The 576,716-nt window shown below is 39.9% G+C and overlaps 24 protein-coding genes, 1 long non-coding RNA gene and 3 pseudogenes across 41 annotated transcripts; 13 read left to right on the top strand and 15 right to left on the bottom strand.

Annotated features, from left to right (window-relative positions):
- Positions 1 to 14,453: 14,453 nt before the first annotated feature.
- LOC139109423 (proline-rich protein 36-like) lies at positions 14,454 to 15,590 on the bottom strand. The gene has a single exon (XM_070668471.1). The coding sequence runs from the start codon at positions 15,588 to 15,590 to the stop codon at positions 14,454 to 14,456; it is 1,137 nt and encodes a 378-aa protein (XP_070524572.1).
- Positions 15,591 to 24,653: 9,063 nt separating this feature from the next.
- LOC139109422 (uncharacterized) lies at positions 24,654 to 27,164 on the bottom strand. The gene is made up of 2 exons (XM_070668469.1): positions 27,038 to 27,164; positions 24,654 to 26,899 (listed from the first exon to the last, which is right to left on the bottom strand). Exons 1-2 carry the CDS (start codon positions 27,162 to 27,164, stop codon positions 24,654 to 24,656), a joined length of 2,373 nt encoding a protein of 790 aa, XP_070524570.1.
- Positions 27,165 to 55,232: 28,068 nt separating this feature from the next.
- On the bottom strand, positions 55,233 to 55,757 carry LOC139109420 (uncharacterized). The gene has a single exon (XM_070668468.1). It carries the CDS (start codon positions 55,755 to 55,757, stop codon positions 55,233 to 55,235), a length of 525 nt encoding a protein of 174 aa, XP_070524569.1.
- A 9,067-nt stretch (positions 55,758 to 64,824) lies between these two features.
- LOC139109419 (uncharacterized) lies at positions 64,825 to 66,403 on the top strand (annotated as a pseudogene).
- Positions 66,404 to 67,683: 1,280 nt separating this feature from the next.
- Positions 67,684 to 69,994, bottom strand: LOC139109418 (uncharacterized). The gene is made up of 5 exons (XM_070668467.1): positions 69,890 to 69,994; positions 69,737 to 69,747; positions 68,298 to 68,474; positions 68,066 to 68,192; positions 67,684 to 67,962 (listed from the first exon to the last, which is right to left on the bottom strand). The coding sequence occupies exons 1-5, from the start codon at positions 69,992 to 69,994 to the stop codon at positions 67,684 to 67,686; spliced, it is 699 nt and encodes a 232-aa protein (XP_070524568.1).
- Positions 69,995 to 70,250: 256 nt separating this feature from the next.
- Positions 70,251 to 72,103, top strand: LOC139109417 (uncharacterized; annotated as a pseudogene).
- Positions 72,104 to 88,365: 16,262 nt separating this feature from the next.
- LOC139109416 (NADPH:adrenodoxin oxidoreductase, mitochondrial-like) lies at positions 88,366 to 89,879 on the top strand. The gene is made up of 5 exons (XM_070668466.1): positions 88,366 to 88,592; positions 88,756 to 88,937; positions 89,043 to 89,348; positions 89,434 to 89,709; positions 89,770 to 89,879. The coding sequence occupies exons 1-5, from the start codon at positions 88,366 to 88,368 to the stop codon at positions 89,877 to 89,879; spliced, it is 1,101 nt and encodes a 366-aa protein (XP_070524567.1).
- A 40,462-nt stretch (positions 89,880 to 130,341) lies between these two features.
- LOC139109415 (uncharacterized) lies at positions 130,342 to 135,133 on the top strand. Its single transcript, XM_070668464.1, has 4 exons — positions 130,342 to 130,378; positions 130,517 to 130,698; positions 130,840 to 131,129; positions 135,112 to 135,133. Exons 1-4 carry the CDS (start codon positions 130,342 to 130,344, stop codon positions 135,131 to 135,133), a joined length of 531 nt encoding a protein of 176 aa, XP_070524565.1.
- A 28,144-nt stretch (positions 135,134 to 163,277) lies between these two features.
- On the top strand, positions 163,278 to 165,458 carry LOC139109326 (uncharacterized). The gene is made up of 4 exons (XM_070668299.1): positions 163,278 to 163,602; positions 163,680 to 163,828; positions 163,902 to 164,221; positions 164,319 to 165,458. Exons 2-4 carry the CDS (start codon positions 163,742 to 163,744, stop codon positions 165,301 to 165,303), a joined length of 1,392 nt encoding a protein of 463 aa, XP_070524400.1. The 5' UTR covers positions 163,278 to 163,602; positions 163,680 to 163,741; the 3' UTR covers positions 165,304 to 165,458.
- Positions 165,446 to 167,144, bottom strand: LOC139109327 (uncharacterized). Its single transcript, XM_070668300.1, has 4 exons — positions 166,769 to 167,144; positions 166,475 to 166,637; positions 166,333 to 166,406; positions 165,446 to 166,240 (listed from the first exon to the last, which is right to left on the bottom strand). Exons 1-4 carry the CDS (start codon positions 167,127 to 167,129, stop codon positions 165,456 to 165,458), a joined length of 1,383 nt encoding a protein of 460 aa, XP_070524401.1. The 5' UTR covers positions 167,130 to 167,144; the 3' UTR covers positions 165,446 to 165,455.
- Positions 167,145 to 171,667: 4,523 nt separating this feature from the next.
- LOC139109413 (uncharacterized) lies at positions 171,668 to 172,336 on the bottom strand. Its single transcript, XM_070668463.1, has one exon. The coding sequence runs from the start codon at positions 172,334 to 172,336 to the stop codon at positions 171,668 to 171,670; it is 669 nt and encodes a 222-aa protein (XP_070524564.1).
- Positions 172,337 to 173,939: 1,603 nt separating this feature from the next.
- On the bottom strand, positions 173,940 to 175,454 carry LOC139109412 (uncharacterized). Its single transcript, XM_070668462.1, has 2 exons — positions 174,918 to 175,454; positions 173,940 to 174,839 (listed from the first exon to the last, which is right to left on the bottom strand). The coding sequence occupies exons 1-2, from the start codon at positions 175,452 to 175,454 to the stop codon at positions 173,940 to 173,942; spliced, it is 1,437 nt and encodes a 478-aa protein (XP_070524563.1).
- Positions 175,455 to 186,947: 11,493 nt separating this feature from the next.
- Positions 186,948 to 194,545, top strand: LOC139109411 (uncharacterized; annotated as a pseudogene).
- A 3,248-nt stretch (positions 194,546 to 197,793) lies between these two features.
- Positions 197,794 to 205,941, top strand: Gapcena (GTPase activating protein and centrosome-associated). 2 transcript variants are annotated; one of them, XM_070668455.1, is made up of 17 exons: positions 197,795 to 198,427; positions 198,677 to 198,855; positions 198,957 to 199,131; positions 199,215 to 199,413; positions 199,504 to 199,687; positions 199,816 to 200,178; positions 200,260 to 200,535; positions 200,634 to 200,802; positions 200,869 to 201,110; positions 201,198 to 201,386; positions 201,518 to 201,643; positions 201,737 to 201,922; positions 202,035 to 202,209; positions 205,022 to 205,212; positions 205,307 to 205,366; positions 205,439 to 205,630; positions 205,704 to 205,941. In XM_070668455.1, exons 2-17 carry the CDS (start codon positions 198,685 to 198,687, stop codon positions 205,935 to 205,937), a joined length of 3,132 nt encoding a protein of 1,043 aa, XP_070524556.1. In that variant the 5' UTR covers positions 197,795 to 198,427; positions 198,677 to 198,684; the 3' UTR covers positions 205,938 to 205,941. The 2 variants fall into 2 exon arrangements, with proteins under 2 accessions (XP_070524555.1, XP_070524556.1); XM_070668454.1 differs by having other exon boundaries at positions 197,794 to 198,427; positions 199,816 to 200,535.
- A 1,436-nt stretch (positions 205,942 to 207,377) lies between these two features.
- Hen1 (Hen1 methyltransferase) lies at positions 207,378 to 213,461 on the bottom strand. The gene is made up of 5 exons (XM_070668453.1): positions 213,037 to 213,461; positions 212,472 to 212,719; positions 212,211 to 212,393; positions 209,278 to 212,147; positions 207,378 to 209,196 (listed from the first exon to the last, which is right to left on the bottom strand). The coding sequence occupies exons 1-5, from the start codon at positions 213,298 to 213,300 to the stop codon at positions 209,084 to 209,086; spliced, it is 3,678 nt and encodes a 1,225-aa protein (XP_070524554.1). The 5' UTR covers positions 213,301 to 213,461; the 3' UTR covers positions 207,378 to 209,083.
- A 1,178-nt stretch (positions 213,462 to 214,639) lies between these two features.
- Positions 214,640 to 271,985, bottom strand: LOC139109374 (uncharacterized). Its single transcript, XM_070668383.1, has 5 exons — positions 269,270 to 271,985; positions 219,021 to 219,231; positions 216,930 to 217,237; positions 216,447 to 216,783; positions 214,640 to 216,347 (listed from the first exon to the last, which is right to left on the bottom strand). Exons 1-5 carry the CDS (start codon positions 269,341 to 269,343, stop codon positions 216,171 to 216,173), a joined length of 1,107 nt encoding a protein of 368 aa, XP_070524484.1. The 5' UTR covers positions 269,344 to 271,985; the 3' UTR covers positions 214,640 to 216,170.
- Positions 215,405 to 224,421, top strand: LOC139109376 (uncharacterized). 2 transcript variants are annotated; one of them, XR_011546824.1, is made up of 6 exons: positions 215,405 to 215,471; positions 215,710 to 215,751; positions 219,985 to 220,217; positions 222,754 to 222,876; positions 223,946 to 224,096; positions 224,214 to 224,421. It is a non-coding gene; the product is annotated as an uncharacterized lncRNA (long non-coding RNA). The 2 variants fall into 2 exon arrangements; XR_011546825.1 differs by lacking the exons at positions 215,405 to 215,471; positions 215,710 to 215,751; positions 219,985 to 220,217 and adding an exon at positions 221,551 to 221,709.
- Positions 271,986 to 272,607: 622 nt separating the features above from the next.
- Positions 272,608 to 274,091, bottom strand: LOC139109375 (uncharacterized). Its single transcript, XM_070668384.1, has one exon. It carries the CDS (start codon positions 273,956 to 273,958, stop codon positions 272,756 to 272,758), a length of 1,203 nt encoding a protein of 400 aa, XP_070524485.1. The 5' UTR covers positions 273,959 to 274,091; the 3' UTR covers positions 272,608 to 272,755.
- Positions 274,092 to 278,315: 4,224 nt separating this feature from the next.
- LOC139109293 (uncharacterized) lies at positions 278,316 to 280,702 on the bottom strand. Its single transcript, XM_070668232.1, has one exon. The coding sequence runs from the start codon at positions 280,597 to 280,599 to the stop codon at positions 279,787 to 279,789; it is 813 nt and encodes a 270-aa protein (XP_070524333.1). The 5' UTR covers positions 280,600 to 280,702; the 3' UTR covers positions 278,316 to 279,786.
- Positions 280,703 to 282,544: 1,842 nt separating this feature from the next.
- Bif (protein phosphatase 1-binding protein bifocal) lies at positions 282,545 to 303,205 on the top strand. Its single transcript, XM_070668216.1, has 4 exons — positions 282,545 to 286,555; positions 292,727 to 292,900; positions 300,333 to 300,516; positions 300,682 to 303,205. The coding sequence occupies exons 1-4, from the start codon at positions 283,703 to 283,705 to the stop codon at positions 300,906 to 300,908; spliced, it is 3,438 nt and encodes a 1,145-aa protein (XP_070524317.1). The 5' UTR covers positions 282,545 to 283,702; the 3' UTR covers positions 300,909 to 303,205.
- LOC139109295 (mediator of RNA polymerase II transcription subunit 22) lies at positions 303,201 to 304,741 on the bottom strand. Its single transcript, XM_070668234.1, has 2 exons — positions 304,082 to 304,741; positions 303,201 to 303,749 (listed from the first exon to the last, which is right to left on the bottom strand). The coding sequence occupies exons 1-2, from the start codon at positions 304,185 to 304,187 to the stop codon at positions 303,430 to 303,432; spliced, it is 426 nt and encodes a 141-aa protein (XP_070524335.1). The 5' UTR covers positions 304,188 to 304,741; the 3' UTR covers positions 303,201 to 303,429.
- A 100-nt stretch (positions 304,742 to 304,841) lies between these two features.
- Gaba-b-r1 (gamma-aminobutyric acid type B receptor subunit 1) lies at positions 304,842 to 313,977 on the top strand. Of its 4 annotated transcripts, none has more exons than XM_070668220.1 (13): positions 304,842 to 305,499; positions 305,665 to 305,771; positions 307,255 to 307,353; positions 307,431 to 307,565; positions 307,698 to 307,868; positions 308,102 to 308,600; positions 308,692 to 308,819; positions 308,899 to 309,191; positions 309,323 to 309,566; positions 309,861 to 310,104; positions 310,221 to 310,615; positions 310,729 to 310,882; positions 313,114 to 313,977. In XM_070668220.1, the coding sequence occupies exons 1-13, from the start codon at positions 305,430 to 305,432 to the stop codon at positions 313,155 to 313,157; spliced, it is 2,583 nt and encodes an 860-aa protein (XP_070524321.1). In that variant the 5' UTR covers positions 304,842 to 305,429; the 3' UTR covers positions 313,158 to 313,977. The 4 variants fall into 4 exon arrangements, with proteins under 4 accessions (XP_070524321.1, XP_070524324.1, XP_070524320.1 ...); XM_070668223.1 differs by having other exon boundaries at positions 310,946 to 313,977; XM_070668219.1 differs by having other exon boundaries at positions 304,843 to 305,499; positions 310,729 to 313,977.
- A 448-nt stretch (positions 313,978 to 314,425) lies between these two features.
- Positions 314,426 to 317,882, top strand: Nup54 (nuclear pore complex protein Nup54). 2 transcript variants are annotated; one of them, XM_070668230.1, is made up of 5 exons: positions 314,426 to 314,607; positions 315,738 to 316,244; positions 316,348 to 317,258; positions 317,332 to 317,559; positions 317,641 to 317,882. In XM_070668230.1, the coding sequence occupies exons 1-5, from the start codon at positions 314,508 to 314,510 to the stop codon at positions 317,761 to 317,763; spliced, it is 1,869 nt and encodes a 622-aa protein (XP_070524331.1). In that variant the 5' UTR covers positions 314,426 to 314,507; the 3' UTR covers positions 317,764 to 317,882. The 2 variants fall into 2 exon arrangements, with proteins under 2 accessions (XP_070524331.1, XP_070524330.1); XM_070668229.1 differs by having other exon boundaries at positions 315,732 to 316,244.
- A 491-nt stretch (positions 317,883 to 318,373) lies between these two features.
- Positions 318,374 to 322,430, bottom strand: Etl1 (SWI/SNF-related, matrix-associated actin-dependent regulator of chromatin, subfamily a, containing DEAD/H box 1). Of its 2 annotated transcripts, none has more exons than XM_070668224.1 (12): positions 322,182 to 322,430; positions 321,779 to 321,954; positions 321,435 to 321,628; positions 321,135 to 321,363; positions 320,722 to 321,055; positions 320,373 to 320,647; positions 320,119 to 320,256; positions 319,696 to 320,016; positions 319,333 to 319,634; positions 319,037 to 319,249; positions 318,828 to 318,934; positions 318,374 to 318,731 (listed from the first exon to the last, which is right to left on the bottom strand). In XM_070668224.1, exons 1-12 carry the CDS (start codon positions 322,285 to 322,287, stop codon positions 318,583 to 318,585), a joined length of 2,544 nt encoding a protein of 847 aa, XP_070524325.1. In that variant the 5' UTR covers positions 322,288 to 322,430; the 3' UTR covers positions 318,374 to 318,582. The 2 variants fall into 2 exon arrangements, with proteins under 2 accessions (XP_070524325.1, XP_070524326.1); XM_070668225.1 differs by having other exon boundaries at positions 321,782 to 321,954.
- Positions 322,431 to 323,354: 924 nt separating this feature from the next.
- Positions 323,355 to 324,271, bottom strand: LOC139109294 (protein mago nashi homolog). The gene is made up of 2 exons (XM_070668233.1): positions 324,009 to 324,271; positions 323,355 to 323,886 (listed from the first exon to the last, which is right to left on the bottom strand). Exon 2 carries the CDS (start codon positions 323,872 to 323,874, stop codon positions 323,434 to 323,436), a length of 441 nt encoding a protein of 146 aa, XP_070524334.1. The 5' UTR covers positions 323,875 to 323,886; positions 324,009 to 324,271; the 3' UTR covers positions 323,355 to 323,433.
- Positions 324,272 to 324,568: 297 nt separating this feature from the next.
- Smurf (SMAD specific E3 ubiquitin protein ligase) lies at positions 324,569 to 333,742 on the top strand. Of its 2 annotated transcripts, none has more exons than XM_070668218.1 (12): positions 324,569 to 324,815; positions 325,665 to 325,703; positions 325,801 to 325,909; positions 325,988 to 326,121; positions 326,212 to 326,476; positions 326,560 to 327,044; positions 327,118 to 327,367; positions 327,437 to 327,600; positions 328,052 to 328,242; positions 328,367 to 328,764; positions 328,865 to 329,325; positions 329,408 to 333,742. In XM_070668218.1, exons 1-12 carry the CDS (start codon positions 324,761 to 324,763, stop codon positions 329,593 to 329,595), a joined length of 2,739 nt encoding a protein of 912 aa, XP_070524319.1. In that variant the 5' UTR covers positions 324,569 to 324,760; the 3' UTR covers positions 329,596 to 333,742. The 2 variants fall into 2 exon arrangements, with proteins under 2 accessions (XP_070524319.1, XP_070524318.1); XM_070668217.1 differs by having other exon boundaries at positions 327,434 to 327,600.
- A 491-nt stretch (positions 333,743 to 334,233) lies between these two features.
- Positions 334,234 to 337,386, top strand: Hpr1 (THO complex 1-like protein Hpr1). Of its 3 annotated transcripts, none has more exons than XM_070668227.1 (9): positions 334,234 to 334,516; positions 334,600 to 335,286; positions 335,355 to 335,602; positions 335,744 to 335,770; positions 335,844 to 336,137; positions 336,213 to 336,362; positions 336,559 to 336,706; positions 336,787 to 337,020; positions 337,122 to 337,386. In XM_070668227.1, the coding sequence occupies exons 1-9, from the start codon at positions 334,481 to 334,483 to the stop codon at positions 337,275 to 337,277; spliced, it is 1,980 nt and encodes a 659-aa protein (XP_070524328.1). In that variant the 5' UTR covers positions 334,234 to 334,480; the 3' UTR covers positions 337,278 to 337,386. The 3 variants fall into 3 exon arrangements, with proteins under 3 accessions (XP_070524328.1, XP_070524327.1, XP_070524329.1); XM_070668226.1 differs by having other exon boundaries at positions 334,241 to 334,516; positions 336,784 to 337,020; XM_070668228.1 differs by lacking the exon at positions 335,744 to 335,770 and having other exon boundaries at positions 334,243 to 334,516; positions 336,784 to 337,020.
- A 1,049-nt stretch (positions 337,387 to 338,435) lies between these two features.
- On the bottom strand, positions 338,436 to 532,076 carry Mp (collagen XV/XVIII-type protein multiplexin). Of its 7 annotated transcripts, XM_070668208.1 has the most exons (23): positions 530,842 to 532,075; positions 514,019 to 514,086; positions 471,033 to 471,301; positions 470,201 to 470,476; positions 372,384 to 372,455; positions 357,816 to 357,896; positions 354,497 to 354,578; positions 353,607 to 353,701; positions 352,644 to 352,820; positions 352,102 to 352,299; positions 346,223 to 346,252; positions 345,702 to 346,062; positions 345,036 to 345,427; positions 344,319 to 344,423; positions 342,761 to 343,013; positions 342,344 to 342,427; positions 342,101 to 342,195; positions 341,926 to 342,018; positions 341,709 to 341,831; positions 341,597 to 341,611; positions 341,185 to 341,379; positions 340,964 to 341,079; positions 338,436 to 340,840 (listed from the first exon to the last, which is right to left on the bottom strand). In XM_070668208.1, the coding sequence occupies exons 1-23, from the start codon at positions 530,850 to 530,852 to the stop codon at positions 340,543 to 340,545; spliced, it is 3,489 nt and encodes a 1,162-aa protein (XP_070524309.1). In that variant the 5' UTR covers positions 530,853 to 532,075; the 3' UTR covers positions 338,436 to 340,542. The 7 variants fall into 7 exon arrangements, with proteins under 7 accessions (XP_070524309.1, XP_070524311.1, XP_070524310.1 ...); XM_070668210.1 differs by lacking the exon at positions 346,223 to 346,252 and having other exon boundaries at positions 530,842 to 532,076; XM_070668209.1 differs by lacking the exon at positions 341,597 to 341,611.
- Positions 532,077 to 576,716: the final 44,640 nt, after the last annotated feature.

The following is a 576,716-nucleotide window of genomic DNA, read 5'->3' as shown; positions in this document are numbered from 1 at the left end:
ATTCGCTTGTCGCACGAGCCGTTACGCGCAACGTTTCCCGTTACCGCGAGCCGATCACCCGCCGCGCGTGCACACCACAACGAAACATTGCTCCTATTGCAACATACCCGGGCACACGCGCGAGGAATGCCGACGCCTGAAACGCGAGACGGGATCTCGTGAAAACATTAGACGCGACTCCCGACCGCACCCCCCGCCGAGGAGGGCCCCTGCAGTTAACACCGCGCATTGCCAAGAAAGAGAACCGAATACAAATATGATAGGAAGCGGCCCGGGAACCGCTGTTCCGCCGCGCCAGCAGGAGACCCGACTCGCAAGAGATTACCAAATAGCGCACCTGATAGAAGACACGAGGAGTCGACAGCTCGATCTCGTCACTCTACCGATCCTCCAAGCGAAAAACGGAAAGGCTACTTTCCTCGTCGACTCAGGTGCCGCGGTTACGCTTATAAAGGTGGAAAAACTAAAAGGTACCACCCCCATTTTCTCCGGCTCGACCGCTTTAACAGGAGTAACGGGGCATAAGGCGAAAACCCTCGGAAAATGTAACGCCACGATCCGCCTCAAAACTACCTTCGTGCACCACGATATGCACGTCGTGCCGGACGATTTCCTTATCGATTACGAGGGAATTCTCGGTATGGACTTTTTAAAGACTCAGCGGACCATGTATGACGTAGAGAACGGCCGCTTAAGTATAAACCGCGTTACATTCCCGCTCCATCCGTACGCTCGCATCATGTTACCGCCGCGCAGTGAGACCATCGTGCGTGCGATTACAAACGAAAACCGGGTAGGTATAATTTACGCACACGAGCCCGCACCCGGGATCTTGATCGGGAATTGCCTAGTCGAACCGATAGACAACGCGTGCCCTATCAGCGTAATTAATACGACCAAAAAACCTATAGTTTTTCCGACGCCACGACTGGTCGTTCACCGCACGGAATTTGCTGACTCGGCACCGGTACTCGCGTTACGCGACGCGCCAAGCGACGGCAAGGTACAGACACGGATAAAAGCATTAAACGAACAGCTGCGGACATCACATTTAAACAAGGAAGAGGACGACAAGCTGCGGCAAATCTGTGCAAACTTTTGCGACACATTCTACCTCGCTGGCGATACTCTCTCTCACACTTCCGCGGTAGCGCACGAAATAAATAACGACGCGGGAATAAAGCCCATAAACTGCCGACCCTACCGGTTGCCGGAGCGCCATAAAGAAGAAGTAAATCGACAGATAGATAAAATGATGAACGAAGGAATTATTCGCGAAAGCACGAGCCAGTGGAATGCGCCCATACTCGTGGTACCGAAGCGAGCCGACGCGTCAGGTAACCCGAAACTCCGGATAGTTGTCGATTTCCGGAAGCTAAACGACGCCACAGTGGGAGATTCGTTCCCTATACCGAACATTACGGATATCCTAGACCAACTGGGAAATGCGAAATATTTTACAACATTAGACCTCGCGTCAGGATACCATCAAATTCCTATGCACGAGGAGCACAAAAAGAAAACCGCGTTCTCAACGGCGCTGGGGCATTACGAATTCAATCGAATGCCGTTCGGGTTGAAAAATGCGCCAGCTACTTTCCAACGACTCATGAACTCGGTACTATCGGGCCTCCAGGGAATAAAATGTCTAGTGTACCTCGATGATATCGTAATTTACGGAGCCTCGTTAGACGAACACAACAAGCAACTCGTGGAGGTATTAAAAAGATTGCGCCAACATAATCTGAAACTTCAACCTGAGAAGTGCAAGTTCCTCAGGAAGGAAGTTTTATACTTAGGACATATAATAACGGAGGGAGGAATACGACCCGACCCATCTAAACTAACTGCAATACAACAATTCCCGACGCCAAAACGAGTACGCGACGTACAATCATTTATAGGGCTAGCGGGATATTATCGCAAATTCATCGAAAATTTTTCAAAAACCGCAAAACCTTTAACCGCGCTTACGTGAAAAGACAGCGTTTTCAAATGGGAAATGAAGCAACAACAAGCTTTCGAGATACTGAAAGAAAAACTGACTACCGCCCCTGTGCTAAGCTATCCGAATTTCGAAAAAATTTTTCTGATTACCACCGACGCCTCGGACTACGCGATCGGGGCTATTCTGTCGCAAGGGGAAATAGGAGAAGACCGCCCTATCGCATACGCTAGCAGAATACTAAATAAAGCGGAGAAAAACTACAGTACAACGGAAAAAGAGCTACTAGCAATAGTCTGGGCGGTAAAACATTTTCGCCCGTACATTTATGGCACGCGTTTTACATTAATCACGGATCATAAACCACTCGTGTGGCTATTTAACGTTAACGATCCGGGATCACGATTAATCAGGTGGAGACTAAAATTAGAAGAGTACACATATGACATCGTGCATAAGTCAGGCAAGCAGAATACAAACGCGGACGCGCTCAGCAGAAACCCGCCAGAAAAGTTTATCGGAGTCAGCACAAACGAGACCGGCGAAGAACAGAAATACAGCGAAGAAGAGAAAATAAAAATACTCAAAGAATATCACGACTCCCCCTTAGGAGGACACCAGGGAGTAAATCGCACAATAAATAGGATCAAATTACGTCATAATTGGCCCGGAATGAATAAAGATATCGAAAAGTACATCCAGAAATGCGTAAATTGTCAAAAGAACAAATTAAGCCGAAAAACGAAAATGCCGCTGATATTAACGGACACGCCAGGGAAACCCTTTGAGAAATGCGCCCTGGACATCGTGGGACCGCTACCGATAACGACCGCCGGAAATAAATACGTGCTGACATTTCAAGATCTCCTAATTAAGTTCAGCAAGGCTATCGCGTTACCGAACCAAGAAGCGGCTACCGTGGCCAAGGCGTTCGCGACAAAGATAATCCTCGAGCACGGCATACCTGAGAATATTCTCACGGACCAAGGGACCAACTTCCTAAGCGAAATCTTTAAACAAACCTGTAAACTATTGAAAATAAACAAGATTCAAACCACCGCATACCACCCTGAAACGAACGGAGCGCTAGAGAGATCGCATAGAACCCTAGCGGAATACCTGCGACATTATCTGAATGAAGAACAAACCGACTGGGATGAGTGGCTACCCTATGCGATGTTCACTTATAACACCACGCCCCACACATCCACGGGATTCACCCCATTCGAACTTGTGTACGGGCACCAGGCAATGCTACCTACAGCACTGACCACGGTGCCCAAACCAACGTACTCTTACGAAAATTACGCGCAAGAATTACGCGAGCGATTGCGCGCGGCTAACCGGATAGCCAGAGAAAATGCCAAACTAAAAAGGAAAAACAAAAATTACGTTCGATCAGAAAATAAATCCGCGCGCATTCAAGGTAGGTGACCACGTGTTACTGCACGACGAAACGGTACGAAGGGGGCGATCGAAAAAATTAGATGCTAAATGGATAGGACCGTATATAATAATAGAACGGAACGGCGACGTTAATTATACAATAAGAAAGGGCCGAAAAACAACGCGAGTACACGCGAACCGACTAAAAGCCTTTATAGATCACTAATAAAAACGAAGAGAGATCACGCGCAGCGAGGCGGACAGGAGTAAATAAGCAATAGGGATAAGGAATAAACAGCAGGGGGACCAGTGGCAGAGGCAATCGACACCAGCCTCAGAACTCAAAGAGGCTGGGTTCAAGCCAAAGGACGGACAAAGCATAGAAAAATACGTGAACACTACTCACGGTTGCTGAGAGGCCAGACGACCCGGCCAGCCGACGACACCCGGACCCGGAGGTCCACGTCGTAGCGACGCTCCCAAACAGAAATGAGGCGGAAATCATCCCGCGGCGGGGGAGGCGGCGACGGCGTCCGTGGGGTGCAGCAGGCCTCGCATATCCTCGGCTCGAAGAATTGGCTGCACCTCACGCAGACAAGGTACCGCGCCCGGTCCAGGAGGTGGTCCTGGCACAACACTATATAACCGGGCGCGTGGCACCGGTAGCACCGCTCCCCCGATGCCAAGGTCGGCTCTCTTGGAAAATCCACTGGAAACGAAGAAATCACAAATGAACACCCCGTAGATATAAATACACTTAAGTAATCATAAGGAAAATAAATGTAAGGCGAAAAAGAAATACAAAAAAAAAATTTTTTTCCGGAAACAAAAACACGGTATTCTTACTTTCGTTTAACTCGGAAAAAATAAAAGGGCACTTAAGAAGATTGACTTGTACCCGTCGACAACAGGGAGCAGACTGACGGGACAAGCATAAAAAAATTCATGGGATAGATTAAGGCGACACCGTAATATTACACGAATGAAATAGAATATATGCACTCACCTCAGCGATAGAGTCCTTTTCGCCGGCACAAACGAAACTTCAGACACGTGGGGACACTTCGCGCACTCAAAAAAAAAAAAAAAAAAAAAAAAGCCAACGCGGCGTCGCGTTATAATAAGACTGAAAGATAATTTACCTTTCAGAATTATTCTCGCTGCAACACACGGTTCAAACGGCGGTACGAGGGGTGAACAGTCACCGCCGTACAAAATCACCAAATTCGAGAACGAACCCGGGCTATACTTCGAGGGCCAGGGACAACTTCAGATAACCGAATCCGTGTGGAAATTCGTAATAATCACCGACACAGAAGCCACCGAAGCACGATACAAAAATTTACAAAGCTACGTCACTAAAGCAGAAGAATTATGCGAAAATTTCTACAAAGCAAAGGAAGACCAGATAGGCGCAAAGTGTAAGGAGATACTATATACAGCAGCAGCAGAAAACGATAAGCTAACGGTCGCGTTGAACCGACTACGAATTATATACGGAGTGCCAGTACAAAAAAGAGGATTAATAGATATTGTAGGGAAAGTAGGAAAATCGTTGTTCGGATTAATGGACGCGGATGACGAAGAGCAAATAACCAAACAACTTGAAATTATACGCTCGCGGCAGGAAGCGCTACAACATGTCGCCAAGACGCAGATAAAAATTTTAAACACGACCATAGGGCACATAAAATTGATGGAAGATAAAGTGGAACACCACATACAGATTTTAGCAAACGCAACGAGCAATATCAGCTGGAGGCTGGACCAGCTGACGCGCAGATTATACGCGATAGACTATTTGTCAGTATTAGAGGCATTAATTAAAAATATGATAAGCGACGTATACGACGTCACCGATTTGATAACGCACGCAAAAGCGGACATTATAAACCTACGCATACTACCCTTAGAAAAACTAATAATAGAATTAAGAGAAGCTTCGGGGCATTTAAAAGGGGGAAATCACTTCCCTTTTAGGGTAAACGAACAAAGCTGGAATGACATACAGAAATACGCGGACATTAGCGCATATTATAAAAAGAACGCGATAGTGACTATTATAAAGTTCCCCATCGTCAAATATGAGTCATATGAGGTAATGAGAGTCTCGCCAGTACCCGTCCTAGAGAAGGAAAATAGATTTAAGGCGGTAAACGTAAACAACGAAATAATCGCGTTTGACCGAGATAACGCAAATTATATCTTATTAACCGCGGACGAGCTAAAGAAATGCAAGCGTGGGAACAAAAACTACATATGCATGCAGAATCACCCGGTTTATCGCGTTAAGGCGAATGCCCCGTGTGAGATACAGGCGCTCACGCAACCCGAGCAGCAACCGACGCAATGCGATATACGACACCTCACGTCGCGTGCCACGTTTTGGATGACACTAAGCGAGCCGCAGGCTTGGTTATTTTCGACCATAAACACACAGGAGATACACATGCAATGCAAAAACTACCCGAGCAAAATACTACTGATTGAGCAGACGGGAAAATTGAACGTGTACGGAGAATGCAAAATCACCACGACCGACATGACGATACGCACAAGGGCAGCTTCTAACGAGACAGACATAATTACTCACTTACCTCTATACAATTTAAGCCTTACACCCGCAAATGCTTTACCGGAAGGTACGAACGTAAAAGAGATACAACGCGAGACACTTATAAGAAACCCGGTAGAGTTAGATAAGTTAAGCGGCGAGCTCAGTGAGCTGGACAACACCGTGAGTCAGCCCGGAGGTATCACCTCACACGAAATAATCGTGTACACCGCGAGCGCCAGTACCACTGTAAGCGTGATAGCTGTAATTGCGGTAATTGTAATCTTAGGTATAAGGAAATATCACAAGAATAAAAAACCCCCTCCGCCTCCTCGCATGTTGAAACCAACCACAGCGACCGCGTCCGTGTAAGCATAAGTTTAAAGCAATAAGCAAAGCAAAATTAGATTAAGCTACTGATTAATGTAATGGCTTCTGTAGACAGCGATAAGAAGAAAACGGCCCTAATAAAACTCTGGCCCTTTTCTTCTCCCCAGGGGGGGAGGGATGTTGTAACCCGACCCTGGCAACAGCAAGGCCACGCACGCGAAGGCCGGGTTAACAACCAGCGTCGATCGGATCTTCCGATCGCGGAATCCGCTGACCGATCGACGCCTTGCACTTTTCGCATAGGCAATGACCGAACGCGTTCACTGTCCTATGCGCCCGGAATCCGCGGACTGTTGCTTTTCCGCCTTAGCAACAGTCGCGTATAAAACCCGCGGCCACCGGATGTCCGCGGGTCATTCTGTTAATCACTACGACGGGGTAACGCTGCCCGAAGCCGAAGAACTTAACCAAAGGGAAATAAAAACACATCTAAATAAAATCAAGTGCTATCTTTTATTCGCGGCCCTCGCTGAGATATATATAGTTCCGGGAGGACGGACCCCTTGCACCGTCCGGGTGCAACAGTGGAAATGGTAAAAGAATTTGTTAAAGCTGAGAAGATATGTAAAAGTTTATGTACGTTCCTGGTTATGTTATGATATGTTAAAAGATTTATGTTTGTAAAGGAGGAAAAAAGAGTCAAGTGTACCCCAAAAGGGAAAATAAACATATGTAATACTTACTGCAACACGTGTGATTGTTACATTATCATTGTCTGGTGGTGTTACGTTTAACGCAATCACACAATTATTTCCAATATTATTATTAGTGTTAATATTTTCAGTTTTATTTTCGTCGTTATTATCAGACGTTTCCTTTTCTTCTTCATTGTAATTAGATAACTCATTTTTATTTTCCAATAAATTATTAAATATTTTATCTGTGTTAAAATTATCTGTATATAACACGTTTTCCACGTCGCTATAATTCAAACTTTTATTTTATTTTGTACATCACGATCGTTTTCTTGTTGTACGATTTCTTCAATATGTTCAGCTAGAAAATAAATAAAAATGATTTAAATACTTAACAATTTTATATTAAAATTATTTTCTGTAAAAAATGTTTATCACATTGCAATTAACACGTTAGCTGCCAACGTGTCACCAGTGAACATGACATTATTCTCTCTTATCCATGCCAGTGTATCATTGCTGACTACAATTAATATTTTATTTCAATATTCTAGTAAGTCAGCGGTGATATACTGGCGTGGTAGGATGAAATAAGTGTTCTCCGGTAAGACATTGACACCCAACGCGTTAATTCTTACATACAGTACAGAAATGCGTACATTACAACCTGGAAAAGTGTAGACATAACATAAATACTTACTACTCTCGTCATTGTCTTCCACTTCATCATGAAAAAGTGGTTTTTTTATCGTTCTTTTATGTAGTTGTGACGTTGATGAACAAAGTTTGTGTAGGCGAATGTCATCATCCGAAGATGAAATGTATGCCGCTTTTTTCTCGATTTCTCGAGCAATTTTATAAATTTCTCTTACAAAATAATCATATTTATACATGTACATAAATATATATTAATTTATGTATTTTTGCATTTAGAGCATTAATTTGCATTATATTATCAAGTTTTTTTTAATAATTACCGTACGGTCCAATCACATGACGATAACTTAATGTTTTCCAATCGTTTTGAGGAGGAATTCCTTTCAATATTGCGACAGTCGTATTTAGTTCTTTTGCAGACCATAAAAAAATTTTATTAATTCGATCAAGCCACAGACTGGGAATCACTGAACACCAGTCGTTATAAAATATGATATAATACATATGTAATAATTTTTTTTATTATTATACAATTGCATAAGAAATGTATACAAGTGTGTTTTCACATTTATTATATGTTTCTTTTTGGACATACTGTGTTATAAATGAAAAAATCTATTATAGTTCGGTTACATGTGTAGTAAGGGCAAAATAAAATATGTTCCATCATACAAAATATTAAATCCTTTTTATTTTAATATCACTGAGAGGTGTTAACTGTAAATCAGATGTCCGACCGTTATTGCTATATATATCCATATCTTGTGAGTCGCATGGATATCCTGATATGGGTTGCAGGTCAATGAATTTATTGCCCAAAACAACAGGACTGTAATTGTGGAATCCAATATATTTAACGCAAATAACAGATCCATCTTTTAAGTAGCAACAGTTATTTGGAGACTTAGTTGTTAATAAATAATTTGGAAATTGTATTTTTTTATGTAAACGTTTGTGTTGTAAATGTTGTAAAGGAACCAGGTGTTATTTAGACTTGATACGACAATGAGTCGGCGCGCATGCGTCAACGGAGTGTAGGGCGTATGTATGTGTGAGTTAGTTAGTCGCTATCGCAAAAAAGAAAAGCGCGGTTACAATTTGCGAATATATTAAATAAATCCCAGAGTGGTGCCAGTAAGAAATTTTCAAGCTCCCCACGTTCCCAACAGTTTGCAATTTAGCGATATGTTTTTCCCATCTGGTTTTAACAGATATAGTTTTTGTAAGCGTTTCTTTCTACTGAAACGTATTGTGCATTTGTGAATTCTATTATTTAATTGAGACAAAGGTTTTTTCGACTTTCTTTAATGTATATAAATGTTAACGATAGCACGTAAGGAGCAAAATAATTTCAGCAATGCAGGTAACTAGTGGACTGTATTTTAATTATGCAAATGTACAGCAATAATAAACTACTGCGAATTTATTATTCTCGATAAAATAAATGTTTGGAATCACTGCGGATTTAACAAACTTCGGATTTCTGCGAATCGGCGCGAGACTTCGATGCAACAGCGAAGAGTGCAAGTCGGAGACTGACTCGATCGGCCGCGCGATCAGTCCGGTACGGTTAATTCTTTTGTCATTAGACAAAGGCATAGATCCTTCGAAAAGTTGGTTCTTCCCGAAGGGATAGTCCCGTTGCCAAGCGCGATTAGGCACGTACGGGAGATTATATGTTCTACATATGCGTTGCAACATATGCATTATAACAAAAGACCCGAAGCTGGTCAATGCAATAGATATAAAAGTAAGAAACCCTTTACAATTTTTTAAAATAATGCTACAATTCTTAACAATAAATAATTTTCAAATGGGAATGCACTAAATGTGTCTAGACTTCCGTATCTTTTGACATCTGGGGAAATATGTATCAAATTGTGCACATTATAAATCGTGCTATTGTCACCATATAATTTTTTAAAGTTATTGACAAAATAAATCAATAACTTGTTTGCATAAGCATTATTATGCAAACAATTTTCTTTTACGTTACTTAAAATTCTTATTGTCGTATGTAAAGCACAAAAATGAGTAAAACAATGTTCGTTTAAATATTTATTTAAAATGACAAGTCCATGGTACAGGAGAAACATTCTAAATTCGGTTGCCTTCCAACGGTCTGCTTCATTAATGCCACGGGCTTTTTGGACAAATTTAACAGGAATGCATTTGTTTAAAGTTTAAAGTAATGTTTCAATATTCATCGTAGATAAAAGGTATACTATTTTTCCTTTCGTCCATAAATGTATCAATTTTTTCATTACCCTTAGACATATAAGATGCATATAGTCTAAGGGGAAGTTATTAATCATATCCACAGTTAAGTTTTAAAAAGGTGATACGGAATTATTATGTTCTTCGTTCTCTCGTTTGCAGAAGTTACTATTTGTTCTTAAAGTAGCATTGTTTTATTCAAAAACCATTCTGTGATCTATATATAACTTCCCTCGCAATAACATTTTCCACAACCAAAGTATGCGTTGTAACCTTTTGTGCCAGTAATGAAAGATTTTGCAGAAGCATCGCAAATTACTGCTCTAATTTTGACTAGGTATGTTTTGTTGTTAAAAACTATACCATTGTTATGTAAATGATTATATTCTTGACAGAATTCTCGTAAAAATGTCTGTGCCTTTTCAGGTTTCTTATAACCATGATATGCTCCAATTAGGAAAGGTTTTGTGCCATCAATATTAAAAATAAGACCGAGTATAGGCCACAGCTAACTTTGCGAACTCTTTGCCAAAGGAAGCTCATCAATATTGATATTTATTTCAATTTCATCCATGTCGGGAAAGTTTGAACAACTACGTAATTTTTCTTGCAATGCGTTTTTTAAGCCGTAATGCAAATAATGCCCATTATCACATTTTCGAATGATTGTTTTCTTAGGTGTATTCAATAACGTTTTGACATCATTGGGCAAGTCATTGTGACCTTCCTGTTTTAATATTTGCAGCAAAGCAGAAAGTGATCTCTGAGTAACATTGTACTCAATTGCCCACGATTGTAACTTTTTTTTTAAAGCAGACTTTACTGTCCTGGGACCATTATTTTCAGCAAATTCTTGTGTATAATCTCTTGTGCTATTATATGCCTCTGTAATATATGTTTATGTTCTATTTGCAACTATTTCAAGAAATTCTTTTTTCACAATTTCAGCATCGTTATCTAACGATTGCGTACATGAACGATTTTCTACATTCTTCACAGTGCTCTCTTCAGAAGCTACATTTTCTTCAATGTTTTTCATTTGGAGTAGGCGATGATTTCGTTGCCTGCGTGATAATTCTGTAAATCTCTTTATTTTCGGCATTGCACTTTTATTTACGCAAACAACTTTTCCTATAGTTGTAACCGCAATTGCGCTAGGTTCGGTTCCAGCTATTGTACAATAATTTAACGTTTTACATGTTTGAGAATATGAAAACATAACAATAAACAAAAATGTTTACTTACAAAATAATACTACTTTTAATTATGTACCTAGCAAACACAATGTTAAATGTAACTGTTTAAGTTTCCAAAAACACTTCACAAATTTTCAGTAAAAAAAATATAGTTTATTAATTGAACAAAAGAATGTACAATAAAGTGTATAACGGAGATGAAAGTAAAGTTGATTCAAGAATAAGAGCCTGCTGGTTCTGCGACGCGCAACAAGCTTGGCAATCGTAACGCACATACGAAAGCGAAAAGTTATATTGTAGCTAATTATTTGTTAAGTAGCACGATCTATCCGCATTGAAATACAGAAAGCAACTAACTCGTCGGCGTGAAGGCTCGCAATATCTGCTTGCCCTACCTTTGTTCGTAAGGACAAGCGCATAATATTACGGGATGGCCCAGGTTCTCTGAAGATGAAACTTATCAGTCGGTCTACGTGACCGGGTATTTAGTTATAAATTTTTCGGTGCTGGCAAGTAACAAAAGAACGGAGCAAAGTTTCCAATCGCACAAAACTTTCCAACGCACAAACATCATATTACATTTTTCGACATTTTCTCATTCTCTAACAGTAACGTACATGTTATTATTAATTTTATACTTATTTCTACTTATTAAATAATGTAATTGTAATTAAAACATGTCTTTATAACAATTAAATAATTGAGTACGAAATTACTACTAACATGTACGTTACATTTAACATGTATTACATTAGCTGAGTACAGAATGAAAGTGTGTTGAAAATATAAATTAGCGTTATTGAAAACTTTTGTAAGTAATGTATAACTTATTTTGTTTTAAACTTTTTGATTAGAATTAATACTCATTTTTAATTCATAAAGAAAGTAAAACATACAAAAAATAATATTAATGTGGGACCAGCGGTTGTAACGGCCCTGCCGATTTCGGGCGCGATCACGTCAGACTCGGAAAGGCTCGGAAAAGCGAGGCGAGTACGCGCGAATAAATTGTACGAGCAGTCTGTCTCGAGAGTCATGTAGAAACCTCGCCGTATACTCGCTGATATTGACGACTTGTAATTGCAAAGAATCGATTAAAGTACCGAACATTTTCGTATGTACGTTTACATAATCTTTATTTCTAAATTATTCGAATATCGATCTCGCACTGCCTCAATTCCTATCGAAATCCCACATTAATGTGGACGCTTGGTTGCTTGAGAGCGCAGGAGGATCGGTCTCTGACGAGGTGCTAGAATTAACTCCATGGATCTTCGTATTATAAGTCCGTAATTTATTTACAATATGTACAATTATTTTTAGATTTCTCTTATGCGCCTTGCGGCGCCGGGTTTCTCCCGTTACAAAAGTATATTACAGTTTTTCTTGATAAGTAATGTGGGTGGGGAGCCGTCAAGGTGACGCAAATCGGCCCCCACTTTTCGTCGCCGGGATACTTTATCGTCTTTTCATTCTCGGAGGACTCCGAAGTAGTGGCCCAAAGATCCGTTTGTACTTTTTTGTCGTTTATCTCTGGAGCGTGGTCGAAAAGATGCTTCTCAGTTTGCGTTGTCACGCTTTCGCCTAGGCCAGTTGTTAGTGCCGGCGGCGGTTTTGGCTAACTAGGTGACGTGTCACGCCAAATCCGCTGATCTTGAGATTCCTTCAGAAATATCTTCGGTGGTCTTGTCAGCCGTGGCGGATCTATATCTATTTTATGGAGAATCCACAGTCTAAGTATGAAGCCTGCAATGTGCTTCGGTTTCGGCTGTGTGACTACTCCTCTCAGGATCCCTGGAGTTTCCGGTGGAAAGACAATCTCCTTTCGGACCGTCGCACAGTGGGGACAAATCGATATTTTTCGTTTAAAAATCGCTACAGACCGTAATTTTTAACCAATCGCGATGTTTTTTTTTTTAAATTAATCGTTGAACTATCGCTCATAAAACTGTCGTTTTCGATTTAAAAAAAAATCCCAAGAATTCACAAAAAAAATAATAGTATTAATAGTAATGTGGAAATAATGAAAATTGAATTAAAAGTATTACTTTTAAAGTTTTTTTCGCAATAAGTTATATGAATAAAACTTTTTAATATCGCTGAAAACAAATTTAATATAAAAAAATATGAAAATTTAACAATAAAAATAGAAAAAGGTAATAAAGAAATATTGCTATATTCCTTAGCGGGACAAATGTAAGATAAAAATAAGATTTTGTATTTAAGTTTCTTCCGCTAGAGGGATATAACAATATTGACTCGAAATAAAGATTTTAAACGTTTTCGTCAGTATAATACTAGGAAATGTTCGCGTTTATTAACAAACAAAGATTGTAACGCGGTAATTTCGGATCCGGAAAGCTCGTCGGAAGCCAGGGTACAAGTGACAGGAACCGAGACGTGGTTAACGTAAAAATAAATGATTTATTATGTTTGATTAAGAACAAAAGAAATAACGTAAAGAAACAGATAACATAATAGCATAAATGGAACTAAAAGTAAATGAAACAACATTCGCCGGGGGCTGGATTGACGCGAGAAGTAGCCTGGGCCGCTTAGGCCGTATTACGGGTATCAATTCCGTGGGCACGGAATGGCCGTCCGGGCCGTATCGGTTGTACAGTTTCCGCGGTCGCGAGTCGGCGGCGCAGGTTACAAGGTGGGCCGTTCAGGCCGTATCGGTCGGACAGTTTCCGCGGTCGCGAGTCGGCGGCGCCGGTTACAAGGTAGGCTGTTCAGGCCGTATCGGTCGGACAGGCTCCGCGGTCGCGAATCGCCGACGCAGCAGCGTAATTTGCCTACGAGGCTGAAGGATAGAGCAGGGTCGGCGTGAGAGAGAGAGAGATCCGGGAGCGCCCGGACGAGGGAAGGCTTGGGAGCGCCCGAGTCTCGGAGGTATCGATGTCGAGGATGGCCGGGAGCGCCCGGTCGAAGGAAGGCTCGTGAGCGCCCGAGTCTCGGAGATATCGTTGTCGAGGACGGCCGGGAGCGCCCGGTCGAAGGAAGGCTCGAGGGCATCCGAGTCTTGGAGGCAACGGTGTCGGAGGCCGGGAGAGCCCTGTCAAGGAAGGCTCGGGAGCGCCCGAGTCTTGCGGAGCGAAGTCGGTTTCGAAAGCCGGGTGAGCCCGGTCGAGGAAAACTTGGGAGCGCCCAAGTCCTGGAGGATCGGTTGCTGGGGTGCTCCCCAGCGCGAAAAAGGTGCCTTGTCTGCGCTCGAGGCAGCTTATATACCCGTGGGCCCGGGAGTGGGGGACACCCCACTCCCGAGCGGTCTGTGGCGGTGCGCGGTGTGGGCGGTTGGGCGGCCCATGTTACCCGCTATGGCGGTCCGCGCTACGCGCCGCGGGCGGTTGTTCGGCCTGCGTAAATTGAATGTAGACGGTGTTCGCGCGAAGGTTAGAGCGATCGGTGGTAGTCGCGGCGCGGTGTCTGAAGTTCTGTTCGTGGCCTTTGGTCACATCACCCCCCTGTTTTTACTGAGTGGCTTCCTGCACTTTTCTCCACACTGTAAGGCGGCCATCCGGGGCAAAGCGCAGGATCCACTTTCCCGTACTGGTTCTGGCTCGCCACTTGCGGTTGTGCCGGATGGCGGACATCGGCACTGAAACATATTCGCCATCCGGCAGTTGTATGGGCACTGCCATCGGGATCCTTGGCCTAGTGGTCCATCCTTGGGCCCTCACATATGCTGGCGGGGCTGGTGGCATGACCGCTGGTGATGTTAGTAGCGGCACCGCAAATGGTGGCAGAGGTAGGACGAGTGGGGTTGCCGTCCCTCTGGTTGTTGCTGTTGGCCCGGCTTCTTTCCCTGCCGCTGCGGCTGCCCGTGATTCCCGCGGCCTTGCCTGTGACGGCGTGGTCGTCATGTCCGGGGCCCTGGCTGTGGTCAGGGTTTGTTTCGCTGGTCCATCCGATGGACCAGGGGCCCCGGCTACCTCTTGATGGCAACTGGTACTTCCTTCTATTGCAGCGACGGTCGGGATCGTCGATCGTGGTGGCCGGATAGTCGTCATCTCCTTAAAGATCGGCTGGCGACGTGATGGAAGATCCTGGCCTTTCCGTTTGACGCTGCGTATCTCGAGGATGGGCACGGGTGCTGCTGCTGGCGGTTTTGCGCCTCGTGCTCGTCCCGATTCTCCAGGTTGGTTTCCCGTTGTCTGCAGAGCGCGCCTGGGGTCCCTGGTAGTGCCGGCTTTGCTGGTGGTGGCTGCTTTGGCGGCTTGACTCCCTGACACTTTCCGTGCCTGACTGCTTGGCCTGGCTGCAGTCGAGGTCGACGCTCTGGCCGCCAGGTTGCTGGTGGTAGCTGTTCCGGTGGCGGCGGGTGACGCGGCTTTCTGTTGCGGAACTCCTGGAGTTATGGTAGCGGCAGGCTGGTTCCGTCCTCTGCTGCCGGTCCTTGGCGGAGCTGGTGGCGTTTCCTCCATCCAACGGGTGTGTTGCCGCTGGCTGCGATCACCCCGTTGGATCTTGGTCCCGACTCCTGGCACCGAATATCGCCGGCTCGGGTCCACGGGTGGTGGCCAAGCCCCCGGTGGTGGGCTAGCTGGCGAGTCACTGCTATCGCTCATACTACCGAATAGGTCCTTGAGTCTCTCTTGCTTGGACATAGTCGTTCGCTCGAGTGAAATCTGGGTCGACTGCGCGCTCCTTATATACCCTAGTTCCGGGGGTCCGTTAGCTTCGGATTGGTCGACTTCCACTGGTGGGGGGTCCGGCTTGAGGTCTTGAATGTGGATGCGCCGATGCCAACGCCCTCGGCCGTCGCGGAGATCTACGATCACTGGCGAGTGAAATTTGGCCACTGTAAACGGGCCTGAATATTTTGGCGCTAGTTTCGCGTTAAAGCCGTCAGCCTTTCGTGACAGTGGATGCTTTTTTTTCCAAACGGAGGTGCCGATCTGGGGCCGCCAATCCCGCCGCCGTAAATTGTACGCCGTTTCTTGCCGTTGGAACGCTCGAGCCAGATAAACCCGGATTACTTGAAAAGCCTCGTGCAGCGCGCGCTGAGTTCGGTGCGGTGTTGTTGGTGCGGCGTGCCGGCAATCGTCGGGATGCGTAAATGCTAATTCGCGTCCATGATTTAGAAAGGCGGGTGTGTATCCGGTCGCTTCGTGTTGAGCAGTGTTAAACGCGAATTGTATGGGCCCAATTGTTCGTCCCAGCGCCGGTGATGTCGTTGCGTATATTGTGCGATCATAGTCTTGATTGTGCGGTTGGTCTGCTCGACCGGATTGCATTGAGGGGTATAGATAGGCGTTGTGCGGTGCTGGATGTGCCAAGATGCCAGTAGCCGTTTTAACAGGCGGGACTTAAACTGTGTGCCGTTGTCCGAGATAACTTGGTCGGGGCATCCATGCCGGTACAAAATTCTTTCTGCTATGGCGGTGGCCACCGCCCCTGCGGTTGCTTTACGTAACGACTGGAGTTCCATCCATTTTGAAAAACAGTCTTGCATGACCAACAACCACGTGTGGCCTTTCCGAGAACGCGGCAGGGGTCCTACCAGATCCATGATGACTTGTTGCCATGGTGCCATTACTGGCGCTGTATGTAGCTTCCCGGCTGGCTTAGTAGGTGAGGCTTTGTAGGCGAGGCAACTTTTACACCGTCTCACGAAGCGGGTAATATCGCGGAACATGCCCGGCCAGTAGAACAGTCTGGCCATGCGGGCAATGGTCTTGGCCGTGCCAAAGTGTCCGGCATTAACATTCTCATGATGCCGAGCTATTGTCTGTTGCCGCTTTGGTTTTGGTACGCATCGTTTCCACTGCGTTGATGAATCGACTTCCTTAAAGTCTAATTCGTGCAAAATATGTCGAAATAGGCATCCCTGATGTTCCTTGTAGTCGGAGAAGTCAGCTGGGTTTTCCCGAACTCCGTTGAGAATGCGTCGGTACCAGTTGTTTGGAAATGGTGCTTCGGTGCTGGCCACGACCGGCTGTCGGGAGAGCGCGTCGGCCACTTGGTTTGCCGCCCCTCTTCGGTAACGAACGTCGAAGTCAAATAGTTGGAGCTCGAACAGCCATCGCCCCAGTCATCCGGTGGGCTCCTCCAGGCGCTACAGCCATTTTAATGCTTGATGGTCGGTGATCACGGTGAAAGAATAGTCCTCTAGGTACCCTCTCATTTTCCTTATGCCCCAGATAACAGCCAAACACTCTAATTCTGTGGCGCTGTAGTTCTTTTCAGCCTTATTGAGTGTGCGGCTGGCATATGCGACAACACGTTCTCCTTCCGCCAAGTGTTGCGTCAGCACTGCCCCCAGGCCGCTGGCGCTGGCGTCTGTTTGAAGCACGAAGCGGCGGGTGAAGTCCGGGCAGGCCAGTACTGGCGCAATTGTTAGTGCGGTCTTGAGATTGGCGAATGCTTCCTCCTCGTCGGGCCCCCAACTCCACCGTGCGTGTTTCCGGGTAAGTCGTGACAAAGGTGCGGCAATGCTGGAGAAGTTTTCGATAAACCTGCGGTACCACGAGGCCATGCCCAAAAATTGTCGTACCTGGCGGAGGGTTGTTGGCGGTGGCCAGTCGGTTACGGCTGATGTTTTCTCCGGGTCGGTGCGTATGCCTCTGCGGTCGATTATATGCCCTAGGTATTTTAACTGTGGTCGGCAGAAATAGCATTTCTCTGGGTTTAGATGCAGCTTCGCGTCACGCAGGCGCTTGAAAACCATCCTTAGGTGAGCTAGATGCTCGTCGAACGTACGACTCAGAATAATAATATCATCGAGATAGACCAATGCCCATGGTTCGAGTTCGGGCCCGAGCACCGCGTCTAGGAGCCGTTGAAATGTGGCCGGTGCTGAGTGCAGTCCAAACGGCATGACTTTGAACTGCATCAGTCCTCGGCCTGGGACCGTGAACGCAGTGATTGGCCGGCTTTCTGGCTCCAACGGTACCTGCCAATAGCCGTCCTTCAGGTCCAGTGTGGTTAGGTATCGTGCTCCTCACAACTTGTCGAGCGTGGCGTTAACCTGTGGTAATGGGTACGCATCCTTTTCGGTAACCTCATTGACTTTCCGATAGTCGATGCAGAACCAATACCGGCCATTTTTCTTTTTAACAAGTACGATCGGAGAGCTCCATGCTCCGCGGGAAGGCTCGATGATTCCGCCTTGCTCCATACGGTTGACCTCTTGGTTTATGACCTCCTGCATGGCCGGGTTGCGTGGGCGGTATCTCTGTTTAATCGGCTGATCGGTTTTCAAGCGCAAACGGTGAACAATTTTATCGGTGGGCCTGTGTATGTCTTGGAATTTGATTAGTTCTATCTCGAGAAAATGCTTAAGGCGGTCTTCTTCTTCCGGTGATTGTGTAGCCAATCCGACATCGTCTAGACTGCACAATTGTTTTTGATGAGTGCTGCCGGGTGGAATCCGCAGGGTTAAACCGATCCATTTCCAAAGATTCACCCCTATGATCATGGGGGTGCGAGCGTGCGGCATGATCGTGAATTGGTGCCGAAAAGTATTCCCATCATACCGGACCGGAAGTAGCAAACTACCGGCGGTTTCCGTAGTTTCCCCATCTGCTAGTCTGACCTGCTGCCGATCCGCCTGGCGGTGATATCCCAGATCTTCGGCCAATTTTGCTACTTCGGCGTTGACGCACGATAGTTCGGATCCCGAGTCAAGCAAGGTCTCAATCTCGTTATTCCCGAGCAGGATAGGTAGGTGCGGCCGGGGCCGAAATTTTAATTCTGGCTGGTATTGGGCCGGTCGGCGCTGTCGGCGTCCCCGGCCCGCTGTGCGTTTCCCGCAAACGGGTGGCAATCCTTTGTTAGGACGCTGTCTTTTCCACAACGGGAACAAAACTTGACGGCGGGGCGTCGGCATTCGGTCCGGGTGTGGCCCCTCTGCTTGCAGCGCCAACAGCATTCCTCCCGATTATAGGTGGCGGAGGCCACTGCTGAAGGCCGGTTGGCTGGTTGCTTTTCAATGTGTTCCTTCTCCTGGCGTTTAATGTCTTCGAATTCGGCCGCGCGGCAAGTGAGGTCCTCCAGGTTGCTCACCTCCCGGATCCGGATATACAATTTGTATTCGGGTCTCATGTTCTCATAAATCCGATCTAGGATCTCGTCGGTGGTGATAATCTTCGCGTGATCGATCTGACTGATTCGTCCTCACGAGGGGGATTTGTTTCGACCCAACTGATGGCGGCACCCTCCATTCGAGCCTCCGGTGCCGGGGCGTGAAATGGTAACAGCTCCTCCTCGTAGCTGAATGCCGGGAGCGGATGACGCCGCGGTGTGCCAGCCGCGAACGCGTCTAGTTGTTTCGAAGCGTGTAGCTCATCGTCTGGTACTTCCATGAGGATGGCTGACTACGATTTGCACTGCGGTTTCGGTGGATCGGTTCTGTTTAGTGCCATCGGGAGCTTATATTCGGGGTTGGCTTCCACAAATCTTTGGAGTCGGTGTCGTAATTGACTGCAAGGACCGTTATTGTCGATGTGAATTCGCGCCAATTCCCCGGCTAAATCGTTTTTGGACAATTTGTAAATCCAGCTCTTCATTCGCGTTAACTCAATGAAGATTTCGGTTTTCCATATGAACTGTGTGCTCCAATAAAAAATGGCACTCCAAAATGTGGACTATAAATTTTACCTAATATTGTCCACAATTGTAGCCTGGAACTCTTTGATATTGATATTCCGTCCACGTGAATATCTATTAAAATTTTCTGTGGTCTTTTATCTTTTTCGACATTCTTAACCTGGTCAATTACAGCTTGCTCCAAGCCATAGTGCATGTACTGATTCCATAACTTTTGTTTAACATTTGTTTTTCTTGGAGTATATAAAAGAGTTCTGGCATCTCTTGGTAAGTCTGTATGGCCGGCAGATCTCATTATTGCCAATAAACTGTTCATGGCATTGTGAGGAATTGAATATTCCATTGACCAGTTTTTTAATTTCTGCTTTAATTCAGAACTTTTTGGAATTTCCATTTCGTCTACGTTGCAATTTTTAATTAGCTGGTTATCACAGTCTAAATTATAATTTAAAGCTACTTTTTTTTTATATCCATGATCTTGTGAAACGAAAGAATAGGGCGTGCTTGTCGAATCATTACATTCATTTTTTTCATTATCTTCATAATTTTTTCTTTCTTCTTTATTATCTGACAGAGCATTTTCTATACATAATAAATCTTTATTTGTCAGTTCCTTAATACGGCGCCTTTTCTGTCGTGAAGTTAAAAACAGATAACTTTTTTTACACCTATTTATTTCACACTTTATAATTTAACTGTATGTTAACGTTAACAATTAACTGTAACACTGTATTAAAAATATTCACAGTTACTTAATAACATTAAACAGCCTTGAATTACAGGTTATTTACTATACAGGGTGTCCCAGATCAGTGGACGATGCCGTAAATGATAGGTAGATTTAATCGAATTAAAACGAAAAGTCCTTTACCATTTTAAAAAATTCTCAATAGTTTTCGAGAAAAAAATTAAAATATATTAAATGTATAAGCGTAAGAACGACAAGAAAGCTGCGCGTGAGTGAGCGCGACAGGCGAATGACTAGAAATGGCACCGTCGTCTGTCGCGCTCACTCAGCCCACGCTTCCTCGTCGCTCTTACGCGTACATAAATTAATTTTTTTCTTGAAAACTATTGAGAATTTTTTAAAATGGTACAGGACTTTTCGTTTTAATTTGATTAAATCTATCTATCATTTTCGGCATCGTCCACTGATCTGGGACACCCTGTATATGTGAAAGGTATATTATGAGGACAATTTTATTAAACCACTGTATATTATGTAGACCATACGATATTATGAGGACAGTCCTCATAATATTTTAATAAATACCGTACATTATGTAGACCGGACCTCGTAATATCTTCAAGAATTTTCGTACATTATGAGAACCACCTTCAAAATATATATGCAACGCACGTTATGAGGACTTTTCAATTTTTGTGTTTTATATACAGGGTGTCTCAGACATAACGAAGGATACTGGGAGGATATATAGAATTGATTAAGACAAGTAGAAAAGTTCCGTACCATTTTGCAAAATCCTCAACCGTTATTGAGAAAAAAATTAAAATGTATAAATTGTATAGGCGTAAGAGCGACAAGGATGCTGCGCGTTAGTGAGCGCGACAGGCAAATGGCTAGAAATGGCGCCGTCGCCTGCCGCGCTCACTCACGCGCAGCATCCTTGTCGCTCTTAGGCCTATACAATTTATACATTTTAATTTTTTCTCAATTTTGAGGATTTTATGGACTACTTGTCTCAATCAATTCTATCTATCCTCCCAGTATCCTTCGTTATGTCTGGGACACCCTGTATAACAATAAATATCTTATTTAATTTGTTGCAACTGTAAGGTGGGGAAATAAAACAGGATGCCGTCTACTAGTAGGCGTATCTTTAATGGAACACGCAATATAATTAATAACTAAGATACAAAGTAAATCTTCTCGAAGTTTTCTCTAGCTGCTTCTTGTCCTCTATCTCAGGCACTACTAACTGGTCTACAATACCCGACAACGCCGAAGTCACGGGATTCCTCCGCGAACCAACCAATCACCGTCTCGTAGGCGCAATGCACCTTTTCTCTTATTCTACTCCGCGCGCTCTATTTCTATGATTACATTGCACGTTTTACAATTCCGTACACAACTTATATACAAAAATCTGTAGTAAAATAAAAAATGTCAAAAAAATAAATTATATAATTGAATTTAAAAAATCATAATTATTTGTGCACAATTAATGAATATGTAACGAAATATCAAGAATGTAAATCAGGAAAACACATATGCGCGCTTTCTTTCTAATGTGCGCGAGACGTTCTCTTTCCAAAAATACGCCCACATGACCTTTATAAATTGTAGATATAATGTGATATTATTTATATGCCTATACTTTATACAATTAGTAAATTGTACAAAAGTAAAAATAATTTTATTTATCGCTATTCTATAATTTATTTGTTAAACTGTCATTTTATTTTATTTCTTATTCGTGTATATAAATTACGTCAAATTAGATAAGATACTCATTGCAATATGTATAATACAAAAATATAATAGGTCCTCATAATGTGCGTTATGCATAATTTTAAATACGGTCCTCATAATATACGAAAGTCGGTAAAGGTTGGGAAAAAAGTAATCCAATATTTTTTTACTATATGGCTTTAGTGACATATATCACGTAATGTATTAATCGTCTAGCTTCATGTTCATACTTTTTAGAAGTGGCATTCCGTACTAAAGAAAAGTTCTTCAAAAGTTTTGTGATTAGTCGACTTTGTTGTGATTTACAGCGTGAGAAAGATGGACGGCAATAAGGAGAAAATTCGCTATATTTTACAATTTTTCTTTGATAAAAGTGAAAACGTGAGCCAGGCGGTTAAAATTGTAAATGAAGTTTATGGTTTTGTTACTGTGACAGCTAATTACGCGCAATTTTGGTTTCGTCGATTCCGTTGCGATAATTTCGACGTTAAAGACGCACCTCGCATAGGAAGGCCCGTCATCTAAAACAGCGATAAAATTACAGAAATGTTCGAAGTAGACCGCCATATTAGTAGTCGCAGCATCGCTCAAGAACTGAAGATTGATTATAAAATAGTATTAAATCATTTACATAAAGCTGGATTTCGGAAAAAACTTCATGTTTGGGTGCCACATTTATTTACAATACGTGTGGCACCCAAACATCATGCTTTTTCCGGAATTCAGCTTTATGTAAATGATTTATTTATTTATTTATTTATTTTTTTACATTATGAGGACCTATTACATTTTTATATTCTATATATTGCAATAAGTATTTTATCTAATTTACCGTAATTTATATACACAAATATGCAATAAAATAAAATAAAAATTTATTAAATAAAATATACAAAAGCGATAGATAAAATTATTTTTAATTTGTAAAATTATTATACGCACAAAACAGAATATCATATTTACATTCCATAAATGTGATATAAACAAATAATTGACAGTAAACATCGCGCATGTTACAAACAAAACGCGCATATACGTTTCACTGATTTAAATTCGTTATTACGACAAATTAAATGAGACAGTCATTGCGATATACAGTATTTTAGAATGTAATAGGTCCTCATAATGTGCGTTATGCATAATTTTAAATACGGTCCTCATAATGTACGAAAGTCGGTATATACATTAAGAAGGACGGTGTTATAGAAACTGATAGACCTTTGGACTGTAATTGAATTCCTTATAAACGGGGGGAGAAACGCTCGTTACCGTAGGAAAAGGGAGGTGAAAGAATAAACTTGAATTTGTAATCCAGACATTTATAAGGGCATAAAAACCCACCCCCTGCGTGGGAGGTGGGAAAAGCCAAAGAATTAATACAATGCAAAAGAAAATATATAATTATATCAGCTTGATTTACCTTGTGTCTAATGTAACAAACTATAGGCTATGGCCACCGATGGGCCCTCTCAGAAATCAACAGTTTAGGCTGTGATTCTCTCCGTTCAAGGAGTTTTTGTCACTTCCGTGGTACGCTCGGACCTTATCACCTTCGTGATGGTTTGCACGCGGACGACAGATCGCGATCACGTGTATTGAATGTGCACCGAAATCGGCCAGCGCTGACCGTCACCGCATTCACCGAATCGAAATACCGAAAGGAAGCACAGGAGTTGGTTAAACGCAAAGCAATCATACCTTGTAAAAAGATAAAGAAAATTATAATTCTGAAAATTACCAGGAGTACGCATACAGGAACAGCACTCACGGAGCACGTGATCCTGACTCGTGATCGCTTAACCGTCGATACGGAAAATCTTGACCTTCCGGACGGCGGCCGCTCGACGCGACGAAAATCTTGACGGACGGGATGCTCTACCATCCAGCTGGGTAGAAATCTTGAGCGCGAAAAAAAGCGAGGAGCGAATCGGGCGCAGGAAGCAATCGCGATCGCGATGCGAGCACGAGCCTCGAAAATGGCACCACGTCTCGAACACGTGCTGAATTGTCTTGCGTTCGGTACTGACTGGATAATTTAGCGGACTGCTGGTTGCAGTAAGGCATGAATCGGTCCAGCCCACCGTGTTGTAATACACTAATAATAGTAACAATTAACGGATCGCAATTAACATAGAAACTGAACGGCGCGAGAGAACATTCCGAACGTTGCTAAGCAGTCGGTAGCGAAGAGCGTACTAACTAACTATGGAAAGCGAAGCTCGCAAGTCGGGCAGAGAAAAAAAAGCTTTCCTCTACCGAAAGCGACCGAAACTCGCGAATCGGTATGAGCCACGCGCTATCATCCGCACACCGCGTGCTAGCCAGCTGTTGAATTACCGGGCAGTCAGAAACAAAGAATGAATCGCGAACAGTGGTAATTGCTTAATTAATCGACATTCTCGCTAAGTTATATTCAGCAGTCGCTTACAGGCACAGGCCGTTCAGCAGCGAAAAAAACAGAATGATAACGACCGACACGCTCGTGCCTGCAAGTCTCTCCGCTATACACACACACTATCGTTGGTGCGTACGTTTGCGGCGTCAGTATGCCGGAAAATTTAAACTAGCGGTACAGACCGTAATCCCGAACATACTGCCCGCCTCGTCAGCGACGAAATTAGCTTTCACACAGTTATGTCATGACAATAGTTTACTCTTTAGTTGAGAGTCAAGGTGCAGCAGTTTATTATATAGGCGCGTCTGCAGTCGTGTCAGAAAGAAGCGGCACCACCTTAACTATGGGATGCTCCATAGTGGTAGTGGGAGTATGTATCGTAACTACTCTTACTTCTTTATCCGCACCTGGATGCAACTTCATCACTCTTCCTATAATCCACTTTGCTGGAGGCAAACCATCTTTTTTCACAACTACCAACTGACCGATTTCCAAATTTTTCTGCCTCCTTTCCCATTTAACGCGTTGTTGCAGTGTCGTTAAATAGTCTGTAGACCATCTCTTCCAGTAATGTAGCTTCATACGTTGTAGTAGCTGGTACCGCGTCAGACGATTCTCAGGTAAATTAGGTGGCTCAGGCTCAAAAATCAAAGCAGAAGTACCGCCGGTTAGAAAGTGCGCTGGTGTTAATACGGCTAAATCATCTGGCTCGTCCGTGAGAGGGCACAGAGGTCTTGAGTTTATACAGGCCTCTATTTGAGTTAAAACTGTGCTGAGTTCCTCATAGGTCAATTTGTAGTCGCCGATAACCTTGATGAGATGTCTCTTCATGAATTTTACACCAGCCTCCCATAGGCCGCCAAAGTGTGGAGCTCGAGGTGGAATAAAGCTCCACTCTGTGCTTCTCGTTGCAAAATGTTGTGTTGCAGTTTGATAAAAGTCTGAATATTCTTGAAAAAGATTACGTAACTCAGTATCTGCTCCTCTGAAATTAGTGCCGTTATCTGAATAGAGTTTCCTGCACACTCTGCGGCGACCTGCGAATCTTCGATAAGCGTTTAGAAACGCCTCAGTGGTCAGATGTCCAACTGCCTCCAAATGTACAGCCTTGGTTGCCATACATACAAATAACGCTATATAACCTTTACAGGATGCCTGGCCTCTTCCTGCGTTGCGGCGAACCAAAATGGGACTGGCATAGTCCACATCGGTCTCTGAAAACGGTCTCTCTAGGTTGACTTGCGAAGATGGGAGGTCACCCATGCGTTGTGTTACAGGTTGTGATCTATACCTCGCGCATTTAACGCAATTTCGAACGGTGTATTTAACCAGCTTCAGGCCTCCCACCACCCAGACTTGTGTTCTCAAAGTAGACAACGTCAATGCCGTACCACCATGCCAACAATCTTGATGCGCATGTCTTACGTATAATTGGGCCAAATGAGAATTCTTAGGCAAAATTGGCGGATATTTAGTATCATAAAGTACACTACTGTGACGTAGTCTTCCCATGACTCTTAAAACTCCCTCGTCGTCAAGATATGGATTCAATCTTTTAAGCGGTGAATTTCTTGGTAGCTGCTGATTGTTGCGAACTGCGACGATATCGTTAGAAAATTCGATCCTCTGTGTCAGTTTAATTAAAGCGATGCGTGCCTTTGAGAGCTCTGAGACAGTGATGAAACTCATTTCCTTTTGCTCTCTTTGTTTCCGTCTTCGGTAATTTGTTACATATCTCAGGCACCAGGCGACTACTTGTACTGTCCTGTTAAGATTAAAAAAACGATTAATAAAATTGTCTTTGTCGTTACCAGTGTCCAGAGGAGTCCTGTGAACTAAATTGACTTGTGCGTGTTCCTCAAGGGAATTAGTATTTTTCTCCTGTCGAGGCCATTGGTTAGGAGATTGAGACAGCCAAAATGGCCCATGCCACCATAAATTTGACTCGGAAAGTTCCTTCGGACTCATGCCGCGAGTGGCAAGGTCAGCCGGGTTGGATTTTGTGGGTACATATTGCCATCGTGCGTTCGGCAATTCAGTTTGAATAGTTGACACCCTATTGGCCACAAATTGCTTCCAACGGCTAGGGTGCTGTTTTATCCAAACCAGAACAACCTGGCTATCACTCCAAGCAATTACTGGAACTGGCTTCAGGAAATCAAGTCTCTGAACGTTTTTAATGAGTCTCACCAATAACGTTGCACCACAAAGCTTTATATTTGGTATGCTTACTGTCTTCACCGGGCTTACTTTTGTTTTGACTGCTAACAGGTTAACATGTACAGTTCCCTTCTCAGATGTTATACGAACATATACGGTAGCTGCGTATGCTCGTGACGAGGAGTCCGAAAACCCATGTATTTCAGCCATACTTCTCGCTCTCATTGTCAACCATCGATCTATTCGTATAGCATTTAAATCCGTCAATGAGTTCTGGTACTTGAGCCAACTCGATCGGTGTTTATCCACCAATTCATCATCCCAATTAATTTTTGCCAGCCATAAATCCTGAAGGAAGATTTTGCCAATGACTAAGACTGGAGATATTTATCCCAAAGGGTCAAATAATTTGGAAATACATGATAAAACAGAACGTTTAGAGTGTGTTCTAGCATCTTCTGTCGACAATCCACGTGTGAATCCAAAACTATCGGACCGTGGATTTCATTGCAGACCAAGTGTTTTGACCACATTCTGTAAATTTATGTATACACTGTCATTTATTTGATGACCTTTTTTCAGAGAACTCGGTATTAATGTCTGATGATTAGCCGACCATATGTCCAGCTTGAAACCGGCCATATTCAGTAACGCTATTAGCTCGTCTTGTTCTTTTATTCCTTCCTTCAAATGTTCGGCTCCACCAAAAATGTCATCCACAAACGATTAATTGTATAGACATTGCAAGCCCAGGGGAAATTAATCTCCCTTGTCTGTTATCAGCTGGCGAAGAGTACGTAAAGCCAAGTATAATGCGCACGCTGTTCCATAAGTGACAGTCGTCAATCGGTATTCTGTAGGCTCGCCTGCCTCATAAGGAGCCCAGAGAATCCTTTGAAAATCCCGATCCTCCTCGTGCATAACAATCTGTTTAAACATTTTTATGATATCACAGCTGTATACGTATCGATAACGACGCCAATTGGTAATCACTAAAGTTAAATCGTTCTGCAAAGGTAGTCCTGGCAATAAGAACTGATTAAGACTCATATGATTAGACATCTGACGCAAGGCATCAAAAACGACCCGTATTTTTCGACGTGGTTTGTCCTGGATTACGGCATAATGAGAGAGGTAACATGCTGGACGATGCTTCTTCTCCTCAGGTACTTGTTCCAGATGGCCCAGTTGTTGGTATACAGACATGAATTCGTTATATTCGTCATTTAATTGTTGATCACGAGATAGTCGTTTTCTTAAGGCAGTTAGAGACCGCAGTGCAATCAATCTTGTTTCTTGTTTTATATCAGACGGCCGCTCTCTGAATAGCAAACATACTACGTACCTGCTCTCTTCATTACGGGCATATGTGCCTTTAAAATAAGATTCACACTTCTCTTCATCTGGACTTAAGTAAGTCTTAGACTCAAGTAGTTCTTCTAGCTGCCACAATCTCTGCTAAAAATTCCTCAAATCTTCTTCAGCCGCACAAAACATGAATATCGCTGAATTATCATTGGGCATTTCCGCCCGCCGTGATTGCCCGACATTCAAAGGTCCAGACAGTACCCAACCTAATGTAGTCTGCTGTGCAATAAACCCCGTACCTCTTATACGGTATAATCCTTCACGAATCAATGAGTTATACACATCCGATTCTAGCAAAGCATCTATCTTAGCAGGTTTGTAGAACAGAGGATCAGCCAAGAAAAGATGAGCATAATCAGCCGTCATCTCATTTGACAATTCTGTTACAGGTAACAAGCTAGTCAGCTTAGGAATTATTAAGACATTACAACTCAATGCAAACGCTTTGTCCTGAAAGGAGTGAATATTTATGGCTGCCACTGAGCGAATTACTGCAGATGTTGTAGAACCAATGCCCTTAAGGGTAATAAGAACTGATCTATGAGTAATATTAAGAATTTGAGCAACGCCAGCTGTAACAAATGACGCTTGTGAGCCTTGGTCGAGTAAGGCTCTTACTTGAACTCGGTTTCCTTTATTGTCACTAATGTATATTTATGCTGTGAGAAGAAGCACACCCCTAATATTCATAGGCATACTCAGTATCCAAGCTCCTTCTTCTAGTCACGTTTGAGTCATCGTAGGTTGTTCGACTGCAGGGCGGTTTTCATGCAGGGAGGTATGATGCTCTCGTTGACAGATTCCACATCGCCTTGTCGATTTACACTTTTTAAACGAATGAAGCCCCAAACAGTTGAAGCAAAGCTTCAATCGACGTGCTGCATCTCGGCGTTCTTTTACTCTTTTCTTTTGAAAGTCTTGACATGATCTTATAAAGTGCTCTCTAGCACAATGTTGTAACCCGAACCCCGTTACAACACGGAACATGACGCAAAGCATTTCGGCATAAGATCTCGTAATAAAATAACATCGGAGGATGCGATATCAGCAAACCTCCTTAAGCAATTAAATCATAAGAAATAAAAGAGAGAAACAATTGCGAGAACGTATTGCCGAAATCGCTAAGGTTGCATTCGCCGAACAACCGAAGTTCGGCATTGCAACCCGATGACGCCAAGGCCCGGCGTCACTATTAAATAACCGCGGACCGTCACGGGCAGGCAGTCACGTCAGAGTTTGTGTAGCAAAACGATACCGCGTAGTAATTGAAGTTCGGTCGCGTGCCGTGAAAGAGGAGACCTCGCGGAGCCGAGAACGCGTGATAACGCCGGGACGCGCACCGAACTAAACAAGGGAAAATTAGGAGAAGCGAAAGAACTGTAACACCGAACCAATTAAAAGACAAAGTATTTATTCATATATCTTAAATTAATCGCCCTTTCCCACGGATCCCGAAGGACGGACCCCGTGCACCGGCTGCGGTGCAACAACAAAGTCCACATTTTTGCTTGAAACGGTAACACAAAGCTTTCATTGTAGTGTGTAAAGACCTAGCCACCTTCCCTCTCGGCATCAACTTGCTAGATCTTTTTTCTGAGCTCCCGATGCCACTGGCTGATTGAAATCCGTCGCGACGGCAATTCAGCCAATTCACCAATTTCACCATCTTAGGGAAAACTGATTTCGAGGAAGCATGAGTTCTTTCAACTAGCCAATCTACCTTTGACTTATTTTCTTTGAACGCCAAATATTCTTCCCACATTCGTCTTGTCTCGGAATCTAGGACTCGTAACAATCGGTGCGATACTAAAGCTTCAACCAGCTCAGTATTGGATGGTACTAACTTCCTCATAGCGAGGAAGGTCAGACTAGCTGCTTTCACTCGTGAATTCAAAGTCTCTGCCGTCAAAAACTTAATCGGCTGCAAATCGGCTAATTTGTTAAGTAATACAGTTAATTGGTGCCTAGGTTTATCGTAGGTATCGAATAACTCCTTCCACGCAATCGCATAGTTTTCCCCCTTTAGAAGAAGATGCGCAATGGAAGTTTTTACGTCGTCAGGTAGGCTAACCAACAAGTATCGAAACTTATCGAGGTCTGATAATCTCACACGATCGTGGATAGTGGACTGAAAGTAGGCACTAAACGTGTCCCAGTTTTCTATTTTTCCTGAAAACACAACCTCGGATAATTTTGGTAATTTACTAGTTTCACCTTTGGGATTATCAATTTCAGATGATTTATCTGAAAATGACGACAAAGTAGTCAACGCTGATTGTTCGATGTTATTTAACAGAGTAGTTAGTTTGTTACGACCTTCACGATAATCAGTTTCTACCCCTTGCAAAATATCCTCAGTTATATAAGGATCCGTTTCAGCATTATCAATAACGCTAATCTCTAAATCAGTAGCATAATATTCTTTCCAGTAATTATTCAAATCCTCCAGGGCATGTTTAATTTGCACGGCCGTCAAAGATTGCTGTGAGGTCCGTCTTATGGTGTGAAGAACTCGTTTCAGGGCATCCGCGTTTCTCTTCTATTGCCCGACTAAGCGTTTTAATAACAACGGCGCCATCACAGTATTCACGTCGTCGTTTATCAACACTCAAGCGATACTCCTCAGCAAATTATACCTTAAAATAAAATTTAGTATAAGGGTAAATTTATAATTTGCTCAAGCGACAAGTCAGGCCGTCCAATCAATTCAGCTGTTAATCCTAGTCAATTTCTTTTGATTATAGATTAATAGTAATATTTAGCCAAGAATTGAATTCAATTAAATCAAAATCTAATTGGCGCCTTAATAAACCAGCTTGAATATGATTGTTCGTCTAACCAGTGCCCACAACAACATGTATAGTGACATAAGAATCAACATAAAATATAAATTAAATATGTTTCCCTTTTTTCATTATATTATAATACATCAGTATTCTACAAATAACACAATGAGCAAAGAAACCGCCTCTATGGGCTAATAGGCGTACTTGTAGAGCGGGGACTCCCCGTCTCTCCTCTGAATACACAATCCACGCCAAGCTCACTGAATATAACCTAAATTTACTTAAATGAACCGGCATTGAACATTACTTGTCCAGAAATCCTGCCTGAATTTCTAAGTGTCACCCACGATCCGGCTCGAAGGACCTTATGTTATAGAAACCGATAGGCCTTTGGACTGTAATTGAATTCCTTATAAACGGGGGGAGGGGGGGAAATGCGCGTTACCGTAGGAAGGGGAAGGTGAAAGAATAAACTTGAATTTGTAATCCAGACATTTATAAGGGCATAAAAAGGACTTTCGCTTCCAAAACGCGGCGTACTGTTGGTATAGTTGGTTAGTGAAAAGTGTGAGTAGAGGCAGAGAAGAGTGGAGAGAAGGAGGGTAAAAAAAAGGTGGATAGGATTGTGCGGAGGGGGTTTAGTAGAAGGGTTGATTGGAGGGAAGTGCGTGAGTGAAAAGGGTGAGGAGAAAAAAGGGATAGAATAAGAGACCGGGATTTTGAGGTTAGGAAGTAAATAGGAAAGAAAAAGGTGTGAGTGAAAAGGTAAAAGTGGGTAAGAAGAGCAAGGGAAGAGCAAAAAGGGAAGAGGGGGGATAAAATAGAAAGAGGGTATAGAAGAGGAAGGGAGAAGGGGAGGCAGAAGTGGAGTAAAAGTAAGAAAACTGGCGGAGTAAGAAGGGAGTGACTAGGAAAAAAGAAGGAAAGGGAGCAAGACAAGAGATAATAAGAAAGGGAGGAGTGAGAAGAAGAAGGAAGGAAGCAACGACAGAGAAAAAGGTATAGAACGGATGAACAAAAGACAAGGTGAGAGATAAGGAAAAGGAAAACATATTGAGATAAAAAGTAAATATGGATAAGAGACAGGAAGAAATATTAAAGGGGGGTAGAGGAAGGAGTGGGAGTATGATAGGGATAGAGGAATTCATGAAAAGGAAAAGAGAGGAAAAAGAAGGGGAGGATAAAAACGAAATAGTGCAAATTAGAAAAGAGATAAAGAAGAGAGCCACAAAAGAGGAAGCAGAAGGGAAAGGAGAGACGGAGGGGGAGATACTAAAGATAGTGAGAGAGATGAGAGAGGAGATGAGAATAGAGATAAAGGAGTTAAAGAAAGATAACAGAGAAATGAAAAAAGATTTGGAGATAATGAGGAGAAAGGAAGAGGAATGGAGGGTAGAGAGAGAAGCATTGATAGGGACAATGAAGGAATTGGAGAGGAAGATGGAGAAGGGAAAGACAGAATACGAGGAAGTGAGATATAAGATAGAAAGATTGGAAAGAAAAAATGAAGAGATGAAAGGGGGGAAAGGAGAAAAAATATAATAGTAAAAAGAGTGAAAAGCACAGAAGATAAGAAGAAAATGGAGGGAGAGATAAAGGAGATAATAAGAAAGTTAGGAGTAGAAATAAAGGTGGAAGAGATAAGAAAGTTAAGGAAAGGAAATGATGGAAAAGGAGGGATAATCTTAGTTAAAATGGAAAATGGGATGGAAAAAGAGAAGATGATGAAAAATAAGGAGAAGTTAAAGGGAACAAAGATATGGATTCAAAAAGACAGAACATGGGAGGAAAGAAAAATGGTAAGGGATATAAGGGAGGTACAAGAAAGGAGAGAGAGAAGGGAAGGAAGGTGTGGATAAGTGGAAAAAAAATTATTATAGACGGGATCTGGTGGTAGTGGAACCAACATAAAGAGGACTTGGTTAACGGAAGAGGAGACAGAAGAAAGAAGGAAGAACATGGGGAAGGAGAGGAGGGGAGGGAGAAAAAGGTGACAGAGAAAAAGAAGGAGGAGATATGTGAAAGGAGGAAGAGGAGAGGAAATGAGAGAGAGACGAGAGGAGAAGAAGAGGGAGAGGGAGAGAGGGAGGAAGAAGGGGGGAAGAAGGGAGGGAGGTGTATAAGAGGAGAGATAGGCAAAATGAATGGAGTATAGCATATTGGAATGTGGCGGGATTAGAGAACAAGGATAGAGATTTTTGGGATAGGTTAAAAGAGTGGGACGTTATGTTCCTATTGGAAACGTGGATGGAGGAAAAGAGATGGAAGAGAATACAAAGGATGTTACCGAGAGAGTACATATGGAGAAAGCAATGGGCCAGCAAAAAGAACAGAAAAGGAAGAGCGAAGGAAGCAATAATATTAGGAATAAAGAAAGAGATAGAAGTAATAAAGGAAAGGAGAGGAGAAGAGGAGAGAGAGGGGATTATGGTGGAAAGGATAAAGATTGAGAATAAAATATGGAATCTAGTTGGAGTATACATGAACGAAGAGGAGGATGAAAAATGGGAATGGATAAAGAATTGGATGGAGGGAGAAGAGAAGACAAAGAAAACAATAATCAGAGGAGACTTCAATGCGAGAACGGGGAGTGAGGGAGGGAGGACACAAAAAGAGGGGGAGGAGGAGGAGGAGGAAGGAAAGAGAAAATCGTTGGATAAGAAAATCAATAAAGAGAAGAAAAATGATAGAAATATTGGAAGAAACGGGCTGGTTTATTATGAACGGAAGACTTGAAGGAGACGAAAAAAGGAAATAAACATACGAGGGACCAAGAGGAACATTGGTAATAGATTACGTGTTAGGAAACGAGGAAACATGGGAGGAGATGCAAGGAATGGAAACAACAGAGAAGATTGACTCGGATTACTTCCCAGTAGTGGTAAAAATAGAAGGAAAAAAAAGGCGAAGGGAAAAAGAGGAAAAAAAGGAGAGACAATGAAATTGAGATGGAGTGAAGAAGGCAAGAAAGAATTTAAGGAAAAAGCAAACGGAATATGTAGTGAGGAAGGAGAAATGGTGGAGTGGAAGAGTATGAAGAAAAAAATTAACAAAATACTAGAAAAGGGACAAGACGGAAGAGAGAACAAGCAAAAGAGAAGATGGTGGGACGAGGAATGTAGAGAGGAAAAAAGAAAGGTAAGAAAGGCATTAAGAGAGTGGAGAAAAGGAAGGGGTGAAAGGGAGGTATACAGAGGAGAGAAGAAGAACTATAAGGAATTATGTGAAGAGAAGAAAAGAAAAGAAGTAGAGAGATGGATAGAGGAAGTGAAAGGAATAAAGACGGAGAAGCAAATATGGGATCTATTAGGAAGAAAGAGAAGAAAGGGGAGCTTAGGAGGAGAGAATGTGGTAATGAAGAATTGGGAAGAATACTTCAGAAACATAATGGGGGGCGTGGAATGCAGAGTGGTAAAGGGAAAGAGGGGGGAGAGAGAGGAAATGGACGGGAAAGAACTAAGTAAAAAAGAAGTGATGAACGCAGTAAGGAATGTAAAGAAAAGAAAAGCGATAGAAAGGGATGGAATTCCAGGAGAGGTGTGGAAATATGGGGGGGAAGAAATGATAGAATGGATCTGGAAAATGAGTATGAAAATATAAAAAGGAAAAGAATGGATAAAGGAGTGGGAAGAGTGAATAGAGATTCCAGTGAAGAAGAAAGGAAAGGGAGACAGAGTGGAAGATTACAGAAGAGTGATGATCATGCCAACATTTTACAAAATATACGCAACGATATGAAAAAAGAGAATAAAAAGGGAGGTAGAAGAGAAAGAAATTTTGGCAAAAGGACAAACGGGTTTTAGGGAAGGAATGGGAACATTGGATAATATATATATCATGAACTATTTGATAAATAGACAAGTGAATAAGAAAGGGGGCAAATTAACGTTATTTTTCGTGGACTTAAAGGCAGCGTTTGATGGAGTAAATAGGGAGGTGTTATGGGAATGTATGGAAAGGGAAGGAATAAGCGAAGGTATGATAAGAAGATGCAAAGAGTTGTATAAGGAAACGAGATGCAGAGTGAGGGTGAGGGGGGGAGAAGGGGGAGGAGTTTTGGCATGGCAGGGGGGTGAGGCAGGGATGTCCTTTGAGTCCACTATTATTCAATATACTGATAACAGATTTGAAAAGGGAATCAAAAAAAGGAGGATGAGGGGAAGTGAAGATATAGAGGAAAAGGATATATACAACGAGTTGCGCGGATGATGTGGTACTAATGGCAGAAGAAGAGGATGACATAAGGAGCATGATGAGGAGGTTGGAAGAATATCTGAGGAGGAAAGGATTAGAATTAAACGTGAAAAAATCAAAAATAATGAGATGCAGAAAGGGGGGAGGAAGAGAGAGAAAAGTACATTGGAGATGGGAAGGGAAACCGGTAGAGGAAGTGAGTGAGTATAATTATTTGGGATATATATTAATGAGGAATGGAAGACAAGAAAAACAAGTGAGAGAGAGAACGAGGAAAGCAGCGGCGGTGATGGGAGGAATATGGAGTATGGGAGGAAAAAAATTTGAAGGAGATTGGGGGAAAAGGATGTGGTTATTCGACATTTTGATTTGGACGGTAATGGCATACGGGGTAGAAATATTCGGATGGAAGGAAAGAGAAAATGGAGAGAATACAGGAGAGATATGTAAAGTGGATATTAGGGGTGGGAAGAGTAACACCAGAATATTTGTGGCGGATCCCTCCGACGTCACACGCCGGATGACGCCACCTCATACATTGCCGGCCGGAAGAGGAAACAAATTTTAATCCCGCGGCCTTTCTTTCAATATTCGTCACTCCGTGGTCATCGCCCGACAACAGCTCTTGTCTCGGGACTTCCCCGGTTGATTACAGCTAATCTCCCGGGACTTTCCCGATTTACTTTCTAAGACAACGGCTCGGAAGGCTCGTTGCGTCAGCCGAACCCTCAGAGTCCTTCCGAGTTTCATAGCGAGCACATCGCTGAGCTGTCGTCTTCCACGACACATTACTTTCTTTTGTTAATCGCGTACCAGTTTGTGCGTCAAGTGCATCCGTGTTTACACTGCGTAGCCAAGCCTGGCCAGGCCACTTGCGAACTGCAAACTGCGAATTGCGAGTTCCTTTGCGTTTGCTGCCGACAGCATCTTTCCGCCACTGCGAAATTCAGATAAGTCCGACGCGGTCTATAACGACCCACTCTTGTTTCCTCAAATGAGAGAATTACTTTTCATTATTATTTGTACTCTGCTTTTTACCTCATTTGTAATTGCCTGTTATTTTCTTTATATTTTTATTAAATGTATCTAATTGTTATTTTATACTGTCAAGTGTTTGCCTTTCTGTATTCAATTGTGACCCCTATTCTGCGCGACTTGTAGCGCCGGCTGGACACCGTCAACGTCCACATATACGGTGATGGAGGAGATGCAAAGGAACAAATTAAGACCAAGAATGAGAAGGAGGGCATGGGGATTTGAAAAAAGATTAGAAGAATGAAGAGGAAACGTTTTGGCGAGAAAATGCTGGGAAGAAATTAAGGAAAGAGGGGAAAGAGGGAAAGCAGAGGCCGGATGGGAAAGAAAAAGAAAAGATTTTTATAAAGAGAGGAAAGAAATTATAATGAGAATGGGAAGGGGAGGGGGAACGGAGGATGGAACGGAATGGTTGGAGGAAATAGAAAAGAAGGGTAAAAAAGTACAGAGGAGAGAGAGATGGGAGAAAATAGAAAATTCAAAGTATAACAAGTGGTTTGTAAAAATTAAGGAACAAGGAATTCCAAAATACTTGAAGATGGATTGGAAGGAGAGAAGATGGAGAAGAATGGTTAGATTTAGGTTGGGAGAAGAAATGAGGGAACAAATATTGGGAGAAAGAGGAGAGAAGATTATGCAGGGTATGTAGAAGAGAAATAGAGATGTGGGAGCATGTGTGGGAGGATTGTGGAAAATGGGAAGCGAAGGAAAATTGGGGGGACTGGGTGGAAAAAGTGTTAAGCGGAGATGGGGAAGAGGAGAGATGGCTAAGAAGTATACAGAGTTTTAGAGGAGAATTAGAGAGTGAGAGGGGGGAAGGGTGCGGGTCGGAGACGGAGAGGGAAGGGGGAGAATGAGAGAGGGAAAAGGAAAGCGGGAGGGATTGTTAAGAGGAGCCAATAGTAAAGAAAATTGGAAAGGGAAGAGAAGAAAGATAAAAAAACGAGAGGGTTTCGGAAGCGAGGGTCCGGAGAGAGAGAAAGAGGTAGAGAGAGAGGATAATAATATAAGGATTAGTATTAAGAAAGCGTTGGAAGGCGATAAAAGGCGAAGAGAGGAATGAGGAGAAGAGAGAGCGAGAGGCGGGCGTGAAAGGAAGTATGGATTGAGTGCGTGAGGAGGTAGGAGTGGAGGGATGAGAGGAGCGGGATGGATGAGTGATGGAGAGAGAAGGAAGGAGAATGAATTATTGTAAAGCTTGTAACGCTACGGGGAGTCAATAAATTATCTATTACTATTACTATTACTATAAGGGAATAAAAACCCACCCCCTGCGTGGGAGGTGAGAAAAGCCAAAACATTAATACAATGCAAAAGAAAATATATAATTATATCAGCTTGATTTACCTTGTGTCTAACGTAGCAAACTATAGGCTATGACCACCGATGGACCCTCTCAGAAATCAACAGTTCAGGCTGTGATTCTCTCCGTTCAGGGAGTTTTTGTCACTTCCGTGGTACGCTCGGACCTTATCACCTTCGTGGTAATTGCTTAATTAATCGACACTCTCGCTAAGCTATATTCAGCAGTCGCTCACAGGCACAGGCCGTTCAGCAGCGAAAAAACAGAATGATAACGACCGACACGCTCGTACCTGCGAGCCTTTCCGTTATACACACACACTATCGTTGGTGCGTACGTTTGCGGCTCCGGTATGCCGGGAAATTTAAACTGGCGGTACAGACCGTAATCCCGAACAGACGGAATATTACAATGCATATAAAATGTTACGAAGAACAACTTCAATTAACTTATAACAGATGCTTTTCGATTAAGCGGACTAATACATCAACAAACTGCGCCTTTAACTGTACAAAATATGCATATAAGTTTATGTATGAAATCAACATTATCAATTTGACAGTTTCTAATACACAGGCACTATTTTCAGATGTATTAATTAGTTCATTTTAAACGTCATTCATCTGTCGAAGTTGAACTGAACTGTTGGTTTTTATAACATTTTACACCCATGGTAATGTTCCAGTCTTCGTAACGGATTCACTGACTTTCATGCATTAAGAGGACCACATAGAAACATATGTCAAACACACATTAAAACTTTCCTATTATTTGTGTTGTGTATATAATAGTTGTAAAACAGATAAACGGCGTGAGAGAAAACGAAAGATAGACAATAAAAAAAAAAAGCGTGGGAGAAAGAAAAAGAGAGCGGACAGCGCAGAGCGGAGAGCGGAGAGCGGAGAGCGGAGAGCGGACAGCGCAGAGCGGAGAGCGGAGAGCGGAGAGCGGAGAGCGGACAGAGAGAGAGAGAGAGAGAGAGAGAGAGAGAGAGAGAGAGAGAGAGAGAGAGAGAGAGAGAGAGAGAGAGAGAGAGAGGGAGAGAGGGAGAGAGGGAGAGAGGGAGAGAGGGAGAGAGGGAGAGAGGGAGAGAGGGAGAGAGGGAGAGAGGGAGAGAGGGAGAGAGGGAGAGAGGGAGAGAGGGAGAGAGGGAGAGAGGGAGAGAGGGAGAGAGGGAGAGAGGAGAGAGGGAGAGAGGGAGAGAGGGAGAGAGGGAGAGAGGAGAGAGGAGAGAGGAGAGAGGGAGAGAGGGAGAGAGGGAGAGAGGGAGAGAGGGAGAGAGGGAGAGAGGGAGAGAGGGAGAGAGGGAGAGAGGGAGAGAGGGAGAGAGGGAGAGAGGGAGAGAGGGAGAGAGGGAGAGAGGGAGAGAGGGAGAGAGGGAGAGAGGGAGAGAGGGAGAGAGGGAGAGAGGGAGAGAGGGAGAGAGGGAGAGAGGGAGAGAGGGAGAGAGGGAGAGAGGGAGAGAGGGAGAGAGGGAGAGAGGGAGAGAGGGAGAGAGGGAGAGAGGGAGAGAGGGAGAGAGGGAGAGAGGGAGAGAGGGAGAGAGGGAGAGAGGGAGAGAGGGAGAGAGGGAGAGAGGGAGAGAGGGAGAGAGGGAGAGAGGGAGAGAGGGAGAGAGGGAGAGAGGGAGAGAGGGAGAGAGGGAGAGAGGGAGAGAGGGAGAGAGGGAGAGAGGGAGAGAGAGAGAGAGAGAGAGAGAGAGAGAGAGAGAGAGAGAGAGAGAGAGAGAGAGAGAGAGAGAGAGAGAGAGAGAGGTATAAGAATAATTAAACGTATAACTATGATATGCTAGTAGAATATATATTTTATTACGTAATTAAAACAAAAATTAACAAAGTGGTAATTATGCACTTTAGAGGAGCAAGCCCCGATTACCTTGTCCTTGACAAATGTTGTCAAGGACACCCTCCTGAGTGATCTTGAAGAAGTTTTAGCCGTCGCTCGTTTTTTATTAAAAAGTTATAAACAATCAAAGTTTGGAAAATATTAGTGTTATTGGTAATTATGCATAAAAGGGTACTCTTCTTCGATTTCAATGACCTTGAGATATGTTGTCAAGGTTATCTTCCTGAGTGACCTTGACCACTTTTTAGAAGTCGGCCCTTTCCCGTTAAAAATATATTCATTACGAAAGTTTTCAATTTATAAAATTGGAAAACGAAAGTTTAATAAAGGTATTTATTATATTCACAGACACTTGACCGGAATTTTATTAAATTTATAAATTTTTCCATAATAAAAAATGGTAGACAGGAGGTTCGGCCCCTCTGCGGGGGGCCTCACGATTGTTAAAACTAACCTAACCCACTTCATTGTAATTGATGTGTAAATCTTACATACGGATGAGACGGACATACAGAAATAGGATAATGCATAAGGATAGGGGAGATAAGTTAAATTGCAAATTCAAGCGTTTTAAGGTGTCATCCGTACGAACAAAGCGCGTTCAGTAGCTAATGAGCGTTTGCCATATAAGTGCAAAATCTTAACACAAACTATACGGCGATTCCAAAATTTGTTCGCGATGTTGTTTCACGAATTTATTCATTTAACGCATAACTATAAAGATCTAATTACATTTTTGGCGGAAAAAAAAGTTATTCGTGGTTAAATAATATGTCCTCGATGTAACAAAACTATTTATTTAAACACGGAACAACGTTCATTAATAATTCATTGTACAAATATTTATTATAAACAAATACGTGGCAGAAAACGAATGAGACAAGTGTGCAATTTTAAAACCAGTGCATTAAAAAATACATGGTTTGAAAAAGCAGCACTGGACATTGAAACAATTTGTCGTTTAATTTCTTATTTTCTCTTTCTTCAATTGCCACAATTATTTTTGCAAGAAGAATTATTAATTTTATCCCACACAGCAGTTAATTGGATAAATTTTTGTCGAGAAGTACGTTTTTTTATTATTTTTACATTGATTCTATCTTCATAATGGACATTTAAAATACTAAATAAATTTATACTTTTATATAGCTTTTGGCACAATGGCTATCACGTACAGAAGAACAAATTGGTGGTCCAAATGTTATTGTAGAAATTGACGAGGCTAAATTTGGAAGACGCAAGTATCACCGTGGACGTCTTATTTCTGGTCAATGGCTGTTTGGAGGAATTAAACGAAGTAGTGGAAAGTTTTTTGTTGTTTCCGTAAAAAAGCATTCATCTGAAGTGTTGATTCCGGTCATACGTCGTTTTATTGCACCGGGTAGTATTATTTATAGTGACTGCTGGAGAGCATACAACAACTTAAAGGATTATAAATATGAAAATTTTGTTGTAAATTATAGTGAAAATTTTGTGGATTCTGATACAGGCGCTCACACTCAAAACATTGAACGTTTATGGCGTGATATTGGGCATGAAGTACCAAAATATGGAATTCGCAAATATCATTATGTACATTATTTAGCAGAATTTATATTCAAACGTAAATATGTGTATCGCCAACGAATATGCAAATTCTTTGAAATAATGGCAACATTATATCCCCTGTCTGAAAATACTTTATCTATTGAGCCTGCAATAAACTAAAAATAACTGGTATATATTTCTACTGCTTTAACTAATAACAATTTGCTTTTTTAAATAACAAAATAATAAAAACTAATTCTAATATCTTAACAAATTGCTTCTTTAAATAACATTTATTAATTTACACCCGTCACTTATACCCGTCACTGTACTGCAAATAACACTGTAACAATGCCCCCGGGAAGATGCATCGTTCCCGAATAAGAACCGCCGGAGGCCGAGACGACCACCTTCTCGGCCAGGATGGGGAGCGCGGGGTGCTCTCGAAGAAACCGATCATCGGCGCGATAATTATTATAACGTGTATTATAACATCTAACGTGTACACGCAAAGTCCCGCGGAGCGACCTTACACGAGCGGCCCCGAGCTCGGCCGAGCGAACACGCCGCGTTCGGTACCGCGGAATACCGCGTCAAGCGCCACGTGCCGGGATACCCCCGGCCGTCGTCTTTTCCATATAAAAAGGTGAATTCGGTAAAACCGCGCACCGTTCTCGTTCCGTTCGCCTCACAGCGAACATTCGGACCGACCGACTCCTAGTGCAAGCAGAACAATGGGGAAGAGCGCACTCCGCCTCGGTCAGGCACTCCTGACGCTTGCTAAAATAGAAGTCTCCTAGCCGAAAGTAATATTCGATCCGTACGACCGGCTCGTGGGGTGAAACGCACTTTGCCTCCTTCGAGTGATTTCGATCCCGGGTCTACGATCGTATTACCAAAGCGACTTTCCTTTCGCACCATTGCACAAAACCGGGGTGGAGAGATCTCCGTCTCGGCCGAGCACTCTCGGCTACTGCAACAACGGACAGGTGCTCCATCCTCAGCTGTTCCGAAACCGCGTTAGCGTCGCGATCTACGATCCGTCGCGCTCACCGCGTCCCGCACCGCGTACATCGTTAAAGCCCCCTTCCAGGCTCGCGACCACGGGAAATCTTCGCACCGCTAACCACGCGATCCGTTAGGGCGTTATCTAGGCGGTTGCCGAAAAAATTGTAACGGCCCGCCCGCCGAAGAACCGCGTATCGATAACCGCCGTATCGATCCGGCGCAGAAACGCTACGATTACCGCGATACCGTCGCATTATCAATTTGTGTATTTCATTGTTCTTTCCGGCGACGTCTCAACCACGCGTTCGTCTTATTGTTATTTATTTAATTGAATAAACAACCAATTAATTGTTCACTCAAGTTTCGATGCATATACGGACCTAATAATTCTATCGCAAATCCTGTCATCCCGGCGAGCATATTCGGACACCCCCCGCTGGCCCGATATTCTCGGCCCCGAGAATTACGGTCGTTTCAACACTAATATTTTCCAAACTTTGATTTTTTATAACTTTTTAATAAAAAACGAGCAACGGCTAAAACTTCTTCAAGGTCACTCAGGAGGGTGTCCTTGACAACATATGTCAAGGTCAAGGTAATCGGAGGTTGCTCCCCTAAAGTGCATAATTACCGATTGGGCAAATAAATGTTCCTTGAGTTCACTTTAATACTTCTTTTATTCGTCCTTACTGGTACAGGCGTCGGGCAGCGTAACCGCGTCGTTGTTTGTTCACAAATAACCCGCGGATGTTTGGCGGCCACGGGTTTTATACGCGACTGTTGCTAAGACGGAAAAGCAACAGTCAGCGGGTTTTGGGCACGTAGGTAAATGACCGGTTTCGGTCATTGCCTACGTAAAAACTGCAAGGCGTAAATCGATCAGCGGATTCCGTCGATCGGACGATCCGATCGACGCCGGTTGGTTAACCCGGCCTGCGCCTTCGCGGGCGCGGCCCTCTCGTTGCCAGGGTCGGGTTACAACATCTCTTCCCCCTAGGGAGAAGAAAAGTATATCTCTGGTAAGGTATAGCCGTTTTCTTTCTTACAAAGTATGTCTCTATTCCCTATCTTTTACATTGTGCTGTGCGATACATATTGTTGTGCGCTTAATTCTATTTTCTAAATCCCTCTTATCTCTATCGGCTTATTTACTATACGGGCGCGGGCGCTGGCGCCGTGGTCGGTTTTAACATGGGCGGAGGCAGAGAAAGTATTTTATTTTTATTATATCTTCTTATACCTAGTATTACAATTACCGCGATTATTGCTATCACACTTACAGAGGTGCTAGCGTTCGCCGTATATACAATTATCTCGTGCGAGGTGACACCTTCTGTTTCGCTTATGGTGCTATCTAGCTCGCTGAGTTCTCCGCTTAGCTTATCTAATTTCTTCGAATTCTTAATAAATGTTTCGCGCTGTATTTCTTTTATGTTTACTTTTTCAGGTAATGCGTCCGTGTGCGTAAGGCTTAGGTTATAGACAGGCAAATGGGTAATTATTTTTGTCTCGTTAGAAACGGTCTTTGTCCGTATCGTCATGTCTGTCGTCGTGATCTTACATTCTCCAAAAATAGTCAGTTTTCCGGTTCGTTCGATATGCAGTATTTTGCTAGGATAGTTCTTGCATTAAACGTGTATTTCCTGTGTGTTTATCGTTGAAAATAGTCATGCCTGTGGCTCGTTTAGCGTAATCCAAATCGTGGCACGCGACGTAAGGTGTCAAGTTTCACATTGCGTCGGCTGTTGTTCGGGTCTCGTGAGCGCTTGTATCTCACACGGGGCAATCGCCTTTACGCGGTATACCGGGTGATTTTGCGTGCATATGTAATTTTTATTCCCACGCTTGCATTTCTTTAACTCGTCCGCGGTCAGTAGGATATAATTAGCACTATCTCGGTCGAACGCGATTATGTCGTTGTTTATGTTTACAACCATAAATATATTTTCTCGCTCTAGGATGGGTATCGGCGCAACTCTCATTACCTCATATACTTCGTATTTGACGATGGGGAATTTAATGATTGTAACAATCGCGTTTTTCTTATAATACGCGCTAATTTCTGCGTACTTCTGTATATCGTTCCAACTCTGCTCGTTTACTTCGAACGGAAAATGATTTCCTCCTTTTAAATGTCCCAATGCCTCTCTTAATTCTGTTACTAATCTTTCTAAGAGTAATATACACAAGTTTATAATTTCTGCTTTCGCGTGGGTTAGAAAGTCGGTAATGTCGTACACGTCGCTTATCATAGTTTTAATTAACGCTTCTAACACGAATAAGTAATCTATCGCATATAATCTTCGCGTCAGCTGGTCCAATCTCCAGCTGATGTTATTTGTAGCGTTCGCCAAAATTTGGATGTGGTGCTCCACGTTATCCTCCATCATTTTTATATACTTTATTGTAGTTGTGGCGGTGATATACACCACCACAAGCGCCCACCGAACAGCAACCCGTTCAACACATGTAGTTAAAAGCTCGCCGCTTGGAGCGCGACTCTCTCGCAAGTCAAATTATCTTAAGGATAGTATACAGGGTGTCCCAGACCAGTGTATTTTATTTTTAATGGTAGGTAGAACGCGTTGAGAAAAATCGAAAAGTTTAATAGCATTTTGTAAAATTCTCATTCGTTTCCAAAAAAATTAATAAAATATTAATAGGTAAAAGGGACAAGGAAACTGCGAACCGTGCGAGCGAGAAACAAGCACCGGCGTATCGTCGCCTCGCCTCACTCACGTATCGTTACTTCGCTTCGCTCGTGTATCGTCGCTTTGTCTCACTCGCGTATCATTGTCTCGCTTCACTCTCTGCGCGCTAACTCCGCCCATTCTCTTCGGAATACTCGCCGGTGCTTGTCTCTCGCTCGCACAGCTCGCAGTTTCCTTGTCCCTCTTACCTATTAATAGTTTATTAATTTTTTCGGAAACGAATGAGAATTTTACAAAGTGTTATTAAACTTTTCGATTTTTCTCAACGCGTTCTACCTACCATTAAAAATAAAATACACTGGTCTGGGACACCCTGTATAAGGCGAAGGATCGGAACCGGTCCTCGCTCCGAGCCAATTAGCAAAATCTAGAGCACATCACTAGATAGTGCCAGATAAGCTTATACTAGCGAGAAGTGTTTTTGAATATAACTGCGGAAAACTCCATCCTGGAAGTTACTCCTGCAAGGGGAGGGGGGTCGATGCCGAGGGAGCCGACGGCAGAGACGCAAGCGGATTTTCCGGCTGGACCACCGAAGCGGAGAAAGACCCGGCGGGGCAGGACCCGGAGGAAGCCGATCGCCGAAGGATCTCCGGACAGCACGACCATTCCGGAGCGGCCCAGGATTCTAAAGGTGGAAATCTTCCCGCCGGGGCAACCGCTAGTCCTAGAGACGCCACGGATCGTCGGATCACCACCGGGACCGAGGCCGCCACCGCTAGAGTTCCGGCCCTGGGCACCGTGCGCACTGCGGCTGCCACCACCTCGGTTCACCAAGCCGCCGAAAGTCGCATTGCTGCCGGGCGACATACGGACCTATCGGCTAACCAGTCCTAGGTACCGCGTACCTGGCACGCCGCGACCATTGCCGGTGTCCCAGGGCACCCAGACCGAGGAGCTCCCAGCGCCGGCCGCAGCACATGCTCCGAGGCGGACCAACGCGGACACCCAGACGGATCCTTGGGCCACATCCTCAGCCTCCGACTCCGAACCTATCCTATACCCGGGGGATAAACGGTGGGGGCCGATCAGGGTCACTCTGACGGCTCCCCACATCTCCTACCGGGAGAGGCGAGTATAACCTCGTTCTCACTTTAACCTTTTTTGGAAAGCGCCCTGATGGAGCGCGATTTAAACAAACCGCCAAAAATAGAGTGTACATAAGTTGTAAATAGTAGCAATAAAAGACTCTAGTTTTAAAACTCCTAGTTCTAAGGTTCTTTCGTTTTCCTGCCGAGATGGCGCAAGCGCTACAGTAGTATTTAAGATTTTAATCTGCGTTCTCGCGACATGTTGTAGCGCTTCCTGCCGTGAGTGTATTATCTTCAGCTGCTGTTATCTGTTTCTCGTCATCCGCATCAATCAGTCCAAACAACGATTTTCCTACTTTTTTTACTATGTCTATCAACCCTCTTTTTTGGACCGGTACCCTATATATAATTTATAGCCGGTTCAACGCGACTGTCAGCTTGTCATTTTCTGCTGCTGCTGTATATAGTATTTCCTTACACTTCGCGCCGATCTGATCCTCTTTCGACTTATAAAAATTTTCGCATAATTCTTCCGCTTTAACAACGTAACACTGCAAGTTTTTGTACCGCGTTTCGATGGCTTCTGTGTCGGTAATTATTACGAATTTCCATACGGACTCGGTTATTTGCAGTTGTCCCTGACCCTCAAAGTATAGTCCAGGTTCGTTCTCGAATCTGCTGATTCTGTACGGTAGTGCCTGCTCACCCCCCGTATTTCCACCTGAGCCGTGCGTCGTAGCGAGAATAATTCTGGAAGATAAATTATCTTTCAATTTTGTATTAGCGCGATACCGCGTTGGTTTTTTTTTTTTGTTTTTTTGTGAGTGTCCGGAGTGTCTCCACGTACCTGAAGTTTCGCTACTGTGTAGACGAAAAAAGATTCTATCGCTGAGGTGAGTGCATATACTCTTGTAACGACCCTGCTTTTACGTATGCCGAATCGTCGACTCGATGCGGGACGCGCCCGTGCGCTCGTCGGTATTCCGGGATTCGGATAGATAGGGTCCGTAAATGCAGCGAGCCTGGTATTTAAATGTATGAACAAAGGTTTATTAAATGAGTAAGCACATAACGCGTATTTACAATATGTACACTAGGCGCGAAACGGCCGCGCGAGCGGCGATCGAGGTTCGACAATAGCGAGCGAAGCACGCGGTGTCGGCGTGTCCGCGACGCGCGAAGTTTCCTACGGTCACGCGCCGTACGGCGGCACGTGCGAATGCGGTATGCCGGCGCGGGAATATATCGCAGGTGTTCGCGTGTTTCGCCGAAATCTCTTGCTATTTCGCGGTATCGCTGACGCGGGAATAGATCGCGGATGTATGCGTATTTTCGCCGAAACCCTTAGGTCTTTCGCGGTATCGCTTGGCGGTTTCGCGGAGACAGGAGGTGAAGCACCGGCTTGGTGTCGCGTACTCGAGAGCGCTCGAGCGAGACAGAGATCTCTACCCCGTGGTCGGCGACGGTGCGATGGGAATTGTTAATTCGTGCTCGGCGATTCCACGCGCCCGGTGGTCGAGGTCCGAGATGACTCGGAGGAGGCAGAGTTCGCTCTACCCTCGAGCTGACCGTGCCGGTGCGTTGGAAGTCGTGAGCACAAGGTTAGGAACGAGCCCCAGGATCACCTGGTGGAGACAGAGAGCGCTCTACCCCCGGATCGGCTCTAGGATGTCGGAGATGCTGCTCGCAAGCGAGCGGATCGAAGACGGTCCCGCTGAGCTCCGGCATCGCGGTTTTATACAAAAAACGAGGGCGCCGGGCTTGCGGGGCTCAGCGGGGTTACGGATGATCCTGCCGTGGCGCCGAGGATCTTGTTACGGCGTGATCGCGAAACGGTGGTCCTCGCCGTCGTTGGCGCGTTCGGTGGCGTTCGGCGGAATTCGGCTAAGCCCGTGCGGGGACTTAGCCGCGAGACGATAGCTTAGCGCGTGCTATCGCCTATTCAACATATAGATAATATAAGTTTGGGGCGCACCGCGCCCCGGGTCCCCGCCAGCGGAGTTCTGCCGACGGCCGGCCGTTGTTCTGGCCGGGACGGTGCATTTCCTGGGTGCACCGTTACATCACCCCCTCCCCTCGAAGTGCCTGAATTTCGAGGCACTAATTCTGCTGCGACTTTTCTTTACACGACCGTAATCGGCCCGCGTTGTCGAACCATAGGTGCCATCGCCGATTCCCCAGTCGCGGTTTGTACTGCCGTGAAACATGGACGGCAAAATGCGGCACGTCCACCACGATGCCTGGCTCCACCTCGACCGGGATGGGGGGCGGCGGTATTGGACCCATTACCCGAAGTGGCTCGAGTGTTGGTCGCGCGATGCTTGGCGTGACGATGGCCCGTTTCGGCGGCGGCGGCGGCGGCGGCGGCGGCTCCAGCATCCAGGCCCTTTTCCGTGCGTTGGTTGCGTCGGATCTTTGTATTAACGTTCCCACGCGTGGTACTTGCGGTTTTACCGCGGTGCTGGTGGTAGCCTGGACTACCGCTGGGGTGGCCGGTGCGTCCGTGGTCCCGTCTGCTGTTCCTCGATAAACGGTCCGCCACTCGGTCCCGATAGCCGGCTCCGCGGGATCGTAACTTTCGCTTAATAGCAAGTTTATTTCGGCTAATATGTCTCGCTCCATGGCTGGTTTACGATTGACTGATACGAACGTCGTCGTCGTGAAGCTGCGAGGTTCGGTTATTATTGCTCTGTTTCGTTTGTTATTCCTCCCGGAGGTCGAGGCTGGGGAACGGTTCGGTTGGGCTGAGTTTTAAATCTTTCACGTGTATATGCCGATGCCATTTCCCGCGTTCGCTTCGTAAGTCCACGATTACTGGCGAGATGATCCGACGAACTTCAAGCGGTCCGATGAATTTCGGCGCGAGTTTTGCATTGAACGCGGCCGCCTTACTCAATAACGGGTGGTCGCGCTTCCAGACGATGTCGCCTAACTTCGGTTTCCATACCCTGCGTCGGAGATTATAGTGGCGTTCTTGTCTCTGGAACGCTCGCGCTAATTGCACGCGTACGAAATCGAAAGCCTCCTCTAATTGTTTTTTTCGCTCGCTCGGAGGTATGGCTTTTCCCAGTGGTTCTTCTGGACGTCGGAGTTCGCGACCGTGTTCTAAAAATGCCGGCGTGTACCCGGTTGCTTCGCTGCTTGCTGTGTTAAACGCGAACTGGAGTTCGGGTAGGAACGCGTCCCAGGTACGATGTTTTTTATCGACGTATTGGGAGATCATCGTTTTCACGGTACGATTTGCCCGTTCTACCGGGTTACACTGTGGTGTATACGCGGGCGTAAGTCGGTGTCTGATGCCTAATTCTTTGAGCATTGCGGTTACTTTCTCGGCTTTAAATTGAGTGCCATTGTCTGACAGGATTTCTTCCGGGCATCCGTGCCTCAAAATAATCGTTTCCCGCAATCCTCGCTTAATTTCTTCCGCGGTGGCTCGACGTAATGCCCGCAGTTCGATCCATTTGGTAAATCGATCTTGCATGGTTAGTAACCAGACGTGCCCTTGCCGCGAGCGTGGCAGTGGCCCGATTAAATCTATCGCGATTTGTTGCCCGGGGCGGTCTATCGCGGTGCTATGAAGTATACCCGGTGGCTTGGTTTGTTCCACTTTATGCGCCAGACAATTTTCGCACTTCCGAACGTAATTCGCGACGTCTCTGAACATTCCTGGCCAATAAAAATGCTGCGCGATTCGAGTTATCGTTTTAGCAATCCCGAGGTGCCCGGCGGTTGGCTCGTCATGGTATTGTTTTAATAACGCGAGTCGTTCGTCGGTGGGTACGCATTCTTTCCACTGACTATCGGCCGGTGTATCTTTAAAATCGAGTTTATGGAGCACATGTCGGTATAGCTTCCCGTTTTCGATACGGAAGTCCGGTACTTCTTTCGGTTCCTCCCGTGTTTTTTGCCACATCTTTCGGTGCCATGCGCATTTCGGGCGGGTCATACTATTAACGTGTGCTTGTCTCGAAAGGGCGTCCGCGACTCGATTTAATGAGCCCTTGCGATATCGTATTTCGAACGAATATTGCTGGAGTTCGAACGCCCAGCGTCCAAGTCGGCCGGCGGGTGATTCAAGTTTTTGAAGCCAGCGAAGGGATTGGTGGTCCGTGATAACGAGAAAATTATACCCCTCAAGGTACCCGCGCATTTTCCGGATTCCCCATACCACCGCTAAACATTCGAGTTCGGTCGCGCTGTAATTTCTCTCGGCATGGTTAAGTGTTCGGCTTGCATACGCTACCACCCGTTCCCCTTCTTCGAAATGCTGTGTTAGCACGGCCCCGAGACCGGTGTTACTAGCGTCGGTTTGTAAAATAAATTTCCGCGAAAAGTCGGGGCAGGCCAGAACCGGCGCGGTGGTGAGAGTTTCTTTAAGTTTGTCAAACGCGACTTGCTCCTCGTTTCCCCATTGCCACTTTGCGTTTTTCCGTGTTAGAGCGGTAAGCGGTGCGGCTACGGTCGCGAAATTTTGTATGAAACGCCTGTACCACGAGGCCATTCCCAGAAATTGCCGAATCTGTCGGACCGTTCGTGGTACGGGCCATTTTGTGACTGCGGCCGTTTTTTCCGGGTCCGTTCGAATTCCCTCTCGATCTATAATATGGCCCAGGTATTTGATCGTATTGACGCAAAACTTGCATTTCTCGATATTTAGTTGTAACTTAGCCTCGCGTAATCGCCGAAAAACTTCGCTGAGCGTATTCAAATGTTCGTCCAAAGTCGCGTTGCATACGATAATGTCGTCTAAGTACACGAATACGTTCGGTTCGAGCGCGGGTCCTAATACGGTGTCTAGCAATCTTTGAAACGTTGCCGGCGCGGAATGCAAGCCGAACGGCATAACCTTGAATTGCATTAACCCCCTTCCGGGCACGGTGAACGCGGTAATTGGTCGGCTCTCGATGGCCAGGGGCACCTGCCAATATCCGTTTTTAAGGTCCAGCGTTGAGAGAAATTTAGCGCCCCGCAGTTTGTCGAGCGTCGCGTTAATCTGCGGCAGGGGATACGCGTCGCGCACGGTGACTTCGTTAACTCTGCGGAAGTCTATGCAGAACCTCTGTTTGCCGTCCTTCTTCTTTACCAAAACGATCGGCGAACTCCACCCGCTGTCGGAGGGCTCGATAATTCCGTCCGCGAGCATTTTTTCTACCTCTTTATCAATGATTCCCTGCATCGCGGGGTTACGCGGCCGGTATCTTTGTTTAATCGGTTCGTTGGACGTGAGTTTAAGCCGATGCTCGAGTTTTCCGGTCGGGCCCTGGATATTTTGAAATTTTTCTAATTCCTGTTTTAGAAACGCGGTTAGCCGTTCGTCTTCGGTAGCGGTGGTATGGTCCAGTTGATCGGTGTTTACGGTTGCCCCGGTATATGTCGCGCGCGTTCCGGTTTCTGTTGGGGTGACGGCGGGGGGCGGGATGGAGAATCGTGCACGCGTCCATAAATCGACCCCGATAAGTACGGCGCTTTCCATGGTCGGTAATACTTGGACCGTATGAGACAATGAACGTCCCGCAATTTCGAGTGAAATTTCTATTTCCTCCGTGACTCCGGTGGTGGACCCGTCCGCAAGTCGCACCTGTCCCGCTGTTACTCGGCTCGTGAGTCCGGCGGTTTTCAGGCGTGTTGCGGTGTCCGCGTTAATGTACGAGGCCTCCGACCCGGTGTCTAGGAGAGCCTCAAATTCTAATCCGTGAATTCTAGCGGTCAGGTGCGGTCGCGGAAGGTATTTTATTCTGGGGACCGGGGCGCGGCCGCTGTTTCCCCGGCCCTGGCGGCGTTTCCCGTGGGATGGCATTCGCGTGTAAGAACGCCATCCTGGCCGCATTGCGAACAGAATTTTCTCGGGATACGTTTGCAATCAAAACGCGTGTGTCCGCGCTGTTTACATCGCCAGCAGCACTCGTTCCGATCATAGGCTGCGGCGATGGTAGAGGCGGGGCGGGCGGGAACAATTCGCGGTTGGCGGTCCAAACTTTTTTCTATTTCCGCGGCCCTTCGCGCTAGTTCTGCTGGAGTACGTATTTTCTCGCCGTTTATGAAAGGACGGAGGCGCGGATCCATATTTTCTAATAGAATCTCGGTTTTTTCTTCTTCCGTGTAGCCCCCTGCCCGGCGCATAAGCGTAGTAATTTCGGTGGCAAATTTCCGGTATGGTTCGCCCGGCTTTTGAACTCGCGCGTCGATTTCTCGCTTCAATTTCGCACGATATCGGTATGGCAGAAATTGCTCGCGAAATTCTCGCTGGAAATCGGACCACGAGTCCCAGCCGGCGAGTTGATTTCTAAACCATTCTAAGGCCTCGCCCCGTAACAATTCCGGTAGCCCACGCAACATGTGCTCGGCCCTAAATCCGTAAACCTCGGTAAGTTCGTTGATCCGTTCTAGGAAACCGGCCGGATCTCGCCCGTCAAAATGACACCCCCACTTGCGAATTTGATTCATCGTTTTCGCAATATCCTCGGTCGGCGCGGATTCGAGCGGATACACGGTGGTCGTGCGCGACGTACCCAGGAGGCTTAATGTCACGGGCGAGGTGGCTTGTGCGGCCGTTATCTCGATCAGTGGGTTAGGCATTGGCTCGGTCGGTGTATTCGGCCGCGGGGAGAAATATGTGTCCGGATGATCTCTTACATAGATACTAAGACGTTGTCGTAAATCGTCTATATTCCCGTCCGCGTCGATTTGCAATTCCTCCAGTTCGCTAATTAACTCTGCTTTAGATAACTTATATATCCAGGCTCGCGGCATGATCGGTTTCGGTCTAGTGACCCTTAGGTCCCTGTTCGGGCGCCATGTAACGACCCTGCTTTTACGTATGCCGAATCGTCGACTCGATGCGGGACGCGCCCGTGCGCTCGTCGGTATTCCGGGATTCGGATAGATAGGGTCCGTAAATGCAGCGAGCCTGGTATTTAAATGTATGAACAAAGGTTTATTAAATGAGTAAGCACATAACGCGTATTTACAATATGTACACTAGGCGCGAAACGGCCGCGCGAGCGGCGATCGAGGTTCGACAATAGCGAGCGAAGCACGCGGTGTCGGCGTGTCCGCGACGCGCGAAGTTTCCTACGGTCACGCGCCGTACGGCGGCACGTGCGAATGCGGTATGCCGGCGCGGGAATATATCGCAGGTGTTCGCGTGTTTCGCCGAAATCTCTTGCTATTTCGCGGTATCGCTGACGCGGGAATAGATCGCGGATGTATGCGTATTTTCGCCGAAACCCTTAGGTCTTTCGCGGTATCGCTTGGCGGTTTCGCGGAGACAGGAGGTGAAGCACCGGCTTGGTGTCGCGTACTCGAGAGCGCTCGAGCGAGACAGAGATCTCTCTACCCCGTGGTCGGCGACGGTGCGATGGGAATTGTTAATTCGTGTTCGGCGATTCCACGCGCCCGGTGGTCGAGGTCCGAGATGACTCGGAGGAGGCAGAGTTCGCTCTACCCCTCGAGCTGACCGTGCCGGTGCGTTGGAAGTCGTGAGCACAAGGTTAGGAACGAGCCCCAGGATCACCTGGTGGAGACAGAGAGCGCTCTACCCCCGGATCGGCTCTAGGATGTCGGAGATGCTGCTCGCAAGCGAGCGGATCGAAGACGGTCCCGCTGAGCTCCGGCATCGCGGTTTTATACAAAAAACGAGGGCGCCGGGCTTGCGGGGCTCAGCGGGGTTACGGATGATCCTGCCGTGGCGCCGAGGATCTTGTTACGGCGTGATCGCGAAACGGTGGTCCTCGCCGTCGTTGGCGCGTTCGGTGGCGTTCGGCGGAATTCGGCTAAGCCCGTGCGGGGACTTAGCCGCGAGACGATAGCTTAGCGCGTGCTATCGCCTATTCAACATATAGATAATATAAGTTTGGGGCGCACCGCGCCCCGGGTCCCCGCCAGCGGAGTTCTGCCGACGGCCGGCCGTTGTTCTGGCCGGGACGGTGCATTCCCTGGGTGCACCGTTACACTCTATTTCATTCGTGTAATATTACGGTGTCGGGCTTAACTTATTCCTTGATTTTTTTCGCTTGTCCCGTCAGTACGCTCTTAGTCTCCGACAAGTGCATATTGTCAGAGTGGTTCTTTGTTTTAACTCATCGAATTTAAAAGTAAATTTTTTTTTTAATTAAAAAAAAATGTTTTTATTTATTTATTTACTATTTTTTTTTTTTTTTGTAATTTCTTAAAATCTACGGGGTGTATTTATCGTGGTTTTTTCGTTTCCAGTAAATTTTCCAAGGGAGCTGCAACTGGCATCAGGGGAACGGTGCTTCCGATGCCCCGCGTCCGGCTATATCGTGTTGTGCCAGGACCATCTTCTGGCACGGGCGCGGGAACACGTGTGTGTGGGGTGCAGCGGTTTATTCGAACCTCGGATGTGTGAGCCGTGCTGCACCCCGAGGACGCCGTCACCGCCTCCCCCACCCCGGGATGACTTCCGGCTGCTCTACGTCGAGGAACTCCGGCACGACGTAGACGAATTCTGGGTACCCTCCACCTGATGCCAGTGATCGGCAGGCAAAACAGATTGAATCTCTATTCGACACGAATGTTTTTTGGCGCGATGCATCCCCAGCCAACCACACCAAATCAATTGTGGAATCGCTCCACTCGTGTACTTCATGCAGTTGTAATTTGATTGTTTTCCGGATGTTCTGCATTAATCGCGCGAGCACGACCGCACCGCACAACTCGAGTCGCGGCAGCGTAATAGTCCTGCTCCTCACCGGTGCCACTCGCGACTTTGCGCACAAAAGACTCGCTTTTGCTCTGCTCTCCACGTCGACCGTCTGAACGTACACGCACGCTCTGTATGCCTTTAAGAAGGCGTCACAAAACGCATGCAAATTGATGTGTAAGACTTTAGAGCCGCAAATCACCCGGCGCGGTATTTTGATTGCACCAACACTTCGCAAATTCTCCGCGTACGCTTCCCACGCCTCGCGAAGAGCCCCGTCGAGCGGCTCGTCCCATTTTTTCTTAAACAACCATGTCTGTTGCATAATTAGCTTTGCACGCGTTAAGATTGGTCCGATCAATCCCAATGGATCCAATATTTTTTTAATTGCCGACAATAGTTCACGCTTTGTTTTAACCGGATTTTTTGTTTGCTCGATTGTGAATGGAATATATCTGAATCTGGTCGCCAACTAAATCTTAGCACCTTCATAGTGCTCGCGTCAATTTTTACCACGGACGACTCCCCACTCCGCTTGTCACAATGCGACCCGCTCACGCATCTATCATAGTTTGACCGCCACCTGTGCGTCTCAAATCCGCCGCGGTCCAATAACTCTCTCACGCGTAAAATCAATTCTGATGCTTCGCTTTTGGTATCGGCTCTGGTAATGATGTCGTCGACGTACATGTCTGCAAGTAAAACGCTCGCGGCTCGCGGAAATCGCGACGCCTCGTCCTCCGCCAGCCGTCGCACACTGCGAATGGTTAAATAAGGAGCGCTCGACTGTCCAAACGTTACAGTGTTTAACTCATATTCGTCGATCGGATTTCGCTGATCGAAACGCCATAATATTTGTTAAAATTTTTGATTGTTTCGATGTACCAAGACTTGTCGATACATCTTCTTTTATGTCGGAGGTGATCGCAATCGCATGCAGACGGAAAGGCATGAGAATGTCCACAATACTGTCTTGTAACGTGGCGCCTATCATTAACGTATCATTTAAGGAGACGCCCGAAGTGGTTCTCGCAGAGGCGTCAAACACCACGCGCAATTTAGTCGTTGTACTATCCTCGCGGATTACTCCGTGATGCGGCAGAAATACCGCGTTCTTGGAACTCTTGTCGTTGGTGACTCTTGTCATGTGATTCAAATCAATATATTCGCGGATAAAATTACAATACAATTCGCGCAGTGGCGGATCTCTTTGAAATTTTTGCTCCAGATAATGAAACCTTCACATCTCAATTCCTCTGGATTGTCCTAATAGTCCGCTATTCTCGCGAAACGGCAGTCGAACCACGAACCGTCCGGACGCGTTCCGCATGGTCGTTTTTTCATATTGTTTCTCGCATAAACCATTCTCGTAAAACAACTTCGGCTTATCGTCGGCGTATTCTTCTAATTCCCAGAACCTTCGCAACGTTCTCTCGAACGATTCTAGAGTTGTTGTCAAACAAATATGATAACTCATTTGCGTGTTAATAGCGTGACATGTTAATTGCGAAGGCACCGGGCCGGACACGATCCAACCTAATTTCGTATTCTGCAACACCGGCAATCCATCGCCAAGATCAATCTTCCCGGTTTCCAATAATTTTAAAAAGAATTTTCCCACAATCAAAGCATCGATATTACCCGGATCGCAAAAACATGGATCCGTCAACTGTAAATTATTTGGTATTAATAGGCCTGACGATTTGACGGACGTCGACGGTAACCGTTTAGTGATGCTCGGTGCAACGAAACAATATACACTCATCTCAAATTCGCTAACCCGCGATCGCATAGTTACCCTACATCCATAATTTATTGCGCAATTCATTCCGTTCAGTCCGCACACCGACTCGCACAGGTTTTCAAGTCGCAATCCTAGCTGCTTGCATGCCGCTTTTGTAATGAAATTTATCTCACTCGCGCTATCCAGCAATACGCGAATCACGGTTTTTGACCCCTTCGCTCGCACATTTACCACGGCCGTAGACATTAATACTTGCACTTTTCTTGCATCACATCGGACCATGTCGCCTCTCCCTGGTGCCCTCGACTCGTCACCGGTCATGAAACAAAGGGCCGTACTCGTACTTGAGCTTTCGGGATGAGTCTCCTTTTTATTCCTCTGTTCCGGCACCGCTACCGTCTTGGCGCTCCTTATCGGCCTGTGACACAAGGTATTGTGCTACTCACTGCAGGTTCGGCACGAGCTGAATCTACAATTTTTTACAAAATGATTATTTCCAAAACAATTAAGACAAAGCTTCAATTTCCGGACTTCATCAATTCGGCTCTCAATCGGCAGAGCGAGAAAATTCTTGCAAGTGTACAGCAGATGGTCTCCATGGCAAATATAGCATTTGCCTCCTCCCGCCGTCGTTGACATTACCGTCTTGCCCAATCTCAATGTTCGTTTGGTTGTCTTGGTCTTCTTTCTTGCATCGTCTTTGATCCCTTCAACCCTCTTCACGCCCATGGTCACTCGCTGCAGCAACTGGCAATATCCTTGTAAAAAGTCCAACATTGTTTCGGTGGTCACATCCTCAATATCCTTGATGTGATTTTTCCACTGTCGTCTCGTTGTTCCGTCTAAATTCTTCTCTATTAAATATATAATGAGTGCTCCCCAGGAGTCAGTGGAAAGTTTCATGCCGTGCAATACTCTGAGATGCTTTTGCACATGATCCACCAATTCTTGAATTGCCTCGGCAGACTCTTGGTTTACATGCGGCATTTCAAACAAGCACTGAATGTGCCGCTTCTGGATTCCTCGATTATCGTCGTATTTTTTACTGAGCAATTGCCATGCGATGTCATAATTTTCTTCTGAAATCTCTATGGATTCAATTGTCTTTACCGCCTGATCCGTCAGCGAACCTACCAGATATTGATATTTCTGGACGCTGGTCAACTCGCTCTTATGAATCAACGTTTTAAATGTTTCATGGAATCGCTTCCAATTTTTGCTCTTCCTATCGAAAGTAGGCAGCTTGATCGTGAGCAGCTTTACGTGAGCATTTCGTGCGAACACATTTGACTGCGTGCTCATTTCTTCAAAAAGCTGGGTCTGCTGCTTCAGAACCCGCTCTAACACACTGCTGTCGGATCCTCCGACAGGGCGTTCCATCAGCTGCCTCATCATGAGAGCTTGCTGGTCAAGCACCTGCTTCATTGTTACATCGCCACTCGTGCTCGTCGACGGTTGCACAGTACTTGCGGGTGGTGATACCTTATCTGCTAGTTTTGATAAGTCTGCCTTTATAGCGTAATACCGATCATCGAATTCTGTTTCGTCCGTTTGATCCACCTCATTGTATTCTTCTTCTGTGGTCACGGCCAACAATTCTTGAACCGTTGTTTGAAATTTTTGGTGGATCTCTTCCAAGCCACTCACTTTTGCCGTAATGTCCGTGTACGAAAGGTTCTGAATGTCCTTTTCTACTTGTGTAATAAATTTACGGATGTTGGTCAGTTGTCCCTTAAGATAACGTTTCTGTTTCCTGTAGTGATCCGCACTCATTTTGATAGTTCGAATTTAACGTTCCTGGATTTCACTGCACGATACGCGGAATTATCGTTACTGTTTGCTCTTTGTCTCACAACGTGCTTGTTCGCGAACTCGCTATCGTCAACACCAAACGATTCTGTTTTTGATACGATCGTGTAATTTTTTTCTCGCAAATATAGTCACTTGACGGCCAACGCACATCTACTGGACACGCGCTTCGAATGCGGCTCAAAGGACCATGTTAAGGGTGCACTAGAAACTCGTTGCATTAAAAAAAAACTTTCTTTTTAATAACGAAGCGCGTTGCCAAAAAACGGCGCCAGTCAATTTAATACTGTTTATGAAAGCGCGTGGAAGAAATAATGTTACGCAGATTTCTGAATATGCAATAGTTTTAATATAAAAGTACCAAATGATAATACACACAATCGTTAGCACGCGCAAGCAACGCGACGAAAGCAATTTAACGCACGAGAATGTATCTCGGAAAAAAACCGCACGAAAATAGAATGCTATGAAGCCTTGAGTGCTCGACAACTAAGTGCCCGGCTTCCGAGAGCCGGGCCTTTTATATTGGGAAACTTCTCAATGTTTCCACGAATTCGACCGCTAATTTCGGTGACGCTGAAAAACCGCGAAAACAAGGCTAGCTCGATAACGGAATGTACATGTACATCGCGCCTAGCAACAGAACAGCGAGGACTCGAGGACGTCAACAATGCCGGGCAAAGAAATTGAAAACAGATGTGAAAGCACGAATTCTCGCAGCATGCTGTCGACCAAAATTAATTCACACGCCGAAATTAATATTATCGTGCTCACAAGAAGTGTTTAGGCACATCTCGAACAAATACTTAAATTAAAGCGTACAATAATATACGCAATTTCAGTTTTTCTTATTATTTCGGAAAACAGATAATGCGCGTAACGCGGGATTTTAAGATCTTTCTAACGGTTCTGCGAATATAAGTAATGCGATCTTTCTTTATGCCTGGTTTTCGACGACTGCTTCGAAAAGAAGATCTCGCTTGATCTCCGTGTTTATCTTCCTAACTGAGGACAGGCATGTGTACAATTTTAAATTAACTCGTTGCTCGCACATTTATCGTTCCTCCAATACACCTGTAGACCGAGTTATCAGCAATCAAAGTTTTTTATCAAAATGTCAAATATTTTACGGTCTAGTTAAGCTACAAAAATCGAAGAATGCACCTTCGACGCGGATTTTCAGGCCCTTCAAAACGCTTTTTTTAAATATTTTTTTAACGTTTGTGGACCGAGTTATTAGCGATCAAATTTTTTTATCAAAATGTAAAATATTTTGTGGTCTAGTTGAGCTACCAAAATGGATAGTTGCGCGTTCGACGCGAGTTTTCAAGCTTTTCAAAACGATTTTTTAGAAATATTTTTTTGACACTTATGGACCAAGTTATCAACAATCAACATTTTTTATCAAAACGTCAAATATCTCGCGGACTAGTTGAGTTTAAAAATATTTGATTGCGGTATTTGACGCGGGCTTCCAAGAACTTTAAAACGCTTTTTTTATAATATTTTTCTGACGTTTGTGAATTGAGTTATGAGCGTTAAAATTTTACGCTTTTTTTATTATTTGTCAATTTTTATATATTATTTTATTCTGCACGTTAATTTACAACAGTTTTATGAAATTTAATAAGTATTTTTACAAAATTTTATTATTTGAGTCGTTTCATGAATGTCAGTATTAATGCTGTGTTTCGATTGGTGAATATTAATTGCGTGATATTTTTTGTTTGTTTTTTGCGTTATTTTTAAGTTTTCATACATTATTTTATTCTGCACATTAATTTACAACAGTTTAATGCAATTTAATAAGTATTTTTACAAAATTTTATAATTCAAGTCGTTTCATGAATGTCAGTATTAATGCCGTTTCTATTGGTGAATAACCATCGCGAGATATTTTAAGCTTGTTATTTGCGTCATTTATTAGTTTTTATAGATTATTCTATTTTGTACGTTAATTTACAATCGTTTAATGCAATATAATAATTAATTTTACAAAATTTTATAAAAACATCGAAAAAAGTTAAAAAGATCGATGTATTTGCAGCGACGGTAAACCGAATTACCGACAAAATTTCTAACACTTTATTCCGAGATTACTCCACAAAGATGACCGAATAAAATACTGTGACGGCTACAGAGCACTAAGATGAAATACAACTAATTAATACTTGAGACAGTAAGAAAAAGTAAAAAAGAAGCACACACAATGATTTTAAATATATCTCTACATTGAATTATCTGTTTAAATTAAGTTTTTGTGAAATATGACATTTTTAATTTCAAATATGTCAATTTCACATTTATAAGTAACTGTAACTAATTTTCTTCTTAATTTTTAGAGCTGTCGACGTGCACATCACTCTCTCAGCATGGAATCTGGAAAATAAAATTATTGGTCAAGTAGGGTGACGGCCAAACTCCGAATTGATATTGGGGGCCTCACGCGGCGACAATGTGAAATTCCGATGTCAGGTCGTGTGGGTATACGTACGGTCGGGTCGGGTTTGTATATGTACTCACACGATTGCACCGCTCGCGTGAACGCACCGCAAGAGAGGAAAGATAAAGAAAAATGGATGCAACTCTCTTCTCCTTGTTCCTACAATATTTTGCTTTAGCCGAGAGCTAGCGCCAGAAAACTCTTTCTGCCCTCTCGCGGCCAGAAAGCAGTAACGTCGCAACAGAAATGGGTATCCATTTCTTGACAATTTATCAAAAAAAATTTAATACTGCTTTGTGGCAAAGGCATATGTTTCGCCACTAAAAGGCAAAACATCCGCCCTAGACGATCGACACCGTCTCCGAGGATATCCGGACGAATACCGGCCCGGACAACGCCGTCTCCGAAGATATCCGGACGAATACCGGCCCGGACAACGCCGGATGCGCTACACAGAGTTCGTCGGACGACCACCGGTCCGACGATAGCACGCGCCGCCGAGTTGAGAGTGGGAGTTCCCCCACTCTTATCTCGGCGGCTATATAAGTTCGAGTTCGCGGCAGAGCAGGCACCTTTCCGGTTCCGATCCTCGACCAGAGCACATCTTCCAGATCCTAAGGCTTCGGACGCTCCCGAAGCCTCTCGCATACTCTCCGACTCGGGAGCTTTCGAGTCGACTCCGGACGCACCCGGTGAGAGTTGGGCGCTCCCAAGGCAGAGTATAAATTCAGGTTTCTGGAAACCTTAGGCGCTCCCGAGGCTCCACCACCGAGGCGACCGGATACCGCCGGCGCCCCAGGACACTCCGGACTACCGAGATCCCCTAGACGAGCGCTTCCGTCTAAGCTTTGGATCTATTGTACGGCCGTTAACCGACGACACCGCCGCGGTCGGGCGCTTCCAACTGCCGTCGTCCTCCAGGGCACTTCGTGCCGATACGATCCCCCGGACGGGCGCTCCCGTCCGGCACCGAATCCGCTGCGCGACAGCTAGTCGCCGGCATCGCCGCGGTTGAGCGCTCCCGACCGCTGCTCCTCGGGTTATCCCGAGCAACCTCGGCTTTCCCGACGGGCGTTCCCGTCGGCCCAGGCCGCATCTAAACCCGACCTATCGCGGTCCATCGAATCCGCGCGAACCCTGGCTCCGGTTAGCCTAAATCCGGCAAAGACTACGCGACGCGGGAAAGTCGCTACCGTTACATGGCGCCCGAACAGTAGATTCAACCAACGCAACGACAACGGATTAACTTCATGAAGAGCTGGATTTACGAACGAAATAAAGCCAGGCTAACGGCCGAGTTAAAACGACTCAGGTTAGAGTGCGACGAACCAATTGAAGCACTAAGGAACAAGCTAAAGAAACACGTGGAAAGCAATCCCGAATTTCGACCAATGGCGAAGGCAACGGACGTACAGTTGCCACCACACATCGCGATCGATATGGCGGACGACGACGACGACGCATTAGTGATCTCGGTAAATCAGGGAAAAGTGATGGATTAGATCAGAAAGTGGGGCTGCCACTTTGACAGACGAAACCCATGTGGATTCCTAGAGAGGATAGAGAAGTTACAAAGAGCATATGGGTACCCAAATGCTATCAGGACTTCCAGAGTTACCCCGCGGGGACGCGCTCTTGTGGTACAGAAACAACCAGAGCACATGGTGATCATGGAGAGATTTTGAAACAAATTTCCGCGCGCAATTTCTACCCAAACGACTCCGAACACAGATGCTACGCGAGATACAATCCCGAGCACAAAAACCACTAGAACCGTTCTGTCAATACGTAACAGCCATACAGACACTGATGCGACGGGCGGGATGTCTCTCAGAGAGAGAGAGAGCAACTAGATTGTATTCATGAAAACTTGCAACCTGAATACAAACTCTATATTAAAATAAAGGACGTGCGAAGTTTAACAGACCTAATCGACCAGACCACGGAATACGAAGAAATCCGTAAGCAGGTGGAATTAATCCGGATACTCGACACTCCTGCACCAGTCGTCGCCGCAGCAACCTATAACCGGGAGGATTGCTGTTGGCGATGTAAACAGAGAGGGCACACTCGGCAAAATTGCCGAGAAGCACCGAAGAAATTTTGCTCTTGATGCGAGAAAGACGGGATCCTGACGAAAGAATGTCATCCATTCCAGGGAAACGACCGACGGACCGGAAGCGACGCCACCGCCAATCAGTCCGCATACAACCAAAACTAAGATTCCTTCCGCGGCCGCACCTACAAGTAACTATCGTGAATTAGAACATAGAAGCACTGATGGACTCCGGATCCGAAATCTCGTGTATTAACGCGGAAACACTAAAGATGGCGGAATTATTTCACTTTGCATCAGGAAGTAACTCAAGGAGCGTCAGGATGGCGGATGGGGGCACTATCAACCCGAATAGCAGTATCACGTTGCCCATTCAAGTACAAGGGCGAGTATATTGGTACGAGTTTCTGGTCATGCCAAAATCCAGAAACGCTATGCTGATCGGAGTAGATCTATGGACAAAGCTAGGCCTAACGTTGCGGCCACCACCGCAAGAAAAGAACAAGCCGGAGAATCAGCTGTATGACGGCCGGGTTGGTGACCCAATCAACGGAGGAAAAGCAAATGCTACAAGAATTCCTAAAAAGAGAATTGCAAAAATTCGAAGTAGTGTCGGGGCCTACCGAACTGGCAACACACTACTTACGAGTAAAAAAGGGTCAAATACCGATTAAGCAACGGTATCGTCCACGCAACCCTGCGATGCAGGAAGTGATCAGCAAGGAAGTACATCGAATGGAGCAGGAGGGGATTATTGAACCATCACAAGGAGTATGGAGCTCTCCGATTGTGCTAGTGAAGAAGAAAGATGGAAAATACCGGTTCTGTGTGGACTTTAGGAAGGTGGATGCAGTCACCGAAAAAGACGCGTACCCGCTACCCCAGGTTTAACGCGACACTGGACAAATTGCGGGGAGCCCGGTATCTGACGACACTAGATTTAAAGGAGGGGTATTGGCAGATACTTTTAGCGAAGGAAAGCCGTTCAATTACAACATTTACGGTTCCGGGGAAAGGCCTCTTTCAGTTCCGAGTAATGCCGTTCGGACTGCATTCGGCACCAACGACTTTTCAGAGGTTGCTCGACAATTATATCGGACAACGGGACATAACTAAAATCGAAACAGTTGAAAGAATTACTTCAGGCCTGGAAGATCGAACATCGCACGACCCCAGTATACACGCCACAATGCAATCCGGTGGAGAGAACAAACCGCACGATTAAGACTATGATTGCGCAGTTCACGGGCCGCAACCACCGACGATGGGACGAGCACTTAGGTCCTCTGCAATTTGCGTATAACACGGCACGACACGAGGCGATCGGATATACCCCGGCATACATAAACCACGGTCGAGAGCTAGCACTGCCACATCCAGAAGACAGACGACATTCGACACCAACAAGCTCGCATTAAACACGGCGGTGGTTGGAAGACGCGTACAAAGTAGTACGAATAAACATGGCGCGGGCCTTCCAGCACCAGGAATCACACTACAATCTAAGACGCCGAGAATAGCGATCGAAAGTAGGAGATATAGTGTGGAAACGCGAACACACGCTGTCTAAAAAAAGCGCGGGAATTAATGCAAAACTAGCTGCGAAAGACACCGGACCAATGACGGTTAGTAAAATCCACTCACCCGTAATCGTGGATTTACGGGACGCACATAAAAAGATTCATAAACACATTCATGTGCACGACCTTAATGCTTTCTGCACACCAGCGCGACAACGCGACGCGCGATAAGCGATATGCGATAAATCGCAAGAACAGAATTTTTATTTGTTCACACAAGCGAGATAGCGGACGTTAAACTCACTATGCCTTGTTAACCTATGTGAGAACCTACAGGTGCTACATAAGTGTTGTTTAATGTAAGTACAATAATAAGTGCGCTAATTTAGCAAAATAACTTCTCCCGATATTGGAAGAAAACTCTCCTAATATCATCGTACGACTAAATTTTTTAGATAACTTATACACGGAACAAAAAAAGCACATTTGTGCGCATTTATATTACTGAGCAAATTGCAAGATTATTTTTAAGAATTTTTGTTTTAAAGGTATTTTTGTTTTATCATTAAATAATATTTTAAAATTTATCTTTTTTTTGAAGGTTTATATAATATAATATAATATGACTTGTGCATCTTTTTTAGGTTTAAGACTAAATATAATAGACAATAAACAGCGTAAACTGTTTCTACTTGTATTATATTTTATACAAAAGAAAAGTATAATAATCGATACAAATACACAGCTACTTTTAGCTATTTGCTTTGCTCAGTTAAGAAGAAGAAAAGTCAATATATATTGTAAACAAAAACGTCGATGGTGAGTCAGGCCCATTAATCAAAAACGTAATGAACAAGGTGATGGAAATCATTTAATCAAAGAAATGAGACTTTATGATACAGAAGTTCATTTTCAGTATACTCGTCTTACAATTAGTGAATTTGATAATTTTATAACACCTCCCCCTTTCTAATCTTCCGTGTGGCCGGACACGTTCAAGCGACCCGCCGCGGCGATCGGCGAGTCGTCGCGTGTATCTAGGCCCAGTCGGGGTGTCCGCGGAAAAGAGCGAAAGCAATTGTAGTCTCGTGTTCGGCTATTTACATTTATTGGTGGTTTTATATATACACGGCTATTTACACGTTCTATATACAGGTGTATCGTGACGCGGCGCTTGTCGCACGGGCGATGTCAACAGACTTTCGTCGGTACGGTAAAGTCGCGTGAGTTTAATCGCGATATCTTAATACGGGACCCCTAATGAGGAACGCGGTTTTTCGGGAGTGGGAGCGCGGGGGCAATCGCCGAGAACGCTCGGCAGAGACGAAGCACGCTTCACCTCTGGACTGCACCGCGCTCGTAAGGAACCGCCTAAGCGGTTTGAGATGAGACCGGGGCGTCTGCCACGGGATAAACCGAGAACGCTCGGCGGAGGCGAAGCACGCTTCACCCCGCTTTATCCGTTGTGACAGGCGGTCCTGGAACTCGCGTGGAAGGACACGGGGTTGCGGCTAAGAATCCTTGGCAGAGGCCGAGAACGCTCGACTCCTGTGCTTAGCGACTCCTAAGGTTTATCGTCTGGAAGGCTACTGAGCGGAGACCCGGTGCGGAGCTCGGTAGATCGGAAGACTGGTCCGGATCGCTCTGAGTCCGGCCTTTTTATACGGTATTTTGCGTAGCCCGGGATACTCGGGTTCCCGGGGGTTGGCGTCGCAGCGCTCGTCGCGGGCGTTATTATTATTAATTTTCACGCGACGCGGAACGGCGGTACGCTTGTTTATAACGGCGCGCTGCGCGTTAACATTTGCGGCGTTTAAAAGGGTCGAGGCGCACCGCGCCCCTATTCCCGCCGGACGATGTTCGGTCCGGCGGGCCGGTCGACGTTCGCCGGAACGAGGTAGGCGCCTACCTCGTTACAATTTATTACACATAGGAGGATCCAAAATACAAAAAATAGCAACACATTATCGAGATCTTATATCAGCACGTGACAGATTATACTTGACATTAAGGTAAGTTCTAATATTAATATAATATACATATTTAGTTTTAAGATATATTTACTATTGCAGATTTTTGGCTACAAGAGATTCTACGTCTTCAATTGCATTTGCTTATCGATGTGAACGCAGTACTGTATCTATGATAATATTAGAAACGTGTGAAAGCTTATGGGATGTTCTCCAAAATGAATTATTTGAACCATCGCGATATAAGTGGAAAGAAATTGCGAAAGATTTTGAAGATTGTTGGAACTTTCCACACTGTATTAGAGCTTTAGATGGCAAGCACGTAAATATACAGGTATGATAATATATTTAATGATTTTAACATGTAACTTAATATTTTATAAATAACTTTTTTGTAGGCTCCACCACATTCTGGTTCAACATTTTACAACTATAAAGAAAACCATAGTATTAATTTAATGGCAGTAACATCAGTAAAATATAAATTTGTATTAGTAGACATAGGTGGAGAGGATCGACATAATGACGGAGGAATTTTCAAAAATTCTACCATAGGCTATAGATTTCAGCAAAATAAAATGTATTTACCCGATCCAACACCAGTTACTGAAGGAGGAAAAGCATTACCTTACATGTTGGTTGCAGATGAAGCATTTCAATTAAATACTTATACATTACGACCGTATCCAGGAAATACATTAACAAATGAACAAAGAGTGTTTAATTATCGATTAAGTCGAGCACGTAGAGTTGTAGAAAATACATTTGGTATAATGGTAGCACGATGACGCATTTTTGCAAAGCCAATTAATACATCTCTAAAAACAGCTGAAAGTATTGTAAAAGCATGTGTAGTTTTACATAATTAATGTATGGATAAAAGTAAATATTGCAACAACGGTTTTGCTGATGAAATACGTGATGACGTGGATATGCCTGAAGAATGGAGAACAATATTTGCAAATAATATTGGTATAGCGCCATTACGAAACGATGGCAGTAATACACATTCTCTCGTTTAGCTGCTAGTATAAGAGAAAATTAAAAAAATTTTTTTCTGAATGAAGGAGCAATCTGTAGGCAATAGATTTTATGCGGTGGATGGTAATATATATTAACAATGTAAATAAAACAAAAATATATTATTTTAAACATTACATAAATAAATGTATATCTTTATTTTATTATAATATTGCAGTATACATTTATTATAACAAATTAAACACAAAATTATTTATTAAAAATGTAATTTATTCAACAGTATTAAATAAAATAATAATTCTATAAACTTAAGTCAAGTTTTATTTAATAAATTCTTATATTAATATATTTTTCTTTAACAAAAAATGTAAGTTTTTTAAGTCTTTTAAATTGTATTAAATCTTGAACTTTTTTGGTACTTAATCGTAAGTCTTTGTACATTTTTGGTAATTAAACGTAACGTAAAACTTTGGTACTTAAACGTAAAATAAAACTTTGTACATTTTTTGTACTTAAACCTAATTTTACTTTTTCTTTATTCTTTTTGTAATAATAATAAACTTTATTAAATAAAAATAAACTTTAATGTAATAATAGTAAAACTAAAAATTAACTTTAGTTAATAAATTTTTGTAACAATCTATTAATCTGTAACAAAAAATAATTTTTTTTAAATTGCATTCAGTCTTTCTTTATATTATTTTACTGTTACTACGAACACGAGAGCGCAAGTGCTGGGAAGTTTTTTTGGCAATTATAAAAAAAGAGAACTGATTAATTTGTTCTTATCTTTGAGATGCGATTTATTCTTGCTTTATTACACAATAAGAATCTAAGCTGATTCGCGATGTTAGTCGTCGAACTAGCGTAGCGAGACTGACGCCGGGTCGAAAAAGTCGCTTGGATCTGCAGCGAGATCCTTTGTTCTAAATGTTATCTTCGGGGGTTCCCGACGCTCGGGGAACCAGACAGCTCAATTTTCATATGCGTTTGCTGTTTCCAGGCCCAATGATAGGGCACGTAATAAAGTTTTAAACGATTTTTTTTGTTAGCGAGATCCTACGCTGAAAATCTCATATTAACGGCGCGTCGCTAAGGTGCCAGAAATATTATACACAGTTTTATGTTCTTTTTCAACATTTACTAACTAACGTACTTTTTTTGTAATTTAAAAACTATAAAAACATATTTCTTTCTTGTCGTATGCTTCTTTCTTAATTAGCATTTCTAGTTTCATAAGATCGTTCATAATCGTATGTTTTGCTTCTAAATAATATCGATGATTTAATTTTTTTAACATTGTTTTAAGAAAATTACAAAATGTAGCTGCTTCGCTCAAAGATTGAGCAACTTGTTCCATAATAAACAATTCAAGTTTATCGGGATGTCCTTTACGAGATTTTTTGGATTTTGGACTATCTAAATCTTCAGATATAGATAAAGAAAACTTTTCACGTTTTGTACTTTTATATGCACTATGCATAGCTATAAAAACCAAAAAAGTAATATTAGTAACAATGTGAATATATCATTTATTTCATTTTAATAACAGAAATTCTAGTTTCTTTAAATGTTGGTTTTGTATTTGTGTCTTCATTCGTATTCATTGTATTAGTGTTTTCACAAGAATCAAATTCTTCATTTAAATTTGTAATTCCTTGTAGATTACTAAATATTCTAAAAAAAGGAATAAAAATATTCATGCATTCATACAATATTGTATTGATATTATATCTTTTAGATGACAAAAATAACAAAATTATTTGAGTATATTTAACTTACCTTCTATGTTGTACAGTAGATTTTAAAAACTTTATTTGTTCGTAAAATTTCCAATTGTTTTTTATTTTATTTGCAGCTGCACTGCCACTTGCTGTACAACTTTTTTCTTGCTTGTACTTTCTCAAAAAAGTGTCTCGTAAATTTTTCCATTTTTTTGACAAACTTTTGGATCTAAATCTATAATATTTAACAAAAAAATAATCTACTTTACATATAAATATACAGGGTGTCCCACCGTTAGTGTGACAACGCTCGTAGGGGGGTAGATCTCGTTAAGCTGAGCATAAAAGTCCTTATCCACTTTGCGTTTTTTCAAATCATATTCGAGATATAAATTTTTAAAAATTTATATAATACAGCGTATGAGTTTTACGTTCTATAAGAAAATAGCACGGCCTACTCAATCACGCATGGACCGACGCTCGGTTGTAAAAGTGCCGGCCCGGCTGTCTCGCCGCTAATAATATTACAATTGGGTGGTTGCTTAGCAAGCGTCGGTACATGCGTGATTGAGTAGGCCGTGCTATTTTCTTATAAAACGTAAAACTCATACGCTGTATTATACAAATTTTTTAAAATTCTCGCTCGCTTATCCTACGCCGCTTTCTCGGGATCACTCGCCACCCGTTTCCGTCGCACGCTATCGCCGGAGAGAGCGAGAACCGCGCCGAACTTCGGCAGGCGGACTGACTCGTCCCCCCTCTCTTGGGTCCCGCCGCTTTTCCGCGCGCGATGTCGCCGTTAGTTTTTCGCGGGCGCAGCTGCCCTCGCGGGGCCCTATCACTAACTAGTTTATCGGCGCGCGTTTCGGATGGGATACGTGACTCGGCTTCCGCAACGTCTCCCTCGTCGTCGGATCCTCGTAGTACGACGTATCCGTGCAGCATGATTTTGGCCGCGAATTATGTCCAGTGCTCAGGGGTCGGGTGGCCTCCTTTCCCGGGCACTTCTGTGGGTCCGGAGGTATCCCAGGATCTCTCTGACGCTCCTCCGTCCCCCGGTATCGTCTTTCCAGCTCGTACCCTCTCGCTGTCGTGTTCCCGCGCTCCGTCCTCCGTCCCTTGGGGTCCACGATCGCTCTCCGCCCGGTTCAGCGCCGTTTAATTAAACAAAAATATTCGCGGATAATTGCGCGCTCGCACACAGTATATGGGCCTTCGGAGGTGTCGCCGTTTCTCCCTTTACCCCTCCCTTTTTGTCTTTCTATTCAGACTATGCTATCGAGCCTTGCATTGACCCGTGACGGCCGCGGGGAGCTGCGGCAAGGCAGCGAAGCCGCCACGTCACAGTACATACTAAGAACTTGTCTTATTTCTTCCCAGGCTTTTCGCACTGTGTCCATTCCTCTTATTTTTATATCCATTGTATGGTCCCATAAACATGATCTTTCTTGCACTTCGGATATTAGAATTTCTTCTATTACAAAAGTGTCAAACTACAAATCTCCTGGCTGCAAATATAAATATGTTTATACAAAGTAATAATTAAACAAGTAATATATTATTATTCAATAATATATACTTAATTTAACCTAAAACAATTATTATAATATTTAATTGTGCTATATAACATTGACTAATATTTATATTTACAGGTACATTTTCTGTATTACTGTCTAAATGATATTCAGATTGCATTTCTGTTGCACTTTTTATAGCTGATCCAATTTTTCCAAGTTTGTCAAATTTCTTGCACATGGCGTTGTCGCGTGGTCGCGTGCGATAAATCTTCAATTTTCACCAACTTTCGTTGCGATGTCGCGACCTATAGCGCGACGGATATAACGTCTGATAATGCAGTGCGCTGATTGGACATCGCGCGTCGCGCGTCGCGTTGTCGCGCTGGTGTGTAGAAGGCATAAGACAGGTCCCCCACCAGACGATAAATCACGTGACCCGGCAGCAGGGTATATAAAGCAGGCAGCCGGGACCAGTGCTTCAATAGCCAGCAGTGATGAGAATTTTAGCTCCGAGCAACATCGATGTTGCTGGAGTGGGGAACCACGGACACACGTCGACGTCCTGTCGGTGAGCGCGCCTCGCTCGGCCACGCTCGGCCTCGCTCGGCTTGCAGAAGAGGACAGATATATATATATGTTCCGTCTTCTTTGCACCGAGGCAGCTACGAGTCGTAGTCTACGTCGGCCTACGAGCCTACGACTACAATGAGTGCACACATCGCGCGATGCGACCCGCGTGAATCGCGGGCACTAAGATACATGTTTCTTTGCAGGTTGTATATTAGAATACGATGTGATCTTCCGCACTACCCAGGAAATGCAACTTACAGTGCGTTAGGTTTTTTAACGTACGTATGATATAGCTACCGGCGAAGGTCCACGTGGACCTTCGCCGATAGCTATATCATACCATATTTTTAATATTTTTACCATTTCTAAATTGTCCAACACGCAATGTGTCCGACAAATTTAATATTAAATTGTTAATAAATTAACTGTCTAACACGCAAAGTGTCCAACAGCAAAATTGGCAAAATACGCGCCGATCAAGTTAACCCGGCGTTTCCGGCCGGAACACGACGGTTCTCGAACAATTGCGGTTGCCACCTGCAAATTGTTGAGTGCTATGATTTTGACATAGCAAAAGTCGGGTATATTAGAGGGCGACCACGGGCCGCCCGCGGGCATTTGCAAGTATAACGTGGTACGCACCAACGCCGTCTGTTATTTCTCTAATCGCAAGGAAATCGCATAAGGAAGGACGCTGTAACAGGAAGAATAAAACAGTGCAATAATTAGAGTTCAACTACGCTTCTTTATTCTTCCACTCTTTTATTTATTCCGCACCTAAGTCCGAAGAACGGAGCCCACAACACCCCCGTGGTGCAATAACTGAAAAAATTAATCAATGCCTGGATTTTTGTAATTTACAAAAATTAACAGAAATGGAAATTGAATTCATAGATGAATATTGTCAAGTATGCTTTTAAGCATTTTAAGTTATAATATGTATATCATATATGTATAAGTTGTAATATATAATATGTGTTTAATAATAAATATTACTTTATTATTTTGTCTAGTTTACGATAATGAAACCTTTAGCGCAAGCATAAGATGTATTATATGGTCAGAATAGCATGTATGTGGGGTATTTATTACCTATATTGGAAACTATAGTAGATAAATTAGAAAAACTCAGTTCCAGTGAATTAAATTATTGTCAAGCATTAATTACAGCTATACAACAAGGTTTAAGTAAAAGGTATTATATAATATATAATTTGTTTTATTAATTTAATTAAAGTAATAAAATTAAATAAAAAGTTTAAATAAAATTCAATAAATTTCAATAACGAATACATTTATTGATTAATTCCAAATATTTAATTTCAGATTTTTAACCATACTTGAAAAAAAGGATTTTATCATAGCCAGTTGCTTACATCCAAAGTTTAAATCAAATTGGGCAAGCGGAGAAAAGAAAAAAATTGCTAAAAGTTATTTAAAGGATTTATTGGAAATATCTATTTAGAATTCTCCAAATATTTAAAAAAAAAGAAAACAATGAAGATTTTTTTACTTTTAAATCAACTAAAGAAGTTGAATCTCCACAGAAAGTGTTATATCAATTTTTAAAGTCGAGTAACAGCAGCACAAATATGTTAAATAATTATAAAACAATTAAAAAATTTTTCACTAGATACAAAAGATATTGCCGAGTAACGCTCCGGTAGAACAGATGTTTAGTATCGGTTGTTCGGTAATAACACTCCAAAAGGGACGTCTGCAAGATAATGTAATTGAATACTAAATTCTTTTTAAATTTAATAAAAATTTTTATTAGTGATTGCATTAATAAAAAAATTTGTTTTTCAAAATTATTAATTTTTAAAAGATTATTATACTGTCACGATATTTTCTCTCCTCCGCGAGGAGGGGAATCGCGAGCAAAAAGAGACGACCGTGCACGGATGGAAAATCCATGCACTGTCGTGACACGAGGAGAAGGGAGGGAGGAGGGGTCGCGGTACCTCGGCCGTATTCCGGCGCGGGACGGCGTAAGCCGATAACGCGATAGTTTTGAGCGCCAGGCACGGGCCCAGCCGTGCCGATTCTATTCACAAATGTTTTGTTCTCTTAATAATTCACGGCAAACTCAAACGGCCGTTACGCGCGGGGGCTAGCTCATTCGAACGGAGAGGGGCGGGGTATCACAGACGGAATTTTCGGCAAACGGAGACGACGACACAAAATAAAGGTTACGCGACACCCCAAAGATCCAGTGAACAAACACGCCGTTTATTACATAAAAAATGACAAAGAAAAAGAATGAAATTGAATAATAAAGGAAAGAAGATAGACGCGATCGAGCGCCGCGATATTACCCTGATCAAATCGTCGAAGGAATCACACCAAAATCGCTAACAGTTAATTCATTTAGAGCTCGCGTTTTCGTAACAATCCCGCGTCGGCCCTGATTGTTTTGGTGCCGGCCACGCGTTTCCCGTGCACGCGGCGTGTCTCCGCGGGACACCACAACACAAAAGAATGTACGCGAAAGATCGCCTGTCGCAAACGAAATCTTGTGATTTCTTTTCCGACCTCGGCCGCTGCCGAGGACTCTCCGTGCGGACGCGACGTACGACAGCTTCACAAATAATCGAATTAACCAGCGCAAACAAACCGTCCCGGTATGTCTCGCGGGGCCCAACCACCGGCCTTTAGACGCCCGTCGGCTGCCACTGCCTAACGTTACGTCCTTGCCTTGCGACAAGGGTCCACCAAAATAATCTAACGGGCCCGTTTTACGTGGCCGGGTATCGTCCAAATCCGCGTCGGTCTCCCCGGGAGGCGAAGGGCTGTACAATATAATAATTCCGCAATGCGGGTGGAAGATCTCACCGAATAAGCACGTCCTGACCCTTAAGTCGTCCTCGCTCTCTCTCGCACTCTCTCTCTCGCTCTTGCTCGCCCCAGTCGTCTCGGCTCACTCTCGCTATCGCTCGCTAATTCTCGCCGATCGTCCGTCTATTACGCCGGTCTACACGTAAGAGAGCGAAGACCGCGCGAATTTTCGGCACAAGGCCCGGCGTATCCCCACTCTCGCGCTTCGCGGATTTTTCCGCGCTACGTTGCCGATTTCCCGCGGAAGCCGCTGCCCTCACAGAGCCCTATCGGTACTAGCCGGTTGGCGCGGGTTTCGGATAGTCCGTTGTCGCAACAATTCTCCCGCAGGTGGTTTTCGGTGTTGAAACGTGTAGGCGACAAGCCTCCTCCACGGTTCTCGAGATGGGTGGCCTCTCATCCCGGGCCCGTATCCGGTCACCCCTTCTTCCGGAAGTTCGCGCCTCCGCCTATGGTCCGCTCTTCTCGCTCCTCCCGCGGCAAGGACAGTCGGCAATCTCGGCAACATACGGTAACAACAAAATCCACCAACGCGATCGTTAATTACCGCCTCGAGAAAATAACGCTACATCCTCCGGAGATTTCCGCGACCCTTTTTTGCTCTCCTCGCTATCGCGATTCGTCCAGCGCCGCTGCGCCTTTGTGACGGCCGCGGGGAGCTGCGACAAAGCAACGAAAGCCGCCACGTCACAATACATATCACTATTATTACTCACTTTGTTCGCATGGTAATGTTGAATTTCAAGATATTTTTAACACTTACTAAATTGTACAGAAATAAATAAGAAGATAAAGATTGTAGTCATTGTGCATGCAAAAGCTGTGCAGATATAAAACACAAGGAATTAACATGTGATGTATGCTTTTTGTGAACGAGCGAAAATTAAATAAAGTTAACAACCTTAGTTCTCAATAAATGTTATATACACGTAACTTTTATTATTAAACATTTTAATACATAAATATAATTTGTTTTGTAAAATATAAATATAATTGGCATTGTATAAAATGTAAATAAAAAAGTTATAAGAAAGGTTAATAAATTTATATCATTAGTGTTGCACCGGAGCGGTGCACGAGGTCCGTCCTCCGAATATACACGTTACGGTGTACTGGATGGCGGTGTTTAATAAATGTATATATATGTTTCAATCGTTTAATGCGTTTATTCTTCCTTTGTATATCGGCGATAGAGTTACGAGTCGCTACTTCGTACTCTCAGACTGACTTGCACGAGCTTCGGAGCTCGTGCATTATATATTATTATTTTCGGTCTTGTCAGCGAAATAGCAGAAGGAAGTGGCCGCGTGCCCTACTGCCTTCTGCTGATAGCGCGCGATGTCGAAAGTCTGACAAGACAGATTCTTAGACTCAGCAGATTCCAACAGTTTGGTAATCTGCTGAGTTGTATATAAAAATGTAGCGCATGAGGTGGTCAATGACCAGCGTGCGCTGTCGGGTTACAACATCCCTCCCCCCTAGGGGAAAAGAAAAAGAGTTAGTATTTTTAACTCAATCTTTTTCTTTTTACAAGTTATAATTTTTATACTTTACGATTTTTTATGCTTCTTCGTTCTCCGTCGTAGCGGAGTATTTTACCTTTGGTTTTAGCGTTCGAAGCGGAAGGGCAGGAGTTTTATTTCTATTACATTTCCTAATTATTGTGATGGTTATGATTATATTGATGGTTACTGTTATGAGGAATGTACCGCCGCTGGTAGAGTACACAAGTATTTTATGTATAGGTATTTCGTTTGCCTTATCTACTTCGTTGTCTAACTCGTCGAGGCTATTAGTTAATTGTTGTAGCTCTCGCGGGTTAAATATAATTGTTTTGCCTTGTAACTCATTTTGCTTTAATTGAAGATTTCTTAATATAATGTTTTTTCGGTCGAGTGTCAGATTATATGCGGGTAAACGTGCCATGATATGTGATTCATGCACGCTTTTGGTTCGTATTGATATGTCAGCTGTTATTACCTGACATTCGCCGAAAATAGTAAGTTTACCGGTGTTCTTGATTTTAATAATATTCCTCGGGTGGTTTAAACAAAATATCTGGATCTCCTGTTCTTCAGTAGTTAAGAATATCCATGATTGAGCTTCGTGTAGGGAGATCCATATGGTCGCTCTTGATAGGAGGTGTCGGGTTTTGCATTGCGTCGGTTGTTGATCCGGTCTCGTGAGTGCTTGTATTTCGTACGGGGCATTTGCCTTTGCGTGGTATATCGGATGGCTTTGAGTGCACACGTACTGTTTGTCGCTGCGTTTGCATTTTTCTAATTCGGTCGCGGTTAACTTTAGGTAGTTATTATTATCTTTGTCGAAAGCGATTATTTCGTTGTCGTTATTTATGACGTTGAATATGTTTTCACTACTATACACGGGAATTGCCGCGACTCGCATTACTTCAAAATTTTCATATCCCACTATCGGGAATTTTATAATTGTTATTATTGCATTTTCTTTGTAATACGCGCTGATCTCTGCGTATTCGTGGATATTGTACCAACTTTGTTCGTTGATACGAAATGGGAAGTGATTTCCCCTTCTTAATTTTCCTGCGGCTTCCTTTAGTTCCGCTAGTATTTTTTCTAACGGGAATAATCGCAGATTCAGCATATCGGATTTTGAATGTGTCAAGAAATCCGTGATGTCGTGCACATCATTTAATGTGTCTGTGATTAATGTTCTTACTATAGACACGAAATCTAACGCGTACAGTCGGCGTGTTATCTGGTCGAGTTTCCAGCTCACTGCCGCTGTCGCGTTTGCTAGATTTTTAATATGTTGGTCCATCTTACTTTCTGTTTCTCGGATGTGACCTATCGTTGTGTTCAGAATTTTTATCTGATTTTTTGCGATGTGTTGCAGAGTCTGTTGTTGCGAGTGTAGTATTTCCAGTTGTTCCGCGATTTGTTTCTCATCGTCTACGTCCATCAGGCCGAATAATGCTTTTCCCGCTTTCCCGACGAAATCTATTAAGCCTCTCTTCTGTGTTGCGGACCCATATATAACTTGCAACCGGTTTATTGCGGTTGTTAATTTGTCGTATTCGGCGAGCGCTGTATATAATAGCTCGTTGCACTTGCCACCTATGTTTTCTTCGTGTGCCTCATGGAAGTAATTGCAGAGTTTTTCTGCTTTTTCCGTGTAATTTCGTATCTTCCTGTATCGTTCTTCGATGGTTGAGACATCTGTCATAATTACGAACTTCCATGTAGACGTTGCCATTTGCAGAAATCTCTGGCTCTCATAATATAATCCGGGGGTGTGTGTAAACCGGGCGATAGAATACGGTGGTGTGCGTGTATCCGTGTTTTCTCCTATGTTCCTGGCTTGCATTACCGTGAACGCAAGTCTGAAAAATGAGTAGCCTTTCTTACTGTGTGTTAGTTTTGATTTTATATTCCTATGTGGAAGTGTCTGTCAGTGTGTCCAACGTCTACAGTGGGAACGTCTTTTTGATGAGATGAGTGCATATTACGATTAAAATTTCACTTATCTAAACTTTTTATTTTTTGCACGGCTCAAGTTCTTCTTTCCTTCACTGTTGCCTTCTAATTTCCGAGACTCTTTAGTCTGTCTCGAGCAGTCTATCGTGAACGAGTCCGTGTTTGCCTTCTTTTTTTCAAAAAAGTAAAAATTTTTTATTTATTGTGTTTGTTACGTCCACGCCCTTTTAATTTCTTTCTTTCCAGAACATTCTAAATTCACAAGGATGACTAACGATAAATGAAAGGTCAAGTAGATTGTTTTTAAGAAAAGAGTCATAACAACGGAAAATTCGGAAAAATGAATCAGACTGCCCTACGATAAGCGGTGCGCACGGCACCCGTAAACAACGCCCTTTTGAATTATATAAAAAGCGCGAGCGGGCGGAACATTCATTCATTCTAAAAAGTCTTTTAATACCTGCCGTTATTTTAACCGCGATTCGTGAGTGCTCAAAACCGAAGGAAGAATCAACCGATCCGTTAGCCGCTCTAACCAGCCGATCCACGAGCTGCTCAAATCCGCCGGACTTCCACCGGAATCACGAATCTACCGCTCCGCCAGAGGAACGTTTGACACTAAAACTTCACTTGTTTATTAATCCGCCTAAGTAGTAAGTCTGATTCTCATTTTTCTTTCGAGTTTCCGTAAAATAATTATTAAATCAATTCGCTCACTTATAGTGAGCCGAACTTGTCCACGCACTTCCGCTGACTCTGATAAGAATACTTCGGAATACGACTACTTGCTTACTGAATTAAAGAGAAAACTTCCCATGCCATGCGGCGGAAGTTACAATTGTAAAGTGTGCTACCCCGAGCTCCGATTGTACGGACTTTATTGCGAGCGCCCGAGGCCCATTCTTTTTCCTCTCCATTCGCAGCTCTTCCTAATTCCAGTTACCGACATTTCCTCGACAAGATAGCCGGTAAATACCCTCACCCACCTCAAGAAACTCCGGAACCTCAATCCTTCCCTTTTCCAGCTTTTAAAACAGAATACAACCTTTCCGACAACGATCCTGTCATTTTTGTTTATCATCCCGAACATCAAACTCCTTTCATTCTCCCTGAATCACACCTGCCTACATTTTTCTCTCCTCCTCTTCCTTAAAGTCATCTTTGTGGATATTAATTTTAATTAATTAAAAACTTGTATACGGATTATATTGTAACTTTAAGAAATATATTTTGTTTTTGTTTTTTTTTTATAATTCTGCCTTCTCAGATTATTTTAGTTATAAGTCGCACCGGCCCCATCCCTGATAATAGGTGATACTTTTATCACTTTATCAAAATTAGCGGCCACCGATCACGCAGCTTAGATAAGACGTCACATTGTCTCTCGAGGCATTGACTCTTGTCGTAGCTTTGGGTGTGAACGGTATCTCGAGTACACTATTTACTGTGTATCTCGAGATTATAAGGTCAAGTTACCCAGACCTGCCTCATCCTTTCCTCCTATCTTTAATAATTAACGGCCTGGACGTAACATGTTTTTTTTTTTTTTTTTTTTTGATATAATTAAATTCCTTATTCTATGTAATGTGTGATGGTGGTCGGTTTTTTATAAATTTCCTCTTGTTTCCAGTGAGTGAGAACGTGTCATCGGGATGTTATTGGTGCGACGAGCCCCGTTTTGCCCCCCTGTGCTTGGCTCACAGTATGTCGCGGGCCTGCCTGCATTTTTGCCCGCGGTGCCGAAGCACCTATAGTCCTCGGTACTGCGAGGAGTGCTCCGTGTCTACCTTGTCGCCTAGCTCTACGGCGACAACGGTGCCGGAGCACTTGGCAGGCCCGTCGACGTCGACCGGGAAAGCACCCGTGGGGCTGCCGCCCCCTTTGTATATGCCGCCCATTGGTGGATTCCCTCCGATGGTCTGCAGGGAGCTTATTACCGGGGGGATAGTGGTGGAAGAGATTCCGGAGTTTTCCCATCTTCCACCCTTCCCCCCGGAGAGTCAACCATCTAGCCCCCTGCCATTGGAGGTATCTTCGCGGATGTCGTCACCGGTGGAGCCGAGGACGCCGGATACTGATCCTCCGGCCTTGGATTCTCCTTTTCGGTCGCCGCCCCTCGAATCACCATCGCCACCGTATTCTTTGGTGGCCTACCGTTCGAGGGTGTCTGCGGCCCCGGACCCAGGGCCATCGCCGGCGTCCACCTTCGAGCTGCGTGAGGTGATCACCCGGGTGGAGGACCGGGACCTGTGCGTGCGGCTCTCCGAAGATGGGTCTCGCACTGTCGACATCTTGCAGGCTGGTGAGTGATTTTTATTTGCCGCTTTTGGGCTTTGAACTCCGTCCCTTCAGGCTGCTGATCCGTCGTCCAGTCCTCTCATCCAATGCTCCTGGGTATCAATTTTCTATTTGCTCTGTGGCATGACTCTTCTTTTGCTTGCTCTCTCTCTCCCTGTTTTACCGACTCATCATCTCCTTTTCCTCTTAATGTTCGATAAATAGTTTTAACCGATTAGCGTGAACGCGAATGGTTTTCCTTCCCTTTTTTATTGTATAATTTATTTCGCCGTGTTTTTCTATTATTACATATGGTCCTACCCATTGCGCGTCAAGTTTCTTTGATCGCCCTCGCCGTACTGAATCGTCGTGTAATAGTACGGAATCTCCGACTTTAAATGATTTAGGGTTTGTTCGTATGTCGAAGTTTATTTTCGCTTTTAATTTTTCCTCCTTAGCGTGTTCTCGCGCTAAGAAATTTGATGCCCGTAGTCGTTCTCGGAGCTCTTGTACGTAATCTCCGTACGAATACGTTTGCTTCGGTGTGCCTGACACTGCTGTAGGCAGCAAAGCTTGATGTCCATATATGAGCTCGAATGGTTTGAAACCTGTAGCTGTGTGTGGCGTGGTATTATACGTGAACATAGCATACGGTAACCATTCGTCCCAATCTGTTTGTTCCTCGTTTAGATAATGTCTTAGATATTCGGCGAGTGTTCTGTGCGATCTTTCCAATGCGCCATTTGTTTCAGGGTGGTAGGCGGTTGTTTGTATTTTTTTAATTTTTAGTAACTTGCAGGTTTGTTTAAACATTTCGCTTGTAAAATTCGTCCCCTGATCCGTGAGTAGTTTCTCCGGTATCCCATGCTCGAATACGATCTTCGTTATAAATGCTTTTGCCACTGTCAGCGCTTCTTGGTTGGTAATCGGAATCGCCTTACTAAATTTCATTAAGGCGTCTTGGAACGTTAATATATATTGGTTCCCTTCGTTTGACACGGGGAGTGGCCCTACAATATCCAGGGCGCATTTCTCAAAAGGTCGTTTCGGTGTATCCGTGATTGTCAGTGGCATTTTTGTTTGCCTACTTAATTTATTTTTCTGGCATGTTTCACATTTCTTTATGTATTTTTCGACATCCTTTGTTAGTCCGTGCCAGTTATGTTTTAATCTCAATCGATTTATTGTTCGTGATACTCCCTGGTGTCCTCCCAGTGGAGAGTCGTGATATTCTTTTAAAATTTTTTCTTTTTCTTCCGTCGTATATTCTCGTGTTTCAACGGTTGTATTTACGCTGACTGTTTTTTCGAGCGGCGGGTTTCTACTGAGCGCGTCTGCGTTCGTATTTTTCTTTCCTGCCTTGTGTAGAATTTCGTACGTATATTCTTCTAATTTTAGTCACCATCAGAATTATCGCGACCCTGGATCATTTACATTAAAAAGCCAGGTTAGTGGTTTATGATCCGTAATGATGGTGAATTTTGTTCCGTAGATGTATGGCCTAAAATGTTTGACGGCCCAGACTATGGCTAGTAATTCTTTTTCAGTCGTTGTGTAATTCTTTTCCGCTTTATTTAATATGCGGCTTGCATAAGAGATCGGCCTGTCTTCTCCGATTTCACCTTGAGAAAGTATCGCTCCGATTGCTTGGTCGGAGACGTCTGTGGTAATTAAAAATTTTTTCGTAAAGTCTGGGTAATTTAATACCGGAGCGGTAGTTAATTTTTCTTTGAGCATTTCAAATGCTTGCTGCTGCTCTATCTCCCACTTAAATTCTTGGCCTTTTCTTGTTAGATTCGTTAGTGGCTTTGCTATTTTCGAGAAGTTAGCAATGAATTTCCTGTAGTATCCGGACAATCCGATAAAAGATTGAATATCTTTGATTCTTTTCGAAGTCGGATAATTTCTTACGGCGGATATTTTAGACGGGTCGGACCGTATTCCGTCCTCTGCTATTATATGTCCCAAGTACAGGACTTCTTTTCGTAGAAATTCACATTTCCCTGGTTGTAATTTTAAATTGTGTGCTCTTAGCCTTTTGAAAACTTCTTTTAGCCGTTCATTATGCTCGTGAAGAGTAGGGCCGTAAATTACTATGTCATCAAGGTATACCAGACACTTGATGCCTTGTAGACCAGATAAGACTGCATTCATCAGCCGTTGAAACGTGGCTGGTGCATTCTTTAGCCCGAATGGCATATGATTAAATTCGTAATGCCCCAGAGTTGTTGAGAAGGCGGTTTTGTTCCGATCCATCTCATGCATCGGGATCTGATGATATCCCGATGCTAAGTCTAACGTTGAAAAGTATTTTGCTTGTCCTAGTTGATCCAGGATGTCTGTGATGTTAGGAATCGGAAATGAGTCTCCAATTGTGATCTCATTTAATTTCCGAAAATCCACCACAATCCGAACTCTGGGATTTCCATTTTCGTCAGCTTTTTTTGGTACTACCAAAATGAGTGCATTCCATTGGCTGGTACTTTCCCGTATTATTTTCTCTTGCAACATTTTTTGTATTTGATTATTTACTTCTGTTTTATGTCGTTCAGGCAGTCTGTATGGTCGACTATTTATCGGTTTTGCCTTTTCATCCATGGAGATTTCATGTGTTACCGCGTTAGTACATGTTAAGGTATCTCCGTCTAAGTAGAATGTGTCACAAAAATTATCACACATTTCTAATAGTGACTTCTTTTCTTCCTCATTTAAATGCTCGGTGCGTAAGGTGTCTCTCAATCTTTTTTGTCGTGACTGTACGGGCTCCGAGTCACGCGTTCCGCGCAATACGAGTATCTCTTCTGCGTCAGCGTTTTCAATTCTTTTTATATCGACGTTCGGCGTGCTAAAGACAATTTCGCTGTCCGAAGTATTTAATATACTTACCGGACAGATATTATTTATGGGTTCAACTAGGCAGCTTCCCATAAATACTCCGGGTTTGCATACTTTCGCCTGAATGATTCCGATGTGGTCGGTATCGGTGATGGCTCGGCAAATTGTTTCGCTGCGAGGTGGCAGAAGGATCTGCTCGTACGGCATTAACTTAAATACGGCGTTACCCATCGTAAGAGTGCCCCTTTTTAAATCGCAAACTGCTCCTTGTTTTTCCAGGAAGTCCATCCCTAGTATTCCCACATAATCCACGGGGAAATTATCTTTTACTATATGTGCTTTATGTATTATTTCTGTGCGGCCTAAGTTAATTGTGGCTTTGATTCGTCCTAGCGTGATTGCCTTATGTCCGATTACGCCTGTTAATGTTAGTTTGTGTTCATTTAAGGGGGTATTTTCTTTCAATTTTCCCACTTTTATTATTGTTATGGTTGCACCTGAGTCCAATAGGAAAGTTATTTTCCCTTGCTTCGCTTCTTTTACTGGCAAAGTGATTCATTTTAGCCCGCGCGCTTTTTCCTGTGTCATCATTTGCGACACTTGATGCTTCCTTACCGTTTGCGTGGCCCACGTTGTCGAGTATCTCTCTTCGTCGCTGCTATCTGCGTTTTGTGTATATGCTCGTGTCGTGGTATTCACTTCGCGTTTTCTACGGTTATTTGATGCTTCGCGCGTGGCGCGGGTCGGGTTACGCGAGGTTGTTGGTCGTCCGTGGATCTTCCAGCAGTCTTCGCGTATATGTCCGTTGATATTGCAATGCGTGCAATATTTCGAGGTCGCATTTACCTTTTCGTTTGCGTCGGCTCGCGGTAACGAGAATCGGTTTGCGTGGCGGCTATTTTTACATTCGCGTCCCGTATGTCCTCGTTTTTCGCATTTCTGGCAATTTATGTTGCTCCGTGAATTTACTGGTGGATATGATTTTTCGTGTTCCGAGTAGACCCGCGCGGGGGTTCTCCGTTGTCGTTCTTCAATTGTGGCTCCCGCGACTGCCTCAGAGAGGGTCGTGTAATTACGGGAACGTATAATTGTTTGGAGATGCGGGTGCAACCCGTTTTGATATGTGACCAGCACTTGCTTTTGTAGAGAGTTCCATATGCCTAATTTTTGTTCGTGCGAGTATGCGGTATCATCACTCAATGCGTCGTATAAGTCCGTAGTTAGTCAGTCTGCTCTTGCTCCGAATGCTTGGGCGTTTTCGCCTGCTCGTTGTTTTAATTTAAGGAAATCGACTTGTAAGTGTACAACTCCTTCCTTTTGTAAGTATGCTTCTTTTATTGCTTTTATGAATTGCCGGAAATTTGTTATTTTCTTTGTTTCAAATCGCATTAGGGCGCGTCCCCTTAATTTTGTATATAATACTTCGGCTAGTAATAACTTTACTTGCGTTGGTTTGATTCTACGCGCGGCGAATTCGCAGGATCGCGTAAAGTCGCGGACCTCTCTTGCGTCTCCGTAAAAGGTTGGGACTATCTTAACTGCCTCTTTTAATGATATAAATTCATCCGACTGATCGAGCGTAAGTCTAGCGTCCTCGTCATCGTCCTCTTGCAGTATTTGATCTATCATTCGCGTAAACTGTAATTCGGTTCTTGGCGTGTCACGACCGGCTTCCAGTCGATCCATCCTTTTGTTTATCTCTTGCATGGCTTCTAGTAGCATGAGAGTGGTTTCGTTTTGCGAGATCTCGGGTTTCGAGTTCGTGATAGGCAAGGAATAAGCGTGTTCGGATTGCTCTTCTTCTTCTGTATTTTCTTGAGGCGGATTTGCACTTCCCGAAGGTCCGGGATTTTCAGTCTCGTGTCCTTTGTCAGTAATTGTCAGCATAAAATTTTTTCCGTTAGCTGTGCGGATAGTCATTTGTGCGGAGGGACGCGTTTGTCTGTCGGGTCTCTCAATATTTTTGTACGTTGCTCCTGTCGGATCGTCGTCAAATTCGTCACTCGAATCATTAAAAACGTCCGCATGCCATGTGGCAGTAGGTTTCGCAGCGTGCTTTCGCGACATTTTAATTTTCAAATTTTCGTACTCTGCGTATTGCGCGGTCGCGTTTGTTTATAGCGTCTGCCAAAACAGGAAGTCAGTCGTTCGGTGTTGTAAGAAAAGTTTTTTCGTTAACTTACATTAGTAGTATAGAATGCATGTTGTCTTCTGCTGGGTCTTTCCTTTCGCTTATGCTTGTGTATTTGGCGGGTACTGTAACGTGAGCTGTTCGGCTGTCTTTATCGTTGACGTTGACCTCACCTTGTTTTATCTTTCTGTTTCAGCCGTATACTACCAACAGCACCGGGCGGTGTAAGGGCGAAAATGCAGGGCGCCTTTTCTTCGGGGGGCGGATCCCACCGTTGCCACCAAATTTGTTGCACCGGAGCGGTGCACGGAGTCCGTCCTCCGAATATACACGTTACGGTGTAGTGGATGGCGGTGTTTAATAAATGTATATATATGTTTCAATCGTTTAATGCGTTTATTCTTCCTTTGTATATCGGCGATAGAGTTACGAGTCGCTACCTCGTACTCTCAAATTGACTTGCACGAGCTTCGGAGCTCGTGCATTATATATTATTATTTTCGGTCTTGTCAGCAAAATAGCAGAAGGAAGTGGCCGCGTGCCCTACTGCCTTCTGCTGATAGCGCGCGATGTCGAATGGCTGACAAGACGGATTCTTAGGCTCAGCAGATTCCAACAGTTTGGTAATCTGCTGAGTTGTATATAAAAATGTAGCGCATGAGCTGGTCAATGACCAGCGTGCGCTGTCGGGTTACAACATTAGAAATAAGTTTTATTTTTTTCTTTTTATTACAAGAAAGTAACTGGAAAGTAACGATTAGTTAGTTTTTGAGTAACTATAACTGTAACATGTTATTTTTCAGAATCAGTAACTTCTAACTGTAAGTAGTTACATTTTAAGTGAAAAAACTGTAACTGTAACTAAATACTTTTATAAAATAACTTTCTCAAAATTTGGTTTTAAAGATAACAGTTTAAAAATATATTCAGTATTTAATTACATCGTATTGCATAGTGCTCAAATCTTTTGTAAATTAATTATGAATAATTTAAAAAAATTAAAGTTTCTCAGCGTGTGACAGTGTTATATGTGTGGCGGATCCCTTCGACGCTACACGTGACGCCACCTCACACGTTACCGACCATACGAAGAAGAAAGCAAATTCTAATACCGCGGCCCTTCTTCTAATAATTGTTTACTCCATGAACGAACTTTGAAACGGACTTTGTCTCGGGACTTTACCCGGCGGACTTCCGGGACTCTCCCGATTTACTTTCCTTATACAATAGCTCTGAAGGCTCGTTGCATCAGCCGAGCCCTCAGAGTCCCTCCGAATTTCATAGCGAGCACATCGCTGAGCTGTCGTCTTCTACGACACTTTATATGTTATATCTTATATTTCATTCGTTCTACCGCGTTCCAGTTTGTGCCTCGAGTGCATGTGTGCGAAACACTCTGCGTTACCAAGCCTGGCCAGGCTCTGTTGCGAACACAAATTGCGAACGGCGAAACACGAATTGCGAACCGCAAGCTGCGAACTGCGAGTTCCTTGCGCTTGCTGCCGACAGCATTCTTCCGCCGCTGCGGAATACAGATAAGTCAAACGCGGTCTATACCGATCCGCTTTTATCTCCTCAAATGAGAGGATTGCTTCTTTTTATGATTTGTGCTTTACTTTTTATCGTGTTTATTATCGCTTGTTATTTTCTTTATTTGTTTATTAAATACATTTGATTTTGTTTGTGAATTTGTCTAGTGTCTGCCTTTATGTTTTAAATTGTGACCCCCTTATTCTGCGCGACTTGTAGCGCCGGCTGGACACCGTCAACTTCCACATATGTACAAGCAGAGATATCACAATACAAATTTCAAATCGTGAAATCAGCATTTCGGGACAGCTGCTGAGAAGTACAAGACATGGCCGCTAGACAATGTCGATCTTTCGCATTCAAAATGTAGGTCAGTCGAAATATAAACGGGTTTCTCAGCCATGACAGTTGATATAAATCAAATAAAATTGGTACTGTAAATATATAATTATATATAACAGTTTTCCAAAAAGCATATGGCTCATATGTTCTGACAGGCTCTTCTTATTTGTGCAGAGATGGGCAAAAACAGTAAATATAATATACTGAAAATTTTCTAAAGTCTCAAGAATCTTTAGTTTAATAAAAAAATTTTCTAAAGTGTAAAAAGATGGAATTTCTTGTAAAAAATATACTAGTGTATCGATAATTGAGGCATTGTATACAACGTTAAACCAAAATCTAGAAAAAAGAAAATGTTTTATAAGTAATTGAATATATTGTTAATAGTGTTAAAAAATATTTACTCGCGCATCCTTTACACTTCACAACATATTACTAATACATGCTGTTGTTAATGAACTTCAATTAGTGGCCGCAAAAAAATAAATAAAATATAACCCAGATAACCAAATCTGACACAACATGGTTTGCAATTAATATGCTTCACGTTATGTCGATAAAATGCTGACAGTATCGTAGCAGAAAATGCCTGTGGCGGCCGGTCAATAATTCCAACCAATCCCCACAGAATGGCAACTCTCCAGACAATAATGTATTTTGCACTAGTGGTTGCCGCCACTAGGCGCAATTAGTTTCGCGCTATCAAAATGCAACTCCGGGCCTTTATAAAACTGGACGGTTCAGAAGAGTAGTTTTACTACAAGAAATCGATTTATATAATAAAGGTGTTTTTATTTTTTCGCTATGTTATTTACAAACGAAGATATCGTGATGTAAAGTTTGCTTGCAAGAGTAAAATCACATTTTATCGTCGTCGTCGACGACGAAAATGTCCTTTTCGTTTTCGCGCCGCTAGATGGCGTGGATTGATTTATCAACTCTGTTTCATTTATCGACTGTGTTTATTGATGAGTGATGATCGCGTAATAAATATTTATTAAGGGGAAGCTAAACATTCCTGTTTTACCACGCAAAAGTTTTTCCAACTTTATTCCGAAACGGCTAAATGACATTAAAAATTATTTTACAGGATTACTGTACATACTCTGACGAAGTGGGCTCTGGTCTTTATATTGTCAAAAATGCAAAAAAAAAATTTTTTATGTATTCACGTACGAAACGTTTACTTAGTATATAGCTTACATCGCTTTTACGCACAAACGGAGAGTACAGCCCGCTTCGTTGAACATCAAGGAAGAGAATGCCGCGTTTGAAATTATAGTTGATAGCCTCATAAAAAAATAAAGTTGGAATAAACCATTTAGCAAAATGTGCACGAGTCAGCAGATGCCATTTTGGTAAAAATGTCACGAAAAACGAGCAAGATTAGTTGTGGCGTCACAGGATAGATGGCACTGTTCGTTAGCAGCGTGTACATAAGAATAACACACCTTTGCCTGCTTGCTAGCTTGCCCATGTTGCTTATCTCGGCCCGAATAACAGTAATTCCTGTGTGATTTCTGTCAAAAATATGTATAATATATACATTTTTGTAAACGTATTGTACATATATTTTAATACGTTTATAAGAATGTACATATTATACATATTTTGCTTCTGATATCACCTCCAAGCCGCACTTGTAACGATAGTCAACGATAGCGAGCAAATTTGAATGAAAACTGATTACATTGTTATTCTTTTATTTGCGACTAAAAGAAAGAAAAAAGAGGAAAAAATAAAGCAAATTAAGCGGCAACGTAAAATTGAGCAGGTAAGATGTTACTTTTCCTTTTTTTTCAGTTCTCGTTGAGAAATCGAGATAATGCCGGTGTATACTTTGCGAAATTTAACCTCAAAGTTAGGACACTGTCAATTCTATAAATTGTTCTCTTTGTTCAACTCGCTTAGAGCTGGTTGTTCCGATTGCAGTATTAATTACTTATTATTTATGTATCATAAGACTTGGGGTATCTTTTTGTGTCTTACCAGAGAAATGCACATATTTTGAATATAGATCAGTCAGGAGATCAAAAACATTTTTTGTTTAAAATCTAAACAAAAATAATATCTTATTTTAAGAGTTTCATACTGATAATCTTGCTTTTATTTTATTCTTACTTAATAATTTTACGCAATTGTAATTTAATTATAAATAACGTGCTGAATATTTTCAGATCCAAAGCATTTGTGGGACCTGCTTATTTTATACGTGAGACAACTAATACTTTGAAATTGAATTTAATACATAAAACAATAATTAAGGCTACCTTTAAAAAACACCTTACACGGACATGTGATAAATAAAACAACGTGATATAGTGGTGCAACGATAAAAAAAATTAAAATAAAAGAGAAATCAGCATTATAAAGATAAGATTCAACATTTTAAATAGCTGTATCCGTTCACTATGTACCGTACAATGCACACCTAAGATATGCATTGTCGGTACAGGTCCAGCGGGCTTTTATGCGGCTCAAAAATTACTGAAGGTACTAAAAATATATTAATTATGTTACAATTAACAATGGTATTATTTTTATTAATTTTCTTGAGGAACGTTGTATGTTCTGTAATGTTGAAAGTTTTTTGTACATAACAATTGTATATTAAATAATTGTAAATATACTATGAAAAAGAAGATAAAATTGCACAAAATTGGTTATCAGGATTTGAATACTGTAAAAATTGATATACTGGAAAAATTACCAATTCCCTTTGGCCTTATACGCTATGGAGTTGCTCCGGATTATTCGGAATTGAAAAACGTTATAAATACGTTTTACAAAGTCGCGATCAATCCACATGTTAAATTTGTAGGCAACGTTACAGTTGGCTTAGATGTTATTAAAGATCTGTGAGAAAACTATAATGTTGTGTTACTAGTATGTATTTGATATTCGAACTCGATCGTATTACCAATTTTATTGATTTTTGTTTAATTATCTGTTTTTTTTTTTTTTTTTAATTTTATTTCAGACTTATGGCGCTCAATTTGATCGATTACTTAATATACCCAGTGAAAATGTAAATAATGTGATATCGCCTCAGAATTTTGTTGGTTGGTATAATGGAGTTCCGGAAAATAAAAATTTCAAGATTAATTTACATGTGGAGAAAGTAGTTGTTATAGGTCAAAATAATGTGGCCATAGATATTGCGAGGAATCTTTTGACACCGGTCGATAAGCTCAAAGTAATACGTAATCTCTAACTGGGGTTTTATTTTAAATTAGAATTTTTTTTTTCTATAATTTAAACGATTACAAATTTTTTGAGCACTGACATTACGTCATACGTCTTGGAAGCTTTATGTCACAGTAAATTGAGAAAAGTTTTTATGGTCGGACGAAGAGGACCTATGCAGGCCGCATTCATGATCGCAAAATTGCGAGAGATTCTTAATCTAGAGAGTTGCAGAACTTTCTGGCGAGAGCAAGATTTTGAAAACATAGAAGCAATGGTTCCAACTTTAGATAGAACCCGTAAACGACAAATAGAGCTTATGCTGCAATCTTTAAAAGAATCTAAGTGTGATTCAATGTACACTAAAGAATTATATCCGATTTTTTTGCGCAGCCCTGTCGAGTTTCTTGGTGATAAAAAATTGGAGGGTATCAAATTTGCGATCAATCAGTTGCGAGGAGAAACAATACAAAATCAGGTGGCAAACCCAGACTACATGAGATTTTCTCAAAGTCGCCGAGATGACCGGCGACTTTGAGGAAATTTTATGTGGTCTGGGTTTGCGCAGCATCGGTTACAAGGCCGTTCAAATCGATAACTTAATACCATTTAACACAAAGAAGAGACATGTAGAAAATACTAATGGTAAAGTCGAAGGAAATCTCTACATTGCAGGATGGGCAACCACCGGTTCAACCGATGTACTTATAAAAACCATGACAAATGCGTTTCAAGTTGCTAAGCTGATACATAATGAATTGTCGTCAAATACAACAAAACAGGCTCATGGTTGGGCTGCTCTGAGCGAAATCTTAAAAACTAAGGGAGTTTAAACTGTATTTTATGAAGATTGGCAGAGGATTGATCGCGTTGAACAAGAACGCGGCAAGAGACAAGAAAAAGTACGGGAAAAAATAGTCAACGTAACGGAAATGCTGGAAATTGCTGAAAATGTATGAGAATATTTCAAAATCCGTAAAAAATTCAAACATAATTTATATATGTTGTGACGTGGTGGCTTCGCTGCCTTGCCACAGCTCCCCGCGGCCGTCACGGGTCAATGCACGGCTCAATCCGACAAGACATACGCGACACCAAGAGTCGCTACCGTTACAAATTGTATTATGTCTGATACATGGAACAGTGGCACCAAACAATTTACATGAAACGTGTAAAATACACAGCAGAAAGATTAAATAATTAATTTATGTTTTTCACACATTTCATGTATATTGTCTGGTAACAGTACTGTTTCGTATATGTATCAAGCGTGATATAATTGTATTATAAAGTAAGAGCGTAGGCATGTACTCTGTTTTTTATAATAACAGTTGTAACAATTTATACAGGGTGTCCCAAATCAGTGTATTTTATTTTTAATGGTAGGTAGAACGCGTTGAGAAAAATCGAAAAGTTTAATAGCATTTTGTAAAATTCTCATTCGTTTCCGAAAAAATTAATAAAATATTAATAGGTAAGAGGGACAAAGAAACTGCGAGCCGTGCGAGCGAGAAACAAGCACCGGCGTATCGTCGCCTCATCTCACTCACGTATCGTTGCTTCGCTTCGCTCGTGTATCGTCGCTTTGTCTCACTCGCGTATCGTTGCCTCGCATCACTCTCTACGCGCTAACTCCGCCCATTCTCTTCGGAATACTCGCCGGTGCTTGTCTCTCGCTCGCACACAGCTTGCAGTTTCCTTGTCCCTCTTACCTATTAATATTTTATTAATTTTTTCGGAAACGAATGAGAATTTTACGAAGTGCTATTAAACTTTTCGATTTTTCTTAACGCGTTCTACCTACCATTAAAAATAAAATACACTGGTCTGGGACACCCTGTATATGTACCTGATACCACAAGAAAAATGTGTATATTATACATATTTTACTTCTGGTGTTAGCTACAAACATGAATGAATAAGTTATGACTTTTATAAGTAGAGAGTACTATAGTTGATACTTGACACAGTAGCATTTTAACATTTACAATAAATATGTGAATTTAACAGCAAGAATACTCAATCTTTTAGTAATCTAGCTGATTATTACATACATTTCTTGTAAATGTTCAATTGATACTATTATTATACAAGTACCAGTAACTTAGTCTAAACTAATAAAATATCTCTGTAGCGCAACGGCTAACAGCGGGCCTGCTAATTTGACGATCGTGCGAGCGCCGGTTTCTAGTCCCGTTATGTACTTATAATTTGTTTTTTTATTAAAAAAAAATTTTTTTTATAATACCATGTACAGAGAGAAATCATATTTTTTATAAATAAATTGTTTATTACGCTGTAACAATTTATTTATAAAAAATATGATTCCTCTTTGCACATGGTCATCAAGATAGACAGGACAGGATAGGTAAAGCGGGCAAATCTGGCAAAGGTCTATTGCACGCATATTACGAAGCTCCAGATGTCGCCACGTTCCGGTACGGAATTTGCGCTTGACCTATCATATCGACGCCGTGCAAGTTCGGCAACGGCTTTAGCTTCCCCTTAAATATTACAAATTTATGTAAAACCGTACAAGCATGAACCTAGGTTTTTCTTGATACTTTTAACTTCGAATAATTTTTTGAATAAAATCTTCTCTACAAAAATATTTGTTTTAGAAACCGCTGGCCTTTGGACTGTAATTGAATTTCTTTAACATGGGGGGGGGGAGATGAGTTACCGTAGAAAGGGGAAGGTATAAGAACAAACCTGATTTTGTGATCTAAACATTTATAAAGGCATAAAAACCCACCCCCTGCGTGGGAGGTGGGAAAAGCCAAACAAAATAATACATGCAAAGAAACATATAATTATATCAGATTAGATTACCTTGTCTAAGTAACAAATTATAGGCTATGACCACCGATGGGCCCTCTCAGAAATCGACAGCTCAGGCTGTGAGTCTCTCCGTTCAGGGAGTTGTTTTCACGTTCGTGGTACGCTCGGACCTTGTCACTTTCGTGGTAACAGCTTAAATAGCCGACACTCTCGCTAAATTATGCTCAACAGTCACTTGCAGGCACAGGCCGTTTTTTCAGTGAAAATAAAACAGAACCGAATCGAATAATAACGACCGACACGTTCGTGCTTGCGAGCCTCTCCGCAATACTCACACACTATCGTTAGTGCGTACGTTTGCAGCGCCGGTATACCGGGAAATATAAACTGGCGGTACAGAACGTAATCCCGAACAATATTAATACGATCTAAATTTGAAATAAATTTTACTAATTTTATTAAAAATGCGCTAATCAATTTTAATATTTTTATAATAGTTGCAAAGCAGTTTTTTCTGCTAAACGAAGCCAAAGATTTTTCTCGAGAAACTCGAGTAGTGATAAACAAAACTAAATATTGCAAACCTATATAAAAACGTATGAGAGAAGGGAGAGAGGAGGTGAAAGAAGAGGTATGGGAAATATGCAAAAGGGTGTGGAAAGGGGAAGGGTTTCCAGAAGAGTGGAGGGAAGGGATAGTTGTGCCAGTCTTAAAGAAAGGAAAAGGAGAAAAAGTGGAAGAATACAGAGAGGTAACACTGACACAAACAGGGTATAAAGTGTATGCGTCGGTTTTGGAGAGAAGAATAAGAGAAGAAGTGGAAGAAAAAAAAATAGTTCCACAGAGTCAGGCAGGATTCAGGAGATACATGGGGACGTTGGATCAAATTTATGTTTTAAACCAGCTGATAAATAGAAGAATAGATGGAAAGGAGGAGAAGCTAGTAATAGCTTTCATTGATATGAAGGCAGCCTTTAATTCTGTGGACAGAAGAAAATTGGAAGCAATGATAAAGAGGGGGGTAAGAGAAGGGTTAGTAAAAAGGTGCGAAGAGATACTGGAGGAGACGAGTAGCAAAGTTAGAGTAAAGAAAGAGGAAGGGAAAAAATTTTGGACGGTGAGAGGGGTAAGGCAGGGATGTCCGCTGAGCCCGAGCTTGTTCACGATCCTGCTGGCAGACTTGGACGAAGAATTGGAAAAGGGTGGATGGGGTGGAACAAAGATGAAGGGCAGGAGGGTGTACTCGCTGGCGTACGCGGATGACATTGCACTGATTGCAGAAACGGAAGCAGGAATGAAGGGAATGCTGAAGACATTAGAGGAATATGTGGAAGAAAAGGGATTGGAGGTAAATGTGGACAAGACAAAGGTGATGAGGTGCCGAAAAGGGGGAGGGAGATGGAAAAGGGTAAAGTGGGTATGGAAGGGTAAAGAAATAGAGGAGGTTAAAAGATTTAATTATTTGGGATATGTGATAAGGAATGAAGATCAGAAAGAGCACGTGAAGGAAAGAGTAAAGAAAGCAGCAAGGGTGATGGGACAAATATGGAATATTGGCAAAAAGAAATTTGGAAAAGATTGGGGCAGAAGATTATGGCTGTTTGACAGGCTTGTATGGACAGTAATGAGCTATGGGGTGGAGATATGGGGGTGGAAGGAAAGGGAAGAGATTGAAACGGTGCATGAGAGGTATCTAAGATAGATAATGGGAGTAAGTAGAAGTGTGCCGGGGTATATAATGAGAGAGGAATTTCAGAGAGAAAAGTTGTCTGGAAAAGCGAGAATGAGGGCTTGGAAGTATGAGAAAAGATTGGAAGAAGGAAGAGGGGGAGTTTTAGCAAGAGGATATTAGGAAGAAATGAAGGAAAGAGCGAGGGAAGGAAAAACAAGTGGAAAATGGGAAAAAGAAAGAGAGGAATTTTTTGAAAGATTAGGATGGACGCTGGAGAGGATAGAAGAAAGAAGAGAACAAGAGGGACTGAAAGGTAAACAGATAGTGGTAAAAGATAAAGAATTGCAAAGAAAGGAAAGATGGGAAAAAATAAGAATGGGAAAATTTAATAAGGATTATGGAAAAATAAAGGAGGAAGGAGTATCGGAATATTTAAAGAAGGGATGGAAGGAGGAGAAATGGCAAAGGGTGGGGAGGTTTAGAGTGGAAGATGATATGAGAGGAAATAGATACTGGGAGGAAATAAATAAAAAAAAGTGTAGGATGTGTTTGGATAAGGAGGAAACGTGGAAATATGTTTTAGAGGAGTGTGTAAACTGGGGGGACGGGAGGAGTTGGGAGGAGGCAGTTGGAGATGTATTGGGAGGGGAGGGAAATGAGGAGGAATGGTTAAGAATACTGGAAAAGGTAAGGGAAGGAATAGGAGAGAATGAAAGAATGAATGAGGTAGACTATGAAGATGTAAAAGCGTCGGAAGCGGGGGTTCATGAGAATGAATAGGTAGAGTAAGAGAATGATTTTGGCGGTGTGAGTGTAACGTATGGGTATCTCTCTTTCTCTCTTTCTCTCTCTCGTGTGCTAAGCGGCGTTTAGAGAAAGTAAGAAAAGCGAAAAGTAGGAAGTAAGTTATTTGCAGGGAAGGACAAGAAAGAAGAGGAATGAAAAGAAGATGGAAGACTGATAAGAAAGAATAAGGATAAATGAAGTAAGAGAAAAATGTAAAAGAAGACAGAAGAGTGTAAAATTGGTAGAAGAAAAAGAAGAGAAAAAAAAAAAAAAATAGGGATAAGAAAATGTTATAAGGCAAGGAAGAGATGTTATATGTAAGGAGATGTTTATAAAGAAATGTTATTAGTATGGTTAAGTTTGTAGAGTTTTAAAGATTGTAAGGAGACGAAAGTCCGAATGTACCTCGTAAAGAGAATAAAACATTATTACATACATATAAAAAAGAATGAGGCGTCAAATGTAATACTACAACGGAGAGACGAAAAGAATTAATTTTATGCGTCTTACGAGTTTGGGCATCGGATGGGGCCCATTTTATTTTCTATAATATTACAAACACATGTCGAACCGTACAAGTGTGACATAAGTTCACCCCGAACTTGTTATAGCATCAATTTTATCAAACATTTTTCGAAAAAGTCTCAATCGTACAGTAAAAATTAATAAAACAAAAAACGTGTATTTTATGTACAAACTTATATATAAAGGAACACGTTTAGAAAGCGATTGGTTAGACCGTTGTTGAGATCCAAACATCTCAATAGCTCAGAATAAAAGATCTCGCGTAATGACACGCTCGATCACGCTTCTTGTGCACGTAACGCTTAACATTAACGTGTCTCTAGATTATACTATAACTACAAAATAAATGATATTTCCCCCAAAAACTTACCTTTTAAAAAAAAAAGGTTTAAAAAAGCGCCAAGTATAAGTGCGCGAGAAAAGCTTTCTTAAAACAGTTTTTAAGCAAAACCAAGACTCCCCCACAAAAAATTATAACTACAAAATGAATGATATCCCCCAAAAAACTGACCTTTTTAAAAAAAAGGTTCAAAAAAAGCGCCAAGTATAGGCGAGCGAGAAAAGCGTCCTCGAAAAAGTTTATAAGCAAAACCAAGACTCCCCCCAAAAAAAACTCCCAAAAAAAAATTCCCTTAAAATTATACTCTCCAAAAATAGAACATAAAATGTGTACTTTAATAACAAATACTCTTCATAAAACTAATGAAATCAAATAAATGCGCCAAGAACCTAAAAAAAATAGAAATTATATTTAAACAAAATCAAGATTCCCCCCAAAAAAGACTTCGCCAAAATAGAACATAAAATGTGTACTTTAATAATAAATACTCTTTATAAAACTAATGAGATAATCTAAAGAAAAAAAAAACTTGGCGCTGTGAAACCAAATCTTTAAAATCGAAAAAAAACGAAAAAAATTAAAATTACAATAAAAGATAAAAAAAAAATAAAATTAAAATATTGAATAAAAAGAAAATAAAAGAAAAAATAAGAAAAGAAACAATTCTAAGAAGACAAAACAAAAATTCTGATGACTTAAAAAATATGTATAATATAACAAAAATATTGAAAATGGGCAATGCAACATCTTTTTTGCCGACCAACTTTTACAGATTGTGGACTGTTGGATGTATTTTAAAAATACTCTTTAATATACATCCAATGTGGTTACAAAAATCTGATGCATAGCACATCGTAAAAAACAAAATTATAATTTGAAATTTTAAAGATTTGGTTTTGCAGCGCCAAGTTTTTTTTTTCTTTACATTATTTTATTAGTTTTATAAAGAGTATTTATTATTAAAATACACATTTTATGTTCTATTTTGGGGGAGTCTTTTTTGGGGGTAAGTAAAAACAGTAGGCTCACTCGGTGTAAGCAACTTTGATCTCGAGGTTAACAGATTGCCATGCTGTTGGTTGTGCTCGGGCTTAAATTTGAATTGCATTATAAGGTGTATTATTTTAAGAGTGAACAGGAGTGACGGCCAAACTCCGAATTGATATTGGGGGTCTCACGCGGCAACAATGTGAAACTCCGATATCAGGTCGTGTGGGTATACGTTTGTATACGTACTCACACGATTGCATCGCTCGCGTGGACGCACCGCAAGAAAGGAAGGACAGAATAGGATGGATGCAACACTTTTATCCTTGTTCCTCCAACATAGCGCTTTTGCCGAGTTATCGCCTGAAAAGTTTTTCTGGCCTCTCGCGGCCAGAAAGCAGTAGCGTCGCAAAATAAATGAGGTACCCATTTGGTGTAAATTTTATAATTTTATTACATATTTATAATACAAATAAACAATTTTTGCAATTTTGTAATTAAAAATTGTTATTAAACTTTAATAGTAAATTTAAAACTGAAAATTAAATTATTAAAAATAAAAAATTCTCTTTTGTTTTTAACTTTATTTTATATAGCTTGATACCTTCTGGATTTAGTTTTTCAACCTTTTTCTTATATCCAAGAAGGTTCTCGGTCGCTACTATGCCTGTAGGTTTTAAGATTTCAGGTAGAGGCTCCCACTCTACGAAATCTTTACGATCATTCTGATCGTACGTCGTAGCTACTAACCTAGAGGTCATGAGAGGAGACACGTAACACTCGTAGGCGTTATGCTTGTCGGAATCCGCTATTCCAAACGAGCCAGAAGGAACACTGGTTTTGACATCATTTTCAGTAATGGTAATCTTTCCTCGTGGAACAGCCATCCCAGGGAGGTTGAACCGTACCTGATCCCCCTGAGGTGTGGTAGTTGTAGTGATGGCCTTATAATAGTCTGCAATGGGAGCAGGCGTGACAAAATCTTCACCGAAGAATGTCATAGGATCTTCCTCATCACTAAGCTGGTCTTCTGCGTTAACTGTCCGCACAGTGTCGATTGCCACGGTGTTCAGTGCGCAGGTATACACGTGTTGAAACGCGCAAAACGGCACCTCCCTTCGGAGCTTAAAATGTATGGCTTCCAAGTCATTGTAGACTTTCTCGCACAGAAGTGGAAATGTTGAAAAGTCTGTTACACCGTGGTACGGTGCGGTTGTGGGTCCGTTCGCCGGAACGTGTACCACATCGTTGAGAGGAGCCGGGTGTGGTGTAGTAATAATAAAGATGTTCTTTTAGAAATGCGTGGTACTTGTTTATTTCGTCGTCGTTACACTTGACACGCGTCACGTTTCTCCTGATAGGAATGCCCGCGACGGCTTCCAAGCCGTCGCTCATATACTCAGCCGAGTTGCAACCTCAGCGAGTTTCGGCCGCGGTGGTTGACCGGAGAGGTTCGTCAAGCGCGCGGCCTTATTTTAATTGTTAAATATAAGTTTATTTCCTTATTTCGACATCGGGCAATAATCCCGAGGTGCCCGATGTCGAAAACGCAAGCTATTTCCGGGGTGGTTTGCAACCAGAGCGCATTCTTCAAAGTGCAGCTCAGGTTACAACATTCCTCCCCCCTTGGGGAGAAAAGGGTCGGGGTTCGTATCTTTCCCGACTCCTTTCTTTATGGTTGCAGCTCGGCCGGAAGTTCGCGTTTTTTACATTTTCTTAAAATTAATACAACGGCGAATACAGTTATCGTAATTACACTTAATATTGCGCTTGCTCCTGTCGTATAATATATTAATATTTTCGTATTTGTAACGTGGTAATTATTTTCTAGGTCCTTATTCATTTCGTCTAAGTCTACGCTTAATTGTGATAATTCGCGCTGATTTCTTATGACAGGTTCACGCTGAATCTGCCTAAGTATGTTAGCAATCACTGCGGTGTTATTCGTACGTATTGATGCGTGTGTGAAATTGTAGGTGGGAATATGCGTGCGTATTTCCTTTCCCCCCATCGAGGAATGCGTCTGTATGGTGACGTCTGGCGTGATTAATTTGCATACGCCGTTTATTTTAATTATGCCCGTGTGGCTTATTTTTTCCCTCTTTACCGGCCTATCTTTACAGTGTATTTCTATTGATTATGTGTCTACTGTGGAATAAATCCATGCTTGAGGTTTATTTAATGTTATCCACAGGCTTACGTTTGATAATATATATCGTGTTTCGCATGACGTTGGTCGCATTTCTGGTTTAATTAGCGCGGTGATTTCGCATGGTGCGTTATCTGATACTTGATATGTTGGGTAGCTATTTTCGCATACGAAGTTGTCGCGATTATTTTTGCAGGTTTTAATTTCTTCCGCGCTTAATATTATGTACTTATTATTATCATTATCTATTGCTATATATTCGTCGGTGGTTTTAATTATCTTAAATAAGTTCGAGTGGTCGTGTACAGGAAATGCGGTAACCTTTTTTAGACTGTATTTAACGTAGTTTACTATTGGGAATTTTAACACTGCTACGAGTGTATAATAGCTTTGATAATACATTTTGAATGAACAATATTTTTCAATGGTGTTCCAATTTATTTGATTTATTTTGAAAGGGAAATGGGCTCTCCCTGACAAGTGCGAAGTGGCTTCTAATAATTCTGAGATTATGTCGTTGATCGGTAATAATCGGGCGTTCAATATACCTGTTTTTGTGTGAGTAATAAAGTCAATCGTGTCTTGTAAGTCGGTCAGTAAGTCATTTGTCAGTATTCTCAGGTTGTTCATATATTCAGTTACCTCTAGCTGTTGTGTTACTTTGTCTAATTGCTGACTCAGGAATGTCGTTGCATTCATTACAATGCGATCGTGGTGCTCGAGTATAGTTTCTAATTTCTGTATATGACCAATCGTACTGTTGATTATTTTAATTTGGTTTTTTGCCACGTGTTGTATCGTCTGTTGATTTGCATTTAATAATTGTAATTGTTACGTAATTCGCTTATCGTCTTCTGCATCCATTACACCGAACAGTGTTTTCGCGGCTGAGCCTATTATATTTAGTAGGCCTCTTTTTGACCCTTGGTTTTCGTAAAGAGACGTTAATCTATTTAATGCGGTTGTAACCTTATTATTCTGCTTACAAACTATAGAATATAAATTGTGACATTTTTGTTGTAACATTGCTCCGTTTACTTTTTCGCGGATTTTAATACACATTTTTTCTGCTTCTGTCATCTGTGTTTGTATTTTGTGATATCTAGTAGTAAAATCTTCTGTGTTCGTTATTATCGCGATTGTCCAGGATGAATCCGAAAGTTGAAGTTGTCCGCAATCTTCATAGTATAATCCGGGTTCGTGTGTGAACGGTTTTATTTCGAATGGCGCGATCTCACTCTTCCCTTTTGCCATGGTGAGCAAGAATCTGTAATTTTATATGTGAGTTGGTTTATGTGCTAGTGTATCGTGGACTGAATTTGATCGCAGGTAAGTTATTAAAATGTGTCAATTTAGCTAATTTTTTGTTCTTTTGAATAGTCGCCTGTGCTATCGTTTGACGTTCCCTCAGTCTGCCACCGGAGTTCGTTCGGATTGGAATTATTTTTCTTTTCTTTAGCGTGCCTAACAAGTATGTATATTTTGGTTAACGGAATTTTTTTTTTTTTTTTTTGCTTAAAGTTTACTTGTGTGTTCTAATGTTCTAGTGGATATGTTTTGTGCCGAATGTACCGCTCGCTTTGGGCCGGAAAATTGTGGCTTGTGCGCATCCAGGCGCGTTTTGAGGTCCCGGAAAATGTGGCTGCGGACCGAGCCGAAACTGAGGATGCAAACTAGTCGGGATTTGGTGTTCCGACGTGTCGAGATTGTTGCCGACGAATTCATCGGTGAGTTTTTTTTTGTGTGTTTGGCTTTGTTTGCTTTGTGTTTTTTTTTTTTTTTAATGTTCTATAAACGCTTTTAGGCGGTTTGCATGGACTTTAAGTGTTCTTCGTCCTTTCTTAATACTATAGTTAACGTCGCTGTGTTTTTCCGTAATTTTGTATGGATCTATCCATAGCGCGTCTAGTTTTTTTGATCGTCCGCGGCGAACGGCTTCGTCATATAAAAGAACGGAGTCCCCTACTTGAAACTCGCGTCCGCGGGATTTACGGTCGTACGTGATTTTGGCTTTAATTTTTTCACCCTTAACATGTTCGCGCGCTAGGTGGTTAGTTGCCCGCAGTCTTTCTCGAAGTTCTTGTGCGTAATCTTCGTATGAGTAGGTAGTTTTTGGTGCGGTTGTTATAGCTGTCGGTATTGTTGCTAGATGTCCGAATACTAACTCGAAGGAGGTGAATCCTGTGGCTGTATGTGGCGTAGTGTTGTACGTGAACATTGCGTACGGCAGCCACTCATCCCAGTCCGTTTGATCTTGTTCAATGTAGTGACGCAAATATTCGGCTAGTGTTCGGTGCGAACGCTCTAACGCTCCGTTAGTTTCTGGATGATAGGCCGTTGTTTGAATCTTATGGATTTTTAGTAATTTGCACATATTCTTAAAAACTTCACTCATGAAATTTGTGCCTTGATCGGAGAGAAGTCGCTCCGGTATTCCGTATTCTAGCACGATTTTAGTTACGAATGCTTTCGCAACTGTTACTGCTTCCTGATTTGGTACGGGTATTGCCTTACTGAATTTTGTTAGTCTGTCTTGAGAAGTTAATATATATTTATTTCCGTTGTGCGACAGAGGTAGGGGACCTACTATGTCTAGGGCACATTTTTCGAACGGTTTTTTCGGTGTGTCGGTGATTATCAATAGCATTTTTGTCTTTCTACTTAATTTATTTCGTTGGCAATATTCGCACTTCTTAATATAATTCTCCACGTCCTTGCTCAATCCTGGCCAGTCGTCGTGTAATTTGATGCGTTGCAACGTGCGACTGACACCTTGGTGACCGCCCGTTGGTATGTCGTGATATTCGCGTAATAGGTTTGTCTTTTCTTCTTCTGTGTATTCTCTTCGTTCTTGACACGTGTTCACCTGACGTTCGCATTCTTGAATCGGTGGATTTCTGCTCAGAGCATTGGCGTTGGTATTACTTTTCCCATCTTTATGTATAATTTTATAATCATGTTCTTCGAGTTGTAGTCTCCATCTAATCAATCTTGATCCGGGGTCGTTGACGTTGAATAACCACGTTAGAGGCTTATGATCTGGTACGATCGTGAATGATGTGCCGAAAACGTACGGTCTGAAATGTTTTACGGCCCAGACGATTGCTAATAATTCTTTTTCCGTGGTGCTATAGTTTTTCTCTGCCTTATTTAATATACGGCTTGCAAACGCGATCGGGTGATCTTTTCCTATTTCGCCCTGTGAAATTATCGCTCCTATGGCGTAATCTGACGCGTCCGTCGTGATAATGAACGATTGTGTGAAGTTCGGGTAACTTAATACTGGTGCTGTTGTAAGCTTTTCTTTTAATAATTCGAACGCGTTCTGTTGCTCGATATTCCATTTGAATTTTTCGTCTTTTTTCGTGAGCGCGGATAACGGTCTTGCAATTTTTGAAAAATTCTCAATAAATTTGCGGTAGTAACCTGCCAATCCTATAAATGACTGTACGTCCTTCACTTTTTTAGGGATTGGAAAATTTTTTACGGCGGAAATTTTGACGGGTCAGGTCGGACGCCATCCTTAGTTATTAAATGTCCCAGGTATAGCACTTCTTTGCGTAGGAACTCGCATTTGTCTGGTTGTAATTTAAGATTATTTTCACGTAATTTCTTAAATACTTCCTCCAATCTTTTATTATGTTCGTCCAACGTAGGCCCGAACACGACGATGTCGTCTAAATATACGAGGCATTTGATACCTTGTAAACCCGATAGCACCGAGTTCATCATCCTCTGGAATGTGGCCGGTGCATTTTTCAGTCCGAATGGCATACGGTTGAATTCGTAGTGGCCTTTAGGCGTCGAAAATGCAGTTTTCGCTCGGTGATCTTTATGCATTGGGATCTGATAGTAACCGGACGCTAGATCCAGTGTAGTGAAATACTTTGCGTTGCCCAATTGGTCCAGAATCTCATTCATATTGGGAATCGGGAAGGAATCGCCTATAGTAATATCGTTCAGTTTCCTGAAATCAACAACGATCCGTAGTTTTTGTTTTCCGGAATCATCAATTTTCTTGGGTACTACCAGTATCGGTGCGTTCCATTGGCTGGAGCTTGGTCGTATAACGTTGTTTTGTAGCATCTTCTTCACTTGTTCCCTTACTTCAGACTTATGTTTTTCCGGTAGTCTATACGGGCGACAATTGATTGGTCGGGCGTTTACTTCTGTTACGATCTCGTGTGATACGGATGTCGTACAGGATAAATGGTCTCCCTCGAGGTAGAAAATGTCGCAAAAATTTTGGCATATTTCGGTTACCTTATCTTTCTCTTCTTTATTTAGGTGTGCTACTCGCAGCTGTTTGCGTACGCTTTCCTGTCGCCCAAGCACGTTTTTCATTCGCGACGCGTCGGGTATCGCGAGCGTGCTGACTAAGCATTCGGACGGCACGGCTTCTATCTGCACGAGCGGAGTGTCTAACTCTATCGGCTTCTCCGTAATATTTAAGACGCTAATTTTACAGATATTGTCTTCCGGTTTTACCAGGCAGCTGCCGATAAAAACTCCGGGTTTTGGTTCTTCCGCGTAGACTATGCCTATCTGATTGTGGCTCGTAACGGCTTGTACAAAAGTTTCGCTTCGCGGTGGTAACGTGATTCGCGAGAACGGCTGTAACTTGATCGGCACCTTGTGGATTATTAATTGCTTTTTCTCTACGTCGTATACTGTGGGATGTGCCTTCAAGAAGTCCATGCCTAAGATGCCTTCGTAATTTATGGGGAATGCATCGGGCACGACGTGCATGTTATGGTTGATGTAACGGTCCCGTAACCGGATCGTCAATTTCGCGATTCCTATGGTACGGAGTTGGTGGCCGGTCACACCAGTTAATGCCGTAGACTCCATATATATTGGGGTATCTCCTCTGAGTTTTCCGACTTTAATGAGGGTGACGGCGGCCCCGGTGTCAAGTAGGAAGGTATATTTTCCGTCCTGTGATTCTTGCACGTTAAGAGTGACCAAATCGAGGTGTCGATTCGCGTCTCCCCCGGTCAGATGGGATATTTGATACGCGCTAGCCTGTCGAGTTTTCGGGACGCGTGTTTCGTTTTCATGTAATGTGTGGCTTGTCGTGTCTTGACGCATGTAATTCTCCGCGGTAGTGTATGATACCGGAGCCGATCGTGACTGTCGGAAATCTGACCGGCTATTGTGTCTGTTTGCGGGACGCGATTCGGTGTCTCGTTTTAATTTTCGACATTCTTCGCGAATATGGCCCGGCTTGTCGCAGTACGAACAACGTTTAGTCGTCGTATGACACCGCGGGGAATGCTCCGCGCGGGGCAGGCTGAAACGTTGAGCGAAACGGCTCGATCGACATTCGAAACCTTGGTGCCCTTGTTTCCCGCATTTTTTGCAAGACGGCACAGGTGAACGCCCCGATGTATACGCGAGCTTTCTTTCGATAAATCCGCGGGGAACCATGCCGCTTTGTCTCTCTTCGGCCGAGGCCCCATCTATAGCTTTCTGTAGGGTAGTATAGTTGCGGGAACGCACAATAATCGAGATATGCGGAAATAGGACGTTTTGGAAATTCTGCAGGACTTGCTTCTGCAGTGATTCCCATATGCCCTGCTTTTGATCGGCTGAATAATGGCCGTCTTCGCCTAGCACGTCGTAAAGTTCGGACGCTAGGTGATCCGCGCGCGTATCGAAGGCTTGGGCGCTCTCGCCCGGTCGCTGCTGCAACTGGTTGAAATCCAGCTGGAGGTACGAGGTAGAGCGTCGATGCACGTAATTCGCTTCTATTTCCCTAATAAATTGCTTGAAATCGGTGTTTTTTTTTAGACTCAAATCTTGATAGTGCGCGTCCCGTTAATTTAGTATATAAGATAGCGGCTAACAGTTCGTCCTCTTCTTCGGGGTCGATCTTTTTTGCTACGAATTCGCAGGCTTTCACAAATTTCTTGACGTTATTTTCGTTTCCGTCGAACGAAGGGATGTAGTTTATGGCGTGTTGTAAAGTGAGGAAATGTCGCGGATGATTCAGTGAAAAACGGACATCTTCTCGTCGGTTCCTCGTTCTTTGGACAGATATGTCGCGGGGCCTATTCGAACGGATGCCGTATCTTTCCGCGAGTCCCTCGTTTTCAATTCGATCTAGACGCGTTACCATTAGTTGCATAGCGTCGAGTAGAGTCTCGATAGCCTTGTCCCTTGTTGCCGAGCCTCGAGTTCGTGTAATCGGCGAGGACTGTGCCCGGTTCGACGGTCCGGGTTCGCCCATGGTGCTGTCACGGAAGGTCGGTGGTTCGGTTGCCGTTGCGTTAGGTATGGGATTTGACGCGTCGGGCGTCCTATTAATAGTTACATTCGCATCGGTATTATCTCAACTGTTCGTCAGAGTATAAATCAAATGGTCTCTCTGATTCGCGAAAAGGTCGCTCTCGAATGAATTAAGAGGGGACAGGTGACTACGCAGGAGGAAATTATCGTCTCGAAAAGAACTCGCCGCCTCGTCCCTTGGCCTAACGGGTAGCGAGATCCCGTTAGAAAATTCGGATTGTTCCTCGTCGCTTGCACCGCCGTTACCGTAAGCGCGCCTCATTCTATCACGACAGATTTCTCGGGTTGTTTCCGCGGATTGCGGGGGGCGTGTAAATACCGGACGCATTGGTTCAGACATTTCTGGATTGTGAAGCCACGCGAGCCGGGACAAGATTTGACGCGTATAAATGTCTTCGTCGGACATAGACGGATATTTTTACATACAATTTATGCTGCGGATAAATTACATATATTTTGTCATGTAACTTACACTATCGCAGGGATTCGCATGTTTTTCGCAGGGTAGGCTGTTACTTGCTTTCCTGGTGTCCTTGCTTGGGTACTGCTTCGCCGCGTTGATCGGGAGATTGCCTCGGATGTTAGCGGCGGATGAATTTACCAGTTGCCTTTTGTTGCAGACGTTTCACACTTCCGGGTCGTCCCAGAGAGTGGCTGAGGGCGAGCCTGAGTTCCGGAGGGCGGATCCCACCGCTGCCACCAATTTTGTTACACCGTGGTACGGTGCGGTTGTGGGTCCGTTCGCCGGAACGTATACCACACCGTTGAGAGGAGCCGGATGTGGTGTAGTAATAATAAAGATGTTCTTTTAGAAATGCGTGGTACTTGTTTATTTCGTCGTCGTTACACTTGACACGCGTCACGTTTCTCCTGATAGGAATGCCCGCGACGGCTTCCAAGCCGTTGCTCATATACTCAGCCGAGTTGCAACCTCAGCGAGTTTCGGCCGCGGTGGTTGACCGGAGAGGTTCGTCAACCGCGCGGCCTTATTTTTATTGTTAAATATAAGTTCATTTCCTTATTTCGACATCGGGCGATAATCCCGAGGTCCTTGCCCGATGTCGAAAACGCAAGCTATTTCCGGGGTGGTTTGCAACCAGAGCGCATTCTTCAAAGTGCAGCTCAGGTTACAACAAGTCCATATTCTGGGCGTAGATACTCCGCGTTGGATGAGTAGCGGTGTAGGGACCAACAGTCCATAAGGGTTCATCGACAAGTTTCTCGCTTGCCGCTTTCCGAAACACTGGTGTATTTCGTTTCGGAGCATCTCTTGTTACAGAGGCATAGGTAGGCTTACCAGTCTTAGATGCCTCAGTGGTTTTAGTTTTGTTTAGAGCACTCTTAGGCTGGAGTCCGGTAGTTTTGGACTGGAATTTCTTTCCTGCTGGGAATTTTCGTCCAGCACTTACCCCTTCAGGAACTTTCCTCCAGTTCCTCTCACCATTCTGGCTTTGGGAAGAACTTTGGAGTACGTCTTCCTGGAATTTATTCGTCACTGGTATTCCAGTGGAAATCTCCTCTTGGGTTGCCATTCCGGCTTTAAATCCCAAGTTGAAGTAGCGGAGGAAAAACTTAAAGTTAGCAGTTGTGCTAACTTTCTTCGCGAAGCAAAAGCTTGCGGAAACTGAAAGTATTTCTACTTTAAAGTGTTAACGCTGATTTGTTGGTATAGTTCCTTTAAAACGACTACTTTATTTTATATAATATTTTACATATTAAAATTTAATTTATATAAATTTATATAAAATTGACAATGTATATAAAATTAATATTTTATATATTAAAATGTATATTTTTGTTTACAAATTGATATTTTTTATGTAAATGCTTTTCATTAGGTAACGGTTGTTGCTATCGATTCGGGATAACAATTATTTTGTTTAAAAGTTGATGTTCCGGCAAGTTCTAGGATCTTAGGATAGAAATAAAAGTGTTAGGAAAAGTAGGTTATTTATTTCAAGCGTTCTTTGAATTATGCACTTTATTAATTTTCACTAAATGTAAGACGCTGTACGAAATTCACAATCGCGAGCCGCGCAAGTTTATGAGCGAGCGCAAACCGCGTGAGTTTAGAAGCGAGCGCACGAAGTCGCGACTTGAACGATATACTTAAAAATGTTACAAGAAAATAAGCACGAAGTGTCTTCAGGCAAGACTCATTAGTTACTGACTGTAGTTAGCAAGCCGATGGCAAGTGCTAAGCACAAACCCTTTGTTTAAGCGGGGACGCAATCTCGGGGTTCCCGGCGATCTGAGAATCCGCAGGATCATCTTGCGTGGCTTGTCTGAGATTATTGTCTTTGGTTTCACGATCGTTCGTGACATTAGTTAGAGAATGGCACTGCGTATTTGCAAATCGTCATAAGACGTAAAGCGTGCTTTATCTTTGCCTAATGATAAACAAAGAAATGGCTAGCAAGATAATCTCTTTAAGGGCGTAATTGGCGACGCGACGGCACCGTGAAACCTAGGATTACGTCTTCGTTTTTTTTTAATTATTATTTTGAACTTATACAGTTGAAAAAAGTCTTTTTAATTGTTTAAACAATTTTTTTGCAAAAAAGTCACTCATCGGATTCGGTTGCCGGATGATGCCGTGAGTAGCATAGTATAATTTTTTCCCCAATATTAACATTTTTCTTAATTAACAAATGGATATCTCTGAGATGGAGTGTCCGATTTTTATAATTTTTTTTTTACAACATCACGGCATCGTCCGGGGTCCGAATGCAATCCGATAACATTTTTGCAAAAAAAATTGTTTAAACAATTTAAATGACTTTCCATTTTTAAACAATTTTTAACAAATTATATATTTTATATTATATATTTATAGGGAAGATACAAAACAATACCATGAATATTACGGGTCTTTACCACGCCTCTGGGTGTGGCTTCTGAATTAGTGCCAATTCTCCCTTGTCCTTTACACACATCAGTTGGCTTTCTCCATTTTTTATCCTCTCCAGAATAATGAATTTATCTGAAATAATGAAAAAAAATATATAATTATGCGGACAATAATATATTTTATGAACTGGAGAAATAAAGCTGTTTTTTTCAAAATCTGAATCAGAAAAAACACTTATTAATAATTTAAAATATTAAATATTTATATAAAAATAAAATAAAATATATAAAATATTAAACAAATTGTTCATTATTTACAGCACGAATTATAAATTCGACTGGATCGCAATTAAAACTAAGTTAAGTGATCGCATTGCAAAGGACTTCAACCATATATAATGGAAAATACTAATTAGATTTCTTGTTTTTTTTGTTCTATTTATAAATTGTAATAAATATTTTTGTGTCATATTATTTGCTTATTACTACATTGCATATTAAAAAAGAATAATGCATTTTAAAGTATAATTTTATTGTAGTACTTTGCGACACAACCACTAGCTCAGTTTAAATTGCGATCAACTTTATTAACTGAAAAATACATTATTTCTTTAAGTATTCCAATAAAAAGGAAACTTAATGTTAATAAATTTTTTAATTGCACATGAATCTTTGAACAGCAATGTAGTAATTAGCAATGTTTTCCCACCTCCTCTTTCCAAGCGATTCAGAATGTCATTAAAATATATAAAAATTTATCACAATTATTACTTTGTTATACAAAATTATTTCTTTTTCTGAGTTGCTTTCTGTTGTGCTTCGATAATGTACTGCGGTTTCCGAATTGGCATATTTCTTGCCGTTCTACTGTCTACTATTTCAGGAACCAAACAGTCTTCGTAAAATCTTGTAAGCTGTGGCAACATTTTGGTTTCCCAAAAAATGTCATCACGCTCGACAAACGTGTACTTCAATCCATGGAGTGTCCACACAGCAAAGATGCAACAGTCTCTTTGCGTTATGTAGAGTTGACGCTGTATCTGGAAGTAGTAAGCATGTCTTTCATTCATTTTATTTTCATCAATTTTATCAAAGATTTTATCTATATTTGAAACTTTGTTTAAAATTGCATCGGAGGAAAACATTTTCCGTGCCGTATATGGACATTTAATTTCTACAACGGTATCGTCTCTAATAATGCCGTCAGGCGATGCCGCAAGATACGGAATATCTTTATCTATAAACATTCCGCATTCAGTAATGTCTACTCCTAGCTCCGTTTGCAATTGCTTTCGTGCAATCATCTCTTTTTCTTTACTCCACTCAATAGCCGCATTGGTTAATTGAGGAGGATAAAGAATTGCTTTAACGAGATTTTTGCACGAAGTGGTCTCTCTTCTGCTACAAACTTTTCCAAAGTTTGATGCAGTAAGAAAATTTCGCCGTACTATGTGCCACTCCGAATTTTCATGCTGACCCCGTGTGGCACATTCTAATACCTCACGTTCGCGTTGCTGTTCTATTAACATTTCGTTATGACTACGTTTTAATTGTTCGTACATCTCATTATCTATGTCTAGTCGTTCCACATCAGGACCATAATTTTTATCTGTTGAACATGTATTAGTATAATGTTTAGATGTACGAACAGAAACACCTAACTCTTTAACTGCTTGCACACGTTGCTGATTATTTTTTTTTTTAACAATAAGTTTTTGTTCAACTACTTTAGCTTGAGTGGGTGGTTCTGTACCCATTACATTACAAACCGCGCTCACAGCTTGCGAAGTATTAAACTGTATTGCTGATATTTTAACGCGACTTTCGTAAGAACCTTTTCGTGCAAAATGAATACGTTTTCCACCAATAAGTTTACTAATAATTTCATTGCAATTTTCCACGGAATTACTAGTAAACTGATATAATAAACTATCAGCGTTTTTGATTATACGTTTCATTGCAATTTCAATTTTCGAAAGTAACCCAGTCTTTTGTAATTGAGGTATAAGATTTTCCTCACCTTCTGTTCTTTCTCCCGTACAGAAATATTGTAACGAAAGACAATCTTTATGCTTACCAAATACATGGCTGGGTATATTTTGTAAATCTTTTATTAATCCTGAGAGTTTATGCTGTCGTGATCCCTCATTATTACGACGAAACATAACAGCTTTTACAACAGCGTTACGAATTTTCATAACGCTATTCGTAACTACTTTTTTCAGTTTTGCGATATTTTTACTACCGGTGCTTCCTGCTTCACGTATCTTATTACACAGATTGCGCAGAATATGATTCGTGCATTCAATCTTCTGCACAACAGTGTCTGGATACGGTGGAAAATTTCTTAATTTTTTTAATACATTACTGTTGCCATCACCAATATATTTACTATAAATAAGTCCATGCATTTCCATGCTATTTCGAAAGCCTTCGAGGATTATGTCGTTTTTCATACTAGTGGAGCTCTGATTTTGCCCCCAGTTTTTAAAACATCTGTGTTGCTTTGCTGCTGTATTAATTTTGGCAGCTCTAGCACAAATAACGCAATATTTGTTTCGAATGCCTACAAATAATATTTTTCCCGTATAATATCCCATAATAACCGCAGCTCCGGATGGAGAATCATAAATACCACTGCGGTAGGATCTCTTCATCCAGGAGCCGTTTGTTACTACGGGTATGTGCGGAATGTCATTTAGTACATCTCTTCTTTCAATTGCCAATCGTTTTTCCTTTAAACCTGCTACACGCATTTCTTCGTCGACGGCAATTGCGAAGGCTTCTAAAATTTCCTCATGATATTTAATATAGGTTTTGTTATTCATACATGGAACATCCACAGCAGCAAGAAGCTCTTCAAGCTGCGTGTGATCAGTCCCTGTCAAAATGGTACCGTATACGGCACCTTTATTGACGTCCAATATTTTGTCGTCTGTCGGTTCACTCCAGAAACTATCCATGAAGTGACACTTTCGACATTTAACAAAAAATTGGAATTTGAGACCGTAACGCTTCATTTTTATTATACAAAGATCAGTGAAACGACATTCGTTGAGCCAGTGGCGAGATAGTTTCTGCAATTCAGCAAAAACATGCCCAAAATCAACGATGCATCGTCCATCAATCTCTATAGAACACAAACGATCAACGTTGATGTTCGCATCTATACACAAAGCAATATTTTCGACATTTTCAATATTGCCAACGTTTTCTACATTTTCTACGTTTTCTACATTTAAAACGTTTCCTAAATTTTCAACGTTTTCTACATTTTCTATATTATTCTCCTGGCTCGCGTTATTAAAACTTTCGGAGGAAACGTTAGAAACTGATTCTAATGACATTGCATTATCATCAATTTGCATTTTGTTACCATCTAAATTTGACTTGATTTCTACATCAAATATGTTATTTATACAATACTCGCGAACATCTGTCACAGACCCAACGGAATCATCACTAAATATATCAGTGACATTTCCTATTTGGTTGTCATGTGTCAGTTCGCACGTATTAACAGATAATGATTGCAATGTCAATATATCATTATCAACGTTTCGATCATTTTCACATACGTGCAATATATGCGACGTACTTGGAATATCTAACACCGAGCATTCAGATCCATCTCCAGAATTCTCGATCTTTTCTTCCTCTTTGTTCTTACATATTTTTTCCTGACGAACCGGGCGGATTCTCCGTGAAAAAGACGCTTGTTTCGCCATTACACACTTCTTCTTCATTATCTTCGGCATTTTGAGATAATATCCCGTTTGTAACACCCTCCCTTGCTCTCCTCCGTGTGGCTGGACACGGTCAAGCGACCCGCCGCGGCGATCGGTGAGTCGTCGCGTGTACCAGGCCCGGCCGGGGTGTCCACGGGAAAGAGTGAAAAGCAATTGTAGTCTCGTGTTTGGCTATTTACATTTATTGACGATTCTATATTTACACGGCTATTTACACGGTCTAGATACAGGTGTATTACGACGCGGCACTTGTCGCACGAGTGATGACAACAGACTTTCGTCGGTACGGTAAAAGTCGCGTGAGTCTAATCGCGGTATTTTAATACGGGGCCCCTAATAAGGAACGCGGTTTTTCGGGAGCGGGAGTGCGGGGGCAATCACTGGGAACGCTCAGCAGAGACGAAGCACGCTTCACCCCGCTTTATCCATTGTGACAGTCGGTCCCGGAACTCGTGGGGAAGGAGGCGATGTCGCGGCCAAGAATCCTTGGCAGAGGTCGAGAACGCTCGACCCCTGTGCTTAGCGACGCCTAAGGTTTTTCGTCTGGATGGCTACTGAGCGGAGACTCGGTACGGAGCTCGGTAGATCGGTAGACTGGTCCGGATCGCTCTGGATCCGGCCTTTTTATACGATATTTTGCGTGGTCCGGGATGTTCGGGTTCCCGGGGGTTGGCGTCGCGGACGTTATTATTATTAATTTTCGAGCGACGCGGGACGGCGGTACGCTCGTTTATAACGGCGCGCTGCGCGTTAACATTTGAGGCGTTTAAATAGGGTCGGGGCGCACCGCGATGTTCGGTCCGGCAGGCCGGTCGACGTTCGCCGGAACGAGGTAGGCGCCTTCCTCGTTACACGTTTATGCCAATACAAACATGAAATAAACGCAAATTTACACTTTTTCTGACACACAATGTAACACTGCCAATGCAGGATTGAGATGATACACATGCAATGATATTCTGCTAAATCCCGCCTATATCAGTTGTCATTGGTTACGCGCCTTTATTATTTTCGCGATATCAGTGACACTTCCGCTTGGGCTCCACCCCCTTCATTAAAAGTAAAATGGCGGAAGAGTGGAGAGGTAAGTATAACCTCTATATTTTTGTTACATATAAATACATATTTTATTTTTTTTTTCAGCGATTCCGTTACCACTGCCGTCTTTCCCGCCACCATCACCGTCACCGGCACCGGCACCGGCACCGGTACCGATACAAACACCATCACGAAGAGGACGAGAAGGATATAGAGGACGTAGAGGACGGCAGAACGTATACAAAATATTAATATTTATATGTATTAATCGAAATAAATAAAAACTAAAAAATATATGTATAATCGTTAAATTATATATTTATTTTTAATTATCACAATAAACTATCATAAATTAAATTATCATAAGTTATCATACATTATCTGTCCTTGTCTAACTATTCGGAAATACGTCTCCGTAAATGCGCCACACGAGGTGCACTTTAGCACCATTCGTATTTTCCATTTTCTGCCTCTAGTAAATAATGTTTTATTGTAATTTCGGTTTCAATATATACGCAATGTTATTCTACAGAGCCGGATTTTGCATTTAAGCCGTCAAAAATTTATAATAAATTAATTACTGCTTGCGGCTGATTGCACCTGTGCTCTCCACTAGATGCACCTATCTCCACCTTCATAAAAAATTTATTTTGACTTAAATCTAAAAGAATTGCTCTGTAGCACCCTGTAATTAATTTTCCTAATTACGAATGTCATTTATTTTTTAATATTTAGTCAGTATTTTGGTCGCAAAATGGAAAATACAATTTCGTGCTTCACGATCGGCCGCCAGAGGCTGTTACTGTTGCTCCTGTTGTAGGAGCTGGTGTAGTTATAGGTCCCACAAATGATTACGGCCGTTTACAATTTTAATGGATATATAATATATTTAATATATTTAATACAATGAATATATACAGGGTGTCCCAGACATAACGAAGGATACAGGAAGGATAGATAGAATTGATTGAGACAAGTAGAAAAGTCCCGTACCATTTTGCAAAATTCTCAACCGTTATTGAGAAAAAAATTAAAATGTATAAATTGTATAGGCGTAAGAGCGACAAGGAAGCTGCGCGTGAGTGAGCGCGACAGGCGAATGGCTAGAAATGGCGCCGTCGCCTGTCGCGCTCATTCACGCGCAGCTTCCTTGTCGCTCTTACGCCTATACAATTTATACATTTTAATTTTTCTCAATAACGGTTTACTTTTCTACTTGTCTCAATCAATATCTATCCTTCGTTATGTCTGGGACACCCTGTATATACGTGTGTGCCCGGACAATGCTAAGTGACGACTGGTTAATTGTGCGTTGTATGATTCGTAATTAAATGTGTAACCGATATCTTATTATTTAAATGTACTATTCGTGTGAAGATGTTGGCTGTCGTCGGTGATTGGTAGTTGCCGTTCTCCAATAGGAAGAGGTGAGTCGCTACAATATTCCCCTCCGAGCGCCTGAGTCAGGGCGCGAAATGAATTTTGCGGGTCCTCGTTGACGGCAGCTGGATTGGATTAACGGAGGTTCCCGCGCCTGTACTAGTTGCATATGTGTATGTGGCTGGAGGTCTCTGATTAGCTGTTGTTTCCAGGAATGCTGGTTTAAGTCGGTCGATGGAAATACCCGTTGGGCGTCCTCGGATGTCTATTCTGAAACAAAAATCACTCGGTCTTTCGAGTACAGTAAAGGGTCCTTTATAAGGCTGATCAAAGGGTTTGCGAACGCTGTCCACACGAACGAAAACATGGGTGCAGGAGTGCAGCTTCTTGTGAATGAATGTTTGTGGCTTGTTGTGGTAAGCTGTCTGACTTGATCGAATTTCCCTCACGGCTTCTCTTAATTTTTCCAAAAATGGAAATGGTTCTTGAGATAGTTCCTCTTAATTGAAGTATTCGCCGGGGATTCGTAGTTGTGTTCCGTAAAGAAGTTCGGCGGCGGATGTTCCGATGTCTTCTTTGAGTGCGTTTTTGAGACCTAGCATAACTATTGGTAAGACTTTGACCCAGTCGTTGGTTTCCTGGCATTTGATGGCTGTTTTGAGTGATCTGTGCCAACGTTTGATTGCTCCATTGGATTGGGGATGGTAAGCTGTTGTATGTTGTGTTTTGCAGCTTATTAATTTAGTGAGAGATTTAAATAGTTGAGTGTTGCACCGGGAAGGTGCCGTGAAGTTCGTTCTTCGGAGAAATGTATCTAAGCTGGGCCAGAGAGGGTACCAGGAAATAAAGTCGCTCCTTTATTAAGTTGATCTATTTCTTTTATTTTTCCTTTTCCTTGCGGATTACAGGTGGCCACACGCACTTATCACTTGATTATAATTTATACGCGCGAATCTTAATTACGACTGCCCGTCCGGGCCGCGGCTGCCCCTATATATCTCCTACTGTTGCCATGCCAAAATTCATAGCAATCAGCAGAATCGCGGGTGGCAACCGCGATTGTCCTCGAACGTCGCGTCCCGGCCGGAAATGCCGGGTTACTTTGATCGGCGGTATTCTGCCGATCCAGCTAAACGGTCGCGCGCGTGCGACATTCCATTGTTATTCCCGAGCCTCTGTTGCCAAGGGCTCGGGATATAACATGAGCTTCAAATTGAGATCCTTTGTCGGTGGTAATTATAGTTGGTGATCCGAAGCGTGCAATTTAAGTTGCGAAGAAGGCGTTGACTATTGTGCCCGCTGATGTATCCGGAATGGGTGTTGCTTCTGGCCATCGGGTAAACCTGTCTATCATCGTGAGACAGTAACGGTAACCTTGTGATGGTGGAAGAGGGCCGACTATGTTGAGATGGATGTGTGCGAATCGTTCTTCAGGAACTTGAATGTGTTCTGGTCGTCTTTTGACATGTCGACTGATTTTTGACCGTTGGCACTGCAAACATGTACGAGACCGTTCAGAAATATCTTTGTTCATGTTCGGCCAGATGAATTTAGAAGCTATTGCTTTTCGTGTTGTTTTTCCACTGGAGTGAGCTGTGTTGTGAACGACGTCAAAAATTCATTTTCTTAATACTTTAGGAATGTAAAGCCTGATGTTGTCTGTTGAAATATCACAATATATTTTTGTTTCAGTGCCGTCTAGTCGTAGCTGTTTGAGTTGAAGTTTTCCTGGTGTTTGTAAAAGATTTTGAAGTTCTTGATCATTTTGTTGAGCTTCTGCTATTTTCTCAGCTGAGACGATGATTGGCAAAGTGATGTTATGGACTCGCGATAGTGCGTCAGCTACATTATTTTCAAGGCCTGATATGTGACGTATGTCAGTTGTAAATTGGCCTATAAAATCAAGATGTCTTCGTTGTTGTTTAGGCTGGTAGAGTTAATAATAACAGAATGAACTATATTACATTTAAGATTCTCGTTTTATTGTCAATAAAATATAGCATGATATATTATCATTAAAATTATAATCAAACATAAAGAATCTGAGTTCCTCAGCATGTTAAACTAAAAAATAAACTAAAACAGCACAGTTAACCTGAAAATAAAGAGTGTGAAAGAAAAGAATGTCAGGTATCTGTTTATACCTGATTTTATGAATTATATGCTCGATGTCGAGAGCTTTGATGCTTTGATTAATTGATAGCCCGATGTTAAGAGCTTAGTTATTGTTTGATTTGATAGTTCGATGTTAAGAACTTAGTTATTTTATTAGATAGCCCGTTGTTAAGAGCTTGATTATTGTTTTGCTCGAAGTTTAGAGCTAAGAAGCTTTTTGATTAAAAATTCTTCGCATTAGATGCGTTGTTAACCGATATGATATGGCTCGAGATTACCTGTATTATGGATGTAAATCGTGTTTTCGATGGCCTTATGGCCTTTCTTATCGAATAGGCTGTTCCCTTTTTAAGCAGTCGTACTCTCGTAGACGATTCTTATAACAATTAGCTGTAATTACTAATCTCCGCTATCTGATTGCCAGTTTTCTCTAGATATGCACGTGGATGCTCTATGATACTCAACAGCAGTAATAAAGCCCGTTAGCAACGAACTTGCAGGAACAAGAAGAAGATAGGGTGGGGATGCGCGACCAATCGCGCGTTATCAGTCTCTTCTCTGCTGCCAGGAATTTTGAATATTGCCAGGGCTGTGATAATGCCGCAACAGTTGTCGAGGAGTAGCTTTAGTTGGCTTCTGGTTGAAGGCGTAAGCGAGTGGCCTGTGGTCCGTGTATATTGTTATTTCTCTACCCTCGAGCATATGTTTGAAATAATGTACAGCATTGTAAACTGCTAGTAGCTTTCGATCATATGCGCTGTATCTCGTTTGAGTGTCAGTCAGTTTTTTTGAAAAGAATCCTAATGGTTGACGTTGTTCTTGATTTGTTTGTTCCAGTGCTGCTCCCATGGCGATGTCTGATGCATCGGTGATAAGGAGGATTTTTGAATTTTTAGCTGGGTGAGCTAGTGTTGTAGCTGTTGCTAACAGGTCCCTGAATCGAGTGAATGCTTCTTCCGTTGCTGTAGTCTATTTGATTGGTCTCTTATTTTTTTTCTTAGCCTCAATGAGGAGTTGGTGAAGAGGTGCTTGAACACTGGCAGCGTGTGGTAAGGAAGGTCTGTAAAAATTTATGATTCCAAGAAATCTTCGAAGCTGTGAAATGTCTTTTGGCTTAGGATAGTTTAAAATTGCTTGCACACGGTGTTTAAGTGGCTCGGTACCTTGGGTCGTAACGCGATGTCCTAAGTATTTCACTTTCTTTTTGCCAAAGTTGCATTTGGTTAGTTTTATTTTAATTCCGTGGTCTTCTAAGCGGGTAAGTATAATATCTAAATGTTTCTTATGTTCTTCTTTTGTTTCAGAGGCGATGAGTATGTCATCTAAATAACAAAAACAAAAAACCAGTCCCCGTAATACATTGTCCATGAATCTTTGGAACGTTTGAGCTGCATTGGTAAGACCAAAAGACATTACGTTAAATTCAAATAAACCGAATGGTGTTATTAATGCTGTCTTCTTTCTGTCTTCAGGTTCCATTGGAATGTTGAAGTACGCCCGTTCCAGATCAAATGTCGTGAAGACCGTTTTCCCGTGTAATTGATGCGCAAAGTCTCAGAGATTCGGAATAGGATATTTGTCGGGAAGTGTTATTTTATTTAATTGTCTATAATTTCCGCATATTCTCCATGAACAGTCTTTCTTTTTTCGTAGGAGCATGGCGCTTGTATATGGACTATCGGATGGACTTAGGATTCCGTCGCGGATCCAGTTATCGATTTCTTGTTTGGCATAACGCAATTTCTCAGGAGGGAGTCGTCGTGCCTTATCTGTGCAAGGAGGTCCCTTTGTGGTAATGTGGTGTCGTACAGGATGACGTGGTTCTGAGAATCTGCTTGGAAGTGTTACCTTGATATGCCTTCGTAAGACATCTCGGTATTCATTATCTGTGCTTATAGTACTAATATGTGCTAAGCTTATAGTAACTACGTGGCCTAGGGTGGCTAAACGGGTATTAGCATCTAATAATCTTTTTCCTCGCAGATCGGGTAATAAGTTGTATTCATGTAGGAAATCGTTTCCTAGAATAGGTTGATTAACGTCTGCAATGACGAATGGCCAAATAAAATCGCGTCTTAAACCGAAATTAAGTTTAATTTTTTTTTCCCCATATGTCTTTATAATTGTGCCGTTTGCTGCGTGCAGTGAGCGTTCGGATGCGATAAGATTCGCATCATGGGGTCTTGGAATAACTGATACGTCAGCTCCGGTATCTACTAAAAAACGCACGCCTGTTTTTTTATCAGCGACAATGAGTCGTTCTGCGCGCTTTGTTTCACTGGCTGTTGATGCGACGCATGCCGGCGTTATTAGTTTTCCTGATTTTTATTACTCGGAACTGGTTTCCATGAACATGGCTGTTTGCACCGATAGGCGTTTGCTCCGAATTTAGAATGATAATAACAATACGCGGGTATATTTTTCCTATCTTTTGAACTCGGTGAGCGTTTTCTAAAATTTTCGCGATTTCTGCTTTGGCTACGGCTTCGGTTCCATTTTTTGGAGGTGAACGAGCGCCCGAAGTTACGTGTCAATGATTCGATTGTCGCGCGTAATTCGCCGATTTTGGTTAATAAACGTCCACCGTTGTCTGTTCGAACGTTAGTTGGTACGTTACCGGTTAATGAATTCGTACCTGATGTGGTATCTCCTATGCCAGCGAGTTGTGGGCGCATTACCTCGAGAATGCGGTCTGCTTGAGTAGCGAGAGTTGATAAGTCGTCCACTGGGTTGACAGCGAGGATACCTCTGATGTTTTCCGACATTTGTTCCATGAATAGTGAGCGGAGTACATGTTCGTTGCATTTTCCCGCTGCTAGGTTCTTCAGCCGCTGTAGGTACACCGATGGTTTATCGATTCCCAATGCCAGTCCTCGTAGGAGTCGTCGCATCTTAGTTTCTTGGGAGTCCAACAGGCTGTCGATGATACGACGTTTGAGAGCGTCATATTTTCCGTTGGGTGGTGGTGTGTCGATAATGTCACCGACGATGCCTAAGAGGTCGGCGTCCAGGTGGATAACTATGTATCTATATTTGGTTTCGTCTGCGGTGATCCGATGTAGCGCGAAAGTCTTTTCCGCCATAGTAAAGTAGCGTTCTGAATTGTCTCGCCAAAAGGGCTGTGGCAATTTGATTGCCTTGAATGCGTTGATTTCCTGCGCCACAGGAACATTTGTTTCGGATGGTCTATTGTTTCCAGCCGTTGTTCCGGTTTCTCTGAAATTTTGGTTGTTTCCACCGCTTGATCCAGCTGTGGTTGCAGCATCTTGATCGTCCGCTCGTCCGGGCGTTGCTGGGGAATGCTGGAAAGGCATCCTTTGTTCTTCCGTTTTTGTTCGTGAGAAATAAAAGAAGGACACTTTCATGCGTTTTCTTTTTCTGGTATAACTAGCCGTTGACGGTTTGAAATCACGTCGGGGTCACCAATTTTGTAGAAGCTGGTGTAGTTAGAGGTCCCACAAATGATTACGGCCGTTTACAATTTTAATGGATATATAATATATTTAATATATTTAATACAATGAATATATATATACGTGTGTGCCCGGACAATGCTAAGTGACGACTGGTTAATTGTGCGTTGTATGATTCGCAATAAAATGTGTAACCAATATCTTATTATTTAAATGTACTATTCGTGTGAAGATGTTGGCTGTCGTCGGTGATTGGTAGTTGCCGTTCTCCAATAGTAAGAGGTGAGTCGCTACACTGTTCACCCTTAAGATAAATTTGTAAAAGGATAATCATATATAATTATTGTTAATTTATAAATAATAAATAAAAATAAATAAATGTGTTATTTTTATTATAAAATTCGATGTTTATTTACAAATTTTTTACGATAAAATATTTTTATTAAATGCCAGTTTAACAAATTGAAATTGATATTTGAATTTAAATTGTTTTAAACGTTTTGTTAATATTTTACACATTATTCTACATGATTAATATTAAGAATTGAATAATAATGTAACATCTTATTCCTTAAGAATAAAAAATTTTACTTCACTCATTGGGATTAATGTTTTTTAATAAATGGACATGACATGATTGTAATTTTTTCTATAATTGTCTTCATGGTCGGTCTACAACCTTGATTTAAGAGAATTTAAGCTTTAAGCCGTAAGAAATAAACCAAACATTACATTATTTTCTTAAAATTTTGATACAATTGGTCACTTTCTTAAGGCTTAAATCTTACTTCGCTCATTGTAGACCGAGACTCACAGCAATTCTTAAAATAAATAAAAAAAAATTAATAAAATGATAGATAAACATGGATGTGTATATATGTGTATATTTTGTGTAAAAAAAATTAATTTTAATATTAAGTACTGGTTAAATAAAAAGTTATTAAAAGTTTAGAACACCACATTTATTATACATGACTCAATATAGTGATTTTTCTGATCCCACCTTTTTTGTTTTTAAAATCTTTGTTAACAAATTTTAACATATAATAGATTCTTATCCTAATAAATAATTTTAATAAATATATTTTTGGAAATCTGTACATAAATTTAAAAAATCAACAGAATTTAAAATTTGTAAAAACTTTTGTACAACATTTTTTTCTGTTAAAATATTAATATTTTCAAAGAATTTTAAATGCAACTCTTTCACATAGTTAACATAAATTTCACTTGGCACATATAAATTTCCATACATATTTTCTTCATTTTTATACGCTTTAAAATATGTATATACATAATTATTTAAATTGTCTTTTTTTTTTAATGTTGTACATGTATGACAAGAATGTTTTTTTAAAATGCATTGTAATAAATAACCACAAATATAAACAAATACATTTTCTTCGGTCATAGGCATATTTCGATAATCATAATTATTTATATCAATATTTACTTGGCCTTCTATATTGTTACGTCCAGGCCGCTGAAGGTTTAAGATAGGAAGAAAAGGATGAGGCAGGTTTGGGTAACTTGATCTTAAAATCTCAAGATACACAACAAATAGTGTACTCGAGATACCGTTCACACCTAAAGCTACGATAAGAGTCAATGTCTCGAGAGACAATATGACGTCTTATTTAAGCTGCGTGATCGGTGGCCGCTTATTTTGATAAGGTGATAGAAAAATCACCTGTTATCAGGGATGGGGCCGGTGTGACTTAAGGGGATCCTAAAGTGGATGGCGAACTCAAACGGGGATGGTAATAAAGAAATTACAAATGTCGATATTATCGACAAAGTCGGTAATATCGATATTTGTAATTATATTATTACCGCATATTATGCATACGTACATACATAGATGTACAAGCGTATAAAGCATTAAATGCTTCTGATTCTTGTTAGAATCAGTACCATCATACTAAATGCCTCTGATTCTTATTATAATCAGTACCATCATGCTAAATGCCACTGATTTTTCTTACAATCAGTACCATCTAAATAGATGCTTCTGATTCTTATTATAATCAGTATCATCATACTAAATGCCTCTGATTTTTCTTACAATCAGTACCATCATACTAGATGCCTCTGATTTTTCTTACAATCAGTACCATCTAAATAGATGCTTCTGATTCTTATTATAATCAGTACCATCATACTAGATGCCTCTGATTCTTATTATAATCAGTACCATCTAAATAGATGCTTCTGATTCTTATTATAATCAGTATCATCATACTAAATGCCTCTGATTTTTCTTACAATCAGTACCATCTAAATAGATGCTTCTGATTCTTATTATAATCAGTACCATCATACTAGATGCCTCTGATTTTTCTTACAATCAGTACCATCTAAATAGATGCTTCTGATTCTTATTATAATCAGTACCATCATACTAGATGCCTCTGATTCTTATTATAATCAGTACCATCTAAATAGATGCTTCTGATTCTTATTATAATCAGTACCATCATACTAGATGCCTCTGATTTTTCTTACAATCAGTACCATCATACTAGATGCCTCTGATTTTTCTTACAATCAGTACCATCGTACTAGATGCTTCTGATTCTTGTTACATTCACTGACTCGAAAATAATGATTGCGGCGAACATCACTTCGGAAGCTTCGTGCGTTTTGACAGCAACATAACCCTCGCACTTCCGATATTCGTTGCACTATTTTTCTTCCGACGGGTCTTCACTCGAATCGTATTTGACCTCGGGAAAAGAACCGGCGACAATGCAAACGCGAGAGAAATCAGAGCGTCACGTTGTGGCTTCCGACTCCCGTCGACGGATTCGGCGGACACCGGGAGCTTGCGAACGGACAACGAGTAAATCGAGTCGCAATATGTCAAACACGCACTTAACACTTTTACGCGTATACTCAACGTTCACTGACTCGAAAATAATGTTCGCGTCGACATCACATCGAAAAATGATAATTCTCGAACTGACGACGTCGACACAAGTATGCGATAGTTCCTGTCCGCGATAAAACATATGCGTAGTTGCAACGCGAATAGAAATACTGTAGAAGAATTGATCAAATTACATACAGCTATAATATGCGAAGCCAATGCATTTGATTCATGTAACAGATCGATTAGATGACCGCTGCATTATGCGTTTTTGCCAAGAACTAAAAGTAGCAGGAAAAGAAATAAAAAACTCTGCTATCATAATGCAGACTCTTATCATTCTCATCCCTTCATCTTTCTTCAAGCGTTACACTAATTTTTTTAACATACTAATATTTTACAGACAAGTAAAGAATAATTGTAACACACGCTTCTGATTTTTAGTGCAATTATTGTGTCTGTTTTATTTATTGAGACATTTTATTTAATTCGTTTTGGGAAAATGCAATAATTTATTTTCTTCTATTATTTTCATAAAATGTTGTCTCATTATCCATACGTTATTGGAATATTTTATATTGCAAGGATTATTTCCAAGGGCAACAGTTGCAGCGAAGGCTGCTGCATATATACCACAACTTTCACCATCAGGTTGTGTAGTTACTTTTTCAAAAATAATATCACATTGTCTGATTGTAGGATACCGTAATTGTATATAATTTTTTTCTTTTCCAGACAAAGTGTCATATGTACCGTTAGGCATACTATCATAAACATGAATTTTTGTGCCATTAAAAAATATGCATCGCCAGTGCATTATTTCTTCGAATTCATTGTACAATTCAGGACAACCACTTTTTCCACCAATAATTTGTGTGCTTTTGTTGCTCTGACTAGCTTCAATAATATCGGAATACGACTGATATTGCACACTTTGAGTCTCAAAGTCAGAGCTTTCTCTCACAACACGTAGAAATGAATCTAACGATTCATCGTTTAACATGTTGTTGGACAAGACGTTCTTTCTTACTACAGAAGCAGGAATTACAATTTTGTCTAAATTTATTTTACGTCTTGTTTTATCCTTGTCAGATATAATTTGTTTAGACATTGTACCAATATATGTACATTCATCATCTTGCTCTATACTTAAATTAATCGTATTAGAAGCAATGTCTGCTTTTAAACACGATAAAGTTTCTTTATCGTCATTTTCCGTATTTGTAAGTGCTTCTGCATGTTTTCTAATGCTTTTGCGATTACTGTCTTTAGTCACTTTTTTTTTCGCTTCTATTATATATTCCGGATCTCTAATAGGCATATGTCTGTTATAACGACTGTCTAAGATTTCCGGTAGCATACAGTCATAATAAAATTTTTTTAAGTTGTGGCTGAAAGCCACGACGAACACTTCAGACCCCGCGCCGCGACCACCACCGTTCGCCCCAGTAATCGCGCGGTCCCGTCCATAATTAAATTAAATTAAACACGGGCCGACCAGCCGCCCGCGGCGAGTAGCGCGGACCCTTCGCAACAATCAACATGGGCCGCCCAACCGCCCACACCGCGCACCGCCACCCGACCGTTCGGGAGTAGGGGCCCCCACTCCCGGGCACACGGGTATATAAGCCGCCTCGAGCGCAGACGAGGCACCTTATTCCGCGCTGGGAAGCACCCCAGCATCCGATCCTCCAGGTCTTGGGCGCTCCCAAGACTTCCTCGACCGGGCTCACCCGGCCTCTGAAACCGACTTCGCTCTTGACGACTCGGGCGCTCCCGAGCCTTCCTTCGACCGGGCGCTCCCGGCCGTCCCCGACACCGGTATCTCCGAGACTCGGGCGCTCCCGAGCCTTCCTTTGACCGGGCGCTCCCGGCCATCCTCGACACCGACATCTCCGAGACTCGGGCGCTCCCGAGCCTTCCTTCGACCGGGCGCTCCCGGCCGTCCTCGACACTGACATCTCCGAGACTCGGGCGCTCCCGAGCCTTCCTTTGACCGGGCGCTCCCGGCCATCCTCGACACCGACATCTCCGAGACTCGGGCGCTCCCGACTCTCCCTCGCATCCCCGCGTCAACACGGCCCGGGTATTCCGACGCACGATCGAATTAAGTCGCGGCGCCGCCGACTCGCGAACGCGAAACCTGTGCGTCCGACACGGCCCTCACGGCCTGGTTTGTAATCCGCGCCGCCGACTCGCGAACGCGAAACCTGTGCGTCCGACACGGCCCTCACGGCCTGGTTTGTAATCCGCGCCGCCGACTCGCGAACGCGAAGCCCGTGCGCCCGACACGGCCCGAGCGGCCCGCCCTGTAATCCACGGAGTCCTGTATAACCGACGCGGTCTGTTACCTAGGATAAGACCGAAAGCGACCCGCACTAACAATCTCTGGGAATCCAGCTCACGGCAGAGAGCCGTTTTCGTGACAGTTTATTCTTAAGTTCATTTCTGTAAATATCTTTCTTTTAGTAGATTAAGTGTATGATTTCAACTAAATATTCTTTCGTTCTTACATTAATAAATTCTTTATTTTCGATTAACCTAAGTCTCGGTTTTCTTTATACTCGTACCCTGGCCTCCGACGAGCTCTCCGGACCGGAAATTACCGTGTTACAAAGTAAGGAAGCATTTTGTTTTTCCAAAAATCAAGATCTCTGTTAACATATGTTATTTTCATGCTTTTTGGCGTCCATACAGTAAAAACGCAATATTTTCGTTGCGTTATATTTAATTGTCCTTGAATTTGATAAAAGAATCGATGGTTTTGGTTTAATTCATTTCGATTTTTTCTATCAAATACACCCTTTAGGGCAGGTAATGTTTCTATGGCTGATTCTGCTGTTAAACTTTCAGCCGATAACGGACATTTGATTTCAACGATACCATTATCATCAATCAGGCCATCCGGAGAGGCACCTAAGCATGGATTTTCCGTATCAATAAATAATCCGCAAGGTTTCACCTCTTTATTCAGATTTATTGACAATTCTTTTCTCGCTTCTTCCTCCATGGCAAGACCATATTTCACGGCTTCGCTGTCAAGAAATGAAGGGTATAATATGGTTTTGACTGTTCCTGCGCAAGACGTTATCGGTCTCATGCGACAGACAGTTCCAAAATTAGACGCCGTTAACATTTTCCGTCTGAGTGATAACCATAATTCAGATTTACTTTGACTCCTGGTTTCACTTTCTATTTTTTTCCACTTTTTAGCGTTTTCGAACAACTCTTCAATATGATGCAGACGAAGTTGTTCGAAAACATCATAAGGGAGGTCTGGTTTCTGCGATTGGGGACCATAAGCACCATCAGTACCTTGCTCTTTTTCGGTTTTTTTTACTCTTCCCTCAGTTTGACGATATTCTCTATTTTTTGCAATTTTTATTTTACGTTGTTTTTCCATATTTTCAATAATAGGCGGAACATTGTCACATTTATTTCGATATAGTTCGGTCAACACTTGTTGTGTGTTAAACTGCACAACTGCTCCCGCAATTCTTGCATTATATGAGCCTCTTTTTCCGAAATTAATGCGTTTACCACCAATCTCTTTGCAGATAATGGAATTAAATGATTCCGCAGGATTGTTGGTGCAGTTCAACAATAAACTGTCGGAATACCCGCTTATATATATAATAGCACTTTCTATTTTATGATACAAACCATATACTTTTAAATATGGTACGTAATTTTTTTCCATTTTATTCCTTTTGCACACTCGGCTAAGTGCCTCACATCGCTTGTGTTCGCCAAAAATATGGCTTGGAATGTTCAGTATATCCTTCTGTAATTCCATAGCCTTGCAATGCTGAGGTTTACATTCTTTTCGCCGTAATGTTGCTAGGCTTTCTATTTCTCTTCGAATGTTTAAAATATTGGTTTTTACAATATTTCGAACTTGTACAAAACCACGCTGTCTTCGCTCTTTTGGCTGAGTTATTTCTGCTACAGTCTTTAATTTCTTGCATAAATTACGTAGCAAGTGATTAACACATTCTATTTTTTTAACTGTCACCATTTCTTTACGGTAAGGTGCGTTATCAAGAATAGTTTGATATACACTGCTGTCACCATCCGCAATAACAGTTTTATATATCAAACCATGCATTTGTAAACTACAATTAAATCCTTCCGCAATTGCATCGCTCTCCATGCTAGTAGAGCTTCTGTTTCGATCAAAATTTTTATAACATTTGTGGGCTTTTGCGTGTGTATCTTTACGCTTAGCCATATCGCATATTGCGCAATATTTATTTCGCACACCGACAAACAGAACTTTTCTCGTGTGATAACCAATTATAGCTCCAACGCCGGAAAGAGAATTATATTTATTGCCATACGATCTCTTCATCCAGCTACCGTCTGCTACAACGGTTATGTATGGGATACCGTTTACTAAGTCGTTTCTTTCAATAGCTAATTGCTTTTCAACTTCGCCAGCTTGTCTCATATTTTTCATAGCTGTTTCTGTAAAATCATCGACCAAGTTCTCCCTATACTTTATGTAGGTTGGTTCCGACATGCTGGAAATATTTTGAGCTGCTTGCAGTTCTTGCAACTGAGCATAGCCTATTCCAGCAGTAATACTCCCAGCTACTGTAGCTGTATTAATATTTAATTTGTCTGAATTTTTTGGTTCAGACCAGATGCTTGCTTTGTAGTTACACATCTGACATTGAAATATAAATTCAGTCAATAAGCCAAAGCGATGAGAATTTATGAGCAACCAGTCTTTAAACAGGCACTCTATTCCATGCGCATGCTTATCAAATGTCCTGTGCATTTCTTTAAGAAAATGGGACATATTTATAATATAATTACCATCAGGCTCATGTTCTTGGATTTTATTTACATCCAGGCCTTTTTCAATGGTTAAATGACTGTCGTCATCTTTACTATATTCAAAATGTTGTACTTTACCCTCACTTTGCGACGAATTTATTGTAGTACTTGCAGCTTCGGCGTTGAATTCAGAATCTATGATGTCGTCATTCATCAGTGATATCACTGATGATTGACTAGTCATAGATTCATTTCTTCCCTTTGTGGCATCATTTTCTTCTTTAAGCGCCATTAATATTTGCCGCCTGAAAAATATTAACAATTTACATTAAGAATGACAACTTTAAAACATATAATTATTGATATTTAGTGTGTGTGTGTGTGTATGTATGTGTGTATGTGATATAAAAGATTAATTAATAAAGACTATATTCCAAATAATAACAGATCATTACTTTCTTTTTATTTTTAATAACGACATAATTCTTCTTCTTTTTGTCTGACTCAGCAGACTTATGTCTTCAGTATTCTCAAGTTTGGCGCATCTGACATTTACTGTCATCACTCTTGACGCATCAGACTTGTACAGTCAGTTCCGTAACAAGAGGATACATTTTATATTTTAATTGTCAGTACTCTCAAGTTTAGTCCATGTGACATTTACTGTCATGACTTTTGACGCATCAGACTTGTACAGTCAGTTCCGTAACAAGAGGATACATTTTATATTTTAATTGTCAGTACTCTCAGGTTTGGTGCATCTGACATTTACTGTCATCACTCTTGACGCATCAGACTTGTACAGTCAGTTCCGTCATAGGAAATACATTTTTTTCTGTTATTATTTGGAAAGGGTCTATCTTATTTTTACTGTTTGTAATATATGTTATGTGTAGTACATGTTTCTGCTGTTATGTGTATTACATATTTTATCATAGCAATATAACAGTTTTTGCAATAATTGTTATAACAATATTTTTAAAACTTACAAATTTATTTGAATATAATTATTGAAATAAAAGTAAAACGTGACATAAAAGATTAAAGAATAGTATCACATTTTTTGTTACTTAATATTTAATTTAAAAAAATGAACATTATTATGTTACTTTTCAAAATTTATTTATACGTAAGTAAATTCTGGCTTTATTATATTTTTAACTAATTTTTTTTTTTTTTGCAAAAACTGTTATTTTGCATAGAAAAATTTAAATATTTTTCTTACCTTTTTCTATATCCCTTCTTGCAAGACAGTCGCCAACCAAATAATTTTGGTCTTCGATTTTCCTTCATCTTGTATATATTTGTTTTACGCGTGTAGTTCACACAAACACACTCGAAAAATTGTGACACGCGTTGAACTAACGTAAAAAAATATATACGGAGTCCGTACACTAAACGTTGCACGATAGCGTTACGTTTGTGAAGGACCATAGCAACGGTTGTCACTATCTATCTTTTTCTGCGCTTTTACTTTGTCGCGAACCGCGCTTTCGTTTCGTGTGCGATATTTATCATTAATTTATATATATAACGGCCAACATAAAACTTGACATAACAGATATAGAAATATAATTTCCTCAATTGTGTATAAAATTGCTTCGCCGTGTGCAAAGAGCAATTATATTTTACACAAATACACCGTTATTACTTAGCGAAGGAAAACGATGTATTAGTGTAAAATATAATTGCTCTCTGCACACAAAAAAAATTAAAAAAAAATAAAATTAAAAATGTACCCGACAGGATTCGATCCAGCAATCTTAGCGGGGCGAGATTACCGATCCCGCGTCTAGTCGCTGCGCCACACCGATCTTTTTGTTAACCTACTTACGTTACGGGTACTTATGTCGCAATACAGTATCAACCGACAAGAGGAACAGAAGGAAGAAGAGACGAATTGACGGATGGCTGGATGTAACATCGTTGGAAAAAATGTATTTTTAAGTTCATTTTCAATTATAGTTGCGGGCGGGTATGGGATCGTCACCGGCGGGTACGGGATCGTCGCCGACGAGTACGTCGTCTTCGTGGGCGATGATCCCGTACCCACCGACAACTATGAAAGAAATTAATTAAAAATACATTTTTTCAACGATGTTACAACCATCCATCCGTCAAATCGTCTCTTCTTCCTTCTGTTCCTCTTGTCGGTTCATACTATATTGAGACATAAGTACCCGTAACGTAAGTAGGTTAACAAAGATCGGTGGCGCAGCGACAAGACGCGAGATCGGTAATCTGCTTCCTCTAAGATCGCTGGATCAAATCCCTTCGGATACATTTTAAACTTTTTTTTTTTTTTGCGTGTGCAAAGAGCAGTTATATTTTACACAAATACATCGTTTTCTTTTGTTAATTAATAACGGTGTATTTGTGTAAAATATAATTGCTCTTTGCACACGCAAAACAGGTTCGCGAAAGGAAAGGAAAAAGACGGAAGATCTATATAGAATACAAACATTTTCTAGTTATTTTTAATTACACGTTTATTATATTGTTACTGTTATTTACATTATTTACATTCGCATATTATAATAATATTGAGGGGGGTTATAAGAATACATCAATGTTTGCTGCTGGGGGGTATATGGGGCGGGCGGGATCATGGCTGGCATCATCGCCGGTATCGGCTGGATCGGCGGCATGGGCAGCATCGACGGCGTCGATGGCATCGACGGCGTCGATGGCATCGACGGCATCGGCGCCATCATCGTCGGCATCATCATCGTCGGCATCATCGTCGGAGACATCATCGTCGGAGGCATCATCGTCGGAGGCATCATCGTCGGAGGCATCACCGCACGTGATGAGGCAAAACGTTGCCGTCGCCGCTCTTTAGCCACGGCCCTCCGCATCGCGTGGTTCACCAACTAAAAAAGAAACAAGATATTATTTACAATTTACTAAGAAAAAAAAAATGTGTTTTTATATATTTACCATGTCTTACCTTTTGTACATTCTCCTTTCCGCCTCGTGATGCGGGTGACCGTGGCTTATATTTTGGTTCCGACGGTGGAACTGAGGCCGACGGTGACGACGCCGTTGCTGCTGCTGCTGCTGCCGTTGATTGCAATACTCCTGGCGGGATCACCGATGCTGCTCGTGGTGGTGATGATGGCGGTGGTGGTGGTGGTGGTCCAACAACATATAAATCTGCTGGTTTTATTTTCATAGCCGTTTCGCCGCCTTCGCTTCTCGCTGAAAAAGAAAAGATTATTTTGCTTTACTCACTCAATCTCTCTCTCTCTCTCTCTCTCTCTCTCTCTCTCTCTCTCTCTCTCTTTCTTCATCAACTTATAATGCAAAATTTATTACACTACACTAATATTACACATTGATATAAATTACTCACATGAACGTATCGTTGGGCGACCCGTTCGCTTCGACATGTTGCAATCGAATGATCCAGCCGGCTGCCGTCGCTTCCGTAACCGTGAAGGTTTAGTTGTGTGAGAGACGATGCTCACACACATCAATCTTGTGCGTGAGCATTCCTGGTTTCAAAAACATTTGAACGCTAAGCTTATCGCTGTGAGAGGAGATGTAGACGGACTTTAGCTTAGCGTTCAAATGTTTTTGAAACCAAGAATGCTCACGCACAAGATTGATGTGTGTGAGCATCGTCTCTCACACAACTAAACCTTCACGGTTACGGAAGCGACGGCAGCCGGCTGGATCATTCGATTGCAAGATGTCGAAGCGAACGGGTCGCCCAACGATACGTTCATGTGAGTAATTTATATCAATGTGTAATATTAGTGTAGTGTAATAAATTTTTGCATTAAGTAAGGTTGATGAAGAGAGAGAGAGAGAGAGAGAGAGAGAGAGATTGAGTGAGTAAAGCAAAATAATCTTTTCTTTTTCAGCGAGAAGCGAAGGCGGCGAAACGGCTATGAAAATAAAACCAGCAGATTTATATGTTGTTGGACCACCACCACCACCACCGCCATCATCACCACCACGAGCAGCATCGGTGATCCCGCCAGAAGTTGTAATCAACGGCAGCAGCAGCAGCAACGGCGTCGTCACCGTCGGCCTCAGTTCCACCGTCGGAACCAAAATATAAGCCACGGTCACCCGCATCACGAGGCGGAAAGGAGAATGTACAAAAGGTAAGACATGGTAAATATATAAAAACACATTTTTTTTTTCTTAGTAAATTGTAAATAATATCTTGTTTCTTTTTTAGTTGGTGAACCACGCGATGCGGAGGGCCGTGGCTAAAGAGCGGCGACGGCAACGTTTTGCCTCATCACGTGCGGTGATGCCTCCGACGATGATGCCTCCGACGATGATGCCTCCGACGATGATGTCTCCGACGATGATGCCGACGATGATGATGCCGACGATGATGGCGCCGATGCCGTCGATGCCATCGACGCCGTCGATGCTGCCCATGCCGCCGATCCAGCCGATACCGGCGATGATGCCAGCCATGATCCCGCCCGCCCCATATACCCCCCAGCAGCAAACATTGATGTATTCTTATAACCCCCCTCAATATTATTATAATATGCGAATGTAAATAATGTAAATAACAGTAACAATATAATAAACGTGTAATTAAAAATAACTAGAAAATGTTTGTATTCTATATAGATCTTCCGTCTTTTTCCTTTCCTTTCGCGAACCTGTTTTGCGTGTGCAAAGAGCAATTATATTTTACACAAATACACCGTTATTAATTAACAAAAGAAAACGATGTATTTGTGTAAAATATAACTGCTCTTTGCACACGCAAAAAAAAAAAAAAAAAAGTTTAAAATGTATCCGAAGGGATTTGATCCAGCGATCTTAGAGGAAGCAGATTACCGATCTCGCGTCTTGTCGCTGCGCCACACCGATCTTTTTGTTAACCTACTTACGTTACGGGTACTTATGTCTCAATATAGTATGAACCGACAAGAGGAACAGAAGGAAGAAGAGACGATTTGACGGATGGATGGTTGTAACATCGTTGAAAAAAATGTATTTTTAATTAATTCTCTTTCATAGTTGTCGGTGGGTACGGGATCATCGCCCACGAAGACGACGTACTCGTCGGCGACGATCCCGTACCCGCCGGTGACGATCCCATACCCGCCCGCAACTATAATTGAAAATGAACTTAAAAATACATTTTTTCCAACGATGTTACATCCAGCCATCCGTCAATTCGTCTCTTCTTTCTTCTGTTCCTCTTGTCGGTTGATACTGTATTGCGACATAAGTACCCGTAACGTAAGTAGGTTAAGATCGGTGTGGCGCAGCGACTGCGGATCGGTAATCTCGCCCGCTAAGATTGCTGGATCGAATCCTGTCGGGTACATTTTTAATTTTATTTTTTTTTAATTTTTTGCGTGTGTAGAGAGCAATTATATTTTACACTAATACATCGTTTTCCTTCGCTAAGTAATAACGGTGTATTTGTGTAAAATATAATTCTTTGCACACGCAAAAATAATTTGACAGTTTTTTAATGTTGCTCGTCCGTGCCATCTATCAGAACATGTGTCAATTAATCTTAGACATAATTCTTTACATCTTTACCATAAAATATCATTATGGCACATGCTGACACATGCACGGAAATCTAAATCGTAGAAAAGACTAATTTTTTTTTGTAAGCTTTTAATCGTAATATAAACAGTGTTATCGTCTTTTTCGATGTTGACTGCATTGGAGACTGGTGTCTGATTTTGCATTTTAACAACATAACCTGTATACTAAACGAATGTTGTGCAGGTGAATATAATACGAAAATTTTTTTTTTATTTTTGGTCTTAATCTGACCAGTCTCCAACACATTGAAGTATGTACATTATTCGTGTAAAGCGATTTTTAATTCCGTAAAACTGATTCAAAGATTAGTCAATTCTCGTAGTAGGTGGTAAAACAGGGAGCTTTAGGATCCCCTTAAAGCTAAAATAATCAGAGAACTCGGATTAAAAAAAAAACAATAACAAATATATTTCCGTAAAATTACAAAGTGAGGTAAATTACAAATTTAACTAATAATATTATATTAAAATTGGAATCCACAAAGATGCTAATTAATTGGAGGGGAATAGAAATTTGATAGGTGCGATTCTGGGAGTACGAAGGGAATAGAATGATCGGGATGATAGACGTAAATAACAGGATCGTTATCGGATAATTCTGTTTTGACTGCTGGAGGAGGGAAAGATTGAAGTTCCGGAGGTTCTTGAGGCGGGTGAGGATATGTGGATGCTACTTGATCGAGGAAATGTTGGTATCGGGGATTAGGCAAAGGAGAGAAAGCAAAAGAGAAAGAATGTGAAAAGCTTGGAAGAGGAACCGGAGAAGGAGAACGAGAGAGAAATGAAGGAAGGCGGTGGTGAGGTGACGCGATCGGAGTTGGAGAATATGAAGGGTCTTGGGCCTCGCAATAATCCGCGTACAGTCGGAGCTCGGGGTAGCACACTTTACAGTTGTAACTTCCGCCGCATGGCACAGGAAGTCTCTTTTTTAATTCAACGAGTAAGTAGTCGTAGTCCGACGAATGATTATTAGATTCCGCGGAAGAACGTGGTTCCGTTCGGCTCACTATAATTGAACGATTTCCAATTTTTAAAAGTAATATAGAAGGTGGTAATTCGGAGAAGTGAGAAGTCGACTTACTACTTAAGCAGTTTAAAATCAGGCGGATCAAGCGTCGAAATATGGTTGGCGTCTAAACGTCCTGCTGGTGGATCGGCGAATTCGTGCGACCGGTGTCCGGAGTATCGGCGGAATTTGACCGACTAGCGGATCGGTTGATTTGAGCGACTAGCGGATCGGCTGGTTCGTCCTTCGATTCGGAGCACTCGGAATAGTCACACAAAGCGCGGTTAGAATAATGGCAGGTGCCGAGAACTTTTTGATAATGAATTGAATGTTCCGCCCGCTCGCGCTTTTTATACGATTCAAAAGGGCGTTGTTTACGGGTGCCGTGCGCACCGCTTATCGTAGGGCCGTCTGATTCACTTTTCCGAATTTTCCGTTGTTATAGATTATAACTCTTTTCTTAAAAATAATCCACTTGACCTTTCATTTATTGTTAGTAATCTTTGTGGATTCAGAATGTTCTGGAAAGAAAGAAATTAAAAAGGGCGTGGACGTAACAATATAAATTTGTGATTCTTGTATTGAAAAAACTACATTTTCATTGTTAGAAAAATTTTGGCAGTTTGTTAAAACTTGATTTTCGTCAGCTTCGCAGTTACCAGTATTAATTTTACAATATTTAACTAAAAAATATTTTTTTAATCCATTATAAAATTGTATTGGTATGGGATTAAAGACATTTCCATTTTGTGAACGGATTGCACCAAAAAAATTTTTTAAGCAATCTTGGTTTAATTTTCTAGTTAATAAGTATTGAATTGGAGTTGATAACTGCTGTAAATATTCAAATAACTGTATTACTGAATTAATGGTAATCATCTAACATTTTATAAATTTTACAGAATTTGTTATATCTTTCCCATTTTTAGTTTTTACTTGCATTTGTTGTAGAAAATCCTTAGTTTGATTCAAAAAAATAATTTGTTCCGTTGATTTTGTAAATTCTTGTTTCATTATATTGCTACTATAAAGTTTTGATGAGTTTAAAATATCAAATAATTTATTTAGTCTTTCTATAAAATTGATAGTAAACATAGAAGCTGCCGATAAAGAACCTAAACTTAGAAATAAACTCATACTCGCTGAAACAGATCTGCTTAAAATTTGAGTTGCGTATTTAATTTTTATACGTTGAAAATTATTGGGGTTAATATGCATGTCAGTTAATTTAGGAGCTGCCCTAAATTGGGCTTTCTTATCAATATTATAAAATTGTTGAATATACGACCACGAAGCAATTTTATCTTTGTGCACTAAATTATAACGCAATAAATTATTTCTTGTTGCTCTTTATTAGATGAGGCGTGTCAAAAAAAATAAAATATTTTATCTTTATTTCAAAATACGGTTTTATAGCACTTATATTTAATAGTTCGGATAATTTAATGAAATTTGAACCCATATTAGTGGTTAATCCAATGATTTTTAAACCTATTGTTTTTAATTTTTGTATAGTTTTTTTTACTGTCGATAACAAAACTCATGTCTTTATTATAAAGTGCAAAAAAAAAAAAGCTTAATGATTGTTTCCATGACTGACAAATACCTCTAATCATTAGAGCAGCAACATTTTGTGCAGGTAATAAAGATTTACCTAATTTTGTGTCTTCAAAACCTATTACTCTATCACGTGTAATATTATAAAATAAATGTTTTTTCGAAAACATTTCGTTAATACAAATTATGTACAATTTGTTAAGTTCATCTAATGTATTAGTTTTAATTTTCAACATATGAAATACGTTATCTTGTATTCCTGAATCAATATAATTATTTTTTGTAAACTTCTTTAGAGTACTAACACTAGATAAAAACAAAGTTTTAAACTTATTTGTAAAATTTTTTTATGTTTTAGGACTAGTAAAATAGATTCCTAAACAATGCTGTTTAAATAAAGAGTTATGCTTTTTCCTTTTGGCTATTTTCCAAATAGAGATCTGCTTGCATTTTTAAAAATTAAGCTGTTTGTTTAGTATAAAATTTATGTAATAATATATGCAACGTATTGATATCTTCCAGTTTAGCGTTTTCCAGTGTCTGTACTTTATACTCTGAATCTGTTATTCTTTTTTTGTATGTTTTTATTTTTTGATATAGTTTTTTTTTGTACAGATGACGAAGAAAGTAGCAAACTTGTTTGTACTGCCACATTTGATTTTGTAGATGTGAAAATTGTTTTTTTTTCTTCTGCATGCAATGTGTTCATTTCTAAAGAAAAATGATTTAATTTTGTAATAATAAAGATTTTTTATTATATTAAAATTGCAAAATAGAAACTCATAAAATATAAAAACATGATACTTGTACAGTTATTGACAGAAAGGTTGCAACACTGGAAGTTAGAGACACAATTTTAAAAATAGAAATGCGATGCGAACCGCTGCATTCGCTCATGCGGCACTTCATACATGTCAAGTTTTTTTTTTGTATGTATGAAGCGCCGCATAAGCAAATGCAGTGGTTTGCATAAAATTTTTATTTTTAAAATCTTGTCTCTAATTTCAAGTGTTGCAACCTTTCTGTCAATAACTGTACATGTATATGTGTGCATATACATGTACACATGAGGGATCAGATTCCCGCCACGTCCATGTCGTTGATCCTGGATAATGCTAAGAGCTGGGAACTTCATTGTACTTTAACAATTAACTCAAAAAGTACATGTATATGTGTGCATATACATGTCACATGAGGGATCAGATTCCCGCCACGTCCATGTCGTTGATCCTGGATAATGCCAAAAGCTGGAAACTTCATTGTACTTTAACAATTAACTTAAAAAGTACTGTAATTCGAAAAGAATAGTAAAAATAGTCTTATATACGTATACGATTAAACTATTATTACCGATACTCAAACACTTATAGAGCAAAAACGACTCGTCAGATCTTGTTGCGGCCATGGAAACTTTTGTTCAGAATAACATTCTAGAAGATAACAAAATGTGAGCGAATTTTACCGAGAGCCATTTTCCATAAGATATGTGCGGTTTCCTTTAGTGCCAAGTTTATATTAAATTGAAACGTGCAATAAGTGTGGCACTCATGAAAGAGAACAATTAACGTTACTTACGAATTATAACACCACTAAGAAGAAAGGATTTCGTGCTCTAAATAAAGCATTATAGTTTCATGATATAACAAGCAATAAACGATGTCAATGTAGTGGCTGCTCTACTTTAACAACTGAAACTAATTGCCATGTCTTCATACAATTGGTTATCAGAACTGATATTTGTTCTGTTCAAAGATTTGAATTAGTTAATTATTCATGTTACAGCCGCGGGAGCAGCACCTCGTGGCCGATCGCCGGCGACGGATCGATATCGATCCATCGTTAGATTATTGCCTCCGATTCTCGAAGGCGTTGCCGGCTCGAAGCTTCATTGTTCGTTTAGCTGTGCCAAGCATCATCTCGTGTGCAACAACGTGCAGTGTGCCTCTCTGAGAATTCTTACTCATCGTGCTACTCATCGTTCAACTCATCGTTTTGTCTCCAGTACAACTCATCCAGATCATCCTCGCTGTGTGCAACACGCCAAGAATCATCTGGAAGACATCATTATGCAGCACGAGGCGTGTTGAATCTCGTGCTCAGTAGCTCATTAGATCTCGTAGCATGTGGTCTCGCAATTAATACAATTGTGATTTCTGTTCAACTCAGTGCGGGCTCTCAAATACATTCAAACAGACAGTTCTCAATTTACAGGAAAACTCACGCGTGAAACTCATTGTTAAAGTCAGTACGGATCTCATCTACCGGCCACGTGCTCATCGCGTGTCTCCGCGTGACTTGTATAATCGAAGGACTTTCCATCCGCCTTTTCGCGTTAATTAAACCGGCCACGACCGCGTTACCATCCCCGCAACGTTAATCATCAATCTCTAATTTTGTAGTAATCATTCTTTATACATGTTCAGAACCAAAAAATTGTAAATTAGAAAAAATACCGCCAATGCTAACACTGGAAAAACAATATAAGTATGTTTTACATTAAATAAATTTTACAGTTTGCAAAACAAGATATAATAATCGTTTGTTTTATTATTTCACGTTGACAGGAATTATTGCAGGATATTTGGGTAATTTTGTTGCTATTGTAAACGGCTCACAGGATTATGGGAATAATACAATGATTTAAACACTAAAGTAAATCTTGCAACACTAAAACAAACACTAAAATAAAATCTTGCACACCAAAAGAAACAATTATTCCCATAGCTGAAATTTATATAATTAATCAAAATGATTGCTATCTTTTCAAAATCGGAAGACGCTACAGGGATCTGATTAAAAGCACGATGTAAGTCAAGAGGAGAGAAAATTTTCTTGCCATGGAAATTGAAAGAAAAATCATGCAAATGTGTAGTTGAATATTTATTAGGAATTGTGACGGCGTTGAGTCGTCGGTAGTCACCGCATAAACGCCAAGTGCCATCTTTTTTCTTGGCCATATGATGAGGATTCGCCCAAGGATTGCTGGAAAGACGACAAATGCCTGCTTCAAGGTAAGCATCAATTTTCGCTTTTGCAATTTTAAGTTTTTCAGCAGTGAGTCTTCTAGGACGTTCTGCAATGGGAGGGCTATTAGTAACAATGTAGTGAAATACATTGCAGTTAACTAAGGGATCTGGTTTATCAATCCCACAAATTTCAGGAAATTTCTTTAGAATTTTGCTGCAGATTGAGCCGGGCATTATAATACTGAAAGAAGATGAGAAAATGCAACCCGAGAAACATTTTAAAGAAAGACCAATTAATGTGTCTATAATTTTTTTAGAATCAATATTAACTGGGATCTTATAATAATGAAGAAAATCTAATAATAGGAAATGGCACCTCTACGACGAAATAATTCCATCTAAATCTATGGCAAAAACCCAAATGTAAAGTACAAGAATTCTCGAAAAATACATCTATGGATGTACTGTTTGCAGCAAAAAGTTTTCTTGTGGGAGAAATTTTTTTATTCTCTGATGTTACTGAAAGCAACAAAATGTCAACCCCCGTGTCTATTAAAAAAACTTTTTTAGAAAGAGGATTAAATATATGGAGACGTTTCAAGGTCTCACCTCCATTGACCATCTCCGTGCACAAAGACGTATTTAGTTTTTTTTTCTTTTGCGTCTAACTATTATTTATATTTAGGGCATGACTTTCTGCAGTTTAACGGGTTATCCGGATATTTAGAGTGAGCAATACAAAGATTATTATTATCGCAGTTTTTTGATGCGCTACGCGGGCGAAATTTACTGTTTGATGCGTTAAACTTTTTCTTTGGAGATTTTGAACGTGGTCTATGCAAAAATTTGGAACTGTTTAAATCTAATTTCTCTAAAATTTCTTTAAATAATCTTTCAATATTATTAGTTGAAGATTCCGTATGAGGAGAGATATTGTTAATCTCATGTGAAACTGAACTGATATCAGAAGTATTTTCGGAATATTCACCGATTTTATCTGCGGCTTCTGCGAGACCATCAAGGGATTCGGTGGTTAGGATAGAGAGAATTTCGCGGCGACGCGGTATAAGATGTTCAAAAAATATGCTTCTCAAAATTGTTTCCGAACAAACATTGTCGACGCGCGAATTGTTTACGCGAAAATGTGAAAAAATTGGAGTAGGTTTTAAATGCGGAAGTAGTTCAATTTTAAGTAAATTACGAAGTTGTTGTTCCGGTGTGGCAAAAAATACATCATTTAGTCGTTTTTTCGCTTTAATATAAGCATCCATCAGAAAAGGTTCAGTAACAAGAATGTTGCGAATCGCAATAGTTACTTCGTTATCAAGATAAAGCACTATCGCATCGAGCTTGTCATAATCCTCAGATATATTCGCTCTACGTAATGTCATCTCTGCTATCCTGAACCATAATTGAACGTCTGACGTAGAGTGAGAAAGAATGGACAGTTTCGCGAATTTTCCCGACAAAAAATATGCCACGAAAGAAGCGGAAGGAACAGCGTGAGGAAGAGTTGCAGAAAAAGAAGGATGAACAACAACTTGTATGGCGGCGCTAATATCCTGCTGTTTTTTTCTTAATACTTACTGTAAATTTTAATTTTCTTGTTCTAACATAACCAAACGCTCCTGCGCTGCATTAAGTGTAGCGTTATTTTTTTGTCATTTTGCCGTAATAGTTTGTTGCATGGCAGCGAATTGTATACGCATTTGTTCGTTTTCGCGGATTTGCGCCTTTAGCAAAGTTTTGGCATCAGCAGGACTTACATCCATGTTTGCCATGTAAAAAAAAAAAAAATAAGAATGAATAAAATATAGAGAACATATGACACACATGTGATATAGCGAATGCGCGTCAAACACCAATTACACACGAGAGAAAACGCGCGATGTTTCTTGCACGCAACGGACTATACGCAATTGAGATAACGCTGTTATCACAATTAAATGATATTACACGTTGTTAAACAAACATTAACGTTGGTAAGACACAAATTAGAGACTTATTGACACGTATAAGAACAAAGTCGTGTGCTGTACATAAAGTGAATTTACACAGCCGCGCTATTTACGGAAAAATACCGCGTGACAAAAGAAAACGGGCAAGAAAGCGTGCAAAAAACATAAAAAAATATTTATGTATTGCAAATCGAATGAAATTTAATTAATACGAGCACAAAAATCATTGAAAAAGTAAGTGAGCACTCTTCTCTTTATTTTCAAACCGAATTTGTGTAATATTATTTGGTGTACAATTAAGTTACCACCGTTTGATTAAAGTTGGCGCCACCAGTAAGTTACTGTTAAAATTGTTATGTAAAACGTCGTTGTCGTCAGATTAAACACCTGTTAACAAGTTAACCTTGACATATTAGTTAATTTTTATCAATATACTATATTTCTTTGTGTGCAAAAATGTCAAGTTTTGAACCAAATAAGCATCGAATGCGGGAACTATTAATTTATTTCTTCAATTTAAAAAAATTTGCAGCAGAGGCGCATCGATTGCTTATAGAAACATACGGTAAAGCTGCCTTAAGTGAAAGAAGTTGTCGGGAGTGGTTTCATAAGTTCAAGAACTGTGATTTTAACATCGACGACAAAGAACGTAGCGGAAGGCCGAAAGTGTACGACGACGCGGAATTGAAAAAATTACTAATTGAAGATTCGTGCCAAAAGCAAGAAAAACTTGCACTTACATTAAAAGTGACTCAACAAGCAGTTTTACATTGGTTGGAATCATTGGGAATGATTCAGAAACAAGAACATTGGGTTCCACATGAACTGACGCCTGAACATACTTATCTGCAAACACTTAATTGGAAAGTTTTACTCCACCCGCCATATTCGCCAGACATTGCTCCATCTAATTTCCATTTGTTTCGATCCATGGCGCATAGTTTGATTAAACAGCACTTCACATCGTATGAAGATATGAAAAATTGGATCGATTCGTGAATAAACTTAGAAAGTGAAAAATTCTTCCGACGCGGTATCCATATGCTGTTTGAAAGATGGCAAGAAGCAGTGTCAAACGACGGACAATACTTTAATTAAAATACAAATAACGTTTTTTTGTAACAAATGCTCAATTTTTTATTAAAAAAACAGCGGAAATTTATTTGTACACGTAATATTTACTTTAAAACGTTTAAAACAAGATTTTAATGCAAATGTCACTTTTTTCTAATCTTGATTCTAATTCTTTATTTTAATTTACAGGTGGAAAACTTTGTAGAAGAAAAATATAAAGATAAATCTATAATGGATGTGGCGACCATGCAAATGTGCCACAGCGACCATGCAAGCACGCCACAAGCACCTGCCGGATAGTGACCCGGCAGGCATGGAAGAGCCAAATAGTGTAAAGCTCGCCGCTAGGCGGCGCGGCTCTCTCGGAAGTAAGATCACTTTACAGGTCCTACTTAAGGAGCGAGATAACGATCGGATTTCGCTTCAGCCTGCATTAAGCCGGTCTAGAGCACATCCTAACCGATAGTGCCAGATAAGCATCGCAAGCTAGCCGCTTTTGAATCGTAATCGCAGAGGCTCGATCTCGATCGAACTCTGCATGAACGCAGAAGTAGATAGCCAGGATCCTGGCCTACCCAGGAGGCGGAAGGTGAGGCGAAGGAGACGGAAACCGCAGTCCAAGAACGCCAGCTCTCCCGACAGCACCACAGGGCCGCTAACACCCAGGGTCATCGCAGTGGAGACCTTTCCGCCGGGGCAGCCGCTACTAATCGTGAGGCCGAAGCCGGAGAAACCAGCAGCAACCGGACCTCCACTGTCGCAACCGGTGCTGCCGCTGCTGCCACGAGGGCTACCACCAGTGGCACTAAGGCCTTGGATACCGTGCCCACTGCGGCTACCACCGCCGCAGCTGACACGTCCGCCGCTGTCGGCCCTGGTACACGGTGACATCCGGGCCTACCGCTTGACGAGCCCGCGGTACCGGCTCCCGTCGACGCCGAGGCCTCTGCCGACCATTCAGGGGACGCAGACCAACGGGACCCCTACGGCGATCCAACACGCGCCGCGGACCACGGAAGTCGGTACGCAAACCGATCCGTGGGCGACTACGTCTACATCGAACTCCGAGCCGATCGCCTATCCGGGGGACGAGGAATGGGGGCCGATTAAAGTAACTTTAACGGCACCCCATATATCCTACCGAGAACGTCAGGTCTAACCCGACTTCTCCGGTTTTTGTGGAAAGCACCCTAGCGGTGCGATTTGAGCGAACTCTAAAAATAAAAGACTGTACATAAGTGTAAATATAATAAAGACTTAGTTTAAGACTCGTACCCAACGCTTCGTTATTTTCCAAGATGGCGCAAGCGCTACAATGGAAAACCGTAGGAACCCCCGAAAAGGCAGCAAAGGTTCCTTTCACTAAAATTCTTTTATAAGAAAAAAATCCACGACCTACCCAGTATTTCAAAATAAAATTAAAATTTAGGATTACAACAAAAATTAAAGAAAGCATTTTGCATACATATAATGTAATATATTATCATAAAATATGTATTTAATTTAAATTACTAAATTATTGCCAAAAGAGAGAAAGGCAAGAAACAGACATGAGAAAACAAAAAGAAAAATACAGAGTGTTTCTGATCAGTGGACTTTACCGTAAATGGTAGATAGAACTAATTGAAACAAGACAAAAAGCATTTACCATTTTGAAAAATTCTCAATAGTTTTCGAGAAAAAAATTAAAATGTATAAAATGTATAGGCGTAAGAGCGACAAGGAAGCTGCGCGTGAGTGAGCGCGACAGACGAATGGTTAGGAATAGCGCTGTCGCCTGTGGTGCTCACTCACGCACAGCTTTCTTGTCGCTCTTACGCCTATACATTTTATTTTTTTTTTTATTAATAACGGTTGAGAATTTTCTAAAATGGTATAGGACCTTTTTACTTACATATTAACAATATCTTTCTAAATCTGCGATGATGTACACTTGAGGCGGGACACCCTGTATATGTTACTCATAATCGTTTTAATCAAAACCGTCACAACAGACGCATCTGACGTTATAATACAACTATTTGATAAAATGCATCTAGCACTCATATCGCCAGTGTCGTCGCAAAACAGATGCATCTGAATCTCATTATAATCAGTACCATCTAAAACGGCATTTGTGGCTTTTATTTTGCTAGAATCGTAAACAAAAAGTTTTATTGAGACATATTTTTTTCCAATAATAAATCTAAAGTAATAAATAGTAAATTATACATATTTATATATGTATATTATTACTCTCTTATTGGGAAAGGTAGAAGTTTATTGCCTTCTATAACTTTCATAAAGTGTTGTCTCATACACTTTACGTTTTTGGAATATTTGATATTGCACGGATTATCTCCTAAGGCAACTGTTGTGGCAAAAGCAGCTGCATAAATACCACTTTTATAAATTCAGGTTGCACATCAACTTTTTTGAAAATAATGTCGCATTGCCTGACTGTGAAATATCGGAGACGTATGTAGTTTTTCTTCGAGCACCCAAACTGTCATATGTATAATTAGATATACTGTCTTATATACGAAGTTTGATGCCATGAAAAAATATACACCGCCAATGCAAAATTTCTTCTAATGCATCAAACAATTTAGAATAGCTGCTTTTTCCACTGATAATTTGTAAGCTCAGATCATCCTTACTAGCTTCAATAATATCAGAATATGACTGATATTGTACGCTTTGAGTTTCAAAGAGAGAGCTTTCTCTTACAACACGTAAAAATGAATCTAGAGATTCATCATTTAACATGTCGTTAGACAGGACATTCGTTCTCACTACCGAAAGAGGAATAACGATTTCATCTAAATTGATTTTTCGTCTTGTCTTGTTATCTTCAGTTAAAATTTCTTTATACGTTGTACCAATATATGTACAATCGTTATCTTGCTCTATATTTTCAGCAATCGTATCAATTTTTACTTCTGTACACGATATTTCAAATGTATCTTGTTCGTGAACATTTTCAATTTGTCGTGCACATTGTTGATTGCTTTGTTGGCTACTTTTGTTTATAGCCACTTTCTTTTTTGCTTCTATAACATATTCCGGATTTTTAATCGGGATATGTCTATTATGACGACTGTCCAAGATTTCTGGAAGCATGCAGTCGTAACAGAAGCGTGTCAAGAAAGGAAGCTCTCTATTTTTCCAAAAACAATATCTTTATTTATAAATGTAATTTTCATACTTTTTGGAGTCCAGATAACAAAAACGCAATAATCTCGTTGCGTTATGTTGAACTGTCCTTGTACTTGATAAAAGTATCTATGATTTTTGTTCATTTTATTAGGACTTCTTTTATCGAATATACTTTTCAATGAAGGTAATGTTTGTACGGCTGATTCTGCAGTTAAATTTTTAGCTGACAAAAGGCATTTTATTTCAACCAGACCATTTTCTTCAAATACTCCGTCAGAAGAAGCACCCAAATATGGATTTTTACTATCTATGGACAATCCGCAAGGTTTTATTTTTTTTTCTAATTTCAATACTAATTTTTTTTTGCTACTTTCTTCATTTCAAGACCATATCTTACGACCGCTGTATCAATAAATAGAGGATATAAAATGCTTTTTACTGTCGCTGCGCAAGACGTTGTCGGTCTCAGGCGACATACGGTTCCAAAAAGGGATGCCGTTAACATTTTTTGTCTGAGTGATAACCACAATTCAAACTCGTTTTGTTTTATTGTCATCATTTCAATTATGTAACTATTATTGGCATTTTCGAACAACTCGTTTATATAATGTTGACGAAGTTGTTCGATATACTTCATACGGTAGGTCTGGTTTTTGCGATTGCGGTCCGTAATGGCAATCTGTTTTTAGCTCTGGTTTAAATTTTTTTAGTCGTCCCTGTTTTTCTCGAGATTGTCTAGTTCTGGCAACTTTTTGTTGTCGTCGTATTTCTACATTCTCGATAACAGATAAAACATTGTTACACATATTTTCGTGTAATTGCGTAAGGACTTGTTGCGTATTGTATTGCACAACTAATCCTGCATTTCTGGCATTGTAAGAGCCCCGTTTTCCAAAATTAATTTGTTTTCCACCAATTTCTTTGCAGAATATCGAATTAAACAATTCTGCCGGATTATTGGTAACGTTTAATAACAGGCTGTCAGAATAACCCCTAAGATATTGAACAGCACTTTCCACTTTTTGATATAAACCATACATTTTTAAGTATGATACAAAATTTTTTTCTTTTTGGTTTGTATTGTTGCACATACGGCCACGTGCCTCGCATTGTTTATGTTCTCCAAAAACATGACTAGGAATATTTAACAAATCTTTTTGCAATTCCATAGCCTTACAATGCTGAAGTTTTTGTTCTTTCCTTTGCAATTCAGAAGTATTTAGAACTTCTCTGCGAATGTTTAAAGTATTGTTTTTATCAAAATTTCGACAATGCACAAAACCACGCTGTCGCTACAGTTTGGGCTGAGTCATCTCTGCAACAACTTTTAATTTTCTGCACATATTTCGAAGCAAATAATTTGTGCATTCTATTTCTTTCACTGAAACCATCTACTTCGAATATGGCTCGTTATCTATAATGGTTTGAAAAACGCTGCTATCGCCATCGGCAATAACCGTTTCATACATCAAACCATGTATTTCAAGGCTACAATTAAAGCCTTCCGCAATAGCATCGCTTTCCATTCGTATTGAGCTTGCATTGCGATCAAAGTTTTTGAAGCATTTATGAGCTTTTGGGTTAATTTCTTTTTGTTCAGCTATATCACATACTGCACAATATTTATTTCGTACTCCAACAAATAATTTTTTTTTTTTTTGTATAGTAGCCTATTATGGCTTCAATACCGGAAAGAGAATAATTATAAGCGGTTCTGTACGATCTTTTCATCCAACTACCATCTACTATAACGGTGATGTACAAAACACTGTCTATAACATAATTTCTTTCCATGGCGAGTTGTTTTTCAACCTCGCCAGCCATTTTCATACTTCGTTTGGCTGTTTCTTAGAAATCATTCACCAGTTCGTCCCTGTATTTCAGATACGTTCGCTCAGTCATGCAAGGCACGTTCATGGCCGCACATTGCTTTTCGAACTGAGCATAGCCAGTTCCAGCAGTAATAGTTTCAGCTACACTAGCTCTATTAACATCTAACATATCAGGTCTTTTTGGTTCAGACCAGATATTTGTTTTAAAATTGCACATATGACATTTAAAATAAAATTTGGTCAACAACTCAGGCGATGGGAATTTACAAATATCCGCTCAACCGCTGCCACCGCCGACGTCGTACCCGACATACGTTGAGGCAGCGAACTGGTGAATGATTTCTAAGAAACAGCCAAACGAAGTATGAAAATGGCTGGCGAGATTGAAAAACAACTCGCCATGGAAAGAAATTATGTTATAGACAGTGTTTTGTACATCACCGTTATAGTAGATGGTAGTTGGATGAAAAGATCGTACAGAACCGCTTATAATTATTCTCTTTCCGGTATTGAAGCCATAATAGGCTACTATACAAAAAAAAAAAAAATTATTCGTTGGAGTACGAAATAAATATTGTGCAGTATGTGATATAGCTGAACAAAAAGAAATTAACCCAAAAGCTCATAAATGCTTCAAAAACTTTGATCGCAATGCAAGCTCAATACGAATGGAAAGCGATGCTATTGCGGAAGGCTTTAATTGTAGCCTTGAAATACATGGTTTGATGTATGAAACGGTTATTGCCGATGGCGATAGCAGCGTTTTTCAAACCATTATAGATAACGAGCCATATTCGAAGTAGATGGTTTCAGTGAAAGAAATAGAATGCACAAATTATTTGCTTCGAAATATGTGCAGAAAATTAAAAGTTGTTGCAGAGATGACTCAGCCCAAACTGTAGCGACAGCGTGGTTTTGTGCATTGTCGAAATTTTGATAAAAACAATACTTTAAACATTCGCAGAGAAGTTCTAAATACTTCTGAATTGCAAAGGAAAGAACAAAAACTTCAGCATTGTAAGGCTATGGAATTGCAAAAAGATTTGTTAAATATTCCTAGTCATGTTTTTGGAGAACATAAACAATGCGAGGCACGTGGCCGTATGTGCAACAATACAAACCAAAAAGAAAAAAATTTTGTATCATACTTAAAAATGTATGGTTTATATCAAAAAGTGGAAAGTGCTGTTCAATATCTTAGGGGTTATTCTGACAGCCTGTTATTAAACGTTACCAATAATCCGGCAGAATTGTTTAATTCGATATTCTGCAAAGAAATTGGTGGAAAACAAATTAATTTTGGAAAACGGGGCTCTTACAATGCCAGAAATGCAGGATTAGTTGTGCAATACAATACGCAACAAGTCCTTACGCAATTACACGAAAATATGTGTAACAATGTTTTATCTGTTATCGAGAATGTAGAAATACGACGACAACAAAAAGTTGCCAGAACTAGACAATCTCGAGAAAAACAGGGACGACTAAAAAAATTTAAACCAGAGCTAAAAACAGATTGCCATTACGGACCGCAATCGCAAAAACCAGACCTACCGTATGAAGTATATCGAACAACTTCGTCAACATTATATAAACGAGTTGTTCGAAAATGCCAATAATAGTTACATAATTGAAATGATGACAATAAAACAAAACGAGTTTGAATTGTGGTTATCACTCAGACAAAAATGTTAACGGCATCCCTTTGGAACCGTATGTCGCCTGAGACCGACAACGTCTTGCGCAGCGACAGTAAAAAGCATTTTATATCCTCTATTTATTGATACAGCGGTCGTAAGATATGGTCTTGAAATGAAGAAAGTAGCAAAAAAAAATTAGTATTGAAATTAGAAAAAAAAATAAAACCTTGCGGATTGTCCATAGATAGTAAAAATCCATATTTGGGTGCTTCTTCTGACGGAGTATTTGAAGAAAATGGTCTGGTTGAAATAAAATGCCTTTTGTCAGCTAAAAATTTAACTGCAGAATCAGCCGTACAAACATTACCTTCATTGAAAAGTATATTCGATAAAAGAAGTCCTAATAAAATGAACAAAAATCATAGATACTTTTATCAAGTACAAGGACAGTTCAACATAACGCAACGAGATTATTGCGTTTTTGTTATCTGGACTCCAAAAAGTATGAAAATTACATTTATAAATAAAGATATTGTTTTTGGAAAAATAGAGAGCTTCCTTTCTTGACACGCTTCTGTTACGACTGCATGCTTCCAGAAATCTTGGACAGTCGTCATAATAGACATATCCCGATTAAAAATCCGGAATATGTTATAGAAGCAAAAAAGAAAGTGGCTATAAACAAAAGTAGCCAACAAAGCAATCAACAATGTGCACGACAAATTGAAAATGTTCACGAACAAGATACATTTGAAATATCGTGTACAGAAGTAAAAATTGATACGATTGCTGAAAATATAGAGCAAGATAACGATTGTACATATATTGGTACAACGTATAAAGAAATTTTAACTGAAGATAACAAGACAAGACGAAAAATCAATTTAGATGAAATCGTTATTCCTCTTTCGGTAGTGAGAACGAATGTCCTGTCTAACGACATGTTAAATGATGAATCTCTAGATTCATTTTTACGTGTTGTAAGAGAAAGCTCTCTCTTTGAAACTCAAAGCGTACAATATCAGTCATATTCTGATATTATTGAAGCTAGTAAGGATGATCTGAGCTTACAAATTATCAGTGGAAAAAGCAGCTATTCTAAATTGTTTGATGCATTAGAAGAAATTTTGCATTGGCGGTGTATATTTTTTCATGGCATCAAACTTCGTATATAAGACAGTATATCTAATTATACATATGACAGTTTGGGTGCTCGAAGAAAAACTACATACGTCTCCGATATTTCACAGTCAGGCAATGCGACATTATTTTCAAAAAAGTTGATGTGCAACCTGAATTTATAAAAGTGGTATTTATGCAGCTGCTTTTGCCACAACAGTTGCCTTAGGAGATAATCCGTGCAATATCAAATATTCCAAAAACGTAAAGTGTATGAGACAACACTTTATGAAAGTTATAGAAGGCAATAAACTTCTACCTTTCCCAATAAGAGAGTAATAATATACATATATAAATATGTATAATTTACTATTTATTACTTTAGATTTATTATTGGAAAAAAAATATGTCTCAATAAAACTTTTTTGTTTACGATTCTAGCAAAATAAAAGCCACAAATGCCGTTTTAGATGGTACTGATTATAATGAGATTCAGATGCATCTGTTTTGCGACGACACTGGCGATATGAGTGCTAGATGCATTTTATCAAATAGTTGTATTATAACGTCAGATGCGTCTGTTGTGACGGTTTTGATTAAAACGATTATGAGTAACATATACAGGGTGTCCCGCCTCAAGTGTACATCATCGCAGATTTAGAAAGATATTGTTAATATGTAAGTAAAAGGTCCTATACCATTTTAGAAAATTCTCAACCGTTATTAATAAAAAAAAATGTATAGGCGTAAGAGCGACAAGAAAGCTGTGCGTGAGTGAGCACCACAGGCGACAGCGCTATTCCTAACCATTCGTCTGTCGCGCTCACTCACGCGCAGCTTCCTTGTCGCTCTTACGCCTATACATTTTATACATTTTAATTTTTTTCTCGAAAACTATTGAGAATTTTTCAAAATGGTAAATGCTTTTTGTCTTGTTTCAATTAGTTCTATCTACCATTTACGGTAAAGTCCACTGATCAGAAACACTCTGTATTTTTTCTTTTTTGTTTTCTCATGTCTGTTTCTTGCCTTTCTCTCTTTTGGCAATAATTTAGTAATTTAAATTAAATACATATTTTATGATAATATATTACATTATATGTATGCAAAATGCTTTCTTTAATTTTTGTTGTAATCCTAAATTTTAATTTTATTTTGAAATACTGGGTAGGTCGTGGATTTTTTTCTTATAAAAGAATTTTAGTGAAAGGAACCTTTGCTGCCTTTTCGGGGGTTCCTACGGTTTTCCATTGTAGCGCTTGCGCCATCTTGGAAAATAACGAAGCGTTGGGTACGAGTCTTAAACTAAGTCTTTATTATATTTACACTTATGTACAGTCTTTTATTTTTAGAGTTCGCTCAAATCGCACCGCTAGGGTGCTTTCCACAAAAACCGGAGAAGTCGGGTTAGACCTGACGTTCTCGGTAGGATATATGGGGTGCCGTTAAAGTTACTTTAATCGGCCCCCATTCCTCGTCCCCCGGATAGGCGATCGGCTCGGAGTTCGATGTAGACGTAGTCGCCCACGGATCGGTTTGCGTACCGACTTCCGTGGTCCGCGGCGCGTGTTGGATCGCCGTAGGGGTCCCGTTGGTCTGCGTCCCCTGAATGGTCGGCAGAGGCCTCGGCGTCGACGGGAGCCGGTACCGCGGGCTCGTCAAGCGGTAGGCCCGGATGTCACCGTGTACCAGGGCCGACAGCGGCGAACGTGTCAGCTGCGGCGGTGGTAGCCGCAGTGGGCACGGTATCCAAGGCCTTAGTGCCACTGGTGGTAGCCCTCGTGGCAGCAGCGGCAGCACCGGTTGCGACTGATATCCATATCTTATGGAAAATGGCTCTCGGTAAAATTCGCTCACATTTTGTTATCTTCTAGAATGTTATTCTGAACAAAAGTTTCCATGGCCGCAACAAGATCTGACGAGTCGTTTTTGCTCTATAAGTGTTTGAGTATCGGTAATAATAGTTTAATCGTATACGTATATAAGACTATTTTTACTATTCTTTTCGAATTACAGTACTTTTTAAGTTAATTGTTAAAGTACAATGAAGTTTCCAGCTTTTGGCATTATCCAGGATCAACGACATGGACGTGGCGGGAATCTGATCCCTCATGTGACATGTATATGCACATATACATGCTTTTGAGTTAATTGTTAAAGTACAATGAGTTCCCAGCTCATTATTCAGGATCAACGACGTGGCGGGAATCTGATCCTCATGTGTACATGTATATGCACACATATACATGTACAGTTATTGACAGAAAGGTTGCAACACTTGAAATTAGAGACAAGATTTTAAAAATAAAAATTTTATGCAAACCACTGCATTTGCTTATGCGGCGCTTCATACATACAAAAAAAAAACTTGACATGTATGAAGTGCCGCATGAGCGAATGCAGCGGTTCGCATCGCATTTCTATTTTTAAAATTGTGTCTCTAACTTCCAGTGTTGCAACCTTTCTGTCAATAACTGTACACATAAGAGATCAGATTCCCGCCACGTCCATGTCGTTGATCCTGGATAATGTTAAAAGCTGGGAACTTCATTGTACTTTAACAATTAACTCAAAAAGTACTGTAATTTGAAAAGAATAGTAAAAATAGTCTCATACGTATACGATTGAACTATTATTACCGATACTCAAACCCTTATAGAGCAAAAACGGCTCGTCAGATTTTGTTGCGGCCATGGAAACTTTTGTTTAGAATAACAAATTCTAGAAGATAGCAAAATTTGAGCGAGTTTAACCAAGAGCCATTTTCCATAAGATATGTGCGGGGTCCTTTATCAATTTTATCCAAATTGCTGCTAAATTATTGATTGCATCATAAGAAGTTATAATTTTGTGGTGATGTGTTTTTATGATACATTTGGTACTTTTGTACAAGGGTTTTAATAATTTAAATCTCTTTGTTTTGTAACGACCCTGCTTTCGCGTAGACCGAATCGTCGGCTCGGTGCGGGACGCGCCCGTGCGCTCGTCGGTGTTCCGGGATTCGAATAGATAGGGTCCGTAAATGCAGCGAGACTGGTATATTAAATGTAAAAACAAAGGTTTATTAACTGAATAAGAACATAACGCGTATTTACAATATGTACACGAAGCGTGAAACGGCCGCGCGAGCGGCAGTCGAGGTTCGACAGTAGTGAGCGAAGCACGCGGTGTCGGCGTGTCCGCGACGCGCGAAAGTTCCTACGGCCACGTGCCGTTCGGCGACACGTGCGAATGCGGTATGCTGACGCGGGAATAGATCGCAGGTGTTTGCGCGTTTTCGCCGAAACCCTTAGCTATTTCGCGGTATCGCTGACGCGGGAGTAGATCGCAGATGTATGCGCGTTTTCGCCGAAACCCGTAGATATTTCGCGGTATCGCTGACGGTCCGTGGAGACAGGAGGTGAAGCATCGGCTTGGTGTCGCGTACCCGAGATCACTCGAGCGAGACAGAGATCTCTCTACCCCGTGGTCGGCGACGGTGCGATAGGAAATGTTAATTCGTGTGTTCGATGATTCCCCGCGCCCGGTGGTCGAGGTCCGAGATGACTCGGAGGAGGCAGAGTTCGCTCTACCCCTCGAGCTGACCGTGCCGGTGCGTTGGAAGTCGTGAGCACAAGGTTAGGAACGAGCCCCAGGATCACCTGGTGGAGATAGAGAGCGCTCTACCCCCGGATCGGCTCTAGGTGGTCGGAGATGCTGCTCGCAAGCGAGCGGATCGAGGACGGTCCCGCTGAGCTCCGGCAACGCGGTTTTATACAGAAAAAACGAGGGCGCCGGGCTTGCGGGGCTCAGCGGGGTTACGGATGATCCTGCCGTGGCGCCGAGGATCTTGTTACGGCGCGATCGCGAAACGGCGGTCCTCGCCGTCGTTGGCGCGTTCGGTGGCGTTCGGCGGAATTCGGCTAAACCCGTGCGGGGACTTAGCCGCGAGACGATAGCGTAGCGCGTGCTATCGCCTATTCGACGTATATATAATATAAGTTTGGGGCGCACCGCGCCCCGGGTCCCCGCCAGCGGAGTTTTGCCGGCGGCCGGCCGTTGTTCTGGCCGGAACGGTGCATTTCCTGGGTGCACCGTTACAGTTTTATTTCCTGAGTTGAATCATTGCTCATAAATTTAAAAATAATTTCAAAAATTGCATTATTGGAGTTTTCAGCGAAAGTGCAATAATTTGAATTATATAAGACAGCAGTAAAGATAATTTGTGCAAGAGAGTCAAAAGCACAAGTATTTCTTAAGAAATATGTACCACTAGTTTCCGTTGCCGTAACTACGACCAAGTTTAAGTTTATTGATTTAGATGCCATTAGCAAGCAGATATTTTATAAAAATTAATAGCTACTTAAAAAAAAAGTACTTACTTAGCAACATGATGAAACATGCTTCGCTGTGTCGTATCTTGGATCATAAAGCATGCAGAGTTTAAAAAGGGAAACTGACTTTGTTTTTACCGACCAAACCAATTTTCGGCTAACTTTCATCAATTAATTAAAATACGTTTTAATTACTCACAAACGTTAAAAAAGGCATTTCATACCTTTTTAGACAACCTTCAAACGATTCTATATGAGGACTTTGTTAATTTAATATGTTTTGGCTAACTTCCAACCAAAAACTTAATTAATTATAATTAAACGAATGACTCACAAATGATTTTAATTGCACTTCAAACATCTTCAAACGAAATACAAACGATTATGTATAGAGAATATTACAAAATCAATTGAGTTCCGGTCAAGTGTTGGTAAATTTTTCTGACAGCGTGCAGGTTATCGTGCGCTCATACAACATAATTTTTAGAATTAAATACTCCGTTGGGAATAAACAGTGCCTTGTCTGTCCACAGTATTCGGTCGGAAAATCTTGGATTTCACCAACATTGCGCCAGGAAGCCTACATGTGTTTTATAAATAAAAGGAAGAAAAGCATTTTAATTAACAGAAATACAGAAAAAAGGAATACCTTCACAAAAAATAGTGCGTTGCATTGCATCACGTGGGAGAAGATGTTGCATCCGTTGGTAATGTTACATCCAGGCCGTTGATTATTAAAGATAGGAGGAAAGGATGAGGCAGGTCTGGGTAACTTGACCTTATAATCTCGAGATACACAGTAAATAGTGTACTCGAGATACCGTTCACACCAAAAGCTACGACAAGAGTCAATGCCTCGAGGGACAATGTGACGTCTTATCTAAGCTGCGTGATCGGTGGCCGCTAATTTTGATAAAGTGATAAAAGTATCACCTATTATCAGGGATGGGGCCGGTGCGACTTATAACTAAAATAATCTGAGAAGGCAGAATTATAAAAAAAACAAAACAAAATATATTTCTTAAAATTACAATATGATCAGTATACAAGTTTTAATTAATTAATATTCACAAGGATGACTTTAAGGAGCAGGAGGAGAGAAAAATGTAGGCAGGTGTGATTCAGGGAGAATGAAAGGAGTTTGATGTTCGGGATGATAAACAAAAATGACAGGATCGTTGTCGGAAAGGTTGTATTCTGTTTTAAAAGCTGGAAAAGGGAAGGATTGAGGTTCCGGAGTTTCTTGAGGTGGGTGAGGGTATTTACCGGCTATCTTGTCGAGGAAATGTCGGTAACTGGAATTAGGAAGAGCTGCGAATGGAGAGGAAAAAGAATGGGTAAAACTCGGGAGAGGAATCGGAGGAGGACTATTAGAAGCAAACGAGGGAAGTCGGTGAGGTGACGCGATCGGCGATGGAGAAAACGATGGGCCTTGGGCCTCGCAATAATCCGCGTACAATCGGAGCTCGGGGTAGCACACTTTACAATTGTAACTTCCGCCGCATGGCATGGGAAGTTTTCTCTTTAATTCAGTAAGCAAGTAGTCGTATTCCGAAGTATTCTTATCAGAGTCAGCGGAAGTGCGTGGACAAGTTCGGCTCACTATAAGTGAGCGAATTGATTTAATAATTATTTTACGGAAACTCGAAAGAAAAATGAGAATCAGACTTACTACTTAGGCGGATTAATAAACAAGTGAAGTTTTAGTGTCAAACGTTCCTCTGGCGGAGCGGTAGATTCGTGATTCCGGTGGAAGTCCGGCGGATTTGAGCAGCTCGTGGATCGGCTGGTTAGAGCGGCTAACGGATCGGTTGATTCTTCCTTCGGTTTTGAGCACTCACGAATCGCGGTTAAAATAACGGCAGGTATTAAAAGACTTTTTAGAATGAATGAATGTTCCGCCCGCTCGCGCTTTTTATATGATTCAAAAGGGCGTTGTTTACGGGTGCCGTGCGCACCGCTTATCGTAGGGCAGTCTGATTCATTTTTCCGAATTTTCCGTTGTTATGACTCTTTTCTTAAAAACAATCTACTTGACCTTTCATTTATCGTTAGTCATCCTTGTGAATTAGAATGTTCTGGAAAGAAAGAAATTAAAAGGGCGTGGACGTAACAGTAATAAAACGCATGCAACTCGTCTTTTTTGATAACGCGGTGCATGAAGGATCGTGGCACATCGAGTCTATAAGCATATACGACGTATGCTGCTCGAGAGATTTTCTTCCTCAACACGTACGTTTCAATGTACATCATACTCGTAATGTAACCGATTTCTTCGGTTAACGTTGAAGTATCTCGTTTTTTTCGCACGTCGAAGGCACCTAAAATTTTTTTCGTAAAAAATACGCAGTAGTCTCGTAAAGTTTATACACTTGACGCAAAACATTACTGTTTCTTTTAATACGAAAGAAATTCACATAAACATTATTTTAAATTAATTTTTTTGTAACATTGGTACTTTTTACAAAATTTTATTTAAATTGATTAAGTATTATATTTAAAAAATAGAAAAATGAGTAACAAATAAACACGGGTTCTACTCCGGGAGCATCAAGGGGGGCGCGGGGCCGGAGGGAAACCTGTGTTATCAGTACACCTGTTATCAGTGCACCTGTTATCAGGGCACTTGTTATTATGAAAGGAGAGAGAGGGAGCACCCCTGTTCATGAGGGAAGGGGTAACATATGTGTCACCAGGAGAGGAGGGAAAGTGGTAACATTGCATCAGACGCAATGTGTCATGCGTTCTCCACGTACGTGTCGAGTTACGCGAACGTTATCATTTTGAAGGCAAGAGATATGGCGATGAACCGTATGGAATGCTAGGAGAAGAAGATAACACATCACACGTCACTGCGAGTGTTACTCAACCTCACGATTTTTTTTTGTTTTTGTTTTCCGTGGGTGGAGAAAATGCAACTTACGCACACCCAGAGCCCGATTTCTCTGGGTGGTGTGGGACTCGCCGTGAAGCGGCTATACTGCACTAAAAACTCCACCGCAAATGAATTTTAACGACACTAGAAAAGAAATCGCGAATGCTACTCTCACGCGGTCTCAACGCGTACTGACAAAACACGGTCTCAAAATGTACTGACAAAACGCGGTCTCGAAACGTACTGACAAAACGCGGTCTCAAAACGTACTGACAAAACGCGGTCTCGACACGTACTGACGAACACGTGTGAGGAGATAAGAAGTGTCAGATCGCGGACCAGGCGTTGACACCTCATATCTCCTGACACACGTTCTCATGCACACACACGCACACATTCATACAATTTTAGTATTACCTTTTATACAGGGTGTTTTGTTACAACTTATTAACTCGGTATGAGTAGATAGATCTCTTCAATACAAGTATGAAAGTCCCATACCATTTTTTAATTTGGGCGTTTATTTACGAGATATCAACAATTATATTCAACCGAGAGCGAGACAATGCGACGACGCGCGAGCGACACGATGCAACGACGTGCAACCGAAACGATGCGACTGTTACGTCCTCGGACTCCACATCTCCTTTTTTCCGACACGCGGTCAATAAATTAGAGAAAGGGAGTAAACCGTGACTATTTGGTGACGAGAGAGAACTTCCAAGCTTTCAGAAGAAAATAATTTACACTCTGAAACTCTTATCGCCGGATGCTTAAATGAAACTTAGAACAATCACAGCATAGATACCAACGGGAAATATAAACAGAAGACTCTTTAAAGAATATTAGAAGGAACCTAAAACAATTTGGAATCGATATCAAATATCTGGCGATAAGTGAAGCACTTGAGACCGCGACTACGAAACGTAAATAAAGAGGGTGAAAGCTCCACAGTCATAAGAATATGACACGCGACCGGATCCCATAAACAAACGCGACTCGGTGATAACGAAAAGGGGGTCCTTAAGAATTTTTCCCCGACTATTAATGACAATATTCTGGAAGGTTGGAAGGGGAAGCCATGCGGGCGGAGTTTCGTACAACCAAGTTTTTCTCTCAAGCCAATAGATATCGGGAACTCCACACCACTAATTAAAAAAGCTAAGGACGAAAACTAGAGCTTAAGCAAATCAGAGAAGGGATAAGATCGAAGGACCAATAATTAAGAAAAAGGAAAAGTGGAGGGACATGGCCGCCAAATCAGAGCACTGACTTTTCCAAAAATGGAAATCCGGCGCTAGCCCACCCCTTTTCCGAGGTTATTAAACCGCGTGTTCCAGCAGGACTCGCTCTCATTCAGTCTCTGAATTTCATCTCGTTTATACCATTAATACTGTGTGTGACTTGTGCCGAACCAAGCTTAATAAAGAAGTTGCAAGGGACTCGTCCAAGAAGCAACCGAAGACAGCAAGAAGTAAGTTTCATCATTTATTCTACCTTCTCACTTCCGGCCGTTTGAAATGGTTCCACTAAGATTTTAAAATTCATATATTTTAAAATGAACGACGCGGGTTTTGCCAGGGTGCCGTTTGCATTCTCCGAAATAGGCATCTCTCAAAAGTCCCTCGGATTCTCCGGTAACTCGACTTGGTTAATGGGCCTCCTCGTGTCAGGGGTTGCGATATGCCGCCAGTAAATGGTGACTATCGAAACCTTAGCTCGAGTAAGGGTCCATCCTGTCAGAGGAACCGAAAGAATCTTTGAGGTGACGTAAAGGGGGATCCGGAAGGAGTGATGCGGCGTGTTGCCCTGACATTTCTCCCGCAGAAATCATTTTGTTAAATTAAAAATCAAATCAACACCTTTTAGTGGAATCAAGGAACCTTCGGTCAATAAAGAAAAGCCGCGCCCGGAGAAATCGCAAGGTCCGCGAGTTAAGAGAATTGGTCAGAAGCTTCTTCATCCAATTCTTATTCGCGGCAGCACCAAGGGAGCTCACACCTGAACCTCCGAGAGTGAAAACAGAACGTTCATGGTCTCCTCTGCCTTCTGTACCTCCCAATTCGCCGATTAACCATGAAGACTTAGAAACGGAGGAGAATACTCCGGGGCGAACACCATCGCCGTCGCGTCCGAGATCGACCTCGCCCCCTCAACCTGAGCCGGAGCTGTTCCGCCCCACAACTCCTTCCTATACTCCGGACGTTTCTTTGAACTCGTCCACACCTTCTCCTGGAGTTGCTCCTCAGGCATGCTCTTCTCCCGTCCGCTCACCGACTCCTTACCCTGGGGAACCCGAGGAGGTCGACTCTTTTGCTGAAGACGAGACCGTCTCTTGGCATGAGCCTGACAGCCCGGAACGTTCCCCTTCCCCCGTCCCGAGCGTAGAGTTCGTGGAGGAGCAAGAGGAACAGAGTGAGGTCGTAGATCCTCTCCTCGAACTCCTCCGGAGCACCTGCACTCCGTGGACGGATCCCGTCCCCGAGAGGGCCTATACAATAGGCCCTGATTCCTTCGATCCCGAGGAGATCAGGAGGGAAGCCAGGAGGGCGACTCCTGACCATAATATCCTCATCTACTATCCTGGAGTAGAATTTCCCTTCCTGGCTCCGATCAGGTTGATCGACAGGGTGTTCCCGAGGTCGACGGCCCGGATAACCGAAATTATAGAAATTAATTTAGAATAATGATTATCTATTGTTATTATTATTGTTAGTTTTTTTTTTATTATTTAATTCATAACTCATTTTCTTCCATTCTTTATTTTTATATATATATATATATTTAAAATGTTCAAATTACATCTTTTATTAAGCCCTCTTCCTCTTTCTTTTTACCTTATAATCTCTTTAAATTCATTAAATCTATTTTTTTATTTAAAATTTGTATTCTGATTAAGATTAAAATTTTATACATTTCATCATTTGAATTTCTGAATCAGTTATTTATTTTCTACCCTGGTACCCGTATTGCGAAAACCACCTCTGGTTCTATCCCAGGGAATAAGAATTAAGTTTCTTTCCCTAAAAAGAACAAATATTACGCACTCAACCGACTTGAACCCATTCCTAGTGCGTTTACGCGTGGCCCTTTAAATACGCGCCACGCAAGGATCGGCCTGTTACGTCGCTCTCCAAGCCATTTCCTCCTCTTTACCTACTCTTGAGCCTTTTTCCTAAGCATCTGAGTAACGGTGAATGAACCCATTTAAAAATTCCTACCTCTGACGTAACACGACAATGCGCGAGCGATTTTTTGTGACGGCACGTATTTCCGTTTTCTTAATTTTCTAGTAGAAAGGTTTTATTATAAATTATTATAATTATTAATAATACACATGTAAGATTCCTCGCACAACACCGGCGAGATCCAGTATTTCCGGATCGAATATTGTTCAAGATTTGAAGTTAGTAATTAATTATTTCACTGCCGCGGGGGCAGCACCCACAGACTTCTATATTATAGGCTAGACCGCTAACTAGTTTGTTTAACTGTTGCCAGAAAATATGTACATTTCTCGCGCATGTGCAGTATAAGGTTCAGGCATGCGCAATCACTGATGTTTTTATATACTAAGGAACCGTATTCAAAACGTGTATTATATATATATATATAAATATATATATATATATATATATATATATATATATATATATATATATATATATATATATAGTCTGTGTGTAAATCTGTACAGATAGTCTTAGGGAGATAAATAAAAGTTCTTTAACGTTTTGAAAAATTTTCAATACTTATTGAAAAAAAAATTAATTTGTCTAGCGCAAGAGGACAAGGAAGCTATAGGTGAGTGAGCGCGATAGGCGACGGCGCCAATCGCCTGTCACGCTCACTTGCCCGCAGCTTCCTTGTCACTCTTGCGCTAGACAAATTAATTTTTTTCTCAATAACAATTGAGAATTTTACAAAATGTTAAATAACTTTCTTATTTATCTCCCTAAGACCTACCTATCTGTATAGGATTTTACACTTGGGCTGAGACACCCTGTATATATATATATATATATATATAAAAGTATAACATAACAATAACATACAATACAACAAATACAATACAATACAACAAATACAATACAATACAACAAATTTATAACAATACAATACAACAATACAATACAACAAATTTATAACATAAAATACATCAAATTTATTCGTTACAAAACAGTATTTGTTTCGTTAAGCGATGACGTTTTCGTTTAGGTTGCAGAACTTCTTGTACATAAAATTTTGTTTTAGAATAAAGTCTAAACTTAATATATCTGTAGGATACAGCATTAATTAATTTTATTTTATGCGGTGTCTGTAGAAGTTCTACATTATCACATGATAAATTTGGAAAAATTGTATTATCTAAAACTAATTTACGTCTAACAGCATTTAATATTTTTAAATCTAAATTATGCTGTGACCATTTTGTGAATTCACAAGTTTTAATTAGGATTTCTTTTTCTGTAACAGTAACGATTTTTTGAACACTTTGTGATGCATAAACTAAACCTCCTCTTTGGACATGATCAACAAATTTAATAATTTCACCATAATGATTATAAGAATGATCATTATATTCTCGCAATAAACTATTGTAACAAGACAAACAATCAATGCCATTCAGCTTTCTTACAATATACCCTGCAATATAATATAATATATTTTCACTTATTAATTGTAAGTTTGATGGCAGTAATGATTCTGTAAATGTAGATAAATCTTCCTCAGTATTGGATTCATCAATATCATCGAATAATAAAAAATTTTCTTTCTTTTTATTTTTCCACATAATATCGAAAACAGCACCAACAGGATCATTATCCATTTCAATACAATTCATTGATTTGCTACATTTTATACTATTACGCATTAGAATTTGTCGCATAGCATATTGAAATTGTAGAACATTTGGATTATTATTGTATCCATGCCGGCTTCTAATTTTGGCAAATAGAATTTCTAAGTGATCTTGAGAAAATTTATATGTTAATAAATATTTAAAAAATTCTTTTTTTTTAAATATTTGTTCTGCAATTTCTGTAATGCTTTTTATCGCTAATGCTAGACCACTAATAAATGTTTTTTTACCTGTACGTTTTACAAATTTGCCATCTATAGTTTTTAACTCATATAAATAATTAATTTTTTCAACAAGTAAAGGTTTTACATATTTTAACCTATTACTTGTAAGTGGTTGTTTAAAACCCTTTCCAAAAGGGTTTCTACTATTTAAAAAGTCGAATACCCAGTCAATTGTTTCAATGAATTTAATAGTACCTTCGCAATCTTTAAATTTTTCCACATTTTCGTTTTTTAAAAATTTTAATGCGTTTGCTACTGAAGCACTTAAAGTGTGCGCAGCATTTTTAACTTTCATTTTATTTTGCTGCCAGTAAATACATTGCAAATTTAATTTATTTTTAAATTTTAAAGATAATGTATTCTGAAATTTATGCAATTGTGCAATGTGTTCCCATTTAATATATCCCTCATTGCTGCATAAAACTTTATATTCTGCAATTGTATTTCGCGCCAATTTTAGCATATGACAAGCATCTACAAGTATTTTTACGTTGTAATTTAATGTAGGATGTGGAAAACAATTTTGAATATCTTCGAACTTATCTACAAAAATATTACATCCTAATTCTTTTAAAGTTGAACAATTGACGCTTTCTCCATCGCAAATTAATGCATGTACATTTAATTGCACTTCCGCAGTTAAAACTAAGGCTGTTGCTATTAATTCTTTTAAAATAATAGCGGTTAACGAATGTTTAAAAAAATAAGCAATAGGCCATTTCCATTTACCATTGAAGCTTACTAATAAAAAAACTAAAGCTTCTTTAGCTATCGTTTCTGTACATTCTAAATTAATATTGCTCCCATAATTGCAAAAACCAACAAATTTATGATTTTCTTTATCCCATAAAACTTGTGAACGTATAGACATACCGTCGAAAATTAAGTTACAGTCCTTATCTACTGCAGGAAGATTTTTTAAGGCATCGAGAACTTGTTGCTGAAAACCAGGTAAGGCATTTACAGTCGAATTCCAATTTCTAATTGCTGATGGATGCGGTAATGTAAATACCGTCCTATAAAAAAAGCAAAAACTGTACATATCTATATACGTGTGTATAGAGGTATAGGTATATGCAAATAGAAGTATAGGTATATACAAATATATGCAAACATGCTAACCTACAGAATTCATAAGCCTTGGGGGAATGGTAGTGCAGAGTAACTGCAAACTTTTTTACCTCTGTGCTATATCGTCTTCCATGAGGTGATATATTTTTATTTTTACTTTTATTTATAAATAAATCTTTAATATTTTCAAAATTGTTTAATAGAGTATCATGTGCCGTATTACTTAATAAATTCATATTTAATAATTTTGTTAGCAATTCTTTAACTTTGCAATCTTTCCTTTTAACTTGGACTCGTAATATTTTTAATTGTTTATTTTTTATATGTAATTTATTTTCAGATTTTTGTTGCTGCTGTTGGAAGTGACTTTTTATTTTATTTATTCGAGTTTCATATTTTTTTACAAATTTTTTTTCCAAAAATTGTATCTTATCTCGTAAATTTTTATTTTCGTCTTCTAATTTGTTAATTTTTAATTTTGCATCTTGTAATGAATCTGAAGCTTTTCTCTTTCTTAGATCATTGTTATTTGTGACTTCAGTTAAAGGATCTTTGAAAATGTATTAAAGAATATAATTACGACTGTATAATGATCAAATAAATGTAAAAATAAGAAAGTTAAAAAAACAGAATATTTTTAGATACACAATTATACAAGTATACCATTGTGTACGCTGCATTCTGTTATATTATTAACTTCTGTTTGAACTACAGTTTGAACGTTATGTATGTATAATGAAGGTATCACATCTGATTTCAGTCGTCTTCTTATTTCAGATGTTGTAAAATCATCTTTTTTAAAGTGTAAATCACAAATGACACTGGCTTCAGTGGGAATCCAATTATTTCTTTCTGTTGCTTCAATCCATTTTACTAGAATAGCTTCTACTTGTGGAAATCCAAATTTTTTATATTTATGTAAATTATCTTATATATTTTTATTATTTTTTATTATCTTACATATTTTTATTATTTTTTATTATTTTATATATTTTTATTATTTTTATTATCTTATATATTTTTAACTCCAATATTAAATATATATTTGATATATATTTAATATATTACATATGTATATATAGTATATTTGATATTTTGGATATTTTTTTTTATATTTGATATATATTTTTATATAATATATATTTATATTTTTACTTACCTGAAAAAATGTGACATGCACTTTTCTCTGCTTGTTGCACTTGGACAATTTAACACAACGCACCGCTTCGGCATTTTTTAGATAATATAAAAAAATATACTTAACGTTAATATAATAATATACTTAATATACTTAATGTCATGTTTTTTTAAAGGTTTGAATTGTAGTTTGAATACAGCTGTTGTCGTAATACGCATGCGTAAAACTAAACCTTATATTGCGCATCCTTTTCTGCGCAGACAGCAGCTTTACATAAAAGAAATGAGAGGAGTTAAGGCCATCGCACATGAAATGCATAAGCTGCATAAACATAGCATAAAGGTGTATAGACCAATGAGCATCGAGCATTAAGTCGCCATTTTGAATTACGTAACATAAGCATAAACGGATACATAAGACATGAAAAAATCCATAAGAACGAAATTCTTACGTTTATGGTTTATGTTCAACCAATCAAAACGCAGGCGCAAAAATCCCACCAAGAGGACGATTAACCTCTGATCGAAAAGAACTGTTGTGCACGTGTCAGCAAGCAAGGACGAGATACGAGACGGAAAAAGAAAATTTGTTTTATATTGCAATCGCAAGTATATTAAAGTGCAATTATCTCAACGAAGTAAGTATTACCACCTTATTTTTACGGTTAAGTTCATTGGTATACAGCTAATTTTCTCAATTTACTCAACTTGGCAGACTCAATACAGCTCAAGCTGCTTTAGATGACAAATCAGCAGGTCTATTGCGTCAGGAAGTAAATGCAACATTTTGTATGCTACTGCAGAAAGCTATATAGCAATAGTATTGCAATTGCGAGTTCATTAAAGTGCAATTATTTCAATGAAGTAAGTATCACCACCTTATTTTTACAAACATTTTGTACAAGCTTTAAACTATTATTTTTTAATTAATTTGCAGAGAGAAGAGTTTATATCAGAAGGGTGGAACATGGATGCATCGATTTACTGTGCAGTAATATCTGGAATGTATGTAATTTTGCGGAAATACCAAAAAAAGAAAAATCGATTATGGGTACGACCTATATATTTGCGACGACCTTTATTTGGTGATTTTCAACACCTTTTTCAAGAATTAAAAGAAGATGCAATAATGTTTTTTAAATACACTCGAATGAATCTTACCATATTTAACAAATTATTAAATTTATTGCAAGTCCACTTAGAAAAAAGACATTGGAGAGCATTATCTGCAGAACAACGCCTTATTATTACACTTAGGTATTTATACACATGAAGGCCTTTTATACAAAACTATGAATTGTTACGTTTACAAGCTGTTTTACCTTGAATTTTAATAATTTTCTTTTTTTTTTAGATTTATTGCTACAGGAGATCAGGCATCCTCTATTGCATTCGCATATCGAATAGGTGAATCAACTGTATATAAAATTATTAAGGAAACATGCTCAGTGATAATAAAAGTATTAAGTCCATTGTATTTACAACCACCAAAAGAAGAAGACTGGAAAAGAATAGCAGTTCAATTTTGGGAGCGTTGGAATTTTCCTAATTGTATCGGCGCAATCGACGGCAAACATTTCCATATTAAATGTCCTCCAAACTCAGGAAGTTTATATTTTAATTATAAAAAAAGCTTTAGTATTGTTTTGTTAGCGGCATGCGATCACGAATATAAATTTACTATTGTAGACTGTGGTTCATACGGCAGCGCAAGCGATGGCGGAATTTTTGCACAATCTGAATTTGGAAAATGTTTAAACAATAACAAACTTAATGTACCAATGCAAAATTGTTATTTACCTCAATCAAATATTGAAATGCCCTATTATTTTGTTGCTGATGAAGCATTTCCCATATCGAAGCGAATAATGCGACCCTATCCTGGTTATTTTTTAGATAAAAAAAAGAGTATTTTTAATTATCGATTGTCAAGAGCTAGACGTATTATTGAAAATACATTTGGAATTCTTGTTTCAAGATGGCGGATTTTTCAACGTAATATTTCAATGAATCCCGAACATGTAGATGCAATAATAATGTCTGCAATAAACTTACATAATTTTCTTATGATTGAAAATAACAATTTTGAAATAAGGGGAAACACTTACTGTCCATCTAATTATATAGATACAGAGGATAACGAAGGTAACATCATACTGGGTATGTGGAGGATTGGATTAAATAATATTAATAATCTACAACCTACAAATATTCATAGAGCAATAAGAGAGGCTTATATTCAACGGGACACTTTAACTCAATATTTATCATCACCTCAAGGTGAAGTATCGTGGCAAAGAGAATATATTCAGAGAGGATGTAATAGGGACATGCAATAAAATGTATGCGGTATATATATATATAATATAAACTTTATTTTATATATATTATGTTTTATAATAAAAATTATAAGTAAAATAATATATGTATGGCATAGAATACAGAATATAAAGAATACAGAAGTATAATAAAATACAGAAAGTTTTGAATCTTATGTGGTAAATAATATTTTCATTAATTGACCCTTTATTTCAGATTTACGCGGTTCTGATATTTTTCTTAGTTGACAAGCAACAGTTTTTCCAAAAATGTCATCTTCGTCTGTCATATCAAAAGATATGGAATTTTGAGTTTTATTTTCAAAATGAGATGAAACTACTGATGTTAATTTTAGAAAAGATTCTTCCACTTTATCTGCAGAGGAAGTGTGTTTTGTTTCTCTTTTAAATCTTTTTGGTACATTAGAAGTCACAATTGCAGAAGAGTCAATAGATAGAGCTGGAGATATTGATTTTTTATCCGTTTCTGAAGTAATATCACTGACAGATGACATTTCTGAACGTGCAAGACCTGTTGCTTCGTTTGGTTTATAAAATGTTGGAGGTGTTTGTAAGTCTTGTGATGAAGAGGAAAAATCATAATCATTTGTTATGGTAGTATCCATTGAAGAAAGAAAATCATCATCGCTTTCATAAGATTCTGAAGAAAATGAAAAGAAAAGAAAAAGAGCGTTAATGTTAACAATTATAATTATAAATTTATAAAGGATATCTAAGGATATGTGTAATAATAATTCTACAGATTTAACTGTACTTGAAAAATTTGCAGGTTTAGAAAATGCAGGAGAATCTTTAAATGCCATATCATAAGAAGGGACATTAGGAATGTAAGGCTTTGATGAACTTGTAGATGCTATTGTAACCGATGCTTTCGTCAAGTCATTATAATCATTTTGATTACCAGACTGATTTTGATTTCTTGGTATATTTGAAGATCCTGTAATTACAATTACATTAAAAATAATAATAAACATTTTTCAAAATAAGTTTAACAGTATTATTATAATTGTCAATAAAATAAGATCTTACCAAACTTTTCTTTTGGCTCATTAGGTGATATCTTATTGTTAGACAGTTTTAAATTCGAAATGTTGGTGATAGACCTAAATAAATAATTTATATTAATATTTTAATAAACATAACAGGTTTAAAATTTAGAAACAAAACTTACCTTCTACTTTTAACAAAGTTGTATAAAAAATGCATTTGTTCATATAGAGGAAATGTAGGTCTTGTCGTACTCCCACTTCCACTTCTTGATTCTTTTTCTCGCATTTTCTTTTCACGAGAATATCGCTCACGTAATCTTCCCCATCTCACTTGACAATCTGAAGCTAAAATATATAACAATCAATATATTAAAATAGTATATATATGTGTGTACATGTATAAATATTTGCTGTAGCAAAATGTCATAAAAAGGTAATCTGTTGACTAAAATTTATTCTAATAATGTGTTCCATACCTGATGCGCCTAATATGTTTCCTATTTCTTGCCACGAATTATTTTTTTTGCGAATATCTTTAAAATCCTTATTTTGTTTATCATAAATATGTGGATAACTTTTTACAAGATCCACTAATAGAGAATCTCCTTCTTTGGCATTCGTTATTGTCAGCATTCTGTTTTCCTTTTCGTCTTCTCTCTCTTTTATAAAGTTATAATTACAATACTTCCTATGATCTTGATCCATATCTCTTTGCTCACGTTGACCAAGGTGTCTAATGTATCGTTTTGCGCAAAGGAGATCCTCTTTGGTTTTTATTCTAAACCTCTCTGCCCGGTTTTCTTCTTCTAGTATAGTATCGGCCATTTGCTCTGGCATCTTCTGATTGGCTGAACCTTATGCTGTGCACATTCGTGTAGATAGCGTAATTTTCTTGTGCTTATGCTATGTTATGTCTATGTTTTATGCATTTCATGTGCGATAGCCTTTAGCGGTCTAGCCTATAATATAGAAGTCTGTGGCAGCACCTCGTAGCTGATCACCGGCGACGGATCGATATCGATCTGTCGTTCGATAATCGCCTCCGATTCTCGAAGGCGTTGCCGGCTCGAGGCTTATCAATGTTCGTCTAGCTGTGCCAAGCATCACCTCGTGTGCAACAACGTGCAGTGTACTTCTCTCACAATTCTTACTCATCGTGCTACTCATCGTTCAACTCATCGCCTTGTCTCCAGTACAACTCATCCAGATCATCTTCGCCGTGTGCAACACGCCAAGAATCTTCTGGAAGACATCACCCTGCAGCACGAGGCGTGTTGAACCTCGTGCTCAGTAGCTCATCAGATCTCGCAGCGTGTGATCTCACGATTAATATAATTGTGACTCATTGTTTAAACTCAGTGCGAGCTCTCAAGAACATTTAAACAGACAGATATCAATTTAAGGACTAACTCAAGCATGAAACTCATTGTTAAATTCTGTGCGGATCTCATCTACAGGCCACGTGCTCAACGCGTGTCTCCGCGTAACTCGCATATTCGAAGAACTAACACCCGCCTTTTCGCGTTGATTAAAGCAGCCACGACCCGTACCATCCCCGCGGCGTTATTTGTAAATTCTCATCATTGTAATTACTCCTTTTTATACAGTTGCTGTTTTTTAACTTTATTTAGATCAATAACGTTTACTTCAAAGCAATAGTTTTAATAAACGTTGATTGGTTGTATCTTTATTTTTTCAATGTTATTTAATCCTTTTTTTGTTTTTCACGGAATTTTATTTAAAATTTGTGATGTATCGTATTAAGTTGTAATGTATCGTATTAAGTATCGGTACGTGCGACTATGTTAAACTAAGTGTGCTGAATGGCACAACAATAATAAGGGCTCTTTGAGAGCCCATGGGGCTTGATTCTTCTCAGGGAGTCAGTCGCTCTTAGGTAGCGTCTCCGACCCGGTCATCTCTGTATCTCGAAGTTAACAAATATATTTCTTATTGTTTTTATTACATATGATTTCCTTGAGTTACCGTATTATTATTATTATTACTACATTCATCAGAGAACATTACTAAATTATATATGTTTATTTTTTTCAGATTATTTCGCACTCTATTCTTTTTTCAAACTTTATTAAAAAAGAATAGAATTACTGTGCGCCAAAAATATTTTGCGCTGTGCGCTAAAGAATTACTTAAGCGCTGTGTGTTGATAAACGTGAGCAGCTCACGAGTCATAAGTAATAGGCTGCTTCTGCGCCAAACAACATAGGCTGCTCCTGCGCCCAAGATAGTAAACCGTTGTGCGAGTGCACAAAACGTCTGGTTTGTTTATATAAGAACAAATTAATAACTTAGATAATATGATTTCAAAATTACGAAAAGTTATTTTACAACTTAAAGAAAAAGATGAGATTGTTCGAGGAGATTGGTTAAGTGATGTCCATATGGATCATTTTAACAATCTATTAGAAAATTATTCAGATTATAAACCTATTTCAACATGGCGGATACAATTACCAGACACAATATTTCCCAATCCGCCGAACAAGAAACATATACAAATATTATATAGTCTAAATCATTGGGTATGTAGTTATTATGATACTAAGCGTATATTTATTTATGATTCATTAAATTCAAACTACGTACATGAATATTATTTGATAATGTTGACAAGGTTGTTTTCAACATATGATTTTTAAAACAAAAATTCTATTATATTTTCTGCTGTTCAGAAACAACCAAACAGTAACGATTGCGGTGTTTTTTCCATAGCTTTTGCCGTATCGTTATTATTTAATATAAAATCCGAAAAAGTAAAGTATGATTGGAGTAAAATGCGTTCGCATCTAATAAAAATTTTAGAATCTAATGTGATAGAGCATTTCCCACAAGATTTACAATGTGGTGTACCACAAAAAGTCTTACCATTAGCGGTAGTAAGAGCAAATGAGACTAAAGCTCATCGCAAACGTATGGAACGTCATATTGAAAAAACAAAATCACAGAAATCGAATAAAGATTTAAAGACTGCTAAAAGTGTTAAAAAGCGTCGCTATTATCAAGAACATAAAGAAGATATTCGTATTAAAAGCCAATGTAGTTATGAACAATGTTCGGAAGATAATTGTGCTAAACAGAGAGACGACTATGGAAGAAACAAGGCATATAAGCGTGCTAAACAGAGGGAACGATATGAACTTAAGAAGATAAATAAGCGTATACAAAAACAAAATAACTACAAAAAAAGAACACAGAAAGAACGTTTACGAAAACAAATAAGCTATTTTCTCAATTATGAGCGTGAACGAAAAAGACAAAAAGCGATATCCTCTGATCGTAAGTAGCTTTATAATAAGTAATATTACCAGAAAAAAATATCTGAATCGACAGTTGTAATGAAAAAAATGAATCCTGTCAAAAGTATTAATAAAAAATATGCAAAATTTAGATCTACAAATTATTTAAGAATTCGTAATTTTTTCGAGACATATGTGAAATATATTTTACGCAAAACAGGTATTACAGATAGTAGTAAATCTTATATTGAAGAACGATTGAAAGCAGAACAAATTGTTCGGTTGTGTTTCAATATTAGAGATACTTATATTCGTAATATGTATAAAATGTTAGCAAAGCTGAAAAATAGATCTAAAACATGTTTGTCTGTTGCTGCAGAATATATTACAATTGATGACAAAATAAGTGCATTTTGTGGTATATCTAAACATACAGTTTTATCCGAAAATTATTTTGTTGATTCGACCTATCATGATATTAATTCATCCAAAGTTAATGTAACGGAATCTTTAATGTTAAATACAAGAGGACAAATTGTTAATACGTTGTGGCGAGGGTTTAGGCCCCGCCACTAAAGGGCCGACAACCGCCCTAGACGGCCAACGCCGTCACCGAGAAAGCCCTGGGCGACCACCGGCCCAGGCAGCACCGGACGCGCCGTGGAGGTTCGTCGGGCGACCACCGACCCGACGATGGCGCGCGCCGCCGAGATAAGAGTGGGAGCTCCCCACTCTCATCTCGGCGGCTATATAAGCCGAGCTCGCGGCAAAGCTGGCACCTTGTCTGATCCGAATCCTGATCACGACCACATCCTCCAGCTCCTATAGGCTTCGGGCGCTCCCGAAGCCCTCTCTAGTACTCTCCGACTTGGGCGCTCCCGAGTCGTCCCCGGGCGCTCCCGGTGAGTCTTCCGCTGTCTTGGGCGCTCCCAAGACAGAGTATATCTCAGGTTCCTGGAGACCTCGGGCGCTCCCGAGGCTCCACCATCCGAGGCGATTGGATACCGCCGGCGCCCCCGGCTAGTCCGGGCCACCGAGATCTCCTGAACGGGCGCTCCCGTCTAGGCTATAGGATCTGCCGTACGGCACGCCGCCGACAACACCGCTGCGGTCGGGCGCTCCCGACTGCCGCCGAATCCAGGGCACTTCGTGCCACACGATCCTTCGGACGGGCGCTTCCGTCCGGCACCGGATCCGCTGCGCGACAATCAGTCGCCGGCACTGTCGCGGTCGGGCGCTCCCGACCGCTGCCCCTCGGGCCAGCCCGAGTAACCTCGGTCTCTCCGACGGGCGCTCCCGTCAGCCTAGACCGCAGCTAGAAGCCCGAACTATCGCGCTTTTACGAACCCTGGTTCCGGCGAGCCTCAAATCCGGCAACTACGCGACACCTTAGAGTCGCTATCGTTACAACGTTACCTTTAATAGAAACTCAAGCAAAAAAATCGTGGTCATGTAGTACTTTATGTAAAGTTAACGATCCGCTTTTAATCGAACGATATCAAAAATTGTTGGAAACTATAAATAAAAGTACTTTAAAAAAGATTTCAGAATGAATACAAAAAATTCACGAATGCACGATAACAATTTTTAATAAGAATTTAGAAAATGCTAAAAAGGGTCACGCACATAGCTGTTATATTAATTTAAATCTTTGTAAAGCTATGTTTATCCCAGTTTTATTAATTATCACCACATTTTCCAAAAGTGAGATATATTAAGGGTATATTGTGGGCGTATCTCTTCTTACGCCGGTTGTAATTACAGGAAGGCTTAAATAATCTCGAAAACTCTGACTCTTTTGGTATCTCAAAAGTATAATTTTTTTATTCGGCTTGCCTCTGGCTTGTGCGAACATTGACGTGCGACTTGCTAAGTGCTACTACTCGTTCTCTTCTCCCTACCAAGCAGCGATCGCGCCACTCGATCGTCTTTTTTCCAAATTGCGCGGACATATCTTTCACACATACTACAGGCACACGCACACCACATCCTCCCCGCAAAAAAGTGGAGTGATATATTTATTCTTTGTGACACGAAATGACAAAACAACATAAAAGTTTCAAAAAGATTCGCAAAACAAATGGTGTCTCATGGAATAAACCTAAACTTAACTTACAATTAATACCCTAAGCGGTCCGGCTTCTGAACGGTCCGTCCGCTTATCGTCGTAGTGACTATCTCTTTAGATTTCGTCTTGTCTGACAATTCAACATCTTCAGATTTAAGATTGCACTGACTATTATCTCGTAAATGCACAACTTGTTCGGGTTTCTCGAAAGAGATTTCTAATGGGTAAATTTGCTGTATTGGTCTTTTAAGAAGACCATTTTTCATTTTTAAAATAAACACTCTTTCTTGTCCGTCCCTACCCGGGATCGCGTCCGTCACTCGTGCGAGAGGCCAGAACATTCGTTTGTGCGTATCGTCTCCTATTAATACAATGTTCCCTATCTGTACCTTCCGTATTTCTCTTTTTCTTTTTTTGAACAATAGCTGTCTTAAGTATTCATCGCGGAACCTTTTTCTAAGATTTTCAAAGATTTTTTGTTTACACTTTGGTTTCTTGTCTAGCTTCGTTTGATAGAACATATCGCAGTCACGCATTCGCACTTCAGATATTTCCTGTAGGAACACTGACGGAGAAAGTGGTTTGAGATCGTCGGGATCTTCTGAAATATATGTCAATGGACGGCTATTTATAATAGCTTCTGTGTCGCATAGAACGGTATTCAAAGTTTTATAGAAGAGGCTTGCTCGTCCTAGTATTTTTCTTAATAACCTCTTCATGATTCCAATTAGTCTTTCCTACCAACCTCCCCACCATGGTGCCGCTGGTGGGTTAAAGTACCACTCAATTTGCTTTGTTGTACTAAATTTGACAATCTTTTACCAATCTAATTTGCTTAGCATGTTAGCCGCTCCCGTAAAATTCGTGCCGTCATCGCAGTATATTTTGCTAGGTCGCCCTCGTCTCGCTACAAATCTACGTAAGTTTTCTAAAAATCCTTGAGGATAACGACGAAACAAGTTCTAAATGTACGGTTCCATAGACGGCACACGTGAACGTACAAATCCATGCCTTTTCACCTCCCCGCAAAAAGAGTGGACCCGCAAAATCTATACCTACTATTTCAAATACGTTCGCGTTTCAAATACGATCTAGTGGAAGAGGTGGAGCCTCTGATTCCATTCGCTTTGCCCCTTGTTTTTTACAGTTTACACAGTTTGTTATAATCGCTTTTGTTGCTCTACGCAGAGCTATAATCCAAAATCTATCTGTCAGATAACTCATAACAGACTGTATCCCTACATGTCCCATATGTTACACCGTAGTACGGTGCGGGTGTGGGTCCGTTCGCCGGAACGTGTGCCACCAGTTGAGAGGAGCCGGGTGTAGGCGAAATAAAGACTTGTCTTTTAAAAACGTGCTGTACTTGTTTTATTTCTGCGTTGATACACTTGTCACGCGTCACGTTTCTCCTGATAGGAGTGCCCGCGACGGCTTCCGAGCCGTCGCTCATATACTCGGCCAAGTTGCAACCTCAACGAGTTTCGGCCGCGGTGGTTGACCGGAGAGGTTCGTCAGCCGCGCGGCCTTAAAATAATTGTTAAATGTTCATTTCCTTGTTTCGACATCGGGCGATAATCCCGAGGTCCTTGCCCGATGTCGAAATAATCAAGGTATTTCCGGGGTGGTTTGCAACCAGAGCGCATTCTTTGAAGTGCAGCTCAGGTTACAACACATACTTTCATGACTTTCTTTAAATAATATACGAACTATATCATTGTTGCCGTTTAATACAATGGGACATAAAAAATGAAAATTGTCTTTCCTATTAAAGATCTTTGTCTTGAAAGTGTACAAACCCTTTTCGTTTTTCATTATTTTCAGTGAGGATAATCCATTTTTCACGTTATTCATCATGTCTTTTTGTAAATGTTTAATTAATTTAATTTCTGTTGTTTGAATTTCAGCATATGTTTAATGTAATTTCTTTATATCACAGGTATTACTATTTATCTTCAATTTACCTCTAGTTTTAAGTTTTGCTCTATAGTTTGTGAAAAATCGATTCATCCGTGATAAGAATCTAAGCAGTTTGTTATACGATGAAAAGTAATCGCTTGCCTTAAACTTTACCTTATCTACTTTAGTTACGCATGTGAGGTTTGATTTCTTGATTTCGCTTTCAATTTCTTCCTCTTTAAATTCCGGCTTGGCCACAGGCCATTCGTTTTCTAATTTGTAAAGCTATTTTGATCCGAACCACCAATTGGATTGTACTAATTGCAAAGGTGTGCAACCTTGTAAAGAGAGATCCGTGGGATTTAATATACCCGGTATGTGCTTCCATTCTCTCTCTGTACTAAGTTGTCGAATTTCTTTCACTCAATTCCAAACGAACACCCCCCATTGTAAATCTCGTTTAATCCACGCTAACACAGTTGTTGAGTCCGTCCAAAATGTAATATTATTAATTTCTCTCGATAGAGATTTCACTACGTTCCTCGTAAGCCTAACTCCAATGGTAGCAGCCATCAATTCAAGTCGTGGGATAGTTGCTTTTACCGGTGCTATACGCGACACCGCATTTATTAACGTAACTTTTATCGTGTTTCTGTCTTCAACTCTAGCAAACTCTGCTGCCGCGTATGCTAAACTACTTGCATCGCAAAACGTGTGTAACGTTAGAGTGCCTTTACCTAACTTTTGTGGGATCTTAATTAATTTTAGCACGTCTAAATCCTTTACCCACTTTGTGAATTCTTCTTTGTGATTATCTTTAATTTCGGAGTCCCAATCTGTGTTATCCGTCCATAATTTTCTAAGTAAAATTTTCGGAAATAGAGACACCGGGCAGGTAAAACCTATCGGATCAAAAATCCTGTGCGTGGCCGAGAGAATTTGTCTTTTTGTGAGAATCTCAGACTGATTTGTTTTTAAAAGCGCTGGATTGATCAAGATCACATCCCTTTCTTTATGCCATAAAACGCTCAGTACAAATGAAGTCGCTCTTTTTCCTGAGTTTTCCCAGCCGCGTAACTCAAAACCCCCCTTTGCCATAATAGACGTAGCATTTTTTACAAAAGTCTCTATTTCATCTACCGAATCTACACTTGTAACACAGTTATCTACGTAAAATGACTTTTTCAATTTTGTCGCCGTGTCCTTGTCCTTACTTAAATTTGACAGATGTAACTCTATGATAGCAGTTAATAAAAATGGGCTACAGGTCAGCCCGAATACTACACGGCAATGGCGATAAACAACAAGACGATCATTAACTGTCTACAAAAAACGCAACACATCGCGGTCTAATTTATTAATGGATATCTGTAGGAACGCCTTCTTTATATCCGCGGTTACTCTGATTTCTTTTTCCCGGAATCTATTTAGCGCTGACGGTATTAATTCTATCAAATTCGGACCGGTTTCTAGACATTGATTTAGAGACGGATTCCCTTTACTACTTGCCGAGGCACCGAACACGGGTCTAATTTTTGTGGTACCGTACGCTTTTATTATCGATCGATGCGGTAAGTAATGACCAGCTGTCTTGTTTTCGTCGTCGAAGACTTCTTCAATAATTCCCTCCGCGAGCCATTGTTTAAAAACTTCGTCGTATTGCTCTAAAAGATTTCGCGACGACAGTTTCTCTACGCATTTCTTTAACCTACTTTTCGCGGCTTCGTAATTACGTGAAATCGGCGCGTGATCTTTTTTCCATGGCAATCTAACCTCATAACGGCCCTCGCTGTTTAAATTAGCTGTTTCTATCAGAAATTCTTGCGTTCGTTCGGTCTCAGCTAGTTTATCTGATTTTTCTATGGGGTCCAAAATTCCGATAACGTCTAACCTCCACAAATTTGTCGGATCGGCCTCTTGCACGAATGATGTCGTCATCATGACCGCGATATCAATTTTATTCGTAGACTTAGGCAACTTTCCGATTACGGTCTATCCCAAACGTGTTTCGAGTGCAGTTAATCCGTTCGTTAGATTCGTTATCTGGCCGGTTATCAATTTCCCTGCTACGTCCGCGCCTATAAGAATATCTATTTGTTCGTGACTATTCGTGCTCCCTATATCTGACAGGCGAATATTCTTTCTGCTTAATTCTTCTATCCACTTGTCGTTTTTAATGCTAGGCACGGTGGTACAAATAATATCCTGTCCCATTACTGAGAAATTACACGCGTACGATCCGTTTAACTCTTTTAGCCTTATTCGAAATATATCCTGCGCTTTACACTCTGATTTAATTCCGCCGAACAACGTGTGTGCTATTTCCTGTTTACCTATAGGCGTGTACGCTAATTCTTTCGCAATATCCTGCCGAATGTACGACCGCTGCGACGCCGTATCTATAATCGCTCTTACAATCTTTTCTTTCGACTCAGAATATACTTTCACTCGCAAAGTTTGATAACAAACGTCGGGCATCTCACAAAAAGTGGCTAGGTTATGTTCTTCGACTACTTTTTCACGCTGTTCTTTTTTAAACGCATCTACGGGGATCGCCTCCTTTTGTGAAATGCCCGGGCACATGACCAACACATGCCTTCTCGCACACCACTCGCACCTTAACCTAGCTTTACATTTTTGCGTGAGATGACCCAGTCTTAAACATTTGAAACAACATTTCTTTCTTTTAATCATTTCCTTTCGCTCGTCCGAAGATAATCTCCTCGCATTCTTACACTTTTCGCTCTCGTGGCTCGCTTTACAAAAGATGCATTCTGCACTCTTCGACTCTTTCGACACTAAAAGCACGCTCGCACTCGCTGTGTCCTTTGTCGTCTCGCACTTGCTCTTCTGCTTCTTCTCTTTCTCTTGCTCCGTCGGTAAGCTGAAGCCGGTAAGTGCCATGTCGATGCGTTCTTCGTTTTCCACCTCGAGCTGTAAGAATTTGAGAAGTTTGTCGAGCCGGTCGCCTGTCACGCGCGTCTCCGTAGATTCACCTGTTTCCCGCTGGCCACTGCGTTGCCACGCCCGTAGCACTTCCTCTGGTAACGACGATTCGACAAGCGGGTATAACATGGCCGCGCATTTGTCTGCAGTCACGCCGAGCGTCTCCAGCGCTTGAATGCAACCCTCGATTTTATCGTAGATGGATGCCAATGACAATTTCTTGCTGCCTTTCAACGCATTTTGTAACACCAGTCCGAGCAATTCACGCACATAAAACTCTACTATCGTGTCTTCTCGCCCGAAACGATTCCTTAAGGGGATCCTAAAGGCAACCAAATCGTAAATTCGAAAAATCTTTTTTTTGGCTTAACGGAATTGAAAATCCTTTTACACGATTAATGTACAGACACTAATGCATTGGAGAATGGTCAGTTTTAAATAAAATATTGAAAAATTTTTTCAAGTTTTTTAGTTTATATAAATAATTGTTTTATACACAAAATATGTACTATATGTATACAAATAGAGACTGTTCTCCAATGCATTCAATATTACATAAGACAATAGCATCTATGAAATCTCGATTAAAAGCCTAAAAAAAAAGATTTTTCGAATTTACGATTTAGGCAATTATACATATGTCAACATGTGCATTATTGATGTCTCTGGGTAAAAATGTCACAAAGATTAATTGCCACGTCTTTGAGTAGATGGCACTGTTAAAAAACATTCAGCGCGTTATCAACTACAACTCTAACCGAGTGTCTATACAATTTTCATATTGTTTTTTGTGAAAGTGTACAAATTCATACAAAAGAAGAATGGAAGAAAAACGAAGACTAAAAGGAAAAACGACTCTCTTGGATGGAATATGAGCATGTAAGTATAATTAATAATAAATTTATTATTTTTATTTATATATAAAATGAATACATGTACGGTCGTGGTCAGAAAAATTGCAACACCTTCCGATTTTTATGATTTTAAGAACGCACATAAGGAAGCAGAATGCGAACCGCTACTTTTGCTTATGCGCAAAGAATACGATATGAAGCTGTTTAATGAGCATATATACGGTGTAGTATGAATTAAAATATTAAATGTAAAGACGCATCGCGTTGCCTAATATATTAATAAAATTATATAAATCCAAATAATTATAAGCAAATAAATAATTATATTTTTATTTAAATAAATTTTTGCGTTTTTTTTAAATATGTAAAATACATTTAATTATAAAATAAACATTTAACTTTATTAACTTTTAACATTAACATTTAACATTTAACATTTAACTTTATTAACATTTAACATTTAACTTTATTAACTTTTTTTTTAAACATTTTTTTACATAACATTCTTATAAAAATAATATATTTATAATTAAAAAAGCACAACATAAAGAAAAATTTAAACTAACATGAAAAATAAACGAAAATTAAACGTAAAAAACTAAAAATTAACAATAAAATTTTATTTAAAAATATAACTATAATAAGTGCAGCGGATGGCTTTTATTGTGTAAACCCTTTCATACAACATTTATACAACATTCAATTTCCTATTATTCAAATAATTAACCAGTCATTCCAAGAGTTGTCTTTCATCACATTCAAACATCATGCAAAGTAATTGATATCTTGTAACACTTCCATTCGCTTCTATCACTGCATTCAACCTTCGAGGCATAGATGCAACCAAATTTTGGAACAACTCAGGTCTTGCGCGCAGATTCTCCCATTGAGTTATTATATGCTGAGCTAATAATTCGCGATTTCGCGGGACCTGAGGGTTTCATTCTTGCACCATAATGCCCCAAAGGTTTTCGATTACATTCATATCCGGAGATTTGACTGACCAGTTCAACGTCTTAATGTTAGGTTGTGTAGCCAGCCACTCCTGGACAACTCTCGCTCGATGCACTCCTGAGTTGTCTTGAACGAAATTCACAAAAGGTACGTCGGAAAATGTTTCTGCAACGAATGGCATCATTACATTCGATAATATGCGGATGTATTTTTCGCTGTTCATGTGTGGTGTCGTCTGCACCAACGGACCAGGACCCAGCGAAGTTATACATCCCCAAAATCCTAATGTAATGCGCCCACATCGTTGCCGAAAACGAATATTTTTTTCGACGTACCTTTCTCCTCTCGTTCTCCACAACGTCACTTTTCCACTCTCATTCGTACTAAATACTTTTTTGTCCGAAAAAATTGTGACGTTCCACTCATCATTCCATACTAAATGTTCGAGTGCGAAAGCCATCTACTGCTCCTTATGATGTGCCAATAACATTTCTTTCTGTGCCGGTATATGATGGAATATGCCATTTTCCTGCCATCGCCGACGAATAGTGCGCGCAGAACAATTTAATTCAAATGTAGCTTTTACCTGTAATATATAAAAATTAATAACATTTAGCTAAGCAAAAAGAATATTTGAAGTATTAAACTAGCTTAAGAATTAAGTTTAAAAAATTCTTTTTTATATCCATGAAAAGATAAAAAATCGAAATTGTAATATATTTAAATAATTCCTTATTAATGTTATTATTAATACATACTTGTCTTGATGATTAAAAATTATTTTGACGAATTTCTTCTACTATTAAATTCTCCTTTGCATCTGTTGTGCATTTAGGCCGATCGGGTATTGGCCTCGGATTTACGTGCCCATGGATTTCTTTTTGCTTTAAAATTCTATATACAGTCGTTCTCTGAAAAAATTGCAGATTATTTAATCAACAGAAACTCTTTTTATTAAAAAATCTTTTTAACTAAATAGAAAATAAAAAAATAATAACAAATAAAAATTAAATTAATATTTTTTATTATAATATTGTTACGCCGGGAACGGGGTTAGCGAACGTCTCCGCGTTCGCGCTACTCACTCACTCTTACACTCTCTCACTCGCGGCACTCGGGCTCCGCGAAAAAAAAGAGACGTTTTAGAAAAGTAAAACGATAACGATTTAATACGAGCATTAACCAAGAATACAGAGTGACATCCACACCGAACAAAGACACGGGCAGAACTGTCAATTATCATAAATCAATAATCTTCGTTTCCCTGGCAACGGGGAACCGAAACCTCGGAGCGAGCCGGCAGCTTCATGCCGCTCCGTATACCGGATGTAACACTGCCCCCTCGCTTTTCCAGATTGTCGCCCCGACAATCAGGGGGGGCTTCCGTGGCTTCCTGTTCCATCTTGGACTCCTGCCCAAGTTTACGAACACCACGAAATGACGCGAAGACTCTCCCTCAGCGCGAAGATACTCTCTCAGCGCGAAGATGCTCCCGTCCTCGCCTTTCAGCTCGTTCCCGCTGCTCCTCTTCACGAAATTAAAATCTTCAAACAAGGGGGGGGGGGCATAACTTTCTGTGGACCCTCCGACTCAAGGTCTCCCCAAGTTTCTGTTCTGGCATTAGCCCTTCGTCCCATAAAAAACCACAGATCAAAAACCATGGGAAGAACAGTTTTCTTAAACGGAAAGTCTTCCTTCATCTCGAAATGGGGCGGAACGCATCTCTCCTGAAGAAAATTCTCCTTCCTCCCCGTCTAGTTAAACTCCTCAAAAGAGAAAAAGAAGAAAAGCAGTATCTAAAAATCAATTTACCCTAAAAAAAAAAACAAACACGGCCCCCAAAACCTATTTAATTTTTTCTTTCAAAATACGGAGCCAACCTATCCGCATGAACGACTTTCTTCCTATGCTTAGGCGACTTCTGAATACAGAATACCACCTCCCCTAACTTCTTCAAAATCAAGTAAGGTCCTTCCCAATTACTTTGTAATTTAGGAGCCTTACCTCTAACTCTACAAGAATTAAAAAACCAAACTTTCTGTCCCTCACGGAATAAAATATCCCTAACATTCCTGTCATAAAATGCCTTTACACGAGAGGACTTAACCGCCATTTTCTTTCTGACTTGAAAATGGATTTCATCAAGCCTTTGTCTTAAACCTCTAACAAACTCTCCTCGAGAAGCTGAAAACTGAGAAGATTAAGGAGGTATTCCCCGCGTTAAATCTAACGGTAACCTTAAATCGCTGCCAAAACAAAGCTCCGCCGGAGAAACCTCAGTAACCTCATGCTTCGAAGACCTATAAGCTAACAGAAACATTGAAATCCAACGATCTCAATCTTTTTGATTTTCTGAAACAAATTTTGAAAGATATTCCAAAACTGTACGATGCTGACGCTCCACCTGCCCATCCGATTGTGGATGTAAAGCAGTAGTCCTAATTTTCCTAACTCCCAAAAGATTTAACAACTCTTTTAAAAGACCGGACTCAAAATTTCGTCCCTGATCCGTATGTATTTCCTCAGGAACTCCAAATCTCGAAATAATTTCTCTAACAAAAACCTCAACTACCGTTTTTGCCCTAATATTCTTCACCGGAAATGCTTCCACCCATTTAGAAAAACAATCAACAATTACCAAAAGAAACCTATTTCCAGAAGAAGATATAGGAAAAGGACCAAGAACGTCCATCTGTAATCTCTGAAACGGAGATCCAACATTGTAAATTTGCAAAGGAGATTTTCCTTTGTCAGAAGGTCCCTTCTTTGAACAACAAACCGAACACGAACGACACCAATCTTCTACATCTTGTTTACAAGAAACCCAATAAAAACGCTTTCGAATTCTATCTAGAGTCTTGTTGATCCCGAAGTGCCCAACCGAAGGAGAATCATGAGCATTAGTCAGAACCTCTTTAACCCGTTTACGAGGAACCACTAACTGAAACAGCACCTTCCTCAAATTCGGAGCTATCCACTTCTTATAAAGAACTCCGTTCTCTAAAATAAGGGAATCCCAATATGAATTAAGAACTCTTCCCGTTGTATCTAAAGAAGAAAATCCCGAACGGAAAAGACGTTCCCCAGACTCCTTCGCCTGAATTAAAACATTCAGACTCGGATCTTCTCGCTGATCCTTTTTCCAAAGATCTAATTCTTCTACTTGGAAGACTATTCGAGCCACAGTCTCACCTCCCTCGGACAGACTTTTTTGCTCAACCTTAAAACAATACCTACAGTTTTCCGCTTCACAAAGTCGTCTCGATAAACCATCGGCATTCCCGTGAGAAGTCCCCTTCCTGTAAGCAATTTCGAACTGAAATTGTTGTAACCTTTCTACCCAACGAGCTAACTGGCCCTCGAGTTCCTTAAAAGACAAGAGCCACCTTAAAGAAATATGATCCGTACGAATTAAAAATTTCCCTCCTAAAAAAAAATGACGAAAAGATTTGACTGCATCAACGATGGCTAAAACCTCGCGTCGAGTAACACAATAATTTCTTTCAGACTTTGACAAAACCCGACTGAAATACGCTTTAACTTTCTCCTCATCTCCTTGCTTCTGTGAAAGAACTGCCCCGATTTCTATTTCAGAAGCGTCAGTATCTAAAATAAACTGACCTTCCTCCTTCGGAAACGCTAACACTGGAGGAGAAGTTAAGGCCCGCTTCAAGGATTTAAAAGCCTTTTGACAGTCATCCCTCCAAGAAAATTTCACCAAATTTCCTGTCAAAGAATGAAGTGGCTTTGCTATTGAAGAAAAACCTTTCACGAATCTCCGATAATATGAGCAAAAACCTAAGAAGCTTCTCAATTGCTTTTTCGTATGAGGAACTGGCCAATCTATCACTGCTGCTACTTTCTCCTGATCAGTAGCTTCCCCTTCTGAAGAAACCACATGACCCAAGTACTTAACTTTCCTACTGAAAAGAACACACTTCTCTAGATTAATTTTTAAATTAAATTATCTTAAACGAAGAAACACTTCATTAAGATTCTCCATAAGTCCTTCGAAACTCCTTCCAAAAACTATTACATTATCTAAATATACAAAACAACTCTTAGAAAAAAGCCCTTCCAAGACCCTTTCCATAAACCGTTCAAAAGTTGCCGGAGCATTTGTGAGACCAAAGGGCATGACAGTGAATTGCTAAAATCCCTTTCCTACGGAAAAAGCCGTTTTCTCCTTGTCTCTTGGATCCATCCTGATTTGCCAATACCCACTCTTAAGATCAAGAGTAGCAAACCAGGAATTCCCAGCCAACCGATCTAGAATATCATCTATCCTCGGAAGAGGAAAAGAATCTTTTACTGTAACCGCATTAACTTTCCTAAAATCAACGCAGAATCTAATTGTCCCATCCTTTTTTTTGACTAAAACTGCTGGAGAAACCCAAAGACTTTGCGACTCCTCAATTACCCCACGGTTTTTCATATCTTCAATAATTCCGTCAACCTCATTCCTCATTCGAAAAGGAACCCGACGAGGAACCTGTTTAATCGGAAGAGCGTCCGCTACATAAATCTTATGTTTTACTAGTTCGCAATTCCCTGCAACTATTTCTTCCGAAAATGTCCCCTGGAATTCTCTAAAGAATGAAGAAGCTACTTTCTTCTGCTCATCATTCAGTTCTTTTAAGCTTTCTTCAAAAAGCTTCTGAGGAAAAGAAGAATTCACTCCGGAAGTCTGTTTGATTCTGGCAACCCTCAAAGAATTCTGACAAGAACTAAAAGCTTCATCAAAGATTTTGGAAAAACCAACCTTCCTCAGAAAATCTGCCCCGAGAAGGCAATTATCCGAAATTTCCGCTACAAACATACTCATTTCAAGAGCAAACTTCCCTACCTCCATAGAAACTTTAGCTTCTCCTCTAATAGAAACTCTTCCCCTGTAGGATATCGAAATCTTAGACCCTCTCTAAGCGATCGTAAACCTGAATTCTCCTTTCCGAAAAACCTAGAACTCAAAATGGTAATATCAGAGCCCGTGTCAACTCTGAAATTACACTTCCTACTATTAATCTTTCCTGCGAAACAAAAATCGCGTGAAGAATAACCGATTCTCCTGGAAAATAACTCCTTCGGAGCCCCCTTTCCTTTAGCCGACCCCCCTGAAAAGGTCGACTACTCCGAGTTTTCCTTACGGGTAGGGCACTGATTCTGGAAGTGTCCTGGCTTCCCACAAAGCCAACACTCTCCTCCAGCCCCCCCTTCGTTTCCCGAGAAAATTTATTACCTTTATTCTTTTTAGAATTCGCCGAACTTTCCCCCTTTCCTCCGCTTTCCTTAACGTCCCCCCTGGACTTTTCCGAACGAAAGAAATTAAAATTCCTAAAAGAACTTGCGCGCCCCTGAAAACTTGGCGCTCTCCTATCGAAAGATTCCCCGAAAATCGTTTTTATCACTTTCGGTCTCTCGATCGCCTTTTTAAGTGAAGAAATCCCTTCCAGTTGCAGCGTTCTCTTAACCCTGCCATCTAACAACGCAGAAATAAATTGTCCACAAGCAATCTTATCCCGTACTTTATAGAGACATTCAGGATAAGCTAACTGAGATAACCACTCTAATTCCGTCCCAAAAGAAGCGAAATCCTCTTGTAACGGTGCACCCGGCGATGCACCGTTCCGGCCACAACAACGGCCGGCCGCCGGACACAACACCGTCCGGCGGGGACCCGGGGCGCGGTGCGCCCCAAACTTTATATTTTTATCTACGCCGACACAGCACGGCAACGCGTAGCCGTTCCGCGGCTAAGTCCATCCGCGGACTTAGCCGAGCGTCTCCGAGCGCCGCCGAACCGCGCCGTCGACGTCGAGGCCCGTCGTTTCCGAGCGCGCCGCATCCCGGGGCCTCGGCGCCACGCGTCGGGACACGTCACGTACCCCGCTGAGCCCCGGCAACCCTGCGCCGTCACTTTTTACGTATAAAAAGTCGACGTCAGGACTCAGCGGGACCGTCCTGATCCGTTCGCTCTCGAGCGAACATCCGTTCCTAGAGCACGAAACCACGGGGTGAAGCGAACTTCGTCTCGGCCAGGAGATCCTGGCGCTCACGATCCTCTTGTTACGAATTCTGACCGAACGCACGACTAGCTCGTGGGGTGGAGCGCACTCCGCCTCCTTCGAGGACTCTCGATCCTACGTCTGCGGCACGGAAAGACTCGAAATTAAGATCCCGTCGCACCGTCGTGATCCACGGGGTGGAGAGATCTCCGCCTCGGCCAAGAACTCTTGGCTAACGACACAGGTCAAGGTGCATCCTGCCCAAGCGCATCGCGTCCACCGCGATCCACCGATGCATAGAGATTTCAGACCGCGAGCTAGATCATTTTGTACCGCGATCCATAGCACGGCGGGCCCCGCCCGTCACTCTGCGCCCGCGTCCCGCATACCGCCGGTCCGCCCGGCAGGACCGATCACGAGATCTACGATCCGCGGCGAAAACCGCGCCCACTGTTCCGCGCCCGCGGCCCGCGTGCCGCCGGTCCTTCCGCCAGAACCGATCGCGAAATCGACGATCCGCGCCGAACACCGCGCCCACGATATCGCGCCACCCACCGCGCCTCACGTAGGGCATTCGCGACCATCCGCGAATTTACGTATAGCGCACGCGTTACATCGATCCGCGATCGAAAGGGCCGACGCGCCCACCGGCACATTATATCCGCGCCGCACGCTTATTCATTTTATCGTGTTAACATTCTGTCTGTATATATATATATATATCTCGGCGCCGCTTGACAAAGCGAACGTCGTCGTTAAGTAATAAATAGTTTCTTTTTGTTAAATACATCCGTCTCGGTGCATTCTCGACCTCACCTACTCGAATCCTGCGTCCCGACGAGCGTCCCGAGTTCGCTGGCCCGTCATTCGAGGACCATCACGAAAACAGGTCGTTTCACTCTCCTTCCTTCTGTCTCCGATTAGTAAAAAGAGAATAGTAATTTTGAGAAGACCGCGGTTCTCCGAAACACAACTCGAGCTTTGCTCTGAGCTCCGCATAGCTCATGCCTTCGGAATCCTGTAAAGTACAGAGAACTGAACGCGCTCTGCCCCGAAGGCAAGAAACAAGGGCAACAGTTCTCGCTTCTTGTCCCCACTGCTTTGCTCGAGCGATCAAATCGAATTGAGAAAAGAACTCCCACAACGGAACGGAACCATCATAAGTGTCTAGTTTTAAATTTAACCCGGACACAGAACGCGCGTCACCCTCAACCAGAGGGACATCCGGAACGAAACTCGCGCCCCCCTCCGCCGGAAGAACACCGGAGACGCGCGAAAAATTATTGGAGGGACTTAGCTGCAGGATTCGGCTCTGCATCCTCGTGATTGCATCATCGCGCAGACGTATCTCGGCCCGCAGACTCTCCTCCCTCTGCTCCTGCTCGACCCGCAGCTGACGCATCTCCTGACGGAGCAACTCGAACGCCGCCGCCTCCGACGAAGCAGGGTCCTCCTGACGGGATCGCCTCCTCTTCGCCGTATGCGTAGCCATCCCGACTGAGCCCACAAAATGTTACGCCGGGAACGGGGTTAGCGAACGTCTCCGCGTTCGCGCTACTCACTCACTCTTACACTCTCTCACTCGCGGCACTCGTGCTCCGCGAAAAAAAAAAAACGTTTTAGAAAAGTAAAACGATAACGATTTAATACGAGCATTAACCAAGAATACAGAGTGACATCTACACCGAACAAAGTCACGGGCAGAACTGTCAATTATCATAAATCAATAATCTTCGTTCCCCTGACAACGGGGAACCGAAACCTCGGAGCGAGCCGGCAGCTTCATGCCGCTCCGTATACCGGGCGTAACAATATAAACAATTTTTTTTTCTTACTTAACCATAAAAAAATTTAATTTCTATTTATTAATGAAAAACTTACATTTACATTACACATCTCAGATATTTCGCTCATATTGTAGCCCGCATCGTTATATGCAATAATTTCCCCTCGTACTTCTTGAGAAGTGGGTGCTGGCATTTTTTTTATTATTTATTGTTCGGATAATTAAAAATGACTCGATGAATATCGTTATAATGTAAAATAAAATGTAACGTTAAAAACGTATCGCTAGCCGACCGTCGAACAAGATAAATATTACAGTAAAAATAAAGACGAGCGCGCGTCATCGGAGCAAACAAGCGCGGTAAACACCGTACTCTAAACGGGCCAAATTATGTACAAGGATAAAACCGCTGACAACGAACATTTTAAATTTGATATTAAAGCGGAGTAAGGCAAATCGAAGGTCTAACGCGTCGATGTATAAAAGCCGAAAAAACGAGACCGCGCCAGTTCGCCAAGTTACTTTAATCATAGCGTTACGTATCTACCGACTATTGTACGAGGGCCGATTGTTGGTCAGCTAAGGGCCACGAGTTTGCTAGAGCGTTGAGCCTTCTGCTCAACTTTAATAAACCAGCCGACTTGAGAAAAAAGGGAAGCAATTCTTTCCACCGGACCACTTCCTAAAAATTTCCCGAGAGCGACTGAGTTGTCGGTGACAACGAAACATTTATTATAATATTAATAAATTAATTTGTTATTTTTATTACAATATAATAAATCAATATGTTATTTTATATAATGTCTTTTTTTTCTTTTTTGTTTTTTCTCAACTGTATTCTTTAAAAAACGATGAGAATGTTATTGCTTATAGTAATTCGGACTTCGATATGACCGAAATATCTGATGATGAGCTGTGTAATGTAAATGTAAGTTCTTCATTAATAATAGTAATTAAATTTTTTTATGGTTAAGTAAAAAAAAAAATTGTTTATGTTATTGTTACGTCAAGAAGATTATTTTTTATTAAATGGTTAATTGAAGGAAATTCTCGGGAAAGGTATTTGTGGGTAAGGTAGAAAAATGACGTACCACCGAATTTTACGTGGGATTCGAGATTCGAATCCACGCTATTTTACGCGCAGATTAAATACTTTAGAATTTCGAATTTAGATTGAGCGCGTAAGTGGTTCCTTTTTAGAGAAAGGAAATGAATCCTTATTCTCTGGGATAGAACCAGGCGTGATTGTTCGCTTATGGAGGATAATTAGGGTAATTATAAAATAATCAACTCATAATTTCAATAACGCAAAAATTAACAAATTTAATACTAAACATAATGTTTAAAATTACAAAGAAAATTAATCGAATAAACAGGCAGAATTAACAATTTTAGATATTTAGCTGTTTCGTTTAAAATATAAAAATAAAATTAATGTCTTAGCAGAAAAAATCAAATAATAAGAGAAAGGTTGTAATCGGATAAATAAGTATAGATTTAACATGGCAGAGAAACAAGAGTATTTACAAAATATGTGTGTGTGTGTGCGTATATTTGTATGACTTCTTCAGTCCAGAGTGACCTCTTCGATTTTTACCACCCTCACTGTGGATCTCGGGAGAACCAAATCAATAAGCCGCATCGGGGCCAGGAAAGGAAATTCCACCCCGGGATAGTAAATAAAGAAATGAGAATCAGGAGCAGAACGAGCTGCCTGTCTTTTGATCTCTTCTGGCTCGAAATGGTCAGGGCCGATGGAGAAGGCCCTTTCCGGAACAGAATCTGTCCACGGAGTACAGGCCCTGCGTAGGAGCTCCATGAGAGGGTCTCTAACCTCTCTTGGTTCCGGATGCTCCTCGAGAACCTCGATACTCGGGACGGGAGATGGAGGTTGATCGGGGAAGTCTACTTCTGGGAGAGAGATGGATTTATCTTCGCCCAGAGAGTCGGCTTTCTCGGGTTTGAACGGAAAAGGAGGCGGTGAGAGAGGAGAGGAACAGGCTCGTGGCTCACCTCCGGGAAAACGTGGTTCGGAGATGAGGGATGAATTCGGAGTATACGATGGAGTCGTGGGGCGGAATTGTTCCGATCCCGGCTCCGTGGACTGGCTTGAGAGGTTAAGATCGCCGGCCGATGTTTCGAGCTGGATGTTTGGAATTTCCTCATGCGGGATATATCCGAATAAAGGCTCCGGGTCTCCGTGGATAGGCGACGGTGGCGGAGGGCCCGGACGTGGAGACCACGGTCTCTCTTCGTCGCGCGCAGGAGAAACGAACACCTCCTCGCTTGGCGCCGCCGCGAGCAGATATTGTATAAAAAAGCGGCGGACCAACTCTCTCAGATTCCGTATCTGTTTGTTTCTTCGCGTCCGGCTCTTCTTAATCGTTTTCTTATTAATAGATTCCACTACAATTCATAATTTACTTTTAGTTTTATTCAAACAGAATTTACAAGATTAACAAAGAAAGGGGCGAAGAAGACTCATCACCGACGATTTCCGAAGCCTTTGACTCGTCCATGAATGAATCCTCGTAATTCACCTTTGGCGAGAATCGCTTGCCGATTCTTTAGCCGTGGATAGTCGCCAAACTTCCAGCAGTATTTCGCGGCGCGAACCACCGAAAATTGCTGGTTATTCGACAGCGTATCCTAGCCGATATTCGGAAGCAGGCATTTTCACACATTCGATAGACCACAGGACCAAACGAACAGAATCAAAACCTCGGAACTCCGACTCGGACATTCCCTTCTCTCTTTAATTGAAATTAAAGAACAATTGATTTGAATAGTACATTTAGTGGATTCAATTTTCGCGACAATACATTATGAAACGTTGAGACTTACTTTTTAGGCGATCTTCTCGATGCTTCTTCTGCAATCTTGCACTGAGTAACACTCACGTTGATTTTAACAAAACTTAAGCGGCTGTAGCTGAGATGCAAGAAAGCGTGCTCCGCCAAAACACAATATTTTATAAGCTTGGAAAAGGGGAGGACTATTCCCAAATTTTCACTTTTCTGAAATTCTAATCTTTCATTTGCGGAGCTTGTTCCTCCACTTTTCCTATCTTAAAATTATTGGACATTCGCACTCCATCTCTTGTCTATTTCTTAAAGTTCTAAGTTTTCGCCCTTAGTTTCTAGATTTTGGTGAGGAGTTCCCGAAATCCATTGGTTTTAAGAAAATAATATGTCTACGAAGTACCCCCGCTTTAAGGAGTTATCCCTTCCGAGCCTTCCAGAGTTTTATTATCATTTCCAAAGAGGAATGGTGGGGAAACTTTTACCATCCGTATGACGTATGGTTACCTGACTTTATTGCTTTTGTCTGCACCACATTCTCCGGTAATTACGGGCTTCTCGCGCCCTTGGTTTTTCTAAAGCTCAGGATCTATGCGCAATTACAATTTTAAGAAAAAGTTATTTTTTTCTTTTCCTGTGACAGACAGGTTATTAGAGTTGAAATATTTATGAGCCCCTTAAGTTTTGATTTTTTGTATTATGTCTAGACAAATTCTTTGTCTGATTTTCGTTGGCGCCCGTTTACAATGTTGCATGTTTTTTATGCTTTCACGCAACAACTTGTCCCGGAATATGTTAGTGGTTTATGAATTGTCTTTTGAGAGGCTCTGAAGTTCTTCTTTTGTGTTACAATGGACTACGGTCTACCTTCCCCTTAACTAAATTTTTAATATATGTCGAAAAAAAAAAGACGCGGAGTCGGAGACGTAACAATACCCATTTTTTGTTTTTGCATACTGCCATGAGAATATTAATTTCTTCATCACCATCCGAAGCACATTTAAACTTTGCTGAACTTGCTTTACAAAAGTTTGTAATTTGGTGTGAAAATATTTATGGTTTATCATTTCTTTCATACAATGTGCATGGTCTTCTTCATCTTACAAGTGATGTGCGACAGCTAGGTCCTCTTGATACATATTCTGCTTTCCGTTATGAAAACAATATGTCATTTTTTAGAAAATACTGTAGAAAACCTCATTTTCCTCTTGAACAGTTTGCTAATAGAATGGCAGAGTTAAAAGGTTGTGACAGGAATTCTAATCGTTGCCAAACTGATTTTTCGTTTACACTAGTACATACAGCATATAATGGAGGTCCTCTTCCTTCTAACGTTAATCCTAACAGCTGTCAATATCGCAAAGTGACATATAATGGAATTGTTCTAAGTTTAGATATCAGAAATAATTGTTGTATTTTACACGACGGAACAATTTGCCTTATTGTCAATATCTTAGTAGAAAATGCCATACATTATCTGGTTGTCAAGAAATTTACCAAAGTAGGTTTATTCTACGATGCTGGTATTTCATCTACAGAAGTTAAAATATTTAAATGTTCCGCATTAAGTAACAAAATTTTTTGTGTTCCACTAAATCAATTTCACTACGAGTGCTATAAAATGCCTTATTGGAAAAGTTTATCAGTAAGTGATAATAGTGACGAAGATGAGCCTGAAGTTAACGAATATGTAGTTGCCGCGATTATACATACTGATTGATAAATATTAATGTTTTATTTAGCTATTGTTTAGATATATTATAGATTTATGGAAAAGAAATAGAATGCAAAATAATATATGAAATGCTAGTGAGTATATATTAATTCATTATTTTTTTCGTGTAATTTAATAAAATATTAATAATTAAATTTTAAAATATTTCAGGTGTTATCATATATTTCTACACAATAAAGTAAATGTTAGTTTTAATGTATGTAACAATATATAAGTAGGTAAGTGCACAAAATGTTATACTTTAATTTGTCTTATATTTATTTGACTATTTTATATATTTTTTTAATTAAGTAGTTTATACAAGTCAAATTTATTTTTTTAAACATTTTTTGAAGAATTGTAATTTTGTATAATTGACATTTTCTTTTCTGGAATTGTTGTAATTATTTAATATTATTAATATTCAAACACCTTAAGAAAAGAAAAGTATCAATTATACAAAATTACTATACAGGGTGTCCCAGATCAGTGGACGATGCCGAAAATGATAGGTAGATTTAATCGAATTAAAACGAAAAGTCCTGTACCATTTTGAAAAATTCTCAATAGTTTTCAAGAAAAAAATTAATTTATGTACGCGTAAGAGCGACGAGGAAGCGTGGGCTGAGTGAGCGCGACAGACGACGGTGCCATTTCTAGTCATTCGCCTGTCGCGCTCACTCACGCGCAGCTTTCTTGTCGCTCTTACGCTTATATATTTTATATATTTTAATTTTTTTCTCGAAAACTATTGAGAATTTTTCAAAATGGTAAAAGACTTTTCGTATTAATTCGATTAAATCTACCTATTATTTACGGCATCGTCCACTGATCTGGGACACCCTGTATAATATATATATATACAGGGTGTCTCAGCCCATATGTAAAATCCTATACAGATAGGTAGGTCTTAGGGAGATAAATAAAAAAGTTCTTTAACATTTTGAAAAATTTTCAACCGTTATTGAGAAAAAAATTAATTTGTCTAGCGCAAGAGTGACAAGGAAGCTGCGGGCGAGTGAGCGCGACAGGCGAATGGCTAGGAATGGCGCCGTCGCCTATCGCGCTCACTCACGTGTAGCTTCCTTGTCGCTTTTGCGCTAGACAAATTAATTTTTTTCTCAATAAGTATTGAGAATTTTTTAAAACGTTAAAGAACTTTTTTACTTATTTCCCCAAGACCTACCTATCTGTATAGGATTTTACACATGGGCTAAGACACCCTGTATATATATATATACAGGGTGTATCATTCCATATTGACAAACTGTCAGAGTTAGATAGGTCTCGTGGATACAAATTAATAAGTCCTGTGCCATTTTGCAAAATTTTCAATAGTTATTGAGAAAAAAATTAATTTGTCTAGCGCAAGAGCGACAAGAAAGCTACGCGTGAGTGAGCGCGACAGGCGACGGCACCATTTTTAGCTACTCGCCTGTCGCGCTCACTCACGCGTAGCTTCCTTGTCGCTCTTGCGCTAGACAAATTAATTATTTTCTCAATAACTATTGAGAATTTTGCAAAATGGCACAGGACTTATTAACTTGTATCCACGAGACCTATCTAACTCTGACAATTTGTCAATATGAAATGATACACCCTGTATATACAGGGTGTCCCAAACAATGTGTCACTCCCAAAAACTATGGGTAGAAAATTGAAATTTAAGACGAAAAGTCAAATGCAATTTTTAAAAATTCTCAATAGTTTTCGAGAAAAAAATTAAAATATATAAAATGTATAGACGTAAGAGTGACAAGGAAGCTGCGTGTGAGTGAGCGCGACAAACGACGGTGCCATTTCTAGTCATTCGCCTGTCGCACTCACTCATGCGCAGCTTCCTTGTTACTCTTACGTCTATACATTTTATATATTTTAATTTTTTTCTCAAAAACTATTGAGAATTTTTAAAAATTGCATTTGACTTTTTGTCTTAGATTTCAATTTTCTACCCATAGTTTTTGGAAGTGACACATTGTTTGGGACACCCTGTATATATATATAAATGGTGTGTGTATATTTATTGTATATGTATATATGTTTATATGTTTATAGGAAAAATGACGGATCGACCTAAACGCAATAACATTGCTAAACCGCGACGATATCAAACAACATCGTCAGAAGAAACAGAAGAAATTGCAGATTCAGCAAGGAAAACATCGATGGGACAACAAAAATGTCAATTAGATGAGGATGTTGCAGATTTACAAGCAGTATTAGAAAATGAACCTCCAAATATGAATGCTTATTTACATCAAACACAAACATATACACAATTACCTATTATTAATACATCACATGGCACAACACATTCATTTTGTAAACAACCTTTTACTCAAACATCACAAACATTAAGTCCCACTTTTACATCACATGCACCAACTTACACACAGCTGTTAAATATTAATCACACAACACAAACACATTCTAATAATACCTCACAACAATTACACTATAAACCACAAAATCATAATACAGAACAAACATTCACACATGATCCACATGCATCTACTCATACACAACATATTCATAGTGGATTGAATACACAGCAAGACCCTAATTTTTAACCTTCCAACATCTGGCAAAATGACAGTCCTCTTCAAAGAAATATAATATCACAAACAGGAGATTTTTATAATGTTAAACCGGAAATTGAGTAAGATAATAGATTTAAGCACAAAACAATTTACAATTTAAATATACATTTATTGCACTAAATATACTAAATTAATATGTATACAAATAAATATTTACAGAGCAATAAACGTAAAAATCGATCAATTGGCTGCAGAAATAAAGTTTTGAAGCACATTATACATATTATATGTACAAGTAATTATATGTATATGTTAATACTAAATATTATGTATTCTAAACATCAAAAGTATATAATACAGATTTTTTTATTAAATAATGACACGCTAATATCTTTGTAAGTGCGTTACAAATATTGACATATGTGTATATTTAATATATTTATGATGTTATCTAATTATTTGTATATATTATTTTTAGAGAAAAATATATCAAAAATTAAATCAAATTTTTCAACACATATATAATATAACTAATAAAAGCCAAAAACATACACCCGAGAAGCCAGCATTTTTGCCAATAACATCAACAGCTAATGTAGACAAATTTGAAAATGCAAGTAATGAAGAATATACGACATTAGTATGTAAAACAAATAAGTTTATTATATAAACTTATGTATAATTAATTTAATATATACAAGTAGTGCGTGCGTGCGTGCGTGCGTGCGTGCGTGCGTGCGTGCGTGCGTGCGTGCGTGCGTGCGTGCGTATTTTTATGTATACATATTTTATAAATATTTATATAAGAAATATTTATATATTAAATTATAGGTGAACTACTTGATTTTTATTAGTGGTTTTAATGCCAAAGAGAGCATAAATTTATGCGTAAAGGAAATTTTTTAAGATCGCTTGGTGAGTTAATGCACGTGGTTTGATCGTGAAAATTAACGGCCATTATTTAATATCTGCTTGGTTAAAGCTTTTTACGGTATGATATTATTTTATACTTATACTCTGAATGATTCATTTCAATTATCAATTATATTTTAATTTTATTTTTTACAGATGCGGTATGTAAAAATAAAAATTTTGAAAAACCTATGCGAGCTACATTCCAAACGTTCATAAGGGATGCTGTGCGAGCAGCCAAACAAAGATATCTGAACAAAATTCATAACAACTCGCATCGCACACAAAGAAGCAATAAAGAAAAAAAAGCACACAATATGTGGAACGACGAACACTACGAACACAGCGAACACAGTGAACATGAGAAGAACGAGGATGACAGTACATTCAGAAGGAACAGAAGCAAATTAGGTCAGTTTTGTAAGAATGTACATATATCTTTATATACATTTTATTTAACATTTAGTTCCGCATTTAAATAACAAATTTATTTTTCAACTTTGTTACAGGCATTGCATGAAAAACGAATATTATAATAAATTGATCACTGAGCCCAACACATTCCGGTGCGTTCGGAGAGTTTATTTATTGAATTAACAATTGTTAATGTAAAATTTATTCGATTTTATTAAAACTTGTTTAATATAATTGAAATTATTTATTTATACAATCAGCATTATTACGATAAACTTTGTCTATTTTCGTCACAAATTTGCTGTCTTGTAGTGTGTGGCAAGGTTTGCTCGGTTTTGCCACAAATTTACTGTCTTGCAGTGTGTGGCAAGGTTTGCTCGGTTTTTGATATAAATTTGTTATCTTACTGCGTGTGGCAAGGATTGCCCTGTTCTTGGTATAAATTTGCTGTTGTACTGTACACAGCAAAATGTGCTATATTATTTACATAAAATATGTATTATGCTTTTTCGAAAAGTATTGCCAGCAAAGTATAAGTTTTTCCGGACACACCTTGTTATAATTTTGCCTCAAAGGCATGCTCGAATTTGCTGCAAACTTTGCGTAAAATTTGCAGCATTTTGCTATATGGGAACATGTTGAATCTTTAAATACTTTAGACGCCACTGGTTCCGTGCGATGTGGCAAACACGACAAACATTGTGCATTACAAAATGTCTTTAAAGTCTATAATTGGTGGATAAAACGCCAAAAGAAATTGTAAATTTTAAATTTTAAAATTATGTCTTAATGCAATTAAAATTGCAATTAAAATCACAAATAATAATGAAATAAAAATCTATTTATAATTATAATGTAAAAAAATTATTTTAACCTAGTCCCAACTTTCAGACTCGAAGAATGGATCATGCTCCATATTAAATGAAATTCTTTAACCGAAGTCATCTTATGTATATTCATTCATCCATATAATTATAATCCCGGTCATTTTACCGTGCTCTCCGCTGTTCTCATATTTGTGGAATATTAATTAATACAATTAAAAATTACAATTACATTTAATACTTATAATAAATCATTAATAAAGTAGAACCAGGTTTTCTAAAAAAATTAAAATAAAACAATGCGAATTATGTGATAAGGAATAAATAAAAAAAATGTGAGATTGCGTCGAATGCCGAAAACCCTATAGCCTAGCTTTTCAAGGTCGCGAGATATTTCACATTTTCCGCAAAAACTTTTATTGTTAATAACTCGGTTCACAGGCGTCGTAGGAATCTGATCAACCACGCGTTTTGAAGGGCTCGGAAGCCCGCGTCGAAAGCCAAAAACTTAATAGCCTAGCTCTTCAGGCTCGCGAGATATTTAACATTTTCCCTTAAAACTTTGATCGTTAATAACTCGGTCTACAGGCGTGTCGTAGGGATCTGATCAACCACGCGTTTTGAAGGGCTTGGAAGCTTGCGTCGAACTCCAAAGACACAATAACCTAGCGCTTCTGAGTCGCGAGATATTTTACAAAGGTTTTGACCGTGCCACTTCTTCGCTTCTTCTATGTTCCTGATACTCCTAGCGTTTTCGGAGCTTTTGCGGCGCAAAATTTTAGCGGAAAAGACTTCGACCGTGCCACTTTTTCGCTCTTTTTATGTTTTTAGCGTTATTTATAAGTTCTTATATTGAATTGTTTTTTGCACGTTAATTTACAACAATTTAATGCTATTTATTAAGTATTTTTACAATATTTTATTAATCGAGTCGTTTTATGAATGTCAGTACTAATGCTGTGTTCCTATTGATTGAAATTAATTGAATGACATTTTACATTTGTTTTCTGCGTTATTTATAAGTTTTTATACTGAATTGTATTTTGCACGTTAATTTACAACAATTTAATGTTATTTATTAAGTATTTTTACAATATTTTATTATTCGAGTCGTTTCATAAATGTCAGTTCTAATGCTGTGTTCCTATTGGTTGAAATTAATCGAGTGACATTTTACGTTTGCTTTTTGCGTTATTTAAATGTTTTAATTTATAATTTTATTTTGCACGTTAATTTACAACAGTTTAATGCAATTTAATAAGTATTTTTACATTATATTATTATTTAAGTTTTTTTATTAATGTTAGTATTAATGCTGTGTTTCCATTGGTGAATATTTTTCGTGAGATATTTTATGCTTATTTTATTCGTTTGTGGGAGATCTACTGCTTTTTCGAGTGTCTCGTTGGATTTTCTAACAAATTTGAACCTTCTTTTTGGTCCCCACAAAGTGCCAAGACTGTGCATTAACGAGAATTAATTTTTATAAAAGTTTTAATAGTGACAGGTATGTGTTATAGGTTAAAGTTTGAAACCTGAAAAACAAATATTTCTATTTGTTTTTCAGGCTTTAAACTTTATAGGCAAAAGGTACGTAACGGCAGCTAACCAACGAGATCATCTGGAGACCCGGGAAAGCTGCAGAAGTCTCTCTGACAATTCCTGGTGCAAGAGAAGAATCCTCGACTTACCCAGTACTCCAGATAGCACTAACACTTTGCAGAGTGAATTCAGGTATGTCATGCGTTAGAATTTAATTAGAATACCCTCCTCTATCGTGAGGGACCGATTTTAGATTGCCCGAGAGCCTCAGTTAATTAAAAAGTGAGAAAATAGTCAAAATATAACTTTAACCTCAAAGTGTCACTTATGAGATTTTCAGTTTTAATTAAAAAATACTTCTGCTTTATTTACAAGTTTGGCGCTTTGGGGACGAAAAGTTTGCGACGGAAACTAACCAAGGAAACCGTCCGGAGCCCTGGGGAAGCCTCGGAAGTCTCCTCGACCATTTCTGGTACTCAGGAGAAAATCCTCGACCCACTCAGTATTAATGCTGTGTTTCTATTGGCGGATATTAATCGCTTGACATATTACGCACGTTAATTTACAACAATTTAATGCTATTTATTAAGTATTTTTACAATATTTTATTAATACAGTCGTTTCATGAATGTCAGTATTAGTGCTGTGTTTCTATTGGTTGAAATTAATTGATTGACATTTTACATTTGTTTTTCGCGTTATTTATAAGTTTTTATACATAATTCTGTTTTGCACGTTAATTTACAACAGTTTATTATTATTTATTAAGTACTTTTACAATATTTTATTATTCTACTCGTTTCATGAATGTCAGTACTAATGCTGTGTTTCTATTGGTCGATATTAATTGAATGACATTTTACGCTTATTTTAATGATTTTATGACTTTTAAGTTAAATTTTTTATTTACCACTGGTGGCGATCTCTATTAGAAGTTTCTGGGCCGTGGGTGCTCGCGAATGGCCGACCCCGTCGTTTCCGCCAGGCGCGCCGCTCCCTGCTAAAGGGAAGTCATGTAAACGCTGGTCGCGACTGAAACGCGGAGCGAATCGGCAAGGCCGTGCCAGAGGTACGCGAAAGAAGGTGACGTGCTGCGGGCGAATTGACAGCGCCGGTGGGAGCCACGAAGGTTCACTCCGAGATCGCGGGCAAGGCTAGCAAGGTGGTAAAGAGCGGGTCGTCTTCCGCGAGATAATTCTTTGACAGCTCGGCGGATCCCAGAAGTCGTCGGCTCGGGATAAGCTCGACGACTAGGGCGGATACGAGGTCCGTCATCGCTTGAAATAATACACGGAAAAATCACGGGAGAGAAAGAGAGAAGGAGATAGACCACAAACGGTTACGTTGCGCGACGGTGATGCCGTCGACGCGAACATCGCAGATGTTCCTTTGGCTGCCTTCGAATTCGATGGGCGAACGGGCCGTTTCGTTCTAATGGACCGCGCTGATCCAGCACGAGGGTGACGCGGCTGAATCTGGCCGCAGGACACCAATGATTCCTTCCTTGGTATTCAGCCGGGTCGTTTGAGGGACGTTCCCAGGAATACTGAGTCGAAGATAACATTTCATTACACTGGGGAACGCACAAATCATTTGTGTTCTTAAAAAGAAATTGTAGTCTTGTACGTATTTACTATTTTGTAGAATTACATTAGAAATACTGTATAATTTTTTTTTTTTTTTTTTTTTTTTTTTTTAATTACAGCAAGAGTTTTTTGTATAAATTATTTTTATTTTTATATTTGAGAAACTACTTTTTTTTTTATTAGTAACATAAAGTATGAGTAAACAATTTTTTAAAAACTTACTGCATGTTTTTTGAAATTAACACCAATTACAAATTTTAATATTAATTAATGTTGTTATTGTAGACCTAGTTATGGAGGATAGTATGAGTGTAAAGTCCATGGAATCAGTGGCGACAAGTGATGAATATGAATTTGTGAATGAAAAAGGTAGTAGCAAGCAGCAACAAGCTCTCTTAGAACCACCTATGCTTAAAATTGCCAATAACGGTAATCTGGAAGATTTACAAAATAATCTCCATGAGGTCTGTACTTATTGCCCCACTCTCTAATCTTAATAGATAAGCTTCTATATCTATGGAAGATAAATACCAATATATTAATGTGTTTGTTCTGATAACTGCAGATTTTAACAGAGGACTCAAAAATGGAAGGCAGTGAATCGAAAATGACGAGTACTACCTTGCAAAATCAAGAAAAGACAAAAAAAGTTGGTCACAGTAAATTTTACGACGTTAGTTCTTGCGTTGTTGCGTCGGAAAAGCAAGATGTTATGAAGCCTGAAGATTATCTTGAGGAAGGTAAATTCAACTCGTTTATAAATAAAAATAAATGATATAAATGCAACGAACTTAAGGCTTAAACATGTATTTGTGTGCTCTAGAATTAAATACGTTATCACATGTTCAACAAGAGTGCACTATTTTTAATGGTGTTACTTACTTGGGTTCAGCTGCCATAAATGCGCCAAAATCAGAATGCGAAATTCAACGTAATATGAATATATTAAATGCAGAGCAATCGTCGAATTCAGGAATAAAAGTTTCCGTTTCGGTGCCGAGTAGTTCGCAAGGTTCAGTTATGTGAGTAATTTCAGTAAATTTGAATTGACAAAAAATCCATATATGTATATATTGTTTGCTAAAATATATGGTAATATGGTAATTCTTTAGTTTATACGATGCTGCAACACAACAAGCCATTGCGCGTTATGAAGTACAACGTATTCTATTTTACGCGCGTGGCGAGAATACTGGTCCATGTGCGGCATGTTTTGCTTTTACATGGTCACATGGGGATACTTTAGAATCTGCCATTTATCAATGTCACGTTTTCCGCTGTGATATACCAGAAGCGGTACATTTTAATATTATATTATTTGTTCGATAATATGTATATTAAATTATGCGTAAAATAAATGCAATATGTATAATGTTAATAATTTAATGAAATAATTTTTATCAATTTAATTATTTTTTGCACAGGTTGGACAAGTGTCAGCTTGTTTCTCAAAAGCATTCCACAGAATACCACGTTCAATGACGAGCTCTTTAACAGGCAGTGATTTTAATGGTTTCAATGCTGGTGAAAAAGTTAATTCCAGAGTATTTATTTTTGAAGTCACTATGGAAATAAAAGAAGAAGATGGAAAAGGTAGTTTTAGTACAGTTCCCAAGGATAGAAACTGTTTCAAATTACGAAGTAATGTGGCAAAGCAAGTCTGTATGAGTATCCAGCAAGTGTCTAGTAAAGAAGGCGGCGTTACGCTCGAAGTCGAAAGATGTTTCGGAGTTCTCGTTAGTCCCGGCCGAAATGTTAAACACAGTGACATGCGACTACTTGAGATGGTAAAAAGAGATACACACCAGCAAGTTAATTTTATGTCTATAATCAGCTCAGATGTTCGCAATATTACGACAATTTTGCAGCAAGTTAATACTGGACCAATAATGCAAGATAAACAGTGCTATAATATTTGTGGACGTTGGGATCCTGCAGATCCCGCTTTGGAAACTCTTAACATAGAAACTCCTAGAGAGGGTAAAATTTTTATGACTGTCGCCGTTGATCTCGTTATCAGAGACATTCGAGAACCAGTAAGATTTGTAATAGAAACAGCAGTCAAAGTGTTTCCACAAAACGAAAGATTTTGGTATTTTAATAAAAGGAATCTCGTGCAACAGTTTTATCTTAATTCTAAAGAAGTAAGCTGTTCTGATATAAATTTTTTTTTTTTTAATCATATCTTGTTAATATTTATAGGTTTACGTTATACAATATTTTTTATTATTATTTGTGATAGGTAATTTCTGGCGATGGTGCAGAGGTACATTATGAAGTACAAAGTATAGAAACATCAGGTGAATTAGATAGAAATAGATTAAATCTGGCTTTGAATCTGGCATCTTTAATTAGATCGCCCTCTTTGACGAGTATCGATACACTTACGCCTAAAGAAGAAATAGATTCAGGTAATTAGATTTAATAACAACTATTTTAACAACAACAGTTTTGCTGATGCTTTAATTACTGTATAGACGGTGATGAACCAATGTTAAGTGGTACCGGTGAAGTCTCGAAAGATTGCTCGGCAGATGAATTGGCCAGTTGGGCTGAAGTTTTAGATAGCTGGCAAGTTAATGAACAACGTCCAAAACTTCTTATAAAATTAACGAAACAAGGAATTCCTGAAGCTTTACGCGGTGAAGTTTGGCAGCGATTGAGCAATTGTGACAATTCACAAGAAATGATGGACAAATATAGAATGTTAATTACAAAAGTGAGTATTTGGTATAATTTTAATAAATAAAAATAATTTTTTTTTTTTTTCTAAAATGTAATATGAATTTTAATTATAAATACGCAGGAGAGCAGCTGTGAAAGTGTAATTTTAAGGGATATTAATAGAACATTCCCAGCCCATGATTTCTTTAAAGAAACGGGTGGTTTAGGGCAAGATTCTTTATACAGAATAAGTAAAGCATATGCTGTTCACGATGAAGAAGTTGGATATTGTCAGGGCCTCAGTTTTTTAGTTGCTAGTCTATTATTACACGTAAGTAATTATATACTAATTTTATGATTAATTTTTTAGAATTGACATTAGAGTTCTGTACATTGAGTTTTATGATAGTTTTATGATGCGAAGTATTTATCGACCAAAACAAACTTTGGCTTTTTTTTTAGATGCCCGAAGAACAAGCGTTCTGTGTTCTGGTTAAATTAATGTACGACTATGGTCTTCGAGATTTATACAAGGATAGATTTGACAACCTTTACATGCGATTTTATCAATTAAATCGTTTAATAGAAGTAAACTATATTCAATCTGTTTGATAATGACGTTTATATAATAACGAATTATGTTATACATAATTCATTATATTTTTTACAATTCTTTTCTAGGATCAATTGCCGGAACTTTATAAGCATTTCTGTGATCGCGGTGTAGAAACGCACATGTTCGCCGCACAATGGTTTCTAACTCTATTTACTGCTAGATTTCCATTATATCTTGTCTTTCATATCTTGGACGTATTTCTTTTACAAGGACTGGACACGTTATTTCAAGTTGCCCTCGCTTTATTGATGGTAAGTTATGTACACTGATTTTATTGATATAATCACTCTAATTAATTTTATAATAATTTTTATTATTTTATAAATAATGTATGCTAAAAAGAAGTAATTTTCTTTTCTTTAGCTTTGTAAAAAAGAGTTATTACAACTAGACTTTGAGAGTATATTGAAATACTTCAGAGTACATTTACCAAAACGTTGCCGAAATGAAGAAGTTGCACGCTATGTTATGAAGTTAGCTTGTTCAGTGACGTTGAAAAAATTGAAGAAATATGAAGCAGAATTTATGACGTTGAAAGGTAATTTTATATTCTACGTTTAAACTGCATATTTTACCTTTACCGTTTACCTTTAAACACAATGTTTCATCAATTCATTAGGAAACACTACACTTATGCTGTAGTACATTGAGAGATAGATATAGCGTTTTCTGCGGTGACGGTGGCTAGCATACGTGATTAACGTGGTGTGCGTCAAGTCTCACTGTTTCACACGAAGCACATAGCACATGTTCTCTTGGTGGCCGAGGGAGGAGATCGAGAGGGCGAGGGAAAAAGCAGTAGGGTTGTAGTGCTTAATTCTCGGCGTTCCACGGTGTTCCGTGGAACATGTGTTATGTGCTTCATGTAAAACTGTGAGACTCGACGTACACCACGCTAGGATCACGTACGCTTACCGTCGTCCCCGCAACAAATGCCATGTCTGTCTGTCTGTCAGTGAACGTGCATGTATATCTTGTGTATGGTCTAGCAATCATTGCTTGTTGGTTGTGAATTTATGTGTGCAGAAATTTTCGGCATATACAAATTTTAGATTTGTATGTACATATGCCATATTTAAAACTAAAGTCAAACATCTTTATATAACGAGAAGCAATTGTTTATAAGATGTATACAAAGTATAACAAGTTTCTAGATCATGCTTATAGAACGTATATAGCCATAAAGTAATATATATATATATATATATATATATATATATATATATATATATATATATATATATTTTTTTTTTTTTTTTTTGTAGTACTTAGAGAAAAATGATTTTTCTAGTTTAAAATTAAATTTACTTACACTTGACGCGAGACACTAGCGCGTTTATTGATTTGAAATTAAATTGATTAAAAAATCATTTAATTATATTTATTAAATATATCTAATCTGTGTGTAAACCAAATTGTGTGTACGTACATATGTGTAGTTACGGTAATTACATGCAAGTTTAACAAAACGTACACGAAGTAGGACTTTAACTTTTCTAAGCCAAAGCATAATATTTTTCTAGTCTCACAGATATTACGTAATCAAATATGCAATCAATAGATCCAGTTTTTTTCCCTAATATATTCGATTTTTTATAATGAACTTTACATACAGCTCTCTTTATTTAAATGATTAATAAAATATGAAATAGACATTGCTATGATTACTGTATAGTCAGGTGGTGGTTTTGCTTGTTTTAATATTTTTATTTTTAATTTAAAGTATAGCCATTTAGCGATAATAGAAAATGCAACTTTAATAAAAAAGAAAAAAATAAACATTAAATACTGTTTTTTGAAAAATGCAAAGATATATTTTTAAATTGATAGGATTGAATGGACAATAGAATTGATGAGCGAGTTGATTAAACTTATAATTAAGACAAAATAACTAATTTCTATAACACAATAATACTCACATGCATAAAAAAAAAACCATGGAATTATTATGTTGTATTCTTTTTTTACTATTGGTTATTTATATATCAATGCGTGCTGTGAACCATATATTAATATACAGTTTTAGACGAGGATATTTTCATGTTATTAAACTTTTATTTTAAGTTAAACTTTGTAAAGTATGATCCATCTTTTAACGGTGTAACGTTACTGGAAAAATAAATGTTACGTTTGTTAGAATTCACGCTTATCAGCAGTACCGCTTGTGTACACACGACCTCGTGTATGGCTTTTTATTTATACATTATTTATTATTGCTTACTGAAAAATAAATCATCTCAGAGAGTACCTTTAGTTTTGTGAATTACTTATTTTATCCGGTGAATATCCTTGCTCCTAATGAATATAAAACATGCACTTCCTATCTTCACATTTTGTTGTTTTCTTGCTACATTTGGGCATGCATGACGCAACAAATAAAATTGTCAACACTTGTTTATACTATACTAACTTCCGTCGTACATATAGAAGTAGTGTAATACCTCAGTATGAACGTCAAAATGCTAATTAAATTTTCTAAATAATATAAAGAAATATATATTTTGGATATTTAAAAGATTATCTGAAATAGAAAATATTTGAAGAATATATAAAAATATTTTTTTACAAAGTTATTATCTCAGTCATATACCATAGGTCGTTGAAGTGTACGTAAGCTGATAAGCAGTAATATGATTATAAGCTGATTTATCGTATTAGATAGGAACATTCACATTTATATATAATAATAAAAGTGCCTTATGTTATTTGTATAAATTTAGACTTAATTAAAAACTTTAACTAATTTAATATAGTTAACGAGACAATAGTATACATGCACTAATTATTATAAAATAGAGTTTTAATTTTCTAAAGTGTCTAGAGAACGATGATGGGAAAATTTATACATATATTTTATATGTTGAATTTACATTTTTGTACATAATTCCAAAAATGTGTCGCATAATGAAACCTCGGCTATCAATTGCTGTTCTAAAAAGATATATCAAACAAGATAAAGATATCCGATATCAGCTATGTCAGCGTTTTAAATTTGCCCGTAGCATTCTTCCTACAGTCTATATAGTCTATATAGCAAAACCAGTCACTCGCGTGTTAGCAAAATATCTGTGTCTGTCAGTTATGTACGGACCATCTGCTTTTAGAGTATCAGTGATGCAAGTATGAGCCACGCAGTGAAAGAACTAATGAAGAGTAAGATAAATATTCTTTAATTTATAAAAATTATTGTAATGTCCAGAATATCGTGATGCATTTTAGGAATTTGTAGTTATAAATATATAATCGTATGAAAAAAGAAAAGGCGTTAAAAATTCTCATGTAATAAACATGATCTGTACGTTACACTCGTAAGCTTGTTAAAAATAATAATTGTGCTCTTTGTGTCACAGAAGCACAGGAAAATGCTGACGAATATAGTAACGAGGTGGAGCAACTACGTGGTACAGTAGCCAGAAATGAGGAAGAGAAACAAAGATTGGAGGCAGAGCTGCTGCAGATTAAAGAGATGCTGCAGCGTGAAGTAGTTCGAGCTGATTCTGAAAGCCGCAGGAGCAATGTTATTATAGCTGAGTACAAACAGGTATCTACATAATATAATATCGCAAATAGCTTTAATTATTATAGAGAGAGAGAGAGAGAGAGAGAGGATATGCGAGAATATTTATATGTTGCAGATCTGTCAACGTTTAGAAGACGATTACAATGCTGCTAAGACAACGTTGAGCGAGTTACGGGTATGTTATCTTGGTTGTAATCGGCAGCATTAATGCTTTATCGAGAGAATTCTGATAACGATAATTTTTCAGGCGAAAGTTTCAAAATGCGAGAAATGCAGAACGTGTATAATGGATTCGTCAAACATATTAGCAGACATCGCGCATCCTTTGGAGAACCGAATCGACCCTATGCTCCATAGAGTGCAAGAAAGAGTACGCGAGCTGGAATTAGAGTTGGCGCAAACGAAGCTGGCGCATGTCGAGGCAGAGTGCCGAAATCAAGTAGGTGACAAGGACATTTGGCTAATGTTCTAAAGATTGAAAAGTACAGATTACGACATTAATTACTCGACAGGATTTAACGCATCAGTTACATGCCACCGCCTCCGAGCTGCAAGCAGCGCGGAATAGTTGGCCGTGGCTGAGCAAAACCTTATCCAGTATAAAAGAAGCAGCGAATAAGAGGGAAGTGATGACTCCAACTACGCTAAGAGATCTGAGACGCGACAGCGCGCCCGGAGGTGACCTACACCATCTGATGCATTCACGAAACCGTGAAACGCGTGACAGTCTTAAAGAAGTTGTGTGATGCAGTAAGTACAAGATGCATAATAATCAAACACTCAATATTTTATCATTATTTTTATGTTTTTGTCTGCAGACAAAACACCATTAGAGGAAGGAGAATACGTACATCTCCCGGAGCCGTGTATCGGATACAAAAGTGTGAACATGATATATATTCGTAGTTGCACATAACGTACGATTTGCTCTATTATTACCTTGATATATTTTTTTGTCACGCTCTCCATTATTGCACGTCAAGTGCTTTTAATCAGGCAGCCTTATTTACATAAGAGTAATATTATATTGAAAAATTTTTGTTATAAGCCTGTTATGTTTTGGACGTAGATTCGTCTCTGTGATTTTGTTTTTCGAAACACAAGTTTAAACACTTACGTTAACTATTTTTATGTTTATTTCCTCTTTTTTTTTTTTTTTTTTTTTTTTTTCTTTCTTTCTTTCTTTCTTTCTTTCTTTCTTTCTTTCTTTCTTATTTGGCATATATTAATGTATGCCGCAGCGCAAATGCAATGCTGTGCTCGATAAAACTTACGTAATGCTACGCAAGAGTTGTTAACAATAAACCATCTATCGAAATGAAATCACATTATAACATAAAATATGCAAATTATACAAATACATTAAATTATTTACAATAGGAAATAAAAATAAGTCTATATGCCGCGTTTTGTATGAAACTAGTCTAAGTATGAAAGGGAGAAAATGCTGTAGAGACTTTCATCTGTACATACAGTAATTGTCGAATAACAAAAGTCATGACACTTTTACTGAACAAATGCGCGATTACGGAAATCAGAATTTACATTGTACCAGAAATGAGATTGTAATTATTTTGTCATTTACTTTTTTTTTTTTTTTTTTTTTTTTTTAATTTAATTTTACCTGGACGAACGTAACATTCCGAAATAGTTTAAATGCGTTTTCTTCCATGTGTTTTTATTAATGTTAAGTCCGCTATTCTGCAACGAATTCACTTGACGTAATTATACACGTAATTATATAGTTTTGACAGTTCTACTAACACAATATTCCAATGATTCTACTAACACATAGATCGTTAAAGTTGATATTAAAACTTTCACCATTTTAATTTTATATGCATTTTTTCCACTGGTAAATACGTAAATCGTATAACGTTCTATTTCACACGTCGAGCGTTAATAATAAAAATATAGCAGAATAGTTCGTGTAAATTACACGATAGATGCAAAATACTTATAATTCCGTTTTGTTACACAATTCGCATTTCGTTTTGATAAAATTGTAGTACGACGAACGTTACTAAACGCCATAAGTCGTGGCATTAAGGTACTACTTAAAAATGCAATTCCATTGATGTGTAATTTTGTCTAGCATTACGAGTATCATAAATGTTTTAACAATAAATTTGTAATATGCCTACATACTTGTAACACATTTCTGACTATCAAACTTTAGCTTCGTAAATCGTGCCATTTTTTTTTTTTAATTTTTATTTTTATATATAAATATATTTGTTTATGCAGATTTACAAGTTAGAATCAAGAAAATATAACTTATGCAATATGAATTAAAATTAAATATGTATGTATATTACTAGCATACTTGGCATTAAATTGTATAATAAATAAAAGTTATTGAAATTTTTGAACTAATTAATATATATTTTCTATTTAATTTCTTTATTAATTTCTATTCATTAAAATTATTAATGAGCAATATGCACACGATTTCAAGCAAAGCTTTCATGGTCACATCTGACTTATACTCTAGCGAATAATCACTTTTATTGGAAAATAAAAGATTCTATTTCTGTAAATAACTAAAACCAACAATTGAAATTGTCTAACTGACAGAACGATGTAAAGTCTTAGACTACATATATCCTGTAATTTTATTCCATTAAAATAAAGAAAAATATTATGTTTCCATGTAAAATATTTAATATTAAGAAGCTCATATAACTCTTATGCCATATAATATGTATGTACATGTTTTTCTGTATTAGGATAAAATATATTAGGAATATTACATATGTTTAAATTTGGTATTGACTTTATTTGTCCAAAATTTTTGCATATTTGCAAACTTAACTATATGTAGTTTCAGTCTTAGATTAACGAAATTATCAAAAAATTATAAAAATTAATTCAACATTAGTTGTCATGTTTGTTACTGATTTACCAGATATCACATAGATAATACATTATTCATATCCTATCAAAACTTAACGTATTAATAAATAAGTTTCCTAAATTACATGTAGAGCAAAATAAATGTATTAGAAACAACTGACAAATAATTAATAACAAAGTTATAAAATTAAGATGTATATGCAAGGCGATATGTGTATGCGTTAATGTATCATATAAATAACATAGTATATAATATATACATACATACATATATATGTTATATACATATGTATATATAACGGTATGTGTGTATGTGTGCGTATGCGGATATTAGAAATGCACGCACATATACATATACATATAAAATATATGTACATATATATTATGCATGCATACTTACACATATACATATATAAAATGTTATAAACGATATTATTTTAATAAGTTTAATAACTGAAATATTTGATATTTAGAATAAATTTAAGGAAAATGTTTATTAGTTTTAATAATATACTTGTGTACAAAACTGGAATTGGAAAGATTCTTATACTTATTTAAAAACAAGAAAATGAAAAATACCATGAAATGCTTACAATATGCAACATAATGAAAAAATGTATCATACTTCTAACTTATAAAGACTAACGTCTAGATTAGTTTTATTATTACATAAAACATTGTATAGGCTTGAAATAATCTTAATATGTAGGTATTATTTAATTAATTAATTAAAAATATAAAAATAAAAAAAGTTTTTTATTTTAACATATTACGTAAAAAATATATAGCAAGAGGTAGTTATTTGTGAATAGAATTAAATTAATAAAAAAATTACTCTTCTTAATCAAACATTTCAAAATACAATAATTTACTTATATTTAAAAAAAACATGAATGATTTCTTTTCAAGCCTATATTAAAAACTTTGTTAAGAAGAACAATGATATGTAAGATAATATTGTAATGTAATAATATCACGTTCATGTTTTATCTCCTACCTTTTTCTCTTTATCTTTTTTTCATTAAAAAAAACTTTTTTATATACCAAATTCATCATTTCCCATTTCATTAATTTCATTATAAGCTACTTCACTCTCACTTTCTGAAGAACTATCAAAACCTTCATCATTACCTACATAATTAACATCATCTAAAAATAAAAATATTGTATAATTATATTATCTATAAAATATTACTGCGGACAGTATAAAAATAATTTGCATATAATTACCTGCGATTTCATTAGGAAGTCGTAAATTTTGTCGAGCTTGTACGTCAAAATCAACCGGGTTTCCCATGTCCAATATTCTCAATAACCACATAGGAAAACCGTTCTGCATTACGTAAATATCGTTTTCGTTCTCCAGATCATTTTCCAATACGTTAATCAGCGGTTGTAAGTTTTCTATATCATTAACATCCACAGCTACCATATTGTTACCTTCATCATCTCTATTGTTATTTGCCAAATCACCATTTTCGACTTCAACCGGTTCTAAGACGCCAAGTCTTGGCGCTTCCGCGATACTAGGCGATTCGGAATCCGGTATATGATCCTGAGCTATGCTAGACAAGTCATATTCCGGTGTTATATCTTGCACTGAACCTGAATTTGGATAACCAGAATCCATAATTTCAGGAGACCAACTGTTTGGAGGTGTTTCGAGCGGCGAAGAAAGCTTAGCTTCAACGTTGTTCGCTAATCCAGTAGCATTTGATGCATCTTTACTCGTACCGACATTATCATCACTTTTTAATGAAGTGAAACGAACATTACTTGTATCCTCACTACTTTTACAAGGTAAAAACTTATCATTTTTTAAAACATTAGTTTCTTTGGCACAATCAAATGAAAAGTTTTCGTTAACACTCTGTGATTTAGAACTTAATTCTTTAGGCAGATTTAAATCTTTCTTTCTTATACTTGAATGTGGAAGATCACTAATCACATTTTCTAAGTGTGCTTTTTCGTAATCTCTTTTTTTTAATTTACAATACACATTTTCATCTTTATCTATATTTTGTACATTATTCGTAACATTAGACCCATGATTGATTATGTCATTTTCTGTTAATTTGCGAGTATCTTGTATTAATTCTGTACAAATGGAATTACCAACACTATTAAGTTTTTGACTTTCTAAAGACGAATTTTGTTGTTGCGTGCTATCGCTAACGATAAAGTCTATGTCATATTTTGAAGTATTTGCAGTATCATCACTAGATGTTAAGTATTTAATTGTTTCTGTAATACTATTATTAGATTTCTGATCAGATTCTAATAAAAATTCTAATTCTAAACTAGTACTAGTAGCATCTGATTCGATTTCATCAATTTTTTCTGTTGTGCCCGATAAGATATTACTACTCATTGCAGGCAGTTTTCTAGGTTTAACACTTTCACTAATTACATTAGCAGTGGATACTTTTGTACGAGGTGAACTTGTATATTTTGGTTGATTATTAAAATTACCACTAAAAACTTCTGAAGACATCACATCGGCTGTATTATTATCCTCACAAATTTGATTTATGTCTGAAACGTTTCTCTCTTCTTTAACATTATAATTATAATTTAAAGGTAATGACAAGTTTAGTTCGCTTTCTTGCAAACTTCTTCCTGCTTCCTCATCTTTCGTTGGAAGATCTTTTTTTGAACAATGTTTATCTTCTACAGTAGAGTCTTTTACACTCATAGTCGCTTCAGTTGCTATTTCAGATTGATAAAATGTGCTGTTTAATAAACATTGATAATAAGAACTAAAGTCTTGCAAAGAATTGTTTATTTCTGAAGAACTGAAATAAGTCGACGGTGGTGATGTCGATGAGCAATTAGCGGATTGTAAATTTAACATTGAAGTAACTTCTTGTGCAGCTGTTAGATTTGTCTGGTCAATATTATGTAATACAGTTGGTTCTGCTGCAGGATTAATTTCACCTGAATTTTTTAATCGGGGACTATTAAGTTCTGCTGACGTATTAGAAGTAGTTATTTGAGCTTTTTCTAAATCCCCTATCTTATTTAGAGAGATACAATCAGCTACGAAATTTTCTTCAGTATATACAGATTCTGTAGTATTTTTAACTTTCGAATATTTTATACCATTATAATTTACTGATGAATCATTTAATAATTGAGATTCTTCTAACAAAGAATTTTCACCATTAAATAAATAAGTGTTTTCATCATGAATGGATAAATTTTCGGGTATAATAATACTGAGTTCCTCGTGCCAATTTTCAATATGAGGAAATTGCATAGGTGAATGTTCTTCTTCATCTATTAACGAGCCAGTTTCGAAATCCCATCTCTCCTCGTTTATAGGATTACAAGTATGCCTATTTTCACTATGCAAATTTTGTTCGGACAAATATGACTCATTTTCATCATATATACCATTAGATTCTTCGTGCAAATTTTCAACGTACGAACTTTGTTGAAATAAATGTTCTCCATTTTCATTTGTAGGCATCTCACTTGCGGGTAATTCTGTCACATAATCCCACTTGTACTCTTCATTTGTAGCATTATCAGAATTATCGTTTGCCGAATTTTCATATTCATTATCTTGATCATCATAATTACTCTCCGCATAGTCATCAAATGATTCATCATCGGAAGGTTCTGAAGGATTAAGTACTACTGGTCCATTTTCTCGATCTACAACGTTCCATCCTGCATCTGTTAGAATCGTTCTCAGTGCATCTACTGTGATGGTACAGTTAGGCATAAATTGCAATATACGATCTAAATATATTTCATAATACTTGGGTATATCTTCAGCATCGTTTGTATTATAGGATAAAAAATGAATGTAATATATCGCATCATCTAATATTTTTTGTTCGTCTGAACGACTATCGCCTCCCATAAAGTAATTATATGTAGCTACTGTATTAAATAATCCACTTTGTCCTTTTAATCGAATATATTCTTCTGGTACTAGTACTTGTACTGCTATTTCGTTTTTTGTTAAAATTCTATGAAACACTGCCATTTGTGTCAATGGACCTAACTTTTTTTCAGTGCCTTCAGGTCCATTACAAATATCATGAAATGTTACTCTATAATATGGATATCTTACCACAATATTGTGTGCCCTATAAACAAATATAACGATAAAAATTAATTGAGATAATTTTCCAAGCTTTTATACAACTCACCAGTCTTGAAATTGTTTTCTTGTCCATTCAAATTTATGATCAGGATGTCTATAGCCTGAGAAATTTGGAAATAATACATTAAACTCTGCATTTGGTGTTGTTATTATTACTAATTCTGGTTTGATGTAGCCGAAAATGTTAAAAGGAAGATCTATCAGTGTATCTGGATATAAATGCTCAATCCTAGAAATAAAAAGACATTTTTCTATAATAAAAGAACATATGTATAATATTACACATTTGTGCAATGTGAGAACATACAATTCAATACAAATCACAGCATTTGTACTCTCCAGCACTACATCGTTGTCTGTTACACTGCCTTCGTAAACGTCTACTACAAGCAATCTTTGTCGAGTGGACAACATTTCTGTGATCAATGGTGCTGCTTTCTGCTCATTCATTTCCAATACTTGCCTATTTACATCTACACAGAGTATCTGCTGTACTTCTTTTATGCTTTTCAAGTAAGGCAGAAAATTTAATTCTGCACAACCAAAATCGACAATCTGTAGAAATTACAAAACAGTTATTGGAAGAGTATAAGAGGTTATAGAGAATAACAGTTTCACACATTGTTTGCCAAATAACAAGTCAATATAAAATGATAACAAAAAAGCAAGAGATTAAGAAACGTGTAATAACTTTGCCTCGTGCTCTTTGAGCAATAGATCGAACTGGCATCTGAGAAATTCTTAGCGATCACTCTGGATAAAATTAAGTTGTAAAAAAAAACAATGTAAACACATAAAAAGTATGTATATTATATATCTTACACATGTACGTTTAAATGCATAAAAAAATGTATTAGGTGCAATGGCAGTACCTTGTGCAGATTCCCTTTGTATTCTGCGAGGACGTTCGACACCGCGGAGTATCTCTGCACGTACGCAGGCGGGCAGAAGCAGCTCACCGTTTTGTCAGTCCACCAGGACGTGTCCTCCAATTCCGTGTCATCCCCGAGCGTGTTTTCGTACTCTAGCATCTCCTCGTACGCGGCATCGGGCAGTAGCCTCGACTTCTTGGTGCGATATTTATCGTAAATGCATCTACCTAGCAAGTAAAGCACGTGGAACAGTAGGCCGACCATGTTCGTAAAATCCTTTTGCGACTTTGCCAGCACCGCTCCGCAGACTCATACCGCTCTATGTACGTACACCGAATGGCAAGTCGGGGCGAGTATAGCGTCCTTTGCGGGGACGGCGGCTAGCGTACGTGACTCTCTCTCTCTCTCTATCCCCTCCCTCGGCCGCCGAGAACGGAAGGAAAGTGGTGGAGCGCGTTCCTTCTCGCACATATCTCTAATAACGCGCGCGCTTTGTGTAAGACTCGACGCACACCACGTTAAGGTCACATAGGACAAGGCTAGCCGCCGTCGCCGCAGCAAACGTTATATCTGCTTTTCGTCGTATACGTATCAACCGACACCACACGGCGCAGCGGCACCCTCGATATCGAAAGATTTTGTTGCATGCGCAGTAAAACGAACCCCAGCTGACGGCTCAGAATCCATGATCTTTCCGTTTGGCCCTCTCGCTCTCTCGCTCTCTCGCGCGGGACATGAAAGCAGGAAAAATAAGTTGCGGACGAGTGGTATATACAGGGTGTCCCAGATCAGTGGACGATGCCGAAAATGATAGGTAGATTTAATCGAATTAAAACGAAAAGTCCTTTACCATTTTGAAAAATTCTCAATAGTTTTCGAGAAAAAAATTAAAATATATAAAATGTATAAGCGTAAGAGCGACAAGAAAGCTGCGCGTGAGTGAGCGCGACAGACGACGGTGCCATTTCTAGTCATTCGTCTGTCGCGCTCACTCACGCAGCTATTTTAATTTTTCTCGAAAACTATTTCAAAATTTTCAAAAGACTTTTCGTTTTAATTCGATTAAATCTATATTCGGCATCGTCCACTGATCTGGGACACCCTGTATATATACAGGGTGTCTCACCCCATGTGTCGAATCCGTTAGGAATAGACAGAACTCGGGTAGACAAATAAGAAAGTCCCACACCATTTTGCAAAATTCTCAATGGTTATTGAGAAAAAAATTAATTTGTCTAGCGCAAGAGCAACAAGGAAGCTGCGGGCGAGTGAGCGTGACAGGCGAATGGCTAGGAATGGCGCCGTCGCCTGTCGCGCTCACTCACGCGTGGCTTCCTTATCGCTCTTGCGCTAGACAAATTAATTTTTTTCTCAATAACCATTGAGAATTTTGCAAAATGGTGTGGGACTTTCTTATTTGTCTACCCGAGTTCTGTCTATTCCTAACGGATTCGACACATGGGGTGAGACACCCTGTATATATATTAATTTAATTATTTTTGGCTGATATAAGTATCAAAAGTTTATTGCGAAAAGTCCAAGCTGGCGTTCTGAAAGAACGATTGTGTAAAGTGCGGGCTGGTTTGAAAAGAAGCACTTTAAATTAACGTCAGGAACAAATAAACTTTTAATGAAATAGATCGTTTAATACACTTATGCTTTCTCTCTACGTCTTCGTCTACATAATCGACTCTCGACTTGTGCTCTCCGTCTCTCCGCTCATGCATACACATACACTTACACAACTCAGTAACTCAAGCGTCCAATCATGGCACGGCAAACTCTCTCGCAAATATGAATGAACCAATCACATCAAACGCTTGACTAATGTACATCTGCACCACTACACTCACTCGATGTATTAAAGTTAACATACAGGAACAGTCTCGCACCTTACCTTACAATTAAAACGTCTGTACTTCCATTTGACGAAGTTAAACCGGACGTTGTACAGAGAGCACCGACGACAACGCAATTAATTCGTGATTTTGGGACTGGCGTGCCCAGCCGTGACGAAAAGAATCCCCGAGCTCACGTAAATCATTTATCTGAATAACCGATCGTTGGATATTTCGTAACATCAGAATGAAATACAGACGTGAATTTATTTCTGTTCTTGACGGGCGTCGATCGCGCGCGCGCGGATCTCTATGGCTAATCACATGTTCTAGCATTTTTTGCACGCAGGCGAATAAAGCTCTTTTGTATTTTTTCATATTTCACGAAGCAGTCGAGGATTAAGGACCATAGGACAGTTCGTCTCGGGAGTGGCGGGCGTGTAATGTGTTGGGCGAGCGTAATCAGCCGTGCATCTCGTAATGACCAGTGCGCGGGGGTGAGGAACAACAAGCCGACCCGGACGTTCTGAGAGGAGGAGGAGGAGGAGGAGGTGGTGGTCGTGGAACGACATCGGGCCTCAGCGGAACGACCCAGAGGTAAATGTCATTAGAATTATCAATTTTACGTTTCTCGAGATCGTTTTCATATCCAAATAAGAATTAAATAATTATTAGATACAAATTTTTTATTCTAAAACATTGACTTGAATGTCTTTGATAGTAATCGTTGGTAATTAAAAAAGGAATTTATTAGAAACGCGTGATTTGTTTTATATTGTAGATTATGTATTATTTTCATCACTCTACAATTTAATATTTTATTTCTATGTTTCAGATTGCAGCTGTTGTATATAATTCCGCTGCTGCGCATCATTCGGTAAGTCTTACATAAATGCGCAATTCATAAACAATCTTATCACGTTTCAAAGTCTGTTAACCTTTAAGTATCACAATAAAATTAAATTCCAGACCTAGCTGTTCTGAATTTTAATAAATTATTTACTTATTATATTTCTAATACTATCTTAGATTTTTTATTTTTTCTTTTCTTTTTTGGTTAAAAAAGTTATGTTGTCGATAAATGTTGTTTAATCGTTACAGTTTTTACAGAATTTATTCAGTAATAAAAAAAAAAAAAATCCAAAATTTATATATGTATAACGTACATTAATTATTATCGTGATACTTAAAAGTCAATTATTACAATCGTTCTTAAAATAATAACTTAGATACTTTCATATGGGAGGGACGAAGGGGGGAGGGAGGGGGAAAAGGAGGAGGAAATAAAATATAAGCTCAAGCATATGACTGATCCAATGGTATAGCTATTTTATTTCCTTTCTCGACCCAATTTCTAAGACGTCCTCTGAGTTCTTCGAGACTTTTCGACTTTGCTTTATTTATCCTCTTGTACTTGACGTCTTTTGGCTTTGTCACAGATCTGTGATTACTCATTACCCTATTGTACGTCACCTGAAAAGGGCAAATAGAATTTTCTCGATCAGAAAGTCAATTTACACGGGCGAACCGAGTTCTCGCGCGCGTAAACGAGGTTTTTTCGCGTCTTTTTACCTGCGCCTGTTGGCTTTCGTCTTTGGGTCTTTCGTTCGGTGAAGAATCCGTATCTTGCGCGAGCCTCTCAAAACTACCGTAGAGATCCTGAAGCCTGCCTTTGCCGTTGTCCAAGTTTTTCATTCTCTTGTCCTCGAACTCTGAGTTCTCCGTCGACTCCGACGGATCTTGATTATTGTCGCTGTCGCAGTCCTCCTCTACGGAGTACACGGTTTCCAAAATCTCTGGTCTTCTAAGGAAGCCGTTGCATCGGCGCATTGACGAGTACTTGTACGACGGGTCCACCGCGTCGGATACGGAACGGATCACAGTTACGTCGGTAATATGAGAACGAAACCTGGGGAATTGAATAAAAAAACACGTGTATTTACTTACGGAATTTACCGTGGACGATCGATAATGTTTACATTTTTATTACCATCCAGACGCTCTGTAGAACGTTTCGTCGGTTCGTGTCTAATATAAAATACTGTAAATGCTCACCTCGGCGGGGCAGGATCGTCCACGGTTTCCTCGAGCACGACGGCGCTATCGCTGTCCCCGAGGCTGTCTAATCTGTCCAGGGCGTCGCAAGGTGGCGAGTCCCTGGTGCTCGTGCTGCCGTCCGCCCATTTACTCTGTAACTGCCTGATCACTCTTTGTTGCCGTATTATAATTGAATCTCGCTGACCCATAATAGCCTTAATCTCCTTTTCCTTCCTACGAAGTCTAGACTCGAACAAGAGAAGTTGCGACGACAACGTCCGCAGCTGCTCGGCCTTCTCCCGCGTCAGTCGTGCCACCAGGTCCTCCTGCAAAATATCACGATAACGTTGAAATAGTCGCTCTTACCAATTTTCCCCTCCCTCTATATTAATTCGCGTAATGAATTGCGGCTTTTCACCGGGGCAAATTAACATCGGCGCGAATTCGTAGCCGTGAAAAACCCACCGGCGTTTCGCCTCGGACATTAAGTAATTAATTAGCGCGGCGATCTCTCGCTGCCGTTATTATTCATATTTGCTTAGCGCCGCTAATTAATTTCCATGACGCTATTCGAGCGGGACATCAAACACCAGGATCAATGCGGTATTAGATTACATTTTTTTTTCTCCCTCTCTCTCTCTCTCTCTCTTTTTTTCTTTTTTATTAATCGGACATCGCGCGCATTTGCGTAAATCTCGTTATTATGTACGTCCGTTCGAGTCCGGTTGCTTTGCGCGGAACGCGATACCGGTATAATCGAGCTGCGAGGAAGGCGCGTTCCACTCCTGCACGCGTCGATATACGCCGTGCAGAGCCGCGTGTTTGCACAACGGTGCACGTACATGTCGTACGTATCCGGCCGGGCGCACTGCATAAGCATTGCCCACGTCTCTTCCTTCCGTCCTCCCTCGCGAAAGATGGGTCTATTACTCTCGCCATTGTGTAGAACACGAGCGGTGCCTCAAAACGGCCGAGTGTGTTATCGCCGTTGCGTGTCACGCACCTCGAAGACGAGCGGGAAAATGATTAAGACGTTCTATCGATAAAAATAAAAAAGCGACGTAAACGACTGATTTTAAAATTTAGATTTTTAGTCACGACAACGCGTATCGGCGGATTATTAAATATTAAAATAATTCACGCGGCATTATCGTTCATATTTTTGCGAGAAAAAAAAAAAAAAAAAAAATTATTGCGGTTGTGTATTTTATTTAGAATCGCGCCTTTTTAAATCTGAATTCCAACGAGCAGCGTTACGAAAACTCGCGTTCTTTTCCCAGCAAATGAATACGTCACGACAATATTAATAGTCCTCGTTTAAGTTCGATAACAATGTAGTCCAAGTCGTTGATCCCATCAATAATTTGCCCGACTAGCCGACGTCGGGTAACCGAAGAAAAAGGATCATTTCGTAGCAATTATTCCTGGCAGATTGCTGGTGAATTTAGTGGGGAGAGTTTCTTTCTTTTTCTTTTTCTTTTTTTTTTTTTTTTATTTTTCTCCTAGCAAATCTACCTCGCAAACCGAGAATCGTCGGTAGTCACGCGAAGCCAGAAGCGAAATCGTAGGACGTCACGAGACGTTCCTTAGCTTATCCCGGAAATGTGCGGAAATCTCTTTACGGCGACGAACTCGTGGCGGCAATGCTATTTCGCGCGCCCGCTGGAATAAAAAAATAAAAAAAAAAAATATATATATATATCTCCGGCGAAAACCGAGCTTTGATTAAGCTCCCGATTAACGAGCTGTCCGATAAAACTTTCCTCTCGTTTCGATCGATTCGCGATTTTAATTTAATGGATATCCCAATTACGGCGCGTACGTGTCCGCGATGTTAAAAACGTGTAAGCGTTTGTTTAAAACATTCGCTCAACCGCGAAGCGGCAAAAATATGTACTCGTTCGCATCTAAATGGATCACTGTGTATCTAATATTTCACTGTCCGCAACATTGGTTCGTGGGTCGAGCGTGTTTTATGGTTTTCGCTGGTAATAGCTTTGATCGATCGCCTCGCGTTTCCCCGAACGATTCTTCATCGAGAAGAGACGAGAAGCGGTCGAGCGGGATTGCCTTTGCATGTAGAAATCCTTCCCGGTGATTGAAATTTACCTGCAACTTAAGGGTCCTTCGCCAGGCAAAGATCTGGTGGGCCTGTGCCCTCTGTCTTGTCCTAAGTGCCGCTATGACCGACTTGGCTTCCTCCAACGACGTCACTTCCACCTCGTTATCGTCCTTCATCGATTCGGCCGACAAGTCACTGACTCGACGGCTCTCGTCGACAGTAGCCAATATGCTACTGTCCATCGACGTCTGGTCGAGACTGTAAACAGAAAGTGAATTTAATGAACGACTTGTTCGTTTCGTGGCTGCCTAGCAAACCTTTTTTTTTTTTTTTTTTGGAGAGAAGAAAATTATTTTGAGTGAATATAATACTTTCGTTAAACTATCGGTCGAACAATCCCTTTCGATGTATAAAATAATAATAGTTTTATTTAAAAAAAACCGAGATAGGAGTTTATTAAAATTGCTGTATTTATAAACCATCTAAATCTTTTTAATTACTTTAGCTTACTTTAAATAGTCTTGTCGATGTTTAGTCAAGATAGAAGGTGCAGCTTGCAATCGGGTGGGCATGTAATAAATACAAAAAAATAAAAGAACTCGCGAAACCGATTGAAAGGCCGGAAAACGATGCATTTTTTTTTTTCCGGGTAATTACACTTCGACAACAGATATCGCGGGGGAAAAAAGGTAATCCGGGAAGCTCGTTTTCTCCGGAGAAGAAAAGCGATATTCGTGTTTGAAAACGAACTTGCATGATTTAAGAGCCGCTTGAATATCTCTCCGCATTTTCGCGTAGTTCTTAATTTAATTTAATTTTTTTTTTTTATCGGCGTGGTAATAAATCATCCTGTACAACTATGTATATCAATTGAACATATCTTAGAGATTTCCACGATAAAAAAAAAAAAAAAAATTTAATATTTCTAATATAAAATATTAAGAATAGTAAGTCGTCATTGTTCTAGAATAATTTGCGTAACGAAAACTCATTATATATTTATCATTTCAGCATCGTCTCCGGTACATCGCATACGGTTAACGTGTTCAGGAGTGCTGTGCGAGTATTCTGATGAATGTGTGAGGAGAAGAGACGGCCTAGACAACGGAGTTGGTCGACAGGAGGCGGCCAGGATTCAACAACGGAGCCTGCAGCTGGGAGAAGGAATAAATGCGACCTGGAAAACGAAGGCTGAGAGAAGGTGGCGGCCTGGGAGGCATCAGGCAATGGCAGAATAACCAGGTGTAAGTATAGCTTACTTTATGTAAAAAAATTATTTTTAGAATATTATTAAAATTATTATTCTATTAAAGATGTATTTCTGATCACGGAGCTCGCGAAAGCGACCGTGCTCGATGCCGAGTTTCGTTTACGTTTTTTTTTATTAGCTCGCCTTTTTAAACTTTATTTTAAAGCGTCGTTCTCGAGCTCCCAGATCGTCACCGTTACAAAACTCTCGTTTAAGCCAGCCCCAAAAATAATCTAACAACCCGAAAAACTTTGGTTATTTACTTGCTCTCGGGTTATTACGGGAGAGAAAGAAGGTAAAAATCAACGTTATGAAGCTGAAAAACAAATGTTGGGAAAGAATTGTGCGTGATAGAAAATCTGATAATACTTCGGGGCTCTTGAAACCGGAATTTTAAAACGCGATATCGAAAATTAAAATTTTCCTCTTTCTTTCTCTTTCGCAAGATCGATAAGTATATAAGAATTAATATATATCATCGGCATTAAATTACAGGGTGTAATAGAATCCCGCGACATATTATCCCGCGGCAATAATATTCGTCGCAGTATCTTTCCTCAACTAAATTAAATAACTAAATTAAAGCTTTTTTTTTTTTTTTTTTTTTTTTTTCGGGTTGTTAGATTATTTTTGGGGCTGGCTTAAACAAGAGTTTTGTAACGGTGACGATTTGGGAGCTCGAGAACGACGCTTCAAAATAAAGCTTAAAAAGGCGAGCTAATAAAAAAAAACGTAAACGAAACTCGGCATCGAGCACGGTCGCTTTCGCGAGCTCCGTGCGAGAGAAAAAACAGCGTTCGGTACACGATCGGGTCTATTGCCGTCTCACTTTTTTACGCGGTTGTTCTCTTTCTATCTAGGGGCCGAAACTTTTATCCGTCAGTCTCGTTGCGGAGCTTCGAGCGCGAGGACGTATTGTTTTAATCGCTCCGCAATTACGCGTATTTTCTATCGCGGATAGGCGTTTACATATACGAATGAGTGTCGACGTCGTCGACTCGGAGACGAGAACGATTATTTTTTTTACTCATGTGCCTTTTCACTCGTCGTCCTGTAATTCGTTTCGTGTCACGAAAAAGTGCTTCGGGACGCCAAAGTTATGTAGTGGGCGCTAGCGTACGGAGCGTCCGACGAGTATTACTCCGCGTCGAGCATTTCCGACAGTCTCCTATTACAATTTTCTTTGGCAGGTTCCGGCAACTGTCATTGTTAGACCGTGTAGATCTGTACCTCGCCCGTCGCGGCCGACATTCTCGTCTCGTTTCGACTAAGTGATTTTTAGAAACTCGAGGAACATAAAGCGCGCGCGGGGGAACATTTTAGATCGCTGCCCGTTTCGTTCGCCGCATGATGCAAGTTCTCAGGGTTCGCGTTCATTCCGCCGACGAAAATTGACTCAAAAAGTGATTCTTGGACCTCGCGCTTATACATCGCAGCCAATCTTTCGTGCCGAGATAGAGGACGACGCGAGCGAAGGCCCAGTGAAAGTAAGCGACACCACGAATATCGCGGGTGCAAATTTATACACCCGTTTTAATATTTAACATTCTCGGACAGTCGGTCTTGGCGATTTTCCCTCCCCTCCTCTCACCGCACCTCACCCCCGTGAATCATCCGCGATCGTGTTCATGCTACGGCACAAAATGTCGAGCCGGATAGAGATGGTGGGGACCCTAGCGCGCCGACCAATCAGAGCGCTCCGTGGATCGCCTGCTTCTTCCGGCCACCGGTCTGCGCGACCCGTTGCGCAGTTGAGAGAAGACGCCGACCACGTGCAGAGCTGCGGATTTCGCGACGGATATTAAGGCTTCTGCATGTGTTTGTTCTCTCGCGGTATATCGTCTCGTACCTACATGTATGTCTCGCCTCGCCCTGCGATCCCTATCAACCGTGGTGTCTTGCAGAGAACACCGCCTTTGGCCATATACCGACATTCGGCCAGGCAAGTGTAACTAGTCTCGTTCTTTATTCCGTCGTAATAGATTCGCGTACTTGTAGTCGGGCGACGATACGCGAGTGTAGTTCCGTCGTAATAGATTCGCGTACTTGTGGTCGGGCGATGATACGTGAGTGTAGATTCGCGATCGGAATCTTATAGAAACTGAAATTTGAGAGCACGAGATCTGCACCTCGCCCGTCTTTGTCGTCGCGGTCGTGGCTTCGTCCCGTTTTATTTAAAGTGATTTCTTGAGTACTCGAAAAAGATACAGTGCGCGGGGAACATTACATATTGCGGTCCGTCTCGTTCGCTGCTTGGCACATTCTTGGCATCCCAGTTACTTGTGTCGGGATCCAGGACGATTTGAGTAAAGTCCCGGTGAGAATAAGCAATGTCACGAATATCGCGGGTGCAAATTTGTACAACGAATATTTCGTTTGTTGTGTATCTTAATTTTAATTGTAAAAAATTGCCGCGATAATCCACCGTCATTTTTTTCGTCGTTTGTCTCTCAAGTAATAGTAATTATAAAAAAAAAAAAAAAAAAAAAAAAATAGCAAAACAGTGTAATATAATGGTAAATGATTTAAAGTGTTTCAAGAAAATCCAGAATACTGTCACAAAAGGAAGGAAGGAAGGAAGGAAGGAAGGATGGATGGATGGATGGATGGACAGACCTATCGACCTACTGTAACCTAACCAACAGCTACAAATGGTAAGTGAACCATTTCGCGTCCAGTGCGCGACGGGGCATGAAACGGGAGTAAATAAACGGAAAAATCGAGAGATTCCCGTGCCAAGTGTTCGTTTTTACGGTCGTCAATCGATAATTCGCAACGTGCGTACACGATGATCCGTATTCACAGCCTAGTGCCAATTAATCTCTTTTGTACGGCTGTTCTTTCATTCGCGGGACCCGGTTTTTCGCGCTCGACTTTTTCAAGTTCCGTTCCAAGTAGAATTGTAATACGGTTTGAATAAGAGAGTCCAAATCGCACTGCCTCGAATCTTGAGATTGCGAATCCGACCGCGCTAACTCTTTGACGACCGACGGGAGCAACCTTTTTCTTTTTTTTTTCCTCATTCTCTTAACTCAGACGACGGGGTTTCTGCACCGGGCGCAGGCCAATGGCCGCGTGACTTCTTACACCGGAGGTTCTGGTGAAGGAGATGAATAAGTCAATTCGGCAATAAATCAGCCCACCGTTGCTCGTAAGTTCCCATTTACACTCTTTTATTGTAGCGCCCGCGCGCCACAAAATGCATTTTTGTACGGAAGTTGTTAGAAATTCGAAACGCGGGAGGTATTGCTTTGAATTACGAATTCTGAGTCATATCAATCAAAACAGGCGTGACGTGAGATGCATATTCGCGTTCGTACCGTAGCGAGACTGTGAAATGTATTGTGCCGCTATTTTGCATGCCGGGCCAACGCTTAATTAGCGATTAACAAAGCGAATTAAAAAAAAGAAAAATAGGAAGTGATAATAATCCGGGCGCAAAAATTAGCCACTGAGATTTCGACGAGAGATGCGGAATTGAAGCGAGAAATATCGGGATGAATGGTCCTTTTAGTTAATTTTCTCAGCAACGGTATTCATATGATATTCGCTTTATCCGATAAAAATTTTTATCACGTAAACGATCGTACGCGCAGCTAGCACGATCCTATCCTGTTCTATATCTGTAAAAAATTTATGTGACGCCTGAATTAACAGATAATCGATTCTATTGTTGCCGTTTATTAAAGTATATACATATATATATTTTTTTTTTTTTTTCAGACGACACAACTGCATTCACCGCTGATCATCGAAAGTGCCGTCACCGCCAGTGTTCGCGAGTGACTTGTGTCCGGAAAGCTGACGACACGTCCCATCTGAGAGGAGGAGCAGGCCCGGGATGGGCATCCTGCATCAGCGGAGCAACTTTTAGGTGAGCATCAATTTTTTAAATAAAATCTTTAATAAAGAAAAAATTCTCTTTTTTTGTTAACTTTATTAATTGATATATCAGCATCTGTATATTAATATTTTGCATTTTATGTTACAGCCAACGGCAGTATTCATCAACTCCGCTGAGGCAGATCGGTGAGTCGCATGACTTTTTTTTCGTAGTTTGGTAATCGCAATTTTTTATAAACCGATGGGCTCACGGCTTGATAAATGTACTTCGGCGGATTACATGAATCTCGATTTTACTTTTTTGTCGGTTCGAACTAATTAACACTCGGTAACACGTACCCGCTTCTATACTTTTTTTTTTTTTATTCTCTGTTGACTCTGATGACTAACTGCGTCTGACTGGTCGCACTTGTTCGTGCTCCGACTCGTTATTATTTTCCTCTTCTCCGCAACGGCGCGCTATTTCGACGAATCGGTCGCGGTTTTCCCCGATTTATAGCCTTTTTCTTCTCGAGACATCACGGATGTTTTCTCCTCTCGTCTCTCGCCGTTGCTGTTAATTTGCCAATTGCTGAAAGCGAGCGTCATGATTTCCGTTGCCGTACAATTTGCCCGAAGCGATATTTCTTCCGCGTTTCCTTTGTCCGCCGTGGCGCGTGCGACAAAGGACGCGATAATTGCAAAATCCCGTTGCGGTCCGGTCAATCGTTTTAACGTATGTTTTGCGACAATGCGCCAAGTTGGACATTGTCCCGAGCGGTGTTTAATTTCTATGGCGACGTCAACGACCAGCGTGCCCTTATTTCCCGGTTATAACTCGGGTATTCGTGCGTTCCACAGCACGCGGCAACAAGTCTGAGCGACAAATTTCGAAAGGGCCGCGAAATTAGCCCGTGTTTGTCCGAGACGTCGGAAATCCGGGAACGATAATTCTTATCGGCGCGCCGAAAATTATCCGGTTAACTTCCGTTTTTCACTTCGTAAAATAAGATTCGGGGTTTGTAAGAGGGTTGTCGACCTTTGCTTTGACGCGCGGGAATGAAAACGCCCCGTCGCTCGGCAAAAAGGACTTTGACGTTTATTTCCACCGATCGAAAGTTTAAACTCGCTCCGCGTTGAAAAGTCGCTATTTTGAATATTAATTTCCAAAGTATACTCATCTGCTCTGCATTCCTGCGGCGCTTTTCATCTTCCTCGGCATTTCCGAAATTTTCCGCCGTGGTAGCGTCGCCTCCCGAAGATGGAAATAATTCACGAACGTACCGATCAAAAGCACTTTTGTCCCCGCGTTTACAACATTTATGGCGTCATCGATCGTCCCCTTTTCCTTTTTTATAATGTATGTTTTGCAAAGCACGCCCCATCCTCCAAGTATATCTTCTTCTAATGGTGCAACAGGTATATATATATATAGCTGATTTTGGCTCGCTCGAGTGGCCAGGTAATTGGGTATTCGCAACACGATTACTTTTTATTGTGGAAGGCAGAGTCGGTCCTTCGTACAAGCCCAAAGAGGATTCGCGAGATTACATCTTTCTCATGTAACCCGTGATACTTCGGGCGGATTGCCACTTCCATCCGAGGTGGCAATCGGATAAAAATTTCTTATCCTCCGGACCCAAATTTCGAATCCCTCGTCGAACCACCGTTTTACGTAACAGGTGACGAACGACGTGGCGTGGTGGTAATTGCAATTTTTTTTTTGGTTTTTTATTTTTCGGTCGAAAAAAAAATACGACGGTGTCTCATGCCCCCCTCGAAGGGCCCATCACCGGGTGTAACTCCGATCGCAATTGCACGCGCATATACGCATACCTACGTTCACCAATGGCATGTGCTCGGCTTCAGAGGCATGTGCATGCCGGTCCGCGCGAATTCTGCTCGTAGTTGCATTAAAGCGAGCCCAACGAAAACACCCTCTGATTCCTTCATTAGGCAACCACGACGTCCCTCGGTAAAAGCTTTCCGGATCTGGTAATTAATCTTTGTTGTACCGCAAGCGGTCAGGTTCGTTTTTATCTTCCACCCCTCCCCCCTCTCTCTTTCAGCACTCTCTCCCCCATGGAAACAGTATTTTATTCACCTTCTCCTTTTCCCACGTCGCCGCGCGTAATCATTGCTGTTGTTTTCCCATTTTCCTTCGCGAGTGTCGTAAAAAGCGCAGCGAGCCGCCGTACGGAGGGCGATTAATTTCACGGAGCGAACGACGCGGAACAAGGAGCGAGTGCATAAAGTACGATTCAATTGTGTCGCCGAGGGTATCGTGACCCACGGCTCCCCGGGATATATGGGATTTCTACTTCCGCGACATCCGGCGGCATGGAGCTAGGAATGCATAGCGAAACACGGCTTACGGAACGTGTGTCCACGCTCGAACTGCACGAGATCGCATTCCCGCGAGAAATAAATCTTGGATGTGGATCTCGAGCGAGATCGAGATCCACCCGCGAAATCGCCAGCTTTCGCGAAATCTTTTATATTACAGACGCGACATCCGCTCGTTGAAAATGCGACAGACATCGTGAAAAATGACGGCGTGTCGGACGATCCGTAAAACCTTTGTAGCTGCGACGTTCGCGAACGACGCGGTACTTCCGATCGTCCGAATTGAAAGAACTCTCCGTCGGGTTCGTCTCGTAAAAAGCTATATCAGATTTCGAATTTGCATATACCTAATCTGCGCATGTGATATCTACACCGCGTCGCGGACGCGCCTGATATGTTTAGCTCCGTTAAGCAATAGATCCTTATTAAAGATGCCGCTTTCCGCGTCACGGGATATTTTTAGTGTATACACCCGCGCGCTATCCGAATATCGATATACGCCGTTGTTAACGACCGCCCCGATATTATCGGAGCATCAAAAAGTACCGCCCGAGGCCGAGGCATACAAATCGTAGCAACGGGATTGACTTCGCGATTCAATATCGACATGTCGCATGTCCCTCGGTATCGATTGCGTCTCAATACGTATATGTCGCGTACCAAATAAAATTCTCGAGTATATTTCGGGCCGAGGAGAGCTGGTCGGGCGTAAAACCGGTGGGATTTAGTATCCGCACGCGTTCTTATCCGTGTTTCAGGTCTCATTAAAATTCACTATTGTTTAGATTCGTCGCGGCCGTTTCTCCCAAGTGGGCGAAAAGAAGTCGGGGTTGATCCTGCCAGGCGATACTTTTGCCCGATGACGCAAATAGCGCGCGAACGTTTTTCGCGGATGCGCTTCTCCCTGTCACGTACGCGCCGCCCGGGCGCGTCTCGCGATTCATTTCGCCGGATATTTCTTCAGTTCGTCAGACGTAATCCCGCCGCGGCCCTCCCTCTGCTTTCTCTCCGCCCGGTAAGAATTTTCAAGTTTTGCCCTCTTTCCCTCCTCTCGCGGTACGTGCTCCTCGTAACAATCACGGCGCAACGGCGGCGGGCGGCCGCCCGCCCTCGCGCTCGCTTCGTACGCGTGATTCATTGTTCCCCGAGTGCGGTCGTGAGATTTGTAAAGGGGTGCGTTATATTCCGCATAAAAGTGCACGAAATTATTCAATGTCGGGATCTCGCCGCACGTTCCCCGACCTCTTTCCTCCCTTTCTCTCTCCCGAGGAGTCCAAGTCGCCGCGAAAAATGCCTCATTTGCATATCCCTTGTTAGCTCTCTTGATAACGCACGACGGAGAAAAATCTTTTCTTCCTATACGCGATCTTTGCGCGCCAAAAACAGCATCGCCTCTGCGATCGACGCCGTTCCCTCCTCGTGTTCATTTACGAAGACACCTTGGTTGCAAAGAAAGCTCTGCAGAAATACACGCGCAAAGTCGAATTGGTATTCCTCTCCCACTGTTTTGCTACTCTCGACCCCGCTGCAACTCGATCCGGTTAATCCGGAATGTACCATGGGGATTATAAAATATTAAATCCGCCCAGGGTATCTGAATTAATTGAAATCGATCAATAGACGGGGACCCGATACGTTTTTCAGATCGGGACGAGAAAATAACGATCTTATTCTCTCAGGCTAATTTTTTTTTTTTTTTTTTTTTTAACCCCACGATTCGTATCGTGGGTTTAAAAAAATTTTGGGTTTACGAAGATCGATCTTAAGATCACCGAGGGACGTAACCTTATTACAATTTTATCCGTGTTGTGGAACACCTGGCATATCAATATTCTGAAACGACCAATACCGCGGTGAGGCCTGGCAAGCGCGAGGAAGCAAATGTGCGCGCGAGGTATAGGTATCGGTTCGGAACAAGCCGTAACTAAACGATGGCCATTTGTTTCCGCTCGAGGATATTATTTATTGATAAGGGCTTATCCGCGATTTCGAATATTTCTTGACCTGCACCACCGGAGAGCCTTTTGACCGCGCGCGATAAAGCGGTTACATTTCCCCCCTGCCGTTAAAACGATACAATTAGACATTCGGCTCTAAAAATATGTATCGTGCGAGATAGACGCTTTTAAAGCGGCGGCCGCGAAATTTGCCAACCCGATCCAGCAGCTTTCACTCTCTTCTTTTATTTTCATAAAATATTTACGTTTCATAAAACATTTACATGGAAATCCCGCGTGTCTCGGGTCCTTCGCGGTCTCGAGCTAATCTTTATTCCACTTTGCTCTTCGTCTACGCTCATTTCTCAAGTACCTGCGAGGTATTTCAAGATTGATTTTACTTATTGCATTATGAAATCCGGCCGATCGATCGCGTGCGCATCTGTTCGGCAATTTGAGTACCTAAGCGGCAGTATGCGGTTCCGTGACACTCTCCGCGTTTGACGCCACCTGACCGTAATTCCTATCGGGCATTATCCGCGCTCCCGAAGCATCCGGTATTTCTGCGGTGCGTCTGCGTGTACACACGTGTCGCTCCAGAACGCATCCGTGCGTGTGGAGTCGTGCGCACGATATTCACCTGATTGCAACGCATCGACACGCGCGCGTGTGTGCGAAATATCGCACCCCGAATATTTACCGGCACCCTCCTCAGACGTTTGGACCCCTCGGCGCGTATCGCGAGATTGGAACGATGACCAACTCGAATTAATCCTTCGGGGAGATCGCTCTCAGATTTGTCAGTGACAGAGGCACAGAGGTTTCGCGGTTGATACCGCACGTAACGAGCTTACTTCGTTTTGCCGCTGACGGCTTGAAGGAAAACATTTAATTCCGTTCCGTTTTGCTGCACCCCCTTATAAGTAAGGATCTAAGCTAGTCCGAAGAACAAAGTGTGCACGTGAGACGGAGGCTTAAAAATTTTTGTTCCTCGATCCATTCCCGAGTAAGCGCAGGAACAAGCCCAGACGTACCTAATAAATAACAGTCGTCAGTAAATAATTCCGACGTCGATAAATTCTCGAGCGAGCTAGAGTAACGCCAAGCTGCTTCGTAATTAGAAATAATAATCGAATTATTTTATGGGAAATTTATGAGTTTTAATAAAACGAGAGCGTCCGGACCGCGGTAATAAATAATAATTGATAATAATTGATAATTAGATTCCGCGTATCTCGTAATACGTCCCGTGTAATAACCGCGATAATGTCCGTAGCTCGTGTCGATCGCAATATCTCGCGACCCCCGGGCCCATCCTTTACGCGGCTCCGCGCCGCGGATATTGCGCTTTGCTATTTTATTATTTTAGTATTTCGCCCGCGACGGAAACGCATTTATATCGCAGCCGGTGGTTTCGCCCTCGGGGTTACCTGGCGGAAACGCGTACCTTTCCTATCGCACGCGCCGCGGGAGGGCTCTTGGTCCCCCCGGCAGCTCTTTCACGCAGGTTGCCTCGCGATCGATGTCCTCCGGGGGAGGGAAACGTCAAATTCGCGGCGTGGCATGACTCAGCCGTACGGCTCATGCATAATTTATCCGGGCTTAATTAGTCGGTGCTGGAGAAAGCGGTGGAGGGGAGGGGGGGGGAAAGAGTAGGGGACACGAGGAAGGAGGTGAAAGAATCGGAAAAATGCATCTCGTAAGTGCGCGTCGCCCGTCGTCGAGTGGTTCGCATTTAAATTTGTAAATGATTTAGCCTCTCTCCGCTCATTATACAGATTAACGCGCGTTAACAGCTCGCAGTTCTCCGCCGATTTACTCTTCGTTCAATCGGAATGAATGCGTAACGACCGGGAATGACTTTAACGAGGAAACCTCTCGCAGCTGTCACACTTTGAGCCGTCGCGGAGGTTCCAGGTGTGCCGCGGAAGCATCTCGCGACGAGAGGAGGCGCCGGGACTTTCTTCTCCGCGCGCCGTAATACGGTCCCTTTCAGAAGTTGAAACTAAGGACGAAACTACATGTTTATAAAGTATACGTACGTCGCATATGTAATATTTGACATCGCTTTTATCGCGCCGTCCATTTTGTCCCTTTGAAAACGCCCAATTTTTGCCCGTAAATTCGCAGATTGGATTTTCGACAAAAAAAAACCGCCCGGCCCTAATTGTCAATTATATTGCATGGCTCGCTCGGCGAATTATTGTTTTTCGCGCAGCTGCCATCCTATTATCCCTTCTCCTAAACGCCATTTAAAAGTAAAAGTATTATTAAATATAATTTTGTTTTGTCGATGCCCATTAACATAATCGTCGGGATTTCGCTGCAAATACTATTTCGAAGTTTGCGAGCACCCCGAGAGATTACGTTCTGCATTCCCTCGCGATTATTCTCGTTGCTGAATGTTTCGATCGGCCCGTCAGAAAGAAAGAACGCACTTCCGTTCGCTCGTTTAAATTCCGGTTTTATATTCCCACGAGATTAATAACAACAGATGACTCTTTGGTATAATTTTCTTTTTTTTTTTCTGATTTGTATCTTAAGTTTAAAAAAAAAAAAAATTTGGTTTTGCGAAAGTCTATTTTATCGGTTCGGAACAAGCCGTAACTAAACGATGGCCATTTGTTTCCGCTCGAGGATATTATTTATTGATAAGGGCTTATCCGCGATTTCGAATATTTCTCGACCTGCACCACCGGAGAGCCTTTTGACCGCGCGCAATAAAGCGGTTACATTTCCCCCCTGCCGTTAAAACGATGCAATTAGACATTCGGCTCTAAAAATATGTATCGTGCGAGATAGACGCTTTTAAAGCGGCGGCCGCGAAATTTGCCAACCCGATCCAGCAGCTTTCACTCTCTTCTTTTATTCCCATGAAATATTTATACGTGGGAATCCAGCGTGTCCAGTGCTTTAAATAAAATGTACGACCTTAACTGCCAGTAAATTCAGAAGACGTATGCAAACATTTCTCTCGTTTCCCTGCCACAAGCACGCGGCAACACAAACGCCGCATTTGTTCCGAGGGGATAAACCGTCGAGGAATTGTAGTTTACAGGATCAAGGAATTATCACGAATTAACTTGGCGTTAAGAATTGTTAGAATGTGATATCACTTGTTTAATAACTTGACTAATTCCTTAAATCGTTTCCCGCTAATTATCAGTTGTTTGTCCGCGATACTTTCACGAGTTTCTCGATTTCCCGGGGGAGAGGGGAGGAGGAGGAAAGCAAAATCGCTTCTATCCGCGGCGCGTAGGCTTTTTGTCACAATTTTTTAATTGAGCCGCACGTAATCCAATTCCGAGATCGCGTTTGATGTCTAAATATAGGCTCGTGCACACCCGCGGACTGAAAAATCGTGCGCCAGATGGTCGTCGTTTTCGTGTGCGCTTTCGCGAACGTTCGCAATGCAACTGCGGCTACGGAATACTCGGCGCTGCAACGTGCACCACGCCAACGTTCCGCGCGCGCACGCGCTCGGAACTCTTTGAAAAAAATAATTATAAAGGCAGCGTATCGGCTCTTGCTCTAAAAATCAAGCTGGTCTAGGAACGCTAATGACCATAATTAAATATTGTCGGATACGTGGAAGAATATTCCGATCGCACCTGAATTGAAAATATTATCGAGTTATTCGAACCCAGGTCGTATTTAATTACACCCGTACTGGCAAAAATGTTAATTAAATGTAAACTTTTCCGCTCCCGGTGGCCACGAGGCGTGATTAAAATTTCGCCGACCGAGCAGCTCGCGAAATATTTCCGCGCGAATCGGGATCACAATTTCCATAAATTTCATTTTTTTTTTTCTCCCCCAAGTTCCTCTTTGTGTTTTCGATATTTTTCCCGTCGCGGCGAACGTCTCGGGGTGACCGGCGTCTCGAATCGACATCGCGGATTGCAAAGATACAGCGTCGAGCTTCTCTTTGGCAAAATTAGGAACGCATCTGCGACGCGTTCTCACCCGCGCCGCTCGCTCGCGCGAAAACGCGCAAGAAACGCACAATCTACACGTGCATACTCTGTGTAACTTAGGGTTCGCGATACGTGTAGATGCGTGCATACACGTATACATGTATATACATTATTTTGTTCTTTTAATTCAATGATCCGACATTATTCTTAAATTAAATAAAATTTGGTTTCGGGTACCTCACAGTTTGTTACATGTAACAACTAGACATTCTTTATCCCGCTAATATTTTAATGGTTTAAAACTGATTCTTTAATTAATGGTTCCAATTTTTTTTCAATTCTTACATAAATGGTTTAAAATTTTTTTTTTTTTTTTTTTTTAATGGTCCGACTTCATTCTTGATTTATAGTAGAAAGAAAAGGGAAAGGAATGAATAAGTTAAGGAATTATTTTTGTAAAACCGAGTCTCTTTTTGGCAGAAAGCCCAAGTATTAATAAATAATAATAAATAAAAATATAAATAAAATTTACCGAAGGCTTTTGCATCTTTTCTCTCGTTATTTGAGAAAAATAATCAATTTTCCAAGACGCAAGACACTCGAGTAAAGAAAGCGTTAATGTTACCAATTTTATCGTAATACGAATTGTACAAGAGAAAAATGCTTCAAGATCTTTTCTTCGTTTTCCCAATTCTTTTTTTCTTTTTTTTTCTTTTTGTTTCGTTCATCCCGAGTCCTGCCACTTCTCGTCTTCGCCGAGACGTTTAAATAACGACCTAGTCGAGCGGGTAAAAGGTAAAGCTCGTCATGAGAGTCTTATATAGGATACGTCAAACAGCGGCAAAATTTGACGGAACAGAAGGGGGAGGGTGTGGCCTGCATTGAAAGAAAGAGAGAAAGAGAACGGATGTTGTAACGATAGCAATCTCAAAAATGTCGATCATACGCCACGCACCGTGTTGGCAATGTGTACTTTTGCGTTGACGAGCGGGCTCGACTGACAGAATCCACGTTAACGGCAGTGGCAGCTCGATCGATAAATTTCAGTTTCATGCAAAATTATGTAAATCTTTTTGCGACACACATACCCCTCCCCCCCCCCCGTCTGTCCATAATTATGCGTGTATGCGTGCACGCGCGTCTACCAGATTGACTCGCCGCAGCGTTCCTCGCACAGTCCGTGCTCATAGCCGTAAAAATATAATACGTTGTCCGTCGTAATGGCATCCCGGTGAAAGGGGGGAGGGGGGGTTCTAACACGACATCGATTAGTATCCATTAAACCCTTGCTCACCGACATATCGACGCCCGCGTATGGCACGGTGCGAGAGAGGTTGTTGTCATGGTTTTGCGCTGGATGCTGATCGATATATCAGGTATTGAAACCGGCACAATTTTCGGGTGGGCTCTCAGATCTCGTTGTTACAAATATATCACGGCGAGATCACTCCCGCGTCTGTTCGCAGCGCGATATTTTTCTTCTTTTTTTTTTATTTTTTTTTTTCCTCGCGTCTATAATTTATGACGCGGAACTCTACGGGGTTACGACTGTTTCAACTTTTGGCTCCGGTCGCTGTTAAGGTTTTTACGCTATTGGAAATCTGTGGAACGCTCGTAATAAATTTCTCATTCCGTTCTGTGCTTCTTGAACCGGCATTCTTTCCCCATTGTAAATACAAAATTATTCAAAAAATATAAGAAATATGTTTGTAAAAAAAAAAAAAAAAGAAACTTCTGGAGAAATAAATTTTTTTAGAGATTGTCGGCAACCGTCGCACTTTCTCGCAATCTTGGCGCAGCTGCGTTATAAGACGCATCTGTTCTATCACCGTTATATTACAATCCCTCAAAAGTTTGATCGAAAATAATCCGCAGCCAGTTTACCCTCTTCAGAAATGAAATTTACTATCATAAAAAATTATAAAAACCAAAAATTAGTTTTTTTTTTAATTACTTATTACAAAACGTACTTTCTTAACTAAATCACGATTATAATATCGCAGAAGAATTTCCGTCTGCAATTACATCTATTTATTTCTTATATTAACCTTGTATGAATTACTTTTTACACCCGCCTCGTAATTGGCTTTTAGTCGGAATCGCGCGACATTATATCCGCGTTTCGTCGACATTTCTGTCGTCGTGTCGATGGCTATCTCCCGGACTGTATATTTTCTCTGTTTTCTTCGAAATCCATCAGCCCGCAGTATTTCACGATTTCGGGGCGGACGAAAATGGATGGAAAAATCGTCGACCACTCTCTTCCCCCTTCCCTCCCTTTAGGGGCTGAAATCACGGGGTTGCATCTGCACTTCGTCTCGCCTTCAGTGCCGCTCCGATAACAATAACACTGCACTGACGATAACGTATTGCGTTATCCCGGGTGATTATTTTCACTCGCGAACAAATTTTCAAGCGTTCTTCCCCGGTGTAATCGTGAAAAATCGTCGCGCGTTATTCTACCCCTGTTGTATTCGCCGAATTATATTGTCGCGCGGAGCCTATTATCGCTAGAAACGTTTTGTGAAAAATAATTAAAAATGGCTCAGGCCGCTTTCCTATCTTCCACCGTCTTTCTTTCACGTCGCCCCCCTTCGTCTTCGTTTCCGCTCTTCTTCTCTCGCGCCAGTTCCATTTATATTCTTTCCGCGTTCTCTTCATTCAGCAGCCGGTAATTTTGGCGCACGCTCGACGTGTGGACGCGCGTGATAATAATAACGGCGAGGTAACCGTGAGCGATGGCGCGGGACACGATTGATTTATGAGGAGATAATTCAGCGGAGACTCGCGAAATAAGAGGGCGGCTCGGGTTAGGGCTGAATAAGTTCGGCAAGCGTTTCGGAAGAATGGCAGATAATAACTCCTGAATAACGGCCATTTCTCTCGTGATTTTCCTCTCGCTTCGATATCGCCGCGGTGGAATTCGTGGCGCACGTTTAGTTTCTAAATTATCTTATTCACCAAGGCCTCCTCCTCCTCCTCCTCCTCCTCTCAGTCGTAACGTGAAACTTAGTATTCTCATTTATTACTTTTTGCGACGCGGACAAAGATCTCGCGGCGCTTAAAGCCATTATTATAGCCAAATTGCGTGGCACTTAGCTTTAAACGTCGTTAAGCGCCGAGAGAACTCTACTTTATTTTACTGTTCCTCCGCAGTAAGAGTCGGGACAAGAAGCAGCGCAGGAAAACACGAACAGAAAACAATAAGAGCTTTGACATAATTGTCTCAACATTTATAACCCTTCCTTAAATGTCCGAAATCGCAATTTTCGAGCCCCATCGCGACGCGGCCCATCCTCCCTTGGTCGATTTTCACTTTCATTACACGTTTGGGTATCGCTGATCCCAATGACTCGCATATATGTTAGACTTTTCTTTGATTTTTTTTTTTACTTTTTGTAATACAAAACTAATCGTTCGATCGTTTTATCGTGGCTGTTTATTTCTAACGCGGCTTTTTAAAGAAAGGACAGATTTACATAACAGACTTGAGGCTCGCAAAATAAAATTCGCGAGTCGCTTCACCATTCGCGAGAATGTCTTTCGCTACGTTGCACAGCGAAGTCTACGGAATCCGCTGGACCGAGTGGACGAAAAGATTGCGAGTCTGCGCGTCGCCCGCGTTAAACGATCTCTGTTTTTCTCAATCCCCAACGAAATTGCCGTCATATTTTGCGCGATTATCGTTTCTTAAATTTATCCGGGCATTCGTTTCACTCTTTTCTGGGTGCTGCTTCTTAAGAAATCGGAGGGATCGGTGGAGGCACCAGCGAGGCGGTTATACGTCGGCCGGCGGGCGGGCGGACGTACGTACGTACGTACGTACGTACGTGTGCGCGTGAATACGCGTGCCACGAGAGTGGCTTTAAATCGCCTTTCGGCTCCTTCGATCATTTTTCCTCCCTGTTTCTGAGCGCTATGCACTTTACATTACTCTTCCCTTCAATTCGACGTAGCGTGCGCAAAGCGGTGCCGTTCATGTACCGGGTAATCAAATATTAAAAATCGCTTGGAACCGGCTGTTAAAAAAGAGGAACTGATCGTCGTGTCAATATTAAGAGATCCCGCGGTCGGAGCCGATGTTAAATACTTCTGCCAGTCAGAAAAGAACAAAGATCCTTTTAACCAGGGCTTTGAGGTACGACACACGAATGTCTCCCACCTGTTTTGTTTTTTATGACCCCGGTAATTCAAACTTGACGAGCTGAATTTTCGTCGCGCTTTAATTGGTTTAACTTTCGGCTCTTGCTCACATTAACCGGCTTTTAATTGACATAAATCCGGGAATATGTATACGCAGCGACAAAATCATGCGTCCCTCTGTCAATTAACTTCTTGTTTCGTTCATTGTTTTTAAGGGTGATAAGTACTCGTTACATGAAAGCGTTTAAATAATTTTTTGTTTTTTTTTTAATTGTTGTGAGAAAAATTATTAAGAGATCACTTCCAGTTCCTATTTATTTGAGAAAGCAGCGTTAGCTTCATCCGTTCTGTACGTAATCCAATACAAAGAGGAAGAAAGAATAAAAGGAGATAGAACGAGGTAACCGACCGATAAAAATGGCCAAGTTCTTCGCATCTAAGGAATCCCGCTCGGCAAGGTCGAGAAACGACCTAGCCGCCGGCTATAAGAAACTCTTTTACTCGCATCCGTTCTCTCAAATCGTGTGCGTACACGTTTGTTTTTTTATACGCATAGGTAGATAGATGAAATTATCATTAAAAAAAATCTTTTTTAATTACAAACGTGTAATTATCAACACGGGACACGCGAGCCTCGATTGACCCGGCTATTGTGCACGAGCAAATATCGAGCGCAAGACATATTCTGTTAATTAATATCCGGACATATTCCATTCGATAATATCCTTTCTATATCCATATTAAAACGTTACAAAAAAAATTAAAAATAAAATAAATAAATAAATAATAAAAGAAAAAATCGCGGAATCGAACAGATGTCTTCCCGTTACATTTTCTCGTAACGGTAAGACATCTGCCTTCTGTCTTTTATCCGTTATGTACGCGCTGTACGTATCTATTTTATAAAATTCGTACTCACGCTCGATCGTTTATGAAATATTACGATTGCGTCGGGAAAAAAACGCGATAAACTGCTAGGCGGAGAAATAAAGTTAGATACATCCGAACGGGTCTCGAAATACTTCCGCCAACAGATGTATATTCCCCATCCGAGCTTTCTGCCTCTCCGTTACTTTCTAGTGACCGAAGAGCGAATTATTTTCTATTCTGTTATGCAAGATTGAGACACGGATAATTGAATAGCGAAGTCGATCCAGAGGTGTATATAAGGTGGTGGGACTCGTCGATTACTCGGCGGCTTGTTCGGTTCGCAACCGACAAAGTGTCTCGTTGGTACCTATCCATCTAAAGGCCTACTGTTTTCGTTCGACAAAAAGTTCCGGATTGACAACCACGGCGTTCGGATTCCAAGCCTCGGCGATCTCTTTCGCCGCCACGTCGAACGTGTTGTTTGTTGCCTCGCGTTAAACCGTTCCGCGAATCGGTGGAGGTGATCGCTCTAATTCCCGCGGTGCACGCACGCGCGTCCGCGCCGTCTCTACCTTTTCTTCCTTTCTTTCTTCTTTTTTTTTTTTTTTTTTTTAAATGTTTTTTTATCTCGTCCGTTTCCCTTGCGTTAGAATTCGCTCTGTCCACTATACGCGTCGCGCATAATGCGGACAGGAAGCGTCGCGTAAAATCCCCTTTCCCCTCCTGGTTTCGCGCCCTTCTCTCATTTTCTTTCTCTTTCCGGATGTGCTCGATGCTTCACTTCCGGTCGCGTCGTGTCGTCGAACCGAACCGCGAGACACAGAATGAGCGGCGTCTTTTGCGTCGATTTAGACTGGCCGTAACAGATGGCGGTACGTGCTGGTATCCGCGTGCTTTAAATCCCGCTGGAAGTTACCCTCGCGGAAACCACCCTCCCCGCGAAAAGTTCGTCGTCGAGGATTTTTGTATTAAAAACTTTGGGGGAGAGATACTTAAAGCTGTGTTCGCGATTTATCGATTTTGAAAGATAACACCCTTGAGTTAAGTACACATTTCTTAAATGATATTCAATTCTGTTCTCTTTGATTGATTCTTTTTATATGTATAGGATTATATTTTGAACTCCTCTTGGGGTTGCCGATTTCATGATTAAACATGGGATCTACTGTTTAACGCCGGTTCCGAACGGTCACTTTTACTCTCCTCCTTTACTTTTTTTTTTTTTTTTTTCTTAACTTCTTACCTATAGGTTTCCGACAGTCATCACCCTGTTCCTCCTACTATACATGTTTGTATGTTTCGGAGACGTTGCGTGTACGGCTGTCTTTTACCCGCAGCCGGTCGGGATTCGAACGCATCCATACCTTATCAGCTTGGTGCTCGACCACCGCCCGACTCTTATTTATTACAATTACTTATGCAAATTAAATTCAACGAAACGGCCGTGTAGAAATGTTTGTAGAAAGCGGATATTCGACGGGCGTTTTATGATCGATCGTCGATCGCCGATCTGTATTATTCAAGAGGCACTCGTGTACTCTTCCTCGAGTATCTGCGCGAGACATTAGGCGCGATTTGCCGTCGTAAATAAAAGTAGAAATTTGCCGGGTAAGAGCGGAGCCGGCGGCTTGCCGCGGTTGCAGATCACGATGAGGCGAAACCGCCGGCTGGTCGATCGTCCGGATAATCTGTTTGAAGCGTGTCGTATGCTCGATTTCCCTTTCAGATCGGCGATCGTATATCTCTCTGTTTGTAATTAAATTCAGAGCTCGGTAGATGCATAAACGTCAAAGGTAATATCTTTGAAAAGTAATTCTTTAAAAATATTTCTATTCCCTTTATTAAAAATTCAGAAAGTTGCATTTAACAGATAATTTTCTTTTCTTTTTCTTTTTTTTTCTTTCTTAAGTTCAAACTGCATCTTTAATTGTAAAGAAGTTACAACTGTAAAGTCATTGTCTCAATATTAAGCCAGTCATCTCTCGACTGGAAAATAATCCGCGGCACAATACCGCGGGACTTAAACAAAGAGAAAATGCGTCTCTCGATCGGTTGTACGAGCTGCAGCAGCTCTTTCCTTTCTCTCAAAGTTGATCTCCGTGATTTTCGCAAACTTTTATCCGTCACGTAATTACATCTTTCAATCGCGTTTCTTTTATTACTCTCCCGTTCCTAGACAATTCGTTTACCAAACTTGAGATCTCGGGGATGCTAGTGAAGTTTATCGAGCGTTGCAGTGGCTTAAAAAAAAAAAAAAAAAGAAAAAAAAAACTTAATCCGAAAGCTCGTTTCGTCATTGAATTTCTTTGACAAGTGTAATACGTGATATCGAGCTCGGAGCCATGAAGCGAAATACAATGCAACTTCCTCGGAACTCTGAGAATAGCAATCGATTCGTACGAGCTTTTGAATTTTCTACTCGGAGAATTCAACACCGGACCCGGCACCGGATGTCGACACTCGTCGCTTGGAACGTTAACGAGTTAAACTTGATTGAAACGATCTATCAACACCCTAACGTCGCGTAGCCCGATGAGCGATCGCCCGATAACTTACGAATGGATGATATTACGGATATAATCAGATTTACATTCCGAACGGTGTAACGCTGCGACTTTATATTAATATTTCATAATTAAAAATCTTGACGAAATATACTTTGAAAAATTTGATCTTAAGTTTTATGCGGAAAAAGGGATGGAAACGAGCTTATAAATGTTACCATTAAAACAGCTCGCTACCGATCTCGCCTTTAAATCGCACGTTGTCTTACCTGAAACAGAAACGGGAAACAGGAAATTAGTAGAATGCACAAGTTAATTTTGCGCTTTAGCGTAATTTAAATTTATATTTCTTTATTATTATTCGAATCGTTTACGCATTAAACCGTTCTTTATCGATCAAGGAAGTTCCGATCTACCGTTTCTGGTAAAAAAAAAAAAAGTCGGTCAATGCTTGCTATCGTCGTTATAGCAGTAATCCAATTAGTTTAATATGGCCGATATAATGAGCTTACTAGGCTAGAAGTTGTACGCTGGAAGGCAGATGTGGCGTTTGCTGCGCCGACGGCAGCTGGCGAACGTGACTTTAGAGTCGTGTGCGTCGAGTTTCACATGTGCCGCATGTATGTACCGCGCCGGCCGGGTTGCCGAAGACTGATCCCCCCCGTTCTCTTCTCTGCCTCTGCCGCTTAGGGTTACATGCGTTAGCCGTTGTCGTCGCAGAAAACGCCATATCTGCTCTTGGATATACACCCCGTCGAACGGACGATCTTGAGCGCGAAAAACGACCACGCGGAAAGCAGAAAAATTCGCGGCCGCGAATGCCCCATCTCGTCTCTCTCGATGAGCTAGATTGCACTGAGATAAACGATCGTATCGCAGATAATAGAGAAATAAAAATTAATTAATTGCTGCAAATAACAATCGAATAAATTCATTGCATTTAAAGAAAAAAAAAAGCAAAAAAAAAATTAATTTAAATTTTATTGACAAGAAAATATTTTACCGTCCCCTTTGCGACGCAGAAAATTTCCGCGATAGGTATCTGGAAGCCGTAATAAGAATTTAATATTTTTTTTTTTTTTTTTTTTTTTTTTTTTTTTTTTTGTTCTCTCACTGACGTTTTGTACGTGATCCGATGCGAGGGAGGCGCGCCGGCGATCAAAGGGCGCGCCGTAAAAAAATCCGAAGGAACGGAAGGGTCGTTTGCGCCCGTGGCGGCCGTTACTTTATATCATTCGATAGAAAACGCAGCCGCGGCTCGCGACCGCCGGCGCGCACTGCAGCTATTTATATAAAACCAGATCCCGGCACAATAGCAACTTTCTACTCCTACACGGGAAGCGGTGGGGCCAGGCGAGTGTGTGGCCGCGTACTCTTGCACGCGCTCTCACGGTTTGCGCCGCACGCGGAAAAACGCATCGAAATGTTCTCCGACGCACGCGGGTGTAACGCACACATACACGTACACGCGTGCTCCTCTCTTCTCCTCGGTGAGCGAACGCGAAATTAGAACCGACTCGTTATTTTAATTGCTGACAATCACGTCTCGCCTTCGAACGAGCTTTTGCAACTGACATAATTTAAGGCACATAATTCCGAGCGCGCAGCATCCAGCCGGACGGACGTTAGGTAAGAGAAAACGGATTTAATAATTCGTATCTCTGAAGGTGCACGCTGCGAGAAAATCACGCTCGCCGTAGGAGTTTCCAGGATGCAAATAATTTGCTAAAGAGATCATCGTTACGCCGTGAGAAAGATATGGTTACTTCGCGACTTCGGGCTTATAGTTTAATATTTCTAACGGTAAATGTGACTGTGTCACATTTTGAATTGTGACGCTCCTTAAGATTGTCCGTCGGGCCGTCTCTAAAGTAGATATTAACGAGGATCCCAAGATTTCCGAGCGCCCGTACTGACCGGGCGCAAGTCTCGCCCTTTTGCCGAGCACTTTATTATTGCGTCATAGGCTTAATTTCTTGTACTCTTTTTCGAAAAGTGTGCCCATTTTTTTTATACTCTCTAGTAAATTGCCTCGCAACATATCAATATAGACGTCAGCATTCATTTTGGTGTCAGTAAAAGCTAAGTTTCCAACCTCATGGTATAACATACAGCTCCAAATCATTAACGTTACCGCCATCACGTTTCACCGTTAAAAGAATATTCTTCGAATTTAATTCTGTATTGGGTTTCCTCCGTGCATATTTTTTTTCCATCAGATTCGAAAAGATTATATTTGCTTTTATCCGAATAAAATGACAGTTTTTCAAAATTCCATTGGTTTAATTACATACGTCTTTGCAAAATCGAGACGTTTTTCTCATTAATAAATGGTTTGTTTTTCACCGCGTGCTATTCTACGGCGCGTGTTGACTTTACGCAACGCTCGACTGCCGAATTCGCCGGGCCAGCCGACCGCCGCGGTAGTATGAGTGGGTTTACATCTGGCCGGCAGCCCTCGCGTTCCAAGTTCACAAGGTGGAGAACGCACGAGCGGCGGGCGGCGAGAACTGGTTTACCTGGCGAATTCGGTAGTCGAGCGAGCGTTGCGTAGGGTCAGCACGCAACAGTAGACTAGTACGCGGCGAAAAACGTTTAGATACCAGACAGATTTTGTTTCTTTTTTTTAAACGACAACTTAATTTTTTCAAGTTACTAGTTAAGGAATATATTTAATCTGCGCGATCTAACCGCTAGCTGCAAAGTCAGATTAGCTAGATAAATTTCCACTCGGGTAGTAATATACTTTTTCGACCATGTGTGGCAATACTTTTTGAAGGCACTGTAGGTACGTACGAGGGATTAATTACTTCGTTAACGCGCGTTCTTACGTGGAGCCGCGCAAAGTAAGAGAAATTACGGGTACGGGGCGCGAAGTAAGAAGAAATGTTGAATGAAAACGAAGAAATCGTGAATGGGTGCTCTCCTCCGAGGTGCGGCGGCAGGTGTTTCATTCTTCTGCTCTAGAATTATACCGGCGATTTTCCATCTCGTGAAACGCGCATAAAGAATGTTATTACGGGCATCGCGCTTGTCCCGTCTTTCGTCTCAGCGCCTAACATTACGGCGTTTTATTTCTCCTAGCCTTCTTCATCGGCTTCCTTTATCTTTCTTTTTTTTTTTTTTTTTTTCTTCGTGTCGTACACGCACACCCTCGCGCGTACGTGCGCACTTGTCCAGGTAAATATAAATTTCTTTTTGCGGCGCAAAATCACGACCGAGCGCGCGGCGGGGATTTATATCTCGACGGTCAATCGTTCCGGCGGGGAACAAATATTTCTTCCCGGCAAGACGTAACGTACGCGCGATAATTATGTGACATTTATTACATCGCACTTTCGGAAACGGCCGGACGCCTTTCACACGGCGGCGATCTCTTTTCTCGCATTGATAGCGTTGAGAAACTCCTCGGGTGAAAGTAAAATATTTGCAGCCTTGAATGACATTGTGCAGAATGTTGGTATCGTAAAAATAAATCAAATCCCGCATAAATGAATAAAGATACGCTCAGATACCCGGGTGCGAAAAATATACCGATAGCTGTAATCGTTTTATAAAAAAAAAAAATAAGTAATAAAATAAAAAAAATAAATTGAACAGCTGGTAAAGTTACATTGAAATAAAGCTCGATTTTTTTTTTCCACAATTATTTGAAATTTCTAATGGAGTGGCGAAATGAATGTTAACGTTAACGGCCTTCCGATGCTCCAATAATTCCGATCTCACCCGCGCACTTTCACTGTACTCGTGAACTCAAGTCCCGTTTAAATCCGTCTTCCACAGCTTTCATTACCGATATCTTGCCGGTCCCCGGACCTCTCGCCGCGCGCCGCTCGTTCGGAATTTAACGCGTCGCGAATAGCCGGCGTTTTGAAACACGGGTATTAACGACGCGGTGACGCAACGATTGCGCAAGAATGATTATAGAATTAGAAACTATGACAGCGATTCCGTTAATGAAGACGTATTGGATACTTGCAGCATCGCGCCGCGGGGAAACGATATATGGAATTATCGGCACTCCGACAGTTGCGGCGCCGACAATGCCGTTTTATTGGCGGCTTGAGGTTTACTCGTCTCTCCTCCGCGTTTGATTTGCATGCGAGCAATAATGCTCCCTCGTAACGAAAAACTGGAGAACGCGGATTCAGCGTCAACGACGCGAGATGGTCCAGCGGGTAACGAGTTTCGACGGTGGATTTCGGATTTTACGATCGTTGTCGCAATCAAAACCGCGACTGGCTTCACGCTCGGTATTATTTTGTCATCGTTTTGCGTAACAGCGACGTCCTTGCGTCGCGGAACCGTCGCTCAAAAAAGAAATAAAATATATATATAATATTTCGCGCGTCGAACGCGGACGAGCTTGATTTACCCGCGCGACGTTTGCAGACTCACTACTTTTTAGACCGTCGTCGCCACTTCGAACGTCGTTATCCGTAAGAGGTCCGTCTTATCGCAACAACAAACGCGTTTCGTTTATCACTGTTGTAAAAATGGACGTTTAAAACTTGTCGCGCCCTACTTCGTGACGGGTGAGAATAAAGCCGATTTGTACCATCGATCAATTTTGCACTGTTGCATATAATCACTGGCGGATCCTAACGTCAATAATGACGTTTTTTTTTAGTTATTAATTAAACATAAACATTTCTTTTCCATTATACCGGTCCCGGGGTGTAATGAAAACGCTACTTTGTAACACGTAATACGCGAGTCTCTCCGCTCGGCCATGTAAGGAAACCCGTTCCCGGGGACTTAATTTTCATCCGGGGCACTTCGTTTCCGGTTTGGTAACCTCCTGAGGAATCGCGGTAACGCGTAACACACCGGCCCGCGCGCGACGTTTCGCATTTAGGTACATGCGGACGAGAGATCTCGTCGGTGCGTAATTATCGATGTGAGTAATTAATAAAATTAATATGACTTTTTTTTTTTTTTTTTTTTTTTATATATATATATATGACTCTCGATTTATAGACATTTCGCGTCCGATAACGACTGTCGATTCCGTAGCTTATCGCGAATGCGGCTTTTACAGTTACGGCGATCGGTGCGGCCACCACGTCAGCGTCGGTGGAGATAAGGGCGAGGTCGTATCGCGAGTCCCGCTAAAACTAGAAAATAACACGGCTCGCTCGCGGCGGAATTAGATTCCCGCTCGGTATTCGCGCGACGGATATTAATTAGCTGAATTTAATGTACCGCGCGACGGCAGCGATTTCTCATTCTTCTCGCGATAGGCGCCCGGGCATTCGGTGCGATAATTCCTTCGCTACGTGGACGCTCTTAACTTATAATTCGCGGGGAAAAAGCGCGGCGGAGGCAGAGAGAGCATCGCGGAAACGCGGGACGCGAATAATTCACGATACCGCCGTGTTGGTGGCTACGTTCACTTAAAGCTCTATCTAACTAGGAAAGAACCGTGGGCGCCATTATGTGCCGCACTCTCGTATTATCAGACGTGTCTCTAAGTTTCGTATTTATTATCCTGTCGCCGGTGGTAGTTTTTTTTTCTTTTTGGTTCTTTCCCTTTTTTACTGTCCCATCTTTTCCGCCGTCATCGGCGTAGCCATGCGCTTGTAAAACTTGATTGACAGTCTCCTTTGTTGGTAACCGATACACTAAAATTTATCGCGGTAGTTTAGCTGGAATAACAGCGAAGGAGAAGAGAGAGGGTAGGAGAACAAGGCTCGCCGAAGGCACGTCGATAATGAGAATGATGCTTCAGGGTCCAGACCACTAGCGGATCCTAACGTCAATAATGGGGGGAGGTTTTAATAAAAAGTTATTTGAAATTTTCTACTTCCACGCTTAGATTTAACTCCGGGATGAACGACGAGGACGTGATGAAATTTATCAGGTTAAAACCTTCCCCTTAGAATCCGCCAGTGATCCATCGTACAGCGAGCGATCATTCGGTGAAATCTGCGAAACCTTTTCTCTTTAAAATTTACGGCGATACGAGCTCCTGCGGGTTATCAACCGCGCTAAAACTCTCCGCGCAGACCCCGATCGCGTTTATCGCAATTAATGCATATTATATACATATGCAAATGATTTGCAAGTAATTCGAGTCTCGCATTAGCGCTGAATTGTATCAGCGTAATGCGCAGCTCTAAGACCATCCATCGGAAAACGGTAAGCGGCTAATTTGGCCAGGGTAGGTCCGCGGAGCGGTTAATTAATTTACCGGATTACATCTGCTGATTTAACTATCGCGAGATCCCGCCGGCGTTAGGCGTGTCAGCGTAATCAGGCTCACAGGCTTGGGATAACTGTACAAGTTGCGGGATGATGTTTGCACGGGGCATTTCGCGCGAGAAAAATTTATCCGTACTCTTGTTTACCAGTAAAAGAAAAAAAAATATTTTAATTAAAATAAAATTATAAATTAATTAATTGAAAATTAAATTTAAAAAGATTAAGAAAAATATGTGTATACATATAAGGATGAGGCAGTGGGGTCTTGAATTTTTTTTCTTTTTTATCGCGACGGAAATATATTTCACGAAATTAAGAAGGGTGGCAAAAATGTTCCGAGTGACTTATGGTATTATACTTATATTCATCACCGTTTGCCGCGACAAAAGCAGATGGCAATTACGTGCCACGCGGCAAACCTGTTCCCGGATCTGCGAGGACGGGTTTCCGTTTCCCGGCTCGTTAAGGCGACACGGTCGAGCGGCTCATCCTGCAGCCAGAAAAGTGCGCGAGTCCGCTGTCGTGGGACTTGGTCATGTTTTGTCGCGTTTATTTAGCCCGAGTGGACAACGAGCGAGCGCGCGCGCGCCGTTCTCTATTCCGTCGGCCTCGATCGCTTGGCCACAATAATATTAATACGTAACACAAGTAGCGGTTATTGGACGAAATTTTATGTATAAAATTCTTTTTTTGTATGCTATATGCAGAATAGTATTATATATTTCAAGTAATATATATATATATATCACAATTCCAACTCACGGGGATGGCTTTCTCGCGAACGTAGCGCGACAACGACGTTTGAAAAAAATATACTAGCCGATCGGATTTCTTGCTTCTGGATCCCCGCGTTGTCACCGGCAAGGGGGGTACATTCCCGCATTTCTAAAGTGACGACTCCCGGATCGCGCGTCCCTGCGGAAAACAATATCAACGTCCGTCGCGTCGTGATTTCCCTCACAAATGTGGCCCGCCTGCCAACGAGGAAGAGAACGGCGACGTTGAAATATCCTCGAGTCCCTCTTTCCCCCTTCTCTCCTCCCGCCTCTTTCTTTCTCCCGTCGTGTACCGAGCTCGCTTTTAAATTCCCCTTCGAAATGTCACTGAACGTTGCCGATGCGGGAACTCCGCGGCGGACAAAAAATCGTATCACGTCGGAATGCAAGGCGCTCGCGCGATTGTCGAAACGTTACGGCGATTTTTTTCATGTCCGATCGACCGTTCCCTCCCCCTTTATCGCGACTCCCCGCCGGAATTGCGCTTCTCGCGGGCCCTCGATCGTACTTACGTATCCGGGAAACTCACTCGGTATGATCGATTTTACAATTACGCCCCGCGCGGTTTCCGCGCCAAGCGATGCATGCGCAGCATCCCGATTAGATGCACATTGATGAGCATTATTAAGGCGAAATTACGAGTTCTGTACTAACGTAATTATCACCAGTCGGTTGTAGCTGACTTCTAAGTTTCTAAATTTCTGTCGAATTTAATTATTTTCCCGTTCTTTACAAGGGCATCGTTGTAGTTATAATTTAATTATATACCGACAATAATAATGGCGTGTTATTAAACTGAATAACGACCGAATTGAATAACGTTATTAATTATAGAACGGCGATATGACGCGGCGGGTTAATCAAATGATTTGCAGCTGATTAAAGCGACGAAGCCGAGTGTTGCCGACGCGGAAATGTAAGTGTCGCGCGAATGACTCGAGCAGAAATCGGGCGCAAAACATTTTCTTAAAGTCGCACTTTCTCCTCGGCTCAATGTTCCATTAGAGCATAACGCATTCTGATAAAAAACGTTCAGCCAACGCTCAATCACACGTCTCAGAAACGACATTTTCTACTAATAAGATATGTGGCTCCCGAGCTGTCTCGCATTATAACGTGCCGCTACAAGCTCGCCCGGAGAAATCTCATATCATTAGTCAAAGAATACTTTTCTCGTCTCGCGAAAAATGCCTCGCTGTTTCGAAAAAAAAGAGGGGGAGGGAAAAAGGAAGACTTTTAAAATATTAAACGGCACTTCAATCGCGTTAAACGTGAGTCGGTGAGCAAAATTCTCCAGTTTCCGGTTACATTTTCCATTGGGATAAACCACCAAAATCTGCACCGCATCGGTTAAAGCTTCGCGCTAAGCAAACGGTCGGCGACGGGAAAGCAAATCGCGCGCGGCTCAAAGACGGCGCATTAAGCCGCAAAACTTGGCGTACTACTTGGCATTCCGTATACATTCGACTTTATTGAAATTGGACGACGGTTCGATATTAATATACGGCCACGGGCTGAAATATACGTCACTGATTGCATATGAATACGTCGTTACGCGTATAAGTGCACGTGAAACGTAGAAAGAGAGAACGAGAAGCGAGGAGTTTGCCAATGAGCGGGCAGAGAAAGGGCGAGGGGAAAAAGAAAAAAAGAATGGTGAAGTAGGTTAAGGTCACTGGTCCACATCCGCGTAGGTGTCATATCTCTCTCTCTCTCTTTTTTATTTTTTTTTATTTCTTTCTCTCTCTCTTTCTCTCTTTCTTTCTCTTTTCCCTTTTCGTAAAGAACGTTAATGGCCGCTAGGCCGGCTATTAAAACTCTGTCGAAGATGATCTCGATGATTGATCGGCGTGAAGAATTACCGAGTGACCACTCGCTATGGCACGTTTCGTCGGAAACGTTTTCTTTGTGATTACGTTCTAGTTCCGTTTCTCACGGCGATTATACATTTAATGCCATTCAACAAAGTGGAGAAGACCAACTAGTTCTGGGAGAATTTTTGCGACCAATTTTTCTTCTTTTTTTTTGTCGCGTTCTACTTAACTACTTTTATAAACATTAATTTGGTAACTGTACCTGCGAAATAATTGCATTTTACGTGACACAAAAGGAAATAATTCTCAATTCCATTCTTCGTGAGCAACGATGCGCCTGAAATAATCTTCCAATCCTTTAGGCAACATATTATTAATTATTATCTTGTTTAAAGCGATACGTGACGTAATTAAATTCGTTTACTTCGGTTAAAGGTTAATTTAGGTATAAACTCGATTTACGATTACTGTGCTTGCTAGTGAATTATAAAGAGGGGATTTTTTTTTCGAGCGATAAATTTCGACTTGTCAAACCCGCGGTCGAAAAACAATCGGAAATTGGAGCGAAGGCGAGTAAATTTCCGTCGCGATGCAAGGCGGTTGACCAAGGTAGGCTCGTCCGTTCCCTTTTACGTACTCGATTCGCGACGAGGCAGCAAGATTGCCTCGGTGAGGATTCCGAGACGGAAGTCGAATGCTGGAAACCAGGACGGGCGGTGTCTCGTGTCTCTCCTCGCCTCATTGTGCGACGGTCACGTGAGAGCAGAAACAGAACTCCCGTTGCAATTTCGCTGACAACGGTGGATTTAATTGCATGCCTATCGTCGAGAAAAAAAAAAAAATTGCCTGCCTATCGTCGCGAAAAAAAAGAACGAAAGGAGAGATATTACCCGCGATTCCGCGCTGCGTCTTAAAAATATTCGACAACACGGGAGACGATATTTCTATTAAACGTGGCCCTTCTCTTGGATTTTCATTTTCGTTTCGAGCATTCGCGATTTTTCGAGGAAGATGGTATATAAGAGAAAAGGAGCTTCGGCTCCGAGAGCACTTGGCGCGACTTGACGTTTAATTGCATACGGCGGGCGGGTGAATCTTTTAAAAGTTTTTAGAAAAAGTTTTAAACTCCATTTCGAGAATACAGCCTTGACCAAAAGTGTTTGCCACCTAATAAAGTCTCAATAACTAAAAGCTACTTTAAATTTAATGAAAAATAATTTTTCTTACCGAGGTTTTTTATTTAGGTGGCAAACACTTTTGGCCAAGGCTGTATTTATTGTGCAAATTAATTATTTTTCCCCGAACAAAGGAATCTATTCTTTCAACAATTCGTACGCAGCTCCCGCGGATGTGTTTAAATCCTTTGTCACTTCGCCGCGGTAATTAAACGCGTCGTCTTTCCGCGCAAATATTAATTTCCCTCAGCCATGAGTTTTTAAGTCGAGCGTTTATTTTCCGAGCACCTCTCGCGCTTTGACAAAAATTCGCTTGAAATGTAAACTCTGCTCGAAACGTTACCCAATATGCTAGTGCAAATTACGAGGGCTCTTCGGAGGGAGGCGCATCGGTGCTGGCGGGATTTTTCCTCCACGGTCGCTGCATTATTTTCCACGTCGCCCGGAGGCGCCGGCTGACATCTCTCAATTTAAATATCGTAACAACATTTCCCATTTCCATCTTGCTCGCGGTCACGCGAGGCTCGTCTCAAAGATAACACGGGATCATCTCCCGCGCGCCCGGCAAAATGAAAGAAAAGGCGGCCGAGGGAAAAAGGGGATCTCGAGCTAAATTACGACGGGGTCCGTATTTCCCTCGCGTTTCCCGCGCCGCGTTTTCCCCGCGGCCCTCGAGTCGTCACTACCACCGTTGTGCGGGCGCATCGCGAATCCTTGTCGCACACAGCCGGCAAATACCCGATCTTTCAAGCCGCTCGCTCGGCCCGGTCCCACGAGGCATATGGCATCCTTTGAAATATGCAAATACCCGGGATATTTCCGGCCTACTAGTATATCACGAACTTATCATTATTTCCCCCAGTTTTAAGACCCCCAGTCGCTTTAGCCCTCTTAATTGCGTCGCGATTTGCATACGCCCTTTTTCACTCGCGCGGCAACGAGATAGAACCGCCGGATAGAACCGAAGGAGGAAAGTAAGCAGGCGAAGAGGACGGTGCCCGGGCACATAGATCACGTACGAGGCAGATTGCGGGGTACGGACCAATCGCGGAATCAGGTACACGTGCAGTACGAGACGGTACACGATAGGGATACGTCTTATTATAGAACCCACGGGGTTCCACCTAGCGCTTCCACCGCGAGCGGGAACGGAGATACGGGAGGATGGAACGAGAATGAAAAAGAAAAGAGAGACAGGCCGCGCTGGAAGAAAAAGGAGCGATAAAAGCGAAAGAAAGAGCAATGCGAGAAAGAAACGGAAGGGACAGAGCGAGAGATCGGAACGGAGACAGAGAGAAATTAACGATTACGTTACGAGAGTCCGCTGACCCGCGAGGTCAACATTGTTACCTTCATTATTGGTACCTAGAGAACCAACTTTTCCCTTGCGGTCCCTCTCATTTCGTTCTTTTGTACCCCCGCTGCCGTTGCGACGATCAGAGAGACACTCTTTTTCCCGAGCGTCTCTATAGTTGCACCCCGAGCCAACGAAGCCGTAAATTTTCCAGCACGCGGCATAAAAAAGACGTCCCTACGGTCGTATTTCCTACGTCCGTCCGTCGAAACCGATATCATCGTGTGCGAATACAAACGGTGCAACGTAGCCAGAAAGAAAATTATATACTCGCGCTACTACGCGATTCGTTACTTCCCTCCTCGCTCGTTGATCGTAACAAACTCGTTGTAAAACAATCCAGACTCGCGCGAATAGTTGAAATTGCATTTTGCGCCGTTAAAACCATTTGCATGATTTATATCAAGGATTTCAGCAAGTTTTACATATTTCCCGATGATGCAATATTTTCGCGTGACCCGGAGAAAAATTGTAACTTTCATGTCCACGCGTGCGCTCGGGGAGCTCTTTGTGTATTTTTATTTTCAACGTAACATGTGTGTAATCGCACGTCTCTTCACAAAATGTATACGAACGTATCACCGCGTGACGACGACAGTTTTACGTAAGCAAAAAAATCCACTTGTTTACACACACTCAAAAAAAAAAAAAAAAAAAAAGCAGAAATATTTGAGACTTATATGCGTATAATTCTATCTTAAAGGAAAAATATTTTATTTTTTAGCTCTTTTTTTGAACTCTTCTTTCTTTTCTCGCGGTTGGTTTCTTTTGTTGTAAGGTTTTTCCTTCGAATCAACGAATTTAGAAATGAAAATATCCAAAGTAGACAGGATCCTCTTTCTCCCTTCTTCTTCGCTCTTTGTTCTCTTCTCTTTCGCCTCTCGAATAGATCCGCATTCGACTGCAGTGCTCTTGGAGAACGCGCGCGTCTCGCCGCATGTTGACGCATATCCTTCGACCGTCCTCGTCCCTCCGACGCGTGATCCTCTCTCTTTCGTTGGCACTGCGCTCCGAGCGTAGGAGCCACGTCGTCTGGGAACGAGTGTCAAGGGCGGCAGCGGACCAGAAGGTGTCTGCTGGGGTTAGCTCCGCGGTGCACACACAATCGATATAGCCACTAAAGTTCATGGTGCGTCAGCCCGCCGCGCCAAACCGCCACTCAGTCATCGTCTCTGCCTTCCTGCGGTTTCCTTCGCCGATTTCATTTTATATCCCCCTTCAAGAAAGACGAGTTTCTTCTTTTTTTTTCTTTTTCTCTTCCCGCGGTGATATTTTTATATTATTCTCGCGTACGCGACAATGGGCTGACTGTTGACTTCGGTGGAACGGTATTATTTTCTCATTGAATCTTTTCTGAATTTAAAGCGCTTAAAATGTTTTTTTTTTTTTTTTTATAGACTTTACTAGACTGATAAAAATAGTAATTTAGGTCGATAATAAAATACAAATGAAATAATCGATGCTCGTTGTCAAAGATTAATATCAGTCAGTGTACTGATTACGTAGATTTCGTAAAATAATTTTCAGAAATATACTTGTGTCTCTTTTAATTTTTTTCTTCCCGCTTTGCGTGATATTTTTATTAATTAATTAATTAACTTTTTTTTTATATTTTTGCCCTGTTCGCGTTTCACGTTTTCGAATCTCAGGCGAAATTTCGTAAACTTCTTGTCGTGCTGCGCGCAACAGGAGCGAGCGCAATATCCGGGTGATGAGGTGTAACCATAAAGAGGCGACCCTCGTAAAAGGTATCACGCCGAAAACAACGTGCCGCCGAGGCTGAAAGCCGATCTTTAAAAGGACCGTCGTAAAACGCGCAGTTTCTAGATAAATGAAGCTTTCATGCATATGCTAATCTACGGATTAACGTGCGAAAGATAGAGAGAGGTGATATTTATCACTTGATCTTCTCCGGGCAATTTATTTAATGTCGACGGGAAATATTCCGTCGTATGTGTTACACGGTGATGCAATTTTTTAACGATTTATTTCCCTTTTAATAAATTTTAAGATACGTGCGAAACGAATGCGTGCGATAGGGGGACGGGGGGAGGGGGGAAGAAAAAGTTTACATGATTTACACTCGCAGGGAAATTCTTTGAAAGCGCTCGGCGCTCTCGAGCTTTAAATTACAGAAAGTTTTGCGCGTGCGACGCGACGTGTGTTATTTTAACACAAAACGTTCTCCTCGCGAAGAATGTTCCGCATTATTAAAGCTGACGTTACAAGGGCTTTACCGCACACGTATTCCCGAGTAAATTGCTCGTCAATCATCAAGCTGCAGCTTCGTCGCGAATCCCATCCGACAGCCTATAAATTTAATGCAAAACCACTCTGAGTTTGTATTAATTTCTGATTCTGATATTCCGGCCGATATTGTTTCATCGATCGGTTTTACACGCGTTTACCGTCGTTGTATCTATTTTAATCCCTGCGAATAAGTTTCAAACTTGAGAATCTCTACGACGGGCGCGCATTAGCTCGACACGGCGCGATTATATAGTCGTTTAGCTTATAATTCCCTTTTATAAATTATCGCGAACAACACGTCTGCTAATTACTTTAGACGGGGCAATATACGATCGGTGTGAATGCAGGTTGTCTTGACACTCGGAGCTTCGTCGTTTAATGATTCAGGAGGTACTTAAATTAATTGGCCTTCTAATATTAGAAATTAACGGAGATAAACGATATATAATAAAGAGGCAGCGTGCGAGAATGATAAACGGGAGGAGGGAAAATCTTATCGTATTATAAAATTTCAAGGATTTTTCATATTTGCTTTTTTTTCGTATTTGTCAGCTGCGAAAAAGAGCGTCGAAAACTTTATTTTATAATATCGTAAACAAGACTGCTTGTAAGAGATTTTATTAGCGTTCGAACTGCGAATTATGCAACAAGTCCGATTCAATCTTCTCTTCGCTTCCAGCAGCTCTTCTCACAAGCCAGCCCTCCATTAGAATTTCCTTTATTTACCGGTTTAATGGACGTGCACGCGCTGATTTGTTCCATTCGTGGGAATAAGGCCGTTCACGAGATTGAACTCGGGAATATTTCGCTTTCAACCTCTTTGAACGCTCTGAAATATTTGTATCAATAAGATCGGGGGTCTTGTAACCCCATATAATGTGCCCTTTCGATTCCGCCGCCACCGATGTGGAACGCAATTATCTTGTTTCGATATAGCGTTCTAGTATCGAAGATACCGAAGATTGCGGTGTAAATTTAGACCCGTACGGCATTCAAATTTCTTCAAAGCGAGTCCGCCCTACAATCTCTATTTACGTTTGCGAATAATATTCTATTATTCTTTAATTAAAAAAATAAAAATAGAAAAGTATCCGTATAAAATTATTTATCGTACCTATAGAAATATAAATTCAACATTTTCCATCGGATATAAAATAATTAAATTTAACGTACGGAAATATTTTAATCGCGTATTTTGGCCCGAATCAATAAAATGCAAATTTGAATGGCGAGCCGAGCGCAATAAAATGATGCCGCTCGGCGACATTTCCTCCCAATTGTTTCTCCCCCGGGGGATCCCCGAGCATCCGTATCTTTCCGCATGGGAAAATATTATATGGAATATCCACTTTATACGCATAATACATGGTGATTGATGCGTCGTATTACACTGAAAGCTCTATTATATCCGCACGTGCCCCCAAGAGAACGGTTTTTATGAGAAACCGTCTCGCTCGATGTTCTCGCTCGCAGTCAAGGGCTTCTCGCTGTCCCTGAAGAAGCCCCATCGTTTCTCGCGATCGATCTCTCGCCTCTGCCTTCGGTCGACGGACCTCCCCCCTTCCCCCTCGGCCGTATTGAAAACCGCCCTTTCAACCTGCTTCGTGAATTTCTTATCTGCACGCCGCGTCCATTAACCTCTGTCCTTCTCCTTCGTTACGAGGAACGCGACCGCGCGCACAAAAGCACGCACCGGTGATGGGAAACGGGTAATGGTGACTCCGGTGTTCATTTCAAGAGCGTTATTTTCAGCCGCGGCCGCATTGTTACGTGACAAGATCTGGAGTCCGGATAATCGTTATCAGACTCCGTGTGACCTCGCGACGCGGACTCGGCGTTGAAAATTCTGCACGTTGTTTCAGCGCGACTTGGAGAAACAACGACGATTAAAGAATTAAAAAGATTATTAACGTAAATCGTTAATGTTATATATACTTTTTTTTTTTTTTTTTTTTTTTTATTCAATGGTCCGACTTTATTCTTAAGTTAAATAAAATTTGGTTTCGGGTACCCCACAGTTTGTTACATCTAACAACTAGACATTCTTTATCCCGCTAATATTTTAATGGTCTAAAACTGATTCTTTAATAAATGGTCTCAATTTTTTTTTCAATTTTTATACATATAAAATATTATATTATAAATATTTATTTATACGTTCCAAAAACGCAACAAAAAGCCGGACGCGTCTTCGATCCCTTCTCCGCGTACTCCACCTTCTCGTTTCTCTTCGCCGACCTTCCTTTCTTGCGCCCGTCCGTGCCACATCGACGTTAGACCTAGAACACGTTCTCCGCACAACGTGCGCGGCACTCGTCGTCGGAGAGTTCGAGATGTGCATGTGCACGCGCATAACGCCGCGTTTAACTCGCCCCGGCTTTCTTTCTCGCTCGCGCGCGCCGCGCCGCGCCGGTCCATCCTCGCGCACACGGAGAAAGGAACGGAGGAGGGCGATTAATCCTCCCGCGCGCGCAGAATTATTTCGTAAGGCGAAGGACGATAAAGGTCGGAGAGAAGCCGGAGCTCTCTGGGTCCAGAGGCGGCGAACCGGGAGAGATAGGCAGGCATCGTACGTTTATTCCCTCCGCCGGTGCTCCGCTCGCAGAAAACGATTATGTTTAAAAATAACGACCGAGAACTGGCATAATCACGCTGATGCGCCGTTTTAAAATTACATTTTAGATTCGTTCTCTCCGCGAGATAATATGCTTAATGATCTCGCAGTTGCGGGAAAGATTTGCCACGGCTATATTCAAGAGCAATGATAGAAGACGTGCGAGAAGTATATGTTAGTTATTATGGTTAACTATAATTTTTTTAACCCCGTTTCCCCCCCCCCTGTTTTTTCTTTTTCTCTTTTTTTTTCTTTTTGGGCGCGATATACTTTTTCGTACTACTTCACCTCGTGCAAATAGATTACGTTTGATCAATTGGGATACCGTATCAATCCGCAAAAGCATTTTTACATTGAGATAAATCGCTCGAAGACGAATTTGCGCGCAGAGTATGATGCCGGGAGTACTCTTTCTCGTGGGATTTAAAAGCAGGACAGTTGGAGGCAGGTAGAAAAATGTGACAGCCTCGGTAATCGATCTTGGATACTTCGCTTCAAGTCTGAGAAATAAAAACATATTTCACTTAGGAGAGGATCACAGGAGGCACACATGCCCGTAAATAATTTGTAATTATAGTGATCTTCAAAACACGAGGTGATCGTAAAACGCGCTTCGCGTGGCGAAAGCCGTTAAAGGTCGACTTAGAACGCGAACTCTTCGCGCCACATAAGTGTAAAAACGCAAGTATAAGAGAACGCTTTCCCGATTTATACTCCATTAAACATTGCGCCGCCAAGAATAGACATTCCGCAAAAAAAAAAAAAAAAAAAAAAAAAGTTAGGTGCTTCGAGATCACAATTATGTATCAAGTGCTTTCTTGTCAATAACTTTGAGCGCGGAGGTTAATCGGCGTGATATAAGGCCCGCGGATACGAATGATTGATAATCCCTTGTCATGCGTGGCGAATTGGAAAACGCGGCCGTAAGAGGCCTCGAATTGGACGCGCGACGTGCCACTTCGACGACATTTCACGTCGATCCGCGACGGTGAAACTTTTTCCTACCTCCGCCCCATCGCAAACGATAACGCGAGAAAGTACGGACAATTAGCTCCCATTTTCAGATCAATGCTCCTTTACCCGCAGTCTTTCACTATCGCGTCCGCGGGAGGTTACCTTCGCGACTCGCCGTAACTTTTACTTTCCAATTCCGACGTCCTTCGTATTCCGCATCGGTGCCACCGCGGTTTAGTCGCAGATACGTCGGGCATCGCATTATATAAAACGCTTCTTAGACAATTACCTGCCGCGCGCGGGCTTCTCATTTTCTTTACGACGCTAACTCGCAATTAAGATTGTAATAAATATACCCTTAATTATGTGAAGTTATGCAAAATACTAGCGGGATACAGAATGTCTTAGTTGTTACATGTAAAAACTGTGGGTTTAAAAAAAAACATTATTTCTCCTCCCCTCCCCCCGTGTCTCACCCAATAAATGAGAACGTGAATTATTTTTCGCACGACAGCAACGGTAATTGCCAGCTGCGTCACTTGCACTCTTATCGCCGTCGAACAAATGAGTTCAGCCGCCGGATAAAACGAACGGATCTCCGCTTCGTTCGGAAATTGTTGCGCAATCGTGCGGCAATCGCGCTCCAGGCGCCAACACAAAGGGCGTATGTTAAAAACGCATCTTTCTTTTCTCGACCCCTGCCTTTGCTCTCGCTCTTTCTCGTTCTTTCTTCTCTCTCTCTCTCTCTCTCTCTCTCTCTCTCTCTCTCTCTCTCTTTCATTTTCATTTCCTTTCTCTCTGTCTCCCTTTGCCGATCTCCAACGCACAGGTAAATGTTCGCGCACATGGCGCTTTTTACGCCGGAGACCCGCCGGCGGTTTTATGCAATTTCTTGTTTGACTTTAGCCGCCGGCCAGAGCAAGAAGGCCAGCAATCGCTTTACGATTCTCACAAATGAGTTCCTCGAAGTCGCGAAGGGCGAGAGGGAAAGGTAGCCCTTTCCGCACTTGGCGCGACCTGTCGCTCGCGCGTTCGTTTCCTTCCTTAATTCCTTCTTTCTCGCCGCGGTCTTTTGTCCAGGCAGGGAGGAAAGGTCTTTTCACGCTTCGCATCGCCTGACCTCGGCTTGTCGACGCGCTCTATCGACCGCCATTATTTTAACACGCCGATCGCGCGACCATTCCCTCGTGACCCTCTTCGGCCTCTTCCTACACGTTCTACGTATCGCGTTTCCGTGATACGCCAACTCTCGTACCTCTCCCGGTGGCAATGCGACGCGGCCAGGAAAACTTACCGATACGTTTTAATCGGATGTGATTTTAATGGGCGTTTAAACGAGCGGCTTAATTAAACGCAGAGAAGTTCGTAGAGTTCGTAACTGTCGGTGCCGAGCAATCGTTGCAACGTTTCGCGGTGGCGGAATATTTCGAGTTTCGCGACGTGCCCTTTGAGAATCACTGTCGAAAGCGCGCCTGTTGACTTTGAAATGCGGGTAGCTTATTTCGGGACAGACAGAGGCATCGGAGTGACTCAAACAAGTATTATATGTAAATGCGCTTTGAGCACACAACGCGCATGCACGCGGTTCGGAAGTCGAGAGAGTAGAATACCATTGTGGCCCTTTTACCTTCTGCCTTTTTAATATGCCTTGTCTTACACGCGGGGAATTCTAAGAATTAAAACGCCCCGAGGTTTATTTGGCAGGGAGCTCCCTCAGGTTCAAACAATTTCAATCTTCAGCGTAGGTGTAAACAACGTCTGCTCTCGCCGATGAAAAAAATATCAGAACTTCTTGAGACGCAAAAAAAAAAAAAAAAAATTAAATAAATAAATAAATAAAATAAAAAATATAAAAACCGCGAGAAACCGGCATGTCAAAGAAAATGTTGTAGCATAAAACGCGAGAGGATAATAATTAAAATCCAATATTTTCTCAGGCAAAAGAGGAACTCGGTAAATACACATTTACGCGAGAGACATTTTCGTGCAACGTAAGAACGTAATTAAGTGTGGGAGATTGAGTCGCCGCGTGCAAAAAAAAAAAAAAAAAAAAAAAAAAATCTAGCTGAATAAGTATACCGTGACGCGAGTACTCGCGGGCGAATTAATAGAATTACATTCGTGCCCTGTCGATAAAGGTATTCCGTGGGACGATGGTTACTCTCGTCCCGCCCTCCACGTCTATCGTCTCGGGATCGTTACGAAGATCCTTTGCCGCGTCCTCCCATGCGCATTCCGCCGACTCGCGGGACCAAGGCGTCACTTTGACCTGCCAATCGAGCCTTTCCCCTACGTCACTTTCCGTCTACTCCTCGCCGGCAGTCAATATTACCCCTGCTTTCGACCTCGCGTGCGCTCTCTCGGATCCGCTTTCGATCATCCCCCGCGATTTCCTATCCCCGTGGGACGCGCGTCTCCGTCCTTTTCCATCTCGTCGTTTCGCATCGCCGATTGTTCGCCAGTACCGCAACATCCTAGCCGTGATCTTCGCCTCATTGTTCACCCTTCGACAAAGTCTTTCTCGTTCCGCGGTTTCCTGAGCTCCTTCCTCTTCTATATTCTTCTTCCGTCCACTTAAGCGTCTCCGTTTCTTTCACCGATACCATCGTTAGTAGTTGACCGCGTTTAATGTTAGAAAAAAATAAAAATAAAAATCCAAGCTGTTAAATTCATCCCCGATCGAAATTGGAATAAACGAGTTTTGATTCGGCGACTCGCGTAAATAAAATTGCGCCCGGCGGAGCGCTTTTCCGAGATTATCGTACCGCGGGGAGCGGCAATAATAGCAAAATTTACATTAACACATGGGGAAATGTAGCAAACAATTTATTGGAGCGTCTTTATCTAGCTCTTATAGGTCCGTAATCTTTTTATTACGCGCAAGGAGACGTTATCTCACGGGGACGAGGTACGGTAACGTACAAAGTCCGCGGAAAAAGAAAGAGAGAGAGAAAAAAGGAAAAATAAACGCCATTGTTTATTGGAGTCGGACTTCGTATCGGGTCCGACGGTATCAACAGGACGCAGGATAGGTAGGCTGGAAACACGTGTGCGTGCGCGAGTACCTGCGATAACATTGTTTTCACACCGTGTTTAAAGCCGCGCGGCGGCTTCGGCGTTTCGTCCGCGGGACGAATTAGTACCTGAGTCACGAATGACTCACGTATCTTCCGATTGGGTGCCCGTTGGCAAAAGAATCACGTACGGTGAGTTTCGTGTTTGTACGAAATCTACGGCGGTGCCGCGGAACGTTTAACACAATCGCTACACACAAACCCCTCGCCCGGTCGTTTATCTTTCTCGTGCACGTCGTGTCAAATAATTTCGGGTATTTCATTACCGAATTTTCGGAGATACCTCGCCCGGAGTTGGGAAGCGAAGGCAGTTGGCAATTTTAAGTTTAGGTGTATCTGTGATTTTTTTTTATTTATTTTATTTTATTTTTTTTTGGTGAGAGAAAAAAAAAATTTTTCACAGTTCCTTGTAAATTTTTAGGATTTAAATGTTGGTTGATTTTTCGCCACACTCTTACTCTATGCCTTCCGCCAGCGAGGCTTCCCATAATCTGCATATCGGGTGTCTATCCGGCACGTGCGAAAAAATTCAGGCGACGCCGCGCCCTCTCCCGCTTTATTCCGAGCGGGGATCGCGTACGTGCCGGAAACTACGTATATCCGTGGTCACGACTCCGACGGCGATCCACGAATCGATATGTACGTCCGTAACGTTATACACACAGGTTGCGCGACGAAAGTATACGGGGAAATCGCATTCAGCGGTGGAGAACCTTACCATTTCCATTAATGAAATAAAATTGTTGAAAACAGACTCAGCTCTCCACATAAAAGATTTTTTTTTCCTCTTCTCTTTCTTTTTTTTCTTTTTTCCTTTTCGAGTATACCGTAAACTAAATACCTGCAGCGCATCACGCGTCTCTTTCATGCAGCTCATCGCACGCAACGCAACGTGATCGCGTGTCGTCTCGCGTGCCAATTTTATTTCCGCGTAAACGAGAATATCGCGGTGTATTTTGCCGTGGCGATGCCAATCGCGGTGCGTCCTTTCTCGCCGATACCGTCGAAGCCTATTCTTATTCCCCGTGGGAGACGGCCAGGGCAAAACAAAATGGGACTCCGGTTGAGTATATCTCGTCGGAAATACGCGTGTGCGCGCTACGAGGCAGAAACCCGAAACCGCCGATCAATCCGCTCGTTGCGATGCCCTGTTTAGAATTTCCAGCGCGGCTGTAATTACGGATCGCGAAACCGGACGAGAGGTGGCTTCTTCCTCAAACCCGCGTTGAACTCTCGTTCGAAACGCTCGAAACGTAACAGGGCAAAATTTCCGATCGAATTTACGACTTTATCTGAAAACCATTCAATTTTAATTCAATTTAATTCAATCGGAATTTTGTGTTGCAAGTCTTCGTGTCTGAGAAAAATAAGAACGAGAAACGTGGATAATTATCTAATAACACGTCTTTAAGGAGGAATAACAGCGATCGATTCAAAACGCAGCCTATCTCGTTGTACAGTCGAGGTATTCCTGATGTTGGCAGGCAAGGAGATTAGGGGCTTGCGGCAAACCAACCAGGCTTTCGGCGAGATCAATCGACGCGAAAGGTTTTTCGCTCTTCGCGATTTTTTTATATTTCTTTTTCTTTCTCTCTTTCGTTTTATTCGTCTCTTCTCTGCCTCGTTTCGATCTACCTGAAACTTTATATGCGAGCAAATCCGCAGGCCGCGTCAAAGCCACGCGCGTTAGTCGACAAACCGTCTTGTTGTGGCTCGTTTCATCTTGATACTTTGTGCTCCGGCAGCAAACCGCAATGACGAGTCAATTAAGGGTCCTCGATATTCTAAGTCAAACATCTCGTAGGTATGATGTCAGAACCGAGGACGGCGCAGAAAACGAGTATCCTCCCTTTTATATTTTTCTTTTCCACGTGCGGTCTATTCACCTCGAAAAATTCCTAAACCCCTTCACGCCCACAAAAATGAGCCGAAGAAATTTTTATTCTTATATTCTTTGCGAGTAATTTTGGCTAAACGCGGTTCAAATAATGAATGAGTTTAATCGAAATGAGACAAGTGAAATAATGAAGTATTAACGTAGAGTGCTGAAACTGCTTCGCATTGATGCGATACAGTGCATATGCTCATGTATACTGTAATGACTTTCATGTTCGATCGATTGACCTGTTTCTAGAAAAATGACTTTGCCCGGTAGAATATTATGTGCAAAAAGCTGAGACGGGGTCTTGAATCCCGTATCAGGTTGGAAATTAGGATTGAAATATATGCCCAGGATATACTTTCTATATTTGAAACTTAAAAAAAAAAAAAAAAAATTTTTTTTGTGTTAATTAAATTTCAAGAGTACTGATTATTTTATTGTTTCATTCGGTATCATCGTTTCTTTTTTTTTCCCCCAGATTCGTTGGCCCGCTCGCTCGAACTTTCCGTGCTCGTCCCCGCCATATTTCCAATAATCGCGAATCTCTCCCCGGCGTCCTTCTTTTCAACCACTTCTCCCTCGCTTTTCCCTTTTGTCTGTCGCAGCTCATCGCTATGCTTCTCACAATAGGATCGTCATTATGTACTTGTCGGAGTTTCCTATCCCCAGGGCAAATGGAAGTTTTCCCGAGCCAGGCGAGTTCTCTTTCTCTTTCAGCGCGAATTTCTACTTTCGCCGTAAAATCGTGCCAAACGCAACGAAGATCGATACCGGACGAAATAGACCTCTCGATTTTCACGCGAGTAGTTCCGCGTTCGTTGACGGAAATTTTAAACGGCTACGCGGGATTAAAAACACGCCCCCAACTAATAGCAAGATATGAAAATTAATTTTCGAAAAACTATACGGATGGTATTGTTTTTCAAAATACTATACGTGGTTCGCACCGACGGATCGTATTTCGAGGAGACCAACGAGAGCAACGGGGATCCTGTTGTTGCCGGCCGGAGTCGAAGGTCGATCTTAATGAGGACCCGTGGCCGTACTGCACGTAAAAGTGATATACAGCCAAGAGGAATTGCTTTTAATTGCTCTTCGGCGGCGGTTGCTGCGCCGTCTTCCTCCTCTATTTCTTCGAACTTTATTTTCAATCCTCTCCTGCCCTCCGTTTCGTGCCAATTAAATCCTCATCGAAATTCATCTCCGCAGAAAAAAAGATTGCTTTCCGCATTTGTATTCGAAACGTTTTTGCACATCTCGCAATAAATTCGGAATCGATTCTCTTTAGCAGGTTTTTTTTTTTTTTTTTAATCAATAATTGTAAGTAAGAAAATTGTCGTTCGTCAAAAATGTGTTTAAAATTAATTAGGGGAAAAAACAAATTTTGTTACATATTCATTTATAGGACTGACTAATAATCCCGTGTATCGTCTAATTAGATTTACGCCCGTTAGCAAGCACTATATATTCATTCCTGCAGCTGAATATTTTATCATACATATCGATTTTCCTCGTGAATATTTCAGCGACAATAGCGTGTATAACCTTTTTCCATCGACGTAAATCGGAGTTGCCATTTCTTATTACACATTCATTCATTTGTCTCTCTTTCCTTGAGAACCTCCCTTTTCTTGAAAACTACTTTATACCTTCCGTATTTATATTTGAATTTATTTGGGAAATTAGATATCTTCCGGCGTTTACATTTTATTCTAATAATAATTAACTCTCACGATATGGAAAAGAATTAACGAAAAAAAATCATAATATCTCTCGTATTATTTTTTTTAAATTATTTTACCTAGTAACAACGAGTTACAAAATATTCTCTATTCACTGTGGGACCTTTCGTTTTCTTCTGGGTCTGCACAAAGCCCTCTACGTGAATCGCGAATTTTTTCGTATTTTCTTACGCCCCTTTTGTTTTTTTTTTGTTTTTTTTTAAGTGGTCGTTCTTAATTAACGCGGGAATCGGCAGTCTATTGTGGGATCGATTGCGAGATATAATTGCACGGCGGCAACTTTCTTTTCTCGTTTTGAGAAAATAAAGTCTCCCAGAAGTCGCGACGACAGCTTCCTCACTTCTGCTTTCCGCGCTCGCATGCACACCCGACGGGAGATGTAATTAAGGCGTTTCAATTAAGATCGTTCGACCATTGTTTCCCCGCGGAGGAAGATTTTCTATCGAGTTGCAAGATCTGAGAAATCGCTCTATAACTAATTAAGAAAAGAAAAAAAAACCCCCGACGATTGATACATACTATCGTGATCACACGAAATCACGTTACGTTTTCTCTTTGTTACGTTACTTTACTTTGATGCACTACTTTTATCTCTTTCCTTAAAAAAAAATTTTTTAATTTAATTAAAAATCTACTAAGTTTGACGAGGAATTTAAAAATCCGCTCATTCCCATGTTTCGCCATGTTTCAAGATGCGAGAAAGAAGACACCCTCGAGGTAGCCGGAGAAAAGTCGCGAGGAACGTCGCCGGTCGTAAAAAAGTGTACTTAAAGCGCACTTAGCGTCATCGTGATCCTCTGTCCGAGATCGCAAATTATCTCCGCCGCTTTAATAATTGTTCATAAGAATGTCGCCTATCCGCCGACCGGCGGTCAGCCGAGTTCCATCGGCGCGATCGCGGTAAACGCACGGCCGACGGGCTTAAGAACGACTTTTCTTTCGCTCGCGCGAGGCTACTCGCCCATTTTCCTCCCTTTCGCCTCGACGGCGAGGAAATCTTTTAATGCATCACGCCCAACCTCCCACCCGCGAACTTTCTTCGTCTCTTGAATCGAATTCGTATCTCTTTTTCGAAAAACCCACGCAAGCTTTCCAACTTCTTGATCAACTTACATAACCCTTATTTATTTAACGTGCAAATAAGTTGATAAGTCGAGCGGACGTGAATCGCGACTCGAATAAGTTATTTGTGATCTGACAATTTTTAACTTAATTTTATGATTGACGTTAAAGCTTTACACTTTGAGGTGCCAGCGAAAATTAAGTAAGACGGTAAAGATATAAATTTTCCAAGTACACGAATTATCTTTACTTGTCTCGATTCGCAGGTGTGTGATGCTGGCACCCCCAAATTAAAATTTTCCAAAATTTCAAGTTGCATTTGTTTGTCCACGTAGGTCCAATAAAAAATTTTATTTATTTACCTTTATAAAAAAAAATTATTTACAATAATTATTTTAGTACCAACACCCCCACGATACAATTTCTTTATTTTCTGAGTGCCATACGTTTGTCCATCGTTTGTCCACGTATGTCCAACTAAAAATTTTATTTGTCCACCTTTAAAAAGAAGTTATATTTAAGTTAAAAAATTAAAACCATATACAGGGTATCCTAAACAATGTGTCGCTCCCAAAGACTATGGGTAGGAAATACAATAAAAAAATTTTTTAATACTTTTCTTGAAAAAAATTAATTTATGTACGCGTAAAGAGCGACATGAAAGCTGCGTGCAAGTGAGCGCGACAGGCGAATGGCTCCGTCGTCTGTCGCGCTCACTCAGCCCGCGCTTCCTTACGCGTACAAAAATTAATTTTTTTTTTTTTTATTATTGAGAGTTTTTTTAAATTGTATTTGACTTTTCGTCTTTGGTTTTAATTTCCTACCCATAGTTTTTAGAAGCGACACATTGTTCGGGTCACCCTATATGTGAGGTATATAATGGTTATAATTTTTTAACTTAGATATAACTTCTTTTTAAAAGTTGAACAAATAAAATTTTTTATTCGACATACGTGGACAAACTAATGCAACTTGAATTTTTTGAAAATTTTAATTTGGGGGTGCCAGCATCACACACCTTCGATTCGCGAGGAAAATATATATGAAAACGAATAATTTACGCGTGCTTAATTATTTTTTATTATACATATATCCGCGTTATATGGTGATGTTTGACGTAATATTATCAGATAATCTTCTCGCTATCGGACGGGTTTCCCTCTCCCCCTTTGTTAATCTTCTTAACAGTGAAACAAATTGCGTTATTGAGATATACAATTTCAAATAGAGTATGTAAATGCGTCTGACGTAGCTCTTCAACCATCTTTCGTCCTTTAAATAGCACAGTGCGCTGTTATGTGAAACGAGGCGTGATATTACGTTCTAAAATGACATCAATAAAAAAAAATAAAAAAGTAAAACAAAGTTACATCTTTATAACGCGCAGTTGTTATTAAGAAACTCGTAAACTGCGTTTTTAATGAATCTTGATTTCGCTAGAAAGAAGTCTGACGTGTATCCCTTGACAGGCAATTGAACGCAATAATAGAAAAATATTCTCTACAAGGGTGCAACAGTGCCGATCGTTGTAAACTTCTTACTCGGTCGACGCATCCTGCATAGCTTTGATCAATCATGACACTGCATAGTCACCGTTGCGAGTACGATAATCGATTGACACGCTCGTGTCCCGTCGATTCAAGCCGGGGAAAAGAATGAAATAAAAATTGGGTGTTATCGTCTTCCTTTTGTTAGAGATAGCCACTGTTGGGAGAATTAATGTGACATCATGCAAAAAGATAAAAAAAAAATATATACTAAGTCGAGAACGACAAATTCCGTACCAAATTAATTTTCTCCCAAATAATACGAGCTATTTGATTACTAATTTAACATTAAAAAAATAAAGAGTAATATTTGGACAGGTATCCCGATTAAAATTATCTAATTATTAATTAATCTAATCTTCTAATATTCAAACAGTTACAATATTAATTAACATGATTATGTAATTTGTCGTTATACACGGCTCATATTTTCTGATAATTGTAATAGATAAAATTGATATGAAATTAATAGCGATCAGGGTTAGCATTTATCACACTTCTATTCATTAATGTAATTTCAATATTTCACATAAAATCATATTGCCGACTAGCAAATTAATAAATTTATTTAATTAATCGACATCTATATTCTAATTATATTTGGGCGAAGGTTTTTTTATCTTTTTTTCACAATCGCAAATATAACCGCAAAGTCGAGGGATGCCTTCGTCGCTCTATTAATTACACAATTTGCTCTCGACGCTCGTCATGTGACTTCAACTTTAAACGGAGTAGACAGCGCTTGATAATTAAACGCGAGACTATTCGCCGATGCTCGCCAATCTCGCGTGCACGCATACAGGAATAATAACGCTTGGCGCGAGGTTCATTTCGATAATTATTTATTTTTCGCTAAAATAAACTAGCCGCGTCGCAGTAATTGGCCGCCAATCAAAGTAATTACGCGCGCCGCTATAACGCTCGCGAAACGGCTCGACGCCTATGGGGCTCATGCATTGCTTTTTGTTGCCATATGTGGGACTCGGGACGCCTCTCGTTTCTCTCTCTCTCTCTCTTTTATTCCCCCTCATTGCGCAAGTTAATTTAAGCACATTTAAAACGACCGGCCGGACTAACTTCTTACTTTTACATCCCGCACGTTTATTTCGCCGTCGATCATTTAACTTCTTGCCTTTCTTATATGGCGACGACACCGCCGCGAAGATACATAAACGTCGATCGTTCATAAGGTAGACGTCGGTGACGATAAAGGGTAGTTTAATGCCGTAGATGTGACGGCGATGATAATCTTGTATACCGGCGCGGGTCGTAATTTTATTGCGAGAAATAAAGGGAATGGCCGAAATGATAATTTTGGAAAATTAACGGAGAGAAATACGCCGTATTTACGATTCGCCGAGTTTACATTTGAAAATATCGCTGATTTAAACGCATATCGAGGACACCGTGAGCGATATCAATCGCTTTCGAACAATCGGTTGATAAAACAATTTTGTTTTGATAAACGTTGATTGTTTACTTGCATTATTCAGACCATTACCGTTGCGTGTAACGAGTGCATGTGTACCTTCCGAGAATTTATTTCGCAAAAACTCGACGTGGCGAATCGCGGATAGGTCTGTTTAAATATTTGACGTTTATAAAGTTAACACTTCATATTCAGATTTTAATGTAATACGAGGAATTTTCGTACCGCCAAACGTTTTAAAATATCCTATATACACATATTCTTCGAAAGCCTCGTCAATTAAATAAAAAATGAAATAAAATAAAATAGAAATAAAATTTAATTTAATTTAAAAAAGTATTCAAATAAATTAACATTATTATTTGCTACTTCGCGATTTATCTTCCAAGGTAAACTTTCAGATTTTTATCTCCGATTCGATTTTGAACCCTTGATAAAATTCCCGTGATATGATTCGGTTCGAAAAGTAGCGATCGAATATTGCCGAGGCATAAAGCGCGGACGGATGCGACAAACGCCGCCACCAAATTGATATGCTAATTTGAAAGACGCACCCCTCGACTTCTTTTATCGTCCGGCAAATTCCCGTTGTGCGTTTTTCGCAAATAGTTGCGTGTCGAGCGAGCTTTCCCTCGAGCTGGTCAAAGTCGCGTGGAACCGAACTGAAAATTTGTACAAAACGAATCCCGCCGCTGTTTTCCTTGCAACGTTCGTGCAGCGACGTTTTTTTTTATTTTATTTTATGTTTTTTTATTTATTTTTTTTTATCGCATCACGAAGAAGCCCCAGCGGTTTCTATTTCTGTTCCGCGCACGGCGGAATCTCTTTTCGCAAAACTTTCCATTGCAATTGTGTCGCGGCTCGTCCCCTACGGCAATAAAGTCAGCATCGGGAAACGTCATTCGCTTCCGTGCTCAGCGTTTGCGAAAAGTTTACGCTTATGGTATTTCGATAAAACATACACGCAGTTGGCCCTGGCAACATTGATCTTTAAATGTTTTAAAATTGCATTAGCTTATTATTTTAATTTTTTTTTTTTTTTTTTTTTTTTTTAATACTTTTGACATTATCACAAACGGGTTAATATTTTTCTCTCGCCGGAGGTAAACTTTGGTTCGCTCGCTGCGAATAATTCCTGCTACTGCGAATGATATCGTGCACCCTATAACAATTAATTATTCAATTAGTGCAACGCGGCACGAAAGTTTAGTTCCCCTCGGTTTATTTTCAAGTCGTAATTGCGCGTAATTTCGATCTGGCAAAGTGGCCTCTCGTCGCGTTTACTTTTTTTTTTTAAATTTTTTTTTTAGGATCGTAGAACGTGACTCGGGCCTCCACCGCGCAGCTTAGAAATCCTGGTCGCCTTAATCGCGATTCGAACGTGAGACTTTCGAGAAATCTTTCGAGGCGCAATGAGGAAAACGTATCGCTCGGTACGGCTTGTTAAACGAAAGATCGGCAAGTGGAATTCAGCCGCGTGTCGGCTCTCCCGCGTTTAACAACGGCACGTGCGGCTCATTATGGCCGCGGAACAACGGGCCTTCGTTACGAACTGTTATCGTTAGGCATGCAGCGCGAATGCGGTAAACGATCGCGGATCGCTCTTAGTACTTTCACGCGGCGAGGCTCACCTCTGGGCCCGCTGTGTAGTCTTCATCTTCGACGGCCGCTTTATCTCGCGCTCCAAATGGTCCTCTCGCTCCATCCTCCTCTTCGCCGTCTGACGCGCTTCTTTCGTCTCGCTATCTCGCCAATTCGTTCGCACTTCAAGACACCCTTGGCTGCGAGATCGAACCGCGAACTTGTACACGAAAAAAAGTAAAAAAAAAAAAAAAAAAAAATGTACGTTATTTACCGCGCGAGAAAAAAAAACGTTATTATCTCGACGGATAAATTTTCGCGCACTTTAAATCACCCCGACGGCAAAATCACCGGTTCACCACCTTCACCGAGGTGTAGAAGAGCGCCGCGAATTAGATCAGTGGGGCTCGCGTACCGAGAAACTTGGGTCTCGGCGAAAGGCCCGTCTCCTCTCTCTTGAAACCTCCGGCTCGCCGGAGATGTTTTGTTCACCCTTCTCGCGGCTTTCGTCGTTGCGCAATCCCTCCGAATTCACCGTGGAGTTTCCCGCCGGATCTCAGGCGCCGAGCGTAACCCACTTGGCACCCTGGCAACCTTCGATGCGCGTCGCCTCGTGCAATTACGCCTCTCTTCCTTAGACGGCTTTTCGCGGTGATGCTAATCCTTCCGCGCCGACTACCTTGCACGTTCTATCGGCCGCGAATCGACACGATGACCACGGAATCACGCACGCACCCTCGCACATCACTCGCGGCTGCGTTTATTAGATCCACGCGAGGCGCCCGCGCGACGATACACAGCCGTTGCGCGCTGACGCGAGCATCGCGCTCGCCCACAAACCGAGACGGGATCGCTGTTGGTTAATTAGATCAATATCCAATAATAATATCGTAGGAAAAGGTAACAGTGAAATAATCACAGTGAGATATTTATTGTTCGATGGACATATGCAAACTAATTTATTAATCAAACGAAGAACAAATCGAGGCTCTCAAAAGTGCCGTCTACACATAGTAAAATGTTGGTTATCTTTTTTAATATCGAAAAGTGGCGCAGCTGGCCACCGGCGAAACTGACACCTGCCGCCCTTCCTCGATTCGCAATTGCGCGACGCGAGTCTTCTTTTGTACCTTCGACAATCGTCTCACCCGCCGAAAATACTCGCGGTTGCAGGTGTGGAAAGGACGCTTTAAGCCGCGAGGCAGGCCGGCCTGTACCGTGTAAAGGCCGGCGCGTATGCGGAGGACTGGTTTCACGAGAGGCTCCCTCGTGCTCGACCGGCCAGACTACTTCGCGGACGATAGCACGGGACGGGACGGGACGAACGCCCGTGGCCGTGCACGAGCGAGAGGACGTTCGACGCCGCACCGCGAGAGCGCGGTGGGTCCCGTTCCACGGAAAGAGGCTTTATTCCACCAAGCGCGAGCAAGTACTGTTACTTAGACGGGAACCGGGGTGGAGGGAGGGGAGGGAGGGGGCCGCGACGCGGCCCGGGACGCGCGTGCTGCATGCGCGCGATTTTGCGGAGGAACGCAAGGCTCCCTTCGTTTGTAGCGGCGGTTCCTTCTCGAAACGGCGTGAACGGAACCCGTGCCAGGGGACACCAGCCGCAGGTGGCGCCGAGCGCCCGACTTTCGACTCGTTTCGATCCACCTCCGTCCACGATTCGCCGCACCTTTCGCACCTTCGTCCACGCGGGAGGACCCTGTAGTTCACCGCGACATTCGTGACCGCGCGATTGACGCGTCGTATTCCTTGCGGAACTGGCCGGAACTCCGCTCTCCGCTCGAGGCGGAAACAACGCAGCTCGAAATGTTTTCAAGCCACCCGCCAGCGGACGGGCGTCCTCACGTGTCGTCTCGCCGCTCGATGAGGGCTCGCGGTAGCTCCTGGCTCCGGTCCGCGTCGACAAAGCACGTGCGGGCGGACGCAACTACAACCGGCACACTTGACCGTTTCCTTCTTCGCGTGAACGCGTTCTCGTTCTTGGTTTTTTTTCTTCTTTTTTTTTTTCCTTGTTTTTTTGTTTTTTTTTTTCTCCACCTTCTCTTGAGCGCCGAGAGAAGACGTTTACGTTGCGAATCCTCGCGTTTCTGTTTTTTCGGTCAATTTTTTCTTCTCCCCTATGTTTCTCTCCTCGACTAGCACTGTTGATTGTCGCGGTACGCGCAATTCAACATAAAACGTATACACCGCTCGACCGCCGCGGCTCGACTGAAGTGACTGAACAAACCGACCGCCTCCGCCGCTGCCTTTGCAGCAGTTGCTCGCCGCGCTCACGCTCGTAGTGCAAACACCGGCGCCCTGTGACGGCTGTGACTCGCGTCTGGATTTAAGCAACAAAAAAAGCACCCGGGTTAAAGTCACTCCCTCGTGAAATACCGATTTCCACCTGTTCCTCGTCGACAGGATCCGCAGCTCGCTCAATTTCAAGTATGTAACATTTAAAGAAACGAATACGTGCACGCGTTTTGATACTAACCCACTTTTGGATAACAAAAGGTGACGCCTTTATTAACAATATTTTTTTTTTCTTTTTTCTTTCTTTTTTTTAAATACTTAAAAAGTAAATTTATTCGAATCTAATCGAGATCGATACCAAAAGATTTAAAACCATTTTTCTATCTCGCAAAAATTATTTAAAATTACTTATTGTTATTCTTTGGAACAGTTTAGGATTAGACAATTTTTTTAATTTACGCCAAAACGTTTAAGATTTTTTAATCTACAAGATTACGAAAAAAAATAAAAAAAAAAAATAGAAAAATTCTTTAAATTTAATTTGTAAAACCGAGTGCGCGTTTCCGTCGCACGTGGAGTCTCGCGGATCAAAGATCCGTTGTTCGTTATCGGAGGGAAAGGCGGTGAACGTCTGCGTACGCACCTGCGCGTGTTCTCGCGTAAACAGTAAAGTAGGCTGTGTACGCGTGTGCGCGAGAGCGTGAGGTGAGCGGGTGTAACCGGTTCCGCCGATTTTTTCACGAAAAGTACTCGCGACGCTTTATAAAATTGCGCGTACCCTTTGTCGTTGGTCGTCTTCGTCGTCGCACGTCACGTACGTATGCGCACACGGGACGCTTAATCCGAGAGCGATCGCGATGCCCGACGCTCTTGGTGGAGAAGCGAACGGCCACTCGCGGTTATATTCCGAAGCGGTAACGGCGCTCTTCCCAGAACACCGCGGCGTTTTCGTTTTATTAAGGGCAACAAAGAACAATAGCCTCGCCCCGGATCTATAAATTTCGACACGTGGACAAATTGAAACGAGCCCCGAGTGCTTTTCGCCGAAAGAAATATGTATGTCGATGGAAACATAGGCATCGTTTTTATTGTTACCCTTGTATCTCCCAATTTTAGTTAATACGTTTCACGTATTTTAAAGACAGAATTCTGCTATTTAAAATATACACTTTATTAACATTTGTTAACATTAATATATTACATACGTATTAATAATTTTTTTTTTTTTTTTAATGTACGCAACAATGATTATTAATCGATTATTATATTTTACGCATCCGGATTACCTCGGGCGATTAACAATAACGTTTTAAGCAACCAAGTTCGTTTAAATGCAGCAACATATCGGCTAATAATTTCGATATTGTGTCACCACCCAAGTACTTTTGCTTTCTCGCGCCTTCCAAAGTGCCCAAGTCTAATACGTCCTGTATTAATGTCTCCGGAGTGATGTATTCAAATATTAAATGTAGAAAGCAACTTGCGATGAGAAAACCATAAGAAGCATTTATCTTAAAATCGTCGAGCAGCGCGTCGTAGGAATATTTTTCGATGTCTCGGACGCCGGCATCCAGCAAGTACTCTTTCAGCGCGTCGTGATAGGTACGCATGATCTCGGTAAAGTTACCTCTCCTGGTCTCGTTCGAGCAACAAAGGAAAAGATACGTCGAGAGATCGATTACCGGTGACGAGTATCTTATTAGCCCGAAGTCAATCAGCATTGCACGCAATTGTCCGTCGTCTTCCCTTTTATAAAGAATATTAGTCAACGTGAAATCGCCGTGGCACAACGTGGCCAAAGGCTCGCTCGGCTGGACTACTTTCAGCATCACGTTGTCAAACGCTTTCGAGAGCAGCGCGATCATTTTATCGCAGAAAGCCGCGTCGTAGTTCTGATCGCGAAGATATTCCACCGCGCGCAGCGGCATCGTGTTACAATAGTCTTCGTAGATGTTTAACTCTTTCTTCTCGTACCGAACTTCTTCGATTCGCGACACCATGTCGAAGAACTTCTCCGGCTGTAGCTCCTTCATGGCGTATCCTTTGCCGTGAAACCGTCCTAATTCACGTATCGCCGACAATGTGTACTCTAACGGGGGGTTGTACAAGTACGAGGTATGGTATCCCCGTTTGTTCACGTCTTCCAGAGCGATTATCGAGTCCCCAGGTGGCCGTTCCTCGGCGTATAGATATTTCGCGAAACTCTCATCCGGACTGAACGTCTCGTAAAACAAAATTTCGTTTCGAAACTGAAGGTGCACGTAGGCTACTTGGTTGAAGCGCAACATCGGTCTCTTCAGTATCATTAACAACTCCTCGTTCTTTCCGTTCGCCTTATTTATATATTGCAAGCGTACGCGATACACGGTGGACATGATAAAAATGCCGTTGAACTCTAATCTCTCGTATCGAGCCTCGTCGATGTTCGGCCCTAGGCTATCGATTATTTTCGGCATCATTTCGTCGAGCCACCTCTTACAATCTTCAACCTCCGACATTTTATTTCCGTTCAATTGAATATATTTATTTCGACTCGTCCAGGCGCAGGAATTATATAAATTTAACGCGCCAACGTTACTAATCGCCAAACGAGTTACCTCGATAGTTTTAACAATACTGATAATAATTCTTAAAGTTCGTCGAAAACTATTTTGGTTTTGTGCAAATAAAAAGCGCATATTGATGTGAAGTTTATGTAAAAATGATAAAAGGCTAATATACAGAGTGTCCCGCGAAATGCGGAAAATCTCTCGGGTGTAGGTAGACATTAGGAATATATTTAGAAAATTTTAGCATCAATTTGTCGAATTTGCGATTTTAATATTTATATGAATTTTTATAACCGAGCGCACTCTTATTCGCTCGGTTATAAAAATTCGTATAAATGTTAAGATCGCAAATTCGACAAATTGATGCTAAAATTTTCTAAATATATTCTAATCTCTACCAGAATTTCGCATTTCCTCTGTATATGTTTTTTTCTTTGTTCTTTGTTTTAATGTAACACGAGCAGTTTCATATATTTGCACACGTTTTAAATTGATTAAAAATTGTGGTGAATCAATTAAGTCTCTATTTTACATTTTTAAAGTAGTTGCGTATTTCCTATTCGAGTATCATGCAATCCGTGAATTTAAACGTGTACTTTATATCTCTTTCCTCAGATGGCAGGACATGTTAAAAGCCACGTAAGAATGTTGATTAATGTAAGCTGCATTATCAACTATCGATCAGCAGACTTGTTATTTATCTCTTATTTTTTAAAAGAAAAGATGTTGCCACAGTTGGTATATTGTTTATAATTTTCCTCTTTTACGCGCAAATCGAGAAAAGAAAATGATAACGTTATTGGTTAACATTGCTAATTGTACGAATTATATTTCGTTTCTATTTCGCCCCTCGGCGTTATCAGTCGTTAAGAAATATTTGTTTTTTTTTCTTCCTCGCACTTGACACCGTCGCGCATTCTTATTCCGCGAAGCTCGCTTTGCCGAAAACGGGAATTCTATTCGGAAATACGCATCTACTTTAAAAATATAAAGTAGAGACTTAATTAATTTACTACGATTTTTAATCAATTTAAAACGTGTGCAAATATATGAAACTGCTTGTGTTACATTAAAACAAAGAACAAAGAAAAAAAAAAAAAAAAAAAAAAAAAACATATATATATAAATTATATATTTATATGTTATCACCCGTTTTGCTCGGTGCCGATTCCACCTTTCGGATTATCTAATATGGGAAAGTAAGGATCGTCGGGCCGTGTGCCTAATTTCTCCCTATTTTCCGCTGAATGTCGGACGCCTTCAGTTTCACCCGCGAGGACGCGATGATGCATTTTATGAGAAGCCTGGAAATGAGCGTACGCTACTCGAGCGAGGCAGGCCTCTACCTTTAGAAAGCTCGGGCTTCGAAACGTTTTACTTCGCGGCCCGCGCCATATACATACATCAGCTGACTATCATCCGGTCGAACGTTAGCACGACGTCCTGTTTAGTTCGAAGCCACCGCGATAACGCCACATCCCGCTTCCATCCCGCGTCCTTTCGGCCTGGCTTTCCTCCTTTTTCATCCAGCGACATAAACTCCTCGTCGGCGTTCTTCTTTTGGCAGGAAACCGGGAAGCGATACGCCGTATCACTCCGTTTTTACACGGCGTTTGAATGAGTAAAAATAAGAAGGCCGCATACCATGCAATTAAATCGTTTACCAGGTCTCGCATTTTGCAAACCTTCTTATCTAAATGCCATTAGCATTTTTCATAACGTCTTCGTGGCTCTCGCGAGCGAAAGTAACATGCCGGGGCGTTGCTTCTCGTCTATTAATTAAGCTAAATACGGATGAGGAGAGATATTTTTATACGCGATGCCCATTAAACTTAATAGTGAAAGTGCTCTTTATTTGAGCTACTCACATCTTTTAATTGTAAGAATCGAGGAAAAAGAAATACGGGTATAACGCTGACGATTTGATTTACGGAGCTCGGAAGCTTTAATTGGCCGGCAAAATTCGTAAGACGTTATTTAAAGTTTGGGCACAATTGATTAATGAAGTATTAATATAAAGTACATTTGTATACGCTGTAATTATGATGTTACGTCAGTTATAAAACCCGAATACACGTAGATTATTTTATATTTGAAAGGCTGCGGGCCTCGCTAGATTTTATCTTCACATAAATACGAGTCACTCTCGCGATCGGTTTTCCGTGAGTCATGTGTCGATTTATTGATCGAAAATTAAAAACCTACCGCGAAATGACCCTGATACTGAATTGTCAGCTTTTAATCTTAACGCTAATTAAATCATGCTCTCCTTTCGTCTTCACTTCTACGAAATTCTCCCCCGAACTTAGGTTTCTTTTTATTTTGCAATTTTTTTCAATTATTTTAAACTATGCGGACGTGAAAAATAATTTGACGGTAGATGAAGAACAAGATATTTAAATATTAAAATTCCTTACACTTGCGTGCAATTTTAAATTACGCCGGATAATCAATCACGGGTTTTTTTTTTTTCTTTTTCTAACACGATGATCTAACGATATGTGTTACTGGCTACGGATTTTCATTATCTCGCTTCGTCCCGCATTACGACGATTGAGTTCGGAGAGAGGATATCCTTGACATCCTCTTATTCGGTAATTATTACGGTATCGCATAATTCAATGTCGATCTCCCGACATTTAAGTCCGTTTCGAGTGCACACTCGTGCGAAAGGAAGAAATTCTTTCATAAGAAATAAGTATGTTACGTTTCGCGTAATAATTTTAATCGCAGATTGAGGAAAACAATTTTAATCTTATCGCTTATCAATAATTTGTCACGCCTGTTGACGAATTGTGGTTATTTTACCTACATGTCTTTTTTTTTCTCTTTTTTTTTTTTAAATATATTTATTTAACATCGTTTAGTTAAAGATACCCACATTCGTAGTTTATTGCTGATAATGATTAAAAGTAAAGTAATCTTTATCGTAAAAAAAGCAAGAGTGAAATAAATCTGTCTATTATTCGTAAATATTAATATGTAGATCGATTGTTTGATTCTTATTTATTAACGCTGAAAGAGAAATAATCGTTTTCGGACGAATTTCCTGATTGAGAAATCTCGGATCTCGAGAAATCTAACTGATCGTCAAAGAAGTAGAGATCGGATGAGTTGGAAAGAGAAGGAGAAACCCGTAGATCGGTAACATTCCACGACATAATACGCGGATCTCTTCTCGTATATGGCCGTCCTAGAGTAGCAACCGGGACACCCAGTGGAAGAGCACAAAGTCCGTTAGCATCCTTCGGGTTTACTTCTCCGCTTGGCCTTCTAAGGAATATCACGCTCGAGCGAATGTTTTGCAATCCTCCGTAGCTGCTACTGACACGCAACGTGACAACGGTGACGATTTACTTCCTTTATTTACGTTAAATTTTTTTTTTCTCGCACAGTTAAAGAGAGCTATCTCCTATTTAGAAGACTCTGCTCGTATTTGAATCAAGGGTTTACTTCAAAATTTAATTTGGGAATTTTTAATATTTAAATCGTCATTTCAATCTTTTCAATAATTGTAAAAGAAAAAAATATATATACAATATAATCTACTTGAACCGAACAGCTTTTCGAGAGAGCCACGTTTCGAAGACCGCGATTAATGAAGTCCATTAACGAGATAAATCGACGGCGAATTTTAGGTGATGGCTCAGTCACGAAGACATTCGCGATTAATGTTGAAAATCGCGACGAGGGTCGGTCCACGAGAAGATTGTGTTAATCAAGAAATACGTGACCGAAAGGAAACGCGGGAAAATCGCGTGACATCCCGCATAATCCGTGACTTATTCGTCCTCGATTTGGCGTCTTTCTCTTTCAATTGCGCCACGTACCTCGCTAACGAATCGCGAGAATCCCTCGTTAAACCGTTGTAACGACAGGTGTAACGGTGTCGTCGCGTGTCGTCCGCGACCGAACGCTGGCCGCGCTTAGATGCTGAATTAATTACCCCGGACGTTTCGAAATACTTGTCAATCGAGGCAACTTACCCGCCTGGCAGTTGCCTCTAAAGCGAAAAAATTATCATCTTGCTTTTACTCGCGAATGTAACATCGCCGAGAGTTTACAGAATGCTTATTTACGTTTCACCGCGCTGCCCGGAAAAAGCCACGCACTTTTATACACATTCGTGTATAACATTATTATCAATATTCATCGGACTAACTGAGTCGTTGACTCTTTAACTAATTACGACTCCGTAATCCCTTAGATTGTTACCTGCAATTTACAATTTAGTTATTAAATATCGTGTCTACATAAGTTGCACGCGTGTAATCAACGCAATTTGACAATGCAAATTTCCTTTCTCGGTCGTATAATTGCGGCGCCCGTTACGTTTTCCCGCGCAATTGTAACGAGATCGAGGATCCATGCGAAAGTCTCTCGTCAATGTAACACGGGCGATCGCATCACGCAAGAGGAATAATCGTGGCGATGTAACGACCAGCCGTAGATAATCGCGTTGCCGTCAGGACGAACCTTTCACCGTTCTCGCCGATAATTATTCGCTCCTTTAGCATCCCTCGGACAATTGCCGAACTGAATACGGAACTGGAATAAGGAAAGGAGCGACGTGACGTTAACGTCGACAGTAAAGAAGTTTATGGTTGCCGAGAGGCATGAAGCGTATCGCTATATTGTAACCCGTAACAGCTGAAAGTGCTTATTTAATAATAACTGGTCTAGCTTTATAGAACTGATGGTTAAGTAATAAATCGCGCTGCCGCAATATCTACTTAACAATGAAAATTAATGGAATGCAGCATAAAATGTTTTTTAAAAAAAAAAAAAAATATATATATATTACAAAATTCCAGTATTTTATTTAAAAAAAAAAAAGCTTGTTGTGCTGAATTAGAATTTGTATAAACGCAGGTTTTTAAAAATTCATACAATTTTAATTATTTTAATCCAAAAATAACGTCAAGTGTAATAATTGATTATTAATACGTCGAATAATATAAAACGTAGTAGCAGTTTCTGGTCCGCTCGGCAGGTTTAAGCGTTCCAGTCGACGACATTACGTTGTTACGCGACCATGGAAAGGCATCGATCCCAATACATAGAGGCTACACGCCGATTTACTTTCCCTTCGAGAATATTGAATACCTTTCGAGTCACAAACATTCGAGCGCCGAGCATTCCAATTTTAATTCCGTCATACGTCAAAAACGTAACGCGGAAATCAAGGACGGGAGCGTGAAAGGATTTTATTCAAATAAATACTATGATCATCTTCTCGACAATAATTTTAATTTTTCGTTATATAATCGTTATATTAATAGTAACGATACGTTTACGTAAGGCTCGTGTTATCTCGCCAAGCACACTCAAAAGCTCGGAGTTCGGTTTAACGTGCGAAAGATAGATGAAATCATGTTTGTGGATAGCATAACTGGTCTATTTAACAAGTACAGCCTTGGTGAAGTGTTTGCCATCTAAGTAAAGCCTCAATAACTAAAAGTTGCTTTGAATTTAATGAAAAATATTTTTTGTTGCCGAGATTTTATTTAAGCAAACACTTTTGACCAAGGCACATGCATCATCCACGTGGTATGCATAATTATTAACTGGGTCGAGCAAAGGAATTTAAACAAAGCCGATCGGCATGTATACACATACAGCCTCAACCAAAAGTGTTTGCCACCTAAATAAAACCTCGGTAAGAAAAATTATTTTTCATTAAATTTAAAGTAACTGTAAAGGCCGTATGTAATATAATTTCTGTATATTTGTTGGAAAAAATTTATATAACAATATACATTAGCAAATCAGGCGCGTTACTTTATGTTCAGTCCCAAATTTTGTGCCGCGGCAATTATTTGGCATTTTTGCAACTCGATCTTCTGCTCTTTCAGCTTGAAAAGTTGCTCCTTTAGCTCCAATTCTCTGTGTCTCACGGCCATTTTTTCTTTGTGTCGCCTCTGCTTGTTCTTCTCCATCAAAGCGAAGTTTCGTCCTATTTCCTCCGTAAATTTCTCAAACAGCGTCGTCAGGATTTGTTTGTCGTCCATAGTGTCGCCGTCTTTCTCGTTGACCGTGGGCGCCAAAGGGTCCTCGCGTTGTCGATCGCCGGGAGACTCATCCGCGTCACTTACGGACTTTGGTAGAGTCACGGGGTAGGCGAGCGATCCGCTCGACGACTGTTGCTCCTCCGTCTCCAAATAGACGTGCCTCTTCTTCTCGTTGAAGATCTCGTCCAGGGCGCGTTTGTGCTCCCACTGGCCGTAGTGCCGCATCCTGCCCGGCTTTTTCACCCGCTCGCGAAACACGAGGTTCTTGTACTTGCGCTCGAGCACCCGCCACTTGTTCTCGCACTTCTGCGGGCTGAAATAGAAGCCGTAGTTCTGCATCTCGAGGGATATCATCTCGAACATCTCCCGCAGGCTCCTGATCTGCGTCGATTGCCCGACCAGCGATCGGTACTTCTTGTACTGGCTGATCAGGCAGGTGGTTGCCTTGCTGGTCCAGAGATTCAGCGCGCCCACGTCGACGCTCGACGGTATCGTGCTGGCGTTCTCCAGACTCGAGAACCCGTTGTCTTGCTTCTCCTCGACGTAACACTGGAGAGTCGGCTCCACCTTGACTTCCATGTGGCTCTCGATTTTGTTGTCTGACGAAAATAATAATTTCACGAATTTATATACGGTTACAGTTATGAAAAGGTACGATAAATCGAACGTAATAATGATATTAAATTTACATCGACAATTACAAGCGTGCACGAGTTTAAAAAAAAAAAAAATATATATATATATATATATATTTTTTTTTTCTTGACGATAATCACTTCTTTTAGTGATTAATAATTAAGCTATTTAAATATTCACGGCGTAAGGACTTGCAGTAAAATTATTTTTATAGCAAAATTAAGCGTCCTAGTAACTTCGTTACAAAAACGTCTGAAATAAAACGGGTGTTCCGTGAACCAAAGCAATTAATGTTTAAAGCTAACAAAACACGGTAGCGCGAATAGTTTCCCGCAAAGAGGCACTTACCGATATTTTTTTTCTTTTTCCTTCTCGTTTAGCTTCTTACATCCACGCGAAAACGAGTATTCATTAAACCGAATTTTCATTAAGTGGCACGTTGCGAGAGAAGATTCAACGATCGATACACCGTTCAAATAGCAACTTTCTTTTCGCGCGCGTAAAACAGTTTGGTTTATTTCACTTTCTTTAATATTCCGGACAAGAAGTGCCGCGCGACAAAAGTAACGCTCGCAAACAACAGCAGCTGAGAATTTCAATTAGCTTAAATATTTCGAGCACATTTAACCTCTCTATACCGAATGTCTGACCTTTTTTTTTTTTCTTTTTTTTTCTTTTTTTAATTCGTTACGAGCTACGTCGCAAAATATGTTTAAACAAATAAATATATTTGTTTAATTTATTATTATATATTTGTTTAATTTATTAATTTGTTTTTTTAATTATATTTGTTTAAATATATTTAAACAACGTCGGACTAAAATGGCTTTTTACCTTGGGACTCCTCCTTATTGTCCATGATCGTCCAGACGAACCAACACGCCGGCGTTGTAGTCGCGTCAGGTAATCCGGTCGGAATGCAATTCACGGCTCTTCGTACCTCTCGCAGGCAATCGAAAAACCGGAGGGAACTGGTTCCAAACCGGTTTTAGGTGGAAACTAGTTCCGTACGCGTTACGAATCACCGACGGCCGGTGCTCACCCGTCGTGAAACCGCCGCAGCTCCGCTGATCGTCTTGCACGAGTTCCGAACGTATTTCGAACCAAACGCGCTCTCTTTCTCTCTATCTATCTATCTTTATTTCTCTTCCGAGCTCGCTGGAAAACGCAAGGCCATCGCTCGAGAGAGGCAACATGTCACGCGTACCAGTTTGCGCGAATCGTAACGTCGAAACCGTTTCACTTCGAATGGTAGCTTGTCGCCGGACTAACTAGTTTTTAAGGCAAACGTCCCGAGAGACGAACAACTTTGAACACTAGAGTTTTCCTCGAAATGTACATATGTTATCATATATATATTTATAAAATATTTATTATATATTTATTTATATGTTATCATATATATTTTTATAATGTTTGTAATCTATTGTATGTAATGTATGTAATATGTATGGTTTGTAATTGTATATTAATGTACTGCAACGTGGAAGCTGTGCACTTGGCTACGCGGTCTTTCTTCGAGTCGCGATTCACGAGCAACCTCGTAATTGAATACCGACGGGTCGTCAATACTTAATTAAGCCGCTCGCGTTGATTTAAACGTCAATCGGCGATTGAGATACCGCGTGGCGGAAGTCGCTGTCCTCTCGTTTGCGAAATGAGATAAATCATCTAACGGGCGCTCCCCCATCGATCATCTCGCCGATGCAAGCGTCTCTCTCGTAACGGAGAATAGCGTTGCGGATTATTCGCTCTAGGTAAACCCTGCCGACGCGACGTAACGGGTCTTAAGCCGCCCTTAAACCGCATCCCCTCAGCCCTTCGATATTTCTTTCTTTTTTTCTTTCTTTTTTTTTTTATTTATTAATTTTTTTATTCCCCTCGCGCGTCATGTGTTGGATACGAGCGCCTTCGCCGCTTGTCGGAGTGACATTACGGAGCAAAGTCGCGCGGCGGGAGAGCGCGTAAGAGGGAGCGGACGAGCGGGAGACGTGGTGGACGCCGCCGGAAGGTTGAGGGGACGGGAAAGGGATCGGCGCATGGAAGAAAGGGGGGCGATTCAGAGCGCGCTCGCGCTTCTACATTCACCACGTGTGCACGCGGCGCACACACAGTCGCGCGGAAGTGAAAAGAGAGAGGCCGTCGCGAGAGAGAGGCGATCTGCGGCGGGCCTCGCGGGGCAGATGGGAGCGCGAGACGGGCGCGTTCGCCTTTCGACTTTGCGAGGGGTTTCGGCGTACTACGTACGCACACAGGCACGTGAGCGCGCGCGCCGTCGCGCGCACGCGAGGAACGGCAGGCAGATTACTTTCGATTTCGTCGAGTGGGCCGGCTCACCGCCGTGGCCGTCGCGGGACTCCAGGAGGCGGACCTGCTGGTGCCAGTTATCGCGCGTTTAGCAGGCGACGTTGTTGCGTTATCGCGGTTCCTCGTGACAGTCGCGCCGCCGTCGGGATCCGCAGGGTCGTCGTGTGTAACTCGCGCGCGTAGAAGCCCCCCCCTCGGCGGTGGTACAGGTGCGGGGCTGTCGTCGGGATTCGCCGTCGCTCGCTCGCGGCGACGCTCGCGGCAGGTGGACGGATAAACGCCACGGCAGCAGGACGGGGTGAAGGACAGGAGGATGCAGCGGCGATCGATCCCCGCGTAGAGGCCGACGGGGTGTTCCCCCTTTCCTCGCCGACCTGGAAGACGCCGGAGAAGATAAACATTCGGGGGGGAGAGCATGCGAGCACTCGCCCGACGGAACAGACGGACGGGCTCGTCCTTCCTCGCGTCGCCGACCCTTGGGGAAACGTGCGCGTCCGGTGCTTGTGTCCGACCGTATGCTGGCCATCGATTTCTCGAGCGATCGTGGGCGACCGGTGCGCCGGTAGGAATCTCTAAGTGCGGGAGTATGGACTGCATGAAGTGGCGGTGCTACCGCGCGATTCGCAGCAACGCGTAGGACCGACGTACGAGGAAGCATCGGGAACGAGCGAGTGAGAGAGAGAGAGAGAGAGGAGAAAGCGAGAGCGCCAGGAAGAGCTGCCAGCGGCGCGCGTCCAACATGGCTACCGCCGGCAGCAACGCCGGCAACGAGGCGAGCGGCAGCAACGTGCCGCAATGGAAACGCGACCTGATCCAGCGTCGCCGTCAGCAGAACAAGGTCCTCGCGAGCAACGGTGCGAGCGTCAAGCTGTGCAACGCGGTGATCGGGACGGCGTCGTCGATAACATCGACGTCCGACGGCACCGAGCAGAACGCTCAGGAACATTACGCGCACCGTCGTTTAACGGCAACGAGCGAGGAGATATGCGGGGTTGGTGACGGCGCGCCGCTTTCCCCCGCCCCCTTGTTTAACGCGAGAAGGCCGCCGACCGGTGGCGCCGCCACGGCCGCGGTCGGCGGAACGGCTGCAACGGTCGCCGATTTCGCGTCGCCAGTCGCGTGCAACATGCGTCTCGAGGTGGATTTGTCGCTCTGCTCGGACGCGGAGGATGCTGTGAACGGTACGGCGGCTAAATTCGCGGACGTCCCGTTGGATCGGAAGTCGGACTACATCGAGGAGAACGAGGAGACCTCCAGGACGCCGGACGGCAAGCCGCCGAGAGCGAGGATGAGTGACGGTAACGAGAGTGGCGAGAACAAGCGCGACGAGATTCGCGCCGTCCTTACCGGAAGACGCGCGCTTCACGGCGGAAACTCGCGGACGAAGGACCTGTCCCGGATCGCGCCGCCGAGTCGCACCTCCAGCGAGGACGCGGAAAGCGACAGCTCGGAGGAGCTGCAGTACGGCCCGGGGATCGTAAACAAGCTCAAGTGCAAGTACCTTAACCTCACTCTGCGCGAGACGAACAAGAGCCGCGCGTCGGTGCAGCGGTTCCGGCGCGCTGCCAGCCTGGAGGACCTGCTGGATCGAGACGACGACGAAGGGTCCGGCCACGAGAAGACCACCAGGAAGTACGCGAAGCGAGGCGTCGCGGTTGCTCCCAAGACCGACAGGTACCGAAACGCCTCCAGGGGCAACGACTCTATGAAGCGGGCGCGCAGCGTCGAGACCTTGATGAGGTACAACAGCGTGACGGCGGACGAGACGGTGACCGCGCGCCTAGTGCCAGGAACTCGACCGGTAGCGAACGGCGTTCGCCAGGAGCCGGTCAACGACCACATTATCCTCGTGGACCGCACGTCTATAAAGATCGAGAGCCGTCTGAGCGAGCTGGACCGCCCGAAGGCGGTCAACAAGCCGAAGAGGATCAAGCCGGTGCTGGCGGAGACGGAACGGCCGCCGCCGGATCTAGTCAAGACCACGATGAGGATCTTCGAGAGCTCCGCGCGGAAGCTCAAGCCCAAGGGCGAGGTCGCCGCGAAAGTCGCCACCTTCAAGACCATCAACGACACGTTCAAGACGCAAAAGAAATTGGGACAGAAGCCGCCGCTGCAGCCCAAGCCTTTCATCAACGGCGGCGCGCGTCCGGGTGGCTCCCCGAAGAGAATCGTGCTGCCGCAAAAACCCACCGCGGAGTTGATCGAGACGCAGGACGGTAAAGAAGATTATCACATAGACGGTGTCGTCACGGAATCGATCGCGCAATCGGTGTCCTCGGTAGTGAGCAAATTCCAGCAGATCGAAAAATCTCACTCGCCCTCGCCGTCGCCAGAACCCGCGTGTTACAAGCTCAAGTTTTCGCCGGCGAACAGTCCAGAGCCGCCGCAGACGTGCAAGTCCAAGTCCGCCACTCTGGAGATCGCCGTCAAGTCGCCGCCAATCACCCCGGTGCTCTCGCCGAGGATCTTATCTCCTAGGCTTCAGAGTCCATCCTCACCGGTCAGAGACGTCAAGCAGGGTCCTTCCTCTCCCGTGAAAGACCCGATTCGCGTACAGATCCCGAGCTTGCTTCACAAACCGTCGCTGCTGAGCCCCGTCAAGGTCGAGCCACCGAAAGCGGAATCGGAGCCGAAAGTTCTTCATCTGCACATCGAGAAGGAAGCCCCGAAGACGAACGTCGAGAGTCCTCGGCAGGTTCGCGTGTCAGAATCCGCCAGCGTGGAATGGAAAGAGGACGCAAAGTCGAGTTGCGTCGAGTTCAACGACGGGGAAAAGAACGTCGACGAGGAGCTCGTGGACGGGCCGAGGACCATTTCCAAGACCGCCCTGGACAACATCGGCAAGGCGGGCACGACGATGCAGTTCAGCTTCGAGGACAAGCCCGCGGTCGACAAGACTTACCTCCCAGGCGCGAAGCAGAACGGACAGAGCTGCGCGTACGAGCCGGTGCCGGATGAGGATTGCTGCGGAATTAAAACGGAATGCAGGAGCAAGGTGAACGCACCTGCCAGCGTGGTCGTCTCCAAAGGGTCGTCGAGACTGTACGAGAAACTCGAGCTGGAGGAAGAGGGCGAGGTACTCGCGGTCGAAGAGAAGTTGATAGTACCGGAGAAGCCGATCGGCGCGATTTGCAGCTTGGGCCTGATCAAAACCGCGACGATAACGACAACGTCGACGTCTACGTCGTACTCCCAGGGCAACAACGAGGCGAAAACGATACGTTGCCCGCAGAAGAGCGAATTCTCGCCGCCGCAGAAGCAGATCGGCATCATACGGCCGTTGGTCTCGACAAAGGCGCAGCATCCGCAACAGAATCTGAGCAACCGCGAGCTCGAGAAGAACCTGATAAACCGGGTGAAGAGCATCGAGCAGCCGACCAAGGTGGTGGTCAGCCTGAAGAGCACCGACGAGATACAACCCGCGAAGAAGACGAACGCCGGAAGCGGCGGCGGCGGCGGCGGCCTGTGGGACACGAAACCGTGGAATCAGCAGAACAACACGATGGTCTTCAACTTCAGCAATCGAAAGGACGTGCCGGATTACATAGAGAACGACGGTCTTATCATCAGGAGAAAGCGGGAGAAGCCGAAGGTGAGTCTTAACTTTTTATTTTTATTTCTCTTTCCTTAACAAATCCAGGGAACGCCTGTCTCCCCGAACGTCTCGTTAAATTTATAAAGACACGTTAGATCGTTTCGATGACAGTTTAGAGGTATGCGGAACGAACCGGTCTTTATTTCACGAAATCGGCTTTGCATAACGGCGCTGTGGCTATCACCGTCTGTCAATACGTTAATCAAATACGAAGCACCGATGAAAGTCTTCTTATCTTCGATCTTCGGTTAATTTAGAATATTTTTATTTATTCGTTCAAGTGTAAAATTAGAATTTTTCAATGAAGACACGTAGGTTTTTTTTTTTTTCTCTTTTTAATTTTTTTATTTTTGCATTTAAAGTATTTGACAGATTTAAAAATAATTTATGTGTTTTTATTGGTAACTTTCTTCCCGCCGTTGGAAATTGAACTAATTAATTTTCGTGCGAGAGAGAGAGAGAGACCCTCGTTTCCTCCCCGAGGCGAGACTTTAAGACGACTTCGCGATGGTGAAATCTCGTCGTTCTCCATCGCGAACGGGCGTGAAAGGGTTTTCCCTGGTGAAATTCAAGATGCCTGGCCTCGTTTGACCTTGACCGAGCACACCATTCTTGCGAGGCAGCAGCCGCGGGACCATTATCAGTGTCCTGTATTATCTCGCGCGATCGGTAATGCTTTCGAATTCGTGAATTTATGTCGCGGTCGCGCGTCACTCGAAAGTCGCTTGAATAAAGATTCGAAAATCTCGTTGGAATCGGTTTTACGGCTGCGTCTTCTTAAAATTTACGACGTGCCTTTTAAAATTAAATTTATACGGCCTATAATAACCTTGAAGAGCAGCATAAAAACACCGTTGTATCGTACCACAAAATTGCATTATTTAAAAAATACAATAGAAACTGTCATAAAGTAAAGTCGGAGCTTTCAGCAGGCACGAGTCTCGCGTTTTTATTTACATGCTTAATTCCTAATTCAAAGGTTGAATAATTTTAGTTTAATTGCAATTTAATCGCGATTCAAATTAAATTCGCAATTTGTCTATTTCGCAAAGTTCAAGCTATTCGTGTCCGAGCGGAATCGATAGTCGCGCGTAACAGTTTCGAGGTGCAACAGATGGGGGCTCGCGACAGGTGAAGATCTACGGCAAACAATGGGCAATAAAGGCTGCATTGCCTGCTACTTGTGGTAATTTCGATTATCTGCTCGGTTAATACGCGATGTCGCGACACCAGATGATTTATCGATCAGCGAATGAGGCTGACACAACGTCACTCGCGCGATCAAACAAACTTCTTGAGTGACGCCGAAAAAAAAATAAAAAGAAGTTCCTTTTTTGCACGCAGCAGCAATAAGCTGAAAGATGAGAGGGTCAGTTGCAAGCACCGCAGTAAACTTTGGTCGGTATGACCAAGCGCGTTTAGGATGATTCATGTAAATTGATTCCTCGCTGACGAAACGTTACAGGCATTAATAAAGTTCACGGGTGGCAAGTAGTTCCGGCGGCTACGATTAAATATAGAACGTAGTCATCGTGACGCAAAGTATATCATAAATACGCGAATCATATCAATTCTTTTTATTCATAATCGGTAAATATGTTTTGCGAATTGTTTACATTTAAAAATATTTTTTTATTGCCATTTTGTCTAACTTTTTTAATTATTTATATAATTATTTAAATTAATGTTAATGTAAAGACAAAACGTGAAAATAATTTTACGAAATTAACGGTGCGGTTTTTTTTTTACAAGCAATTAAGATTGGGTTTTTTTTTTTTTAATGTAGGAACAGTTACGATAAATAGACGTTTGATTTTAAATAATTACTGAAGATTGAGCATTATATGCTTTGAAAGATTCGGAGTATGACCGACCATGAACCGGATCAGAGGTTGAGGGAGGAAATGAGCTCGTTGAACGTTAGGGTGGGCAGTAAAACTGAAAGGAAGTACGCGCATGAGAACGATTACTTCGTGCAGTAGGTTTCTGATAATTTTCAATTAGACACACCCCGGCATCGCGACCTGATCGGATAATCTGGGAAAGTTCATTTTGCAAACCTCACTATCGCGTAACTGCCTTTTGTTGAAAGGTACGTCTTGCAGTTTAACGTGATTGCTACGATTTAGATTGATAGCGCTTGATTGTAACATTTTTTTGTATTTACTCAATGTATTATTACGTTGAAAGGAGATCAAAGCCCCGGAGTTCAAGCCCATCATATTTTTAAGTACTGCATTTAAGCAGCAAATAGAAAAAAAAATTGAATATACGAAGCAGTGTCTTTTTTTTTCTTTTTTTTTCCCTTTAATTGTTGATTATTCGTAGTTGATTATTTCTATCATTTTAATATCAAATTTAATAATTATTTTTAAAACCTAGCTTATTCTATAAATCTTAAATATTTAAGTTTGCTGTATATCTTTGCTATCTTTGCAACAAATTAAAATACATTTATGTCAGTTAACGTGCGTTACGATACCGGTGAATTTATGTATTTCCCGTGTTTTTTTCTTTTTTTTTTTTTTTTTTATTAAGGTTATACTGCAAATATTATTTTGTGTCTCGGGAGCATGTTAAAATGTTTACGCGTCGATCCGCTCGCTGCACGTGCAGGCGTAACGCGTATAAGGTGTTTCTCCTGCGTGGAGTGCGTTCACATGCGGACTGTCAAGCGACAACCGATGGTCTCTCCTCGCAGGTTCAAGGTCCACCTGCGGGAGTGATACTCTACCGTGGCCAGAATAATGGAAAGAACCATCCTGGGAAGTTCTCATAGAGTCAGAGACCGCGTCCTCAGGTTCATTACCGCAACTTCCCTCCTTTATTAATGCACTCTTCCGATGTCTCTTAGGTCGGCATCTCATTTTCGCCCGATCATTTCGCGTTCTGGTCCGGTATTTAAAACTGGAACCTCCTGGTCTCGGGATATTCGCAGGTAGTTGTACGTTTAACGAGCATGGTAATAAAAATTTTGAAACGTCGGAGATAATTAAAATTATCAAACGAATAAATGTAACTTCAAAGAATTTGAAAAGCAAAAGTATATACTTACGAAAGCAAAAAAGAAAGAGGAAAGAAACAATTAACAGTATATACATGAAAAATTAAAAATGGTACTTAATTGCCAGGTAAAATCGCGATATGCCTATCTAAACATGAGTCAGCAATGTGTCAAAATACAGGATGTGTGTGTCTATACCTTCGGTTTGTACTTCCGCAGCTACTTCCGGACTGTACTTTTAAAATAACGTTTATTAGTTTATTGACCTTAGTATAAATCGAATATTTTGTTCGAATAGAGCGTTAATTTTTTTTTTTCTTTTTACAAAACAACCGCGGGTGAGTTTCCTCCGGTGTCACGCACATGTGAGCACAATCGTGGTGGACGTCATCGTTCGCAGTTTGGATTACAAGCAGATTAATACATTTTAATCTGCATCGCGACGGTCGAGGCATTGTTACCGAGGCTAATTATCACCACGCGACGCCGATTGACAGCTCACTTAAAGCCGTTCCGCATTAACGTTAATGCCAACTTGTCAGATTTAATTCACCCATTTGCTTAGGCGTAACGCGAGATTATACGCTTAGACGCCAAGTTTTTCTCACGATACTTTATCCGCGGGCATTACCTGCGTAATGAATCCAACACATAAATCCACGGCACTTAACAGTCTCGCGGGAATATAGCACGCCGCGTTTAATTTTTTTTTTTTTTCCCTCTTCCTCCCTCGCGTCGCAATCAATCACGAACAATTACTGATCTGAAATCTGCTAATTTACGTGCAGATAGAAAGCTAAGTTAATGAGTCTTTTCCTCGCGTTCGGCTCAAAATTGCAGAGCGCGCGAACATATTAATAAGATATTTATTAATTGCAGTTTACCGTGCGATAATTTTTGGTCCGATTAATAGGCAGCTGCGTAAGATAAGCCGTAAGTCAAACAAAATTTTACGAGAAACGGTATTTTTTATACGTACGAGTAGGTGCCGCACACTTTCTCTCGACCTGAATATTCAAAGTTTTTAGTTTTTTAAACTGTCTTTAATATTTAAATATTTAGGTAACGAAAATATACTCGAGGATATTTTTTCGAGCTGAAGATTCCAGTCGAAAGCTAAAATTGCGCTCGCGTGATTCTAGCAGCCCGAGTTTAATTTATTAACCCGTTACGTTTTAAATATTCTGGAATCTCTCTATTGTTTAATTTTATCGTGCCGTCGGTGTTCTGCGTTTCAAAGGAAGAGTGACTTTTGAGTGTTCCGCTTTGGATGCGTGAATACGATCTAGGATTTTTTTTTAAATTGCGGATTTTGTCAACACGCGTATCGAGCGGGGAAATAAATAATAGGCACCCGACACTCGGAATCGCTGGATATTTGTCGGGCTCATCTCGTTTCACCAGGCACACGGTATCGGCACGCCATGTTTTATATTCAAATACAGATATTATGTTGCTCGGCCTCGATCGTTGCTCGTCCGTAATGCGGCTGCGTCTTATGATCCGTGACCGCATTTTTCTCTGGATTAACGAACGTTCAACCCAAATTGTCGCGCGACACGAAGAAGGGAACAGCAGAATAGATTTTTTTTTTTTTTTTTTTTTTTTGAAAAGAAGAATCACTTTCAAAAAGCGTCGATCTTCCCGCGGATATCGTCGGAAGTAGACCGGAAATCGATCGTAAAGCCACTCGATTTCACGCGCGAATCTCCGCCGTGTGAACGTAGAATTTATCGAAAGTTATCACGCGAGATATATTATTTATAATATAAAAATGCAATAAAAATTTTTTAACGCTATATTTCGAGACATTGATATAATTAAATTTGAAAAGAAATTAATTATATTCTCAAGTCAATCTTCACAGTTTGCACAATTAATTCTTATCGGAATTTTCATAGTTTGAAAGCGCTCCTGGATCTAAACGAAAATAAATGTGACGTTTTTTTTAAAGAAACGAAGCACATGTCCTCCGCACAGATGTCGGATAATTTTAAGGTCCGTGACAAAGTTATGGTATTTCTTTCGCATATCCTGTTTCGCGAGGGAACCCACTCGACCGGAGAGAGAAAGAGATAGAGAGGACGGAGCCCTCCCTCGAAGGATGGTTCGAAACGAGTGTTTATCCATATTACCTCGTATCACTCACGTTTCGCGTTTCCCTCTTTTCTTCGACTCGGCAGGATGTCCCATTCACGGTAGTCATGAAAGGCGGTAACCGTAATGACCGACTGACGTCTCGCGTGAATGTAACCGTCGTCACGGCACGTCCGAAGGCACGATATCGAATCGTCCGCAGTTAACGTCTCCATTGTTGAGAAAAGGAGAAAAACGAACGTTGTAGGACGTCTTCCCTCCCTCCGCCCCTCCGCCCGTTGATAACTTTGAGGATAATTTGCAATTGTGCGCGGAGAAAACATCGCGAGACCTGCGGACTGTAATTTACTTCTTTCGATGGTACATACGTAAAACGAAAATACTTTTCGAAGCATTTCTTAAAATATTTTTTAAGGATATATTTTGTGCGCGGTTGCGAAACAAGTTTTTTTATTTTAATTTCTTTCTTTCTTTCTTTCCCTTTTTTTTTGCAATGAAAAAATAAATTAAGATCCAGGAGATGTAAACTGTTAGCGTTGTACTACGTTTTATATAAAAATTTTTTTTTTTATTCTTGATGGAAACCGCTTGCATTAAAATGCACGCGGATTGCGAGTTAATCTCTGCCTACGTTAATATTTCAATGTAGGTTAGGAAAAGGTGCGGGGAGATTTTTTTTTTTTCCCAAGTAGACCGTCATATTTTCACGCGGAAACAACTTTCCCGAGTCGCCGCGGGAGTTTGTCGGGTCGTAAAGGATTGCGTATTTGCACATGCGCTTGTTTAATCCTAGCTCGAATGTGAACTCACGTCCTAGTCTGCTAAAGTGTTAGAGTACATTCGCAAACAAGAAAGATTGACTCGCAAAAGTCAACTTTATTCCGACATCGTCGAAGGCACTGTTTGCAGCAGCGCTGAAAATCAAGAAACGCGCTCACCGAACTTTTCCGTTAAATTCTCATCAAATTGAGATTAATTTTACAAACGAGAGATATTAAATTACTACCAATATTTTTTTTTTTTACTGATTTCTTCCGCCGTAACGATGTGAATGCTTTTTGTTACAGGTTGGTGATACCGGCATTATAGTGCTGGATGCTACTTTGGATGCGTCCACGACCGACGACGCCGAGTGGGAAATCTCCGGGGGTCCACCATCGCCTTGCGACGTCTCGTTTCTCAACGACAATGTTCTCATTAACGGTCGCAGCAACCTGTCGAGGACGCCACGAAATCATAAGGTGAGTAAACTTTTAATACCGTGATTATGCAGGTTTTTTTTTTAAGCGATGCTTTATTCAAAGGTTGCGTCACAACTCGAGTTAAATGATTTAAATAATTCCTTATTTTTACGATTATTTTTACAATTAACATTTACGATGAAAACTTTAATAATTAGCACGTCTCACGGAAAAAATTAAAATGTTTAAGAATCTATTTTAATAAAAAGACACGAATAACATTTTTGCAGTAAATTAATTTTTGTTTCAAAGTTTAAATATATCAATTAGAGATTAGGTGCTATAGGTGATAGGTGAATGAGCAAATGATCAAATTTTAACATGTCGCAATTGTTAATAACTACCCCAAATATCTAATCTCGATTATGCATTCAAATCATCGTATCTGTGTTCGATTCTCTTATCAGCGTCGCTCTCGTTCAGTTCGCGGTGTTGCTTTTCTATCTAATCTAATCACTTGAGCACCGTACCTATCTGCGTGATCGCGACCCGGCTACCTTACTAAATCAAAAAGTGCATAGCGTAATATTACTTTCAAGATCGCTTCGCGCGGCGTGAGAAAATCCGCCTCGCGAATATATGCACGTGAGATCGGACGCACAATGCGGCCCGACTCCCATGTGGCCCGAGGAAACTTCTTTTTTCCTCTCGGTAGGAGGAAAGAGAGTGGCTCTCCGATCCATGCCGTCACGTAATATATTTTTGGCTCGTGATGACAAACGTGTGTCGGTTTTCACGCCTCTCGGCGTCAGAAACGCGAAATTTATTCCACTTACGCGCGCTCTACTGGCGGAGGCATTTCTCGCCCACGACTGACGCGAAGAAGTAAAAGGTTCCCTCCTCCTCCTCCTCCTCAGAAAAAAAAATTTGTTCGCGTTATTCCGTGAATTCCACTATATATATTTTTATACAGGAATATTGAAATAAATTTTTTTTTTTTTTTTTTTATTATTTATTTTGCGCGAAAAATGAAAGTTGGAAAGAAGTCGCATGCTTCACGCGGTTTCGTTAACCGCGAAAAAAGGTCTCAGCCCCGTTTCTGCGAGCCCCCCGCGAACTCCCACGATTGTTTTCGTTTTCGAAATATCATCTCGGTACACCCACATACATTTAATTAGACATTATGCGCGCGCTCTTTGCGCAATTCCGTATCTGCCGGTCCTCGATTGCTATCTGGCGGAGATTAGATTTCATTTTAATTCGTAACGAGACGCAAACTTTTTATTTTTTTATTTTCTGCGTCACTTTTTGTTGGCACTTTGAACGCGCCTAAATTCGTGTACGTCTTTAGATCACGCGTGCGATAATTTTACGAACTACTCGGCGATAAGAAAATTAAGATCTTCGCGTGACATAACGTTCGGTTTGATCTATTGCCGATCGGCGGCGGGCGGATAAGCGAACAAAGGGCCGTTTGTAAAAGATACGAGATACGCCACGGGAAATGTTAAGGCCGCAATAACGCGCGGTGCATGTTGTAACGTATAAGTCACTCGTCGCGATACCGTATCGCGGGATTTAGAATCATGTACCACCGAACGCGAACGTATAAATATTGATATCGATACTGGGAGCGTAACGTTATTTTGCGCGGCTACCGTACGTCACCTCCGGACAAGGTGATACACACGAAGTAATGTTTGAACGAAAACACATCGGCGTGCAAACGGCAATTTCGCAAAACTTATCCCGCGGGAACAAAACGTACCTGAATACCGCCACCGTCAATTGGCTAAAATGTTCTCTCAAAGCGGTAAAGTAAATTGCTTTCGAGTAATGTTTCGCACTTAGACTAAATCTCTCGAACAATTGTGGTCCATTGGGTCTAACGATTGCTCTCCCGGGGGGGTTTTTTCAATAATTTTCTAGTAAATCATCAAGGATGCAATCGTTCCGCGGCTTTCTCACGCGATTGCGTCGACGTGACGTCGCGACGGCCAGGCATTCCATTACCGGCACCGATAAAATGCCAATTTGTAAGTAAAAGTATCGTGTCCCGCGGGCTGGCAATGATTTTCGAGCGCCTCGTCTACTAAGTTAATCTACCGTGCACCATGGGAAAAACGTTGGTGAACAATCCCGCTGGTAGCTTACTCCTTGGTGCAGCAAACGCAAAAAAATAAGTAACGGAAAATTCATCAAGGGAAGCAAGAGCGTCTAATAAAAAAAAAAAAAAAGGAAAAAGAATAAAAAAGAAGTAACTTTATTATATTATACTTTAGTTATATTTTCGATAAATATTAAATTTAATAAATATTAATTATAATAATTTAAGTTTAAAGTCACAGTTCTTGTTCTTGTTCTTGTTGACGAAATCAAAACTTGCTGCCATTTTTTACGCGTTTAATCTGACATAAGTGCCGGTCCCGTGTCACGGCTTTCTTATTCGGGAGAAATCTGTGACATTGGCCGAGGAATTCATACATAAAAGTAACACCGACGGGTCTAGAGCACTCTGTTTTATATTGCCCATTGTATTCCTACACGATCCCGCCATTCGTCTCGCGAGAGTTGATATTTCCTGAATCGTACGCCGCGGCATGTTCCGTCTAGATTTATTTCAGCGCTCGTGCACCGTGTCGGATTGATGGAAATGCTGAAATAACCGATCGCGCGTTATGCGCGACGCGGAATTCCTTTCCTGCGAGTTATCAGCGGAATAAGCCCCGGTTAGGAAAGCGCGGACGTTGCTCCTGGACCCAACGATCCACGCAGGAATTTAGTCGAGTCGAGAGAAAAATTTAAGTCACGCAACGGGGACCGCGATTGGCAAAGTGAACTTTAACTTCAAGCACATATTTAGGGCGCTAGAAAAATTTTGCGTTTAATTTAACTCATTAAAGCAATTTTTTTTTTAAATATAGAATTTGTAGTTTTTTTTATTTTTTTAATTTTGTTTTATTCTCGTGAATTCTTGGACGCTTATGAAATATTTGTTAATTCATCTCGTAAAATTCTAATCAAAGATGTACGTTTAAGATACAACTAAAATGTTATTTCAACACATTTCTCTTGAAAGTATATCTGAGGAATTTTTCGCACGTATACGCTATCGTCTCCGCATATCTTGCTCTCACAGCGGGAAACTCGTTCCTCTTACTTCTTCGCCACGTCTTAATTTTATTGTATTTCAGCCGCGATACGATTTAATGCCGCCGATGCTTTCGAGATTAGCGTTTATTTTACATCTTAAGTGTCCTCACGTGGAAACTCTCAGAGTCCAGGTACATTCGACAAACAGCCAACCTTCTTATACATCCTCGCAGTCAGCCTTGACATAAAAAAAATAATATAATTTATTAATTTATTTTTTTTTATTAAATTTTCTTTAACAAGTAAACGTTCTTAACTCTATCTCTCTCGCGTCTGGTAATCCTAAAATCACGCATATATTTTTCTTTATATACGGGAAATAAAATAAATTAATAAATTCCACTTTTTTTTTTTGTAGGTTCGCTTAAATGAATTCGCGGGTTTAAGTTTGCGTTTCGGCTTTTTAGGCCTTCCCTTCTTTTATGATGCGTTTATGCGTTGCCGACGGCTAGGTCGTTGCGTGATGCGCATGCAAATTGTGCCGCGCGTAGGACGTGCGTAATCTCTCCAGCAGCCCGTCAATAACGGGATCTATAGTAATTCACCTTGTCCGTGGCAGACATTCTAATCGCTCTCCGGTCAGGCATTTAAATTGGCGACGATTAACATAGCGATCCGTGAGCGCGGGGCTCCCACCGTGATTGAATCGTGTTCGTACTCGCGCAAAAACCATCGATAAAACGGCTCTCCGCGGCCTGCGTTAATAAATCACGATTTAATGACCCGCGCAAAGTGTTACTTTCAAAATATTTCATCGTCAGAGCAGAACGTTCGTCACGAGAGGCTCTCCTGACTTTAATCGGTTATCCGAGTCGACTGGCCTTTTAAATCCTTTGAAACGGCATTTTCGTTGATATCACTATGATTTTATAATTATTACAAAATTAATTTCTTTTTTTTTTTTTTTTTTGATAGATTGCGGTATCTTCACATTCGCTTTACGCAAGATTGCTTATTACTTGAGCATTAACGTTACCGTTTTTAGGAAATAAAAGTTATAAACTTCAACTCCGTTTCAAGCTTTATCCACGTAATAATTTAAAATTGATCGTTTTAAATTTTAATTAAGTAACATTAACTAAAATCTTTTTTCTTATCACGAACAAGTAACGGTATTAATTTGCAATCGCTAGCTTAGAACAAGACGATAATTTACGAGCGGAAAGTGAAGGTGTCGAATCGTCGTTTTTTTTATTCAGAAAAACGTAATTATATATATAGCTTTTACAGGCGAAGTAAATTTACTCATGAATTTGGTGATCTGTTCGCATCTGTCGATCAAGATTTTATATTTCGACAGCTAAGTATCCGGCGATCACGGATGCTCGCACGATCGAGCAAACGCACAAGAGTGCCGCGTGTAAATTGCGTCGGAAAGCCAGTGTGACGCGTTAAGGGAGCGTTTTGCCCGTGTTTTATTAGGTCATAACGGATGCGGCCGGTTTTTGCCGCGTTGACCTTTATGCGCACGTTCATTTAGCCCCCAGCGCCCGTGGAAAACGTCGAGATACGCGGTTTCTGGCGGGATGCTGAGACCCGCAACGCTCAGAGGCCATAAATTCTCCGCGGTGCCTTCGTTATCTGGCCGCGCGCGCGGCGGCCTTCGTAATTCAGGAAGAACGATATCGCGGTTGCTGCTGCAAGCAGCGTATCCTTCTGTTTCAAAGGTCAGGCTGATATTCTCCCTGCGCGGAACGTAACACGTAAATTCCGCACAGTTATCCCACTTACTTCGTGCGAACATTCACTTTCCAAAACCTACGTAAAAGGCGCATTATGAAACGTAACAAACGTCGAGCATCATATAATTTTCTCCCACAATTTATACGTTAATGATTATATTATTAAATAATTTAATTTTAATTATATGATTAATTTTTTTTTTAATTTTAATTTTTTTTTTATACCGTGTGATAGTGTCTTCCTCTTTTTTGAGACAATGACGTTTGAGGAATAAATTAAGAAAACAAATTTTAAAACTAAGGAGCTTTAAAATTTCATCACAGAAATATATTATACGAGCAACACGCTCTACCGATTAGAAATAAATAATTCAGTGTAGTTTTTATAATAAAAAAAATTAATACAGCGATTGTACTAACGGACGCGAGATTGCGACGATTTACACGCATCTTTCGGAGCAGATTGGCACGGATTTTTAATGCGCATCAACTCCTATCAATACACGTCGCGGGGAGACTTTCCACTTTGACTGCATTCGTTCCTCGTCAATTGTCACGCCACGTTTATCGACAATATTTCCTTGCCAGAAAGAAAGTCTTCCCGCCGTCATCGTTGCTTCAGATTTTCCGTTTTTCCGCAAAAAAAAAATAAAATAAATAAATAAATAAAAGAAAATCCGATCGGAGGAGAAACGCAGGACGCCCCAAGTTTATTCCTCTTCTCTAAAGCATTTCTCCGTCAATTATTCAGTCAATTATCAATTAAAAAAAAAAATATCTGATACGTAAAATTTTAATATTTTCAGATAATTTAATAAATTCATATTCCGTTCGATATTTTAAATTAAGTCGCACTACGCGAAAGCCAAATAAAACTGCGCGAACGGTGAGCCGTGTAATCGTGATGTATTGAAATCAACATTCGATTTCATCTTAAGGTCAATAGAGTTGATCGATCGGAATATCTTGTCGATTAGATTAGACAGTGGCGCAAAAAGGGAACCGACAAGTTTCGCTTCCACGGAAATTATTATCGCGTGGATTTATCGATACCTGTTTCTCCTTCGATTATCAGCCTTATCGCGCGACGAAGAAAATCAATCAAATTATTTTTAACAACGCCGAGACATCGATCTCCCGCGACTGGCGGATCTGAATCTTTTCGCGGGACGGATCTAATCGAAAGCACTGAGGCGTGTCGTTGAAATTCGCTCGTTCGCGAGGAAGAAAGGACCTCCGAGGATGACTCTGGAAAGTCCCGCGTTCAGTTTTGCTGTTAATGCCACTTAGCCAGCTAGCCGGAACGGTCCATGATTGTCGCATTCACTCGCTCGGTGAGAAAATGCTAATTGCGACGAGGAGGACTCCCGGAAAAGTGGAGCGCCTCTTTAGAAAGCGCGTTGACGCGATTTTTCGCGTGTCTCGGGCGCTCATTTATTTTAAGAATTCTTTAATAATATTTTATAAATTAAAAAAGAAATTTTTTGTGGAAAAAAAAAAGAACGATCGATAATTTAATCCGAGTCAGGAAGCGTGCGCGATTCAGAGCGGCATGCCCCGAAGAAACGTACCCGATCCAAGATTGATTTGCCGATTTGCTTTTTTTTTTTAATTTTTTTATATTGTTTTTTGTTGTCGGCTTTGCGACGCCTCGAGAGGAAAGAGAACGGCGCACACGTATAATCACACAAAGCGAGCAGTCAACCCCTAGTTGAAATAATCGCCGGTACTGTTATCGACGGATTAACGTGGTCAGAACGCGGACCGATGTAAATCTAGTTCAGATCACGTCCAAAGTGCATTTGTAAAATACGCCGCGTACAGATAAGAAAATGCGTATTCTATTTGTTATTTTAAAAGTTAAAAAAAAATTATTATTTATAGATATAATTTTATTAGAATTTTTTTATTCTGAAATAAAATATACTTTCTTTAAGTGATGTTACCATTGAGAAATCTAAGTGTTTGATATATTTCTACCGAGAATACGATACCAAACTATCCACCGAAGGGACATAATTTATCGTGAAAGAACCTGGATTTCTTCTAAATCAGGAAAAAAAAAAAAAGAAACATGATTAGCCAAGTCGAAAAGCAATTTTTTATACGCCTTTCAAACTTCTCCAGCCTGTCAATGGTACAAACGACCGGCGTTTAATCATTTACAAAGGGAATAAATTTGCTTTCTCCGGCCTCTGATTTGTCATGATGCGACGAACAAAGGCCAAGACAACGACTGCAGACGGGCAAATCGTCCCCACTCGTTGTCGGCAGGTCGAAAAAGCATCGAGTGTGACCGGTTACTGTTATTCGAAGCTACATTACATGCGGCTGCCGTTGTTTGTTCTCCCCGTATCTCATTTGTTCGGCAACGCTTATTACACGAAGCGCGCCTCGCGAAATTTTTCCGCGTATAACTGTTCCCGCGAGAGACGCGCTAAAGGCGAGCACAAGTCGCCGGCCGTTCGCTGTGTAACGTGTGTTTACATATGCGAATACCCTCGGCAAGTACACACGCCCGCGGCGATTTCCCTCCTCTCCTTTCTCCGCGCACATAAATTAATTCATCGCCACGAACGCACGATACCTCCATGCAAATCGCCTCGCATTATGCCAATTTACGGCGGTAGGAGTTAATTAAGCCGTTGTGATTTCAGCATCGAATACAGTTCGACGACACCGCCACTCGGACGTTCGAATACCCCAGCGAGGCGTCGATTCTTGAAGGCGAGACCAGCTGCGTGGACGGTGAGACTTCCAGTTCCTCAGGCGAAAAACAGTCCGCGCCGAGCAACAAGATCTCGGCGACCGGCTCGACCTCGACCATGCCGTCTCTGCTCGGTAAAAATCAAGCTTGAAAGCCTGCAGGCTTGGATAAACGTTTTCTTTGCGATTGTGTCTATGTAATACAGTGCAGATTAATTGGCTGCAAATAATATATCTTGAAGCATTAAAAAAAATAAAGATAAATACTTAGTGCTTACAATTAACGCTCCTTATTTGTAGGCGGAGGTGGACTGGCCAATTATACACCTAGCAAGGTGGATCTGACGTCGGAGGGCTTCGAGCTGGGAATCACCAGAGCTATACTGATGGTTCCCACCGCGGCTGCAACAACAGCAACGACGACGACGAGCGGGCAAACGGAGAATACGAGCGAAGTCGAATACTTGAGACCGGCTCAAGATGCAGGCGCTTGGGGCTCGGAGACGACCGGCGATCTCCTTTATTGAATAGAAATGCTTTATTATCAGCAGCTCAACGTCCCTTCGCGGCGATAAAATGAACGAACGAAACGAAAATGAAACTTATAAGGCTAATAATAAGTATTCCTTCCTTTTTTTCTAACAGCGAAAAAATGCGAGAAAAATGCAAAAGAATCAATATATACATATATATTAATATATACATATATATATATATATGTATATATATATATATATATATATATATATATATATATATATATATATATATATATTAAAATAAATTTTAATAAAGCAAGATTTAAGACAAATGCTCACATAACCATACAAAGAGAATTTTTCGTAGAGAACATTATATATGCTCGCGTTTGTGATTGGACGATACGTCGGACCACATATAAATTATTGTCAAATGCACATTAAATATAAGCGAATTTTTTTACTTGCGAAAAGAAATCAAAAGTGCAATCTCCACTCACAAACGCGTTCGGTAAAGTTTATTTAGATAATTAAGAACTAACGGTATCATTCCAAGTATATGCATTTACTTTGTATCGTTACGCTATGTCAAATCATTTTTCCTACACGATACGAATCGTCGAAACTGCCAAGATACGCTGATAGTGCCGTCTTTTTTATAACGACACTCGAAAGGGAAAACTCGGCGACTGATACACCATTGCTTAGAGAAAAAAAAGAAGATAAAAGCAAAGCATATCATCAATTTGGCATATTTTATAAAATAGAAAATAAATCGACGAAAGAATTGAGAGTTTTGTAACCTTTTTGAGATTACTTTAATGCTAAGCTGTATGAGTGTTCAAGCTGCCAGTAAACGGCCAGAGTTTTATGGAAGTTTTTTTTTTTTTATATATATATATAGAAAGAGCACAGGATTGAATGTCTTTGAGATTCAATTGGAGAGGGAAAACGTTCAGGAAAAAAAAGAAAAGGATAACAGCTCGACTTTAGATTTGTAAACGTTTTTGCCAAAGTAGAAACGTAAGTTCACTTAGTATATTTAATAATGTATATGTAAAATAAGTGTTCCAGTTCGACGAAGCTGTAAGAATTGTAAATTTTAAAACACGTCATTTGTACTGAACGTATGGCAAATCATACTGCGCCTTGCAAATGCGAAAATAAGCCATTACAGCGTATGCGTCTTTTCACGAGTTTATATTTACTTTTCGAGGATTATCATTAATACATAATTACTTTCCAGCGTAAAGGAGTTACATAAGAAAAAAAAAAAAAAAAGACGGTTTAATGTTGTTTTTTAATTTTAAGGGAATTAAATTCTGTATATATTAAATTATTGTGTGGGTTACATGGAGCCAAAATAAGTTAATCAAGTCACGGAAGTTCAAAAAAAAAAGAAAAAAAAAAAAGAAATTAATATCACTTTGAGATCATCTTTCCTGTACTTTTCGTATTACTTTTTTTTGTTTTTCGTTCTTTTAATTTCTTATATTATTGTATAGCATCTCGGATGCGTTACCACGGATGGATGGATAATCGAAAAACATTGGGTGTTTTTCAGCTAAAAGGCACAATGTCGACACAGTGTGCCTGTGTGTTACACAGCGTCGCTTGTGCACATTACTGGAAAGCACCTATTGTTTTGAATCGTGTAGGTGTAGGTATTTAATAATGTATAATTGTAACGATATGTAGCTAATATGATTTTATTACTTGGACAGTGGACTGATTCAAGCAAAGAGAAACGCGATTAAATTATAATTTATTACAGAGGTGCATTGAAACGCCGCCGCGTTACGTTAGAATTTCAAATGTATTTACTTTATTTAGATGCTGTACCAGTTCACCTAATAGTTTGTGACGTACCGCATTGTTTGAAAGACTTGTTTTTGTGTCACAGCGTTGTGTCTTACACTGTGATATTTTTGTTAACTTTTTCTAGCGTAAACCACAATTTTCAATTATTCTTTAGATTCAATTATTCTTTCAACAAATTGTCTGTATATCTTTTTGCTGTACGTGAATATTGCAAGAAGCAAGTCAAATTGTATTTATGCAACATTCCAAATTGAAATTGTATACATATAATTTTTTTTATAATTTATCAATCGATTGTCCTTGCCTCCATACGTGAAAACTGTATAACAGTTTTGTAAATTACCATTGTATAGAATCATAAAACACCATATTTCAAGTAAACGATAAGTGAAAGTGATTGTGAGGTGATTAATAAGTGAAGCTTGGATCTATATTACTACCTTCTTAAATATATAAAAGTATTGTGTGATGTAACGTCTATGTGTTTAATATCAAGGTAATAAAAGAGACAATTACTCCTTTAATTTAATTACTCTTTAATTCCCATTTTTTCATTTACAAATCTACAAGAGACGAAACATTGCACATATACAGTAAAAAAAAAAGTTAACATATTTATTTAAATAAACGGATAATATACAAGTTGAGTGTCTTAGTTTGTGATTTAGATTAAAACATTTCACGTATATATTACACGACTAGCGTTAAAATAAACTTAAGCTAATACTAAACTAAGCTTAAACTAATGTTATTTGTATATCGAGGTGTAATACTCCTCCTCCAAATCATATAAGTCTGCGGCCATGTCGTCCCTTAGGGAAGCCAGTTTTTGATCACATTCAACTTGCTTAGTCCTAAATAACTTGCCATTTTGTATTATGGCATCGTTTACGGAGGGAAAGTCGTTCAGAATTAAATACTGCTTTATGTCAGAGACTAATTTCATTAATGACTCGCCGGCACGCACGATATTAGCCGCTCTGACATGCATCTCGTAAGTATCTTGCTCGCATTGCGTCATCCGAGATAGCTGAGAGTCATTTTCTCCTTTCGCAAGCTTAATTATTTCTGGAAAGTCAAAACATGCCACAATTATTTAACAAGTTATAAAAAATCCAAGTTTTAAAATTATCTTCTAACATTAATCTTGTTTTTTTTAGACAGAAAATTTAGCCGCAAAGAAAAGCAGCTAATTGCTGAATATATATTTTTATTTTTAATAACAGATTAAGGTGCTTTCAATCCATTTATAGAGTTACACAGCAGTTTTCATCCTTCTCTCAGATTACTAAATTTTAATTGAAAGAACCTGCATGATAATTTAAAATAAAGTAGTTCGAAGCAAAGATGTTTACAGACGCAAAAAGGTTAGGACGTCCAAGTGTAGGTTAGAGGTGTACCTTCGAAATTTTCCAGCATGGACTTGACGTCGTCTTTCAACCTCGTCGTGTACGACTTTAATAACGCCTCTTTGCTTTGTGGAAGTGCGCGTTGCGTGGCCATCATGTTAAATTAAAACGAAATAACATGTACAAGACTGCCCAGCGGCTTCACCCGCAGCAAGAAGACAGCCGCGAAAGTCACACAAAGTGCGAACAGTGCAAGTGGAACAGAAAAAGGATCGGGAAAGAGTGCACAGCAGGGCATGCACTCGCGCATGCTCGCGAACGTTATTTGGAATGTTGGATGCACTCGTTTACGTGGCGGTAACTGCGCCAGAGATCACCAGAATTCGCTAGCGGAATATTGGCGCGGTTTCGCGGCAATATTGCGGCGACATTGCTGCAACGTTCCGTGGTTGCTCGGACCTCTTATCAACGCTCTCGCGGTCGCGTATCATCAAAGGTATCACAGGTATATTATTCATTGCGTTCAAGCGTCTCGTCGAATCGCGAGATCGTGTATGTAACGTCGTGGCGAAATCGGACGATTTTCACTCGAATCGCCCGCGACATATTGATTTTCACGGCGAGGCGCCGTTTTCGCGTCCGCCCTCGCAAACCTCCCTCGACGTCCCTCTCGCCCGTCGGCCCACCCACTCGGCTACTACCCGGTGACCCTCCAGGGGGTTGGGAATCGATATGAATACGCCCGCGAACGCGAGGCCCGCTGAATCTCACCGTCGGCCACGCAAAGTTTCCCGGCCACGCGAGCGTGCCCTTGCGCGAAACCGGAAGTGTGCCGTCCCCTCCGTTTCTCCATCCGCGAGGTTGACCGCGAATCGTCGTGCCTCGCGCGCCCCTGTCCGGGGATAGAATCGGCCTCGGTCCTGATATATCCTATCCGGGAGAGAGGGGGTGGGCCACCCTCGTTCGCCGCTCGCACGCGAAACCCGCGACCAGTAACCGAAGGACCGTAGGAGGTGTCGACACTCGACAGCCAGCTCGGCGTCCCGACGGAAGTGCTAGGAGACCGCGAGGGACCCCGCGTTCGCGGCGAAGAGGAGCCCGAAGACCCGGCGGGAGGGGAAGGAGAAAGAGTGCGTTGGAATTGATTTCGGTCGATCGCGACGGACAATAAGGCGGAACGGGGTCGGGACGAGGAGAATTAAGAGTGACGTTCGCGCGAAGGAGATTCACGGGCGATCGAACGCGCACGCAGCGGCGACGTGGGGCCAAGGGAGGGAGAAAAGTTATAAGGAACGGAAGAGCGAGAGGGCGAGCGCGAGGAAAGGTGGACAGAGAAAGAAAGAGATAGCGAAAGATAGTGTTCGATTAGTTGGACGACGAGGTCGATCGGGCGAGGACGATGGCAGTGAGCGCTTTCTCGACGACATTGCAAACCACCGATTTTGCCACTACGTGTCCCACTACACCCGGTATGTCGTAGGGGAGAGCTAGAGAGAGGGAGAGAAAGAGCGTGCGAGAGGGCGAGGGAGGAAAGTGCGATTTTTAGCGAGAGCAAGACGCCGCTGGCGGAATGGCAAGCGGCCTTCCTCGGCGATGCGCGATGTTGCTGGGCTTAATTGTGATTTTAATGGCAGCGCTCTGGACCGAGGCCTCGTTACCACCCGAAGACGACGAGGACAACGTCCTGCACATCGGCGGTATCTTCCCCGTCGCCGGAGAGGGCGGTTGGCAAGGCGGCCAGGTAAGAGAACTCCTTCTGGACTTAGTTCTTTATTTGGAAAATAAAAAAAAAAAGGTACTTAAAAAAATAGAACGCGAAATGTTAAACTCATATTGATTTAATATCTTTTCTTTCTCATTACATAAGCCGAGAAAATATGACTTATTTTATTTTCATTTTTTTTTCTTTTTTTTCCCCGCTAGGAGATAAAAGTTGTTGAGCTGTTAAAGAAGCATCAGGGTCGAGGATCAGTTTAAATGTTCTTTTTTACGAACTTCCCACTTACGAGGTCCTTAACAAAGCCTCCGAGGAAAACCTGATCGATCATTCCGCGAGGAGGGTTTACATCAAGAAAATTAACGGAGTTACGAGCTTATCTCGGCGCAGAAATAACGCAGACGCTGACGGAGAGTGAATTTGTTTTCTCGCAATAACGCCCTCGTGAATTCGGAAAAATGTATATCTCTCCGCTCATTTTTCATACGAGGCTTTGTTTACGAGGGCAGAATTGTTACACGGTATCGCGAAGCTGCCTGCAGCCTCCCGTTTCCGCCTGTCTCGCCTCTTTTGTCCCCAGCTCTCGACTTGCTCGATGAGCGACCTTGCGGTATCAATGGCGCGAGTAGAATTTCCAAGGCAAACTTCACGAGCCGTTTCGAAACTTTAGAGATCGGATTCCAGAAGTTCCGTCGTAAAGACGTGCAAGTTTGCCATGGAGGAACATTTGTCTTCGTGTCCCTCGCTCGAAGTCGTCCGGAGCGTTCTTAAATCCCAGGAAATCCCCGAGGATTCCAGTCCAATTCTCAGCCAATTTAGCAAAGCGCGTATTTCACTAAGCGTTAAAAACCTTTGAATCCACGGCGACAATAACGCTGAAAAGAGACGGAAATCGAAGACCTAACATTCTCGTTTTTTTTTTTTTTTATATAATTATTGTAATCAGCATCGACAACTTGTGGAGAAAGTTCTGAGATTCACTTTTTGCTCGGCGAAGGCGTTGCATGCCACTTTACGAACAATGCTATTACATAACATGGCTATTAATTCCGCATCTTATTTAAAGTTCACAAAACGATGTAATTTACCACTCTGGTAATTATTTTTGGCAAATGTAGCGCTCGTTCCACGTCAGAATTAAATATGACAATTTATTTTACCTGCGCGCTGTAAAGTTGGCGCAACTACGTGAGGTAATTTGCATACATAATGACTTGATAAACGCTCCTACGTTAACTTTACAAACAATGGGAAACTGTTTAATTAATACTTCCGATTTTTTCGCAGACGTCATAACTTTCCCCAAGTGTTCTCGTAAAATTCCTTTGCCCTTTTGTGCGCGAAATTCAATACCTTTCGCCGTTTGTGTCACGATCGCGAGGAGACACGTTAAAGTTCTCATCGAGCGACCCCCTCGCACGAACCGCTTTCGGCTCCGCGTGCAGAGCCGGCTTTCATTAAATTAGGAGATTAATCAAGCCGAATTGCATTATCATTTATTCAACAGGCTTGCATGCCGGCCGCGCGCCTGGCCTTAGAGGACGTTAATCGCGAAAAGAACTTGTTACGTGGATATAGACTGCACCTCCATTCCAACGACAGCGAGGTAAGCTCACGAAGATGCTTTTAACAGCATTACGACAAGGAACGGTGAAATTACCTCCGTAATTTATTTCGTTTCAGTGCGAGCCCGGCCTCGGCGCATCCGTGATGTACAACTTGCTTTACTTTCCACCCTATAAATTAATGCTGCTGGCCGGGTGCAGCACAGTGTGCACCACGGTCGCCGAGGCGGCGAAGATGTGGAACCTTGTGGTGGTGAGTGACCGTTCATTTTCTTTTTTCTCTCTTTTTTTTTTTTTTTCTCTCTCTTTATTTCTCAATCAATTTCTTACGACCGTATATTCTCGTATAATAAGAAGTATAAGAACATGTGCAAAATTTATTCAGCTATGCTACGGTGCATCATCGCCAGCGCTCTCCGATCGAAACCGATTCCCGACCTTGTTCAGAACGCATCCTTCTGCTACCGTGCACAATCCCACGAGAATCAAACTGCTGCAAAAGTTCGGCTGGTCTCGAGTAGCGATACTGCAGCAGGCCGAAGAAGTGTTCATATCGGTAAGAACGTCAGAAGCATTATCTCGCCTGCCATTCACGGAGCGAAAGTGGAAAATAAAAGTATCTCACTTTATAAGACATCTCCACGTCCATGTGCCAAGCAAATCTAAAAAAAAAAATTTTAACGTACATTTTTTTTATCTGTAAGAGCAAGTTGGTCAGATTAAAAATTAATATTCGTTTTTATAGTTTAAATAATATGATGTTAAATTTGACTTGTTAAATTATCATAGACCGTTGAAGACCTAGAAGGGAGATGTAAGGAAGCTGGGATAGAGATAGTTACTCGTCAGAGCTTCCTATCGGATCCCTCGGACGCGGTGAAGAATTTACGTCGTCAAGACGCGCGAATAATCGTCGGCCTGTTCTACGTCGTTGCCGCAAGAAGAGTGCTCTGCGAATTATATCACCAGAAGCTGTACGGCCAGTCCTACGTGTGGTTCTTCATAGGCTGGTACGAGGACGACTGGTTTGAGATCAATTTAGAAAAAGAGAACATTCCCTGCACTAAAGAGCAAATGCGAATGGCTGCGGAGGGACACCTGACTACTGAGGCGCTCATGTGGAATCAGAATAATGACACGACAATCAGCGGCATGACCGCCGAGGACTTCCGAAAGAGATTGAATAAGTTGCTGAAGGACGACGGTTACGACATAGATAATAATCGATATCCGGAGGGATACCAAGAGGCGCCCCTTGCCTACGACGCCGTCTGGTCCGTCGCTCTGGGTGAGTTTCTTGAGCACCCACGACGCAATATGTGTTAAGTTGACCAATAACCGTCTATATCGATTTTTTTTTTCTTTGTTTCTAACACCAGCGTTCAACAGAACCATGGAAAGGCTAAGCAAGTTAGGGAACAGTTTGAAGAACTTCACTTACGAAAACAAAGAGATCGCCGACGAGATATATGCGTCGGTAAACTCGACCCAGTTTCTCGGAGTTTCCGTATGTAGAACCGTAAAATATAAAATTACTCGCTCGCTCGCTTGTTTCAGTTTCTAACGTTGAAATTTTTTTTCCGTAGGGATACGTCGCGTTTAGTTCGCAAGGTGATAGAATCGCTCTGACACAGATTGAGCAAGTGATCGACGGAAAATACGTTAAGTTAGGATATTACGATACGCAGAGCGACAATCTAACCTGGAGGAACTTGGAACGATGGATCGGTGGCAAGGTGCCGCAGGACAGAACGATAATAAGGAACGTTTTAAGAACGGTGTCACTGCCCTTATTTATAAGTATGGCGACCTTGTCGGCGCTCGGTATCGTGATAGCCATCGGATTGATCGTATTTAATGTCTATAATAGGCACCGAAGGTATATACTACTCTGCTATACTATATATACAAATATACTACATCGTGGTGCATCCGTTAATATCTTATCTAACATATACCAGACTGCAATTTACAATCGATAGCTACACACAACCGATGTCTACATTTCAGAGTTATATATTCGTCTCATCCCACCGCCAACACGATAATGCTCGTGGGAATAATAAGCTGCTTCTTGGCCGTATTATGCATAGGACTTGACGGTAGGTTCGTGACGCCGTGGCAGTTTTTGATAGTTTGCCAAGCAAGAGCGTGGACGATGTCGATCGGTTTCACCCTGGCGTTCGGTGCCATGTTCAGTAAGGTTTGGAGGGTCCACCGACTCTCTACGAAGGCGAAAGCCGACCAAGGAAAAGTAAGTCGTGAAATAAGTAACTGATAATCGAGTCTCCGCTGGTAAAGCGGTACGAATGATCTTTATAATATTCGAGAGCTGTATCGCCATGCACGAGATAGTTCTGCGTAGATTTACTATCCCTCCCTGGCCAGACGACTCTTCTGCGAAGACAGTCGTACCGCTTTTCCTCTTGAGTTTTTAATTAGTAACGAGACTGATTTTTAGTTTTTCATGAAGATGGAACCATCCTGCATGGTTTGCTGTTCCTGCTCGTATGTCCTGCATCTTTAACCTATTCTCGATTCCTTTTAGTCATTGACGGCTAAACAAAAAGTTTCGTCTATACAGAAGAAGATTGAGCCATGGAAGCTGTACGTTATGCTGGGCGGATTGCTGTCGGTGGATATCATCCTCCTCGTCACTTGGCAGGTGATCGATCCGCTGCGTCGGAGAATCGAGACCTTCGCTCTAGAACTACCGCCCTACGGAGACGAGGATGCAATGATCAGGCCTGAATTAGAACATTGTGAAAGCGAACGTAACAGATTATGGCTCGGTACGTACTTTTTATTTAAAAAGACATACATACTGAAAAATAAATACCGACGTGTGCTAATTAATAATATAATTTTATCGATATAAAATCGCAAAATTGTGAATATTTTCTTTCAGGCTTGATTTATGGCTATAAAGGCGTTGTTCTCGCTTTCGGGCTCTTTCTATCTTACGAGACGAGAAGCATCAAAATCAAACTGATCAATGATTCCAGATACGTAGGAATGTCGATATATAATATCGTAGTTCTGTGTCTCATAACGGTACCTGTGGTGATGGTCATCTCTAGTCAGCAGGACGCGAGCTATGCCTTTTCGGCGCTGGCCACTATTTTCTGTTGCTTTCTCAGTATGGCTCTCATCTTTGTGCCGAAAGTCATTGAAGTGATCAGGCATCCCAGAGACAAATCTGAGTCGAGGTACAATCCGGACGGCGCGGTATCTAAGGAAGAGGAAGAAAAGTATCAAAAACTACTCACCGAAAACGACGAGCTTCAAAAGCTTATTGCTGCGGTAAATCGTTTTTTAAATAAATAAAAATGTTGTATTTGCACAAACTTGTTTTAATATAATTTTATCATTTATTATATTTATTGTGCCCTTTATTCTTGCACATAATATTTTAGAAAGAGGAAAAGATTCAAGCCATCAAGCAGAAACTGGCTGAACGCGACGCGCTGAAGGGAACCGGCACGAGTCGTTGCAGGCAAGGCCAGCCCAAGCAGTCCTTCATCGTTGCTGACTATCCGACTGGCGAAGGGACATCGGACAGCGCTATCGGTGGGGGTATTTCCATTTGTACAAAATCCTCCCGCGCTTCCGCTTCTGATGTTGAGTTTTCAGAGACGTACTTATAATCTCTCCACACACACGAGTAAAGTCAGGCCGCCACGGACGTCCTCATGCATTCGCGCGATACATTTGGGACCTAAAGTTCTTTTCAATCGATCTCGGTGATTATCGTTACGCTTCGCTTTTAAATCGAAACGTATTTCCGGTATTATTTGTCGTAAGTATCGATGGGTACGTACTTGCGTGTTTCTTCACGACGCACTCTCGGATGCAATGTCTCGTTGAAGTGACCGGAGTACACGATTATCCACGGTAGTTACACTGCCACGTGATGATAACACTGACGAAATATCAAATAACTGCACAATTTCAAAGTACAATGAAACGCCAGAAACTCATTCGTGATTTTAAGTTATTAAAAAAAAAAGAAAAAAAAATAGCACATGCAATTCTTTCACGCAATTCGCACACGACAAATTACATTGCGTCACTTTTATTGATTGCAAAGTTAGTGAGCGTAAAAAAAAAATTAATCTACTGATACAATGATAAAATTAACGAATAGAATATTAATGTCATGTTAACGTGGATGTTAGCTCTTCATCGAATCGTTTAGGAAAAATTTTTTGTAACTGTTAATATAATTTACATAGTTTATCGCTTTAGTAAGGAAGAGTAAAGCTTTTGTAGCTTTGATGTACATCGTCAAATGTTTAAATATGCAAATAGTAATTAATAATACGTAAAGTAGTAAATTTTTGTCTTAACGAGCTAGTGACTCTCTTCCTGCGAAATCAGATTAACGGGAAACAATCTAAGAAAATCTATGTTTCGTGGCCTACGTTTTGTGAAAGTTGGTCCTGTCATTCTGGCGACAATGCTCTTTCTATAATTATCCATCGTTATCGATTAATTATTTATTGGTGAAACATGTGTATTTTTATATGTAGCCTGATTGGTATTAGCCGTCGTGTAGATGCTCGGGATTGGATGTTTGTGAAATTAACGGGTGTATTTTTCAGCACCTGTGAGAAAGTACTCAACCGGATTTCCTTAGCGTAATACAATCTTATCCTATGGACCAAGTTAACCCCCCGTGGAATAACGTTTTTCAGGGATGGAGCTTTTGAGTGTTTTACATCTTGACTTTTAACCCTTTTACCGGAGGAACCGTCGAGGAATACTCAAGAAAAAACATAACGAAGTCTTTCAAGCCGTTAACGTTGCCATCGTTTTTCAGTCAGACATTGGCACCACGATATTTTTTTTACAAACGTAACGAATCTCGAAAGAAAAAAAATAAACAAAATATGGTGTTACGCGTTTGCGTTGAACGGTAAATTTTTTACTGTTTGATCGTTGTTTTATAACAAAAATGAGGAAGCTGACGCTTACATTCTTGTACCGGATACGTAATTTTTTCGCGGAATATTAATCTTTTTAAACAGAAGATAATAAGAAAAAATATAATATATATATTTTAAAACGTACAATATATAATAATATAAATATTATAGACGTTCTATATTTGAAATGAAAATGGAATTATTCACCCGGTACAAATATCGCGGCTATAATCGCAAAATGGATTTGACTGGCTCAGGATGACGTTTGTAACATGCTTATCATTTAATTGTTACAAAGCATGTGCTTACACACGATAAAAAAATTGATAGTATTTATGTTAGGCCTAAAATAATCTGTATGATGACTCTTGAGTTGTTGCAGTTAAATCTCGTTAGAAAAGTGTCGTGTTAATTGTGTACAGTGTTAAAACTGTTGTTGTAAACCTCATGAAGCGTACTCCCAAATTTAAGAAGACAAGAAGCTAAATTACAATTTAATCCAATCCGGAAATTAAATTAAAAGAAAAATATATATATATTTTTTTAAAGAAAAAACGCAATTGTCACAAACGCGAAGTGCGCTAACGAGATTTAAATGCTTATGAATTCCGTGCCGTTCGTTTATAATTTGGGAGTCTTGATGAGGTGAAGTGTCTCATTAGCGTTTAACGGGAAGCGTGATTATTAATTTTTGATGAGTCTTTTTTTTTTTTTAACTTAGCGACAGACGCACGATGGATTAGCTTTCGCAACTTATGAGTAGGAGGAATTAGCGCGCGTTTCCGACTTCCAAATCATTTACGAACGGATTCGGCGCCGGCAAATTGCCCATTCGCGAGACTTATGGTGTTTTTTGACCTTCTGTTTTTTTAGGCACGCAGCACATCGTCGAAATGTACGAACTGCACCGACTATGATGCCAAAGCAATACACACGAGCGCTACGCTTGCGACAAAACTCTCTTCTAAAACTAGTGTTAAATCTACGTGCACGGTCAATACGCGAATTGTAACAAAATGCGTCTTGGAACACGCCAAAGAAACGTGAGAACAATTTCTCTCTAACGTCTCGGGCGGCTGGGAAAACCTGTCGTCGCGCGTAATTAAGGCATAAGTTAGTCTATAGCGTGTGGAATTGTTTTATATGTTTCGATACGATTCGACTGCGCCTTAGGAAGCGGAGGAAGAACGGAATAGGGGAGAAAGGGAAAGCAGTATTGAGACATATGTACGGATATTACGGCCGTCTGTCGCGCGCGTTCTTTCACGCGCGCAAACCCGAAGGGACGCTGTGGAATCTGTCGCGAAATCCCGCGTCTAGGCAATATTTAAAAGCGGAATGTAACTCTCTTTCTCATTTACGGTACCTAAAACCACACGCGCGCTCACCCACGCAGTATTTTTTACTGTACCTCGTTTCGACCGACTGCCGCGCGAAACGGCGCTTGTAAGTCTAGCATTATATAACAATTATACGATAGTCCTATCGAACTGTTGAACGAAAGTATCACATATATGTACGTTAGATTATGGAGATATTTATTTTTAAGTTTCCGAATTATAAGATCCGTTGGAGAGAAAAAAAAAAAAGTAAAGGCTCTACCTAATTATTAAAACCCTGGGGATTGTTTATTCGATCCAAGGCCCGCACGGCCCCGCGCCAGGCGCGACCGCGGGTGTTCATATCTCTGCGTTGTTTCTAGAGTTGAGATTTTAATAAAGAGAATTTTAACACGGAGTCACCGACGCCCATACGTCAATGCGACCTAGTACCCTTGCGACGAATAAACGCGACGACGTGAATTATAAAAATTACTCGATGTAACACGTACATTTTTAAGTATCCTGAAGTAAACTCGATCAAAGGATCAATGTTAAATCAAGTGAATTCTGCGAGGGATTATGTTCTAATCGTGTTCGAAGAGACGGAAGATCTCGTGCGTTGCGTCCGCGCAGATTTTTTGCGCATTGTTAAATTCCCGCTCTCGAGTGCACCGCTGTCCTCAGCCGCGAGTGCTGCTCCTTCTTCATTTAAAAAGAGATCGCGCGCAGCTGGCGAGTGTCGGTGTGAGAGAGATGAAAGGATATGAGTGCGAGGGGTGCGGACGCGAACTAACCTGCTGTGCACGTGCGAACATCAGCCATGTTGTGGCTGACCCCTGCGGCCCCTGCCGCCGCGCGCTCGTGATCGCACGCGACGCGGGCCCAGGTTGGCCCAGGTGCTCCAGGTAGCGTTCGAACGGATTCTTGGCACAGGGAGGAGTCGACATGTCGTTCGGCAGCGGTTTCGGGGCGTCCACTTCAACGCCCGCGCCCACGTTCGCTTTCGGCACCACGCCGGCGTCCACGGCGACACCGGTTAAACCTGGTAAGTCACGCCACATGCTCGCAAGTTTCTCCACAGGCCTCGCATTTCCTCGTCTTTTCTTTATATCTTTCTTTCATCGCCCAGAAGGATCTGACGCTCCATGGGATGTCGAGATAAGTCGCCAATATTTGCGCATTTCGTGCCCTATGTTATCTCGTGGCGGTCCTCGTACGACGATTTTAAGGTTAAAAACGGTGCTCCGAGAGGTTTCTCTTCGAGACCTCGGCTTCGAACGAAGTAGAGCATAGAACGAGCTCAGTTTCTCGTCGAGCTGGCCCTGCTGGTCGTGTCGGAAGCCTTGTTAAGCAAGGGTTGGCTCACACCCCCGCAGTCCGGACTGCACTCGACGTCGTTTTTCGCTACGAGAGCCCGTCTACGTCTGGATCTGGCGATAAGGCACCCCGCGACGCAGCACATTAGTAGTACGACTAGCAGAGTAGTCAGCAAAATCACCAGCAACGTCGTGCGATCCGTGTATTCGTAGGATTTTAGGATTCCGATAGATGCCTGGGTGCAAAGTGTCATACTCGACTCGGAGCTATACGTCGTGACTTTTCTGGCAACAGTCGTATCTTCCAAATAATACATTTCGTTTGGAATTTTTCCGAGTGTCGTTATCATAATTTCCGCCGTTGCATCCTGAACAAAATTAATCGAGTTAGATTGTTACACAGCTAAAATATATTAGAGAAAATAAATTTTTATTCTAATTGAAGTACAAACATGAAAAATATAAGTTAAAAAGTTTATTTAGTATCTGGAGTACTTTAGTTTCTGATGGCTAAATAATACCTGTAACTTCTGCTGTCTTGTGAATATCATATTTTTTATTTTATATTATATGAGTGTATGTTATTAAGAATTAATGTGGCAAAATAACAAATTTTTTAATATAACAATTTTAGTAAATATAATCTATAAACAGCCAAATATATTTATGCAGTATCTTCCAAAGTATATATTTAAAATACAATTAAAAATTATAAGCTTTACATTTAAAATTGCTTTTGTAAAATAAGCAATGAATGTCATAGTAGCAAATATCTTTTAATGACATGATTTACCTAACTTCATATAAAACAAAAAAGTATCACATGAAATTATTAACTCATAAATTTTTTAAGTTGCAGGATTCGGAACGCCTTCATTTGGATTTAGTACACCAACCACTTCAACACCAAGTCTGTTTGGTACACCATCGACACAGACCACTGGATTTGGTGCTGGCACTGGATTTGGTTCTCCAGCAGCCACTGGTTTTGGCAGCATACCAAGCACAGGTTTTGGATCCACGCCTACGTTCGGCACCGCGTCAACCAGTGCTTTTGGCTCGGCACCAGCTTTCGGTACCCCGGCCTCTTCCGCACCCACTGGATTTGGTACAAATTCGACATTTGGAAGCACCCCTGCTTCCACAACTGGTTTCGGTACTTTTGGAACAGCTACAACAACGTCAGCTTTGAATTTTGGGGGTTTTGGTGGATTTGGCACGACTACCACTACGTCTGCTCCCGGTTTATTTGGCGGATTTGGCACTGCCGGCATTCCTTCCACAGGTTTCGGTACGTCAACCGGTTTTGGTACATTTGGAGGTAAGCCGGCTACTACAAGTGCTGGATTCGGTGGATTTGGAACAGGTAACGCAAAATTTCTTATATATATGTAGATTAAAATTTATACGTTGCAATATTTATTTTTTTACTTTTTATTAATTTATTTTTACTACATATTTATTCACAGGGACAAGCTTTACTGGATTTGGTACTGGTCTGGCACTGCCTCAGCAGCAGCAGCAGCAGCAGCAACAACAACAGCAGCAGCCTACAAATACTGCATCAGAAGCTTTATATAATGCTGTGTTTAATTGCCAATTATATAACGACGAGCGAGATAATACCATTGCCAGGTGGAATCTTATTCAAGCGTTGTGGGGTACAGGAAAGGCTTATTATTCCACAAATGCTCCACCGATAGATCTTACTCAAGAAAATTCGTTATGCAGATTTAAAGCTATTGGATACAGTCGCATACCTGATGCCGATAACAATGATGGTTTAGTAGTATTGTGTTTTAATAAGAAAGAAAAAGATATACAAGATGGAAAGCAACAATTAATAACATTTCTTAACGGTTTGTTGGGGAATAAGCCTAATTTGACGATAACGGTGGATAACGTCAAAGCAACAGGGGAAAATAAAAGTCAAGTAACAATATATGTGTCGGAGAAAGGAATTACCGGTTCTTATAGAAAAATTCCCGCTAATGAATTAGTTGCGTACCTGTCGCAGGTTATGCAAAAACAACAATTAGTACAGAATGGAGTTGAAGATGTTTTTCCTCTTGTAAAACTTGATCCGTCGCAGCTAAAAGAATATTTAGACAATCCGCCTTGCGCAATTGATGCCAGATTATGGAAACAAGCGCAATTAGACAATCCCAATCCAGAACTGTACATTCCAGTTCCTATGGTTGGCTTTCAGCAAGTTAAGCACAGGCTGAAGTGTCAGGAAGAGGAAACTGCTAGACATAGAGCATTTTTGGATATGGCGGCTGAAAAAATTCAAGGTCTGCAAAGACAACATACGGCTACGCAGGCTCGGCTTAAAGAACATAGGCGTACATTGTTAGAACTTCAACATAGAGTTTTACAGGTACTGTATTAAATTATTCATAAATTTTACTCGTAATATTTCAGCTTGTTAATAATGGAAATTTTATTTAAAGGTGTTAGTACGGCAGGAGATCACGCGAAAAGTTGGATTATCTTTACAACCGGAAGAAGAGGTTTTGACACGAAGATTTGAAGCGATGCATTCACAAATCAGTGCTCCAACACAATACAAAGGTAGAATTAGTGAAATGCTCTCACAGCTCAGAATGAGGCGACATATTGATATTCAAAATCAAGAAAGATATACAATGGACCCTATAGCACAGGATGACATTAAAACGGTAATAAAATATTCTTTATTTAATTTAGCTTAAGATTATTATCAAATGGTAGATATAATTTTTTTTTTTAAATTATTTTAGTATTTAAGTATGGAGCAGCAAGGAATGGCGCAGCTTATTTCGACAATAAATGCCGATTTAGAAAGTTTAAAAGTCATTAAGGATGGGATGTCAGAACTTTTACTGAGCCAAAGTATATCTTGAAGATTGTAATATATAATAAAAATTTTTTTACTCCTTCTACTTAATTAAAGCATTACGCGTTTATTAATGTTTACACAAAATAAATCATGGTTGTATAAATTACTTATATTTTTCACAAAGCTGTGCCATATATTTATTTTATTACAAATTCTACAATTTTTTTTTTATATAATTCAATTCTTGTAATTTATTTTAATTGCCAATGAATATTTAAACTGAACACAATTATATTTTGCTTACATTGCAGTTTAATAATTTTTGCTTATTGTGGCGATCATGTCTCTCAGTAAGTTTTTTTTTTCTTTCGTTTATTCGGTGTTGTATCTTTGAATTTTTTGATAAAAATATTTTAACATTTAAAAAAATTTGTTATCGATTAATCTGTACGTTTACATATTTTTATTACTATAAATTAAACTAATATGCATATTGTAGCAATGAAGGTTTCCGAAGAAAAGCCGCCTACGGCACAACGCTGTCTCTCAGCGTGGCTTACCTCCGGAAACCTCTATTACTGCAGAAGTCAATGGCCGCGAAAGCCTAAAATCTAATGCATATTTTGTAGATAATTAAAAGAATGATTTAATGACTATAAAAAAGAACAAAAAAGAAATATTCTACAGTGTATATTTTAAATATAAAATCTACAAATTAAAATATATTTCTATTGAATTGTCGAGTATAAGTAAAAAAATGTGATCCTTTACAAAATACGTTACGTTTTTTTCGAGTGTTTATGATATTTGACACGCTCAATATAAATTAAATTGGAATATATAAAAATTTATGATTATTACAGATAGACAGACAGATAAAACCTTATTTATAAAAATTTTCTCCATTGCCTATTATATCGGCCCCTTTATTAGTTCCATTTTTTATCGGTGAAATAGATTTATTGTGAGCATCCTGGCCTATAGTCATTTTTAATAACTTTAAAACGGACTTCTTATCCGCATTTTCATTTTCTGTAAGTAAAATACTTTGTTAATACTTTTTTTTTTTTTTTTACATAACAAAATAAAATTTTTATAGTAATGTACGTAAAAATATTTTATATTTACCTTCGTTTCCAGTAATTTGTTGTTCAAGATGCAATTTTTCTTGCGCTATCTCATACATATTTTCTTCTATTGTATTTTCGCCTAATAATCTTATTATAGATACAGGTCTGCAAGAGAATTCAATATTTTAAATATCTTTATTTTAACAAATAATGAATAAAACGTATGTTTTATTATTTTTTAAAATTAAATTTTGCAACAATGTTTACTTGTTCTGTCCCACACGATGACATCGATCTTCTGCTTGTTTATCGTTATAGGGATTGAAATCTATATCGTGTATTATGACTGTATCGGCAGCAGTTAAGTTGATCCCTAAACCCCCGGCTTTTGTTGATAATAAAAATATGAATATATTTGGATCGTGAGTATACTCATTTATAAGAGTTTGTCTTTCAGGTACAGGTGTGTTTCCATCTAGCCTAATTTGAGTGTTAAGTTCATTAAAATTGATTTGAGATAGTAATTTTGCAATAATAATTATAATTATCAAAATCAGGCAAACCTGAAAAATGTATGTCCTCTAATAGATAAGTATTCTTCAAGTACGTCTAATACCATAGTAAACTGGCTAAAAATGAGCACTCTATGACCTTCCTCTTTCATTTGTGGTAGCAGCTTGTCGAGTTCTCTCAATTTACCAGATTGAGGAATAAGTTCCTGAGGTAAGCCAAATCCCGCTATACTTTTGTACGTACGAGTCAATTGATTTATTTGATAATCAGACGTCCATATCAACTCTTCAAAGACGTACTCTGGATTTTTTTGTTTGTACCCTGATTCCTTCGCTAATCTACTGGCTATGGCCTAGTGATAAATCACAAGCCAATTAAACAGATAAAAGTATTTCGATTAATTGCATGCATACCTTTAATTTTTCCTCATCGTAATAATCACGTATGAGAAGGGGGTGATTGGCGAGTTTCCTCAATTGCATCATCATACCAGTACCATTTACATCCGTAATTTCGTTGGCCTGTGCTGAAAATTGCGCGACCAATTTGTTGTACATACTTTGCTGCTTTTCGATTAAAGGGCATCGTATTATTTCATCTTTTTTGTTGGGCAAGTCGCGTAAGACTTCAACTTTAAGCCGTCGCAAAACAAACGGTCGCATAATTTCTTTTGCATTCTTAACTTGTTCTCTTTCGAACATCGGTTGTTCTCCGTTCTTTTTATCGCCTAATTTCTAAAAAATTATTCGAAACATGAATTACGGATAAATATACAATAACGTATACGTAAAAATACGAATAAAATACTTTTAATAATAATAGGTCCAATGACTTACAGGATTTTTGGAAAACAGACTTTTTAAATCACTTTGTTTTCCAGCAAATAATGAAGGCATTACGAATATTAACAAAGATATTAATTCCAATAAATTATTTTGTAGAGGTGTGCCAGTTAATAAAATTCGATGCTTTGCCTGCAAAATAAATTATGTGATTTTATTAGAAAATTTTATGCACATATATATATATATATATATATATATATATATATATATATATATATATACCTATACATATGATTAATACATACAGTGATTCTAACAAGATTCTCATATCGAATACTGCTCATATTCTTGAGCATGTGAGCTTCGTCAAAAATAACATAATTTAGAGGCATAACGCGGAATAATCTGCGTTCCTCTGGAGTACTGCAGACTAAACTATACGTAGTTAATAAAATATCAACGTCATCAAGATCACCATTTCGCCAGCCCATTCGCATCTCTCTTCGTTCATCTTGAGAGCCGTAATACTGCACAACTTTCAAGGTAGGTGACCATCTTTCCAATTCATCCAACCAGTTTTCTACGTTAGAAGACAAAGGCTTTTATATATTTCAAATTTTTACTAAGCAGATATTTGAGAAAACAAAATATTACCCATGGTCGAACTAGGAACGACAATTAAATGAGGCCCGTCTTTTTCGTCGAGAAGACCAGCTTCTTTCAGATAAGTCAAAAATGCTATTACTTGTACCGTTTTTCCTAATCCCATCTCATCGGCTAATATACCATTTACATTTTGCGCGTGCAAAACAGCAAGCCAATTTAGACCGACCATTTGATACGGGGCTAATGATAAATCTGGCGATAATAATTTCGGCTGTTGTGTTATAGCCGATGCACCAGCAGCCACTGCTTTTTCCATGTTGGTGGATAAGCGAAGGCATTTTTTCATGAGAAGTTCTACCACATGACGTGTAGACAGCAATACCTTTTTAAACATATAAAAAATTGAATCAATCGTAATTTTTTATTTTTAATTAAAAAAAAATTTTTTTTGAAGTCTTTACCTGTGCTGCATTTAATAGCTCTGTGTCCAAGTACTTTATATTTTGAAATTTATTTACTAAGTCTCTCCAATCCTCAAACGGTCTTACACTTATAATCGCACGTACTCGCTTTTGAGAACACTGAGGCAGCAAAAGCAGTTCTGAAGGCAGTGCAGTTTGCATAAAGTCCAAAACTGCCTTTTTATCACCAGTGAGCTCGTTAGATATTTCTATATCTGAATCCTCATCACTGTAAAACAATGATACGTTTATACCATACAATTTAATTACAAGTATAAATTAAGTTATCAAATTATGTACCTATTAAACACTTTATCTTTGTTATAATCTTCCTCATCTGAGTCAATATCTACTTCCTCATCTACACTCAGCTTTTTTCTCTTCTTTTTGTTTGTCTTTCTTGATCCCTTTAAAGTTCTCTTTCTATTTTTTTTCAGCTCTTCCTCAGCTTCTTCAACATTCCAATTGGTTTTTTTAAGTACTTCTTGTATATGCTAAAAACAAAATTTATAATTATTAAACAATAAACAGTTTTCTTTTCAATATAAAAAAAAAAAGTTTTTTTTATTATCCATTCAATTAAATATTAAAACTATTTAAAAGAACGGTGTGTTTAAACGATCCATTAGTTTAAAAGTACCCACTACCTTATCACTTTGTGGATACAAAGATGTCAGGTACTTCAGCTTATTCTCTTCATCATTCGCATTACAATCCGAACTCGACTTGGATGGACTGCCGATATCGCTGTCACTGTCCTCGATGCGATTTACGGGCTTTCGGCGTACGTCGCGAGTTACCAGGTTACTGTCCTCGTCAGCTGTAAATCACAAAAAAAAAAATTCATAAATCGAAATTACATACATACATATATATATAAAAAAAAAAAAAAGTAAGCAAGCTATTTAACGTTCGAACGCGGCCCGCTTGAGAAAGCGCAGAAATAGTGATGCGGATCGCGGAATACGCACGCCAATTGCTCGCGTATACCGTACATCGATTAACAAAGCGGATAATGACAAGAAAAAGTATTGCGCGAGCTCTTACACATATTCACGGTCCTTGTTTGTTTTTTTTGAAATCGGAACCGCCGCAGGAGGCTGGAGCTGCTCGTATCCGTTTTTGTTGGGCTCGGCACGGTGCATTCGGACATCGCGTCGAGTTTAGCCGTGCGAAGGACGCTGGCAGGAATGCATTTTTCCGGGAGAACTTTCAGAGTCGTCTGCCAGGTGCATTCGGTGCGGCTCGCCGAGCGCGTCCAGGCCGTTACGTAGAGTATTATGTAGAACGTACATCAAAGTGCCGGACTGGAGTGGAGGATCCGAGTGGGATGTTTATGCCTGATTTCCACGCGGGACACCTGCAGCAACTGTTTAAAACGTTGCACGTTCCTTGAACCGAGGAAGTAACGGTACCCGCAGCTCTGATCTCGGTCCTTTGAACGAAATAAGAATATTAAACCTGCATTTAGTGAATAATAGAGAAAGATAGGCTCGCGCGTTTGCTTAACAAAAGACAGCTGTTCCAATCGCGCGGACATTATAAGATGTACTTAAGTTATAATGACATACGATTAGTGAATAACATATTTAATTTAATTAATATTTACTTCTGACTGACAGACGTGAAAAAAAAAGTGGTAAAAACACTTCGTGACTAGCTTCAAATCGAATATAAATTCCTTTTAATTTTCCGCTTTTTAAAATTAATTTTAATTATATGTGATTATTATTATAATTTATTAATTAATTTTAATTATTAAGTGATCCGTAATTGTTAATTAGAAGTAATGAAAATTAAGGAGAACCCAAGGGAAAGATCAGCCGATCGCGCATGCCGATCTCGAGGGCGCGTGATTCAGGGTGGACGAGCGACACTTGCGCCGTCGTCTACTCGGCTCCTTTATTTGTATCCGCCGTTTTGCTGCACGCTCAGCGCAACCTGTCCGCGTTATGTTTGACAGCAGGTAAGTGGAACACACGGGAGCACGAAGACTACACATCAGCCATCGGGGCGATGAGTCTTCTCCTCCCATTTGTTTAACAAGAAAATATATTTCTTTTGTCTATTTAATTCTTTTTTTTCTATACCTTCCATTTTTCAGAATACAACTAATATACTTTAATTTTCAGGTATATGGCGATTCAATTTTACTTAAAAATATCCTGGAACAGATTAGAAATATATAAAAAAAAAAAAAAGAAAACGTACACAGGCAGATAGAAATAATTACGCATATTTTATTAAAGTTAGAGTAAAAGGAGGGCGAGAGATACAGAAGTATTCAGCGTTGCACTGTCTATATGGGTTTAATTTTGAAGTGAAGCCCTATCAGGGAGAACACCAGACACTTGAGGTCCTGGACGAGATAGTAGAAGCACCGCAGACCCTCCGGGTCGCAGGACTGGTTTACATCTAAAAGAGAGCCGGTCTTCGAAGTAGTGAACGATATGTGCTCGTCTCCGATTACGATTTCCAGCTCCTGACGGCCGACGCGGTCTGGCTGCGGCCAGAGGGAATCGTCCTCCTGCATGATTTCGGAATCCTGGATGATGCGCTTGAGCTCCTCCATCACGCACTGGTGTACGTACGCCTCTTTACGTATCATCGTGTCGTTTTTGTAGTTTGAGTTATTTGCGTAGCGCAGCTTGCCGTCTGGTCGGAACTCGAACTCCAGAAACTCGTGCCCGAACTTGCCCTTGTGGCCGACGTAGTAACGAATGTAAAAGTCCTTCGACATCTTTTCAGCCGGCTACCATTTGCAACAACAGATTAGGGTTATACATTGAAACATTTAGCACGCCCATCAATATATTTCAAACTAATCGGCAATGAATTTTACTTATGTAGTAATTAAAAAGTAAATTAGCATACCGAGAGAGCGATTGGTGTCCAGTTGTGACGGCAATGAAATGTTAAGTTGCACCGGACGAGAGGAGTGTATTCCAGTATACTGAATATTTTAGGAATCAACGTTCGCCATGTTAGTAAGCATTAAGCAGTTTTCTCAAGCGACAAACTTTCGTAAGTGACGCAACGCGCTCCGATTGGCCGGCTTTCTCGAGTCGTTACATACGTGTTGGATTTAGTTCCGCGATTTTCGCACAATATCGGAGACTTTTCCGAACGTTATTCCGTTTCTTTAGGACGTTCTTTCTTTATATATACGGATCTCGATTTACAGCTTCTTAATATAAAGTAATTGAAAAGTATTCTACTTTTCTTTCGTACGGATTATAGTTTTTAATCCTGTTCCTTTTTATTTTTTTTCCGAGCAGCGTCTACCTGTACTTTTTAAGTTGATGTTGCAGTGCGATTACAGTTCTGAAAAAGTAAACCTTTGTGAGTTTTTTCGCGAGGAACAGCGAGGACGTTTCGGAACGTATAATAAAAATCGCGTGCGAGCTCCGAGGATCGACTGTTCCAAGTCGATAGTACGTTCAACGAGGGACACCATATTATTCGCACGCACGTAACTCCTGTGCTTGTATGTGTGTGGTGCGGGCGAACTTAAGCGAGCTACTCCGTCGCCGTTGCGTGTTCTCTTCGTTGGGAAGAGCAGCTCTCGCTTCAATTGCCAATTACGGCGCCAATGCGCGGTGCGGAGCGTTAAATGTGCGTACAGGATGTCGAACCCGGGCGGTAGCAGGAGGAACGGGGCTATGAAGATCCGTCTAACGAGTGAGTGCGGTAGCCGTCTACTTTTCTTCGGGCGTCGTGCGTCTCGTCGAGCGTGAAAGTCTTGTGCACGCGCGGAAACCGCACAACGCACGCACGCACGACGAGAACGCCTGCTCACGCATGTCTGGCCCGTTTTCACTTCGCATTATCTAACGTATTCTCGTAAGCGCTGGGCTCTTCCGCGCGGGGGAGGGGGCACGATGAACGCGACGCATAAACGTCAAACTATGTCTCTCGAATTTGACCCGGTCTTCCGAGGATTACGAGTGCTCCAGGTGGAGAACGCGACTTCCGTTGTGCCCTTTCCACCCTTTCGATTACGCCAGCTTGCTTGGCCGCGAAGCCGACTCGAGACCTCACCGCAAGTACTCGCCAGAGAACCGACGTGAAACGTTAATTCTTGGCTGTCCTGAAGACCATTTGATGTCATTTATTCAATATTCTTAGCAATCTTATTTTTGGCCCATGTTATCTTTCATTCAGCTAATTTTTTTTTTTTTTAGATTCTTTAAAAAAAAAATTTAATTGTTGTTGACAATATTTAAGAGAGTTATAATATAAAATTTTGAGTTTGATTATCTTTTTTCATGAACAGAGATAATTAGATGATATAATAGTGTTAGTTAAGAGAGTATTATAGATGTAATAATCAAATTATAAATCAGACATTGGATTACTTTATGAAACCTTATTAGATATTAATTTAGAAGTTTGAAATAATATATATATTTAATTAAATTAGTTGTGTACTTAAATGTATTCTTGTACATTTAAAAAATAATTGAGTAAATTTTTTTATGACAAAATTAATGCATGATAATATATTTATCTAATAATTATGTGTTTTAGTTTTATGTGCCCGCAATCTCGCTAGAAAAGATTTATTTCGTGAGTATTTTTTTTACAAAAAAAAAAAAAAAAAAAAAAAAAAAAAAAACAACATAGAAATATAAGTAAATGTAATATAAAAATAATTACTTTTTAGGTTTACCTGATCCTTTTGCTAAAATAACTGTTGAAGGATCTGGACAGTGTCACAGTACAGACACCTGTAAAGCCACACTTGATCCTAAATGGAATCAACATTATGACCTGTAAGTATTTTTTTTATACTGAGAAATTTGAAATTTATGCATATAGGAAAAGAGAATAATTATTATCTATTGATGCAGATATATCGGAAAGAACGATGGAATCACCATATCAGTATGGAATTATAGAAAATTTCATAAGAAACAGAATGGAGGGTTTCTGGGATGTGTTCGCATTTTATCAAACACTATCCAAAGACTGAAGGATACAGGATGTATATATTTTAATTTATTTTACATTATTAATTTTATTTTCATTTAGCAAGACACTTATAAAATTTATTAATCTTGTGATATTTTTTCAGATCAACGTTTAGACTTGTGCAAAGCTCATTCTGACGACACTGATGTTGTAAAAGGGCAAATCGTTGTGTCTCTAATGTCACGCGATGGCCACAATGGTGCCGTGAGTAATACAGTCGGTCATAATGCCGTAGTCGACGTGCTCGGAGATTTGAGCTGTCCGAATGATTTACCGGACGGTTGGGAAGAAAGAAGAACAGAAAGTGGTCGATTATATTACGTAAATCATCACACGAAAAGTACGCAATGGATCCGTCCAAACGCTCGGTAAATTTTGACATCTATTTGTACTGAAGTATACGATATGATATATGATATGTATGTTTTATATAAAGTTACGTTATTGGTAGGCCTAACAATGCTATCATACCGACGACACCAGAACCACCACCGTTATCGTCGTCGGAACCTACATCTCCTAGCAGTAGCGCGAGCTCTCCGACTGTTAGAAATGAGGATAGTCCTGCAAGACATACGTCATCCGAGTGGACTGCAGGAGGAGATGGTACACCGAGTCAAACACCTAGCCGAGATAACTCGACTCAAAATATTCTGAGAAATACATCGACACAGCAGAATCGTAATCAACAGCAGCATCAGCATAACGTAAGAAATGCGACAACGCCGGCATCGTCCTTAAGGGAACGGCGCGTCATTAGAGGAACTGATGAACAGAACGGCAATCAAAACGCGAACGGAAGGGTAGAACGTAGCCTTAATAATGGAAGTCAAATTCGAAGGACTAATCGTAGCAACAGAAATAGAAATAGCGTCATGTCGAGTAACGACAGACGAACCGATCCGCCGCAGCCGTCGGACCTACCTCGTGGTTACGGTATGATTGAAATAAATTTTTAAATACAATATAACATATTATTTTATAAATTGATAAATTTTTTAATCCATAGAAATGAGGAAAACCCAGCAAGGTCAAGTATACTTTTATCACGTACCAACTGGCTCATCTACCTGGCATGACCCGAGAATTCCGCGAGATTTGCAAGCTAATGAACTGACGAATGAACTTGGTCCTCTTCCCAGTGGATGGGAAATGAGACAGACTCAAAGTGGACGCGTATATTTCGTAGATCACAATAATCGGACAACACAATTTACCGATCCCAGGTTGTCCAGTCAAATAATAAGCAATCTATTGAAGTAAGTATAGAAAATTGAATATTCATAAATGTGATTATAAGAGAATAAAAATTATTTTATTGATAGTAGGAGACAAAATAATAACATGAACACTCAAATCTCGAATAATGCAAACAATTCGATGACGAGCGAAACCGCTGAAGCGGATACGACGAACTCATCGATGGTTCAACCTAGCACGCCACAGCAACCAACGAGAAATGAAAATGGAAGTAACAATAATTCTCCAACAAGTGAGTTGAAAGTTTTTTTAATACGTATTTTTTGTAAAAAAGGGCCTGGAAAATATATTTTATAATATAATACTTAAAACACTTTTTATATACGATAATATATCGTATATATATCTTTGACTTGCGTGATTCTTACATGTATGATAATATGTTTCCATAATACAAATCACGTAACGTATTTTTACATAAAAGCAAAACAAAAGAATATTTGTGTACGGCTCACAATTTTATCTTATCTAGAAGCATGTCTATCTATGCAACGTAAGTCTGACTGTTAATCAGTCTCAGTTGTTTTGTCACTTGAATAAAATGCCATTTCATTTTGGAAGAGTCCTGTTCATCAGGGCACATTACCGTAAAAATCGGTTAAATTCTTAATTTTATATTTATATGTATGATAGTGCGATCGACATAACAAGGGTTGTTCTTTTTTTTTTTTTTTGCGTTACAGTGGAAAGCGTTCCATCTCAAAATGCTCAGACAGTGTCAGAATTACCAAAGGAACTTATGGACAATGAGCTCCTTCCAAAATATAAACGCGATTTAGTAGCAAAGTTGAAATGTCTTCGAGCGGAATTAAATGCTCTTCAACCTCAAAGTGGACATTGTAGATTAGAAGTATCGAGAAGCGAAATATTTGAAGTAAGTAAATTTTAAATACTTGGTTTTTTTATATTTTTAAATATTTTAAACATTATTTTTACAACAAATATAATTAGAGTGAATTTGTTCTATGAGATTTGTAAATGATATTTTGTTCTTATAGGAATCGTACAGATTGATAATGAAAATGCGACCGAAAGATATGCGCAAAAGGCTCATGGTTAAATTCCGTGGTGAGGAAGGCCTTGATTACGGCGGCGTGGCACGCGAATGGTTATATTTGTTGTCTCATGAAATGCTAAACCCGCAATATGGACTGTTTCAATATTCGAGAGATGATAATTATACGCTTCAAATAAACCCAGATTCGGGCATAAATCCAGAACACTTATCATATTTTCATTTTGCTGGAAGGATTATAGGCATCGCTGTTTTTCATGGCCATCACATTGACGGTGGCTTTACAACTCCATTTTATAAGATGTTGCTTAATAAAGCTATAACTTTGAGCGATATAGAAGGAGTCGATCCAGAATTACATAGAAGTCTCACGTGGATGCTGTAAGTGATATAGATTTTAAAGAAAATTTTATTTTTGAATTTACATATATTTTTCTAAAGATAGATTTAAAATATTTGTTATTTATTCTGGTGTTATTAGGGAAAATAGCATAGACGGTGTGTTGGATGCTACTTTTTCCGTAGAACACAGTAGTTTTGGCGTATTGAAGAATCATGAATTAAAACCAGGCGGAAAAGACATCGCGGTGACGGAAGAAAACAAAAAAGAATACGTCCGCTTATATGTGAACTATCGATTTATGCGCGGTATCGAGCAACAATTTTTAGCATTACAGAAAGGATTTCACGAATTAATACCTCCCCTGTTACTAAGACCCTTCGATGAGCGCGAATTGGAATTAGTTATTGGTGGTTTGGGTACTATTGATATAAATGATTGGAAATTGCATACTCGACTTAAGCATTGCACCCCCGATACACCAGTTGTGCAGTGGTTTTGGCAAATAGTGGAATCATACGGTGAAGAAATGAGGGCGAGGCTGCTTCAGTTTGTCACCGGTAGCTCTAGAGTTCCATTACAAGGTTTTAAAGCTTTGCAAGGTAACTATTTTGTTTAGATTTTAAACGTATTATCGTAAAAATACATTTTAATAATAATTACATATTACATTTAATTGTATAGGATCAACGGGAGCAGCAGGTCCACGACTCTTTACAATACACGCTGTTGATGCTCCGAGCGAAAATTTACCAAAAGCACATACTTGTTTTAATAGAATAGACATACCACAAAATTATCCGACTTATCAAAAGATGCTTGACAAGCTTACGCAGGCGGTTGAAGAAACTTGTGGCTTTGCTGTCGAGTAATATGGTATGAATATTGCAATTTTAATACACAAAATGTCCTATAGTAAACTTTTCGGGAGTAGGTAGAACTTATTAAAACATGAAGAAAATTCCTATTCTGTTTTACATTTTTCGCGATGACCAAGACATAAATTAAAAAAGAATTAGTATTTTTTGGCAGTACACTGCTGCCCTTATTTCACCGCGTGACTTACTCGTCGCACGGATTGAGCGACCAATCGTCTTTGCTTGCCTGATTAGATGACATAAAAAAAAAAAAAAAAAGAAAAACTGGTTATTTTCTATATTAACAAAACAAAAAATAGAAAATTGAATAAATGTTGCAAAAGTTCAATGACTTTTATAGAAAATATTAATGTGTAAAGTTACTATCATTGAAGTTGTTTCATATATAGAAATATTTAAATGGCCTTGCAATTGGAAATTTGCATATCTTGCATATCTTATGATATGTGTTCCCTTTTGAAACACAAAGTTGACAATTTAACAAATTTTAGAAAAATAGTATACCGATCTTTAAATGCTTTATTACCTGATTAAGTAATTAGGGTTCAGTTTATGTGATCGTTATTCTTTTCTAATGAATATGTTAATTAATCTATTTTCCACGATTAATTATGCATATATATATATATTTATTTATCAAAATTTTTATCAATTTACAGCTGCTAATTCGTTTAATCCATCAAAGTTAGGTTTTATTTTAATCGCAACATAAATATAAGGTAAAGCATGCACAAGTATTTCTGGAAGAAAAATCTTCCAAAGTTCATGATTATAGTTATATATGATGTTTATAGTGTACAGATTTTTTTTTTAATTAAAAACATGTGTAGTATTGAAGAATCTCGAAATTGTAACGTAGCAATATATGACATAGCAAATTAATTCGCATTTGGAAGATTTTAATTTCACTTTTCACTTAACAATTATCGTAACGGAATAGCACAATCAATTAATTCCATATCAATTGTGTACTGAAAAAAATAGGATTTAGTGTCGCGAGCGAAAAGTGCATATATGTAAAATTCGTTCATTCGTAGAGATCGACATTAATTCTAATTACGATCCTGAAAATTTAGTATTTTAAAATATATCATTGAGCCTTGTTGTTTTAGGAAAAAAATAGAGTTTGTATATATGTATAATTCTGAACATGCACGTGTTGATTAAAAATTGTTATAATTTATGAAGAGTATAAGGACAATAAAAATATAATATTGAGATGTAGCTGCAAATAAATATCAAATTTAAAGAAAAAAGATACATATATTTATATAGACGCAAAAATTAATATATATTTTACTTTTTTGATATTTTATATTGATATATTGGCATATATACGAAACTGATTGATATTTAAAAATTAACAATATCTTTGAGATTATGTAACATTTTTTTCCGGAGCTATCGTAACGCGATCGGCAATACTTTATTGCTATGCAACTATAATAAGGTTATTGTTGCTTGTTAAGAATTAATATCATCGAGTGCGTTAGATGTAAATAATTTATTAGAGATTAATACAATGATAATGTAACATCGTTTTACGTGCAAAAACAACGATTAGCACGCTAATTTTAATAATGACAAAATCGTGTACATTAGCTTTAATTTAGAAAACACGTTTATTTAAGAAAGAGTTCATTCGACGGGTTTATGTAAGCTTAAAATGTTTCGATCGAACTGACTCTTTTGTTTGAGAACTTGACGAAACATGACTATACCTTACTAAACTGCTTTTAGTAAGATATAGCGCTACTTTCTTATTTATCTCACAAAGCTTTCATTTAATTCAGCATATAAAGCTGTTGTAAAAATATCTAATGCATGAATCATTGTTTTGTATAACTATTATCACATTAGACATATTTGTATGCACAAAACTGTGATGAAACATATCGTAGGTGGAAATTATGTAGTAAAGAGGCATCTAAAGTCTCAATTTTCGATTTTTAAGAATTGGAACATAATTTTACATTCATTTTTTTTATATATGTATAATATTATTGAAATCGACATATATGTATAATAGAATGAATGTATAATAAGATGGATGTACATACACATTTACGCACATACATCCATTTCGTGAAATCTTTTTAGAAGAAAAGTATCTTGACACTTTATATTAGGTAAAATCCGTTTTCAGCCTTTAAAACACAGTCTAAACACTAACCATTGCTATAATGGGAAACGTTAAGTAAAATAATTGATACAGCTGTTACAGGTACACAAGATTTTTTGTATTTAATAGTTTACTTCACGATATCAGACACAACAGCCAATGCCTCGATACTCTATGAACGACGTAACATATGCTAATGTAAACCCATTAATTTTTTAATGAAATGTATAATAACTACAATACAAAGACGATAGTTAAGAAACGAAACTATTTTCGATATTTAAAGCTCGCAATTAATATCAGGGCAATTAAGAAAATTAATGAAGGTACAGAGAAGTTTCAGTGAGATATCTATATATTTTTACGTTTGAAAAGATTTTTGTTTTTTTATGCCAAACTTTTGTTTTACTGTAACACTTAACAATGAATAACCCTATCAGAAAAAAATAACTTATCTTTTTTCTAATATTCTCACTGTCTTCTTCAATTGCTATCTTGTCGATATAGTAATAAAGGCCTTGAAAAAGTGCCTTGTGGTTGATGGTAATGACGCTGCAAGTGAATATTTATATAATATTTTCAGAAATAATATAAATTTTCTCTTCTTTTGTTAGAACTATATCCAAATAGATACATATACTCACTTATGTATGTATGAATGTTACATTAATTTACCATGTCTACATTAAATATTTAAAAAGTGACAGAGTAATAAAATTATGATTTAAGTATAAATCAGCCAAAAAAGTATTTGGAATACATAAAAAAGATTTTGTATTCACATAATTATACATATATCAAAGTCACTAACGTTCGTTGTGTCTAACTTGAAAAGTTTGAATTGTTCGTCGTAATGAATCTTTTATTTGAATCAGTTTTTTTTTCTAAACATAAATCACATTTTACATACATATCAATTATATTAATTTTTAATAGCTGATGTGTTCAAAGTAAAAATTTCCGTCTAATAATTATTACGCTATTTGACGGAAGGATTACTCTGTTATTCATTGGAAATTTAAGAATAAAGAAAGTTTAAGAGAATGAAAGAAGCGTTAAAGAAAGAAATTAAGAGTGACAATATTTAATTGACACAAAATACGTACAAAGAAATATATCGCATATTATATGTTGCACGAAATAATCCTGTTTGTGAGATATTCAAGTAATTATACATATAAGAATCCAGATTGAAGAAGATCATCAAACTAAAATGTATTAAAAATTAGTTTGTTTTATTCTAAAATATCCGCTGATTTGAATAGCTTTTTAACTCTTTATCGATCTATTTTGCTGGTTCTACGAATGTTTTCAGAGTCAGTTGATAAAAGGCCTTCGCACATTGAGTAGTATCGCACCTCTTTATGGAAACACAGCTTTGTCAGATGTATATACATATTAAATATATTTAAACTTCGCTCACTCACACAACGAAAAATATCGGTAAAGGGTTAAAAAAAAAGTAGAAGATTTTACTTGAATTAATAACTTTGCAGTAAATTACAAGACTATCCTTTTTTGAATGTCGACTTCATCAATATTAAAGTTGTTTTTTAATTAAAAAAAGAAAACTTCTTTACGAATAAGAGTGAGTTGAGTTCATATAAAGAATACGAAGAAAATTATGATGAAGAAGACGACGAAAAACTCGTACTCGTTTTCATAAATTAAGATTTATTTAGCAATTTCATTGTTTCTATATATTATATTATACTAGTAATTTTAAATGCAAATTTGCAAATTAATATATAAATATATATTGTATAACATAATACATGATCATTTATAATTAAGTTATAAGTGATTGTCTCTTTCATAATTTGTAATTATACGAGATAATGTGTACTATTATATTATTATGGATGTATTATTATTTCCAGTTAATATCATATCTGTTACTATCATCATTTACTGCACAAGCCCTTTCAGGAAACGATTGTATATAACTTTTCTTTTTGTATTCCGGACGAAATGTATATTTTAATATAATATCCAAAGTATAAAATCTTCTAATGTTAATATCTGTTAATTTTTCTTATCATACTTGCGATATTACAAATGAATTAATACTAAGTAAAGTATTTTATATTTTAAGTTAATTTTTTAGTGGTTTTGATGTTGTTCTCTTTTTTTATTTTGTTAATTTTACTTTATATGAAATTTTAAGTTTGCTTACCTTTTAATTTTTTGATTATCTTAATTAACAATCGTATAAATAATATTTAATCCTTAATTACAATAAAAAAAGAAACAATAATTTAATCATACGTCTATATATATATATACACAAACGATCGAGAAATTAAAAATAAACTAGATGACAAATCCGTGAATCTTAAGTTTTCGCGATGCAGAGTATCCAAAATCGCTCAGGAATTATTAGAAGTACAGAAAGAGTAAGATGGTGGTCAGTCGAGCGCCGATCCCGCCAATTCTGTGGTCACGCCTTTTTTGTAATGGTCGCTACGATGTCGTCACCGGCAAATCATGCCAACTGCTGTTAGGTTTGCCAGTGGCTATGTTGGCAAGCTTAGGAGCTGACTTTAAGGTTATAAATAATTTTGATGACATACTGGACATGCATTTACATTTGTGAGTTTATGCTTTTTATTTGTTTCAAGGCGAATTGTAACAACTTAAATTCTCTGCTATAACAAGCTTCGAAAAGAAATGAAAATGCTTAAAACGGGATAACTTTTAAAACCGAAAATAATTTTTGATAAGAGCAATAAGGTTCATAATAACAGTTACGAAAACATGGCAATGTTCGAAGTATTGAGAAAAGAATATAGTGTAAGTAATAACGTTTGGAATCTATTTAATTTAACTTGTTTGCGAATTTATGTTTGATACTATAAGGTTTGTTACTTTTTCAGGATTACTTGCAGCAGTATTCTAAGGTATCGGACATTTCGTTGTTTCAAAAAAAGTGCGTCGAACGTTGTGCAAATGATACCGACAGAAAAGCGGCGATTGATCAGGCTCTTCGAGATACCTTGCTAGTCGTATTGATGGAAAATGCATCGGGAAACGTGTGTTCCCTCGAATCGTATATCACATTTTGTATTGAGTTATGCAGGAAGGATCTTGCCACAGCAAGTATGCCAGTAGTACTACTGGGCGATATTTTTGATTCAAAGACACTGGATAGATGCGAGCAGTTATTTACTTTTGTTGAAAATAATGTTGCTGTATGGAAAGAAGATTTATTTTTTACTGCCTGTAAAAATAACTTGCTGAGAATGTGCAATGACTTATTGAGAAGACTGTCACGTTCTCAACAAACTGTCTTTTGTGGCAGAATACTACTGTTTCTTGCAAAGTTCTTTCCTTTCTCTGAAAGATCTGGCTTGAATATTGTTAGTGAGTTTAATCTAGAAAATTATACAGAGTTTGGCTTGGAAAAATCAGAAGAAGATAATTTAGAACAGATAACTAAGGATGATTCAGAAAGTAAAATCCCAATTGATTATAACTTGTATAGAAAGTTTTGGGCTCTACAAGATTTTTTCAGAAATCCAAATCAATGCTATCATAAGATGCATTGGAAGGTTTTTTCAGCTGTAAGTCAATTTTAAAAAAATAATTAATTTGTTTTACACATTTACTAAAAAGTATTTTTTTTTTGTAGCATGCATCTAATGTGTTATCAGCATTTGCTTCTTTTAAATTAGAGGAGCAACGTAGTTATCCAACAACATGTATTAAAATGGATACTTCTATGGAAGGCCCTCACAAAGAAACCCACTATTTTGCAAAATATTTGACCAATCAAAAATTATTAGAGTTACAGCTGTCAGATTCAAATTTCAGACGATATGTACTGCTGCAATTTCTCATTCTTTTCCAGTATCTGAATAGCACTGTAAAATTCAAGGCGTAAGTAGTTTTAATATTAAGTTTTAATATGACGAATATTTTATAATAAATCCACACAAGCCTCATACCATTAAATAAACAAATTATTCGGCAATTAGTCAAATGTCTTTGAATGGTTATAAAGATGTCTGTTTTTCAAAGCTTCCTTGCCAGTGGCTATGAGACAAGGTCTGCTTTCCTTAAATTAAATGTTTCCTGATTTCTACGTTATCGAATCACTATGATGTTTGTTACTTTTAAGTGAGACACACGAACTCAAGCCGGATCAAGTAGAATGGGTCAAGTCCACTACTGAACAAGTTCATACTTTATTGACCGAGACACCGCCGGACGGTCCTGTGTTTGCGGAAACCGTGAAAAATATTTTAAAACGCGAAGAACATTGGAATGCGTGGAAAAATGAGGGATGCCCGCCATTTAAACGACCGAATTCAGGTGTAAATGACGAGGAGCCACGAAAACCAAAGAGATTAAAACGGCGAATCGGTGATGTAATCAGAGATGCGCAAGCAGTTGGCAAATATCACATTGGAAAGTAAGTAGGTTTTAAAAATAAATAAATTAACACTTACGAGTAAGATTAAATAACTTACATTATTTTTTTTAATAGCACGGAACTCACAAAATTGTGGAATCTATGTCCAAATAATCTTGAAGCCTGCAAATCTAAAGATAGAGATTTTCTTCCGTCTTTAGAAACGTATTTTGAAGACGCAATAATGGAATTAGATCCTGCTGCAATGGTTGACGATAAGTATAAGTAAGAATAATTGTTTTTAAAATATTTTGTAACTCATAATTCTATTTTAATTCTTTAATTAATTTTTTATTTAAGACAGAATATGACAGAATTAAAATTTATTAGTTAAAAATTATTGATTATTTTTATATAAAAATATGTTTTATGACTTGTTGCAATTATTATTAATATTGTAATAATTTTGTTGTACTTACAGAAAGGTAAACGATGGTAATTTTGGTTGGAGAGCATTAAGATTGTTAGCAAGACGAAGTCCGCACTTTTTTGTTCACGGCAACTATCCTATAAATAAATTGCCTGAGTACCTTGAGACAATGATTAAAAAAATTGCCAAAGATCGTCCAGTGAGTATTTAATATTCAATATTTTTTCTTAACTTTACTTAATTTTTATACGTTTCTTTGTATATTATATTTTGTAGCAGACACAATCTGATGTGAAATTGGAAACCGAAGAGACACCACCCTCGGAATCTACCGATCAAGAATTTAATGAAGATGTTTTGAAACAGGAAAGCGAACAAGTTGATGCCGAGAGTGCTGACACAAAAGCCAGAAAGTTAAATAAAGTCACTCCGGAAATGGTAGCAAAATTATCGGAAAATTTAAAAAATGATTGGAAGAAATTAGCAACGAAATTTGGTTATACAAATGAGGAGGTATATATACTATATGTGTATATAAATAAATTAAGAATTCTATTTGTTATAATATTACATGTTATAATTATGAAACTTTAATGTGTGATAATGCATTTTAGATTACTTTTTTCCAAAGTAAAGCGACGCCGTATGAACAATGCAAGACTATGCTCGAAATATGGGCAGAAGAGGATGAAGATGCATCTGTCGAAAATTTAGCTTATATATTAGAAGGTTTAAAATATAATGAAGCATTAACAGTGTTAAAATCCTAAAACTTTTTCTAATTTAATATGAGCAAAAATAGTTGTATGAATCAAACATATGTGAAACAGTACTATATTTTATTATTTGTAATACAGTTTTAAATTTTTTCTGCATAAACGTGCTTTTTTCAGTTTAGTAAAACTCCCGTAACTATTTTATTTAAATTATTATAGTGAGAAATATTAAAGAATTAATAATAATAATTATATTAAGATGCAAAATAAAAAAATTTTTTACAATGCTATGTAGTCACTCTTTTGACTATGCCAGTCTTGGCGTTACACGAGTGACCAATCGCGTTACAAGCGGTGTTCGTCCCAAGCGAGACTACGCGCGCAACAACGCATTCAAAATGGTCACGGCAGTGGTAGATTTGGGAAGCGGCACGACTCGCTCCGGATTAATTGCGGATTTTTAGTGTTAAAAGTGCGTCTTGGAAGGAAGTTTCTGCCGAGAATGCTGCTCAAGGTGAAGTGCAATCGTTGAGGATATTCGGTTACCGTGGGTTCCCTTGCGTTCAACACCGTACGGAAACTGACGCCGCCGACCGCACAGATGCAATCGTTCGTTAAGGTGAGCACAGATTCCGATATTCGTCCCAAGCGAGACTACGCGCGCAACAACGCATTCAAAATGTTCACGGCAGTGGTAGAGTTGGGAAGCGGCACGACTTGCTCCGGATTGATTGCGGATTTTTGGTGTTAAAAGTGCGTCCCGGGAGGAAGTTTCTGCCGAGAACGCTGCTCAAGGTGAAGTGCAATCGCTGAGGGTATTCAGTCACCGTGGGTTCCCTTGCGTTCAACACCGTATGGAAACTGACGCCGCCGACCGCTCAGATGCAATCGTCCGTTAAGGTAAGCACAGATTCCGATATCGTGAACATGCGAAAATAATCCGTCTATATTCGCGAAGAAGCTGGAATCCCGAAGCGCGTCTTTCTTTCGGATGTAACGTGTAGTTTCGTAGTTGAGATCGTCACGCGATCTCACTTGCTTCTTGAACGAAATATCTGGCTAGACGGTGGACGAAAAATACGGTTATTACTTTAGAATTTTTCGTAATAAATTTTGAACTCCGTTCACACGCACTCCGTCTTTTCCGTCGTGTATCACTTGTACGTATGTACATACATAAACGAGAAAGTAACGTAATTAATTCGGCAAAAATTCCTTTTCATATTTTATTTAGAAAGACAATAATAAAGTGTACAAATAATATAAAATTTGGAAATGAAACATTTTCGGTGCAAACTATATCGAAGGATAATTGATTGTATTTTTCTTTTCGGGTAAGTCACGGATTACTACTGATGGTACTTAAAAAAGTTTACATATATACGCAGGAAATATTCGCCAACAAGCCTGCTGACAACCTAAATGTACGTATGGTGGTCTCACGATCAACATCTAAATGTAATAAATTATGTTCACGTTAATGGTATATCTTTGAGTTATAGACATTGACTTAGATCTGATTTATGCTCGGTGTAACGTAAAGATCAGCAATGTAAATTCTGCAGAGCAAAAGGAGAGGAAAACATGATGTAGGCAAAAAATAGAAAAGATATATAAATTATTATGTATATTTCATTGTAGAGCTTTGGTATTCAAACGCATGTGTGTTTAGATTTTATGATATTACACATTATATATAATAAATTAGTCATTATAAGAAATTAACGGTATATACAGAAACTAACAATGTGCATATCAAAACTGCTTGTTACAGTATTATTACAATATTAGAAAACTGTTAGCTAAAAGTCAAATAAAAAAGAAACTTGGAATTATAAGATACAGAAAGAAATTTTAACGTAACTGGAAACAATGTTTTAAATTAATTTTTGTTAATAATTAACTTCCGGTTCCTTCTGATTTTCAAACATTAAAAAAATTTGCTCATTGATTATTCTTAAAGCGATCTTAAATTGATGCGTGATTTAATTAATTTTTTTTTTCAACGACTGATAAGTTACACGGAGCATAAATCTTTGACAATGAGCCGGGCAACTCGTCGTCTGAAACTCCTTAATCGATGTGCCTCTTACGTCTAACATACACACTCAATATGTATCAGCTAAAATGTAAATGCAGCTTGATCGCGGATACGAACTTCGTTTAGACTTTTATTTAGGGCAGTGTTAAGTAATTACTTCCCTAAACAGTACAGCCCGCATTCGCAGCGCACTTGCAACACTTTAACATTTGCGTTACCGAATGTAACTATCTAGGTTTTAACTACTTGAGGATTTGTATAAGTATATATTTGCCATTTTATACTTAAAAATTAAAAGAGAGTTTATATAAGTAATTGAGGGCCTAAATTCTAAATTGTTACAGGCTCGGAATAATTGAAATTAAATCTCTTTCAGAAAAGATCGTTACGCAAAGAGAAAATTTATAATTTTCTGCTCATATCGAGTAAATCTATTTCAAATCGCTACTTACTTTTGAGATTACTTCAATTACTTGTATTCACAATCAGATCTCTTATTCTTGCAACAAGCTATCAATGCAGATCTAGCTGGAAATATTATTCGTCTGCATTTTCTGACTTTCGAATAATTTAAAAGTAGGCTAAATGGGTGGACCGTTGTCCATTGTATCATCTTTGATAAGAAGGGACAAAATTAAACGTTTGCTTTGCAGCATTAATATACAACAAAGTGCGCCATAAACGCGGGCTTGAATGAATCTTACATACGTTGTCCGGGTTCGCGTCACTCGCTTCGTGATCCACAAGTATTTTCGGACGTTTATCATGATGAGGGGAAAAGGGGGCGGGGGACGTTTAACGCTGAACTGCGATAGAGCTTTCTTAAAAGGCCTCGAGCGATCGAAGTTTCTGAAAGCGGGTGATAGGAAGGGCAATACCCGGTACGAATACGCAATACGACGAAACACTGACGAGTATCTAGACGATCAGTCTTCTTTTTATGCTTAAGAAAGATCTAGAGAAAAGATAACTGAGACGCGACTGAAGCGGATGGCTAGTGACTCGCAAGGGGGGGAGGGGGAGAGTACAAGTAATTATACCTTTGGGAAGTAGATTCGTGATTTCGGGAACGCGAAAAATGAGATGTGATGTTTGCTCGCACACGTTATGACCTCACGATATGTATATCGATATGAATTATTACTTGAACGTGGGACTTTTCTTATATATATATATATATATATATATCGCGCGAAGGAACGCAGCGTATCTGCATTCCTATTTACATAACGGCTCGATTTTCGCGTTGCGATGGTGGATGGTCGAAGGTGCGAGTGTTCAGTATTGCATGAGCTCCTCCAAGTATTCTATGTAGTCGTCCTCCGACATTTCGACGTCGTCATCTAACGGACTGTCGGCGTTTCGCCGTCTTCTTACTAGCTCGCTCGTCACCTCGATGCAGAGCAGCGCGAATTTATTGTCGCACGAGTATCGTACTTGTTCTAATAGTCGACCGCCGGTCAACGGCGAACCTAATCCGTAGCGATCCGAGCTGCTCGAGTGCCAGGCGTCGCAATAAGTGTCCATCGCTCGGTCGCCGAGTTTGTGAGAGCCGTGCCACGCGACTTTTTCAGGCCTGTGATTAAGACAATATTAATTTTATAATACTTAAAAAAAAAAAAAAAACAGAACTTACAGTAGAAAGAAAAGTAATATAATATTAAGTATACATTATATATTTTTTTCTCTATATTCTTACCATGCAAAGTCAGTGAGAATGTTTTTTCCATTGAAGCTGTAGATTCTAGGATTTTGAGAAAAGTACGCTCCATTTCCGTTAAACATTTCTTTCCAAGAGTTGAACAGTACGTCGCCCTAAATAGTTGAGATTGTTATTTAGTAAAATATTTAATTTCCAGTGAAAAGTCATATATGTAATGTATAATATACAGAACCTTGTATGATAAATTACTTTCTTACCTTTATGTTAACTATAGGAAGATCTCGATCTCCTAATCTAACAATGCTATCGACGTTTTGAACTCGAGAGCTAAGGAAAGCACGGAAGGTACCTCTCAACCCTGCTCGTCTAGCTTGTCGATAGCAAGCGTAGTCTGCTCCTCGTATACCATGCATATCTCCGGTGAAGGGCTCGTTCAACGCAGCCATTCTTAACTGAAAAATACGATTCGAGTAGGACAAATATTTCTAGTTATAAAATAAGAAAATACATTTTTAGTTACAGATAAATTTATGAACATTTTAATTAAAAAAGGTATATTTTCTTTAATTATTCGAGCATAGTAATCTAAAATAAAAGTAAAATATTATTTTACAAATAAAATAAAAATTTTCGAATACAAATTTTATGAAATATATGCCACAATCTCACCATTCGCGGATACCACTGCGCAGCATAGGGAAAAAAAACGTAAATTTGATAGTAACACATTTAACTTTAGCAAATATATCTTACGTGGAATAAATTTAAATCCTCAACTTACTCCTGTTCCGTCGGCTTTTACGGGTATTTGATTAATTAAGTTGGAGGCTTCAAATGGAGGATTTGCTGGCGGTGGGGATGTCGTTGGTGGTGCTGGCGTTGTGATAGGTAATAGTGATCCAAGCTAAAAAATTAATTTACACAAGTTTAAGTTTGGCACATAATCACTCAATACCATATTTTGCTAATTTAGAGTAATAATACTGCTTGGTACTGACTGCGATATATTGCCATCCATTATTAACTCTGACTAGTAAAGCTTGTTCGTCTATGATATAAGCCAAGGTCCCAACTGGACTTACACTAGACATCTGTGAATGCAAGATTAATATCAAAATAAATTCGCGCATTAAGATGGTAATTATTGTCGATTAATCATTTAGGCAATCTTACTTTTGTCATGGCTTCTGTGTTTTGGAACGTAACAGCTCCTGGCACAATTTTCGTTGTACTTTCTAAAGGTCCCCTTGTAGCGGCAGTAACAACACCTTGAAAAAAATTGTTCAAGTTGTTCAGAAATATAAAAAAATATCGGTATCAATGTGCAGTTAGTTAATAGAAATAGTTTATAAGCTATTCGAAAGAGCGGCGATTTTGGTGCATAATCATTTGAGTATCGTATTGTAGAGATATTACCTAATTGCTCTTTCAGTTCTTTCAGTTCTTTCAGTTGCTTGAGTTCACGTAGAGCTTTCAATTCGTCCAGACTACTTCTGGCTCCTTGTGGGTATGCGAGTGTAAAATTTAATTGTGTTATAAATATTTGGTATATACGAAAAGCGTACTCGGTAATACCGATATTCATCGCGACAATTAGAATAATTTCAACAAGATATTATTACCGAAACTAATTTGTCAAACTATTATATTACTATAACGATGAGCTGATAAAAATTATGAATATAATATCAAATATCTTAATTAGTTTAATTGTATAATTTATATATTATATAATATCTAACAATTCATAATTCACAATTTTAATTTTGTTACCGACGTTCTGACACTCAAATATTATTAGGATAATAACTGTCAACTTCCCAATGTCTTTACCTTGTCTAGGATAGTAATCTCTTTCCCCGAAAACGTGACTTCTACCAATGCCAGGTTCCCCTTTCTGCCCGATTAAAGACAAGCCGGGCGGACCAGGCGGTCCGGGAGGACCTGGGGGTCCCGGAACTGGAATATATTTTCCTTGAGACGGTGTTCCAGGAGGTCCGGGAGGTCCTGGAGGTCCTTTCTGACCGTCTCTTCCCGCTTGTCCCGGAATTCCGGGGAAACCGTCGTCCCCTTTATCACCTTTGATCTAAAAACATATTTAACAAATTAACTGATTTATCGAAAACATGAAAAAATAAGATGCATCGATTAGATTATGTGCATCACGTCGGCTTTCCGTCGACGTTTCTTCGTTGCAATATTTTTCTATCTTTTTTCGTATTTCACAAATGCTCAGTCGAGAAGAGACGGTTTATGCGATAGGCGCATGCTTTCGAAGGCGTGAGAAGGCGATATTGGAATTTCCTGTTGGTCGAGTGTAATCGCTTTTTTTTTTTTTTTTCAAGAAATAATTTATCCTTGTCGGTATCAATGTTGTATTATGCTATTAGAAAAGTGATAGATATCTCGAGCAATTTTTATCGTTGTCTATGTACTTGGTATATTTATAAGATTTTCATCAGATAAATTTCTTTTTATTACATTCACTAGATCGTTACGATTTTTCAGTGGATATATAGCGTTGTAAGAAATTCTAGTAGGACATGACGCGGGTGTATAAAAAAATATCTTAAGAATTCAATGATTTTTTTTTTCTTTTTTGTTACTTCTCTTTAAATTGCAATGAAAAATATATTTCATGAAAATGCTGGAATTAAACCCAAATCTAATCTAAATTAAAATTACATGAATTTTGTGATATTTTACTTTTTTTTATTTAGTGCAATCGCTAGTCTGTTATTTGCCTCGTAACAAAATATTGTAATATGTTAAAAAATTGTTATTCTGACGCTATATATACGAATATGTTGTATACGCAGGCAAATTTGCAGCAAAGCGAAGCGCTATCGCGCGTATCAGCACGCGTTATTTGTCAGTTGTCGGCCGTGACAGCTCGCGAAACTCTGTTCGCCGCGGCGGAGAAAATTTCTGTTCGGCGCAACGAATAAATCCAGCGACGAAGACGCGAAAAAAAAAAAAAAAAAAAGGGTAACACGCCAAGCGCACTCTTGCATTAATTTCCATCACTCGCGTTACGCTGCCCGTTGTTCAAAGACTTCCAGCATCGTCCTATTCACACGGATATATGTGGCCCGCCACTTTAATCTGCCAGACCGAAACCGCGCGAGGTGAAAACCATTATTTTTATTTCCACTTCTTTTCCTCTCACCCATCTCACCTTTTGAAACAAAGGCCAATGGATTTCTTGTTTTCGTTACTTGCGAACGATAGACTGACAGATCGCTCACTCGCGTGAAATTCTGTATCGAAGACAAGACTTGATTCTAGATTTTCGCCTTTCGGTAGAACGCTTGGATTTATATGTAAAGTTAGCGCGGGTAGGAAGTTTACGCGGACGGTACTACGACAAGAAACTGGAAGTTATACTTACACCGACGGAAACGCCGTAAGGACTCGGTGCGCCAGGTTCTCCCTTTTCTCCCTTGGGTCCCATTGGCCCGATGCTTCCCGGAATTCCAGGAGTCCCAGGACGACCCTACGAAAGATAGTGACATATGAATCGCCCGTTCGCGTTTTAATTAGCGCAAGGGATTCGGTTATCGCGACACGACGCGTAATATATAATTTTTATTCACATTCAAACATTTAATAAATATTATTCTTGTGTAGCTAGGATCACTAAATTAATCTTATAAATAGATACGAAGAAAATATTTCAATTTATCTACTCAGAAATTACGAAACCTTTTTTTTTTTTTGGACGATTGTGCAGAATTTATATTATATTTTTCATGCGGTTTGATTAAAAGCTTACCTTCATATTCTTCAGTTGGCATTTTAAAAAAGATAAAAATAGTAGGCTTTAGAAATGAGATGGCTCAAGATAAACTGTTATAGAACGTTCATTCATACATTGCTGTGAATATTATTTAATGCGAGCACACATATTGTGTAAATGATATTAAATACCGTGCATAGCATTACTAAATTATCATTATTTTAATTTATAGTGCTAATATCATTTTAATTATTATTATGTGATATTTAACGTTATTTTCTCATATCATTGTTATTAGTGGCTATTAGTTTAGTTATTTATTTAGCCTATTATTACAACGCAAGTGAAATAACAAATCAAAGTTCGTACCATCCATCCTGGTAGACCAATTTCTCCCGTAATTCCTGGTTTTCCGGGAGGACCCACAGGACCAGGCGGTCCAGGGCGTCCTCTTCTACCCCGTTTTCCTTCTGCGCCTTTCTCACCTTTGATGGTAATATAGTCCCCGGAATTGGCGACGGTAGTGGCTCCAGGAGGACCTCTCTCACCTCTTTCACCTTTAGTGCCAGGTATACCGGGTAATCCTGATACTCCGTCTTTACCCGGTTCGCCTTTATCTCCTTGAGGTCCTTGAATACCATTTATTCCGGGAATACCAGCTGGCCCGGAGTCACCCTTATCGCCTTTCTCGCCCTTCGTGCCCTTATCACCCTGGTATCCGATCGCTCCAGAATCCCCCTTATCTCCTTTTGTGCCAAATCCTTTATTAAATAATATTTTATTCTCTTACATTTTGTCGCCCTCCGTTTTAATATAATAAAAATCTACGATTAAAATATATGAAATACAATGATTACGATTAATAGAATAGTTAACGAAAAATAATTCGGGTATATTTTTCATTTATTATATAAAAGATAACGTTAAGTAAATCAATTTAATCAAATAAAAAAAAAAAGAAGAAGAAAAAAAAGTAAAAAATGCATATTGCATTAATTGATATATATTTAAAGAAAAATTGTTACATTATCTCACCTAAGTCTCCCACGTTAATACCACCAGAACCGCCCACACCCGGTGGACCGGGGGGTCCTGGAGATCCTATTTTTCCTTCAGGTCCCGTATCGCCCTTAGCACCCTTTTCCGCAGGTCGGCCGTTCTCGCCGGGTGCGCCAGGTAATCCAGGTGCACCAGGTGCGCCAGGTTCACCTTTAAAGCCCTGAACTCCTCTAGGACCTTCCTTCCCATGATCGCCCTTACCACCTTTGTGCCCGGGTTCGCCTTTGATACCCTTGGATCCGTGTATTCCGGCTTCTCCTTTAGGGCCAGGATTTCCTGATATGCCTGGCTCACCCTTTTGTCCTGGAAGTCCTGGTCTCATAGTGATACCTTCCGGCTGGATAAACAAATTATTTTATGAAGAAATTACTTTACGTGTAATTAAGAAAATTCTACATGTACTAATTATTAATTAGGATCTTATAATTTGGAAAAGGAATTTCAAGTATTAGGAAAGGTATTTACGACGCAATCAGAATGCTCTGGTCCGTACTCACTCTGTAAATATTTCGAGGTTTCCAACTGGGCTGCATGCGCATAATAATTGAAATTTCCTCGTTAGATCGTTGGAATAACGTTGCGAGACTGAAAGCCTTGCGGGCCGGCCTGACACTGCCGTCTATACGTTTGCATTGCCATTGATTAGTAGTGAACAATCGTTGCGCGAACAATTGTTGATGGCACGTGATCCGCAATTGCTTTAGTGTAAATCGAATTGCGCGATAGAATCGTGATACGTGCGAATGTTGTACTTAAGTACAAGTTTCCTTTATTTGCTTTGTAATTTAAACTTTTTTTTTTTTTTTTACGAAAATGAGGTAATGCTCTCGAAAAAGAAACTAATAGAAATGAGTTGTTTAAGAGTTACTTAAAAGTTTATGTGTTTAATGTATTGTTTGTAAAAAAATTCATCTCCTTACATTTAAAATTCCGAGCGAGGATAGATTAATTATTACTTAATAATTTATTATATTCAATATGTTCTTTAAATCGTACGAAATCAATATTAATACAGAAAAATACTTTCAAGATTTTTTTTTTCTTTTTCTTACCGCCCACGTTTTGAGGCGATTATTCTTTTTTTTTTTTCGCATTAGTACAGCATTTCTCTATAAATCATGTCGCTGCGATTTCTGTACATCTATATATCAATGCCATGCACCATTCGTTTCATAGCTCGTCATACCCATTCAGAGCTTCTCACGAACGCTTTCAAACTTTTAGACTTCTTCTATAGAGCAACGATATATGTGCAGCTTCTTCTTCATTTTTTATAAATTCAACAACAAAATAAATCGCATATATATTCTGTCTCTTTATAAAATTATCAGATTTGAATTTATGTACGATGTATACGTCTTATTATAGATTATTTTATTGTTTAAAAACATAAATATTATCAAATTATGATAATGCATTTGGATTAATTATCATGTTTCGTAATTTATTAATATTTCACATCGATATCGTGTATGCGCATACCTAATGCCTATTACACGCGCATTTATGCGATACAGTTTAACGTCTCTTTTACGTGGAAATTTATTCGAATCTCTTCTTCTTTCCTTTTCCCTTATTCTTTCTACAAGTCATAAAATTAGGCAGTTTATCCCGTATGTATCTTTCCGTTAGAATTCAATGGTACTTTATTCGCACTGAATTCTACTTCCTACCGCATGTACAGTACAGGTCTATAAATCCGCTTCTACTTTAAAGCAGTTCTCCAGAGGTAATACATCGTGGCGTAGCCTTAATACAATTTCCGAATTTTCTCTTCCGCTCGGTTCTGTTCATTCAAATTCCAGTCCGCCGCGATCGCTCTTGCCGGGAAACATCTGCCGAACCGATCGGTGCCCGCACACGTGTACATTTCGAAACGCGCGAACATCTGAATTGAGTATTATTGGCCCGTCTTCAACGACGTTTCAAGACGCAACACCCGCGCATCTCCAAACCTTCCTTTCTACCTGGCGTACACCTAGCTGGCACATGCAGTAGGCAGCCTAGAAATTGGTTTCTGTATTCCCGGGGGAAATCGGGCTTTCGCACATCCGAGAAAGGACCGACACGAGGTGAGGTCACGTAAGATAACCGTTGCCGTATGCGTGTGCGCGGTTATGTCTTTGCATGAACTGTCCCAACGACATGGTTAGCTTTGTAACGTGCAATATTTATAACGCCCGATATTCAGATATATATTAATATTTTAACTCGCTTTATTTCGATTCTGTAATCGTCAGGCCGAGCGTCGATAATTGAACTGCTTGTAAACCCTAAGCGATCGATGCTTAATTCTCATTACTTAAGTACTGTAGAGATTGAAATAATTTGAAGAAAATTCCACACACGTTACTTATCCGCAATTCATAATTATTAATTAATTATTTAATATATAAATAAGCGAGTTCTCAGGATTTTTTTTTTAATATATATTATTACTTTTATCTTTAATTATTGAAAAATCTTAACTGTCTAACCATTTTTGATAAATAAAAATTGACCGTGCTTCAAGCAAAAACTGCACGTATTATTAAAGAATACAAGTAAAAGGTGGAATGTATATGACATTAAATTTTAATTTAGATCTTTTTCATATTGTTCAGTTTTCGTTAAGCGAGACAAGCATGTTTCACAGTGGACAGATTAAATCCTTTTTGTGATAAAAAAAAGATTAATAAACGTGAGTAGCGCTTTAGAATCAACAATATTACGAATATTATACATATAACAGTTGGACGTCATCTGTTTGTTGAGAATGTCTATCACTGACGTATATCCGCGCTAAGGAATTAACTATTAGCAACGTGGTTCTATTGTCTGAAATCGTCCTATATTCAACGACCTGCATCCAAGTATAGATCGTTATGTTGCAGCTGTAGCTGTCATGGTTTTCCTCGGTTCCTAAACAAAGCTGCAAGCTCACTGATTCGTTATGTCGTAAAGACGTATGTCTCTTTTATAGCTGCTTGAATGATCGATATTGCTACGTAGTCACAATGCTAGGATTTATTGCCCGTACGATAGGTATACGTATAATCTAATTCGCAAAGTAATAATTTTCTTCGTTCCTTTACAAATTCTCAAGGAATTATTTCGATTAGAATCAAATACGAAATTATTTTTCTCGAGGGCATCGCGCCAACACGTGAATATCACGTCAACATTTAATTTTCTAAATTAATAAAGATTAATAAAATTTGTAATTAGATATATAATATTAAATGGATCAAGTTGACGCTCGTAAGCGATAGAATTTAATTAAAGAATTATAATATTATATTAACGACGTTTGTCAGATCCATTTGTCACAATATAAAATTCAAATGTGTAATCCTACAATGGATTATCGTCGACCAAGTGCGATTGCAGTGGCAGGAAGTTCCCAATGTTTTCCGCGCTCTCAGCTCCAAGAGTAACGAGATTTTTCCTCCGCTGCGACGTCTCAACAATTACCAGGCTAGGTCAGCTCGACTTTTTTTTTTTTTTTTTTTTGGTGGTGTAACATTTGGAAGCATGCCACCGGCATGAAAACAGAAAACTAACGCGCGGTACTGCATTCTCCCTATCCCTCTTTTTGTCCCTTTATTTTTTACGTCTTCGTAATCGGGTATGAGGGTGGGATAAATATTGCGTCACCGTCGATCTTTCAGTGATATGCGGGTGTATCCGCGTCATGGGTTTGTGTCGTTGATAAAGCGGGGCGATTTGGTTCGATAGCGTGGCGATGATGCTCTTCATTCCACCACGCCGGTCGACGCTATATTTCTGCGCGACGTCGTTGCGCTTTTCGTTGCGAAAACCGCGTAACAAGAGAACAAGATGAAAAACGACCACATCTCCGGGGGTAAATTGACGGTTTGAGGTGCGACAGGATCGTTACGTTCCCGCGACAGCGCGGAGATTTCTTTTCTCTCCCGTGGCCAGAAACTGTTTCAGGAATTGAACCACTACCGCGCTGACTTTGACAGCATGGAATATCAATCTTAAGTAGATTTGACCTGTTCCATGCACCGTTATCCGAACGCTTGCCAAAAATCGATGTTTACCTCAAAGAGTTATTGCAAATCGAAAAATCTAAAACGATAATGAATGTATCGCGAACGTTGAATATTGGAAAAGTCGCGATAGCGAAATTGAAAAGAACTTTAATATTATCATCGTCGCGTCATCAAGTTAAATGAATTATACGAATAATGATTTACGTTTTGTTTTAAATATTTTTTCACTTATAGAAAATATGGCAATAAAGACAACAAAGTTATTTTCTTTTATTTTTACGGCGCACTAGGTTTTTTTTTACTTTTTCATTATCGGCTGAATTTTCTTTTATATTGGTTGAAACGTTGTAGTGACCTTTACGAAAAAAGTCGAAAATATTGCACCTATATGTATATCGTATTCGCTGAAAGTTCGAGCGAAGAAAAAAAGTTTATTTATTGGGAAAATAAATCAGGTCAGGAATTTTTTATTTACATTATATTCGCGTAGCATCTCCGAAATCACATTCGTTCGCACAAAATTCACGCTGAAACTTTTACCGTCGTTAATTTCGCGCATATATAGATGTATTGTTGCACACTGTGAACATCGTTTTAATATTGCAGACCTGTCAGCGCAATTCGGGATCGTTTTTTGCACCTGGTAAAAAAAAAAAAAAAAAAAAAAAAACGGGGTGAGGTTCGCGTTTTTAAGAATAGATTGCTATAAACCGCGACAAAACAGGGAGACAAAGCGAAAAAGAGAGAGGATGCTCAATGAAAACGCGAACGAGAAAAGGGTGGAGGGTGCGGATCGGACTTACAGCTCGACCGTTATTACGTGCACAGTTTCTTATTCCCCGCGGGGCGATACGCGTTCCATTCCCATTCAACGAATTTCTTGTCGCGTCGAGTAGGGACAGGATCGCTGTAGTTGTCGTTTCGGTACACGTAAAAGCGGTTGCATGGGGAGCAGTATACTGCGACGTGCCCGACGGTGGTTTGGAATATACCTTTGCGTGCATTTTCATGCACTTCGAAACGCGATAGCATAGATAATATAGTAATAATACTTCGCCATCTCAATAACCAGATATAAATTGGATTGTCTGCTATGGGAACATGGAAATTCCTTACGCGGTTAATGCCATAAATATCCTGCAACGTAATTTCAGTAATCTGACTTCGATCTTTTACGTTCAATAATAATAAAAATTCAGGAGATGTAACAAATGTCACTTTTTGTATGAAACTTATCGTTCTTGAACGTGTTTTTTTTTTTTATTTTTTTTTAATATAGCTAAAATAATAGAATTATTCGTAACACGAACAATTATTATGATACAATTTGTCTATGAGCAATTTATTTAGAAAGATTAACCAGTTTCGTGTTAGTTTAACAAATATCAAATATTCGTTCAAAGAGTTTTTATATAATGATAATCTGCAAATATAAAGAAGAAAACTGGCTAACTAGAATAATTTGCTGAGTTAATATACAGTGGATGGCGTCGAATGCGATGTTTAAATAGCATACTTTTGATAATAGCTCGACGATTCTACGGGAGAAGATATGGCCTTCCATTTCCCTCAGAGTTTCTCGCGTGTCCGTTTCGGGAAAATAGCGAATAATATGACTGAGCTAGATTCATACGAGGATAATGAAAATTTCTTGAATGGAGATACTTATCTACTTATTATAGCGACGACTTCGTACGGTCGGGCGCGCTTGAATTTCCTCCACTTCGCAGTAATCGCGTACACAATAAATGTTCTTCTCTAGCAAATTTCTCAATGTCATATCTCTTGCGTTAATATTACTCCTCTATTCGTCTGGTTTTCGCTTTCATGTCGTTGTTATATCCAGTACGAGCCATTTAGGCAAACATCTCGCTTTTCCTTCCACTTTTCGCATTTGACGATAATAGAATATAATAAATTTTTAATCCTAGGAGTAACAATAGTTGTCCGTTGTTATTCTAAATATAGTAATCATATCGTTTGTGTAATACAAGCAGGTATGTGTTTAGTTTACACATAAAAGTCTTACATAATGCTGCATCGTTTATAAACGCTTTGTTGAAGGAATGCAATTTCATATTTAATAAAGCATAAAAAATGGAGGGTCTTTTTTTTTCCTTGGTCAGTTATCATCGTATTCTTTTCCGTAATAACGATATGCATTTCCATTATTTAATAATAATAGAAGATAAATATAAATTTCAATGAAAGTTTTACGTAACTTATCGCCGTGAAAATAGCGAATATACGGAAAATCTCACGGGGATAAGCGGAAATGGCGAATGCAAGCCGTAGAGAAGGCGCCGGAGAAAATATTTTAACTTAGCTTTCGGCCTCGGCAGAAGACAGATCATATCCAAGCTTGGCAATCTACTTACGTCATAGCCAGAAAATTCTCCTTTTCCGGGTGGCCCCGGTGGACCTTGCGCACCCTTTTCACCGGGTATTCCGTCCCGACCCGGTTCGCCCTTCTGACCTTGCGGACCTTCCGGTCCCACTATTCCGATATCACCCTTGTCGCCTTTAGCCCCGGACGGACCCTGCAGTCCTCTTTCCCCCGGCGGTCCTGCCGCACCCTGAAACCGTGACATCAATTAAGCGTAATGCAATTATGCATAAAACGGTATTGACTATCCGACGAGCAGAAATGCTGAAAGTGATATAGGTTCTCGAAAAGATTAAATTTTATAAAAGCAATTATTAAAAAAAAAAGGGAACTTGAGAAGTTGTGTAACTCGAACGAGCAATTTATAAAATTTTTTATTTACACTTATATTTTAAAATTTCCTGCATTATTAGACGTTTCTCAATGTACAAAGATGTTAAATTAAAATTTGTTACAAGTAGCTCGAGTACATATACCTACGTATATCACCTTTAGCGCTTTAAATGTGAAAATCATGAGAATGAGAATCATTACCGTGAGACCCATTAAGCCCTGCTTGCCTGCCTGTCCGGGTACTCCTGGCTCACCCTTCGGCCCTTGTATCATCTTTGGCATTGTAAAGGAAGACATTAAGGCCGTGGCGTTGCAGGTGCAAGTGCCGGGGTCTCCCTTCTGACCAGGTGGTCCCTGTGGTATCTTCATTTGCGAATCCTTGAAACATCAATTAATTCATTTAACATTGCCATTGTGATTTAATACTACTTTAGTAAGTTATAATAGCATTTACCGCTAAGTATTAACCAACTATTTATCGTAATAATGAACAAAGGGCGATGTAATCAAGCTCCCACGATGTCTAAAAGCAAATACGCATATACATCGCGTACCAATAACAGCGGAAGATAGTAAGCACCGTGAAAGCGGCTTTGGTGTAATCAGCGTTACACGCGACAGGCGCCGCGCCGGTTCTCCGGTGTCGATGCTAAATTGACTCACGCGAATAACAAGATAAATGAGTGATCCCGGATTCAGGCGCATTCAGGCTGCCTTCAATATCGTACCTACCCTCGGATCTGCGGACGCGATCGCAGTCTCTATAGTTAATATAACGAGATGCGTGCGGAAAGCACAGGTATTTCCTCCGACGACTAATAAAATCATATAATGCAATATAAGTAGCTGAGCAAAATAGTATAATTTTGTATTTTATATATAACAATTTGCCGTCTTAATAAATTATTTTTTTTTAAGTACGTTCTACCACAAACAAAAATAGCGTTTGTAGAGATTATAAAACCAATTTTATAAATGAAATTAAAGTAATATTAGTCTTATTCGATGATTCAATTCATCTGCTATTAATGATTCGGCTGTACCTATATATTGTACATGTACTTAGACGTTATTGGGGAAAGCACAAGTATTCATCGGTTTTTGTGACTGTTTATCTTGAGATTAGTCTGTAAAAGAAGTTTCTTGATTGAATAATGCACTCACCTCGTCGTGACCAGGCGGGCCAGGAGGCCCCGGGGGACCTCTGACGCTCTCGCCCTTTTCCCCTTTGTCACCCTTCTCGCCTTTCGGACCTTTATCTGAAAAAGAACGAATGCGCCACCATAAGTCCGCGCAACTTCGTCGCGCTCTGTTTTGACACGCCAGAGTGATTTATGCGCGCGAAAAGTAGATTAAAAAAGTTTGCTTCATATTTTATCATCGTTTCTTCGACGCGATACCTCCAGCGTTGCACATTGACGTCGTATAGCGAAATTAATAAACGATTTTTAACACGCTGCCCTATCTTTGCTAAGCTAGAGATGTCAGATTATAAAAAAAAAAAAAAATAGAAAAAATAAGAATAATAAAAAAATAGGATATTGATGTTTCGGTGCGTTGATTAATTGGAAAACTGTCAGATTAAATCTGTCCCAAAATACTGATACGATATATTGATATTTTGAGATAGTTCCTATATCCTCGCAATAAATTAAGAAAATATCGCGCGCATGACAAAAGTTAATAAAAATATCCGATAATAAAAAAAAAGTTGATTAAAATTTTTCAATATAAAAATAAATATCTTGTTAAACAGTAAATGCAATTAGGTACATATGCTAAAGTTAAAAAAGAAAAAAAAATCAAATCGTATCAACTGTTTAATTAAAAAATATCAAACTAAAATAATTAATTAAATTAATTTGAATTAATCCAAAAGACACGTGACATATGAAATTTTATAAATTTGATGAACCCTCTTTTCACCGCGTTTTCTTTTTAATATATCTATGTCGAATAACATTTTTTCAATTGTAAAAAATGTAATTCAATAAAGCGTTACTTTATGAGCGATTGAAAAATCATTAGCACGGCTACTTGATGATCCTACTCACAATCAGGATTTGGAGGCGGGGGCGTGATGAATGGCGGTGGGTTACTCTCTTCACTTTTGTCTTCGTCCACATCTCGACTGATCTGAAAATGTATTACAAGCAGCGTCGATAAGATTAAATTTCACCATCTCGTTAACGATACATAATAGGACGAATATCGACGCGTTGTCGCCGTGCTCGATTGCTAATTCGGAATTTCGCGCAGATATGCGAATAAATGTCGTGTATTTTTTTTATTTAGGATTTTTAGCTGCGAGGCAGCGATCGATTTGTTTTATCAAGAGGCAACAGCTATTTGTCAACCGTTTACTTAAATGTTATGAAAATATACGCGGTCGCAATATCTGAAATAAATAATTTTTTTGCAGATTACATCGGATGCTGTAGCAAAGGACAAGAAGAGAAATCGATCTGATGCGCATTATCTACAAAATGGAATTTAAACGCTGCAACATGGAGAATATATGGTAACGTATTAGTGATAACATTAAACAGTATTAATACATATGCAATGAAACAATCTTAGGTAGCGTACGATGACTATTCTTACGTTTTCTCATATCTCAACTGTCACGAACGTCAACGCAAATTGTTAGTCAGTAGTATAAATGATCCAGCATGCGCCAGTTGTGTGAACAATGCAATGTCCAAGTAAAGTTCCTCAGACGTGATACCGGACCTGTCTTGTACGTTAAAAGCGAATAATACATCAAGCAGTGACGGTGATTAATGAAGTTCCAAGCCAATCAGGCAGTATGGTTAGCACACATGACACCAGCCCTAAGTGTTTTCCGATAATTATCGGTAACGACGGCGCTTTATCGGGCTGAGTCGACGTCCGAGGATTTTTCGGAGATCGAACGCGTTCTTGCATTATTAGCGTTATTACAAAAATTATTTCCTACTTGCGTTATTTTTTTTCGACAATCTAATACTTTGTTTTTTAATTTTTTTTTAACAATTTAATGAAAGAAAACTTTGTAGCGAATTACATTACTCGTTACATTAAAGGTTTTAAATTTTTTTTTTTTTTGATTGAGGATTTTGTAACTTTTTTTTAAATGTACGTTTTTTTTTATAATAGTTACATTGCGTATTCGATACAAACACGTGCACGTCCGAACAAAAAATACATTTATCGCATCTGTCGCGCTGTTGCAATAACGTGTAGTATCGAATAAAACAATAGGAGTAACCTCAGCATCTATTCGTATGTATACATTACATTTATTGGCGTATTATTCACAAGATTTTCGCGATTGTTATTTGTACGCCTCGCAGAGAATTTGTAGTGACATTACAAACGATTATGTTCGATGCTATTTATTTAATTAGTATCGTATTTGTTATCGCGAACCGACGAAAACGTGCGCGCTGTAGGAATACGGGCAGAGTTTCAGTTTCGGCGAGAGAGAAGTTTCGAGTCAGCCGCTGCGCTGCGCCGCACCGCGCCGGTACTCGTCATGTTTAATTCGTGCCTTTTTCCTCCTCATCTACGTTCGCGATGGTGGAATTACGCGGGCGTGCACGCGCATCCGTACGTACGTACGCGGGCCAAGAAAACGATCGGCACCGTGCCACCTGCCGCATGACCATATAGTAACACGTATGTGCAGCGTTATGACGGCACGCTGCCGCGGCGCAAACGCTTCGGGCGTTTACCATCGGAATCGTTCACCCGGTATATACCCTGATCAGCTCTCCCATGCACGACCGCGTCTTCGCATCCCGCCGCCGTACATTCCCGGGGCTTTCCGCGAGAGTGGGATTTTACGGGTGAAATAAATTCCCGCTCACCTCCGCGCGCGAAGAAAAGCTCCGCCATGCGCGCGGCAAGTTCTGCCGCGACCGAACTTGGACTGAATTTCCGGGCGGCAAGATCCCGCGAAGGATTCGGAATGACGCGGGATTGCTATCATAAGAATACGCATTTACCGCTATTTGTTCGCAATATCTCGTCAACTCTGCAGTCGGACCGGATAAACGTCGAATCGACTCACCGAACTGATCGTTGACGTTACCTATAATACAATATCGAACATGGTTTCCCCCTCGATTACTGAGCAGTAAAAATAAGTGATATTTTTTCGTGCCATATGTCTAGTGCCTATTAATAATCGTCGAAATATTTCAATCTCTTATCGATTTTTAATGATTATTAATTATTAGAAAGATTTTAGAAATAAAATTGACGTTTAATCGAACGAAATTAGAAACTATATTAAAATTGGCAAGCTTAATATACGAGATTTTTAAACGTTCACTTGATAATCATTTCGCATTCGCAAATTGATGTTTAATTACTTATCGATTGTACGAAAGAGTGATTACATATCGCGACGTAGAGAATCGTCAAAAGCAGGTACAATTGGTTATTATTAAAAAGCTAGACAGCTTTGGCATTTTTATGTTAGGATTTTTGTTTTAAAACGTTTTAAAAAAATCTGTTGTACGAGAGTACACATATTAACGTGGTACATGAATTTTATTCAACGTCTGGGAAAAAGTTTCTCAAAGACCATTTTTCTTAAAATGAATCGCCCTGCTTATAACAGATTACATGAATCGATGCCCCTGAATCAGTAATTTTGAACATAAATCGAATAACTGAATCTAATTTATTTATTATAATGCTTCGGATATTACCGCAAAGTTCGCAGAAATCGCAGATGCTGCAACTCTTTTTAAAGTAAACTCAACTTGATATAATTTATACGTGCATTGTTTCGGAAGTATGCCCAAATTTCATTCGGATCACGTCCAACTTTGTAATGACTATGAGTGGATGGCAAAGATGGAGTGGCGGTAGGACATTTCGGGTGAGCAAAGTTGCCAATGCGAAATCCTAACAGAATTTTCGAGATTATCCTGCCAGTATTTACGAGATTATCCGCGTAACCCAATTTCACGTTTTCTCTTTTCCTCTCCCCAAGCTTTCTCCTAATGACCGACAACTTTTAAGAAAGTTCTCATCAAAACTTTATTCCATTATAAGGATTAGTTAATTTGAAAGCAATAAACCATAAGATTATTAGTTAATGAAATAAAAAGAATATAGAAACTTAATTAAAAGACAAAATTAGAAGAGGTTATTATTTAAATATAGACATGCGTATATGTACATGTTTATTAAAAAATATTAAATTAAAATCCCGTTATGTTTAACAAGTTTCTTTTCTACGGCCAAGTTTTCGTGCACATGAATTTTTCAACCCAGTAGTAAATTAGTCAAGCTTCTCATTACAGCTTATAAGTTAGTATTTAAATATATTGTCAATATTAATTTAGTGGTGAAGTCCAATTTGCGTCAAACGTCTACCTTATTTAAATCAGCGTCGCCGGAACCATCGAACAAATTGACATCATAATCACCAGAAGCAAATTCTTCATCTGCTGAAAACTACAAAAATACGTGATATTAATAAGAATGTAACAAAATTATTAATTCGAGCAATTCCCTTCGATATATCAAGCCTCTCTCGCAATTTTAATACTTTTAATTTCATCATTTAATTTGTTTATTTCATATTTTTAATACTTTTAATACTTTTTATATTTTAATAATTTTTAATACTTTTAGTTTCTTTAAATACGATTCGTATACATATGTACACTAATACAAGCATAGCGTTTATTGGCGGCGACGGCGGCTAGCGTACGTGACTCTTCCTCTCTCCACCCCCTCCCACGGCCGCCGAGTGTGGGAGTAGTAGCGTTCTCCCCGCAGTCCTCCACGACCGGCGCTCAATGGCACATGTACGCGCGCGCTTCGTGTGAGATTCGACGCACACCACGACAAGGTCACGTAAGCTAGCCGCCGTCGCTGCAGCGAAACATCACATCGTCATTCGGTGTACATTAAATAATACAAAATATATTAACTGTAAGACTGTACGTAACGAGCATAAAGAACCAACGTGTTAGTCGTCGGGATGAGGTAAACAATAAACAATGAGCGAGGGCAGAGCTCGGTATACGGCGCGTCTCGCCCCCGCATTCCTTCGGAGCTTTAACAACGCACGTGGCGCAAATAGCGGAGCTCAGTGCGTGCCGATAATTACAATATTTAACGAATGCCGACGCGTATTGACTCTTCCGCGATCGATCTCTACGTCGAATTTTACGTAGAGAGTATTTAGGAAACCTAACACTTTGCTGAGACATAGAACTTGTAATTGTAACGTGGCAGTTTTTATTCTTAATACCTTGTCCATACTGTCGTCTTGCGAATCGGTTTATTGACTTTAAATTAAGGAGTAACTCCTTTTATGCGTACGAGTACGCTACGATGATGTAAACCCGGTACTTATGATGTTATCTAACCAAAAAACTCATGCTTTGTTCAGGTGATACTCCGAAGAGAAAGTTAACGTGTCGTCGCCGATATTATATGATGTATAAACTATTAAACGGTTCGTTGGGCGTTCGTTTCGGAAGTGCCGTTTAAGCAATCGGTAAATTTATAAACGGGAGTGCCGAATTCGCGCGATTGTAACTTATTTGTGATTTTCGCCAGTGGAACGAGAATAGATCCAGAACATCCGAACATCCTGAGAGGAGGTAGAGGCTTAGGAGAAGCATCGGGCTTCGGCGGAGCAACCTCGGGGTGAGAATTATTTCTTATTACATAAAATTCTATCGGTTAATGTAATCTTTTTTTTTTTTTTTTTTATTGGAAATAATAGAGAAATATCTACTAAGATAATAAAATCTTAAATTTTACAAAAGTTAATATGTAAATAGTATTAGAAATTTTTTTATTTTTAATTGTTTAATTAAAAAAATTAATTAGAGACACGTAAAATTTTTTATTTAATGTTAATACTGTCTTTAACTGTTTTTACAATTTATATTTTATTTGTATGTTATAGTGTCATCATAGCTGCCTAACTCCGCCGCTGCGCATCGAACTGGTGAGTCAAAAAAATTTTTTTTTAATTGCATTTTTATGATCAACTGCTCGGGTGTCTATGTATTACATGTTAAAAATGAGTAACATTGAGAAATAATTCGCGCAACTTGTACCCTGATGATCTAACACTCTAATTGTAAGCATAACTTTGATAGTCGGGACTTACTCAAAGCACGTACGAAGTGACCTAACAATTAAATCACTAGACTTCTTTTAGAATAGGACAAAATAGTTATATTTGTACGCAATTAAAAAGTTAATTTTAAAATTATATTGATCTTTCAATTAGATTCGATTTTTTTATGTCTTCGGCGTATTCGACTTCCTTCTTCGGTAAACACTCAAGAAAAAGATAAGACTTTAGCCTAGATAATGTTATTTTCTGTTAGCTTTCGTTAGTTCTCGTTAGTTTTAGTTCTTTGTCGCCGATGTAGCCAATAAGTTTGCTAAGGCAAACATTTAATTTCTCTCGCTTTAAAATTCAATTAATTTCATTGTAATTCAGAAAAGTTTTCTATATGTATATGATGAGAAAATTACGCGTGTTTGCATATTTTTTTTTACAGTAAAATATCGTATATATTAATATTCGATGAATATCCCACGACTTGCGTTTCGTGTTAATTTGAAAATGTGCGGTCTCTTTGAATAGTGTGGAAACGCGAATAAATACCTTATAATAATAGAGGAAATACAATTCTACGTACAGCACGGCATGCAATTGAAAATGTATTTATCTCGATTTTGATCAAATTAGATTTATCCGATCTTCTATATAGTAGCTGTGCATTTCATAGGTTTGGTATCAGTTTATACAACAATTTCCGGGATAATTTCATATACATCAGGTATCAGGGCATATCATGCCACAGATGAGCAAATAGGCATCTAAATAATCGCATCTATTGAACATAGTATTCGTATCACTACCTGTAATACTATCGCAGCTATAGATCGAATCGATTGACTTATGCCATTATACGTAGAGAATGATTAATTTATTTCAACGAAACATTATTTATTATAACACGTTTTAGTTCGCGAATGCGAGTTTTAAGGAATACAATTAATTTCTTCAATTAAACTTTATATAAGTTATCTGTAATCCATTCTGCTGATAGACATGTTTAGTAATTCGAAACTTTTTTTTATATACCATTTTCTCGTCGGCGTTGGTTGATTTCCGTTTAAATATCGGTATTTTCCTGAAATTTCTCGGAATCGGTATCGAATAAACGTATCTTCAAGAGCAGACCACTCGAAGGAAAGAGCACTCGACCTCGATCACAGACAAGCCCAAAATATTCGATGATATAGAGAGATAAAATATCGCTGCATTTGCAGTGAGTATTTCACGGTATCGAGTGGAGGTTAAGGTTCAAAGGTATTAGCTGTACGTTAATCTGTCTTCGAAGATAATTCCGTTTTGCATTTATGATAAAATATTAAAAAAATGAATTAATAATTTGTTTTCTGTAAACTTTAATTTTCGCGAAACACCGCTTTATCTCGACTATTATTTATTAAAAGTTTACTTTATATTTTTAATTTAAAAAAATATAGTGTTTGCTAAGTTCGGTAAAATGCATTATTTATTTTTAATATTTTCAATAACTAGCGAATAAAATTGTTATATAATTTTTTTTATCTCGCTGGGATAAAATATAGATTAAAAGTAATTTGTCCGTAGGACAAAGCTATTTATCTCACTTTTTAATGTTTTGTTAATCTCACATTTAAATATGCATTTTGCGCGAAACATGAGATCTCGGTAAAAATCTTTTAATTTTACGTACTAAGTACTGAGCAACGGATGAACGCGCAGCGTAAACTGTACACGTGGAAAAAGCACTGAAGAAGTACAGACATGTAAAATTTCGCGAAAGAGAGTATTATATGAGATGGCAACGGGCTGTAAAAGCGTTGAGCTTGACGAAATATAAATCCCAAAGCATATGGTGCGCGTGTGGCAGTTACACTTGTGTGACGCTAAATAATAATGTAAATTGAAGAACCGCGCGTCTGTCTCGCCTCGTACACGTACATAAAGCGATTGAACGATATTAATTAATTCAAGCCGCAAATTTTAATAAATTCCATACATATATCGGCCTCATATTTCAATTTAATATTACATGCAAAAAAAAAAAAAAACAATTGGTTATTCTAATATTCTTTATTAGTGTTCTTGCAAGTACCGCAAAGTTTAAGGGGTCGACGTTATTCCCGATTGCGAATAACGACGAATTATTATCACGTGTACACGTGCTTGCATATATAGGTTGCTTCTAAATTCATGGCCGCGAGCTGCAAATAACGATAATTCCAACTTGCCGCAAGTCACAAAAAGAAATAAAGCGCGTGGTAACTCGATTTACGCGAGCGCTCTTCGGGGATTTTTTTTTTTCTTTTTTCCCCTTTCTTTCTTTCTCCTGCTGGATTTTATACCTTTTTCGATACGCTTGTGTTTTATAGAAGGGCATTATCGGCACCCACGCGGTCTACGTGCGTTTAACCGTGTCTGAACAAATTTACATATGGCACGTGCAAAAGCGACTTTACATTTTCGTGAACGCGAGTGCGGAGACGCAAATCGCCTCTTCTGCATAGATTCGTAGTTTTCGATTAATAGAGATTGCTTGTAGAACGACACACGTAAGGTAGACGTGCGCTACAAAAGTTTCACGTGGGTTATTTTCAGACATAGCTCTTAATTAAACATTTGATACCTATTCTTTATTATTTAACCGCCAGACAGTTAAATTATATACTTCTTTTATTAAAAACTTAATGGAAAAATTATCTGTTTCATTAGAATTATCGATTTCCTATATACAAGACTTACAGCGATACACACCGAGTTCTATAGCCAAAGCTTTCAATAAAAGGAGGATCGTTTTTAATCGTTTAATATAAATAACTGAATATGGAATTCTTGAAACGTAGGAGTACCTTTTCAAGATTTACTCCGTGCAATGTCCAGTCAGGCGGATTTCACAATGACGTATTTCCGATATTTCAGCCAGATCGTAGTATGAATAATTCATACAGAAACTCCAAGTTTGATTGGGATATCGCGAAATGACGTCGAGTACTTCGATTTATATTTGATCCCACTTGATTTTAGTCTAAAAGGCGTAACGATACATTTTTTTTTTTTCTCTTCTACTTGTCACATAGTCTTGTAATATTCATTTGTCAATAGTAATTACTATCGGGAGTTAACGTCACTGCTTTCTTATGCATAATAGTAAGACGAACAAAATTAAAACGATATTCGTTCTACGCGAAAACGTGAATAATGAGAAATTCTTGCTAGAAAAGCTGGTCGAGTCTTTTATGTGAAATTTAAGCTGCGAATTTTTTGGATTAGCCGCGGACTTTATATTAAGCTCGGAGAACATGTATTCCCAAGTCTCGTAGAACAGTCACTATCTCTTCTTACCCTCTTTCTCTTCTTCTCCTTATTGTACGCTTTCTTCATTTTTGCTTTATCTCTCTCTCTTTCGTCTTCGAAAATGTATTTAACGTCCCATGAAATTAAAATGTCGTCGCCATCGTCAGAAGAATGAGAAACAGTTTCAGTCTTCTACATCGTGACATTTACTCTATCACAAATTTACATTACTCGCTCTTCATAATTATTATCACTTTGCAATATACGTATATATTTTACCGCAAGTATTTTATAATACCTATCATTAGCCATATTTTGTGGTGCAACAAATTTAACATTTTTCGTAACAAGAATATTTTTAATATTTTTACAAGCGCAAATTTGTCTTTTTTTTTTTGGAACGTTGGCTAAATACTTTTTATCCAATATTTTTATTATACATAGATATTTAGCTCGTCTTTCGTTGTAAAAATTTTATCCTGTTAAACTTTTCAATTGTTTGATTCACAAAAAAAAAAGAAAAGAAAAAAAATACATTAAACTCAATCAAATTAAAATGACGTATTAGAAATGCTTTTCTTCGTAATCTCTGTAACCCTTTTAGCACTTTTGTTCACATGCACGAGTTAGAATCGATATTTACTTATTGCCACGAGAGAAATGTATTACACTCCATTCTTTACCTATTTACTATCTAAACAAATTTAGTGTACCAAGCCAATTATACAGCTTAAAACTTATCCTGCTATTTTCTTGTTTAAAGATTTGATTAAACTGGCGCGGGTTAACCGAATTATAATTAGAAGTCGTGTATCTCGTGTTTAATTCGTTCCGTAAATTTGTCGGGTAAATAAACCATCGTGCTGAAAATACCACCCTCGATGATTAGAATTCACGAGGATCCGACACACCTCTCTCGGTGGTAACGCCGTGATTCCGTTGCCGTCATTTTCGTCTCTTTGCTTTTCTCGCCCATTTGTTTCGCCGCTCTCAGGATCAGCCAATCTTCACGCCTTCGCCGTGAGATAGCGATCGGCCCTATCGCAACGATCCGCTGATATCGTGCTGGGGCCTTTTGTTATCGCTTTATTTTTGGTCGACACGGACAATTTAGCCGGCAAAACGTCCACTTTTGTAGCCGAATTTCGATTATTGTTATTATCACGGTACCGGTATCAAACACCTCGGGCACTACCAATTTGACACGACTGCTTAATTCTCAATCTTGAACTCTTCATCATTTCATTTTTTTCCATTATATTTCCTCATTTATTTTATTCTTTATTATATTTCGTTAGAAATTTTTTTTATTTATTTTAAAACATCAGCATGTCGCATTTTAATATGTCACCAACGTAATTAGAATTTTGTTTACTTTATGATATAATTATATAAAAGAGATAGTTCGAAATAGGGCTCTGTAATAGCTAGACTAGGTAAATATTTTTTAAAAGGTTCTTTTTATAAGTGGAAAAAGGAGCTCGCATTCGAATCTCATGACTCTCTGACTGTTTTCCTATGCAAGCGAATTAGGAGCAACTTATTTCATGCCGCGCGCAGAGAACATCACTCAGAAGTCGCAATATTCTTGGAAGAAATTTGATTTATATCGGTGCTGTTGTTTCGCTTTCCGAGCAATTCCCGCTGAGCGTGCGCCGCGAGTGTATTTGTACTCTCACTCGTCTCATGTCGCCAAAAATTCTCTGAAACTTGAATGAGATTGTGAGAATACGGCTGCCATATACTGTCTCAAAATGCGTTTCCATTTTTCCTCCATTTCGCGGTTAATATTTAGGTAAAAATATCCGCGACGTTCTCGGTTGTTTGACGAGGTGAGCGAGAAAAGCTCATAACTCTCCAAAGGTCGGCGAGAGAAGCGATATTAACCGCAAGATTTGTGTCGCGATAAAAGACATGCCGAACTAAAAATCAAGATAGATGCGCTTATCGTCGAAGAAATTGGTCTTCGTATCGACAAGCAATTCCTTTTCTCCGCGAATTTAATATCTTACGCTGCTGTGTTTTTTGTAATCCTTGTATTTCAAACGGTATTGTCATTCGAGAAAAATGAGCGAAGTCAAATAAGAACAGAAGAAGTAATTAAATAATTGATCGTGACGTAACGTTACGAAAAGAAGAAATGTTACACGAATAGTTTTCTAAAATAATAACTTACAAATTTGTTATATTAAAAGAAAGAAAAAAAAAAGAAACTTGAAATATATTGTCGAAATCTTAAAACCAAATTTTCTAATTATTTTGATTTAATATGCTGTAATTTAGCAACGTTAATTTAATAAATTTCTAGTATATGGAAAGGATCTATTTCTTTGTAACGTCTTCTTATATATCTAGAAGCAAATACTTCTCCTTTCGTAGGGAAAAGACGGATAATGGACTTCGAAGGGTAACGCGCATTCATGCTGAATTGTTCGCTCGCCTGAGATTTCAATAACGCTCGCGCAACTTTGTTTTACTTCGCGGCGGTAGTCGGCCACGCTGCCTGTTATCCAACATCGGTAGTCCATTTCCATTTTCTAGATATGGGAAAGAATCCCCGTATTTTCAATGGATGATGCGCAAAAATGACGGGGCGCGTTTCTTATATCCTCCGGCATGGTATTTCGTTCCCGAGAGTACTCCGATTATCGATCCGGTAAGATTGAAAATTCTGGATCCAGTCGTCGACGGGTGCGCTGGACCGGGCGGGACGGGGGAGCGTTTTTACGATTCTTTGGCAGACGTTTACGCTTTATTGATTTACGTGTCGCTCGGCGTGTTTATGTCTCGGCAATTTCAGCGACGGTGCTGTGCCATATTACGGTCGTGATTTCACGTTACGGTCGCCTCGCAAGCGCGCGCGGGTGCACGAATGGAGGTATTTCTTCGGCGCGGAAATTAAGTGATAAAATCACGAGTGTTATCGCGACATTAAGCCACGTCGGCCGCGAGGGAAAGATGTTATTTCGCGAAACCTCTCTTTGCGCAAAACACACAGGAAAAAGACTTTACGAGGAAAGTTTCGTAATACCGTCGCGATTATTCGACCGACCGCGCATTCATTAATTTCCCGATTATATTTCGAACTATTTAGGGGAAGGGAGAAAGGGGGGAGGGAGTATAACGATCGGATGGCGCAATGGTTTTCTGAAAATTTTTAACGTTCCGTGCCCTCTGGTCGCGCTGGTTGACTCGACCGTTCATGGTACCATTATTGGGAATTTTCAACACTTTAACGAGCACTGCGCGTAACTGCCGAAAATTAAAAAAAAAAAAAAAAAAAAAAAAGAGCAGTTTAAGTGCTGATAAATTTCGGTCTCCGCTTGATGCGAATCGATCAGCTGAGTTTCGTCGAATTAAATCGCGCCCGGGGCAACTCTTAATTACCATATCGAAGCGGCAGCTTCTGGCGAGCGAACGCGATGAATGAATGATTTATTTCGGATTTTATCAGAGCACAACGTTCATTACTACGTCAATTAATGATGTCATTAAAAGTGTTCTCCCGTTTGGAATAAACGTAGGATAATGCACGAAAAAAATACAGTACCGCTCAGCACTGATAAAAAATTTATTACCGTTTCAGAACTAAGTATTTAAAGAATAGCGATAATACTATATTACGCCAAAATTGTGATTTTTGAAATTGTTTTTAGTCCCTGTTAGTATTGTATACGGTAAGATTGATTTTGGGATTTATCTCTCGCTGATTTTGTTAGTATTTATCTACGGAAGAGAGTACGTTTGGATTGATTATTCATTAGTGGACTCACTTGCATGTCACTTGTGCTCTGTGCGTTTAAACATTTGTTTAGCATCAATAATTTTCTGGACGCCTACACTTTCGATTAGATTCAATGTTCCAAACTATATATTTATAAACGGACAAATAGAATTATCAAGTAAGCGAATGTGAAACTGAAGCAAAAATAGATATTTATTCGCGAATAAGCGTAAAAACTGTTGTTCCGGATTATTCCTCTGTCGATTGGCGTTAGTTATATTTTTTAAGCAATTCCGGGCGTCTCGTTTATTGTAAAAATACGGGAGACCGCTCTGCGCTGATTTTCCAAACGTTTTCCGAAATATTTGTCTTGTCGGTGCATCGGTTGCGCATATTTCCAACAGAATTTCAACAGCAGGATTTACCAATCACTATCGTTTTCACTGCGTTGTTTCGTATCATCGAATTATTTTTGCTTTTTGCCGATCGAAATTCCTTTCGTCAATAACGCTAAGCACGAGATGAGCGTGTCGCGTGATTTGCAGACGGCACCATTCTCATATCGACAAATGTATGTAAGCTTTCGTGAGATTGTATCAGCACGTGTGTGTTCTTCGGGATTGGATAATTACCGTGGTTTCAACGTCGAGACCATCTTCTATGTGGCGTTCGAAACCTTAACGATCACGTGTCAGAATTCGCCTATATATTCACGTAACCTCTTTACTTAATCGGGAGCCAGAGTCTAAGCAAACTTTAGGGCGGATCGCATGATTAACGACATGTTCTAAAGGATGCGGCCTTCTGTTGTTTAGACACAGAAACGTATCGGGCATGGTAATTATCGATCGCGTCGTTCAATATCTAATAAATTCGACGTTAACGGTTCTGTTCTGGTATTACAGAGCGCTTTAGATGCATATAGCGTTGATTGGAATTAACAAAAAATTGGAAATTTATGAATAATGTAAGAAGATTAAAAAGGATAGACAATTTATGCAAGTTATTAATTTTATTAACAATTATATTGCATGATATAGGATCCAATAAATATTTGATGATTACATTTTTAGTCAAATGTATGATTTATATTCATTATTTACTACTCGATTAAATTAATTTAGAGATTATACGGGTTTGAGAGAATTTATCGTTAATTCGATATTATGTTATTTTATCAAAAATACGAATCGTCGTTGCGTCGTAATATCTGATTTAATTTATATTCGTTAATCTTTCGCGTTTCATTTTGCATAGCGTTATGTCTTATATTTATTTTATAGGATGTTATACACTTTCGGTAGTGATTCTTGATAAAAAAAAAAAGAAATGTAATAATGCTTTTCTTCAAAGTTTTGTCTCATCTCGTCCATGCGCATGATTGTTCGTACATATGTTTAAACCGTAGCAATTGCTAGCCCAACCCCACGAAATTCAAATCCTGCTATGTGGAATTCGGATTACACGTGCGAAGTTTCGTCTTTGATGTGGTTGATTGCTATTTTCGATGCATCCATGGACAGTGCAGTGAGGCTTGTTTAATGCAACAAGTTCGAATCGAGGTCGGCACATAGAATCATTTCCTTACGGACCGATTCTGTTTTGACTTTTGAAATTAACGAAATTAAGAAATCCTATCTCGATTAATTCCAGAAAGTAGAATATTTGTTTTCTAAATATATTAGAATTAATACATGCGATTTAAAGTAAATATCATTATTATTATCATAAATAAGAGAAAAAGAACTTTGACGTTATCGCAAAGAGCTTTAGAGCTCAAGCGTGAAATTGCAAGAATACTTTTTTTATTATTGTAAAGTTAACAACTGCGATTTGTATACTGATATCTAGCTGTCATCGTCGACCAAACCGTTTTCGTTTTCAAAAGTAATTTAAGAATGCGCGAAATCCTATACCTGTGTAGTCAAAGACAAAGCTATCGTGAATATGTTCCACGTTAAACCAGCAACAAAAAGCTTATTTTTGTAAAATTTGAGAAATAAGTAAAAGCAATTCGATTAAATAAAGAACCGAAAAAATTGTAATTGATAAAGGTAGTAATTCGGTTTTTTTTTTTTATAAAAAAAATTTTTATTTTTAAGATATATTTTTAATTTGTATTTTCGATAAAATGACATTTCATTACGTGCGCGGCGACATTTCGTTATTACAACGAAAGTGTGGGACTTAGATATTCTTCATGTTACCATGTAAAGAGGTATTATATTGCGTTACCGTATAACACAAGTGGCAAGAGATTGGAAAATGACGGGAGCGAGGGAATAAAGAGGATATTTATGGTATATACCGCGGATCGAGCCCTTAAGAGGGACGCGTATAAATTGGACACGGTTAAGGCTGGCTTATTTATAACAAAACCATTGGCTTCATCCCGGCGCAGGTTTATCGTCGTAGTGAAGAAAATGAGATGTCGGTATCGTGATAAAAATTGACGCGGTAGATCTTCTATGTATCATTCATTTTGTTATTTGAGCGCTAATCGAGGGTGGAAAAGTATGACGCAAGTTACTTTCGGTAAATGAATTGGAATATACGATTCCGGCGAATTAAACCGACGACTACAAATTGCCAGGAAATAAGGACGCGGGATTGTTCATTCAACGCGATAAATTTCATTCAAGTAGCGCGGGTGTTTGTTCGCATCACGAGTAAGCCGATTAAAAGAGACAGGGGGAGGGAAAAAAAAAAAAACCTAAAGTCGAAGAAAGAGCTTCGCGAAAGATATATTGCCTCGCGTCAGTCGAATAGGAGTAGATCGTTCGACGATTAATGGGTCGATGATGCTATCGGATAATTAAAAATTAAATTAACGCGAAACGTTTATACACTTCCTCTTCCCCGCAAAAACCTTTTTCATTTCTTTATTTTTTTTTAAATGCTCTTCACCACGTGCCTCTTTCGTCTTTGTCCGTTTTCGTTCTCCCTTTCTTTTCACTCTCGATCGTTTATCGGCTGCCCTGGTTCGCTCTTTGATACTCTGGCTGATTGGAGTGTACGCAGCCAGTGTGGAGCATTAAATTCAATCGGAAACTATTTTTTTCCCGCCGGCATGTCGGCGCAGACAAATTGTACTTCCCACACATGCCGGTCCCGTACAAGGCCGGAATGTTTGATCCGTTATTTAGAACTCTCACCCGATTCGCAACCGAGCTCGCGATAAAGAAACGGTTATTTTTATTTTTATTTTTCATTTTTGGTATAGATATTGGGTCTGTTAATAGACACGTACTTATCTACGTACTTTTATGCCAGAAAATTTCACGTCGATAGATTTATGTATAATAAATCGCGTAAATGAAAGCAAATGCTCTCAACCGAAAATAAGTTCATCAGCTTTTGATTTCAAAACGGCAGTATGAAATAAGAATGCATCCCTATTTTCGTTTCGCGGAGTATAATCTTTTCCTACAAAATTATTCGTTACCTCGAGGTATTTTTGCACTTGCTATTTTAATGTAAATATGTTTATAATAGCATGTTGCAAGAGATTTTCATATTAATATAAATGATTAATGATATTTATAAAACGACAGGATTAAAAGACATCGGATAAAGTTCATCGCTTTATTTGCGTATTACAAATTTTCCCGATCGCATAGTTGATGAAGCGCGTTAATCTATCGAAAAAGCCCAATTAGTTTCCGATACGTTTGATTGTGTTAGATGGGTCGACGCATAAAATAGCAGAATTTAATACTCTCGTGACAATGCTATTAAAAAATTAATTGATCGACCGAATTTTATCTTAAGAGAAAAAAAATGCTATAATGGAAATATCACGGATAGATGTGTGATATGTCGTACGTTTTTACAGCAACTTTTACAGATTTGTGTGTAAATACTTGACCGCTCGCTAACTCGTAATTATCAGCAATCACAAAATTTGCAGTAAAATTTGCGATGAACAAAACACGGCGGGAGGTCGCAGCGTAAGGCTGTCATCTGTATTTTGCTTTGATAGATTCTGACGCGGAAAGGGGTAGCGTCGTCTTTAGCAAATTATACTTTCCCTTCAAGTCTTGAACTTCGTAATCGAAGCGGTAAGGCAGGCTGCTTCGAATGCCAACGAAATTCGTGATATCCAATTGATCAATGTAATTAATGTCGCCTGGACTGAAAACTACCGCGTATGCGTAACGCATCGTCATAATTTTTATTGAAATAAACGCGACGTCGCTGTCACGTTGAATTAATTTCTTTTTAAACATGCAAATGCAAAATATTCGCTTTCTAAATTTCGTGATTTTGTGAAGCGGGATGTACCTAAATCGATAAACAAACCAATCTGCATTGAAATGAATTTCGGGGTCGCGGGATTCTGTTTCACGTGATAATCGCGCTGTAACGGGCGAGAATTTTCAAGAGAATCCGGGCAAAAATTTGTAACTGTAGAAATCTGTGATTACACGTGGGATCAAAATATTGTACGCGCTTACGGTGCGCGCTATTGAAATCTTTGCATAATTCCTAAAGGGATTATGTAAAAACTCGTGGAAAATTTTCGACGAGATAACTCAGCAATTTTTAAATAGTGTAGTAAGAGAAGGTACTAATATCATTAATAAATACATTGTACAATTTAAATGGGGAATCAACAGATTATTATTCTCTGTAATTTCTAACGTAAAAGTATTATTTAAAAATCACATTTCCTCGCGTAATGATACCGTAATTTATCGGAACGAGCTGTGAGATGATCTTGTAATACCGCTAATGGCCACGGTGTATATCTAGATCGTAAAATGGGCGTAAAAAGTGTGACACTAATTAGCCGTATAGCTTTTTGCGTGATCGATTAAATTAGCCCTGTCCGATAAAAGTTATCAAGGAAATTGTGAGAGATACCGCAGAAAATTAATGTAAACAGGCTGAGCACTTTAATAAATGTGTTTGCTGAAAAAATTATCTCTGATTTTATAATCTTTGTCATATAATTTATAACAAATACACGTTTTTACATTATTAATATTTTATCGTGTACGAAATATTTCACAGAATAAACGTGAACTTAATGACGGACTTTTAATAAATTTAGATCGAAGAAGTATTTTCAGCAGAAATAATATCGGTTAATTATGTATTATTAGGATTCAGAAAATAAATTTTGACAATATTTCCTCGCGAATTATTTTGCTGAGTAGATGGAAAGAAATGCATGATTGCACATTTAAAATATTTTTCTAAGAACATCTTCGCGTTCCAAGTGCTTAATAGTATTATGATCGAGAATTGATATAGTCATCACGCCATATAAAAAAGCATTCCGATTCTTGCCCGAGACAATTAACAAGGCTGACGGGCGTCTAAAAATTCTAACGACCCGCCTCAACCTCGTAGATCCCGGCATTATTCCTCGAGAATGGTCGTTGGCCGTGCCGCTTCATAAATCGCTCGATTTATCGTTGCTGACTCACTGCGATCCGTTCGCGGCACATTGCTGCCCGCAAGGGGTATCCACCGACCCCACCGGTCGGCACAGGTCAACTATTGAGAAACCAGATCTCGAAAATTGTGTAGAATATCCCGTGCGGTAATCACGGACGCGAGCATCCATAATCGGGCGGCAAAAAAAGCATTAAGTATCTCCGTCAACGTCAAATATCATACCCTGCTTTTATTTTCTAGATAGTTTTTGTCCGCAAAGTTAATTTCTTTTTCTTTTTTTTTTGTTGTAATATGCATAATGTTGTATAATATAAAATAATATTAAATAGAACTTCGTTAATTTCTTTAAAATAACGGAGAGATGTGGGATGGTTATCTTTCGAACAAATATTTTTTCATATTTCTAATTGAAAGTGGTACCTACGTAATAAAAAGAAAATGTACTTACGTCAAAGTCAGCGGTGCATTTTACAAGGTCCGGAGGATGGCCGGCGTATAACTTCAAAGATTGCAGCAAACCCTTTAAATAAATAGCCAGGAAATAGTAGACTATCGTACGACATATAGGGTTCATCGTTGTTTCACGAGTTTCGTTTCTGCTCTTTGCTGTTTCTTCCTCTTGTTAAGAGACCACTGTCGCAAGTTTCCATTAAAATACTTTTATCTCTTTTACGAGATATCAGATTTTAAAAAATAATGAAATCATGAAATAAAAATACATCATCCGTCCATTGTATCTCACTATGTCATAAAGATTATCGATTTTTATAAAAGAAAAAAAAAATTAATAATAATATAAATTGTATGTCAATCGTATTCGAGTTTGACAAATTTGTTTTTATTTTTAGGTCGTGTTTAAGTTACAATTAATTCGTTGATTTAAATACTTGACGTACATGACGAACAGTCATACAAAATATCTTCCGTTGATAAACGTAAAAGTAACGTTTTTTAATATATGATAATAAGTAATATTCGTATATTGCTTTCTGAAACTTTGTATCTTATTAAGATTACCGCAATTTATGATTCCCGTATTTTTCAATACACCCTACTGGAGAAAATCGGTGATTTATCTCTGCACAGGCAACGATTTCAGTCTTCTATTTTGGAAAAAGAAACCGGCATACTGGGACGGTGCATCGATCATTCTGAAAGTGTTCACGGGATCGATCGATCTTTCTAAATGGCCCGCAGTAACGCGCTTTACGGTGCATTTTACGGTTTTCGGTGCAAAAGCTTGTTTCTTTTTCTTTCCCACTGGTCGTGTTAGTCTGGCGCAGTCGTAATACTTTTTTCGTTCACGGAACAACTGCCGCGGATTTGTACAGTTGAAAAGTCGCTCCGGGTTGTATCGGCAATGTTCGTTTATCCACACTTGTCTTATTTCGTTGATAAAATATTTTGTGAACGGAAGTAATAAATATAACGTAATAAGTCACTGTGTTTTAATATTTCTCAACGTTTTAACGGTATCAAAAATGCAAATAATATTTTTTAGAACTTTAAATTTTACCTTTTTTTATCTCAGAGTTGAGTTTTTTTTTTTGATCAATTTATAAATTTTATTTAACACCATTCTACGAATAGATAATACAGTTTAATCGTCGAGAAATTAATAGTAATTTTAAGCAATATATTTTTCACAAGGCGTACATTTGCGTGGAAATTCGGGAAATAATTGAAAAACGCTGAATATTACACGATAATGATTTCAGTCGCGATTTTTGACTTCCGATAGTTCTGACTACCTTTCACTGTGAACGTTCTACGCGAGATGACTGGAGTGGACTGCGTTAGTTATCTTGAAAGTTAGAGCCTGTTATAAAGCGCGCGAGGGAGAAGGGGAGACGATCTGTTCGTAAAACTCGTTTGTATTTTCGGCGTACATAAAATATAAAATCGTTATGAGAGTAATATATAATCGTAATCAAATGCATTATATGTATGCAATTGCATTATATGTATAATGCAATATTTATTGGAACAAAATACAATATTGCAAGTACTGTCGTATCATTTCGCAAATAAAACTGTCACACATTTATATTCTAAACCGGTCGCGGCGGTGTTATTTGATTACGACATAAGATGAAAACTCATACATATTTCACGGCTCATAAAGATGTGTATACACTTAGCGAACAAACACAGCGACCGCGAGCATTCGTCGGTGATGTGTTATTTTTGTGGTGATTGATTTGTTTGTGAATGCTCATGTTCGCTGTTCGTTCGCTAAGTGTATGCACACCTTAATACGTTGTAGCGATCCTCAAACATTTATATCTGGTATTAAAAGAATATATTCGATAAGTTAAATATTATTTATCACGCCGGAGAAGCTAGCTGCTCAACGTAATCATTACGTTCGTTAATTAATTAGGTCAACATCAATTATTTTTGCTCATGTAGAAAGAATATGTGGTTCTCGACTGAAGTTAGACAAATTTAATCCTGCGCGCGTGGAAGGAGCCCGTAGTGCGCGGATTGAGAGAGGAGATAACAAGAATAAGCTTAATTTTCGTCGAGTTATTAGAGCACGAAGAGAGAAAGAGGAGAATTGAGTTAGACTAGGGCGTACACCGCGAGGATTATTGTATGGCCTGTAAAATCCAGGCTGGGCCAAGGGATTAAATATTTAGAAGAAATTTTCATCCATATCAGGTTAAGATGAAAAAGATAAAGAGAAAGAGAAATAGAAGGAGAAAGAGAAAAAGATAAAGAAAGAAAGCGTATGTGTCCTGAACGTGCTTTATATAGCAGAGCTCCTTGCCAGCTGCTCACTTCAAAAAGCCTGGGCAGGGAGTCCGCGAGAAAGTCTGTGAAACTTTAACAGCGTCTTAAATACTTAACTCTCGCCCGCATCAGTTCTAAACTTAGCGATGGAATTACCGTAACTCCTTCAGTTACAAATTACCCTCATATTTGGGGTCGTAATATAACTTATTGTGATGAATGCGGACAATAAGCTGACTACAGATTCAATGTTAATATATGAGTAAAGTTGGCCTAGTTAAATATTCTTAATTTATTTAAGAACCCTTTTGAAAGAATCAAGAGACGTTATCGGCAATGTACATTTATTTCGTACTTTTATTCTGAGATGTCATAGTATAGTTGTTTTTTATCGATTGTGTCGACGCTTAATTGTAACTTATTTTCGCGAGATTTAATTAACCTTAGCCGATCTAAATCGTGATTGGCGGTATGAATTAAAAATATAAATTGCGAATAAATTTTGCAACAAGTTGTCAGAAAGAAAAAAATTTGTATATTATTTGATTGTTTAATTATCGATAAATAAATTTGTAATTATCCTCGTACTGAAACAAAAATTTTAAGCTCGATAAGAGAAGGATGATAACGAATAGGTTAATTTCAACATTAAGTAAAATATTCGCGTAGAAGAGAACATTTTATTGTTACACGTACAATTGATCGCAACTGTAAATGTCAGTTTGTAATGTTTCCCGTGGTCAGTGCGAGAAATGCGTTCACGATACCCGAATTAACCCAAATTATGATTTACGTACGTGCATTTCGAACTATATTATGTTAAACAATACTGATTGCTACTTAAGCGTTAAATGATTAAACCAATACATAGAAACGTTTATTCAGGTGACGGTAATTCAGTCCACCGAATCAAGGCAAACATATTTTCATGCTTACGCGCGCTACTCACGCTGCGTTAATAATTCTCTAGTCTTCTCTAATTAATAAATGAACTTTACAAATTAATTTTAATATGTAAAAGATATACTTACAAAGCCATATTAAGAACATCAGTTTGTAGATAATACAAACTCATTGTAGATTAATAATTTCTTAATCGTGAATAATAAAATGAAGAGATAGCGATTACTCAGTTCCTTGTTCAGTATTTGCCACGGTTAATTCTTTCTTGTATTTCCAAGAAATGGCATTTTATATTTGTTCCTTTTAAATGTTGGTTAATGTTAACTATTACAACTTTCACACTTTTACATCTACATTGCTCCGACAACGTCGCCAAATATAAATAGGGTACCATTTCGTCTATATGTATGTTTCTATTTTAAACTTCTGATTTTAACATTTCCACATTTTAGAATACTACAAGGTATTAGTTCAACGTGTGCATTTTTGACACGATATATGACGTATGTCTATTAAATCCCGCCAGTCGAATCCCTCCTCGTCGCTTTTCGATTACCAAAATCGGAGCGATTTAATCCGCGAATTTTGTCATCGCCGTTAGATTAATCTGGGATTTCGTATTTAGGATACCAGATGAGGCTGAAAGAGAGGATTGAGTGAGCGGCTTTTATGTAAAATGTCCCGAGTGCTTCTATATCAAATCTAATAAAAGGCATTTAATTATTTAGAAATATAAGCCGCGTTATTGTTAGTTGAAAAATTGATACAAATTTAGTAATATTTCGGTTACGTAAACGTTGTTAAAAATTTGTACGATAAATATTAGAGCAAACTTTTAACGAATATAATATAAAATTATACAAAAAGTTTATATACATTCTGGAAACCTAATATCAATTAATTATCAAAAATGGAAATGACGTTGCGATTGTATTTTATTAAGAATAATCGAATTAATTTGGCTTTATCGATAGCTACATCAATATAATCGTTTATTGGTTAATCAGACTTCTGTTTAAATCTTTTTATTCTTAGAAAACCAATTAAACGGTGTCTTAATCAAGTTAAGTTTTAATTTTTCTAAATAATTTATTAAGCTTTGAAATTAATGTATTCGTGTATTGAATTGTATAGTACTGAAATATTGATGTCGTCAAGTTAAGTCTGTCGAAGAGTTTTTTCTTTTTTTATGTATAAATTAGTCTGAAACGTATGAATCTTTTAAACAAAGTTAAAACAACTTTTACCTAAATCAAATTCTGTTAAAGTGACAAGGAAATAGATTTTTAATTAAAGTTTTTGGTGAACGAAAATAAGTAACAAGAAAAAAAAAACCTAAAGTAACACTTTGCTTTCTTTTGGGTCTTAATTAGGTTTATCGTTAACAAAGCGATAAAATAAAAATAAAAAGTAATATTATCTTTCCAATGAAATTAATAACGTAACTAAAAAAAACGTTTAAAATCAATGTTTCCACGTGTGTAATTAAAATTTGATTTTATTAAAACAAAGATTGCTGTGCAATTTTATATTTTTTACCTCGTCGATTAATATTGCCATTTTTATTATTTTACTCGCACAACCACAGCGTCAACGCCATTTATTTCAGCATTACACTATAAATTCTAATCTACGTTAACCAGGCGTGTCTGGCACGTTACCGACTTTATTACACAGTAAACATTTGTTCCACATCACGTATTAATTAGACGTAGAACCCTTGACGTTTTATGTACAACCGCAAATTACGATGCTAAGGAAGTTTTCCAAATAAGCACATTTTACGCGTGATATATCAAAGGCGCGTTCTCCGTAAGAATTTCACTACGCCGGCCATCTGTGGAATCTTTTTCGTTACATTTTTAATTTACTATATCAAATAATCCATTTTTATGCCATAAAAAATAATTTGTACACTGTTTGCTAATACAAAATATGAACAAATATCACGAATGTTATAAGATTTTTAATTGAGAACAAATTTTATTTGAGATCAAATTAGTCACGCTTTCTTTAGTTATATATATACATATATTATACAAGCATCGTAAGACGTATGTACATTTGACGTTTGTCTATTTTCATTATTCTAGTATGACGAATGTATAATTAACTCCTATCTATCTTTTTCACGAAAGTTCACGATGTCGAATATTATTTTAGACCGAACCAAACAGTCAAGTAACATTTCATACAAATATACATTAAAATGCTGTCAAAAAGATATTCGTGATATCAATTTGCTTTTAGTTTAGTGTTGAATATTTAGAGTAAAATTTTTTCCCGCCCGACGCAATTTCTTTCTTAGTTTTTAGGTAGCATTCATTATCTAGGACGCTTTTCGAAATAATACGCTTAAAATGTGTGTTAGATGCGAACCGAAACTATTACACGCCGCGTTTGGTGCTAATTACAAACGAAACAGGGGCAGAGGGGCGCTTACCCTCGACGTGCTGCGCGCTCGCGGTTCGCATTCGTTGCGCCATGCGATAACAAGTGCACGAAAATGGTTTTAAAGCGCGAGTACGCAAAGACAATGGTGGCACCGCGGCGGTCGTCGATCCTATCTTAACCCCGTTCTGTAACCGTGTAAAAGGCAGTCAGCACTTTAGCGGCGCCGAAAACGTCGATGCTACGTGAGCCACCAGCTTCGCGACTGATTTACAATTGTCCGAATGCGCGCTGCAGCTACGCGACGCGGACAGGTACATTGTCGGCCTTACATCACCTTGGGTGCACACCCTGCGTTTGACACATCGCTTATTATTGGCCGTGAGCGCATAATAAGCTCCTGGGTAAACTGTCCGCTTTACTTTCCGCCCGAGATGTAAGATCCCGTGTACGGTCTGAGAGACCACATTGTGAAGCCGGGATTGGTTACACGATTATCGATCTCCGGTCCGTATTATGTGCATTCGATTACAGAGGAAACGCGATGCAGCGTAGACGGGCGGATCGTAATCGAGTTCGTGACAATTTCCCCGCTAATATTTTGCATGCTAATCTTTTTGTTCTGTTATCCCACCGTTTCACGGTGATTGATTTATATTACGCACGTCAAGATTTACGTGGGGAGGAGGAGGAGAAGGGGAGGCTTGTTTGAATTACGTTTGCACATGTGTACGCACCTAGCTTTCGCAATATCGGGCGTGCTTTATGATTAATTTATGTATGTACAATTAATTACAGAGTTAAAGTAATTAAATTAAAAAAAAAAAAAAATTAATAAATTAAGTTAAAATCAGCTAGCTGGAGCACGAGGTATATCGATACCAAAATCCGTAAAAGAATTTACGTTCGAGTTCGAAGCGATAATAACTATTCTGTATATACATTTATTAATTCAATGTCCAGTTTGGCAAGAAAATAATTATATCTTTCCGAGCGCACTTAATGGATACTCCAGCAAGTCGCGAGTTTCTTATTACCTTTCCGATAATAAGTTAATCTGTCTCAGCTTGAAAATAGATAGCACTCGACCGTAATTAGGTAATTAGATGGTAATTAGCGCGGCGCTAATCGTAATTGCGCCCGCATTCTGTTCTGTTTCCTCGTTCCCGGGGCCTGGCCGTATGAACGGAAGGCTCATACGTACTCTCGAGGAGCAGCCCCGGCTAATAACAAGTAAATGTAAACTCTATAAGTATACCGGCTGTGCCATTAAATGCCAAAAGCTGCTCGGCGACAAACGCAAATTTTGACATGTAACTTTAGCTCGTTTCCCCGCGATCCGTGATCCGAGTAATCAAACTTCGATACGTTTTACTCGCGTTACATAAACTTCGGCATCATATACACCCCCAGCTGTTGGAGTTAGCGAAAGTAAATAAGCCCTAACGCGACATAATGTTTTCCCATTACAAACGATGACACCTTTCGCAAGATACGCGACCAAACTCGTTGATAACATAGAGTGAACGTTGCGCGAAAATTTATTACGAAAATAATAAATCTGTTACGTGATTTTAACGAAGGAATCCAACGAATCGGAATATCTACTAATGCCATGCAGTTTTTTTTTTAATTTTTTTTTTTTTTTACTCTTTGCTGACAACCTCGATTCAGATCCCATTACTCATTTCGTTAAAATAATGGAAGCAACATCCGCTCCTTTCCTAAAGGAATCAAGGCAACAAAAACGGTAGTATAAACGGAAATGATTAATCTCTATTACGCGCTGCTTCGACTTTCTCAAGGCAGCGTCTTTGCCGTTCGATAAGAGATAACAATGAGATGCCCGAGAAACAATTGTCCCCCTCTATTGAGGAAGAGACAGAGAGAAAAAAAAAAAGGGGTAACGAGGATCCGAGGAGGCAAGCTCCGGTAGCAGCGGTTCTAATTAACGAGACCGGCGGCACAAAAGCCGAAAGCGGAGGAAATGAAGAATCGTTCGCTGCCGATTCGTTCCCGCGTATCGAGAATTGCAGATAAAGTCGCTCCTTCCTGCTGCATTCGGTATCCTCGGTTCTTAACTTTCGTACTTTTATTTCCTCCCATTGTTCTCTTTTCAAACATTAGAAGATTAGATCAGAATAAACCGATGATACTTAAAGCAATTGATTTTCAATGATTGATCAAATAGTTTCTATTAATTTTATTACCGTCGTTAATGATCGCGGAGCAGAATAATATAAGCGTATCACCCGATCAGTTAATAAAAATGTAAATTGTTATTTAATAAGTTATAGATTTTAAACATTTAATCATGTACGTAAAATATTAATAACACATTTGCTTTTTAATTTTATAATCCAAACTAAACGCCGGTGGAGTCATTGTCGTTTTTTGCTTTTTCTTTTTTTACTATTAACTCGTTTGCGTTTAAGATTACTTTCACGGCGTCGCGATGATAACGGGTCGAATGACGCAGATTGATTGATATTCATAATGAGTCGCCGTGAAAGGGAGAGCCCAAGGGATTCGATTTTTTTTTTTCCATCACGCACAATAACGGATGCCGATCAAGCCGGCCATACGATCGATCGACCTGTCGCGCTTTCACAGTGTCGGACGTCGGCCGGTCGTTTAACGGCGGAATTATGGTGTCGGGTATTACGGCTCTTATTGCGCCTCGGATACGGTATATAGTACATGCACCACTTCTTTTTTTTTTTTTTTTTTTTCAACTGTTCGTAGCAAGTGCTTAGAACGTTCCGAGTGCAGGATAAACTATCGCGCTTATTTACGACAGCGTTGAAACATTCTTAAGAGGGAACATAAAGAAACGTCCGTGCAAAAATCGAATAGGAAAAGTTATCCTTAATTGTATCAACATATTTCCTGTAGCAGCTTGTAATTAATTTTGTTATAATATGTATATTGCTTTAACAAGTCATTTTATTCTATCGTAAAAAATTGGCGTGACGCGTAAATTAGCTGTTAATTGTTACCGCTTAAAACCGACGCTGATTAGTTTTCTCTCGCTTGGCTTGCTTCACGCCAAGCGAGAGTCAACATTGGCTATCAAGTTGGCGATTTTGAGGTTTGTTTTAATTTTAATATTTAATTAATATGTCCAGGCGAAGACGGTCTTCGCGATTTTTGAGATCGAGGACAACTTGGTGTAAGTACCGTCTTTGCATGGACATACATTAAATATTACAATTTAAGCGATCGTGTGAGTAACGAATAGATAGGCGCGGGGGATGGGGGGAGGCGAGGGGGGACAGAGTGAGAGCGAGCGCGAGCCTACGTGCCGCGCGTTAGGTATATTCCCCCACTACTCCCACTCTCGCTTTGTCCTTCTCCAGCGGTCGCGCGAGCACACACGTAATACGCACGGCACAGCAAGCACGTGTCTCCGTACCGAAAGTAATTCGCATTTCTGTTTAACGAAAATCCTTCCGGCACGATAACTACAATTAACCTTTATATTTCTTTATGTTACAGATCGACGCAGTTGCATCCGGTGTCGTCAACGAGTATCGTCAACGCCGATATTAAGATATACGAACCGCAGCCGGTTCGTCGGTCGTCCCGGAAATTCCGCTGAGTATTCGGGCGTGGTTTTTCGACACTCGACTTTCTTCTAATCGCGAGTGCCGAGTATGGAACGCGCGAGAGTGATCATAGAGTAATTCTCGCGGTTATAAAATCACGGTCGGGGTGTTCGCGAGTTACTTGTGCGCGGAAGGATGACTCGACACGTCCCATCTGAGAGGAGGAGCAGGCCCGGGGGGCATCCTGCATCGGCGGAGCAACTCTTAGGTGAGAAAAAAATTTTTTTAATAAAATATTTATTAAATAAAAACTTTAACTTTTTTTTTAATTAATTTTATGAACCAATTTACACGTCTACAATAATATATTTTATTTTATGTTACAGCCACCGGCAGAAATCTTCAACTCCGCTGATGCAGATCGGTGAGTCGCATAATTTTTTTGTTTGCAATTTGTAATCAGGGTCTTTTAAAAAGTAGCACGTGCGTAGCGCGCGCATGGTTTCTTCTAGTAAAAAAAAAGAAGTCTTGTGCCAGTTTTGCAAGTATGTGTTACGTCTCCGACTCCGCGTCTCTTTTTTTTCGACGTATATTAAAATTTTAGTTAAGGGGAAGGTAGACCGTAGTCCATTGTAATATAAAAAAAAGGAACTTCAGAGCCTTTCAGAAAATAATTCAACAGACGTCCACATATTCCGGGACAATTTGTTGCGTGAAAGCATAAAAAACATGCAACAAATTGCGAACGGGCGCCAACGGATGTCAGACAAAGAATTTGTCTAGACATAACACAAAAAATCAAAATTTAAGAGCTCATAAATATTTCAACTTTGATAACCTGTCTGTCATAGGAAAAGAAAAATAACTTTTTCTTAAAATTGTAATTGCGTACCGATCCTGAGCTTTAGAAAAACCAAGGGCGCGAGAGACCCGAAATTACCGGAGTATGTGGCGCAGGCAAAGGCAATAAAAGCCAGGTAACCATATGTTGTATGGAAAGTAAAAGTTACCCTACCATCTCTCGATGGAAATGATAGAAAAATTCTGGAAGGCTCGGAAGGGGTAACTCGTTGAAGCGGGGGTGCTTCGTAGGCATATTACTTCCTTAAAACCAATGGATTTCGGGAACTCCTCACCAAAATTTAGAAACTAAGGGCGAAAACTTAAAATAGAGAAGGGATGAAGTGCGAATGCCCAATAATTTTGAGATAGGAAAAGTGGAGGAATAAGCTCTGCAAATGAGAGATTAGAATCTCAGAAAAATGAAAAATCGGGAAGAGTCCTCCCCTTTTCCGAGCTTATAAAATCTTGTGCTCAGGCTGAGCACGCTCTCTTGCATCTCAGCCACAACCCGAAACAGTTTACTTAAATCTATCGTGAGTGCTTTGAGTGTGCAAGTCGATCCAAACCTATCGAGGAAGCAGTTTGAAGATCTCCTACAAAGTAAGTTCCAACGATTTAATATGTATCTTGGCGAAAAACACGATTCCACTAAATATATTTCTTAATTAATTGTTTCCAAGTGTTGTCTAAGAGAGAAAGAAATGTCCGAGTCGAGGCTCCGCGGTTTTGATTCTGTTCTGATTGTTCCCGTGATCCGTTAAATGTGTGAGAATATCTGCTTCCGAACACCGGTTGAGACATGCTGTCGAATAACTAGCGATTTTCTGTGGTTAACGCCGCGAAATATTGCTGGAACTTTGGCGACTGTTCTCGGCTAAAGAATCGGCAAGCGATTCTCGCCGAAGATAGATTACGCGGAATCTCTCATGGGCGGGTCGAGACCCTCGGAATTCGTCGGTGACGAATCTCCTTCACTCCATTGTTATTAAACTTTCCAAAAATTCAGTTCAAATTTAATTAAAATCAATTAATAATTTTAGTGGAATCTCACAATAAGAAAACTTTGAAGAAGAGTCGGGCGCGGCGGAATAAGCAAATCAAAAATTTGAGGGAGCTGGTCCGCCGCTTCTTCATACAATATCTGCTCGCGGCGGCACCAAGTGAAGAGGTTTTCGTGTCTCCCGCGCCCCACGAGGAGAGACCTTGGTCTCCTCGTCCGGGCCCTCCGCCACCATCTCCTATCCACGGCGATCCGGAGCCGTTACACGGTTATTTCCCGGAAGAAGAGGAGTGCCGAGACAACTCTATTACGAATCCTTCCGACGAGCTCAATTTTTGATCTCAGTCCACGGAGCCGGGATCGGAACAATTCCGCCCCACGACTCCTTCTTATACCCCGAATTCTTCCCTCGTCTCCGAGCCACGGTTTCCCGGAGATGAGCCAAGAGCCTGCTCCTCTCCTCTTTCACCACCTCCTTTTCCCGTCGAACCTGAGGAAGCCGACTCTCTGGGCGAAGATGATTCTATCTCTCTCCCAGGAGTAGACTTCCCCGATCAACCTCCATCTCCGGTCCCGAGTATAGAGATCCTCGAGGAGCGTCCAGAACCAAGAGAGGTTGTAGACCCTCTCCTGGAGCTCCTCCGCAGGGCCTGTACTCCGTGGACAGATCCTGTCCCGGAAAGGGCCTTCTCCATCGGCCCTGACCACTTCGAGCCAGAGGAGAATCAGGATTCAGGCAGCTCGATCTGATCCTGATTCTCACTTTTTCATCTACTATCCCGGGGTGGAATTTCCATTCCTGGCCCCGATGCGATTAATAGACTTGGTTTTCCCGAGATCCACGGCGAGGGTGGTGGAAATCGAGGAGGTCACTCTAGACTAATAATTATTTACACACACACACACACACGCTTACACTCATGTATATACTGTAAATACTCAACTCCGTTATGTTAAAATTATATCTGTTCATCCGCCTACAACCTTTTTCTTATTATTTGATTTGTTCCGTAAAAACTTTCACATTATTTTTATATTTCAAACGAGCTGTATGAATTTTCTAAATTGTTTATTTGTCTTTGTATGGATTATTTTTGATTTTGTAATTAGAGTCATTTGTTTTAAATTAAATTGTTAATTTAGTGTTATTAAAATCGTGACTTAATTATTTTATTATTACCCTAAATTATCCTGTCTAAGCGATCAATCACGCCTGGTTCTATCCCAGAGAATAAGGATTCATTTCCTTTCTCTAAAAAGAACCACTTACGCGCTCAATTGAAATCCGAATAATAATCTGCGCGTAAAATTGTGTAGATTCAAATTTCGAATCACACATAAATTCGGTGGTACGTCACTTTCCTACCCTACCGGCAAAGTCCATTCCGAGGAATTCCTTCCAATTAATTAATTAAACAAAATTAACCTTCCTGACGTAACATATGATTACGATGTTATAAATTATATTTAGATTCTTCTATTTAAGCTATATTTTCCTAAGAAAATTCGGTTATGAATTTGAATGCGTTGAACGAAGTTTAGTTTAATGTTCGGTCCCCTAGGCGTTGGGAATCTGATGGGTTCGTAATATTTATCGCGGCCGACAGATACGCGCGCCCAGGGTACGAATAATACAGAACCGCCACGAGCCACCTCGTGTGACAAAGTTATCGTCGTTCTGTAAGTGGCGCGAACTGCACCTTCGTTGCGTTATGAATGCTCGCAATTCTCCGTCCTAGATACTCAGGAGATACTCGGTGATTTGTGCGTTTCCTCCCGTTGCGCTTTTATTCCCTTCGGGAAGTCTCGAATCGCATTCATAACTGCCCTGAAAATCGCCGGATCTGAAAACTCGTAGATCAATCACATTTGTCCCGCCTTCAAAGTCGCTGGTTTTTAAATAAGTTATCTTGAACACACAAAGCTTTTCGCGTTTGTATAGTTAGCAATTATACTTAAAAAAAAAAAAAAAATTAGAACACTATTTATTAAATTTACAGACGAAATGTAATGCGATTACTATCTTGATATTTTTATTTATATGATAAAAAAAAAGCATAGATCGTTAATTTTAATATCTATTAATAACGACAATACATTATGCGAGACATATATTATTTAAAATATTTCTTAACTTCATGAGGAATATCAAATTCTGATTGTGCCAAAGTTACTGTAAATAACTAACGCAAAGGAACCTGAAGACTTATTAACCAAAACTCTAAGAGGATTGAAGCTTTTTGGAGAACTTAGCCCTGTGCGTTAACCGAGACTCCCCGAAGGTCCGAGTTATGCTCAAGATATTTAAGTTAATGCATTCGGGCTCTTCTTTCGGCTATGCAAGCCATCTCTCTTGCCTTCCCTCGCGCTCCTTTTGCATAGCCTCCTAACGTAAGATGAATACGCCCAAGCGTGCACGATATATATAAGATCCGCCCTCGGAAGTCCTACTGGCTTTATATTAAACTCCGATTTTACGTGATCATAATCATAAAGATAAAGATGCGTAAACCGTTGTATAAAAGGGAGCTCTACCTTCCCCATTCGACCCGCGGCGCTCCTTCCTGCGAGAACCGGAACTGCGATCGTTAAATTGATCCTCCTTTCAACACGAGCGACGTTTTATGCGACACGTAACTCCCGGTCGACAAGAGGTCGAGTCCCATCGTGACGATAGCGATTACTACTACCTTCGGATATATACGCCGTTCGTATTACTGTCGCAATATAATTGTCGGCGGAACGAAACGATACCGCGCGAACGGTGAAATAGTTTCCGATTATATGCGCGCCCCGTCGGTCCGGCTATTTTATTCATAAATTTGTTCCTGCGGGGATCTACGTTACAGAATATTCTGACTCGCGGTTGGACGGTACTGACGTGAGTTTCCACGATTCTCTAAGCCCTGCGGAATACGACGTTGTGTTTCTAATTTAATATTTTTAAGTGCGGCTATAAAGGCCGCTGGAGCTTTGATAGTCACGCAAATATTATACATAGCTTTAGAAGCTTACAGTGTAGCTTACAACGATATCGTGTGTGTTTGGGCGTATTGGTTCGTACGATATTAAACATGAAATAATATTTGCTGTAGTAATGACTGCGAAGTAGTAAATGGCGTTCGTTTAAAAAGCACGCAGTATCAAATGTAATAATATAACGATAAGAAAGTCATCGCTTTTTTTGCAGAAATAACTTAATTTTAGTTGGTCTTCGAGAAGATAAAAGTAAAATAAAAAAAATTCATAATTTTATTTTGTAATATTTAAATTGATGTTAGATTAAACAACTTGTTTAAAAGAAGACGTAAATTTATAATTTACTTAGAATATGAGAATATCGAGGCAGATGTTAGTTCAAACAGTAGTATAGCCTTTTGTTTGAGGTAGGTAGCGAGATAGAAAGTAATCAGGCACGCCATTGACACAGCATTGGTCAATATCTCGCATTGATTTCAAAAATACATGAATCAAACTGACCGGAATTGTTCATCAGGATGGTTCAGGTTTAATTAAATATTTGATTAATCTGCTTCCTTAATTTTTAATTGATGAATGATTAAAAAAATTACTAATATTAGTCGATCGATCAATCGAGGGAGAAAGAGAGAAAGAGAGAAACAGCGAGAGAGGGAGAGAGAGAGAGAGAGTTTGTGCTCATGTAACTTACGATCAAGACCAGATTAGCTGTAGAGTGATTCTAGATAGTATCTTCATTATCTCGAGATTAACTCAATACGCCAGGATTATTCCCTATTAAAGCTGCATATATTGAATAGTAGAACGTTTCACAGACGTGCATTAATTAATAAATTAATATTATAAACGATTAATAATATTTGATGAAATTAATTATTACACAGATATTATTTGAATTTATTTTGACATTCTGTAAACAGATAATGATACATAAATAAATAAATAAAAAGAAAAATAATGCAGTGCGTGCAATTTCGTTGATACATTAAGATAATATCGTTGATAAAAGAAAAATTAATTAATTAGCGAAAAATGGACATCTGTCACGATGGTCCTCGAATACTCGAAAATCGAGGAACAGAATGCGTTATAACGGATCGTTCTGCTATTGCAGTATACATTAACATAGCTGGTCTCTCCTCCGGTGAGATTGATATGGCAAGTCCGTGTTTCCAAATTAGCTGCGTATTTGGCACTAGAGTGACGTTGACTAGCAGGCTCCCAGAATAATCTACGATCTTATATACATGTCAATCTATTATCTAACGTACGATAATAATTACCGGAACTTTCCGTCTTATACAAGCAAATATATATCTCGTAATTTAATATTTTCTCGGATCGTGAGAGAGGTGCTCTATTTCTTAATTCTTTAACGAGTTCGTAAATAACACTGCTCAACTCGCAGGTGAAAACTTTGCGTTTCCGATACTTTGATACTTTTCCATTAACCCAGATTTGGATATAAAGAGTATAAGAACATTATATAACAATTGACGAACATCGCTCATCTCTACTTCACAAGGGAAGATCGTCAAGTATTTATCTTAAAAACCTGGAGCGGGATTTCCGTTAGAGCATTACGCAGTCTTAAGAGAGATTTTTGCTTAAAGTCTTCCGTTGATCGAGAAAAAAGGTATCGCGAAAAAAATTTTATCACGTCAAAATTATTTTCGACGGAGATATTTCATTATTAATGTGTTTATCTTTTCCTAAAAATACATATTTTTCATATCACTTTCTCGCTGCTTGTAATTACTTATGTATGAATTTTAAAAATTACGTTTTATATTTTATACTTAAATTTGGCACTTGGCATGGCATTGTTTTAACGAGAACATTTAAGTCTTACGATAGACGATGGTGGAAATAATTCGGCTGTTGGTTTTGCTTTTGTCTTTTCTATTATTTCCGCATTTAAAAGATAATGATGCGCGCGTGCGGCCTACCACAAATGTCGTTGATGACGTAAATTGCAACTGCAGTTTCATTGACAGTCTGGAAATTTCGGTGGCGTACTCGGTGCATGTATATGTATACACATCCACATCGTACTACACGAAAGTGAAACTCGGTTGTACCGCGGTTCACTCCCGTTCTAATCTTCTAATTGCGTTTCCCGACGTACGTCAGTGGGAGTTCGGCGCGATATACTTTATTAGTTTTGTAATGAATTCCGAAAAGAATAGAAAATGTATTGTCATTTTAGTTTGCAATTCTCCGGCGAGAAATAGGCTTAACCGAATTCATCAGCGAAAACTGATGTGCGTTTATCGGATAATTTCGAAACTGATTTGCGGCGAAATAAATTCTCGAATTTTTAAGCTCGCAACGAAATTTCGACGAGTACGCGTCGTCGAGTCGCTTGACAAACGGAATTGTAAACCGAAATATTGATTGGAATATTGTGAGAAATCAGAATAGGGGACGGAAACAATAGGGTACGTGGTTTGAGAATTTAAAACCGTATTGTGCGAAACGATATATTGTTATGCGTTTCCACAAAATGTTACATGGATTTTTAACATTAAAAGTTCAAATTTCCTTTTATTAGGCACTGTCCAACGAAAACTTTAAATTTCATCAGTCGATATTACATTTCGTCGGTATTTTTACCATATTGTTGTACGAAGGTCTCTGCCAATCAGTTATGCTTCTTGCAGTTTTATGGTACCTCACGTTAATATTTGCGCTGTTATCGTCGACGTGTTATTTAATTTCCATTTGACAGAGTAGCATTAAAAATTTTTATTCCTCGTTGATAAAAAGCTGTGATTTTAAATGGAAATCTGTGTTAACGAAATTCAAATAATTCCCGAATCGCATTTCATTATAGAAGTTGAATATTATCAAAAATTATCACGATCCTGAAACGAGGTCTGCTGCTAGGAAAATTTGCCCGTAGGAAAATTCGAACGTATGCGTAATTCAAGCATTTTTTACTTATACGTTGCAGACACACAAATGCCGTGTAAACCGAAATCAATTTTGCGATCTTATTTCCATCAACAACGTGAACTTATTACTATGTAATATCATTGAAAAATATTGTGTGGCCAAAATCATTTTAAACGTGGGTTAAATTTTTCTTCAAGAGTATAATAAATTTTTGCCAAAATATAAAATGATATACGAGACAGATTTTAAGTTGTATTTTTTTTTAGACTACGTTTTTGACGAGAAGTAATATGTATATAATTTTGATTAAAAATTATTGAGGTAAAAAGAGCTTATTGATATTAAAAATAAAAAAAAACAGAAAAAAAAGAAAAAAAGCAGAAAGCACATACAATTTTAATATAAAATAGTTATTCATTACGTAATTAAAAAATGTAACACTACACTTTTTATCGGAAAAAGTTTCTTTTGCAACGCGCTTATCGTGCAATTGCCTCGATACTCTTCTTATTGAGAAGCGAACGTTACCGAATCGTTTTATTTGTCATATCCGCGCGTTTTTTTTTTTTTTTTCTTTCAAGAGGCGCGTGAAAAGCAACGACTGACAAAGGGAAGAAAGGAGAAAGTAAGTGAGCGATTGCCGCAATTTATGGCGATGTTACGTCGGGGCTCAGCCCCAAAAATACGTCCCCGGTACGTAATGAGGTTGTATACGAAGAAGAAGCTCCATGCTAAATCTCCTGTCGCAGTTCGCATTACTTATTCCGTTCGCGACTAGAACACTCGAGGCGTCGGCGTCGCCGAGGGAACGCGCGCGCGTGTTTTTTCGCCGCGATCTCCATCGCGTCTCCTTCGCCGTCCTTTTTACGAACTCTACCTGCGGTTCCTTCGCCTTCGACAAACCCGGTTCTGTTTGCACGAGCAATTCTCGAGTCGGTCTCTCTTTCTCCAGCAGGAGCCGAATGTCAACCGCGCTGCGTCAACAGTAAGCCCCATCGGAGGATCTCGGTGGAATCGCAAACACATCCGTTGCCTGTTCACACGCGATTTTTCGCCCGTGTCCACCAGGATTCCGAGTGCTTAATAAGAATTTCTCGTACACGATTGAGCCGCGAAAGAGTTCGTACATCGCGAATTTAGGATTAAAATAAACAATAACGCGTAGTGATCCTTCTGTTTAATTTACCTCGCTTTTTTTAAAATAGCCTCCGCGTAACATTAGCTGTGGTCCCTAACGTATTATTTTTTTAATCTTCTCTTTGCAAGCTTAGTAAAGCTGAATTCTTACGAATAACAATAAAAGGATAAAAAATAGTACGATAAAATAGAAAAATTAGTTTAAAATAATAAATTTGTAAATGTATTTATTTAGTAACGCTTACTCTGTTGTTGCATATAAAATGCTACAAAATTCAAACGTATATATTTTAAGTTTTAATTGAAATGTAAGTGTAAAAGAACAATGAAAAAATCCCAGCGTATTTTTACGATTTATCCACATTTACGACGATGATTTTTAGTCCTTGAAAAATTAGATGGATATTTCCACTCGCTGGGCACATGACTCCATCACCCGCACTCTGACAGGCTGTAGAAAGGTGGTTAAACCGTTTCCAGAATTATTTTGTAGTTCGCTCGACGATTATATCTCCATAGTGTTCTTAAAAGAGGGGGCTAAATGAGTGTTAATTTCAACTGCCGTTATTGCGTAGAATAGGAAGTTTCTGCCGTTTCGCGCCAACTCTGTGCATTATACTTCTGCAAATGGTAGTTTCGTACATTGGACGTTACAAAATACGCCTCTCTCTCCCTCCCTCTGTCTGTCTTTCTCTCTTGGAGAAACTGTAGCTCGTACGAGGCGAATCTGCTGAAAGAACCGCGATTATTTTAGACGAAACTGCGTATCCCGCTGCCTGCGGAAAGTCATTTTCCGTAAATTATATATCCAGGTAGCAGCGCAAGCGTATAATGAAGGGCAATTTAAAACGTAGAAAGAGCAAACTTGTAATCAACGCATCTGGGCTTTTAATTAATAGAACTTCGTCTCTAGGCATCCCCGGACGTCTATATTTGCGCGAAGATGCGCCAACGGGAAAGGAGGTGGGAGAGGGTGCGCGAAATTCTACTCTTCCGGAGAAACTCGTTTAGGTCTACGCGTTTCGGTGTAGGTCCGAAGTTTCCATTACGTTCCACTCGCCGAAAAGCTTCGCTGTCCCGTAACTTCAAAGGGATTTCGAAACTTTTTGTCAAGCGAGCCCCGACGTTATTTCTCTGTTAGCTGGTTCGTTCCAAAGCGTACGATGTAAAAGTAATTTAGGGAGTTGGTTCGTTCCGTCGCCCGGTCCGTGTATATTTATGAAGTAGCTCGTAACTGCGCGGGATACGCGGTATATTGGAAATAACTTGAATCTAACAGACTGAGAATCGTGCGGGCAGATAATTTCAACGGCGCTGTCTCTTTGCGCGCGATTTCTATCACTTTTGTCATCACTTGACGCACCCTTTGTCACGAAGATTCGCAGGACGATTTCTCATCTACGAGAGCGGCGAACACCGCTGTTTCACACTCTCTTTGCAAGCAAAGGCTGAATCTGAATCTTTTTCGAATCTCTTTGAGCTTTTGTATGATAGTTAAGATTAATTTTTGTTATCATATTATGCGAAATAGTAAAATCATATATTAAAAAAAAGAAAAAATTAATTTAATATCATTAATTTTAATTTTTATTACGCGTTGAATATAATCGTTATATCGCTCGACTTCTACGCGTCCCTTCGTCTTCAAGATCTATAGTAATCGATATGTGATAACCCCGTAAAATTTTCTCACGCTGCAAACCTTGCATTTTCACCGATCAAAACTTGAGAACTTTCTTCGTATCGAGAACAGCTTGATCGAAGTTTCAAAGAAATTTCTCAAGTGTTTGTCAAGCGTACAACGTTATCTCGAAGTGTTGGTGTGTTATTTCTTAGAAGTAGGATCGTCGTTTCAAGGCGCGGGCCGTCACCGAAGCACCTTGCATTATACATATGTATAATATACATAACTGTCCCAAAATAACACAAGAATAAAATTTTTTCCTTTTTACAACCTTTTATTATACGTACGTATAATTTTACATTCACCACGCTGCGAATATTTTCGTAAGAAAATTATCATCTTTCGCTTCGGCAGGGTTTTAAATTTGTTCCGAAACACGCGTATAAGTTACGAAGACATTTTATCAGACATTCAGTAGCAAAAATTCTACTCGCGACGTTCTTGATCCCGTGTATAACAATTGTCATTTGCTCGTGCCGGCGAGATACTATCAAGTCGATTCTATTCTACCGCCTGCACAAGTTTCAAAGTCGGTGCAAGGAGAGACATTCACCGCATGCTTGACTGCTCACCCGGTATACGCGGCCGGTAGCTCGAAGCGCGGCACGTAAAATCTTTATTTTTGTTGGAAAACAGGAAACGCGAAAAAGAACACATCCCGAGACCTAGTGGAGCTCTATCGAATGCGGATACGTTTATCCGTTTGCGCTGTTACACTTGGAGGTTGTTCGTTACTTGAACGAACTCGGAGATTTTAACAGGATAGTCCTTAAAATAAAAGCACCAAGTTTCCTATTAACGCCTCCACGCCTCGTGCGTTTCACCTGGGGAGCTTGGTAAATAAAATGCCCGAAAAAAAAAGAAAAAAAATTAAGTTAATTTCAACCTTTGTTTATCAAGATACACATTAAAGTTTCAATCGACAGATTAAAGATCGCGGAGGGCAATTAGCCCTTTATAAAATTTTAATTAAAATATAAAAAGTACGTCTCTATCTGCTTCTTTATCGTATTCGTTACTCACGCGAATGGAATCTTTCCAAAGTAGAACGTACGTACGAAACGCGCCGTGATGTATCCAGTTGTTTGGCGTGGAAATGTCTTTTGCAGTAGTATGTCAGTTACTTCGTCAGTCATTCTCGCTATTTCGACGTCGATGAAAAATGTATTTAACTGGCGTTCGTACGTCTATATTCGCGGAAGACTTGGAAACCCCGAGGCGTTGGTAAAAAGTTTATTTCCGGTCGCAGCGAACGGAAACTTGGAAATGAAAAGGCTCCGAGACAAAATTTCACGTCACCGCCAGGGACTCACTTATTCATTGCATCACGTCGTTCGCGCGTTCTCGCGACATTCGGGACGCGAAACTCAAGTCTCGCAACATACGGGGACGCATTGTTGTCGGCTTCCCCGTACGCTGTCTCGCGAAACGGAGCTTTTTGCAGATTTATTATCCCGCGAAAAATAAGAGACGTATAAATAAAATCTAAAGCACAGAGATTCTTGCGAAGTTTTCTACCGGGGCTAAAAATCTGTGTGTGAAATCGTATACAAGACAACGAAATTCAGGCCCTAAGTTCATGGAACATTGCTGGTTCTCTGACAAACTGTCTTGCCTACTGCTATGCGTGCTTTGCTTACAACAATGTTTGTTGCGAGCTATCTGGCTGTCTGCTTTTACTGATAGATCTCGTGCTGTTTTCTGTGCGTGTCTCGTTACATGCAAACAACGTAAGGTTCTATCACTCCATTGCATTTCGCGAGAGATTTTCAAGTTTGCTCAAGTTTTAAGAAGCAAAAATTAATTATATATTCTTGCAATTTTACTGACATATATATCGATATAATAAAAATCTTTTACTAATTCGGCAAATAAAGAGTAAGACTTTAGCCTAGATAACGTTATTTCACGGTGACCGCTTTCGTTCTTTGTCGCCGGTGTAGCCAATAAGTTTATCTACTAAGGAGAACGTTTAACTCCCCTCGAAGTCGCGACCGCGTCTAAAGAGTTAGTGCTCTGGTGCCGATCTTCGTCGGTCTCACTATGTAGGTGAAGTTAGAACGGCCCCGTGCGCATAAGAAGCCCTATTTTATTCCGTCCGTCCGACGTGTCGCTAACACAGAAATAAATGCATTTTACAATGCAACTTGTTTATGAGCTGCTTTACAAACGGTTACGCTTGCTTTTTTTTTTTTTTTTTTTTTTTCCGTAACGACATCCGTTTGCACGTTGGTATAATGCGAGATTACTTCTTTCCGAGAAAATTGCAAAGTAACATCTTGCTTACAGCTGCAAGAGCGATAATATATGCATGATATAAACTCTTTTATGTAACCTTTCCAACAAGATCCATTGGCACAGAGAAAGTAAATATATTTCCGTTGCGTAATATATATGTTTTTTTTAAGTAAGAATTAAAACTTTACGCAATAATTTTTTTTTGTATGTAATATATAATATTATAATCAATATTGGTTGTGATTCTTGTTTGCAATGCAGATTTTATTCGGTATTAATATTACACTGAAAATATACTTCGTGTAACGTTAAATCAGTAGAACTTTCATTAATTTTTTTTTTTCTTTTCCGGCTATTTAAATATTTATCAGCTAACGTTTACGGAACTCTATTCTCAGAGGGACGAGAATTCGCTCGAACGCGAACGAAATTTCGCGAGCCTCCGCGTGTACACGTATCCCGCGTTCTGTATTTCCATGTCCGCGTGGCTCCGCGTGCATCCTGCAGCAGGTTGAGTGTTCGAAATACGGATATCCGGGTGCGCATCGGGCCAAACTAACTCGAACGGCATTAGAGTCGGTGGCAGCGTTAAACGGCGCGGCTGGCACCTTCGCGTGACCGCAGCCACGCCGAGCCGATCGGAGCTGAGCCGAGCCGAGCCGCGCCGCGCCGCGCGATTTGATTTATGAATCAAGGTTCGTCAGTGGATGGTATCCCGACAAGTTAGTGACGGGTCAGTTATGGTTCGCTGCGATGGTAGTAGAGTTTATAGACGCAGGCACGCTACGTAGTGATGTAACTAGTCCACGTCCCTCTCGCCCGCGAACCCAGTCTGCCCTCTCGATTACGGATGCAGACCCCTCTGGCTAACAAGCCATTCGAACTTCGCCGCAGCACCTGCCCCGGAGAAACCCCGTGGCCTCTTCTCTCCTGATAGAGTGCGAAACTTACTTGCTTCCATCTCCTCCTTCTTCTTCTCCTATCAACCCTCGCGCTCGTTCTCTATATAGACAACATGACACCCGTTTATCCGTGCGCGCCCCTCGCAGACAACGTCTCTCTTTCTCTCTGTACAGCACACGACGCGTGGAAAGCTGAGTTATTCGAGGGTGATGGATTGTTTGATTAGTATTAGCTTGGCCGAGTCGAGCGACACCGCGTACCACCGCGCTATCCTTATCGCGATCGAATTAAGACTTGATTGTTAACACACATGTGGAAGAAAATTCTAGCGGATAGTATATTATATCGGTTATATAAATATTATATCGGTTTTGAAATTCTCTTTTTTTTTATATCTTTACGTTGTATAATATGCAGATAATTTTTAATTTTTTCTTATAAAGAAAAAATTAAAAAAAAAAAAAAAAGAAAATGAGATTTTTTAATCTTTGGAATAATAATTATTCTTATGCTGCAAAATTGAATTTAATTTAGTTGTGCCACGGGAACAAGTTTTTAAAGAAGTTTCGAACGGGTGATTTTAGATAATGGGCTTAATTGTGCAAAATTGATGGGCAAAAATACATATCTGTATTCCGAACATCATATAACACATAAGATTCAAATTCGTGGCACGATGCAGGAATTCGCCACTTGACTTAACCGTGTTACATCTTAATTAAAGTTCTACATTCCGATGTAAAGGGATGGCTGTCTTCCCGATTGCTAGTGGACGCCTCCGGCTAACAAGCTATTCCAAGTTTATTGCTGTATCATGGAGAAACCACCGAGAGGTCTTCTCTCCTGATACAACACAGTGTCGCTCGCTATACATGTAGCAAGCTCGATGCTGCTTTATCAGACCGACCGCGCATAGGGTCTTTGTTCCGATGCTGTCGGCTTCTTTGAACAATAACATAAGCAACATTTGCGGGCATTTATTAAGATTGCATTGCTAATATTTTTCGCATATCTTTTGCGAAGAAATGAAAAAACATATTGTATAAAAGAACAGAAGAGAAACGTTTTTTTCTTTTTACTTAGAATCAAATCTTTTCTTTCAAAGCGTGGTATAAAAATACGATATATAAAATTTTCTTTTTCCTTCTACATAAAATTAAGATCGCCGTCTTTAGATAGGTGCGAGAATTAAGAAAATGCATTGTGGTAAATTCATTAAGCTGCGTATGGTTTTAAAAACATTCGCCTCTTTACGCGTACACGTTACGATGCGTATAATTCAGTTGACAGCATTTCCGGAAGAAAGAAAAAAATTAATAAATATTCTAATTTAATAACTGTATTATCCTATTGCGAGGAACATCTGGGAATATTGATAACTACTCTTTGTACAATTAAAAAAAGCAACACTCTTTGCACACTCAGTTTTAGCGTTTACGGGAATACGCCGACGTACGGTTGCAAATTCGCGGGTAATTACCGCGTCAAGTACCCGCTAGCCAAACATCACATAGTCTTTAACGAGGGCATCGCGCGATGCGCATTTTGCATTTTTAAAAGCCTTTATTGCGCGTGGAAAAATGGCACTAGTGGAAAACTTCTCGTTCGGCGCATATCACGATTTTTCGTATTTTTTTTTTATTGTTCTGCACCAACGAGTTTCTTTCACCTTCCGCATACTTCACTGGATAATCCGTGAAAAAATATTTCTGTGTTTTATCCGTCTGAATAATTCCGACGGAAAAAAAAAGACTCGTTAACATTTCAACTAGAAAAGAATATAGACATTTCTTTTACAAGAGTAAACTGCGTAAAAAAAAAAAATGATATATATTTTTGCTCAGCTAAACATGTTGTATACGAATTTACTATAAAATATCTTAATTTTTTCTTTAGACTTTTTAAAAATTATCAGATTTTGTATGAAAACATATTATTCCGAGTATAACAAGAAATTTTCCGTGAAAAAATTATGTATAAAGATTTAAGAACATTTTAATATAAGCGATTTTAAATATATATATGATAACCATATTATTAGACATATTCGACTTGCATTTAACACGTAACACGTCAAATATGAAAAAACTTTAATATTTCCTTAATTTTAATTATATATACTTTTGACAAGGGAATTTAAATGGTTATAATTTTGTTAATTTATTAAATAATATGAGAAATTAAAATTAAATTAATGTAACGCTACAAAAAAAAAAGAAATATTTATAATTCTTTTTATTTCATATTTTATTTTTAGCTTTATGCAAGTTTAAATCTTGTACATTAAACAGAAAGTTTATTATATTTAATTAGCGTGTACGAGCTGTGCGTAACGTAGAGAAATTCTTTCGAAAGCTCACGCGCAAGCTTGCGGCGTCGATAAATATAGGTATACCAGGTGAATTGACCGTCAATCTATTCGTTCTCTTTGATTCTGCTCGTTGATATTACTCATTAGCTGATATTGCTCGCGACTTGCATTATTAATTTTACAAAATGGCACGGCCGTCCTTTCACCATTGATTTCTCCGGATATTTCCCAATTTTCGAAACGTCCGTACGAACGGAATTCTTTTATAATGAATTCACAAACGCATGTTTTCTAAGTACTGCGCGCAAATACGATATACCAGGCGTCTCGCGAGTTCTCTCGTCGTTTTACTCTTGTCAATACATACGAAGAACCAGCCGACGGCGATAACCGCGCGCGTTCGTTTTCGCTAATGGAGTATTCGCGTGAGTTCTTTTCTTTTTTTTTTTTTTTTCTTTGCCGCCGGCGAAACGAGGAACATTCGTAAAAGGTTACTATGAAATCCGTGCGCTCCAATAGGATTAGCACATCGTACATTAAATAATTAAGAATCAGTGCGTCACGGAAATCTGTTCTCGGTAAACTATTTGAAATAAATCATTGAAATGACTTAAAGTTTAGTCCATTATGTGACGATACTTGCACGCGATGGCAATACTCTGTGGAAAATATTGGAGCACAGTTATTTTCACAGCATTACGTATCAATTTTTCATCGCGATATTTTTGTTACCAAAGTTATCGAATTTATTAGCTTTATTTCATTATTTGCGGATTTTTAGCAGATCTGTTAAACGTATATTTGTTAAACTGCAATTCACTGCATACGTTTAAGTCTAAAGCTAAAATTGAAATGGCATGACTGTCACTTTAATTACGATAATAGACATATTGAATTTCAAAGTTGAATTTTTCTTAAATAAAATTACGAACCATCGACAATAATAGGAATCAGGTTCTATTATTTTACCGATTATCGCGTTCGAGGAATCGTTAAAAATTCAGAAGAACAATTCTCCTGCCTTCATTTCCACTGTACGCTTCCGTTGCGAGCTCACAAAACACGTGTATCGCGTGGCAAAGTGCCGAGTAGGTTTCAGGTCGCGATCTGTGACGCGATCGGCACCGGTTCAAACGTGAGTCGCGCCCGCTTTTGAGAATAGAGCAACCGGAGTAATTCACGCCAATTAATCTCGCTCTTTGCGGCAAGACATGCCGACACATTGCAAACACGGTGGTACACATGCCGCGAAACTCTAATTGCACGAGCGCTAGGAGAATGGGAACTTTGCTACGTCGACCGTGTCGCCCGCGAACAATTGCACATGCAGACGTTGTATTACTAGCCACGAAATACGTCGCCGTAAAGATTATAAATCGATTTCTTATTAATTATATCACTAATAATACATTGCTTGATATTGACTCCGGGTATGCTACTGAAAACAGGCATGGAACGATAATACTTAACCGGTAATTTGATTTTTCAACAATAAACTTTAATTTAATTTGAATTAGTTAGAATTAGTAGGAATTAATAAAGTAAATTTTTTTAAAAGCTTTAAAAAAATCGTCGATTTTTTATTATAAAAATTAATGGTAAATAAAAATAGAGTATTTTTACAGTGCGCAAAGTTCTTTTTTTTGTTTTTCTGTTTTCTTTTCGAAGAATTATTACGAAATTATGAATTTTGAAATTATATTGTACGCTAGTTGTCTGCAGAAAAGTATATAATTCACGACAATATGTTTCAACTTTGTTCTCCTCGCGGGTAAATCATTTTCCGCATCTTGTTTGCGTAAAATTTATGTACTACGTGTTGGTATTCTCAGGCTTTCATCTTCTTCAGGTAAACATACGCGCGCGACAAATAATGCAGTTAGACCTACTTATTAAAACAGTGATAAGTTTCAATATTAAAATTTTTTAAGTTAAAATTACGAGGACTATGTCATATAACGTCTTAGCATAAATTACAGTAGTACATATACTGTTTTTCAGACGTGCTATACATATGTGTATAATGTTATATATTATTTGTGCGACTTAATCATCCTCATTCGAAGCACTGTAAGAGCGATAATCCCGAAGTATTCCGGCAATCCCAGCTAAATTTGCAGCTTTGCGAGCCGACGATAATTACTGCCGGGTTAAAGTCATGATGGATCTTCGCTCGGGATAGAATACGAGCGAGGAGAAAGATAGAGAAAATCGAATGCGCCGGAAGTCAGCGTAAATCGGTCGGAAAGCGGGCAAGTTCGGTCAACGTGGAAACTTTACAGCAAGGTACCGCGTGCTGCAAATACAATTCATTTCGGCCGCACCGATAATTATAGCGATTTATTCGCGGTGAACGGGTGCCGTTAATTCAAGTCGCGGCATAACGCGCGCACATACGTCACCGGAATAAATTATGCGAACACATCGAGGTACGAGTCGAACCGATGGTCCAGGGAACTACACTTGAAGGAAGGCTTGAAAACGCAAATTGTTGTTATCAATATCCGCTGCTTTTATCGCGCAATATATTTAATGAGCACTTATCTCGTGGATTTTGGTTGATAGAATATTATACGGTTTAGGAGAGACATATGTGTACAGACACAGCATTCGTTATATACAGATTATCGGTTACTAATATTTTTCTAATGATATCTATATCAAAGTGATATTCGAAGGATTTCCGTTATTAATCGCTGAGCCTCTTTGAGTCAGTAGAACACATCCATTAAAAGCCGCAATTTAAAAACGAGTATGTCGGATTGATATGTGAAATGCAATCACACGGGACGAGCTTTGTCGCAAATATCTGCTCTCATCATTATCTCTCCAAACCTCGTTTCGGATCCCTAAAACCCAAAGGGGATTTACCGAGCGGCACTTCACAACTGGAGCCACCTGCCTCTGCATATAGAATCGCGTAATTAATCACGAGCGCATAATAAACGTCGATTAGGTATCATTTTGAAAAATCAGATCGCGCTGTTTCTGCCGCCAAGATTTATTTATATGTGCCTTGCATATTAAATTTGGATCATTCGGACACGCGGGGTAAACTAATATGGAAAGTTCGCTTTGGTATGATACGAGAACCTATCTCTTTTGTTATATTTTTTCCATTAAAGTTAAAACAGAGAACACGGAGAACAAAATAATGTACTCTTACGTTATAATACTTCACTCCATTAAAACAGGAATATTATACGATGATGTTTTCGCAATTATAACTTGACGTATTACCATAACATTTCAGTCAGAAAAGATAGTCTGTTGCCATTTTTTTTTAATCAAAATAATCTGTACGTCTGAAATATGACAAAAAAAAAAAAAAAAAAATTAAATAAAAAAATAAATCGCAATCGTATTGTTAAAAAGGAACTTTGGACTTATCTCGTCAATTTTCCAAGTTTAATGCTTTTACGCGAAGAGGGATTTGTTCGAAAATGTCTTGATATACAGTTAGTCTTTTGTAGGACGAAATAATCTTATCGACACGGACATTTTCCCTTAGTAATGAACAAGACATTAACAAACTCATCAGATAAATTGTGACGATCGATTTAAACTACTATTTTAAAGTTAACCGTGATTACGGGGCGTAATGAGAGCATGCTGACAGGTTGATGTCGCTGGTAGTTATACGAAACGTCTTTGCGCTAACTTCCTCGCTAGTTTCGTATACGTCAGTGGTACCGAAACCTCTTGAATTAGTTGAACTCGATCGAATACCGGTGCTGTTTATCGAGCGAATCATTCAATCAGTAAAGAAATACTTTATAAAATAGTTTGCAATCGACAGAAAATTTACGAAATTGATTTTTTATTTCAATAGCACTTAGATGTAGATAAAATATTTTTTTTTATTTTACTTTACACATGTCACTCGTATCTAGTTTTTTTTTATTGTTTTCTTAACTCATATTTTAATAAAGAGATGTATGAATTTCATAATTGCAAATGTTTTACGGCTTTTGTAACTTTTTAACATAAAACAGTTTTAATGAAAGGTTTTAACATTAATACATTATACATTGTTTTATGATTTTGCGCCTGTGGACTAATATTTCCGTGTTACTTGTCCATAAAAGATTAATATGTTGAGTAATAGTGTTTAATATGTATCAGAATACATAAAAATATGTATAAAGTGCATCGTCCTGCAAACTATGAATAATTAATTTTAAGTTTGAAAATAGAGTTCTTTGATATGATGCATAGCAACGAGAAATAAATTCAAAATATCGTTACTGCTACTGCTACACAAATACTTGAAAATTTAAAATAATAATTTAACAAACAACGAGGTATTTAATTAGTTCCGAGTTGTTTCCGAGACCTTTCATTAATTTGCCTATTTATTTTGTGACAATTTAATATCGTTGCAATAATGATGCGCTTAGACACGTGCTTAGTGTCACTTTTGACTTAATACCAATTAGACGTTAATGAAGATAAGGTAGAAATTTCTTATTCACTTTACTGTTCCCTTCTCTGTATTCAAATCTCGAAAATTTACGCTTGAAGTTCTCGCTGATGTTGCTAACAGCACGCAATATTATCAAAAAGCCCGACAGAGAAGGAAGGTAGCGGCTTGCTGAAACAGCTTTTCAAGTATTTGCCATTTGTCTGTCACGGTAACAATGCACGTTGCGAAATCACTCAAATTTTACACAAGATCAGGTTAACTCTTCAATTCCCCTTTTGATACGACCATGAACGTACCGAAGAATGCTTTATTCCGTTTCGTGCATCGATTCTTGTAACTAGTCTTGCTTTTTATACATATATGTGTGCGTGTCCGTTTCTACTATGTTGAGCATGTCGTCGTCGTCGTCGTCGTCGTCGTCCGAACGCAGTCACAAAATTGCAGTCACGCGGGAAATTCTCTTCTCGAAATTCCGAGCGCTTCCCTTCCCAGTGGGACAGCTTCGACTTCTGGTTCACGGGAACGTCGGTGGACCACCGTAATGGATCCGGGTCCCGCGCATGCAATTATTATAATGGGCGCTCGGCGTGGCGATATAACTTGATTTGGTCCACCCTGCTATAGAACGCCGACGGTAAGCGACGACAACTATGACAACTACAAGGACGATGCCCACGACGGCGACGGCGACGGCGACGACGATGACGAGGCGTTAGCGTTATAGTTTGGTCCGCAGAGAATGTTATTGTCTATCGTAGTCTACTGTACGCGTTATGTTTTCGCTCTTCGATGCGTGATTGGACAATCTGAGAGGCTACTTCGTCCCGCGATTACCCCTGAGACCCCGTGGCGGTTGAAGGTGGCTTCGTATTAAATGTCCGCGATTTCACTTCATCGTTCTCTAATCCCACATCGGTATTGCGACCGTCGCACGTCCGGGAACTTTGCGATACTGTTAAACCGCGGAATTAGCGCGAACGTGGTTATCTCAGTTCGGTTACGATCGTGTATTAATCAGTTTGAGAGTAATTTTGAGAATAAACTGTAGCAAGTTGAGAGAGAGAGAGGTAACTTTAATGAATTGCAAATAACTGATCTAAAACATATTACCGTATTTGAAACTTCATTGAAGTTTTCAGACTTGACTGTTAAGGAAGGTCTACATTGTACTATACTTTTTTTTTTTTTTTTTATTAAATGCTTAATTATTACATAACGCGAAACAAAAACTAAATCACGGTCGACTGTGCATTCGTTGGCTTAACAAAAAAATGTCTATGTTAGAATAGAGAGGAGATTATATTTCGGCATTTTACAAAACAAATTGCTGCAAACAAGCTTACGATGATAATCCATTGTAATCTCTCTCGCTTAATGCTCGTGCTCATGTACTTTTCCAATACGTTATGTACGTCTGTAAATAATAACTACATCTTTAAAACACGTTATGCGCGTGCTACGGTCGGCTCCCATACGCAAAGTAATAATTAATTTAATCGATGATCCACTCGTAACAATAAAACATCGCTGCACATGAGGCAGCCATGTATACACAAGCTCATTCTCTTATATTTGCCTGATTTGCTGGCGCTTCGAGCAGCTTCAGAAATGGGTTAATCGTAGCGCTTGTTTAATTAATCGAATCTCGGTCCGCGTGTAGAACGTGCGTGGCGATCTGCAAAGTTACAACGGGAGTAATTGCACCCGAGGGTATCGTAGCCAGTTAAAAGTTTCTATTAAAATGCATATGTGCTAAAAATCATTGCAAAATTTTTCCGTGTATCAAATTTTACGTTTTTCTTTTATTTTTATTATTTTTTTTTTTTAATTCTTTCTCCCTATAATTAAGAAGAATTTTTAATTAGACTTTAACGTAAACGGAAAGTTTTTTTTCTATCTATTTAAAGGAATTAATCTTTCTTTTTATAAAAATGTATTTTACAATATTTTGAATAAAATATACTCTTGAAAAAAAGATATGAGAAGGTAAGAAAGAATATGATAAAATAATATAATATTATTATTCACTTAATTTACGCCACTCCGTTATTCTATTTAATCGTATTATTTCACAATTTTTGTTTAAGAACTGATTATTAATTTAATATTACAAATAATAATCGTTTTTAGAAGGGATTGAAGAAATACGTAATTATGATAATTATTTATTATTAAAAAGAAAATGAGGATTTATATCAGTCTACAATTTCTACTTTTTAATAATAATTAATCATATTCAACATATTACGAAAAACTATACGTATACATATATAGGTTGTTCTAAAATTACTATATTAATAACATATTTCTTCGAACAATTTTAGCTACGTTGGATATTTTAATGTGACTGACCTCATGAAATCTTAACCCTATTATTTGTGAAATAACTTTCTATTTTAAAACTGTCATTTAAAGTATTATAAGTTATTGCAGCCGTAATATCTTTTATTAGAGTACTTTAAGATATTTTAGGAAATTTACTATTACAAAAAATATACATATTAAAAAAATAATTTTAAGTTAGACTAAGAAATTATTTATTAAAATATGCGTTTTCTTTTTTTTTTTTTTTTTTTTTTTTTTTTACAAATTATGAGAATACAAAAACGCGTGCTTAAGTTTTTTAATTAAATCGTAACAATTTTGCTCTTGCGAACGTTTATCAATCTTAGTGTTACATTTTTTGTAGTCTTAGCGAGTACGCTGTCATAAAATTACTTCGATTAATAAAACAGGTAATTCTTGTTATTATTGTTGCAAAGCGCATTTTCTCCGATAAGAGTGTGTGTGTGTGTGAGAGAAAAAAAGAGAAAGAGAGAAAGAGAGAGAGACAGGGACAGAAACGGTATTATTATACATTATCGCGTGCATGTGCATTAGCAAGCACGGCTCAAGGACCATTTACTGCCTCGATACGTCGATAGCCCGGTAGCAGATCGGATGAATCGGATCTTGTCCGCTTGTGGAAATTCGTAGATGGGTAGTAATTCTGGTAGTGAATAGAACAGTTGGTCTCTTGGTTTGCGGGCGCATCGTACTAACCAGTGTCAACATGTTCGCTATTCGCGCGGCGGTGCACTATTTGAATAAGTGGTATGGCGTTGCGATATACGCGCCCAATTAAAGCGAACCGTTAGATTACTAATGCATTTTCCTGATTGCTTCCCCGCGATCTCTAAACTCAATGCGAAAAATTTTTCTCGCGAACTCCGTTAAATTTAAGCGTTGCGGAAACGACTTAATTATCGCGCCGAAGATTCGCACAGTCGTATAAAGATCGTTATTTCCAAACACGATCAAAGAGGTATACTTCACGTGATCAATATAGACGTGCATGTTTGAATTTACAACCAGATTCTAGTATAGTCCTGGTCGTACGAGCAGAACCAAATTTGCGAATAGCGCATTTGTACGGATCTCCATCTCTCGCTCGTCTCCCTTCTACGGTTCGTCCTCTCTGCTTCGATACTTCACTATGTGGCTACGCTTTGGCGTAATTGCATTGGTTGTGCGCTCATTTGAACGTCGTGCGATGAGCTATAGACCCATGATGAGTAATTACGCGCGACTATAGACACGTATTTGTATATTGTACAGAGAATATTGAGGAAAGAAACGTCCTTTTAATTACGGGCAGAATATTTGTATGATAATCGGTTCCATTACTTTTATGTAAATTAATTTTCACGTACTTTTTAAGTGCTTGCGGAATAATAATTTCTAATTTGCGAACATTAAAACACGTTATAAAATTATATTTGAAAGACGTTCATATTAAATACGAGGTGTAATATAATTGTTCAAGTGAGAGCTCGACAGTTAAGTTAAGAATGATTTTCTCAGCGCGAAACTCTTTTAATCCCTTTCTACGTATATCTTCCCACTTCGCTTTGAGTGCGACTATTATCGATATTTAAGACGCAACGTTTTCACTTCTCCGTTGTCGACACTGTAAAACTTCCTTTGATTGCCACTTACGCCGATAAAAGGCGCAGAGTTTCGCCTTCGAGTTTAGATTTACCCAAGCAGAGACTCTCGAAAAGAGGAGTTTCAGCTGCAATTTTGATTTTGAGCAGGCGACCAAATAAACATCCAAAGAGATTAAGTAAAAGAATTTAATAGAAATCCCGAGCGATAAGATTCTTTTAAGAGCCTTCCGTTTGTCGATAATCGGTGATAGGCGAGATGCAACAAGTTTTAATATGTAGATGTAATATTACTCTGGCGATATAATAAGAAGAATGTTTCTTTATTGTTTTCTACTATTAAAATAATATTGTATAAAAGAAAATCTTATACAGAAAATCACTTTGCGGAGGCAAAAAGGCGTACGAGCGCATTAGCAGATTTGCAGTTTCCACGACGTTCGTGCTACGTTATGTATCGCGAAATGCGCCTAGGGATGCGGGTCAACGATATCTCGGTCGGTTGGAATATGCATTAAATATTACTGTCGTCGCTGTATAGATGTATCGCGTACGTCCCATCACCACATAACGGCGAGAGATTTTGTAAAATAAGTAATATCGTCAAATATCAAAAATTCAACGGGCGAATCAACGTTGGTAAAGCCACCGTAATCAATACCGCGCGCATTTCAGGGATTTGTCGTGTTGAGAAGCTTTACCGCATATCTATCTAAAAATAATTTTTTTTTTCTCTCCCCCGTTGGAAATTGAATACTGTACGTGCATCCTGATGTGCCAGAACAAGCCGAAAAGTTTTCGAAATAGCGTCGAATTAAATTATATGTTTATCGTATATGTGTATAATATATTATAAAAAGTTTATACAGCTCGTTGCATGATATAATCACGTTTAATGATTAAAAAGAAAAATATTAATCTGCGATAGAAATTATAAAATTGCATGCGGGTATATGAAACTTCATAATTAAAAGATAGAGCATGTTAATGTGTTAGAAACACTGTTATAAAGTGTTGTATAAAAATATAAAAAGAGCAGTCGCTGATTCCTATTTAAAAAAGTAGATTCGGTATCGAACGGAACGGTGAGGTAGGCGGCGGGGGAAGAGGTAAGGGTGAGCGGCGTACGTGCCGCGCGCGAGCTACGTTCCCCCCACTACTCCCACTCGCACTCTGTCCTCCAGCGGTCGAGCAAGACGTACGTACGCAACACGTGCTCCGTACGTATTAAAGTTCTACGCATAATCGACGGGCCAGAGGCACATAATATGGCGCAAACTACCTTCCCAGATTAATTGTGCGTACCAGCGACTACGTCTTTTTGATGTAAAGTGAGTTAAAACCTCGTGTACTCGTACATTAATTTCACGTCTCTTTGCCGTTAACGGAAGGCATCGGCGAGCATAATCGGGCTTGAGGAATCAGGGTTTTAATCGGCGGGTCAGCGATAGATTCGGGAGGTATTCATTCATAGTGTAGGAATGCGAGGGCTGAAAAATCTTTTCGTGAACGTATTTTTATGACTGCGTAATGACCGAGAGTAGAGGTCGGTCGCACGTGCGACGTACACGTAAAACGTAGATATGTACCGGCCGGTCGGCTACCATGTGTAGTCAACTTGTATAATATATGCGTCGAATAATACTTTTTAGTGTAAGTCAAGATATTAGCTTCGTGTACGCGTAGGGTGTCTGTAAAGCGGATACTTTGCACATAATAATTGTAATTACTTGTACGTTTAATTTTCGTGAATTTTACTAACCAAATATAACTTTTTTTGTTTCAGAAAAAAATCCAGAGAAAGACTTTCGTCGAAGCACCAGCCTGACATCCTCGTTGGCCTGTACTGAGAGGAGGAGGAGGACCTAGGATAGGCATCGGGCATCGGCGGAGCCACCCACTGGTAAGAATTAATTTTTTTTTTATCTTTGCTGTTTAAACTAAATTTTAAAAATTGAGATTTCTACAATTTAATTTTTTTCACTTATTTGTTACAGGTCATTTTACTAGTACTCCGCCGTCAACATATCTAGCTGTGAGTCGCATGTTTAATTTTTTAAAACTTATATAGAACTTAGCATTTCGGGTGGGAAACATTTTTATATTGTCCGCGGCACCCTTATATTAGTAATAAATAAAATAATACACCGCGCCGGTAATCTAAAATAATAAAACTTTTAAAATGATATAGGGAAAGTAAAAAATTGTTAAATTAATTATAAATTGTCATAATTTCAATTTCAGATATCAATGTAAATTGCATACATTTGTATGGAATTTACGTTGATATTATTACAGCTCAGCACTTCTTTGGATTTTTATCTGAGCGAAACAAGAATTTTGCTTAGATAAAAATCCGAAGGAGCAAAGTATCGCACGCCGAAATTATAGAAATACGAACCCTAGTCGGTTCGTCGGTCGTTCGGGAATTCCGCAAAGTAAACGGGCGTCGTTCTTTTACATAAAAATCTTTTACCGGGAGTGTCTTGGACTATCGTGCGAAAGTGTTAAATTAAAATATTAATTTTGGTGACGGTAATTTATCGGGCGCGTTCGCGAGTGTCTAGCGCGGAAGGATGACTCGACACGTCCCATCTGAGAGGATGAGCAGGCCTAGGAGGCATCCTGCATCGGCGGAGCAACTTATAGGTAAATATCAATTCTTTAAATGAAATAAAAAAAAACTTTTCCTTTTTTTTTATTAATTTTATTAACTAATATACAGGCATGTCTACATTAATCTTTTCCATTTTATGTTACAGTCACCGGCAGAATTCTTCAACTCCGCTGAAGCTCATGCAGATTGGTGAGTCGCATGGTTTCTTTTTTCGTAGTTTGTAATTAGGAGCGTTCGAAAAAATAGCGCACGCGAAGCGTATATGATTCTTTCTAGTGTCATATAAGTATAATATATAATAATTTTGTTCCTTTCCAAAATAACTTATTCTACTTTTTTCTTTATTCGTATTTATTATTTCCTTTTTTATATACTTAAATATTTTATTAAAAAGTGAACTCTAAAAACGTTTGCCTAAAGATCACGCTGTTTATAGTCTATAATTTTTTACTATATTTCGCTCTCTTTAAATAAAATGTAAAAGAAATAAATAGAAAGTAGAATAATTGTTTTTCAGGTCAGTTCGCAAAATAATATTACTTTAAATATCTCGTCGCGCAACTATTTGAGGTAGCCTTATATGAAAAGTTTAAGTACAATCTCATAACGAGGTTTCATATTTTCTACATGAAGTACATTCCCCGCGTGGGCATTTACTAAAGAAACTTTAAATCCAGGGCTAGGTTTTAATTTGCTTTAGGATACGCCGCAAGTTTTTCAAGCTTAGTGTCAAGAATGCGGTGTAATTCGCCCGTTTCGTGACGACTTTCTCGAGGGTATACACACGACGTAATCCTAAAACACTCTATTTTACTCGCCAAGTTTTCAGCGAGCGTAGAAAAATCTTCCCGAAAGGAATCGCGCGTGGAGAAAAGCGTCAGCAAAACCGATGATTTTGCCGAAACTTTGGAAACACGTAGAGTGGCACCGAGTTTTTGTACCGTAACTCGATTTTTCGGAGTTAGTTAAAAGCACTCTTTAAAGTTCCGCTCGCCGCAACGCTACATGGGAAGCTATCAGAGATGGAAGCGGAACTTGGCGGGCACGGAAGTTTTATGAGTTCTAATGCTGAATAAAGGGATAGTTACGAAAGTTAACCGCGGAACAACCGTTTATTTTAACGCTCAATCTTTACATCCTGTCTTCGCGATCTCTTCGAATGAAATCGCGCTTTAACGGCGGCTCATGTTATGAAGTTATCGACTCGTTCCGAACAATGTGTAAGTAACTGGCATCGTGAAATCATTATTTCTTGATGCATAGTAGCCGTATTTTTCTTTTTCTTTTTTTTTAATTCGTTTATAGTATAGTGAAAGATCGAATTAAAAGCGCAATAAAAGATAGATGGGTTCCAGCAGAGGAAAGAAATAAATCGAAGTTAGCAGCGGGTCGATTCTTCGCTCGGTTGCGGAGGGCACTTGCGCGGACGTGACCTCTGCTCTTCCATTCCCTTCTTTCCCTTCTCTTTCTCACTCTTTCTCTCTCTCTCGCTCAATAAACGGACGCTTGAAATTCAATGGACGTTGGCAGGCCGCATAGCCATCCGTTCCTGCCGAAATACCTTTCAGAACGCTTCGGCTTCGCGCGCATCGTTTCGCTGCCAACAAGCCGCATCTGATATCTAACGTTTCCCGCCCGCGTAGTTTAGTATCTCCGATCGAAGCGATGTGGGAATGTTACAGCGTCGTCTCCGCGATCTGGTAATGCCGTTCCTGCCAGAGACGTGCTGTGGCGAGGATAAAATCATCTCAAGCTCAAATAACATCGTTACCGAATCATCTACAGAATTAACCGCATGTTGCCGTTGAGATAAGTCAATTTTGCGGTCTTCGGCAAATCTCGAGAATCGCGATGTTATTTTACTCCTCAAATTTCGCAGAGAGAGAGAGACAAAGAGAGAGAGGGAGGAAACTGCGAAGTAAATCTTAAATTATATTCTGCAAAGATCAAGATATCGCTAGTTTATACATATAAATCAGTTGTAGACATTTCTTTTTGTTTTAAATATAAAAATATGATTTAGAAACGAACAATTAACAGGGGTAAATAATTTTTTTTTTTTTTTTTTTAACAATTAATTTATGTTATAGATTTTTATTGAATTTTTTTAAAGAAAATTCGTGAATTAATATCAGCGCGTAATGTCTTACGGCTCCTACAGTTACCGATTAGTGTGATAATTTGGCGTGCATTATAGTATAAACTTGGTGGCAGTAAGTTATATTAGATTCGACGGTGAATGTTCTTAGGAAAGGAAATATATTTTATGGAAAGTTCCATTTCGTTTCTCTAAGGAGATTTGGATTACGAAGGGCCGATTCCGCGGTATATCAGAATTCCTCCTACCGTCGACCATTTAGTACCTCGTAAATGTGCCTTACTTTGACTTCAAGTGAGATTTTCCATGCCATCGCGAACTCGAGAATATCTGTATAGACAGTCTTTATTGTTAATTAAAAATTTATTTCGATATTACAGTCCACTTCTTCTTCAGTCAAGCAAAAATATTTTTATAAAATTATAATATTCTAGACGTTATCGTTCACTTGAATTATTATTAAACGCGTAAACGCAATGAAATGTATAAATGTATATAAATATCGATGCACAAAATAATAAAAAAAAAAATATTATATCGAATTATCTGAAAATAATTTAAAAGATTTTTCTGGTAAACCGTGATTTTAAAGTACAGTGATATCGTTGTTTCATATGTTGAGTTTTAATTACGAGAAAACAACATTCTACGGGTAACGCGGTAATTTATCAGGTTCATGTTTAAACGCGACGATTTTCCGTGCCGTATTTAACGTAGACAAATTTCTCGGGACAATTCGACGATAAAAACGAGAAAGAGAAAAAAAAGGGAACAAAAATAAAATAAAGGAAAAGTGCATCGCACTACCGTGAGATTTAGTTGTTCCCTGGCATGAGAGACTTTCGTAATGTTTGCAAGAACGTGAATATATCGTCTACTTGACTGCATGGGATTCCTAAAGAGATTCGGATTACCTATTCCTTCGCAGAGGAAATGTGACTGATATCGCCAAGATTTCCGTGACCGTTTCTACGTCGGGAACGATTTGTCTTCGGGAACGCCTTGGTCAGATTCGAGTATTATTACGTTATGAACACACATTGCTTATCGCAGTACTTATTACGTCTTGTTATTTATCCTGAAGGAAAGTATACTTCTGCTGGAAAGTAAAAATATTACTCGTTATAAAACTATGCAGGCTCTCACGTTTGTTTCTCAGTCAGTAGTTGAAACTTTTCAACTTTCGATATTAAGTAACAGAATCTTGGATCACCCTTAAACTTAGAAGAAAAGAATTATGAGCTCTTGAATTTTTTTTTGTCGGTTAAAGTATCGTAGATTCTTCACATTTTAATAGTTATTTTATTATTGCATCGAGACCAATGGGGAAATTTAAGACATTTAGTTATGGCGTTTAAAATGCTTCATGTAACGATTACGTGTCATCTTCTAAAGCAGTACAGATTATCTGTTGTGGTTAGACGTGGTAGACGAAGGAACTTGTAAGGGCGATTTCTCGAGCCACTTGTACGGACGCAAGTGGACTTGCCGTGAAAATAGCCAGTCACCGTGCGGTCGCACACATGTTTGTCGTCAATCTCACTAAAATCCTCGATTCGTGTTTGCTCGTATTCTAGCTCTGAGCACGTTAAGTTGTAATCGCACTTTGTCTTGTAGCGCTGTTAGAAACGTACTAGCAGATATATATACATATATATATTGTATATCCTTCTTATTGTTTGTCGCTTTTTGTATTTGAAACTAAATCGATTTTTTTTTTCATATTGATAGTCATATACATTTAAAAATGGGTACGTTACAATGCGTCTAAAAAAAGAAATTTTTTTTTTCTTTTTTTTTCGCGCGTTCCGTCTATTCTCGAAAATAAATATCCAGCGTTTTGTGGATCTACATTGATTGAGAAAATATCTGAAACTAGAGCACACCACAGGAAATTTGATCTGAGTGACAAGAGTGAAAAGTTCACAAAATATATCAGTGTCAGAGCAAAAATATATTTTATCGATTTTTTTTACGTTATGTCATTTTGTAGTTTGGTTGTTAAAACCAGAATTTTCTTTTATAAACTTAGATTGCGTTTCGTAAACAAATTATGTTAAATGATAGGTATTTTTCTTCTTGTACGCTTATTATACTGAAAATTTAATTAACATACATACAATGCTGTGAATATTTGGCAATTAAGTTAGCTTGAAGTACATTTCGGAAAGGCAGTTTCATCTTACACATATATAGCTATCTCCGTGTATATTAATATCGAAATTTCCTTTAAAATAATTAATTTGAGTTACGCATATTGTCTCCTTTTCTTTTCATTAAACGTTTCTTTCATTATATAATAATTAATTCATTTGTTATAAAATCCACAACTCGTATGATTACCGTTGATTAACGATATATCAATGCAGAATGTATTTACAATTTTAATTACCGCAGCGCGCTGTTGAATAACTCACCGATTCGTAGACCGAAACTTTGATAATTGCGAGAAGTAGCAGCGGACAGGTAGGAATTTTTAATTAGCAATCGCCAATGATTGATATGACTTTTTAATCCGTATGGCAACGACGGTATCGCGAGATAACTACGGCTGCTGATCAAGTTAGCGTACATCAAAATTCTCAAATTTCGACGCGTTTCTCATAAATAAAATATTTCAATCGCAAACGTTGCCGATCAAACGATCGACGTGCTTTTGCTCTTTTACTCGTTGACGCAAACAATAGGTGTATACTGACTTTTACCGACGTGGCATAACTATGATACTGACGCAGTTTATACGGCTGTAATATTAATACATATGCATGTAAACCGTGAAAATCAACGCGAGGCAACGCGCGCAAAACAGATTCAAGGATGCAAATGCGTATCTGTGTATTTGTGCAAATCAATGTATAATTTTATTCATGACGAAACCGTTGGCTTAAATATGTAAATTATAAGACCTACTTAAAAAGTTTCTGTCGCGACGTGTTATTACGTCGATAAACGGATTAAACAACCGTCGTTCCCAATGCGCTCGGAACATTCTTCTTTTCGCGTTCGCGCATTTTTCTTTTTTTTTTTCTTTTTTTTTTTTTAATTTTTTCCAATAAGCAGTGACGAATCTGCAGTCCGTTTCCTCGTTACTCTTTGATATAGCCCAAGATAATTTATGTATTCCCGGCGCGGCAGGATCAATAATGGCGACGTTAATTTTGTTTGTTTACGGCGTTGCGCTGCTCACGCTCAAGACCCAGTGATTTAGGAACCTCGAGCGATTCGCGATTTACATCGAACAATATTAATATGCATGAGAAGATGAGCGCAAAGCGCCTCGTGCGTGGCAAGGACGTAGAGCATTCCTTAGCGTTTCGCGTGTACGCGCGCGAGGGATGTTGGATGATAATACGCGCGTGCTAGAGCGCCGCAGTGTTGAAAATTGCATCTCCAGATAGGTGCATCCAATCAAGCGGGATGTGGGCATGTTAAATTAATTATGGAAAGAGGTCGGGATGTGGATCGCGGAGCGTGGGGGATGAATTTTGGGAGATCGCGCGGCATTATTTCATCCGCTGTACGATCAATTCTTCACGACACGAGGCATTACAAGCGCCGCGCAAATTAGTCGCTGGAGCTTGTCTGCATTCGCGAGAACTTAGGGCCGATCTTTCCGCGAAAATTGGATAGCTTTTATGCCGGCGCTCTGCGTAATAGGCGCAGTTGCTCAAGCGAGCAGTAGAATTCCTTGGGGAGAAATGAAGCGACTTTCGTACCGGTAGAATGTAATTAAACGCATTTTTTTTTCCATTTCCTTTTTCTTTTACGTAATTTCAAAATATTATCATCGTATTTTAAATGGAGATTATATTAGTTTTAAAAATAAATGTTTAATAGTCTTAGGATGGATTTCTAGCTACTTATATCATTAATTTATTTTCTCGAAACTAGTTCTTTAAAAAAAAAAAAAAAAACTGGTTCTGTTTTTTATCATGATATTCTGTATAATTCGCGAACATGGCTGTTTTAATATTTTCTAAAAATTAATTATTTTATCTCGACTAGAATTCTATAATGCTCCAGCCGATAGCATTTTTTTGTTAAAACCGTTTTCACGTAAAGTTTGACTATAAATTCTTACGAAAGCAGAATCGCTGGGTATTCTAAATGAATGAAAAGAGATAATGAGCATAATTTTTGGTTCTTTGCATATAAATTTTCAATATTAATCAAGCGTGTCCGCTCTATGGAAATTCGATGAAGCTGATTTTACTCACGTGTTGCATCGCGGCATATCCGGTGACTTGTTGAAGCTTGCTGCTGATCATCCTCGTTCCCGTGCCGTTTATCTTCTCGTTCTTTCCGCTCCAGAAACCGATTACGCCCGTTATAATGAGAGCCACCAAAGTGATGATGCCGATCAGTAGAGACAGTGTCACGATTTTACTGCGGGGCGATATTACCATCGCCATGTTTATCACGGAGTTAGCGTTTGTCGCGATCACTCGCGTTCGGATGTCCCCGATATAGAAATTCACGCTCAACAAACAACGCTATCCATTCAGCACGGAATGGACCGAAAACTTGCGTATATGCATCTATGTATATATATCTCTATGTATATGAATAGCTCTTTCTTTTCTTTGTGACAAGAGGGATTCGATGGGGTAAATAATATAATTTCTCCTCGTCGCGCGGCGCCAATTATCCGCGTTCATTATAACTTTATCACTTCCTCGCATTCGAATATCGACAACGGCGGCGACGGCGACGACGTGTCGAGCGAATTCTCGTGTGTCATTCTCGAAGTCGTTCGAGCGCGCTCACCTCTTCGACGCGATTTAATTGAGAGAGACCGCTAAATGCGACACTGAGACACGTATCGCGGCATCGCTTGCCCGTCGCACATACGTACGATTCGACGGATCTGTCGATGTGATTGCACAGGATTTCTCGAAAATCGTCGTCTCGGGGCGATTTACGATCGCAGCGAGGAAAGACCTAGGACGTCTTGTGGAAATCTCACGTTCTCGAGTTGGCACGTTAGGGCGAGTTTCCTTGGCGCTTTCAACGCCTCGAAAGATTTTAAGAAAGCGTCCTCGTCGTTTCAAGGGCCCTCGGGCGAGTTTCTCCGGCGACGATTCTCTCAGTCCGCCCGATGGGATGCACGCGCATGGATCAACAAGTTCAACGAGCGCGGGCGCTAGCGAGCGCTTGCACCAGCTCAACAACAACGACTCGCGATAAATTCGTCTGAATAATCAACAATAAAGTTCTCTCTTCGGGAAACGTTTCAGCCCACGAGGTATATACCAGCGACGATATTTCTCTGTAGGGATGCATATAATGAGGGTGCAAAGCGAAACGGAGCGGGGTTGAAGACGCAATTTCTTGTTTCTCGAGTTTCTTAGATTTTCTTTCAATCCACTTCGCCCTCGTTCTTTCTCTCTCTTCTTTTCGGTTATTCTTCCCACCCTCTTCTCTCTCTCTCTCTTTCTCTCATTTAGCTTTCTTGTTTCTTGTTCCGTCTTTCCTCTATGTTCCTTTCGCACTTGGAAGACGAACTTTGAAGGCTTTTAAATGTTAAGTGAACTTACCCGCGGTTTACATCTTTGGAATAATGATTTTGCGCTTCTGTGTTACGGCGATCGCTCGGCGACATTGCATGTTAAATATGTTGATTTTGGTCGTAATCAACGCTATTATCTCGAGTCAGATGAAATTTATTATAATCGTAAAAGATAATTTTAAAACTGATTACTCAAACTTTTACCGCGACGGTAGATTAAAAAATATAGGAACAATATTTTAATGTTCAACAATGTCTTTTTAATACTCAATTTAATATAGAAAATATGTTTGTGTGCTATTTTTTTTTTTTTTGCATTTTTCGCGAAACATTAGTTAGAGGAAAATTAAATATATTAAAGAAGGGTAAAGAGAACGTTGACTGAAATGTGTCTCGTTGTTTAGGAAGTGTCTCATTTTCGCTGTCAATCGAATTGACATCCACATAAATTAGTACAGCGCTGTAGTGTCGAGTAGAATGTCGAGATCTTAAATACGAAAATCAATTTCATCGAGTTGCAGCGGCACGCGGCACAGTTATTTCCATTCCATCCACTCTATCCTCTTCGGTAATGCTATTTTCATTTTACACAGAACGTAGTGTCGTCTGCGTTGTCGGTTCACGCCATGCTAACAAATGTAAACGCAGATGTAAGTGTGAGTGTACTCGCTCGATCGACAAACGTTGATAAGAAGATAAAGTAATGAAGTCATCAATTTGAGTCTATCAGTCTTTAAAGTACTTTTTCTACAAATATATATATATTTTTTTATTGCCACTATCAAAATTATTTAATTGTATTTGAAATAAAATCTAGCAATATCCCGAGTGGAAATTCATCCAGCTATTCTGATTTTGTTGCTAGTAGTTAGATGCAAGTATTTGTTATTTATCGACTATCTAATGTCTAATCGTTATTGTACAAAATTAAAAAAAAATTAGGGTTTATCATTTAAAAAAAAATCTGTTTTGTCCGTCGGCGGCCGCGACAGTCAAGCGCACATTAACTAGTAGACTAGTACGTGGTGAAAAACGTTTAGATATTTAGCTTTTAGACCGATAGTTTTTTTTTTTTTTTTTTAACAAACAATTCAATAATTTATTTAGAATTTTCTAGCTTGAATATAATTATTAGTATTCGAAGTAATTAACGAAGTTAGTAACGAACAAAACTTTTTTCCAGCATATTATATTTCGATAAAATAAATTGTTTGGTTATTAAGTAATTTATTATTTTAATTAATAAATTTTTTCTTAGTAAAATAATAAATTTTCTATTATCGTAGAAGTATCTTAAAAAATAACGCTATTTCCCCTGTAAGGGAATCTTTTCAAGAGAAATGCAACATAATAAAGTGAAGTCTTCGTGGAATACCGTTGGTATATGTATATATAATTTTACGCGAGCAAGAGAAAACCGCGAATTATTTAATATGCCCGTCTGGATAACGCGCTTCTTTGCATTTTCTCGCTGGCATGGAAAAGTTTAATCATAATATCATAATCATAATATTAGATAGTCTAATGTTTAAAGTGCATAAGCACATTGATTTGAATGCAATTTTATTATCGTTGAAGGTAACGATTTGCGAAACGGGAAACGAGTGAACGAGATCAAATCTCACAGACGTATTACTAAGAAAAAATAATTATAACGAGTAAAAAGATAAACGCCGCGGTGGAGTGAGTACGTGCGTGTGTTTATATCGGCCGGCACCTTGCGCTCGAAGTTCGCAAGGTGGAGAACGCGCGGGTGGCGGGCGGCGAGAACCGGTTTGCCCGGCGAATTCGACAGTCGAACGTTGCGTAAGATTATCAGCTGGCAGGTCCTCGCATTCCAAGTTCGCAAGGTGGTGGACGCGCGGGCAGGGGACAGCGAGAACCGGTTTGCCCGGTGAATTCGGTAGTCTAGCCAAAATTGCGTATGGTCAGCTCAACAACAGTAAACAAAGTACGCGGCGAAAAACGTAGACATCTATTTGGATACACGGTCCGCGCTGGACGGTGACCAGACGACCGATTCTAGACAGATTCTGTTTTTTTATTAAATACTTTTTTATAATTTATGGCTAGTGCCAAGCTAGTCATCAGTTAAAAAATATATTTAATCTCCGCGATCTAACCACTAGCTGAAAAATCAGATTAGCTGAATAAATTTCCACTCGGGTATATTATATTTTATTAAGGACCGCGCGCGTGATAAAATAAAGATTTTTTTTTTAATAAGAACCGATATCACGTGTACGCGTTTCTGGGATATTTAAAACTTACCGCAGGAAAATATTCAATGTTCTCTTCTGCGAGAACAGATCACAGAATAATTCCAACAAAGCTTGAAAGATGGAATATCTAATCAGTTCGAAGAAGAAGTATGTAAACGAGCGAGCTTCATTTAAAATATGATGACGCTTACATCTACGCGATCTGCACAGACACGAAATGTCCCTTTTAGAAGAAAAAAAAAAAAAAAAAAAAAAAAAAAAAAAGAAAGAAAAGAAGAGAGCAGTGTAGACTTTGTCGGTTTTTCCATTCCTGTTGTTTTTTCCATTTCGCAAACGTAATTCAAGAATTTTTTTTGCGTCTTACTTCTTTACAATTTACTCAACAAAAGAATTTATATCCACTTTCTTTTTCTTTTAAGAAAATTTTTTCTTCTTTCGAGGAAAAGAAGTAAGGCAATTTTTTGATTATTCCATAACGTGAACTTTAATGCATCCGCAATAAATATTTTAAATACTTGTCAATTTACTCGCACAAATATTTGTTACTTCAGTTTTCTCACGATTGGCTTTATTTATTTTATGTTATTTATAAAAAAAAAAAGAAAGTAAGAAGCTTGAAGTATTTTTGCTTCTCTCTCGATTATTTTCACTCTAGTTTTCTCTTAGCGCTTTTCACATACCATTGACGAGCTCAAGCTAAAGTACCTGCTGCTTAGAAATAAGTGAAATAAAGAGGAACGACTTATCAAGATTGTGAGATTTCCGGTTAGATAGTCTTTTCGATTGGAAAAGTTCGAAGGGATTGTGTAAAAGGGAGGGTTACTGTGTCAAGTGCTAAGAAAAATTACTTAGTTTTGCCGCGCTGTTTCTTCGTGGCCATCAGCTTCCCGCCGCAAATAGTTTTGATACACCCATTTTGTTTGACGTTTCTTTTCTTCTTTTACGACTGCCCCTCTTATCACTTCATTGCGCCATTTCTACTCGGAAAGGAAACGTTGTCTTCCGTGAAGCTCGGAAACTCAATTTTCTATCTCGTTTACGATACTTGAAATGTTTTTCAAAAACATGATAAGTATTTTTAGAGATATATTAGATATGTTCGCAGATATATTAGATATTTTTCTACCTCAAAGTTACGATCGTCATTATTTTTTCGAGCAAGTTGTATTAATTAAAATAAATCGGCGTTTTTTAAAAAATAGCATGACATGTAACTTATCGACAAAATTAAATTATAGTAAACAATTGAGATCTTTCTGATTTCAAATAACAGCGACGATTATCGCTGTATAACATTGGCACAACCCGATTAAAAAGTTTTGAAATAAAGCACGCAAAAAAAAAAAAAAAAACCATATAAATAAATGCGGACTTGCATTCTGAAATTATCGGTAGAGAATGGAACTAACTGATACGAAAAACTAAAGAATTACGTAAGACGAAAGAAAATTTTAACAAGAATTCTGTCTGTCTGCATGGGAATGGCGGAATTATTTTTACACTTCACCCGGGGGTTACTTCCGTTTGTATTTGCAAGCACGAAACGAAACGTTTCGGCCGGCGTGCCTTCTTTTCTACGAAGGCATCAGTATTTTCTAGATTGTCGTACCGTATAAAAGAGCACGGATAAGAAAAGTCCCCTCGCACGCAACTGACTGTACCTGTTTTCTCCAATCTCGCGCGCGCTTACCTATACGTTTTACTTAGTTTCGTCTCCAATACTGCACTCGCAATTCGCTTCACTACCGCGGAGAGAAAAGAGATGACGCGATAGCCATCCTTTCTCTTCAGACGCTGAAAAAGTCTTGAGAACGGCGTGTCATCGCGTATGTTAAATTTTTTCCGTATATATTCCGCGAACGTAGACGCAGTCTACGGTAACTGCTTTATTTTCTCCATTTTTATTTCGGGATAATTTTTTTCATACATTATAGTTGAAAGGCACGTGTTCTGTTTTTCAGTGCTCTTGTCAATTTTTATCGTCAATGTCACGATTATACTTTTTATATGATTTGCAACCTTAATTTATTGTTCATTTTAACGTGCCTTAATTAACATCTTTTCGATAATACATTTTATTGGGACCTGTTCGTATTCAAATTTTAGATAAAATTTATTTTAGAATTTCGTAAGATGTCAAGAGAAAAAAAAGAATATTGTATTAAATGTCAATACCATACTGGAAAAAAAATTGTAATGTATAAAAAAAAATTTTCTTCGCTTATATTTTTCTTTAATGGATAAAATCTATGAAAGCTCGATAGCTCGATAACTAGCAGCAAGATAGATTGTTAATAATAAAGAATCTATTATGCGCCAAGGTAAAATTATAACGGGTATAATATGCAAGATAAATATGATCCTGTCGCTGCGATGCTCTCTCTGTTGCTGTCCAGTTTTTATTTTCTTTTACGGACAGACGTTTCGCGAGACATTTTGCGTGGAAACGGTGCCGCGGTGTCATTTCATTTTTATTGTATTAGAACGTGAATGGATGCACTTTTGCGGCGTGCGCGCGGAAAACGTTGAAGACGTCGCCGGTGACGGTTTTTAATAAATTTATCTCGCGGCCAAGGGAAAACGAAGCGAGCAATTTTCCACGGATATATTGCGTGGACGTTCACACGTTTATTCGTTGCCGAGATATCGGATGCGAGCTTAATCGCGAAATGCGCATTCGCGATGCGGATTCTCACACGTTTACGCAAATCAAAGGCACTTTCGGCAATTCGGTCGTCTCGGAGCTAACCCATCGCGCAATAGCGGTCCCATTTGTGCCATAAAGGAGGTTTTAACTTTCTCTCTACGTTCCCCGTTTGTTCGTGCTCGCCGGATTGGCCAATCGCGCGATCCTTACTTCGGAAGTGCACCCGTGTGGTATCGCGGTAGTAACCGGATATTCGGCGCACTCTTTTGGTTTTAGAAATTTGCCATTTGTACGCTCTCCCGGCGACGGCGTAACACGACCGACGGGCCATTAAAGCTTTTACAAGAGTTGTTTTTACGGCTGGGCGAGCGGCATTATTACAGAATATGTCGTTCGATTAACCGCCGTTTATTATCAGAGTAAATTCGAACAAATTCGTCCGGCTTATTCGGAGTTGTTGCACAACCGACCCTCCGCTTTTATCAGCAATAGTGAAAGATAATGTTTTGGAAACAGTGCGCTGAATTTTGATGCATATAAATGATGAACGCGAAATAATACCGCTGAAGAGCAATCGATTGACATCGAATTCACAGCCGCGAATCAAGCGCTTACAATTTATAATCTCTCGAATTTTGAAAACGATTGCTTTGATTTGCTTAGTGAACGATCAGATAAATCAATTCTCGAATTAATCATAACAAATAGTCTTGTAATAACAGGTGAATACGTGTAAATTAAATAAATCGTGTGATAGGGTCCATTACAATATTTTAAATTAAGATTATAATATTAGATAATAGATTCAAAATCGAATTTGAAATTTTTCGTTAGTAACGAAATGGAATAATTATTCCGGTTAACGTCCATTTTAATTAGAGCAGGGACAATGTCCGCCGGAAGACGTCAGCAAGTTTGCAGTCTCTGAGCAAGTCGACAAGCGAAAGGAACTTTTTTGAACATACCTCCAGCTATTTCTGCCGATTTCACGTCACTCTGAGCAAAAATTCCTCGCCGTCCCAGTGGTCTATTCTTTCTCAATTAATTTCAATGATTTATCTGCGAGGTACATTCTGTCAGATCCGGGTAATTAAATTAGTACGCTTTTACTTGCATTTCTGATGTAAAAAGAAAACGATAACATATTGAACGATTAAATTTCAACATTTCATTATAATTTATTTTTTCTACAAAATCCTGTTGAGTGATTAATTTAACGTCATTACATATGACAGTTTTCGGACTTGAAACGATTTAATGTTATGTACATTTAACAATATACTAATGTTATAACCGTGCATAGTTATAAAGTTTTTTTTTCTTTTTTTACAAAAGCATAACTTGCAATACGTAAGTAGAAACATATTATAAACTTTTTCGGTAAACTAACGAGTTAAAGAAGTAATATTGAGCAGTCGTGCCATCTGTTACTTTGGGAGTACAAGATTAGTTAGTTAGGTGGTGAAATTAAATAGCAATCCGGGTCCAACTTGAAACTTAAGTAATTACGACGTTTCAATATGCTTCCCTATCAAAGGCGAGCACAGGAAACTTCGATAAAAAATTAATTAAAAGAACACGAAGACGTTGCGGATTACCGAAAGATCAAAAGCTTGGTTTGCAGGCTCGAATCGCGAACGTGATTCCGTAATTCATTAAAAGTCGTTTGGATTATCTGCCAACTGCGCTCAGAAACATTTCTAGTTATCATCATTACGGATAATCAAATTAATATTCTTAGGCAAATGTGGGTTAAATAACCTGATTACAAATACTTGTGTTGGAATTTATAATATTTTAAGAGTATCTCTAAGTAGAAATTATTTTCAGTGATAATGAAGTATTTGTATAAAGATCACTGATTATCCAACACAGCGTTATTTTGCAAATAAATATTTTAAGAATTTTCCTATACATAAATTTTTTGTCTTAAATTAATTAGTTGTTTTTCTCAAAATAATTAATGTGAATCAGTCAAAAGAATTTACCAGCAAACAATAATTATATTGCAGCTTTTTAAATTTTGTTTATGCAATTATTTTACAACAGGCATTAAAATATTATTTTATAAATTTGAATAAACTGGAGTATATTTAGATTCTCATGATCTGTGCGTTAATGTCACAGATATTCTATCAAACGTCATAAAATCTTTAGAAATTTGCGAAGTTGGCGGATATTCGACGAGATTGAACCTATTGAATAATAATCCAATAAATGGGATATAAAATCAGAATTATATTTTATCTGTTATTAGAGAATTTTTGTTAAAAATAGGAACAATATATATTAATTGTATTTGGTGTAGAAATTCGTTATTGGAATTGTTATCAAGTTTAAGTTTTCGGCGCCTGAGGCTTGAGGTTCCCTCCACGGTGTTCGCGAGAATCGAAAATTTGCGCTCCGTCATCCTTGTCGTCTTCCCATGATATTCTCTCGCTGCGGTTTTTTTCTCCCCTCGAGGAAAGCCATTGCCCTGACGTGCCGCCGTGGAAATTGAACAGTTCGAACGAGCCGCGTCGCGTTGGTGTCATCGAAAAAACATCACGCGAGATTGGGAAAGAATTTTTGAGTCCGGTGCGCTTTTTTTGAAACCACTGGTCAATTCGAGTCGATTACGATAGAAAAAAAAAAATGAACTAGGCTTTTTCAACAAGCTTCGTTTGCTTTTTTCGCGAATAAATATTTTTGAATTCGTGATAACATGTAGCTTTTTATTGAATAATTAAGTTATTTTTATTGAGAGATTAGACAGATATGTACCACACGTGTTGTACACAAAATTCATTTAAATTGTATTGCTGAAAGAATAAAATCGATGGACACCAGCAATTCTGATATTGCAAGCTCTAATTATAAAACATACTTGCACAACACGGTTTGCGGTATTTTATTTTCTGATAAATTTGTCTCTAAAACAATGTAAATTAATTGAAATGACGACAATCGTCGATAGCAAGGCATGAATGTACAATATAAAAAAAAACAAAATTAGATCTAACGTTAGAACATATCTGCGCAATGATCGATTGGGTCTTCAGCGGCGTCACGTTTCATTTTTGCCGAAACGAAACCTCGCCGTCGGTTACAACTTGAGAAAGCCATCGGTTACAGCCTGCTGTTTCCGACGTAAAGTACTTTTCGACATGTATGCGATCCAGCGACCTGCAACTTTGAAATGGCTACGAGCGCAGCAGTCGTGTGGTTCTGTAACCTTTAGCGTGCATTGTGCGACACATGTCTTTATGCGATGTACATCGCGAGCCGCTGATTTCGTCGCGAATAGCTATCCGGCCCATTTGCTCGTGTTCATACAGCAGAAGCTGTACTTGTCTTATTAACCCGTTACGTTATTAACACGTCTTTTTTTTCTATTTCTCATACCGTCATTGAAAATTACCAGATCACAGTAGCATTAATAATTAAAAATCAAACGAATATCGCGTTATGCATTATAATTAATGAATCTAAGAAAACAGCTTCTTGTTTTCTAAATATCCTTACATTTTTTTTCTCTATAACGTAATTATAAAATGTATTTTTAAGAATAATATAAATGTCACAGAAATAGCAGGAAGTACAATACGCTAATGATACGCTCCAAGCAGTACATTAACGCTAATAATATATGTATGTCACCTCAGGTTAAATTCTCAATTTTAAAGATAATATTGTAAATGTTACGAGATGTCCACACACACGCAAATATAAATTCTAAAAATAATAATTTTAATAATAAACTTTATTAATAAATATTAATCGAATATTTATAAAAAAAAGTACTTTGATATTTTCAATTAATTTGTACACAAAGTTTTTAACTTTTTAATTAGTTATAAAATATTTAAAAAATGTTATTTCCAGTCAGAACATATTAAAAGCAAAACAATCACATATATTTGATATCATAATTTAATTTTAAATACAAAATAATTTTTAGTTTATTTTATTACTTTGCAAAAATTAAAGCTGTATATCATTTTATATAAAACAAATGTATCTAATATATTTTATTATCTGCTGTTATTTCACGTAACTTTGAAACAAAAATGTAAAATTAACCGAGGAGATTATTGATTTAGTTCTGTTGTAGAATTAAAAAAATTTTTTTTTAATTAAATGTTAGCTGATATTCTTATCATTCTTACATTCACTCAATACGTAGCTAATATTGTCATTTATTACGCTATGTATACGTTAATAAAGTTTATATGTAAATTACAAATAATTTTTTAAATAACACTACATTTTTAATTAATTTCCACATTTAAAAGAGAATTCTGACGTTGTTGCGCTTGTTGTTGCAAATCATATAAAAATTACATTCCCTACGTACAATTTAAATACCTTTGATAATAGTTCTGTAAAAAATGCGTACGAAAGTTTTAATCATAAATTTTTCACGACGCCGTGATATTTTATGCCTCAGCCACGTTGACAATTCGGTAAATGGTTTCAAAAGTGAATCGACTAGTTGCTCTTATATACGGATGATACGCTCTCGCGTGACAACGACGTTCTTATAATGGCCACTTTGACTCCGTAAATCGCGAACGCCACGGTATGCCGAAATCGCGCATCCCGCGCGACGCCAAATGCGACGGAAACGTTCGTCAGAGCGCCATGCGATAACTCGATTTTACGACGCTGCGTCGTCGACGTGTAATTGAAAATCCATCCCGAAGCGTTTTCGGCAATCTCGCCGCGTGTACGTCAAAAACTTTATCATGCCGCGCAACGAGACAAACACGTACGCGGAAAATGTAGAGGAAACGATGAAGCGCAACGTGGGATGTAAAAAAAAAAAAAAAAGAACCCCTTGGAGGATAGAGACGAGAAGGGAAACGGAAGGCGGATGTAGAAAGGGTGTATCCCGTGCCCACGGGCGTTGAATTTTCTGGGTCGACAGCTGTCAATTGAGAGCAATGTCTACTGAAGACTACTCGTTAACGTATCGCGCTGCAATGCATAGAGTGCATCGAACTTTTTTCCTTTTTCGCTTTCCTCTCTTTCTCTCTCTTTTTTTATTTTCTTTTTTTTTTATTTTTTTATTTTCCCCATCCTCTCTTTGCAGAGACTTGGCTGATATTCCGCCGTAGAATCGAATAATTTTCTTACACACGCGGGAATTTCCGGATTTTCCGCTCGCGCCTCGCCATTTCCACACGATGGTTCCCAGCTGCCTTCGATCATCGAATTTCTGTCAACGATTCGTAGTCGCTTGCACAAGAATTTTTGTGGCTGTCGATTAAGCGCGCCTTCTGTCGGAATTAAATTCGCCGTGTACATACAAACGGCGGCCCGCATTTTGCTTTGGTAAAGGCGCGTCATTCGGGAATGCGTAGGAGGGAATGAAAAATCTCGCCGCGGTCGCGATTAGATGGTGAAAAATAAATAAGGCAACCCGGGGGCGGATTTGTCCGCAATATTGACCGTAAAAGAGCATCGCTAAAAAGAAGGAACGGTAAGATAAACCGAAGTTACGAAGTGCATTCGCCGGGACAAAGGATAAAAGTTAGTCGCGAAGGGCCGCACATCTGTGGGATTCCGCTCGGCGGTATTTGCGAACCGAATACAAATACCGCGACTGCCGACGTTGATCCCGAACGCGGGGCGAGTTTCAAAGAGAAAAATCAAGATTTTTTTATTATTTTATTTTATTTTTTTTTACACAAATGTTTGCGAATGTGACAGAAAGTCGCGGTAGCCCGATGACTATCTGAGGTAAATTTGGCGAATTCGAAATCCACGGTGAAAAAGTGAGCCGCTATAAAAATCGGTCTAATTCCCGCGCGAATTGAATGCTATTTCTGATGAGTTTGCCTTTTGTGGTGCCTTTAAACTGACGGCAGGGCGCGGTTGAACGAAGCTGCGAGCCGTGTAACGTGTCGAGCGGTCGAGCGCGTAGACAAAGCGCATTGAAAGCAAAGGCAAATTTTCGTATGCCTCCGCGCTGTGACGTATGTTACTACTATATCGATGTCGGCGCAAGTCGACATCAAAATTGAATGCTGCGATATCGTGACGTTGAAAATTGTTAGTGCGTACAGCGCGTGCGAGTCGGATAGATTTATGCGCTTTTTTTTTTTTTTTTTTTTTTTCCGAAGCATCGAGGTATCACAAATTGCAAGTCTAAATACCCTTCTCTTTACATAAAATTCGTCAAGTTTTTTTTATATTTTTTAATATCTTTTTAATAATATTTCTTATAAAAATTTGCTAAGAAAGTTTAGTTATTAAAATATTTTACGTTAAAATGAATAAAGTTCTCGTAAATTAAGTTTTATAAATCAAAACTTCACTGTTTAGAGACCCTTTTCCTTTTTTAATTTCATAGTTTAAAAAATTATATTCAGCTACTTAATATCTATAAATTTTGTTCGCCGAGTTGTAAGATTTAGTCGATAAACTTTTTATTAGACTACCTGCGTAAGATAATAGCTCAAAGTAATATCGCACAATGCACGTAATGTCACGGGAATCTTTTTGATACAAAATAACAAGAAGTTTCCATATTCGCAATAAATTCCGATCGATCACGATTATTTAACTAGACAGAAAAAAAAATGTATTCGCCGGACACGGGTTCACTGGAACGGGCAATATTTTTGTCAGAGCAGCGTTTTGTCTCTAGCATCAATTAATGGTTTCAATATCCGCGTTAGTATTTCACGATTCTGTTCAGTGAAACAGCAACATTTTTTTCAATCATATGGTGCAAAGTGCATTGCGACTTGAAAGAGAAAATGGTAGAAGAAATGAAATACAAAAGTATCGGGGAGGGGAAAAAGGAAAGAGCTGTCTCGCATAAACTTTATCACTTGATATCGACTCGCCATTTTTCTCCGGAGAAAATTTGTATAGCTTGACGATTTTTATTTTTATACGGCAACGTAGAGACACGATATAAATATTCTAGCAATTTTAATGACTTCCGTCTTTCTTACTCAGAGTTATTAGTATCCAATTTAAATAGAACATTAAATTGACATTTTTAAACTGATAAAATTAATAATAAATATATATAACCATTTTTACGTGGATTTTTTTTTTCTTTTTTTTTTTCTTTTTTTACAAGTAGGTCAATATTGCCCGGCGAAACAAATTGCGCACGTATGCGTTTGAAAAAATAAATGAAAAGCGTCATCGACGAAAATTGCGTTTTTTGTACGCAGTCGATCGCATTCGCACGATCACGAGGTGTAATAGAAGAAAAACGTCAATCAGAGAAACGAAAGAGTAACCGGACCGACAGCCAACGCGATCGCACATATGATGGTAAAAAATCGTTGTCGTTTCTGGTACACGGTATACCGCGCGAATCGATAAAGCTATCCGATGAAACTACGTAAAACCCATTGTAGTCCGAAGAGTGGAAGATGATCGATGATTGAAAGGTGTCATGAAACAGAGCGGCGCCCGGCGAACGTAGCGCGGTGAAAAATATTTAGGGACTGACATTAAAAAGAATACGTTTTCGCGAAAGAATTTCCGCGCCTCGGTGTCGCTTGTAAATTCGGCACCCGTTGCACGTTAGATGGGAGTCGAAAGACATCAAGAGAGCGGCGCATGACAACGTCGTCCCGCTGGAGATAAGATTAATGTTTCGCGGACTGATGCAAAAGGCGACTTTTGTTATTTTTTTTACCGGCACGTTGGAACACATAATGGCGGCCGCGTGTAACAGGAATGATCAAGATAAATGTAATTCCTAAACTACACAATTGCTAGAAAAATTTGGATTAGGTTAATGGGTTTTTATTAAATTAAAAGGAAGGAAACTTTAGCCCTTTAATCCGCGACATGAAAAATGTTACGCGCGGAATTGTGTATGCCTCAGACGCCAGCGCTATTTTTCATTCCGCATTTCTTTATCGGATTTAGAAAATTGGTTTTAATAAATAAGTACTGCGGTCTCTGTGTCTACCGTCGGGCACCGTACTTCTAATACAAACGGGCGTAAGAAAGAATAGATGTGAGAACAATCAAGACGAGTTTTGTTATTACATTTTTTTTAATCCACGCATATCGGTGGTGTAAAATAATTTTCTGTAATAAATTTTCCACCGTCGCGTACGCGTTCGATAGATAAGTACTTGTAGCTTCGTAGATCGTCTTTCGATAGATGTACAGGTGACGGCGTTTGCGTTGCTCGCGAATGCTTGAATGAAACGAAAATTACATCCCGAGATAATTAAATCCGGGGTATCCGCCAACGAAGAGGAAAGGGGTAGACGATAATTTATAGTTAATGCGAGTGAAACGCGGTGGCTAGTAATCGAATATCGGATATCGGTAGGTGACCATTCGACACGTCGTACTCGGCTCGATCTCGAGGCTCGAGAAAAAGGCACCACCGGGTTAGGTATGCACGAAGGTAATCCAGAAAACAGGAGCGGCGCGGTAGAGGAGAGGCGGGGAAGGACTAAGGAATAACGAAATAAAAGATTCGATGGTACGTGAGTGTGCGCTATATGGCGCACGGACAGGCTTTATGTACCCTTCGTACCTCCGATCTCGCTGATTCTTTCAGCACTGTGACGTGTTTGGCATTTCCCCGTGACGGCTTTAAGCTTCGCACACGCGCCACATCCGTTCGTATCCTTTTCGCTCGACCCGTTTGTTGCTGCACTATTTTTTTGCGACATCCCTTTCCCCCCCTCCCCCCGAACACACATGTGCGCGCGTAACAGTAAAAAAAGGATAAGCCGTGAAGCGAAAAAGGAGCGCGGTGTCACTCCATCATCGATTCGACCGCAACGCTGCTAAACACGACGGTAGAATATTTTAGTACAATTCAAAGTTTATAAAGACAGAAACCCCTTTGCGTATTACAAATCGAGAGGTGACAGCGCGTGTACACGTACGTTTCGAAGTTCGAAAGAAAAATTTCCCGTCTAAGCTCGTTCAAAGCCGTTTTTCAAGAGCAAGCGAAATCGAACTTGGTACGTTATACGGTATCGAGAAACGAGCGGGAGCTCATTTTCTCTCATTGGATGAAGTAGCCAGCGGTTTAGCTCGGGGTATATATTTCAGAGATTCGAACGTTAATTTTTGCTCGGCGTAAGTAAATTGCGTCTGAATTATGGAAAACCTAGCCGTACGTTACCTAGTCGTACTTACTTAATCAGCCGGCACATCATTAACCCAAGTGGCTTAGAACTTGTTTTGATGTATGCAATGGTATTTAGTCATTAACGATGATTGAATAACTGATACGCTCCGCAATCATTTGTCGCTAATGCGCCGCGAAATTGCGACCATGAGAGAAACGAGCTCGCATGCCGGCGAATTAAATGGGGGCGGAGTAGCTGTTCTTGTCCATTGAATATACCTATTGAAACTTTCCCGGGCGAATCGCAAAACTTCTCTGTTATCGCTACACTCGAGACGGCTGCCGCACCGTCAGCCTGAATATCGTTGTACAAACGGCTAGCGACGTGTAAATTAGATACGATTCAGCAAAAGCTCGCTACGTCGTAACGTCATAATGGCATGTCGATTCACGTGTCTCTCTTTCTCTCTCTCCCTGCGTACGTGCAAAATGGAACGACGTATCTGTTTCGTCGTCGTATTGTATTTCTTCCAAGGTATAAAAGGACTACTTAAATTTCTCACCGTGCTTGCTAGAGAGCGAGAGTTACCGTTCAATATGAATTTCGAGTGTCAAATCTACTTGTATACATATTTCTTTTTTTTTTTTTTTTATTATTGGTATATATTTTTATCGAAGTTTATCAAATATTTAAAATGTCGAAACACTTTCAACGTCCGGTGGCGAAAATTCTCTCGGCGTGAAATATAATTAAGCGACTAAAATGAATAAACCACCGAAAGGTTCTTCCGCCTAAAAATCGAATGAGCAAACGCGTGGAAAATATCCGCGCGATAAAGCAATTAAAGCGAAAAACATAACATTGAATTTCCACGCGGGTGTCTAGCTTACCATCGTGTATTTACTCTATCAAGTTTCGTAGCACAACCGCGTGTTTAACTGCATTTTAGTCAACTTTGCTGCCCGAATACTTGGTCCACTTCACTTTAAACCCTTCACACGCTATCCGCTTGACTCGAGTGAGCAGTGAGTTGTGTCAACGCGCTAATCGAATCTTTAGCGGAGTTCTATTTCGAGTGGAATTAAGTGCCCCGTGTGCGCTGTAAAATCATTGTTTAAAGTACGTTTTAGCGAGATTAGCGTTCCATTCTTTTCCAGATATTTCGCAACGCTACGATTATGAATTCTCCAAAATACGTAAAGATTCGCCCGATTGATTAACTTGAAGTAATATAGAATAAAGCGTCTGAATAAAATTGCGTTATTAACTTAATTGGTCCAAATCTGGCTTATAACGTTACGTCAATTTTGACAAATTAATTATATTGTAAAGCCATAACGGTGGCCAATACTAATGCATATGATATTCGATTACAAGAAATTATTTCGCGCGACGACTTCGACGAATCGATGCTAGACAAAACTTTTCCCCCGCAAGACGAGCAACATTATTTTTCCATTGTATTTATATACGGTATTCTAAATTCTAATATCGAGTACAATTTCCGCTCGCACTAAGCGACTCGTGCCATATGCTGCTGACGTAATTCGATTTTATGGCAGCAATTAAAATTCCTACCAAGGCCCGATTCTGTTGGGAGTTGAGTTCACCCCCTCGAACGGCCATCCTTGAACACAATGCAATACAGGTATACGCCTGTTATATCCCTATTAACATTCACTCTGCGTCTGCTTAATCAAATTTCCAAGTGAACCGGGTACCGCTGCAACATGAGGTTTACCTCGAAACTGGTCATCCATAGTTATGCACAACGCACGCGGAATGCATCTTACTACGAATTATTCGGGAACGCGTTATTTCCGGGGGTTTCAATTGGTTTTATTATTACACGCGATACGTCACGTATAAGGAAATTTAAACATGTGAGAAATGGCCGGGAGAGACAGCGCGACGCTGCAGATTGCATATCTACCACGTTTCTAATTATTATGTACATAATTTCGTAATATACTGTGATATTATACGGCAAGAATCGTTTAACCGAACGCATATATTTCACCCACCTACGTTGGCGTAGACGATAAAAATTTGTTAGGAAGGAACGCTTTCGTTAAAAAGAACATACCGACCGAATAACATTTTTCTTTGAGATTTCCGTGCTTGAGATATATTTATTTTGTGATAAGCCGCGAAAATATTTCGACTACTTAAAATCTATTTCCACCTGAATTAGGAGTAGAATAATTTTGGATTTATAATTGCGCGTAATTAAATAACCGAATAACGACTTCATTAAAAGCCGAAGTAAGTACGGTGAAAGAATTTTTTTTCTCTCACTTACGTTTCATCTCTTTGAACTGCACAATTTTGTCTGCGGCAAGTATTTTTTTTTCCCCTCCCAGTTGCACTTACAAATAAAACAATGTTTCAGTTTCATCACTTTGAAACGAAAGCATGTACTTATGTGTGATTTCAAAATTATGGAATAATAGCGATTTGTATTATTTATTTAATGAGCACGGACGTGTTTCTAATTAATTTTCTAATTAATTACTTTCAGTAAAATATTTTGTTAAAACAATTTTTGTTGAAATAAAATATTTCGTTATAATACTCTCTTTTTTATTTTTTTTAGATCAGTCTTTATATCGTAAGAAAATGATAGAGCGCATTTTACAACTGAATTTATTTCACATGTCACGTCATAGCGATATTCGTTGCCTTAAAAGTCATAACTTTACATAGTACGCGATATCATAATTTAAAGCCACAATCAACGTTTGACTCTATCAGAATCGTAATTCCGATATCAAATTGGCGTTTCGCATTGCTTATCATCTTGATGGCCGACTTATAGCCATCAATCGTTTTGTAAGCCTATCAATTTGATTCTAATAGATCCCGTGAAACTCTCTCGGATTATTCCAAAGTCTCGTGCTTAATGAGTGGTCTTAACGTTCACCATTTACTAATATATATCACTGCATCGTAACTAGTCGTCACCAACTGGGTTGAAAGGAAAATATATTTGCATTCGTCATATCGATGTATCACGTCTCTGATATACAAATTATTGCATATTAATTAAATTATTAATTAAGCTTTTAATTGAATAATTTAAATTTAAAACAAAGGTGTCATAAATAATTTTCTATTCTAAATCAAATTAAATTAAATGGAATATATAGTAAAATTTAATTAAGCAAAAAGAAAAGAAAAATAATAAAATAATAAAGAATTGTAGAAGAGAAATAATTTAGTTGCGAGGTAGATATATATGATGAATCTAGGTGTATTAGATATAGATATTAAACATCTCTAGACTAGATATTATACATACGTGTACGTCATACGTATATCCCTAGATATATTCATATTCTAGATACGACGCCTCCGGATGTAATATGTCTCATACTAGATGTAACAATGCAATCTCTAAAAGAAGTATTAAAAACGTTTGCCGTCGCTTATAATGAATTAATGGAATTAAATTGGATTTATCATAACTTATTAGTGACGTTCCGTGTAATTTCAGTTATTATACACATCTTATCGTACTTGAACGAAATTGCTTGAATGCAACAGTGACATATACTAATATTTGTCATTTTAGCGTCATTCGCTATTGTGCCGAATTAGTTCCATTAATTTTGCGCCGACGCCGCAATCGTGGCGGCTACCAGCGCAATTGTGTCCTATCGTCAGCCGCTGTGCCGCCGCTATTTCATCACGTAATGGTCATCGCAAATACGTACTTCGGTTATTTCATGACGTATTCATAAGAAAAGAAGAGAGAGAGAGAAAAAAAAAAAAAGCGTTCGAAAATTGCGCTCCTAAACTTCACCGAATGCAATTTATCGAGCTCGCTGTCGCAGCAAACCCTTTGAGATAAATCTCTCATTGACGTTCACGACAGGTCCTCAAACCTCATCTTCCCTTCGATTACGCCCTAGGACGACGATTTCGATCGGCGACAAAGTCGCTTATTTTATCTCGATAAAGTTTTTAATCTCGATAGACGAGTTTCAGCTTCTCGCGTGGCGATATTCGTGAAAGAGTAGAAGGTGAGATAGAACAAGCTGGACTGAGAAAGGGGAAGTAGTAGAACGAGGGAGAGCGAAAAGTTTAGCCATGTGCACTAAGAACTCCGCGCTATTAAGGATGCCCCCTCTTAGATTTCGTCGTCAAACGATACGACCTTTATGCGAGTCTTTGAAAGCGTCGTTACGTCCTTACTTACGACAAACTCATTCGCGTACAACTATCTGCGTAATATCGCTGGTCATTACGTTAATTCACATTAAATCGGCACTCGTTCGCCAAAGGGAAACTCTTTTGCGAAAGCTCACTGCCTGGAATTCGCGATTTCTCTCTCGTATCGCGCGGCACAGAAAATTACACTGGGTCGTTATAATGAAGCAATTAATTTACCTCAAACTTTTAATATCGATAGACGGACTTCCTTTTTTTTTTTTTTTTTTTTTTTTTGTCGCGCGATTATACATACACGCGGAGAAAAAAATAAAATGTATGGGCTGCGCTAGACGAAAAATTGATAAGAGATTGTAATTTTCGGTTTTATATTTTCGTTCCGTTGAAGCGATTAAACGATAACAAAGGTTAACATTCTCGACGTTTATCAGATCGACACGCGGTGATTTCGCTGTAAAAATTATTCGCAAACGCCGCCGGCTCGTCGCTTCTCCTCCTAACATTCAAGATTTTTCCTGACCACGTTAACGAACCAATTTATCAAGCAATTTGTCTTATCTCGATGAAGTTTTAATCCGGATGGCTGTGATAGGAGCTAACCGCTGATGAAAGAGTAACGGCAAAAGAAAAGTCTATCGTCCCGCAATAACGAATCGGTATGCAATGTCGACGTTTAATTAATTCTTTCTATTAATTAAAATTTATAGATTCATTGTCTTTATACGATTCAGTGCTTCCTATCTCTGATTTTATCATAAAAATAAATGACATCGTAAACGGAACCGACAAATTTTCTTTTTTTTTTTTTTTTTTTTTTTTAATTCTTAACCGCGATTTTATTTGATCGGCATTTTAATAATAGAAAAAGTGGAGCGGAAGGAAAAATTGGGGGGGCAAAGAAAGAGAGAGAGAGAGAGATAAAATCACGAAGGCGGGAGAGTTGCTCATGTCTTCTTCCTCGCATTCCTAATAAATTTCTTGCGGTATGTGATGCAAGTTGTCTCCCCTTTGCCAAGTCGATTTGATTACTTACACCAAACTCGAGCACTCCGCGTGCACATCTCCTCCATATTTTTCAACATCTATAACATCTCACTCGCGAAGCACCCATACCGAAACGTAAAATAAAAGCACATTGCGGAGAACGGTGCACGCGCACTTTCGATCGGCGCAACAGTACGGGAAGACGTTTTTCAAAGTTTTGACGCAGGATGTTGTCGCGACACCTTGACACGTTTCCCTCTTCGTGGATCCTCGTGGATCCTCGTAGATCCTTCGCACGACTCCTGGCTCGCCCTCCGCTCGCGAGCCTCTCGTTTTTTTCCTGCGTCTTCCGCCGCGTCGCCGTACCCGCGCAAACTTCCTCCGGTTTTTCCGCGACGCTCGTACTCCCGACCGACCGCGACAGCCATCAGTCGGCTGCGTCGAGACGCGTCTCATAAACGAGGACGGCCGGCATTTGAGCGCGCCCGCCGCCGCGGTTGTGTTCGGCCGATTCGTGGATCCTCGAGTTGCCTCGAGGGTGGCAAGCTCGCGGGGGTGGCGGGTCAGGGAAACGGGGTTGCGTGCGGCGCAAAGAGCAGGACACCGGCAAGGGGGTTGAAAAGTCTGTGCTGCCGTCGCACGGACAGCGAACAAACTAACCGGAGCGCGAACCGAACGGGCGTCGAGGACGATGAAGCTGGGGCGCCAACCCCCAGTCGCGTCGCCGACGCCGACGCTAACGCTGGGTGGGGGGATACTTGTCTGTCCCGGCTACTCCACCTCTACTCGCTCCCACTCCTGTGCTACTTCGCGGATAAATAAATAGGGGATGCGTGACGTGCGAAGCAACGTCGTTTATTGTCGTAGGGAAAGGGTGTAATGGTCCCTGGATACTCTTCAGAGGGATGTCTTAAAAAATCTCACAAATGACACATGACCACGTGAATTTAACTTTTTGTCTTTTGATTGCTATATTGAACAGTCTCGGGAAAATGCTATTTTTTTTTTCTGTCCGCCATCGATATTGTAACGACATGTAACGATAATGAAAGATTCTGGTTGCGCATTAAATTAAATTTTATCTTCCATGACCTGACCAAGAAATAGAAAATTCGTATTAGATTCAATTGTTCGAACCGTGACGAATAAAGCGCTAGAACTTTATTTGAGAATATATATATATAACGATCTAAGGATAGAAATCTTAGAATTGCCTGTCTCTAGGAACCGATCGGTTCCGTCGGGTCAGGTAAGTTAGCGTAACAACACCTCGTTGCAACTTGAAGGGTGACTAGTGGAGCTTTACTTGGCGTGTCTGAAGTTGAGATAATGGGGCAAGCGCCTTGCTTCATTTGCACAGTGACATCCATAAACGTCGTCCCGATGCATTGTCGAAACTCCGTAGAGTTCTAAAGCGCAATTATTATATCGGCTCGTAATTTTCTCGTAAACGAAAGCCGAGAAGGTTCGCTTTTCCAAAAGGGCATTAACAGGCTAGTTATTTTTTTCTCCGGAAAGAAGAGGCTTTTAAAGACGTTGCTGAAAAAAAAATTGCGTCGGGAGCGATTACGTAGAATTGCTCGATGCGACGAGCAGCGCGTCGCAGAAGAAAACCGGAAGCGGGTCAAGCGTGATATTTTACGCCGGTATCGGCTCGCGGTTCCGCGTGTCGGCTTTGCTAAGTTTTTCATAAATAAATATGAGATGATTATCTCACTTATGCAACGCGTACGGAAGCTACCATCTCAGTACGCTCTAAAAGGTCGGTGACAGGGGATTTTCATATTCTGTCATCGCGTAAAGATAAGAGGATTTAGCGGATGGCTGTTGTCCTTATTTTCCTGAAAATAAAAACGTTGACTGTGCCTTTTAATTCTCACCGACGACGAGGATAGAGTATTTCGTCTTTGAAGGAAAAGTACCTTTTTGCGGAAACAAAAAAAAAAACTCAAGTTTTTTTTTTTTCCCTCCCTCTCTCTCTCTTTTTTTCTTTCGCGCGTCTAATATTCATACATATACTTTTTAACGCGAGTCGCTTTCGGCGAGGGAACGGTTAGTGAAAACTCTCCGTTAATTGGATTCTATGAATTTTAGTGGTATTGGGAAGCGCGGAAATTCCGCCTCCAAATACATTCCGAGGGTTGCGTCGATGTTTATGCGGACGCGAGAATTCACGCGTGTTACGACAGGTACTACAGGATAGACAGCAGTCAACAGCACTCCCTGTCCCGGAAACATAAACTTTAAAAAAAAATACGCCTGGTTGTTAGGATGACGAGTTTTTCATATAAATATGATGAACGTGCTCAATGCGTACGAGCTATGATTCGATCAGAAATATACGATTTCAATTTCAACGCGATAGATTTGACGACTTACACACGGTACAAATCTCGGTCAGATTCTTTTCGGGGCTTAATGAAGCATCTGAAGTTTCCGGGCTTACTTGTGACGCTCTCAACAGGCGCTCGTGGTTGTCGCTAACAAAAAAACTGCACATTCGAATATTTTATTAAAAGGATTTGTGTAAGCGAGCTAGCGAGCACGAATTCGATCGTGTATCTTTCCAGATATTTAATTTGAATCGAAGCAAACATTCCAATTGTTGCAACATTTAATTGCAATTGATGACAATATGTCCCATTTCGCGTCAAGTGTACAACGCGACACATTTTTATTCTAGACATAACCATAAGTTTCGCGGTGGCACATTTTGTTTGAACACGTAATACTCGCTTAGCTTTGCATCTTTGATAAATTGATTTTAATGGTTCGACGAGCCGAGAAATTCCACCGCGGGAATGCATTTTTGATCTCTGTATTTTCTAGCCATTTCTCAATTATTAAATAAAGATTTGAATAAAGATTTCCGAAGTTGAATTAATACAAAGATCTCGCTATTCAATACCATTTCATAGTTAAAAGCACGGTGCACAAAAAGCTTTTAATATTCGCTGCTGATAACTCGAAAGCCAATTATTTTCGCTTGATATTTTCAATTAAAGAGGAAAGGTAATCTGTTACTTAGCACTTGTAACCGAGATAAAAATCATTAATTCCACTTGACGTTTCACAGAAAATATCGTATTCTTATCTGCTAAGAGTTCCCACGTAAATATTCGCGGAGGCACGTTTAACAATTACATTGATATTCGCACGAAAGCAAGAGCTCGTTAAATTGGGAAGGCGAACAGCAATTACGTTATAGCTGCCGCGAGCGCTTCTAACGCACAAATGATCTCCCGTTTAACGAAGCGTATTCCTCAGTTCCCTTTGTCGTCGTATTCAACAAATTCATCGCCGCATCGCGGGCGTTAATTTTTCCTTGCGGAATAATTTTTTTTTTTTTATCGTGAAGGAAGATTCTTATCGTCGAATTAATCGAGGTAATTCGCCAAGAACGGGAGAATGTAATTTGAACGTGTGATTACCCAGCGAGGATCGATGTTTATTGGTGCCACAAAGCCAGGATTGTAACCCCGATGGATTCGCGAACGGTGTGAAGGTTACATCGGAGGCTCATCGTTGCTCGTTAGACACTCGGTCGTGCGTGACGATCACTTCCGTCACGCATGAGCACGTTCTCCGTTCAAACGTTACTCGCTCCCGTCCGTTCGGGTAATTCGTTTTCCCGCATCCGAGATTTTCTAAAACCCCCGCACAATCCGCGATTTCGTTCCGCGTACGGGGAAAAAAAATTGCCATCACTTTCCGTAACGTGTCGCGCGCGCGTTTGTTCGTTTCGGATTTAATGAGAGTTCAGGGCGCACGACTACGCCCGGCCCGCTGAAATTAATGTTATTGTTTGATAAAACACGCGACTACGTTTCCACAGCGTTCGGCGCGTTAAAACTTCTTTTTCATCGCGGATTTATTAAACGGCAATTTTAGCGACTCGCGCATACTCGCTCGCGCGATTTTCCGTCCAAGTTCACGTGTCTTTGAGGAAAAATTTGCACTTCACGCGTATACAATTTTAACAAGCAGTCGGCAGAATCGAAAGTTTTCCCGAGAGAGACGGAAATAATAAATGCTAGAACGCAAACAAGATGATAAACAGAAATCTGCGATAAAAGGGCCGAAACTTTTTCATCACGGGATCGCATTAACAGTTCGTAAACAGATTGAGAGGGAGTAAATCTTTATAATCTTTAAAAGCGGATAGATTCTCGAGGAAACGGTGCTTGGTAATAGCATATCGTGTTTCCGCTACCATTCGCTTATTGCTTCTCCGCGAATAACGAAATCTCTACCGCTCAGCTGTATCAAAGATAAAGCTATGCGCGAGGCACTCGATAACGCGGTGTAAGTAGAAATTGAAATTTCCTACTGGGCTGAATGCTTGGTAACTCAATATCCTAAGAGTTTGCTGACCTCGTTATACGTCCGTTCGTGCGTGACCGATTACTTCCGTTACGCATCAACACATTTTTCGTTGCAAGCACGGTATAAAATATAAAAAGCAACGCGTTTCTCCGAATATAAAAATAATCCTCGACTTGGCCAGAAGTCGACTGACGATAACTACATTTTTATTTTACTTAAAAAATATTGTCTCCATCAATATACAATATACATTGTATACCGTGCGCTTTTTTTTTTTTTTTTTTTTATTCTCAATTAATGCATTATCCGTTCAAGTATATTTTTGACTCAAGGATGTCGTATACAAGCATCGAAACAGTCGAATTAAAAAAAAAAATAAAAATGAAAGTAAATGCATATTAGATAAGCGTTTAGCATTTTCTGTACAAGAAAAAGTTAAGAAAAAATATGTAATGTATTCAAGACGAGGTATGAACATGCTACATCACGCGAACGTTTCAAGGAGTACCATGTTCATCTCGTCAAGCAGTATCTCGAATCAGGTTTTTCGCTGGTCGGAAGTATACCGCAATGCGACGTACGGAAGGCTTATCGTCCTCGTTACACGCTCGCTCGTGCGTAACGATTACTTCCATCAGGTGCACATCCTTGAATCAAAAGCCACTCTGCTCGAGCTATTCGTTTCGACGGATCAAAGAATGCGACGTCCCCCGCTTTAGCAGCACCGGTTGCAATATTCGTGAACGCGAGCGCATTCCTTGATTCTGGAACGTCGACACAATTAATTGCGAATGGTTGGCACAGGTGTCAAGAATTTCGCGTTTTGTCGGACGCAGTCGATAATTTGTACTGCAGCGGGGGGAAAAAAAAAAGAAATACCGCCACGGCGGCATTTTCTCAATCGTATTTTATTCGCCGGAGGTTTTTAATTTCGCTCGAACAATTTGCCAACTCGAAACGAACGTCCCGATCGACGATTTTTCAGGAAAAGTAAAATGTTTAGACGAGATTAAATGCAATTGTAATTTTCTAATTAAAAAAAAGAAAAAAAAAATGAAGAGGAACAACAAATGCGAAAGACACAATTTTAATTTAACGCATCGTAACGAGTATAATTAATCGTATTTACGGCAAATCGTGCGCACGGTGTTCTCTCGTATTTTCCTTAATAAATGAAACATCGGTGTGCGTGCGCGCTTTTAAAGGGTTGGTCCTCGATGCTATTGCGGCGGTGCACGAAATGACAAACCGTGCGCACGTCCATCGGTCGTTCTCCAACGAGAACGATGAGAGCGGAGGGCGGGGGATGCCTTCGGGTTGCCGCGAATCGATGTCCGACCCCGCGAATGCAAATGCGAAATAGTGGTTGACCCATTTTTTCCGCGCTTATCGCGCCGCACTGTCTCCGCTCGCCTTTTCTCTCGCCTTCACATGCCCCGCCATCAATCTCGGCGTTTCGTTCATCTTTTCCTCTCCTTCTCTGACCACTGTTAAGCTGAATATCGCGGCGAGTCTGTGCCAGTTTGACAGATAAACTAATTTCGTCCAAGTTAAAAAGCTGGTTAGCACACTTTTCCTACAACCGTTCTTTGCTCCCTTTTATGAAAATTTGTGCCAGCGATTCAACTTTAAATATCTCATTCTCCCCTTCTTTTTTTTTTTTTTTTTTTTATATGTGTCTGTCGTCACGCGAACATGTCGCCATTTGACGCGATTTCGTATTCCGTTTCCCGTCTGTATCAGAAAATACGGCATTGACGTTTTTACTGTTCGTTAAGATCAATTAAATTTAAATTGATGCCTGAAATCATTATTAATATTTTTTTCGTGCTCTGATAACGAAATATCGGAAAAATTAATACTCTTTTAATAGATTAGACGTTTATCCGAGCTAACAATGAAGATACGCGTAAGAAATTTAATGTTGCTATTCTCGACTATGTTAGAACCACTTCTTAATATAATTAAATCATGGAATTTAAACTTTACATTTATCCAGTACTTTTTCATAGTCTTAATTATTTAAAATTAATTTGAAATAAGCATATCATTTAATCGTCTTTATACAAATCTATTTGCGTAACAATTATTACATCAAGCAGGTCTTATTCTATTGATAATCGATATGCTTAACATTTTAAATCAATACTCAGCTTAGAACGAAACCGTAGTTATATTAAACTCACTAAATTATAGCGAAACTATTGACAAAGATATTCGGTAACTCGTGTACAATTAAAAAAAAAAAAAATAGGTACGCTCGTATTTAGCAGAAGCAGCTTTTGCACCAAGGTCCGTGTATTTTCTTAATACGTCACAAAATTAGAAACGATGTGCTGGCAACCTACATTTCCAAACACGGCGGTCCTTATGGCTTGGGTGAACAGTGTTTACGGCGCGCAGTTATGCATAATTCGATAGTGTCTCGGATCTCCGGGATGCCGCAGCGACGGATCGAGCGTATGATTTTCGGATCGCTTGTGCTTCGGGTCACCGGAGAACTTGTCCCGGCAAGTCGGTTAATCCGAAATTCTCAGATAACAAGAAGGACGTTGCATCACGTCGTCGATGCCCCTAGGGGAGCCGGCGCAAAAAGCAAGTTGCGATTTAGCGGTTACTCGGGCTTCGCGTAAAGGAAAACGTATTACTTGACATTTCTAAGGACTGACGGGTGGGCACACGGGCAAGAACGAACGAGATTTGCCGTCTGCGAAGGGCTTTTGGGAGCTGACCATCTTTATAGTTCAGGGTGTCTTTGATCAACGGCCGGCGTCATTTACGTCAGATCGATCGGACAGAGCGTTTGCGCTTGAAATGTTAAAACGAGAGTAGGAGATAACGTGGCGACAAAAATTGATGCCCCATAATATAATAATAAACTAATAAATAAATTAACTGGCGCAATAATTCTCATTTTGCATATTTATAATTGTGTGAAACAGTACTTCGGGCATCAAATAAATGGTTTTTTTTCTTTTCTTTTTTTTTTTTTAAACCAGTAATATGAATCTTGCCCGTACATATTTAAATATATATAATGTTTTCTTGATTAATACCACAAATGTGATTAAAAAATTAATTAGAAAATTATTAATAATTTTCTCAACTTTAAATAAATTCAAATATCATTTTAAGATCTTTACTATAGAAAGATTTATTTTGATTTTCGAGACTCTACTGAAAATTGTTTTGTTATCTTAAGTCAGAAACAATGCTATTGTTAACAGATAAGGGTAATTATTCATAATAATTACATTGCATTATATAATGAAAGATATATTTTAAGACCCAAAGTACGGTTAAAAATTTTTTTTTCTTTCTTTTTTTTTTATTCTCATGATTCTTTCTTGTTGACCCCGCGAGCTCTTTCTGTTGTAACGATCCTATTACGACATAAAACATCCGCGTACGCGCGCGTGCCCTGATATTTTTCTTTATTTATTTTCCGAGACATAATTAAAATGGCGAGTCACGGGAAATTTTTGAAACAAACAGCAGCGACAATTAATCTGCAGTTTAATCCGTGGTCTTATTCAGATGATACAAAGCATGCGGGACGGTAAATGGTAGACGTAGGTCTTCCTACTAGGTTCGCCATTATTCGCCGTCTCGCGCGCGCTCACGGAAATCTGGATCTAAAGCTTTCGCGAATGAATATGAATAACAAATGGCGCGGATTATACACACCGTGAAACCTGCGCCATTAATACGCAATATAGATAGTAGATCGTAGGCCGCAATTAGTTTCTCGCGATACGTGCGATTGTAACGTGCTCGTGGGCAAATACTGGCGAGTACGTATATCACATTGATAACGTAGAATATGCTTCACGTGGAACGTTCGCGCTTCATCGAACGTCTGACTTGATCATCGATAACAGCGTCTGCTTTTGCAGGTTTTGCTAGTTCCGTATCGGGACAATTTAATCCGAATCTCGCCGAGAAGAATTCCTCTGAATTGACTTTCGGTTACTGCGGGAAATCCGAACGGGCATTTTTTGCACTCGCGCTTTTTTATTAGATTGAAAAGTGAAAATACATAATGTCTGAAGAAAAAAAAAAAAAAGAGAGAGACAGATATTTACATGCGAAAAATAGTAGGATCCTTTCACGTTATCTCTTGTTTTGTCGTCTCTCCTTTTTCTCTTCCTTGTTATACGTTGACTCGCGAGTCACGCGAAATTTGAACGAGAAAGGATAAACTAGTAGAAGCACGGTACAAATCCGTAGGATCTCTTACTGAACGTTTGTCTTCGGATGCACGTTGCGTGGATACACGACGCGGACGCGGGCGAGTTTTCAGGTGTTGTTCACGTAGCGCCGTTACAAAATGCGAGCCGGGACAAGAGCCGGTTGTCCGACTTGCCGTGACCACCCTCCGAGGACACTTTAGTGCACGACACTTGTTCGCTTCGCGTAGCAGGGTATTTTTCCCCGTCCGTTTCCCTATTCATCTCTCGACATATTCGGGGCTCGGCCGTCCGTTCCGGATCCGCGATTATGGGCGCAATGTAAGCGCCCGCAAAGCTTAAAAAACGGGCAGCGACACGTTACCGCCGAGGTAATCGAAATTGAATGCGAATGACCGGCCATTCGCGTTCGATTGGCCCGAAAATAACGAAGACAAATCCGATCGTCTTTATCTGCGACTGCAAAGTGCCGCCGTACTTCAGGGCAGGTGCGCCGCGGACGTTGCCCGTGCAAAATGCGATTCGATGCTAATGTGACCATTTCGTACGTGGTGCTTACGTGCCGGAATTCCTAAATCCGCTTGTCCTGCGGTCGTGTCGGCGGAACGTTTGTCAGAGACGCGCGCGTTAAGATGCGAAATTCACGATTGCTCCGAGCAACCGTCATGTAACAACTATGCTGTCGGTGAAACTTGCGACAGGGCTTGCAGATGTCAAAACTTTAATGATACGCTGTATGATCGCGCACGCTTGCATGATTGATGTGGAATGATTTATAGAGCTCTTTAAATTTTCGAAGAAATAATCAAGAGTCTAATAATTTGCGGCATGCTTTTTATTACGGTAACTTAATAAAATAATTTTAAATCTGAAAAGAACCGGGTCCTTTGCGTAACGACCAATATATGTTATACACGTATGTATACGTGTATCGTCGCTTTCAAATATCTTTAAAAATTATTATAAAAATTTTTAGTAGTGATTTATTTATTATTTTTACGTCGATATACTTAGAAATATTTATTACGTATTACTGAAATTCTTTCACCAACATTGAAATTAAATATCACGATCTAACCACGAGCGTGTTTGTGCCCACACCGGCTGACCAAATGTCGGACTTTCTACTTAAAAAACAGAAGATAGAACGGAGAAAAATCTTCTGTCGGAAAATAATATTTGACGTATTTTAATTACGATAAAACGTAGATTCTATCGAACGTACGTAATGTACTATCTAATTAATGCAATTTTTATGGCGTAATAGTGACGAATTTTAATTTGAATGAGTTAGACCATTATGAGATTAAACGCAAACCAAGCATTTAATTTATTGAAAGCCGATCTGATATCAGCTGATTCTCCTTAGAGGTTTACTAAGATTCTCGACGCGCAAAGTTATCGGTTACCGTTCGGTGCACACGATATCGGGCTCCGATACCCTCATGCACCGTTCTTGTTTTGATAATGCTGTCCAGCATCGGAATGCGTTAAACGTCCAGAGCTTTGATGCACTATTAGGAAAAAGGATCCTTCCCACAAAGGCACCGCGATCGGTTCGAATCATGCCTTTGAAATTAATTCCGAGTCAAAACGGATTTCGTTGCGGAAAATATCTCGAAAATACTAAAGTAACGTCGTATGCTACGTCTACAAATCAATACAATATTTTAAGCTGCACGCTTTACTTTGGAACTTATTTAATATTTCAATTCTAAATTTTATGTTTTTAAATATAGTACATTTCGTTTTACTCGACGTTAATATGACATTGTTATTTTAATTAACGTGACAGTAATTGAACGGATAACGTAAAAAGGTAAATGAATAAAGAACTTAAATTATTTATTTTTTTTTTTTTTCTTTTTGGAGATAAAGATGTTACGTTTATAAAGATTTTTTGCTTTCTTTTAGTTTACTTGGCATTTGCGTATGCATCTTCAACAATTGTATTTTTGTTGAAATCGAATAGAAATCGTTTTTCGATATTATAGCGCGATAGATGTAATAAATACGTAAAACAAATATATGATTCTCCACGAATTATTTCGTATCACTGTGCAAAAAAAAATTGCCGATAAAATATATTCATATAATCTGCAATAAGATACAAGCGATTGAAATACGCGACAGCTTCGGATAAACTAAAAATAAAATCTAAGGAGGAAAATTATGGGTACATTCGATTTGCATTCATAGGCGCGCAACACATTTCGCGATGATTGTAAATTCTCCCAACCTGCATTTCATACATCATCGACCTACCTGTGATATTGTTCCGAAATTATAACGATTTTACCATAATTATAAACGGAACGCCCTTCATTAACGCAAATTGGTGCTAATTTTGCCGTTCGATATCCAGCGGTCTATAGAATTGCTAATTAAAATTTCGATTATTTATTCTTGTTGGTTTAAAATAAATATTGGCAGGATAATCCTTTTTCTTTTTAACGGTTATTTAAAAAAAATGTATAAGACAATTTTGATGCAACTAAAGATTACGGAGCGCGCGCTTCTTACGCGTCATTAAATTCGGACATTAATTAATTAATTTCTTTGGAATAATTACAATTGAGCGATCCACGGCCGACGGCTTTCGACATCCTTCCTTCGCGGTAGTAATCCAAATTATCCTGATGTGTTGCAGTTGCACTTCCCATCACTTGAAACTATATTACACTGCTCTGCTTTTTTTTATAATCACTTTCACTGATCATCAACACTGTCACTCGAGAAACGGACGACCGAAGGAATGACGGATTATCGCGGCGCATTTTTTACGAGTTAAATTAAGAAACGCGACGAACGATCATACGTTGTATTAATTTGCACTCCCGATGTCCGTAGCGTTGATTACGTAAAAGTGAGGTTACTTTTGATTCTTAGATCGATCCTCGTCGGCAGAATAAACGATGCCGACGATTTACGTTAAGCAGCGAACGAGACGGGCCGCGATACGAAATATTCCCCGCGCGCTTTATCTTCCTCGCGTTTCTCGAAAATCACTTGTCCGTAAACGGGATGAGGATTTTAACCGCGACGAAGAGAGACGGGGGCGAGGTGCACATCTTACCGTGGCAACAACAATCGCCGGAATTTACCGAAAAAAATTTTAATGGAAGCCGGTCGGTCGAAAATGCCCGAAGCGGCGTACTTCACGTCGGACGCTCTCTGCGTTGCGTTCGCGACGTAACTTTGTCGTTCCGTAATTTTTTCGAGGCACGAAACGAAACACGAAACAATTAGAAAAATGATACAGGAGTGCAAAAAATGATCGCTCGTTCCCGGATTGACAATATCGACACATATTTGTAGGCGAGATCGTTCTATCCGCGGTCGAAAATTACGCGAAATTGCGGAGCGATTAGCAATACGTCTTCGCGTCCGAGACTCCGCAACTAGACTGAAGACTTTTAGAGATTTCGGACCTTGGAAGAAAAGAGAGAACCGAGGAGAAAGTGAGTGTCGATCGTCGATTGACCAGCTGTCCTTCTCGCGCGGAGTTCTCGGAAGCGCCGAGCTCGACGTCCAGCTATGTTTACATTTTTTTTATGAGAGCTCGCTTAGCTCGACGTCCAGTTCTGTTTACGTTTTTTTTTTTAGGAGAGCTCGCCGAGCTCGAAGCGTCTCACTCCAAAACACAAGATCGTCCCGTTCGACACTCGAGAATATTTTTTCGCATTTCCGAGACCCAATCGTTATTTTCGAGCTGCCAGATCGTCGTCTTTATAATACTCCGATTCGAGCAAGTCTAAAAAATAATCTAATAATAAATCTAATAAAATAATTTAATAATTCCAATATTTTTCTCTTTCGTAGAAATTTATATTTCTTAAAAAATCGCACATAGTAACGTTGATAGCTGACGTTTACTCTTGCTTAGTTCTTTTTTTTAGGTAGAATATAAAAAAAAAAAAAAATAAAAATAAATAGCTGCTTCAAAATTATCCGACGAGCTTGACTAAAATATATAATGTATACCTATGTACAATATAATCTAATCGATTTGAGGTAACTCCAGAGAATACGGACATGAAGTGTTCCTGGTACTCTTTGTGGTACTTTAGGGTCGTACATATAAGTATCGGAAATGGAAAAAAAGAAGCACTCCGCAAAAAAAGAAACAGATCGAAAGTTGGCCTCTTTCCATGTAAAACGTTACTTTTTATTGCCGTGGGTGCCCGTCAGTAATCTCCTGGTGACTATATCGATTAGAATTTTAGTACAATTCGACACGCGATAGAACAATCAGTAACGGGAAGGAAATTCATTGGTAACAAATCAATATTTTATACATGAAAGATATATTTAATGAATACTGTCAATTATTGACATTTAAAATATTGCTGATATGTAACAGCGACAGTGGGAAAACATCTTGCGATATTATGCACAGCACGTGAAATTAAGTTAGGAAACGCATTCAACCTTTTCCGACGATGTACATTTTTCTTTTTATCGTTACGACGACCTGTAACTTCTCGTTTAGTCCAATTGCATCTCCTGTATTTTGCTGTAACGTACCGCATATCGTCTTTTTCGCACCACATCACGTTCTATTTTGGTCCCCCATAACCCCATCGCGTCGACGTTGCTTATAGCACAGCACGGGTCTTTCATTTTATCGTAACTCGATCTTGGACCAGACATCTCGGAAGCTCGTACCATTTTCTGCACTCATCATCATTTTTTATTTTATCACGCGGGACAATACAGTCGATTGTCGTTTAAGGTAAAAATACACGAAAAATTTTTGAGAATCTATATAGCTTCGAATTTCAGAAGTTGCTGCTTTAGCGGAATATTATTTCAAAATTACCATCCCCGCGTATGCCTCTTTACATGAAGAAATACATATGTAGAACATTTTTGAAACGATATATAAAAGCCGAGTTTTTCCAGTTTATGCGACACTTTGAAATATTTCATATGCAACAGTATATTTATTCGCACAAAGTTTCGTTAAAAGGGATTTTTATTTAGTATATTTGCTTGATTAATCTTTATATTTTTTTAAACCATGGTGAAATTGATCCGTCATATATCAAATGAAAAAATAGTTTTACTTGTAATAAAAGAATATTTTCGAATAACTCATAAATTAGAACAAAATCCTGTGCAAAAGGATAGAAATAAAACCTTTATTCATTTATTTATTTTATTATTATTATTTTTTTTTTTTAATATAAAAATGCATTGTTTTAGCCATTTATGTTACGTATCAATTTCATCACACTAAAACTGGACTCATCCAATATTTCAATACGTGCTTATTTTAATCCTTGCACTACATTCCTTTTATATAAATGTCATTTGTTATATATTTTTCCGTCTGAATAAAATTTCGGTACCGAGTCTAATACACACCGCGAAGCTTTTCATCATACGCGAAGGCGCAATTTCGCCCGTTTCGCTTCGGCTATTACTTTTTCGGTGTTCAACATTCTCAGCGTACAGTCTACTCTTGATTTATTATGATTGTTTATCCCGATCGACCCGATTCCGCATGACCATTTATGTCGGTCTGTATTAATTCCATTACCCACGATATGATGCTCTCGGTATTGCTTTCCATGTTTCGATATCAATTTCGGCGTTTAATTAATACAATACCCCTGAAGAAAATGCCAACAGAAAATCGATGATATTTTTATCCCTTCCGCAAAATTCATGCGCTCCATGGTTTAATTAATTCACAGATCGCATGGTTTAACATCTTTATGCCCAAGTCGCGTCAATTAAACTTGCGTGCTCTAAATTTTCTCTACACATTTTTATGCATTATTCAAATTGCATTACGTATTGAAGTTAAGTGCTGCGTAATCCGTGAACTTTAATGAATAAGATAAACTTTGTATGTGTTGGTGAAAGAATTTAGCGATTAAGCAAGACGTATGATATCGTCACCGAGTTCTTCCCCGAGAGTTTTATGGATCGTGAATCTGATAATGTTCCGAAGGATTAAGGCGTTTGAATAAGAAAATTTCACTTTACACCCTCGGTCGGCCACATAAATCGAAACTAGTTAATCCTTTTTCGATTGCGCGTACCTTTATCTCTCCCTCTATACGTTAAGATTTAACTTTATTGAATGGCGTTATCCATTCGCGAGTCTGTTCGTAGCTGTAGCTCGAAGTGTCTCTGAATGTTTTCTCTACATTTACTTTCCTAAAGGGAACTAGAATAGAGTGGAGCGGAATAGGATACAACTTTATCTCACGCAATAAACATCCTTAAAAATAAACATTTATTTGGAAAAATATAAAGGCACTTGCGTGCATATGCAAATAGAAAAAGAAAAGCATTTAATACATCGAGTGTTGTAAAGGTTCTCAATTTAATTTCCATGACACTTAATTTAATTTTGATAAGATGAAACTTTCGAGTAGTTCCTCGAGAGTAACCACAACGATCAGTTTTTTTTTCCCCCTTTCTTTAACTTTAGAAATAAAATAAAACGTAGATAATTATCAGATTTCTTTATATTTTGTAACAGACAAAAGTAGATAAAGAGTGCGCTTTACTCTTCGCTGCTTGTGTACAGTGTTACTTGTCCTGGAAGGAAAAATCATTTAGACGTTGGCAGTTTTTTAGGGCTCTTTGAGCGCGTAGCCGGACGTTATCACGCACGGTGCAATAAAAGAAAGAGAACGCTAAGTCAGGAAACGTAATTTCACCGTGTTGCCCCGCGGTAATCCGAAATCTGCCATCGGTGCGGCGGCGAGGCGAGGTGATTCGTTCCTCAGAACGCGCCCGGTACCTAAGCGCACGGATAGCAACGCGCCCTACGGCCAGAATCGCGTCGTGAATCTCGGGGGGCAATTCGTCCCCACTCGGGAGCCGAGCTTCCCGGATTCCTTGGGAAAGGATAACCCGCCGCCACGGAATCCCCGCACGGAAAATTCCTTATCTGTATCGCCTGCCTCCCCCGCCCCCCGTCCCTTTCGCCGCGCCGCGGTTCGCGTTCCTCCCGCATCCAGGAGTTATTTCTCCTCGCTTCTATCGGGCCAGCGCGCAGCTCACCGCTCGAGAAACTGTTGTCCCTTCGGCTCCTCGAAGATCCCCGGCGGCGTCGAGAATGCGAAACGGGGTGAAAACCGCATGCGAACGGGAAAGCCCGACGGAAGCTCGCAGCGCAGCGGAAAAGTGCCTTTCCGTTGAATTAAGTTATAACTCGGTACACGTATACACGGAACTAGCCGACAATAGCGAGTAACTATATATGTGTATATAATATACGTACATGTATATCTAAATGCGTACGAATTCGCATAATTTTTGCAAACGGAGAAAGAATATTTCCCAATTGGGCGACGGTGGGACAAAATGTTAGTCTCGAATTCACAAACGCTGGGAGCGCATGTTCTCTTTCTTTCCTAATTACGCGCGCATATGCAGGTAAGCCGAGCAATTATTGTCACGTTATCTCGCGGGGCATTCGGTATGCCGAGCGTAACGAAGAACCGCCGAAAGAGAAGGCGGATCCGAGCGCACCGGCGCACGAGCTATTCTTATTATCGCGTATTACGGTGAAGATGAGAGCTCGGGCCGTGCGGGAGCCCGCCAAGTACGTCACTTCCAACGATAAAGCGGCCGGAACAGCCAGGAACACGATTCTCGCTATTTCCCCGGTATCTCCGGTTCGTACGTGTACGAGACTCTCGTGCCGGCTTCCCCTTTTATATTTTACGCTTATATCTTACTCCGCTTCTCGAGCACGACGTACGATGGAGGTTAAACCGTAACGCGACAAGAGTATTGACATTTTATTCCCCCGAAACGATCGATCGCTATCGGCGCCGGAAATATATTACTGCACCAATGCCGGGGATCGCTCGGAGAACTCTTACGGCTGATTCATACCGGTCGTCGCTATTACCCTGCCGGCTTTCCGCGACTTATCCGTAAGCCGTTGGAAAACCGTATCGCACTTTTCCGCTCTGTTCCTCCTCTCCCCCGCATCGCCGGCCTACTGCCCCCTACGACCCCCTTCTTTGGAGCCTGTTCGCGAGAGAATAGCAGACACGCTCATAGGAAAGTGGCCTCGTAGCGTAAGGATCAGACTACGGGCGACGGGGAAATTCCGCTCGGAGAAATTCGAAATCGAATTACTATCTGCTGAGATGTGTCCCGAGCGTTTTCTTGAGAATCCGTCGCGACGGTATTATCGAATCTGTCTCGCAGCAAAGAGACCTTCTATTTGCTCGCTGAATTGATGTGGCCCTTCGCTAATTGTTCGCTGACTTAGCGCGAAGTAACAATCCGATTAGAATTAGAACGCGAAAGTTATTTCATCATTAACTGGTAGGTAACGAGTTATTATGGAAATTGGCGAATTCGCTTGCGAGAGGTATTTATTTAGGCTCAGCGGACTTAAAGAGGTGAGAATTAAAGATTACATCGCCGAGAGGCGTGCTAAAGAAATTTGCAAAAGAAATGTACGAATAACAATATTACAAAAAAAAAAAATTGAATTTCTTGAAATAGAAAATAATTACGACGATAAAAACGAGTATAAAGTATAACGAGCAATTTAAACAAACAATATTAACTTAATTTCTCATACATCTTGCGCGTCTATAAGCGAGTAATTGCCAATCTAAGGAAACGGCAAGATGTAATTTACAGGATATATTACGACGTTCGTAGTCACGATAGCGAGCAATTAAGCAATGGGATGATAAATTATGCACTTAGGGGTAAACGAAGCATCCATATAAATGATGCATAATTAACTCGCCTGCACAATTAACTATTAATATCCGTACATTTTCGCCGAGTATTTAATTATCACGGATTGGCGCTCTTCCCGAACGAGTACTGCCGTTTAGAGATATGGAGAAAACGTGTTGTCGCGCAAGAAAATGGAAAATATCGGCAGTACCGTCGTATATTCGCACTCGGATACCAAGTGTTAAAGTCGCGGAATAATTTAATGAGATCGAATCGGCGCAGAATGCGCTTTAACGATATCCACCAACGAATGCTGTAAGCGGTTTTATCTCGGTGTAAGTATTTCGCGCGGTACGTATCGATCGCTTTCAATAATTCGTTTCTACGGGGATGTGGAGGAGGAGGAAAGCGGAAAGGATCGAAGATCACGGAACACGGTCATCACGATTGATATAGCCGACAAACGCTCCGTTCATGTATTTGCCTCGAGCTGCCGCGCGATGCCACACGAGCTCTGACACCCTCGGTCTCAAATGGGCTTCACCCTTCGCGAGACCGCGGCGGAAAGGAGACAACTTCGTCTTTGCTTGTCCTATTAGCGGATCCATTTAGAAGATTATTTGCCCCCTAGACCGCGTCGGCTCCCATTACGTCTACGTGGCGTTTATAACGCGCCAGATTTTCACGTCCAGTATTTTTTCCATCTGCATGGGATATTCTTCGTTGACAAGAATCGATAGTAAAACACCCCGTGCATCGTAAACGATCGAATAAATAACGTTGCTGGGTAAAATAAGCTTGTTGTTAAACATTTTTCTCGTTGGTCATTTACTATTTGGATAACGATGAGTGATTGTACAAAAAGAAAAAAAAAAAAGAAAAAGAAAAGTACATTACCACCGTCAGGAATCATTAGTCATGGAACTGTTGGCGAGGCGCGACAATCGATTAAGATTGTTATCGCGAGCTAATGAAGTTGTGATTGCGTCTACTGTCGCAATCATGAAATAGTCAAGGATGAAATATCGCATTACGTGCAGCCTAAAAGCGCGAGTTTCTAGCGGGTGACGCGAGTTTCCCGCAGAAACTTCAACTGCAGTTTGCCAACCAACAAATGACGGCGTCCCGCAAAGCTCTCGCCGTCACATCTGCGCGTGATGTGTTATTTTTTTCTCAATGCCCCAATACCAATTTCTCCCACGAAATTAGGAAAATTCACGTGTAAACACGCGGCACAACGGACACGCGCGTCATGACCGCGTACGCTTGGCGAATAATGCCGCCCGTCTATCCGCGATGCTCCAATTAACGTTTGCTCAATAAATCGTATCGGCATGAAAATGAAAATAATTTCAGCGAATGCTTTGGTCAATTAGTTCTCATATATTTGTCACGTAGGTATTTCAACTGACGATAACCTTCGCATTAAAAGCTACGCCACTTGTGTGACAATTTGACGCGGCAATGATTAAAGGTGATATCGCGCGGGATGGGAAAGAACTTCCCGCGGGAGATAAACACAATCAAAATTTATCGAATCAAATATATTTTTCAGCTTTTATTATACCGTTAATGTCTGTTCAAAGGGACGTGCTATTTCCTTGCGCAGAAAGTCCTCTAACATCGACAAACGCGAAACTCTCGACAGGTGAATTTAGTCAAGCGTGGCAGGAAATTTTTTTATCGAATTATCAATTTTTGCTCTTGCGTCAAGAGGACGATTTATTGCTTTACACTTGGGACACGCCGAGATATGAAAATCGATAATCGTCGAGAAAATAAAATTCTGCTGTCTTATGCACGGGTAAATTGAAACGCGGTATGAATTTAAAAAAGCGCACATGTTTGGAATAGCATTTTGTCAAAAAAAAAAAAAAAAAAATTAAACGTAACGAAGACACACGCGTTATCAAAGTTACTCTTGTAAATTTTTCGCAAAAATAAAATTGTATTATGCAAATGAATTTTAAATGGAAATAACAGGATCCCTGTCATCGTTATTCTTTTATATTATAGTAATAAGTTTTATGATTTAAAATAGTTATAACTGTAGGAATTTATAACTTTGTGATTTTTATTTTCAATAATTCTCTTTGCCTTCACGTCCAGTTCGTTTTTTCATAAATGAGGTTATAATTTAAATCGCAGATTACGGGTTATCGCATTCCGTTATTCCGTTGCAAATGCGAAAGGGGAGGCAGTACTTCTTCGGCCATTTAAGAGCATTTCCTAGGAGAACGTGACTGTTTAGATGGTCATCTTTTGATTGCCGGGATTTATACGAGCGCCCAGATCAGATAAGGCTGACTCCAATTCGCCTCGGAATCGGTAGTGCCGGCTGCGCATCTCACTCTTCGGTAAACCTGGGAAGGTCCAATTTTCCGACCGTGTTCTTTTCCCACCTTCGCCATCTTCGCCTGCCTATTCTCTCTGTTTTGTTTATCTTTCGTTCTCATTTCCTTTCGTTTTTTGAAATACTCATCGCGAGAACCTACTCGACAGCACCAAAAGTACATTCAATTCTAAATAAAAGGACCGTTTGCATCCGAAAGATGCATCATCGCAAATAACTTTTTTTTTCTTTCTTTTTTCTTTTTTTTTGTCATTACCTACTTATCGCGAATATGGAAACCTCTTGTACGTATGACGTTCAGTTTATTCATTCTTCGTTCAGTCCATTGATCGGACGAGGAAGATTTTTATCTTTAACTGTAATATTAATTTTTCCTGGGATTAAAGAAATTTCTTAAACTCGCGCTAGATTTTGGATATAAATTTTAAAGTAGCGCAAGGATTAAAACAAACATGAACGATGAATGATGCGTAATAATGTGTCGTAATATATTACGCTGTGTAACGTGCAATAATGAAATATTCTTCCCCACGGTGCCGGGATTGTAAATGGTTTGCGATCGACGCCGCAGCTTATCGATTAGAGAGCGGTATAAAATGCTTTCGCTCTTTAACATTAAATTTCGCATTTACGATATTAATCCGCTATCGATGTAATCTCCATTCCCGCACCATAACTTCAGTTATTTCCCAAAAATTACTCTCTGGAAAGATCTCTCGTTACCAGCATTTAAAAATATCCCGGAAATTGAGATCTGACGGCATTCTGAAGATCTGAAAATACAACGCCCAGACTTTGTCGTCGTTATTTTTGCGTTGAAATATTAATATTCTATTTTTTTTTCGTTTTTACATTGGACTTTCATATTGGACGAGACACATATCGATATCTGTGATAAAATGCCATAGTAAACGGAATTTAATTGTTATTTACTTATCTGAATATTAATTTTAGAAAAATAACGCGTTATCGCATCGATAAATGCCCCACATTACTGATGGAAAGTATGCGATCGGGGAGGAAAAAAGAAAATTTTTATTTAGACTGTCTTATTTTCAGTATAAATAGATCTAGCTGTAACTATGTTAACTTAAATTACAAAAATTTAATTACGCTTCGCTTGTAATCCTAAGAGTGTCAAATTTATTTATCGCCTTTCGTAATGTATTATCGTAGCAGGATCGATCGAATTTTTCAACATCATTTACGACACCACCGTCGTTGTGTTAACAACAAGATAGTAATCAAAATAGAAATTTGCCGTGACCGCGTATCCGAAGCTAGTCTAATTTATTCTCCAAAATGGTTACAGCAAGTCCGCGCGATTCCCAGCAATTAATCTCGCTCGTCGATCCCTCGATAACAAATCCCCCGGAGAATAGCCGTACGCAATTTGAGCATTAAATTGGTCCAGTAAATAAATTCAAAGGCCGGCCGATTCTCTCGAAAATGAAGTGACACTCAGTCAGCATTGGCCAAATCGCTAAAAAAAAAAAAAAGAAAAAAATAGAGTTGAAAAAAATATAAAAATATATATAACGCTGGCCTATAGGTTTTTATTTTCGTGTGCGGAAGATGCTGGACTTAATGGACGTCCATTTCGAAAGTTTCAGTACGCGAACGGTACGAGAGCGAGCGACTTTCTAATTCGATCGCTAATGTCACCCAGGAAATTTACAGCGGCAAAGTTTATCTTACCGGTTAATTCCACCGGCTACGTTTCTTCCGCTCTGTCGATACGCTCATTTCGAGTTTCTCGCGAGATCTCGCGGGTTTTAGCTTGGATTCCAGCTTGCGGACGGTAGATGCGGTTGCGCGAGGGATTCCAGCCGAACTTTGCGGTTTTTCTTGCTCACGTCGATTGCGATATTGCAAGCACTAGTTTTCGGTCGATTAGGAAAAGACCTCAATATATATGTTACATAATTAAAAACTCGTAGTTTTATTTCTGATTATAATCACGGTGTCGACAAGTCGTCTAAAGGCGTCTGAAAATGTAAACGAAAGCGAGAAAGGAATCTTTTCCTGCTAAGTGGAATATCCAGCTAGAGTGCGTTCTCTTTTAACGATAAATTGGCAATGCGAGCGTCGCGGCGATCGCAAATCCAGCTTTTTGGAAAATTAAACCTCTCTAAATCTCGTACTCATACGCCCCTCGCGTCCCTTCGTCTCCACGAAATAGCCACGTAATGTCCCCGACCCCCTTGCTCTCGTACCCACCCCTATATCGCCTATTTATTTGCTATTGGCAAGGCTTCAGTGGCATACCGCCGTGTGCAAGTGTAGGTGAGTGAGTGGCTGCGAGCGTGCGCATCGAATAAAGAACCCATGGCGTGTGTACGGCGATATATCTTTCACCGGAAAGAAAGTATTCAACGAAAAAGACCAGGTGAACGAGACCAGGCTGAAAATCGAAAACATACTCTATCTCTTTGGACTTTTGAGAAATAAATTACTTTCGTCGCGCATTTTTCCATATTGATTCGCATCATAAAAATATCCCCGGGGCAACTCAAAGAGAATGGGCTTAAACTCTTCCTCGTTCGAAGTTACTTTCGCTACAATCGTATAAAAGAATTTATTACGTTATCGAGGACGTACGGAAAATTCTAAAATTTGCCGGTTGAATTTTTCATCGGTGATAATTATCGAGTCCATTTTTCACATCGAGTCGCAAAGTGTTGTACGGAATTAATATAAGAAGAAATTAATTGCCCGAAGTTTTACGTTTTTCTCATTTCTTTCGTTATTATTTATTTACGTCAAATACAAAAATGCGTAGAGTGCCTTGTGCATTAAATGAACGAGTGACGAGCAACATTTCCACAAAGTCATCCAAACTTTTTCCGACTTGCTCTCGCGATGCGAATAGAAGGCATGCTTTAACTTTACAAAACCGGACGTTATTTCGAAAAGAAAAAAAAATCCACCACGCAGCGCGGCCGTTTACCTGTAAAGTACGTTCTTTCGCTGCGTTGAAGTAATTAACAAATATTGCGTAATGAGAAACGGACGAGGCATAATGGTAAGCGTGGTTTGTAACGTGTAAATTATTCAAAACATTTTCAATAATAATTTAAATTTAACGTCTAATTACTTTAAATTATTTTATTTTACTTTTTAATTATATAAAATTAAAAAAGATTTCTGTCTTTCTGAAATGCAAAAATATAATATATAACAATAGTAGTGTACCAAAATTTATGTAAATATTCTTTGAACTCAAATTTTATTCATGAAAGTTTACTTATTAAAATTAATGAAAAATATAAAAACTACGTGGATATTATTTCACGTCAATTTAATTATTTTTACTTAGTTATTTTAAATTAATTAATGTAATTAATCTTTTTTACAATAATAATAATATGTTCTTAAATTTCTTCCGGTATAATTAAAAATCCGTGAAAATTTTATGTTACCGGCCATAATTGTTTTCTACTTAACTGAATTCCTCAGATAAAAAGTACAATTCGCGATGCAAAAATTCCCAGCGGCGAAATTGTCCGTTGCGACCTCGAAAGGCTGGCCGGTAATGTGTTATTTCTTGAAAATTCTATGCCATGTGGAACACATAGCGTTGTATATTGTATACAAAAGTGACGAAATATTTCATAGCGTTATTTTGCATGGTAAATTGCACGTTACATAAAACTTATCTCAATATGCGCGCGTGTACGCGATCACGTACTACAGATACGGTGGGACATGAACTACGTATAAGAAAAAAGAAATTTAATCCACAATTTAACAACTTCCATTTAATAATTCTCAATCACACCAAATTATTAATCGGCATTATTAATTGCAAGGCAGCTCTACTATACAATTAGCGGGACGTTTGCGTAAATTAACGATATTTATTTAACAATCCTGCATAACTGATTTCTGCTGCTAAGTGAATTTAGCATTAATTACTACAGCTATAATTAGCAGCGGCATCAATTATGTGCCGTTTCTTTTCCATTCAAAGGTGCGGAATTTACTGCATAATTTCATAAATACATGAAAAATACAACGATTATTAATTACTTCTTTAATTCGACAAGAGCTTTGTTTTACATCTTTGTGAAATTTTTCAACAAGAAAAGTCCCATTTTGATTTAAACAATGGATTATGATAAAATATAAGTTTTATTATAAAAAAAAAACGGAGAATTTTCACGTAAGCGAAGTAAAATAACGTGCGCTATACATACAGTCATTTCAGTGAATTAATTTTATTGCCCGGCTAATTGCCACCAGTTGTTTTTTGACGGCAAACAACTGATAGACAATTACATCGCGTTGTTTCGCACAGTCGGAGCGTAAACGGGAGATCGAAAACAAAGTGAATCTCGCGAAATGAACGAAGCGGGATGAAAAAAAAAGAATAGCCGGGAAGAATTTGCTTATGCTAATTCGACATACGCCGATTGCATTTTAATTAGTCAATGATTGCGCAGCGCCGCGCTGCGACGCGACGCGAGGGTTTACCAATTGCGAATTTTGCATTTTCGGCATCTCCTCTTGATTACTCGCAAATTTGCGGCCAACACAGATTGACAAGATAATGTTTTAGTTAGCTAGTGACGATAATCGCAAACACAAATGCAGTGTTGCAATGCATATTAATCCGCAGTTCGTCGCTAGTAGCGAAATAATTTTGTACACTTTGTGAATTTCTGGCTATTCATTTCCGGGATCCATCGATGTTCACTGTAAGCGTTTTCGAATTTCGTTTTTGCGTCATACATATATAAATAATGGCAACAACGGTTAAATTATTACGCGCCAAATATTCCGGTGCTACATGCCGAGACGTAAGGGTATTTTGAAACGCACTGAAAATTAGTGAAAATTAACTGACGGTAATAATGTTTAATTTCATAAAACGTCATTTTCATAAAATATTTGCTGCTCCCTGATATTTATGAAAATAAATAGATAATGTTGGTTTCATTAGCGAATTACCTCTTTGATATCTAGTGAATGAAATCGATATTCGCGTGATAACTAATATATGTATATATATACATATACGAAAAGCGTTTATAATATAACTTTCTAACGAATAAAGTATGCAGTTAATTGGAAAAGCGTAATATACGTTAATAAAATGCCTTTTAATATTCCGTGTTTTTCATTTTCATTCCATTTTCGTTATCGTGTTTCATTACTTTTGCTATCATTTGGTTAAAATCAAAATTAACAAAGCGATTTTGATGATTAATTTGGATAACCGCAAACAAGCGTAAAATCACCTCGCTACATCAATTGTTATGAAAACAACGCAATTACAGTTACTAATGAAATAAAATCAGCAACGAGCTAAAGTTCACTTTTAAGTAGAAATTATTCGTTTATCGTTAACCGATGCATTTAAAGGTGGAGATAATATAAAAGCATGAAATGAAATTGATCTGTAGGTTTGTTAATATAATTAAAAAAAATTAGTTTACCATGTAAACAGTTTTAATATGCTTTTGATACACAGTTCAATTATAATTTAATCGTTTATAATATTCATTGAAACTTAAGAGACAAAATGCTAGTCAATAAATTAAATAATTTTTATAAAAGGTTCAGTGGGTACATTCTTTTTAAGAATTCAAATTTGAATATAAATTGCAAAATATTGTTACGAATAATTTGAAATAAAACAGCTATAATACCATTTTACACAAAATTAAAATATATTGCAGATAAAAGTGCAATTAAATATTCCATTTTCTATTAAACGGTGGCAATTTATATTTGAAATAATTCATACGTTATACAATGCTATATTATGTATGTATATATATTTTTATGTTTGCTTATGTCATGCGGCCTTAATATTACAGTTATCATTTATAAAATAACCACTAATTAAAACAATAAATTGTATAGAAAAATTTAAAGTACATTTTGACCATAAATAATGAATTACAAGTTTGGACGATAAAAAATAGAGTTACATCCCGCGGGATAACTCGTTGAAAGTTTAAAATTAATTTTTACTTCGTTCCCGTAAACGTCATTGAATGCATAGCATTTAATCGGAATGCACGCTCAAGTCTGCCGAAAGACAGCCTGCAAATTGCGTTCACGCGATACTTCGCTTCTGTCTGTCTGTCTGCACGATCGAGGATCCTTTCACTTCGAGAGCGACCGGTTTAATTAACTCGTGGTGAATCCTCGCGCCGTACCAGATAGTAGAAACTCTTTCCTGGACGCACCCCGTTAAATTTCTAAACAGCCGGCTAATTACTTTCCCATCGTTTCCGGCTTACTACGCGCTTTTAAGATTTCCTGGGTGCGACGCGGAAAGCACGAGAAAGGAAAGTTCCTTGTTTGCGACCCGTTGCTCAAAGGTCAACGTTGTCGCGAGGGAAATCTATCCGCCACCTTTGTGTGCCGTGGATTTATTCGCATAATCGCTAGCCAAGTTTTTCGATGAACTTCGTTCGCGTATAATGAAGTTCAATCGTTCCGCGGGATGCGATGGGATATTGACGAACTTTTATGAATCCGCTGCGTCCAACTCCGCGAAATTTATCGTCGATTCTCGTCGCAGGATAAGTTATCGCCGGAACTAGAACTAATTTTCTAGGCAATGCGGGACTTGAGCCATTTATTTTTCAAGCGGCAGAGGGCCATATAAAATTTGGCAGCAACCAAGTAAAAAAGAAGATCATAAATCATTAGTGAGATTTAATATTCTTGCCTTCCCCCTGGTGATTTTTACGTATTTCTCTAAACGTGTTACATGAATTTAATAAATATAGCAGTTCTTAATCAATTTGAATTTTTACGTGCGTATTATTATTCCAAGCGTCGAACTTCAATAATTAATTTATCTCCTTTTACATCACTTTGCAGGCATACGCCAAAAGATTATTTTTAATTAAAACTGAGTAGATTCTCAATTTACAGAGAAGCCATGTCTTGGTTAAATATGCACAATTTAAGAGCAGGAATATTTTATTGTCGCGCTATACATATTTTAATTACTCTTAGAATCTAATAACGCTCATATCGATTCTGCCATTAGGTACACGTATAACAAACGCAAATAGACATAACGCACCTATTTTAACAAAGTTTCAAAATTCTCGCCTACGTTATATCCAAAATAAACCATTCATTTAACAGCGCGTTAAACCAACAGAATAATCAAATAATCAAATTATCACGATGTTATTAATTTTGCACCCATCACTTCATTTAATAATACGTTGAACAGATGTAAATTAATCTAAATTATCATCAGGCCTCGACGAATGTTCGACTGCTTGTAGCGAATATGTACGCAATCGATTGAAATAACAGCAAGACTAGAATCGAGTACGAAGTACATACATATATCGTACAGAATTTTTTATTCCGACAATAAAATATTTTTTATACCAAACATTTTAATATTATATGTTACATAAAATGTCGTGTATTAAAAAAATAATTATATATACTTATCCACATATATAATGACTTTTGACAATGAATTACGAATATATGTACATACATATCTTCTTACTTTGATAGCACTTTGAACGTTTCTCGTGTCTTGAATAAATTTATATGAACGTTCGGACGTTAATTATATTAATTTAATTCGGCCGCGTGCGTTTGTGCATCGCGTTACTGCTGCGAGTGCTGCGTAGCGAACGAACGGAGGTTCATGTTGCGGCTCGCGCGCGTAGCGTTCGCATCGTCGCTTACAGGCACGATGCCCGACTCACAGACGGCCGGGCCGGATCGGGACAGCCACGCGGCAGTGAGGTAGGTCAACTGACCGCGCTGGTGAATGACCTACTTTAGCTCTACTCTCATGCCTCTGCCCGCGTCCGAGCAGTGGGCCGTACGGCTGTGTGCGTGGCTCGCGCACGCGGCGCTTGAACGTCGCCCGGCCGTGCCGGGCGCATCACGCAACGAATTACGACGTCTCGGCGCTCGACAGCTCGCGCGTTGCGATGTCTGGTCATCGAACCAAATTAAAAATTCATAATAATACGGTATTTTTTAAACCCCTTGCTCGCAAAATTTCGCCGTCGCACGATTTAAATGAAAAAGAAAGAAGTTTTTCCCTGACTAGGTGTTCGAACAGCTCTCATCATTGCTGTTGCGGTTCGAAGTCAAAGAGGTACAGATCGAATGGATGAGCGTAATTTATTCGGAATCGATAATCAATTTGCTGTCCGTCGCGCGGAACAACATCGTGTTACGGGAGGGAGAAAAACGACGAGACAAGAAATCGCGGATAGGAAAACGGAGGTGTTTGTTGCGCGAGCGAAATAGAGACGAGAGTGGCCGCGGTTGCGACAAGAAAATAATAAATTTGCCATTCATCAGTATTTAAATGAGGTGCCCCGAAGTGAAAACCAGGTCACCATTGAACTTGGCGCGGCTATGCATCTTGTTCATACGCGGTCATAATCCGCTAAATTGGAATTGAGAGAGAAAGAGCCAAAGCCATTGTAAAATATAGAAATTATTAATGTGATGTATATAATTTTCGGTCCACTGCGCTGCTCTCTTTATTAAAAGCGACACGTGATTTTATTCTATTTTGCTTGTCATTTATTGACGAATAAAACTACAACTACGGTGTATCTTTTATAGTAAAAGTAAACGTGATAAGTTTCGTTATTTCAAAAAGGGAAGCGAATCTCATTTGAGCCGGAAGAACGTAATAAACATGACGCGATGCAAAAAAAAGAATGACATTAAGTCAAATCAAGAAGAATATTTCCGTCATATATATTTATGATTTTTGTTTAACGTTATCTTCGGTCTTTATTAACCAGCTCTAATTAATTATCCCCCTTAGTCGTGACTTCAGACTGTGATGGATTATGCGCAGAGAAAGAAAATTTCAGTACATAGTCAGCGCTAACTGACGTTGATGCTGTAATACTTAGACTTGGCGCTTTAACGCTTTTCGTTATTACAGATTTATTAATTTCGAGGAAGGTATTATACGCTGGTGAAATTCACGGAATGATATTTCGAATAGTTGGAAAAAAAAATTAATGCCCGCGCGTAAGAAAATTTGCTTAATGACGCGTGCTTTCTTTTATTATCCCTCGCGGTATTTTGCGGCACCGATGAAGATGAAGATCGCCGGAAGAAAGACAGGTCGTAACCGTCTCGTGCTTTTATCTAAGCGAGATGAAGGTGACGGGTGATGCTGCGTTGCATGTTACGGGCGGCGGCTTATGAAAACGCAGGATGCGCATCCTCGCTCTCGTCGCTCGTTTTGTTTGCCGGTAACGCGTGATATTAAAACGCGGCGTAAACGCGATCGCCGGGTTAGCTTCGCGGATCTATTACGGGCCCCTGAGATTTTGCATCCTGTGAAAAATGACACGCCAAATCTAACCCGCGAGTACGCTAACGTTTTCATTAGCATTTTCAAGTTACTATCGTAATTGATTAATTCCGGGAATAAAATTATTTAGACGTGTATTAAAAAGACGCTAAATATTGTACATTAAATCAGCTGTCATTTGAAACGATGACAGTATCATACATAAAACGTCAAGTTAACGAAATAAATGCATTAAACCTTTGGCATTTATCAGAAATACTAGTATCCGTTCGAATAATGATCCCCCTGGTAACCGAGACTGTATTTCTCTCTCGTATCTTACGATTTACGATTCATTACACCGCTAGATAAACATCCGTGAATCTCTAAAGCGTCTCATTAAACAATCCAGCCTGTAATTCAAGGAAATATAAGGTAGATTTAACGAAAGTCGGCCAGCACCCTTTATCATCAACAAAAGGAATGATTTCACCGTTTTGTTAATCCCCTGATTAAACTCGTTAATTTTTACCGCTATATTGTAAGTATGTAATTATCTTCGTGATTATACAATAATGAAGGTATATGGAGTTGCTACGTCGGGCCCGGCTGCTCCTAAATGGCTAATTTCTTCTAATGAAGTAACCTTCGCGCACCGACGCCAAGCTCGTAATGGCTCTCGTTGCGAGAACGAAAGTGGCACGAGTGAAAAAAAAAAAAGAAGCCGCAAGCCCGGTCGCATAGTTAAAATTTTATGATCGCGCGTATCGTATTTACGACCGGCTAGAGCAAAGGTACGTGAACCATCGTTAAAAATATCATCTCGTGAGTGGCGCCGTTTTAATTAATGTCTGCGCTAAAATCGCGAGTTCGAGGTTAATTAAAACTGCCTGTCTGTGGCGTTTTTCCCGACGACGTCTGAATAACCTTATCTCGGTTTGATTGTTGGCGTTATTGCCTTGTCGTTCCGAAAGTGAATTGACGGTAACAGTTGCCGGTACGCGCGTTACATCATATTAAATAAATTATTGCTCGTTAAAGCGGCGTAAGTCTCGTTCGACTTAATTTATCTATTATCCATCGCGATTCTAAAACTATCTTTAAAAACGTACGACGCTTCTAATGCTCGGGATTGAAAACAATTACTACGTTCGCAGCAGCCTTGGTTAAAAAAAAATTTTAACAGTTTGGCACGCGAATAGTTTTTCACATTTGTTCAAATTTATGCGAGACGGAATTAACATTTTTATTTTCTATTACTTACAAATTGCTTACAAATTCAATGAGATTTTCTGACGTTGAACGTGCAGACTGTTATCAATGAGGATATGCAAGGAATATCCCGTTGACGTTCGCCGGTGGCATTAATTTCTTAGAAGCGATTGCTCTCTTTCACGAGCGCACACGCTTTGCATCAAAGCTCGTTGAAGAAAACGAGACTAGTCGACCGTGGCTTTTATCCAAATGGTATAACAAGCTCCTGCTCTAGCGCAAAACTCTATATTCCATGTTCTCGAGAGTTGCTTATGCTGGCGCGCGGTGCACGTGCACTTCGTCCTCGTTACATCTTCTCCGCCCTTCCCGCATACTTGTTCACCGTTGGGGGGATATCTCCCTTTACAGGGGGTGAGTTAACGGCACGGACGTTTCACCCCGATGGAAGATCCTCAGGGCATTCTTATCGCGGAATTCGCTTGCCGCGTAGCAACGTACTAATTTTTCTCCGCCCCATCGCTGCCGCGCACCGCTGTTCGTAACGCTACCGCTGTTTGTAATAATACGGTAGAATTAAAGGGGCCGCGCGGGGTTAATGGCTCTTTTTTCGTCGCACCATTAAACACGCGCCGACATCGGAATCCTTTTCTTTCTTTATTTTAACAGGTTTTTCTACGTCGGAAAACTTCCCCACGTCTCCCGTCTTAGCCGGTGCATCTTATCTCGTAATTGAAATCCTGTAATTTTTGCGTAGAACAGTCGGATGCGGCGACGTTGTCGCGAGATTTGTTTTCTTTTCACGGTTCTCAGACATTTCACAGAGAGAGCGACATAAATTTTATGCAAATTTGAGCATCACGTAGAAGTTAGTTTCACGATGTTAACATAATACAAAACCGACACATATTTCTAAGACAAAGAGTATGTGTGTTACTACAGAGTATTACTGTAGCCACGAAATGAAACTGTTCCGTGGGTATTTCGAAAAAATAATATTACAAGTTAAAAACCTTTTGTCTATTCTACATTATTTAAAAAATTTTATCTTAAGAGAAATAAGTTCATTAATAAGATTCATTTATTTCGTCGTTTTTTTTTTTTTAATTTAAAAAGTATGTAATGTTTATCTTTTAACAGTTATTAACGTTGAGTCAGGAAGGCTGCATCTTTACAATTATATTACATAAAAATAGGATTTTGGAATTTCTTATAAATTTTGTAAGATATCGGAATATCATTAATTAGGATCACAGGCTGCTCGAATTTTTCAAATGTTTGCGGTACGAATATGCAGTTGCGTACATACCGAATCTTAATTACGGATTTTGGAGCATACCGCGCATATTGCGGACGCCGATGTAGAGATGAATCGTGCGCGCAGCAAAATTACCCAAAACATTCGGAATAACTGCGGTTCCGCGGAAGTCAATCACTTCCACTGACAGAAGTAACGATCATTAATTCGTTCATAAGTCCGCTGCCCTGAATATTCTTACGCGTCAAAAAAGATAGCACGTTTCATTCCCGCTTCAAAAAATAAGACAAAAGATTCGAATGGAGATGATAAAATACCGTAAAGTGAAATAAAGTACCAATTTCAAACGTGAATGGTTTATCGATATTGCATTATTGTTTCTTCGATCCTAATGGGACCATTACTTAAATAAATGAGCAAAATTTTCAAATATCGTAAAATAAGACCAAAGAAATCAATCGTATAAATTATTACATATAATATCGGTTTAGTTTGCCAATTGGATTTTATAAAAATAAAGCTTTACCTTTAGATTAATTTAAATACGAACATGTCTACATTGATATGTTTTATTTTATGTTACAAAATTCTACAATTCCGCTGAAGCTGATGCAAATTAGTAAGTCGCATATATTTTTCTTTTTCGTAGTTTGTATTGGAGTTTCTTAAAAAATGGCGCGCGCGTGGTTTTTTCTAGTATCATTAAACATACAAGATTATCATGAACAAATAATAGCATTGTCAGTCTTTTCTTTTTATAATGAAGCTGTTCGACGAGCCATCGTGAACTTTAGCGCCTGTGCTCGTGTACGTAGTCGTTACATTGACCCGTTGCCATGCTCTTTCGCCATATAAAGTACGGATGTCACGTTGTCTCCGGAGAAAACAGTCGCTCGTATCCCCACGTTCTCCTTGCGGAATTACCACCTTGCAAAACACTTCTTGATGCCGTCGACGGCAATGGTGGCGTCGTGCCACAATTTATAGAGATTAGCCCGCGCGGAGCGAGAACTTGCGAATCGTGCCGATCGAAACGGCTGCGAAACTTTTCCATCGTATTGTTATCCCGGGTAGACGCGAAAAAGTCCAGCGTGGGAGACACAGGAAAGAGCGCTGCGAGACTGAAACGACAGCGGATGCGCGATAAGAATGTCTCCGGGGTGCGATGCAAGCCCGTCTCGGCGTTCTCGTTGCAAGAAAAGCTGAGCAGATCGCGAAAATCGCGCAAACATCCTCTCATTTCGTATATTCGGGCATTTTTTTATACGCACGTCTTTTCTCTTCACGCTTGAAGAGAGTTTGATGATTTTCTTGCTAATAAATGCGGGAATAATTACAAGATATAGATAACTACAGAATGCAGGGTAAATTTTTTTTTTAATTTTTAATTCACAAATAACGAAGTAAAATACTAAAATTTTATCTCATCTCTGCCTTTCTCATTTTTCTCGTAATGCATTAACGGACTGTACTCTATTTATTTTAAGAAAGATTATTTATTATTTAATATTTCCTTTCCATTTATCTCTACTTTCTTATTTATTGAAATGATATTATCTCTTATTTATGATATTTATTTTATTTTATTTTTAATTATTATTTTAATAAAATATGCATAATTGTGGGAATTATATAATAATAATTAGATAGATTAGAATAATGACAAGCCTCCAAAAGAGTTTCGAGATAAAAGAATCCAATTAATGTTGTAATAACTTTTAAATGAAAATAATATTCTATAATTTTTTTAATATGGTTAATCGACTTGATGATAAAATAAAAAGTTTCTCAAACCTCCGAGATGACCGATAATTGATGACTTTACGTAAACACCTTTGATAGTACTTATGAAGTTAATAAGCAGCTCATAAAGTTCAAAATGACGTCTTTAGATTTGCCCGCAACGTTACGTTGAAACTGTCCATATTAATACGCCCAGATTTCGTTTCGTAAATTAGCATTAAAATTCTATAATTAAAATGTCGTACGAAAAATCGATAAATATTCCTATGATTTTATTTTGTTGATATAACGCCGGGATTAAATAATTGTAGCAAGAGAAATTATCGTCGCAAGATAAAGGCGACGTTCTATGTATAACCGACTCGAAGTATTACAATATTCTGTCAATTGTCGAGGATCGAGGATGACCAATTAACAAAGGATCGAATAAATCAATGCATTTTGTGTATTGATTTGTGCAACACGTGGTCTCTGTACACGTAGCTGATCATATTGCGTAGGATGAGAACTAATTATCCTCTCCCATATCAACGATATGTAATCACGCTGTCCTCACTGTTAATACGATATGGACGTATTAAAGGGCTGGAATGACATATAAATACTATTCTCACGCTCAGGTTGAAAGGTATTAATTATTTCGAATAAAATGCAATTCTGCATTAAGCATTATTGTCCCGAAAAACGCTTCTTCGATTGACGCTGATTGATATGGATGTATTTAACGTACAATTACATAATCAAAACTTGTTTGAACCTGTGATTTTGAACACGGTTGAAAATTATTATTTTACTTGTAAAAAAAAAATATAGTTTCTTGAAAGTTGTTAAAAAAAACATAGATATTTGATTTGGCATTTATGAAAATACCAAGATATTATCTAATAAATGAAAAATAATAGCGATACTAAGTATGATATTTTCATTTATATCATTAATATTGCAAATTGCTTTTTAACTCGACGTACGACGAGCGGCGGAAATCTTTCGGTTTTCATTGTGCGCGATGTCTCGCGAGCCACTCGTGTGTTCTTTGAGAGAGCAATAGTGGAAATCGAGACAACAGATCTGTAACGTCAATATATAGGATTTCGATGAGGTATTTCGTATCTATTCCACTTCTTTTAGAACATGCTGCCCGTGATCCGATGGCACTTTCCACATTCGTACCATCCTCTCTTTTAGCCAGCACTCCTTTTTACTTATTTTATCGAGATACTGGATACGGTATTAAATTCTTAAAGGATAGAGCAGCACGGATTTACTTCTACAATTCGCTGCTCTTAATCCTACGGTCGTCCGTTGTATTTTGAAGTTTATGACTGGCTCTCTTAATGCGACGAAACTCGTGAAACAGCAATGCACTAAATGTATAAATAAAAATTTGATGCAAATTTTCGAACGAATTATTCTCATCTTGATGTTGGACCAAGCCAGACGTCATATTGATAATACGATAACATTCATGAATAATAAATTTCATTTACTTATTCGAGAGCCATGATTAATAAATTTAAAATCACCGAAATACGAATAAAAATTTAATGAACGTCTTCCGGTACATTTTTAACAAATTCTCAATCGCGTTCCGCAGATAAGCGAGGTTACTCAACCGAAACGAGATGAGAATGATATAGTTCAAAAAACGCATGTGACTTCACGAAACGAAACTGTCTTACGGCGTCGTTCGGCGAGCATTTCGTGAATACGCGTGAGCTGCTTGTTTCGTACCAGCTGAATCGTCGAAAAAAGAGTGCATCTCGATCCTCGCGGGCCTGTTTATCCGCGCTACTTCGTTACGCGTACTCAGTTGTAGAGCGGAACTATGTCGATTTTCATGGAAAACATCTCTCGTACCAACAAGCGCCACTCGTTTCGTTTCGTTTCGCTGCGCCACGCACGAACGCTCGAGGCATCCATGTTTTGCTTTTTTCTTTTCTTTTTTTTTTATTTAATTTTTTTTTTTTTTTGCAAAGAAAAAAAAAGATGAGCGTGCACGGTACTCACGTCGTATCGCTCCTGGATGTGTGGTCCGGCTTGCGCGATGTACAGCGTGCTGGCGGTATCGAATACTAATTCCTGCGGGATCCTAGTGACCCTTTGCCGGGCCATCTCATGGCAATTGAGGTAGAAAGTGATGTCGTTCGCAGAGACCTTAATGACGATCTTCGACCATTTCTTCGTAAGCTTCGGCACAGTAAATTTCGCCACTTCCTCCGAATGCGAGTGCTCGTCCGAATTTGTATATATCAGCGAGATATTTTGGTTCGAGTCGGGTCCATCCTTTAAATTCGATGGAAAAAAATATGATATAAAAATAGCAACTTGTAGATCCACATTCTAGTACTTCTTATTTCGTTCAAGTGTAACTGTATGAGTTTAATTTTATACGTATAATTAATTATTAATAAATGTGCATTTGGTATAATATTACGCGCATTGCTAAAGCATACAGAAAGAAAGAAATTGTAATAGTTAGATATGTCTGATGTAAAATGTACGGGCTAATGAGAATATCACGTAGCTACTTTGATAAAGAGTTTAAAGAGCTAGTAATCACCCAGCTGTTAAAACGGATTCCTTCGCGATTTAATATAACGTCATATTTCACGCTCGTCCTCTTATTTCCGTAAGACATTTGCTCCTCAATTTTATACGCTATTTTCTTACACCCTGTTGATTTAACAGAACTCGCCCGTAATGAATGAAAGCTACACCCTTTCGGCCGAGGTTCCGGAAATTTTGAAAAGTAATTTATTGTTTGCGTTTTTCGCCAAGCGCAAAAATGGTACAATCGGAGTGTTCGCAAAGCTAAATATGTTAATGAGTATAAGCTCACCGAAATTCTAATGCCCAATTGGACAACGGTTTCGAAGGGATTAAGAACGGCGAAAAGGTAGCTCGTTCTAAAGGAGGCTGGCTTAAACGTGGCCACTAAGGTGAACTCGGCCGGCAACTTTTCCGGAAGATATAGTCTGTAGGGTTGCTTCACTTCGGATCCGGGCCGAAAGCCAAACGCCGGAAATCCGTCCACGCCGTCGTCCATATAAAGATTATTATCGTCCGTCATCGACGACACCGATGCCACCATCAAATCGTACACCACTTCTGAAAACATAAATGTCAATAGTTCCTATTAAATTGCGTTTAATCGTGGCGAAATTTACGCGGCCGTTAAATGTTGACAGTTCGAGCAACTAATTAACCTAACGATATTAAATTATCATAATGACATTAAATTGAAATACTGCATAGATTGATAGGTAATCAAGGTTATTATTTGGGAGCAAATTTTGAATAAATTAATGCACGCGTAAATTAATGTTAGAATTATTGGCGTCATTTGGTTTATGAAATAATTATTGATACGTCAAAATATATTATTAAGAAGAAGATTTTTCTCAGAGTCGACAGATTGTAACGTAACTGGGTAATAATTCTAAATTAATTATTGCAATAAAGTGTTCCGGAACGACAAGATCGCGTAGCGAGTGCAGCACGCGCAGAGCGTCCGACGTGCATCACTCCGCGCGAGAAGAACAGCGACGATCGGGCCTATTATTGCCTCACTCTTTTTAAGCGGTTCTCTCTTTTCCTCCAAGGGCCAAAATTTTTTAACGGTCGCTTCAGTCTGGTCGCAGAGACTCGGGCGCGAGGATGTATCTCTAATTGCTCTGCACCTACGCGTAATTTCGGCCGCGAGTAGGAAGTTTTCGGATACGAATTAGTGTCGACGCTGTCGACTCGGGAACGGACAATCATTTTTTGCACGCCTAAGTTATCTCGCTCGTCGTTCTGTGCTTCGTTTCGTGCTCCGATAAAGTGTTCCGCAACGACAAGATCACGTAGCGAGTGCAGCGCGCACGGAGCGTCCGACGTGCAGCACTCCGCGCGAGAAGGACAGCGACAATCGGGCCTATTACTGTCTCACTCTTTTTACGCGGTCCTCTCACTTCCTCCAAGGGCCGAAATGCTCTAACGGTCACTTCAGTCTGGTCGCGGAGACCCGGGCGTGAAGACGTGTCGCTAATCGCTCCGCACCTACGCGTAATTTCGGCCGCGAGTAGGAAGTCTTCGGATACGAATTAGTGTCGACGCTGTCGACTCGGGAACGGACGATCATTTTCTGCACGCTTGAGTTATCCCGCTCGTCGTTCTTGGCTCCGTTTCGTGCCTCGAAAAAATTACGGAACGACAAAGTTACGTCGCGAACGCAGCGCAGGGAGCGTCCGACGTGAAGCACGCCGCTTCGGACATTTCCGACCTACCGGCTTCCATCATAATTTTCTTCGGCAAGCCTCGGCGATTGTTGCTGCCGCGGTGAGACTTGCACCTCGCCCCCGTCTCTCTTCGTCGCAGCTGGACTCCTCATCCCCGTTTACGGACAAGTGATTTTCGAGGAACGCGAGGAAGATAAAGTACGCGAGGAATATTTCGTATCGCGGCCCGTCTCGTTCGCCGCTTAATGCAAATCGTCGGCATCGTTTATTCTGCCGACGAGGATCGATCTAAGAATCAAAAATAACCTCACTTTACATAATCAACGCTACGGATATCGGAAGTGCAAATAATACAACGAATGATCGTCCGTCGCGCTTCTTAATTTAACTCGTAAAAAATGCGCCGCGATAATCCACCGTCATTCCTTCGGTCGTTCGTCTCTCGAGTGACAGTGTTGATGATCAGTGAAAGTGATTATAAAAAAAAGCAGAGCAGTGTAATATAGTTTCAAGTGATGGGAAGTGCAACTGCAACACATCAGGATAATTTGGATTACCACCACGAAGGACAGGAAAGACAGGAAGGACAGGAAGAACAGGAAGGACAGGAAGGACAGGAAGAACAGGAAGGACAGGAAGGAAGGAAGGAAGGAAGAAAGGAAGGAAGGAAAGCAACCTGCCCTAAACCGATCGAACCGGAACATCAATTGTAAGTAAACAGACAATACCTCATCTTCTGTAGATCATTCAATTGTAATTATTAATATAATTATATGACCAATCTAATGACGCGCACAAAAAAGACTTTCGTGAAAAGCAGCGCGCGCTTGATTCCTTCCAATGACCAAATAAAAAATTAAGTTTCAACACGATATATCGCGATATCGTATTTGTATGTACGTATAATCTAACTGACGCACATATGATTAAGATCATAATTCTTTAATGTACGACAATGCCATTTTGCACGCCATACGTCATACTCTGATCCGTGACACCCGATACACCGCGTGATATTCCGCAGCTGAAAGTTCGATAACCGATATTTATTGTCCAGGACATGAGCCGCCGCAGTAAATTGCATTAAAAATTCGTTCGCTAACCACACGTCGGCACTGCTGACTAGTCATTAAAGTAAAATACGTTTCTTCCCGCACTAAATCAAAGTCGGTACTTAGCTTTATAATTAAAAGGTTCATTAACGAGCATTAAAACAACGTTTCGTTAACATATTTATATTCTCTGCGTTGAGAATACACGTTTTTAAAATAATATACTATTGAGACAACGAGACTGTCCATACGCCGTTCGTTTCGTATTTTTTTTTTGTTTTTTATTCGCATATATCCTCCTGTCACAAGCACCTGCTTCAATAATACAATTTGTGAGCAATCGAGAAATGTTCGATGGAAATACGGCTAATGACATGTCGGCGAACGATGTATATAAGTTAAATTATCGTCGTGACCGAAGTAATTTCCAAATTGCGTTTGTGACCGCACACCATCTCGCGTAACGTATTTTATCTCGAATGTGCACTATTCCGAAAGCTTTGGTGAGTGCTCAACGAATTTTGGTTTTCGCATTCTCGCTTGTTCTCTACGAAGTACATTTTTCGTGGCCCGCAATAGTATAGTTTTTCATGTGCGAAAGTAAATTAATTTATTATTTAAGCATTCCCGGACACGTTCTCCACATGCTCTCATTCGAGAACGTTAATTGTTTCGTAGCACGCGCGAAAGGGTGTCGCGGTTTAAATCAACTCCCCATCTTTATTCTAACAATAAAATGTATAATACTTGTTAAACAGTAAATTTTTTCTGGCTTTTACACGCGGTGGACGCAGAGTTAGGAACAATATCATGTTGCACGCTTCTGATTTCTTGCCATTTTCTTTCCGGATTTCTTTAATTTTCAAGACGAAGTATAAGAGTTAATTGTCTAATTACTTTAACCGTGGCTAATTAAGAAAGGGATTTGGATATTATAACGTGGTGAATATGTAATTGCTGCACGATAATTTCTGCTGCTTTTCTTTTTTACTTTTAAAGTGGACAGCTCTCTTCAATACGCTTATTATATCTTTCGATTTTCTAAATTGATTTTGACGCGTCTATTTAAAAAATTTATATTTACAATAGAGAAGATTTCAATGCTTGATAAATTGCGATGCGGAATTGAGGTGTATAGTGATTTGAATGCTAGCACAGAAATCGACCAGGTGACACCTCCTCCCCGAATATACCTTCCTGGCGCGAATCTCTATTTTGCACCGAAATTGCGATAGGCCTAAATCATTTTAAAATCCAAACTAAAAGCATATGTGTAATATAACACAAATTGAAAAAGAAGAGACGCGCGTACGGCAACGTTGAAGCGCGGGATTTAATAATCGTGTGCGTTTCGAGTATGCATTTCCTTCACGTGTTTCGGGTAATAGCTACTGCCGCAGGAAATTCTATATTTATAATAAGACAATATAATTGAATTTATATATTAAATTAAAAATGTAATTTATTAAAAATTAATTAAAAATTTTATAACTAATTTTGAAAAAAAAAAAAAAAGGAAAAAGAAAATTAATCTGTACACTAGACATGATTTACGTTGTCAAAGTCACAGGAAATTTATTGCTATCGAGACATGGGACACAAGAGATTTATTATTATCGAGTAGCTTCGACTATTATCACGTTTCAGAAATTATAGATGAGATCTTGTGGCGTTATCTACGTTTTATAATAACCGCAAATTGATAGCAGCTATAATTTTTTTTTTTCCCTGGGTGATAAATGTTCGGCATTTCCACGTAAAATAATAAATTATTTCGCAAAGCGTGAATAGTCGTATCAACGGTATGGATCAAAATGGGCTTTATCGCTTATCGATTGCCCAACTGCATTCCACTTCAATAAATTAAAATCCACGCCATTTTGTTCCTACGACGAGAGGGGACTTTAAATACATTTCAGCGCGAAAGTAGTTATGAATTTCCTACAAGCTTGACAATATGCATGAAGCAACTATAACGCGAGGCTGCCATACTTTGTTCGACGGTAATTAGGTAATAAACTCGACGTCGCTGTTATTAGCGCTCGAAAAAATTATAATGAATTATTGTAATAACGGCGTCCATAATGCACGATTTCATGCGAGTCCGGCTCGCTCGTAATCCCCGCTTCCTTCGTAGTCCGTGCAAATCCATTTGCATAAATCCGTATGCCAATTCGCCCTGTCAGCTCGTTACAACTTTCCCGTTGGCGTACAAGAATCCATGAATCACGCAAATCGAACAAACGCTGAACATTTCAATACGAATCGTTTCAATGCAAATCTCTTCTTAGAGCTTTCGACGTGAGCGTGAAAACTGTTTGTCGATTTCTTTATGCCGCGAGACTTTTTGCTGCAGCGCTTATTATAAACTTTTATACTTTTATACGGTTATTATATATAATTTTTCATTATTGGTTGAATTTTATTATTCTATTTTTGTAATTATATCTTTAACGCGAATAAACGTGTGAACATAGTTTTTTTTTTTTTTTTTATTGAATCAGGAAGTTCAATCGTTTCCGAGAAGAAAGAACGAAACGAGAGAACGATATCCCAAGAGATGTTATTCTTATGTTTCAACAAGTTTTCCAATTTTCCATTAGAGACGCCTTTCTTTGATTTGACGATACAATAATTTTTGCGAATTATTTATCGGCGCGTAAAATAGCTTGTTATCAATTCGGCGATTTTGAGATTTGGTTTAATATACTAATATACACGTTTCCGTTAATATTTTCTTTTTTTCGTAATTTGTAATTAGGAGATTTGGAAAAATAGCGCACGCGAAGTGTGCGCGTGGTCTCTTCTAGTATTTTAATGAAAGGTATTATACCGAATCGCAATCTGAATCACGTCAAGTAACAGTTTTTATTACCTTTTGAAACATATGAGAACTAATGGTAGAAAATAAAGCTAAACAAATTATGTCGTAAAGTAAATTCTTGCAAAATAATAAATTTTATAACATTCGACAGCTCTGGTATCAAAATTTAATTTTTTATTACTCTAATTATTTTAAATAATTATTTGACATAACTGACATCCTATCTACTCAATAATGTTTGTTATTGGTGCTATCGGTAATATTATTGATACGTAGAAACAATTAATATATTACAATTACAACGTGTAATACCTTTCTATGTAAACTACATCCATTAAAATATGATAAATCGGGGTAACTTTCATCAGCTCTCTATGCGGTAATTATGAGATGAAAAGCTATGTAACTATTAAATTTAATATTTCACCGTGATAACGAAATATTAATTTGGTAAAATAATTCAGATTTAAAAAATGAAAAATATAAAATCCACTCATGCATATTTTTGTATCACAAAAAGTAAACCTAGTAAAACAATAAAATAAATAATAATACACTACAGCGATTCTCTGAATAAATATTCTCGATTTCATTAAAATAAAAAAAAATTTAAATAACTTCCTGACGATAATTGTATACAATAGCCTGGCAGGGTGCGCGAGTCGCAAAGTTAAAAGATCTGCGGGCTTTCTTTTTCTTTTTTTTTTTTTTACGCCTTTCATATTAAAATTTTTAAGTCGCTGGCATCAGAAAAATTTCGCGAGAAACAATAGCTCTGGACAAGGTGAAAGACAAAAAGAAGTTCTTTTCCCATCAAAAGTTTGAGTAACTGAGTAGCGAACAAGAAAATGTAGCTTCGTTAAAAGCAAGAACGCTCTGTCTTGCGCTGTTTGTTGTTGCATTGGAAATTGCCGGCGACTACTGGTCGCTATGCAAGTGACATTGTATTTTTAAGTCTTATAAGCTTCTGTTTATTGTGCATGAAAAATATACGCCGAAATGATTTCGCCCGGGCTTCAATGTTTACTCTATGGCAAACGTGGAATAAAAACATTTCTCCCAGGCTAGTGCATACGTCGCGACATGCTCACGAAATCGTACCACTGAAATGCGGTTGTTTTCGAACAATTATCACGACCACGCAGACAAAAATATTTTCTATTAAAGTACGCAAGAGAGCGGAACAATATTTTTTTTTTTCTTTTTTTTCCCCATGTAACGTCCAAGAGTTCTGTGACGATCTCATTAAATTTTAATTGTAATATTTACTGTCAGGTTCGTTTTCTATTATTTACTTAATAACGCAAAATATATTTCTGGAATTTCCGACCTAAATTCGGTCGCCCAAGTTAATTCGGCAAAATTAATCCGGCGTCAATTACCGCGCACGTAAAATGAATAGAGAGGCAAAACTCTTTCCGTCGCGTAATCGATAGTGAAAGGTCGGCAGTCGCTGTCGTTTGAATATACGTACGTATAACTCGGCGTAAGCCAGCGACGTAAGGAAGATCGGACATTTTATTTCGGCCCCGCAATATCAATTAATCAGGGGAGTATCATTAGCGATCGCGATAAAATGCAAAGTAACGGATCCCGGAGCACGCGGTAACCATCTTTCGCGGACGGTAATCCCTTGGAAATCGTTGGCGTTGCGACGCAAACTCGTTTCCGGCGCATTATTTTCCACGTAAATTCCACGCCGGCGGTAGGAAGAAGTTAAACGACGAAACAAACAGCGCCGCTTAGAAGTTGGTAACCCGACGCGGGGGTGGAAGAAGTTGCGGGATGGTGCGAGAAAGCGAAATCAGATTACAAAAGATTGCGGCGAAAAGTGCCCACCCCCCTCGGTTCCTTGCCCGCATCGTCCAACCCGGTGAAACAAACCTCAGGCGATGCCTGAGAGAGAAAGAGAGAGGGCTAGCTAGAAGTTAGGAGAAGAATCGAGAGGAAAAACAGGTGCAACCGCTGCTCGCGAGTAAATCGAGTTTCGAGCGAATTTTCTTCGGGATCTCGCCCGCAAATTTTAGTGGTCGCGCTCCGACGTGTAGCGTCCGACCACTCGAAATAGTAATCGAACGTTTTTGTCAGACGCATTGGTTCAAGTATCAACTGGCAGATGGCGCCAGAGAGGCTGTCGACTAGTCTAGCACGTTACGGTCGTTATCTACTTTATTGTTCAGCGCGGTATGCAATTTTTATATTTTTTTATTTTTAATAATTTCTCGAAACTCTGTCTCGCGCGAAGTTGTCTCTTAATTTTGTCCGCTGTCGTTTCGAATCGTTAACACATTTTGTGTATTTTTTTTTAAATCCCGATTTAATTTCTCATTTATATATTTTTTAATGGTAATTAATCAGTTATTATACCATACTAATAGAATGAGGGAGAAAAAATGTAAATTTGCAATTGCATAATCCGGTCGTTGATTCGAGAAGACGCGAAATTCAATTGTACATCTACAAAGGGGGCCACTTTACCAAATTATTCTATGACTTTCAAATCTTATATGTGTAATAATGGAAATTTAATGTTATCGCGAGGGAACGAACGGTACTTCCGCGTCTCATCCTACTTATAAATGGCCGATCAACGACGTAACCGTGATGCAATCGAACGAGTTGTAAATTTAAATCGAACGGGAAACTTCCTGTCAGAAATATATATCAACCACCCTGAAATCGGAAATACTGAAATACCACTCGTAACGAAGTATGCCAGACTCGTTACGCCCTCCACCTACTTCGTCCCTCGTTGAGGCTTACGCGAGCGAACGCAATCGTCGTTCGTTCCACTTTTTTCTTTCTCCATCCGGTTTCCGGGGCTTTACGCGCGGTTAGTTCCCTCGGTTCTTCGCCGCCCGGTTGCAAACGGTACCGATATGATTTCCGTAGATAACGCGCTAAAATTGTCTCAAAGACGTTCGACCGAAAACAAAATATTGTAATAAGATTCAAGCGAAACAGCGCATCTGCTTTTCAGATATTTAAGGCAAAGACACGCTCTATTTTATCTCCCCGTTTGCTGTTATAGCAAGCGTCAAATTGAAACGGTACGTCGATGTTGACGCCGGAAAGGTTTTACATCCCCTTAACTCGAGTGTTATTTACCGTAAAAGTTAGGCTGATTGTATTGAGGAAAGTCGACAAGAATAAACAGCCGCGCCGTGATCGAGACGACTAATTGCAGAACGCGTCGATTTAACACATCTCAGAATCAAAGCTTATGCGGGCTTCGTTTAAGTGAGGATCGTAAGCTCGCGTATAACTTGGAGTGAGTAAAGTGACAAGCTCAAATTCGAGTAACTAAACGGACGGGTTAATAGTTGGGATAGTTGCTATGATACGCAGACACGAAGAGAGGTAGAAGCGTGTGGACGTTCGTGAGTACTCGTGGGCTTTGTGCTGTAATCGATAATTTTAGAACGTCCTGAATAAATTTTTAATCGATAAATATAATAACTCGTATATACGTTCTTTACCGTTTCTCAAAATAAAATTCGGTTTAAGCAGTTTAATATTAAAATCTTATAGTAAGATAAATTTGTAAAATTAATATCGCAGTGGCTAAAAATGACCATTATTTAGATATAACGTAAATACCATTCTCTTTGCAAAATAATATAAGGAAAAAGGATTTAAAGTTTAGAACGTATAATATGTAAGTTTATTATTAAAACGTCAAGAATTTTAAAACAATTTTTTAAATATGGAAAAGTATGAAATAACATTCCTGGACTTTATCCTCATTACTTTTTCTTTTTGAGTATGTGGATGAAAGTAGAGCTTACCAAAGTCCTCGAAAGGCATGAGGAACCATTGTGTAATTTTCCTCAAAGTGCCGGATAAAGTCCAACTTTCAAGCCGATTTTTGTCATTTTCATTTACCGTAATGAACAGAGACCGGTAGAAACAGGGACGCGAAATCGCGAATTTTCGTACTTTATCATCCTTTATCTGAACTCTGTAAAATTTTCCGAATGGTGTGCGCCAGATATTAATTGAAACTTGGTAATTGGAGGACTCTTCTTAATGATTGAAGTCGTACGAAGCACGCTCGAATAATACTTTACCTTTTCGCTTGGGGTCCCCCTTTTCTCTACGGTGAGAAAATGGAAAAAAGCCCTCGTTTGTTCAAAAAAAAAAAAAATAATGAACAACAATTTATTATATTATTAAAATAATGATAAATTCAAGAAACTTATTTCAAAATGTTACATAATATCGTTGTAAATAAAATAAAATTTTAAGGCAAATAAGATATTTGGAATATTGAACAATATCTAGGGCAATATTCGAATGTCCACATATGAGAAAATCGAAAACGGAAAGAGACAGTTTCCTCTCTCTACATGCGTTTTCTATTCTGAAATTTCTTTTGATGTCACTTTATAAGGTGGCTTGGAAAAATTGACCTAGGCTTTTCTCTCATGCTCTCTCTTTTTCTGAAGCTCTTAGATGAGATTTAATCAGAAAACTTTAGACGATGGGACACTTTCTTTCTTCTTTAGTATCCATTGTTCGACTTTCGTCAAAGTGCTTCTTCGTATTTCATCTTGTACCCACTTTAGTTCAGCTAGGAATCTTTTTGCGCGATAAGAACTCTCGCTGTGGGATTAAATATTCGTTCGCCAGATTTATCTTGCACGAGGATTAATTTATTTTATTATTATTAATTTTTTTTTATGTTTCTTGCGGCATTGGAACAATAAGCAAGCATTATTTTATTTTAATTTGTAAAATCTTTTCTTTATCTTACTCTCGATATCTTTTTAATAATATTTCTTGTTGTTTAACATTATAAATTGCAATAAGCTCGCCTTTTAGGCAAAAGGCTTATCTTTCCACTTTTGACCAGTTTATTGAATGAAAATCACGATATTGAATCCGAGCGCATTGCTGTACGAGCTTTTCAGCGCAAGAGTGCTTCTTTCAGGGGGGATGCGAAAAAAGAAGGAGTAAAACAGGTGCGGCACTTGAATGAAAAGCGTTAATTGGCGAAGGAGTTCGTTTTCTCTCTCACCTCTTTTAAAACGAAACCAGCTACCACTTAATAGGCTTGCTCTTAGTTTTTTGAATCCCGTTTACTTCGAGCAGAGATGAAACGTCACCGTGTGACGCTGTCTTTTTTTTTTGGTTCTTTTTCTACAATTCAATGATGAATATTAAAACAAGCGGGCAGTCGACACGAAAGCTCTGCTGTTGGTTTTTATTTCAAAAATTAATACGTATGCAGATCTTGATTTAAATTGGCAATTAAAGTTCCTCCAGTACGCTCGACGGTACCTTAGTATCTCGGATAGTAACAAAAGATGTTAATAAGAATTGTTGTTTGTTATATGTGGATAGCTTACGGGTAAGTCTGAGTGGTGGTCTCGACATGTACTTCTCATATTGTCTTCTAAAATTAGCCTCGAGATATCGTGGAGTACTGTTCTTCAGAAAGCTTCGCACTAGTAGACTTTTTAAAAAAATATATTAATAAAAGTCACGATTAATCCAATTGTATATTTTATTAGAAATTTAAGCACCGTTTAGAAACTTATTTAAATTTATTTCTTAAATAAATGTAATCGATGAGTTGAAAAAAAAAAAAATACATTTCAATAATATTTAGTCATCTAAAGTAACATTAATGAGGCAACGAAGCAGTAGGAAGATATGTTTTTTTTAAATTCTTGAATACGAATATTGTTTTAATGAAGAAACCTTATCGCCGTTTTCATATCGGGTGAACGTTATGCATACATAGGTACTTGCGGAGAATTGTCGCCAGCCTTATCGTGGAGGATTTTTTTTTTTCGTGATTCCTGTAGGATTCATTCAACGCTCAATGTCCCGTTGAAAACTAGTTTCTTCCTTGTAGAACTGGAATTAAACTCTAAAGGTTTTTCTCGGCGGTCCGCGAGAGCAGCGGTTTTGTTAAAGAGTCAACAGAGGCTATCGCAAACGTTTTAAAATTGTATAGAATAAAGTTTTTAAGTGGTATGTTAAAAAATATTTTTTTTTCTTTTATTTTTTTAATTTTTTTTTATTAAGCAAAATGTCTACACAAATAAAAAGGAAATATTTTCCACGGTGGTATTATTCGTTCTAGATAACAAATTTAGACACGTGGAATTTAACGTACGTTAAACCGCACGTCCGAATCGTGGAATCTTCTTTTATTGCACGCAGAGTCGCCAAACTCGGACGTACTTAAATTCAAATCCGATATTGGAATAGCGGTCAGTGATCGGCGGTCTGTAAATTATGCGAAACTCGCGCGGAGAATCCAGAAAGTCTGATTCGGTGATTTCGATCGTGCTGTTATATGTATATGCGACAAAACTATTTTAATTTTGACAACTCTCAAACGAGTGTCTGTCAAAAATCAATTGAGGATGCAAATAAAATTATTATTATTATTATCATTATCAAATCTCCCTTATACTTATTTATTAATATTTACATATCAAAAAGATTCACAATTTTACCAAGTTAAAATTGCAATTAATGTTATATTTTAAATTAAACTTTAATATTGAAAACAGTTTGTTATGCCGGAAATAAATTTATTTTGCAATGTAGAATGGAGCGTTTTCGGGTTTGATTTACTTTTGATATTAAAGGAGGGATCGAGCGGATTATTTTCAGGGATCCGTGAATTTTTAAAGAAACGCTGTCACCCTCCGGTTAATATTCGGTGCACGGTCGTCGAGACTATTGTTGCGACCCTCGTGTACTCTTTTACTCTCTCACTTCTGTTAATAAACGTCACCCCGTCATATCGACTGCTTTCCTTTTCGGAGTTCTCGTATGTGCTCGTGGGATCGTCATGACGGTTAAAATTAAATCCCTCGTGGTATTCCCTGAAATTCTTTTCCCCAATGCGTACCTGCATTCTTGCCACCGTGTGCTTTGTGCAACATCCACCCGAGGTACCATCGATATTCTTGCACTGATGCACGGAATTCACCCCGAATATATTCAAACTCAAATAAATTATTTAGTTGAAAAAATTTTGCATTTACGTTACCTCCATATATTATTTACACTTAAAACGATACAGATAAAGAATTAATTTTGAACAAAAAAAAAAAAAAAATTAAGAAATAAATTTACTGCCACATATATTATAAATGTAGTAAAAATCTAAATTTTATGGCGCTATTTCTCTTACTACACTTGGAAGAATTTTTTTTTTCCCTATCTTTAATATATTTTATGGAGATTTGATAAAGATCCGATATATTCGGTCTCAATTTAAAGGGGATATAATATATACATATATTCGCGATACACCTGTCGTATCGCGCGAAGATTACGTTTGTTACACGGTTTAATAATATAGGAGGACCTTTCTAAACAAAACATTTCTACGTGTTTAATTTAATAAAAAGACATTTTATCAGTCATAGGAATTTTAGTTGCCGTATCAGCGAGAACTTAAAAGACATAAAGTGGGATTAAATTATTTGAAGAAGAATTCGCAAACTGCTAATTTCGAGAAAATAATATCGTGAAAGCTGCGCGAAAGAATGAGCATAAGGTAAATAGCGAACATACTCGTAAATCCAGTTGTTACTGTTCTCTCAGCTCTTATCTAAAATTAGATCCTCCGTACAACGTAGATGATTCTCTCTCCTTTGTATCACCAGGAATAGGAATTCTATCATGTCGACAGATCACGCACGTACATCGCGTGTTAAAAATTTCTTAGAAAATCTAAGAGAAAGTATCCCGATAGTGTGTTAATTTCCTCTCATAGATTATTTAATTAGGATTGCAATTATATTAAGGGCAACTTTCTCTCTCTTCCTTGCAATGTCATCTTTAAACTAACAAGTATAAATAATTAAAAACATACTTATATTTTAAATACATATAATATAATATTGTTTAAAATTTATGAAAGATTCGTTTTAAAACAGAACTTATTTTTATTATTGTAAATTTTACATGTAATTTTATATACGCAAAAATAATTCGTATTTATTTTGAAATATTGTCTGCTTGCTGAAATGTATTTTCTTCTCGTTCGTTTTAGACTTTTCGCTAAATATTCATAAACGTTCTATGCAAAACAACGATAACTGTAATTCTGATGACTTCTCTCTCTCTTTCTCTCTCCATATATATATACTATATATGTATATATTTTCTATTCGCTACCGAAAATATTGTCTCTGTCACCTCGACCTTAAAATCTCACCCAACCTTACAGCCTTCAATTATCGGATTATCGACCGATTCGATATCCGTTGAAATATCGTAGTTGCACGTAGCGTTTATTAAACTCGCTGTGTAGTCGTCGTGAGAATCACAAGAGGGAGGGAAAGAGGAAAAAGGGCGCAGAGTGCGCGCGAAGGGCTTGAGCTAGCAATCACGTCGACGTAACGCGTTAGTTTTCCGTCACGTCGCGTAAAGGGTTGTTATGTAGCAGCGAATTATAAAAAGGGTGTCCTTTTGTGTAGCTCCGTTCTCTCTCGCTTTGGTGACGCCGCCATCCCTCTCCCCCGTCTCCCTCCCCTCGACTGTGCGTCGCTTCGACTTTCTCTTCTCTCGCGGCGGATAAAATATTTAATAAACTCGTTACGTGAGCACCCCGCGCTTCGAGTTTGTAGCCGACGTAATAAATCGTCAACGAAATTTCACCCTCCTCCCCTTCTAGCACCGTTGGCCTCTGCTCTTGGCACTACTTTCATCCTGACCATCTTTCTCGCGCGCGTACCATCGGCACGTGTTCTACAATTATTCCGCGCTGTTTCGAGAAGCCGTAAAAGTTCGTTGGCGAAGTTTTAGAGGTCTTATTAACTTTCATGAAATGAGAATTTGTTTTCCCTTAATTAAAAGCATTTTGGGCAACCTTGTGCTTTCCATTTGTTATAAACTTTAAAATATACATAGGTAATGTAAGATTTTTACATTTTAATTGAGCGCGCACGAAAATAGTTTGTGTTCTTTTTTTTTTTTTTTTTTAAATATGTATACTTACAATAGGGAGAATAAATTAACAGGGAAAGTGATTTCGTGCAGTTTTTCCGTATTGAAAGCGGTCTCATTACGAAGTTGCGCGAACGTGCTCGTGTCGCTCGCTTGAAAATATACGTCGACGAGGCGTTGCAGACTGATTGCCGCGGTGTATATTCGCCAATTAAATTCCAAATCTCATAACGAGACGACCCTGCCGAAAGGTGTGAGGACGATGCAACAGCCTCCGCATCGCGATGCGCTGAATTGGATCTTGCGTTATCGCCGCGGGGAACGTCAGGCCGTAGCTTGCAGCTGCAATAAATACCGCCGGGAAAGTTTCGGAAGTGCGATTCAAATTCACGTGTACGCGCGCTTTAGAAACAAGTCAGCTATGCAGTCACGAAGTCAGCGGCCGACGGTGCACACTTGGCGACGTTAATTGGATTCGAGTCCGTGCCGCGGATACCGCCGGCAAAAGGAGCCGCGAATAGTTTAGGACGATCACGCCCGAATTATTCTTCCGATCGCATCGTAACAGTTTCACCGCCCTGGACAGTTCTTATCGATTACAAGCGTTATCCGAAAGTACATGGAAAAATGCGTATAATTTTTGCGAACGTGAACATTCATAAACGAACCAATCGCTACAAAAATAACGCACAAGCACGCGTCACCGATGAATGTCCGAGATCGCTGTACAGTTTGCTCGGTGTTCGCTAATTATATACACGTCACCTTAAAGCGGCATTTCCGCACGTTTATCTCTTGAATTCGCTCGGGAGTCTCGCGCGTAGAAAGAAATGCGTCTCTGTATCAGCTGAGATCAAGTCTTTTCTTTTCTCTTTTTTTTTTTTGTTTTATCTATATCGCTAGTCAGGTATCAATTTCTTAAGAACACATTGTTTTATCATAGCTGTGATGCAGCACGGTAAAGAAAATGAAGTTTCGCGACGATACGTTTATACTTCCGTGACTCGCTTCGCTCGTGGCGCGCACGATGTACGCGTATTCTTCTTGAAAGGGACAACAAACTTTACCTCGCCTCGCAAGCGCGAATGTGCAACGGTCTGCTGCGAGGTGCATACCGTAAAGAGCAATTTGTCGCTTTCTCGAGTCGGGGGGAATAAACAATGCATTCTGTAACGCGATCTTCAAAGCGCCTCGAGTCTGAGAGATGCGCCCCACGTATTTTCGCCTTAATTCAACGTAGGTTAATCTAGTCGCGCGAATTCGATATCACTCGCGGTCTCGATGGAAGGGAAATAAGAACGAATTACGTCTTCGGTGACGTCGTGTAACTTGGTCCACTGTTCGACGTCGATGATCTTGAAGTTTCAAGGGTGGTTTCCGAAGGGATGACGGATAGACGGCCGATAACAGCAATCGTACGAGCCAGGGTTTTTGACATATTGTAAGAGGAAATAGTTTCGATAACAGAAGAGAGAGGAAGAGACAGAGAAAGAGAGAGAAAGGGGAGCTTATCTTCGGGAAATTTGTGTCCGCTGTGAAAATTGTTTGCGATACATTTCGGAAAAGCGACGCATTCCTTACGCTTTATGCACCTTAGATAAAATATCCGCAAAGGTGCAAAATATTTTTATAAATTTTCCATCAGGTTTGACGTTAGTTTCTTCTTGAACAGGTTTCGTTGTACCATACGTGGCAAAACATACAAATACTCGCTGAGCGTGATAATGTTACGACAACAATTTGGATATCGTTTAAATCATTTAAAATAGGTTTTCATAGCAATAAAATTTACTGCATCCACATTTAACCGGTACGTTTTGAAAATAAAATAGATTGCCGGAAAAATTGGACGACTGTATATTCGAAAAAAATCTAAAACCAGCGTAACACACAGATGTGTCTTTCAATTGATGGATTTCAATCATTAAAATTCTATCGGCGGATTCGTTTTATTTTAATTATCGCCTTTATTTCTGGTTTCGCAATTTCAAAAATAAATAAAAGTTGAACGACCAGAATGAATGAAGAAGATTGACCCACGTATTTAAAAATCGCTATTTTTAAAGAAACGGCCAGCAATTTTTATTTCCCCAAGAAATGTAGCTCATTATTCTTGTTTATCTCCGCTTTAAACATTCCTCGGTTTAATTTTCCATGCGCAATATGCGCAAATTGCTGTCGTACACAATAAACAAGATGCAAAACTTGCTGCGAGCAATTTCTGGTTGTTTCAGAAAAAGGGATTCTCCGAATAAACACGACGTAGGTAGATGTAGAGAATCTGCCCTTCTTCCCCCGAAGCTTGAAAATGCCAAAACGTGAGGCTTTTTCCCTTTTTTACTTCTTTTCCCTCTGCTTCTTTAGATTTTCCAATTTTTCCAATTTTAGTTGAGACAAATCGAAACGCACGGGAATTTATCCGCTATCGTCTTCGTTGCCGTCGACGTGGCAAAAAGCGTCATGCATTCGCGTCGGGTCATCGGGCGCTCATTTCCTACGTGACTCGCGGCTGCTTCCTTTTCAGCGGTGAAAATCTAGAGACGAGTTCGAGACGCGCGCAGCCCCGAGCGTATTTGCGTATCGCTATAGCGGAAATCACGGTACCACGTTGAACTCCCGTCGATATTGGATGACGTCCTCCTGTTTTGTTAAGCGCAAGAACGCGCCCCTCCTGCTTCGTAAGTTATCTCGCGAAACAGCTGCGATTATTCTCTCGCGGCGGAATTGATTCGTGAAGAATCATCTCTGCCAACTCGTACCGAGCCTCGCAATGCTAATCCGAAGCTATAAACCAATATTTACACTGTATATAGGATCAGCTGATTGATGATATACGGAAAGCCGGTGAGAAAATAATAGTTGATGGAAAGCCAGTAAGAAGGTGACGGCTGGTTCTGGTGGACCAAGTCCTAGTTCCCTTGAGATAGTTGACGCCCAGTATGCGAATGCAGATTTTGTGTAAACGTAAAAAAAAAAAAAAAAAAAAATTGGAAATGGAAAAAGAAAAAAAATATTAGCAATTGCAACACTGTTATAAGTTCAATTTTCACAGAGAAAAAGATATTGAAAGTGGCTTTACGGAATGATATAAAAACGATAGTAAAATAAGACTTACTTTTATTTTTCAGTAAGCGTGCAATTAAAAAATTTTTAATTTGTCAGAAAGCGTTAATTGCAAGTTATCGTCATATATGATTTTTCTTCTTTTACTTATATTTTCTAAGTATTTTCTATAACGCTTTTCGAACGCGGATCACTGCGCCTCGACGTGACTATCAGCTCGATGTTGAGTTTCTTTCTTCTCCCTATCGCTTATCGAATAGCCTTTCCTATCGATAAGATCAGGAAATTCGATGTCTCATGAGATTCCGACGTACATTGCACCGACATGTATTCTGCATACGAATAAAAAAGATTGTTTCCATCCTTTCGTACAACGATAGAATAGTAACGGCAGAAACAAGTCGATAAGAAACACGCGTGTAAATTCTTTCGAGCAGCTTTCATTTAGTTGTCACATTTTATGAATTAAACCGTCAAGATTCGAAGACAAAATTAAAATTTTGCAAATTAACTTTCTGCAACAATGTAATTAATGTTGCAATTGTTAGAAATACTTTAACTTGAAAACTAGATCGTATTTAACTTGGACGAAGCAAGACTAATTTAAAATAAAAGTTGGTTGAAGTACTTGAGTTATTACAAGGTGGATTGCATCCCGTAAACTCATACGTTGTCTTTATCGAAATGAGTAAATTAATTATAAAAGGTGAATATGCTCTTTAAAATTATTTTGCTTCCGTTTCGACTATAACGGCTCTCGCAAACCGGACGAATGCAACTGTAAACGACAGTATAATTAAATTTTCAATGGCGGACGTTATTAAATATTAAACAAGGGAGTATCTGTGGGATCTGTTTAATGGCTGACATGGATCACGCTTTAAATAAAAATTCGGAGCAGTCGATGACAACAGGATATAATGTGATATTCATAAAATTCATATTACGTCATTTGTATATCGTAAAATTGCGCGTAAATGATAACCAAGTAACTTTATGTAAATAAATAAATTGCATGTGATAAAATAAGAGCAAATCTATATCAATTATATGATGATTAAAACGGATGTCATGTAATTCATTTTATTGACATTTATCTACATACGTTCGAAATTATATAAAATAATGCGGGACGCAGTATGCGTTCCATCGGTGCGTTTTAGGCATTCTTTTATTGTTAGAGATCGAAAGATTTTCCTTATTAATGCGCGAACGCTATTACTAATAATGAGAGAAGGAAGGCAGTTTACCGGTTTATCGCAGACAGCGGAATCAAGAGAATAGCGGGTCGAAAATATCCCTTTTTTTTTACGAGTTACACGAACGACCGAACGAACGAACGGCTCGAGAAAAAAAGCGCGAAATTAATCGCCGAGAATTTACCGTCCTCTCGAACGATCGCCGCACTTCTATAAGTAAACTCGCGTAGAGCTACGTCTCATTTCAGCGTAATTGGAAATAAAGCCGTGTCCTGAAATTGCATCGAAACAACAAAAGACATTTTACCAAGTCTCGAGCGAAGCGTCGTACGCTTAAAAAAATTTCAGTAACATCCACCCGGGTGAAAATTAATTCCCACCGTTATCTAATAATTAGCGAGTCAATTCGTGGTTCATCTCGTGGCTGTCTAGCGAAACTGCCCAGCACTGAGGCAGAAATGTAACCATCGAAAACGTACTAGGTGCTAGATAATTATTACTAATTAATAACGAGCTAGAAAAGCTGGATACCTAAACGTTTTTCGCCGCGTACAAGTCTACTGTTGTGAGCTAACCTATCTCTACGCGCGCTCGACTGCCGCGGTGGAGTGAGTACGTGCGTGTGTTTATATCGGCCGGCACCTTGCGCTCGAAGTTCGCAAGGTGGAGGACGCGCGGGTGGCGGGCGGCGAGAACCGGTCTGCCCGGAGAATTCGACAGTCGAACGTAGCGTAAGATTATCTGCCGGCAGGTCCTCGCATTTCAAGTACGCAAGGTGGTTGACGCGCGGGCAGGGGACAGCGAGAACCGGTTTGCCCGGTGAATTCGGCAGTCTAGCCAGAATTGCGTATGGTCAGCTCAACAACAGTAAACAAAGTACGCGGCGAAAAAACGTCTAGACATCTATTTAGGTACATGGTCCGCACTGGACAGTAACTAGACGACCGATACTAGATTTTGTTTCTTTTTTTTTTTTTAATATTTTCTTATAACTTATACACGAGTTAAGAAATATATTTAATCCGCGCGATCTAATCACTAGCTGCAAAATTAGATTAGCTGAATAAATTTCCACTCGGGCACTACGATTCGTGTTACGCACCGACGAAAAATTCTCGTCTCACTTTCTTAAAATGAGGAAAAAAAAAAAAACCTCGACGATCTATCTCACGATTTATGAGAGAAGGTAATATTAGATACTTCATCTTACGGGACAGGATTCCACACCAGACAAGCCGGGAATTAAGAACGCGTCGCGGTGAGTGCCATAAGGTTTCCATCGCAATCACGGAATATAGATTACGAGACGGCTAATATTGAAGGGAGCCATTGTCTTCCGGTTCCCAGCTGATTGTCTCTCTCAATCGGAATGTCGGGTGCCCGCGATCTAAAACTATCGAAGGAAAAAGAGTGGATATGGAATTACGGTGGAGATGACAGGCATAGCAATACCGGTTGACGTCACCGCGCGGCTCGAGAGAGAAATAGCGAGCGATTACTCGCGCGATCTGCTTTATTAAGGATCTCTCGATTGCGCCGCCGACGTTTCTTCTCGCGAGAGAGATCTGGGAATCCCGTTAATCCCGCTTCACCTTTCAGGCGATTCCGTGATCCGTCGGCATCCTTCATGCGGAATGCACGCTCCCCCGCCACGATAGACGGCGTAAAATTCGTCATTTCTAGCGTTCTAGCAGGCGGAACGAGCGCGGGCGCGAGAAAGGAGAGAAGGAAGAAGCGGAAGCGAAGCGTGAAACGATTTCGGGTCAAATTAAACGGCACCGTTCGCGCGGCCCGCGATATAGCGTATTAATATTTTACTTGCGCGGGGAAGCGGCCAGCTGGCAACCGGGCGGAGATAAACAGACGGAAACGTGGAAAATGAGGTGGAGTCGCCGCAAAATTTATTCGAATGCTGTACAATCCTGACGGAATAAGCGCGCAGTCCGTAAAATTATTTAATTGGTTACCGCAGCGATACAGTCTGAATAAACTGTAAGAGATAACGAAGGGTTCTCCCCGCGTGCTAGTTGAGATTTCAATAACAATCGCGGAAAATATAAAGCTTTTCTTTTAGCCTCTACGTCTTTATCGATTTTATTATTTTTACAAGCTGTCCCACATACGTTGAAAACAATTAACAGAAAAACAGCAGTCGAGGCGCCGAAAATAGAGCTAAGCTCGCCCTAATTTTCTTAGTGTATAAAAAGTATGCGCTCGCTCGTTTCGATTCCACATTTCCAAAGGAGACTTCTATAGAGTGAAAAAAAAAACATTTCGATCGCATTTCTTTCGAAATTAGGAAGAAAGTGATAAGAGTTTTTGCACGGTTTGCCGATTTAGAAGCGAACTCTACAAAAAGTCGGGTATAATTACGCGCGCCAGCGTAAATGAGAGCCCCGGGGAAAGCGCGAACGGCATGATACTTCGCCGCGTACAACGATCAGGCGACAACGGTAACAATGATCAGCGACATGGAATAACCAGCCGGTGAGATACACGCCCTCGGATATAAACCGCACACAATGCAATCTCGTGGAAATCGCACGAGTCGCGCCGCTCTCCGGCCTAGCTCGAGGTTGGGTTTCTTTGTTTATTACGCGGCTTTGTTTCTTCGGTGCCCCGAATTAATCGAATCGCCGGGCGTGAATCGATGCTGATTGCACCTCCGGGTTACCGCCAGAAAATCAAACGACAGTCGTGCGAACACGTGAAATACGTTCGCGCGTTGATATTAAGTATACGAAAAGTTACGAGTAAAAAGTCACATGTCGCTTTAATTTTTTTTCGGTTTTCTTTACAAAGTAAAATTTTTTTTCTTTTTTTTTTTGCTTACCTTTGGACAGAGCATGAAAAGAAGTGATTTAATAGAATTAGACAAAATTATGTCGTCGACGATAATTTATTCAGTTATTTTATTTTACGTTAGTGATATAATATTTTATCGTGAGAGTAAAGAAGAAGCGTTCGGACGTTTCGATATTATACAGACGATATAATGCGACATAAGTACGTTTCGAAGAAAATTTTATCACCCGTAATAACAAAATGGTGCGGATATTATATTCTCTCTATAAAGTCGAATTCACTGTGGAATCGAAAGTATCGAGTTTCCGGTTTATTGGCACCTTCGATTTTCAACTTCCGTCGAACAGCTGTTATCGGTCCACTATCGTATTCGCATACCGCGCGAGCAGATACCTTCCGCAGCGTTTCACCGTTTATCATCCTTCGGATACGGTAGCCATTTTTAATATCGAGATATTCGAAGTGGACGCTCGGCACATATTTTTGATTACATGTTCATCTTTCATTTTCCACCCAATAGCGGTCACTGAAAGAATAGCCAAAACGGTCGGGATTCGAGATTCCACATTATGCCATAACTTTGAAAAGTTCGATAATTTTCTCTTATCACAGCCTGGAGAGCCACTTTTACGACGGTGCCCTCGGACTTTTCCTTGCCGGACGTGACTTCTGGCTTCCCGAAATCGGTTTTATCTCTAGCGAGAATAATTTTCCGCCAGAAAGTTTCTCCATTGCACCGAGTGTCGTTAGCGCAATTAGAATTCATAGACGCGTCAGTTTAAGATACGAACGTCGGTACGTATTATCAGTACGTTCTGTGCGCAAATATATAATAAAAATTCAATATTAACGAGGGTTTATTTAAAAAATAGGAATAATTAAAATTTTCAGATAAATATAAGAAAAAAAAAAAAAAAGAAAAGAAAATGTTAGTCTTAATTACAGTTTTAACATCGATGATAAATCCTCTAATTTCTTAGATGCTTCAGCCAATTATACGAGCTAATAATTTTTCGAAAAAGATAGAAAGACTTAGGATCATTGTCCCGTCTTGCGCGCGAATTAAATATTGCAATACTAATGTCTGAAAGACATTGATTTAAAGCGTCAGCTGCATTCGCCCGAGGCACCACAAGCCTCAGCTAAGCCGTTACAATGAGAAAGGCAAAATAATTACTCACACTCGCTATAGATAGATTAGGAGTTTGTACGAGGCAACTCGTCACTGTTTAAGGAATAAGGGGAGAAGTTGTCTCGTGTATGTGGAGTATACGTATAGATTAAAGGATTCTTGGAATTACCTATCAGGCGCAGAAGGTGCATAAGGCAGGTAGGGAGAAGTGTCGGGTGTACCGTCGGGAAAAGGGAGTTACAAACAGGGATACACGGAGGTCAACCGATGCATTTACATAACTCGCGTATATGTACATAAAGACACATCGCCTTGTGCCGGAATACCGGATTGCCAGAAAGTCCCGCGATTAAATATTAGCGAGAATAAACTGCAGCCTTCGCGAGATATTCCCCCCATCTTGCAACGGCGAGAGCGGAAACATTGGAGAGAGCTCCGGGACGTTTTCCTTCACGCTCCGTTTTCCCGGGGCCACTTATCCTCCCTCATCCTGCCCGTATTTTCTTGATCTCTCTTCTTTCCTTCCGCTCGTAAGATATTTCTCGCTGTCGCGTCTGCTTCCCGCGAAATCGCGGATCTTAATCGTTTTCGTGATCATTTGAACGACTCTTGTTAGAAAAAAGAAACATGGATAAAGAGACGGAGGAGATAACAAGAGCGAGAAATGGAAAGAGAGAGGTAGAGAGGAATGAAAATGGGGCTAAAAATGAGAACCGTGAAAGAGTGCTGCAGCGTAAACGGAGGGCTCCCCGGAACAAACGATGCTTGTAATATCTCAGGAATATCCTCGACTGGCTTATAGCCGCCGGCGAGCCGTATTCAAACTTCCCGATTATCTTCTCCGAGACACAGGCAGGTCCGAGATTAAAAATCGTTGTTATGGAATGCCGCTAGTTTTCTCATTATCGCAAAAATGTTTTTTTTTTTTTCGAGCGCGGGATACGTTACCGTCGAATATGAAGCTTTTCGTTAGTCACGTCGCAAACACCGAGATCATTTAATACAAATATATTTCTCGATATTTGCGCTTAAATCATCGTATTTCAAATTATTTGAATCAAAGGGGGCAATCTCTCTTATCTTTTAGATAATTTATTACGACAAACTTTTGCAGGAGACCTTTCAATGACGCAATTTTATTTAAGATCATTACCGGTATCAGAATCTCTTTTAAGAGATTGTTGCGAAAGTATCCGCGATACTCCGTGTACAACTTTCAATTCCCGTGATAAACCTTTAAACAAATTAAATCTCTTCCGGAAAGCGAGGCGATATAGCGCGTGATACTCGGAGATTAGTTTACCCTCTGAAGAAGCGGGTCGAAGCGATGAAGGAACGGAGTGCTGAAAGAACGGCCCGCGAAAGAACGAGGGAGGAAAGGACCGACGTAGGAGCTGAGGAAAACTGCCGAGGGGGATGCCAACCCTCGAACAAACGACGCCTGTAATATCTCATGGATATCCTCAGCCGGGTCGTGGTCGCGGGGGAGAATCGTATTCAAACTTGGCGATTATCTTCCCTGAGATTCTCTCCCGTTTCCCTTTGCCTCCTCCCCATCCACCCACATCCCCGTATTTTTTCCCTCCGCTACCCACGAACGCGACCGCATTGCCACCGCGCGCACCGAGAGCCACTCGTGATAAATGCGGCCCGATAAAGGCGCACTCGTCATTCGTTCGAACGGATCGACCGATTCTTTCCTTCTCTTTCGCCCACCGCCCACCCACCCCCTTCTTTTTTTTGACGAATCGTCTTTTTCGCCAACGTGAAATGGAATCGAGCTCGATCGAATCCCGAGGGAGAAAGGTAGGAAAAAACAAGCACGGCAATCGCGGAAAGGTGATATCGCGAGCGATTGTCACCTGGTGACAAAGGCGGGCGTACAGAAATGGATTATTTATCGCGTCGCCGTCTTGGCTGTTCTTTCCTCGCGTCAAGTGAGAAGAACGACGTACCGTGACGGAAATAATTTTATAATGAAACAATGATTTTGTAATTGTAGCAATTCTCGAGTAAAAACTTTATTATATCGCACACTCATTCCGGCAATTGCGTTTTCTCTTTAGTTTATTTATTATTAAATATTGATCATTAAATATATTTGTATATTACGTTAGGTCGAAAAAAGCGCAAATGTAGAGTTTGATTTTGCGAATTACTAGCTGCTTCGGCGCAGAAAAGTGACGAGTGTGCGCGAATGGGTATCAATATCTTAGAACAAGAGCGTCATTTTACAACGTGGAGGAAAAAAAAGAAAGAAATGTCATATGTTCCGATATAAAGGTATACATTTCCCTGTCGTATGATATTGACACATATGTATTAAGGGTCTAAAGCATCGTTATATGTCATATCAAAAGAATAAAAAGACTGAAGGTGTGTGTAAAAGATGAAATACCATCATAAAGAACTGTAAAGAGGTGGAAGAGAGTATCGTTACCGTCGAAATCAATAATCGGCGGGAGAATTGTATTTCTGCATCCGCGAGTTTGTGTTTCCTCTCAACGCGTAATGATATAAAAAAGAAAAAATAAAAAATAAATTTTTAAAAAAACGAATAAATCCTGCGAGCACACTAAAACGCGAAATTTCCGCTGTAGCTACGATGCTTACGCTCACCCGCGCGCGCAAACAATCCCTCGGATAAACGTGATTACTTCCGATACCGATCGTTCGCAACGGATTTTATTACGTCATCCCGTGCATATGCAAACAAGAAAATTTAACTTAATCCTGTCGTGTACACGTGTACGAATCAACGCGTTCCAAAGGAACATCGTGAGTCCGAGTGTTGTACGATTAAATTTTCAAGTTTCTCCTGATGGGAGGAAATCGATGGAGCTTTAGATCAGCAAAATCGAAGCTGCAACGGCAGATCTTGGCCGTATCTCGCCCTCGCCCGACGACTGGTGATAGTCGTCGAAACGACACGCGAAATCCGTCGGGAGATAACGAAATCAATTTCCGCGGGATTAGAAACCGAGCGACGATTCGTTCGTTAGAGGTGCCTTTTTGTTAGCTCGTTTGAGATCCGAACGGCGGCATCACCGGTTGCTGCCAACCGGGACCAACGAGCGACATTAAAGCCGATGGACGGAATACGTCCGGCTGTTAAGATAGAGATCGCGGTAATTAATCGGCCCCGGCTAATTACATCGGATTATTTCGAGCCATTTTATAACGGTGATCTACGATCGCGCAGCTGATGACTTTGACGGACGTGTTCTAAAAGGTCGGGAGAGCGATCTATATCGCTGGAAACATCACGCGAATGCGGAGATAATAATCTTTGCTCGGGTTCAGAACGGTGATAAACGTTTATTTTCCCGAAGTCATTACGTAAATATTTTACGAAGATGTTGAAAAGCTTTTTTAACACAGAAATAATTTTCTCTTTCGTTCTCGTTTATTTTCGTTACATTTTTTTTAACTATCTGATATTGTAATACATAATATCCTTATGAAACTGTTTCCTTACGAAGTCTACTCGTCCGGTTGATATGAATAAGCGTCTTCTAACCGATAAGGAATAATGTAATCGGAAATCCGATACATTCACACTCGAGCATTTGAATTGATATCGTAATTCTTCGCTTTCATTTGGCTACTTCCCAAATAACCATGTATTGCGTGTCACCCAAATTCTCCTCAGACATGCAGGAAATTGCTTGGCCGCAATTGGTTACCGGATGCGGCGCTGAAAGCACCGTAGGAAAATCGTTTTAATTGGCGCCGCGGAAAGCCGGAAAATTGGCCGGTACGATCGTCTAGACGGCTAATTTGAATAACATGATAACGCCCGACTGCATTTTCGCCGAGCGGGTTAGATTATCGAGGGAAAGCTGCGAAGAAATAATGCTTGCACATACAGCTTTAATCAACGATATGAAGCACTCCCCCAATAAACTAAGCTAAATTAAACTACTCGACATTTACAAACTAAAAGCTGTGGTAAATGTTTTTTTTCTTTCTTTTTTTTTTCCTCCGCGCAATTATAATGAATATCAGAACACGACTACGCGGGAAACGAGTTTTAAAAGCTTTCTAAACTTTCTAATTTGTTAATTAATAATCAACTTGCTTGTTTCGTAACTTATTAAAAAAAATTTTTTTACGCTTTCGTTCGGTACTGCTGAATAAAACGAAAGAAGTACCCTCTGATTTGAGAAAGGAAATGTTGATAACTTCATTGCGATATACATAGAAAATTTTTTCACGGTCCAAGCAAATTTTTCAATCGTATTCAAATATAATTCTACAATTCGAGGTGTAAAACCTTTGCCTTGTAAATTACTCGTCGAAAGGAATTTATCGTTAAGTATTCTTTACCTTGGAAATACATATTTTCGTCTTACCCGATCGTCGAATTGAATTTACCTTGATTGAGACTAGGAATATCTTTGTGTATACATAAGTATATTCGTTCTAACAACTGTATAACACAGGAACTGTGGAGTCGGTTATATTTTTAACTTTCGGCTACATTAATATTTTATCGGCCAGCTTAAGTAACGCGTCGAGAATTTCAAGTAACGATTGCGTCAGGTCTTTCGCGTGCTTACGAGCCAACGAGCAGCGCATACAATTTGAGAAATTTACAATTACGTAACGTTAACTATTAATTTCCTGTTTTCGTCATTTTAGCAATGCGGATACGAATTATATTGACTGGCATTCCGTATTATTATACATACGTATGCAATATGTATTCTCGACAGTAAATACACTGCTCATTGCACGGATATATCAATAAACTATATTATACTATATTAAATTTCATAACTTTTGTTAGACAATATTGTTGGACTAAAATGCTCTTCGCGGCATTAATAATATCGTAGAGCGCTCTTCAGTCTTTCGTTCACATTTATTCCTATCATCTGTTTGTTTCTCAGCTAGATATTAAACGATCTTGCGCGCGCTGTGTATGCGCACCTGTTTCTGTGTGTTATGCGTTATTATATTAAGCTTTCTGCAGGCACATCAGTGTCTGTAGTCGAAAACGAAATAGAACACGCCAGGGCGAAGGAAGATAACGGTTAACTCGATAAAGGGACTCGAGCGAATGAGAGAAGAATAGAAAAGATAACGCAAATTTGAAATAGTAGATGTTGCTGCATTGTTTTCGTGCAACTAAAGTAGTTTTGAAAATTTGGAGGTGGAGAGCGAACATTTAAAAATTAATTTAAAACAAGCGAGCACCGGAGTTCTTTGTCCGCAAGTTAGAATATAAAAAAAAAACAAGAAGTTGGTAAAGTGCTGCAATATGCGATGATTATATTATAGTACAACGTACGCTTACGTTGCCCTCTCATTATCTGTTTTTCTTTTACCCTAAAAGTAAAAATTAAAATATTATTTAATCATTTAATCGTATCACACTTAATCGCATCATATTAAATTTCACGGTTTGATTTATACAATTTTCATTATAATTATAATTCTATTCTTTCGTGAAACTTTTACCGCGGATTTTGCACGTGAAGATTTAACCACACTGAAATTGAAAATGACGATTATCTTTCGCTCATATGCATGCATTAAAAGAGAGAGGATAGGTGCCAGAAAAATGAAATTAAATTTTAAAAGAAATACGAAAAAAAGAAAAGAAAAAAAATAAATAAAGAGATCTAAGATTAGTTTCGTACAAAAAAAAAAAAAAGTCACATGGAATAACTTTTGAGCATTTCGTCTTTCCATTTGCGAAATTTTCTCAAGACGCCAAGCGTCCTTAGACTGCCGCGCACTTGACAAATGCTTCGACGTATTTCTTCTTATCGTTTCAATGCAGAAAGATGGGGAAGAATACTTTGAAGCATTTGCAGCATCAAATGGATCGCAGCCTTAATTAGCCGCGAGTTCAAAACAATGTTTGAAACGTTTCTCTCGGGACTGATCGCAAGTAAGAGGGACAGACTCGACAAAATTGAGGGGGCGCGGTGTGTTCTTTGAAATTGCTCGTTACACCAACGTCTCCGTACGCGCTTCTGGGAGCAGTAGCATTGTTCGTTATTACAGCGCAAGTGAGACTGAACTTTGAGGTCTCAAAGGGTTGCTACTGAGGCTAAAAGCGTATCGTAACCGTATGAGAGATGCGGAAAGGCGGAACAAGGGCACCAAGGAGTGAAACTCCAGGACGAAGACTGGCGCAGACACAACGCGCGCGTCTATTCGTTGCAGAACGTTCCCTGCAAATGTAGTCGATTAACGGCGTACGATTAGGAAGATTAGGGGGAAAACTAGCGGAAGCGTTTCAAACTCGACGCAATCGCAGCCGTCAGAAAGTTGGCGACGTATTAATGCACGAAGATATAATCGTAGATACTCTCTAGGGCCGCCGTGTCCACCTTTACGCTCGCAATCGTTACTCCAAATCTCTCGAACGTATTTTGCGGAAAATCTAAGCGTGTAATTAAATATATTCCGTGGTATATAAGGCGCGTTCGTCTTGCATACAAAAGATTTCCTTTATCCACGGTTCAATGAAAGGAGATCCCAATTATCGAACAAAATAAATCTTCTACAACGAGATAACGATCACCATCGAGAAAAAGCCGAGGTCACGTTTTAGCGCGTGTGAATTTCGGCTCGCTCACGTTGGACATTATTCGATGCCATGAGAGAAATTGTCACGCGGAATGGTATCAAAGGGTGCGCGGGCCGTTGAAACTGCAGACGGAGAGGAACACATGACGCGACGAGAGAATAGTGGCCGAGGCGACAGAAGGGTGGAGAGCGAACGTAGGTGGAAAGAGGTCGAATCTAGGCAGGCGAGAACAGAGATGGAGGCGAGTGAATCCAGGGAGAAGGACGCGCGCGCGGAAAGTGGATCCTGTAGATGCACCGGTTCGCCGGTATGATTCCTAGAGCAAACAGGTACCATCTTCCTCACCGGAAGGCAGATGCCGCATACAAGCGTCGCGTCTTCTGTAGGAATGAGCACTCCCGCGTTCTCGTGTTTGCTCGTCCGGGTGTTCGGAAAAATGGATTTCCTGGAGGTGCGCTCGCGCGCGGTTCTTTTTCTTTTTTTTTTTTTTTTCGAGAAGAGCGCTTCTCTCTCCCGTAGCGTCGCCCACCGCGAATCCGTCGACTTCGGTGAATACGACGCGCCGTTATTTCCGTGTCTCTCAGAATTGTATAAGGAAATACGATTATCGCAATCCGTGCGCGAACGGATGGTTTCCTGTACAGGCGTGGCGGATTGCTCAAAGCGACCGAATAGACATTCTATTGTTAACCCTCGCGTTTCGCCTTTTGTATCTTCGAACAATTCGCAGAATGTTAACTAGTATTGTATAGTTTTATACAATTTCGGTGGAGTTTTATATATATATATTTATGTACGTACAGATACTTATATAAATATACTTTTTGCGACTTTTCACGACAACGAGAGGTACGTTTCGACCATAATGTCGCAGAAATAACAGGCTGAAACGCAATGTTCGTATTTTTCATGAAAGCCTCCATGGAACAGATGGATCTTAGCATGTAGTTTGTCATAATAATACGCGAACACAGCTCGACATTCGCCACGCTGTAACGAAGTTCTCTGCGAGATCCGCGTATATCTCCGCGACGTCGATAAAGACGACGTCACGGGATGCATTTCGGCGGCGTTTCGACATGCGGCGCGTCATCAGCCGGTAAGAAAAAACAGATAAAAAGTTACGGTGAAACGCGCGCCGTAACTGATGCACTCGGCGAGCCTGACGGGATAAAAGGTAATTGGGATAGACGAGACAACTCCATTGCGCGTCGCTTCGAGTTGATCTCGCCAGTGAAACAGCTGTCGAGGCCTGCACTTTTTCTATTTTTTTTTTCACCCCTTTTTTTTACGTCGGCCCTCCCATCTAGCTTTCCTCGTCTCTTTTTCTTCTCCGTCTTCGACGAAACCTGTTCTCGCGGCGGGTGTAGAGAAACGAGCACGAGTCTCGTCGAGCAAACACGTGTAAACGCGTAACGGAATGCCGAGAGAGCAAACAACGAGCGTGCGATTTGCAATTGAGGTATTTAGCGAGGGCGCGAAGAGGGTTCCTAGTAGTTCTCATTCGCGCGAAACATTAATTGAATGAATTATTGCCAGGTATAGTTCGTTGCCAATAATAATAGCGCGACATATTCGCCGCTGATCGTATTCGGTGTTGCTCTCTGGCTGTAAATTTCAGTAACGACGTTTTGAAAGCCGTATAATTGCTCAATATAGTGATCACGGTTATAAAACAGACTTGTCACGTGTCTCTGCTGAGTGGAAAGCAGCCGGGTCATATTAAAGTGTATATTGTATACGCTGGCGAACGAACAGCGAATGCGAACGTTCTCAAACAAATAAATCACTATAAAAATTACACCTCAACAACGCACATCACCGACGTCCGAATGTTCGCGGTCGCTGTGTTCGTTCGCTAAGTATATAAATACCTATAGAGGAGAAGGAAGAGATTTAAAATTCCTTTCGGGTCTCCGTTATCAAGCCGATCGTGATAAGCGACATTATGCTGTCGGAAGTGGATGGACTGACGTATGCTATCCGTCTAATAAAAATCGTATATCATAAAAACGTGCCGGCCACCCTCAAGGGCCTCCGAGATAAATTCAGAATCGGGTTTATGATGCTGAACACGCGAATATACCAAAATGAACTCTTCGCTTTTCGGCTTCTACCTTTAAAGCAAACTTACACGCGTATCAAGACGCTGAATATTACACGGCGGGTGCATCGAGATAATGGATTGAAATTACACGCTTCAAAACGATCGCGTTTGTCTCTTTCCTTCTTTAGAAAAAAAAAAAAAAAGATAACGATTCTTGAATTACGTAAACGCGAATAACAAAACAAATACGGCAAATTAATATCCATGTTATGCACGAAAATTTCAATTTGTAAATAAGATTTTAATTTACATGCGTGCAAAGGTATTGAAATCACGTTGAAATGTAGGATGCGCGATATCGAATATTGGTTTAATTGCGAGCGTCATCAAAAGATTATTCGAGCTTAATATTTCTATTACATGCCGTATCATTAATTTATTCCGCAGTCCAGAATTTAAACCTAAATGCCGAAAATGCATGTCGAAGGCAGAACCGGGAATTGTTACGTGATTCAATGGCAATTGTAATTAAGAATATTTTGTCGTGTCGTAACATAATTTAATTCAGCATATGGCGGTAATATCAATAGCTATCAATGTATAGCAGGTAAACGTCAATACCGTATTAATACAGAGCTACGGCCATTATGCGAGCACGCATTATTCAAGCCTTCTATTCTCCAAACAATGAATGCATTCTACTAAAACAGATTACCGGGACAGAACCGTCGCGCGTAACATTCTGATAACATTTTCTGCGGAGAATTCCGGTGATCTCGAAGTTCATTACGCAACGGACCTGTGATGTCGCTTTTGTAGAAACGATAAGACAAATTGATGCAGGACGAGAGAAAATAAAGAGTCGTTAGTTAAATATAATAATGCCTTAAATCAAGCTCCAAATATTTTCATATAACGCTCTACGTATTTTTATCCCGCTTTCTATCAGCGGCTTAAATTTCTATCCTGTGTAAAAACTTAAATTTATAAACTAGCTCTCTCAAGCGACGTCTTTTGAAAGTCTTATCGTTCGCAGAACGACGAGAAAACTGTAAAAGACGACTTGCAAGAGGGAATAAAATAAACGGCTCAGTGGATTTCGTTTGATTCGGAGAATTGCCGCGAGAAGAGAGGCAGAAAGGGATAAGATGGGTAACTGGAAACGAAAAGGTTGGTGGCACATGTGCTTCTGTGCCGCACGTCAAGGATGATGAATGTTGGCGAAGGGCTCTTGCGGTTGTTCGACGACAATAGCTCCAAGACGTCGAGACTTTTAATAACGCATATGAAAATTTAATAAATGTTGAAAACGTGCGCGCGAAGATAACCCTCAAATAAAATTTCTCAGAGTTGAATTTATATATCTTCTCCAAAAAATCGGTTTTGCATACATTTTGTATACGTTTACGCGGTTATAGACTATTTTTTTTTTGCGCGCAATAATTTATCTTTCCGAATGCATTTATATGTAAAAATCGACTCACGAATTTCAAGATATCCACAATTAAATGAACACGATTTAACCTTATTATTTTTTGAACAACATAGATATTTTTAAAAAGAAATACTTTGAATTAAGAGTAAAGATAAGTTAGCTACATTTTTATTAAAATATAATATAATAAATTAAATCTTCTTTCTCTCAAATTAAAGATATCAGAAAAGCTTCTTTTAGTAATAAGTATTAAATATAAATTTCTATTCAAAGCGGTGAGAGCGCAACTATTTTACATATAGAAGTTCTTTTTCTAAATACAATCACCGAAATACATTTTAAATACATAAAAAAATGTAGTTCACATATGTATATATTTTAGAAATAGATTAAAATAATAATAAAATGTCGGAAAAAGTACCGTTCTGGAATAAAATTTTATTTTTTACAAAAGGTACAGAAAAATGAATATATGACAGATGATAAATTCAACAACGTGTTATTTCGAAATAATTTTCCAAAAGAAAAAAAAAAGGAATAAACTCTCGTAACAAATTGCGCTTGACAATCGTACGAATGATTCGAGCGTGATAAAGAGCGAGAAGAAACGTAGACGTTCGAAAAATACGAAACGATCCCACGAATCACATGCCTAATTAGACGACGAGCCGTGACATATGAGCGTTTCGACACGGAGACAATGGCGCGAAGAGGCACCTCAGGGCTAAAAGAAAAAAAAGGGGTGAAAAAAAAAAAAAAATGGGAAAGAAACGGGAGGACAGAATTGCGAGTAGCAGGAAGAAGGTCAGGCACGCAAGCATCCATGCTTTCCGGGACACCTGATGCAGAGTACGTGCACTCCCACGTAAAAGAAGAGAAAGAAATGCGCAGTGCATCTCGACAAATCTCGTAGCGAGATGTAGCCGAAGCGAGAATCCGCCGCCAACCGCGATGCAACTCTCATCCGTCGAAACAGGAGTGCATTTAATTTGAAATGCAGAGATGCACTCAGCAGTACGATTGAATAGTAAATAAAAAGATGATGCCTTTCTCTCTTTCTGTTTCTCTCTCTCTGTCTCTGTGTTGAAGACATTTAACGTTGCTTATAAACGTTCTAATATATTATCTCGTAGATGCATGAATTGGCTCGAGCTTGAAAATAAAAGCAAACGTTTATACACCCAAATTTCATAAGCAAAAAGACGTTCTTACGACATTTAATCTCTGCCGTTACATATTTTACTAATTGGATTTCAAATTAAATAAATAAATATAATAAAGTACATTAAACTCGAAATTAAATAAAGACCCATTTTATTATGTACATTTGCACCTCGGAAGTTAATTGGCTCGCGTTTAATTTCCCAGATTTGTTTGGATACTATTAATAAGGAAAGAAATAAGTTCTTAAACAACATTTTCCAATTTATTAGATATTTTCCCAAAATAGCTATTGCGCGGTCGCTTTTTCGACGTCAGCATCCCGATTAATGATCGCGCTTTATCTCGGATTTGTTAGGAGCGAACGAATCAGAGCCGTTGGCGGTTTTTAAATGTAAAGCGTATGAGGAATTGTACTGACGAGGTGCCGTGCGAAACGCCGCGAAATCACCCCTGGGGCCTCCATCCCGGCGGTGGCGGCCTGTTTTGTTTACGAGGCTTTTGTCTCGCGCGAGTGGTAACGGCCATTCGTTACCAGCCACTCGTCACGCGAAAGCCTCGCCCCGTGGGGTAGGTGAGAAAGCACACACCTCTCTCACCCCGTGCCTCTTTTCTTTCTTTGTCGGCCGCCCGTTCTGTCGCTTCTTCTTCCCCGTTCCTATCGCCTTTTTATCAACGTCGCTCCGCTTCGCGAACACACCCGTATAAGAAACTCTAATAAAGTTAACTCGTCCGGAGGTTCTTCAGGGCGAGATGTGCCTCGAGTGCCGGCGCGAGTAATACCGTGCTACTTGTCTGTCATCGCTTTTTTGCGCGTCGTGTCGCTTCTTTTTCTTTTTTTTTTTCTTTTTTTTTCTTCCGGACGGTAAACTTGCACACGCGTCACATCAGTGAAGGCAGAGTCGTTCCGCGGTTAAAAAAAAAAAAAAACCTCGGACGAATCTCGCGCTGTTTTTTTCCTTCACGTTACATTTTTTAAACAGTCAGATTCGTACGCTTTGGAGCCCGTGTAACAATTCGCGCAACCGTTTCTCCAACTTGCAGATGGAAGCTCGCAATCGGAATTTCGCATTTTGCTAAATTTCCGCGACACACTTTTGTACGCGGGGTGCACGTGCATACGTGAGAATAAAAGCTCCCGAGTCAATTGTAATTGCAGAGTTAAAATCAATTTAACACCGTTTATTCTTATGTCGTTGGTTTCGACGAGTTCGATGCAATATGCAAATATTACGCACGATAGATGATCGAGTTTCACGAATTGGTGTGTGAGAGAAAAAGAGAGAGAGAAAGGAGGAGAAGGGCAGTACGTGCTGGAAAAGCCGGCGGAATTTATTATAAATTTAACTGGCGCGGACTGCGCCTGCCGATACGTAATGCTCTTAGGAAGCAAAGTCGATCTTTTTTTCATCCCCTTTCCGCCGACTCTCTCGCGGCCAACTGCACTCCCCTTCAATTTCCGCTTGCCCCCTTTTTGCTCGGTCGGGATATCGTTCCCGCTGCCGAGCTTTAATCCAGCCGGAGCTGCTGGAAATTCCAGTATTTATTAATTTCCGACCGACGGGAGCGACCGGCGCGATTACTCGACCGGGGAAGCACTTCCGATCAGCTGCTTACTAGCCACGCTATACGCACGGTCATAACAATTAGAATTACACACAGGATAAATCCACGTTGTTTAAGAATCGTCCTTTATTAATGCAATGTAATCATGTGGTAGCCTTACGTTTTTTTATTATTATCATTAATTTTTTTTTTGTGTGTAATTTACGGTGGATATAATTCTTCTGTTATTATAACATTTTTTTTATTCCCATGGATTAAACATGAGTACGCGTAACTGATTAATTAATAAAAAAAAAGAGAACTATGTAATATACATTTAATATATAAAATAACATATTTCTTATGCATTTTATTCGACTACTTTTTATAAATCGAACTTTGCGTATACCGCTTAACAATAAACGATAAAAGTGCGATGTGAAGTAAAATCAAAGGAGATTGGAAAATTGCAAAGCGATCCGAGGCATGTACATAACGTGCAGATCGTATTGATTGATAAGAAAACGATACGGGCGCGGAAAGACGGAAAAACGTTATCGAAAGAGACGGGAAACGGCCGCAACCGGTGGAAAAATAGCGCTGAGAAAATGGGAAAAGGTGTGCAGAAACGAACGTCAGCCACGCTTGCTTTATCTCGCGCGAGATACATCTCTTGCTTGTTTTACGAGAGCGACCATCCGAAAACAAGATCGTTGTTCGCTTTTTACATGCCACCCCCATTCATTCCTACCGTACCGGACATACCGTTAACGTAAAATTAAATGGGACGCGGAGAATTGAACCGCTTTATTTTGATAAGTTTTGGATCGCGACAATGACAAAATAATTTTTGCGTTTATCTTTGATAAATATGATAATTCGCGAATTGCACGTGATTTATATGAAAAAGGAGAGTAGTAATTGTTATTTTTTTTTTTTTCTTTCCCTCATAAATGTCATAGCGGTACAATTCGTACGACCGATGATTTGTCTGAGCTATAGGTACACCGAGCAATTTGTCGCGCGGAAATATCGAGAACGAACGGACCGAATTAAAGGTAAAACGAGATATCGCGAAAGAGAGGACAAGTCGCGAACAATTAAATCCCATTCTCTGGAAATCGGGAAAGGCTTCCATTTGACTCCGTTCTCTGTTCGTGACTGATAAATTGCACGCGTCACGAAGCGTGGAATGTACGAGCCGGCGGGTAACAACGAGCGAATATCATCATCAGAATTAATGAGCTCATCTATTTGTTCCGATAAATCCGCGAGGGACAACGAGAGCGCCGCTCAGTTTACGGAAAAGTTCAGTAATGACTGGAAATGATAATCGACTAACATGATTTAACACTAAATACACGATGAACATACGGATCAGTTTCAATTGCTCCGAAGCGTAAAGTAATTTCCGGTTGCTCATTTCGAGATCTAATTTCCGTCAAGTTTAACATTTACAAATCGATAATATTAATTAAACAAGTTTTACGTTTATATTAATTAGGTATAAGTTTCAAACGTGTTTGACGCATCGACTATTTCCGTTAATTACTAGAAAAGTCGTGGTTTGCAAGCGGGGTGGGTGGGAAGAAGAAAAACATTTCAAATTAAATAAACTTTTGATGAAACTTCCATTCGTTACGGATACGTAATTTCCATTTGCTTCCGGTAGATTGAAGACGAGATAAATTACGAGATTGAACATCTAAGTTCACGCTACGTACGTTCCCGCAGTACGATGTTTACACACTTGACACGTAATAACGGACCGGTCATGAAAAATCGGCAGTTGTTCGCGAAATAGTTCGGAGAATACGAATGGAGATCCACTGGTTGATAAACTGCGGGATTATGCACGCGCGAGAGACAAGAGGCGGTAGGAACATGTTACAAGTAGGCGATATATTATAAGGTGGGTTAGCTGAAAAGGAAAAAGCCGAGGAGATAGAGAAAGAAGCGGCGAAGGCGCGAGAGGGGAAGGGGAGAATAGTGCAGTGGGTGAGCTTTGAAATATTTTATACTTTCCGGGCACGCTCCGGGGCCAATATGTCTGCCCGGGGCAACAAGCGACTGTATCACGTCTCCGCGATTTTGTATGGTTTTTGCATTCGATCTTTGCCGCGGCGTTTTACGCTTCCGCTCTTGCAGGTGCGCACCCTCGCGAGCAACGCTCGGCGCATCTTCGTATTCATCACCTAAATGATATTATTTAATAACTGACAAGTATGCAAGAAAATTGCACGAGCAGTTGCCGCGTAAGATCGTAACGAGTAACTTGAGAAATGTTTCGAATAACTCCTGACCTTTGTAACGCGATCTAAATTTCGTACTTCCTATATAAAATGTAATGTAGATGATTTTAATTAACTTGATAATCTGTGTTCCACAATCTGTTCTCATAACGATATGCGTACGTATTTTATTGCGTGGCTGTCGGGGGATTCGAGTTATTCATATCTGTTAACTGAATTCAACGATGACGTTACTTTGCATCATTTAGAAAATACGCACCGACATGAAATAGAGTCGATGAAGTATGCTTGCACTGCGCTTAATCATTATGGGTCAAGATCATGGAAATGATATCATTCAGCCATGAGCAAAGCGTTCTAATAAGTGATTCATTAAGTGGCGCCTCGCTCAAACATCTATTATTTAATTTCTCTCACCGACTGCATGGATCACACGTCATCGTTTTCCACGATAAAATATTTTATCAATTTCTGGATGAGTAATACTTACTGTATATTAAGTATAAAATTATGTTAAAATTAATATTAAAATAAAACTAAGTGGATTATTAATATTTCGATATACGTATTATAACTATAAAATATTTTTATTTTATAATATTTTATAATTAGCATGAAAATCTTAACACTCTCGTTTTGCGAAATAATAATTATTTAAAAGTTTCAAGTCAAATCTTATGACGAATAAACAATTGAAAATAAAATAGATACTTAATGCACTTTCTTCTCAAGTCGTTGAATGACGTTAACTCTCAAGAATTCGATTATATCAATTTAAAATAATGATAAAGGTGGAACTGAACGCTCGAGTCACCGATAAACGTGGTTCATTGTGTCATAAAGTCAGACACGCGTGGCAAATAAGAAACCTGCTTGAGAAGTTGTCGATATATGATCGATGAGTCACGGCGGATCATCGGATTCAAACGATTACGACGCACGTACGCACTTACAGTTCGTCGATTGATGCATACATCCGGCGCGCCTTCAAAAAAAATTCAACACTTCTCGTAACAATATCGTGAATATTTCGGCGCCTCCACACGTCTGCCTTCACTTATCATGCGCATCATCGAGCGCTATATCGGATTTTTTTTACACACAATCCGGCATGCTAATTAATTGCCGTTCGCTCATCCATTAAAACGGTCACGATGATGGGTTTTGAAATTCTGCCAAGGCTAATTTATCAGAGGCTTCTTATTAGAAAACGTATACTGGTATAATACTATATAGAAGACAGAATCTTTCCGTAGACATTACGCTCGACAGTCTCCGAGACGTAAAATAAAAAGCTTTATTAACCATCGAACGAAACAGATTTTCGAAACTACAAAAAAAAAAAAACTTACGCGATATAAATCCAGGAACTTTCGATCAATTTATGATATAATTTATTATTGCCATCGTTTCGTTACGAAAAGGGTTTAACCGTGTCAAGGAATAAATTCATAAATTTAGATAAAGCATATTCACGCGTTTATATTATTTACATATATTGTACAATAATCCGTGTATTCTTTTTTAAAGATACCGGGATTGAAATGATATTTCGTAGCTAGCCGAGTTTATTCGATGCGTTGGTTACTACTACGTTTGATATTTATAACGTTTATAACCGTCGTTTGGACTCTTGCGATAACGTTTACGTCTGTCGGGTTAGATCCACCGGACCGAAACAGAACTTTTCATCCGCGAGGTATGATCGGCCTAAGAGAATAAAATCTTTCGCAGCCCGCGGCTCACCTTAATTTTACTTTCGTTCTCGGAAATGGAAGACGGAAAATAAACTGCGGGCTGTCGCGTTTCCTAGACTTTTAACTGCTAGCAGATCGCGGCCTCATAAATTTTAATCGCGCAAACGTCTCTCATCTGTTTTTAGAAAATTAGACTATCTGGCGCTGTCGCACGGTGGAACGTGCTGTCTAGGATTTCTTTATTTTCCATAACGTCAAACCCAATATTTTTCTTTTATTAGCTCGTAGCTTCGTGGTTGCTTCCTCCGGAGCATGCTGAATAGAACATTGATAACACGAATAAAAGTAGCAGATGCAAATTGTCCTGCGAAAAGTTTTCCTCGGGAAATTTTCAGTTTGCAACGTTATTTAACATATGCTTCTTCCAATAGATATCTTACGTCATATAATTTAATTAAATATAACGTTCCGCAAAATACATGCATACGTATTGCATAACGGAGAATAATTTTTCCGTTTAACTTGCACGAAGGTATTTTTTAATTCGGCGATAAAATAGTTTGAATTACGAAGGTAAACGCGAGCGAGATATCAAGTGAGAGTTTAACGGGAATTATTTTTTATTTCGCGAGCGCGTCGTGAAAGATAAAACAATGGGTTTCCTTGACTCATCGTGATCTCCTTCGATGTAAGGAAATAAAGGGTTTAAAGCTGTACGTACACGTCTACCTGTATGTATATTTATAAGACATGTTTTTCAGAGAATAAATCCGCGCGCGGAGCCACACAATAAAACGCATTTATCCTTGCCTCGAGATAAATTTGTGGAAATTGGATTTGAACGCCGCGCACGATTTCCATCCGCTTTAGGGAACGCGTTTAATTTTGCAGCTTTTTGCACGGGTGAGAGTGAGAGAGAGAGAGAGAGTAAACGTGCGTGGCCGACAAGTAAAAATGGGGAACACGATTCTCCTCCGGTATTATGCAACGCGCTGAAGATTATTTCCACGAATCCCGTAATCTCGCGTTTCTGTAAAACAAACGAAAACCGCCCGGTTACGATACGATTTCTAGCTGCGAGCGGATTAGGTTGATACAAAAATCATGTCGCGCGTCGCGCCGCTAGTATCATTCTCGTTCGATTCGGTTCGCAAGCCCAATTCAATCTGTCATCGGAACAAAAATTGGCCATCTTTATGGTTGTCTATCGCAGTTGATTGCCGGTCGTGGCGAACAGCTGAATGCTCGCACGTCCGCGAATCGTTCTATCGAAATCACGCGATCGTAAATCAACCGTAGAATGCACGATACCAATTTATCTGTTTCCGCTGTCTCTATTGCAATACTTTACTATAACATTTATTTATTTAACGATTAATACGAATGACGCGTATTACGAATCCACGTTTATTTATTTTTGCGCTTTTCTTTTTTTATAGATAAGTGATTTTACTAATAAATCGGTTAATCATATAATAATCAGTTTATCTTTTTTTTTTAATATTAATTAAATTTACAGAGCCCATTATCCTACTATCTCACGCGAGAAAAAAAATTAATCTTCTCGATAAAGAAACGCAAACATAAAATACTGTATTGAATTTTGGAATTAATTTTTACCAAACATTTCTTCCGTAATTGGACATATCTGTAAACGGGGCCGATAGAAAATCCAAGTTTTGTTTCATACGGGCTTTCGAAGCGGAAATTCGCTGGCCGTCCGAACCAGCGATAGATCCCTTCGAGGGGAACTTATGAGAACGATCCATAAGAAGGTGGCGGGAAGGCGGCCCGAAAAATTCTCATTTCTACATCGGCGCGCAATCGCGTTGATCGACGAGCGCCCGTTAAATATTGACGAGGTAGACGGTAGATGCAAAAAGTAGCGGTTTCCGCGGGAAACGGAACGGGGTGGATACAAATGAGGCTGCGGGGATGAGCGGCGTTATCTTGCATCCTGCGGGAGCTATTCGTCCCGGGGCCGCCCTTTTCTCCTGCGCTATCCTGTGTTCTCCCCCTGCTGCCGGCGGCCCCCTTTTCGCATCTCCCTTGCACTTATCTCCGATAAGCGAAGCGCGAAACCCTGAAGCGGACAGATTCTTCGACGGTAACTCGCTGTGATCGTAATTGTCGCGACCCTACCGAACGCTCATCGTACGGGCACAAAAAACGCCACGGTCGGAAACGAAAAACACGAAGTGGCCTTCGTCGGGAATAAGAAACTTTTTAATATGTCATGCAAGAGTGGACGCAAACTAAAATCTTGCGTTAATTCGTTCTTATTACGACGAGGCAAAGTGGTAGCGTCGCTCTTGTCGTTTTATTATTCTTAATCAAAAACGTCGGCGCTAGATTAAATTTTCTTTGCGTTTGCGGGACGACGCCGCGGGTTATGAGATCCTGAAAGAAACGAGGACGAAAGACGTGATGATAATAATCGCCGCATTTCAAAAGAAGACAGTAGACTAATTATGCTCAAAGACACTACTTTATTAACTCGTCCCCGAGACGCGGTGATTCGTCTGACGCTTCTTAACATTTTCCGCGGCGATGTCGATAAAAATTTTACAGATAAAACGAACTATTCGCATGAATTATTATTATTACGTAGAAATGTCAGGCTATTATATTTTTACTAATAAGAAATTATGCATATTATTCTTATCGTACGAATATAGTTTGATTTTTGATGCGCGAATTGCTTTCGTAATCAAAAGAAAGATATATTCTGCTAACGAAATTTCGGGCTTGTCACATGTAAAAGTAAACAGGCTGATAGTAACAATTCTAAGGAGTGCGAGAACACAATGCGAGATTACGGGATTGCGGCATGTCGGGCCATACGTCGGCTTTACTACTGCGGAGGTGAGCAACTGGCGGTTCTGTTGTCAGGAAGGGGAAGTGAAAAATCCCCAGATTCCCTCAGGAATCGTCGGGGTATCCTTATAAAACTGGCAGATTAGAGTAAGACGTGACGAGAGCGCAGAATCCGCTCTGAGTATTAAGAATCTCGACAATGCGAAGCGGCGCGCATTGCACATTTACGTCTAAACGCAGATAAATTTTAGTTAAATATGTATCGGTCGATATTATAATTATTTCAATATTTAGAAAATATTAAAACGTATTAGAAGCGAATTTGATTATATTTCATCTCTGTATAATGCATCGATCGTAAATGCAATGAAAGCACGAGTGTAACAGAAAACCTATTAATACGTTAATGTTGTGAAATGTTAGTAGGTCAGATTGAAAATTGCAATCGTGCATTTTTCAAGTACGGCCAAACTTGTCGATACAAACATTATTCAAACGCGTTCAATAATTAATTAATAGCCGCGTCAACTCCACGATAATAGCATTGTCGAAGTATGATTTTAACTTGAATTTAAAGTGCTATTATAAGCGTTTAGAAATCTCGTGATTAATTTCACGGTCTTTACTGAAAAGAATAAAATCGATTACTTTACCTTTAAGTGCGAACTAACATATATGCAATAATATTATTCACAATCTACATATAATGTACAATGTAATTAATTCAAAATTTATCACTCGCGACATTTTAATCGCGACATGTAGATTCACGCGCATCCACAATTTGTCTATCCGCCGTCCTTATCTTCCGATATCATTATTCATCACTTGACTAAATACATTCCGTATTTAACGTAGTAATAAATCACCAGTCACGTAAGGCGAATCGTCGCCGCAAGCGCGGAGGAAAAAAGGAGATCTGAGTAAAAAAGCTGCTGAATATTCGCGCGAAGGTACCTCGGGAAGGAATCCCCCGGAGAGAATATTGCAGCGCGGATCGTCAGTGAATAAGACAACCGAAAGGACAGGGGATGTACAAATGGTTGCGAAATCCTCGAGAGAGTCGGCGGGGTCCATTAGCGCTAAAATTAACTTGGTGAAACTCACCCTTCCCGCTGAAGAAGTCCGCGTGGCTGCACGTCGCGCATAGCGCGGCGAAGATCACCAGTAACGACCTGAAAACAATTATATTTCCCACGTCATCAATCACAGTAATTTCTTGCGACTTCGTGGCTTTCATGAAGTGCCTGATATTAGTTAATTGGCTAATACGGTAAGTTAATTCACCGCTGGAAGAAACAATTATGCAGTTGACAATCGTACATTTTAAATAGCAACTTAAATTAACAAACAAATTAACTATTATTACTAGCTAATTACGATCGAGAGAGGCTAGATATCTAGAAACGTTTTTCGTTGCGCGCTACTAGTCTACGGCGCGTACTGACCGCTGCCCGCGCGTCATTCACCACGTGGACTTGCAGCGTGGGCTGCAGCTGTCGGCCGATGCAAACATACGCGCGTACTCACGCTGATCGCGGCGGTCGGCGGGCCCGGCGGATTTCGGCAAGCGAGAGCGCGTTGGCATAGATTAGTACGCGGCGAAAAAGTATACAGGAACAGCTACATAGTCGGTAAATAATAATTACTTTCTTACAAATTACGGCTAGTACCAAGCTAATTACTAGTTAAGGAATATATCTAATCTACGCGATCAAAACCACTAGCTACAAAATCAGAATAGTTGAATATTTCCACCCGGGTAAATTTCTGGACGTATGAGAATTCTTTGAAATAAATTGTAGAAAATGCGCATTGCTTCTTACGTTGATGAACGTTGTCGTTAATTATTAAAAAAATCTCGCAGGCATTTTCTAACTGTTTCGTTATTTCAGCATCACTGTCGACTGTAAATTCGTAGCTAATACTAATTAAATAAGGCATGGTAAACGGAATGTTAAAAACGTTTGGAGGGAGGACCGTTAAGACAAAGGCGGAGGATGGTACTTTTCTACGGTATAAGACCTGGTGCTAGAAAAGCTACGTGATCCCGAGGAAGAAAGGCAATGAAATTAGCGCTAGAGCGATTCGAAATAACAGCGTTGCTTCCAAGTAGGAACAATAGGGATGCACTTGCTCCGATATAACCAGGTTACGCGATACGACGGATCAAGAGAAGTGGCCTTCGGTATTATACCAAGCTTTACTTTGACACCCTCGCCGTCCTTTTGTAAGGGATGGAGCACGTGATCACGACTTTGTTGCAATGAGTTGGTCTTGCGGAACACGATGGCAATTTTGTTTAATATAACTTTACCTATTTGCGCATCACCTTTAATTTAACGTAACGTAAACTTTCAGCGGTTGTATGTATTTAAAACTTTTATAAAATCTTAATTTAATTTCTATTAATATTTATACGTATAATATTCAGCGTATATAAATATAGTTTGCCATACATTCTTGCCAATACGTTTACTCTAATAGCTGAAATATCTTAAAGGCTAGCCAAGAAAAAATTAATATTCCCTTTGACGTCATAATTCGTAATATTTTCCAATCGTATCGCTACTCTGCTATTACGGCCTAAAATGACATGCGTTTATTCGATCATTTTTATATTCGATGCACCGCACCTTAACGTAGCTCGTAAATACATAAATCGTGACTCGCTCGTCTACGCACAATAAATCTCGGCTCGTCTCTCTCTCTCTCCTTCTTTCTGCATTATTTCTTGACTAGACTAAGGTCAGTAGAACACGAGGAACTCGGTAAGTGTGACGAGCATTTGCATTTTGGCTTGCACAACAACCGGCGCGCACGTGGGCGTAGTCAGTCCGTCGATCGTGAATCACGATCGAGAATTTCCAACTTGCGCAACAATCGCAACGAACGGCGAGGACGGCCGTGCCCGTCGATTTCGATTTCCATTTAACAAGGCCGTCGACCCCGCCTCCTCTCCCTTTCGCATTCAACAGGCATATGTTGACAAACGTTTAAATTATCGACGTAGCCGAAGTAATCGACAAACTCGCATTCTACATAATGTATGAACACGAAAGATCAAAGCTGTATCATTGATCGCTGTCACAATATTTAGAAGGGTTAATATGTACAATTAACGATCCTACAGAGAAACTTGCATAAAACGTTGTAAATTTTGACATTAATAATATTGTGTCACAATGGGATTAATTTCGCTTTTGACTAATTAAAGATAAAAATGAAATAGTTAGGAAATGGGATATCTTTTGCATAAAACATTAATTTACTCTCGCATACACACGCTTGCGATAAACGTAGAGCGGCCGATCAAGAACTGCCAAAAATTTCCGCATACTTTTACCGAGCAACTGACCTGGCATTGATCATTGTAGTTAAACCGTTCAGGAAAACGTGTCACGATTATCCCGAGATTTCGATCGCTTTTGGCACGGTCATTAAATATTTTTACAGCCTCATACAATTTTTATGAGAGCCCACTGCTTTTATAGAAGTTTAAAAGGTTACGCCAAGTTTGGTTGAAGTTTATGACGTTTTATAAGGTCTCGTGAATTTTCCGAGGTTTCGTAGAGGAAGTCAGGATTTTGCGGAGCGCAAAACTTTTCATAGTCCGTAAATATTGTATGTCTTCGCTAAGCTCTGTCTCGATAAATACCATGCATTAAGTATTGACGGGATCCCAAAAATAATTTTGCAAAAAGTGCGATATCTCAAATCGATGCACGTATTGGAAATTAATCGGCAAAATTATTTTATTACGCTATACTTCTTTTATGCCCTGAATACTCATTACGTATCAATTTTACGCAAGACTGGCCAGCACCATTGCTACCCGTGCGTAAAATTGGACCGTTAAAAAAAGTGTACCGAACACAATTTAGAATTCATTTTTAACAACGGATTTTATTATTTCTTTAAAACATGCTCAGTGAAATAGCTATCGAGTAATTCTTAATCATTATCTTTCTCGCCGTAGTCTAAATATTTTATGGCTTTGTTAAATACTAATATCAGTCTTTTTATGTTAAAAATAAAATATACATTATCTCATGCTTAAAATATTTTAAAAAAAATTAATAATTATTAATTTATATTTTCCATATGTAATTAGAATGTATAAAATATTACAGAGAATACATATTATGTGAAATTCATATTCGTAAAACGTACAGGTAATAAGAATTGAATTATTTTTTTTTTTTCAGAATTCTAAAATATTCAAAATATTAATATCGTAATTATCGCGAAATAATTAAGGCTAACATACTTAAGCGTTTCTCGAAACGTATTAAAAGCACAAATATTGTATTATATCATATTATATTTTATTATATTATAGTATACTATAATTATCGCCAAACGATTAAGATTGACGTAAGCGTTTCTGATTCTCGCAATTTCGTATTACATTGCACTTTATTTTCTTCGATAAGAGAGTATCAGTATTCGCGCGTGAGATCACTGAAAGTACCGCAAGAAGAAGGAACTCCTTATAGGAAAAAGTGGAATAAATCTCAATGCGGACGGAAAGTGGCCGTAAAAGAAAGAGCAGGAGAGAACCGCAGAGAGATACCGTCGAGATGATAATCGCGTTCGCTCGTTTGAATAATATATGATGTAATATATTTATAACCGCGTAAATTCTTCATTCTCTGCTATCTCGAGGTTCGGCAATTTTGAAAGAGACAGAGGGATTACGCCGCCAAGTTTTTATGACCCGCTCGAATGCATGAGATTTGCATTTTTAATTTGATGAAGCTTGTATACTGGTAAAATTAAATTACGATAATATAAATATGATACTAAATATAAACGTAAAGTTAAATTACACCTATATATAATCCGTACAAAATTAACTTTTCTTTTAAAAAATTAAGATCGACCCCAAGAAGCTTTTCAATGGGAATATTTCAAGGAATAGCGCGCGGATTAAAAAAAAACTAATTTATACACATTCGCGAACATTGGAACAATTTGAGCATCGCTTGTAAAAGCTATCACCGCTGCAGCACAAGTAAGCCTCTCTGTAACAACGAGACGATTCACGAAATGAGAATGTGGAGGCCCTATCGCCAACGATAATGACAACAAATGACGACACTCGATTAACCTAGTGGCCCAAGTGGTAAAATAAAATGGAATTAAAAGAACCGAGTTCTGTCCAATGGAAGCTACGGAACACGTGTACCGGGTGGCGGTGGAATAATTAAGCTAGACGACGACAACGACGTTGTCGTCAAGGAGCTCGTTAATGAAGCGATGTGCCGAGGACTCTCGTAAGCCGACGAAATTCTCGAAGGAAACTTGAAAAGAACAGATGATACCGGCGCGACGTATATGAAAGGGAGGAAGTACTGCTAACGAGTTAACCCACCCTTAGAACCGACTGTTTGCACGCGCGTGATGAGCAGATTAATTTATAAAGATAATCAAGTTTCTAAATTACTATTGAAAATTTGAACGTGGAATTTTTCCCTATAATCTATAATATATTTAATATTTTTATCTTATAGAATTGTATTATTCTTTCTTCAAATGTGCCGGATAAAGCTCATCAGCATTTAAACGCTCGGTATAGTAACATGAGATATGAGAATTTCTGTAAAAGTTGGATGCCATTCGGAAATATACGAGCTGTAAGAAGATGCGTACGGCAATCTTGAGAAATAATTTGAAAGCGCTCGAGAACGTTGCTCAGGAATTGACGGCATACTTTACGAAATATTCATAAAAAAGAAACACATCTCAATCTCGTTTATAACCCCAACTCTTTTGTTGCGTCAACATAATTTACGATGAAAAATTGCGCGGCGCAGAAAAGAAAGCGACGTGTACTAAAATCCGTGTCGATCATTAATTTTCTGAGAAACTGCCACGACGCGTGAATACCACACACAAACTTCATCCGGCGATATACATTTATGTTCTATCACCGCATACACCTCGTGTAGCGTGCATAGCGATAATGAATCTACAAAAAAGACTACGAGGCGCAAAAAATTAACTGCGAATTTAGAATGAATCTTTAAATTTATATATTGCGTTATTTTATAATTTTTTTCTTTTTTTTTTTGGGATGCGTCGCGTATAATAATTTTTAAAGAGTAATTTCGTGAATGCGCGCACATAAGCTTTACGTCGCTTGCATAGAAATGCCAAATAAAATAAAAGACGGTGCTTCTTTGATGTCGTGCACGCTAAAAATAAAGGAAGGTCTCGATAATAAGGTCTCGATAATAAATCTCGTCTTCGCGCTCGTATCACAGTCATTATAATCTCGGAGTTCTACGAATTTAGCTTCTTCTTAATTAAAATTACGTTGAAAGCGATTGAAGCAAAAGCATATACTTGATTATACATATAAACGCGTATATCAGTCAAATTTAAACACATTAATTTTTTAATTTCATAATAAAACTTACGGTTAAAAGATACTAAACTGAAAAAATATATGCTAAAGTAATATCGGTGATTTTTTTATTTTATATGAATTATAAAGGAAAATTAATAACAAAAATGTAATATATACATTTAACAATAATATTAAATTTTAATGAAAATAGAATCGTGTTAGAATATTAACCGAAAATATACTCTTATTCCTTCAATATTCAATTAGCCTTTGGGTATAGTACTTGTCGTTCTGCGAAACTAAAAGCGGAGTGCGTGTACTAATTGTACGATCTCTCTACCTGGTTTCTGAACAGAGAAATTAACCGTGTATATTGCCGCATAAATAGCTAGGACATGCTAAAATTATAATAGTTAATTTTTATTAACGAAATAATTATAATGCACTTCATTCCCTTTTAATTATAATAGAATACCGGCATCAAGATGTATTAGTAAATTTGTAACTTAATAACTATACATATATAATTTATGCATTCCTTCGCAAAGTAAAATATTTTGCACTGGTCAATTTCTATCGCATAATCGTTTCATTATATACGAAAACAAATTATATTTTCCGACAACGCGTTGATGTATAAAGTAGCACATAACACGCGGAACCGTAAAAAGCGAAAGATGACGCTGCAAGAGTAATTAGAGGCGCCTAGAAACTTCAAAGAAACAAGAAAGCGCATTTGCTTTGATCGCGATTTTGCAATCGCTTTGCAAGATCACGAAATCTTGCAAAATCTTACGGAGCAGTTGAATGATGTATAATAAAGAAATGAATGTATTCTCCCTCTTCTTTTCACGTTAAAGAATGAACAAGTCGAGGAGTAGACCTCGAGCGTATAACCCACTTCCGTCGAGAGTTCCTCCTGAAACATTCTATTTATTCGTTTCCCCAAACGTGATCTCGAATACGGTTAGCTTTGCTGATGACACTGGCATAGTCTTCATTACATTAACAACTATGACTCCTCTAAGTGAGTAGAATATAAAGGTAGCATTAACATGGGGTAGAAAAGCTGGAAACTGTTCTTCGCGACAATTGTAACGCTTGTAAGAATTTTAATTTAATCGCTGTACACGCCGATAAAAAGAAAAGGACGTTTGAATGCAATCAGAAAAATAATATCGCTGTTCCGATATTAATTCTTTGACGTCTTGAAATTTGACGACGTTGCTGCAATTCAACTTCGAACTCTCCGCGTCTTTTCGGCAACGCGTTACGATGAAAGTCTCGGGGAAAGTAATTAATTCGGGCAAAAGCGAGTTAAAGTGATGTCGTTGGTAAAGGGGCAGAAAGGAATACGAGGAAACGCTCGTATGTTTGCTCGAAGACGTGTATTTTCAAGCTTCGCTTCTTCCCCTCTTTCACTACGAGAAAGAACGAGGTAAACTGTTAATGCCGAATGAGTCTAGACTTAAAAAAGAAATTCTTTTCCGACACAAATGAAATATAAATTGTCGATGGACGTAACGACATGAAAGAGACGTTTAATAGAGATAGACTTCGAAATTATTACTGTTGCTATTCTTTTGCCGAATTAAGTATTGGTTTTTTTTTTTTTTTAAACAGAATTGGATAAAAAATTTTTATTATTTAAAAAAGAAATGCTTTATTAAATATTTTTTTATTAAATTTTTCTGAATATAACTAAAATTCTAACGATATTAATCTTGGGTAAAAATTATAGATTAAAGAAAAATTTTTAAGTATTCGACTCATGTACGAAATTGAGGTCAATATATTTTTAGACTGATTTATACGAAGATATGAGCTAATTTAACACTAGAACTCTCAGCTGTTGTGTCAAAAACTCCAGATAACAAGTTTAAGCAATAAAAATGTTTCAGATTTTTCGGACCGTCTAAAAATACAAATACGTTTAAATAACTTTTACGCAACTCCCTAATGCCTTGAAAAAACCAACGTTACTTTAAAAAGAAATTTTATTTATTATGCTACTAATATTTATAATAATTATAACGTGCGGCCGAATAAATGGCAGTGTCTTGGTGAACGAGCACGTGCGTCTCGAAACGAAACGTGCGTTTCAGTCAATAAACCAATAATATAACTTTATTACCACATCACCGACGCAATGCTGTGCTCGCGAAGGAATTGTGACGGGCACAAATTTACCGCGATTGCGGTCATGCGAGCTCGCAGGTGGCCCGTGAAGCCGTTTCACACTTTGCGAGACTTACGACAAATAATTTGTGAGAGACCAGCGGGATCGTTATAGTGGCAGTATATAATTTCCAGTCAATATTGTGTACTAGTCGTGATAAAAATTTAAACAGTCTGGAAAATTGATTTAATAAAAGTTATGAAGCATTTACAAATATGTGATGTAGAAGGCGTGAGAAATGGTTAAATGGTTACGAGGCAAAGAATTGTTTCAATTTAATTTTATAGCTGTTTAGTATAGATTGGCAAAACAGTATGATCAAAATGATACAATTTAAACAAGATTTTAAGTATCGCTTTACGAGTTTTTCGATCCCTCTCTAACGAATTGTACGCTGAATGGCAATGAAACGCTTTACAAATGAAATTGGCATCGCCAATTTGGCCAATGAAAACCTCGTTATTCTTGTCCAACGATCCTCGAAATTTTAGTGCTAATATTTTTGCATCGCTGCGAACAAGAACTTTGTTCGAGAGATCAGAAGCAGTTTAAAAAACTATGTAAAACTAATATCAAACATTATTTATATATAAATGTATATATTCAATTTAAAGAGAACCATCATTTATATTCTTCTTATTATACAGAGAAAAAAGTGCTCTCTTACATTAAAAAAAAAAATCTCTGTCATTAGTTTGCTGCTGTTTCGATTTTTTAATATCATTACATGCAATTTAATCGAATCAAAGCTTCATAATCCACAACTGCATAATCAATATCTGTCAAAATGAACGCAATTCTTGCATCTAACGATTACATTTAATTTTCCTTTTGATCGCCGTCGTTTCGAGCGATTTATCGGCGGCGGGAACCTTTCCGTCTCGTTGCCGCGAGCGACTTGAGGAAGGCGGGGAACATTATCTACGTGCGGTTCGCGGCCCGGTCCAGCAAGGGCAATAATTCAGCGACGATTGCAGAGACGCGGTCTCTTAAGCCGCCTGTGGCACGTCGCTATCTATAAACTGACGTTTAGGACCCGCGTGCCTCCGGCGATACCACGCCGCGCGAACGCGTCCCGCATGCCGTTTCACGAGGATGCGAATAAACGTGCTTTCGCACTCCGATCGAATTTCAGAAAATCGGCCTGCGCGTCTATAGCTTCTTATACTAATCCATCGTCATCCTCCTACGTACGTTAATCCAATTTTATAGAAAATATTCCGCCATAAAACAGTCCATCATCTGTTGCTTGTATCTCGAGCAGCGGAAACTCGACCTCGATCAAGTTTCTTATCGTTCTGATTAATTATATTAGTTTGGGAAAAGAATTGTTAGCTTTTAAGTCCAGCTCGATTTATAAGAATGCGATGACCCCATTTCAGATGATAATTAGAGCTCCAAAAGTGTACGGTCAATTTTTGAATGTTTTCATCCGTCTCGTCGCGAAAAATACAAAGAAGATTAAGAAACATTTAAAAAAATGAGATTTGATCAGACTCTTTCACGGGTTATTTTAGTTACCAGAGATATTGACGTAATTGTTAAATAATTGGCTTTGTTCGTCAGTTTAGGTTTATCATGTTAGAGTAGATTATCAAATTGAGACGGCCGACATCGATATATTGTGTGTTCGATTGACACGATGTTCGTATCGAGGAGCGTACACGGAATACCGCACATGTGGAACAGTGTCTTGCCATTATCGCATAAGCCTCCACGAGGAGGTTTGCTGTTATCGGGCGACCTTTCACCGATGGTGCTTGCTCTGGTGTGCGTAGGTGGCGAGTAATATGATAATTGAAGGGAGACGAGGCACTGATTAATACGCGTATAACAATGCTTCAACTAGTGAAACGCAAACTCGTTGATTTCAATCATTTCCCATCCCTTTCAGCCTTCACCGAAATTTCTCTTGCGCTATCTCTTTGAAATTCGATCTGATATTTAAATTTAAACGCGTCAATTTCTTATCAAGAGAAATAATATTTGATTATTCATAAAGAGTAATATTGTCTTAAAGCCGGTCACTTAAACTTTACGTTTTATGATAAAATCGTTTAAAAAAAAAAGTAAAAGAATAAAAAAAACTACGATGTATCATTTACCTTAACGTGTACTTTGAGTGTCTCAAAGATTTTACAATCACGTAAATGTTAATTCTGTAAATTTCTAACAGATATTTTTCTTTTATAATTTATTATTAATTAGATTTTTTTTGTGTAAAACGCCGATTCTAGACAAATTAAGTAGCGATCGGTGTTACGAAATACGTTACATCAATTGGGATGCTCGCCTCGGATTTTAGTTTCGGCGAACCCACAGAGAAACATGTCACAATGTGTGGTGGAAGGCTGCCAAGTAGCTAACTCGAAGTTCTCTCTGTATCCTCTGCCATATTCAAGTCCTCTAGAGAGAATACGTGAGGCAATCCCATTGCGGTGACGTAGCTAATACATACAAATTCTTTGCCTCTGGACCTCTCTAATTTCCAAACGTGAATCCAACGCTCAAATAAAAGTAGAACAGAAGCGCGAAACTAGCGGAGAGAATATCTCGTGTCGCCATTCTCTTATATCGTCTGTAATTGATGCGATAATACGATGATTGGAACAAAAAAATCGTTTAAAAGATAGGTTAATATTGTCAAAGCGATTAATTTCTGTATTACATAAAATTAGATTAATATAAAAGTTTTTACGCAAACGAGTAACGGTCCAAAGACTTACCTGATTACAGTGAAAATGGTAAAGATTTATTTGACAAATGCGAGATATAAATTTTGAGAACACCTTGGAACTCCAGCCAGCTCGCTCTTCCGTATCGAAATTCACGTCAAACTTCGCGCACCACAGTGGCCCACGATCGAGTACCGCGATAAACCAGATTTATGCTCCACTGAGACGATATGTCTTGCCCTATTGTCTCGACAATGAAACAAGTCACTCAAGGTAGTATTATCCCTCAAAGGATGACCATAAATTCGATCCTTATCCACATCACGGAAATCGTGGATCACGATGCATCGGCCAGTTACAGCGTATTCAGACAGTCGCATTAAGTTCAATTTACAAAGACACCTTTGCACGTCCCGTTTTCTTTTCCTTTTTTTTTCTTTCTTTCTTTACCTTCGCGCGCTCACGAGCGATGACCTTTTTACTATCGCGATCGTGAAATCAAGCGGCTTTTCATTTTACGGATTCCACCGTGGGATATTTATTCGTTAATATTCCGACAACGTGAATATTTTCTCGCGAATGTCAGTGCAATATTTAAAAACGCGCGGAAGCTCTCGCGATGTGTCTCACGTGCCACAAAGTTCTTGTAGCTTGTTTTCTAGAGAAAGCAGCGTGGCGTAAAACTTTCTTGTTAATGCCCGCCGCGTGTTAAACGAAACTTTCCACGTACGGCAATATTTTCCAATTAGACACGTATACAGTCCCATTATCTTGTTATCAGTATTGCTATAGGTAACTACTAGAGAAGAGAATCTTGCGGTGAAGTTCAGTGATCCCGCAATAATTACTTGTCTCCCTGTTAGCTTCGTATTACTTTTCTTCTACTTATTCGAGAAAACTCATTCTCAACAAAATCAGCTGCGCCTTTTTGATTCTAAGCAGCTCAGATAAGAATTCACGACGTTACACAAAGTTGTTAATAAAGCCGTTGATTATTTTTTTGCCGGGCAATAAAATTTAATTAGTTCGCCGTGACTAATTGGCAAACTATAACAAGAAATTTATGTTTAGTTTATACGTAAAGCTTGTCGTTGCAGAGATAATTTTATATTTAATATCATGCGGCTTTATAATGAAGTCGCAAATTATACTTTTAAGAAAACAAGCTATGAATTCACTCTTTGTTGCGTAAACTTTTAGCTTTCCGCGAAATACCTTAATAGTATTCCGCGACATTTTCCGCAGTTTAAAGAAGTTAAAAGTTGCGGTAAATAGATTATATGCTTGCACCCCAAAACCGCGCGGAGAATCACTCGTCTGCAAAACGTGGGAATTTACTCGTGACGGTGGCAATTTTACAAAGTAGTTGGGAGTAAATTCCCTTTCCGCGTTTCTCAATGAAGACACTTTTAAAGATTCATTTTCATTTCGGCATCGTCCTTCCGTTGGCGAGCTTTCACACGCGAAATTAAACTACGATAAATTCCCTTTAAAATGTGACGTCCGTTGCAAAGCGCAAGCAAACCGCAAATTCCGACCGCATTTTCAATCTCGTTGGCGTGCCTGAAACACAGCACCCCAAATAATGTCAGAAATAACAACTGTCACGGCACGCACCCGAAAATTCGATACGTTGCGCAGCTTGAATATGCCGTATCTCGCACGAAAATACCTGTAATTACGAACAATTTATTCTCGAAAACGCGCAAAACACGAACGAGTTTATTCTTTATTAGAAAACACGGTGCTCTCGAGTTCCTTCCATATTCTACATTTACATTGTAAAACATATAACAAATAAAACGCGCAGTTTTTTTTATTGTTAACAATTACATTTAAAAATGTACAACTAAAAATGTAGAACGCGAGTTATATTAAATTCAAAATTTTATCATATTTACGAAATATTTATAAAATATAATTTTACGTATTTTTCCTTAATTTCTATATATTTTTATAAAAACATTTATCAGATTTTAATAACGTGTCATTATTAAACAATAATTTATTACAGGCGTATTTCCTTTACCGCCAGTTTGCAATGTTGTAAATATTAATCTGTTCTGAACGACAAAAGTTTAACGTCATCTAACATTTATTCTGTTCAAAGACCGGGTGACTGTGTCATTATTCTTACTTCGATATGATTAATCATCGTATTTAAATAAAAACTAAACTCTCGAGAGCCAGAGTTATGGCAAGCAATAACAGTATTTTCTATAAATCCAGGGTGCATTCTTCTCGACCAGGGACACAATTCATTATCACACGAAGCAGTATTTTATTTTATTTTATTTTATTTTATTTTATTTTATTTTATTCATTATCTTTGCTCTAAATAGATATAATATTTTGATTTCGATGAAATGTATTAAATTATTAAGTGAAAAGAAGTAAAACTATATAGACGCTTGAAACAATGGCGAGTACGCTCCCGGGAGAGTGTCCTGAAAAACATCAGATCACGGAATTAACTTGCGCAAAAGTTTCTTGTCTGCTGCGAAATAGCAGGGTTTAATGAGAAGGAAGATTCCTTGGTGTCGCGCGAACAGCGAATTGTACGAGGGGCATTATTTTTCACAATTTATGGCGGAAGCAGCATGTACACACGCTCCAGAGTCAAGACCCGGTGCTCTCGCATCTGAATTGCTTAATCTAAACTCCTACGTAGAGAGCCTTGTGCACGGACGCAATTCCATTAGTAACAAATCTTTGCCGCGAGACTCGTTTCTCGGTATGGAAATCGGCGACGTTTCTTACGGCGCAGGATCAATCCTCCGCTTTGCGAACGATACTCGAATCGTTTTGTAACAGCCATTCTAGCGTGAATTTTCCATGTGAAAAATCCCAGATTATTTTTTTTTTTTCCCCTTAACATTTGGCGCAAGATCTTCGCGCAAACATCTTGTGCCGTCGAAAATTTCTAACAATAAATTTGCAAGACAGCCTCACAAATAATAATTAAGAAAAAAAAAACTTAATTCTCACGTCGAGATCTCAAATTGAAGTATTTAGTTATTTTATATGATATGTATATTATAATGTTAAAGATTATTAAAGTCGAACAAGATGAAGGTTTCCTCGTGGCGTTAACGTTCGCCGTAAAGTGGTTCTTCGCGTATCGACGTTACGACGAAGGCGACGTTTTCTACTGCTCAGCCAGACATACCCTCCCGTTGCCTTTTGACCTCGCATCACGTTTATTTCAACGCGCGTTTTGCACCCGACATTTATTTCGCCTCGCGTCTTTCTTCCTCGGCGTTGCGGATTTGCGTCGCCAAGGAAAAGTAATTTGTTGCTTATCACGTGAAACAGGGGGAGGGCGGTGAGCTCTCGCGGAGAGAAACGCGGCGGGACGAATACAATAGCCGTAGCAAATATTAATTTCTACTTTCGTGCTCGCGAGCGGATATCGCCGGCTTTCAAGGTAATTCCAATCTTGGATGACGAGAAATGACGTTATTTCCGTAGTACGGCAGACCTTGTCCCGTGATCCGTATTTCATCGGAAGCTATTCTCGTTAAGATGTGAATTCTGGGAAAGATTTATGAACGTCTGAAGAAGACGAGGCGAACTTCCCTTGCACAAAAATATAGATAATTTTTTCCTTTTTTTTTCCCTACCGCGTATGTACCATTTTTGTGCGCGTAATGTATAAATAAAATGTCAGTCATAATCACCGCGATAATCCATCGTCATTCTTTCGGTCGTTCGTCTTTCGAGTGATAGTGTAGGTGATTAGCGATAATAATTATTAAAAAGAAAGCAGAGCGGTGTAATATAAGTGTCAAGTAATTAAATGTGTTTTAACACTTCAGGATAATCCAGGATACCGCCACGGAAAGAAGGAAGGAAGGAAGGAAGGACGGACGGAAGGATAAAAAATAATCTAACCGGATGATATAAATGTAAGTAAACCGGCAATACGCCGTCGAATTAACTATTATGTCCGGTATGTATGTATGTAATGACGCGTGCGAGTGATTTTTTTCTAGTACTGATAAACTTTCGACACTTGACGACGGAAATGAAATGAGAACGTTACGTTCGCGGTATTAATTAATAATTTGCAGATAACCGCGGAGCATTTCCGTTTGATAAGAGAATACATTATTCGAACATTCGATCTTCGGGAAAACTTTTAATGTGCAGTTTACTCGAGCTTGCAGCCCGATACCTTTAACATACATATATGTATTAACAATCGCCCACATTAACACGATAATTCCGCGATAATTAATTAATTAGGCGTATTGTTTCACGTACGTTTGCACGTGTTCCATTAAAGGCTATTAAAATGTAATCAACGATCGAGGTGAGCGAAACACAGTTCGCACAGCTTATGCGAACGCGCGATTGTTCCGTTTTATCATATGATTTCTTCGCGACAACTTTGCAATTTTTTCTATGGGATCTCTGGAACCGCGGCGGCAATGCGGACAAAGTTTCCGCGTACAATTTCGATGTTGAATAACAACGGAATTGAGCAACACGAAATTCCACGTGCCGTTTACTGAACGCGCGTCCCATGTGTGCATCGCCAGCGCGACGGCCTGTTTTATGTGTAAACGCACACTATCACGGCGCGGTCGCTCGTAAATGCACTCCGCGCGGATTAACGCACATGGCAGTGACTGTCTTTTGTCCCTTTTTTTTACTTTTTTCCACTCGTCGAAGAACAGTTAGACCGCGCGCGTCGCAAAAGAACGTCTCGTTGAATTTATACCGGTTGTCCGCAGACCGCCGAAGCCTGCGGGATCATCTAGCTTTCCGCGCAAAACCAGCATCGACCTACGCGCTTAAGGGTGCCCAAATACTTTGTCGTTAGTCGGAAACTGCGGCGTTCACGTTAAATCGAGCTCTGAGAGAAACGAAATTTACGCCACGACGATTTTTCGGATGCTCCTTCGTATTTGAAGATTCCGCGGGTCGAAATAGCCCGCGCGACGCTGCCCGGCGAAATTGTAAAATTAATACAAGCTCGTTATTACACCGTCGAAATTACATAATTACGCGGCGCGTTTTCCAACCGCAGGCGCAGGTGCCACGCAGTTATGAGATGTGCGATCCTATTAAAACTTTAAATTACGTTGCGTATGCCGAAAAGGCGGATTTCTATCGCGCTTGCGTTCTTGGCAAAACGTGCGATGTCTCGCGAAATGTTTGCGGCGCTTCCACCGTCGTCGTGCAGCCGGACACGTTCAGAAATTTACCGCCGTTGAATGAGAAGCCCGGGCCACTCGGCTCGCGCACCGAAATTTTACGGGTGACAATGACGACGTCGAGCGGTTTGCCGTGCCGAGGGTATCTGTCGTTGGCGCAGCTGAATTCGTCGCGATCGTAAATAATGGTCGTACGCGGTGTACACGTGTCGAGGGCGACGTGCGGGCGTCGCGTTCTATGCGTATCAAGAGCCCGTGAAAATACCCACACTTAATTATTACACGCGAATGACTTTTCCGACAGCACGAAGGCGCGTCTCGCGTCTCATTTCCGTGCGATCTTAAGCGGATTTACGCGTTCTCGCGGAATGCGGCACGGAAATATTTTATTAAAGTTACCTCTCGCGCGCGGTGAATCAGTAAATCATATCAATTTTTTTTTCTTTTTTTTTTTTAATTTTTGCAGAGTACCGTTTTGAGATTGGATTTTTTAATATACATTCAAACTTAAAAAGAGATTGAAACGGTATGAGAGTGGGCGCATCAGCTGCGCGCTTGTGATGCGTGATTATTTTATAAATAATTATATGATACATTTAAGTAAGCAGAGTGGAGTAACAATGTGAGCGTGTAAATTTTTGCGAGGGGGGAGGGGGGCAGGAGGGTGGTTTAGCCACGGTACCCAGGGAATAAATTCGGTTCTCGCGGCACTCTCGCTACGGGAGTAATAAATCGTCGAATTAAGGATTATACGTTGAATGTAACAGGTTCTACGCAACGATCTCTGTGCATCTCTATGCCGCTGCGGCACGGTGAAAGAGGATTTGCTCATCTCTCTCGCAGTGTGTCTCGTGCATGCTCGCGATCGGGAGCGGATTTGAAGCGTGCGACACTTCCCCGCACACTTGTCGCACGCGCGAGTACACTGCGAGCGCAGGTGTACAGCGAGCGGATTACAGGGCAATAAAAGCGCAGTAAAGTCCGCTCTAGCTACGTTCATAGATATATGACGAATGCGGCATTGTCTTCGAAACGCGAACGCGAACTTGACGGTAAAAAAGAAATCAATTCGAGAGGAAATCGCGATAATTCACCATTTAAGCGAGCAACGATGCGAGTAATTACTTATTAAGCGAAACAGAAAATTGGAGACATACGAAAGTTAATATGAGAAAAATTTATCAACCACCCGTCTCTTGTAATATTCTCGTCTCTTTCACTTTGTCTCAAATATTTTTAGACCCATGATTACGTGAATATTTGCTTATTTTACTACCGAATTGAAGTTCTTCCGCGTGAAATAGAAATTTTACGCGGCGTTGATCAACCCTTTCAGTGCCGGTAAGAGTTCCCTCGAGTCACGAAGCGTCAAAAGGCTTGAAACTGAAGATCACTAAAGTGACGTTTCCACTTCTCGGCCGAGAGCAGCCTACCTGTGGCTCTCGATCGTCCCTTCGTTTACCCTTTAATTTACCACCCGTCAATTATCACCCCCAACCGAGCAGGTACTTTGCGTGAAACCGGCCCGTTCGTGTGTATGCTTTTTTTTTTTTACTTACCTAGGCGGCATATTGAGTCATTCCATCGACGTTACAGTTCACACGACTACCAGCAAGTCCTTTCTCGTTCTCGGGAGTCGATGAAACGGGACGACAACCTCGCAGATCGGCGATCGCGGAGTACAGTCAAACGTATTTCTCTTGTCTCTTTCACACTCGCCGCGGGTTGAGTTATTAAATTTTAATTTTTTTTGCTAAGTAATTCGGCGATACGTAGGAACCGCGGGTTCTCGACCCCGGGCAAAATGACGTGATCGACGGTGGCGCCAATTTCCAAGGTCGGGTTTGCAAGGTCACAGTCCTCCGTACCGAGCCGGCCGGCGCGATCGGAAGTGGCGATCGCGTCGAATTCGCGCGCGTGCCCGTATCGAGCGCGAGTCCCGCTGCGCGTGCTTACCGTCCACCCTCCTGTCGTCCTGCGCCTCCCGTCGTCTATCTCTCTCTCTCTCCTACTTTCTCTCCCGGGCGAGATCCTTATCACACGCGCAACGATGCCCCCACAGATCCGCACCACGGTCCACCACTCACTGACAAGGGTCCCTTCGTGACACTTGCTACTTCCTTCTTGATTTTTCTCCCTCTCCTGCTGCGGAGGCTGCTCTTCTCCTCTACCGCCACCGCTGCCTTCCTCAACGTCGTCGTCGTCGTCGTCGTTGTTACGCCACCGTATGCCGCTTACGACGCACGTCACGATGCTCGGTCACTAAGTCACCGCTCGGAGAACGTAGCGGCGTGACACCGGATTACGTCGCTGATTTCATCGGAGACGACGAGCTGACGCGCGCGTTTCCGTCTCGCGGCGATCACGTTCACGGCTCACCCGCGCGCTGCGATTACGTCTCGAGCTGGCGCCGGCTGTCCCGGATCATCGATGTCGTCACGTGGCGCGGGAGGAAGCTGTCGGGAACCGATGACAGCCGGGGTGTCACGTGGCGGTGACGCCGGTACCGCGTCGGCGATCGCGGTCGATCGCGAACTCCGGTGCCGGTGCGCGTTTCGTTACGGATGACCGATCGGCCTTTTCTCCCGTTCTCTCCCGTTCGCCAGCGGTTTCTCTCGTGGCGGTCCTTTCTTCTCTCTCGAAGGGGAGGGCGTGTCGATACTCAGTGATGGAGAACAATGACCTCTGACTCCGCGAGTGATACCTGCTCTCGGGCTCGGCGATTATCGACCACGACACTTGTCGCCGGTATTTTGTTGCGCACCGAGAACCGTTCAGAAGTCTCCTCTCACAGCTCGAATCTGAAAAAAAAGCGTTATCCGTTACCAGCTTATCTCCCGCGCCAAATTCTCTCGCAGTCCGTTCCGCAGAAAACGTCGACGATTATCTTTCTCTTTAATTTTTTTTTTTTTTTAATTATCGCGTATTTTCTTCGTATTACACTCTTTCTTACCAAGCGTTATCTCCTGGGACTCCCGGAGCAGTCGCGCGATGAATTGCGAAACTCCGCGCGGCGGGAAGCGCGAGAGGGACCACGAGTGAGCACCGGTGCGAACGATCGCACCGACACGGCGAAACAAGCCGGAACCGGTGGCGGCTGATTCAAATTCGCTCCCCACGTGGCGGCGACGGCGTCGTCCCCGAGACTGCCGCCGGTACGACGCCCGGCGCCGGTCAGTGCGTCGCCATCTCACGGCCCAGCACCCAACCGGCTTTACCGCCGTGAATCCTCTTGAAAAACGTCGCCGTCAGCGTCGAAACTTGATGCAACCAGTCCTTGGAATAAGTACATAGCCATCCGTATTCCACATGCGCGCGTGTAGGCGGGCGCAATTCAAGATTGTCTTACTCCCATATTCGCGACGAGTGCTTATTTCACGCTAGGGCCAGGAACTGGCTACTCCGCGATGCACGAATGCAAATTTTAGAGATAGCTGTATTTCGAAGCGACCGAGAATAAGCGAACGGCGTATAATGCCCCGGGTCGAGAAATATGCACTTTAATACCAGAACCGGGATGCCGCATGATGATTTCGTAAGGTCAATGTTTGCTTGGTGAAAATAACGAGGGGAAAAATTACGAGAGGTTACGTAGCAGATATAGAAATTTTCGCAAGGCAAACTTCGCGAACGCGCAAGTAAAGAAGTGGATTGCAATATCTCGCTTTTTAATTATATCCGAGTAGTTCTCTGTTAAGCTAATTGCCGCGATATTAAGAGTTTTACTTTTTCTTCAAACCATGCGCGAGTAATAGGTTTTTTTTTTTTTTTTTTATTTTCAACGAGTGCGCATTGTGGCACGATATGTCGGCACAATAAAATACCGCAATAAATATATAAGATAAAATGCAGGATGTCCGAGCGTATTAATCATATCTATGAACTTTGACGATGAGGTAGGTACATATGTCAACGTTAGCGCGCTGATACTGCCCGCATCAATTTGGAGGATGTACCATCTGATCCACTGCAGTGTCAAGGATTTATCATCCAAATTACATTTGCGTGGTCTGTAATACGATCTAAGATCCGGGTCATGATCATAAAGCAGATCTTAATGTGAATCACTTTTGCAGATGTATCCTACCTTCTCTAAATTGATATCGCATTATGCATACGGATTATAATGGAAATTATAGTATTGAATTTAATAGAATATTACTAAATAGAAATTCCTAAATAGAAATTACTAAAATTATCAGACCATAATTTCCGCTGTTAATAAAAAAAAATAATGATAATAAAAATTAAACGCGTTAAATGTACAATTTTTGGGTACTTGAAAAACAATTTTAAATGCCAGTAATAATTAAACAATTGCTTTTTTTTATGACTGACTAATGTGTAATTTATCTAGTTAACATGACGTTCTAATTGTCGTTGCCTTCGATTTATTCGCTCGTAAAGTAACAATTTTAATCGTTAAATTTCTTGGCGGATGTCGATAGAAGACGCAGATGTGCGCCTAAAGCGATATCTATTGCATTTATGTCGGCAATCAAGTATACATCTTTATAGTACAGTATTTTTACATGATAATCACAAACCTATAACGGGACGTGCCTTTGCTCAGCTGACCCTCGCCATTCATCCGACCCGTTCATTCATTCTTACATCCGCACAATGAACCGTGACATTTACGCCGCTGCAACACGGTTCACGACCTCTTTCGCCCATGTAGTCTGTGATGTAACGAGATGGCTATTTTAGGATTATCTACCGAGCGTTTCATAATTATTTGCCTAAACATTCACGAGAATCTACTTCTCACCTTCTTTTATATCTTTTATTAGTTTTAATATTTAAAAAATTACATCCAACGTTAGCCTGTTTTTAATATATATATAAATTTCTTTAGGAAATTTTTCTTTACATGCTTCAACATTTAAAACAGATATTGCACTGATTAAGAAAGAAAATATTCCATTTTAATATTGAAAAAGTTAAACGATAGTCCTAGCACTTAAATATGTCTACATAAAAAAAAAATTAGTTACAAAATAGGCCTAACAATCGGTAAATGGAAGATTTTGTAATGTTTCGTACACGGGCTCTTACAAAATATCTTAGAACGCGCGACAAACGTGCATCCTTTTTGCGTTTCAGGATAGGCCTCTTAGCGTTCAAGAGCTTTGCACACGTCTATCTATCAATTTGTGCCGTGAAGAAAGACGCGCAGCTGCTTGAGATTCGATTGCCGGAGATTATTATGATAATCGTCACGGAAAAAAGGACGAAAGTGACTAAGTGAATGTCTCGTGTACAACGCGCGAACGCATTAACGCATGTTAATATTCGGATTTTTTTTTTTCTTTATCTCGTTGCTCCATCTGCACGCCCGGTAGAAAGTGCTTCCTCCCGCATCTACGGCGTTCTTGCGCCGACGTGCCTTGCCAGTTAACGCGATAACAAAATGATCAGACGTAAATCACCGTTTAATCGGGCGGACTAAAACCAGTTTTTCTTCAAAAGATGTTTCTGACGTTGATACTTTAAAAGGAGACCGACGCGCCGATACCTAGTCCTGCTATCTTATATCCTGTCGCCATGTAATTAAGATTGATTAATATGATAGAAACTTACATACAAAAGCCACAACTTAAAACCTGAAGGTGTTCCAGATAACAGGAGAATAGCGCATAATTTTATATAACGGTAGAAATTTCGAAAAGATTATTTCCGGCATTTGTTATATTTTTCTTTTTGAAAATTAGATTCCTATTTTCGTTTATCGATGCTAATATGAAAAATACATTGCGTGGCCAACACAGAAGAGTCGGTTGCCTAGGAATCAACGGTAACGTAATCGAAGCACAATAAAAGCCAGATGTCGATAGCCATTTAAGGATTCTATATAGCGGCTCGGAGTATCTCCAGCGATATTCCCAGCGATCGCCCATTCGCGCAATTCCCGAAAAACCAATCGCCCGTCCATATAGCGAGCACGGGAAATTAATTCGGCGCCTGATCCACGCGCGTTATTTTGCACGGGCTAGCCCGTTATTGGCGGGATGGTATTCGCAGGCTCGTTTTAACACCGGACATGCAGAGTAATTTCGCGATCGGCGCCCTGCATAAATTTTAGCTAGAACATTTAAGAGCGGCGAGCGAGAGACGCGACGTAGCACACGGTCACCTTTGTAGCGAGAAAAACCTCGCAGTGACTTGAGCATTAAAAGGATATACCGCGTCGACACCTGTTAATTGAAATTGTAAAGCAGCCAAGTCGTTCTCACATTTACGTCCGTCCGCGGCAATTTAGCGGGAGATTTCTGCGAGAGAAACGTCACAACGTTTGCCAGTCGCGGGGTGGCGACCATGAGTAACGACATAGGACAAAGTGTCGCGCGCAGGTGCGCGCCAAGAATCTCTGAAAATGCGGGAAAGGTAGCGGGTGCGAGGGTGAGAGGCCCGGCGGGAGGTCGGAGCAATTTGTTTGGATCCGAGATGCAGGTGAGATTAACTCCTCGCCGGCGTGTCGGGAAATTATTACGCTGTCACTTTAAACTGCGTCGATCGAGCGAGTGTCGCGCGACGACATTCTTATAAACGCGAGGAAGTGCAGTTCCTTTGGAAATTGATTAAAAATCTGCAACGAGTTCGACGCTCGGTATTAGCCTAGACTTAGCGTGGCGATTGACGAAACGTTAATCAATGACGATATGTAGTTCAAGTATAAAATTGTGGATCAAGCATTTTAGTTTTTACACAATCAACACGTAATCTGGACTCGATAAACGTCTAGCAATAAATTCTTATGATATCGCGTCGTGCAACCCGTTCCCGTTGCAGCTCGCAGAAAAATAAAATCTTGGCGCACGTATTACTTCGCCGCTGGTAGAAAGCACCGATAAAACATCGCTTGGCTGCATTTAAGAGTGAAAAAAAAAAAAAAATAAAAGGAAGAAGTTATTTGATTACACGAACGGTTACTCCCATTAGTAGACTCAGCCGCGAATGGTCCGAAGTCCATTTATTAGTTGAGCGGACAAGATCGTTACAGGGGTAAACTTTTGCAAGGAAGAAGTTTCCAACCGAACAACGCACGCTCGTTCGACCGTTTGGAGAGATTTGCACTTAGGCAACTTATTAACCCGGTTTAATCGTGCCCCGTCGAGTCAAACTCTCTGATTGGTGCTGGATGACGTCGGCGTGCTGTTTAATCCTTGCACGAAGTCACGAACTAATTTCGCGAACTACATTTACAACGTCGTCGCTCAGTACGCTCGAGATCAGGACGGATTAAAGAACTCGGCAGTAGATCTCGCCTACGTGAAGATCGATTATGCGAGCCTTAAGTATTTTCGTGAAAATGAAAATAGAATTTGAGCGGAACCGAGTTGATTTTTGCTGATTTCTTTTGCACCCGTCGTGACGCTCTCAAATCTCGCACACGTCTTGCAATATATATCTATTATTAAATATATATTATCATTACAACTTAATACGATAATGATAACAGGATTATATGTTATGGTTTAGGATTACATCTGATTTAAACAGTAAATGATATCATAGAATATTCTATATATCATGACTAATAATTACGCTAATTACGTGTGTGTAATAATAATATTAATTATTATTTTATTGAAGATATGAATTAATTTATATTGATAAATTATTTAACTTTTTATTCGGTTTTACTTTTTCAACATCAAAAATAACGCTGTTTTTGCAAAGAATTATGTATATTTCATTTCTCTGAAAACTTTAAAAAAACTCGGAGTAATATTTAATAACGTGATATCACGAAGCGCCCACTAGAAGTACTTTCATCTCTTGAACCTTCCGCACACAAAGCTTGGTCGATACATGATTTTAAAATTTTTTTATTAGTCAATATATGATTTTATTAATAATTATTCTTATAAATATCTTATTGAATTTTTTGCATACAAAAATTTTGGATACAAATTTTTTAAAAAGAAATTTTAATAAAATAAATTTGTAATTACTTTTATAAAAGATGAACAACATTGATTGTTCGATTCTTTTAATTTAATTATAAAATATTTTATTTTTTTATATATTTCAGTAATATTATCTGCGATTATACATTTCATATGTTCTCTTACGATACAAGTTTAGTCATCGGCAATCGATTATGTGAGCGTTCTCAAGTCTCTCCAACTTACCCACACGGCGCGTTTCAACATTTATCCCTGCAGACGATATTTTACCGATTTCTGTATACTTGTTCCTCCTATCAACAGAGAACGCTGCCTTTAAATTTGACCTGTGTAACATTTTGTAGCCTCGCGAAGATTATTTAAAATTATTTAATTTTAAAACTTTATACAACTCTACTACAAAGAATCAGATTTCTATGCATACATTCTTACATGGGCAATAAACATTTTAGATAAAGTAAAAATAAGAATGCAGAGAATTGAAAAGTTTCTTTTTTTCTTTTTTCTTTTTTTTTTTTAATACAAAAATGTGTAGAGCATGGGGAAGCGTTCTGTTATCATTAATATCGATTACTTTCATATATAGGAATATCGTATATAGGTCTTCCACATTTCCGTGCTATGACCAGCGTGTCGAACGTGTAAGGAAATTAATGATTCTAAATGGCATTCTTTCCCAGCTGAACGTACCTACCGTGTGTACACACGCGCCGCGTTTACACACGTGTCTGACATACGCACAGTTGCTAATTACTCGGCGCCGATCGCGCCTATTCAAGCTCGGCTGTTTATCTCAACCCACGTCTCGGTCGCGGCGGGCCATGTGCATCTCACGTAGAGGTGGCTATGCTCCGCTCCTCGCGCATACACGGGAAATAAAATGCACCCCTCGTCACACATACAAATCAGCAATGACGATTCGAGCATCGCATTCACACGCTATCTCGGGAGTAAGATTACTGGGGAACGCCTTGCAAGCTCTATTTAAGCAGAACTCTGACGAAGTCACACGTTAGGGTAGATTAGATCGGTTCACATTGGCACGACCCGGTCATCAAATTATCAAAGTAGAGAGTAAACTAGAGAAAAAAAAAAAAAAAAAAAAAGTAAAATAAAACAAAGAGAAGGCGATGGGAAAGTTTTAATCGCGAATGTAGATTTATTATTTGATTTATTGCAACCACCGACGAGCGATAAAAAAAATTAAAAAAACGCGCTGACTGTTTTATGCTACATTTTTTTTTTCTCGTTACGATTAGGCCAATTAAATGCTGATTCAGATGAAATATGCGAGACAGCAGAATCCAGCGAAATCCAAGACGTCTGGTCTGGACGATTCCGCTATGAAAGTAAATTCGCATTCGCGTATCGCGGCTCAGATAAGCCCGTTTATTATTTTGCGGTCGTAAGCGCAGACTCCAGTGTCACTCGGCCGGGTCGCGATAAATTACGGCGGTATACGCTGTCGGATATCATTATCGCAATTACGCCAGTTCATCGCGACTTGCACACGCTCGTTTCCGCTCGGCGCTCGCAGCTCGCGCGCGAGTCACGTGCGGGCAGGTGGCGCCCGCATAATCGCGACGGAAAAAATGCAGTCGCAGAAGCGAGCGGTGAGAAGCGGCCGAAGAGCCTGAGACGGGGGCCCGCCGCCGAGCTAACGAAAGAAATTTAATTGGAAGTTTCTTTTATTTCGCCTCTACCTCCCCCTTAGTCTCTCTCTCCTTCGCCGCCCTCCGTCCTTCGCGCCTTTCATCCTGGATGCGCGCCTTCGCTAAATTGCAACCTTGTGTCCCGTATCTTCGGCGCGGATAACATCGCGTGATTAAGACCTGTCCCTGGGACAGCGGTATATCTCTCGTCCCTCCCGTCCTGCAAAATCACTATGCAAATCGATGCGCCAGTTTTTGCGAAACCCGCGTAACAAGATACGTCGTTTTACATGTTAAAATACAAATGGCGTTGCGTTTGCGAATAGCGTTCCACCTGTCAATTTTTCAGGTGTGATTTTATTCCGAAAGAAGTTACTTTATCCGCAAAATATCTTTAAACAGTCTTTAAAAAAAAAAAAGAAAAGAAAAAGAAACACTTTGGTTTTCGCTGCTCGTTATTTTTCGCTTTCTTTCTTCCTTCTAGTATATTATATTTCTACGGTTTGAGTCCGGCTTTACATACGTTATTTTGTACAATTTTTTTTACCGCTTCCTGCGCGCAATGTTGCACGAAAGCAATGCGCAACGTGATCGCGTATTACGCGATTTAGTTCAAAAGGGATCGATTATTTTGTGCACCTGCGGAACGAAGCGTAACTAACGCGCCGACTGAAAAAGTGGCATAATCTTTGTAACAGAATATAAAGGAGAAGCTAAAGCGACGTTTAGCGTATGTCTTATTATAATTACGTAGGATTTCGTTGGCCTATATATATAAGATCAATAACATAACATAACAAAAATTGCAAAAAAAAAAAAAAAAAAAAAAAAGAAAGACTATAAAATCCACTTATATGCATTTAATTATTGTTTCGTTTAATCGCGCTTATTTATTATATCGCACCGGCAATTTCCATTTAATTAGCATCGCTTTCTTCAGAAACTGACCTGACGCTGAAGAAACGTTCCCTTTGTTCCCCTGCGTCACGAACCTCTTGCGTACTACGGCCTCACCACATGTTCCTCCCGGCGCTCGTTTCTTGACATACTCTTTCGAATACCTCGCCGCACACGCCTCGGTGCAAGAAGATTGCGGGCGAGGGTGAATCGGCGATTTTATGCACCTGCGAAACGAAGCGCGACTAATGTGTCGATTCCACTGCGCGGGAGACATGCTTTAATTTACGAAATTAATAATTACGAAGTTCACCGAGGGGCGAGGGGAAAGTGCGTATTAGTCAGCAGTTAACCAGTTGTACTTCTTGTTGCACGCAGAGCGCGACGTGCAATGTAAAAATTTCGTGAAGTCTAGAAGCGGCGGCCGTCACCTCCTCGTAGATAATTTCTATCGATTCTCACGTGTTCCTCGATGTAATTTACGATAAAGAACACCCTCGTGCTTACGTGGACGGTGCTAAATGGTGCCAGAGCCGTGTCCCCCCAGCGTGGAAAGTCGACGAATGCATTTCGGAACGCATTCGGATATCTTGCGCGAAACGGAAAGCGAGCCGGCAGCTGTGCTAACGGTACTAGCGATGCTGCTCTTACTATCATTAAGATTACGTGGTAATTTTTGATCGATTGCATTTCTTCGGCCGACTCTGAGGCGCGCGATGGATATAAGAGGGCTGCGCGCGATGTTACGTACGCCCTTCTTTCGTAATGGAAGCGTTCTTAATTCGCCCCTCAAGATCGCCAATCGACCCGACCGATTACGCGGCGCATTGCGGAACACGATCGAGTAAATGGCAATAAATAACAGAGTACTACTTTTGCGTTCAGAAAGATTGATAGGTGCTGTTCGTCGCTTAACGCGCGACGCAACATTGTGCAAACTGGAACGTTATAGTTATAGAATATTGAACATAATAATGAAAGAACTACGGAGAGCCTTTTTTTTAACTCTCTTCGTCTGTTCGCACGTTTTCTAATAACGAATTTAAGAAAAGAATCAGCTTTAATATTAAATAAAAAAAAATAATAATAATAATTCGTGTAGTTTGATGCTAAAGTACGATCTGACGTTGCGTGTGTCTTCAAAACCGCCGCTAATAAATTGCAATTCGTCCTGAACCTTCGACATGGATAACATCGCGAAATTAAGGCCGGCAAGTAAAATTCTTTTTGCAAGCCTTCGTTTGCCTTTTAATTTATCTTTCTTTCGCCTGGCTGCGCGCTCCCTTATTGTGCATCGAGACACGGTCTCCCGAAATGCGCTGCGCAACAAGGCTGCTATAATGCAGCGTCGACCGGGATGAGTGGGCGGTTTTATACAAAAGAAGCGAAACGCTAATACACAAAATTTTAAGCGAGGCAAACAAGATACGCCGAGGTCAGATTTAGCACCTTGACAAAGAACGAGCTTCTGTTAAAAAAGAAATTTTTTTTTTTTTTTTAATTGAAAAAACGCTTAGTATACTAGATTGAGTTCAAGATATCGATTGTATTATAGTGCAAATACGGTATGAATATTTAATATCGACTTGACGTGATAATTCACAGCATAGATTTTATTATATATTTAATTTAAAGATTGTGGACAGAAGCGTGATAATCAACCTGCCGCCACCGGCTCGCTTTCTCCCAGCGACAAAATCTTTCTAATTGTTTGTCAGGAATGTCGTGGCGCGCGATAGGGAAACGTTATGTATGCGTAGGAATCGAGTTGATCGCCGTACACGCGCACCTGCACAGTCGCGTGCAGCTGGCCGAGGCTTGGGCGACTCCACGACGATCAAATTCGATTACTCCTCGGCTTTTCCAATGGAGGGTCGCGTCGGGAGACAGGGGGGGGTAACCGCGAAGCACCAAAGCATCAAAAGCCGAAACGGTCCAGGTGAAACCCGACGACGAGTAGTCGCAGGTGAAGCGGAGACGAAAGAACAGGCCAGATCGCTAGTGTAGGGTCGAAGTCACGGGAATTGAACGACCCGAGTAAAAGACAAACGGGTCAGAGTGACAGAGAGGGCGGTCCTCCTTCGACCGTCCGCGCGCGGCTTTCCTTCGTTGCCCTCTTTTAAAGTATCTTTCATGCGACAGTCGCGCCAAGTATGATTAATTGCCACGGCGGACTTTTCTTGTCGCAAACTAGAGAAAAATTGGGAAATTCAGCGGCATAGGAGAATTCCGTAGCGAAGCCGCAATCATTTATCGTATATTTTTCAGCTTATAAATTTTGCAGTTTTAAATTGGATAAAATATTGCTTGTAGAAAATAATATCGTTAAATATCATTATAATATTAAATTACAAAAACTATAATGTATAACGATACGAAATGAATCAAATAATTATATAAAAGTCCGAGTAAAAGTCGGAATAATTTTTTTAAAAACTTTAAAATTCAATTGTTATAATTTACAGGGGGAAAAAAAAGCAGAGCAACTTTCTTACATAGTAATTGTATCGGGCGTTATTCAATAATCACGCGTTGTCACAGTAATCACCGGAATCAATTTTTGTGCACTGTACAGGAACTTTTCGCAAGCAAATTGACAGAAAAAGAAATAAGGCCCGTGCTTTATCCAAAGGGGAAGCAGTAACTGCTTCCTGTTGGCGTTTGCGCAACGTCGTAATTTCAGTAATTCCTCATTTCTCCCTGCGACCTCCTTCTTCAACCCCTCCTGCGTACCGTTTTGTTTTGTCAAAATTGCTCGCAGCGATGCTCAAGTCGGTGCCATCTTCCTTTTTCTTTTCAACCTCTTCCCCTTTCTCTTTCTCTCCCCCTTTTTTTTTTTCTTCTTCTTTTTATTTCAAGCCTATCGCGCGTTGATTGTATCAGGCTTTGTGCGGTTTCCTCGACGTTTTTCGCGTGTTCGCCAACTGTTATTGGTTAATAAAGGGAAAAAAAAAAAAATTACGCGCGGGGCTCTCCATTTATCGTCACGCGGTGCACACTCGCAAAAATAAAGCAGGCAGAAAGGGGGGGCAAAGGAAAGTATAAGACAGTGAGAAAGAGAGAAAAGAGGTGTACGGGTACGCACTAACAAGTGGCCAGATTACAATGTGTACGCCGGCAATTTAAACTTTTGCAACTTGGTCAGTGGCAGTCGAACGGCGCGGCGCTGCGCGGCGTAAAAACATCCGTAGGATGCGCGCCGTTCTGCCAGGTGTTGGGTCTTTGTTTGCATAAAGAGGGTATCGGCAGAGCGGTATCCTGTTCGGTGAGGTATTCGTTTAAATGGGATTATGTAGGCGCTTCACGCTAGCTCCGCGAATAATATTTGATACGGTGAGAATATTATGTGGGATATAATGCAATGGAGTAATTAAGCACGTCGGTGAAACGTCACGAGAAACGTCGCTCTCGTCGTAACTCTGCTGCTGTTTGCGTATACATTTTTCAACGTACATGACTTTTCGTCGATTCTCGATTAATGACAGAAGTAAAATATTCTCGTTAAAATTGAAAATTAAATTTCGAGACGCAGATGAAAACTAAAATTATGTTGCCGTTTGACTTTATGTGTGCTCACATATCGTATCACGTTTTATTCAACATTTCAGTTAGAATTAAATTATTAAAATCGAACCGATAAGATATTTTTAGCATTGGTCCCAGTAATCGTAACAGCTATCAGATTGCGGGAGATAAAGGACTATAAATACGGCTCGCAGGTATAAATCACGCGTTTTAAATAATTTCGAAGCGAAACACGCGGCTCGTTCTCCACGAGCCGGCGTCGCGCCGACGAGACCCGCAGCTGTTCGTTAATAGTCATCGTCTCATCGTCGATGCATAGGATTGCGTCCACGTGAGATCATTGACATGGATATCAATTATACGCTAGCATTAGCGCCGCTCAGTCGTCGGTTAAGCACATCGGAATCCACGAGGAGTGTCCTTCGGAGGAACGGATCCATGAATATTCGCGGCGAAATGGAGAGACTCGCGTCCCCCTTGTCCCGTTCGACTTGGCCCCTAACCCCAGCCATTTTTTTTATTCTTCAGCAGGCGCGTACGCTGAAGCGCGGGCTCTGTCGGAGGGAAAAGGAGCGGCTCGAAGAAGCGCACCGTTTTCGTTCGTGAAGGAAGATCGCGCGCGCTCGCAGCTGTCGCTCTCTCAGCACCTGCCTCTCCTGCGATCAATCCTCCGCTCTCACGTGCGTGTGCACGCAGGTCAGGCCAGTGTGTAGGTGCGCACTGGATTTTACGCGCTTTACTCGCGGGCTTCGCTCGCACGCACGCACACACGCGCGAGTGAACGCGTGCGACCACGATTTACAGGCGCGTTTGTATCACGAAGCGAGCACGAAAAGATCGAATTGAGATCGGGGCGAATACCCATAAGGGGTTGCTGAAGGTGCATCAAGTGAGGCGGAAGCGATTTCGAAACGGGCGCATTCTTACGGGATATGATAATCACTCTATCCTTCGCTTATTATTTAATCGACGGAAGCGCGATTTTCATCGTTTGAACTGTAAACTGTACGCCGTCGCTTCAAACTTACGGACGAAACAATATTCGTGAAAAATATGCATTTTATTTCGTCGCTCACGCATCTCAATGTGTTGCCGTGATGATTTATTACGTTGTTAAAAATTACATATCCTCTGTTTGCGTATAAATAATCTCGTAGCAAACACTTTGGTAGATAAGATGTTTTTGATGAAGCGAATCCTCGAAAGAGTCCACATCGCGTTATGTAACGCGCGTCAACGTTTTTATACGGACGTAATATGAAGAGCAATTAAAGAATAACTCATAATCAGTCCGGTAGTCGGGTTATCTCGCTCCCTGGAAAAGTAAACTCGAAACAGGCACGTTTTAAGGTGTGTCAGCACATGACACATAGCGAGAATTGAAATCGCAGTCCTCGTACGGAATCCATCGGTCGCTTATTATTTTCATGGTGTAGATAGACGTTGCGTAAATTAATCTGCGCTATATGTTGCTCGGATAAATATTCGACTTCGCCCCAACGAAGTAGTTTTGGATCGCGCGAGATTCTCCATAATGTCATTTGAACGAACTTCGCGAACCGCGTCGCGACGAAAACGTCGTTTGTTCTCGTCGACGTTGGGTCGATTGTACTTTCCAAGTTCCTCCCGATTACGTCTGCGCATTAATAATATTAACAGCGAAATCTCTTCGCGACACGGCGCTCTCGATAATACGACTTCCGCGTGTGATAAATGCATTGTTTGCGCGTGAAACAGATCTTTACGATTGAAATGGATTTCCGCGGATGAAGAGATATAAAGAACCGCGTATACAAATGCAGCCTTATGTATCTTACCGTATGTAAACTACAGCGTAATCTACTCTAGTGAGATTAATAAATATTTGCCAGTCTTAATATCGCGCGTGCACGCACCCTGCGTAATTCAACAAATACCGTTGCATGACAAACACTCACGATGAGATACATTCTCAAGCTGATAAATAATAAAAATTCAAATTTAAGTTCCTTTAATTAAATAATACTTTGCTGCTTCCGACAAGCTCCCGTGAACGCGAAAGGGCGAACCTTTCGATCTAATCGCGTAGCCGCCGTGCAACGGAAATAATAAAAATCGAATTTATAGAGAGAAAAAAAAAAAAGCCGGCGAGTGCTTTATTCGTCTTGGATCAGTAATCAGCAATGTCATAACAATTTACTCGTTACATCTGTTAAAAATACTTGAAATGATTCACGCACCGTCGCTGGAACTTTCTTATTACGAGCGGCTGGCACGCGCGTGCCAAAGAAGTTGCTTTCGGAATCATTACCGACACGAACCATGCGTGTAACGGTATTACATTATTTTACTCGCGCCGAGTGTGCGCGCTGTACACACCGGCCGCAGCCAAACCACCTTCGTGGACACCGCGAATCGGTACGAGAAGGTGCGTGCGAGGATCCCGCGTACGACGCACCCCGCGTCTCGTGGACCGTCGTCGTCCGTTCTTTTTTTACATGATGAAGAATCGGCCTCGGGGCCCCGCGACGACAAGGTAAGGTGGCCCGAGCCATCTGCCCTCGGCCGGATTGCGGCACCGCCGAGCGCTGAGGAAGAAGAAAAAGGAAAAAAAAAAAGAAAAAGAAAAAAAGGAGCGAACGGGAGAAAGAGAGGGACGCATAAAAATCAGACCCCGAAAGCGTTACCCAGCTGGCACGCGTCTACCTCGCAGCCATTATCGTTAAACAGGATCACATCGCGAGGACTCCGACGGGATTTCTCCCTCTATCTTTTCCTCCGCCGCTCGCCGGTCTCTTTTGCTTCTCTTCGTCTCTTTCTTTCTTCGCTCCCCGACCCCCCCTCCCTTTAAATCCCGTACCCGCGAAGCCGCTCTCTTCCTTGAGCTCGTGCTGCTTTTGCTGTTCGGAAGCACCTGCCGCCACCATCACGGTGTTTTCGTCCCGAGGATGCCTCGCGCAACTCTTACGACTCGGAGACTCATGACCCTGCGAAAAAAAAACACTCGCGAATCACGGATAAAAATATACCAACTTCGCATTAATCGGTCGATCCTCGCGATCGATATCGCGTCAGAAATTTGTCGTGAATTTTCCCATGGGACACCGTTTCCGGGCGGAAGTTCTACGGGAATGCCATTAATCTTCTTTGTATCGGGTTCACATGTCATTACACAAAGCAGATGGAGTGCAGTGCTCTTGAATTCGGGGCCTTTGTGCTCGCAATGTAATCCTTTTGCCCGGGCTAGGTCTACCTAATGATGCCGAGATGATCCAAAAAGGAAACTTGTGCGAGGCCGCTAATGACCGGGTCCTTTATTTTTTTCGTAGCCGCAGAAAGACCTCGCGGGACAAATTTTAAGTTTCAACTTGTCCCGCTGCAGATTTCGGAACCATGTTGCGTATGGTTAATTGCGTTTTAAAATCTAGCTGCGAGTTTTTCGTTAATTGTTCTTCGACTATAATCAGAAATTCGAGGGAAACTCAATTTTCGAATCCATCAATCTGAAAGCAATTATCAAACTTATCGTTACCTCTCTTTACGTCAGACTTTAACAGCAATTCGATTTTATTACGTTACCGCTGATTGGATTTTAAATTTCCTCGTAATAAGTAAAATATAAATCGAAAATTATATTTCGGGATGTAAATTTTTTAACTCTTCTCGTATACAACATGTTTCATAATATTTAAAAAATAACGTTGTATACTCGGAAGGTCCATGTCATTATAATACAAATCGTTATTAACAGTGGTTTTATTTATTATGCAATTATTATACGAAGTGCGCGGCAAATAGCAGTTACCGAACGTATTATTTTCTTAATACACATTCAAGTTACACCTGACAAATTAACGACTCGAAAAAAGGAGTGACCTCGAAATCCACATCGTAATCCTCGGACGATGCCATCTGTTTCCTCGTTGTCGGGCCCGCATAATTCCGATCGCGAGGCTCGCGATTATCGAATTCCATCCCCCTTCCCTTCCCCCTATATCCACGCAATTACATACACCCGTTGGACGCACGGGGAGAATAGGGGAGGGTATTTTGATCATTCGCGAACACGCCTAATTCGCTTGCGAGCCTTCATGGTTCCAGGAAACGAGAGGTGGACAGTGGCCGTAAATTCAACGGTCGGACAGCTGGAATACGAATGCACGCACATTCGTGACTTCGACGTACACGTGAAAGCGGCGGGTGAGAAGCGCGAAGCGCGGGGGAACGGTGGCGAGCAAAAGGGAAGAGGTACAAAAGGTGAAAGAAAGGTCCGAGGAAACATTACGGGCGGAATATCGCCTTGACTCGAGCATCGCATCTTTCACTTGCCGCGCACGCGTGCAAACACGCTCGTAAAGCATAAGACGTCCTATATGACGGATCTTCAAAAATAGATTGACGCTAATAAAACAATTGGGAATATTTAAAGTTATCGCAAATTGCTTCGAACAATTGTTCATTGAATAATTACGCGCGGTATTTATCTTGGGAAATGTCCGCAATCGAGTAAATAACATTATTAGCAATTAACAATGTCAACTGAAATTTCGACGTGCAATTACGCTCGTTGCGACGTCCGCATACGAATTCACGACAACGACGATTGAACGCTTTGCTCGAATATATTTGCGACTGCGTAACACACGGAAGATGTCATTTCCGACACGTATTTCCACCGGAAGCACATCTTAGAATGATAAGTAGCATCGAGTTGGCGAATATCAAGTTGATCGCTACGCATGTTCCGTTTCCCTTTCTTTATTTCGATTATTTCTATATGCATTTATGCGTTACATTATGCGAGCATACATATCTATCGTCATAATCTTTATAAAATACATTTGCTGACGGTGCACGTTAGGGATGAAATTCAAATGGCTTACGCTTTCTCACTTTTTTTTATTTTTTTATTTTTTTTATTTTTTATTTTCGCGTTAGGTTACGTGCGAATATACGCGATCGTATTAATCGAGAATGGAAGAGTTCACGTCTGAACTTTGCGCACACAATGTCTACTTTTTGCGATCGATCCTCGTCGCAAACACTTGTCCCGAGTTACGAACCTTTTCAGAATCCAATATGCTTCTCAGAAATAAGATACCATCGCCGTTGAGCTGAGGAAAAGTTTACTTTGTTTCTATCTAGAGGGTGCCTCGTGTCGAGATAAGGATTATTTCACAATGAAATATACGCGAGTTTCCAAGAAATTTTAAGAATCTCGCCCTCCCCCCCGAGCCCAGGGTACTCAACGTTTCTCTGTTGAATTAGTCTTAAAAATTAAATTAATTTCTCTGAGAAAATAAATAGTCACTCAATCTCTTCCCGTGTAGACATCGTAATTAAATTCGATTCGATTCGATTACACAATATGTTCCGCGTAGAGAAAAATGACTGCAAACCCGTCGAAAGAATTGATATCGCGTAAGGGATAAAGGTTGAAAAAAATTTTCTCTAAAAATTCGTACAAAGATTTAGCTTGAAAAATTGTACTGCGGCCCGGTAAAAAGAATTAGCCACGTGTTCACAGTATGACGAAACGTCGTTGCATTATTCAAAAGGCAACCTTTTCTTCTGAATTTCTCGCGGGCTAAGGAAGCGTGCTCAATTGGCCATTCACGAGCAAACGGTGAAGTGGAGAAAAGAAAAGCTAATGCTTTCCATGGATCGTACGAAATTCGCGCAGATGTAGATCACTTAACGAATGACTCGATCTTACGAAATCGCCACGGGGTAAGAGGAAAACAAAGATGTCCGAGTATGCGAGACTGGAATTATCATTACAAAGGCTGCTGACCGTACCATGACGTCGGTGCTCGAACTAGGATAACGAAGGAGGGTTTGAGATCTGTCCTTGAGTTCCGGACGGCAGAAAATAGCAATTAACCGTCACGCCACGTAAACGGTTTTTCGAAAGGAATTAAGAAAGGATGAGACTTGCGACCACGATCGATAGTCGTCTCGAGCCGAAAACATTTGTAAGAATCTATTGCGAACGTAATGTGTACGTTATACTTTTTAAGAATGAACATATTTACATATATTAATTATATTAATTTTTTTTTAACATTTTTATGTGATTATTCACACGACAGCTCGTTGAATTACTTTTATTGCATAATTCCATGTCATTATTTCAGAGCTCATTGGCCTCGCTCATCCGTGAACATTTCTCGTGTTCGTGAATTATCGCGACTGGGCATGGTAATCTTTCCGGTAATTTTCTCGTCCCGAGATAGCTATCGATCGTGACCGCGAGTCCGGCATTGAGATAGATCGCGGTCACGAGGAATTTTGCACCACGTTGCACCACATTGCGTCACGTTGCACCAGTTACAAATACAGGACAAAATAAAATAAAAAAGCCTCTTGCGAATGCGTTCTTTGTTGCCAAAAGAACTTTACAATGCCTGCAGGATTTTGTATTCTAGATTTGAGGAAGAAATTCTAGCTGACAAAAATGTACATTACGACATAAAGTACCTTTGATATTTTGTAAGACTCACTTTATCAATTTTCATTACGTTAAAATAATATAAATAATTTCGTCATATAATCTTAAGTGAGGAAAAATTGATTTTCTTTAATAAAATTGGTGTTAAATGTCTAACCATCGGCATCATTAATCAAGCGACAAACTTATTACATCCGCCGGCGTCGCGTTACACATTATGTCGAAAAAAAAAAAGAAAAAAAAACTCGTGGGGGAGGTGAGCCGCGTTTGTTGGAGTAAAAAAGTTCTCGTGACTAATGGAAGAGCACGCGGTGTCTTTTCCTCGCGTGGGGTCTTCTCTATCGAAAACACATTGCGGTCTTTGTTTCTTCATTACAAGGAATCATTTTAAAAGCAATTTATTCCAAACGGCTGCAAAATGAGCGAGTCTTAATTCAATGCTGTAATATTTTTTACAATTTTCTTATCCACTCGTATTTATCTTTTATATACGTATATATAAATTGCTTCGTTAATCAGTTATAAATATTAATGTGCAGTTGAAAATATCTTTTTAAACGGCGTAAAGTACCAGGGTAACGGTAGAACAATGCAAGTTATTAATGAAAATACTCTCAACGTGTAATGTAATTTCGAGCAAATCTCTATTGCGATCCTCGAGACACAGACAGAGCGAAATTTCGTCTCGAGGTTACCGAAACAAAACGCGTCGTCGACCGGCCGAGTCGGGCGTAGTCTCTCGCACGTTATAAGAAAATCCACGGCCGACTGGGGTGGGATTCTCCCCCGCAAATGCGACCTAGCTCAATCCGCCGACCTTCGGACTGGGGTGAAACGAACGCGGGCGCGGGCCTAGTGAACGCCACAAGGGCAGCAAGAAGCAGGGAGCTCCGGGAGCTTCACGGGAATATCTCGGGGAATAAAGGTATGGGGACGTCTGTCTCCATGGTGATCCCATCGAGCGGCTTCGGGCACAGGGCGGGAAAACGCCCTTCGCGCTCGCCGCGATCCCTTCCCACATGCCGTTTCAGCTTCGCTCCGCACCGCGCCGCGTCGCGTCGCGTCGCGTCGCGTCGAGACGCACCGAGGGTCAAGAAACCCCCTCGCGCACCGTCTTCGCCGATCGCGGAATGGATACGCGAACAGGGGCGACGGGAAAGGGCTGCCGCCGGGATGAAACGGGAGACAAACTCGATTTTCGTCGAAAGAAGGTCGCCGTGACGCGACGCGGCGCGGCGCGGCGCGGCGATGAAGGTCAGCCCGGTGAACGAAGATTTAAACTGATTGATCGACCAGCCGCCCTGATGAGGGCGAAGGGTAAGATGCGGTCTCCCGAAGAATTACAGAATACGGACGATGGTTTTGCTTTCCATTTAATACGCATTTATATTCGTTATTTAAATAGTAGCAGCATACTAAATGAGATTTTTATCTACGTACGAATGCCACGTCTCTGTTAAAGGGAATTTAAATTATTATGTACGAATTATTCATCATTCCTGCCGTATACGTGCGCTTTTTCGAGCGACCTTCTCGTACTTATTGTTACAGCAAGCGATTAAGGAAGTGAAATAATTCTTTACGTCTAGTGATAAAAATTTTAACGGAATTTTTAGAATAAAAAAATTTTGTTTTTTCTTTCCATTGTTCTCCGCTTTTTAAAACGGTTGTATTTTGTTTGAACTGTGTAATCTGCCTTTAAATCGCTTAATTAATGTGCATAATACAGTTTACTTCCTCTACGCAACAAAAATTTAAGACCTACTTTTCTCCTCTCTCGAATTTTATATCTTTCTCATATTTCTTGCATATACATGATCATAAAATTAAATACAGAAGGATTTGATAACCCCAATTTTTAAAACGTAATCTTTCTCTGATTTCACGAGTCTTATAATTATTAACTGTTTGTATTAAAGTACTATCGTGTTTTTAACATAATTTTTTTTTTTTTATCATAAAAAGATTAGATTTTTTTTTTTTAATGATGTGAGCTACATCGATTTTATTCGACGCTTTTGTACTTTCGAAATCTTCAATTCCACTTGTACCATACGATTAGGTAAGCTTCTATCAAGCCTTTCGTTGCGGTAGGCCTTGGTGAGCCATGCATTGCAGCTATAATGATAAATGAATAAAACAGCTGTGTCCGCGCTGTCGATGATATAATGAAAAGTACAGGTGTTTCAATACGATCGTAAGTAAATAAAGCGACGTCTTTATCTATTCGAAGTAATGACATTATTACGTAATTAGAAAGAAAGAAAAAAAAAAAAAACGTTCTTTCACTTATGGCACACGGAATATAAGCAGTGATATCTTGCGTTGGTCGTGATGTCAGCTTATCACTCATGCAAAGTGTTTAACGAAAGATAAGAGATTGTTCTACATTTTGTTGGTTTTACCGAAGTATGATTCAAGTCAAAATTTTAGGTATCAATTTATTTCCCTGAACAAGAGATAAAATCTATCGACGGGATTGATATTAATCTATTGGTTATCTACGAATTACTTTATTTTTTAAACTTTATTGCTATTAATTAGTTCACGTTGAATAGACTTTATTTTATTTTTTTATTAGCGCTTTTTATTGTCAATTATTTGATATTTCAATTATATTTGGATTATTTTATATGGTTTATGAAAGAGATGGGACTCGGGCGGAAGTTTCCCTTCTCGGTGAACTAAATGCGTCGGTATCGATCCTTGAATTTTAATTTTCTTAAGAGTATCTGAATACATATACGTGTGTGGCTGTAGTGTTTGAACGAACAATTATGCCAAGTTTGCTCAAGCGCCGTTTTTGATTAACTTCAATTAAGTAAATATCGAACTGTAAAAAAATAATTCCACGTGCAAAGTAATGAGATAAATGTAAAAGAAATTATTACACGAAATGCTGATTTCTACATTCGCGTTCGGTGAAATTCGGTAAGACCAGTTTCTATTCGCCTACGAGTCTATCTTCTTTAAGAACGAAAGCACTGAAGCGTTCATCTTTTTTATTGATTTTTTTTTTATAACTCACATCGAATCAAACAGAAAAGTATCGTAGGAACCACATCAAAGTAAAAAATTAAATTATATATTACATATCTCGTACGTTAAAAAATTAAGAGAATTAAGAAGAATAATTTACGAATTTTAAAAGACTAATTTACACTAATTAATTTAAATGTAATCGAAGTTTTCCTTCTAATTAGAATAATCGCTTATTCTGCCTAAAAGCGACACGCAAAACTTCGAAGTGAGCAACACGCTAGGTTGTCCAATTAATAATTCCTTGGTCGTGGATGTCACGTGTGTGAATGCACGTGCGTGAATGTCAGTGGGCACGTGTACCAGCAGGTTTCTTAAGAACCATAATCGCCCTTTTTTTTTCTTCGCACAGTCTAATCGCGCGCCTTAATTCCGCACATTAGTTTCCCAAAATTATCGTTTAACGAAATTATCATTAAGTACACGAGAACGATGCGTCAAACGCGTCTCTTCTCACGCAATTGTATGCAATTTACTGATCGTGTGAAAACGCATGTCGAAAAGAAATATGAGAAATTTAAATTCGTAATAATCGTGTATTCGATCAACGAATATTATTACGTAGATTTTTACAAGTTTTTTGCGACGACGCGCGGTTATCTCTGCGGTAACTCCGTAATTTTTTAAAGTGTCATTAATTACGCGAGCGCGAAGTAAAGACCGAATGAGTTAAGAGGCTAAAGCTGATCTTAAAATTAAAAATACTCTTACGATGTAAATAATCATTAACCTTCCAGCCGCACGGCTGCCCCTATCTCTCGTGACGTTTACACTTACCTCAAACGAACATTGCCACTACGTGGTGCGAGCGCTGTCTTATTAAAGTTAAAGGATGGTGATCATGTACTGCTGCACGTGGCGAGCACCTGCCGTTCGCGGGGAGACTCGCTGCGTAAAGAAACAGTGAAAGACGTTCGTATATTTCACTGAAGGAGAAAGAAGAGCGGAAGGTAAAGTCGGCAGAAGGAAAGAATAATTGGCAATGAGTACGCTAGGAATAAAAAAAAATAAATAAATAATAAAAAAAAAAAACCACGCTATCGCGACGTAAATGTCGAGAGACTACAATGACTACGCCATTGATCGCCGATATTGCTAATCATATTATGAGCTTGATTGGCAGGACCATTAGCTCGTTGACGTTGCCTGATAAGAGCCGTGGATCTTATTCCTCCCAGAAGAGAGAAAGTCACGCCGGAAGTTCACCCAAGTGCGATGCTGAGATACCTTCGTCGAGACTAGACAGTGTCGTCAACCGCGACATAAATTTAAACGGCCACAGCCATTATCTTGTATGAATCAAATAATAATTAGCATACGCTAGATTTGGATTAACTACGGCAAATACAGCGCTACCTGTACAATTCAGATAACGGGATGTCTATACCGGGTACAACGAACTTGCAATTCTAAACGAAGCTACATTATTAATCAGTTAATAACAGTAATTAACTCTCGACTGTTCTAATAAGATTATCAAGTGCGAGAAAATATAATTTTACTGATAATCATTTTCAGATATACGCACTTAGGTGTTGTTTTTTGAAAAATTAATTTAATTTAATTTAATTTTATTTTATTTTTTATCGCGATGTATAGCTTCGCAAAATTATTTTATTTTTAATTGTTTATAACTAGTAACTGCTGTAATGAATTATTAATGAAATATTTCACTAAATTCTTTAGAAATATTATATATGACATCATCGGTTTTTATAACCTACCTATCATAACTCCCCTGTCAAGCAGTTGAATGCAAAAAACAACAATCGCAACTTTGAAATCTCACTTTGGGCTTGATGAGGTCGGGGAGGAATTGACGTCAGAGAGCGATCAGAGGAGTCCGAGGCTGAAAGAACGCGCGGTAGGTCCCGATTACTCCTGTATAAGGACCGATCGCTCCATCAAAGCAACTGAGGATCGATCGTTGCTAACTCTCGTGACCCGTGAGGAGTGCATCACGTTTGCGGGAATCGCGCGCAAAACCGTTCTCGTTCATTTGTGCGTGTAATGGGCGACTGTCAGCTCGCATTCGTAAAACCACTGTCGAGAAGGTACTTGACGCGGTATCGTAAACTGTGACTTTCATCATCTATCGCGGCGGTTTCTCGGCCCGCATGAAAGACCCGGAGTACGTGATCGGCGGACAGAATCGGGGCTTTTTATCGGCTGACCCGCGAAATTGCCGGCACGCGCAAGAAACTCCTCGGTGCTAAGTCAACCGTAACAGTCACCGTCTTAAGAGCCTTATGTGCGGTCCACCTCGATCCTACGTCTATCTCGGGTCCCCAAACTCGGCTTTTAATCTCTTCGAACTCGATATCACCTCTTTTTTCCGTCTACGATTTATCAGATCAATGTAATAGAAACAACCGATTTGCAATTTCGCAATAAAAAAAAAAAAAAAAAATACTAAAGAAAGTTTTTTTTATTTATTAATTAATTGAGCCCGTGCCTCTTTCCTTTAATTTTCGTTTGATCGTTTACCTGGGACTTTTGTCTTGCGCAATATAAAAAAGAAAAATCTTATACGATGTTCTCGAGGTCGCGAAGCAGCATCGGGTGTCGTCGGGCCACAGAGGCGTCCGGCTTAACTCCCATCATCGTTTCTGATTATTCCGCGATGCGGAGGCAGACGGCCGCCAAGATTCGTGCTCGTTAAGCGCCCGTATTCATACCTAAAGAAGGGGAAATATAATAAACTTCGTGCTATTCGATTTTTCTTTGTCGAGGACGCAGGTCTCCCGCGTCTTCCCAACGTGTCTGTAATAAAGACCTTCAACTGCAGCGCCGTGCGTGTAAATGGGTCAAAGTGTCTTCATTCAGAAGTCAAAGCCAGTATAATTCCGTTGGATTAAATCTTCCACGCGTTACGCTTAATTATTTTCATTATCAAGAATAAACATTTATGTCTGTTTCGTTTTGTAGAATATCTGTTAATTAATATCCGGCCTTACGTCTGAAATTATGTCGGCTCCGGTGAATCGTGTTCCCCGAACTAATTGGGAAACACGGTTAACTCTCTGTCCTTTAATTCCGCCGCAGAATTTCGTTTCGACGGATTGGTGGAAACTAACAGATTTTTATTTATCTTGCTTAACCGTGCGTCACGTCAGAGCTGAAACGAATTTACTATAAATAGTATCGTGACAGTCGTTTTCCCTTGGTGGTTGCCTATCGGTAAAAATTCAGGTAAAAATTTCAAACGGTACGTACGAGAAGCGCATTTTGTAGGTATTATAAGCCTGGGACAGTTCCAAGGTTCACTCCCGCAGGGATGCCGAAACAAAGGAAGGCGCCTTCATAACAGGAAGAAACGAGAAGGGATAAGAGCGAGAGAACGAGAGTTCGGCCGCGGTGGACACGACCGAGATGCGGAGTGCCGAAAATTGCGGTTGCGAACCAACCAGTCTGCGAAAAATAAAAAAGCGTCTCAAGAAAGATCGGCAAAGAACCGGAGAAGGGTCGGGTCTACCTGTTTCGAGGCTCGTGCTTAGCGCTAACGCTTACAAGTCGAGACGTCTCTTGAAAAAGTGATTTCATTGAGAGAAACGGCCGCGCATCGGGCCGCGCGGTTCATCAAGATAATTTACACGTTCAGCCTGAGCTGCTTGTTCTTTTCTGAAAAAGAAACAAAAAAGGAAAAAAAAAAAAAAAGGGATTGCCTCGCGTGCAGCATCTCGCCCGAGGTCAAGAACTACGATCTAGCAAAATGCGCGCAACAATGTTTCATTAGTTACGAACGAAAATGATTGGAAAGTAGTCGAATGATTTGTGGAAACAATATTTTGCGAAATTTTTGCATTGCCAAATGCATTGCACGGGTATTTCTTCAATTTATTCTTTCTTTTTCTTTTTTTTTATGCGTTATTTAAATCTCTATTGCCTGACACTTTCACCGCCAACGGCGAATCGCATGCAAATACTTACTGAACGAAACAAGAATTAAATAATTTTGAAATTAAAAGAAAAACTGCAGTTTTTACGAGATACCTGTTAATAATCGCGATGTAAACGACGTGCTTACGATGCAGGTGAATGTTGCGGTTTCTGGTATTAATCGAGCAGACACCTCGTTCGGCTACCATGTAATCTAAGAAATGAGAAGGCGATGAGCCGTGAAGCGCACTTTCGTCTATGATTCCGTCATTCGGTGCTTCCTTTTGCCGACAGAATAAGCGAGCTATTCTCGTTCCTTCGGAGTTTCTAATACATTTTTCACGCCGTTACTTCACGTTTCAAATTGCACGAATAATTTTCAAGCGATAATAACATTTCGCACGAGAATCTCCGCAACAAATTTATCAATATAAAATAACGTTGCTAATCACGTTTAATTTTACTTAAGAAACGACGTATGATTATTTTCAAACCCTTGATAATACCTCGCGATGCCAACTTCGTGCAACGCTCTCGTCGTGCATTCGAAGTTCTAGCCGTCCCGCGCCCTTTATTTGCATTAGGATAAGGCCGGATGCAGTTATCAAATTTCCAGATAAGAAAACGGTGCGAACACGTGAGGCGTTTCTCGTATTTATAATATTTGATGTGGCTCCTTTCGCCTCGGTTTGCCAGGTATCAACCATTGAGCATTCGTTTGGTTAAGTTCCTCGAAGGATACTCGGATCCCTAGGTTAGGTAGACAGCCTAGTCATTCATGCACTTCTATGACTAGTTTCAACTTTAAGCTAAAGATGCGAAAGGCACCGCTATTTAGAACTTCACGGGAAATAGATTGGTCAGTTCCGAAGGTTTTGCCTGTACGTTTTTTTTTTTTTTTTTTTTCTTCTTACTGCTTTTGTCCACATTATACGCTGAAAAAGGAATGTTCCGCTTAAACTATTTTCGGCAAAAAATCTTCCGTTTTATCTTTTATTCTGCCCTAAACAAACTTCCGCGCAACTGTTACTTCGAAATTTAAGAGAAAGCAGTATAAAGTATGCACTTTCAAGTATATTCTTTCGATGGGGATTGTATTTTTCAAATTTTTACCACGATGAGAATAAAACAGTCGCGATGGATAATAAATAAATTAAAAAAAAAAAAGTTACTCTTGACAGATAAATCTATGGATTGAAAAAACGTAACGTACAAATTTTGAACACATAGTAATCGTACTATGTTTGACTGATATAGCTTCCGGCGTTCGTGTCAAAATTCCGATCTTATTCAAACAAGTTAGCCAATGGAAACGACATCGACAGCAGTAATAAATCATCAAGCCCGAGATCAAATCGTTTACCAAATTGCTCTATACGTTGCTCCTTCAAATAACGATGACCTAAGCACTTAGCCTATTCTCGATACCGAAATGACTGGGTGCCGCTTCGTATACTAGATCGACTGACGTACCTACGGTTGAATTTTAACTATCGATCGCAATAAAAGTATAAATTTATTGCATTTTTATTTTTATTTTATTTTTATAAGTCATTAGATTAAAAAATAATAATAATAATAATAAATTTCATATGACATCATATATTCGACGAAGAAACAGCAATATTAGATAAATTTTTTAATTATATTAAACACCCAGGTATTTTGATCTTTTAAACGTTATTTTCTGATTAAACATTTACATAATACTTGATGAGTGGAAAGAAAGTAATGCGAATAATTATCAGATCATTTTACGATTACGCTCAAAATCGTAAGATATATTGTTTGCACGACGAAGGCCTTGATCCAATTTAAAATTTCGTCGGGAACAGAAATCTAAATACAGACAGAGGTATTTACCTTACACCGGAGTGATCTTCTATATTGAAGCTCTACTGTTTGCTTTACCGCGAGTCAGCCGTTTGTAAAATTCGACGCGAACCGTATTCGCGCCAAAAATATCCGATTTCCCGCTTATGAATTGACGTCCATCGACACGCCACCACCTTGGCTGACTCTCGCTGCCCTGAAAGTAGAATGAGGGGGTTTCTTCGAGGATATTGACCTAGGTTCTCGTAATCTGGAGCACAGTGGCTTCTCGCTTTCTCTCTCTCTTTCTCTCTCGTTCTGTCTCTCTTCCTCCCTTCCCTTTTTCCTCGCCACATTGATGGATTATGGACGGATTATTTGATGTCACGCACGCCATAGTGCGAGAATCTAGTCCCTCCGAAATCCACAACTAAAGACATATATCTCCTCGCTTGTGTGAAGGCTACAAAACGTTTCGAAATTTGTCGCGACGAATACCTTTACGCTGTCTATAGGAAGCACAGCTTCCTGAAAACCAGTCCGAGTGAGTGGCGGGATCGATTTTATTAATCTCATATTTTATTTTTAATCTCAACGGCAAATAAGCGATATCTTCCTGCTCGGTTTTTTATTTCTGGACGCAGCATCGCACTTCTCATTTATAATATATTTCTTTGTTCTAATTAAAATATATGCGAACATATGACGTAACGTGACTTTTGACTCCGTGTACTTTTTTTTTTCTTTTTTTAGAATTTTGAATAGTTCGTTGTCGATGTCTGCCTGATAACGCGGCACCGGTTACCAACGACTTTATGTCGCTGACACTGCACTTAAGCCAACTAACGTTTCCGGATGGCATTATTCCCACGCGGGTGCCGGCGAAGGTGTGCTTGGCTTTCCATGCGGAAATTTAAATCTGTGATTAAGCAAAAGTTTCTTTATCTAATTTTCTATAGTAACACATTTGCGCGGAAAAGTGTTAATTTGCGCTACGACGATGATAATAAATGCAAACATTTATCGTCGCGGCAATTAATATTTTTTAATATACCGGAATATATATTTGCATTTTCTCTCTAATCGCGTAAATGCGAAAAGCTAGCGATACGCAACAGATAAGCTTATTACATTATGTAATTACGCTTCGAGTATCGAGGATGCTGATTCGATGCGAATCTCACGTTTTGAAGCTTCGACAATAGCAATCAAATTTTTTTTTTTCCTCTCGCGGGGAAGAAAAAAGTGAACGAGTTAAATTTCTTCACGGTTGAATGACGCAGGCAATCGCAAATTGATGATGCACTGCCGTGCAAGAAACTGTTCATTATTTCCTCTTGTAATTCTGATTGTCCTTTAATTCGCAATTCGTTCGATTGTTCTTTTCCTTGCGCGTGGTTCTCATGGGAATTTGCATATTACGGATCTCAGACGTTAAGCGCACGTGTGCACGTGGGATATGCAAAGATACCTATGTGCTAAAAGTGTCTATGCTAAGAGCCTTATGCATTCACGCGCATCACGATGCCCATTTACCTGTGTCGCGCAACTGTTCGGAAAGCCGAGAGATTCCCGGTCGGATATTAACAAGGTAATGACCGCGAGCGAAGCCAAATATTGCGCATTTCATTTTCCGAAAACGCGAAAGAAATTTCCACCTTCCCTCTCGGTCGCAAGAGGCACTTTATTCTCCAAATAGTTCCAAATTCTAGAACGTGCCGGCATGTGCCTGCGGTCCCCCGCCGTTCGGACTTGAGCGTATGATTACGAACGATATCATTAAAAATAACCTTTCATCAAAAGTGCTTACGAGGGCATCACGATCTCGTGCCCGGATATAGTTGCTTCGGAATGATCATCACAAAGTACCACCATTTGCATAATTAGGAATAATCACGCGAGATTAACCGTCAAGATTGTCAGTTCGCGACGTGTCTTCATTAGCATATTCCTCGCGATGAAAAACGCTCGGTGATCCTCGCATTCTTCCCCTCCCTGCCCTGGTCCTCCATACCATTCTTTTTATTCGATCGCGTGCCCGTCACAATGCTTTTTCGCATTTCAGCGCGGTACGCTATCGCGATATATCGAAAGCTAACGCGGGTGCAAAGCTCGTCAAAGAAAGCTTACTGCGGCACTTGATTATTTTCCGCGCGAACGCCTTGCAACACGAATTCAATTTCGCGAGCCTTAATTGTTATTCTATCTAACATAAGCGAACATTTCGGTCTAACAATAGCGATATAAATAGGTTCTTGCCTGCCGCGTAGAATAAAACGACATCCGAGATATTTTAATACTGCTTTATAATCTAATTTCTTTTTTTTTTCTTTCTTTTTTTCCTTTTCGTTAAATGACCAAATAATAGCTAAGAAAAATGTGATTTTTAATAAATGATTTCCCTTCCGCTCAACAGCCTGTCTAAACCGCTCTCACATCCGTTACAAAATATAATTCGTTCGATTATTTTTGGTCGCCTATTCGCATCGACGCGCACATGACGTGACGTTATACGTCACATACTAAATATACGTGTTTGTAATATAATGACAAATTAATTATAGTTATTTTCCTTTGGGTTGTCCTAAGATTACGATCTGAAGGAGGCCGGGAAAATTACTTACCGTAGAGTTAATTAACCACGACTGCTGGCACGGTCCGTTTCCAGATGCGAATTGAAATCAGTCTAAGTAGCGGACGTATGCGGCGCACGCAATTTTTCCCAGCGCTTACGCATGCGGAAAACGCAGGGCGTGACGAGATTTCGAAAAGATTTTTTTTCGCGCGGGAGGCAAAAGGCGTGAGCCCCGAAAGGGGTTAATCGCTGAGCTGCGGAGCATTAGTCTTAGCGGCTAAGCAGACCGTTATCGTCTGAACTAATCGCCGATTAATTTTCGTCAGAACCCGCCGCCGCGCCGGCGAAATTCAAGATCCGATCGAAGGTCTCTCCAGGCTCGTAAAGAACCTCGGACCGGCGGGCCAGGTGCGGCCCCGAACCCACGAGGGGGAAAGAAAGAACCAGTTTTTTTTAGGGGTCTCCTTTCTTTCAATTCGACGCGACGAAGGGCACCGCGTTGGCTTGCACACGCGCTCGTTTGCTTGTCTCGGTGTACATAGCTTTTCGCGTGCGAACAGTGGGAAAGTTTCACGGTGACACGTTAATCCCGGCTCTGCCGATGAATCGGCACAATTTTCCCGAATTTTTCGCAGGAAACGATGATAATAACGGTGAAGTTATTCGGAATCGGAAGCGAATTTTAATACAGCTCGTAAACAAAGAAAAAAGAAAAAAAAATAAGTATATATATGAACCGATATTAAAATTATATCGTATTTATTTCTTGGTACTGTATTATTTAAATGCTTCAACAACTGATTGTCTCTAACCGGTATGAGAAACTGTATGCCACGTGATTCACCCCGTTCGTTCTTTAAAGTCCACTTTGCGGTGCGATCGTTTTTTTTTTTTTTTTTTACACGATCCCGTTTATTTATCCGCATTGCTTTAACGAGCTCGTTCTGGTCAACTTGGACGAGCCGATTACGGGCTAATTAAGCAGCGCGGCACGGGATCACCGTCGCGATCCCCAAAATTTCTCCAGCGGAATCTTGCAAACAGCCTCGGCAATTTCGCGCGGCTCGTTTAGCTTTCATTACGGCACTTCAGCTCGACATATAGCGGGGCATTAAGTTCGGCTACGAACCGAATTTTTTCCTTTCCTTTCTCATCCATGCCTCTGTTCGCTTTCTCTTCTTTGAAATACTAACGAAAATATCCCACTAAGAAACGCAACGCCACGAGTGGCTAGAGAATAAGAAAATGAGCTATAGGAGAACTAAGCCAATTGCAGGTTTCGAAGGATTTTCGTACTACCTAACTTTGAAAAATCCTTTGTATGCCTCATGGTCACCTATAGTTTCGTCTAGAAAAACGAAGCATTTTTGTCTTTATGCTATTTTCTTTTTGGTTTACAAGCCTCCGCTCCGTTAAAATTACCGTGCTATTCTTTTTCTAGGAAAAACCTTCAAATGGTTAACAATGATCTTTTTACTCTCCACTCCCAAAGAACATTTTCTATAGAGCATCATTTATCATCTAAAGTTTGAAAATAAGATTCTATTCATTTTTGTATTCAATGTCTAATTAGATTATTTGTGAAAATTAATAATTAAAATTAATGGAACTATTCATGAAATTTCAAGTATTGTGTGCTATACAAAGCTATCTTTGTATACTTTTTTCTTTTTCAATTTTATTAATTAATTTTATTAATAATTCTGTACTGTAAGGAGATTAAATAGTAGGAGTCGATGACCCTGCTGCAGTTTGGCGCTAATCAAGTCGCCTGGGCGCGACCGAAACTTCCGTAAGATGAGCGACGCGGAGCATCCTCATTCTTTCTTTCTCTCACCTGTGCTCTTTCCTTTTTTTTTTTCTTTTTTTTCTTTAACGCGACGCGACGCGGCGCGACGTGACGCGATGCTCCACGTCTGCATACGAAACGCGAAAGGACGATGCACGAGCGGACGGCAGGGCGCGCAACGTATTTTTGCAGGACGCCGTCACGTTCTCCTCCGGCAAACTGTCCCTCCTCTGCGATCCCATACATCCTTCCCTCCTCCCGACTCCTCGCGCGACTCCGTTCCGTCCTTTATCCTCGCGGAGGACAGCCTCTCCTTTTTATCCCTTATCCTTTATTCTTTATCCTTTATATCCCGGTCTGCCTAGGCAGGCAGACGCGAGTGCCCCGAATGGCATAATGCATTGCGAACTGGTTTCTTACCGACTCGCAGTGTGTCTCATTTTTCCCATTGGTTCCGAATTGCGCCACGCACGGTTCCCTCTTCCTCCTTCGGATAAATGTGTGCGGGCATGCGTGTGTGCACGCGCGTATGTGTGCGTCTCCCTTTTTCACCTTCTCCGCTCCCGTCCTTCACCCCCTTCGTTCATCAGTCCCGTTTCCTTCCTCTCTTCCTCTCGCTCCGTGCGGTGCTACGCGCGCGATAAAAGAGTCTAGACCCCCCCTCCTATCCCCCCTCCCCTCCCCGACACCTGTGTGCGCCCCGGACACAATCGCTTCTCTTTTTCTCTCATCTCGATTCCTCGACCCTCTCTCTCTCTCTCTTTCTCTCTTTCTCTCTTCTTTTCCTCCTTAGGCGTCTAGTCCCGCCGCTTCCCACCTTACACCCCATTTGTTTTCTCAAGCGTCGCCCTCGGCCACCGCGGACCGCCGCCGTTGCGTCGAGATGCATTTCACCCCGGAACTGCATTTTGCATACGCGTCCTCGCGGCCGGACGGAAGAGTCGTTGAGATCTCTCGGTGGCCCCGTCCATGTGAAAGATCGGTGAAGGATGAAATAAGAGGCGAGAATGACGACCGAGACCGGCGTATGATAGAACGCAGCTTGTATCGCGATACGCACCGTTATCTGATGCGATTCTCTTTTTCTCCTTTTATTCATTTATTTACTCAGGCGTCAGTTATTCACCGCTCGAGTATTAATATCCCTTCAAGCGGGTAAATATCTGATTATACGATCTGTAAATGTTTGATTATGTCGAACGTTTTTATTTTTCAATATACCACATTGTTAAGATTTTTTTTTTCGTCGAAACCGTTTTTTATATCTATATATTGTTAGCGTTTTTTTACGAACGGCATATTCTACAAAAATTTTACATAAAAATTAAAAAGAGCGAACTGAATAAAATTCCTATAACTTTTATCAGAGGTGTATATTTAAATTTACCTTTTTGATTTTACTAAATTTATGACGAGGCGTTTGAAACCAACAATAAGTATCGCAACATATTTGTAGACCTTCATACACTTTCGAGGCTCGTTTCGCCATTTTGTTTGAATTGCACGTAATTCCTGAATTTATTGATACAAGAGACAAACCGCAAGAAGGATACCTGCCTACTAATTTTATTGACTGCTGCTTCAAGGTTACATCGTAAACAGAAAGCTGTATTTGCCTTACTGTTTAACGATACGTTTCTAAAGAACGGCGCACAGATGCTCCTCCCGATCTTCTTTGGATCTTCTTCTCGCGAAAATTCCCACGATCAACATTGTAAGAAGCCGACGATTGCCAATCGGCTCAATGTAGCCCGCAAAACTGCCACTTCCGGCGACGCGGTCGCGATTGTGTGTCCCGCCGCTTGGTTTCAGCCGGAATAGTAAACACCACGCATTTAGCTACGCTTTTACACCGCGGCTCCGATTACGCAACACTTCTCTTTTGTAACCACGAAGCCCCTCGAAGTGCCGGGGTCACTCGCGCGAATCACATCATTTAACGAAGCAGGATGCGCCGCTGGCAGAATCAAGATCGCGAGCGACTTAATTGGCTAATTAATAGAGGAGCCTCAATTACAGACCTAGGTAACACGGTTTTTAGGCACTCTCCCCTTCGTTACAAACATCACGCTTATTAGCCTTTTTCCCTTTGATTTTTTGTCTCGATTCGGAGTATTTAAAAAGCCCCCTCGCCCTCCCCTCTCGTTTTATTTGTCGTGCGTGGTATCGCGTTCCTTATTCCCTCTTACATGTGAAATATATTTCAGTATATTTCCATAAATTGTTCCGTATATACAAAATACTCTAGACATTTTTTTTCATGTATCTGTCATTTAAACACTTAAAACTGAGATAAGTTTGAAATTGGTTTTATCTTTATGGATATGTGGAAGGCGTAACACTGTAGCGTCACAAAGAAATAAGATAAGGAAAATTTTTTTTTCAAAATTTAATTTTTCAGAAAAAAAATGTCAAACTTATTAAAAAAAATAATCCCACGCGTGCTACGCTAACGATTGCCGAAAAGTCAAGCCGCTCTATATCAATTAAAATAATACAACGTGACGCTATTGTTTAAAGGCTTAGCGGCGTAATCGAGCAATTTTGAATTTCACGGAAAAGTCCGAGACAGGTCGGGCATTCTATTGTATGAAATTCTCGGCGTCCCTTACTCGGATGTGAAACCAGTCGACTGCTTCTGTTCATTCCTGCATTCATTTATTCTCATTCGTTGCTGCGGCGCGTCTTCACGGCGTAATTAAGGCATAAATTTTAACAAGGTAACGACGGGTAGTTTGAATTTCGATCGGAAATACCTGTCGTAATCAACTTAATGTATTGACACCGAAAACATTTCAAACAAATTTTAATGCAAATACTATTTGTGTGCTCGCGAATTTTATGTGCAATTATTGCATACAATTTATTACATAAATTTTACATAAAATAGAAATTAAATCTATCTGCTTATATATTTATTATTTTTAATACTAGTGCCATCAAGAAATTAATAAATTAAAGAAAAAGAAAAAGTAAATCAAATTATGCAGTTGAGAACTTTTCAGCGTTTATACATTAACTTTCATTATCGATATTATAAATTTTATTGCATGGACGTTAAATGACAATTTGCCGTACATTATTTCCGTAATATGCACGCCAGGTTGCGGTTACATTGTACCGTACAAAATTACACGCAAAACGAAACGCGGGACGCCTGGCGTTTAACCGTAATTGCCGTTTAAACGGGACGTGTATGAATATTCTCCCGATGCGTCGTCAAGGTTTTAATTTCTTGACAATGCGCAGGAATTTATGCAACAAAGATAACATCGTAATATCGAGGCGGGGAAAAGGAAAAAAAGATTATAGGGAGGAAACGGTAACGCACACGAAGCGGAAATATTAAGTGGCACTCGTACGACCCTTGCCCTACACGCACATTTTGGTTGCGTGTCGCGTTTCCACTAAATTTATGTCCAGATACAATCGTCTTCTTAGCGATGAATGCTTTACAAATTAAGCAGCCGCGTCAATGCATGGATTTCGGAGCATGTAAATACGCTCGATGTCACAGAATATTCAATAGCGATCCTTGAAACACGCTCGATTTCTGTTTCTACTTAAATAGGGAATATTAACGCGTCTACATGAATTTTAAATTCAATCGTTATCGAGATTACGAAAAATTTTCTTACGCACACCTAATGTTGTTCATGTTTTTTTTTTTTTTACATACAAGTCTCGTGCACAAGTGAAAATTGATCGAACATGTCGCAAACATACGTATTCTTGAAGACAGGTAGATTTTCAATATTCACTTTACGCCCGACTTTCTTTTTCGGTCAGGATCTCAGATAGGAACGTGAGTCTATTAACATATAAACTTTAACGAGAGTAGCGTGTGGGCCCAATTAACTTTGGCGATGGCATTCCAGCGGACCGTATCCATCCCGAAATTACAGGTTTACCGGGAACGCGGATCAAGCCGCTGTTCTGTGTGCATCTTTCTGCCTAGCGACTTTTAAAAACGACGACAGCCTCTAATCTCGCAGCTCGAGAACCACCGGTTCTCGATCGCGTGTTATCGGCTCAGCGAGGCGTGGAGCACTAGAAACCACGCAGCTTATCGATATCAATAAATCCATACATCTCGCTAAATAGACTCTCCTTCTTGTGGAGTTTTTCTCGATGTAGAAAGTGAAAATACTTTTACAGTGTTTTTTCTTTATGCTTTTTTTTTCTCTTTTTTTCTTTTTTTTTTCTTTTTTAGAGAAATTAGTAAAAGCTGTCGGAGAACATAAGCAGACATTAATATTTATCTAAGTTATTGCACAAGCAATGGAACCATGTTAAAAGTACTTTCAAACTTATCATATGTGATGTTTGCTAAATTCAGCTGTTTGGTTTAAATTAGGTACGGTCATCGTCTGCAACGGATCAACTATTTTTGTCCGACAATTGCGGGCCAATGAAACTGCGAATTTCTGATTAGCGAAATTGCGAGTGATACCGCGAGGTTAAAGATTGAAAAATGCAAATAGGTTTACGTACATCGTTTATCAGGTTGTTGCTATCCGCTTTAAAAATTGTGTGGCCTTGTAACATTTTTCAGACCACCGCGCAAGATTCGACCGGTCGTAATCTCAATTTTTAAAGATAAGAGGCCGGTAAATTTCGGCTTCGGCTAGTGGGGAAACCTGAAATTTTGATCGTTCCGATAAGCGCCTTTCGAAATACAAAAGCAAGATTTTTCTGACATTTATATAATGATCTATGTTTACTGAGGTCTCCTAAAATTCTTTCATCAGTACGGTTTGGCGTTTTATGGCTTACGAAACAGAATAATTAAAATTTATTTATTCAGTCTATCAATTTACACAATGATCTTTGTCTCATTGCACACAATGACTACTGTTATATTTTAAAGAAATAAATTAAAAGATATAACATTTTTTTTTTAATTTATGTTAACATTGAAATTGATAATGCTAATTCATAATTTCTGTGCTTTCATGCAAAACAAAGACAATGCGCGATTACATCGCGTTAAACGATATCTACAGCCTTTTAAATTTTACCTAAGTGTTACATCAGATATCACCACCCGGCAGTATTAATCTTGAAGCGCGATATCACGACGGCGCAAAATGATTTAAATTATTTCAAGATGCAAGTGTTCTTGCCAATACTTATCGCTATTAATCGCTTAATTTTTTAACAGATATCGCTCGGGCTTGTATTATTATACTCCTTAAAAATCGTGTAAAACGTAGAAGACTGCTATTATCGCGCATCGTAATCTTTTTCATTTGACAATTTTCAAACGGTTATCGGGCTGTAATCGTCGCGACCCATTTACATACAGTGACTTCTACGCATTGGATAAACGCGCGGAGATTGAAACTTATCGATATTTATGCGCATATCACCGAATTACAAGGCCAATTCATCTTCATTTGAATTCGCCAGCCATTAGTCGCGCCGAGCCGAAGAAGCCTTCGCGCAGCCGTATTCAGCGGCTGATAAACGTTTTCGTGACTGAGATACTATATTTGCTCGAATAAAAAAATCACGAGATAGACACTGCTCTTATCTATCCGCCCACTATCAAATTGTTCAACAATCGTGTAACTCCTTTCTGTCTTCTTCTTTTGCTTTATTTTGTACACGTGAGAAAGGGAGAGAGAGAGAGAGAGCGAAAGATATTACTGAAATTTCGTTACAAACTTTTTTTTTTTTTTTTAGCCATACTAAGACGTTTTGAAGCGCCGAATTTCCTTTCTTGTCACACCGCATATCACATTTTATCTTTGCGCTTCTTAAAAATTACTTGAAAATTTTCAGACACTCGTTAATTTGGCGCGCTACTATTTAGTTTTAATCACGTACGTGATCTACCTCAATCTTTCTTTTTTTTTTTTGTCTTTATCTAGGAATGTTACGGAAAGAATGTTAAACAAAGCTTTATCGTCTGAACTTTCCAACTCGTGGCTATTTGCACACGCGGAGTCCGGAACCGTTTTTTTCTCAATTTAGGAGGAGCCTAACACGCTGCGTGCACGGCTACCCTTTTTTTTTCCTTTATTCCAACATCAAAAGCTCGCACCGAATAGCCGACGAAATGACAAGAAATCTTACCCACGCCGCGCCCCGGGGCAATTTATGGCTTAATAGGACGAAGGTCAGCGCCGAGTGCCGAGCGGTACCATCTCGCTGTGTACGTACGCACGCTGTAATAAAATAAGTGCTTCCCGGAGATCCTTGTTAGTCCCGGCGCGAACTAGAAGGAACAAAATCGGCCAATTCCGAAACACCGTAAATCAACTCTAGCATAGCGAAGCACCTTATAATTCAAATGTTTGGTAATAGCCCGGATTCGTGATTCCCGGTTGAACGTAGACGCGTCTTGGGCAATTTTGCGCGATAATGGCCGCTAATTCGTGCTCCGATCATCGGCGTCATCGAAATTTGGGTGAAATTCAGGTTCTTAGGCCTAGGATTTTAAAGATAATCGAATTATCACGTGACAACAATTTGAATTATCGATAATTTTACGTTCCGCTGGAGGAAAACGAATCTTTCCACAAATATATACAATTTTTTTAAAGCGCAACTAAATAAGGCACGATGCTCACGTCTAGCCGTCCGATAAGATAAGTTGTCGTGAAAGTTTCTTTAAATTAATCACTTTATCTTCGACCTGCCCTTGTGGCTTATTAATCATCTGCAGATAAAAAGTTACAAATAGCATGGGACCACCAAAAACGGCTACGCATGAGAATTTTTGTAAAAGTACTCCGTTTCACAAGAAGTGAGATTTATAGGAGTGTTTCGGCCTCCTTAGCCCTCAGTTGAATAGCAGAAATAACTGTTGCCCAAGCCTAACGTCGAGGAATCTCGTTAGTCGCGCAAATAAAATTTACTCGAATCGCTCGATCGAGAACATTTACGTCAGGAACTCGTCAGGCGCATTTAAAAAACGCACGTCTGGATATTCTTTCCGCAAAATCGTTCATCTTCGATTCAACTTACGGAAACGACCGCGGAGTAAATTCGATGCTCCGAAACCGATTGCGCGGTTAGGATTATATTGCACTTTCATCGATAATTATATATTTTTCGCGTTTCTAAAAAAAAAAAAAAAAAAAAGAAAGAAAAAAAAACCTTAGCGCCTTCGGTATCTCTCGCTGCGCGTCCCATTCTCCAATCCTACCGCGCGTGTCTCTAGCAGGTCAGAAATCTACGGGCGTCCCATTGAGAGAGCGGCTTATACTCTTCTTTGTCGGCCTCATTCTTCGTCCGCATTTCCGGACCGGTATCGTGTTGCAAAATTCATAGACCCCTTTTCCGAGTATTTCGTCTTCGAAAGTCCGAGGCAACTTCACGGTAGGGTATTTCTACCTGAGATTCGACCGAGGACTATCGACCCAGGCTTAGGACGGAGGGGGGAAAAAAGAGAAGCGACAACGATGAACTGCCGAAAGAGTCTGTTGCGATTTACGAGGCAACATCGTGCCGCTGAGAATCGCGAAAGAAATCATTCTTCCGTCAATCTAGCCGCTTTATATCTCCTAATCTGCCAAAATTTCTTCATTCTTCCGCGATCCTCTTCCTCTTGGCGCTTCCTCAAGTGAACGACACCGTAAAATGATACTTTAGTGGGACGTAGGTTGACATTTTTACGACGCCCTCCCTCCCTTCTCATTCTTTCCTCTTTCCTTTCCGTCTTGCTGGCGTTGCATGTTTTCTTTCTCGTTGTCTTCTTGAGCGAAAACACTTGTCGAATCGCTGGGTGGTTGATATACTTTATTTAGTGTGAAACATTACCCTCTCTCTCCCTTTCTCTCTTTCTCGCCTTTGTCACTTTGCAGCCATCAGCGACAAGATCGTCGTTGAGATAAAGCGAGTGTCAATTTCTGACCGCAAGATACCGAAAATTGATGTTCTCAGTAACGGTAAAGATTTTAAATCACAAAAAAAGGCCGCAAGAAACTTACACGGTCTACTTTATTACAGTTAGCAAGAAGTTTATTCTAAATAGCTCATTAAATAAGTTTATCGCTGAAATCGAGATTGCCAATTGCCGCACACACGTATTTAATTATAATTACATAATAATTAATTATATAATTCGTTATTTAATTACATCTGTCGCAGCAAACAATCCATGAAATGTGGAAAAATTCGATCTGGCTTAATTAAAGGTGTTAATATCGTTATCGTCTTGTTAATATTATCTAGAGATTAGCAACTGGCGCAAACGTTATCGCGTGAGAGTGGCTCTTATTACTATCTGTACGTGAATTTGATATACCTCTTAGGAATGTTCATTTTGCGATTACGCATAAATATTATTGCGCCTGCGTAATCTTGCTTTATGACTAAATAGAATTTTTTTTTTTTTTTTTTTTTCTTAAATTTTAAACAGTTATTTTCATTGAAAGAAATTATGCAATAAACTTATCCGATCGGTTCAATATTAAAATTCGTCTTTACAATTATTTTTAGAATTATTTCTAAACGGTTCTCAAGATCATAAAAAACACTATTTTATGTCCTATTCAATGGGCTATTTCTATTCGATCTTTATGAGCTGCATCGAATGGTTTTACTCGTACTTGACTGGTACTCATCATTGTGTTAAAATGCAAAATAAACCGGTCCACAACCCTCTAACGTAAATCCCAAGTCCCTCCCTTATTTTTAACGATACCTGCTCCATCCCTAACCTAGCTTAATCTTAACTTCGTATTCGTAAAACTTCGTTTGGAAATTTCTTAAAAGAAGCCCGAATACTAAGCCTCGTACTAAAAATAGAAAAATTATTCCAACAATTTTATTGTTATAAAAATTTAATGTACTTCTTCTTTTTTTTTATATTATCTCGCTGTCTTGTAACGCATAACAAAAGTCCAGCGGGCTAAATAAAATAAGATATCTGAATAAAGAAGCATGATCAGCAAACAGGACTAAAGAAAAGAAATTGGTTTTTCCGTCGTACAAAAGCCTTCTTATTCATGGCAGAAAATATGTCTTTGAATTAATGGAGTTTCTTTTCTCTTTATTTGAAACGAAAAGAAACTGCTTTACATTACAATAAGACAAAAGAAAATCGATTGCAAAGAGGTTTTTAAAATAAAAATAGTTATAAATTAAATACAACATATGTTTCAATGTAAATTATTAATAAATTACAATAAGACAAGAGAAAATTAATTGCAAAGAGGTTTTTAAAATAATAGTTATAAATTAAATACAACATGTTTCAATGAAAGTTATAAAGAAATTTAATATAAATTATTGTAAGTTAGAAAATTGTTAATAAATTAATTTATATTTATTGGAAATAATTTAAATTCTTAGCACAAAGAAACTAATTTCTGATCTGAAATCTAATGCATGCGCGACAAACTGACCTCCTATTACTACTACAGACATCGTATCTTCTTTCTTTTTCTTATCAACTGTTGCTTGCGTCATCGTCGCCACCTTTCACTATCTTTTGTCTGAGAGCCGATCGCAGTTCTACTCATTCCTGTCAGTCAGCACATAGCGCAGTGCGGATTAATGAATGAAAGGAATCACAATCGCACGCTGTACAGAGCTGTTACTACGTCGGGTGAGATAGCGCGAAAAGAGGATTCGAAAGGGTAACCAAGCAGAGAGATGGATGGATAAGAGACGACTCGCCAGGGATAACGAGCAAAAGCTGATCAGTCCTTTATGCAATTCTGAAAGGGACTGAGATGAATCTTTCATACAAAATTGTCGCTCTCCATTTGTAAGAGAAAAGCTTCTCTTCAAGCGTCCTTAGATGTTAAAATGCAAGAATTTTATCGTAACAGACCCTTATCGGCAGAAATTTTGAACATTTACGTGTGCGCGAAACAAAATAATTACGAAATAATTTTATTTGCATTTTACAAAGCGTTTCTTTTTTTTTTTCTCTTATTCGTATTCAACGTATTCAGATATTATAATGTATAAAATAATAAAATCGTCTTAGAGGTAAGAGTAAAAAAAAATTAAAACAAAATGTTATCAAATGCATTGTCTTGTCAGCGACGCGGAGTAATAATATTCTTGTTTCTCGATCGCGAATGCTTACGTCACGTTATTCTTCCGCGACGTTTGGATTACTTTAACAGCGGCACGGTTTCCCTGCGTTATAACCGCTCGTGTTTATTATCCTTTTTCTTATATTTCGGTCATGAAAATAAAGAGCTTTATCCTTGTAATGTATTTTGATCTAGTCGTGCCAGTTCACGATGTGACTCTGCGATACGTTTTTTGTAAAACATCTGGTATTGAGACGAAGATGAATTTATATACAGAATATGAATTTATATACTTATATTACAGCTAATCATATTATTATGCAAAAAAAAAAATTAATAATTAGTAAACCACTTTTTATAAAAGACAGATCAAATAATTACAAATATTATTAATGCATATTAAGAGAAAGAGTTCTATAATTCATAAATAGATATGCTCGAGTCTAGCGTGTAAAAAATAATAACTTTCCTATCGCAAAAATCTACATTTATTAATATCCTAATTTTTAAGAGCAAATTTGATTCCTTTCTTCAATAATCTGCACTGTCGAAAATGTATTACGCCTACGTCTTCCTAATGACGACAAAAAGTAACAAAGGAGAAAGCGAGCAATCGAGAGGACGGATCTTTAATTCTGCGACGATAGAGATGTTAATGCCGCAAAGACGATTAAATAACGCATTTCGTGTGATATTATCAGGTGAATAAAAGTCACATCTTGTCGGGATTAGTTCTTCGCGATGCTATGACAGTTTTATGGCCTCTAAAACTGGATCGGTTTTCGAAGTTCTCATATTTCAATCTAAAAATCATCTTACTCTTAGAGGCGGAATATTGAGATGCTTCTGAATCGAGCCGCTCGTGTGTAAATTGTCGGAGATGATCTACCTCAATTATTTCTTTTTTTTTTATTACGCATTTTATTGTTGTTCAAGTAATCTTTTTTATTCTCGATTAATTATATTTTTTTATGTTTCGTAACTTCTTTTTTCGTGAGTTCTCAAATTTTCTTCGCGATGAATCATTTACGAAATATAATCCCCAAAAATGGAAGTAAGTGAATTTTCCACCACCTAGCTTAAACTCAACCCCTACCGCTTCTAGCATAAAACAAAAGATCGCCATTTAATGGTACCTTCCCATACAGTACCTAACTAATACTGCGCATGTCTCAGCTACAAATAAATGATTTACTTGGCAAATAAGAAAGAGAAACGAATTCATTGAATGCATGTTTTCTCCTTCCACTTTTTTTTTTTAAGACAATGTCAGGGTTCTTTATTCTTTTACCGAGCGATAGTTTTAATAGTTAGACTAACGAACTTCAGTTCATTCGACGTCTACCTAGCGAACGCGTTCAGTTTTCGTTGGAATCTAGATATTTCTCAGTCAGTGCATATTATACTCGTTACTCTTGGAAAGTTAACGCCAGAAGACTTCGATTAAACAGTCCTGTGATTTTATTAATCAAGTTTCGCGATCTTTAAAATATTTAATAATGGAAAACCGTCAGGCTGCACAGTGCGCGAATATCATTTCGGGTACGTCTCAAGTACCTCAAGTGCTTCCAGTGCTTCCAGTGTCTCAAGGAACTGTACATTATCAGCTTATTCCGCAAACTACGCGACACTGTAAGCTAATAAACAATACCAATCAAGCTGCCGAATCGTTTGAAATTCTGCCGGTCGTCGGAAATACCGTGATGTCTGCACCGAAACGCGTGCTCATAAATATAACCAACGGCAAACTCTCTCCATTGGGAAAGAAATCACAGAGTAAGTCCTTTTTTATTTTTGTTTAAATATTTTTTGTTCGCCGTTATCGCGAGTGAAACATAAATTACAGGACGCGCTTCCTCTGAATTTAGATTGTGCAAACGCGCGTATAGCTAGCTTAACGTGGGAGTCGATGGTAACGTTCTTCGAAAAGGTCATTGTTGAATGCGTTGATATCTCGTAATGCACTCGCGGTAACTAATTAATTTCTATCCGTTTCCGCCCGCGAGGTTTCAGAACGCAGAATCAACCGTTGCACGAGCAACTGACCCTTGGAACGTGATATAACGAGTCTATCTATTTCTTTTTACGCCATTATAAATTATATAACATTGTATGTCAAGGGCTTGCGTGTGGAGCCATTGAACGTCCGCTGTTATATCGCGCTATGCGTACCATAAAAAAAAATGGCAAACTGATTTAACGTTCCGGGATTATTAACGATGCGATAAACGAATGATACTTTATCGGCAAATGTGATTTGATGAAGAAAGTGAAACGTTAGATTTTCTTCTTACGTATCTTTTTTTTTCTTTGTTAAACTACTTTTTGAAATATACATTTACTTTCTTCGAAACGTGGATTTTTCGAGCCATTAATATAAGTCAAATACTTTTCTTTATTATTTTACGCACAGTAGAGTGCAAAAGTACAAAGCAGATTTCTATATGTAGCTTTCAAGCTCGCTACCTGAAGTCTAGAGACAGAAAGGTCCACAATAACGTGCGTACTTGGGAAAACTATTAGGATCATCGTGATTTATGACTCAAGAGATGCTCAAAAGTTTACAGACATTTTTTGTTTGATTTTCAAGACGGAATATTACTTTTTTTTTCTAAAAACTTTGTCATTTCTCGGAAAAAAAGAAAGAAAGAATTAACTCGCGCTGAATTAACGTTGGCGTACATCGAATTCCTCGCGACCGAGACGAAGCGGCTCGTAATTTTAGATATCCCGTGCCGACATTAAACCCCTTGTAGATTACCAGCCGCAACCGCGTGCGGATGCGTTTCTCCCGCGGCTAAGGTTCTCCCGTGAGACTCTACGGTATTATCGGTATAACAGGCCGCGCAGGTATCCCGATTTTCTCGAATGCATTGGGGAGCGGCTACCTGCGTTGTGAACAGCGTATCCCCCCGGCGTCTCGCTGCCGGAAACAATGAGATCGAATACCGCGCGCGCCGATGCATATCACGAACACGATATGCAAACTCCCGACAGACGAGACGGAGCAATTAAAAATTCGACTTCGATCCCTTCCCTTTCGGTTCTTCTGTCTCGGGGCCGACCCGATAATTCCGATACCCAAATGTGCTTCGACAGATGAACGTAACGATAACCATGCGGTTTTGAATGAATGTATTTTTCGGTATCTTAAAGGGGATCACTTTTCAAGAGCCCTACCGTGGCACGTTGGGAAAATTATTTGATTTTTTAAGCACACTTTCTATGTTATACATAATGTATATTAGAAGAAACCAAGCGCACGCTTCGCGTGCGTTATTTTTCGAAATCTCCTAATTACAAACTACGAAAAGAAAAAAATAAAATCATGCGACTTACCAATCTGCATGAACTTCAGCGGAGGTGTAGAATTCTGCCGGTGACTGTAACATAAAATGGAAAATATTAATGTAGACATGACAGTAAGTTAACAAGATTAATAAAAAAAAATTTTTTTAATAAAGATTTTATAAAAAAAAATTCATGCTTACCTAAAAGTTGCTCCGCCGATGCAGGATGCTCATCCCGAGCCTGCTCCTCCTCTCAGTTTGTGTGTCGAGTCATCCTTCCGCGCACTGGACACTCGCGAACGCGTCCGATAAGTTACTATCGCAGAAATTAATTTTTTATCGATCACTTTCGCACGATAGTCCACGACACTCCCGTTAAAAAGATTTTATACAAAAGAATGACGCGCGAATTACTTTGCGGAACTCCCGAAACGACCGACGAACCGGCTGCGGTTCGTATTCGTATTGTTTCGGCGTGCGACACTTTTCTGCTTCCACTTTTTTTCCAACGGGGATGTCGGGGATGTCGGCTGGTGCTCCTTCGACGAAGGTCTTCCTCTGCATTTTTATCTGAAACAAAAAAAAGTTATATATGGTTAGTAAGATTTATGAAAATTAAACGTGCTGCGATA

Source organism: Cardiocondyla obscurior, linkage group LG17 (genome assembly GCF_019399895.1).
Source record: "Cardiocondyla obscurior isolate alpha-2009 linkage group LG17, Cobs3.1, whole genome shotgun sequence".
Taxonomy (NCBI): domain Eukaryota; kingdom Metazoa; phylum Arthropoda; class Insecta; order Hymenoptera; family Formicidae; genus Cardiocondyla; species Cardiocondyla obscurior.
The sequence above is the reverse complement of the archived record's forward strand: the minus strand, read 5'-3'. Positions and strand labels throughout refer to the sequence as shown.

Excerpts from the sequence above, each read along its gene's own strand:
- Hen1 (XM_070668453.1), bottom strand. The coding sequence starts at position 213,300 with ATGGTCGGCCTACTGTTCCACGTGCTTTACTTGCTAGGTAGATGCATT. Across the intron at positions 212,394-212,471 it reads GCTGTGATTTGTATTGAATT|GATTGAGCATTTATATCCAG; the intron begins GTATGTTCTCAC and ends TTTTATTTCTAG. Across the intron at positions 209,197-209,277 it reads ACTTCCTAATGAAATCGCAG|ATGATGTTAATTATGTAGGT; the intron begins GTAATTATATGC and ends TTTTATTTTTAG.
- LOC139109415 (XM_070668464.1), top strand. The coding sequence starts at position 130,342 with ATGTCGAAGCGAACGGGTCGCCCAACGATACGTTCAT. Across the intron at positions 130,379-130,516 it reads TCGCCCAACGATACGTTCAT|CGAGAAGCGAAGGCGGCGAA; the intron begins GTGAGTAATTTA and ends TTTCTTTTTCAG. Across the intron at positions 131,130-135,111 it reads CCCCAGCAGCAAACATTGAT|GACTAGTAAAATAGATTCCT; the intron begins GTATTCTTATAA and ends TTTATGTTTTAG.
- Mp (XM_070668208.1), bottom strand. Across the intron at positions 354,579-357,815 it reads GCGACGCTGATTTAAATAAG|ATCAGTCGAGATGTGGACGA; the intron begins GTAGACGTTTGA and ends ATACATTTTCAG. Across the intron at positions 352,300-352,643 it reads AGGGCTTAATGGGTCTCACG|GGTGCGGCAGGACCGCCGGG; the intron begins GTAATGATTCTC and ends TCACGGTTTCAG.
- Nup54 (XM_070668229.1), top strand. The coding sequence starts at position 314,508 with ATGTCGTTCGGCAGCGGTTTCGGGGCGTCCACTTCAACGCCCGCGCCC. Across the intron at positions 316,245-316,347 it reads ATTCGGTGGATTTGGAACAG|GGACAAGCTTTACTGGATTT; the intron begins GTAACGCAAAAT and ends ATTTATTCACAG. Across the intron at positions 317,259-317,331 it reads TTCAACATAGAGTTTTACAG|GTGTTAGTACGGCAGGAGAT; the intron begins GTACTGTATTAA and ends TTTTATTTAAAG.
- LOC139109374 (XM_070668383.1), bottom strand. The coding sequence starts at position 269,343 with ATGGAGCGAGAGGACCATTTGGAGCGCGAGATAAAGCGGCCGTCGAAG. Across the intron at positions 219,232-269,269 it reads ACTACACAGCGGGCCCAGAG|TCTCGACCAGACGTCGATGG; the intron begins GTGAGCCTCGCC and ends TTCTGTTTACAG. Across the intron at positions 216,784-216,929 it reads GACGATCCTGCCCCGCCGAG|GTTTCGTTCTCATATTACCG; the intron begins GTGAGCATTTAC and ends TCAATTCCCCAG.
- Gapcena (XM_070668454.1), top strand. The coding sequence starts at position 198,685 with ATGGAGGATAGTATGAGTGTAAAGTCCATGGAATCAGTGGCGACAAGT. Across the intron at positions 199,414-199,503 it reads AGTTCGCAAGGTTCAGTTAT|TTTATACGATGCTGCAACAC; the intron begins GTGAGTAATTTC and ends GTAATTCTTTAG. Across the intron at positions 200,536-200,633 it reads TTTATCTTAATTCTAAAGAA|GTAATTTCTGGCGATGGTGC; the intron begins GTAAGCTGTTCT and ends TATTTGTGATAG.
- LOC139109423 (XM_070668471.1), bottom strand. The coding sequence starts at position 15,590 with ATGTCCAAGCAAGAGAGACTCAAGGACCTATTCGGTAGTATGAGCGAT.
- LOC139109413 (XM_070668463.1), bottom strand. The coding sequence starts at position 172,336 with ATGAAGAGGTTATTAAGAAAAATACTAGGACGAGCAAGCCTCTTCTAT.
- LOC139109326 (XM_070668299.1), top strand. The coding sequence starts at position 163,742 with ATGCAACATTTTGTATGCTACTGCAGAAAGCTATATAGCAATAGTATT. Across the intron at positions 163,829-163,901 it reads AGTGCAATTATTTCAATGAA|AGAGAAGAGTTTATATCAGA; the intron begins GTAAGTATCACC and ends ATTAATTTGCAG. Across the intron at positions 164,222-164,318 it reads CGCCTTATTATTACACTTAG|ATTTATTGCTACAGGAGATC; the intron begins GTATTTATACAC and ends TTTTTTTTTTAG.
- Etl1 (XM_070668224.1), bottom strand. The coding sequence starts at position 322,287 with ATGTCCGAATGCACCGTGCCGAGCCCAACAAAAACGGATACGAGCAGC. Across the intron at positions 320,257-320,372 it reads AGAATCTTGTTAGAATCACT|GCAAAGCATCGAATTTTATT; the intron begins GTATGTATTAAT and ends TTTATTTTGCAG. Across the intron at positions 318,732-318,827 it reads ACAAATTACTGGAAACGAAG|AAAATGAAAATGCGGATAAG; the intron begins GTAAATATAAAA and ends TTTTACTTACAG.
- LOC139109422 (XM_070668469.1), bottom strand. The coding sequence starts at position 27,164 with ATGGCCGGTTTCAAGCTGGACATATGGTCGGCTAATCATCAGACATTA. Across the intron at positions 26,900-27,037 it reads GAATGTGGTCAAAACACTTG|TCTTAGTCATTGGCAAAATC; the intron begins GTCTGCAATGAA and ends AAATATCTCCAG.
- LOC139109294 (XM_070668233.1), bottom strand. The coding sequence starts at position 323,874 with ATGTCGAAGGACTTTTACATTCGTTACTACGTCGGCCACAAGGGCAAG.
- LOC139109416 (XM_070668466.1), top strand. The coding sequence starts at position 88,366 with ATGAAAAAGAAGATAAAATTGCACAAAATTGGTTATCAGGATTTGAAT. Across the intron at positions 88,938-89,042 it reads CGATAAGCTCAAAGTAATAC|CTTTATGTCACAGTAAATTG; the intron begins GTAATCTCTAAC and ends ACGTCTTGGAAG. Across the intron at positions 89,349-89,433 it reads TGGTGATAAAAAATTGGAGG|TCGCCGAGATGACCGGCGAC; the intron begins GTATCAAATTTG and ends ATTTTCTCAAAG.
- Hpr1 (XM_070668226.1), top strand. The coding sequence starts at position 334,481 with ATGGCAATGTTCGAAGTATTGAGAAAAGAATATAGT. Across the intron at positions 335,287-335,354 it reads ATTGGAAGGTTTTTTCAGCT|CATGCATCTAATGTGTTATC; the intron begins GTAAGTCAATTT and ends TTTTTTTTGTAG. Across the intron at positions 336,138-336,212 it reads GGCAAATATCACATTGGAAA|CACGGAACTCACAAAATTGT; the intron begins GTAAGTAGGTTT and ends TTTTTTTAATAG.
- LOC139109412 (XM_070668462.1), bottom strand. The coding sequence starts at position 175,454 with ATGACGACATCATTCGTGCAAGAGGCCGATCCGACAAATTTGTGGAGG. Across the intron at positions 174,840-174,917 it reads TCCGGGAAAAAGAAATCAGA|ACAGTTAATGATCGTCTTGT; the intron begins GTAACCGCGGAT and ends CGTTTTTTGTAG.
- Gaba-b-r1 (XM_070668219.1), top strand. The coding sequence starts at position 305,430 with ATGGCAGTGAGCGCTTTCTCGACGACATTGCAAACCACCGATTTTGCC. Across the intron at positions 307,869-308,101 it reads CCGAAGAAGTGTTCATATCG|ACCGTTGAAGACCTAGAAGG; the intron begins GTAAGAACGTCA and ends AAATTATCATAG. Across the intron at positions 309,567-309,860 it reads CGAAAGCCGACCAAGGAAAA|TCATTGACGGCTAAACAAAA; the intron begins GTAAGTCGTGAA and ends GATTCCTTTTAG.
- LOC139109293 (XM_070668232.1), bottom strand. The coding sequence starts at position 280,599 with ATGGAAGTCAAGGTGGAGCCGACTCTCCAGTGTTACGTCGAGGAGAAG.
- LOC139109295 (XM_070668234.1), bottom strand. The coding sequence starts at position 304,187 with ATGATGGCCACGCAACGCGCACTTCCACAAAGCAAAGAGGCGTTATTA. Across the intron at positions 303,750-304,081 it reads CATGCTGGAAAATTTCGAAG|AAATAATTAAGCTTGCGAAA; the intron begins GTACACCTCTAA and ends TTGACTTTCCAG.
- LOC139109418 (XM_070668467.1), bottom strand. The coding sequence starts at position 69,994 with ATGTGCAAGAAATTTGACAAACTTGGAAAAATTGGATCAGCTATAAAA. Across the intron at positions 68,193-68,297 it reads TCTACTGTACAACATAGAAG|AATATTTAGTAATCTACAAG; the intron begins GTAAGTTAAATA and ends TCCTTTTTTTAG. Across the intron at positions 67,963-68,065 it reads TTAAAGAAACTAGAATTTCT|TTTTCTTTATCTATATCTGA; the intron begins GTTATTAAAATG and ends AAACGTGAAAAG.
- LOC139109375 (XM_070668384.1), bottom strand. The coding sequence starts at position 273,958 with ATGTCGGAGGTTGAAGATTGTAAGAGGTGGCTCGACGAAATGATGCCG.
- LOC139109327 (XM_070668300.1), bottom strand. The coding sequence starts at position 167,129 with ATGCCAGAGCAAATGGCCGATACTATACTAGAAGAAGAAAACCGGGCA. Across the intron at positions 166,407-166,474 it reads AACTTTGTTAAAAGTAGAAG|GTCTATCACCAACATTTCGA; the intron begins GTAAGTTTTGTT and ends TTATTTATTTAG. Across the intron at positions 166,241-166,332 it reads TGAGCCAAAAGAAAAGTTTG|GATCTTCAAATATACCAAGA; the intron begins GTAAGATCTTAT and ends TTGTAATTACAG.
- LOC139109420 (XM_070668468.1), bottom strand. The coding sequence starts at position 55,757 with ATGAGTGTATATTGTTTCGTTGCACCGAGCATCACTAAACGGTTACCG.
- Bif (XM_070668216.1), top strand. The coding sequence starts at position 283,703 with ATGGCTACCGCCGGCAGCAACGCCGGCAACGAGGCGAGCGGCAGCAAC. Across the intron at positions 286,556-292,726 it reads GAAAGCGGGAGAAGCCGAAG|GTTGGTGATACCGGCATTAT; the intron begins GTGAGTCTTAAC and ends TTTTTGTTACAG. Across the intron at positions 292,901-300,332 it reads GGACGCCACGAAATCATAAG|CATCGAATACAGTTCGACGA; the intron begins GTGAGTAAACTT and ends TTGTGATTTCAG.
- Smurf (XM_070668217.1), top strand. The coding sequence starts at position 324,761 with ATGTCGAACCCGGGCGGTAGCAGGAGGAACGGGGCTATGAAGATCCGT. Across the intron at positions 327,601-328,051 it reads TAACAATAATTCTCCAACAA|TGGAAAGCGTTCCATCTCAA; the intron begins GTGAGTTGAAAG and ends TTTGCGTTACAG. Across the intron at positions 329,326-329,407 it reads AGGTTTTAAAGCTTTGCAAG|GATCAACGGGAGCAGCAGGT; the intron begins GTAACTATTTTG and ends TTAATTGTATAG.